Raw genomic sequence first — 576,716 nt, 5'->3', positions numbered from 1 at the left:
TGATGAAATGAACCATTAGTATTTAAACTTAAAAGTGGAAAATTTTTGTAAGAAAATTTAATATCCGAATCTTCTTCCTCTTGTAACTGCTTACATAATATTTAGATAAAACATAATCATGCAAAACTATATTATAATTGTATTTAATGTATTTACATGCTTATTTATTTACATTAAGTAGACCGGAAAGTAATGTCGTTTCGGCGAATTAAATATTCGTTAGTCTTAAAAACCAATTCATTTTTTTTTATCCATTTCGATTCATTTTTGATCTGGCATTGAAAGGTCGTTACTAACGAGGGTGAATACATTATTGATTAAAAATAAAATCTTGATAACAAATATCAAATGCGCCAAAACAGCATTACTTTCCGGTCCCCCTAATATATTTGCTTGCTTACTTAATATTTGAATAGAACGCAATAATGCAAAACAATCTTATCATTGTATTTAATGCATTTCATATCATAAATATTTCTAATTTTATACTATTGTAGTTTAATTTCTGCATTCTTTTTTGACAGAAATCTACAAAATAATAAATTCGAAAGCATTCCATCTGCATCATTCAAGCCCTTAGTAAACTTAGAAAATTTGTAAGTTACAGTTACTTCCGCATTACTATCTGTTAATACTTAATTTAAATCTATTATAAAAATTACTATAGAATTCTTAATGTGATTATATTCCCCGGCGTAATGTTAATTATTTCTATTTTAGATACTTCAGTTACAATCACATTTCATATGTTTCCAATCAATCCTTTGCATTTCTTCCCCGTTTAATTAAATTAGAATTAGATGGAAACAACTTTATGGAAGTACCAGTTGCGGCATTCCTCCTTCTCAACAAGCTTATTACTTTGTAAGTAAGAAATAGTTTACCTAATTAGTTATAAAGTTAACTTTGTTTACATAAAAAAGTTAGAAGATAATATAAATGGTATAAAATTTCAAGATTATTCCATAAAGAAAAAAGTTTGCTTCCAAATCTCACCTCTCATATGCATAAAAAAATAGAAGTTACAAAACATAAAAGTAGTTAATTATGCATGACAGGTGTCTTTTATAATTACTTTTAAAATGATGTTACATATAGCAAAATTGGAACTCAATCCAGAGATAAAACTATTTATGCAAAATGAAAAAGAACAAAAACTGGTAAGAAAATAATTTCGTTTTTAGGTTTTTCTTTCGGGAAAAAAATTATCGAAGACAACTAAGATTTTTTTCATAATTAAAACATGTATAAAACTGTTTGGGATTCGAAAAAAGTAAATAGTGTTGGATAGTTTATAATTAAGAACAGGGAGAACTTATTTTAATCCTCCCAAAAACCAGTTATAAATGAGATGTATTTACTAACTTTTCTTTTTCTGTTTTAATATCAGTCTTAGTTCATTTTATCACACACTAAGAAAAAAAGTATGATCAAAATTACCAGAATATGATAAAATTTACCGTGTTTCTGGCATCTCTATTGGAATGCCAAAAAGCACGGTGCTTTTTAACGGTTTTATGTTATGCGTTTACGTTATGCAACGGTTTGATTGCCGTGCTGTTTTGTAGTAATTTCATTAAGATACTTAGAGCATGCATAAAAAAAAAACTTTTTTTCCGTTTTGTATTTTTACAAAATGTGTGATAATAAGAACAATAATTCAGAAAACCAAAATTTTCAGTAAATTGTTTGCATACGGACGGAAAAAATTACCAAATAAATTATTTAAATACGATAGATTTTGGAATTATTGATAGAATTATGATTTTTTTCACTTTAATCTTTCTTAAAAATGGTACCTAATGCTATGGAATTGAACTGTAATTTTGTCTGAATTCGCTACACGAATAAATGTTAACTTGTTTTTTAATAAATCCTTTTTTTTCCAGAACATTTAATGCTACAATTTAAGAGAAAGTTTTAACTAAATTAATATTTAACAAAAGCTTTTTATACTAAGTTTTTATGAATTTATTAAAAACAAGAGCAAAATAATCATACTGAAATAAAATGTTTATTTTTTATAGACAAAATCTCATTAGGGAATAATATTGATCGCAACTTTGTCATTGTCTCTGAGAGAACGATCTTTGTCTATTATTAGAAAATTTAAAATGTAAAAGAAAATGAAGATCAATTTGAAAGCTCTGAAGAGCCTTTCGCGTTAGAGATTAATTTCACAAATTTACATTGCAAAACCTACTTTTACATCCTACTTTTCTGGACATTAATACTTTCTTCAAGATAATGCAACATGCTTTTAATTTGCAACTTTGTCTTAAAATGGAATTCGCTTTTTTTTCTTCATAGTAATTATTATCGTTATTAATATTTTAAATGCCATTCATATAAAAACTGCAGTTTGCGTATTTCTTTTCAGAAACTTGGCATCCAATGACATCAGAAGTATCCCAAATTATGCCTTTCAAAATATGAACAAACTAACTAATTTGTAAGTACTTTCTTATTATTTGTAATTACTAATTATTAAATACAAACTTTATACTCCGTATTAAATAGTCTTGAGTATTTGAATTGGAAGAGTGATGAAAGCCACTTTCTAAATCTATGCACCATTTTTGTGAAGTAGAATGAAACTTTAACATAAAAACGAAAAAGTATTTTATACTTCATGGCTGTATTAGAGATTCAGATCTTCTTAATGGTCCTCTAATCGTTATTCAATGGGATGGAAAAGAAAATCACAATATGTTGCTTTTTGTTCCTTTCAGCTCTGTCTAGCGCAGCCACTATTCATACTAAAAATATATTGTATGCGCCCCTGAGGGTCATACGTTGGCAAGTTATTTAATACTTACTTATCCTCTTCATGCCGAACTGGCACATAAGGCCTCGAGTCCTTCTCTCCACACACCCCTGTCTTTAATCAGGCAACGAGCTTCTTCCCATCCAGTTAATCCTGCTCTACTAAGCTCTTCCTTAATGCATCTTTGCCATGTTGGACTCCGTCTCCCTCTTTTTCTCTTTCCGTCAGGAGCCCATGAGCTTGCAATATTTGCAAGTTCATGGCTGCCTGATGGAAAGAGAAAAATATTAATACTTACCCAGAGAAAGTTATTTTATTCTTACCCTGTAGTAATGATGAAATTCTTATTTTGATGAAAATTATAAAACTTAGATTTTAATAGTCGTCAAAATCTTGTATTTAACAGATATTTACAAAACAACTTTATAGAGTACGTGGGTCCAAATGCTTTTGACGGCCTTAACTCTTTGAAGTGTCTGTAAGTATGAATCAATTTATTAATACATTCTTGAATTCTAAACTCTTTTGCATATTTTTATTATTGATCGATTTATGCATAAAACTGCACACGTTTGCAGCAGCTGTTATTTAATGCATTCTATATCTTTTTTTTTTAGAGAAATCAATGGAAACGAACTATTAGAGCTACCTCTAGCCATCTCTAGTCTCTCTAATCTCAAAGAACTGTAAGATTTCTTTATGTTCGCAGTCAAATCTAAAATTTAGGATTTTTTTTAATATGATAAACTAATTGAATACACATTAAACTGTAATAACTTGGAAAAATTTTGTAATCGGTTAATTCATTCATAATTTTTAAATTTCGCGAAAATATTTCAAACTTAGTTTGACAGATTCTACTCAGAAAACATACGTAGATTTTAAAAGTGGTTATAGATTTTAAAAGTTTGAACAACTAAACAACTACTATTGCTTAAAGCAAATGAGTAGATTATTTGAAAAAGGGATATGCTCCACTTCAAAAATATTTCAGGCTTTTATAATAACCATTTATTTGCTTTACAGATAAATTAATAACGTCAATTAGTTTTTTTTTTTAACTATTCTAGCTGTAGTAGTATCATATCATCATCTTAAATCTTTTTTTTTTCCTTATTCATAATGTAATCAACAATCGAAATATCTAGTTAGGAATCATTAAAATGCAAATGAAATGAAATTAATAGATATATTTTAATTCTTGGGTTTATACAATCAAAATTATAGTCAATAACAATTTAAAGAAGAAAAAAACAGTTTAAGACTCATACTTTTCTGCACAAAAAAAATGTGATTACGGAATAAATTGTTAGCTGTAAAGGAAAAAATTACTTTTCTGCGCAAAACGATTACTCTGTCTAAAAATTTGGCAACTCATAAAACTGGATTACAGTCCTATATTTCATTAGTCTGGTAAATCTTAGGTTTTACCAGTAAAACCTAGATTTTACCAAAGTGACTTCATAAAAGTCAGAAGTTTGTTTTAGTATGGTTACATATCGGTTTTTTACTAAGCCTTTGGGGTAAAACAAAGGAGTTACTAATCCACTTAGGTAAATCCGAGGTATTACTTGTAAAAACAAGAATTTATTAGACTTCTGGCATTTGCAGTAACATATTAACTGTTTCAATTTGATTAAAAAATGTGACTTGAGTTCTTTTTGAGAAAAAAGTATTCAAATATTTTGCCGGAGTATTATTAAAAGTAGATACGCGAAATATGCTAAAATAATGGTCATAATTTCTACTTTGATAATTCAATATTGTTTTAAGAAATAGTCTCACCAAATTTTAAAGTAAGTAAAGCAATGAAGAAAATAGAAAAGATAAAGGTAAGTTATTTGAAAATCTAGCCTGTGGAGTTATAAATGTTTCCCAAAGAGAGCATGAGTTGTGGCAAGAATAATTTGAAGAAAGTTGAGTCCCTTGGAGTTTTAAAACCAGGTAAATAGCATCAACTCTATAGACAAATCACAAGGACGTTCGCTATATCTACAGATGATTACGAGAACTAGGTAACGCAAAAATGTTTTTAATTAATTCGTAATATCTGTACTATTTATGCTCAAGCATTCATATACTCATTTAATAATGTAGATAAGTGACTATATTGTAATAAGAATTAAATTGTATTTTGATTATACATCCATCTGTATTAAAAACCATAACATATATACATCCATTAATATTAAGTATTTTATCTTTAAATTTTTTTTAAATCTATTTGCACATCTATTTTGATGGAATATTTTAAAGTACTTAAATATTTTAAGATATTCCCAAGTACTTTACATCTAATATAAAAAATATTAGTTATGAGTTCTAATCTTGCTTTAGAATTTATGATCCTGTTTGTGTAGAAATTATGATTATCTTAATTTAAAATTGATGATCATCTTGCTTTAGAAATTATGATCATCTTGCTTTAGAAGCATATTCTAATTTAAAAATTGATAACTTTTTAAAACTGATGTTGAGAAAAATAATTTATTTTACTATATTAGCACCAATACTACCGAAACAAAGCATTGATATTATCGAAATTATGTATAGATAACATTGAATCAATATATGAATATTTTTAGCGCAAAATGTCGATATTACTAGATATTTTATAATATCGTTTCAAAATTCTGAGTCATGTTTTAAATAAATAGTACTAAGTTAATATTGACATTGATTTGTGTTTATGTAAGTACAATCTACCTGTTTTGGTACTTATATAGGGTTGCCAACTACTTCTCTTTTTGCAAAATATTTATAGAGTGGTTGAAATTAAAAAAGTAAGCTTTTAAAACGTTTGAAGAATTTACCAACAATTTAAAAGTCTCGCCATAAAATAGCTAAAACATAACAGCTTCTTATATGAACTTTTGAATCATTTACTTGTTGAGGTGTGGAAAATAACTTTAAAATATTCTAAATAATATTCTATAAAATATTTCCAAATCAAAATTATAAAACAATGAATCCCACATTAAAACATAAACTTATCTACCCCTAGAAGAAATTTTTCAAAAAGCGTAGAAAGTTGTCAGCTCTTATTACATAAGTAACTGCTGTAGGTAAAATTAATAAAACAAATGAAGCATATTCTTAAGAGGTTGAATTTAATTTTCTGTGATTCCGATAGGGCAGAATGTAAGTATTTTACTATAAGAAGAATTTACTTCGCAGCGATATTTAACTTGGTAACAGATAAGGAAAAATGCGAAAAAATTAAATTTATTTTAGCTGCATTATTCAATTAACCATTAGGATTAACCGTTAAGTAAGAGTCATCGCTCACCACAGTTAACTAGTCGTATTTAGTGGTCAAAACTAGCAGATAATGGTTAAATATGGCTCGATAAGAACACCTAATAGCTCTGTAATTTTTACCGAAGTGCTTGGTAATGATTTTGGTAGTTATAACAATAAATTATAATTTCATATGTGAAAAAATTTGGAAAATGTGGTAAAATCTGGTAATTCTATATTTTTACCTTAGAGCCTGGCATAAAAACCATTTATTCGGTTAAATTTATTTTTCAGTTTTGTATTTTTTACTAAATTTGTAGTGATAAGAACTATAATTTTGAAAGCCGGAATATCCGGTAAGTCCTTACCATAAAAATGGAAAAATTCCCTAATGAATGGTTTAAATACCGTAAAGTACGGTTATTTTACCAGAATTTTTTCTCCGTGCAATACTATTGAAAAGAAGTATCGATGTTGAGTATTACTAGTATCGTAAAGTCTTATTGATAGTATTGATAAACGTTTAATGTTACTAAGTAAAGAGAATTTATCATTAAATAAGATGGAAAACTATTAATAAGATGGTTTTAAGAAAAAAAGTATTTTGTCAAGATCTTCCTGGTGTTTCGATACAGGCAAAAGTGAATTCAACTTGCTTTTGCTCAAATTTTTTTTATCATACTTGGTGCATATTATGTTTCGTAATTTTTTTAAACAATTTTTTTCCATCTATTATCATTTCCTCTGCTTCCTTAAAATCTATAAGATTAGATCTGGTTTGAATTTTTCCTTGCAGAACTTTCTCGAACAATAAGATCAAATATTTGTCAAAGTCAAGTTTTCAAGCTAATCATCAACTAACATCATTAGAATTCTCTGGAAATCCTCTTGAATCATTCGAAAAAAGCACATTTTCGCAGTTACCACGTCTGAAAAAGTTGTAAGTAGAAACAAAAAACTTTCTTTTTTTTAAATTTGAATTCAAATTTTTCTTTTATGTTCTAAGCCTAGTTATAACGAGCAATATCTCACCGAATTGTAAATACAATGATTAAATAGTAAATAAATATGGTATCAACGTGAAAAACATTTGACTTAATGATCGGATTTTCACGTATAAAGATTCACTCTGAGTTGCTCAAAAGGCAAATTTTTAATATTCTAATTAGTTAATCCTAACTACGAATTAAGTTATGAAATCAGACTCAAATATGTACGTTCTCTGAATGATCATACTTTTTAATAACTGTCAATTTTTACTCTTTCCAAGAATAGTTTTCCCAAATAATAAAACAATATAATTTGAAAAAATGGTTATAGGTTTAAATATTTTTATAATTTGTTTTAATATTAATATTAATTCATTTTAATATTTTAAAAATTAAGCATATCTTCACAAGGTTATCATGCATTTATGTCTGGTGCTTAATTTAGATAGATGTAGAGGAGGTTAAAATAGTTTAAGTAGAAAAATAAAAGTTTTGTTATCACATTAAATATGAAAACAAAAACTTCAGAAAAATCTGTAAGAATTGACAGCTATGCTATTTAAGTTATTAAATAATTTTTAATGAATTCATATTTTTTGATCTTCAAAGCAGGATTACTATGATTTAAATCATATAATTTAAATTGTGATTAAAATTGCGATTTAAATCACTTGATTTTTTATAGAAAAAAAATCATTCATTTAAATCAACAGCAAATTTTTTTTTGAAAAAAAGCTAATTTAAGTAGAAAATATTTTACTGAATATATAATTATAATTTATAAATATATTATTTTGGTTGTGTATTTTTTAATTCTAATTTCCCTTGTAATAAAATTTTTGTTAAAAGAATTAAGGAAAAGGAGATGTATATAGAATATTATATTTATAGACTAATAAATTAAAAAAACTGAAAGTGGATAAGAGAGACATGAAACTTTAAACTTATTTTTCATTAGCTGTATTCATATTACTTTAGAGGTAATAAAAATGTTTCAATTATAACCATTTAGTTTTGTGTTTATTTAAATGCAAGCGATTTTGCTTTTAAAACTTGTTAAATATGAAGTTAATGTACAGTGTACAAAATAAAAAATAGACCACCCTGAATAATTTTTGATCGTATGATCGGATCCTCACGAAAATCCGATCATTAGATCAAAAGTTATTCAGGTTGGTTCGTTTGTTATCTTGCCCATTGTACTACATCAATAATAAAGAAAAAAAATTTCTACTCGTAGTAACTTAGAATATTTTTTTTCAATAATGATTCCTGATCTAAACTTACTTACTCTTTGTTGGATACATGATTGACAAATTGCTTTCCTGTCTTTTAAAATTTTAGGATGTTGAGCTTGAGTAAAAATAAACATTTAATTTATTCAGGTATTAGTTTTTAAGGATTAAATAGTAATTTAAACTATTTTAGTTTGAAATATTTCCTGTTTCAACTATAATACTGTTTTAATTTATTACTAGTATATTTTAACAAATATTTTGGATAGTAAATGTTAAAAAAAATCAAGAAGTCTTATTTAAATCTAAAAAGCAGATTCGATTCAAATCAAACCTGATTTTTTTTTCTAAAAAAATCATGATTTCTTGCCAACCCTGCTTCAAAATATATAGGGATCAAAAGTATTTTCACAATAGTATGTCTTAAATACTGGAAGCGAGATTTATTATTCTGCCCTAAAAGATTTTTGTTCAATTTTTAATCGATTTTTTAAATTTTTATCCAGGAAAAAAAGAAGAGAGTCAGGCTTCCTTTATGTTATTATTTTTTTTGTTGCGTTTTACTTCATATCTAGGAAATTAAAAAAAAATGCAATAAGAATACAATTACAATGCAATTAAATTTTGAACAAACGATTATTTTTAGTAATTGTTTATTGAAGTTTAATCAGTTAAAAGATGTTTTATGAATCAAAATGAATAAAAATAGTCCAAAGAAGTGATTAAAAAGCAAATGAAGAATTTACTTTTCAACTTAGTTTACAATCTGCTACTAAGTTGTCAACTGCACATGAAAAGATTTTGTGAATCTGCCAAAAAAGATTTTGACTGATAGAATTCCAGCTAGCCCCATCTGCTCCATAAATTAATTTTTTCAGGGGGTTACAACTAACTTGTACAAGGTGAATCAATAAACAATACAAGACACAAATCCTATTCTAAACAATGTTCGCCATTTTCACACTGTCTATCGTTTCAGAAATAAACAGTTCTTAAATCGATAGTAAAACATTTATTCTCCCTGTATTCTGATATGTTTTCCTGAAATAAATAGCATTGAAATTGATTACAGAAAGATTTTATTAATATGCATTCAATTTAACAATTGGTTATTGTAAAGTTAATACTTAAAAGTTTCTGTAAACTGATATACTTAGCTAGAACACTTCCTAAAATTTCAGAATGTTTGGATACTATCTGTTAATTCATAGAGAAGAGTAGAAATTCCATCCTCGTGAATTACTTTTGGCCCATTTCACTCGGAATAAATTATTTAGGGTTGAATTAAAACTGTGGTACTCACTATATTATTTTATAAATAAAGTATGAGTTTCTCATTTCTAACGACCAAAGTATTCTTAAGATTACATTTTATAGTTTAGGTTAATCATTATTATTATAACATTATAGTTAACTTAAACTTAGTATTACATTACCAGTAAAGATATAATTCTTTATTAAAATCTAATAAAAAGTGTTTTATGCTTTTTATTGTTTATTATATAAATATAAATCAAGTTTAAATGAAAGGAAACAGTTGGCGCCTTTTATTGAGATGTATTTCATAAGTATAAGCCAAATATAAATATAAAGTTCATTTTGCTTCTATTGATATAGGATATAAGAATAAATCAAATTTAAATACGAAGTACTTAACACATTGTATATCTAACAGTTTTATAAATTATAATCAAATTTAAATCTGAAATTTTTTATGCCTTTCATTGATGGTTGCATTATGGCTCCTCTAGAAAAGTTATAATCAAATTTAAGTCTGAAATTTATTATGTTTTTTATTAATGACCGTTTTATAAGTTTTTAATACCTTCTACTCATACTTATTTAATAAGTTATAATCAAATTTAAGTCTGAAATTTTTTATGCCTTTCATTGATATCCGTTTTATAAGTTTTTTATACCTCCTACTGATACTTATTTAATAAGTAATAATCAAATTTAAATAAAATTTTCGCCACTGGACATTTTTCATTGCAATTAGGTCATCAAGTGAAATACAATAAACTGACTTTGCTAATAAATTTGAAATATTTTGGATATTTAAGGAAAGCATTATATGTCAATATTTATAGGGGTTTAATTCAAATCTTATTTTTATTTTTTTATTGTTTCCCTCTAACAACTCCTCTAGAAAAAGTGCAAACTTCTGGTAAATGTTTTGAAGACATTTACAGATCATAAAGCTAAGAACCGATTTGCTTTAATTTTTTAAAGATATCTCAAATTTTATGTTGCTTTATTTCGTTTTTAATTAAAATTTTTTCAACTAACAAAAAATTCCTGAATCAATAAAAAAGTTTGCACATTGCGCTATGAAAATATACAAAACACAGAAAATTTCAAACTGCTGTATACCAAATAAAGCCAATAATATCTTACCGAAATTTGATCACAACCTTCTAAAATAATTGTGTTAATAGTTCACAATCGCCCTTCTTACCTCCATAAGTAGAGTTTGCATCATCGTACACTCATCTTAAATGTTTTGAACATACAAGTTTATAGTTCTTTCCGAATCATTCTCTCTAAGGATATTATTTTATTTTATCTTATATTATACTGCCATCAATGCAGCAAGTGAACCCAAACTAGATAACAAGGGAACTCCTAGATCAAGTAATGAGGCAAACTCACCTTCGTTAAAGAATTTTTGATGCAACTCACCAGCATTCGCGTTATACTGAGAGGAAAACCATAAAAAATTTTCATGATGAGTCAAGGAAATTCTGACCTATCCCTTGAAATACACTGGTGCAAAAAATTAAGAGAATTTACAGACTTGGTCCATTATCTCTAGAACTACGGGACAGATTTTAATGAAATTTGGTATATGTATACATTGATACAATACAAAACAAATAACCATTCAACAATTGTAATACACACGCATGATTGTGCGTAACACTCGTTGGAGTTGGAAGGTATGAAACAGCGGTTGCATAAGAAACAAACAAAATGTGTTGTTATGGTCTCCTCTTACAAATATACAGGGCTTGCAGCGTAATTTCATACTTGAAATAAGGCAGTTTATCATTTCCTGTGGCAAATGGCCTGAATTGTCCTGCGGCAATTTCATACCTTCCGACTCCAATGAGTGCTATGCACGATCATGCGTGTGCATTGCAATTTTTAAAAAGTTATTTGTTTTGTATTGTATCAATGTATGTTCATATCAAACCTCATTAAAATCAGCCCAGTAGTTCTTGAGATAATCGACCAAGTATGCAAATTCTCTTAATTTCGTACACCAGTGTATTTTATGTCAGAACTGTAGACAATGCAAACCGAGAACGGTAGCCGTTAAAGCCATCACTGGAATTTGAACATGAATTACTATATTGGGAAGAGAGCACTCTATCCCCTAAGCCATCCTGGTCTGTACGGATATAATTTTGCTTTATTTTATAGAACAGCCAACTCAATTCTGAGTTTACGTCTATCACTGCTCAACTTCGTAGCCGTGTAATTTTGAGCCCATGGTAGCTCAGGTAGCCCATGGTAGCCCAATCCAGAAGACCAGGGAACTCCTGGATCGAGGATCGGGACAAACTAACCTTCGTGGAGGACTTTTTGATGGAACTAACCCGTATTTGCGGTACCACGAAAACCTCCCACGATTAGGTCGACAGCAAGGGGACTCTAATCCATGATCCATCTACCATGGGGGATATTTTACGTCAGCAGTGTGGCTGGTGAGAGCCGGGTGTAGAATTCATATCAATCAGTCATCGCTGGCATTCGAACTAGGGTCATCTCCTTGGGAGTCGAGAGCTCCACCCCCTGAGCTACCATGGCTCAATACTGATATAATTTTATTTTTATCGCCGTCTTTGAACCGCGAACCCAATTTTGAGTTTACGACTACCAATATTCAACTCGGTAACCTTGTGATTTTGAACCTTTTCCAGAAGACAAGGGAGCTCCTGGATCAAGCATTGAGACAAACTAGCTTTCAAGGAGGACTTCTTTTAAAAAATGAAGTTGATGCTTCAGCTTATTTCTGTTCCTAGTAGAGGGCACCAAAAATCAGACAAGATAGGGCAAATAATATAATTACTAAACTTTAAGGCTCTAGATCTGAAAATGAACAAAAATGTAGTTGTCCCACTATTCAAATAAAGCTTTCATGTAATCCATTGATTTTATCTTTATTTTTATTTCGTCACTATGATGATTTTAGCTTTCAAAGTAACTTAAACATTTTCCGTTCGTGGTGAGTGTTTGCTCAAAAGAACGGAATGGTTTTATAGATATTCGTAAATATTTCTTTTACGAGTACTCAATCTTTATAAATGTGTTTATTTGTTACAGAATACATAAAAAGCTAGGCTTATTTTTCCCCTCTATAAATGGGTATAAACTATGAAATAGTATGCAAATATTGCGTGCCTGATATTCACAGACATCAGGCGATGTTTTTCATTTTCAAATATTCGATTATCCGATGTAGGACTAATAAAACCTCGAATCTATATTTTACAATATTAAGTTTAGTTTGTCCAGCTTCTTGTATGTAGCATAGATTTTTAAAATATCAAAATGCGCCTGAGAAAAAACGTTGAAAACATAAGTTTTCTAGGAAGTAAAAAAAAAAAAAAAATTAATGCGTAGAAATGAGTTTTGAAATAATCTGCTCTTCAAAAACGAAAAAAGAAATTCTATTTATAATTTACAGGTAAAACTTATGTGAGAAATAGTATAATTTTAATAACAGATTATATGTGATAAATTACATATGAAAGAAACTATTAAGAACAAATATTATAACAAGACGTTATACCTGTTCCAATTGAAGCACTTGTGGGAATACAGTAATGTGCTATACTTTTTCCAAACTAGACATTTTTACATTAAACTGTTCCTCAGCATTGATTGCAGATAGCTATTTCTTTACAAGTTTCCCAAATTTCCACTAGATAATATCACAATACACAGAAACATATAGTTGCTTTAATAGAAATGGTGGAGTTTTTTTGCCAAATATGCTCTTATGAAAAACTTGAAAAGGTGGCTTATCATTAAATTGCCCTAAGCCCCTGAACTAAATTCGGTAGGAAAATTTAATAACGGAAGAACGCGCTACGTAATATTTTAAAAACACTCAATTCTTTGTGTTGAGCAGCGGTGGGTCAGGGGATAGAGCGCTATGAGGTGACCCAGGTTTATATTCCAGCGGTGATTGATTGATACGAATTCCGATCCCGGAGCGCACCAACCGCAGTGCTGACATAAAATATCCTCAGAAGTATTTAGATGGAGCATGGGTTAGAAACCCCTTGACGTCGAGCTAACCGTGGGAGTCTTTCCCCTTATAGTATCGCTTAGTTCCAGCTAAAAGTCCTCCACGAAGGCCAGTTTGTCCCAATGCTTGATTAAGGAGTTTCCTTGTCTTCAAGGTTGGGTTCAAAATTACAAGGCTATTGAGTTGAACATTAGTAGTCGTAAACTCAGAATTGGGTTGGCTGTTCAACACCCGTTATAAAAGGAAATAAAATTCTTCATGTTTAAGAACAGTTTAAATCATTAGACAATTAGTCATGCTGCCAAGCTTTTGAATAATGCGGTTTTACTACACAATTAGAAAATTTAGAATAAATTGAAACATCATATCATTCACATTTGAGGAAGTTAAATGTTCTATTAGAGGTTATTTGCAGGTTATTTAGAAGTTATTTGCATAAATGGCTAAAAGTGTCGATTTTCTGAGAATGAGTAAAAAAAATTCGTTTCTTAAAATAAAATCTTTCTTATTTCGTTACAATTTTAGAGCTTATTTTCTCAAACTCACTTAAAAGCTATTTGATACTTTAATTAACTCATTATTTTAATTATCTCTATTGCCTCACAGAATTTTTCCCATCTCTGTATCCTTTTTTTCCCTTAATTTACCAGCGAATTTAAATACATCAATACACTCAGGAGCAGCATCGTATTTAAAAAACTATTTCCATAAATTTGATACCTAATATTTAAATTTTTTTTTTCTTTTTTTCGTTAGGACGTTATCAGAAGTGAAGTATCTTGAAGATTTTCCAGACATCATGGGAACAACTTCATTGCAACATTTAAGAATTGATAGGTCAAATTTAAATACTGTGCCTCCTGAATTTTGCACCATTGTACCCTCCTTAAGAAGCTTGTAAGTATTCAATTTTATTATTTTTGTAGATGTTGACAAAATCTTTTTTCAACAATAGGCTCATTCTTGCCTTTTATTTATTTGATTTTTATAAATTCCGCCCTTTTTTTTAAAAAAAAATTTTCGTCATTAAATATTTTTTCACTTAAATAAATCTATTTTAGCCGCTTTGCATGTAATTTTTAATGTATTATAATTAAATAGCGGTTTTTTTTAACCCTTGCTGCAAAATTTTTATTAAACATATTTTTCATACATTTTTTTTCATTGTTTTTTTTATTAATTTAGGTCAAAATGAGTGAAAAATATTATAGTTAGCATTTTAATAATTTCTGGCTATGAAATACCACATGACACACCGGTGCTTTTTTTTTTTTTTTTTTGCATGAAAGGTGAAATCTTCATAACACTGCTCACTTCCAAACGATAATTTCTCAAATTTGTCCTTATTTGCAGTAATTTAAATCGATGAAGAAAAGTTATTCATCATTGAAATTTCTTTAGCTTACAAAATCAATTATTGATAAATTCTTGAATATGAATGAAAAAAAATTTATAACTACTTTTTTAGATTTTATATCGTAGTACAAATATAATTCTGATAATCTAACAGATTTTTTTGTAATTATTAGACTGTTTTTTGGAATCAAAAAATTCTAAAATATACTTTTGCTTGTAATTAGAGCATCAGAAAAAATAGTTATAAAAGGTCACTGGTCTGCCATCTGCGTCAAAAGGTTTAAAAAAAAAGGTAGATTTAATTCATTAAAAATAACACCATAATTTTTTAAAATTTCCAGTATAAATTTTTTTAAGCCTTGAAAAACAATTTAATTCTCTGAATTTAATTTTTGAAAAAATTAAATTCTCCTCTTACTAAGGGTGAACTTTCCTATTCTCCAACTGAAATCCTATTTTTTAGAGATAAAAGATCAAATGCTTGCACAAAATTTTTAAGGTTAAATTTTTATACAATCGGTCGTTCGACTATCAATTTATGTAAGGTCCATTAATAAAAATATTCAATTCTTTGTTGGTTACTTCCCTTTGCCCCTAAAACCATACATTTTTCTTTTTTCTCTTTAGAATTTCCAGTATACATTTTCATATTTATATTATAAGTTAGTGTGGTGAAAGCTTTGAAGACATGCGCCGCAAAATATAGTTAGATTGTAAGATATGCTTTCCTAATTTAAAAATGAATTGATAAGCTGCCAAACAAGTTTTTCTAGGTTTCCAAACATTGATAGTCGAAATAATTAAGAGAAAAAAACTTTTTTTTTTCCTTTAGTGAATTGGAAAAATAAACCTACGTTTAATTTGTATAAAAGAAAAACTCCTTGAGCTAAATCGGTCAATATAAATGATTTTCCTTCCATTTTTATTAAAAGGATTTATGTAATTTCTTTTTTGAGACCTTTAACGAAATATTTCGAATATTACGAAATATACGACGAAATATTACGAATATGATGCAAATGACACTATTATAATTATTGCATTTTTTTACAATAATTTTTAGAAAAAGAACTTTAAATTTTTATTGATTTCAAAATTTTGCATGATTTATTTATTTTTTTTAATTTAATTTCTTCTTAATTGAAAAAATATAATAAAACTATACGGAAGCTTTGGAAGATCCATTTTAACAATTCGCTGCCTCCTTCTCCTCCTCTTCTTCGAACCCTAAAATAAAAACAAATAATTAAAAAAATTATTCTCTAGAAAAGTTGTTAGAAAATAAGGAATTAGATATTTTGTTGTGTAAATTCTATGTAAATTCTTACTATTAACTTTCCATAATTATTTAATAATAAATTAATTAATGATAACAATTTTTTTATTAATTTAAGTAATTTTGAAATTATTATTAATTTATTAATTAATAATAAGTTCTGATAAATTTCGAAGAAAAGTCTATAATAATATTAAAAATATGTATTTTTTTACATTTAAAAAGAAAAATTTAAAATAGGATTGAAATATAAATAAGCAAAAATGTATTTAAATGACAGGTGAAATAACAAAAAATAAATAAATAAACATAAGGAAATTAGTATCTCGAAAGGAAAATTTTTAGCATCTCGAAAGGAAAATTTTTAGCATTCAACAAATCAACTTTTTCCTCATTTCATAAATGTTAACTTTATCATTTGTTTTTCTTCTCTGCTGTACCAAAGTAAAAGACTTGTGGTGCCATCTATAAGAATAATTTAGTACTTCTCAATGCCACTTAATAATGAAAGCGAAACAATTTTTTATAAAATATACTATATTTATCTACTTAAATTAATTTTTTCCCATTCAAGTTTTCCACAAAAAAATATATATAAAGATAATTAATTGACCATTTTAAATAAAGTTGTACATGAAACTCAATTACTATAAGCTGCATTTTTTAGATTAGAAGCTATTTTTTTTTTTCTTTATAAACTAATAGTAGAGTTTTCAGTTGTTATTATTATAAGTAACTGTATTTTTTTGTAAAACAACAGCAATTAGGTAAAATGGAATCCTATGGAACAAAAAATCCTGTGATGAAATGGACCAACTTTTGTGCGGAATACTTGTTTCCTGATTTGATTTTAATTAACGAAAGAATAGTGATACTTATGATAAAAATGCCCTTTTTTTTTAATATTATTTGTACTAACGAATTTTATTTTTAGAAAAATACACTGTGGAATTATTTTCATATTTAATCAATAAAGTTATTTTTATTAAAAAATTGTGTGGCACAATTTTACGTAAATTATATATTTTACCTAATTTCACTCTGAATTTAACCCATTAATACCTAGTATCTATTTCTGAGACTGTTCTTAAATGGTTCTTAATATACGCACGTTGTTCCGCATCGACCACCCTTAATGTATATTTTTAAAATCTTTGTCAGTAATTTAGACAAACATATCTGCACAATAATGCTTGCAAGTTAATGCACAGTTGAGAGGGGGAATAACGCTATCGAAAGCTGTCATATCACAATTGAGGAAGGCGGGTGTACGAAACACCAAAATCTCTTTGGTTACTGGGATAACTAAAAAGAAATTAATAGACGATTATTAGAATCACCTGCAACAAACAGGTTTTGACGTATTTTAAACCAGTGTTCCTCAACAGTGATTCGTCAGATTTTGATTGTGTTTTTGGTTTATTCCTCACATAAATTTTAATCTGTAATCCCCAATGTGCATATATGTCTCATTTTTTGGAAAGGATTCTAAACATATTAAGGATCATCGGTGAAGATCATCCAGTTTTTATCTTCTTCTTGGCACTATAACCTAGAACAGGCCCAGGGTCATCCCAACGAGTTTTTTTTTCCTCTGTCGGAGTCCATCAAATTCATATTAAGATTGTTTTTCGAAGGCTCTGTAGTCGCATGAATTGATGCGAAATAATATATTACAGTAGGGAACCGATTATCCGGAACGATCGGGACCATCGCTATTCCGGATAACTGATTTTTCCGGTTTCCGTTTTTTTATTGTTAAGCCCAACTAAAAAAAATAAATATTTGGAAATAATCTTAAAAAGAAGAAAAAATGATGAAGTAATACACTAATAATTATTTCCAAAATGATGGTAAGGTAAAAATCTTTCAAAAAAGAAAGAAAAGTCCTAAAATCTTAAGAGGAAAAAAAAAAAAATTTAAAAATTGCGGGAAAATTTATCGAATTTCGTTCCGGTTTTTTGGTTTTCCGGTTTTTTGATTTCCGGATAACGGGTTCTGTACTGTATTTTCATAACTGATGTGGTCCCGCAGTGGTCTAATTGTTAAAACACGGTTCCCAGTAGAACACCGAAATCAAGTGTAACTGGATGCTTTCAGTAAGCGGGTGGGTAACCACTTTGATCAGCCTGCTTAGGGACCGAGGGAGCGCGGTATTGGTCCTCGTTAAACTGTTTTACCGTAAAGTGCTCGACTTCGCGCGGAGGAACCATCCCCTCTGCAGAGGATCAAAATTGTGATGGCATGTTTTGGAATCATCCATTTGGAATCATCCCAACCGTCGGTAATAACCCATTGTGCGACGTAAGTAAAATACCTACCATAACTGATGTGAATTTGCAACAGTTACGTATGACTTATAGGTAAAGTTTAGGTCATTCGGAAAATAGCGTAAAATGTCAATATGGAATACAGTCGCAATTTTGAGAAAAATTTTTAATTTTTTTTTTTTTTAATTTTTCCTTCAAGAAATTAAGAATTGACCAATTAACTAATTAATACCTAGCGTCCTTGTTTGATAACATTTTTTTCAAAAGAGAAAAATTGGTAGAAAATTATTTTATTTTGAATTAACAAACATGCCTGTCAAAAACAAAATTTTTTTATTTGGATCTGTAAACATGTGAGTGAATCATTAACGGAAAGTGTTGTAGTCTGATCTAGAGTAATTATTTGTCACCCAGCTCACAGTGGACCAGCATCCAAGGTGTTGTGGCCAAAATCAGTATTTCAATAAAATTTGTTTCAAAATCTGGTAAATTGAATTCATAGTTGAAATTTTGAAATACACTAAAAATACCCACAAAAAACAAAATGGCGGCTGAAATATGGCGAGTAAAATTTAAAAAAATAATATAGTACGTTTAAATAATTAAATATAGCGATGAAAATATAATAATTTTCGTAATTTTATATTAAAAATGAAAAGCAAATTATATTTCCGAAGTAATATTACAAAATAACGCGAATTAAATACAAAATAACGCGAAAACATGAAAAAAAAACATAATTTTTGTTCTTCGGTATATTTAGTTCACCTTTGCAATACGTGCAAAATGGGGCAGGTTTTTTCGAAAGAAGAAATATCAAAGACAACAAAAAAAAAAGTTTAGCTAATTACCTCATGGAAATTTTTGGAGCTAAGTTTTGAAAGTCATCCAAACAATGTAAAATGTCAAATGATAAGATATAAACTATAAGTTTGTCAAGAGTATTAACTAATCCAACAAATTGAAAAATTGTACTATAATTTCAGACTAATTACTCTGATAAAAATGTAACAGTAATGTGAAATTCCTATATATATTTCTGAAATAAAAATTTAAAAATTACATTAAAAAAAAAAATTTACATATTTTTCATTACATTGTACTCTCGTCGGTCCAAAAAGTAAATTATAATGTCTGGAATGATTATGAATACTCAATTTGGGCTACATTAAAACTGCCTAAACATATTTTAGTTGAAAATTTAATTTTTGATCATGCCAAAGATCATGATCTTCTGGCCCACAGTGCAGCGGAGGAATTTTCCATTCATTTCATGTAATTGGTTTTTGTAACAGATATCATTTGCTATCTGTTGGTGATCATTTCATATTTTTCAGACAAGTGCTACAGCAGTGGTTCCCAATTATTTTTTCCAACTGTAAAACCCTAAATGAACCACCTTCCTTCGGCGGAATCCCGACTATATAAATTAAATATATAAAGACAATTAAGGATGTACTAAAAACTAAAAGACTGCTTTATTTTGAAAATATTTAATAAGATGTTACAGAGACCGGGATAGCCTGGTTGGTAGGACACTGGGCCCATGTCCAAGAGTTCGTGGGTTCGATTCCCGCCAGCCAGACTCCCAGGGAAGTAAATGGTAAATGGTGAACGTTAAATCTGTCGAGTCGTAAAGTCCTCCATGTTCCCATAAAAAAAAAACAATACCTCTGGCTGATCCAGGAGTTTCCTTGTCTTCTGGTTTGGTTCAAAATTGCAAGGTTACGGAGTTGAACATTAGTAATCGTAAACTAAAACCCAAAATTGGGTCGGCTGTTCAACGACGGATAAAATAAAATAAAAGGTTACATCATTATAGGTTAATATTCGTGAAAGGTGTTAAAAAAGACGCAAACGCGAATCGGTTCCACCAAAAAGACCTCCATGAAGGCAAATTTCTCCCAATACTTGATCCAGGAGTTCCCTAGTCTTCCGGATTGGGTTCAAAATTACAAAGCTACGGAGTTGAACATTAGTAGTCGTAAACCCTAAAATATTGTACCGGTTGGTCAACGACGGTTATAAAATAAAATAAGAGGAATGGGGGCCGTGGTGGCTCAGGGGATAGAGAGTACGCTTCCCAATGAGGTGCCCGGAATCGAATCCCAGAAATGGCTGGTCGATATAAATTCCGCATCCGGCTGGCACCGAACTCAGTGCTGACGTTAAAATATCCTTAGTGGTAGACGGATCATGGGTCCCCTTGCCGTTAGGCTAACCGTGGAAGGTTTTCGTAGTTTTCCTCTCAATGTAACGCAAATGAGCGTTAGTTTCATCAAAAAGTCCTCCGCAATGGCAAATTACGCCGAGTTCTTGATACAGGAGTTCCCTTGTCTTCTGGATTGGGTTCAAAATTACAAAGCTACGGAGTCTAACATTAGTAGTCGTAAACCAGAAATTCCAATCAATTAAGGAATAAAATTTCATCATCAATAATTTTAAATAAGCTTTTATGACCGACAGTTGAATTTACTATCTTGAAGCTGAATCTAGTCAAGTTATTAAGTTGTTTTTGGTGTCTATGCATAACCTAAAAATGAATAATATAATCCGAATTATGATTTTCGTTGAAATGAAGATTAAAAAGAACTGCTATAAACGCTATTATTAATTGTTTGTTGATAAATATTTCATCATAATGAATTTATTTATTTTATTTTCATTTGATAAAAGCGATTAAGAATATTAATGCAATTTTTATACATGCCTGTTTTTTTCATAATTTATTCAATTCATTATCAGAAAAATAATGCAATTTTTAAAAGAAATTTTGTCCTTTCTTTTTCACTGGCATTTTACTTCTTAAATAATTAACAACCGAAATATTAAGTAAATAATAGATAATTGATTGGATCTAAATGCTTAAAAACTATTAAAAAAATATTCTAACTCTCGGAACCCCTTTAACTCTTCCACGGAAACCTAGGGTTCCGCGGAACACCACTTGGGAACAGCTGTACTAGAGAACTCTTTTAGTTGCTGAGTAACTTCTTTTAATCAATTTAATTGGATAGTAAAACCTTAGAGTAATTGCATTTGATTACAGAACTAAATAAGTACCAAAATATTATTACCTTTTATAATAAATATCAATTTTAAAAAAGATAGTGATTTATTTTTTTAGGCCTAACGCAATTAAAAAAGTGTATGCTTGTTGAACCTTGAACCAGTTTCTGTATTGCACCTTCGATCGATTCATGTGCAACGTGTTCAGTTAGCACAAATATATTTCACAGAATTCATTTACAAAAAAGTATATTAATAAGAAAACGTTTAATGTATTTCCCACAAAATTTGAATAATTTATTACATTCTGCTTAAAAAATAAAAGTTAAAATCGGTCAAAGTTTTATTGTAATTTATATATTTTCTTCATTAACATAACATAATTAATAATAATAACATTATTAACAAATGAATAACAACAAATTAACATAATTGTACACTTTACCATTAATACAATTGTATGTACACCTTATATAAAAAAATTAAAAGTAAAATTGGTACAAAGTTTCAATATTAATTATATATTTACTTCATTAACATAATTATTTAATAATAACATGGCATCATAATTAACAACAAATTAATGCCTTAACATAATTGATAACTAATTAATAATTACATAATAAATTTATTATTAATAATCTTATTATTAATTTTATAAGTTAAATAATATAAGTGAAATGTATTCGAAATTTAAAAACACATAGAAACAAAAATTGCATCTTTCTCACGCTTTATTATATTTTTTGTAAATAAATTTTCTTGAGAATTCTTCGTAGTACATAGAAATATGAGCAGTAAAACTCAGATTTTAAAATGAAATGCGATAAAAATATTTTAACTAACAAATTTAACCGCGTATTTTAACTAAAATTCAACATCAAAAATGTAATCTTGCAAAAGATTACGAAATTTAAAATGAAACTTCTTAAAAGTATTCTCACTGCTCAACTTTGCTTACGTAGTTGGTCCCATGACGACGAACTTACTTGTTGAAGAAATTTTATATCTTAAAAGAAATCATAAATTTTAATAACTACATAGCTCTGTTCACTAATAATTTCTATTTTAAACGAAACTTCTGATGTTTTAAAACATTATTTTATTTTAAGCAAATACTTTTATTAAGTAAGACTTTTCCCTCCTTTTGAAAAGTTCCAAACATTTTTATTAAAATTAAAACACTGAACTTACGGGAAAAAAATTTTAAAGACTAGATAATGTTAAATAGCTTCATATTTTAGTAAATTAATTAATAGTCGTTGAATTAAAACAAGAAATCACTATATACATAATTATGTTTTTCATAATTTTTTTAGACTTTTTTCTTCGTAATTTTTTCTATTTTTAATGAGAAAATTTGGCATTGTTTCACGATAAGCTTATACAGTGCACAAAAATTGAACACCCTGTATAACTTTTGATCTTATGATCGGATTTTTACTCACTAAAACTCAATCTTAATGGTTTGAGAACATAACTTTAAGTATGCTTATTAATTAGATCAGACGATATATGAATATACGAAATCAGACACAAAAACGAAATTATTGAGCACACTTATTGTGTATTTCGCTTATCTCTAGAATTTAAGTTAATCGAAAAGCTTTTGCGCACAATTATAAAATTTATTTCTCCAAATGTAATTCCAAATAAATAATAAATTTAATTTTTGGTAATTATTTTGGTATGGTTTATAATAGTCAAAAAAATGTGAATTGTAAAGTGCACAAATTTTTACTCTTTAATTGGACAGACTATTCGACTGATTCCGTTCAAATTTTGTAATTCGTTACATACTTTGAAATAAATAAAAATCTTTGCAGCTTGCAATTCAAAATTTTTCGACAAGTATTAAATAGATTAATAAATTATCATTAAAATTCCTTTTGTACATGGAAATATATTTGGATAAACTAATTTTATAATTGGGAACAAAACTTTTTCGATGCGTAAAAAGGAAAAAAAAGTTTACGAGACATCGCGTAACACACAAAAAGACAACATTAAAATAATAATGATAAAGACCAAACTAATTTATCAGAATGTGGCTACTCCCCCCACCCTCCGCATTTTTAGGTACGTAAATTTGTTTTAAAAAAATTATGATTATTCTGAAAAAATAACGTTTTTGTATTCGATTTCGAAATTTAAAATTTTATCAGCACTAATTAATTAGCATATTTAAAGTAAGGGTCTCAAACCATTAAAATTAAGTCTTAGTACTGTAAAAACCTGATCATTAGAACAAAAATTATTCTGGGTGTGTATTGTACTACAATAGATATGTGCAATTAATTTTAAAAGGATTTCTCAACATCAAAAAGATTTTTCAATATGAAAACAAACTGCCTATTTAATAGATGCAAACAGTTCGGAATAAACTAAGTAGCTGAATGCAACTTACAAAGGAAATACAGGAAATTTTTTTTTAAAAAGTCATGGCTTGGCAGACCAATTATAAATTTGCTCATTATCTAATGCAAGCTTTAGATGCCATCTTGAATTTACTGAGGCGATAGAGTCAGAGAGGGAAAGAAATTAAATATGGGGAGAGAGGTATTGTTTCCCATGCATTTTTGTGATTAATTGAATTATATCAAAACCAAACCTATAGGACTAATAACATACAAGCTATAAAAGTTTTATGTATAAAAAGTTCAAATTTTTGACATTTACCTATTTACACACCTAACGTAGATAAACAAGTGACATATTGTTTCCCATGTATTTTTTAAGTTAAAACAAAAAATCCAAGTTGATAGAACTAATAGTTTCGAAGTTATAAGGGTATAATTTATAAATTCATCTAGGTCAAAAATTATACTCTTTACACAAAAAAATCTAAATAACGTCAAGACTGTAAGTCCTATCAAATTAGTTTTGATCTTATTTGATTTAGTGTAACTAAATATGAATGAAACAATTCCTCGCTTGTCTAGCTAGCGCTGTCAGGAACATAAAGCATTTAAATCAATAGTTTATCCACTTGTTTTTAGCCCTATTTAATTCGTCGCAAGAAAGTACAAAGGATACAATATTTCACGCGTCTTAACAGGAATGTCAATTGCTTAAATAAGTGTTAAGTCGAAAATTGTGCTTTTATATATATTATACACACTAAAAACTTATAACTACATATATTTTATGTTTTTAGTTTCAAAACCACCTCAATTTAAATTTTTATTCTATTATTTATCAGTTGTATTTAAAATTCTTCTTGGTCTTCCTTTGCTATTTTGATCCAAAATAGCTTTTGACTTTCTTTTTTTGTAATTTATTTAAATTTTCTACTAGCCTTCCTTTTTGAATGTTTAAATACACCTTACAATTGAAACAAATACTGCGAAATTTTTATTAAAAATATACATTTTTTTGGTTGATTATCTTGTTTCATTATGATCCCACCGAATATATATTTTTAGAATCCTTGTTAAAAATAAAGTAAAAAATTTTACACTACACAGATACTGTAAATGAATGTTAAGCGAGGGGGGGAAACAAAAATACTTTTGAAATCTAACGCATCATGAACGAGGAAGGCGTAACTAAAAAAATCTAAATCCATTTTATTACAGCAGGAAACAGAAAAGAACTGAAAGATGATTATTAGAAGCATCTCTAATTCAAGCAGGCGATCAAACAAGTTTAGTGTTTATCATTCTGTCCCCCCTTTTTTTTACTAAATATTAATGCTCTACTCCTAATGTTTTTACTTTTTCTACAAATATTAAGTACATACTTACTAAATAGTCTGCATATTTTGAGTAACCTTTGTTCACACAAAAAAATATGTACTATTGCTATTTAATTTCAAAATTAGCAAAAACAGATTCAATACAAAGCATTATTTTTATTGATATAGAAATATATATAAGAAGAGGGAAACTATCTTAAATCACCATAAACTTCAATTCTGATCAAAAATATTTATCAAATTCCAACACCTTGTTCATAGATATACTTCTCCTCTATAATTCTCATGAATTGATAGAGCTGGTTTAAATGCCGTTCAGCCGGAGTTGTAAAAAAAAGCATTCTAAACAGAAATATAACTGCTACTTATTTTTTAAAGTTTTAATCACCCTATCTGTAAAGAATAACTCCTTTTCCCCGATCTCAATAATAATTGATCTATTTTATTTAATCAAAAAAATATTAATGAGTGAATAATCTATTTCATTAACCATTTTGTGATTCTTTTACTTAATTTTTTTTCAGAAATTTGAAGTCAAATAAACTGGCAGAAATACCTGTGCTTCATGAGTGCAAAGAGCTACGACTAATGTAAGTAATTCACAATTGCAAAATGTCTTGTGTATTTGTTTATCTTAATTTAACAATTGGAAAATTCATGTTGATTGATCTTAAATGAGTTTATTTATTTTGAAAAATTAATCATGATTTAACTTTTCGTGCTTCCTTTTAATTTTTTGAAAAAGGATTGTGCATTAGGATTAATAACATCATTAACAAAAAATGTAATAAAATTATAATGTTGACCAAAAGTCTTAAATATATATCATGCAACAATTTGGTAAGAAAATATTACTTCATTGTAAAACCAAATACTTAACAGTGAAATATATAACTTTAAGAGAATAAATTTTTTTGTTAACTTCATTAAAAAAAATTTTATAATTTCTTCCTAGCTACTGAAGTGAATCAATAACTGCCTCTGCAAGTTGAACAGCTGACAAAAATTTATCAAACTTCCATTTTTTAAAAAGAAAATAAGAGAAATTTAAATTTTGAGGCATTTAATGGTTTATAAAAATATATCTCCAAATAAAATGTGAACATTTAAAGAAATTCTTCAACTAGTTCCTAATTTACTTTATAAATGAAAAAAAAAAATGAAAGTGATTCAGTTTCTTGCTTTTTTATAACACCTGTAGGGTAGTAGTAAGAGTACTTACTACAAAGAAAAATTTTGTTAAAATTCGAATTAATGTCATCAACTAATATAAATGATTCTTTAATCTAAATTCAAAAAGTATTTTAATGTACCCTTACTAGAAATAAATGGCCCATTGAAGGGTTAAATCTGTTTTTGTTTCATTCAACAAATCATCTAATAGTCTTTTTAATAAAAATTCATTCGGGTTCAAACACAAAATGTACCTAAAATCAATTATTCAAGATTTTGTCCAAAAAGAAATTATAAAGAAGTATCAGTCAACAACAGAATCCTATGTCGAAATGTAGAGTACTCATATGAACTTTCTGTTTGACAAGCTTGCCTAGTAAGTTCTTAAGAACCCCACAATTTTTTTTTACATTATACTGCAAAATTCTCATGGAAGTTGCTGTTAAGCAATTGTTTTTCTTAAAATATAGTAATCTGTATCCAAATGATTTTGATGTCACAATAGAAACACAAAGTTAGATAGTTTTCTAATTAAGCAATATCTTATCTCAATGCAACATGATTTTCAAATCATGAATTAGGGAGACAATTTTTTCCTTGTAACAAAATTGTAAATATCTACATGAATTTTGAATAAGAAATAATATTTAAATTTTAATTATGAATTCTAGATAATTGGTTCCAATAAAATCGAACTGGCTGATAACCTTTTGACATTCTATTAGGTTTTATTTTGCTACTATTCATGAACATTTAATTTAGCTTTATAGAAAAACTTAGATTAACATGCTTTTCTAATCTCTTTTAAACGAGAGCACTTTTAATAGCGTATTACTACTTAAATAGTTCAAGGTTACCTGGGTTCAAAATAGCTTCATTTCGTTTTCTTTTTTTAACACACTGGCGGTTTAGTAAAACGGCAAAATTGTGAGGATGTTTCTCCTCTATACACTATTGCCCTATATAATAACATGGAAAAACCGGTTTTGCTATGAGAAGACTGCAGTTTAAAATACAACTTTTTATGTGCAGAACCGTCAGTGGGTTAAAAACATTTAAAAATATGTTTTCTACTTATAAAAAAAATTATTAAAAAAAAATTATTCAAGAATTATAAGAACTTTCATAGACCTAAAATATTTTAAACTGAAAATCCCTTAAATAAAAACTTTCAAAAATAAACATTTACCCTATTTTAAAATATTTATTTTAATTATAATAGAAAGATTATTGCTCATCCAAAAAATAACCGATATATTTTCAGAGATCTAAGCTACAACAATATCATAGCTGTAGAAGAAAACACATTTACAAACCAGAAGAACCTAATCGATCTTTTTCTGAGTCATAATTTGATTTCAGAAATATTAATGAATAGTTTTGAAGGCCTTACAAACCTACAAGTTCTGTAAGTTTTAATCATTTTTTTAAGCTTATTGAAACTTTTTTCAAATTTTTTTTTTATCTTAACTACTTTATTTTCCAATATATATTTTTAGAGATTTAGAAAGCAATGAAATAGAGAAAATTCATCCTGAAGCTTTCACTTACTTTAAGGATCTCAGAGATTTGTAAGCAGAAAATTTTCCACATTTGTTCCTTTATTTTTTTTTTCTGTACCATTTGTTCCAAATTTACTTTCATGTTTTTTTAATTTTAAAATTCCCTACTTCAAATAGTTTTTCTAAATATTATTTTTGTATGTGGGTTACAAATTATCATTAGCATATCAAAGTTAAAATTTAAAAAGTAATAAAAAAATGGCATTTAAAATTCCATCAAGAAGCTAATGTATGCAATTATATATATATAATTATTACATAAATAGTTAATATAACTATTTTAACAAGTATTAACTTAAAATTACTAATAAGTGAATAATGTAAAAATTCACAGCAAAATTTATTTAATACCATTAAAACTAAATTACTAACAGTGCCTATGCGTAAAGATTCATAAATATTGTTCTCAGGTGAATAAAATATATCATAAAATATTTATCATTTTTCAGATAAAAAAATAATTTATGCTGAAAATTGTTTAACTTTTGCAGAAACCTTGGTGCCAATAAATTTCCTAAGCTTCCTACAAAAGGACTACAAAATTTGAGACAACTGAAAACCTTTAACAATCGAGAACTTAAAGAATTTCCACCAGTTCAAACCTTTCCTCGCATAAACACTTTAGCTCTATCATATGCTTATCACTGCTGTGCGTTCATAGCATCATCAAGTCACACAAGCACTTCGCCAAGACCTACAACCACTTTACAAGAAACTATAGTTTGGCTTTCAAAAGATGATGTTGATATGGCATCATGGAATTCCAACATCAGTGATATATGGCCTGGATCAGGTGATTAAATATAAATATGGTGACATTTAAAATAAGGTTTTGAAACTTTATGTTTAAAATATAAGTAGCATAAAATAAATTGCAATAAAATTTATAACTTACTATAATCACAACTTTAATTGCTTTTTATTTACAAATAATTCACATTTTGCAATGTACAAAACATAATTATTTAATATTTATTTAATTCACAACAAAACACTGCATAATTTTTTTTTTTAAATAAATATATTTTTTCGAAGAATATTTATAAAATTTATCATCTCCTAGCAGGAAATTAGTTTTAAATATAAAAATATCGAAAGTGATTGATATCAAATGATCAAAATAAAACATTAATTTTTTTAATCTGAAAATGAAATGAAAAGTAATGTCTATATATCTGGTAAATTTTCCAACTAATTAATTTCCAATTCTTGCATAAAAACGTAATTTAAAAAAAAGTATTCAATTCTTCAAACTTTGGGATTGAGAAAAATTGTAAGTGGTACTTTTTAGTGTCATTCATCATTTATGTAAACGAAAAATTACTATTAATAATGTTGCATTGTTAGCAAAAAGGGACAACCTGAATAACTTAGATCTAATAATATTTTGCAAGCATGACATTTTAATATTTTTAAGGGCACATTTTAAACATATTATAAAAATAATGCATCTTTCAGAATAGACTTAATATAATGCCCCATGTCCGCAAATGGGCTTGATGACTAATAATTAATGCAACATTGAGATGTAATTTTTTTTATCCTTTCTATTAAAATCTTTAACAGCTTTAGAAAGTTCATAACAAAGACCTACATATTTTAATGCTTTTGACACAAAAAGTATTGGGAAAAATGTTTTCTTTTTAACAAAATTAAATTTTATAGATTCATTAATTTAGAAATAAAAGTTAATTTTTCATTTTGAAGGTAATTTTTCAACCAAATTTGAAGAATTTGCAAATCAGCTTTGGAAAACATTTGGAAGAGACTACACCATACCTGACAATTTAGCACAATATGCAGAAGAATATTTTGAAGATTACAAATCTGCTTTAAACAATGAAGAAAATCTTCTAGCTAAATTCGCTCTGCAATGTTTACCTGAACCAGGTATATTTTCATAACAAACTACATTTTATTGTTTAAAAAGAGAATTGCACTTTCTTATAATAACCAATATATTACATTCAATACATTGTTTTAGGTCCTTTTATGCCATGTGAAGATCTATTTGGACTGTGGAGTCTCAGATGTGGAATTTGGGTAGTGTTTTTGCTAGCTCTGCTCGGTAATGGAATCGTTGTGATTGTTCTTATAGTCGGGCGAAGCAAGATGGACGTTCCACGCTTTTTGGTGTGCAACTTGGCCATGGCAGATTTCTTTATGGGCGTTTATTTGGGGATGTTGGCTGTTGTCGATGCTTCAACCCTAGGAGAGTTCAAGGTTTTTAAGTGTTGACTTTTTTATTTAAAAAAATCCCAATTGTGTTTATGATTTTGCTTTTAAAGACAAATAATAAAAGTTCTTTCTATTAGTTAAACAATTAAGCATCTCAGCTTAAGTAAATATCAGCAACTTTTTTTAACTCACCTTATTCAAAAACTTTAATGGATAAACAAGTGTCCTGTAACTGACCATAAAATGTTTTGAAACTAAAAAATGGGAATATTCTAAATATAACTAGTAAGCTCTTTTAATACATATATTTCACATGGTATATTTAAATCTAATATAAATAAGAAAATATTTAAGAGATATTTTTAAAAGAATAAGGTTTTTTCACCTGTTATTTTAATTTTTCCAGGTTTTACCAAGTTTCCCATCAAATGCTAGCAGTTTATAATTAATAATTTACAAAATAATTTTAACAAAACAAAATAAATTAGCTTTGACATATTATAGTTTTTTTCATATTTCTTCAATAATTAACATTTTGCAAAATGTATCAATTAAAGCAATGCAAAACCTTTATTATATCATTACAGTTTCAGCAACTTCAGATGCATTAGGATTTAATGCTAAAGGTTTTAAAAAGTTTCTGACATTCATCTAATAAATTGTTATTATGTGATAGTTTAAATTACGGTTATAAGTTCTCTATTGACTCGACAGTCTTTTGTGGACCACAGCCTTCTTTAGAATTGTTTCTCCTTCTGTTCATTCCTTCACCAATTCCTTTTAATTGCTGATTTTCAGTGTTTTTAAATTCACATTAAAGCAGTCTACCAACCTCAATCTGGACCTACCTCTAATATGGATACAAATGGTTTAAAATTAAAGACTCAAAATGTTAAAGAGGAGGGGTCTATTCAACAGAAATGTCCAGCATTTTTAATGTGATCTGTCTTTCTATTCAGCTCAATACGTATTTATTGTACTTGTGCTTCTATAAAGCACTGCATTAGAATCCTTCCTAAAAAATTTCTCTCCAAGATAGCTTGTCCATTTTCTTGTGATTTTGTCATTGCCCAGATTTCTGAACCATACACGAGAAAAATCTAATGTTCGTTTTATATAACATGATGGTTACCTTTTTTACTAATTTAGAGTGTAGAAAATTCTTAATCCATTAAGACAACGATTAACATGGACAATGTGTCATTGTATCTGGGCGTCAAATTTTTCAAGGTAGTTAAAGTGATCACAAGTTCATATTTGTGATATTCAATAAGTAAGTAATCAAAGTTTACTATTGTCCTAACGTTACTTGGTGTCTCCCCAATTAACTGTCCGGATTCAGAGACCCTATAAGTAGTTTCACTGAAGCTGTTATAGATCACTGGGTCCCTTATTATAAATAAATTATGCAAATTAATGATAATTTTATAAAAAGTTATCTGACGTTTATTTTTCTATCATTTAGTATTCCACAAATACTTTGATAACCAATTTTAGTGTGTTTGATAAAGTAGTTTCATCGAAAACAAAATTATAAAAATAGAGGTCATATGGATTGGAGCTATAAAGGTTTCAAATTCTTAAAAGTTAGAGTACAGTGCTAAAAAAAGAATCACCGTATATAGCTTTTGATCTAATGATCAGATCTTTACATTCTAAGACTCAATCTTAATGGTTTGAGGAGGTGACCTCAAGTACGCTAATTAGTGCTGATGATATTTTAAATAATGAAATCAGATACAAAAATATACTTTCTCCAACTAAACATTTTTATGGTAGATTTCTGACTTCCAAAGTATAGGTGGTAACCACAATCAAGGAAACATGGTCCCAATAGTTTGGTCAGGAGAGCTGTTCAAAGTATAAACTCATATTATAATTTTAATTTTTGCGTATTTCACCATATTTTGAAAACTTTTTAAGCAAATTGTAAAATTTGCACACAATTATAGAATTTATTTACCTAAAAATAATTCTATGCAAAAAAAAATTTTTGAAAATATTTATTATACTTTGTCGAAACAATTTTCAATTTTAGGGTACATAATTTTTTACGTCGTTTTAAAGAATGTTTTTTTAAATGGAAAAACACAAAATTAGAGTAAACTCAGTCTAACAGATCCTGAGAAATTTCATTTTATATATAAGACTTTTTAAAAATATGACAAAATGTGAAGATCTGATCATTAGATTAAAAATTATTCACCATGATCCATATATATATATATATATATATATATATATATTACTCCATGACGCCGACAACTCAGTCAAGCCACCATCTTATTTCTACTTAGAATCATCATCCTACTACCCACCTTAAGGAACTACCTCATTGACCTTATCACAAGATGAAGGGGTAAAGGGCCGTTCCGGCCTCAGGCACCCCGAACAACCTAACAGAACAGAATATATATATATATAGAGAGAGAGAGAGAGCAATATTTCTTTAAAGCAGAAATCCTTGAAAAATTTTTAATTAAAACTGTTATCACAATTCTAAAGATTTAATATTTCCTTTTCAAATGCTTCACAAATCTCACACAAAGCTTGTTTACACATTAATGTTAATGAAAATATTTCTCATGTGTTCATATAATATCAAAAAAAATTCAATTAATCCATCAAAATTCACCATAAAAACACGTTTTTGGATTTTTTTCAATGATTTTCATCTTTTTACATCAATATATTATTCACTGTTGGCTGGTGTTTGTCCTGCTTCCTTTAAAGTTTAACCACCTAATTTTTAAAAGTTGCAGTTGAAAGGAAAAGAATCTTTTAATGTAAAATTCTAATTTCAGCAGCTTCAAGTAATTTTAAAGGAATTGGTTTATGGCTTTTCAATTTCCTTTTTGACACTGATAAGAGCATCTTTTTAAGGCAGGAGGAAAAAATAATTTTAAGAATCTAGAAAAAATAAAATTTCTTACAAGATTAAGTGATTGAGGAAAATTTCAAACATAAGTATACAAACACCATCTCTTGATGAGGTCTGAAAATTTTCATCCTCTCGTATCATAATTTGTACAAAATTTAAAAGGAAAAACCTTTCTAACTGTGCTTTTAGTTTTGATATTTAGCATTTTCAAATGATTGTGCAAGAAGAAAAATGTGGTTACCATCACAATAATTTTTGGAGATTAATGCTAGTATAAGCTTTTAAAAATGTAACTATTTCATTTTCACGGTGAAACTTAAGATGTTATATTATAAAAAAATGTTAGGTCAAAAGTTGTATTTTAATTTATCTCAATCATTAAAAAATTTAAGTTGCTTAAAGACAAAATCCTTAAAAAGTATCGTGAATATAATTTGGTTTCTTAAACTTAAGGTTGCAATGATCTCACAGTTTAACACTTTAAAAAGTGGTAACTGGAAAGATGTTGAAAGATATAAAAACTGAGGAAGGCATCTTTTTATTTATTGCACTTTATAATATTCCTTTCTTTTTCTTCTAAAATTGAAAAAACTTTTCAAAATTAAAAGACAGCATTAATGATTAAAACGTGCTCCTCTATTTGTTTATTTTTAATAAAATTACAAATAATATATATTATGAATATTTCATTCGAATAAAACTATACCTCAAAAAAAAAGGTTAATCATTCTTGCTGGCAAAATAGAGAAATGAGTTAAATAAAAAAAATTATGACTTATTAAATTAACTGAAAATTTTTGTATTTTTCTTAGCAGGTTGTCTGCAACTGAATTTATTAATGTTATTGGTATGCAGAATAATTTTTGTTTTATATTTGTTTATTTACTATTTTTCCATCATATTATTTTTAGGTATCTGCAATAAAATGGCAAACCTCCATTGGTTGTCAAGTTGCTGGATTCCTTGGAGTTTTAAGTACCGAGCTGTCAGTGTTTACACTCTCTGTTATTACACTTGAAAGGAATTATGCTATCACCCATGCCATGCACTTGAACAAAAGATTATCTCTCCGTCATGCAGGCTACATAATGTTTATTGGTTGGTCATTTGCTGGTGCCATGGCAGCATTGCCATTATTTGGTGTCAGTGACTATAGAAAGTTTGCCATTTGCCTTCCCTTTGAAACTGAAGATGTTTGGTCATTGACTTATGTTGTGTTCCTTATTTTGATTAATGGAGTAGCCTTTTTAATCCTCATGGGTTGTTATTTAAAAATGTACTGTGCCATTAGGGGCTCTCAAGCCTGGAACTCAAATGACTCTCGAATTGCGAGAAGAATGGCTCTACTGGTATTCACTGACTTCATATGTTGGGCTCCAATTGCTTTTTTTAGCTTGACTGCTGTATGTGGAATACAACTTATATCATTGGAGGTAATAATTTGAATGTATAACTATTTCTTTTTTCTGGAGTATCGATCATAACTTGGCAAAAAAACAAGAACACCATTACATTTAGGAATTTTTATGTAAATGATAGAAGCACCTTTACTTTTTTTTTTCAATTTTCTTCAACATTACTTTTTAAATATTATAATATTTTTGTTACATTTTACCTCACCAAGAGAAGTACTTGGCATTAATATGAACTTTCAATAATTTGCGACATTAAGAGACCCATATCAGCAGCTTCATAATTTATATCTTTCTCAGAATACAACATGAAAACTATTCTTTTTTATTTGATCCAAACTATAAATCAATTAACTTTATTAATTTTAGCTAATAGAATGTTCAAAATAAAAAATCAAACTTTTGTATAGCTTTTGATTTAAAAATTAGATTTTCATGTTCTAAAATATAATCTTAATGGCCCAAAGGTTTAAACCTTGCAGAAATTAAATTATAAAATTACACAAGAACAGTAAGATTGTTAAGAAAAATGTATTTTCTTTAAACGAACATACTTTTTTTGACACATTTAAAACATAAGGAACAGTAGCTAGGATAAGGAAAATATGATCGCAATAGTTCTTTTAGAAGAGCATTTTAGAGTTTGAGGGCATTTTTATTACTTTTTTAATTTTTTTCTAAATCACAATACTTGGGGAAAAAAATCTTTATCTCTTTTTTTTGCACAATTGTAAAACTTGTAATTTTAAATAAAAGTTTAGAGTAATTTGTGACCTTAAATGAGTGAAAATGTCTATTCAACAACAAAAGCTCAAAATTGAAAGCTACAAAGTGATCATAGAATAAATATCTCATTTAGAATTGTTCAAATAATAAATTACTTTTATTGAACACTCAAGCTTTACTTTTTATAAAAAAAAATTTAAATACATAAAAAACAATTTGAGTTAATAACAATTTCCAAGAAATTACTTTTAAGTAGTGAAATATTTAAAAACTATTTTTCCATATTTTTGTATTGAAAATAAGTACAAAATTTTTAAACATACATTTTTCTATAAAATTAATAGTAATGATGACAGTTGTGCTACTTACTAAGTTACTGATTATGTTTTTCTTTCTTAAGTCATCCTTTTCAGTGATTCTAATTCTTTGGTTGTACAAAAAGATTTTTGTCCAGCAATAAATAATATCAATTTCCAGTTTTGTTGTATTGCTACAAAGTGAGATAAATTCAGTAAATGCTAAAAATTTGAATTAAAAATACACTTACATACAAGATGAAATGAATAATTAAAAGACAATATATTTCAAGCATTAGTCCATAAAATTTGCTAATGATAGATCATTTGTTGCTCTGTTGAGAACTATAGCAATGAAATAAATAAACTCGGTGTTAAAAAAAGTACAACTATGCGATAAATTAAAATAAAAGTTTAAAAAATTAGTGAAAAAACAAATTGACAAACAAAATCTATAAAATTTAATTTACTTTTTTAACACCTAAATATATTTTCATATTCTTGAATAAATTGTGGATAACTTAAAGAGTAGACTTATTTTAATAGATTGTTACCACAAATCATTTTCTAGATTTTAAAAAATATCAGGTATACTCAATGATATTAAAAAAAAATTGAGAAAACCTATTTTCTAAGAGTACATTATGCAAAAAAGAGAAAAATCAGGTTCATTCCACATCTTCTGAAGTTGAACAGCATTTTGTAACCTTTATCGCATGCCTACCAAGATATCCTGAATACTGGTAGACATGGGATAGTATAAAAATAATAAAATTAATTGAGTCATATAAGAAAATGAATCAGTATTAGGTTAAAAACAATTAAAATTTAAACTGCAAAAGTGTGTAACTTCCTTACAATTAGATATGTGAAAATATAAATAAATCATGGTTCATCTTTATCAACCTTGCATGTTTTCAAAAATGCTTTTCATTATTTTAGGAAGCAAAGGTCTTCGCAATATTTGTACTACCACTAAACAGCTGCGCCAATCCTTTCCTTTATGCAATTTTTACAAAACAGTTTAAGAAAGACTGTGTTCACATATGCAAGCGAATAGAAGAATCAAGAGTTACCAGAGGAATAGGCAGAGGAAGACATAGTTCTAATTTCTCAAATAGACATACACCCATCACAACTAACTCTGCTGAAGCTGCAGTGAATGCTGGAAGTAATAGTGATCCAAATAAAGGTGGAAACTATTCAACTGAAACTTGTCAGTGCAGCAAAACTTCATGGAGCAGCAGCAAAGATACATCCCATAGAGGTTGGAAAGAATGGGCCCGAAAGTATTTTTTGTGTAAGCAGAAAGATGTAGACAGAAATGAGAGAGATGGTTTTACATATGCTATAGCTCAAATTCAAAAGAACTTAGAAAAACGAAGCAAGCATATAACTAGCATCACAAGTGAAAATTTTTCCTCTCGTTCAGATAGTTGGAGACAAAGTACTAATACAGGTAAAATAATCTTGTACTTAAAGTGTTTTAACAAGAAGTTTGCATTTCATTCATTTAAAAAACAATAGTTTTCAGAGAAATTTTGTGGTATACTTATTTCAATTCTAAGTACAAAATATGCACTTAATTATGGAATACAATATTTGTTAAGCAGTTGTTTCAGTTCTTCTTACTAGTGCCTCTGGACCAACAATTTATGCAAAAGAATGATATATTGGTTTAGTTTTTTTGATTTTCAGTTTTGAATTTTGTCTCAAGTAACATATTTCATCATAAATGTAAATGTCACACATTCTCTATAATTATTGTCATTTAAATTTACTATTATTTTCAAAATCTCAGAGACATGTAAATGGGCCATGAAAATGTGTATGAGCTGGTAATATATTTTAATTACTGATCTTCTGATGGGTGACTAAGTTTCCTTAATTTCTCCATCTGTCACTGTCATTTTATGTTCAAAATTTTACATGTATTTAGATAAATTTAGACTTTTTACCTTCAGACATTTTGTTGGAGATTATCTTAAAGATAAAACTTACATCATTGTCCAAGCAATAATCGAAGTGCTTGAAGACAATACCAGAGGGTATATCTACCAAATAGCCAAATTGTGCTAAAACATGATAGGAAATTTCTTGAAAGGAACTTACTAGTAAGAAGAGCTAAAACAGCTGTTTAGCAAATATTGTTCTTCTTACAAGAAAATTCCTTTCAAAAAATTTTCTATCATATTTTAGCACAATTTGGTTATTTACTAGATGTTAGCTCTGGTATTATCTTCAAGCACTTCAATTATTGCTGGGGCAATGATGTAGGCTTGATCTTTAAGATAACCTCTAAGAAAATGTCTAAAGGTAAAATGTCTAAACTTCTATAAATACATTCAGAATTTTGAACATGAAATGTTGGAAATAGAAATTAAAGAAACTTATTCACTCATTCAAAGAACCTGTAACTAAAATATATAACCAATTCATACACATTTTTATTGACCCATTTACATGTCTCTGTTAGATTTTGAAAAAAGTTTTAAAAAGTGAATTTAAATGAAAAACATTATGGAGGATGTTTCACAATTATGAGGAAATATTGTGACAAAAACTCTTAACTTAATATTAAACAACCAAAATAGCATATTCTTTTACATCAATTGTTGGTCCAGAGAACCACTGATAATTATTTTATTAAGTTGGTCCGAATCATATTTTTAAGCATTTCATTTCCTCTTTTCATAACATTTCAGAAATAAATTTATGCCATTCAAATATACCAATTGAACAATCTTTTAAATTAGAAATTAGTTAATAAAGAATGAGTTTAAAAAAATTGCAGTCTAGGAACTATTTAATTCATTCCTCTAATGTATTCATAAAATACAAAGATTGTTTTATATTATTAGCATTATTTATATTTCAAGAAATGCTATAATTTTACTTTTAAGAATTATACCCAACACATATTTATCTCATTTTAGGTACTATACCAATGCGCTTATTTGATCAAGATAGTAAACAAGGATCTTGGTCTCTTCAAAGAAAGGCTTCAGAAGATTCAAATATTTCATACAGTCGTCAGGATTCATCCACCTCAACATTTCACATGTCCCGTTCAAGCTTTAGCAGTGACAGTTCTACCCAGCCACGTGCCTCTAGACCATTGTTAAACAGTGCAATAATGAGCAATAGGGAATCACTGCGAAAGAGTCGAGAAAACAAGCCTAAACTCTGCAGACAAGGAGCAGTAAGTGAGGAGAAGTCACAGACTCATAACAGACAAGAATTAGTTAGATGTTTGACAGAGAAAAACATCGATACTTTGTGTCCAAAATGTGCAAGAGAACAACAAAAAGATAAAGCACTGAATGAAAGGCTAGCCTGCTTTTATAATAAGTTAGCAGACAGTAGTTATGCTGAAAATGAGACAAGCTCTTCCAAAGATGATGAGTTGATATTATCGAATGAATGTTCACCCTCTGAAGAAAAAACATTGTTTGATTTTTCTTTACAAGAAGTTAAAACATTTGCAGCAACTCAAAGACCACATATTGAAGTTAATCCAATGGAAGAGAAGAAGACTGACAATTTTGTTGAAATTGAACAACCAGAAAATTTTCAATATGTCCCAAAATCCAAACTTCAAGTTGATACCAAAGAAGGAGATACAGAAAAATGTAAAAGTTTGATTGATATTAGTATTAAATTAAATGTGGAGGGAGCAAAAAAATCTTCCTCTGACAATTCACTTAAAAAACTATCTTTAAGTGGTTTACCAGTTGCATTCAAGTCTTTACCTAGTCATGAAATAGATTATGCAGATGTAAGCAGCTCGTCAAAAACAAGAACAAGTACTTTACGTTCATCTATCAGTGAAATTATTGTTCAAGAACCTGAAGAAGAAAACTATCAGACTCTGATATCACAAATTAATACCTTTACAAACAAAAATATAAGTGAAAGTAAAAACAGCCAGCATTGGAATTTTCTTGAACCTGCAAAAAAAGATGAAAAGGACATAAAAATATCTACTTCTTCCCCAAATATCACAACAAAATGTCATGAAACAGCCCCTCTTCTTAATGGATGATGTGCATGTGCTCCATATCGTATGAGTACTGTCTAGCTAGTCCTTTAATACATTTTTAAGTTCCTGGAGACAATTTATTTATCAATGTATTATTTTGAAACAAATTTGTAAACACTCTGTATCAAAAACTGAATTACAGTTACCTTTAAAACATTCACAACGTAGAGTTTTTGAAAAACTAGATCAAATAAAAGTGTACACACAGTTGATTCTAAGTTTGTAAATATTCTTTAAACCTTAATCTTAAGATTTAAAATTATCCTGCCCCAAAAAGTTTTATATTAATGAACAAAAGAAACTTTTAGAAATAAACTCTTGCAAAACCTGAATAGTGAGTTTATTTTTGGAGAATATAAATACCTTAAAATTGACGTAATTAAAAAGAGGCCAAGCATGAAATTTCTTCAATTTTCTATTGTTAGAAAAATTTAGGTAATTCAAAATTGCATGCCTATTATTTTTCAAAATATGGCAACAATTTTGATTAACAAGATTTTTCAGTGTAATTAAAAATTTTGTTACCATGCAGTACAGTTCCATATCCACAGTAACTTTTTTCAGATGTGAAATTTAATTAAGTATGAATTAGACTAGACCTTTCACCAAAGCATGAAAATGAAAGAGTTTCCAAGTGGTACTCTACAAAACATGACCATTTAAAAAATAATATTAAGATCGCCATTATAGAAAATTCTATCCGAGTTAAAACTTACTTCAAAATGTTAAACAAAATGGGAAAGTTAAGAATAATGTTACTTCATAGATAAACTTTAAAAAAAACATTAGAATTTATTCCCAGGCAAAAAATACAAACTTCAATACATTTACTAATCAAAATTGATAACAGAGAGTTTACAAATTTAGAAAAATTCATGTCAATTAAATCCTTTAAAGTGTGTGCCAAATTCAGATGTTACATTAATGAAGTGTATGATATTATGCTTATATTTTTTAACTACAATATAACGGTCATCATAATTTTTACATAATAACAAAATAATTCAATAAGACTTATTGTCTGCTTTAGTCTTTTGCAACTACTTTCACTGTTCAAAACAAATTTTATCTGTTTCTCTCACATATATTTCCCTTAAATACATATGTATTGAAATTTAGAGATAAATAACATCATTTTTTTTAAAAAAATATCAGTTTCAGACATTGCAGTAGAAGAATAGTAAAACTACACACATATGCAACAGTATGTTATTCATTAAATTGGGTGACTTATAGATTTTTCTTATTATAATTGTTTATTTATTCTTATTATTATTATGATATTTCAAAATCAGCTTCATATATTTTAATTTCTATACAATTAACTTTCAGGCCCATAAAGCTGTAGTACAGTCGGCAATAAAATTATACCAATTATAAAATCTTCATAGAACATTCAGTTTATCAAAAACTGCAAATTTTAGATACATTTTCAAGCTCGTTAATTAGACATTTCGACTTCTGTTGAATTTTAAAAAGGAAGCAAGTTACCATAAAAAAATTTACCATTAAATAATGCAACTGAAAAACTGTTTAAATTTAAAAAATAAATAAATATTGCCAAAAAATAGAAGTTAGACTTCTCTGTTGATTTTTAATTGAAATTGGAAGTATTTTGTAATTTTAATGAAACACAAGACATTGACAAAAAGTTAAAACAAGTTAACATAGTTAAACTTCACATGAAACTTACCTCTTGAAATCAACAAATGTTGAAACCAACTCTAATGTTCATTAAAACCACCAAAACCATCTTTGAGTTGGAAAACTTCAAAAACCTGGAAAACATGATAAACTTATAATTAAATCTGTTTTTAATGATATTTATCAAAATATTTTTCATTTACAATAATAGTCATTGTGAGATAAAAAGTTTTTTAAAATACTTTTTTTCATAACAACTGAATTCTACTTTATACAAAAAAAAAATACATTTCTCTTACATTTGCTTCTTAATATAGCTAAATCAAATTACCTCTTATTGTTACATAATCTTGGATTGTTTCTCAAAGTAGCAAAAAACAAAATGAAATTTCAAGGAAGCAATCAATTGCAATCAGAAATTTTTTCAGCATTTAAAAGTCTACAGAATTAAATTGTAGAAAGATTTAAAATTTTTCTTAAGTTAAAAAAAATTTTAATTTTTCCTTGATAATTTTCCAAGCTGCATAATTTTTTTACACATCGTATTTATTAGTAAATAAAATAATCCCTTTCACACCACATTTCTAGCATACTATTGAGTCCATACAAGTAAGTTTTTACTAAGCGAACACGTTTTAAAACTGATATTAAAGAAAAAACATTTTTAAACCCCTAAGATTAAACAGGGTTAATGGAACAAATATTTATTTTGAATATTTAAAACACTTAGTATTTCAACTCTAAAAGATGCTGAATAAAAAGAAATTTTTCACAAATATTAAATCTTATGATGCAAAGTTTACGGCAAATGTAGTTAAGCACATTAAAATAAATAATCACTGATTGCAAATATAGAAAACATATTTATAAAAGTACAGTAATGAAACTGAGTAACTACTTAGGTTAATTTTCCATAAATTTTAGTGTGATGTTGGAAAAACTGTCTGGTTCTTTTCTATACTTTTAGGGCATAACTCAATAACCTCCTTAAAAAAGAGCAATTTTACTACTATTGATCATTAGGTTTAAAACTGTTTGATTGATTACGAAAAACACACAGTACAAAATTAATTTTAAAATAAACACTGTAACTAAATACTGTGTCAATAACTTATTTTAGTTATTTTTAAATACTAACATTGATCTTAATACGAGGGCTGTTTTTTATGCAAGAGGCATTTGAAAATAAAACCAAATGAAAGAAAGTTTTTAAGAAGCAAATTTTTTTTTATTCTACATACGTTTCTTTTTTCAAAATAATTACAAAGTTTGCTAAAACACTTATATCTTACACTTGCCAGCTGCCGCGAAAATGATGTTTGAAACACTGGAAAAGGTGAAAATCACTTAGCGCAAGGTCTGGGCTGTGTTGAGGGGTGGTCCAAAACTTCCCAGCCAAAAGAGTTCAATAAAGCTCAGGACTGAGCTGTGGAGAGAGTCATTGTCATGGAGTAGCAAAATTTTCTGTCAGCATGCCAGTAGGAAGCTTCATAAACTTTACAAATCTGCCGGTAAATGCATTTTTGCAGACTAAAAACACAACACTGACTGTACCTTATACGCAAAGGGGCAATTTGTTAAACTTGAACATTTTAATGACACAGAACTAACTATATGGGTTACTTATTACTGAGCACAGTTGCTTCCAAGGAATGCCAGGACATGACGCATGTGTTACCTATTAGTGTACACAACAAAATGGTCCTTACTTTAGAAAACAGCCCTTGTAGATTTGATCTTATTTTAGTTATTTTTAAATACTAACATTGATCTAAATAGACATGAGTCTATTAATTCATAACATAATATGTATATAAGAATATAAACTGTTTTCTAACTATAGCAAGTTAATAACTATAAATTATATAAAATTCTATGACCAAGTTTAATAATTCAGAAACTGTGTAGTAATTATTATTTATAAACATACTTTTTTTTTAATTCACACTTGTAAATAGAAGAAAAAAATTGTGAATGGTGCAAGTTTATTAGTTTGTTTTAAAACGCTCTACTTGTCAAGTAAAATGTCTAGTTTGTGTTTAATATTTATTCTGAAACATCTATTATGTTTTGCATTTATTTTTACCTTCCATGTCTGTGAAAAAATATTTATTGCAACATTTCAACAGTACATTTGAAAAATTTGTTTGAATATAATATTTGCAAATAAGATATCTGTGATATATGTTAAATGTGTTTGTTTTGTTACTTGAGTCATTTTGAACAGATGCATGTATTAGGTCAAAAAGTGAAGAAAAAAAAACATTAAATTTAATCACTTTTTTATTGTGTAAATTTATTTAATTTAGTTTAAGCAAAGCACTTTTTATTTAAGAAACAATTAACTTAAATAAAACCAACATGATAGAAAATAACCACGGTAGGATTTACATAGTCAAAGAAGTAGCAATATAACAATGATCAATTATAACAAGTATTTTTCAACTGTTTCATTAGGTGCTACTAAGAATTCACTAATTATATATACTAATTATGTATAAGAATTCACTAATAATAATTTTGAATTTCACTAATAATAATTTCACTAATAATTTGAATAATTAATTTTGATAAAAAAGAGTTTTAAGGACTAAATTCCTAGTTTAGGCAGCAAAGGCCTCAGGCACAAAATTTGGCCTTTATCTGATGTATATCTCGGGCGGACTTGGGCTCTAAGTAATTCCATGTATCTCAGGCTTGGGTGGGCTCTGATTAAAATTATTTGGGCACAGGCAGAATCAGAACTCCAAAAGTAAGCCCAAAGTCATAGCTAAAGATGACACAATAACCGCTTTTCAAATTTCAAACTTCTACAAAATCTTGATAAATTATATGACTTTTTTGTTAGCAGTTGTATACATAATATCTCTAAAAATGGCTAATGACGATACTAATGAGAATCTATAAGGATTTGAGAATTTTTCAAGAGTTTGAAACATTTCATTAAATCAATATTGTTATTCAGCATATTTGAATCAATTAAGAAAAAATAATTTAAAACTTCATTATTATAGAAAGCACATTTGCAAATTAAGATATTTAACATATCAAGTAGAAGGATAATACTCATTTGCTGCTATTTTTAACTATGAACAACATTATACATCTCCAGTGATCTCCGACGAAAAATTAAAATTTTCTAAGATGACGATTTTTGTCTTAATTAATCACCACATTTTGTTGCTATTTTTAAAATTTTTTGGCTTACCATTTTAATAGAATAAGACCCATATTCACTAGCACAGGCTATTTTCAGGAAATCAATGGGCAAAAGTTAATTCAGAGGTTAAACTAAAAATATTATTCTTCAGCCAAAATTTTGCAAAACTTACAGATTTCATAATCGAGTCCCTCCAGGTAACCCTTAGTTTTTGGGAGTTATCAGTAGTTTGCTACAAGCAACAAAAATGGATGACTATTACTGAGTTTTAGCTTGATATTAAAACTGTTGAAAAAAAGGAAAGATATGTCTCTAGTGTAAGAAATAATGATATAGTACCACTATGTTTCTGTGATATTCGTATTTAAAAAAAAAAAAAAAAAGATGTTCCATATTTAAAAAGAGTGAAGTTCAGCCAATAAATGTTTTTATTTTGCCTCATAAACTTCACCTGATTTTTATTTTACTTTTGTCAAGCAAGCAGTTAATTGTTTTAGGGTTTATATAATTAGTTTTACTATATTAAACACACGTTACTTAAAATAAATAGGACTGCATGTTTATAGGGAATGCATAATTGCATTTAAATACATACACTACATGTATTTTCAGCAGATGGTAGCATAATACAGCTCCCGTTATTTCAATCAATGATACAATACATTGATTTCTATACTAATTTGAAATGCGTTCTACAAAAATAAGTAAAAAAAAAAGTTCCTTTTTCATTTTCATTTTAGCAAGAGGAATTTTTAAAAAAGTGGTTTAAGATATACATAATATATTATAAAGAAAATATGAGATTGAAAACTGAATATAAACATGAGGATAATAGTATAGGCATACTGTTGATAAAAATAAAATAAGACTAAAAACATAAAAAAATAATAATGAAGCAAAAGTATGTTTCAAAACTCAATTTAGGAAAACGGGTATGTTTATTTGAGATAAATTTAAATAAAGTAAAGCAATGTGAATACAACACAAATAAAGACACAAAACCTAATATAAATTTCAGTTCTATAGACAAAAATCTTCCTCGGTGTCAAAACACAAAATGCATACATTGCTTTTCTGCTTATTTGTGTATAGACCCTGAGGAAGGTTCTTGTTAATAGAACAGAAAGTATAAAAATCTATGTTCATTTTCGTACCTTCATTTGGGCTGTATTCATACATAGCACTAGACTTAACCTATCCTCATTTGAATCAATTTAAATATTTTAAATAGCTTTTTTTTTAAAAAAAAAAACTTGGGCAGCTAATGATTACATTAATATATATATATATATATAACCCTAGTTAGCATACTCTATTAAAATTTTACTAAGCTTACAAAACATGGGCTAAGCAAATTTACACGAGTGTGCGTGTGTTGTTTATTTTATGACAGTTGTTTATTTCACTATTTTTGACACGGAAAGTGACAGAATTAATGAATATTGATAATAAATTTGTCACTAACTGACTAACTAACCTAAAACTGACTAAGCTATATCTAATATTGAAGTTACACTTGAATATAGCAGCAAAGCTGAAATTGCTAGATTGAACTTAAAAATTGCTAGATTGAACTTAAAATATTTTTAGACAAATGAAATAAAGATAGTTACTAAAAAGATTTAATAATATGGTATTCAAATTACTTCAGAATTGCAATAACTATTAATAAATATCAAAACCTTATAAAGAGTTTGCATGCATAAATAAGCTGTATATACATATAAAAACTTTTTTTTAAAAAGCATAATTTTATTCAGAACAAGTATTAAAAAAACATAATGGGATTTCTCTATGAAGCAGGAAATTATCCAATAGACAAACTAATTTATATGAAGTTTAGCTGTACTAAGTATTCCATAGCGATAGCCCTTAACATTTATTCTTAGAAACCTTGTAAAAAATTGAAGAAAAAGTAAAGGGAAGAGCTTTGTACCTTGGATCAACTTTTAATTTATTTTTTTTTATGGAAAAAGTAATAATTCAAATAATTGAAAGTAATAATCATGGGAAACGCATAATGTGTTTGTCTATAAATATAGTTTTTTTCTTTCTTTGAACCACTTTTGTCATACATTTTAGAACTTTTTGTATCTTAGACCATTGGAAGTTAATGCTTGGATAACAGTTATTTCCAATTATTTTCTTCTAAATTTGATTAAATTTGGACATTTTAAAATTGGACATTGTTTTATTCGGTGTGAGAGGCAAAGTTCACAGAAAGGACCTGTTGCAAATAATTGAGGCCTATCCAGGGTACAATGCTAGGTACAGCAAATAGTCCTGACCTACAGCAGTCTTAGTAGTAAGCCAAAGAAAAAATATGAACATCTTTAAGAGAAAAACAGGACATTTTTTGGAATAGTATACATATACCAAACCTACTTTTAAGAAAGGCAAACTAAAAGCATAATTTGCTTAGAATAATATAACATGACTGTGACATTGGGTCACTGAATTACATTTTGCATTTTTCACCCTTTCCCTCGTTAAGGCCGCCATATAAATTTCTGCTGATTCAAAATTCTTAGTCTGCCAGGCGCCGTGCACCTGTTTGTCTGCTTCTTTGACTGACATGTGCGATTTCAGCATTGTTTCAGTGTTAATTGTAACTCACTTCTTCTAAGTTTTCCAAAAAATAAATATTGGCTGATTAAATTTAGTGGGGCAAAAATAAGTTTAATAAAAATGTTAAATTTAGGGAAGAAATAAGCTCCTATATAAATACCAAGACATCCCCAGAAAGAACATATTTCACACATTTACCAGCATGCTGTAGCATTTATTCTCTAAATTCAAACTTTCCCCACCATTTTCTTTCACTCCGATGGGAGTAAAAATGGCACTTTCACCCCAGTAGTTTTCCTCTTATGCTAGGCAGTTCCTGATTTTTTTCTTCACATAGAAGGGTGCAATCTTCTCCAGACTTTGCTGTTTCTTGGAATTGAATGTCCCCAAATCCTGCTTGGTCTCCGATAATAGAGGTTAAATTCTTCTTCAACAACTGACAACAATGCTCCTTTGCTTTACTTGATCCATCTTGTCCATGGAAATAACGACCATTTTTTTTTCTATTTTCTTCTTCTTCTCTATTCTTTCAGTGACATCAGAATTTCCATTAAGGTAGTATAATTTTTTTAACGTCATTTTTGTGATGTTTTTTTAAAGAAACTGCTTGAACATTCCTTGTTAGAGGTTTCTGCTTGAATAACATTCGCAATTGTACTTTCCATTATACTGATTTTTTTTCGGCCTATAAATTCATTATTTTTCATTTGACAAAAAGGTCACTTAATAAAAATAATTTCACTTAGTAAACCTTTTATATTAAAAGTTTTTACTTATCCTAAAAATAATAATTTAATTATTAACTTATATAATAAACTTATAACCCTTATTCATTATTCATTTTATGATTTTAAGAAGGCATACATCATGGTGCCATTGCAGGATCAAGTTGAACATTAACAGCACCAACCACCCTCAAATTCTATTTTGTGCCTTTTGAGGAAAACCTAATCATTTAATGATAGACTATAGGAAATACAAAAGTTCACCACATCAAATACTAACCAAGGTCCCATTAATCCTAGTATACAAAGCATAACACTTCCTCAGTTTACTCTCTAATTCCCTGTCCCCACATAGATTCAATGCTCTGTAGCAATGTGCTTTCACTTATTCTAGTTCAAACTGAAACTTTTCATTCGGAAACTGATGTAAATAATGCTAGTAATCCTTCAGAATTAAGAGGTCAGAATCAGAAATTTAAGGGTAATGGATGACCGTGTTTCCTCATCCACTTTTTACATTAATTATTTCATGTCATCTAAAATGCATAATTCAAATTTGTCAATCAAAAACTTCTTAATTGGTGATATTGATGAAACGATTGAAAAAGTAAATATTGTTTCTATCGATATTAAACTTCCCAACAATTTAATCTAAATTTAATAATATTGGTGTAAATTTTCTAATTGACTCTGGCTCTTCAATTTCTTTACTTTGAACACTGTTAAGAAAATTAACCATAACCTTAAAGTTAGGTATTTATCTAGAAAGGTACAAAATAGAACAGTTAATTCCCAGTTACAATTTTTAACATGCGTTGAAATTTCATTTAAAATAGAAAATCATTTTTTCAGACATCATTCCAAAGAATTATAGAATATGATTTTCTAGAAAAACATAATGTTCTCATTGATTGTAAAACGCAGTGTGATCATTTCAATAATTTTACTAATAAATTAAATAATTTCAGTGTAGATAACTATAATGTTTTTTCTGTTAAAGATAAGAATGAGCAAATATCTGTTGTTTTAGCTAATGAACTTTTTTCTTAACCACAGGCACTGAATTTATCGTTCTTCGCTATGGAAGGTGCCGTAAGTGTTGCTCATTTTGCGATACCTGGTGAGCACCTTGAGACCAAAGTCACAGAGGCAAGCAACATTACCCACGCCACACTGCCACAGATACCCGTTTTATAGGGTGGGCCACATTCACACATCACACAATAGAGAACACACAAAGAGAAACATCCATGCCCTGAGCGGGATTCGGCTTTGTGGTCAGACACACTGACCAAGTATCGAACCAGGTGATACTCATATAGCCAAGTTAAATATTTTAAATGTTTGTCAACAGAAAGGTACAGATGCATATTTTTAACCTGAGTGTAATTCTGAAGTTGATATACAGCCTTCAATTAGTGTAGTAAATAATAATTCATTTAATACCCTAGTAATTTGGAACAAACTGTTCATTTAAATAAGAATCCAAAAATTGGCTTTGTAATTTTTAATTTTAACATTCAGAATAATAATGATGCAAATTTACAACAAGATCATGATATAAAAAAGTGCAATTTAATTACTGCTTCTGAAGAGATTTTAAATTTAAGGAAAAATGAATTAAAACAAACTGATTTTGATTTAGAGCATTTAACCACAGAACAAAAACAAATACTTCAAGAAATTTTATTTAAGAAATTTGCTGCTTTTTTAAGAACCACAAAAACGCTTGAATGTACTGGTCCTGAAACTCCTTCTTTAACTTTAAAAAATAATAATGCTATTAAAACTTTATCTTTTGAAGTACCCTATGCTTTGAGAGATGATATAAAGCAATTAGATTAGGTTAGTGGAAGCAGGTATAATTCATAGACATACTAGCCACGCCACTGTGCAGCTTCACTAGACCTAGATAAAAAGACTAGTAGAGTTGTGAAAAATTCTAACAATTGCAAACCTAAACATAGACTTGATTTAGACTTAAGACTTTTAAATTCTGTTGTGGAAAGCTTCACCTATCCTTTACGTAAAATTAGTACTATTATAACTGAGGTTTCATCATATGTTTATTTCTTAAAACTTGACATTAGAGAAGCTTATAGACAAATTTTACTCCCACAATATCTACAAGATATTTTAACGTTTACTATTCCATTGGGATCTTTCGCAAATAGACAACAGGTCTTTGGCCTCAAAATGGCAGCGGGCACTTTTCAGGCATTAGTTGATTTAATTATCGAAGAATTAAGTGCGTAAGTGATTCTCTGCTTACCAAGATGATTTCTTAATCGGTGCTAAATTTATTTGAAGAAATGGCTAACAGAATTTCTGTCTTACTTAAAATCTTGGTTCAATTTAACATAATGTTAGTCCCAAATAAATGCCTTTTCCTTAAAAATTCCGCCGCATATTTAGGTTTTATAATTTCTCATAAGTTGTATAACTCCAACTTGCTCTAATAATACTAAATCACAAAATTTGCTACTCCCTGTAATCCTAAGCATGTAAAGAAGTTTATAGGTGTATCTGGATTTTGTCATCTTATACCAAATTTTGCTCAATTCATTGCTGTTCTGACTAAGTTTCCACAAACCAATGTAAATTTAAATGGACTACTGAACAACAAGAAGTTTTTGATGCATTGCAGCATACTTTCTTTTCAAATCCATTTTATTTTATAATCGTCATTGAATAGCCGACCCAATTTTATGGGTTTACGACTACTAATGTTCAACTCCGCAGCCTTGTAATTTCGAACCCAATCCAGAAGACAAGGGAACTCCTGGATCGAGTATTGGAAAAATTTTGCCTTTGTGGGATTTTTTCGATGGAGCTAACCCGCATTTACGTTACACGGAAAGGAAGACCACCAGAACCTCTCGTGGTTAGCCTAATGGCAAGGGAACTCTAACCCATGATCCGTCTACCACTAAGGATATTTCACGTCAGCACTGTGGTCAGTGAAGCCGGGTGCGGAATTCGTATCGCCTGGGATTCGAACCAGGTTTGCCTCATTGGAAGGCGAACGCTCTATCCCCTGAGCCATCGCGGCTCTTTCAAAACCATTTGTAAAATTACCTGATTTTACCAACAAATAAAAATTTCCTCAATACAGATGCCAGTAAATTAGGAATTTCAGCTGTATTGCTGTAAGAGCATGAGGGATCTCTTTGCCCTGTTTCATTTCTTAGCAAAGCATAATACAAATCTGAGAAAAATTATCCAGCTATTAAATTAGAACTTTTTGCAATATTTCAAGATGTTACTGCATTTAAATCATATTTATATAATAGACAGTTTTCCATTTTAAGTTATAGCAAACTATTAAAACATTATCATAAAACAATTTCACTTGCTGATATAGTAACATCCTCACTCATATAACACTCCTAGCTTAAAGTGAATATTCTCTTGATTTTGTGTTTTTACCTAGTCATGAAAATGCTCTAGATGATTAGTTCAGTCGATCACCTGACCCAAATTTAAATCAACCAGCATTAAATTCTGATGACTCAGAACTAATTTTACAGTAAACTGATCAAGTAGAAAAACATGTAATCAATAAATTAACTAATATTGACTCTGACTTAGAAATTTTTCTTCATACAATTTAAATCTGAACAAGCTAAGGATCGTAATATTCAAGAAATTATTTCTCCTTAGTAAATTAGAGGAAAACTGAAAATTTCTTTTTATCTGATAATCTGTTGATGCATGCAACTGAGCTCTATTCTCATAAACACCAAATTGTGGCACCAAAATCATGAAAAGCTAAAATTTCAAAAATATGTCATATTTCACATACTAGTATACAGAAAACTTATGAACAAATTACAAATAGATATTTCTGAAAAGGTGGTCATAGTGACACTTAAAATTATGTTCTTTTGTGTAACTTGTGTATACGGCAAAAGCAATTTTCGAGCAAACCGTCTCTTTTAAAACCCATGTGGATACCTCAAACACCTGGTCAATTTGTCTCAATGGACATTGTTGGTCCAATTAAAGGTGGTGGTTATGTCTAAACTATTATTGATCACATTTCTTGCCATTTAAATTTAAATCAATTAGCTAATTTAACTTCTGAGACTGTTGCTAAACATTTGATTTAATTATATTTCTCATTATGGTCGCATGTTGTATCTGATCTTGGCACTCACTTTCAGGCTGAGGTTTTAGAGTTAATCAAAAAGAAATTGGGTATTAAATTAGCCCACAGCAGTGCGGCCCAACCACAAAGTAACGGTATGTGAGAGCACTGAGACAAAGCAGTTATAACATTACATGATAAAGATGTCTCGCTTTTTAATAGTCTATTAATTCATCAAAATATTAATAATGGTACTGTGCATTCTTCTACAAAATTCACACCTAATATGCTTCATTATGGCCATAATCTCTCATTCATTTTTGACTGTTTTGAAACTGAGGTTGAGCTAGTGCATCTTGATAAATCTCATTATTTAATTGATACATTGAATGAACCTAATCTTGCGTATGAACATGCATACAATAATTCTGAAAAAGCACAGGTTAAGCAAAACTCTAGACAAAAGTTAAAGCCGAATTAAGTTCTTTAGATATTGGTGATATTGTTCACTTTAAACATAACAATGTTTTAAGCCAAAATTTGGTGTACCCTTCACCATCCTTTCTAAATTTAATGTTGACTATGTGATTCAACTTTCAGACAGTCCCACAGCACATAAGTGAACTGCCCATATTGACTGTTTATGTCTCTGTCCCTACAGAAAACAAAATTTGCTTTCTCATCCCCTTTGGATACCTTTCCCAATGTAGCCAATAATGTTCCAAAATCTAGTGATACTTTTCCAAAAACATGTCCATAAAACTTAAGATCAGGATAACTGCCTTTCTGAATTAATTCATTTTGTATGTATGTTTTAAGTGATATGTGTAATGTTATGAGTAATATGTATAATGTTGAGTTTGATGAGGGTCGTCAAATATTCCATGGGTCAATGTTGCATCATATCATTCCTAATGTAACTATGCATGAACTTATAATTTTTTTATTGTTATTGTTGTTAATTTACGTCGCACTAGAGCTGCACAATGGGCTATTGGCGACGGTCTGGGAAACATCCCGGAGGATGATCCGAAGACATGCCATCACAATTTTGATCCTCTGCGGAGGGAATGGCACCCCCGCTTCGGTAGCCCGAGGATCTGTGCGCGAAGTCAAGCACTTTACGGTAGAACAGTTTAACGAGGACCAATACCGCAAACCCTCGGTCCCTACGCAGACTGATCCAAGTGGTCACCCACCCGCACACTGACCGTAGCCAGTGATGCTTGACTTCAGTGATCTGCTTAACGATCAGTCCACTGCGGGACTATAATTTATTTTTTTTTAAACAATCTATTGTAATTACTGAGGATCATTAATATTTCATATTCTTACTAGAATAATTCAATTTATTTTATTGCAAATGGTTTGTAGATGTGGGGCAATTCCCTCTACGATTGCTCTCTATCAGATGAGGACAAGGTTGTTGGTGTTGTGGTTATCAAAATAATAAAACTTTTCTCAGCTCATTTTTGGTTTTTCAGATTTTCTGTCCAGATTCTTCCATATTTGATTTCTGTAAGTTTAGTGCTCTGGTTTATGAGGTTAATGTTTTTTTTATTTTTTTATTATTAAGCCTAACTTCTGTATAGCATATTTTTTATTATGTAGTGAATTTTTCTTTACATATTTTTTTTATTTCTGTCTACATACATTTTTGTATAATGCATAGTAATCACAGCTCTTCTGCAGTATGTAGTAAATGATTACATATTGTTTCGGGAGGAATTTTATACAATGATGAGATATAAATGTTTTCTGCAAGGTATTTTGTTCTTGCCTGCGATTTTTGCGCAAGGTTAAATGTATGATTAATTTAATTTTTTTTTTTTTAAATAAAAAAAATTTCTTACTTTTAAGTTGTTTTTTTTTTACCAAGGCTTTTCTTTCTCTTTTTGTCTTAAGTTATTTACAGCTGTAATTTTAATTGATTTTATTCTTAATTGACTTTTTTTTAATTAAATTAGTCTTGCTTTTAACATTCATAATTTTTTTGCATTTGGTTAGTACAGAAATGAACATGAATCAAGTTTTTTCGGTTAGCTCATAATTTCGTCAGTCTTTGGTTTATTCATGTGTTAAGTTTCTCTTAATGCATTGTTTTGGTTACGCATAAAAAGTTTATAATATCCTTTTCAGAAACAAAAAAAACTAGATATTTTGCTAATACCTATATTACATAAAATCAGAATTGATATAATAATAAATGATTTTCGTTTAAACATTTTTTTTAATATACATTTGCTTATCAATAGTGGTAACAATAAATATTTCAGTTTATGTAATTATCCTGTTAGGAACTCCGTGTTTCTCATTTTTCTGTACTACATAACTCCTCCTCAGAAAAATTTGATTTTGGCTTTAGATGTTTGTAACATTATGTATTTTGTGATGGAGAGAGTGAACTGAAACTTCGGGTTGTCAATTTTTTTCTTCCTTTTTCCATAATTTGAATCTACAATTTACAAAAAATTACTTAAAAAAATGCAACAAATTTTAAAAGAGTAACTATTTGAAGTATTTCTACAAAATTGCGCTAGACAATTCCGTCCAAGATTTCTCCAGTAACCTTCCAATCTCATGGCACTTTATTCTTTCAGTAACACCTCATTTTGGCAGACTCTGGGAATTCAAAATTAAATCAACCAAGAGACACCTGCTGAAAGTATCCAACTCAGCTGTACTGAATTTTGAAGAATTGGCTATGCTCTTGTGCCAAATTAAGACTTGTCTTAATTTCAGATTATTATGCCCATTAACCTCTGAAATAAGTGATCCAGAGGCTCTTTCACCAGACATTTCCTTGTCAGTGTTTCACTTCTTTCATTTCCTGAGAGAGACTCAACACCATCCGTATGTCTCAAATCTAGATGGTCTTTAATTCAAAAACAATTCATTCAATTTTGTGTCAAAGTAAAGATTATCTCCAAACTCTACAAGCAAAGTTTAAGTGGGCTGTTTCTGGCTCACAGTTTCATGTTGGAGACTTAGTTTTTTTTTTCAAAAATGCCAACATTCCACCTCTTTTAAAGCGAACTTTTACCAGAGTTGAGCAGGTATTTCCTGGAAACAATGGTATTAGTAGGGCTGTCAAGTTAAAATTACAGCTCGTGGAGAAGTTACCAGGCCTATCTATAAAATGTGTTCGTTAAAGAAAGAATGACATTTCCATTTCGGCGGGTGGCAGGATGTTTGAAATAATTTGATTTTTTTCCCAACAAATGTGTAACCGAATCTTTTCAATAAAAATTTTTGTTGTTGTTCTTTTCGTTAATTTGTAGATGATTTTATATGAAGGCTGATGAAAATTCAATTACCCATTTATTCAAATGAAAATAGAATTATTATGTTTTTTATCAAATCATGCACAAATAATCTATGAGAAACTCTTAATGTAAGTATGAAACATAATCAAGGCCAATTATTCAAATGTGAGGACAAGAGTGAAGCTCACTATTTATTTTGGTACTAAGTGAATATAGGTAGAATGCACTAACTACTTTCCCAATTAGTCACCAACATGAACAGTAGCATATATATATATACGCATAAATGTAGATACAAACATATGGCGAACATAGGTATTTCAGCGATCTAGTTTTAAAGGGTGGACCAACTTGAAATACAGAGAATAGTTCTCGAAATTTCACACATAAAAATCAAGTTTTTTCTTTCTGTTAGATATATGCTAAAAGATTAAATTTTTTTTTTTTTTTAAATCTTTTAACGTGTTTTTAGCTTAACTAAATTTAAATTATGAAGATTCAAGGAAATTATTTCATTTTGTTTAAAATATTTAAAAGAGGACTTTTAAATATATCTAATTATTGAGGGGGGCATATAACCACTGGCACCCATAATGGTAAACTTTGCTTTATGGTCCCTATAACTGATAAGTTTCTTTATATTTGTATTTAAAAGTCTAGTATTTAAAAAACTGTTTAGTAAAAACTGAAACCAAACTTAAATGTATTTACAAGGTAAAAATAGATATAATAATCACAAATTAGTGAATATTATACTGATAATTTCATTTTAAGAAATGTTTGATATGCAAGAAAGAATATCAAAAAGATCAAACTTATTTATTTATTTAATATGATAACCAGAAGAATGTGAGAATAACATAACTATGTTCATAAATGGATAATTCTTTACAACTAAGCTAAAATGATAATTCTTTATAAATAGGCTAATTTATGGTTCCTAAATTTAATAAGTATCTTTACATTTGTGTTTTAAAATCTAGTTTTTAAAAAACTGTTTTGCAAAAACTGAAGTCAAATTTAACTACATTTATAGGGTAAATAATAATTATAATATAAATATAATTACAAATTTGAGATTATATAGATAGTTTTGTTCTAAGACATGTCTGATATGCAAGAAAGAATATGCAAGAAAGAATATCAAAAGAGATTAAACTTATTTATTTATTTAATGTGATTAACAGAAGAATATGAGAATAACACCACTATGTTCATAAATGGATAATTCTTTACAAATGGACTAAAATGACATAAATGGATATTATAAATTTTCAATAGAAGAAACAAGTTATTTGTTCAACATACAGTTTGAAGATGGCTCTATTACATCAGATCATAAATTAAAAACATAATTTAAAATACCTATTTTTGTTTCGTACTGAAATACACATATGTTTTATTGTTTAACTTATATAATTTAAAGTTCACACATAAAGTGTAATTACTCAGCATTAAGTTCTTTTTCTTTTTCTTATAATAGGTTGCTTTAATTTCAAAAAATATAAATCATTGTTTATATAATATATGGATTTTCAAAGATATGAAAAGTATATTATCGAAAAATTTTCAACAGTATATTCCCTGAAAAATTTTGAAGGAAAAAAAAGCATACAATAAACTTAGTTGAAAAACAATTTGATTTTTTCGAGAGGATTTCTGCATCAGTACCTGTGCTAAAATGGTCGTCACCTCTTGGTGACAAGCTGGACAGTGGCAGGCTGGAAATTTAAAAAAAAAAAAAAAAAAATCACAGAAGCATGCCATGGAATGAGCCGTTGCAATTGGTACTTGAGCGATTTCAGCCAGCATGAACAGGTATCAATATGGAAATATTCTTACTGTTTTCAGAAAGATGGAGTAGGCAATGTGCAGAACAGAAAAAAATGTAACACAATAAAATAAACAAAGAACAAAAAAATATAAAAATATGAATCAAACATTAATACTTTGTATAAAAAGTTTGAAACCAAAACAGTTACAACTAAATTTTAGAAATTTGCGAGATTTTTTTTTGTTTTATCCTGTAAAAATGTGGCTTATTTGCAGAAAATACATATACATTACAATAAGTCACGATATTGTTCAGGAACATAGTATCATCACAAAACAAATTCAAAGAGACTAAGAAGGATCAATACAATTGTTCGTGGTTGAATACTATTAGAATAGTTCAAATTGAAATAAATAAAATTTAATATAGTGAAAGGGAATTGTTTTTCACATTAAGGTTTTTTCAAAAATTATTTCCATATTATTTATTTCAGTTCTTGTTCAGTTCAGTTATTCTATATTATTTATTACAGAATTTTAAAATCTTTATAACCTATTATATAATGATTTATTTTCAAATAGGATTTATGTCATCCTTATTTCCTTAATGCACATTTATATCTAAATGAAGTATACGTAGCTATCATTAATTTTAGCTTACTGCATAATTGCTTGATTTCCTATCTTAAAAAATTAAATACATAGCTAATATATACATACTATATTATTTGTGTTGACAACTTCACTTTTGATTAAATATTACTTTAAGATCTTTCTCAAATTGTTAAAATTCCATTACAATTTGAGTGTGCGTTATTTTATAACGATTTTAGACATTAATTTTGTTTTCAACATTCAGCATAAAAGAATCTTTTTTAAAAATACAAAAGCAAACCTTAAAAATGTACTAAAACTAATTTCATTCCCTAAAGTTATAAGTAAATCCTAAGCTAAATATTGTAAAACTATCAAAATGTGAAAGAATAACATTTATAAAATGTTATCAATAGAAGAATAGCTTTCTGTTGAAAAGAAATAAAAATATGCAAATTTTTACATAAATAACAGTATCAAAAAATAAAAGTAGGTATTGAATTTAGAACAAAACTTATTTTAATATCAGATTCTTTTAAAGGAATTTTTTTAACATGAGTTGGATGAACACTTTTTTAAGGGGCAGTCTTACCACTTTGAAATAAACTTGCTCTCTCTGTAAAAGTTATTAAAAACCTTCATTAGTTGCATTGGTAATATTATAGAGGAATGCACGTATTTGCATAACCAATGAACTTCTTGACATACTTCAAAAAAAAAAAAAAGTAGTAAGAAACATTTCAAAATATTAAGTTCAAAAGTCATTTATAATTCCACTTTTATTTTTGTTTTCTTTTAAGAATTTTCAACTACCTTTGAAGAGATATTTTTTATTAGGAGTTATTTTAGAAATTTCAGAAGCTAATAGTTTAGATTTTTGGTTAGGGTTAGGTTAAGGTATGACATGGCCTGGAGGCAAATGTGTAATTTGGGGCCCTACCTATAGCAATTTATCCAAAACTCACCTAGATTAAGAAATCTTGAAACTTCTTATAAAATTCAGTTCCAAATACACTTACGTTACAAAAAAATGTTTTTTGGAATATTTTATCATTTACAACAAAGGTCGCCAAAGTGGTCTATACAGACCTCCAGGGGTCTATTTAACAAAAGCGGGGGTTGATCCGAGACAGGTGGGTGAATGGGGGTCGATCTGAGACAAGAGGGCGAATGGGGGTCGGAAAAAAAAACAGTTCTCAATACGCAAATCACACATACCTAATTAAGTATGTAAAATTTGTGATTTTTTTTTATAATTGACTCAATATCTGTTTCTTTATAAAACACAAATTAATAAATGTATATTTATTGGGGTGAAACAAGTATTTACGTACCACCGCACAGTGGCACAAACTCAGCGCAGTTCATAAGTCATATGCCAAGGGTCTGTCCAGACATTTTGTGAAAGGTCCGTTTTTGTAAAATTGTGAAAAAATTACTCGTAATTTGTGAAAATAAAATAAACGTTAAGTCACATTCTTTCAACCAGGGTCCGCTTTTGCGAATTTGTGCAAATAGGGTCCGTTATTGCAAATAAACTTTTTCAAGGAGTTTTTAAATTGTAAAGACATACAAGATTATGCTTAACACTGTAAAATTATAATAAATAAAAAAAATTAAATTTTCAAAAATAAACAGCAATTGCTGCAACTAAATTAGCGATGCAACATACAAATATTTCGTATTTAGCTTTTACTGCTTAACGCAGAATATTTATTTCGGACGAATAAAGGAAGAAGCGTCTGCCGAAGACAAAACTTAGTTTGCTTACATCTGTCTTTCCTCCCCCCCCCTGGGAAGGTTTTATTCGATTAGCAAAACAATAATGAAGATAAACAAATTTGTGAAGAGTCCGATTAAAAGATAAATTATTTTGTGAAGGGTCCGTTTTTAAGTTAAAATATTTTGTGAAGGGTCCGTTGTTATGAAAAGATATTTTGTGAAGGGTCCGTTTTTATGAAAAAATATTTTGTGAAGGGTCCGTTAACGGACCAAAATTTCTTCTAAACACATACCTGCTAACTTTTAATCCCTTCCATTATAATTTTTCCCAGTGGTATTAAAATGGAATTAAAACTTCAATTTTATGCAAACAAATAAGTTGTATTTGAGAAAACTTAAGTTAACAACCATGATAGTAACGCATATTAATATATGTGCTTAATTTTTGTAAGAATAGTGGTGATCAAAATCATCTAAAAATTAAGTTTATAAAAGGAAAAATAGTATATACTTACTACCACTTTAATTATGAAAATGAAATCTTCCGGAAAATCCGGAAGAGTTGGCAGGTATGTAAACAGACCCCAGTATGCATATGTGCACTTGTCCAAATGTCACGTGTGACGAGCATTGACGTTATGAATGCAAATATCATACGTAGTTTCAGCTATCTTTGCAAACTGTGTTGAATATTTGCAGTGTCATTATTAAAACTTTTATAGTTTTGGATAATTAGTTATTGTTTCGATAAAACCATTCGTTTAGTTTAGTTCCAATTATGAATGCACAAAAAAGAAGGTAAGCATTAATACGGATTAGTACAGTCCGCGACAAAACTATAGCACACTTTGTATTTTATTACAAAAATTACAAAATTGACCAATTTTGACGAAAATTAAAATTGACCAATTTTGAACCCAATATAGCGAACCTTGCAAAAAACAACAGGCACACCCATCTCATTGATCAAGAAGCAGTAAATCTTTAGTTACTTTACTTATTATATCTACTTATTCATAGTTACTTATTGTTCAATAACAAGGTATTTAAATTACAATATTAAAATATTTTTCATAAAACTATTGTTACACAATGTACTATTACTTTAATAAATGTTTAAAATCATAAAATAAATGTACAAACATAGTATCTAATAGAGTTTTATTTCAATTAACAGAAAATTACTTTTGTGGGGGTCGATGGAGATTTCGAAAAATTATATAGGGGTCGATGATCAAAAAAGTTTGGCGATCCCTGATTTACAAAAATAATTACAATGACCATTAATATCTTATTAAATGTCCACAACAGCAAAAGAACTACAAATATACAAATTTTTAAAACTGAAAGAAACAAATTAGAATTCTCTGTATTTATTTAATTTGTTATATCCAATAGAGACACCACAAAATTGTAAGGATTTTGTAGATGAACAGAAAATTAGAATAACCAAGAACTGGTAAAAAGTAGGAAAAAAGTTGGGAGAAAAGGACAAGAAAAAAGTAGGAAGTTAGCAAAGTGAGAGGCAGAGATATAATTTGTTTATCTATTTCCCAAAATTTTAGAACTAATATAAATAAAATTTTCATTGATTCTAAAGGAAAATTGTACGACATTATGCTAGAAAATATCTAACAACTTAACCTCCATAAACTTTAGAAGTTCTTAAAAAAGATAGGGGCCTGGGGCTACAGCACCAGTAGCCTCTTAGTTAGGCCCTGTTTTTGGTTACTTATAGGATAGATTTTACGTAGTTAATAAAAGTAGTTTTTTTGTGCGACATACTTAATACATTCAATTACAAGGCTTTGCTTTAAATATTTTCAAAGTATTGGAAAATGTCGCTGCAATAATTAAAAAAATTACTCTGGGGAAACAATGACTTTCAAAAGGAAACTTTAAATCCTTTTAAACATTACATAAATTTATTGAAACCCGTGCAAACTATGATGGAGATTTACATCTAGAAACACTATCAGTTTCAATTCAAGAACATCTTTCGGAGCTAACAAATAGTTTTAAGATCTACTTTTCGGCTTGTCTTTCAAATAATATGTGGATTAAAGATCCCTTTTCTGTTGAAATTGAAAAGGAAGAAATGTTTAATCTTAGTGAACAAGAAGTTGATAACTTAATTGGAATTTCATGTGACACCTATCTGAAAAAAGTGTTTGAAACTGCACCACTAATTAATTTTTGCATGTGTTGCCTTAAGGAATGTGTTGCCAAGTGTATAATGAACCTAATTTGAGAATAAATTTTACATCATTACCTCCTAATTTGAAATTGTTTAATGATGACAAATAACATCACCCTTTGCACTAAGAACAAAATACGTTAAAACAAAGTTTACTTCATTTACTAAAGTTTCAAATTAATATAATTATTAATTTTTTAATTACTTATATTTTTCTCATATAATTATTTTGTAATTTCTGTGTATGAAATGAACAAAAAAATATTTTACTATAAATAAAAATTTGTTTTGTAAATAAATGGGTTCTTTTTCATAAAGTGAGTCCTGAAAAATTTTAAAATCTCATTCTGGCCATGGTCAAAAAAATTTGGGAAATGCGGGCATATAGCAAACATGAGAGAATAATGACCTACTTATATTTTCTTTATGGTAGGAAAAAATTTTGCAACTTATGGCTACACTTTTTAACTATAAGCATTATATGAACGACAAATTTACTATTCATCTTTCTCAAAACAAAATTTTACAAACTGGATTTTACATACTATGTAGTAATAGTAATATCACAGCCCTCAAGTTTTAAAGTTGAATCATCCTTTGTAAGTCTTTGCAGCAGTCTTTCTTTTTTTAGGTTTTTAGGCTTTAAGATGCTATTGGTAGGTCAAAAAAATTTAAAATATGCAATTACCTATCATTAGATGATGAGGTATAAGAAAAAATATTGTTTAATAAAGCCCTACCTGAAATCAAACACAACTTATTTTGTAAAATTTGCAGTAATGAAGTTGCTAGCAGTCTTTATTCAAGATTAATTTCATTTGTAAAAGTCCTCTCTTAAATGACATCCAATTATTAGTTTATGCACTTGCAGCAGAAGGTTGAATAGTTTAAACTTAGTGAGTAGGCCAAAAGTATTAGTTTGAGCAATTTGTACACAAGTTTCAGAGCTACTGAAGAGGACATACATTGGAGATGCTACAGAGGAAAAGAAATTACTTTTAAGTAACAGAATCAGTAATTACTGTAAATATGAGAAATGTATTAGCATTATTTTAAATAAGTAATGACTCACAAATTTCTATGAATAAAGCATGCTTAGTGAAAAACTAAAATTTGAGAACTATAAAAATGCTATATGATTTCAAGATCAGTTTGATTCCTTATCAAGACATTCAAGGTCCATAATTGTTTTAAGATAGCATAATTCAAAAAATCTCTCAGTTTTTAAGTAAACTAAAAAGAAATTTTGTATTGAAGTTATTTTGATGCATTAATATTGGGAAGGAAAATCTATGAAAAGCAGCTGAAAATGAATTGATATTCACTTGTGAGTTAATGAGATTCAAAAGAAAAAAAATATGTTCTGAATGCCTATGATGAAACTCAAGTCTATCATTTCTAATACTTTTATTATTTTATGATATAGAATGTTTTAAGAAAGCTTTTCATTCGAAATGTTTAAAATAAATATTCTGAGTAGGATTAAAAGATAAATACACCAAGTTAGAAAAAAATACTATGTATTTTCACCTAAGCAATAGAGATTAAAAATACAAATGTCACTATTAATGGCATATCAAGATAATAAAAACAATAATAAGTAAACTAATACTTTCATTTACAGGAAAATTAAATTTGCAAATTATAATTATCAAACAGAAAGAAAGAGAACTCTAGACAAGAGAGAGATTTAATTTAAAACATCTACTTAAGCTACACCATTTCATAAAAGTAAAATAAAATATTTTCAAGACTTAAAATTTAAAAAAAAATTACCAGTCCAGTCTAGTTAGGTGTAGCTGGCAATTATTTATGGGATAGAACTATAGAGCGATGTAATGTTTCCTGTAGTTGTTCCAGCTGATTACAAATAAGTTATAGCAGAGTATTGAACACTTTTTCCATCCTTGTTAATACTGCTTGACGAGGATTGCAGATTATACTGGCTTAATACATCTCACTGAAAAATTAAATATTTCTAATTATACTCTAAGTTTCCTTAAAACTTTGACAAGTCCAATTAATTTTTATAATAAATGCCTAGTTGCCAACATTTAAGTATTTAAGAGTGAAAATTCGGGAGATTTTCATGTTAAAGAATTACTCAAAAAAAAAAATTTATACTATGAAGTTTGTTTTTTAAAAAAAGTTTTAATTTCAAACATTAGTAACATAAAAAATGTTTTAAACAAGTTTAGTAGGTAGTCCGATTTCAGAATGAATTGATTTTCTCTTTAAGCATCATTTTTTTAAACAAAAATCCTAAAAATTTAACTAAAACAACTTGTGTTTGTTTAATGATTAGCATTTACATAAATTACAAATGATTAAAAAAACATTTAGTAACCTTGCATACCAATAAGCACTTTTATGGAATGTTTAAATAGCCTCTACGTTCACATTTTGAAAACATAACAATCTAAAGTCTCAGTATTTATATTCAGATTTTACAAAATAGATCAAACAATGTTTTGATGATACTAATTCTTTGAAATATCAACTATAAAAAAGGTTTTAAATTTCAATAAATGTTCTGTATAGTTCTAGTGTATCAGTAGATCCCAGCAAGAATCTTCTATATGTTGTAGACTTATTCAAAAATTCATCTCTTCACTACTACTAACATTATGCAAGTTTCTAGTATTTTATATAATACAGCCAAACAACATTTAGGCTTGCTACAATGAGTTCAGATAGTATTAAGCTTATGAGAAAATATATAGTTCATTGTACCGTTGCCTGATTTAAAAATTTGCAATTTCTTGGCAATAATTATACTTCTGTGCGAGTTAAGAAAAGAATATGCGAATTTTTTGTGTAGTGAAAAGCCATATTCACAAAAATTTGGGTTATGCTTTCGTAATATCAACAAAAAAAATTTATCATAAAACAGTGCTAAATGTGATATAATGCACATTTGAGTCTTTAAACGAAATGGTGATAATCTGAACGAAAATGCGAAATGCTTTTTCAAAATGCTGAAGAATCGGAAACTATTGATTTTGGCATTGAGATGTATCACAGAAACATCACGATATTTTGCTGCAACACGACATATTCTTACATTAAGGTGGTTACATAATTTTCAATTAATTCTTCCACCCTTTGATTGATTGAGAGGGTTCCCACATAATTTCAGAAAAAAAAATTCCGAACTTTTCGAGGTATTTCAGGAAAATTTCAATTTAAGTACAGACCATATTTTATCAATACCATGTAATTTTTCATTGGAAAACTTAGTTTTTTTTTAATTCATTACTTTAAATATTAGATGTTGTATGCAAAAAATATCATGGAAACATGGAATTTTCATGGAATTATGGAATTTTAACAACAAATAATTGTAATAGAAGCTGGAATTATTTACCTTGAAACTAAATAACCGATTACTGTTTCTGACTACTTTAAGACCGGTTACTTTCCAGATTTAATTCTGGATGTAAGAATTTTCCAAAGTTTTGTAAAAAAATGCAACTTTTCTTGACTATTCTCGGCTTTTTTGAGTTAAAATAAAATTCCCTTACAATTACAGATTTTTCCTGTTCTTGCTTACCCATGGGAGTCCTGTTTTAATCATACGATATGCCATACCAAGTTTAAAGCAATAAATTAATTAGTGATAAGTTTTTAAAAATTAAATCCTAATACCTGTGAAAGAAGCCATATCTCTAGCATCACAGAGAAATAAATTGAAACATTGTGCAAATAAAAATAAATACAAAAATGTGTAACTAAATATAAATATCTCATAAAAGTCTACAACAACATTTACTAGATACAAAGTGAAGGGTATGAGTCTCTCTCTCTCTCTCTCTATATATATATATATAGTGGAGTCTTGATAGTCCGAGTTTCCTATGAATCCGAGCTAGTGAAAAAAATCAGTCTTGCTGCCAAACAATGACCAACACACACAGAACATGTGGAATGATTATTACGATTGGTATTACAATGATTACTACGACTGAATGTTGAAAAAGAAATTTGTGGATTAAACACTGAAACATGTGAAGAGTGTGTTAAAGCAAAAGCAAAAACATTAGACAATTATTTTAAAATACAATTAACCTGATACAGTAAGATAATGAACATTGTAACTTGATGTAATGCAGTAAATGCACCCTGATGGTGATAATATATTTAAGGCTGTCAAGTAAGTTTCATTGTTCAAAACTGGGAAGTTTCCATATCAAGATCTTTTGTGCCATTTACAATTGCAAAGGTGCTAAATGGATTTTAAACTTTCAAAATTTAAAAAAAAAAAAAGGAAAAACATGAAGAAGTTTGCCCAGAGATGGCTTATAACCCTTTGAGTTTGTCCATCTCTCTGACTTTTTTTTTAAATTAAAAGTTTCTCCCTCGGTATAATGTCCACTTGAAGCATTTTAAAACATGCAACATCCATTAATTCAAATTTTAGTCAATTACTGTCTGATCGCATATCATATAAAAGGAACCTTCATAAAATGTTTATGAAACAGTTACATGACATTTTTATAAAATTGTGTTTTGAAATTTTCTTTCTTTTTTTAGAAAATGGCCTGATGAGACACCTAGACCATGATACTACAAACTAGGTATGAATATTTAATAATTTATTTTTTTTTAATGGCAAGGCCCAAAATGAAAAAATAAGTTTGTGTTGAAAACTAATATACTAAGGTAATATACAGAACAGAAAATAATTATATTTTTTCCCACCTAAAATGAAACATGTCAAGAGCATCACTTGCAAAAGGGATTATAACTGGTGATAGAAGTTTTTAGCCAATTATTATGCAATAGTTTAAATTTTCTGTATTTGTAAATCAGTGCCATAATATATTTTATTCATGATATTAAATCTTTTAAATAGGAAGTTTTATAGAAACTTACGATGTATTTCCAATAAACTTCTTTTGATGACATTCTGTGCAACTATAGGCATTAACCTATGCTGATGACTTAATCCAGGCTGCTGCTGCTGACTCAGTTTGGTCTGTATGTACATTAAACAAACGTCCGGCTGTAAGTTCCATAAGCTTCAAAAGTAGTTTTTTTTCTGTTACATTCTTCTAAAAATAAATATATAAAATTAAATAAATAAAAAAAAAAATAAGAAATTTTAATATCCCATTGTTTTAACCATAATATATATTTAATTACTATGATTTTACAGTAAATTTGACTGTAACAATCATGCTTGCAGTATTAACTGAAAATACCATAAAATTCATTAAAAACTTACAGGGCTATTCCACTGTAAGATCAACCAAACGGCCAAAATTTTAAGCTCTATATTTTCAAGCAGACAAGGTATTTTCAACTGAGGATTTAGAAATAATGACTTAAAACTTATTAATATCAGTTTTCAATAAGTCATAGACTGTTAAATGAAGGGCTAAATCATTTGAAATTTTAACTACAGTAAGTAAATCTCTAACAAGTACATTTCTTTAAAAAAAAAATTTCCACTAATGATACAGAATGGAATAAATAATTATTGAACTAAACTGTAACAAAACAGGTTATCACGCACAAATGTGTAGAAACATTTCACATTTTGATTTACAAAAAAATTTGAAAGATGCACTTTCGATATTTTACGTCCGACAACAAAATACACGATAAATTGTACTGCGCCAATAGGAGTTAGGAAACATAATTAAATTTTTTTTTCTGCTTAAAGCAAGATTCTAAGTAAAGTCTCATTTGTAGAGTATTTTAATTTTGAAAGAAATAATTATATTATTGTAAATTAATAATTATTTTTATAACTGACACCACTGCTTTTTTCTCATTAGATTTGTTTTCCTCTATTTCCATCTCTTATTTCGCTTTTTCCTTATGAAATGAAGTGGAATATGAACAGAAACCATCAAAATATTCCTTAAAGTTAATTTAGAATAATGTATTTCCCCTTAGTAACCTAACACAATCTGCTTAACTATGCGGCACTTTAAAGTTATTTTTATTAGAGCTTGAAACTGATCAATTAGGTTTTTTTCTATATTTTTTATTTTATTGATTTATATATATTTTTTTCAGATAAGCAACTCCTTTATAATTTTTTGAGCAACAATTTAACTTCTGTCAGAACATTTTAAATCAACCATTTTGCCTAGAAGAGCTTAAAAAGTGCACGTATTTGAAGCAAAACTTTTTTTTCAGTATGTTCTTTAATTATTAATTTTTTGTATTTGCTCTTTTGAGAAAAGCAACTCTGGTTCATATTCAGAAACCGATCTTGGATATAAACACATTTAGGTTTGCACAAATGCTTGCTAAAGGATTGCCATATCCATTCAGATGTAAAGTACGAAACCTTGCTAATACAAACAAAGGCGTAGTTAGGGCTTACAGCACTAGAGACAAATTCAGTTTTTGAGCCCTCAAAATATATATAATATATAGTATATATATAGAAGACATAATGTCAAACTCAAGGGAACTATTTGGGATAGTTATAAGTTTAGATTCTGTTAAACTAATTTCATTAATTAGATTTTGCATTGAATACGATTATACAACTTCAAATCAACATAACTCATCAATGTAAAAACATTTCATTTGATTTGGTTTGGTTTAAAATGGAACAATACACATTACTAATGTATGTAGTTTTATTACACTCTTTAAAGTAGTTATTGGGCCTGAAATTAGCAAATGAAATTGGGGGGATGAGTTATTTAAAAGAGAAAATTTCTTCAGGAATTCATTTTCAATTTAATTCATTTTTAAAAAAGCATTAGACAATTTCACACAGGCCATAGAAAACATAATTTGGACAATATATTGGAAAAGACATTTTCAGAAAAATTAAGAATTTTGGAGAAATTAGGATATTTCCAACCAGTATAAAAACCATTTTAATCAGCATATATCAATTCCATCTGTTTCCAGATGTAATTATAAAACGATTTACTTACCTATTTCAAGCTATCCTCTTTTTAGATCATTTTCTTAGGAAACTTTCTTGATTTCAAACATCTTTACAGTTGATACTTTTTTCAAAACAGAACACAATTTCATTAAAATTCCTATGGCCAGGCAAAAGTAGCTTATCTACTTCAAAATTCAGAAATACTGGTTTCATTTCTGTTTCAAGAGATAGCATAATAAAGCTGAATGATTTAATATCTAAGATGGTGTTTATTTGATCATCAGCTGAAGTTTTCATGCCTTTTTCAACCAAGATCAGTGGATTTCTGCAACAAGGATCCTTTACTGAATTTGGTCCCAGAGCTTTCTTAAAAGTCTTCATAATTTTCATTCTAGTTAAACAACTATGACATCTAATTAAGGTTAAAAAATTTGATTTAAGAAATTCATTGATATTTTGAACCAAATTTTTTTCACCACAACCATTTTTTGGAAATATTTTCAATATTTTCTATAGCAAACTGCACATTTTTACTTGGACATAGAGCTTGTCTTTTAGATTATTATGTTTTTGTTTCAGTAAAAAAGACCAGGATTTTATTTTCCCTATTTTCATTCACCAGCACTAGAGCTAATAGGACATTCCATGTCAATATGGCCTTATCTAAAAAAATTAATAAATAAAAATGTGAATAATAAACTACAAACTAACATTTTTATTTTTTTGTCCATAAGCGTGCTTTTTAACTATTTTTTATGTATATTTTTTCAATCAAATCATTCTTTCTAATAATATTCTTTTTAAAAATATATTAAGAAGTAAGATAACAAGGTAAGAAACAAAATGGCAGCAATTGATATAGCATTACTTCTTAACTAAAATCATGAATCTGGATGACATTATTTTGAACTAGAGTGGACTCAAATCCTAATACAATAAGAAACAATGGCATTTTCTTTAACAATTCCTTAAAAACAAATTCTTTTCAAAACTTTTTTAGTAACATTTAAATATTACAATAAGAAATATTATAAGAATATAAACTTACTTTCAATCTTAGTTTAGTGAATTTTAAACTTACTTCAATCTATTTTTCAATCTTAGAAAGAAAAAAAATTCGTTTGAGTATTCCATTAATAATAATAAAAAAAATTTACTAAATTTTCAAACAATTATTTCAATTTTGTACAATGTGTTCTGCAATTCTGTTCTTTTATAAAGCAAGTCTGTGTATATTTATTGTTCAAAGTAAAAATAAAATCATACAAAGTATAGCATTTTTATAAGAAATTTAGACTGAATGTCATGATTTTTAAATTAAAAATGCAATATGTATTCTTTGAATTTCATTCAATTTAAAATTATAATCAAAATGAAAAATTCGTAAGAAATAGTGATTTGCAAAATAATTTTTTATCATATTCTCATTTTCTCAAACCAGTGGAACAAGGATTAATTTATATAAAATAGAAATATTTTTTATGACAATTTAAATAATAAAAGAATTAATATGCAAAATTGAGATTCCAGAATAAAACTTTAAAGAATTTAACTGAATTCATGTAAAATTCACAATCTAATTAAATACAAACAAAAAAGAGATAATAGTGAAAGTTTATTGATAGTGATTTTAAGACTTAGCTCTTTAAAAGCATCTTCTATTATACTCCCACACAAAAAAAAGGTTAAAAAAAACCGCAGGCTTATAAAAGAATAGTAATTTAATTACAATAACTATATAGCAAACATGTGGTTTCAGTCACACATGAATGATTTTCTCCTTAGACCTCTCCGGACTGGTCAAAATTAGATAACTCATTAGACAAAAAAAAAAATTTATAAAATCCCTGTAAATATTTTTTAAAAATTTTTTACCAGATTTTTTTGAAGCTTTTATTTTTTTCATTTAAAAAATACAAAGATGTAGCATTAAAATAGTTTTAGAAAATTACTCGTTTCACACTTCATTTACTTTTAAAAAGAATCCACTAATTTTTTTTTTAAAAAAATTTATTGAAAGCAAAAATTTAATTTAAAAAGACCTATTCAAAAATAGCAAATACTAAGATTTCGAGCTTATAGTTATTGAGAAAACAATTATAAAATTTTCCTTTAGATAAACATTGAAAGCAGCTTCAGGGATTATTGAGGAGCTACTAGTTAGATTTTGAATCTTATAAAATCCTTCCGATAAGTAAAATTTCAGTGTAATGTTTCAAAAACGCTAATAAAATATTCTTTCACTATTTTTTAAAAAAAGCTCTTATAATAAAATCATATTATACAAGCATAAGTAAAATAATAGGATTTTCCTTTCCCATTGTGCAATTTTATAATAAATTATTCATAAAGGTTCTAGCTCTCTTTTATTTAAAAAGTCTAACATTTGTCAGTTTTATAACAAAACGTGCATTGCTAATTAATAGCATTTCTTGGTTGTCTTAATACCCAAAGAAACTATTTTTGCTCACTTATACTAATTCGGAAAGGTGTGAAAACTAAGCAAATATTAATATCACTGGCAGAAAAAATTGAAGTATCAAATATTTAACTTTTTTGTTGGTTTATTTATAGACTAAAGAAGCAGTTCAAATAACCAACTTTACAAAAGATATTTTTCAATTTCAAAGTATTTCAAAAAATTCTAAATATATACTTCATAAATTGGTTGGTTTATTAGAGAAACAACACAGTGATTCAAAAGATAAGTCTCTTTCGTTCAGTTCTATATCTTATTTTTATTTTTAGAAATATGGCATAATTTTAGAATAATATTGTTTTGACAGAAAACGTGAAGAAATAGAAAACCCTTGTAAACTGTAATAATTTACAAATATATGTGCCTTATCTCAAAAATAAAAAAATTCAATTTTATTTATACTGGAAATACTTTGAAAGCAGAAATTCAGGAACTTTTCGTAAAAATCCACAAATACTTTAGGACAGGACTAAGATGTAAGAAAAGAATTTCAAATATTGTAGTTACAAAACCACAAATTAGAAGTCTTCATGGAAAAATATCATAAACGTACCCAAAATATAAACTTTAAGATTTATAAATAAAATAAATAACAAATTAAAGAATCCTAGCAATATTTATAGAATTCAATGTAAAGTAAATTCACACTTAAGAATTCGAGAAAACGTAGTATTTGCCATAGAAATGTAGAGTAATAAACAGTAATTTCAAAAAGCAATAAATAAAGAATGAGAACAACATAAATAAAATACAAACCTTTACACTCTAAAGTAGATTTAAAATAAGTTTTAGACGTAAATATAAATAAGACCAAAAGTTTGCTCACACAATTTTCCGTTTCTAGGTCCAAATAGCGTACTGCTAGTAAATGACAACAGGGTTGCTTCATATTTTTTTTACAAGTATAATTTGGCGAGTAAGAAACATTGCCAAGCAGAAATTTAACGTGTGATTTTAGTTTCTGTTTCGTCTGTCTGTTCCACGAAAATTTACAGGAACATCAATTCTAATTATAATCCTTCGTATCTAGATTTTGCTTTATAATAATTTATTTTTTAAATTGCATTTGATTCATACTGGATTTTTTTAACGTTAATTCTGTAAAACATTTGAAAATATGTTTTCAACATATTTTATTATTACTTTTTGCTTTAAAAAAGAAAAGAAAACAGTTTGGAATTACGAATAAAAAACAAGTACTTTTGAAACTTACAAAATGTTTTGATTAAATGTAGTTAAACTGAATCCTTAACTTTACTTTTCTTCGATTTCAACTATTCTAATTCTTCGAACTATTATTTCTTGATGTAGTTCGAAGAATTAGAATAAGTGAAACTGTAAAGGATTAAGTTCAACTATATTATATATATATATATATATATATATATATATATATATATATATATATATATATATATATATATATATATATATATATATATATATATATATATATATATATATATATATATATATATATATATATATAGGGGAAATAACTTCATTAATTCAAATATCGCAATTTATTTCGCTATCTTGGATAAACAAAAATTATTTGAAGAAAAATTTACATGAAATTCTTAATAATTTGAGGAGGCGAAATGTTTTACAACATGAGCATAATGAAATCATGTAAATATTTTCATTTGAATACTTTACTCAGAAATTTTTATATCGTACTATTTATTTTTATAATCTTTGGTTTTTATTTATTTAAATACTTGAAATATTTTTACAAGAAATATTGATATTGAAAACATAATGTAGAAAATGATACAAGGTCTTTTTAAACTGAAGCATAACAAGCTGTTACATTTTTTTAAAAATAAATGAAAGAATCCGTTATATGAGATAATACCATTGTAATATAAGTTTCAATAAAAATATTTACATAACAATAATTTTCCAAATATTATGAAAATATTTTAACAAAATATATTAAATATTTTGTAATGAAAATATTATAAAATATTTTCCCTTAAAGATAAGTTATTTTTATAATTAACAATAATAACAAAGTTAATGTAATACTCAGTTAAATTAATAGAGCAAAGCAAGTTTTCTTTTAAAATTATCCTTACTTTTTCTTATATAAATTTATTAGAAAGAAGGTTTTCTTACAGGTTATAAAAAAGTTAATATTTTAAAAAATAAAGGGGCATTAAAGTTTTTTAATTTTACATTTTTCCGTAAACCTTATACCTAAATGAATATCACGGTATAATTTGACATCGTTAATGCATAAATAAAAGTCAGCTGTTCGAAAATTACAAAATAGCTTTTTGCTTTTTTTTATTATAAAAAGGTAAAATAATAATAATAATCTCTACCCTCAAGACATTTCAGTTTCTTCGTTACACAGTGTGCTTCGTCAAGGCCACTCTTAATCGATATTTTTGGAACACTTTCCAAAAATGAAATCAAACAGATTCCCATATGAATATTTAAGCGAACAAAAAAACCCATTGAAATTGAACGAGTCATTATTGAGAAAGAAGGGACTGCGAATGTCAAAATCTGTTTAATTGACCGTAGAAACTGAGAGAAGAAAATTGATTATTAGAAACATCTTCAAATTTTATCAGACAATCAAACTATTTTTAATCTTTTTTTCTCGTAATCCTCACTAGTGATTCGACAGATTTCGTTAGCTATTTTGTTTCTTCCTCTTTTTAATACTAATTTGAAACCTCTAATGTGTACACTTTTTTCTGAAGATATACATTGAAAAGGGGTACACTTTTTCCCCAATGATTCTAAGAATGATTCCCATTTTTCCCCAAGGATTCTCCCAAAGGTTCTCATATTAAAGTAGGCCATTACGGAACACCTGCATAATGTGTATGAAGTCCCATTTTTAAAGAGTCTTAACGAGTTCGGTCGTGATCGGTCCTGTCTGTTACTTTTCATATGAAATTTTAATAGTTTAATTGATTGTAGACTTGATTCAATTATCCGGAAGCGGTCACAGTTGGAAAAAAAATTATTCCATGCATATTAATGTTCAACTGGATCATGAATTTTTCTTATACAAGTTTTATTATGTTTTAATTGATTTTCCAGTAATATAGATATTTTTAATCGGTCCTTCGTATCCCTCATAAAAAATACTCGTGTTTTTAAAATTCCAGTTCTGAAGAACTATTTTAGCGATTTCGCTCAAATTTTGCACTTAGCCAAGTAAAATTACATTCCTTAATGTAAAAAAATTTTATACCTTACAATTCAAGAATTTTTCCACTGTTACCAAATAAAATAATAAAGAAATAATAAATATTTACTAAAAGTTGTTTTTTGCGCGGAATTATCTTTGAATAAACGAATTTTGTAATTGTGAACAAAAATTTTCAATTCGCTTAAAAAGTTCTCGAAATATGGTGAAATATGCAAAAAATAAAATTGATATTAAGGGGTCCAAACTTTGAACCGCTCTCCTGGTCTAACTATTGAGACCATATTTTCCAGATTGCGGCTATCCCTTACATTTTCATGGTCAGAAATCCGCATTTGTCGGGAAAAAATATATATATATAAATTATATAATATAAAAGATTTATGATATAAAAGATTTCTTCAGAAAAAGCACATTTTTGTGTGTCTGATTTCGTAACTTAAAATATCGTTTGCACTAATTAATTAGCATATTTGAGATCACCCTCTCAAACTTTTAAGATCGAGCTTTTGCTCTTGAAGGTTCGTACAATTGGATCAAAAGTTATTCTAGGTAGTCCGTTTATTTTTTTGAGCACTGTGCATAAAAATATTCATACAAAGCAAACTTGAATGTTAAAATTTTCAGCTAGCTTTAAAGAAATGCTACCTTAGATAGGTTTAGACAAATCAAATGTTAAAATTTTCAGCCAGCTTTAAGGAAATGCTACCATAGATTGGTTTAGGCAAATCAGAATAATTTGATACATTTGATTGTGCTTGAGTTCGCGCAGATAATTTTCATCTACTTGATAATTTGTAATTGAAATCTGTCTTGAATTTCTGATAGAGAAATATTAACTTTTCTATGTTTTCATATCCACCAATTTACTATGGATTTCTCACTAAACTTGAGTACATAATCAACGAAGCATAAAACTTTTTCGGTGCTTTTAATGATGGGGTAATGCTCCATGAATTTTTATTGCAGTTGATGTTCCACATCAGCGGTTGATACTGAATTTCTATTTGAATCTGATTCTTAAGATTTATAAGAATAGTGATCCGGATTTAGTTTTTCTGTTTTCACTTTTTGCTTAATTAAACATATTATGATTTAACTATTTAGACTTACAAGTAACGGCTATTCATCATTGAAGTTTTTTTAATTTACAAAATCAATTACTGATGCATGTTTGATTATGAGTTAAAAAAAGTTCCTTACAGACTATTTTTTATTTTATTTATTTATTTTTTTATTTTATTTATTTATTATTATTATTATTTTTCTTTTTTTTTATTTTATATTTCAGAACAAATATAATTCCTAATATCTAACAAATTTTTCAGTAGCGATTAGGCTGTTTTTTTTTTTTTTTTTTTTTATAATTAAAAAATACGAATATATATTTTTGCTTGTAATTAGAGCATCAGAAAAGAAGTATAGAAAAAGGACATCGGTAGGTGTCCCATCTGCGTCAAATGGTTGCCGTTTCAATTTTTAAGAGAGTTTTGGTTCACTCTCAGATACAAAAAAAAAAAATCACTTTCAGATACAAAAAAATATTATTTATTTTTATAAATTTTTTGAACATTAATTATTTTACTCAATAATAACTTTTTTGGAATAACATCTAATTATGATAAACCCTAACATAACAATTTAACATATTAATAAAGCCGTTTATAAATAAGGTATTTAACATAAGCCTGTGCCGAAATCACCTCGTAAGGTAAGCATAACATAAGCAGAGGGATACACCGGAAGTTTTCAAAATTTCTTACGGCTTTAGAAAGTTTGTTATTGTTTACATTCAGTCAACCATCTAAAGAAAGTGCGTTTTTATGTCTGATTTCTTTACTTAAAATATCATTTCCATTGTTTAATGATCATATTTGAGGTCAATCCTTTAAACCATTAAGATTGACTCCATATGCGTCAAGATCCAAACACTAGATCAAAAGTTATTCAGGGTGTTCCATATTTTTTTTTTTAAGTGAAAGCCAAAGTCTACAGATTAAATTGGGAATGAAAATATCAAAATACGTTTAGTTAACGTTGGAAACAGAGAGAAGTTGGAGGGAGATTATAAGAAACACCTTAAATTTTTCTAACAAACAGGTTTTGATATTTTCAGTCCCACCTTCCACACTTTTTATTCGTTAAATTTCGACAAAGTTTTGATTTTTCCTAACTTAAATTTTAATTTGTGGTTACTAATGTGAATTCTGTAAACATCATTTTTGACCAAAGATGTCAAAAATATGCACTAAAGGTGGTCTTGAGGGACAACCTGTATGATGCAAAAATAACATCAGATACAGCTCTGTTGCCACCAAAACTGAATAAAGCTAATAAGTGGCTCAGGGGATAGAGCGTTCGTCTCCAGATGAAGAGAACCGGGATCGAAACCTAGCGATAGCTGGTCGATACGAATTTCACACCCGGCTCACAACGACTACAGTTGCTGACGTAAAATATCCTCAGTGGTAAACTGATCATGTGTTTGAGTCCCATAGCCGCCAAGCTAACGGTTGGATGTTTTCGTGGTTTCCCTTTCTATGTAACGCAAATGCAGATTAATTCCATAAAAAAGTCCTCCACGAAGGCAACATTTCTCCCAATACTTGATCCTAGAGTTCCCTTGTCTTCTGGATTGGTTTGAAAATTACACGGCTACGGCGTTGAACTGAAGATTGGGTCCGCTGTTCAACGATGGTTATAAAATAAAATGAGCATTGAAAGTATTCGATAGCTTAACTAGACTTCTCAAAGCTGAAAATTCTAAGTCAAATGTTTTATGATTCAATAGTATTTTCTGATGCATTTAGGTCAAAAAATATTAATAGAACACCTTAAAAAGAAATTTTTAATAAAAAAAGCAAAATCGATAACGTAAGTAGTGCCAGCATAGCTAATTTCAAAAAGTGCTCTCCGGTGTTTGTAAAAAAAAAAAAAAAAATAAAAATAAAATAAAAAATGCTACGCCGCTGTCATTATTTAGGGTTATAATATGAAAACTTCATATTTATTTATTTATTATTATTTTTTTTTGCCATGTTTGCTTATTTTTGTAAACAGCGATTCATTATTTCATGACCAATTTTACGCGTTCAGCTTTCATCAACGCATTTTTACAAGTCATCTAAAATAACGATATGTTGTATAATACAGAGTGCTCCGTAATGACCATCCTTAAAACATATCTCTTGACTATTTAAATTACTTTTGTTTCTTCTCATTCATGTCTGGAAAGTCTTGAAAACGGGTGCCTATTTTTGAGCTCTTGAAACATATCTACTGTTACTTCCCATCTCTATATTTTTGAAGTGAATGAAGGTTTCTAATCAAGTAATATCTTACTACTGCAATTTCTTTTTATTTTTCGTTTAATAATTTTGAATATGTGTCTAACATTTATATTCATTAGTAGGCAGAAAGTAATATTTAAGAGATGAAAAGACAAAAATGCTATCATAATATCACTGAGGAGGGAGGAACTGAATACTTCAAAACCTGTTTTATTACAGGGGGAAAGAAAGATGAGTTAAAAGTTAATTATTAGAAATACCTGAAAATTTTATAGGGTAATCAAACTGAGTTTCATGTTTTCCATCTCGTCTACCTTGTTAGCAATTTTCGATTGCATTTTCGTTTTTCTTCGGCTCAATATTAATTTGCCTCCTTTATTGTGTATACTTTTTTGATTTTATTTTTTGAAGTTATATTATTCAGTTATTATTTATACATTCATTATATATTCATTATTATTTATATATTCATTATTATTTATATATTCATTATTATTTATATATTCATTATTATTTATATATTCATTATTATTTATATATTCATTGTTATTTATATATTCATTATTTAGTTTATGATTAAAAAATGACTAAGCTTAGATAAAAATCGTTATAAATTCCATTTGAGTTAAATTTTTAAATCAATGTACGAGCTAAATTTAAGAGTGCAATCCAAATATGAAATTTTATATTCTTTCAAAAATAAAAATGAAAATTGCTAAAGAGGATTTTTATTTTCTCTTCTTTTTTTTTAATATTTATTTTGAACTAAGCTGCAGTTGCACTTAAGTTACTTTTTGTTCGACTTCAAACAAGGACGATTTTACAAAAAGCTAGGAAGGTATTAAGTTTATTATTTCACGATTAAAAAAGTATTAAATTTTATATTTTTTAAAACTCATTGTATGACAGAGACAAATCCTTACAAAGCGGTTAAAAACAAACAAAGAATAAATCAATACTACATTTTCTATTCTGAAATATATTTCCAATATGTGAAGTAACGAAGTAAAAAAATAAAAACCTCCTTTAGTTCTCCAACAAAGTATAGTTAACTCAAAAGATTTAAAAAAAAGGAAAAAAGTTCGAGCAAGGAAAAAAAAGAAACAGTTTTCCCCCATCTATTAAATTTTTCCTCTTTTGAAGAGAGGAAATTTTGCTATTTATTCTTAAAAACATTATCGCAATTCGTTCAACTTTTAAATTGCAGCAATTTCTGCTTTGATTTCGATAGTTCGATAGTTGGAAAAATATAGTAACTTATAAGTACTTATGAATACAAAACTTTTTTTATATTTACTGATATTAGGAGTATTTATTCTACGAAAAGTAATAATTATATTCGTCATTTTTAAAGATTTTTCAAATAGTCATTTCATGAATTTTTGAATTGGCTTAGTATAGGGGAGTTAAAACACTCCTTGTATCTAGAGTAATTAAATTGGAAGAATGGTGACATCCGGCGATAACTTTTTAATCTGAAACAAATTTCAAATGAATTCCTCATTGCGTATAATTATAAAAAATTCGCAAAGTGTCCTCCATTATGTTAACCATATATATGCTCTGTTTAGACTAAACAAATGCCTCTTAAAAATCTTTAGTATATATTTCTTAATGTCTATGGGCATTTTTAAAAAAATTGACGCTTATTTTGTAATCTGAAGCAAGTTTCAAATGAATTTCTCATTAGAAAAAAGTAAAAAAAATTCGCCAAGTGTCCTACTTTATTTTTATATGTACGCTTTTAACGTATTATTGTTTGGACAAAAAATTGCTTCTTGAAAATTTTGAGTTCATATTTTTTGACTTATACTGGTATTTCTGAAGAAATTGATGCTCATTTTTTAATCTTGATCTAGTTTTAAATGAGTTCCTCATCGCAAAAAATTATGCAAAATTCGTAAATACAATTTATAATTTTCGTCGATTATACATATGCTCTTAACACATCATTGTTTGAAGTAAACAAATCCTTCTTAAAGATTTTGATTACTTATTTCTTGACACATATGGATATTTTTGGAAAAAATGACGCTCAGTTTGTTATCTGGAACAAGTTTTAAATAATTTCCTCAATGAAAAAAATTTGGAAAAAATTCTTAATATATCCTTTATTATGTTAATTATACATATGTGCTCGTAACGTAAATAAACAACACTTTCTTAAAAAATTTGAGTACTTATTTCTTGACTCATATTGAAATTTTTGAAAAAAATGACATTAACTTTGTAATTTGAAATAAGTTTCACATAAATTACTCATTGCAAAAAATTATAAAATATTTTTAAATCGCCCTTCATTATGCTCTTAACGTAATATATATGATCTATATATGCTCTTAACGTAAGCATGGTTTCGACTAAACAAATGCTTCTTAAAAATTTTGAGTATTTATTTCTTCTAATCTATGGGTATTTTGGAAAAATTTGACACTTACTTTGTAATCTCTGAAAAAAGTTTCAAATGAATTCCGCATTTTCAAAAATCATAAAAAATTCCTTAAGTGTCCTTCAATATGTTAACTACAATTATGCTCTTAACGTGTTATTGTTTAGAGTAAGCAAGTTCATCTTAAAAATTTGGACTACTTATTTCTTGACACATCTGGGTATTTTTGAAAGAATTGACGCTCATTTCATAATCTGAAAAAAGTTTCAAATGATTTTCTTTTTTCAAAAATTTTTAAAAAATTCGCAAAATAAACTTCATTATGTTAATTATATTTATGCTCTTTACATAGTATGGTTTGGACAAAACAAATGCTTTTTGAAAACACTGAGTATTTATTTCTTAACAACTATAGGTATTTTTGAAAACTTACTTTGAGACTTACTTTTTATCTGAAACAAGTTTTAAATGAATTTGTCATGGCAAAAAATTATAAATAATTCTCAAAGTATCTTTCATTGTGTTATCGATAAATATACTCATACCATGAGGAAACAAATCCTTCTTAAAAATTTTGAGTCTTTATTTCTTGAAACATATTAGTATTTTTGAAAAAAGTGCTGCACACTTTGAAGTCTGAAACAAGTTTTAAATGAATTTCTCATTGGAAAAAGTAACAAAAAATTCGCAAAGTGTCCTCCTTTATTTTTATATGTATGCTCTTAACGTAGCATTGTTTGGACTAGAAATTGCTTCTTAAAAATTTTGCGAAGTACATATTTTGACATATACGGGTACTTTTGAAGGAATTGGAGCTCATTTTTTAATCTTAATCAAGTTTTAAATGAGTTCCTCATTGCAAAAAATTATAAAAAAATTCCCAGATTGTCCTCCTTTCCTTCGATTTTACAATGCTCTTAACATATCATTGTTTGGAGTAAACAAATCCTTTTTAAAACTTTTGATTACTTATTTCTTGCACATATTGAAATGGGTTGTAGCGCTCATCCTGTAGCCGAGAAGTCATCGATCCGAAATGGGGTGAACCCTTAGCACTATAGTAAGAAAGGTCATCAACTCTAGAAGTGGGGCGTAGCTCTCATTTTCCCCCTACTAACAGAGCATACCGAATCTTAAAAAAAAATGAGGGTTCTACTGAAAACCAGGCTTTGTATACGCGCGGTGAAAAAAATTCTGGTAAAACTACAGTGCTCTATGGCAATGACATTTCTGGTAAAAAAAAATAATAATAAATAAAAAAAATAACATATTTTTGGTTAATAAAATCAAAAAATGCAATATTTAAATCATTCATTTGACAATTTCGCTTTTCATATGATAACGATTTACCTTAAATTCCGGTTTTTGTAATTGTAGTCTTTTTTTCTCACATTGAATAAAAAATACAAAATTGAAAAGTAAATTTAACCGAATAAAAGGTTTTTAAGTTATGCTATAAAGGAATTATTATAAACTTATCAAATTTTATAACATTTACCCAATTTTATCACGTTTAATAAAACCATATTTTATTGTTAATTTTACTAAAATGATTTCCAAAAGAGCTTCAGTATAAATTATCGAAATTTTGGTGCTTCTATTAAGCCAGAAAACGGAAAATTTTACCATGTTCCGGTAGTTTTGACCATACTTTTTGCTCTCACTGCAACTTGCAGAAGTTATATATCATCTGAAGTTTATCTTTTCAAGTGTGAAAAACATCAATAGGCTGATTTGTTGTAAGAGAATAGTGTATTGGGAAAATAATGCTCAGCAAAATTATTCGAGATCAATTCTGAGAAAGAAAAATATGGTCAAAGCTACCATCCAATGATGAAATTTGTCATGTTTCTTATTCTCTAGGAACACTGAAAAGCTCGGTAATCTTTACCGAAGCGCTTTTGGTAATGACTTTCGGTAAAAGTTGTAAGCCATGCTGTTTTTTTTTTTTTTTTTTAGTAAATGCGGTAATTTTATCCTGATACCTTAGAGCATGACATATTAAACATTTATTCGGTTAAAATTACTTTTCAGTTTAGTATTTTTACTAAATGTGTTTTAATAAAAACTGTTATTCTGAAAACCAAAATTTCCGGTAAATAGTTACCATTCGAACGGAAAAAGTGCCAAAAAAAATAATAATGGTTTAAAAACCGTATATTTTAGTTTAATTACCATTACCAGTGAATTATATGCTTTTTTTAATTTTTTTAATTTTTTTTATTTAAAAACCATAAATGTCATAACCATGCAAGTACTGTAATTTCACCAGAATTTTTTCTCTCCGTGTAGCTTTTATGTCTATAGTAAACTATGCCAAATTTGCGAGATGGGCACAAAAGATTCGTGCAGTCAGTGGTATCGATATTTCTAAAGTCAATGATGACTTTTTTCTCCGAAATTCCTATAAATCCCCCTCATTCCATATGATAGCAAAAATACTTATATAATTTTTTTAATGAAAATTGCAATTTTATTTAGTTATTCCTGTGCGCAACGAAAATATTCCAAGCATATCCTTAGTGATATTTTGAAAAATATCATTTTCAAATAACAAAACTATGTTGGTGAAAAACAAATCTTGAGTGGCATGGCATTTGGATTGTTTGAGGAAGTGCAAGTATAGAATCTTGAATCAACATTGGATTGAGATGAAAACAAAAATATTTAACGAAGCTCATTGTTTTTTTTTTTCAGCAATCTCCATAGAAATTCGATAAATATTTTTAGACTGGATTATGTGTTCCCAACCAACTAAGGCCCTGGTTATAAAGCGATTTGAGAAATTTTTTTAGAGAGATTTTTAAAGTATCCTTCTCCTCCTCCCCCCTCAAAGAAAATAATAAAAAATATCCGTTTTCTATGAGATTAAACCGGTTATAAATGTGAAAGTTATAAATGTGCGCCTTCTATTTTGTGCCTGTGAGGTAGATTTTATAAATTTCGAGATATAATAAATTTCTTCCAAAATAGATTTTCATAATATCCTCTTAAAGAATATTCTCTCTAACTATAAAAGCAATATTTACTTTAAATATTAAAACAATATTCACTCTAAATATTAAAAAAAAAAACATTTTCCAAATCAAAAAAATTATTTAAAATGTTAAATATCGTGTCACCCTCTAAACTGTCTACATTGTAAAAAATTCCCATTCAAATTACGGTATAAAGTACCGGCACTTTTGCTGCATCATCCACATAATCCATTTTACTGTAAAATCCATTTTTGCCATAAAATATTATACCGTATTTTTCACAATAATATTTATTTAATTAGAGTGATTCAGTAATTTTATGGTAGACGTAGGAGTGCTGTAAAAATTACTCTTATTACTAAAAAATTAGATTTTTTGTTTCTTAATATATTCCGGTAAAAAGGGATTTTACGTTAAAAAGTACAGTAAAATCCATTTTTATAAAAATCCATTGTTTTAAACTATGAAAAAAAATCAAGATATTAATGCAAAAATAAAAAAATTAAATAAGATTAAAAAAGATTAAAAAGGTGAAAACATCCAACTCGAAAAATATGCTTAGCAGCAAAGAAACCAAGAGGAGTTAAACAAATGAGACATTGAAGAAAAATTAGTAAAAAATAGAAAAAAACAAGACAATCATAAAATGCAAAACTTTTTCTCTCGAGAAAAACTAAGACAAAAGTCAAAAAATTCGCTTTCTCTGTACTCAAAAGTTTTGCCCAGGTCCAGAAAAATACAAGAATAAATAAAAAAATATGTTATACAATTGTATAACATATTTTTCTATTTATTGTATTCTCGATAGAAAAAGTTTTGCATTTTATGACAATTCAAGGCTGGTACCCCCTGATGACGTCAGCTTTGATTGTCATGTTTTTTCCAATATTTTACTAATTTTTAATCAATGTCCCATTCCTTTAAAGTGTGTAGTATGTAATTTTTGACCATGAAATAAAGTGGAGAGTTTGTTAATGCATGGTGAAATAAAAGAACTGTAAAAGCCTATCCTAATCTGCTTTTTACCGTAATTTCATTCGGAATTTTTTACAGTGCTTCGCGACATGCCACCTTGTTATCTCCCGTGTGCATTAAACCTTAATGATCAGGACATTCTTTCAGGAAAATGCAGAATAAAAAACATATTATTCAAAAACATCATTTTCAAGCAATACCTTAAAACCGTTAACAGTTCCTTAACCTTATGCACACTTAACAAGCCGACAGAATTTAAATTACACTATAAGGAAATTGTTTTATAGGCGTGTAGGGTGTAACTTTTGACCATGAAATAAGGGGATGAGTTTGTGCAAGGGGATGAGCATGGTAAAATAAAAGAAATTGATAAAAATAGATATTGTTTGATTTGATTCCTTAAAGTGTGAATAGGCATTTTGTAGTAATTATTCTGCTTTATTTTGTTAAATAATTTTATTTTCCAACAAGCTTAACAACAAGTTTAATTATCAGTAAATGCTGTGGTCAGTGAGTCATAACTATTTATACATCCAGTTAATCATCCTCTTAAAATATATCGGAGAACGAAAACTATGGTTTTTAGTTGTATATTTTTTTGAAAGAAATTCTATCTAACAATATCACTAAGTGTGAAATTTTAAATGTCTGCTCACTTTCTAATAACTTTTGATTTATATCATTGAATATATTTTTTAAACAACCTTAATTGATATTTCTTATATCTTTCATCAAAAGCGCATTTCTCGCACAATTCTCAGAGGTGTAAATGAAGGGATACGCAGGAAAACGGCGTTTCCAAAATAAATTAAATAAATAAAAATATTAATAAAATTTATAATAATAATAAAATAATGATAATACAATATTATTAAACAAATAAATAAATAAAAATAAGAAAGAAATCCTATTTTTCGATAATTCATATTTTTTTAGGAATTGTTATTTTTTGTCGATTGTTAAATTTGCTTACTTCTGTAATTTTTTCTTTTTTTGTATTTTTTTAATAATTTTATTATTTTTATTACTGCAAATTTTTTTGTTCTTATAAAGATTATTAAAAAATAGTGAGCAGTAACATTCCTCGCTTTTTTATTTAATTTTTTATTTAAAAATAAATTGTGTTAGGAATCTGAAACATATGGGAAAAACCTTACTTGAAAATTCTTATGTGAAATTTAAAGAATTTCAAACCAAATCCAGCTAGGAACGAAAAAAAAAAAAAAAAAAAAGACGAATTGCATTTTATTTTGAACAAGAAAAAAGAAAGAAAATGAATACGAAAAGTTAGGATACTTAGTGTTCCTCAGTGAAAAAATTTGCCACTACAATAGTGACTATTCTATTATTTCTAAACTTTTGAAACTTCCGTAGATATTGGTTGCGTTGTAGTGCCAAAAAGTTTTAACCTCCGGAATGTTAGGGGATAAATGAATTTCCGACACCAAAGAGCAGGAATATTATATTATTCTCTTATGCAATAACTACATTGAAAATTTACAAAATTTTATAAATCATAAATTTAGGTCAATGTGGTCTATTTTTCGCAATCTTTCAGAAAGTTAGGTATGTAAAATGAAAGATATTACTGATAAACTTTTCAGATTATTATTTATCATAGATGTATTTTTTAGTAAATGAGTAAAACATTTGTTAAAAGTTTTAAATGATATTTAAAAAATAAAGCGTTTTAAGCAGTTTTATCTGTTAGGGGCTACTTTGGTGAAGAAATGTTTTTTACTGAAATTAAAGTGTGCTTTATATATGATTTTTACTGAAATTAAAGTGTGCTTTGTACATGTTTTTTACTGAAATTTAAGTGTGCTTTATACATTAGGCTAATGAACTCCTTCAAATGGAGTTACTTAAATAAAAAGTGATTAAGATAAAACTTAAACTAGCTATAATTTTGTAATAAATGAATTTGTACAAAATAAACTTTTGAAAAGTTCAATTTTACCGACATAACTATTCTTAAGCGAGGGACACATGCATACATAAAAAACAGTATTACTCTTAATATTGTAATTCTTTCTAAGCTCGAGGACAAAGCTTAAAGCCATACGGGAAGCTATAAATTTATATATATATTTATATTAAATGATTTATAAGTCATTTAATATAAATATATATATATATATATATAATTATATATAAATTTATAAGTTTTACTAACTGAGCATAGACTGCATAGAACATGAAACCCATATAATACGATAAAAATACAAAGAAAATAAAGAAATAAAAGGAAAAACATTTTTTTTATGTAATCTGGGAGCATAAAAAAAATTTCACTATTGTATTGATATATTTTGTTTTGGCTATATAAATACAATATTAGAAAAGATTTTTCTTTTTTCGACCTCTCGTTAGGGTAGAGTTACATCGATCTATGATATCGAATATTTCGAATTGAATTTTTTTTATCTATAATTGAACATTAAGTAGCTAGACCGATCATCCTTAACTATACAACCTTTAATCGCGCTTTTGCATGGATGTTTTGAATCAGTTGTCAATGTATTGGTATTAACATATTTTCATTTAGAAAAAGATTAAAAAATTTTATCAATAGAAAATGAAATTTGTTCATTTATATATATATATATATATATATATATATATATATAAAAAGGGAAAATCGCAGCTATTGAAAATAGAATTATTTCATTTATGAAATAAATGAATGAAATAAATAAATGGAATAAATAGATAAATTAATTAATTAATTAATTAATAAAATAAATGAAATAAATAAACAAATAAATAAATAAATAAATAAACAAATCAATAAATTAGTTAATCCATTAATAAATGAATAAATGAAATAAATAAAATAAATGATTAAGTAAAAAAGGAGCTAAGAAAATGGGCCATAGAGGTAATGATATGGAAATTTTTTTAAAAAATGTTTTGACAAAAAGAATTTTTTTTTTTCAATTTAAAAATATTTTTAGTGAACGAAAATTGTATTAATTATTATTTGAAAAAAGAAATTACTGTAAATAAGTGTTGAGGAAACGCACAAAAAATTTCCTAGATAAATTTTTATGTTTAATCCCATTTCATTATTATTTGGTTGACGAAGCTGATTAAGAAACTAAACGCTTCATTTCTTCTAATACAATAAATATGAAGATTTACAAACTGTAAAAATCTAATCACAATATTCCGAGGGAAACAAAAAAGTACTTCTAACAAATATCAACATTTAAAACGCATTATTTATTTGCATGGAATTTATTTTGGCGCGATCATTAGTACTTAGCACGCATAAGTTTGAAAAAGGGCGTTATCTGTCTATCAGCAACAAATAGAAATAATTTGCTTTAGTCCAATACAATCCAAGCGGATAGTACAAACGAGTGTTCAATTATTTATCTACTAATCGGAATTCAGCAACATAGGAAATAATAAAGATAGCAATGCGTGATCCAATCAACAGACGAAGACCAATATCTGTACAATTATGTTTTTGACAAAATATAATCAACTTCAACTTGTTTTAGGGCATATAATAATTATTATATTTTTCTATTTTCACGCTATTTCTTTTTCCTCCTCCCCCCCACACCCATAGATACCGCGATCGTATGTAGAACTTCATTTCAGAAGATACTCAAATTATAACTAGTAATAAAACTAGCATTAGATTTTAAAATGGAGAAAAATATAAATTGTCATACTTTTAATCAGAACGTTAAAAATATTAATTTAAAAAAAAATATTTTCAATTATTATTATTATTATTATCATTTTTAGGGAAAGAGTGAAACCCTAAAACTCATTCTTAGTTATGGCTTTGGGAAATACTTATATTTATTATTTAAAAAAATTGTTATGATTTTATAGAAAAAATAGCAACAATCTAATTATTAGAAAGGAAAAAATATTTTAACATTAGTGTGTATTTTAAAATATAAACAGTTCAAAATAATGCTTTACATAGAAACCAATTATTGTTCAAATTTGCTATTGTTGAAATTGGCAAAATTTACAAAAATTTCTTAGTATTTGACTAAACCGTTTCTTGGAGGAAACGGTTTTCTTTAAGTAAACATTTCGCTAAGTTGAAGAAAAAAATGACTATTTTCACTTCTTTGAAGTTGCGAATTTCATCTAAAGCACTGAACTTGATGGAATTAAATACAATTAATTAGGGTATAAAATAAGAGCAGTATGAGTCCATGAGTGCTTCGTAATCACCAAAAATCGAAATTGAGGAACCTGTTTGCTAACCGACCGCCCACTGAATTCACTGAAACAATTTAAGTATAATCAAGAACAGAAAACTGAGATGAGTAAAACATTAAGAGAGCAAATAAAGCCGTATTATTTCATGAAATTTTAGAAATTAGTTCATGTGAAAAGGGAGTCTGAATCACACAGTAATTATTTTAATTCTAAACTTCGGGAAGGAAAATTATAAATATGCATTTAATTCTTTTAATTAAATTTTTCCAGAAATAGACTGATAATGGTTACTTACTCTATTCGGACAAAGCTATCATCCAATGACAATTTTAGATATGAGGAGTGCGATATTATACATAGGTTCTTTGTTAAATTTTTTTTCTGATGAAATATACCAATACAATTCTGCAATCAGCATTTTTCGAAAGATAATTTAGCGTCTTACTTTTGTATGTCCTTAGATTTTTGATAAATATCTTTGTTTTAAGTAATTTACGTTAAGAATTTTTTTTAGCATTATTAAAAGTTGCTTTTATTAGTTTAAATTGTAATATAATTAAATTTTAAAAATTCCAAAAGCAAACAAATGTGTTGTTCTAAATTTCTTTCTTAAAACCTTAAATCGGATAATTTCCTTGTCGAAATCTGTTTAGAGAAAAAAAAAAACGGTCCAATAAGTCCTAAAAATTTATCAGACTCTATTTAAGTGACTCCTTTACTACAACTCTTTTATTTTCATTCTTTTCTGAAAGTTTCAGTACTGTCGAATAAACTATTATCAAAATCTTATCAAGTACAAAAGAAAAGGAAAAAGAAAGGGGAAAAAAAACAAGAAAACGCATATTAAAAATTTTATCTAAAATCCAAGATGGTGCCGGAAGTGAAATCTATGTAACTTTAAAGGAAAAAAAAAAGAAAGAAAAAAAACTAGAAAACTTATATTAAAAATTTAACCTAAAATCCAAGATGATGCAGGAAATGAAATCTATGTAACTCCTAATTCTTTAAAATAAAAATAAAAAATAAAAAAAGCAAGAAAACTCATTAATTATTATTATTTTTTTTTCGAATGGCAGGCACTGAACTTTATTCGTAGAAAACTCATTATAAATTTAACTTAAAATTCAAGATGGTGCAGGAAATGAAATCTATGTAACTCATACTTTCCTTAAAAGGGGGGAAAAAAAGAAGAAAAAACAAGAAAACTCATATTAAAAATTTAACCTAAAATCTAAGATTGTGTGGGAAGTGAAATCTATGTAAATCCTAATTTCCTTCTATAATTTGACCTGCATTCCTCTTCTAGAAGTGCATAGACTAAAGAGAATTTTTATGATAATAGATTTCAAATAAAAAAATTATTTTACCAAACCAAACTTCTAAATAAATATTTTAATACATTCTTAAAAATGGGCATCTTTTAAAACTAAAATTTGTAACTAATATATCTGATATTAAATAATGATTTGTAAGCATATTCATCGTTGTTACTTACCTAAACCCAATCCCATGCTACTACCACCAAAACTTTTGGTTTGGCAAAATACAGATTAATGACTTTAGTTCCAGATATCTCCAAAAGTCTTCAAATGAATAGCCTTACTTTCCTTTTTGATTTAGTTCTAGTTACTGGGATATAAAAAGTGAAAAGCATATTTAAGAAACATTCTATACTTCTTTGCCTGTTGAAAATCAATAACTCACAATTAATAAATTGTATAATAATTAAGTAAGATTTATACTGTTTTTCTTTTGAAAAAAGGAATTTTTTTTGGGGGGGGGGGGGAGAGACTAGAATTTGTTTAAAAGGAAATACAATCTTCCCTCGTTCCTTCGAAATCGTGTATTTTTTGATAGTATGAAAAACATTTGCATTTGCTATTTTGACAATATAAAGAAAAGAAAAACTTTTTTCTCTCGCCTACCTTTCGTTTTCACAAAATACTTTCCGGGAGAAGATTTTCACGTAAAGCAGTGACGTCTGAATGGACATAAAATAAATAAATACAGAAAAATAAATGCATAAATAAATAAATAAAAAAGTTCAAAAAGCCGAATATTCCGACTTAGATGTTTGATGATACTCTGCAAGACCCAAAACTTACCACTGAGTAGGATTATCACAAAAAATAGAGAAAAAGTAAAGAAAAGAAACGTTTTTTTTTTTTTTTTTTTTTTTTTGCTAAAGAATTAAGGCATACGGAATTTAAAGATGAGATGCCAAATTTAATGCAATGGATGGTTTTGAAAAGGATTAACCATTTGTCAAAAAATTTTAGTCAGGAACAGTCATAAAAATTGCAGTTGTATTCCAGTCCAAAATAAAACAAACTGCTTTATCATTTATATTTTTCAAAATTTCAAATGGTTAACTAAAACCTGCTTATTTTAAGGGACAAAAACTAATACAATTTTAGTGGTTCGTACTAGTGTCAAAAATATAGAAGATAGTTTTTATCCCACCGTCTTATAGAGGGTTATTGTAACTTTTCTAAAAAGACTGCAGCTCTTGATGGAGAAGTTTGTTGTAGTCTTATGCCACTAGTCAATACTGACAAGCCTATTTTGAGGCAGAGGGGGAGCGTTTCTTCTTGTTTTCCAATGTGCCCTCTATGGCCAAGAATTCAATTTCTGCCACGTACATACGTCACATCCCGTTTTACAGGGAGGACACGTTCACACACCATCCAACCATCCACATATCGTAATTTTGATCTGGCCCAGAGCACTATCAATATCCGATCCAGTACCTCCAGAGATATTGATTTGACCAAATTTGCCACTCTGATAGATGTAGAGTGCACCAGTCACTATTCTGTTCGTGGAGAGTCTTCGGCCGGAGGGGATCGAAATCACGACCTCTTGGACATAGGCCTAACGCCCTACAAACCAGGATATCTCGGCCCCAGAGAAGTTTGTTCTGATTATGTAAAGCCATTTAGAGCTGTGGTGGCTCAGGGGATAGAGCGTTCGCCTTCCAATTAGGTGAACCGGGTTCGAATCCCAGCTGTGGCTGGTTAATACGAATTCCGTACCTGACTCGTACCGACCACAGTACTGACGTAAAAATATCCTCTGTGGTAGACGAATCATGGCTTAGAGTCCCTTTGACGTCAGGCTAACCAATGGAGGGTCTCGTAAATTTTTCTCTCCATGTAATGCAAATGCAAGTTGGGTCTATCAGAAAGTCCTCCACGAAGGCATATTTCTCCCAATACTTGATCCAGGGTTTCCCTTGTCTTCTGGATTGGGCTCAAAATTACAAGGCTACGGAGTTGAACATTAGCAGACGTAAACCCAAAATTGGACCAGCTATAAAACAAAACGACGGTTATAAAACAAAATATAAAGACATTTGAATTCATTCTTAAGAATTACGCATCTAAAGATGTTTTTAATGAGTACAAGACAGAACTGTTTGTTCGATAAGATATAAGGCGTTAAAGGTGAATTTTGTGCAGTTTTCTGAAATGCAAAAAAAAAAAAAATTAACTTAGTTAATGAGTACGAACATAAACAGTTGTGATAAATTGAAATCACTAGTGTTAAGAAAATCTTACGAATAGTTTAATTTTTTTTTTCTGTTGTGGAATTAAATACACGTTATGTACTTTTTAAAATATTATTGCATTTATTTATTCGATTACAATGTTAAAAATACAACTACACTGAGAAAAAAAGTATGGTAAAAACTACCAGAATATGGCAAAATGTACTGTGTTTCTGGCTCTAATGGAACACCAAAAAGCTCTGTAATTTTTACCGAAGCTCTTTGTTAATGATTTTGGTAAGACTAACAATAAAATATGGTTTTATAATGCAGGATAAAGTTTGGTAAATGTGTTAAGATTTGAAAATTTTATCATGATACCTCAGAGCATGGCATAAAAACCATTTATTCGGTTAAATTTGCTTTTCAGTTTTATAATTTTTACTAAATATAATGTAATAAGAATTGTTATTTTGAAAACCAGAATTTCCAATAAACCGCTACCATATGAACGGGAAAATGATCAAATGAATGGTTAAAATACCGTATATTTTGGTTTTATTAACAAGTATTAAGTTGTTGTTTTTATTAGAAATGTCATTACTATGCAGTATGATGTAATTTCTTTCTCCGAGTACTTTTGATAATCCTAAGTTTTCAGTTTTAAGAGTTTGTGATATTGAGGTTTGACTTATGAGCCAATATGTCGATTATATATCAAATAAAGAGTAAATCAAGATCAAGTCTTTCGTCACTATTTAGACTTACCAAATACGTATTCAAGAAGTTTTTAATCCGTTTATGTTTAAATAAACTTAAATCTAAATGGATAAATTAAAATACATTTAATAATGATAAAACAGCATATTCAAAAAAATAAGATATACTTTGTGTTACGTAAACTAAAGTGAGATCAACGTGAATAAAACACAAATCAAGTACTGCTGTTTCGGTTATTTTCAAATAAATCTTACTCAGTGTCTAAACACCCAATTCTGGTGTTTAGACGCTGAGAGAGGTTCTTGTTTAGGAAACGTTAACTATAGTATGTCCATATCCGTTCTTGAGCCGGCCAGGTGGCCGAGCAGTCTGTGTGCCTGACTGTTAAGCCAGTGGCTGCGGGTTCGAATCCCGCTCAGGAAATGGATGTTTCTCTCTGTTTGTTGTTCTCTATCGTGTGATGTGTGAATGTGGCCCACCCTATAAAACGGGTATCTGTGGCAGTGTGGCGTGGGTCATATTGCTCGCCTCCGTGACTTAGGTTCACAGGTGCCCACTGGGTAACGTTAAATGAGTAACACTTCCGGCACCTTCCCAGGCGAAGAACGTAAAAAAGTTCAGTGCCTGCCGTTAAGAAAAAAAAATTCGTTCTTGATTAATGCATTATTCCCGTTATAAAACAACAAATTACCGAGGGTGTGCGGTATGGGTCCTCGTTAAACTGTTCTACCTTAAAGTGCTCGACTTCGCGTGCAGGTCGTCGGGCTACCGAAGCGGGGGCGCCATCCCCTCCGCAGAGGATCAAAATTGTGATGGCATGTCTTCGGATCATCCTCCGGGATGTTTCCCAGACCGTCGCCAATAGCCCATTGTGCAGCTCTAGTGCGACGTAAATTAACAACAACAAAAACAACAAATTATTTTACTAACGTAATTTTTTTTAATTTTAAAGCTTCTCTCCATTCTTATTTACATTTAGTCTCAATTTGCTTCCCTTTCAATTTTGAACACCAATCTGTCAAGGTAATCCATTGATTAAAATATTTTCACTTCTCCTTATTAAACGGAAAAAACCTTCACTACCATTGAAATCAAACTTGAAAAAACAAACAATGAAGCTATACACGCTTGTTTTCTTTTATAAAATTATGTGATTTGAATCAATGATTGAAAAAAAAAATTTTTTTTTTAATCTTTAAATTAGTATCAAGCATTAAAATTATATTGGAGCCTCAAGCCACGTAAAACCAGAAATTAATTGTTTAAACAAAGACACATTTTTTGTTTTATCGCAGAAAAATATGTCCCTAAGTTATTATGTTTTCATGTTTTTCAAAGCCCCGTTCAATATTTCAACTACCCGCTTCAAGCTATCTTGAAAGGAATTACATAAAAAAATTTGAAAAGTAAAATACAATAAAATAAAAATTGATACTTGAAAAAAAAAAGATTAATAAAATGGAAAGGTACACAAAAGAGAAAGCTTTTTCTTTTTCTTTCAAAAACGGAATTTATAATAAGCTCATATTGTATAAAGAAGCTTATTAGAAAACGGCAGCGAATTCGGATTGCATTATGTACAAATAATATTATATCTATAATCATATTTTTTGGAGAAAAATTAAATACCAACATTCATATTTCTAAATAATAGAAAGATTAATAATACTACATCTGTTCATTTTTTGTTCAGTTAAAAATACAAGTCTAGAGGCCAACATTTTGCAGGCAATTTTATTTCGGTCTAAAGAAGATATCATAAACATTTATTTGAAAAGATTAAATATTTTTTAAAGAAAGAATTTAATCTCCTTTTATTATGTTTTAAGCTGTTCTTTAGTAACAGGAAATTAACAATAATGGTATATTTTGAGAAAAATAAAAATAAGTTAAAATGCTGAATTGAATTCAGTTGAATTGAATCAACCTCTTTTTGATGATTCTGTATTAGGTTAAGTTTTGTGGATTATGTATTGAAGACTATGTATTAGTTAGAATTTAATGCGGAAAAATATACAAGATAAAGGTTTATGGAACTGTTACTGTTGAAATGAATAATAATTTTGATATATTTCATTATCTTTTGTAACTTCTAAAAACAAAATTATTATGACTATAAATCATCTGCATAAAATGGGATTAGTTAAATCAAAATAAATTATGAACAATTAATTTAGAGGCTCCTCAAAGATTTAGGATCCTGGGCACGAACACTGAACACCCTGAAAGAAAAGAAAAAAACTTTTGAAATTCTTTAACAAATAACATTCTGCTAACTATATGTTACAAGATTATTTTTATCGATTTATTCAAAATGTCGGCACAGTTCGTGTTGACCTATTGCACTTTTTTTTATTTTTATTCTTGCTCACATGCTCGGTATGACACTGTCTTGGGGTCATATACTTTCATAAGTTTTCATATACTTTCTTTCTTCCTTTAATATAAGATACATTTGCAAAAATGTAAAGTCGAGCTTTACCGACTCTATAAGCAATCCCAAATTACACAAATAATCCACAGTAATAGGCTGAGATGGCTGGGCTATCTATGGAGAAGCCCTGAAAATAGCGCCATGAGAATCGTCACTTTTAAGAACCCCGATGGGTAGCGTCAAGAGGTAGACCCCCTACTAGATGACTCAACGACATCGAAAATACTCTGAAAACCATAAAGATTAGAAATTGGAAGGAAGTTGCCAGGGATAGGAGGTGATGGCGTTTGCCAGTTCTTGAGACAGCCAAGGCCTGCAAGGGGCTGTTATGCTAGCAAAGAAGAAGAAGAAAAATGTTAAATTATTGTAGCTAAACAATTGAAAAGCATTAAATGTCCGGATCCGAAAATTGATTTTGAACAAAGTAGGGGAAGATTCTATCTAAAATCATTTAAATGTGATTCCGAGAGTAGCTATTCAATTATATGTTATACAACTATGTGTTACACAACTATAAGTTCCTGTTAACTGACGAGATATGTTAAATACATTTACACTTCTGCAACACTAACAAATTATGATAATTGGATTATCACCAACAAAAAGTAATTAAGTAATTTTTTTTTCTTTTCCGTGTTTTTATGCGCAATCATTCACACACGCACACACACATATATATACATATATATATATATATATATATATATATATATATATATATATATATATATATATATATATATATATATATATATATATATATATACAACATGTTACTCTTGTTTAATATCATTAGATCAAGATTAAGGATCATAGATTTAAATGAAATTAAAATACTTTGTTTGTAAGACCTATCTGTACATTTATGTGTTTAGTAGAAACATACATTTTTGTAAAGATAAATTGCGCTGAAACTTTCATCTCCTATCACTTCAAGAGCTGAAAAAAAGCAGATATACAGATATTCAAAACTGACTTGAAATAATTTAATATAAAAAGAAATATCTTAACCATTTTTTTGTGTGTGTGTGTTTTACTGTACTCTGGCCTAGGGGGCACAATAGAGCTCTGTTAGACCTTTAATTTTTGTTATTTTCCGATTATAAAGATATGTTTATAAACAAATAAAAATTAATTCGGGAGGAGAAAATACAAGACTAAATGTGTGGATTAATCGTAATTTTATAAATTCTTAAATTGTGACTAGGAAAAAAAATCAGTTAATTTAATTGTACCTGTCTTCGAAGATCTCACTCAACGAATTTCAAACCTTTTTTTGAATGAGAAATATGAGTTTGAACTCTTTTCTTGTAGATAGCCTCTTCTCATTGATTATTAGAAAATAAACTAAAGTTAATACGAAAAATAGAAACTTTCATCATCTTTAGGTCATATAGTATTATTACAGTAATATTTCCGACTTTTCCTATATGCTTCCTTATAAATTTTTCTACATCACTTGTTTTTAATTTTGACTTCGGAATTAATGATGCACATAATTAAGAAAGTAAGAGGAAGTTCGTCCAAACTTGTAAAGTACTTTGATTTCAAAAGAAAGCCTGTGACGTATTTTCAAGGAGCATATTTAGAAAAGTAAATCAGCCATTTCATCAACATTCGGCAACCAATGAACTATGTTTTGTAGTTTTGAGCTTTAAAAAGCACTATTATAAATATAAATTTATTGTTTGTAAATAATATTTAACTAATTGTATTTAAACTTCAAAAAATGTATTTAAACTTGGATTTTCATAAGGCAAATAAGATTTAGTTTAAAAGAAAGTGGGTAAAATTTAGGAAGATTAGTTAAATTTTAAAATTGGAACGTTAAATTTCGTAAACAAATTATCGCAACAGCATTTAATTGATATTATTTTATTTATTTATCTATTTTGTTTTTGTGATTGCATTTCGTAAACAAAATCATGATTTTTGTTATTTAATTTGTCTGTTTACGTCGCATCAGAGTTACTCTAAATTACAAATATAATTAATAACAAATATTTTTGTACATAATGGTCTTTTTAAAAATTGTATTTTCTTCAGAACTATAGTATCTGCAATTCACTCTTTTAATATATATTTCTTAAAATTTTTTTTTTCAAAGATGAAGTTAAGAAAGTATACACATTAAGGGATGCAAAATGGCATTTCAGCGAAGAAGTATGAATGAATAATTTTGTTATAACTTAAAACATTATCTTCATTTTAAAATAAAATGCAGACTTTAAACACGTTTGCTGTATATAATGCAAATAATAATAATATTTTACCTATACCGTATTAGTGAAATTGCATGCACAATAAAATATTTCATTAGTTATGTATTTTAATATAAATTAAAGAAAAATGGCAAAGGATATTTAATCTTTGCATTCTGTTTAGAAATGACTATAAGTACAACATTTTTAAAAAGAATTAAGTAGAACAATTATCAATATCTATATGTGGAGCATGTTCAATAGTAGTTTAATTATTTTTTTTTTGATAACAAATATTAAAGTTTGAGTAAAGGAAAATGTTTGAACCTAAATTGATGCAATATGGAATACTTAAGTTAAATAAGCGAGCACAGCGAAGGGAAAAGAAATGTATAAGCAGTTCTAGGACTAGTTTTAGTAGGTCCAGGTCATAAGGAATTCTAATTCAAGATGAAGGACGATTGAAAATTCTTTTGCTTTTCCCATATCGCTTTGAAATCCACCAGCTCATTCTCGTGGCTTGACTCTTTCTCTATCAGTCGGATTTCATTTATTTATTTATTCATTTGTTATTATTGTGAAAAAACTCATCCACGTGGGAGTTTTATTTTGTTTTATTTTATAATAAATTACTACGCAACCTATTAAATTGAACATTTTTGTAAATTGAGTCCCAAAGAGTTTGCTGCGAATTTCTGATGTAGCTCAAACTCAAACGATTTTGGCAGATGTGTTTTTCAGCAATTTTATATATCATACATTAGATTTCAAATATTTGCGAGTTATTTAAAAAAAATTAAGTAAGCCTCCTTGTTAGCTAAACTTACAAGAAATTTAAAACTATTAAAATATAATTTTTGAAAAATCTTTTTAGATTATAAGGCATACTTTTAACGTTATTTGACAGAAAAACTTCTGCAAAAGTAATATTTTTATAAATTACTTTGCGATATAAGCATCAATAAAATTTATTCATAAAACTATAATGGAAAAATATTTTTGTGGGAAAATGTATTTTTAAATTTTAATAAACATTAAAATTTAAAAATATTTTCCAATAAGGAGCTTTCATTTATAAAAAAAAAAGCAAAATTTATGAATACAAATAAAGTAGTTTGTCTTACATTAAAATCGCTAAAAATAATTTTAGACAAACTATGGTCTGTCAAAAATAATCCGGGGTCATTAGTTTGAAACGCTCGTAAATTGCCAGAAAAAGCGATAAGTAGCCAAGGATTAAAGATGATACTAGAGAAAGTTCAATCTGCGCATGTTCTAAATCTTGGTTTCCGGTCCTCCCACATTGTTATGGCTGCCAAGAGTTGGAGATGAGTGTATGATTTTAAGATAGATGGCTATTTCTTGCTAATATGGCTAAAGATTGTGCCAAAATGGGGTGAGTTTTTACAATTTTAATAACCCTCCTATCTTGTTTTTAATTTGCAAACCCACCAGTGTTCTGGGAGGATCGTTGGGGCTATTTACATGTGCAAACTTATATATGACATCTCTCTTAGCTCCTTGGAGAGAAAATGTTTTTCGTTTTTGTGACATCTCCGGTAATTTTACGGGTTCACGAAATATTTGTATTTGTGCACGTGCATTAAATGTTTATAAAAACCACCTTGCCGGTTTGTTTTGATCTCTAGATATAATATAGCATACGGAATCTTAGAAACATCGGGCGATCTTTAATAAAGGTATTTAAGTAATCATGGTTAAGATATTGGAAAGATGTTACCATATACCGATAGATTTACTCTTAAACTATCCGTGACCCAGTCAAATAAAATTATTTTTTCATTTGAAAATTCCCACACGCTTACGAAGTTGTTTCTTTCTCCTTTTGAATTTCTTGTGCATTTTTTTTTCTGTGGGAAAACTAAGGTGGGAAAATCGTTGATTGTTTTAGTTACCTAATTTGAATGTGATTGATCATAGTGATGGATTTATTTAACCAAGCAATTTACGAAGCTTTGACTTAACAAATCTTTTTTTTTTAATCGAATATTTAAAGTTATTTTGTTATTGTAAATTTTTAAAAAGAAATTTTTTTTTCCTTTTTTTTATTGCAGTGGATGAAAGTAGTACAATTAAAAAAAAAAAAAACTAACTATGAAACTGTTCGTTATTTTTTATTTGTTTACATTTTTAGTTTTAAAGTAACTTAATATTCAAGTTCCTGTTTTATCTTATGACCTAAGAAGGCTCCCAAGGGCTCCCAAATTTCTAGTGGGCCCCTTAAATTTTGCAAATAATGTTTCAAAATTTTTCCTTAAGTTTTTTTCTACTAGAATTATTATTTAAATTAATGTAAGTATAAATTCTCTTTATAAATCTTAGTTCTCATATGTTATAAATTATTCAAAAGCATTTTGTACATAAACAAGATGCACATTTAGTTCCAAATTACGATCAGTGGGGCTCACGACAGTTCTGACGAAGGATTTTTGAATCGGGAGCTAAATGTTTAAAGATTATTTCGTGAAATTTATAAAAATAATTGTATAATCATCATTATTTTTGTTTTGAATTTCTTATATAAATTTTTACGATTTCAAGTTCAAGTAAAGCGGTAATCAAATAAATCGTTCAATACTCGTTATTTAATTTAAATAATATTTCTGAAAAATATGACAAGTTTAGCTCATATATATCTATTATAAATGGGCATACATAGCCATAATACGTTTATAAACATCTATCATACTGTATTTCATTCACTATCTCTAACTCAAACCATAGGAAAGCATTTTAAAATATAAGCAAGTGTATAGTGTTTTTGATATATTTGACGTTTAATTTAAATCCTTAAATTTGCGTTTCTTAATATTTTAATCGAATTATTACATATAATTACTATCAACATAGTGATGTTTTCAGATATAAATTATTTATTATGTTTCTTTGTTTTTTATATTAATGTATACATTAATATAATATATTAATGTATTCAACTCTGATTACTGCAAAAACGAATAATACGAAATTCCCTTATCTACAAATTATTAATACTTTTACTTGAAAAATGCATTTCCTAACATAAAAAATGAAATGAATAATTCCTGAATCTACGTTTCTTCATTTTTTTAACGAATTACTTATAACAGCCATATAACAGTGTTTCCAGAAATATTTTCTCTATTAATAAGCTTATTTATTTTTCATATTAATGTATACATTATTGATAACTGTAAAAATAAATAAACGCACTCATAGTTTCATGTATTTTATGTACTGAATATATTATTTGATTTATTAACCGCTTTAAATTCAGTAAATAAGTAAAATGCACACTTAAAATCTTTAGAAAGTGTCTAAAGATTTTCTAAAATGTTTCATTTGCTTTCAGTTATTAATAATAAATGTAACTCCTTTAAATTATTATTCTCTTTTTAAAGTAATAAATAGAAAAGGAAGAAAGAAGAAAAGAGTGTACTGTATAATGCCAAAATCAAATAATTGTAAAAATATTTTTCTTATTATTTTTTTTTAAATTATGGAATATATTAGAATGATAGTTAAAATATTATCAGGTAATGGCCGTTTTCTATATCTAATGACCGTTTCCTATATCAGTCTTACTTATTTGAAATATAATTATATTTAAAACGATGTTTTCATTTTGACATAGTGTCGTTTGGATTATTTACCTAAAATATCGTCTGACATTAGATAAATGTCAAATGACGCAGATTAGAATTGTTAGTTGTTAAATTAACGGGAACTGCTTAAATCATAATTTACAGAATTATTTTCAGCTATAAATACGAAAACAAAATGTTTAATTTTATTTAAATTGCTGTTTGAAATGAATTATCAAATTATTGGCGACTCAAATTGAAAAACGTAAGACTCTTTTTAAATTGTTCTTTTCTTCCATTCATGTTAGAATCCGAGTTTTATTACTTAGTATATATTACAATTTTAACTTATAGTTTAATTTTTAGTAGTTTTTTTAAAGTGATATAAGTGTATATTTGTATTTATCTTTTTATGTAATTTCTTTTTTTGTAAACTAATTTTGCACTGCTAATATCAATAGCTAATACATAATCCATATTTGTCTCAAATATCGCATAAATTTATTAAGAAAATAAGTATAAATTTAATAAAAAAAATTCATTATTCATGCGTTCAAACTACATTTATTTAAGTTTTTTCTTGGTTGAATAATTTCCGCTTCGAAATAAAATATATTTCGTTATCCTGCTATTTTATAGTTATTAAGCTAATCCATTTTAATGCAGAACAATAATAGCTTAAAAGGAATTAGTTGGAATATATATGTTAAAATAAATAATTTCAGTGAGAAAAATTATTTAATTAAAAAGAATTTATTACAATAACTCTTATTCAACTTGAAGTACACAAGTAAGAAAACGGCGATGTTATCAATAAATCTATTTGTTTACTATGGAATAAGTACAGTAGATGGCGCCATAATAAGGCTACTGTCATGAGGCCATTTACCTCCCCAACCTCCCCTATCCCTCAAACTACTCATATAACTTGTATAATTCTCATGCAAATAAAATAACTTTGTAAGTGAAGTTCTGCGTTTTTTATTTTCTTTTCATAGACAGGGGCGGGCAAGACGGGCGATTGCCTCGAGCTCCTAGTTAGGGGGACGCCGACCGAGATTTCGATTTAATGTTCTCAAAATTTTTAATTTCCTCTTTTTTTGCTAAAATTGTTTGCTTGAAAAATATATTATAGGTTTTTATTTGTTTAATTATATGTTCTTAAAATATAACTTTCTATGAGGATTAAGTTCAATGAGTAAAAGTTTTACTAAAGATGGAAAGAACAGCGTGCAACAGTAAAGCTATTTGTTTGACATTGAATATAAAGAGTTCCGCATTTTCTTAGGGATAAGGTTCGCCGTAAGTTTCATGCAAAATTCTTATGAAGTGAATGCCAAATAAATACCATTTAGTGAATGACCGCTTCATTGATTTTTTTTAATTTAATGTGTTAAGTTTTAATAATTTTTTTAATTTACTTTTTAATCAAAGACAAGAAAATAAATAATTTACCTTTTTGTAATACATTTTTAAAAATAAATGTATTTTAAAATGTATGTTGTATATTCTAAACTATTAAAATTATTATTGTTTTTTGTACAAATATAAAATAAAAATAGGAATTAATTTTTAATAAGAAAACTGAGTGTGTTCAATTAAGTGTTAGATATGGGTCTTGGATATGTTCAACATGTGAACCTATGTGTCCAATGTACTCTTAATATAATATGAAATTGTTGATGTAAATCTTAATATTTAATGTTGAAAATACTCCTATTTTGTGTCTAATTTAAGTTTCTCATCTAAATCACGGTGGATTTTTTGTGAAATTTGGGTCAATTCGAAATACTGGTTTTAAGATTTGAACTTAATTTGAAGGTTAATTTCCAAGACAATTAGTAAAGATTCGATAATTATCAAGATCTTAGTAAATTTTATGTTAACAACAAGAAACATGTATTCATTTTTGCGATATTTCATATATTTTGTTCTTAAAATCGGCGTTCTCCTTAATCGTATTTAGAAGGGCGACACGCTCAGCCTTCCCTTTGATCCCTGTAAATGAGCCCTCTTTGCCCTTTTTGTAAAAATAAGCCGATATCCCATAAAAACAGTGCCTTTTTATTCATATTCCATTAAAAAAACTAATTCACTGTTTAAATAATAATTACCCACTGCTAAAATTATCTGTGTTTCAGGTTTAATTCTGATGGCAATTTCAAATCTTTACTTCGTTAGGATTATTCTCAAGTTTCTCTTTTTTCGGAAGGGAGGAGGGGAGGAATAGTAATGAATTTTTTAAATGATTTTAAAATTATTTTTTTAAAATTTATTCCTTTCTTTAAAAAATGCACCTTGAATTTGTTCATTTTCTTATAATTTTAGTTTAAACTATAGAAAAAAGCTTTCAAGTTGTTTAGTAATTAATATTTTTTTAGTTAGTTTTTTTACTGCACAGAAATTGTTTTTTAGCATGCCTTTAATTACTATACATTACTGTGCCTTTAATTACTTATTAACTACACATGTTTCTCCTATTTTGATAATGAGAGATAATTACTTTTTGAAATGTACACATAAAATAGTGTAAGAGGGTGATTTAAAAATTGTTGAGGATCAAATTCAGTTATTACATAATATTACACATTTTGATACATTTTTACGGTGTTAAATGAAATGTTACTCAAAACGGTGTTACCCAAAATTCCTTTTTTTGTGAGGAAACACTCTGCCCTTTTTTATTCATAGGAAGAACTCTACATAAATATATATTTAAAATAGTAACTAAAAGATTTTCTGGGAGGTAAAGTAAGACTTCTTTTTTTTCTTCAAATAATTGCTAGTAACGAGCTAGAAAACTTCCTTATTCGTTTGATTTATCGAAGCGTTTGTTATTGTAGTTTCCGTTGCTCGTATCTGCATTTATTTATGTATACATAGTTTTATATACCTATATTAATATGGGTAGAGAATATCTAATCTTTCCCAAAAAGCGTTTAATAGCAATAACACTTGGGAGCAAACTTTATGTTGCATTTATACTAACACTTCATCTTGCCTAATTTGAGTGAGGATTTCTGAAATCATCAGAATTAAAATTGCATAGGAACCCATGCCTGGAAACGTTGTAACACTCCGCTAGGAGCGCTTCCCTATCATAACCTGTTTAGAAGCACAGGATCAGTCCATATTAGAGAAGTTCCCCTGTATGACGTCACTTCCGGACGTGGGTTGCTTTGCAATTTTAATCCTGATGATGTGCCTTAACTCCCCTAGAAGTTTGTTGCAACATTTATGCCACAATATAAACAAAATAATCTTATTTTGACAAAACAAATAATAATATTTAAGCAATAGTATTTTGACAAAAACAGCCTAAAAAGAAAACTCTAGCTTGGAGAGGAAAACCGATTACAGGTTTGAAATCAGTGACGTGACAATATCTAAGATCTGTTAAAAAATCTTATATGACAGAAATTATTTTTTTCTCCAGCTTCCGTTCTTTTGTTTATACGAAGTCATTATTAATTTTTAGAGGTCTAGATGAGCATTTTAGGTTGATATAGAAAAAAAGAAGATAGAGAAAAAAAAAACAAAAAGCTATTTTCTACAGCGTTATGACTACACCGGCGAAACAATTCAAGTTATTAAAAAAAAAAATTGATTTTTTTTCTCCAAAATTGAGTTATAAGGGCGCTGCTTTCAGGGAAAACGTCTTCCCCCGGCACTGTTCATAGACGTAATTAAGGCTTGAGACTTTCAGTGTCTTTGTAGCTTAGTTCTGATTTGTAATATATCCATTGATTTATTTCTATCTTTTTATATCCAGTATGAATATCCTTTCTTAATTTGAAAAAAAAAGAACTAACTATAACACAATTCTTTTACGGGTGGGTCACACTGGACAAAAATGCTCAAGGCATTTTTTTTTTTTTAAACTTAGACCCCAAGACCCCATTTATTATCTGTAGTTTTAAAATTATACCAAAGTTAATTAATTTTTTAAAATGTTTCTTAACTAATGCATTAAATTTAAGTCTCCAAACTTTCGACTGAATTTAAGATTGCGGTTACCCTACCTAGATCTCTAAATTAGCTAACTTAGTGCTGTGAGTATCCTTATCTGAAAGTGATTACTAAAAGTGCAAAAGTGGCCTCCATTTTTCATACCTCTAGTAGCCAATGGCTACTATTCGTAATTGTTAGTCTAGAGCTCTTTCTTTACCCCCTACTATTTAAAGTATCACAAATCCGAATCAAGCTGGAAAAAGAAGTTTATCTATTTTGAAAAATCACGTCGTTATGTCTGATTTCGTATCTTGATTTATGGGTTGCAGTAACTAATCGACAAACTTAAAATTTGTCCTTTAACTAGAATAAATAAAATTGAATTGAAGTGCTTGAAAATCTGATTGTTAGACAAAAAGTTATTCATTCTGATATTCCCTGAAAAGTTATCTAAGGTCAAGGTGATATCTTTTCTTTGGCTCCTGTGACATTTCCAACGTTGGTGTTTATTAACCAACGTTTTATTCCTAATTTATTAACCAGTGTTTATTAACCAACGTTTTATTCCTAATTTATTAACCAGTGTTTATTAACCAACGTGTTATAACTAAAACAATGAGTGGTTTAAATGAATTTAATTTAGAGTTTATAGAAAAAGAGCAGGAATCGACCTTTTGCAGCAAATGCCAACAATATTACCTATTCTAAATAAAATGAACTAGTAATGTTGTAAACTAAGAAAAGAAAAAAACTGAAGTACTTCCAGTTTATGTATTCTCAAGAAAAGGCTTAGCCTTTGAGATAAAAACACTAAAATAAAAATAGAGGGTAAAATAGCAGTTTCATTTCAGTGCTAAAATTTGGCAAGCAGTGCAATTTTTTCAGTGCTAAAATTTGGTGCCTAACAATATATGAATTTAATTCTTAAATTTTGTTTGATTTTAATTATAAAACATTATAATATAATAAATATTTTTCTGAATTATGCATAAATGTAGTAAAAGAATTTTTTCAAGAACAATTTTATCTAATATTTTTTTTCTTTTTTTTAATAAAAAAATTCAATACAAATTTTTTGATTTCAAAAAATTTCCTTTTAAATATCCAAATTTTTTTTCTAAGGAAAATACTTCTGATATTTATTTTAACTTCGTGAAAAGAAAAAGTTTCACTCAGAAAAATGACATAAACAAAACAAGAATCGGTCCAAATATATGTCGGTTCAGTAAATATTTTAAAATCATTTGAAAACAACTGAAGATATTTTTGGTATTCGTCTGTTATTATTAGTTCTGATGTCTTTAAATAGGAAAGGAGGAGTTCTCTTTTATTTTCTTCACTCTCCGGTCTATTTCTTATAAATTTCTTTTAAGTTTTCTCCATAGTTTTTGTTTTATTTTATCTATTACCTCAATATATATATATATATATACATATAAATTTACTTGAAACATAAATAAATAATTTCGGAATAATTTCGAAAACTGTTAGGTGTTCTAGACCTGTTATTTCATAGTTACATTTTATTCAAATAAAAAATAATTCAAATTAAGAAAAAAATTATTATTATAATTATAAATTGGTTCAAATAAAAAAAAAATTATGGCACGCACTTTACTTATATCTCAGGATTATAAAAATTTTTAACTCATTTTCAACGTACTTTTTGAGTACAACGTTGCTTTTTGGTACGTGAAAAACTTCCAAGTGATATCTATAAAAATTTGAAGTTTTCTAATTTCTTTAAGTATATTAAATTAGGAATAAAATATCCGAACATTTACTCTAACAACAAGTTTAAATTTAAACATTTTATTTTGTTTTATTTTATAACCGGCTTTGAATAGCGGATCCAATTTTGAGTTTACGACTATCAATGATCAATTCCGTAGCCTTGTAATTTTGTACCCAACCCAGAAGACAAGGTGATTCCTGTATCAAGTGTTGGGACAAACTAGCCTTCTTGGAGGACTTTTTGATAGAACTAACCCGAATTTGCTTAACATGGAGAGGAAAACCACTGAAACCTTCCAAGGTTAGCCCGACGGCAGGAGAACTCTAACTCATGATAACTGAGGATATTTTGCGTCAATACTGTGGTCAGGATGAGCCGGGAGCAGAATTCGTATAAACCAGCCACCAAACTACCTACCCAATGTGTAACTTTTATTTAATCTTTTCGTAGCTAAGTACTCACTTAAATATGTACGCAATGCATTAAATTAATAATACATCAGCTTTTTCACAATCCTTGTTTTGCAATTCATACAACTTTGTATTCATATTTAAAGATTCAAATTACAATCGTAAAAAGGCTACTATAGCTTTAAGTGCTCAGTTTTTTAATGTGAGCTTAAGAAAGCAATTTAGCGTTTTCAACCTGCTGAACTTTCATAATAAGTATCAAAAGTTAAGATTGAAAGTTAAGCAATAGTTGCATCTGCAGTCAAATGAGTTAGGTAATTTCTTCAGTTGACTTGCTGAAATATCAAATTTTACGATCATTTTTCTTATTTAACTATGATTATAAGCATTTAAATTAAGTTGTCTGATTTTATCCAGGCTAAAAATAAATGTTCATTTTTTTTAAGCCACTTAAAAAAAAATCTTTCTATATGAAGAAGAAAACAATTTATATGAAGAACGTTATTTTTTCAAAAATTGAGCAGAAAAAGAGTTCATGTTAACTAGCTGGATCTAGATATCATCAAGCTGCTGGAACCGGGATTCCTAAATGTTTTAAGTGCTGGTTACATACACTGTCTTGTGTTTGTTATCTTGCAATGTAAAAATATAAAATATTTTGCAATTAATATACACGAATTTGTTGGGAGGAAAATTGTTAAATGTATATATATGCAGTAATTCTTTAAATTATTGTTTCATTTTTCAATTGCTGTTTTAATACTTTACTCATTATAATAAAATATATATTAAAGAAATTTATTAAGTACTCATGTTTTTAAGCATAGTAAAAGTGCATAAAACAATAAATCTAATCATTCAAACAACTCTTACTCGACTTTTACGTAACAAAAAAAAAAAAAAAAAAAAAAAAAAAAATTATATGGTTATGTGGTAACATGACAAATCTTCTTCCAAAGAGAAATGCGTCACTTCAATTCCTGTTTGTTTTACATCATTAAAAAATGTCTTTCAAATCATTATAAAACAAAACGAGATGTCTTCCTTTGATTTTGGGCCAACTGGCGACTATAGATAATGATTGTTATCATCTATTCATTAATGTCTATTTAAAGCAAGTCAACACATACCGCGACTTCAACATTGAAAGGTAATTTCTTTGGTCTTTCTTTCAATTCCTTGATTGGCTTTTGAAAATTTTTTGACATAAATAATCTTAAAAAAATTTAATTATTATTATAAAAAATTTTATTTTAGAAATTTTGTTTGCGATTTCCGGATACAAATTTCAAGCAAACATTGGTTTTGCGGGTTTTCGAAGTTTGTTTTATTTTTTTTGAAAATTGTGCAGGAAAATTTTTAGCGATACCATTCATTTAGAGGGAGCTATACATTGTGAGAAATGGATACTCAAATCTCCCGAAAATTTCTTCGGTTCTTATGAAACCTTTTCCCAAGAAATGCTCCGAGGGAACATTTCGTCAAATTGAGGAAATAAACTACCTTAACTTGTTAGAAGATACGAATTTCGTCAAAAGCTTTAGGCTAAAGGTTACATATCGATTAACATTATTGATTAGGTAATACTACACAGAATAAAAGGAATGAGAATGAATAAGTGAAATATCTATATCTGTTTGCCAAGCGAATGCACTCGTGCACCATCTTGTTATATAATGTACATTTTAAAATCAGATAAAAATGTTAGCAAACTCCTAAAATGTACTAAGATGGCATACGAGTGAATATAAAACAGTTTAATTAAAAATCATATTTCGAGACGAAATATTCTTAAATATTCATGAAATAAGATTGTCAGATCATTAAAAGTGTCAGTTTAATATCTGAGAGTATAGGTTCAGCAATAGTAATCTATCATTTTTTAAAAGTTAATTTAAAGTTTATCTGTAAAATAAGCTAAGCAAAAAGTTAGCCACGTTTTTCTATATACGTTCGATTTAATTTCTGTTAGAATTAGCGTGATTTCGTAACACTACAACAAATTAAGTGGCTTATTGTTTGTATGGTGAACAACTATTCAATATTTCTATATTTAATATTTCTAGGTTCAATATTTCTTGTGAACTGAAACTTTTCAGAAAACAGGCTACTAGCTACTATTTTTTTAAAGCAACTATTTTAAGTATAATATGTTGCTAAAGTAGCGAATTATTTCAAATTAATTTTTTGAATTCGTGTAAAAACATCGAAATTTACGAACATCGAATATTACAATGTAGAAATAGACGAAAAAACGATAAATTAATACCAAAAAAAAAATCTGGAAAACTATGTGGATTTACGACTGAATCAACGCGAGCTTATCTCGTAAAAAAATTATTACTCAGATTCGAAATCGCGTGTCCTATAACATCTAATTGAAAATATTAGAATTTGAAAAATATGATGGAAATGGTCGGAAAAACAATCCAAAAATAACATGGTTTAATGATGGAATTTTCGAAATTCGAGAGCTTCAAAGAATATATCAAATTGGAATTTTGTATGTTAATGTCATCGTACTAAAACATCGGAATAAGAAAAAAAACCATGTTGAAATGACCAAAAAATTTATTATAAAACGACGTAGATTTGCGATGGATTCGCGTCTGAAAGTGATTACTCAAACACAAAATTTTAGAAAAATCATTTTTAGCAGCTAAATTAACGATCAAAAAACCACGTGGATTTAAGATCGAATCTTCGCAAATCAAACGTGTTAAAAAATATCACTCACATTTAAAATTTGTGTGACGTAATATCATTGAATTAAAATTATCAGAATGTGAAAACCATGTGAGGTAAATGAAAACGATTCAAAACCTTGTAATTTTACAATAAAAATCGATGCAAATTAATTTTTTTTTTTTTTTTTTTTTTTTTTTTTTATCTTTTAAATTTGAGATACTGTATTTTTTTACCTCCAAATGTAAACGGAACAGCACGCCCAAAAGCCCCGTCTAAATGGAACCCTGCTCTACAATATTTTAACTTTTTTTATATTTTTTTATTTTTTTTTATAAGATTTTTTTCTCTTATGCGTAGCTTTTATTAAAGAATACTATTTAGGCTATTATTATTTGTTTCTAAGGATGCTATTTAAACTAATATTTTTGTTCTTAGTCTAGTAAAGCACCGATTTATGAATACTAACTGCAGCGGAAACTTTTATTATGTCGGAAAGTTTTGTTTCCCAAATACCCCAAATCTACCTTAAAATATCATAAAAATTATGGTATGGTTGTTAAAATCTGTATTTAAAAATTAATTATTACGTTTTAACAAAGTCTTTGAGCGAAATCGGCTGAAATATTTTCTATATATTTTCATATCTTTTAACTTGTGAAAAATCAGTATAGAACAAGAAGCTTGTTTTCTTGAATAAAAGATACTTGACTCAACTGTTTTTGAAATGTTACTTAATAGAATTTTTCGTTATCATAGATCAATTACACTCTTTTTTTTCTCCCGTCATCCTCTGTTACAATTTTGCCTTCTTACTTTTCTAATTATTAAATTAGGAAAAGTTGCCAAATCCAGAAAAATTGAATTAAGCATTACGATCATATGATCATTTGGATAAGCATTACGGCCCTACTAAAAATGTCTTTTTTTTTCTGGAACAATAAAAGCTACATTTGAGTTAATTTGATGCTGCCAGATAATTGCTCTTATTTCAATTAGATTATTTAAATTATGTTAACTTTTTTTTTCTACTTGGTCAAACTTTGAAGACTTATAAAGACATTTTTATAGTGTTGAAAAAGCGCTAGTATTTTTTTTCTTTTCATTTGTTCTTGAGATATAGTTCCTATACTTTTTTTGGCCCATTTTTTAGTTTATTTTTAAACAAATGAATAAGTTAAAAGTAGTCTTGAGAATTTGAGAGTTAAAGCAAAGAAGTAAAAACAATTAAAATCTGCACTAAAATTAAACAAAAAGAGATGGTTTCTCTAAAATTTGTAAAGAATAGGCTTTGAGATGATTTCCTGCAAAATTGTCTACAGTTTATTTGTGTCCAAGTAAATAATTTCTAAAAAAAAAAGCATGGTAAAAGACGAATAAAGTTTAAAACGATCGTATTTTTTAGTCCTTGTGGGCTAGCAGTCAGTTTGTTTTTATACCACATTTAGCTTCTTGGCTATACGTTTGACATGCCTGATATAAGTTATTGCATAAAAATAAAAATAAGGAATATAAGATGATTTTTCATTTGGCACGCTTCGTTACACCAACCAGCGATTTGTCTAAATCAGCTAAAGGCCGATAAAGGAAGATGAGAAGCCTTCCCACGATGTGTCGAAGTGTACCTTTATCCTCTAGTTTTTAGTCCTTGACATAAGAACTAATATAATAAAAAGTGTGTAAATCCACTTTTCCGGAACGTTAGCTTTTTTTATCGGTAATTTCTCTTTTCTTTTACGAAATTCCTTGTATTTACTCTGGTATTGCAGTAAAGCACTTTCTGGGCATGCAGCCAACATTACGTGCTTTTTCATTACACAACTAAGAGATGTCTTGGAAGATATTTTTTTTGACAATGGTGGTTATTGATTAATAATCTGAGTAAATTTCATGAAATTTGTTTGTTTAGATGTTCCTTTCACGTATTTTCTTCTTCCTTTTTTAATGAAGTATGTGCGTGTTTTAGGAAATGTTGCGCTAAAATTCTAGGGAATTGCATCAATTTGACGTTCACCTTTTGATGGATTAGTTTGAAAAGTACAACTTAATCCTCATGAATGAAGATAATTATTTTCTTTCCCTTTAAGGCTATTTTTTGAAAGCTCTGACGTTGCATTAAATAATATTTTGTAAATATTATGCTATTTTCATAATTGCTATGAATTTGCAACAATTTTTCATGATTATCAGGTCAAGTTCAGCCTATATTCTGCCAGCAACCTCTACGGTTATTCTGCAAATGTAGCAAAATGTCAACATGAAATAAAGCCACAGTTTTGAAAAATAAAAAGCGTTTGTGATCTAATTTTATAATATTTACAAAATTACTCTAACTCTGGGCTCATAAAAACTTGCAAAAATTGACAATTATTTATAAATTTTTATTAAATTCATCTAAGTGGAAAAATCTCGAAAATTGGCGATTTTTAAAAAAGTTTTTAATATCTTTTAAAATATTTAAGTTATTAGTCCGTTCTAAAGCCTTAATAATTTGTTGTTGTAAGACGATTTATATAGTTAAAAATTTTAGGTTTATCTCAAGTGTTAAGCACTTAAACGGTAGCCTTTTTAATTTCCTTAGCGAAAGAGCTATGAGAAACACTACTACTTCTTTGTAAAACAACGGGCTCTCAAAATTCAGGAAATTTTTTTCGTTTTTGACAAAGCAGTTTTCTGAAAATGCCCCTAAAGATCATTTTGTCAAATTGAGGAAATTATTATCTTCGCCCGTTGAAGTATAAAAATTTCATGAACAGCTTAAGGCTTAATGCATATCGATTTACACAAGTGATCAGGAAATACGATATAAAATAGTAAGAGAAAAGTTATAAAGTCTGATGTAAAACGTTGGAGAACTTTCAAAATATGATGAGACGACTTACGAGTAAGGAAGCAGTTACGTCAAATATTTAAGAGTTCGCTTGAAAAAAATGAATGTCAAAATAATGAAATACAACTCAAGGATTGCTAATCATCAGGAAAAAAATGAGAGAGAGACAGAGAGAAATATTTATTTCTGAGAGTATTGTTTTACCATATTAAAATATGTGTGTTGTCATTGGCATTTATTATAAAATGATATTGTAGTCTAATATTAATTTGGAGCCATTTTGTGTTAGACTATTTAAAAAAAATATTAAAAAATAAAATAAAAATTAAATTGAAAAAAAATCAAAGTTCTTAATTATAGCATTTAATTAGTGAAATAGTTAATATATCTCTATTAATATTTTGTCAATATTTTCGCAAAATTTTCCGAAAGTGTTTTTTGCCCAAGTGTTGTTTTACCCATCAGTGATTTAGTTAAAAAAAATACTTGAAATGTATCGTATTAACCAAGATTGTTCGTCTTCACATGTTTTAATTTATGATAGTTTTAATTTATATCAAGACGTAGGCTTTTATCAAGTAATTTAATTTTACTTACCCTTCAACATTACTTTGATCTAGTTTAGTATAATTATATATTGATTTTGAACTAAAAACAAACTATAATTGTATCTTAACTGGCGTAAGATGAGTTTCCTTAACCCTAAAAAGTATTTCATTTTAAATTTAATCGGATAGATAATATTGGATAGATATAATATTGGATAGAGATAATATTGGTATAGAGATAATGTTGGATTTTACATAATTTTTAGAGTCATTTCTTTTTTAAACTCAGTGACAGTCAAAAAATTTAGAAGATTTATAATTTAATGAAACAAATGCTTTACTTATTATAAATTTTAACTTTTTAAGTAGTTTATACATAATTTTAAAAACAGATGATTCGGAAATTAAAAAAAGTCGCTTCCCCCCCAAGAAAATTATTTCACGCTTTATGTTGGTATATCCTTCACTTATTAATATAATTCCGATTGTTCACCTTGTGCAAAACAAAACCAAGTTGATTTTTATAATTTTATTTATTTATTTTTTCGCAAAATTACTTATTTTGTTTTTGAAAATTTATGTTTGTGTGATGAATTTTTTTAATTTTGTGCATCACTGATGTTTAGATGTTTATGACTAGTAAGACTAGAAAAAATTTCTAATTCATTGAAACTACTTTTTTGTTGTTGGTAAAATTAGTGAATAAATCCTGATTGCTTCTTACGAAAATTCTCTCTATCTCATATGCTAAATTCATGCAAATTTCAGCCTCATATTTGGAAAAGTCTGGTTAAAAGTACACTGTTTAAATATGTATAAAAAAAATCTTTGTTTTTAAAATGTTATAGTCACTTAAAACTCAACTCCTTTTTTACGTTGTTATCATAACTTTTTCGAAATTGAATGGGTGTTTTTTTTCCTTTGTCAAAACCTGGATGTTTTTGAATCAAAGCCTATATGCAGACATAGACAAACCAAGGACTTACTTAGATATTCTTTGGACAAACGGCATAATGCTGATTTTAAATTGCATGGCATATAGTTTGAGTTACTTACAAATTAGTTATATTGCATTTATAAGCGGTTTAAAAAATCATTTCAATTAGTTCCTTTCACAAATATATCTTAAAGGAACCGAAGCATAAAAGATATTCTTATCATTTTTATCTTAAATGTCTAAAAGAACGAGGTGCCGAATTACGGAATGCTATCTTTAAATTTTATGCAATTACTGATGACTTGACCGATAGCTTGATAGTAACGTGTTCATCCTCAATCAATCTGTCATTAGGCTCTTTGCTTGTTTGTGTTTCTTATCCCTATCGTGTCTGTTTGTGTCTATGAAAGAAAACATGAAAATTAGTTTTTCCTGAATGAAAGAAGACTTTGTTTTGGTTTTGTTTTAATAAATGTACGATTATACTCACCCTTTTTAACAGCTCTGTAAGAATTTTGATGAATTGCGCTAGAATTTAGGTCATTTTATTTTACTATGATAACGAAGAAAAAAAAATGATACCTTTATTTTCTTGGCTGAAGCATTAATGTTATATTTTTGAAAAATTTTATTGTTAACTTTTTAGGGGTCGTGTTAGGTGAAATTTGGATCAGTTAACAGATTACTCACAAATTTAACTGATCCTTCATAATTTATTTATTTTTTTTTTTTTTGAGAAAAACAAACTTTGCGTAAAATATTTTAATCGAGAAAACGAACTCTTCATAAAACTTTTATTTTGAAAAACGGAAGCAGAGATGTCTTTAATTTAAAATTCTAAACCTAATAACTCCTTGAAATGCATGTTTTTCGTGTGTTTTCCTTCTCAAAGCTGAACCTTATATCATATATTCACAAAATTAAGAGTTGATTATCATAATATATTATTTTACGTCACAAATATTTTAAATTTATCATACATCTAAATTTTTTTTTAAACTGGTTTCTTACAAGAAGTTTGGACAGAGACCACTGGTGTTTGTCATTTCTTAGGAAATCAGGGCTCTATTCCCACAAATTCATAAAATGAGTAGATTTTTTACAATTTCTTCAAAACCGGACGTTTTACGAAAACTCTGGAATAATCTACGTTTCATTTTTTTGATAAGGAACTAAAGAGCACGAATTCTGTGCTAGAATTACATCTTTAATGTTGAAACTAACTTCATATACTATAAGGCAATAGTATTGTATGAAAGTTTTTGCTGAAAGTTGATTGATGTACTATTGTATAAAAATAAAACTTGAAAACAAAATGTTTAAATATAAAAAAGTAAAAAAATAAAATATTGAGTTGAAAATCTAATAACAAAAAAAAAGATGTATATTCAATTCAGCCTTGCATTTTAACTTCAATATTAAGTTATATTTTAGAAGGCCCAAAGATCCTATGTCGACAAAGAAATAAATAAAATAAATAAGTAAATAACATGTTTTGTCCTATCAATACTTAAAAACGCAGCTAACATTTCCACGGCAAAGTGACTTTTTCTAAAGCATTCTAATACGTTCAACTTTCTATATATTGTACCAAAATTTTAAACTTTTATTTATGTATCTTGAACGTTAGTGTTACCTAGTCTTATGATTTTTGTTTTTATTCTAGAACTTCATATAGCGAATAATAATATTTTTCACTTATAAATGCATGGTTAGAGAGACTTAGTTAAAACAAAATATGTCTTGTCTTGTAGCAAGATTTTACGTAAATTATTATTAATTATTACCTTAAATCTAATAATTTCTCATGCATATTAGATATCAATGACACTGTAGAATATGGCAATAGAGTGAGTGTGTATTTTTTTAAAAATAAATGTTAATGTTTTGTTATGAAAAAAATCCAGCGAATTTTATTCATTTAGATTAAGAGAACTGTGTATAAAAGACGCAAATAGATGGTATTTAATTGAACCTTTTGCTTTGCTAGTTGAGATTTTCAAACATGATGATGGCAAAATTTCATACATGATGATTTGTAGAAGTTTATACTTAATTTTGATGTATGCGAGTATATATGCTTAAATATTGTTCATATCTTTCTGAAAATGATTGCAGAACATCTCTCTTATTATAATTATTAAAATTAAATATTGAAAAGACTCTTCTAATGATATCTTAGAAAACCCTTTTTTTCATGTTGAAGAGTCATATGGTCTCCAGTTCTAATTTCATTGCCTTGAAAAAATTGAAAGTTATTAAAAAAAATAACTTGAAATTGTTATTGTTAAACCTGAACGCAGTTTTGAATGATATATTATAACATGAATACATTATAACTTGGTAATTGATGTTACTTATGGTTTTTTAATTGTTATCTTTTATGGGGACATTTTTTTTTGTTGACTTAAGGTTCTTATCAGGGTTCGTTGATTTAAATCAGCTTGATTTAAATCACGATTTAAATCTTGATTAAAATCAAATGATTTTTTTAAAAAAATCATTGATTTAAATCAACTGATTTTTATATATATATTATATTGATTTTAAAAGTTAAAAAACGGTGCTTTAAATTATTGATACTTTTATTATTTTCTTTTCTTAGTTTTAAAATTTATTTTAAATACATTGCTGCATTAATTAATTTTAGTTAATGAAATTACTTTCTTTCTTGGTGTGTGTTAAACACATTTGAAATTACATGTTTAAAAATCTTTTGATTCTTAACATTGAAAGTACAGATTAAAGTAAATATTTAATGCTGTCTTAATATAGACTTGCATAGCTGTAGAAAGTGATTTTTTTTCAAAAAAAAAAAAGAAAAACATGATTCTACCTTTTAATTAAAAAAGCATAGAATTCAAATCTACATTATAGTTTATTGATGGAAATTTCTATATTTCTAAAGCTTGAGGTTATATTAAAAAGAAATTACCTTAATATGCCAAAAATAGAAAGAAAGAAAAAAGCTGAGTTCAGATATTTTTTTCCTGATATAGTGTCATTCTTCCCTTTCAAAGTCTATTTGAAGCAGTAGGGTTATTAACTGGTATTTTTTTTCTCATAATATGTTTACGGTATCTTTGAAATTATCAGATTTTCTTTTGTGGAAAAAAATTCCAATGAGTACATAGGTTTTTTTAGAAATGTTTTTTAGCTTTACTTATGTATTTTGATCAGTAATAAGTATTATGTATTTTGATATTAAAAATGAATATTTTAACAGAAAAATATGTAGATTGAATATTTATTTTTTGATGAATGACAACATTTATAAACACAATCTGTTGCATTTATTTTGCCATTTTATAAATCATGAGAAAAAAAAGAGATCACAATTTTAAATTAAAATTATGGTGTGCTAATTGAAACTTTGTGTTACTAGTTAAAGTAGTATATTCTTTAAATTATCTATTTTATCTTGTCTTTTAATTTCAATCATGCCTTTGTATCAAAATGGTCGCTATGCATTATAATGAAAAATTATTTTAGTAAGTTAGAGCTTCTAAAATATTGTTATAGTATAGTTTTAATCTTAATTAAATTTTGATCAAACATTTATAAAGTTTTTTTAATCATAATTTAAAGCTCTTATAGTGTATTTGAATAAAAATCAAAAAAATCCGATTTAAATCAAAATAATCAGATTTTTTTTATTTTTTTTAAAAGAATCAAAAAAATCACGAATCCTGGTTCTTATATTTGTAATATTTTTAAAGTCAAAAACTTTCCAATTTTTTCCAACCTCTAAAAATCAAAACGTTTGAAGGATCTGAGTTTCCTTTAACAAACCTTCATGAAAATCATTGATATACAAGGTTTCCTTCTGTAAAACTTTTTTGTTGTCTAGAATTTAGCAGGAAAGTTGGGAACATCGGAATATAAATAAGATAAATCTATTTATTTTTGTATATACGTTTTAAAACCTAGTATGCTTTCGTGATTAAGAGAAAAATTGGTACAAGTATGAACATTTGTTTTGTTAAATTTCATTGTTATAAAGCGTTAAATGTAAATCCAAGGCACATGAAAAAGACTATATGACTAGATGTAAGTCAAATTCTTCATGCAATATATAGCTTTTATTTCATATCTAGTGCATTATTGTTAACAATAATTCAATATTGTTTCGTGAAATATTATTCACAAGTCAGTTAAATCATTTTATGAGAATAATTATTATTGTGCTATACAGGTTTACACTAGTTCTTAATTTCCCATTTAAGTAATACATAATAAGTAAAAAAAAAATCTAATTAGGAAATTATTGTAAGTAATAAGTATGATCAAAGATAAAAATTACTTTAAATTTTAAGTTATTGCATTTTTGTCTATACTAAACACACACACTGAAAAGATTTAATTACCTTGATTCTTGCTTAAATTTGGCCCAGTACAACCAAATCCGGCACTTGTGGCATTAAACTCGGCATTCAACCCAATTTTAAACTGTGCATTTTTGTTTAGTTATAATCATAATATATTATGCTTTTATATGTGAACATGTTAATCACAAGAGAAGGGGCGTTATTATTTGTTTATTTTTATGGTTACGGTTTCACCGTCAGCAAAACCCCAGACATTTGTAAAACATTGAGTCCAAATGTAGACTGTGTATTTTTTGAAAGTGTTTTCTTTAATGAGGTTTATGACAATAATAATTGAATTGAATTTTCGAATATTCTCGATGATTCTCTAACTTTTCGTTTCATATCCTACTGAAAATATTCTCAGTTCCATTTTTTTTCTAATCTCTGGATCGGAAATAAAATTATAATTGAAACTCTGCTGAACTATAGTTAAAAAAAAGAAAAAAAAAATTTTAATCTCCGTACAGTCTATTATGTAATATATGTTTTGTATGTGTAACTTAATTTAATTAATTTAATAATTGACATTCTTATTTGTATTTCTGTTCTTTAAACTCTAAAAAAAAGTTCTTTTACATTTTTCAGAATTTTGTTATTAAATGTTGTGGTTTTCTCCTTTCTTTTTGCAATTAAAATTCCTTTCCATCTTTTCCCTTCGAAGCTCTTCTTAAAATTAGTTTTATTATTCAAACGAACGTTTCAAGTTTTTAATTGAAACTGAAATATTTGGGTTTGCTGTAAGAACGGAAAATCCATTAACTCTAATGTTAACTGCATTTATGTATTTTTTGTTTAAGTCTTCGCTCCACTCTGTAAAGTCCTGTTCACCTTTTTAATCTAAACTACAGGAAACCAGTGACGAATAAAATGATTAAAAATTTGTTAATTAGTAGTTTAACTTTATGGTATTAGATTAGTTGAATAATAGTTTAATTTAAATAGCGAGAGACAAATTTCATGATCTTTTCCTTATAATTGTATGAAGTATCTTAAATGATAATAATTTTCGAAAAATCAATAAAAATGAGAAATTTTAACAGCGTTATTGTTTAGCATTGACTACCCAGCACAAAATATCTCATTTATAACTTAGAAACATTTCTCTTAATTAATGTTTTTTTCTCTTAGAAACACAATACAAGAAAATTAATCCAAGTAGGGTAAACTAACCAGTGAAGGAACACTTAAGCTTCGCTTGCCTTTTAAAAAATCATATTAATTTCAAAATTCGTAATTTTAGTTAAATGACAGTGTCAACATATTTGTTACTAATTGCAAATTATGTAAAAAAATTGTAACAACTTACATAATATTGTATTAAAGTTTTGGAGGTTCAAATAACAAGTAGTAAGAAGACCAAGTGAAGGAACAGCTCTTACCAGTGAAGGAACACTTAATTTGGGTTATTTTTTAATGCTCTTTATAAATTTATAAGCCATACAAATATTTAAAAACAAGCCTATTCTTGAAATTATAACATATAAATACTTGGAAAATGTTAACTTTTTTTTGTAATCATGAATTAAAAATTAAAGTGTCAACATATTAACACATACTGTTCATTCACTGGGAAATCTATGCCTAGTAAAGGAACATGCCTGTTCCCTCACTGGTTAGAAGTTGTTTTTCGTATTTTTAGCATACTTTTGATGCGGAACATCACTAAAGGTACAAGAAAATTAAAGTTTATCTTTTATTTTCATTAACTTAGAAAAAAAAAATAGTAAAGGAACACTTGTTCCTTCACTGGTTTTTCATCGTTTGGTGATCCAGTGAATAAACACCCCCTTATCTCAGTACTTTATTATGCTATGATGCTTAAAAATAAAACGGAACTTCAATAACTATATTTTGAATTCTCTTTTTCACAGTGAGAAAAATAAAACTATTATAGGGTAAACCAACCAGTGAAGGAACATTTCATATATATTGATTAAAAATAAGAATTTGAAAGTTTTTCGTTAGATTGATTGGTAACAATAGCTTACTGCCAAACAATAGGAAGTCATCTAGCAATATTTTGGATTACCTGGTCAAATAGATTTCTCTGAAAAAAATTTTGAATTTGTTATTATCTTTGCAACACCTTGTTCGTTGAAAAAATTATAAGGTGAGTGTTTGTACTTATGTGTTTGAAGTGGAATTAATTGCATGTAGTAGTCTTATTTTTCTCACTGTGAAAAAGAGAATTCAAAATATAGTTATTGAAGTTACGTTTTATTTTTTTTAAAGCACCATAGCATAATCAAGTACTGAGATAAGGGGGTGTTTATTCACTGGATCACCAAACGATGAAAAACCAGTGAAGGAACAAGTGTTCCTTTACTGGGTTTTTCTCCCAGTTAATGAAAATAAAAGAAATTTTTTAATTTTCTTGTACTTTTAGTCATATTATACATCAAAATTCTGTTTAAAAGACAAAAAACAACTTCCAACCAGTGAAGGAACAGGCATGTTCCTTCACTGGATCACCAAACGATGAAAACCAGTGAAGGAACAAGTGTTTCTTTACTGGGTCCATTTCTCAATTAATGAAAATAAAAGAAATTTCGTAATTTTCTTGTACTTTTAGTCATATTATGCATCAAAATTCTGTTTAAAAGACAAAAACCAGCTTCTAACCAGTGAAGAAACAGGCACATTCCTACACTGCGAATACTTCCAGTGCATGAACAGTAATGTGTGATATATGATTTTACATGACTCTAGGATAAGTAATTCTGCTATATAGAAGAAAACCGAAATTTTATTAAAAATTGTATGAATAATTCCTGAAATAATTTCAGTTCAAAATGTTAATTTAATAGCTTAATTTATAAAAAAATTATAATTTATATTTATTAACGGGGTGTGTAGTTACATCAAATGTTAGGCAACTTAATAAACTATGTTTACAAATCGAAAACTAATTAAATATAATCATAAAAATTTTAATTGAACATTTTTTCGCTGGCTTTTGCACCAAGCTATCATTATAGGATAGCAACGTGATTATATAATTTATAGAAACTACTTTACAATGTTAGAATTTAGAAGTAAGTTCCTCAACAAAAAACAAAGTTAAACAGAAACGATACTCAATTTCTTCAGAGGCTTGAGAGGGAAATCCCTCAAGATATGTTGCTAATTTTTAACACAGCATTGACGGAAGAGTCTAATATCGAAAATGTCCAAGAGCCTGTACTTTTTTCAATATGGAAGAAGTACGTATTAAAAGAAGACCACTTGGTTAAGTCAAACTTAGGAACTGAAGCTAGTATTGATAATGAATGCATATTAGATATCGAATTTGAAACGAGTCCTCATGCTGATTCTCTTAGTTGAAAAAAGAAATGATTCTGTAAGTAAAATCAGTACTTCTAAAGATCCTCTAGATATAAGTCAACAAGAGATGGATTTGCCTTAAACTTCAAGACACCTTTCCCCCGTCTATTTTCGAGAAAGGCATTCTAGAAATGTTGCTGAAAAATCAGAAGAAGTTTGGAAGAGCCATTTACATTGGCCAAATATTGATGATAAAAAGAAAGGTCAAATAAGAAGAAAAGCGAATAAATTACCTTTTGCACTAACTTCAGAGAAATGGCAAAAATTTCAAGAGGCTGAAAGATCTAAAAAACATTAAAACAAGAGAACATGGAAAAGAAAAAGAAAGAAAAAATACTTAAAAAAGAAAAAAAGCTTCAAGAAATAAGAGGAAAAAGAGTAAACAAAAAGGTGATAAAATAATAATTATAATAAACAGCATCGGATGACACAATGATTTAGATTTGACTGTCAAATTATAAGAAAGAATGATTTATTTTTTATTTTTTTTTGTATTTAACATCAGTTTAATTTCTAGTTCATGATTACAGAAAAAAGTTAGCATTTTACAAATACTTGTATCTTATAATTTCACAAATAGTCTTGTTTTTAGTCGGACCTCTATTTAACAAAATCACTTAATACCAATAATAAGCTCGTTATATGGAAAATTCGTTAAATAGAAAATCACCTCTTAAAATACTTAAACAACACAAAACAGGTTTTAAATTCTTAAACACTAGACATAATTAAAATAGCAATTGATACACTTTTATCTTGTAAACTAGTATCTACTATTTATCATATAAATCTTAACCATAAAAGAAATCTGCATGGAAAGCAAGAATAGAGCAAAACATTATCCAGTGTTACACGATCATGCTATATACATTTTCAACTAAAAAAAGTCTAAATTTATGTATAAAAATATAGTTGCATTTATTATAAAAGTAATTTTAAACATACATTACCACTTGCGTTAAGTTAAATTGCTACGGATGAAATCCGTTAATTTGAAGTGAGTTTTTCGTTTGAAGTGCAAACAAAAAGGGAAAGGGAATTGACTGCTTTCTCTAAGATAATTTTTAGACAAAACAGTAATACATTTCATAAAGCAGTGGCTTCGAAAATTAATTCAAGGTCATTTCCCCCATAAATTGCTTTAACAAGTTTAAAATGTTAAGAAATATTTTGGAAAATAGGGAAAGTGGATCTCAATGAAAAGTTCGTTAAATAGAAAATTCGCTTCGCTATATGGAAGTTATTTTACAAAAAAATTCCAAAATGCTCATGGTTCCTCGAAAAAATTCGTAAAATAGGGAAATTCGTAGAATGGAAGTTCGTTAAATAGATGTCCGACTGTATTTGTATGGCTAAAAAATTCATAAAGAGCATTAAAAAATAACCAAAATTAAGTGTTCCTTCACTGGGTCTTCTTACTACTTGTTATTTGAACCTCCAAAACTTTAAAACAATATTATGTAAGTTCTCGAAATTTTTTTTGCACAGTTTGCAATTAGTAACAAATATGTTGACACTGTCATTTAACTGAAATTACGAATTTTGAAATTAATATGATTTTTTAAAAGGCAAGCGAAGCTTAAGTGTTCCTTCACTGGTTAGTTTACCCTATGCAATTAATTCCACTTCAAACATATAAATACAAACACTCACCTTATAATTTTTTCAGAGAAACAAGGTGTTGCAGAGATAATAACAAATTTAAAAATTTTTCCAGAGAAGTCTATTTGACCAGGTAATCCAAAACATTGCTAGATGACTTCCTATTGTTTGGCAGTAAGCTATTGTTACCAATCAATCTAAAGAAAAACTTTCAAATTCTTATTTTTAATCAATGTATATGAAATGTTCCTTCACTGGTTGGTTTACCCCATTATTGGATAACAAGTAAAACTATTTCGTTGTATATGAAATTATCATGTTTTCGTGAAATTTTTTAAATTTAAATTCAAGATATTTATGCGTGTTAATGAAATGCTTCAATTCTTTTCTGAAGGATAGCGAATATTTTTAATGTTCAGAGAAAATGAAAAAAAAATCTGCCTGAAACTTTTTGATTAGCTTCTGTGCATTAGAGATTACAATTACAATGTAATACGATTACAAATCCAGTTAATTTTGGTGAAGGAAAGAATTTTTTTTCGGTGTATTTATAATCTGTTTTGCCAATCGTCTTAGAGCTTTTAATCCAGGACACAGCTCAAAATGCAGACACCGCTCGAAATGTGAGTTTGAAAAAATGGACTTGGTATTTGATACTGTTGTTCAAAATCTCATATGAAAATTATTCTTTTTTAAAAGAATAAACTAATGAATCCAAATAAATTCGTGATGTGATTGTCCATTTGCGTAAATCACTTAGTAAAAATTTTTTTTAAATTACTCTTTTTTGAAGAGCTACTAAAAGTCAACAAATGTTTTTACCAGGCTGTCACGGGTCCTATAAATTTATAATAAAGGTATTAAATCGACGTTGTACGAATTTAGATTTTTTAAAATCTATTTATCGTTTAGTGTACTGAATTCAAGGACATGCTTCTAAAGTTAAATCTCTAATATACCCGACCCTGAATTTCGGAACTTTACCTCGTAATGATTATGCTTAGTGTTTTAAAAAAATAAATACTAAATTTGTCGCTTAGTTGTTTAATTTGGGTTTAACATTGTAATGGTGCTTTTTTCTTTTTTGCTGTGTTTATTATCTTAAACACATATTTTGAAATGTGTCCATTTTTTGAAACATGTATTTTGAAGTGTGTCCAGAACCGACAAAATGCTACTCCTACCAAGATTTAAATATTCATAGAGAGTAATAAATTTTTTTGAATGTATTTAGCAAGTGACACGAATTTAGTTTAGTTTGTGCCGTCGATAGTGTCATTAAGGGAGGGAAAAAAATTCAGGTAAGATTATCGTACTGTATAGAAATAACATTTCTGCTTAAAATTTTTTTTTAATAAAACCATAATACATAGTATTTAAACCATTCATTTGCTCATATTTCTGTTCACATGGTAAAAAAATCCTGTTTTGAAAATTATAATTCTTATTATCCTACATTTAGAGAAAAATACAAAACTAAAAAGTAAATGTAGCCTCTTAAATGGTTTTTATGCCATGCTCTAAGGTATTATAATAAAATTATCAATTTTTAACACTTATTATAAAACCATATTTTATTATTAATTTTACCAAAATCATTTCCAATGCGCTCCGGTTAAAATTTCCGAGCTTTTTGGTGTTCTCATTGAACCAGAAGCACAGTAAATTTTACCATATTCTGGTAGTTTTGACAGTTCTTTTTCTCAGTGTCAGTAAAAAACAATCCTGAATGAGAAAAATTGTAAGCACAAAACTTATCGATAAAAAAAATAAATCCATATTGTGATCATATCCGTTTTAAAAGTAAACTATTTTGTAAACTCTACTGCTATCTAGATTCAAATATTCATTGAGTGTTAAAACTTTAAAAATACATTTAGCAAGGGGTACAATATTGTCTCAGTTTTACTGCCAATATTGTGAGAAACATCACGACTAAGTGATCTAATCCGTTTTAAAAGAAAAAAATATTGTGCTAAAGTTACTGCTGCCAACATTCAAATATTCATTTTTGGTGTAATAAATTTTTTAATGTATTTAACAAAATTTCTTTTCGAATGAACTTAACTGTTTGTTTGTTATATTGGGCTTGTTCGTTCGTTATATATTGTGTTCACTAAAATTAAATAAACTTTAAAAGTTACCTCATTTCAGGAAAAGGGGAAAAAAACCTGGTACTGTTACGTATTTTCATTTCTCACGTAATCGTATTTTTAAAATTTGATTTAGCACAGATTTTGTATTTTGCCATGTAAAATTACATTCTTTAAAATTATGTAAAAAATTGTATGCTTTAGAATTCAAACATTTTCAACTATTATTAAATAAAATAATAAAAAAATCATAAATATTTACTGAACTTTATTTTTTTTATGAAATCTTCTTTAATTCGCTATTGGGACCATATTTTCCAGATTGCGAGAAATCTAAATCAATCTAGATAAGGTATGTTAATTTAGAAAAAGTACGTTTTTGTGTCTGATTTCGTAGCTTAAAATATTGTCTGTACTAATTATTTAGAATATTTTAGGTCACCCTCTCAAATCATTAAGATTGAGTCCTTTAACTTGTGAAGATCCATTTATTGAAACAAATTTACTTAGAGTGGCGCACTGTACATTCTAAAAATATGCCCTATTATTAACTTCTATGATTTCATGTCTTACAATGGGTTCAGTCTTTCGATATCTGTGATTCTTAATTTTTATTTAAAAATGAAAAGTGGAAATTCTACAAATTATGCAGCAGGTACTTAGTTCTAAATACTGCAATTCTATCTGCTACACTGTTAAAATTTTCATTCTAAAATTATGGTAAAATAACTGGCAGCTGTCTGTCCATCCGATTAACTGTAAAGTTTACGGTAAGGAATATTTTTTTACTTTATGGTTTTGAAACCATTTACAAAAAGTATGGTTATAAAACCATGAATACAAAACTATACGATTTGTTACCCATTTATAACTAGCATTTTCAAAATCATAAAAAAATTAATTATTTAACTAGACATAGGAGCTCGGCTTTTCGTAAGGCAATGGGCATTGGAGAGTGCCGGACACTGGAAATTCTTCATGCGTTGAAAGGAGTGGAGAAGACATTCTGTTGTCAACACTAGGACTCGAACTCCAGCTCTGCCGGTCATGAGTTTGACAGATAAGCCCGCTCGGCTATGATATGTACGCAGTTGCAAAGAGCTAAGTAGCTTCAGTAGATGGTTCTTGTTGGTGCGATAAAATTTTGATTGCTTAACCGTATGAGGTGAAAGCAGTTAACAAACAGTTTTTCTCAAACTTAACAGTTTGATTACCATTTTATATATGGTTATTTGACTGTTTTGATTAAATATGGTGAAATAACCATTCAATAAATTGTTATTTAGCCATTTTTCTGGCAGTGTACAAAATTGGTACTGGCGCTTTGAAAATATACACTTTAGTAGACCCCTTGTATAAACAAACATTTTAATGAATGGTACGTTGTTGGAAAAGTCTATTCAGATCTAATTTTAATTTTTATAGTTTAAAATTATGTACTTGATTTAAAATTGTTTCTCTAAAATTAAAATTAAAATTGTTGCTGTTATGGGAACTTAAATATATGTTCCTAAGTCTTTTAACATTAACATTAAATTCTTATCTCTCTATTTTCCTTTTTATAGTTCAAAATAAAATTGTATCGCAATGCAGAACATGAGAAATGTGTTTTTGAAACAGGTGGCGCAAATTCTAAGGAATGTAAATGCTGATTCTTTTTCTTTTTTCAGACATATTTTTCACGCATCTCAGCCATCCACCCGTGTTTGCCAAGACAATTAAAACTCGATGAATTATTTATTATTTTTTCCTTTTTGTTTATAAATTTTCTCCTTAAACGCAAAAGAATTCATTTAAATCTCCGTTTGATTTGTTCGTGCTGTATTTTAAAACAACCATTATCAGGCTTTTGTGTTAAGCTTTTTCAATTCTTGAAAATGAGCTTTTGTCTTATGGAATTTTCAAGAAGCTTAGTGCCGCACTAACATTGTTTCTAGTTTTTATAAGATGAATGAAATTAGTTTTAACATTTTATCTAATGAAATTCCCTTTTATAGAGAAAACTAATTTTAACTTTTATTTGTAGTATTTGTTTTTAATATTTTGTTTGTCGAATGAAATTTTCTATTTTCATATCTGCCAACTAGACTGCATTTTAACAATTTTACTGAGTTTAATCGAAAATGTTTCTGATTTTTGTATTTTTTTAGAAATTTTTCTAATATATAAAAGTTATGTTAGAGATGTTATAACAATCATAGTGATATTATTAACAACCATTATCTGGCTTTCGTGTCAAACATTTTCAATTCTTGAAAACAAATCTATGAGTCTTGTGGAGTTTTCTAGAAGCCTAAAGGCACACTGAGAAAAAAGTATGTTAAAAACCACGAGAATATAGTAAAATTTACCGTATTTCTGGCTCTATTGGAACACCAAGCTCAGTAATTTTTACAGAAGGGCTTTGGTAATGGTTCTGGTAAAATTAACAAAAATATATTTTTATAATTACATGAAAAAAATTGGGAAATGTGGTAAAACTTTGTAATTTTATCATGACATAAAATCAAGACATTTTAGAATGACGTAAAAACCATTTATTCAGTTAAATTTATTTTTTAGCTTCATATTATTTTACTAAATGAAGAACTATAATTTTGAAAACCGGAATTTCCGGTAAACCATTATCATATGAACGGAAAAAAATACCAAACGAGTGGTTTAAATACCGTATATTTTGGTTTTATTTACCAAAATTATTATTATTTTTTGCTAGAAATGTTATTACCATACAGTATGGTAAATTTACAGAATTTTTTTTCTCCAAAATGTATAATAAAATGTTTTAAGTTTTAATAAGATAAATGCAATTTTTTGATCTTCCAATTAAAGTTTTCTTTATAGAAAAAACTAATTTCAATTTATAATTAGTATGTGGAAAAAAAGTTTTCCTTATCCATAACTGACTACATTTTCATAATTTCACTTAGTTAAAAAATTTATTATTTTTTATAAACTTGCGAAAATTGGGTAAGTTCGATAAAAAGATCTCTATTAAATGTATTTTTTATTCATTTTGTTTGATGTTTGAGAATTTAAATAATAAATGTTAGTGTACCAAATAAAAAAGTGGGCCTCAAAAGATTTTAAAAATATGCTATTTTCTTATAATTTGAGTTTTTTTTAATTCGTCAACTTTAATTTTTTATTAAGAGCTATCTATTTTTAAATTTATAAAAAATATATATTTTTCATAATCAAGAATGTAATTACTACTACAATGAATTTAATGTTTTTTTCTTTACCATTTAAAATTAGGAATTAAGAATATAATGAAACATAATAAAAATTTGTTGATCCAAGTCCAGTTAACCAGTTATTTTAATAGCATTTCTTTTCTTCATATTGCGGGACATTTTGCATGTTATTTGTACTATATCGTAATTTTTTTTTTGTCCTGCCATAAAGCTAAGGCGAAAATTTCATTGTTGATGATAGTCCCCAAAAATGCTACCGGCCCGTTAATTACTCATTGACAATCAACCTTTAGATCATTTTCAAAATCTTGTTGATAATTATTTTATGGTAGTCGCAGATCAAAGGACCATTGCTAATTTCGAGTCCTGATTATTCTTATAATTAATAAGTAACATAATTTGTAATCATTACATTATTAATGAAAACTAATTGTTGCATGAAGTTTAATTGCAACAGATTTAATTTTAATGTCAGTTCAATTGCTTGGCTGTTGAGAATCTTTAGTACGCACAATAAATATCTAAGAGGATCCTTGTTTAAAGCCTATAGTTTTATCTGCAGATTTGATGTAAAAGGAGTGAACTTTACACAATAATTAAGATAAAGAAAATATGACCAGTCACTAAAACTCATTAAAAAATCTTCGATTAAGGAGGAAGACAAAGCTTATTGCGGGAAATGATTAATTCCGTTACTGAGCTTTTGCGCCTATTTTTTTTTCCAATTTCTCGCTGGCGAAATTTTTCTTCCTTTTTTTGTGCAATAAAAATAAACCTTATTTTATGTTATTTTTTTAATCACAAATTAGTATAAGCAATGGAATTATTTTTTTTTGTTATTGACTTTGAGCACTATGTAGTCTCTGAGTAAAAAAGAAAATGCTTTAAAGACTTTATATTACCTCAGTACAAAAAAAAAGTCAATCAAAATAGTTAAATATTTGCACGCTTGCAGTATTTAGGTTAGACAGACTTTTGAAAATGTGTTTACAATTCCCATTAAAGGTAGCCAAAAAATTGGCTACTGTTCAAAACGAACAGCTGCTATAACAGTAAAAAAAGTTCTTTTTTTTCTTTTCTGATTTGTTACAAAAATCAAACAGTGACAGGTATTTAGTTATTCTAACATGCTTTCTTGACGATGCAGGTATACGAAGCATCAAGTTCACTAGAACAAGAGGTTTCAAATGAAAAAGAATGACTTTGGACATTCGCCAAGGGTGGATCTATGAAAAGGAACTTGCTATTTTATCTTAAATCTTTTTCTTTAAGTGATGCTACTTTCTTTTTCTAATGTTTAATGACATCCCAAACATTAATTCTGATTAGTAATGATAAGAAGCAAAATTTCATTTTTTTAAATAATTTTTTGTAAATTTGTCGTTGATTTTGTTTAGTGTAGTTACTTGTATCTTGACGTATGAATTTATAATCAGTGAAGTTAAATAGCGTGTTTTATTTGTTATAAGTTTGTTTATTAGTAAAAAAAATTATGTATCTTTTTCTTAAAGCTCACGAATGCGTATGGTTCGCAAAAATAAAAATTAGCAGCTGACGATTCCAGCATGTATTGATTAAATAAATTGATATATTCTTCCGCTCATTAATTTGAATATATTCGTTTTTTTTTCTTTAATTTTTAGTCAATAGTATGCAATATATGGCGTTTGAATGTTATTGGCGTAGCTGTTGATTGTAAAATTAAATCAAACATAGGTCGTATAAAAAATGGTAAAAATATTTTTAGCACGTTGTCCAAAATTTTAGATTAAAGTTTTAATCAGTGCATCATAATATGTTTGTTAGTGCACTGGGTGCGCAGCGCTTTTAAAAAGTGCTTAAAGGTGCTTATTTTCGATTTTCGTTTTTTAAAAGCCCTTAAAGGTGCTTTTTTCATTGGGTGTTTTTAAAAAGTGCTTCATTTTGCCTTTTTCAACAGTTGATTTTCGCTTCGAATTATGCAATAAGACACAGTTCAGATTGTTCTATTCAACGTTTTCATAATTAATTCAACCCCAATCTATTTCGGCGTATAGTCTGCCCGTAGCGTATGAAAACGCCATTCGTTTTACATATTCAAAATTTCATGACTTTTGACAATTGTCAAAAACAATGCCAAAAGGTTTTTTTTTTGACATGACGGTTAAAACAAGACAAAACCGTCGATTGTCAAAAACTTTCCAACCCTGCCTAATTATGATATTTTTTAAAGTGCTTAACAATATTTTTTGAGTGCTTAAAAGGTGCTTATTTTTTGTTGAATAATTTGGCTACGCACCCTGGTTCACGGTGTTTGGGGAGAAAGGAGGGGTGCAATCAGAAATATGTAGAAAGTAATTTTAAAAATCGCAAATAAAAAACCCAGAAAAAAAACGATAATTTGTAATATTATTTTTAAATTGAAGGGTACAAATCTTTCTGAAATTTCCCTGCTTGTTACAAATTGGGTGCTATGAATATGCTAGTGAGTTTTTTACGTCACTCGCCCCCTCATTAAAAGTTAAGCGGTAAAAAGGATCATTTTTCCTTCGTTCAAATCAAATCCATAGCGATTTAATTATCGAAAAGTGATCAGCATGGGGTAGGGGTTCTGTAGAAAACATTGAGGATGGGGAGATATAGGAGTCATATTCCGATTTAGGAGGTCGGTTTACTTAAAAATTAACTGAAATGATGTCAGATATATATTTTTTATGTATGCAGAGAAGAGTAACCATTTCATTATTTAAACAATATTTCTGGTTTATAAATATTACTATCCCTAATTATTTCGCTTACAAAAGAATTTTTATTATGTTAATCGAAATGCCTGAAATATTTTTAAATGTATTTAAAAAATTTAAGCTCACCCGCACAGTTTAAGGAAGCATAACCGTTTGGAATTTTTAATAAGTAATTTTATTTTAATCCTTTAAAATAATGGGTCTTGTTTAAAGTAATAATTTTTTTAGTTAAAATGTTCGAGAATTTCTTGAGTTTTAATTTTTATGTCTTACACATTAATTGAGTAATTAATAAGGAGTTTTCCTCTTTATAAAGGATTTTTAGTTATTCTATTTTCATTGTGTTTTCAAATTGTATTTGTTTTAATGTTTTTCGTTTTTAAATTATTTATTTATTTTGAAATGTGAATGGTAAAAAACAATATATGTATAGTATAGAGATAGATGAAAGTTGGGGCCAGGGTCTCTTAAATATCTACTACTATTCCATTTAATCTCATTTCCCTTTTAAAAATGTTTCGAATATTTCAATTTTGTAAATGTTTAACTTTAAAAAAATTGAATAATGGGTAAATGTTTCATTTTGTACTTTCAATAGGTTTTTCTCGTGTTCATAGCTTTCATCAAATTCATAATTCAAATTATTTATTTATTTTGAAATGTGAATGGTAAAACAATATATGTATAGTATAAAGATAGATAGATGAACGGTGGGGCCAGGGTCTCTTAAATCTCTACCATTATTCCATTTAATCTCATTTCCCTTTTAAAAATGTTTCGAATATTTCAATTTTGTAAATGTTTAATTTAAAAAAAAAATTGAATAGTGGGTAAATGTTTCATTTTGTACTTTCAATAGGTTTTTCTCGTGTTCATAGCTTTCATCAAATTCATAGTTCCAATTATTTATTTATTTTGAAATGTGAATGGTAAAACAATATATGTATAGTATAAAGATAGATGAACGTTGGGGCCAGGGTCTCTTAAATCTCTACCATTATTCCATTTAATCTCATCCCTTTTAAAAATGTTTCGAATATTTCAATTTTGTAAATGTTTAATTAAAAAAAAAATTGAATAATGGGTAAATGTTTCATTTTGTACTTTCAATAGGTTTTTCTCGTGTTCATAGTTTTCATCATAAAATTTAAAATTGGCCGTAAGCGATGCTTTATTTTGAAGCAACGTTTTATTTTGAGTGATATTTTATTCTTTTATTTATTTATTCTTAAAACGGCAAGCATCCTCAAAATCCTTCAATTTTACATAATTGACACTGATGTTACTATCATGAAATTGTGGCCCCTTAAACTCCCCTACCCTCCCCCACCACAAAGGGTTGTTCATACACACCATTTAGAATTTATGTAGTTTATATTCTATTTCAAAGACAGATCGGGGAAAGTTTAAATAAACAGAAAAATCGTTTTTAAATTAAGATAAAAAGAGAAATAAAATAATACTAATAGCTGACGTGACGTATTTTCAAACGGACGTCTTAAGTTTTTATTTTTTAATTATTTTTTATTTATTTGAAATTTTAAGCTATTACTTTCGAAGTCTTATTTTGTGAAGAATTTTACTTTAAGTGAAGATGTAGAAAAGTATTATTTAAATTGACCTCATTTGAAATTCTACTTTAAATTCGAAAGCTGTTTTATAGATTGGAAAAGCTCTTAACAAAGCAAATAAATAAACAGATGCTTTGTGTTTCTCGGAATATTTAAATACTGAAGCTACGTGATTTAGTTAGTGGGATTGTATACTTTTTTGACCACTTGAGACATCTTATTTTGTATTCCATTATTTTTTTTTTCTGCAGCAAAATGTTTTTTTATTAATATTTTTTCAATGGTTCTTACGAACCTTGGATATATACACAACCCTACAATAAGGGAAGAGACACTTTCAGTTTTTGAAATTTTTTTAAATTTCTCAAGAAATTCGGAGAGGATTATTTTGTAACTTTAGAGGTCATGTGATTTTTCCTACTTAGGTTTAAAACTTTCAGAGGTTACTGGAACCGACAATAAATTACAAACGAAAACAAGTATTTTTGATCAGGTCTATGCAAGAAAATCAAGCAATAAGTTTGATTTTCTAGCATAAACCGTCTTGTTTTATTTCCTTGAATGTAATTTAGTTCAGCGACAAATTAATAAAATATAAGATTTCTGAAACTAAAATATTGTATTATATTCCATGTTATTCATTTTTAATTAAAAAAATGTGCTTATATAAAGTTACTGCGTTGTAAGTGTTCTACAATATCTTCAAACTAAAGGATATTTTGTAGCTTAAAACTTAAATCTTCAACTACTACTAATTATTTTTAATACGTAATTAAAATGAAATTCTAATCCAGAATCATTCAATTTTATAAAGATTTCGAAAGCTCACGGTAATTTCGTAATAAGCTTACGCAGCAATATTCATTATTCAAATTCCGGCTCTCCTTCATCTTTGAGTTAATTTGACTCTCCTCTTCAAACTTCTTCAATTAAATTTGATGCGTAAAAGTCTTGCTAAGATAACACTTTGTTAATTAAATTTTCTTGTCATTGTACAAGGACTTTCCTTTGTTAAAGCTTGTTAAATTAAAACTTAACACTGACCTGAATCTTTTTTTTTCTTCCTTCAGTTAGGTCCTTTTTATTTTCTTTTTAATCCGAAAAACAATGCTTTTTACTGCGTGTTATATTTGTATTGTTCGTTTCTATATCTTAAATTTATACTTTTGCTTTCTTTTTTTTATATACTAATAAAAAATAAATGTTTACTTTGTTTCGAAATTATTTATTGTTTTTGAGTGGAAGTGAAATTTCATAAAATCTTATCTTAATAAAATTTAGTGAATTGTTTTCTCATCTTGTTTCCTCTTACTAAAATCAAATCTTTGAAGGGAAAAAATTGTTTGTTGATAAAATATTTCTTTAGGAGTATGCGGATATAGATATGTGTAGTACTCGCCGAATTATTATAATTTGATTTTTCTTTCTCACTTATTTCAAGTTTGCAGCGACATTATTTGGGAAATAATATTTAAAATAAGTATTTTCTTCGTATATTAAGTTTTAGTTCATTGTTTTCATTGTGAGCTCGAATTTCATCATTTTCTTTGGGTTTTTTTTCTTTTATTTTTAAAGAGAATTTAAAGTATTTGGCAATAATTTTTGTTTTATTTAAGAAATTAATTGTAGTTTTAAAATATTACACTCTTTCTTTACGCTTTTTGATCATTTTACTGTTTCTTAAGAGAATTTAAATCTTATAGAAATAATTTTTCATTTATTTAAACATTTAAAAAAAATTATAATTGCAAATTATAAAAATTTCAAATTACAAAAATTTCAATTTCAAATTGCAAAATTTATAATTTTATTGCACCATCAACTACCAGATGATCAGGTACTGTCTTCAAAGATCATGTAAAATCATTAAAAAAAAATTTTTTTTTTTGCTAATAAGCATGTAAGGAAAAATATATATGAAAAACTGTTTGTTAACTGTGAAAAGAGAACACTGATGATGCTTTCAGAACACTGATGATGCTTTAAATATGGAAATGCGAAACATTTATGTCTTATGAGATAAATTTTATCATACTGTTTTAACAACTTTTGAAATAAAATTTGTCAAGTTTTAATCAAAATAATTTTATGAACTTTCTCGAAAAATGATTCCGAAGTTTTGAATGGATCATTTTTCACGAAAGACATCTCTACATTAAGATGAAGAAAAAAAATGCAAAAAAGAAAATTTATTAAAAAGAATTATATATATACTTTCCTTATTTATGTACTGTACAAAGGTAGTTCCTATCTTTAACAATTACTAACTTTTATGTATGCAAATGTTACTAATTATTAAAACATTCTGATGAGGAACCTCATATTTTTTAGTGTTATTATTTAAAAAAATTATTTATTTGTTTTTTTGTTATTGTTTGTGTTTGGCTACCTCTCTTTAATGCATTTTTAAAAAAGCTCCGAGCCAAGAGATGAAGACAGGATTATATATTTACTCGAATATCTGAAACTGTTTTAATCCATAGAATAGCTTATAATTTCGACTCGAAAGCTGATTTTTTTCCTGTCATCTTTCGAATCGTTCAAATTATATATTCTTATCGATTTAAATTTTTTTTTTTAACTGCTAGCAAATAATATGAGAGCATGAATCCAGGGCATCAATCAGCATTTTCCTCGGACCACCACAGCTCTTTTTTTTTTTTTTTTTTTTTTTTTTTGGTACGTCGCTTTTGATGATTTATGCTTGGCTGTCGTATAAAATAACTGCAAGAGTTGAATTTTTTTTTTTGTAAAGTTTGCATCTTATAACTTGAATATTGCCAATAAAATATATTTCTCGAATCTCGCATTTCAGTTTATCAGCAAACTGTTGAAATATTGTTTACGATGTTGCGTACTTCTGTAAATGTATGTATTTTTTCATGCTAAACTATTTTATGGTGGAGGTTTTGTTTAACACTTTTTTTAATCTATTTATCTGAAGTGCAATTACTGAATTAATTCTGTGATTCGAGTAATCCTCTTGAAAGTTAATCGGATGATTTGAATTGAATCAAGATTCGATTTACTTGATTCTATGTTATTCATATTAAAGAACTGCTTTTTATCCAAACATATTTAAATGACATTAAATTCTTAATGTTTTCTTTAAGAAATGCTTTGAATTGAAATTAATGATGCTATGTAATTAAAACAATAAAATTAAATAATATAAAATTTCCTTAAATTATTAATTATTTAATATTAATTTATTGATTACTTTAAATGAATAGAATGAACACAAATCAAATTTGAGTAGTTATTTAATTATCTGAAAATAATTAATTTTTTAATATTACTTTATTAATTATTTAAAAAACATTAAAACAATATTAGTGTTTATACTACTCGGAAAATACATAAAATTTGATAATGTCATTTTTATTTTTGATATTGAACACTAATAATTATTACTGTTTACATACTACCTGGAGAATATATAATGTCATTGTCATACATAATGTCATTTTATTATTGTTATTTATCTAATGTTTAAAATTAATATATTTGAATCACTGCATCAATTAATTCGAATCAGCCATTCAAGACACATAAATGTACTGGTAAATGTAAATGTATGTTATGTAAAATTGAAAAAAAATGTTATAAAATTTAAAATTTATCTGCACAATTCTAATCAGAACCGAACAGAAACCAAATTTGAGTAATTATTTAAGAAATTCATTTATTATTTAATATTTATTAATTATTTAAAAAAAAAAGATTAGAGTGTTTATATACTACCCGGAAAATACGTAGAATTTGTTAATGTCATTTTTATTATTGTTATTGATCTTGATCTAGTGATTAAAATTAACTTATCTGAATCAATGCATCAATTAATTTAATTTTAACTTTCATGGTTATTATATATGTTAGGAATTTTGTGTTTACCTCTTGGTGCTTTATAACTTAGCAACAGGAGTTATGAACTACAGTGACACCTCCAGGAAAGACCACCTCTGTGTAGTGACCTCCTCTATTTGTAGCCACTTTTGGGTGGCACGGAATTTTTTCCATTGACTTAGTGTTGAGGAAAATCTTTTGGAGAGACCATCAAAACCTCCCCCAGCTACCGGGCAATTAATTCTCTGCACGAAATGCGTAGAAGGTCAAATAAGGAAACACGAAAAAATATCAAAACTAAGAATATTAACAATACAAATAAGTAGATTGATATGTATTCGAAATAATTTGAAAAAGATCTTTTTGACGATTTCTGAAAGAGAATGACAACTTCATGAATGACAGACTGCTATCAATGATTTATTTTTAGATTTGAAAGTTAATTAATTAGAAAAAAAGTTATTTTAGAAAAAAGTAAGCATCTCAAGCAAGCAAACCTCTTTTCATTTTTTAAAACTAACTAATTCTTATGATGTAAAATGAAATGCAAATTTGAACAAAAACCGTAATTGTTTATTTATTTAAAATAGTTCTATTATTCATAAATGGTAAATTTGTTTTTGCACATAATTTAAGGTCTTTTTTACCGACGATAAATTTTGTTTATCGATCCGGTTTTCGTGACGCCAACAGAAGTGACATTTCCGCACCAAGAAAATGAAACCGGGAAAAATTAAAATTGCTTGCGAAAAATCATGTACCTTCGATAACATTTTGAAGTCAATGAGGGTAACCCTTAAGAATGACCAACCTCCATTAACGACCATTTTACCTTAGAACAGAGAGAGTGGTCGCTTCCTTGAAATTTCACTGTACATAAATTTCATATTCACCTGTCCATTTAATACAAATGAACTCAATGCTTACTCTGCATAATGACTTTCGCATGTTCTGCAGTTTAAACTGCAGTCTAAAATTGATTAAACATTTAACATATTGAATAAGTTGGAAATTTGGTTTAATGCTCTTTGATGCTTCAAAATTTGCCCCATCGTGCAACTTCCCATTTTAACGCTGTAGCAAATTAAAACTAATCTAATTTATTATTCGTAACTCTGTTTTAAAATAGTAAACTATTTTATTTTCATATGGATTCATTGCATGAATGATTATTGCGTATTTCTATAAATTTGTATTATAAATATTAAATGAATTTAAGTTGAGCTTATTGAATTATTTGTAAAAGATGCACATTATTTCGCTATGTTTTAGCTGCTCAATTTCTCACTTATAAGTGGTTGAAATGGTTTCAGACGTTGGTAATATTTATATCAGGAATAACCATTACGTGTCCTTAGCTTTGATTAGTTTCGATCGCAAATGAAATGCATATCACTACTTATGCAATACGTATCACACTTATAAGTTAAGGTGGCATTTTAGGATAAAAATTAAAATTTCGTATCTTTTAATAATTCAAATAGCTAACAATAGTGTAATAATAGTGGTAGTGGTTCATTCAAACATATGCTACACTTATAAAGATGTATGACATTACAATTTTAAGAAATGTAATTTCATGTTTGTTTTTTTAAACGATTTATTATATATATTTACTTTTGAGTGCCTCTAAAACGTTAATGTCAGGTGAACTAATCAAGAAATTGTGAAATCTTAGAGTATACTTTAAATTTTTAAATGCGGATAGTTTTTAAAGAGCTGTTTTTATACAGGCTGTTCCATAATAGCTTCATTTAATGCATAATTTTAGAAATTTTTTTTTAAAAAAAGATACTTATTTGGTGTCTTAAATTAGTATAAGTATAGTAAGTGTGGAAAAAAAGTTATACTATTTGATGAAACTTGAATATTAATTTATTTGACCAATATTTGACTTTAAATTGCTCTCTTCCGACAATCAAAATGGTTTTGAGGTTTTTAGTGCAATCGTTCTAAGTAGTAGTTTGCTAGATGTCGTTTTTTTTGTTTTTTCCTCATTGAAATGTGTATATTTTTTGAAAAGGATTTTAAAACTCTATGTGAAGAGTGGTTATTACGAATTATTTTTTGTATAAACACCTCAAAATAGTCATAGTTTTAAATCTTTTGTCTTAAAAAGGACCGACCACACTGCAAAGATATCGAATCAAATTACTGTAAAATGTACTGGCACTCAGGGTACCGGTAATTTTTACCTTTATATCCATTTTTAACTTAAAATTTTACGGTACAAAAAAATCTAATATTATATAGTAATATTAACTGTAAAATCATAATAGTAATATTAACAGTAAATTTAAATATTACTCTAAAAATTAGGTTATAAAATGTTACACTAAAAATGGATTTTACGGATTCTACACCCAGTTTGCCTGTTCTTTTTACAGTAATTTGATCCCGAATTTTTTACAGTGCATTTACAAAATAACTAACAAGATAGTCTTTTGCCCCTTACTACTAGATTGCGCGTATTCTGTTAAAGTGCAATGCCTAACTGTGGAATACAATAATATTGCTTTGGGTCTTATTTACTGTGTGTGATAAAACACCAATTCCGAGGCTATTTATTTTAAAAACTGTTCTTTAAGAAATACTTTTTTTTGTCACAATTTTACGCGTCTGACTTCAATCTTACACCGTATCAGTTTTATAAAATTTTTAAATTTTTTGACCATTTAATTGATTTGAGACTCCAATGAGTGAATTATATTTATACTTTTTTCTTTTTATAGGGAGCTACCCATATTTACTACAAAAGCCCATGTCTTCCACATTGATCCAAAGACTAAAAGGTCGTGGGTTCCAGCCAGTTCGCAAGCAGTCAACGTTGGATTTTTCTTCGATTCTACACGAAATTTTTACAGAATAATCAGCGTTGAAGGATCAAAGGTATTAAAAAAGAGTTTATAACATCTGATTTTAAGCTAGTCTAAATTTATTTATATGCATTATGCCAGTGATTTCTAAATTGTGGTACCCTTACAACATTTAAAAATGTCTCACGGCGACCGTCATATACTAATAGTGTGTGCTATAATATTTGTTATTTATATGCATGTAATAAAGGTATGTATGTTATCGTTAAGATTCTAAAACAGAAACTACTTAAGTAATTGGTGAGTATAATTGTAAGCAATGAGAAGGCATTATAAGCAATATATAGGATATTATGAATATATACGATGAGGGAAAGTGTATGTAAAGCACAAATGTATACCATGCGCACTCCGAATATTGTAAATTTGTTTGGTGCGAGTATGGAAAATTTGTTTAAAAAGAAAAAATTAAGTCTATCAAAATGAAAAAAATTAAGGCAATTTTTCGAAAGCTCCATCGTTGCTCCATCGTTCTATGAATGATGTTTTTTTGCGAATAATATGCTATTTTCATAACTGCTGTGAGTTAGCATCAGTTACTCATGACTGTTAGTTTAAACTTAGCCTATATATAGCCAGCGCTCTCTAGTCTTATTTTGAAAATGGCGCAAAAAGACATTCTGGAGAAAAGCCATAATTACTTGATAAATGAAAAGCGTTTATTGTCTAACTTTTTAATATTTAAAAACTTACTGCAATACTGCATTATGTAGGCCAAAGGTTGCCAAAGTGGTCTATATAGACCCCCAGGAGTCTATTTAACAAAAGCGGGGATCGATCTGAGCTAGGGGGTCGAATGGGAGTCGATCCGAATCGGAAGGGCCGATTGGGGATCAAAGAAAAAGCAGTTCTTAATATGCAAATCACACATACCTAATTATGTAAAAGTGAGTATGTAAAAGTGAATTTTTTTTTAAATTGACTTAATATCAGTTTCTTTATAGAACATAAATTAATAAACGTATATTTATTCGGGTGAAACAAGTATTTCCGTACCAGCACGTATTAGCACGAACTCTGCATTTCTGCTTTCACATGTGTACAAATACAGTATCTAATGGAGTTTTATTTTAATTAACAGAAAATTACTTTTATGGGGTCGATGAAGATTTCAAAAAATAATATAGGGGTCGATGATCAAAACAGTTTGGCGACCCATGATGTAGGCTCATAAAAATGTGCAAAATTTGAGTTAAGATAGTGATTTTGATAAATTTCATCTAGGTGGGAAAACGTCGCCCAATTGGTGATTTTTAAAAAAGTTTATTAACTTTTAAATTATTTAAGTTATTTTTCCGTTCTACAACCTAGATAATTCTACATGGCAAGATGGTATATTTAGTTTATAATTATAGCTTTACCTCAAGTGCAAGGCACTTAAATGGTGTTTTATTTATTTTCATTGGTTAAAGATCTTCGAAAAATCGTGTTAAGCATTCCAATTCCAACTTTTCCATCATACTAAAAAGTGGAAAAATGCTATTTGTAGGTTCATTATGTTTTTCTTTTGTTGTAAATTTTGTAAAAGTTTTTTTTTAAATTTTTTATTTGTAACACGTTAGTTTATGTATATAAAAAAGATGGTTTGAAACATTTGATTTTAAATAACTATTATATAATCAGTTCTTAATGTGACTTTTAACATTCATTTTCGACCTTCAAATTCAATTATTTTTCAAAATGTATCAAGTCTGTGCGTGCCACTCTGCCACGAATGCTGCATGTTGGCTTAAGACATAACTTTTTAAAACGCTTCATTTAGTTTTCGCATTTATTTTTAGGTATTAATTTTCGAACGTTAGCTTCTCTTTAGAACAGCAACAGCTGAAATACCAGCTTCACACAGTATTGAGTAGTAAAGGGAATACGAACCCTCATAGCTTTTTCATATAGCATATGACAGAATAACCTATCTTGCATATTTTCTTAACTCCTTTAACCTTGTAAATTTTTCTTTTTAAATAGTACCAGATTGTTGTTAAAGGATTATTATTAGACAAAGAATCGTAGATAATTCGTGGTACCCCTAACCTTATTCCTCGTCACTCCAGAGTGCTATGGTACTCGCTTTGACAACCCCTATATTATGTGAAGTCGAAATTTAAAATTTAAAAAAAACTTTTTCTATAGCTTTGAGTACTGGAGATTAAATGATAATAAGTTTTGTACTTTTCAAATATTTTAGAATTCTCATGATAAAACTTTCTCAACTCAGCTTGGATCAATATTTCGGCCATAATTTCTTGTAGTATTATTAAACCAACTTTCTGGGTCAAGGTGAAAAAAAATGAGAAAAAGACAAATTCCTTTCTTTTGGAAAGGCTTTAAAATGATTACTTATAAATGAAATTAAATTTTTAAGAAAAATTTTAATGTAAAATTTCGGAACGTAGTGCAAGAAGCAAGTTTATCCAAATTTTTCAAATACTTTTTAATTATACAGGGTGTCCCAAAAGGTCGTTTACAAACTTAACATGCTGGTCTGTCATATCATGATGAACAAGATTTACATACGAACTTGTGTCCGAAAATTAAAACTGAGACCGCTAGAGGGCAATAAGTGCATGTTTGGATGAGGAGAAAAAAAATGATATCGATAGCGGTGTTAATGTGATTTTTATTATAAAACATCATTACATCATAGCAAATGCTCAAAACTCCTTCCATTCGCCACAATGCACGTTTCACAGCGTCGGCGCATAGATTCAAGAGCCCGTTCAAATTGGCCAGGAGTGTCACGGACACGTGCTGCCGCTTCCGCGATCCTGGCGATAAGATCCATATCCGATGTTACAGGTGTCTCGTACACTATGGACTTCATGTGTCCCCACAGGTAGAAATCCAGGGGAGTCAGGTCGGGGGATCACGGCGGCCATGGGACAGGTCCGCCTCTACCGATCCAGCGATTAGGATAAATCCTATCGAGGTATTCTCGAACAGCGTAGCTAAAGTGGGCAGGCGCTCCATCATGCTGAAACCAGAAGTTTCGGCGTGTAGCAGCTGGAACGTCACCCATCAGATCCGGCAAAACTCTTTCTAAAAAAATGCGATAGGTATATCCGTCGAGGCGTTCAGGTAGAAGGTAAGGGCCAATCAACATGTCATCGATAATACCAGACCAAACGTTTAAGCTGAAACATTGTTGATACGCATGGGCACGTGTACATCTTGGGTTTTCATGCGCCCATACGTGCATGTTGTGCAGGTTCACGACACCATCCCGTGTAAAGCAGGATTCATCAGAAAACAAAATCCATGATGGAAAATCTGGCTGTGCAACCCGCTGTTGCAAATACCAGCTTGAGAATGCAATGCGTTTGGGATAATCGTCAGCGCACAATGCCTGTACTTTTTGGAAGTAAGGGTGTTGCATGTCATCGTGCAGTATGCGCATTATGGTGGAACGAGTTACACCCAAGACACGTTCGCCTTCTCGGAGACTTCGTTGCGGGTTGATGGCATACTCCTGTAACACGGTTTCCTCTACGACAGGTGTGCGTGTAGCACGTTCTCGACCGATGTGACTACGTGCTACGAAAGCACCCGATTCACATAATATGCGGTGCAATCGTCCAAACAAAACATGACTTGGCTGACGTCTGTTTGGTAAGCGCTCAAGGTACGTCCGTGCCGCGGCTCGTCCATTTCCATCAGCGGCGCCGTATACGTAGTGCATGTCGGCCATTTCTGCTTTACTAAACTCATTCATCCTTCTCCTTCAACGTTCACGCCTGAAATGATTGTTTTTCCCACTCTCCCGTTTTCGTGCAATTATCGCCCTCTAGCGGTCGCAGTTTTAATTTTCGGACGCAAGTTCCTATGTAAATCTTGTTCATCATGATATGACAGACCAGCATGTTAAGTTTGTAAACGACCTTTTGGGACACCCTGTATGTAACTGTGCAGAATAGAGCTGTTTCGATTAGTGCAAGAACCGGTCTCAAATTATACAAGAGTCCGTGTTTGGTAATTAGTATGATAAAAAAAAATTACATAAACTGAGAACCTGGACTTACCTTGCTGTTGCACCAACAAAAAATTACATAAACTGTGAATCAAGACTTACTTTGCTTTTGCACCATTACGTAAAGTGTGAATTGGGACTTCCCTTGCTATGGCACCAGCCGATCGCTTCGTATTTGAAGTCAAACATGGAAACATCTCTCTTCTTCTATCTTTATTTTTTGGGCAGTGAGGATTATATTTAATATTGCTTTTTTTTCACTTGATTTTATTACTTTAAAATATATGACTTTTTTTTTCGGAAAAAGAAGGTAATAAATATTTTTAAATGTAAGAGAAAAGTCAACTAAGAACTTTTAAAATTGTTTTCTTTTATGCGTAATAAAAAAAGGGTTTTAAGTTGCGCTTTAGTTCTTAGCTTTATCGGTATTTGTTCGTCGGTTTGTCAGATGAAATTACGTGATTTGAGATAACCAAATTTGCCCATAATTCAATTTCGATAGAACAAAAAATGTCGGTTACTATCTTTTTTTTTTTTTAAAGACTTTACTAAACCGTTATATATTTACACTATTATATTATTTCGTTATAAAATATAATGCTAGACAACTTAGTAGGGTCAATCAGGACTATTTGAAATAATACGGCCATTGTAAAACGCGTCGTGAAAACGACCCAAATTTTTAAAGAAATTAAATGAAGCCAGTCCTTATTTCTTAGGAAATATATGTACCATTAATTACCTGTAACAAACATACTCAAATTATAATAATAGAAAAATTCTTAAATTAAAAATTAATTATCCTTACTTCTTGAAAGAAAAACTTTTTGTTAGACTTAAATAATTATATAGATAACTAATTCTAATGTTTAGTTTAAAATAATTCAGTAAAAATTAATTTTAAGTCAATTAACTTCGAAATTTGTTTAATTTAGTTTAGTTTACAAATTATCAAAATCAGGTAGTTAATATGAAACATCTTTTGGGGGCTGACGTGAGACGGCAAATATGAAACACGGTTTAAATTTCTTAGGCTAATTAAATATCCAGCCATTTTCAAATGCATTTTCCAATGCTCCTGGTTAATTGGAAAGGTTGTCTGTATTTTCTCTTCTGCCTGAAAACTTTTAAGCTTATTAGGAAACGTGCGAAGAATTACTCAAATGGACTGAATTTGGCTTTTATTAGCCTTTGTGGGTCCTTACAATAAGCCTAAAAAGTGTCTGGCTGATTAGAAAATACTGAAGACGTTTCCAATTGGCTTTGTGCATTGCAAAATGACGGCGGCTGATTGCAAAAAACCTCATTATTCAATTAGCCTTTGTTACATATATTTATAAATTAAGCGTTTTTCTTAGGCTCGTCGAATTTGTTCAACATTAATGTTGAAATTTCTTGTTTAAGTATTATCTTCATTTTATGGATGTATTTATATTTGTGAAGTATACTCGCTATGTAATTTTTATATTTATTTATTTATTTGTTTTTTATTTATTCAATTTTCTCTAAAAGTATATACTTGATTTCTATTTTATAAGAGCATCGCCAGGGAAAAAAAGATTACTGTATTTATGTTAGAGTATACTTACATTAAAGTGCAATTTTTTATCTCGATGTGTTTCATTTTTGATGTTTAGTTCTAAAACATTTTTCTTCACTTCACCGATAGTGCCACGCCCTGTAATCCTTAAATAAATGTAATCTTTCTTTAACCCTATCAAGAGATTAAAGATTACGCAATGCAGCAAAGGAAACTGAATGGAATTTTTCTTTTAATCGGATTAAATATTGCAGATAATTAGCATTCTACCCGTTTTCTAAAGCTTTTTTTTGTTAGTTTTTGTTTCTTACTTCTAGAGAAAAAAAATCAGTTTTTTTTTGCTAAGGCAGTAGCTATGACTATTTTTATTCATTGTAGAATTAGAAAAAAGGAATCGCCAAAATGATTAGAATAAGTTAATTTATGCGATTCGGAGCGTAGAATATAAATATTTTCAAATATTTATAAATATTTTTCCTGCAACCAGTCTTTATTGCTTTTTCATAAAAAATATAATAATGAGTACTTAAGTTTACTCCAATGGGAATTATATTTATTGGTTTAAAAAATTAGAAGAATCTTTCACTCCACTTCTTTATACAAACTATAAAAATTTATCGTAAGTATAAATTTTTTTTATTATTTTTTTTTGCTTAGGCGCTATGACTATTTTTATTCATTGTAGAATTAGAAGAAAGGAATCGCCAAAATGATTAGAATAAGTTAATTTATGCGATTCGGAGCGTAGAATATAAATATTTTTAAATATTTATAAATATTTTTCTTGCAACCAGTCTTTATTGCTCTTTCATAAAAAAATATAATGAGTTCTTAAGTTTGCTCCAATTGGAATTATATTTATTGGTTTAAAAAATTAAAGGAATCTTTCACTTCACTTCTTTATACAAACTATAAAAATTTATTGTAAGTATAAATTTTTTTCATAATTTTTTACTCATCTCATAATTCTAAAACCGCAGGAAACCAATCACAGAGCTCTTTTTCCCTCTATAATATATTTATTAATTACAAATAAAATATAAGTTATGTTTTCATTTAGTTGAACAGATAGGGGACTTATGCTAAAAAAAAAAATTATTCGAACAATTATGAAAAGAGACCACCACATATTCTTATTTAATCATGATCGACATAGAATTTTGAAAATTTGGGAGGAGAGGAAGACAGGATGGAAGAATGTCAAAACCAATTTGGTTGCCACGTTGGTCTTATAATCAATCGTCTTTCAACTCCTCTTTCTTTCCTCCTGAAATAAACAGGTTTGGATGTTTTCAATCTTGCTTTCTTGAATTGCTATGGCTCAGGGGATAGTGCATTCGCCTCGGAATGAGGTGGCCCAGGTTCGAATCCCAGCGTTGACTGGGGGATACGAATTCTGCTCCCGGCTTACAATGATGTAATTCATTACAATGATGTAACAATGCTGTAACATTACAATGACCACAGTGATGATTCAAAATATCCTTAGTGGTAGATGATAATAGGGTAGAATCCCCTTGTTGATGGGTTAACCATAGGAGATTAACCATAGGAGGATACCAGTGGTGACTGGTTAATGCGAATTCCACTGCTGGCTCGCATCAGACGAAAGTGCTGCAGTAAAAATATCTTTAGTGGTAGACGGATCATGGAGTAGAATCTTCTTGCAATGCGGGTTAGTTCCATCAAAAAGTCCTCCACGATGGCTAGTTTGTCTTGCTTGACCTAGGAATTCCGTTGTCTTCTAGGTTGGGTTCAAAATTACAAGGCTATGGAGTTGAACATTGATAGTCGTAAACTCAGAATGGGGTCGGCTGTTCAACACCGATTCTAAAAATAAAGTAAATGTATTAATAAATCTCGCCTTTCTCGCACTTTTTATACCATCGGATAGTTTATTTATTAATAGTTTATTTAACTTATGCTCCAATAGTTTTTTGTAATAATTTTTTATTCACCCTATAAATGATCTAATTTCAGTCCAGAAATAAATTTTAGACTCTGTATAATAAATTTTCTGTAGTTTTTACGTATTTATATCTAAATATTTTCTTTTCTTTCTAGGCTGTCATTAATAGTACTATTACCCCAAATATGACTTTCACAAAAACCTCACAGAAATTTGGTCAGTGGTCAGATATTAGAGCTAATACTGTTTATGGTTTGGGGTTTGCATCTGAACCGGAGCTTAACAAAGTAAGTTGAAGTATTTCATGATTTTAATTGTGTCTTGTAAAGCTATAGTTTGTCTAAAGTAAGAACTCTCCTAGCCATTTGTCTGGACCCGTGGCGGTAACTATGGTAACGAAGTGTAACTATTTCAAGTAGGAGTGTGGGGTCACTCTTTAGGACAGGTTTTGGGTCGGGTTGGCGAGAGAAAGGAAACCTTTTTCTTCGCTATTCTTGTTTCCATAGCAGCAGATGGCCTCAGACTTTGTGTGACGGGGGGAGTTCTTACCGTAGACAAAGTATAATGGTTTTAATATCAGTAACAATTCTGCTTAAAACCTTGTAAATATTTTATTGTTTTTGTGAACCGAATGAAATCAATTGGTCATCCCATCTTATTTTCAAAGATATACAGACCTCACACCGTGACTTCTTGTAGAAAATAAAACATTTTAGGTGTTTCTGTGGTAGTTGGACACACTTGGGTGTTTTTAAGCTTTCAATTATTGCTGTATTGAGGCTTGAGAATTGAAATTGTTCTCACCAGAGTGTCTTAGGCTTACTATATAGTATTAAAATCTGGAGATCTGGTTGATCAATCTTTATATGTGCGAAAATCTTCACTTTTCAGAAAATCACAGATAAGATGAATTCTTGAGTGTCCGTGTGTTTTTGTCCATTAGAATGGAATTAGAAACAACTGCTGTACACAGGTGGTGCACATTTGAAGAAAAAAAAGCTTCACCCTGCTATCAATATAGATCGTTCACGTTTGGCGCATGCCAGTTATTATTCTGAAGAATCAGTCCTGCTATTTAATTGTCATACCTCCCATCTTTGTGCTGTCGTTCTCTAAATTGTGCTATCTGTTCTTCTACTTCACAAGGGCTTATAAGTCGTACTCATGTAATTGAGCACACAAGCCTGTGTATGTATGTGTATCAATGCATTAAATAGTTTTGTATAGTATTATTCTATTTTTTGATTGAAGATTTTTAGAATCTACTAAGGGTTTCTCAGTAACGTTACAGGTGATTTTCTTGTATATTTACTAAAAGCTCCTTAGTTAACATACTAACAGCTTCTTGGTATGGCTAATAAGGAAGTCTATGTGTTCTTTGCTGAGTTTTATCCTGTAATACTGCTTGAAAAGAAACTGCGTGGATTACTAGAAAAACTCGTTGAATACCAGTTTCCTATAGATTTTTTGGTAATAATGTTTTTTTCTACTATATAATGATTTTTCAAACGAAACAATAGAATGAATCAATATTTTTAAAAATGTCTCTCATCGCACATTCTTGTGAACAGTAAAATTAACACTTCCAAAATGATGCAAAGCAATATTGCGGCTGTGCAGCTTTTCTTCGAGATGAAGTCTTTCTTTTTGAAGAATATACAGCTTAAATCGCAACACCTGTGATCTTTAAGTTGTGAGGGAAATTTTTTTTTTCCAAATTAAAGGCTAAAGATGCACGTGGAATTTTTTTAGAGGACATCAATTTTTGTTTTAACTGCAGGTTTTTTAAAAACAATATTCACCCCCCCCCCCAAAAAAAACACCTTCGGATAATTGTGTATGGCCAAAAAAAAACATGCAATTAAATTAAATGATCTTGAAGTACTTCTATAATGAATGTATTCTAATGTAATTTTAAAAATACAGTTTGAATTTGAGGCTAATTCCTTTAGATTTGTTTGAGCTATTAGTTCGGCCTAGTTGAAACACTTTTTAAGTTTTTTTTTTTTTTGGACGAGCGTAATGACCGCGTAAAATTCGAGTGCTTACTTATATAGTTTTCATAGTCATAAATCTTAGGGTATATTTTATATCATATCTATGGTATATCACTTTATTATTTATCATTTTATTTTTATTTAAGTATTAAGATTAAGTAAAAATAATAAAAAATAAGTAAATAAATGCAATAAATAATTTAGTAAATAAATTTTTATTTTCTTAAATTTCAGAGGCAAGCACTAACTCTAAACATATAATTTCTGTGTTGAAGTTATTTTCATTCTCGCAACTTTTGACTATAATACGTTTTTTTTCTGTTGAATAAAACAAAAATTAAGAATTTTTCCCAAAGTTTTAACAAATCATTGTAATTATAACGTCATTGATTTAATTTAACATCTAAAGTATACTTTTATGTTTTCACTTTCGATTTGATTTAGGGATTCTGCAATGTTTCATCGCTTGATCAAACCCTTATTTTTAACAGATTATTTCCCTTTTTTTTGTATCTCGATCTATCAAATATTTGTTTATCTTACTTTCAGCTGATTGAGCGTAAAATTGGTAGCTGAATAAACGATACAATCTATCATTCATCAATCATTCAATGATTGGATAAATTAATTTAATTTGTGATTGATGACAGAAAAATGATCAAAAATAATGAAGTAACTAAGATGCTGTAAAAATATTTCGGTGAAATAGAGAGAAAAGATGTTAACAGTATTAATTAAAAATAAACAGTTTTAGAAGATTGACAAAGAGGATTGTTTTGAAATACAAAGGAAGAAAAAAATAGTCATTCTTCTCTCGCTATCTTAAATTTAAGTTTTCCTTTTTTATTTTATTTTATGATGTTTAAAAAAAAATTTATGATAGAAAAAAATTTATCATTCTACACTAAAAAAAAAAAAAAAAAAAAAAAAAAAGCTTCTGCTATATTAAATGTAGAGAAATATGTTTCATAACTTATATAATATCTAAGGATTTTACTCTCTTTTGGAGTAATAATTTTGAATAAAGTAAATTTGAACTAAACTCAGTTGGGCAGCAGCCCATTTATTGGATTCGCAAATGCAACTGATAATAGAAAAAAAAAAGCAAATGGAAGATTCTTAATTATCTCTCACCTGAAAGAAGAAATTGAAATTTTTTATTTTAGTTTATTTTCTAAAATGTTTTGATTTTAAAGTTCAAAAAGTTTTATTTTCAGTATTATGTGCAGAACTGTTTTTTTTTTCTTTAAAATTTCTGTCGTTATTAAGAAAATTGACTAGTATCTGATCTATTTACCGAATAGAATGTTTAAAAGAATTTATTTACTATCTTAATTTGTGTTAGTATATTATTTGTGTACAAACAATTTTTTTTAAACATTTTGCGTATTTTTCTTTTCTTAATTCTTATCATGCAATTAGTTTTACAATGTAATTAAATAGAAAAAATACCCATGAAAAAAATATGTTAAATTGCAAAGAATTTTTAAAATGTCAGCAATGTAATGTAATTAACTAATTTTTAAATCTTTTCTATTCTAAAACAAAGTCTAAAATTTTTATGAATAAAGTAAAATTTCTTGATATTTATTTTTTAAATCAGGAATATAATAATAATAGTTACAATATCTAATTTTATGAAATATTTATATTTTGAACTTTTATGTTGGAAAACTACATGTGCTTATTATTCTATCTTTGGTATTCGCATATAGATGGCAGCACTATTGATTCTATTTGCTTTGCTTTACATTTTATTAAAAATGAGTATATTCATTTTAAGGTATCGTTTTTGAGTTTTAGATGTAATCATGATAGGGATGTAAATGTAACAAAATGCATTAATAAATATAACGAAGATTAAGATTGAAAAAAAAAATGTTTTTGTTAAATCAAGCAACTTGGTTTTTTCCATTTAAATTGAATTTTTTGATTAATTTAAAATAAAAGTTAAAATTATATTTTAGGCAGCAGTTAAAAGTAACTAAACCATTAAAAAATATTTCACATGAACCTTTTTTCAAGTATTAATATATTCAATAAACAAAAATTTAACTTTTGTTTCATAGTTATGTTAACATGATAAAAGAGGATAATAGCTGAACATTTAAAATATACATATTATTTTAGGACTTCATTATGCTTAACACTTAACCTCTGAATGTTATTTTAGTAATGCATGTAAAAGAGTATTTCTCCTTTGCTTGTCGGTAGGCAGAAATGCAATAATTCAGCATTATTTTGATTAATGTTATTATTTAGTAGTATCCAATTTGTAGCATTAGTGCCATTTTATTATTATAAAATGTGAAATTCTCGTTTTTTTTATTTATTGAATTGATACAAATTTTACTATGAAATATTTAAGGCAATATATTTTTCGATTAAAAAAATATTTATGAATAATAAAATTGTTGAAAGGAATAAAAATGCAAATGGGTTACGTTAATGCATGAAAAAATAGTTAATAACCATTAGTAATAGTAATAACTATTTAAAAATAAATTAAGAATAAAAAAATTTTTCTTTTCTATTAGCATATAGGAACCTAATTGTAAAATATAACAGTATGCTTGTTTACATATGCAACTTTAAATAAAATAATAAATACAAATAGTATTTTAAATAAATTTTGAGTATTTTTATTAGTTAAAATCATTTTTATACAAAAAATGTACTTGAAAAATGTAAAATTAAATTTTTTCACCTTTATTCAATTTGTATTGATGTTACATAAATATTTTAGGAGAAAATGTGACATTATTTTTATGCCAGTTGTATTCTTAACTAAGAGTATTTATATAAATAATATATTAACCCCTTAACGATCGGTTAATTTTCAAGAAAACGGTCATAAAAGTGCCTATTTTTTTGGCTTTTGTATTTGTATTACGTATTTGATTAGTGCTGCAACTAGTTTGAAATAAACTATCTACAATTACCTTAAAAATATCCAGGTACTGCCATCAGGTGTGTAAGATGAGAAATAAAATGTTTTCCGGACAAAAGAAATAAATTAGTTTTTTTCTTATTGGCACGTTACTACTTAACACTGCAGCCCGTCAATATCACGGGAGCGAAAAATAGCGGGCGAAATCTCACCCGTCATTTTCACGGGAGCTAGAAGGAAGGGGTTAAAATAACGATCTTGCTTTTTTTTTCACTACAAATTTTGACCCAAAGCAGATCTGAATTTCGATTTCTCATGTTCTGTCTTGTACTTACATGTTTTCGTTCTATTTTATGCTGAGAGTTTTTTTTTTATTTATTTAAATTTATTTTAAATTTACCAACTTTAATTCTTTAATACTTTCAAAATATAAGCAATTTATCAGGAAACAATGCTGTGATACATATCTTTGAAACAACATTAAGTGATATTTTTAAAACCCAAAAACCGCTTTCTTTAATAACATATTATGAGATTGATAAAGCATTCCTACATTGTGCCACCACTCAAGAATAAAAATAAATAAATAAAATAAATGAATAAAATAAGTAATTAATAGAGAAAAAAAAGTATTGTTATTAACACTTTTCTAATATTTTCGGAGGAAAAAACCTAGCAACCATTGTTTGACATTGGTTAATGGTCATTGGTTAATAATTGGACATTGGTTGGAAATTAAATAATGATTTAAACTTTTTAATAACCATGATTTTAATTTCTTTTAAAATTATTTATAAAAAATTACAATTAATCAGGCTCTAATTATTTTTTTAAAATTTATAATAATATATATTAATAATTATGTTTGCATTCATTTTTTTTCAATTTAAAACTTATTTTTTTTCCTGTTATCTATCACTATTTTTAATGTCGAAATATTTATTACAAAATTTATTTTTTTAATTATTATATAAGAAAATACAGTACCTTCTGGTTGGTATAATCACAGGTAAAGGAAACTGTTATTGCATTTACTGTATTTGTTATTGCAACCCTTTACTACTATTTCATTTCCCAGAACGGAATCATTTTTATGTGATAACTTGAAAGTTTCTTCGGTAATCAAAGCTATGGCCACCGGATATCAGAACTAAAATTACTCACAGCCTACTATTAACGAAACTATTTATATATTGCAATATTGATTATAAAAATAAAGTTTAAATAATAAAAATAGAAAAGGTAACCTGAAATGTAGGATTCTGAGCTATAAGAGGATTAAATGTTTAAATAGATACATTTGTATTGTTGTTTAATATTAAAACATACTTTTAGAAAGCGCATCTTAATCAGAAGGGGTTTTCTTACGGAAATTGCGGTACAAATGTTTAATATATTATTATACATATTTTTATACAATTTTTTTTAAAAATAAAATCGGGAAACTACAGCAAAAATAAATAATTAAAAATGTTTAATTAAATATTTCATTGATTCTTTTATTTAAAATTAATCGAAATTAGAATTGCTAACAATTATTTAAATTAATTACTCGTAAGGTTCTTTTAATGTATTCCATTTGAAAATATTTTGTTCAAAAAATATTATAAAAGTTAATTACGCAATTTAAAAAAAAACATTTAACGTTTGTTCTTTTAAAAAATACGTCAATCAAATATTTTAATTAGTATTTTAATTAATGTAAAAAAAAGCATTTTATGTGATTATATCAAAACCACAATTAATCTCGAATGTCAGTGTAAAACGCAGTCTTTTAAAAATAATAAAGAAAAAAAAAGCCATAATTAGTTATTAATTTGATGAGTCTACTTTTGAAAAAAATATGAAAACATTTTTTTTTCTTTCTGTTAAGCGCTTGGATTTTATGTTGTCTCTAGATTAAGAATGTTGTGATGGAATTATTGTTCTCTACAATTAGAGTTGTTGTTCCTCTTAGGGATTGTGGTAAAAGAACCTTTAAGCAGGCTTTTCATATATAAAAATAGACCTTGTTAAAAGAAAAAAAAAACTTTAAAAACCGTAGAAATTGGTTTATAATTATTTTCTAGGAATAATGTCATTACTGTTAATAAAAAATTGTATACCGTCATGTGGGGCTACTTTGTGCAGGATTTCGCAGTTTTTGAAATTTGACATGTAAAAAAAACTATGTTAATTCAAACTTTAGTAAAATTTATCGATATTATATTCATAACTGGACTCCGACGAGTGAATTTGATCAATATTGGCATTGTTTGTATGTAATATTCACAAATAATAAGTCAAAACATACCTTGCACAAAATAGCCCCCAAGTGGGGCTACTTTGTGCAGCGATAGGAATTCAGTTTAATAATCATGTTTTTAGTAAAATATTGATATATAATTGTTAAAAAAATTAATTGTTGACATTTTTAATAACAAAAACATCAAGATATGTAAAGATATTAGTTTGAAAATAATTTTCAGCGTTAAGAAACCATTTTTTATAAAGAATTTTTTCTTAAAAAGAATGTTTATTTCGAAACATTTGAGTTTAAACAAAAGGAAACCATATACATTTTTGAACATTGAAATAGATGAAATTTCAAAAATAATAATTAGTACATATTCATTAACATTTATAATATTGATAAATTTGAACATAACATACTTGAATGAAAATGACAGAATTTGCTCCTCAGTTTCTGTCAAAATCATCTGATGTCCTATAAAATATATTTTTATGTGTTAAATCGTTTGATTAATTCATTGAAAAATCTTTGTAGAAGAAAAATAATAGTTTACCAGCACGTTTCACGTGTTTCTTGTGAATTTTATTAGAGATAGTATTTCCTTGAATTTTGTACATCCGAGAAGCTTCTGCAATCGACATACCACCAGCAACTGCTTGCAAACATTGTTGCAGCTTTTCTAAAGTGTAATCACGGTAGTTTCTCGTTCCAGGTATTTTTTTTATAACGTCTGACCATTTTTCTGTCGAAAAAAAAAACGAATGAAACTTTGCACAAAGTATCCCCACAGTGCATTTTTTTTTCATTTTCCGTTTATTTGTTATTAATTTTCAAAATTTTTTAGCACTTACAGGATATAATTGTTTATCAATATATAAATAAAAAATTTTGCACTTACGATAGTTGTTTTATCAACGTCTTTGCATTGCACTGCTAAAGTTTCCATGCACACTTTTCGACGTCCGACGTTCTCGGAAAATTGTTGACATTAGATAAACAAAACACACTCTGAGATTGTGTTAAAATTCGAAAAAATGTTTGTAGTAATAGAGGAGACTTTATCTTCGAATTCCACACATTTTTAACGTGAAAAAAACATAATACTGAATAGCAGCACTTGAAAAGTGCCAAATTCGAATTTGCACAAAGTAGTCCCCGCTGCACAAAGTAGCATGACGGTACTGTTTAAAAAATTAAAGTCAGTTGAAAGCTATATTTAAAAAGAAAAAATCAATACAATGCTTAAAAAAAAGAGAAAAGAAACATGAAAATAAGAAGTTTTTAAATATAAGTAAAAGTGACTGTACGTTTTGGTTCGAATTTTAACTTTTTCCAAAATAAATACAAAAAAGGAAATTAAACATTTGTTATAGTACAAGATTCGAGTGTAAAGTCCCCACAAAAAAATCATTATTTGTTGCCAATAAATAATGCTTGTTTAATGTTCTTGTGAACTTTTTCGCATCACTAATTGACTGAGACCATATAATTTTAATTCTTAAACGTAAATATCAATATTTTATTTCTTGCCATTTCGTAAGAAACCTTAAAAAGGGTCGCTTTTTTTTAATTTTTTACAATTATTTTATTTTATCCTTTTTCGTAGTAGGATTCGTTAAGTCTTTAAAAATACTACGCCTTATTTTTCCTAATATTGTTCATATTATTGTTCCTAATATTGTTTTCATAATATTCCTACTGACTGTAAACCTTGATTTGAGGTGAGATTTATTTGTATTGCGTATAACTAGAGAGAAAGTTTTCATATCTACATAATTAATGATACTAATTTAAGGTAATAGTAAGAATTATATAGATCAAGGCGCGAAGTTTCGAAGGAAAAAAAAAATAAAAAAAACCGGAAATTACTTTAATATATAAGTAGATGTGACTATGCGTTTTTGTATCGAATTGCAATATTTTCAAATATATATAAAAGAAATCCAAAACTGAACCTATTAAGTTCCCACAAAAAAAAAAATCTTTATTTGTTGCCAATTAGTAATACCAGTTTAATGTTATTCTGAATTTTCCTCATCGTTAGTTAACTGAGACCATATCATCTTTATTCTTAAAAGTTACTATAAGTATTTAATTTCCTGCTTTTTCATGCAAAACCATAGAAAAGTTTTTTTTTTTTAAACTTTTTTAAAATCATTTTATTTTATTCTTTTTTGTCTTAGGATTCGTTAGTTTTTAAAAAAATTGCACTTTATTTTTCTTAATATTTTCTCGATTTTCTCTTGGCACTGACTGTAAATCTTGATTTGAAGTGAGATATATTAGTATTGCGTATAACTAGAGAGAAAGTTTGTATAAAACTGTTTATCTGCTTAATTATTGAAACTAATTATTTAAGGCATCAGCAAAAAATTACATAAATCAAAGCACGAAGTTTCCACTCTCCATTGGCGAACAAATATTTAGGGTTTTACAGTAAATTTTGTCTTGTAAAATATTGCGTTTTAAATCAAACAGAGAGAGAGGGAGAAAGAGAGAACTAGAATTTATTAAATGAAACTAAATTTGAGAGTTTACGTCTACGCGCTATAGATTAGAAAGTCACAATGGCTCGAAGGTAAAATACAGAAACTTTTAGCAGACTGAGACACTTTACTTAGACTTTCTATAACTGGATCCACCAAAGAGATTTTGACCCTTGGGCTTCAATTAACAAATGGCATTTTAGTGCAGAGAGATCCATTTAACAATAACCTTATTTTAAGTTTATATTATTCTTATTTTGCAATTAATGATTCAGTTTTGTAGCTTTCTACATTCCTTTGCAGTTATGGTCACCAAAAAATTCTTTATACTACATGCGTTAACATTTTTAAAATGTTTCATATTTTCTGTGAAAATAGTAGTGAGTAAGAATTGTCTGGTACATTCAGCACTGAAATTTCTTGCCCTGACGTAGATGAACCACACTAGTGAATATTGTTGATAATCATGGTTGAACCGCTGTGGTTCAGGGAATAGAGCATTCGCCTTCCAATGAGGTGAACCGGGTTCGAAACCCAGCGATGGCTGGTCGATATGAATTTCCGCACCCGGCTCGTACCGACCACTGTGCGAACCTAAAATATCCTCAGTGGTAGACGAATCATGGGTTAGAGTCCCCTTGCCGTCAAGCTAACCGTGGGAGATTTACATGGTTTTCCTCTCCGTGTAACGTAAATGCTGGTTAGTTTCATTAAAAGTCCTCCACGAAGACAGATTGCTCCCAATACTTTATCCAGGAGTTCCTTTGTCTTCTGGAGGAGATGATCATTGGTAGTCGCAAACTCAAAAATTAGGTCGGCTGTTCAACGACGGTTATAAATAAAGTATTAATGGATCTTGATCATGACACTTTCTCGTGAGGGAAAGAACCCAAGACCTTCGCGTTATTAGCACGGCGCTCTTACCAACTGAGCTAATGAGCTTATAAATATAAAATTATGTTTATATTGGAATTTCTTTTTGACGCAGTAGACTGGTCAAAATTACTGACTTAGCGTAAAAGAAATTTCAAAAAATAGTTTGTTTTTCATCCTAACTTTGAAACTGTTGATTCGGCGGTACCCTATTTAAAAGAAAGGCTTCATTAAAAAAAAAATTGTATATTAAGATTTTTGTTTTCTGTCGTTTTAGAGAAATAAATAAATTTTTAAGTTCGCTATTTGTATAATAAAGGAGCTTTATTCAGAAATTTGATTTTTTTTTCCTATGGCATCATTGAAAAAATTACCAAAATAGGCTTATTTATTCTGTTCTTTCTAACCCCTTAGAAGAAAAAAAAAATGTAAATCATCTGTTCTTTTGTGAACTAAGAAAAACGATAAATAAGTCTGTAAAAAGACCCAAATTGAATAGTTAGTTTAGTATTATTGGAAGAGGCATATAAAATTAAGAATAAATAAATAAAGGTTCACTAACATGAAAAAAAAAATATTAATTTAAAAAACTACGGAGCATGTGTTAAGCATTCTACTTTTCTTTTTCGTAAACAAATTAGATGGAAATGAGAAAAAGAAGTGATGCCTCTCTCTCATAATTGAGAAGAAGACGCTTTTTGAATACATTTCCAATGAAATATCTTTTCTAAAAGGCGGATTGATTACATTTCACTTCGTATGCCGCTCACGACTTTCTCTTGAATATGTTCGCTTAAATTATGCAAAGTATTTCCGGTTTCAGGCCTAAATTATCGAATTTTCTGAGGCGGTTTTGAATGGTTTAAAATTGGTCCCTGGAGAAAACCTTTCTTTCTTGGAATTCAATTTTATTCCGATAGCTCTGCCCTTTCCAGTTTAGAGAGATTTAGAAATACTATATATCAATAATAAAAATAAAAAGAAAGAATATTAAACTAGTTTTTTTCAACCATCTACGAAGTATCCTAAAAATGTTTTAGGTCAATTTGAACAAAACAAAACAAAAAAAAAAGAAATTATTCATTAACTAAGTAACATATGCATCAAATTAGTATTTTTAGAACTAAATCTTAGCCGGTATTCTGAGTCAAATTTGTTACAATTAACTATTCACATTGTTAATGTGTAGGACCTGGGTTCTATCCTCGGTGATGGCTTGAAACCTACCCAATTCCATATCGATGGGTACCTGTTCATTTGGGAAATAAAGGCGACCGGTGTATATATAATGTACTGCATTGCCACCATTTTCAGGTTGGTCTCGAAATTGTAGAAAAATTATGGAGCTTTAACCTCCATGACCTCCTTGACTAACAACTGGCTGTAGAAGTAGTATTTTACTTTACTTTTTTCATCTTACATATCACTTACCATTAGAAAAATTATTGACACTTCCACTGGCGATTTTGCCCCTACTCTAGACGAAATTCTATCTTACAGTTTGTGTCGATAAAACAGATCAAGTGGTAGCCTGATACACCCAAGGTTTGCAGGGAAAATCTTGCAAAGAAAATCCGTAAAATGCTTCGATTTTAGGGAATAAGGGAAATCTTAGTAATTGTAATTGGTTTATTAAATAGGTCGCGCGATTCCCACAAAGAGCAAAGGGGAAAATGTCTTACTTTTAATTTATGCATGCTTGAGCCAAAAATAGATTTAAGGACAGGATCTGAATTTAAAAGTGTGAGAAAGTGTTTCGATTAGAGTAATAAATTAAGGAAAGGATTTACAGAAAAGGAATAACATAAAAATATTAATTGAAGCTTTTTATGTTACATACATATTATCATCCAACTGTTGATGCAGAAAATATGATATTCTTACCCGACAATAACACATTGCTTATTGCAAAAAACTTATCGGGAAATTATAAAATTAAAGTGTTTGCTAAAATAGGAAAATTTAATGATAGATACAGCATTACCATCTGTACTCAGCTGACAGTATTCATGTTAAAGGAATCAAAAGATTCCATTAAAAATCGATACATAAGTGTAATAGTATAATATAAATTGAAGTGAAGTTGGGTAATTTAGAACATGTAGTCTATGAGAGCACTTTATTATTCTCAAATACATAACTACACTTTTTTTTAATAACTAAAATCATAACGCTTTACTTTTTTTTAGATCCGACTTAATTAATATGAAATTATATGTTTTATTTATTAAATGAATTTAGCTTTTACTACAAACGGAAATATTACTTGGATTAAAAATAAAAAAAATTTCCGAAAATTTATCACGATATATAAGATTATAACCTGATACAGGTTAATGTAGGTTGGAATGTAATGAGGTAATTGAAAACACGAGGTTTGCGAAAGTAATATCTAATATGTATGGTAGAAAAATTCAGGGGTTGATTAAAATAATGAAAGTATTTCTATACTATCTCCAGTGTAAACAATTTTTCTTGTAGCTGCAAATGTTTTGAAAGATTTTTGATGGCAAAACTGTTGGCACAAATTGCAAGATCAGGCTTGAAGTTTTTAGAAATGAAAACACGAGGTTTGCGAAAGTAATATCAATATGTATGGTAGAAAAATTCAGGGGTTGATTAAAATAATGAAAACATTTCTATACTATCTCCAGTGTAAACAATTTTTCTTGTAGCTGCAAATGTTTTGAAAGATTTTTGATGGCAAAACTGTTGGCACAAATTCCAAGATCGGGCTTGAAGTTTTTAGAAATGGTGTTCTTTTTATCAATACAAAATTTGCATCGATTAAAATGAGCACAGGAAATTAAAAGCTAATTTTTTTTTCAGTGTCAATATAGTTATAAAAACTTTTTTACATAAGTATCGAAATTGTGTAGAATAATCTCAAAGTTCTGGTATTAAAGCTAGAAAGAAGTTTTAACTTCTAAAACTCATTTTAGTCCATCTAAACTTTGCTTGGGTCAAAAAGACATGATTTGTAAAAGCTTCAAGCGTGATCTTTCAAATTGTGCCAACAATTTTGCCATGTAAAATCTTCCAAAATATTTGTTGCTGAACGAAAAATTGTTTTCAAATAGCTAGTAAAGAAGTGTTTCCATTTATATGATCAACCTCTGTACATCATTGCGCCTTGCAATGTTAGAAGAATATTGGGAGAGTTTAACAGGAAATTTTTTACTTAACTTAATAAATGATTATAGCATTTGAAATATGAAAGGAAATTTTGAAATATGAAAAAAAATCATTATTAAAATAGCTGTTGAAATATGAAAAAAGTTTTGCTTCATAAAAGAGAATAATTTGATTAAGATGACTTTTTTCATGGTAGATATCATTTATTCTCTTCAAAAAATTGCCTCAATGATGACTTTTTCATATTGTAACTTGCTTTCAATTATATCATTACTATTGTGTGTACAGCATTTATTACTTTATTCGTCTGTAACTTAAAAGAAGTCAGTTTGACAAATAATTTCTCTTCTGTACCAAATTAGATTAAAATTGGAATTGATAAGGTGAGCGATGAGTTGATATAAAACGACCCAGTTTTTTAAAAGCTAATTGTTAGACCAAACACTTTAATTTGGTTCACTTTTTTATTGACTCAAAATATTTAACATACTGTAGCATTCTCGATATTTTTTTATTTATAAATTTTTTGATACTGTGAGTAATTTTTCTATACTTTTGGTTTTGAGATGTTGACAGTTGTTGCAGTGAAACTTTACATCTATATACATTTATTTTATTTGTTCAAGACAAAGACTAATCAATGCGTATCATACCTTTTTACCTTTGTCAAAATTGTCGATTTATTTCCCTGGAAGAAAAAAAAAATGGTGCGGAAATTAATTAAAGCTAAAAATATGGTTTTAAGGTATAGAAGGTGGTGATTCCATCAAAAAGTGGGGAAATTGCGGAAGTTAGAAAATGAAAAGACAGCACATTTTTTTGCTGTCTCTCTTTTAGTCTTGCTATTCTTTGTTCCATTTTATTTCATTCGAGTAGAAATCGTTCAACTGAAAGAAATTGTCTGGCGGAAAGAAGAAAGAAAGAAGAAAAAGGAGAGAGTTAATTTGACTGTGACAACACGAATTTTCCTTGTGTGGGATAATTGAAATAATGGAAAGAACTTCTAATATCGCTTTATGTTTGTGCGGCAGCTCCAAGAATTTCAAGATGAGATAGAAGAAGAAGAAAAAAAAAGCAATAAGAATATCACAAAAGGAGTGAAAAAAGATAAAAGAAAAGAAAATATCCTTCTCTTCTGGGATAAAAATTGCAAAGTTCCAATGTAAGACCTTAAAAAAGAAATTAAGCTCATAAATTGAATGACCAAGGGAAATTTTCCTTTTCTATTAATATTTAAATACATTGACTTGCAATCATCAACGTTCCCAAAATTCATTTCGTGATTCAATAATTAACCTTCATTTTATGTTTCTATACTCATTGTTTAATGACCTCGTGACAGCGTCATACCATTAACAAATTCTTTCAATTTCTTCGAATATAATAAATTTTAGTGCTTAGATAGTAGTGTGTTAAATAAAAATTATACGAAAGCCCTTTCTTTTCAGTGAAATATAGCATTCATTCAACCTTAAATTAATATAATGAAAAATAATATTTATTTCAGGAATTTGAATTGTATTTAATTTTTCCTTGAATTTTACATCAATGTATTTTCCCTATTTTGTTGAAATGTTTAATGACATGTTTCTGAGGATCTTTTTTTTGTTTCTTTTTTCCAATTCGTTCTGTTTTCTCCAATGAAACAATTTTTTATATTTTCGATACTATCTTCCTCAATATTGATTTATTCGATTTCAATCGAAACCAAGGTTTTATTATTCAGTTTAAATGTATATTAAAAGTGGTCTTAGCGGAAAATTTAGTTTCTCAAAAATCCAATCATTTGAAAAAAAGTTATTCAGCCTGCTATTTTTTGTGCACTGTACATTAATTATACGCACGAAGTTAAAATTAAATTAACTTAATTAAAAATGTTATTCTTATTGCGAGTATAAAAAATGTTTTGACAAAACGCTATTTACAAAGTGATAAGAGCGCACATGCACACTAATAATACAAAAATTTATTTATTTTTAAAATTATCGCAACCAAACCTTCAAATAAACTTGAAAAAATTACTACTAATAACATTTTACAAATTCTTAAAGACTCAATCTGGTCTTAACTACTTAGCTGTAAACATGTCTCAAAATATGTTTCTATGGGTCTTTCCTCACCTGCTAATATCTTGTCCCATTTCTTGGGCAAGGACTTTTTAGGGAGCCAAAATCTTTTGTAGTTTATCAAAAACCTTTGCCTCAGAGACTGACCAAGCAAAATAACTCTATTGAATTCAAATCTTCAGGCAAATATGCCATGTACCATTATTGATTGTCTTTAGCTGTGTGCGATAACCCTGTTTGAAGGGAAGGTTCTTTTTTGATATCACAGAATTTTAGAGACTAAGGAAACATGACATACTTTAATGAGATAGCTATAAGCTGCAATAAAAATATTTTAGAATTTTTTTGAAGCTTTGTTCAAGTTATTATTTGTCAACTTGTATGTTTTATTGAAGATTATTTTACCTATGCTCGTGTTAATGCAAAAAGCATTGTATTATATATTTAAAGTTTCAATCTATACTTTTAAGACTGTTTTCACAAATGTGCATATTGTTGAAAGATTACAAAATAAAAAGTAAAAAATTAAAGTAAAAAATAAATTTAAATGTCTTACAATGGTATCCCTCTTTAATGATTTAAAATATTGATTTGTTCTGTAAATATTTACGAAATTTTAAAGCCGTTGCAATTTCAATAAAAACTATACCCCCCCCCCAAAAAAAAAAAAAAAAAAAATTATTTTTTTTGATGCATCTTTATTTCTTCATTTTCAGCAGCAACTAGAAACAGCAAATTGAAATTTATTAAATCGTGATTAATTTTGGAATCGGAAAATTTTTTTGTTTGACCCGTTTTATCTCTGTCAAAAATGAAAATCTCAGTTTTTGATTTTTAAGTGACCATTGAGCTGTATTTCGTAATTTTCAACATTCATTTCGCCACGAAATTACGCAATTTTTAACAAAACGAACTTCTAAATATTTGGTGAAATTATTTTTTATCTTGTGTCTTATCTAGGTTCACTTAGAGATTTTGATTTTAAAACCGTTTACACAATATAACAGGCCATTTTTTTTTGACACTTCAGTTACCATTGAGCTGTATTTCCTAATTTTCGACGTTCATTTTGTCACGAAATTACGTAATTTTTAACAAAACTCGAATTTCCAAATATTCGATGAAATTATTTTCTACCTCGTGTGCCATCTCACTGCATTACGGATTTTAAACCGTTAATTTATTAGCCGTTAATTTTAAAACCGTTTATACCATCAGGAGGATACAGGGGCTAGTGTACTCACTTAGCAAGCAGGTTTCCCGGCTATCACTGACTCACAATTCTTCAATTTTATGTTGTATATCCTAACTAATTGTGTTTGTTGATACGTAACATTAATCCTAATGCTTTTGACTTTGTCATATCTTTTAACAAGTGAAGGTAGTAATTTGCTCAATTTGATGAAATGTTCGCTTGGAGCATTTTTCTAAAAATCGTTTCGTCAAGAAGGAAGTAAATTACGGAGGTTTTGGGTAAGCATTTTTTAATAGTAATTTCGTACAATATCTATTTAAGACACTAAATATTTTATTTCTTGATCGGCGTTGAATAAGCGACCCAATTCTGAGTTTACGACTATCATTGTTCAACTTTGAGGCCTTTTAATTTTGAACCCGACCCGGAAGACAATGGAATTCCTGGATCAAGCATTGGGTTAAACTACCCTTCGTGGAGGACTTTTTGATGGAACTAATACGCATTGCAAGAAGATTCTACCCCATGATCCGTCTACCACTAAAGATATTTTTTACTGCAGCACTTTCGTCGGATACGAGCCAGCAGTGGAATTCGCATTAACCAGCCACCTCTGGTATTCGATCCTGGTTCACTTTATTGGGAGGCGAATGCTCTATCCCCTAGCCACCATGGCTGTAGATACTAGATATCGGATGTTCTACTGAGAGGCATTGTATTAAATTTTCCCGTTTCTTTACAATTTACTTTAAAAATGCTTACAAGGCCTCATTGGTTCGGGCATCATAGTTTCATTAACATATTACAAGTGTGTAACTCATTATCTAGGATTCAGGGGACTTTTCTTTAAACCTTGCAAACATATTTTGTGCAGTAGAACAATAAATAATATTTTTATTTAATATTATTCATACATTTCCACCTCTAGAATAAATACGAAACATAGAACTAAGAAAAAGAAAAGAAAAATAAATAAATAAAGCACTTTCACGTGATAACTAAAGGAACTACTGGTAAGAAGAAAAAAATCTGAAGTCCCATAAGAAATGAAACTTTTTCTACGTGATAAAAATTTATATATACTAACCCTGTAAAAATCCATAGGAATTCAGCACGCCAAACTTGAATTCAATATAACTACTTGACTTCAAGGAAATTTGTGGTTATTTTTTCAAATAATGAAGACACTCTTACAACTATTCTTCGTTGAAATATTTCTTAACTAAATTCATTTAATTGTTTGAAAACCTGAAATGTGTTTAAAAAATATTATATTAATTAAGAGCTTTTTTTTCTGAATCTTCTCCGTCTAAACTTCAGTATTGTCAGCTCGTTTGCCACATTTGTTTCGAATAGTAACACATATTTGTTTGTTTTATTGTTTTTTGTGAAACAATCAATAGGCTTTTATTTTTAGAAAAAGAACATGCATAATATTGTAATTAATTAGTTAGAATTTTATTTTGAGATTTCAAGGAAGTGTTATGCAAGCTTGCGGAATTAAAAGTACTTTTTTTTCGCAATTCCCTTTTTTACATGTATGGTGTTAAAAAAAAATTTATGTTCATTAAAAAAAAAATACTAATATCTGAGGATGTACGAAAACATTTTTTTCCGTTTGTAATTTATATTCGGTTCCCCACACTTCTAAAAGCTTTAAACTTTATTTATATGCATGATCTAAACGCATCTGAAGTTATAAAATAATTCGTTAAATATTTCTGGAGAAATATGTAAAAATGTATTAGTAAAGAAGTGTTTCCATTATTTTGTTCACCCCCAGTACGTATCTTATCGTACTATTATTAATAATTTTAGTGTTACTAAATATCAAGAATTGTGACACCTACTATACACCAAGTTGTGTAAAAACCATTCTTAGTGTTTCACTATACCTGAAACTATCTTTGGTTCCCTGGTGTAGTGGAATTAATAGTGGAATACCCCTTTGGTCCAAAGTACCCTTTTTATGTTAAGATACACTAATATTTTTTACAGTGTAGTTACAGTTTACAGTTTTTATAGTGTTTACACTAATATTTTTTACAGTTTACAGATGGCGCACCCTGGATTTGTTCGACCGCATTTATTTTTTATTAATTTATTTTTTCGCTATCGCACTAATAATATATTTAACATGGCTGCCAATTCTACTGGATTTTGCCAGTTTCCCTCTGATCTACTGGTTTAATAAAAATTCTCCTGGTTTTTGTACAATTTATAAAATTCCCTAAAATTAAGTAAGTTTCCTAAAAAAAAAAAAAAAAAAAAAAAAAAAAAAAAAAAAAAAAACATTGAAATAGAATTTTCACACAATTTATTGCTGGTTTGAATATTTAAATAAATGCTACTTATACACAATGAAGCTAGCTCCAATTATAGTGATCAGATTCAAGCTCTTTTTTTTTGTTTAATTTTTTTTTATTTATTCAGAACTCCCTTTTGAAATTAAAAAATCTTTTGACTATCAATAATAAATTATTTGTCTGTTACTATTCAAAATTAGTTCAAATTCAAGTTAGTTTAATGTTAATCGTAAATAGAAAATATTACAGGTCATTGATTATTAGTGTAATAAAATTTTTGTTTTTTCATGACAGTAAAAATCCCTAAAATTTCTTAAATGTAAAATATTTAGTATATTATATAACAATTATATTTCGTAAAGTCTTCTGGATTTTTTTTTTATCTTGTTGGCTGCTATGTATTTAACATTTTTTAATAGTTGTTGATTATAATGTTTTAATTTTTAAGAGTTGTGATTTCTGGTAAATACGTGACATTAATAAAAACAATTTTATGCCTCTTGCTAAGAGCCTTTTTTTTCTTCTCCATATGCATGCTCTGAATGGGATTTCTTTTTACCAAAGTATAAAAGAATTTCCTTTAAAAAACTTTTTTTAGCTACTTCTGATAAATTGATGGCGAAAAAGTATTCTTCTTAAAGATTCTTTTTTTCTGTTGTGAACTTTTATTGAATTGAATGCATTGCTTTACTTATGAAATAAATTTTTTTTATTGTTGAGATAATGGTTTCTTTTTTACGTTTTTATTGATAAGAAATTTAATGTTTGATTAAAAACCCTTTTTCTAATGAGTATTTTGTTCATTATAATTTTTCTTTGTCACCCCAAATATGCTTATTTTATTTTTACGTAAGAAAATTAACATTAATATCTGTTCTCATTTTTTACAAAAATACACCCTAATTAATCTTCATTCAAATATCCGTTTTTCAGTTATTGCTACTGTAAAGTTTTTGCCCTCGGCCATTCAATTCTTTTTTTTATAAATATCTTTCCACGTATTTCATTATTTGAATTGAAGTTATTTCACCAACCTGATGGTCCCGCATTTTCTTTGAAATTATAATTTGAAAGTAAAGTAGTTTCTATACAGAATTAAACTGCTTACATTTTGTAATGTTAGATTCTCAGTGTGAAGTTCAGTTTCTTACTGGTGGTTTTTTAATTAAATTTTTCCACGCTTGGAGGTAATGGTATATTAAAGTAATATTTCTACCATTTATTTAATGTGCTTTGAGGAAAACCATTTCTTTGGTTCCTCTTAATTCGTTTGATCTAAGTCAGGGCTGTCCAACTGCAATGAGCCCACGGGCCAGAATTCTGGTCACTGATCACCTGGCGGGCCGCAGTTCGAAAAAGTTGAACAATAACCTCTTACCTCTTATACAATAACAATTAATAGTTGAATTATTAATTATAAAGCAATGGAACAGTAGGATTATAAAACAATTTGCTTACATTTTAATGGGAAAACTGAGGCCGATCAGTCTGAATAAGAAGTTGGCGGGCCACATGCGGCCCGCGGGCCGCCAGTTGGACAGCCCTGATCTAAGTTAAAGGTTTTTATTTTAATGTTTGCTGAGGTATTTTCAAACAAATGGTCACATTTTTAGGTGGAAATTCTTTCGTCAGAATGTATTGGAAGATGCTACCACCTTAAGATGCACTGTATTGAAGTTGTTGTAAATTTGAACGATATTATGGTTCAACTTTCTTTTTAACAAAGTAGATTATATATCATATTTCTTATCATCAACTAATTTTTCTGTTTAAAATAATTCTGAACAAAGTTAGTAATAATTTTCAGTGCTACTGATCAAAGAACCTAATACTTTCGTTTTGTCATAAATAGTTCTTAAAAATAATCGAAATATCGTGAAAATTTGCTGAAACTTAAATAAATTGTTGTGTATTTAAGTTTAAGACTGAGTAAATTTGCCCAATAATGTGTCACAACTTGGTACTGCATTAAAGTTGTTGCAAATTTGAACAATTTATAATCCAACACGATCCAAAGATTGATAACATCGTATTTTATTTCATTTTATTTTATAACTGGCGTTTAGCAGCCGACCCAATTTTAGGTTTACGATTATTAATGTTCAACTCCGTAGCCTTGCAATTTTGAACCCAATCCAGGAGATGAGGGAACTCCTAGATCAAGCATTGGTACAAAGTAGCTTTTGTGGAGGACTCTTTGATGGAACTTACCCGCATTTGCGTTACATAGAGAGGAAAACCTCCCACAGTTAGCTCGACGGCAAAGGGACTCTTAACTCATGATCTGTCTACCACTGAGGATATTGCATGTTATCACTGTGGTCAATGTGAACCGGGAGCAGAATTCGAATCGATCAGCCTACGCTGGGATCGAACCTGGGTCACCATTGGGAGGCGAGCACTTTATCCTCAGAACCACCACGGCTCTTTTAGCAGAGTATTGGACATTTTCGTGCTTAGTTTTTTTTCGTGTTATTTAATTTTTTTGGTTATTATTTTATTTGTTTCGACATTTCAAGCCTCCGCCATCCATACTAATCGATATCGAAGGATCCCAAACATTTTTCCTCTTCTGTAAAGAAAGTGCAGTACTATCTCCAAAATTCATACATACATCTTCGGCAAAGCATTGCAAACATCTCCATCTTTTTCAAATTTTCTCGTTGATTTAACCTTCTACCGGTAATCCATCACGTGTCAAGATCATATGACGCCCTGTACTTTTCATTCCATCCTTTTTACCAGAGATATTCACCTTGGTACAAGGAAACTTCTGCAGATATACCTTATAATTTTCAAATCAAAGGAGAATTCTCAGATTGCAGTTGGCAGTTGGTTTATAAGTAATTTTGAACTTGAGAACGAGTTTTTCAGTATTTTGTGTTTAGCTTTTTCAAATTTGTTTGCTTTGGTTGTTGAAGTTACTGTTCGAAAACATTATAGCGAAATATTTTATCCTTCTTATTTATAGCTATGGAAAATAAATGTTCATGTATACACATTTATTGACGAGTATTTACTTAGAAAATTATCCTACCGTTTTTGAGAAATTTTATTCACTTCATAGAATATTCTACTTATGAAAAAAAGAATTTTTTTTGTATAACTGTGACTTAAATTGTTAAATGACTCTTTTATAAAAAAAAATATTAATCGTTTCATGATTAAATTATGTCTCTTTATTTATTTTTGAAAATAAAACCTTTGATAAAGATATATTGGTGATATAAATAAAATCCCTCAAAGCAATTAATTGGTTTAAAAGATAATGAAGTACATTTAATTATATGCATTTTCACTCGCTTCTTTTAGTATATAAGGTGGTCTATAATCTCCTTTATATATATTTTTAAAATCTTTGTTAGAAATTAAGTAAAAATTGTGCCGACATTAGAAACCGCAAATTAATATTTAAGAAAGGAAGGAACAAAAACCGTCTAAAATCTGTCGAATGTAAAGTTAAATAACCAAATATTATTAAGTCGACCTGTTGCTTATGTCAATCCCCTATATATATATATATATATATATATATATATATATATATATATATATATATATATATATATATATATATATATATATATATATATATATATATATATATATATATATATATATATATATATATATATATATATATATATATATATATATATATATATATATAAAGTCTGCAAAATGTTCTCAAGTTAGAATATTTCACATTGTATTGAATAGATTCACATTCTATAATTCTATACATACATTCTCTGTATAGAATACATTTGCCCTCAATTTACGAAGCAATTAACAAATATCGTAGAAAAAAAACTTATATGTAATGAAAATATAACAGAAAATGCAAAATTGATTGTAATAATATTGTATATATATTATTTGTATATTATATATTAAAAATTATTTTTTTAAATGTTTTTTCATATCTGTCTCTGTTTATCGATCGATATTTCACGATCAATGGATATCCGACTTTATTACTGTGGTATATACCATCTGATTTTCGTAAAATCTTGAGGTTTTGACGAGTCAACTTAAAAACCGGGATGTACTTTTCAACTCTTGTTTGTTTCCACCTACAAATCAAACAGGATTTGCTATTTTCCGTCCCTCCTCCTTCAATAATAATTTGTCTCATTTTGATATAACTTTTATTCCCCCCCCCACCAAATAAATATTATTTGCGGTTACTAATGTGTGTATATTTTACTTCATTTTTTGACAAGGATTCTAAATTTGTAAATAAAGACCGGTTATTACGGAACATCTTGTTTAGAAAGAAGTTTTGAATCTCAAAATAACCTTGAAAAATTTGTAGTGATATAAATTAAATTTATCTCTTTGACTGCGCTTGTGAAGATTTGATTTATGTAGATTGTTATGAAGATTTGATTTATGCAACTTATTTTATGCATTGTTCAATTTTATTTCTGATACACATAGCAGTTGTACAGATTTTAACAGTTCGCGATCGTTGTTTCGCAATTTTAAGTTGAAACTGAAAAAACAAAAGTTTTTCTGAATCATTAGTAGGAAGAAAAAACAACTCCTTTTTTTCAGGACTCGCTAGTGAAATTGAACCTAATTTGCATTATATGAGAAGAAAAGTTTGTAAACCCTCACTGTTAGCTAAGCGCCAACAAGATCGAGATTTAAAAGGAAATTTTGGCGTGAACTGTTAAATAAGCGAATTGTAAAATTAAATTTAAATAATAAGTTTTTAATAGTGCTAAAAAAACAAAACAATTAGTGGCTCTACAGCTTTATTTCGATAAACCATTTATTTTTGAGAATGTTCGGCTAAAAACAGCAACACCTCCTTAATACCCTTCATAAAGTAATCAAACAGTGTCATAAAATAAATTCACATTACTTGCATAGAATGGAAGTGTTATTTCCTTAGTTAATAAGAAATATATGTGATAAAGCTTAATTTTTCGAATTAAAGTCTTAAAGAGACTTAATTCTATGAAATTAATTTATTATTAATTATTTTATATAAGGACCAAAACAAACATTACCAAAAACGAATTTATTTAAATTAAACGTTTTTTTTTTAATTTCAGATTAAATACTTTATAAAGTAAGAAAACATTTTCTTTCTATCTATAAATATCAGATATATTAGGGGATTTCAACACTCTCAAAATAAAACTCTCATTTTTGACGTGTCTGCAAGCCTCGAGATGTATTCGTTTGTTCACAAAATCAAGTGATTTTTTTACGAAATGCAAACTCTTAAATATTTGACGCTTTTTCACTCGGGTTCATTTTACATTTCATTAGAAATGCTGTTTGAGTACACCTGAAACATATAAACGTATATGTTAAAGCATGTTATTTTATTTATAGGCGTTATTATTTATGATTTTAAAAAAAAATCTTACAAAAAAGACAAACTCATTTAAAGTATGTTTTTTTTTTTTTTTTTTTTTTTAAACTTTAGATTTAATGTGTTTTAAAAGAAAAGAAAATCTTTCTTTCGATAAATATCAGATTTAGTTTGGGATTACTTCGGAATATTTTATTATTATTCCCGCATATTTGTTGCATACAATCCCAATATAAATATATATCTATAGCTTTATTTTGTGTTTTCGAAAATTATCTTCCATTGGTGAAACTATTCCTAAGGAAGATGCTTAGCAGTACTACAACAGTCTAATGAAAGCAAATCAACTCCCCTATCGAAGAGAAATGTACTGAATGAAATTGTATTTTCTTACGGCTTATTTGATTTATCATTGGTTTCCGCCCCAGTTAGTTTATATATTGTAAGTATGTTTTGTACGGATACGAATTGATTGCAAGCACATTAACTTTTATGTTTATTCTTTCTGCATTATTCAATAAACCCGATATTTTTAAACAAATGGAAGCATTCCATTCGTTAAAAAGATGAAATATGTTTAAATCTCGTAATTTATTATTTCTTTTTTTTCCGCTATGAAATTCAATTTTAATAAATATATTCCTTGGAGATATTTTTCTTTGTTGAAGTGAGAGGCTTTTTTTTTTTATTTCAAAAAAGAAATCAATAGAGCGAGACATATCTTTTGTTAAACTAATTGTCTGTCTTTCGAAACAAACTGAAAACAAATCTTTTCAAGTTTTCTACAATCTGGTACTGTCGATAAAACAAGAAAATGGTATTGGTTGAGCGATATCAATTTTTACTCAGTGAAATTGTAGTCAGAATAAAGCTTTGGTATTCGGATGCTCCACCATTTGTAAATCAGGGAAAGCAAAGCCCTGCCAGACTTTGGACACATAAACAATGAATGTGTTTTTTACTTTATTCTTCCTCTTTTATTCATGAACCAGCTCCACAAACTGAATTGTTTTTTTATTTATTTATTTTTTCGTCACTGATTTTCGCTAACGCTTTTTCATTCAAACTTGTTTCCACTTTTCGAGTTTATTTTCGTAAAAAAAAATGAGATAAAGATAAAATGCGAAGAAAACTAGATTGATTTATGCTTCTAACACAAGAGAGTAAATATATTCAAAGCATTTTCTCTAAATTATCCTCTTTGGAATAATCTAAATGTGGTAATTGTTCGTATTCTTTGGCTTCTTCGTGCGCGTTATGTCGTGAGAAATGGATAAATATATCTTTCTATTACTAAACACTTTATTTTTCTTTTGTTATTGTAAGTTAGGTGTTTTTTACTGGTTATTAATGCACTATTTTCCTAATTGTCCCCTGCAATAATTGTTTTATTAATCGAAACCATTTAGAAATTTTAAATACGCATGGAAGAGTTTATAATTAGTTTGTGATCAGAAAATATATAATTTTGGCTTGGAGGCTCTGCACTGATAAAAGAATGTGGTCAAAACTACCAGATTATGGTAAAATTTACCATGTTTCTGGTTCTAGGGAACACCAAAAAGCTCTGCAATTTTTACCGTAGCGTTTTGGTAATGATTTTGATAAAATTTATAATAAAACGGTTTTATAATTTGTGATTTATCATAATTTTATCATGATACTTTGGAGTATGACATAAAAATCATTTGTTTGATTAAATTTTGTATTTTTCACTAATTATGTGATAATAAGAACTATTATTTTGAAAGCCAGAATTTCCGTTAAACCGTTACCAAATGAAGAGAAAAATGACTAAATGTGTGGTTTACTAAATTTTAGTTTTATTAACCAGAATTATGGATTTTTTGTAACCAAAAATGTCATTACCATACAGTACGGTAATTTTACCAGATTTCTTTTCTCTATGTAACATCTGACAGTGTTTTTTTAAATTTTTTTAAAGCACGTTTGATAATTGAGTGGAAAAAACTAACGCGGAAGAAAGAGGTTTCTTCCAACCTTAATGCAGGAATTGCAAGAAACTAATTTAAAATAAATTATCAAAATAAAACATTTTTTTAAGTAGTTTATAATTGCAACGAAGTAGTAGTTTATAATTGCAACGAATGGTAGTATTGATTTCCAAACTTTTTAATATATATCCTTTTTAAATAAGAGAAAATTAAGAAACAACAAATGGATCGCAAAATAAATTTCATGTATTTCCTTAGAAAATTTGCAATTTTTGCAATGTTAATGGAAGGAGTGTAGTAGAACCTAATTTTATAATTACACGAAAGAGAATTACATAAAATAACATAATAAAATTGAATTAATACTAAATTAATAACACTAATCATAAAACTACTACAAACCACATATTTAATTAATTCACGTTTTTATATAGCACATTTTTTGTAATCAAATACTATTAAATGAGAATATTCAAACTGACTCTTAAATAATGGTATATACCTTTTAGAATTCTGTGTAAAACTAAAATAAGTTATATATAAAAAAAGTTTTTTCTGGTTCTACATTAACTTTCATTTGTTTAAATTTTAGCAATTTTTGTAATACTTATTTCTAAGCAATTGTATTGGTTTATTTATTTTCTTTCGATTCGTCCTATTTCTTCCATTTTGTATAGTTTTTTCGGTTTTTTTTCTCCAGTTTCTTTGAGCTCTGAAAAAAATAAAAATGCTATTAAAATCTGACAAATCGCCACTAACAGTACGAAACATCAAACTCTATTTTGTTGCCGGAAGAAGCAGAGAGGAATAGAAAGACGATTATTCTAAATATCTTCACTTTAACCCGGCTACCGAAAAAGTTTTGATGTTTCTCATCCTGTCTTCCTCACTACACAGTAAAAAATGGATACTTAAATTTCACGAAATTTCCCTCCTTTTTTACGAAACTGTACCCTAATATATGCTCGAGATAACATTTTGTCAAAGTGACGACACAACTATCATCACTTCTTCAAAGAAACGAATTTCATCAAAAGTTTAATAACATATCATCTTTCTAGTTTCGATCGTCTTATTATCATTTTAGTTCCGTCATTCTAATTAATCTCCCACAATGCATTGCAATGTTGTTCCGAGCTGAGGGAACATTTGTTGAGAGTTCGTATTTCGTCCCAAATCACATGATTTCGTGACGAAATGATTCTCAAAATTAACGAGATAATGCTCAGGAATTGCTGAATCGTCAAACGAAGGAGTTTTATTTCTGTGAGTGTAATAATTTGACAGATTTCTACAGCGTTTTTGTTTTCCTTGCTGAAATATTAATTTGCAACCCTCAATTTATGTAACTTTAACTTTATTATTGATAAAGACTCTAAAAAAATATTATAAGAAAAGTGATTGCAAAACACCATGACTACATACTTTACTATAATCACGTTAATAGGATGCGTAGATATTTTTATTCAGAGTTTCAATATCATTTTTATTTATTGGCTTTCTACAGAAATTGAATCATGTGTAGTAGTTTTCATCTCGTAAAAGCAGCCAAATCTCGGCGGTTGTAAATCATTTTTTTATTTATTTTTTTATTTTTTTAAAAAGAGAGAGAAAAAAGAAGAAATTGTCTATTAGGGATATTCCACTTTGCTTTCGAATTAGTCCTATTAATGGTAGCTTATTATCTTGGCGAGATTGGAAAATGTACTTTTCGTCTTCATGTGAGAAAGTTGAATTGATTTTTTTTTAAAGCTCACACAAGAAACTAGGTCGCTAACAGTTACATCATTAATTTGTTTTCTCTTCCTAAGCGCTAATGAAGGGTTGCCCATTATGTCAAAATGATGAGCATGAGTTTTTAAAAATTATGCAATTCCTATAATATGTTTCCTGCTTATGATCAATACTTTTTTGTCGTTGAATATGCCATCTGTTTAGTTAATATCAGTCTGAGGCATGTTAATTAACTTTGCTTTTGGTTTTGTCTTTTAAAGTATGTATGATTATCTATTAGTGTAATATAATATGAAATGGAAAATTTCTGGTCTCATCATTTTTGGTTTTGTAACAATTTCAAAATTCTATTTATATCTAATGAATGATTATACTATCTGAGTAGAGCTTATATATATATATATATATATATATATATATATATATATATATATATATATATATATATATATATATATATATATATATATATATATATATATATATATATATATATATATATATGTGTGTTAATTTATAATTCAGACATTTTTTTTATTTTATAATACTTTTAATTAACTTGTTTGTGAATTAGGTTCGTTTTCGTTTTAACGTTGTATGCAATGCACTAGTACTGTTTCGTTATTCTTAAAAAAAAAAAAAGAAACATGCATGTAAAATTTTGAACTGATTTATTTCGATATTATATGCATGTAATTTTTTTAAAGTTGTTATTTGCTATGTTAGCTATACTTTTCAAAAGGGTTATATTGATTAGTTGATTGAAAAAAAATTACTTCAAATCTTTAAAATGCACTGTAAGAAATTCCGGATCAAATTACAGTAGAAAGTACTGGCACCCTTAATGCAACATTCATAAAGTTCATAAATAATAAATTTTTACAGTAATATTTATTTATGTACAGTAAATCAGTGATTTTATATTAAAAGTACTGTAAAAATTACGGTATATCAGATATTTTGTTTCGTAAAATTTACTGGAACTCTTAAGTGCTGGTACTTTTAACCGGAATTTGATCCGGAATTTTTTACAGTGTGAATATTGAGAAATATAGGCCACTCAAAAAATTTTGAAAATCATAAAAGCTTACTTGGAGTTTATTTTAAGCTTGGAAATTTATATTTCCTCTCACATTACGCGAAACTAAATGTATTTTAAAATGAATGATTTAAAATGAATTATTTAAACGTAATTTGAATGAAGAATTTTAGATTACTGAGTAATTACAGAAAGAAATTTTCAAAATAATAAGAGCTAACTATGAATTTTTCTTTTAACTTGGAAGTTAATGTTCTTTCTCATGTTACGCGTAAGTAAACGTTATTTAAAATGTAGTCTGACTTTAGTTTAACAAGTTATAGCGCACTAAAATTTTTTTGTTTTAAAAAATCAGTTTTTCTAACCCTTAAACACTGTTTTATCAAAATTTTAAATTTTTTCATGTATATCAAGATTAATTTAAAATGTCTTCAAGTTTAAAATTTCAATGGGACAGATAAATGAGAAATATTCATATTCTGCTTTGCATAAGATTTATTTCCTCACGTATGGAATATATTTTTTCATGTTGAAAATTCTTTTAACTCGTTGTATATTTTTGTTAAATATGTAGCGCAAATTTATAATTTGGTTCTAATAACGGCCTAAAATATAATTGAATTTTAAAATCGTTTTCATAGGTTTTTCCTCTTAATTTACTGAACAAATTGAATTAAAGCAGAAAATATGATTTTATAATTATATTTAGTAATTTTTTTCAAACATATTGTGGAACCAGTTTGTATAAAATCAATGTAGTATTTTGAAATATTTTTTTTTGTTGTAATCCATTTTCATTGATTTATATTTATAAGGGTTGCGAACACTTCATATAATTTGCAGCCCATAAAGTCAGCACATTTTAAGCTCTTATCCTTTCAAGAATTCTAAAAATATATATTAAGGACGATGATTACGAAACACCGTATATTATTTTTATACACCTATCCTTCACTTCTATATATATTCTTGGTTCATTTTTTATCAATTGTAAGTATGTTATTCATTAGAAAAAGAATTTCGGACATTAACACATAGTGAATTATTTTTCCCTCTAACCTTTTGTTAGCTAATAGTGAATTGAAAGTATGTTTGAATTTTTTTAAGAGTGAAATTTTAGTTTATGTTTTATCTATTTCGTTTTCTAAATAGCTTTCATCTTTATACATTATTCCTTTGAAAATGGGGTTTCAAGGAAGTATGAAAAAATTGCTTTCAAAGTCTAAGCTGTTTCTTCTGTTGCTTTGAAATAGTGTTGTATTTTGAAGCATATTCTCATATATTCCTCGTTATGGCGAATAGTTGTGGAAGAAACAATCTGATTCTTGGAAAAAAAGAAATCAACCTAAAAGAAAGAGACTGTCTTCAATATTTCCTTTCTAAAAAGTAAGAATGTGAAGAAACATTTTTCAAGTTCTGTAAAATTGAATTTCTAGCCTGTAAAGAAATGTTCGAAAATCTTTTTGAAAGGCGGAAGTTGATCCAAAAAATAATATATTCTATATCTGCGAAACGTTTTTCATTCAATTTCAATTACATTTAGACTTGTAATGCTGTCTTTTTTATGGCCTAGGTTTGGTTGAATTATTCGGTTTAATTTGTTTCCTTCTTCAAATAAATTTGGTTTTCGGTATCTTTCATGTTATATTAACTTTGTAATTTAACATTAATGCTTTCTATTTGATTGGCCCAGTTTGATGTATGCTTTTAACAAAATTGAATCTATCTGTTGAAGGTAAATTTATATATTTTATGTGTTAGAAAGATTTATTTTTTATAATATTGTGATTTTTATTATCTTTTTTTTAATTGAAATAGATGAAATTATTTTTTTTTCTTCATCTTTTATAAACCTGATCTGGCATTAACAATATAATTAACAATAAATAAATAAATAAAAACGATAGGAATCAGAAATTTTAATAGTTCTATAATTAAACTACTATCATTGCATCGGATTCTTTATTAGGTCCTACATTATTTAGTAGTTATTGACCGAAAACTATACCTTTTAACTGTTTATTTTATTTTATGAGTTTAAAAAATAGAAATCTTGACTGTGAGTTATCTCACGTTCAAACAATGTACTTGTGCAAGAAAATGAGAATTTTCTAATAATTTTTCAATGTAAACAAAATATAGATATCAGTGAAAAGTTCATAGTGTTTAGTTGTTACCGAACACTGATAATATTTAAAGCTGTGCTGAATCAGCGTTATTTAACCATATTAGCAATGATTGTTCTCTTGGATTAAATTGAATTCGTAGGTATGTTATGTTAGGTACGTTATGTATGTATGGTATGTTACGCACCTACTGCTTCAACGAGCTAGCCTGATTTGCTACGATGGGCTGATGGCTCGACTATAATATAATATTTACTATTGTTAGACTTAAGCAAGTTATTAAAAGAAACAATGAATAATTGAACAATTTGAAAAAATTGAACAATGAACAATTTTTCAAACTTTTTCAGGAAAGTTTTCAGGAAGTTGTTTAACTTATCAAGACATTGACTTCGTGTTTTATATTTTCGTAAATGGTAAATAAAACTTTAATAGATTACTTAAACTTTCAGGTGCTCTGACTATTGAGATAATATTTTAAAAGTTTTAATTTATTATCATTTGCGAAGTTTCAACAATGGAATTCCTTGTTAAAAATTCTTGAGTCTGTAGTCATGGAATACAAAAATATATAGCAAGGGGTATTGTGCTCCAAACATTTATGTCGAACTAAAGTTCTCAAGCTACAATGGCTTCTAATAGACTAACAGTGACAAATGTTTTCCCATTTATTTATTTAATCTCAGGACAATTTGAGTACGGTTGAATAGTGCTCATGGTGTGTCTAAATTTCGGGGTCATCGGTTTTTCTCGATTCTATATGGTTATTGAGGAGGAAACGAAACCAAAACTCTAACACCCTAGAGACTGAGTTGACAGTCATGGCTCCATTTAACTTCAACGTCGTTTTTTTTTCTTTTTTTGCAGCCAACTGCACTAATTCCATTTTCACTGTTTACTATGTCCTACTAAATACTGTGCCTGGCTACTATAAAAGTCAAGTTACCCGGGTAACGCAGTAATTCGTGCCTCAACGGAACGACCCGTTTTCCGGTCACAAAGTTGAAAATCTCTTGTTTTCTTTCCCTTTAATCCAATTATTTCTATCTTTTAGTCATGTCTTGTGTGTGTTCGTAAAATTATGGGGGAGCTGCTTTGACCTAAAAATTTGTCTCTTGCCAGAGAGGGATGGCTGGAGTTTAAAATCTTTGTTACGTGTTTAACAGAGCGAAATTTGGAGAATGGTTGCTTTTCAATTTAATGTTTGTGCCAGCGTTTAAATAACTTTAGAATACAATTAGCACTTGGTATTGTTTTAATGTGTTCTATTTCTTAATGAGTTTATGCTTAAACTTTATACGTAGCTCTATGGGAATTGTTTCAAACATATTCTTAGAAATATTTCGCTTTTAAAAAATGTGAAATAATTTTTAACGGAAAGATATTGTGAATTATATTCTAATTTATTCGAATATTAAAAGTGAAATGAAAACAAATGCGGTCTTCTAAAGTTTTCATTATTTTAACTAATTAGAATTCGTTGTTAAGTTTTGAATTCATAATTATTTTGGGAACAAGGGGAAAATGGAATATTTTGTTTCCTATGTAATTGCTTTTTAAAGTTGAGCTATAACAGTTTAATCACAAAGGAAATAACTGAAAGTTGTAAACAAACAAGTTAAGAATAATATAATACGTGATAAATATCTTCGCAATATCTGAAAATTGGCTTGAACACGTATGCATATTTAATAAATTGATATTTCTGAGATTGTGTAATGCTATTATATTGTATATAGATAAACCGGGAAAATTTCAGATAGTTCTTTCGAACGACCCTTTCAAGTTTGTTCTTTGTTTTGAAGCAGACAGTGTATGTTTTTCATTTTCCCACAGTAACGTGCAAATGTTTTGGGAGGAAAAAAATATTAACAGAAATCTCGTGGACAATTGAACATGCTTTTCAAGCTATGTTTATTTTTAAAATGTTAATTCGTTTATTTAAGTAATCATCGGAAGGAACCTGAGCACTAGACTCCCCTTCTCATCTTTGCTACTCATAAACAGTACGCAAAATAAAATACCTTAATAACTAATCACATTTGTTTAGCACACTTTGATACAAACTTAATGTTTCGAAGGGCTAACCTTAAATGTGCTAATTAATTTGCTCATTATGTAGCATAAAGCAAAGATTCAACAAAATTTTTAACCCATTCAAGATTGTGATCACATATACGTGATCGCGCGATTCTCTCTTTACGGCCCACGGTATCACATATGAAACGAGCCTTTCTGACTCTAACGGCCCAAGTTCACACGGACTTGATCTCAAAACGTATTACATCACGTATAAGTAAGTGTGTGTAATATATAGTCTTACGTCTCGGTCTATAGTCGTACGTATAGTCTATAGTCGTACGTATGATCTCGGACCCCGGGAAAGCACTTCTTTTTCATTCTGTCGGCCTTGAAGGATTAACCTATGCACTCTGCATGTATGCTTATTACATAAAACTGTCACTATCACGAAAAATATTTGCAGAAAATCTTAAAGCCTGTTAAAAGTTAATATTAGTATACCCTTTAATTAACGTGGTAATATACGCTACTGCAAATCACTAGCTTAATTAATAAATACACAAACGGTACCGATTTGTCATTTGTCCACTGTAAGAAAGAAAAAATTCGATATAAAAGTTTTTTTTTTAAATAATATTTAATAGAATTAGATAATAGATTTTAATAGAATAAATTCTAAAACAATATTGTGCAGCGAAAATCTAAAACTGTTGTGTTTAAAACCTTTTAGTTATATGCAATGATAAATTCTTTGATGTAAACTAAATTCCATAACTTTATTTTAACATCATTCTTCTACTTTATTTTTATTTATATATTTTAATTTAGAAATTTTTCAATAAATAATATATTTCTAGACTGAAACAAAATAGTGGCTTTCCAAGATAATTTATTAAATCTCCCATGAAATTTTTAAATAAATTAGTTGTAGCTTATGTTTATGACTTTGTCATCGAATAAACTATTGACATTTTCTGTTATAAAGGCATTTTTCTAATTTTACACAATTCATTATTTTCTTGCTCAAATCATGTATGAAGCTACTCAGTTATTCTAAGCTTTTGAAGTTTCAAAAAGTGCATGAAACCGTGGAAGCAAAATTAGTTTCGAAGAATTACAGGAACGCTTAATGAAATATTTTGACAAAAGGAAATATTTCCAAACATATTATCCTCCTTTTTAAAAAAAATGTAATTGTTGGTATGTTTTATTCTTGAACATATCCTTTTATCTAGTAAGTTGATGAATATAAAAGCATATTTCAAGAAACCAACGTTAAAAAGCATTTTTTACGACAAATAATGACACTTAATTAAATTTAAATTTGTAAATTAGTGCTTAGGTTTCTTAACTTTCAACTAAATTTTAATTTATTATATTCAGTTAGCCGTTATAGAATGCAAATATTTTACAAGGATTTTACTTTTAACATTTAGGTTTTTTTTTTCTACTAATATACTTTTTTGAGTTCCTGGATTAAAACAAATTGTGCTTATACTATATTTGTTACAAAAATTTAAATTTGTTACATTTAAAAGTTAAACATTATTTCAAATCGTGTGATCAAGTTTCAGAAATACAATAAGGTTCAACGAAGCATTATATTATTGACGCAAATTTGAACGTTATTATGGTTCAATATGCTCCAAAATTTCTTAAAATGATTGGGTCGGTAAAAAAGTTTTTTTAATTGTTCTTTTCCTGCAGCTCAAATTTTTTTTGTAGTATATTATTTTGGATTGGCGTTAAATTGAAATTCTTCATATAAAAATTAAAATAAAATTACTATGGTTATATTATACTTCATGGGTGGATTACAAGTTCAGTCAAATTCGTAATATCAATAATCATTTTCCAAAGAAAAAATAAATAAATAAATAAACTTAAAAGTTTATAAATAAATAATTATTTTAATAATAGTAATAGTTAATTTTAATAATAAATATTTACATTTATTACTATACGTTTAATTTAAGTACCAAGCATAAATTAAACAGAAAAAATTACTACAGAACCAATTTGGTAGTTTCCGTGAATTCCAACTTTAATAAATTTGTAATATCAATAACCTTTTTCAAAAGGAGCCTAAAGGTTTTATAGAACCTTCATTTTGATAATAAATGTTTATAATTATTACTATGTATACGTTAATTTAAGCTCCTAAGCATAGATTAAACAGATAAAACTACTACAATTTTTTCCTTTTAATTCTAGTAGATTACAACTTCAATAAAATTTGTAATATCAGTAACCTTTTTCAAAAAAAACAACTTAGAAGCTTAATAAAACCTTTATTTTATTAATAAATATTTATATTTGTAACTAAACGTTAATTAAAGTTTCTAAGCATACATCAAACAAATAAAACTACTACAGAACCATTCTTCATATTTCCAGTGAATTTTAACTTTAAAACATTTAATAATAAATTTAAAGAAAAAAAAATTAGTAAATTTTTTAAAGAAATTTAGAAAATTAATATCTTGTATGGTAAAGACATTTCTGGTAAAGAAAAGTAACAGTTCTGATTAACAAAACTAATATGTGTGATATTTAAACTATTCATTGGTAATTTTTACGCTCATAGGGTAACGATTTGCCTGAAATTCTGGTTTTCAAAATTATAATTCATAATACCACTCATTTAGTTAAGAACACAAAACTGTAAAGTAAATTTATCCGAATAAATGGTTTTCATGCCATGCTCTGATATATTCTGATGAAATTACAAAATTTTACCACATTTACCAAATTTTATTGTATACTATGAAACCATATTTTATTGTTAATTTTTCCTAACTCATTAACAAAGCACTTAAAATTACCAAACTTATTGGTCTTCCCATTGAGCAAGAAACGTAACAAATTTTTACCGTATTCTGACCGTTTTCACCATACTTTTTTTTTCCGTGCAAATTTGTAGCTTTGTAAAACCTTTATTTTAATAATAAATATTTGTAATTATTATTAAATGTATAATTTCAGTTAAGCATAAAAATACCAAGGAACAATTTGATTAAGACTCTAATCAAAATAAACTCTAGAAAACCGTTAACTATTTTGTTAGTGTATCATCCTTATCTCTTGAAAGATTTTGTAAAACGTATCACTTTATTTCTTCAGCTGACAAAACTTCATTTAGAGATCTCATCTCTGTTTATCATAATAATAAAAACATTTTCACCCAAACTTTTTCTTAAACGAAAGTATTTCTCGGAATTTTTCCTGTTTATGTAGGATAAAAGGTATAGATATACAGCTTCATAAAAATGATTTTGAAAAAGAAATTTAACGTAAAACTTCTTTGTTGAAATGGATTTTTTTAAGTAAAAAGAGAAAAAACGTCAGGTGGTGGCGTTACTTCGACATCTACATCTTGCCTATGCTGCAACAAAAATAACATACTGTCGGTTTTATTGGCTTTGTGATATTTATCTTAGGGCTAGGAATCTTGTTGTGAAGAGGGTAGGCTGTCATTGATTTTGTCATTTTTTGAGGTTGTCCCCCTGTTCTTGTCCTGATCAGAAACTGTCGATTCCAGGCTGTTTTCTTCATTTATCGTCGCTTTTCTTATTTTTATCGCCACTTCCTCACTTTTATTTTACTTTAGTTTGTGGGCTGAAAAAAATTTCATGAATGTCACTTTTTACAATTTAAATAAAACATCTTTTACCCATTCACTATATAAGAAAAATTATATTTGTTGATTTTTTTTTTTAAATTTCTGACGATTTAAAATGTAATCTTAATCAGTTATAATTTTTTTAAATTTTTTATTTTGCGTTTGTAAACATTAACCGAATCGAAGCTCTTTTTACATAAAATTTTATATTATTCTTGTTTCCTTGATGATGTAAAGGTATTTTTTTTTATATTTTGTTATGAATAATTTTTTTCGACCATAGAAGTAATCGGAAAGAATTAGGTGATATTATTTATTATGTATTTAAATACTTATTACTTTCTTACATTATTGAAATATTTTTGTTTTTCATGTTTCTAAAAAATAAATTTTCTTAATTTTGTTGTGAAATAGGAAATCAGTAAACAAAGTAAAAATAAATACTCACTGTAAAAAAGGGTTTCTCAAAACTGAGCGAAAATGTGTCAAAATAGCTCCGAAATAGTTTCATGGTCTCAAAAGTCATGTGGTGGGAGATTTCTATGAGTAAGATGTTTATGGGCTTTCGGCAGGATTCGAACCAAGGACCACTGGGTTCGTATTAGGACGATCTAACCCCCATTGTTGTAAACCCCAGTCCAGGTAGAGTTAGGAAGCTTTATTTACTGGCCGCAGCAATGACACATCATGACATATTAATTTCCAATTTCAATGCTACAAAGGATTGCAATTTGAAAAATATGATCTCAATAGCTTTTTTAAGAGATCGGTAATTTTAATTGCGATTTTTGCTTATTTCGCTATTGCTTAAAAAGCCTATAAGCGAATAGAATTTATGTCATTATGTGTTACTGCGGCGGCCACTATATAAAGCTTCCTATTTCTCCCTGGACTGTGGTGTACAACTATGGGGGTTAGAACTTCCTACTACGGACCCGCAGATATTGCTTCAATCCATCTCGCAGCTAACGAACATCTCTTTCAAGCATTTCTCCCCCTATAACCGTTTTGAGATTATGCATTTTGCTCTAAAATGAAGATATGCTGTTTAAATTTTGGATACAAGGTGCTTTTAAATTCGGCTATTATTTGCTACGGAGCTATTTTACCGAAGCGCTTTGGTAATGATTTTGATTAAATTAACAATATAATTTTTTTATTACCATGCTATTTCGTAGTAAATGTGGTAAAATTTGGTAATTTTATCATATCTTAAAGCACGGCATAAAAAGCATTTATTCGATATAATTTACTTTTCAGGTTTGTATTTCGACTAAATGTGTGGCAGAAAGAATTATAATTTTGATAACCAGAATTTCCGGTAAACCGTTACCATATGAATGGAAAAATTACCATATAAATAGTTTAAATACCATAATTTTTGTTTTAAAACCAGAATTTTGCTTTCTTTTTCAACAATCATTACCATACAAATACAATTATTTTACCAAATTGTTTTTTCACCATGTAGTAGATTAATTTGAGTGACGCATTGAATACAAAACAAATAGGAAATTGAAACTTAAAAAGATATAGTTTTTATAGTCTTTAAGACTCTCCCCCCCCCCCTTTTTTTTAAATCCAATTTTTAGAGTGAAAAAATCCATCGAAAGAAGAAATGTTGTTATTGTTTGTCTGAAATTTTAACAAGAAAAATGTTTCTCTCTTATGTTTGATAGCTTCGTTGTTGTAACGCTTTATGTGAAATATTGCAGCGTCGAAAGATATATAAATCAGTTTTTTTTCTTTCAGAAAGATAAATATATTTGTGTAAAATGCAAATTTATGAAAACAATTCTTTTCATTTCAACATTATTTTAAAAGGTTACACCATCTGAAATAAAGCAAAGTAACCATTGTTACATTTTAGTTATACTTCAATTAATGATTAAAATAAAACATTTTTGGAACTAAAATCCGAAAAAAGTTAACTTTTTACTCTTTCATATTCATTTTACCTTAGGACAGAATTGGGCTAACATGAAGTCGATTATATTTTTGATTACAATAATCAACTATTCATAGTCATAATTATAACATATCATAATTTTGATTACAGCTCTAATCGTAATTACAATTATCAATTACTTGTAATCTTGGCTACCATAATTTTGAAACTGTAATCGTGATTCCAAGTAATCACAACACGAAACAATTACGGGTAATTATTACAAGTAATCAAAATATATGATTACATCGAATCATAATTACGTCTAATGGAATCATAACTGCATGTGATGGAATCATAATTACATGTAATGGAATCATGATTACACGTAATCGTGATTACAAGTAATTATGATTACTTATAATCAAAGTATGTGATCACAAGTAATTATGATTGTAGACTATATGTAAATATAGTATGTAAGTATGTATGTCCATGCATATTTTTATGTACATACGTGTGTAAATACAATTTGCAAGCATATGCAAATTGTATTTACACATGTATGTGCGTATGTATGTAGACGTATATAATAATACTTAGTATGCATTTATACTCTACCTTGGGATATGTATTTTTATATTTGTGGCTAATTTAAAAAATTTTCATTATTGATAAACTGCAAAAGAAAATTATGATTTTTTATTTTCCGTTTTGGGATATATTTGCTTATTTTTAAGATTTGTATTATTCACTAAAAACTTAAATTTAGAACCGGATTTTGCAAACAAGGATTTCCTAAATAAAATATTGGGATAAAATTCGACTTTGTAAAAGACTTAATTGAAACTTACTCGAAAACCACGATTCGCTCGATGGTAATTGAATTTCAACCAATTTGTCTACTACTGTGGATGTTTTGCATTTGCATTTTGGTTGCTGGTGTTGAACGAGTGCGTTATTTACTTAGCCAAAATGGTAGTAAAATTTTCAGTCTTTCAATAAAATCAAAGAACCGAGTTGTAACCTTATTTTATGTTTGAAATGAATGTTTATAGCTGTAAAATATAATGATTTTATAAAGTCTTGTTTGCGCTTATTTAATTCTTGCTAACAGTTTTGACCCATGAAAGAAATCTTAAAATATAACAGAGAAAGCTTTAGATAACAGACAAATAATACTTTTCAACTCAATAATCTCTGCCTTGTTAAGCGCAAATTTTTTCAAATTCTCATTTTTATGTAATGTGTCGTACCTCCAAGTTTAATAATTTCATCTGACGAAAAATTTAATTCCACTTTTATAATTACTTGAATCTGTTCAATTTTTTTATTCATTTTGAAGTATGCTAAAGAATTATGTGTTTTTTTTTTAATTCCATAAATTGTTACCTATTATGATGTTTTAAAATTTAATGTACTCTACTTTGTGAATCTATGAAACAATATTCCTTTGTAAGTTTACCTATTTTGTTGGAGAAAAATGTATGAAATCTTCTTTATCAAATTTTAAAGGCCCTTTATGACTATATGATTCAAAATGTAACAAAGTATCAGTTCTATCTATGAAACCTGGAATTCATGTTCTGCATTTAAAGCACTTATAATCCGTTCCTGTGCTATGAGCTCAGTATCTCGAAAATCATTAATGCCAGAATTGCTAAAGTGGATTACTTGTGCATGAGGCGGAACTCTATTGTATGAATACTGAAAGTTTTAGAATCAATTGGCAACTATTGATTGCTTCTCTCTCTGTTAGAATGCTCATTCAATGCACTATCAATTCAACTACATGGCTTGTATCGAAATCGTATCAACTATAAGCCAAGCTGTTGCTGTGTTATTATTTGCTTTTTTCTATTTAAGGAAATAATTCATGTTAGCTTTGATAATAATAGTTTATGCGATATTTGTTTTTTGTGAATATACAAAAGCATATTGGATATTACTGCGAAATTTAAAAGTTTTCGGTCGGTAATAACTTCTATAGTGTATTTTATAACATTTAATAGTACAAGAACAATTCCAAAAATGAAGTTTATTTTTTTAAAAATAATTTTGAAGTTTTGTCTGTTTTTAGTAGATCGCCAAAGTGGTAAATGTATTTTTCTAGACATTGATATATTTTTTGTACGTCAATGTCATACCAACTACACGGCATTTCCTTGAGAAGTCATTGAACCTCATCTTTCACCTTCTTGTCTGAGCTCAATCGTTTAAAATCGTATTTGGTGGGCTTATATACCTGCTGAAAACACAATCAACGCTAACAAATTTTCAGAAACACCAATAAAATGATAAATTCAGGAGTTTTCTCAAAATCAAGAGGTTATCCACACATTGCCCGTGAAAAAGGTTCAATACAACTGCCACCTACACATTCTATAGTCTTTACTTAACATCCAGTGACGACCACCTGTTCCCTAAATTGAAAAGAAAAACAAACATGTGGCCGTACAGTAATTTAACTCATTGGTAAGGTGAAAAATGTAGTTAACACTACAAAGACTGAAATTTAGTATATACCTATATTGCCCAAAAACAGTCAAAATGACTGGATTGTAAAAGAATAACTAATGTGCAAAGAAATATTTTTAAAATTATTTTTTATATTATTTACAGTTATATAACAAGTTATTACTAAATATTAGCATTTAGAAAAATTATGTGTTGTACAAAAAGTTACAAAATTCTGTGAAATTGTGTTATTTTATACATCATTCTTTTTCTAATTGAAATTAAAAAGCAGTCAAAATGACTTCCTTAGGCAATCTAGTGTTAAAAATGACGAATAATTGGTTTGATGTATGTAATCAAAAACTGTCGCAACATCTAAAAGTTGAGTCGACCTATTTAAAGGATTTTGTTGGAAAATTCACTACAGTTCTACATTAGAAATAATTCAAATAAAGAAAATAAATGGATTTTTGTATTATAGTTATTATTATAATTATTTATAAACGGATAGGATCTAAAAAAATAGGAGACTTTACTCTTAAAATTGTCCTCGTAATATGCATAATGTTATTGAAAAGCTGCGATTTGGGCATTATTTGTTAGATGCAGGAGCATTACTGTAATTTTAGCATAGAAAAAATATTCAGACTGTGATACAAAAATTTCAGCTACAGTATGAATTTTTTTTATTTTTGATTATATTTGATTTATTCTATATCCGCAAAGTCAAAAAGAAATCTTTTCACGTGTATAGCGTTTAATACACAACAGTGTAAGGATCGTTATTTTATCCACATACTTTGAACCTTCTTCTCACTGACCGTAAAACCTTTATACTAGAATGAAAACAGGACATCCCAAGATTAAATCACTACAAAGAAGAATGCCTTGTTCAGTTGCTTTGGTAGTTTTCGTCATATTATATTAATGTTAGTGACTTATCTTGTGATAAATTCCTTACACAGTTTCTTATTTACTTTTGCTATTATTGCTCTTCTTTTTATCAATGTTTTCTACTTGCCTAAGGATTAATACCAGAATGGTATTCTTCTTGAATAAACGATGTATCTATATGACATATCCTAGTTTTTCAGCTGTATTTGTATATGTCTGTTAGTTTACGAAACGGCTTGATAAGTTAGTGAACTTTTGAAGTGAATCTAGGACAAAAAAGAAGGTATCGGAAGCTTATTTCCAATTTTATATCGAACCTTCTACAAGAATAAGAAAATTATAGGATTAAAAGTTTAAAAAAAAAAAACTATTTTTTCGAATCCCCGAAAAAAAAATTCGTTTTTTAAGCTTTTCCCTACCTATGCAAACGAGTTATTTAAATCGCACATAGCAATTTGTATTCACGTGATTTAAAATCACACATCGTGACTTGTATTCACGCGATTAAAAATTACACTTCGCCATTCATGATCAAGTGATTAAAAATGTCACATCGGGATTTGTATTCACGCGATTTAAAAACCACACCTCGAGATTTGTATTGACACAATTTAAAAAAAGAAAAAAAATCGCATATCGATATTTTCTTATTAAAACGTTTGCAGTATTCTATGGATATATGCATTTATGTATTTATTCTATAGACTTATGTATTTCAAATTTCGGGTATTTTTTTCAATTATTTAAAATGTGTTTTACACATACATTTTTGGATTTTTATTTTTAGCTTATTTGCTTTTTCATAAAACTCCTGCCTGCTTCTGATATGCAAATGGTTGTAAATAAATATTTATGAGGAAACCTTAAAGAATTTTTTTAAAATCTATCAGACCTAAATATCTTAAAATTTTTGAAATTACTAATGTTTGCTTTTTTGAAATGAGTGATCTTATTCGTCTTCGAATTCATAGTCAAATAGTTTTTAACGTTTTTTGAGATTTCAAATTTTTTTTTATTTATTTTTTTTCGTTTGCAATTATTACTCTTTTTCAGGTTGCACCCATAAATATTTTACTTGTGGCAATAATTTTTTATAGAAATATATTTCCGATGGTTACATGAATTGAAAATGTAAAACAGTAATAAGCATGCACGCAACGTACACTTAATTATGAAGCATAGTCTGATCACACCAGCACATATTCCTCTTCAAAAAATAAATGTATGTTCATCGCATAGCTTGTTTTTATGTATTAATAATTTTTCAATATTGCATATGTTTAAATTTCAAAGTAAAATCAGTTATAAATCTACTATATTACGAAGGGGTAGGGTAGAAGACCTGCCTAAATCTCTAGTAGGGATGTAACGAATAGTGAGTGATCTGACAGAATACCGAATATTCAGCGGCCGAATAGTAACATTTTCTTTTAATAAAAAATCATTAATAAATATTTTTTTATATAGAAATAAGTTTAGTTATTGATGAAAAATAATCAAAACTTAGCTTTCCAATTACTTCCAATTACCGTATTTTCAAGAAAAATTGAAGAATAAAGTCTAATAGAAACCCTCTAAATTGCCGCGTCTTAATAAAAACGTCTATTAAAATATAAGTTTTTTTGAAAAAGAAAAAGCTAGATAGAAACCAAAAAATTCTAATTTTTAAACGAAAAATTTAATAATGAAATCGTAATTAAACTTTTTCACATTGCCGTAATTTTGGAAAAAAAGTTACCATAAAATAATAGCGTTCATTAGAAACGCCCTTTAAAAAATGCTGTTATAATAAAAACGCTGATAAAAAATATTAATTTTAAAAAAATAAAGAGAGAAAGAGAAAAAAATTTGTTCTTAGTTCTGAAATACAACGTTAACATTGATAATCTCAGTTTTCTATTCTACTAGTTATCTGTTTCACCGTACACAAGAGAAAAAGTGAAAATAAAAGAATTAAATCTATTGGAAGCACTCCGTTAATATGCTTCACTTTAGATAAAATAGAAAAACAAGCAATAGAAAAATAAGCAAAAAACGATGAAATTGACTTGTCTGAAAATAATTAAAAATAGAAAAAAAATCAGCATAAAAAAACTCGTGATTCAGTATAAAATAAATTTATTTCAATTCTTCTAATTTCCCTTTTCCACGTGTCTTTCAGAACATAAATTAACAAGTTTTAGAACTTAACGAATATGTGTAAAAACTGTTTCTAATAATTTATAGTGAAAAATGTGATTTCAGATATTCTTTATTAAATCTATTAAAATTTCCCCCCCAAAAAAACTTAGTCGAAAAATAATTTTCCATATAATACTTAGTGGAATATTCGGCAAAATGGCCGAATACAGAATAGTGGCCGAATATTCGTTACATCCCTAACCAATAATTTTTTATGTTTATGAATTGTTATTTTTATTTTTGCATAAAAATGTCGAAGCACAGTGGAAACATCTGTTGTTTCGATAGTTTTAAATCCTTTTCTCCAGTCGATAAAGATAGTAGCTTGCATGCCAGATTTCTATAACAAAAGCATCTCTTTTTCAACTTTAAAAACTGCACTTCAGTTGCGTGAGTTAAAATACTCTTTTTTAGCTTCCTGTCATTACTACTAGCTTTGGAAGCACCCTTTAATTGATTTGAAAACCGTGACTATTAGAAGGGAATTTCAAATAGGTTTCTGGGTTATTTCCGTAAACTTATGGGTATGAAAATGAAATTCTTGATTTGTTTGCTTGCAATACTTAATGGTATTTCAAGAATCTAAAACTCATTTCCAATAGTTTGAAAGCGACGTGTTTTACTTTTTCTCATTGAAAATTGACTGCTTTAAGTACAATACACGTGCATAAGTTAAAGAATATTAAAGAGATGCGTGTTCGATGCTGGATATGCAAATTTCCTTGCTGAATGAAAGAAATAAATGGAGATATATGCTTTTGATCTACCTGAAGGTCTTTCTCAACAATTTATTTTATAGATTGCAATTTGGCATAGAAAAATGTTTTTAGCAAAATGCCTAAGTTTCTATAAACTAGTTCTGTGAGTCGGAGCCAAAGACAATTTTGCAGTAGTCGGAAATATTTGCTCAACTTTGATTTTAGTTGGTTAAAATTTTGTAGGGGAGAGTGGGTTGATTTTGTGGATATTAATTCTATTTTCTACCGGGCAAACTCTGAATTACACTCTACTAGTCAAGAAGATGGACATACCATATTGGCGTTTTGTTGTTAAATCCCAATGACTGCGTAGATAAGTTTGTTTTACTATGTCAACTCTCTAATGTTCTCCTTTTTTAAAGCTATCCTTATTTATAAGTCATTAAATTTATTATAATTATTTTTAGTCCAGCTTATTGTACATATACTTAATAATTCATATACCAGTAAACAATAAGGATTTCATCCAATAGTGGAACTGTTCTGTTCCGTTTTAATAACCTCTGCTCTCGGGGAAAGACCGGGTACCCCCTTGATGTGTCCATGAAAGCTACAGAGGTCCATGAAAGCTACAGAGCAGCGGGGGAAAATAACAACTACCTGCAAGGCTGAACGAAGGGATAAAATTCATTGCGGGCCTCTTTTTTAAAGCACAAAAAAGCCTTATTTTCATATTTAACAAAATTTTTGAAAACCCTGCCCTCTGTACTAAATGGTTGTTTTCATATAGATGGAGAGAAATTTTCTGCAATTTTCTTTTAAGAAATTTAATTAATAAACACTACATTTTTTTTAATGGAATTTTGGTCAGGTAGTCAGCTGTCAAAATAAATTCACTAATCCGTAAATTAATTCACTAACACTATACTTTTATAAATTATTTAGTTACTTATTTTAGTAATAAAATATCTCTTGATTCATAAATTCCAAAACAAAGTTTGTTTAGTTGGGTTGCAAAGTTAATTAAAAAGGTAATACAAATGAATTTAGTGTATCTTTTGTCATAATGGTCTAGTTCATGAATATTCAGTAAAGAATCCATCTAGTAATAAGATGTTTATATACAGAGTATCCGTAGTACTCTATGGACAATCTGTACTAATCTCAACAGGTTTAACGTACCTTGAGAAATACATATTGAATCAAACATCCAAAAATCTAGTGTAAAATATTTTGGTACTTTTCGGATAGCCGGGCGCAAAAAAAATTCAACTATTTTATTTAATTTTATGGGTTTAAAAAAATAAAGTACAAAAGTAAAAATGATGCTAAGGGTCGACCCTCTGTTCGCACTCTGTCCACTGCAGTCAGTAAGGCGGGGCCCTTAGAGAGATACTGTGAAAGTAATTATTGTCCTTATAAACCCTATAATTTTTTCTCAATTAATTATCATTAATTAGTAACTACTCAGTAGTTATATCCCTGTTACCTCCTTACCTTCTCTTCTCTAGATAGATCCACATAAACATGTGGTGAGTAAGGTAACAGTGCGTTACTCCTTTCCCCCAATAATAAATATGACGTCATACTAGTTGTTTAACTATGTTAACTCCCTCCCCTCAACTTTATTTTAAGCATGCAGGGAAGGAGGAAGGGTTGTTAAAGCTACCTTTTCATACATATGTATTATTTAGTATAATTTAAATCCGTTTTTTTAAAATAATTTGATTAATTTTGTAATTAACTAATTTCTATAATAATTTTCTCAATTAAACTAGATATTGAAAAAAAGAACATTTAAATTTCCAGACAGCCAGATTAGTTATAATATATAAATGCTACTACGCAATAGTACATTCGATAACAATACTTGTTTAAACAGATGGGAAGAGGGAGACGTGTCTCGAGATGAAAACAACCTTGGAAGGTAGTATAAATAAAAGGTTGAATCAGAGAGAAAAATCGCACACACTGAAATGTATCACTCAAAGAAAAACAACTTTCGTTTTTATTAAACAAAGTGCCGTTCTCCTGTAAGTATGCCGCTACCAGGTACCAGCAAAGATAACTCTTCTTCTTCCTCGTGTTCCGTTATACAAAATTTGAAATTTGATTACAGAATAATAGTTTTCGTAATTTTAAGCGCTATACGTTTAGACGATACGCCGTTTATGAATACTCTTTTAAAAAAACGCCCTGTAATTATAACAGAACACGTCTCAGACAACACATGCGAATACAATAAACTCCACTATCACGGGATAGTGGAATTAAACATAAACCAAAGATATGAAAATGACCTCAGATTTTTGAAAATTCAAGAAATGCCTTTATTTTTTAAGTCGGAAAAATGTATAGCTCCGGCTAATTTTTTAGCTTACATGCAAATACCGCCACGACAAATGGTTTTAAACCACTTGCTTGAAAACTCACAACTAGATTCCATCCTTTCTGAAGTAACACTGGAACTCATAGAACACGTAGCCTCGAGAAGAAACGAAAGCGAGACAATTAAACAGACAGCCGGAGAGGGCATTAACAAAATTATGTAAGTGATCTCTCAAACACGGGTACTATCGGAAACGGAACTCATAAATTATTTTCACGAGAAAGAATTTTATGACATTTTTTATAAAAGAAATTTTGCAGTAAATTTTAAAAGCGCACTCCAATTGGCAATGCAATCCTGCCTCGATAAACCAATACTGGAATTATGTATAGAATACTCAAATTCAGGCAACCAATGCTTAACACCGCGGGAAAGCACCGAACTTGTAGAAAAATGGCTCGTCTTTCAAAACATTTCTACACAACAACAATTTGTTTTAAACACAATTAAAGTTTTTGACCGGGTAGAAAAAAAAAAAAAAAAAAAAAAAAAAAAAAACTTTCATACTTATGTGGTGAACCTAACTCGGGAAAAACTTATCTTCCGAGGTCTTTAACGAAAGCTTCCTTCTTCAACCAGGAAATCACGTAAGGAGCCAGTTCTTACTATTTCATGTGGCAGGATTGTATAAATAAAAGATTAATCTTAATTAACGAATCGTACTTTGGTCTAGCTGTAATAGAAAAGTTATCCTCGAAGGAACTGGCACTTCAGTTTCCAAAAAAATGACTGGTGACTAATACCTCAGGACAACAAAAGTAATAATAACAAGCAATAAGCACGCATGGAATCTATGCCCTCAATTTAAATAGCCAATAGAAGCACGTCTGCTGGTTTTTTACGACGACTTAAAAGCTTGTCCTTTTCTGAAACAGTACAATAAAGACTGGCATCCACAATGGCTACTCATACAGGCCAACAAGTACCTCACTGAGGAAGAAAAAGAAATAAACCCCATGCCTGACGCAACACCTGCAATGCTAGAATACACAGCAGATAAAACAACACAAACCACAGCTGCAATTACAAAGGAACAAGCAACACTTGCGGAAAAGGACACAGCAGATAAAAGCACTACTACATGCCTGAGCACTATAGAAGCCAGTCTCATCTGACAGAAATTTCAACAGAAGAAATCCTGAGCGAGGAGGAACATTCTTCATGTGTGAGTGACATGTCTGAGAGACTTCGAAAACGTAAAAAAAGAAGACTCCAACTACTAGAAGATTCAGAGGACGATTCTCTGAAAACCAACACACAACCATGTATCTCTGATGAAAACTCCATGTAATCTCTGTGAAAATATGAAAAAATAAAACTGAAATTATAAAGTTACAAAATGCCTCTTTATTAGTCTGTATATATAAATAAATAAAATAATAAAAAAAGTAAAATATATAAATAAAATAAAATATATAAATACATAATTATGAAATTACCATGAAAATGCATAAAAAATTAAAACTATTGGACACAAAAGTATAGAGACACAAAGAGAGAGTTACATTGTGTTACCTCCTTCTCTACAGTAAGCTACTTCTACTCGGTTACCTCTTATCCTGTGGTAAGGAAGGTAACAATGCAACACTCTCAAACTATACACACACACAAAAAAAAAAAAAAAAAAAAATTTTGACGACTTTTCGCTTGCGCCTCGCTAACCAAAAAAGTACCATTATTTTTAAAAGGTGCATTCAATTATATCAAATACGATTCGAATCTCCCCCCTTCATGGAAGGTTGGAGGCAACTTCAAAATCTTAAATTGACTCGCTTGAAAACGATCTCTAGGTGATGTCTAATGACACTAAACTCGACCTCCGTCCCCAAACTATGCTCCACCCCTTAGGAGTCACTCTAGTAGGGCTGAGGAAAGAAGTCGAGTTTTTTTTTATTTTATTTTTTTCTGGAAAGTCCAAATCTGCTATAAAAAATAGGGTTTCCTATTTAAAATTCTGTTGTTGCTACCGCCCCATACCCAAGAGATAAGTTTGAAAGGTCGAGTTTGCGAATCATTGTATGCATTTTTTGAAAATTGTAATTCATTCTTTATTTTTTTAATTTTTGATGTACATTTCTCAAGATATTTTACCGTTTCGCATATCTCGAAGTATTTTGCCGTTTCCATACATTTTGAACCCCCTGCATAAACGTGTAAAATATTGATGTCTAGATCCTTTCTTAAAACAGTTGTGCATGATTTCATTTTATTCTACAAATATATTTGTTAAAAATGTTATTTTTTGATTTTAATTTCCTTCTCTTTCTTTTTAGGTAAGTTGGTTTTTCGGAATGTCTATTGGTGTCTTTTATTAATGTGGTTATTTTCTCAAATTTCGGATTGGTTTAAGATATTATAATTAGTGATATTTTCAACTAAAAAATATCAGGTATGTAATATATTTAAAAAAATTATTATTTTTCATAATAATATAACTTTTTATGTCACTGAATGTAATGCATATCATAACTACACGCTTTGTGTGCTATTCAATTTATTAGGATATAGAATATTACCGGCTCTACAATTCTGCTGTGAACTATAGCATGCCAAGCTGCATTTTTTATGCATAAATCTATTTATGAATAAATTGGAACTGACTTAATGTACATATGACTTAAGTGTACATGCTGAATTGTATGTACAAGGTTCATCTAGCATGTAAGTTTCCCACGGCCCATGATGAAAAACAAAACTTTATCTAGAAAGGTTAATTGAAAGAGATACAACAATATTTCAGCTAGTTCTCAATAAAAGAACCATCAAAATTGTAAAGCTTTTTGTACATGAGATAAGTTTTTACAGTCTATAAGGCTAAGAATTAAGTTTAATTGTATAAGTTTTTATGTCTATAAGGATAAGGATTAAGTTTAATCTTAACTGATTAATTACCTTAGTTTTAGGTTTTAAGTTAATTCTGCCGTCTGAGAAGAGAGCTAACGTGTCACAGCTGTCTTTAAGTCTGTAGGAAAGTGATGTCTGAAGAAGAATGGACAACTAGTCAAGTTTACCATTTTGTTTCGTAACTAAATTAACTATTAACCGAGCTTGAAACCAAAATGTAAATATTTCCTTCATAAAAGCCTCTTCATTGCTCTATATATAAACAAAAGACAGTTAAAAAAAGTGCGCGGAGAGGTTTTTCCTTCTAATACACAAAGCGAAGCTCGTTGCGTAATAGAGCAGGATGAATCTTTTCCCTTGCTTTGGCGACCACCTAACTTATGAGACTTAGGCAAACAGACATTCAAACGAAACAGTAATGTGGATCTTTCGCGTTGTCAATTTCATCAAGAGCAATGACTCGTAGAAGTCGCTGGTAGAAAGAGTCGAACCATAGGATGGATGGTTAAATTGTAAATACAGCAAAACTTTTACAGCAGAATTTGTTTTGGAATTTAACAAATTCAGGCGAGCGTTGGGAACTTCTCACTTGCTCTTGCACCCTCTCTACCTGTTTTTGCACCTGAAGGGGTATCTCTCCAGGCATCACGAAGGGGTACAGACAGCTCTGACACGTTGGTTCTATTCCAAAGCAGCAGACTCCTAACAACAATTTATCCCATGATAGGACGATTCCGGTGATTCTCATGTTGGGAAGAAGGTTAAATATTGATTGTATCTTTAGCAATAAATCTTTCAAGGTAATGCACAACGCGAACGGGGCAGTTTCTTAACTGTTTTGGTTTGATGTTTATGTTTGCCACACACACATACTTTTTTAGTAAGTAAGGCGATCTCCGAAGCAAGTGAAGAGGTTTTACCAGTTCTATTATGCAAGGAGCTTTGCTTCGTGTATTTATGAGGAAGGGAAAACCTCTTCGTACACACTACAGAAACTTTTTGTTTACATTCAGAGCAAAGAAATGGCTTTTATGAGTAAATATATACGTTTTTGCTTTAAATCCGCTTAACAGTTAACTTAGCTACTTCGCAAAATGAAAATTTAATTAGTAGTCCTTTATGTTTTGTTTCTTTATACATACCATGGAAAACTGTCTTCCTAAACCGAAATCTTGTTTAGTTTTTGATGCGTCAAAATTCAATTTTTCCTTAACTGTTCTAAATTCCTCTGCACGCGTTATATTTTAGATTAATGAAAGAATATTTGTTACTTGATTTTAGAAATTCGTTGAAACTAAAGCTCTTTTTGTTTTTCGAAAATGAAGATTTATTTCCCAAAATTGTATAAAAATATATCTTTTTTTTTTATCAATTTTGGCTTCTATTCTCTTTGTAAAAGTATGACTATCAATCATTTTTGACGTATAAAAAATAGTTCTTTCTATTTTATCTTCCGGTTATATTATTTTAGGAATAGCTGCGAGAAAGAGTCTTATAATTTTTATTTCAAATTTACTTTTTTATTTAATTAGTAGGAAGTAATCGTAGTGTGAAATTAAGTAGCGAAATTACTATTAATTTTATTTTTGATGCCCAAATTCCATCATAAAATAAGCAGAACTTAGTTACTTTTTCTGATGAGTGTTTGTTATATCCCATTTGTTAATGGCGCATATTTTTATATAGTTAGTTTTTATATTCTATCATAATTGCCAACTTATCAGATCTTCCAGTAGACTGTGAAATTTTTTCAGTTTTTTTTCAATCTCCGGATTTAATCAAGAATTAATTAATCTTTTTTAATTTTTTTATTGAGAGGCTTTTATCTTGAAATTGGTAAAAAAAAAACCATTCTGTGTTATAATGTAATTTTTTAAGCTTTAATTGTTATTCAAGTTAATTTAACTGCTACCTGAAGAGAAATTTAACAACTTTATTCAAATTATAAATTTAGGAACAGAAAAAGAAGTTATATTGATGCCAATCGCAAGCGAGATGTATTTCAGTATATTAAAGAAAACGTGAAATATAAATATGTAGTTATTAGTGCATTAATAATTATCTTATTAATTTCTTATACATATTTTTAGACCGCTCTCAATACATAATTTTAGAATCCGTGCCAAAAATGAAGTCTAAATAGTATGCTTATTAGGGTTCGCAAATTATTATTTAAACCAGGAAAAAACAAAATCTAAATCTAACGATTCACTACTGAAGAAGATAAGATTAAAACGTCAAAATCGGTTTGATTGCTTGAGGAAACAGACAGGAGTTGAAGGATGATTATTAAAAACTTCTCCAAATTTCATCCGGCAATCAGTTTTATATTTTCATCTTCTTTTCCTCTGTAGTGATTTGGAAGATTTCGATATCGATTTTGTTTCTTACTCTTTTAAATATGAAATTGCAATCTCTAATGTGCATGTTGTTTGACTTCATTACCGATAAGGATTCTAAAAACACGTATTAAAGGTTGTGATTACGAAACACCTGTCAAGTAATTGTAGGTGCTTGGATGAAATATTACGATTAATTACTTTTATTTACCAAAACATCAAAAATTTGACAATGCATTATAATTAAATAAAAAAACTAACTTAGGTAATCCTTTTTAAATATTATTAAGAATTCTTAAAACTTCACTGTATATTATCATTGAAATGTTTTGCACCGCTATGCTTTCTCTTTCATCAAAATCATGCAAGTTAGTATTCTGAAAATGGTTGATCTAATTAGTACAAAATAGCTTAAGAATTTCATAATCATGGGGTCGTATTTAATTAGATGAGCAGTGAAAAGGGAAAGATAATTACGAAATCCCGCCTTTTCACCGAGGAGAATTCTTCAGCTTCAAAGTTCAGAAGTATTAATCAAATATATGATATCAATAGAAGTTCGATTCTAGGAAATATTTTTATTAATTCATGTACATTTTATTTATATAGAACATTTAGATGTTATTTTAATCATGGATAGATTATGATTAATAGAACTTTTCTTTCGTTTATATTCCTTTTGAAATATTATCCATTCTAAAATTTGCGGAATTTAAGGTTTCACTAATAATTACGTTAGCGTAATTAACTTAGGGATTTCATTCAAGATTATTCAAAGTTTTGGAAGTCTTAGAAGAGAGAGGAAAATGCGTATTTTAGGAAATCACTAGTGATTTCTGTCTTCATTGTGATGAATATTAATTTTGAATGAATATCATTACTTTTCCTCGTTTTTTCTGTACAATGCTGTAAAGGGCATTTTATTTTAACTTTTTATTATGATTTTTTTTATTAATTGAAACGATTTATGAAATTATTTTATTTCTTTGTAATAATAAATAATTGATGAATCATGAATGCTTAAACTAGTGATTAATAAATTGCTTTGTACTTTACGGCAATATTTTAGTGTTTCTTTTTTTGTAAACAATTCAATGTAAAAAATGGATACTCAAATTGCACGAAATTTTCTTTGTTTTTAACTAACCCGTTTTCTGGCTATATGCTCTGAGGGAACATTTCGTCCAAATGACGAAATAACTATCGTCCCTTCTTTAAGGAAACAAATCTCGTCAAAAGAAAAGAAATATGTGGTTATTCTAATTTCGACCGTCTTGTTTTCACTCTAGTTAACAATCTCCCACAATGCACTGCGACGAGGTTCCAAGTTGCGGAAACATTTTCGTCATATATTTTGGGGTTTGCATTTCGTCACAAATCACGTGATTTCGTAACAAAATGACACTCAAAATTAACGAAATACAGCTCAAGGATTGCTGAATCGGCAAATTTGAGAGTTATATTTCTGAGAATGTGGGTTGTAATTAACAGATTGTATGCAAAGTGTATCATAATTTGCTCATATCACTGTCACTCTATATAGAAAATTAATGATGTCAGAATATTCCGCAAATTGAAACTTTTGACTTGTATTAATTTAATTTTTAAAAAATTCCTCTGGCATTGAATTAACGTAAGGATTTGCGCAATAACAAGCCATATTTTGTACTCCCCATGAATTATAAGATCTTTACACTATTTCAGATACATTAATATTCCATTGTTTATTTTTTATTTTTAGAATACTTAGCACTTTTCTAAACATTGTTAAAAATAATTCATTGTGAAAAGAGAGAGAGGAAAAAGATCACCAGCTAAGAATTAGTTTTCTGCACAAAATTTGCATTTAACGTGAGAGAGGCTGAACTTATTCGACTTATTTAAGAACTGCAATTCTTAAAATAAATAAATAAATAAAATGAAATAAATAAGTATTAAGCAATTGAAAAAATGAAAATAGCGTGTATTGACTGGAATGGTTCAAAAATACACATAAATTCTAAATTCAAACTACTAGATAAATAATACAAAAAATTGTTGAAAATTTTTTAAGAAAGCAATGCTTTTGTTGTTTATATATGTATTTCGATACACTGATATGTTTTATGAAGCAAAAATCTATGATGCAAAAATTTGCAAATTATTTAAAGATCGAAAACTAAAACTTTAAAAAAAAATCGCTTAAATCTAAAAGTCTCTTGGAATATACTAGTCAACACCTAAATAAATTTCATAGTATTTCATGAACTTGACAGTTATAAGTAGCAATATGACGAAATAGTAAAAAATTGTTCTATCTCATACGAGAGATGAGACGGGCTCGATTACTGACAAAAAGTTTTAGGCTTGGATTTATGATAAGATTTTCATATTCCTTTTTACTACTTTTAAACAAACGTGTGGTCGCAAAATTTGCCTTTTATCCAACATATACACTAGTGTAAGAAATTAAGAAAATTTGCGGACTTGGTCGATTATCTCTAGAACTACTTGGACCGATTGTAATTAAATTTGATATGCGTAACACTCATTGGAGTCGGAAGGTATGAAACAGCGTTTGCAGAATAAACAATAAGAAAAAATGGGTAGATAGGGGGTATGGTACCCGCTTACAGATATACAGGCCTTGCAGCGAGATTTCATACTTGAGATAAGGCAGTTTTCCTGTGGCAATTGTTCATACTCGTTCAGCAACGCTGTTTTCATTCTCTGGATGGTTTTCGGAGGGGGGTAGCGAGTTGTAATTGCCCTCCCCAGAGCTTCCCAGACGCGCTCTATAGGGTTGAGTTCTAGAGATCTGGCTGGCCAATCCATTCGGCGAATAACCTCACTCTCTAGAAATTCGTTGACCAGAAGAGTTCTATGTGGACTCGCGTTATCGTCCATTAAAATGAACTCAAGGCCAACTGCACCCCTGAAAAAGCGAACACAGGGCTCTAAGACCTCATCCCTATACCTCACACCAATCACAGAGCCTCTTTAAAAGAGAGGTGTGCAACTATCCAGTATTATATCTGCCCAGACCATTAAACCAGCTCCGCCATAATGATCGATTTCGTGGACATTGGAGAGTAGGTAGCGGATCCCTGATTCTCTCCATATGAACGTAAGGCGAGAATCGGTGTTTAGGCTGAACCGGGACTCGTCAGTGAAGAGAACGGTCACCCACTGTCATGAAGTCGTTTGGAAACAGTCACCCTTAATACACGGGTTCTTGTAGCTGCGTACAAGTCACGAGAAAACTGAGAAGCTATAGTCCCTTTATTACGCCTTGCTATAATGGACAAATGGCGGTTTTCTCTGGTCGTCGTGGCTCTTGGACGACCTTGTCCAGGCTTTCTCTCGATGGATCCGGTATCCTGGAATTGTTTCCATAAGTTACACCCGACGCTGGGCGTTAAATTGAACTCTCTACAAATCTAGACCTGAGGTTGGCCTGCTTCTAGCCTCCCCACAAGTTGCCGCCTCATTCCATCATCTAAACGTTGGTGGTAACTCTTTTTTACTGTTACAATTTGAATTTAACATATAGCTGCAAAATAACACCAAGAAATTCTCCGAGGTGTGCTAGCGAACGAAATGCGTCTTAACTTTCGCGTACTTATAAAGTCTGATTTTCTACTGCCTCCGCCTACACTCACGTGTACGCTTACGTATTTGATGTACAAGATTTGCATTCAGTTCAGTTCTTTTCATGAAATTAGATAAAATATGCAAATTCTCAAATTCTTTTTCACCAGTGCATTTCGTTCTTGGGTGGACTCATGTTTAAATTCTTTGGGTTCGAACCTCCAAAAGTAAGCCCAAACTCATCCCTATTCCATATACTGTAATGCTAAGATGTCATAATTTAAAAAAAAAAGTAGCAAAAATGTTTTAACCGTCTTCTTTTGTTTAAACACATTCATTTAAAGACAATTAAACCGTAAATATTTTTACTTCTAAGTAAATGTTTTAAACTATCAATATTAAAATAAACGTTTTTATAACTTGAATTTTAGTTGCGGTATTAATTTTTTTCATTCGTCTCCTTTTCTTTGAAATGTAAGCAATTTTCCAAGAATTTTTATTTTTCTCTTTAAGTCTAAATTTTCTTTATTACTTGTCTTCTTTTGAAATTTTTCATGAAATAAAAAAAAATATATTGCTGAAAACACAAAAATATGATTATTTAATCATGTTTTCTTTGTCTCCTGCATTAAATGTAGTTTTTTATGTATTAATTTTTTAATAGTCTTTTAAGTATGCAAATAATATTCCAATATTGAGTTAAAGGAAGTTGTGTGCACTTTTTACGTTTATTTTTAAAATTGAACTTTATCTTTTTATGTCTTATGATCTCATTAGGAAAATTTAGTTTTTGACTAAAATAATAATGTTTTGAAATGAAAGTAAATTAGATGTTAAATAAAAAAATATAGTAGTAAAAAATCTGCTGTAAAATAAATGTAAAAGAGATTTAAATATAGTTAATTGTCTTTAGTTTAAGGATTCAATTATGTTTATTCATTTTTATTTTTTACCACTCACTTGTTATTTATTTAAAAATAGTTACAGGTAATTATAAAAAATTTTATTATTTGAAAAGTAAATTTTCGGCTTCACAAGTATAAATACTTAATGATTTATTATCTTAATTAAACTTTACTCATTTTTTAAACCAACGTTTTTTAAATTAAATAAATTAACAATTTATATATTAGATACATAATTTGGTACAAAAAGTTCTTATTTTAAAATTATTACTTTTTTTAGTTACGAATACAAATGTGCAGATAAATATATTCTTGAAATCTTTTGATATTTGAAATGTCACTTATATAAAATTTAACACGAATTTTTTTTAATTTACTTAACAACACGTGTATTAAAATTATACTAATCGATATAATATGTTCGGTAACAATAAATAATATATTTAAATGAAACAAGTGTCATTCATATCTTTTTTCTGTCACTTAATTAGTTTAAATGTTAAAAGGTTTTAAGTACCTGGGCTACTGTTTTGTATTCTTGAATATATATATATATATATATATATATATATATATATATATATATATATATATATATATATATATATATATATATATATATATATATATATATATATATATATGTATATATATATATATATATATATATATATATATATATATATATATATATATATATATATTCTTAAATTTCTTGCTGTTTTAGAGTTAAGGCGAAGCAACAAAATACTTATGAAGCGCTTAAGACATTACAGAAAAGCAAATATCATTACTTTTAACGGGCAGAAAAAAATGCAGGATTTTTCTTTTTTTTTTTTTTTTTTTCCTTCTTTTTTTAAAGTGAGAATTGTTTCCTGCCGTAAATTGTGAATTGCACGAAATTTATTGTTACTTTTTGCCGTTTGGTTGAAAGTGCACAATGTGCATGTGCAATCATGGGGATAAAAGAAATACACAGTTATTTATCTGCATAATATATCTATTATTTTATTTATTTTTTTATTGATAGTGCTTTTTGCAGGAAGTTACTTTTTCATGATCTTTTTTAAACAAAATTTGCTTTTTAAGCAACTATCGCATTCCTAAAGAGACTTTATTTGTTTCAAATTTTCCGAGGAAAAAATACATATTTGATCAATTGCAGTGGCTAAAATAGTCTTTTGTGATAAATAAAGTCTCCCTTTTATTTTATTTTTTCAATTTTAAATGCTGGAAAGAAGTATGAACTTTTCCCATCTATTTTAGTAAAAACATCGTCTTTCGAAACAAAAATGTTCGGCTTTCAAATACTTAAAACCCACTTGTTCAGCGAATTTGAGTGCTTTCATAGAAGATGGAATTTTCTTTCCTTTCAAGACTTTCATCTCTGGAACACACCACCCCATTTTATTTTTATTCCTTCTTTATACATCATTTTCGAAATTTCTTACGTTCTTTATTGAATGGTGGAAAGCCAGTGCATAAGAAACAGCTGGCTTTATCAGTTTGTTTTATTTAGAAACTTAGTTTTTTTCATTCATAGTATAAATTTTAATTCTTCTTGACGTATTATTTTCATTGATCTAAAATCGTTAATATCATGAAATGGTGAAAAAAAGTTTAATACGTTAGAAATCGTTACTAATTAAATTTTATATTTTTATATCATTTTTCATCTTAAGTGGCTAAGCGAAAAAAAGTTAAGTTCATCCTTTTTTTGTTGAAAAGAATGTAGAAAGTTTTAGTACTTTTTATGTGATGCTTGAAACTTTCTTTCTTTTAATTTTTTTTCAAAGGATTTATTAAATATCTTTGATATTATACCAAAATGGAAGTAATTATAATTATCTTTTATTTTTGCTTGTAATTTAGAAAGTCCGGCTAAAAGAAAGCTAAAAACTCTATAATCATTGAAACGTCTATTTTTGATTTAGTAAGGAAACTCACCTTAAATTTAAGTACTTAGGGCTAAATAATACTAATTCACACTTCCCAAAGGTGGCTTTTTATTTATATGAAACTGTTCTTAGTATTGTTTCCAGTTGAGAAAAGCATCGACTTCCGGATTTTAAACTACATTGTAAAAAATTCCGGATCAAATTAGAGTATAAAGTACCAGCACTTTGGATGCATCATCCATAAAATCCTTTTTTGCCGTTAAATATTATTCCGTAATTTTTACCGCAATATTTATTTAATTAGAATGATTCAGTGATTTTACGATAATTATTTCTGTAAAAGTTATGGTATATCAGATTTTTTTGTTCTGTAACGAGTTCCGGTAAAAATGAACTTTTCGGTAAAAAAGTACCGGTACCCTGAGTGCCGGTACTTTTTGCCGTTACTTGGTCCAGAGTTGTTTACAATGTAGATAACAGCTATTTACATAGAAACATCTTATTGACTTTACAGTCATGGTCTTTTTTAGTAAAAATTTTCTTCAAAAAATCTCTCGTGATAAATTTGAAAATTGAAAATCTTGTTGAATTTTCTCTAAGTCTTTTAACTGCATTAACTTAAAATAATTTGAAAATTTATGAAAAACAAATATTAATGTTGCAAATTTTATTTATGTTACTAAAGCAAGAATTCTCCTTTTTTTTAAAAAAAACTTAATGCACATCTGAATTTATTAATTAGTGTACCATTAATTTGCCACATACGAAATGGCTAAAATAAATCAAACTTAAAAGCACTCTTAGATTAGTAATATAAAATTTTATTGATTATTTTAGTAGCATTTATACACTTTTTTAAATTATAAGAATTCTCCTTTTTTTTTTTTTTTCTAAAACTTCATGCACATTTGAATGTGTAATTAGTATGCCACTTACGAAATGGCTAAAATAAACCTAACTTAACACTCTTACCTTATGAAATCAAATTTTTTAAAATTATTTTTGTAACATTTTTACATGCTTCTTTTAAAATGATAAGAAAAATTATTAGAATTCTTTTTTTTTTCTAAAACTTCAAACACATTTGAATGTATAATTACTGTGGCATACGAAATGGCTAGAATAAACCTAACTAAAAAACACTCTTTGTAAAATAAAATTTTATTAAATATTTTAGTAGCATTTTTAAATGATAAGAAGTAATATAATTGCAAAGAAAGAAAAAGCTCTTTCTTGGTAAAACTTAAAATTTTCAGTTATTCCTCTAAGGTAAAAACCTCACTCTTTCGTCGAAGAGATATAAAAGTCCAAACAAAGTTTAAATTTTTCTTTTTTAAAAACGTATAAATGCCTCAAGTCGAAAAGTATTGCTAAAATGTGGTGAGTTGTTTTCCTGTATAGCCATTTTTACCGCTTGGGTAATGTCTTGTCTTGGAAATTAACTAGCTTAACTGTCTTTGATAATGATGAGTGATTGTATACTTTTAGTGAAGAAATTTTGTTAACTTGCTTTAATTCTGTGTCTTTACTAGAAGCATCTAAAGATTTAATTTTTATTTATGAACAGCATGACTCTTACTTAAGTGCTTGGTAAATTCTTTCTCGTCATTTTCTTAGTGCTTCAATATTTATTTCTTAGTGTATTGTCTTTAATGGGTGCAACAATGAAAATGTCGAGCGATTAATTTAGTTAAAGAAAAGTAATGAATTGGGAAATATTGTAATGAAAAGAAAACTTTTGATATGTAAAGTAACGTGACGATGACTTCTAATAAAATTGTTTGTTAAAATATGCTAGTCGTAAGAAATGTGTATTTAAGTAGATATGTTCTAAAAAAAATACGTATTTCATAAAATCGGCTTACTTTGTGCACTGTAAATAAAGCCGGATCAAATTACAGTATAAAGTAACAGCAATTTGGGTGCATCATCCGTAAAATCAATTTTTACCGTAATTTTTTTAGTATATCAGATTTTTTGTTCCGTAAAAGGTTCCGCTAAAAATAAATTGTATCGTAAAAAGTACCAGCACCCTGAGTGCATAGCTTTTTGCCGGAATTTTTTACAGTGTAGATAACAGCATTTTACGAAGAAATAACTTATTGACTTTACAGAAATTTTGGTGTTTTTCACCAAAAACTTTTGTTTAGAAACTCTCTACTTTTGAAATCGCAGTTTCATATTGAATTTGCTCTTTGCCTATTATTGCATTAATTTAAAAACAATTAAAAAATTGAGTAAAAAACAAGTATGCAGTAAAATGTGCAACATTAATATTGCGCATTTTATTTCTATGTTAACAAGCAAACATTCTCCTATTTTTCTAAAACTTCATGCACATCTGAATGTATAATTAGTATGCCATATACGAAATAGCTAAAATAAACCCTATTTAAAAACACTCTTAGCTTAGTAAAATAAAGTTTCATGCTTCTTTTTGTAGTATTTTTACATGTTTTTCCAAATCATAAGAAATAATTTAATCCTAAAGAAAGAAAAAGCTTTTACTTGGTAAAACTTTAAATTTTCAGTTATTCCTCTAAGGTAAAAACATCACTCTTACGTCGAAGAGATATTAAAGTCCAAACAAAGTCCAAAATTTTCTTTTTTAAAAACGTATAAATGCCTCAGGTCAAAAAGTATTGCTAAAATGTGGTGAGTTGTTTTCCTGTATAGTCATTTTTACCGCTTGGGTAATGTCTTTTGGCTTGGAAACTGACTAGCTTAACTCTCTTTCCTAATGATGAGTGATTGTACGTACACTTTTAGTGAAGAAATTTTGTTAACTTGTTTTAATTCTGTGTCTTTACTGAAAGCATCTGAAGATTTAATTTTTATTTATGGACAACACGACTCTTATTTAAAGTGTCTGGTGAATTCTTTCACGTCATTTTCTTAGTGCTTCAATATTTATTTCTTAGTGTATTTGTCTTTAATGGGTCTAACAATGAAAATGTGGAGCATTTAATTTAGGTAAAGAAAAGAAATGCATTGGGAAATATTGCAATGAAAAGAAAACTTATAATATGTAAAATAACGTGATGAGGACTTCTAATCAAATTGTTTGATCAAATAAGCTAGTCGTAAAAAATGCGTATTTAAGTGGATATGTTCTGGAAACTATATAGTACATTTCGTAAAAGCGACACACATTGTGCTCTGTAAAAAATCACAGATAAGATTAAGGTTTAGAATACTGGCAATTTGGAGGCATCATCCGTAGAATAAATTTTTACCGTAAAATATTATACCGTAACTATTACATTATTATTTAATGCGTATTTAAAAAAATACGTATTTAAAAAAATACGTATTTAAAAAAATACGTATTTAAAAAAAATACGTATTTGAATGGATATATTCTGAAAAAGATATATATTTCGTAAATGCGATTCATATTGTGCACCGTAAAAAATTCCGGAACAAATTACAGTATACGAGTATCGGCACTTCGGGTGCGTCATCCGTAAAATCAATTTTTACCGTAAAATATTATACCTTAATTTTTGCAGTAATATTTATTTAATTAGAGTGATTCCGTGGTTTTTCGGTAATTATCGAATCGAATTTAAAATGTCTGACTATTTTGAAATTCAATTTCTCAAGAACTTTTTAACCGATTTTGCTCTAATTTTATATTTTGCCATTTAAAATTATATTCTTTAAAAAGATGCAAAAAATTTGATATTTTACAGTTCAATTTTTTTCGACCATTATTAAGTAAAATAATAAAAATATAAATGATTACTAGAAGCTATTTTTTTTTGTATTTATTATATTTGGATAAGCGAATTTTATCCAACAGAGACGTACAGACGATAATTATGTGCAAAAATTTTTCAATTCACTTAAAAAGTTCTTGAAATATTGCTAAATACGCAGAAAGTAAAATTAACATTTCGGGGTTCAAATTTTAGAGCGTTCTCCTAAACAAACTATTGGGACCATATTTCCCAATTTGCTGCTACCCCTAATATTTTGGGGAAATCCGTATCAAGGGTTTATTCAAAGAAAGTTCGTTTTTGTGTCTGCTTTCATAACTTAAAATATCGTCTGCACTTAATATTTGAGGTCTCCCTCTCGAGCCATTGAGATTGAGTCCTAGAACGTGAAGATCTGATCATTAGATTAAAGGTATTAAGGGTGGTCCTTTTTTTTTTTTTTTTTTGGGCGCACTGTTCAACCAAAGTTTCAAAGCTTTTTATGTGTAATATTGATCCGAACATGCATCCAAATAAGTGTATGAAGGTTAGTTATCCATTACGTTTTTCCATCACACTGAGCAAAAAAGTACTCACGAATAATTCAAGGCACATTTCTTGGCACAGTAGAAGAATAACCACCTACTAGTACCTCATCAGACTCAAATCCAACAGGTTGTCCGTTTGGTACATTTTAGTTACAAGGGTATGAGCTAAACCTTTTTGGCATTTCTAAAAATATCCATGCGCTGCGCAAAGAATGTTACAAAATATCAGTAATATCATAAAGAGTTTAAAGCTGTTTTTATAGGTTTAAAACTTATTACATTAAGTTAAGAAAAAAAATGATTTAATTGTATCCAACCCAATAGTATACTTCAAAAAAAAAAGGAAAAAAAAAAAAAAAACGTTTCGTTATTAAAGAGTTGATATGGTATTTTAGTAATCTTCTCATTGTTCTGAACGTAATTCTCAATAATCACCATTTTTTAAGGGACCAATAAATTTTGTTTTTAAGAATAATCATTGTATGGTTTTTTGGAAGATGTCCAATTACGCTAAGGAACTTTTTTTTTTTTTTTTTTTTTTTGCACGAGATTTTTTAGCGGATCTTAGATATTTTTTCATCTCTGATTTCAAATTTGTAATTGGTTGCTTTTCTCAACTACAATTTTTTTAATGTTGTTTTTAGTTTATTTTTTGTCGACGTGTGCAAGTTTAAAAACGTTATATTTAACAGGAGCACGCATAAACTTTTTCTTGCGTTAACTTCTAGGGGGCCGTTCAAAAAGTACGTACACAAAAATGGAGAAATTTTAAACCCCTCCCCCCTTCGTACATTACCGTACATAAGGTCTTACTCCCCCCCCCCTTAGAGTACGTACATTTTATTAGTCTACCCCCCTTTTTCATAAAAATTAAAATAATTATGTTTTAAATAAAATTAAATATTTAATTAAGGAGTGTGTAGGATAAAGTCATATTTAAATTTGGTGTATGTTTATAAAGTACGTACTTCGTATAATACCTCCCCCCCTCCCCATCGTACAAAACCGTACAAAATAGCCCTTCGGGATGTACGTACTTTTTGAACGGCCCCTAGGGTAGTTAGGGCACATCATCAGGATTAAAATTGCATAGGAACTCATGTCCCGAAATGTCGTCTATTGCCGCTCGGGACGCTTCCATATTATAAACTTTTTCTTCATATACTTCTGAACAGGTCATAAAAGGAAAACACCCCTAGCCGCATACGGCGTCATTTCAGGGTATGGGGTGCTTGGGTTTCTTTGCGTTGTTAATCCCGATGATGTGCCCTAACTCCCCTAGAAGTTTATTGCAACTTATGCTCGTCCCTTATTATATATATATAACGTTTTTAAACGTGAGCATTTTGACAAAAATATAATTTTACAGAAAATCTATAGCTTTAGGAGCAAAACTAATTTCATATTTCAAATCCTCTTATTCGAATTAGGCAAGATCAAGTATTTGTATTAATGCAACACAGCATTTGTTCCTCAGTGTTATTTTCGAATACGATGTTCACAAAATTTTAGTTAGGTAGTAAAAATATCGACCAAAGTAAATTACTTAAATTGGAAAAGCATCGTGTTATATTTTATAATATCACCAATGTTCTCCTGCGATGAATTGCGATTTTAAAATTTCAATATCATTAACCATTATTTACATGTGCATCGAAAAGATTGCAGAATGGAATAATCGATATTATCGTTTAAAGTAATATTGTTCAAAAAAAATTGTTCTTCATATATGTTTTAACGATTGTATTCATCAATACTTCCAATTTTAAAATTGTTTATTTTTGAGACCGAATATCACATTATTAATGTTATTCATATCTTAGTTTTGCTGTTAGTGGAATAGTTTTTTATTGTTATTTTTTCTTTGCATTCAAATCAGCTTTCGTTAAAAGGAGACAAGAACATTATATATTTCAAAATTATCTAATTTTGAGTGTGGATTTTAAATTAAATTTGTTTCACAAACTTGGTTTGATTATTCCCACTCATTAATTATCCCGTAATTGTGCCATTTCCTGACAGAAAGTAATAAACTAAAGTTTTGAAACATTTTTTTTTCTTTCTAATTTTTCCCCGTCGGATATCCCAGGGATGTCCGGAGTGAAAAAGCGGGAGTTCGACAGGAGGTAAATGGAAAATGCCGTCATCTTGGCGCTGTTGGCGCTACCCCTCCATAGCCCATACCACTCTCCAGAGCCGAATGTTGTTTAGTCGAAAGCAACTTGCAGACCCTATCGGTGTTTCTCAACGTTCTCACCTGTAGATTGTCCGTAGCATATCTTTGTATGGGAAAACCTTCAGCTTTTGTACGTCCTGCTATACCAGGACATGTGATCCTAGTGTATGGCATTATTTTACCTCTCTTCGGCCGGAAAGGTGAGTTCCTTCTCTTTTTCCTCTCTCTATCCTATTACCGGATAGTTCACGTGCATGACACACATTATCTCGCCAACAGAGGTGAAGTCCGGCAGTCTAGTTCATGTGCCGGACTCTAGTAAGTGTTCATCATTTGGGAAGTCTATTAGTCTAGTTTCTCGTGCATGCAATTATTTTCGTGATGTGAGATTTCGTTTTTTGAGACTTGTTTGCGTTGAGTGCCTGCTATATTTTATTTATTTATTTATTTTATGTTGGATGGCATTATTTTATTTGTTTTCTGCAAGAAAAGTAAGTGAATATTTTTTTTATATTAACTGTTTTTAGTTATTAGGATTTTAGTTATTAGGATTTTATATTTTAATCATTTCGATAGCAAGTATTTGCCATTTTTATATTTTATCTATTTCTAATAATAGACATTTTATGCCATTTTTTTTCCCGTTTTTGTTTGAATTATAAGTTTCCTCTAACAATATAAAATAAAACAAAGTTTTTCTTTTCTGAAAGGGCTTTTAATGAATGATTTCTAATTTTTGATAAATTATTTTATTCTTAATTTTATCAAATTCATTGACTACCATTAAACGTTAATTTTATGACTCTTTAAAATAACCTTTCATCCCTCTTTTTTTCATCGAATTATTATCAAATATTGAGAATCATTATTTTTACAGACATTTTATTACCGTTTTAAAGTTTCATTTTGTCAAAGGTTTTGTGATTTTATAAATTCACTTCCCGTTTCTTCTTACTTTTAAAGTATTCAAGTTTTTAAAGTGTTTTTAATTTTATATTATAATTATAATTTTATATTTATATCAGATATAGCGAATGAAAGTTGGCCGATATCAGAAATTTAATATCTTTTTATTATATATTCTGATTACCATTTTAAGTTTCTAAAAAAAATTTCTGCTAATATTATATACAATAATTTTTATGTGAAACATATCATTAAATCTTTGTCTCACGTTTTTGTCCTGTTATGAGAATAAATAAAAAGCTTTTTGAAATTTTATTTTGGTGAATAATTTACATACAATCTAAATTATTAATTTTATGAATTATTAAAGAATATTTGTTTGTAGAAATGTGACTAATTGTTTTGAAGTTCTTTTATGTCATCCGTAGGTTTATTAGTCTAATTTAAATTGAATCTATTTGGTTATTGATTCTCCCAAAAAATGATAAAAGAAAATGATGACTTTTCCTTTACTAAATTTATGACCCCATTATTAGCACCCATGGGGAAAATGAAACTTTTTTCTTTCTTTTCTAAAAAAGCAGTAATATCTTGTAAAGTTACTTCAGGTGAATAATTGTCATTTTATGTTAGGTATTCTATGTTTAATGGTTAAAAAATACTCAACTTTTAAGAAAATATTGCTTAATGTTTGTTAAGCGGTAATTGTAAAAGATGGAATAAAGATAATTTTTTATTTAACTTGTTTTGTCATTAGATTTTTGTAGAAATTTAAGACCAACATTAGGAAACTGGTTCCGAAACGTGGAATAATTGTGCATTTGTCTTAATTCAATATAATGAAATGATATGACTTTAAATTTTGCAGGGTTTTCCATAATGTGTCTCTTCAAAATATGTATATGTATTAAGACATAGTGTACATTGGGGGTCGCAAATCAATAGTTAGCTAAGAAAAAAAAAGGGGGAACGAAATCTAACGACCCATTACTGAGGAAGGTGGAACAGAAAACCTCAAATGCCATTTGAGAGGAAAGTGCGACGAGTTAAAAGCAGTTTATTCGAATCACCTCCAAGCTTCACCGGGAAATTAAATTGGTTTTATTGTTTGTCATCTCACCCTCCTCACTAGTAATTCGACAGATTTCAATTGCTTTTTTTCGTTTTTCTTCCTTTAAATATTAATTTTCGACCCCTAATGTAATTACTTATTTTACTCCGTTTATGATATAGATCTTAAAATATTATTAACGGTCAAGACGAACACCCTCTATAAGCGAAAAATTTCAGTAATAATTGAGAAGTAGCTTCAAAATTTTTAAAAAATGATTAGTTGTAAAATAAAAATAAAATTCACTTTTTAATAGCTTCAAATTTCAAAATGGAATGCATTTGGAGACACACAGCGCAAAATATAGCAGACAATTTTTATGATATCGATGATGAAAATAAAATTTATGCGCAATATTAATTTTTGTTTTCTTCTTATTCTGTTTTGTGGTTCTTAATCCTTGATGTTTAATAATTAACTCTATCAGTAAGTAAGATTGACATGCGTGCTTTCAACTATTTGTTTTCATTTTATTTATTAAAATTATTATTAATTTAATCTTATTTCCAATTTCGACGAAAACTCTTTTTCCTAAGAATACTAGAAGAATGTTGTTGTTTCTAATGGCACTTGCAAATATCAGCGAGACTGTTATAGGAAACCAAGAGACTTTAAGGCAGAGGGTGCGCTTCTTATTTTTCAGTGGTGCCATCTATGGCTAGATTACGATTTTAGCCACACACACGTCACAGCCCGTTTATAGGGCGGACTCATTCATACATCCTTTCATTAATCTACAAATCGTAATGCTGGAATAAAAACGACATTATAAAACTCATAAGAAATTTAGGTTTGATTTTTTTTTCAATTCTCATCAACTCATGTGAACTCTGAAAATGTTTAAAGCAAGACATGCGTGACTCCGTATTTATATAGCTTAGTATCCCGAAGTATATTTTAGCTGCTACGGGATGCTATGCTCATTCATCAGTAACAAGTAAGTCAAAGAGAAAAATCAAAAGGTAATGATCATTTTTACAAACACTTAAACGCTTAAAAATCAAGAGGATGCATTTTTAGATACTTGGTCTGGTGAGTTCTAATTTATTATGTGTGAACAATTAAATTTTGTTTTTCATACTTTATTTTTAGTTAATTTATTGCCCAACTAGCCTTTGGCAGAAGAAAAATATTCTGGAATATCAATCCATAGATTGATATTCCAATCCATGGATTGAATCCATGGAATATTAATTGCCTGACACGGAACGTCAGTCAAATTCTTTCTAGAAAGAAGTATAATTCAATCAGTTTCTTTACAACTTTCAAAGGATTAAAGTTATCAGCAATGAATATTGGTACCTACACTGCAAAATATTCAAGATCAAATTACAGTAAAAAGTTACTTTTTACCGTAAAATCCATTTCTACCGGAACATGTTACGGAACAAATATCCAGATGTACCGTAAATTTTACAGTAATAATTACCGTAAAATCACTGAATCACTCAAATTAAATAATTATTACTGAAAAAATTATAGTATAATATTTTACGGTAAAATAGATTTTACAGATGATGCACCCAAAGTACCGATACTATATACCGTAATTTTTTTCTGAATTTTCTATAGTGTGACAAATAGGCTGTTGAAGCTAATTAGAGTTAATTTTTCTGGCATTGCGACAATATTGGTAGATCAGTATTTCCAATGTATTTTGATTGGAATACACCTAAAGAAACTAAACAAAATTATAGAGTTTAAACTATTAATTGTTCTTTGGGACATTTCTGGAAAATATATCTTAGAATTGTAATAATGAAAAATATTTTGATAAGATCGTGAATAAAAATCTAAAACTGATTCGTTGGGTAAGAACGAAATGTTTAAAGTAGCTGTAATGAATTAATGCTATTATTTGAATATTGCTAATGTTAATTTTAGTGATAAGAAAGTAGTGGTAATCTTTGAGAGTGGTTTTAAAAGGAAAAAAAAATTGGATTTAATAAAGAGAAAAAGAATATAATTTGTTTTGTTAAAAAGACGTATTTTTTAAAAATAAATTGGATTTTTTTGGTTTTTATTATTCATTTGATTTCATTTTTATTATTCATTTTTGTATTATTTTTAAAAAGTTTTCATCTTGTTTGTTATTAGTCAGTATGTATAAAAATGTTCTACGAGCTAATTACGATTTAAATCATTTTATTAATTTTAAAATATTTTTTTGTTCTCGCTACTCAAAATATCATCGAAAGCCTAACAAATCATCTTCACAATTTTTTACTATATATATATATATATATATATATATATATATATATATATATATATATATATATATATATATATATATATATATATATATATTAAATTGAACTCCAGTATCTGAATTGATTAAAAAATTTGTTTTTTTTTATTTTATAGAAACGATATTTCTTGTACAAACTTAATTTTCTGTATGGTTTTTATAACAAGTAGTCCGAAATTAAGTAAAATGGATTTATGAAACGTAAATAGTTTTATTCCTTAAAAATATTAATTAGTAATTTGACACTATGATAATGAGCATTTTTTCTTAATATACCCTTTTATAAATAAAACTCTTATTTCTGGTGATCCAGCAACGCTTGAGAGAGTCATTATTTTGTCGCAGAATCACATGACTTGTGACGAAATGAATATTTGAGGACGAAATGTGAATCTTCAAATATTTGACGAAACTGCTTCCTCATTCGTGTGTTGTCTCAGTGCTTTCTGAGAGTGCTCCAAGGTTTTTTATTTGAGTTTAAAACCGTTCAATTTGTATGACGGGATGATGCAGGGTTTTGCGCTGCTTCTCAAGCAGATTTTCTTCATTATATTGTATTTCCTAATTATTGTGTTGTCGATGAGGAAAGTTACTTGTTTTTCGTGTGAAAACGTTTATTGTTCTGAGAAAAAGAATGGTCGAAACTACCAAAATATAGTAAAATTTACTTTGCTTTACACCAAAAAGTAAAGTAAAATTTACTCCAAAAAGTTCGGTAATTTTTACGGAATCGCTTAGATAATGATTTTTTAAAAATTAACGTGAAATATGGTTTAGTGATATATGATAAAATTTGTTAAATGTGTTAAAATCTAGTAATTTTACCAATGCTTCAGAGCACAGCATAAAAACCATTAATTCGGTTAAATTTACTTTTCTTTTTTTTTTTTTTTTTTTTACTGAATGTGTTTTAATAAGAACTATAATTTTTAAAAACCAGAATTTCCGGTAAGCTTTTACCATAAGAACTAAAAAAATTACCAAATGAATGGTTTAAATACCGTATATTTTGATTATACTAACCAGAATTATGTTTTTTTTTTTTTTTTACCAAAATTTTTTTTAGCATACATTAAGGTAATTTTACCAGAGCTATGTTTTCTCCGTGTTGCAAAAACATTTACTTACTATTGATGAAAGCTATCAATATTTTGATGTGAATTGAAATTATTACTAGTAACTAAAATAATTTCGTTTTTCAAAAGTATGCTAATGTATATCTGTCTGGAGTTGTCTTTACAAATAAGCTGTGTTTCTAAATTAGAAGTAATTGGTTCCAAATTACTTTTCCCCCTTACTAAGAAGTTTCGAGAAAGATTATTAATTTCATTAAACTTAAAATTAGAATATTTTTAAAGTATTAATTCCAGCTAAAAGATATTTACAAGCTCTAATAAGTAGTCTTTTGGTTGTTCTCTTTTAAATGTTGCTTTTTAATAAATACTACGCAGTGCTTTGCTATGAAAGGCTTAAATTTAGAGAAAGATTTAGAAAATATATCCATTCTAGAGTGATCCTAATTTATAAAAGTAATTGAAATTTGATCTCCGATCGGTTTTTCCATTAAAATTACAATCTTTGCGTTAACAATTATTAATTTTAAGATGGATATTTAAGTTTAATATTTAATGCCGCTGATGTAGATTAGAGAGTAATTAGTGTGATGATTCTATTCTAATATATTTTTGAAAATTTACTATAAATGTTCTTCACATTTACTTTAAAAGTACAAGAAATTTTGAAATTATTACTTTTGTTTTGGGGAAAATAATTATAATTGTAATAAGTTTTTATATACCAAATTCAAATTTGAGACTGAAAAATAAATCAATGATAAAAAGAAATGATCAATAAGATAAGAAATGCACTGTCAAACTTTAAATGAAATTTAACCGAATAAATGTCTTTTATGCCATGCTCTAAAGTATCATTATAAAAATACCAAATTTTACCACGTTTATCAAATTTTATAATATTTTATAAAACTATACATATTTTATTGCTAATTTCACTAAAATCATTATCAAAACGCTTCAGCAAAAATTACCGAGCTTTTTGATATTGCCATTGAGCCAGAAACACGGTAAATTTTACCATATTTTGGTATTTCTACTTTTTTTTCTCACGGTGGCAATATGAAATGTATTCCTTCAGAAAGAAAAGTTATTTTTGTCTTATATAGCCTTAATTTAATTGGTTGTAAAGTCTACGTTATATATATATATATATATATATATATATATATATATATATATATATATATATATATATATATATATATATATATATATATATATATTGCGTGAGAGTAGCGTTAGTTATATGTTTATATATTTTCTTTTCTTTCTTTAGTTTTTACATAAATAAATAATTTATTTAAGAGAAAATTTCTAGAACTTATGTTTGCGTTCATTCAGCTGGTATCTAGATTAAATCACTGTGTAGTGCCTATGCTGAATACAAAATTAGAAAAACGACAAAAATAGCACTTCAAGTTGAGAGAACCCGCGTTTGCAGGAATTGCTCCTATTAATTAAATAGTGCACAATTATGAGAATATAAAAATAAACAAGACTTTGAATGAATCTGCATACATTAAATAGTTTGTCGAAATGGTTAAAAAACATAAATGAATATTATTTTGTGAATAGCTTAGGGTAACACTGGAATAAATTTCATATCGCAAAAGTATCAGAATAAAGCACGAAATACCATAACATAGTGTATTTCGGCATCGTCTTTGCGACACATTAGTGAATCATAAAAGCCTTAAAGGTATATTGAAAAACTCAATATTCCACTCTGAAATAAACTATATATTTATTCAAACTATATAAAAGCTTTTAAAATATTATTTTATAACCATTTCGGCAAAATGCTTTAAAATAGTCTCTTAAATGCTGCATGAATGGTGAAATATGCGACGCACTGAACATTTCGATTTTTCCTTAAAATAATAAACTTATATTTAATGGGTATTTTTCACGAAACATTTGATAGAAATATTTGAAGTTTTTAAAATTCGATATAATTAGCATGTTTCAAAGTAATGATTTAATTATGCTTTAAATGTAGACAGTTATAAAACATATTAATTAAATACTCGAATAGAATAATCGAGTGTAGCAAAAAAGGAAAAAAAAAAATCCGATTTTTTTTTTTTTTTTTTTTTTTTTTTTTTTTTTTGTGGGCGTGAAATATAGTAAGAAAGTTTTAAAGAATCTTAATATTATGAAAAAACGATTTTCAATTGCAACTTAATCGTTTTGAAAACCACTTAGCTTATCACTATAAATTTATGATTAAAATATTAGTCTTTAATCATACATTTACTTTTCATCTAATTTGAACAATTACATAAATTACATTATATCTTTGCTTGTTATTTTAAAGCTATGATATTGATAAATATAATAATCTTTTTTCATCTTAACATTTATCGACAACTAATTGTTAATTAATTAGGTTCTTAACAGTGCTAATTTTATCATTTCAACTAACACTAACGTACCTTATATAGGCGAGGAAGTAGATCTTCTCTAAAGATTTCGTTTGACTTGCGGAGTAACTTAATTGATCTTCACAAACCAGTTGTAATATCATTCTATATCCATGAACTTGACTGCCTTGAAATTTGAAATCTGCCATTTTCTGTCCAACGTAGGTTAAAGTAGGTTAAATAAGAGTTTAGTGGTTAAAATACAAAGTTTGTATTAAACATGATTGATAATGTTCTTTGACATAACTATGTAATAAACTTTCAGAAGTAATTAGCGCTAACGCTCTAAATAGTGATGTAGATTGATTTAAATTTATTAAACTAATCTATAATCGGCGAAAACCGTCTATTTTAATCGTTTATTATTTTTCCTTTTATTTTAACATTTATCGAAAACTAAAAGTTACATAACTTAGGATCTTTTAAATTTAAACAACTCCATGCTTTAAACTGACAGAATAAGCTAATTTAAACTTTTCCATAAAAGGGGAATCAGAACTTTCCCAAAGATTTTGCCTTAATTTACGGCGGGAATTGATCTTAGCAAATCAGTTGTAATTCCATCCCTACCATGAACTAAGGCCATCAGGAAATTCGTAATCAGTCATTTTCTGCCGAGCTTTCGTGTAGTGATTTGAATATTTATAAAGTACGAGCTACATTTCAAATATTTTGTTTAATGCATGATTGGTAATATTCTTTGATCGAACTATATAATGAACTTCCAGAAGATATTAGCACTGCTCTTAACAGTCAATGTTGTCTGTTCAAATTGACAAGAGAATCAATAATGGGTGAGAACCATCTATTTTAATCGTCGATCCTTTTATCTTACTAATCATGGCTATTAGGAATTTACTTGTTCCTTTCGATTCGATCATTGTTTCAATGGTTAGTTTTTTTCATGCTCTGTTTTCAAAGATCATTCGTTTTGTATTTTGAACCTTTCCTTGAAGACTTTCGTACACACGGTTTCTGGTCAAGTATTTGTGTTTCTTAAAACGGTTGTCTCCTTCTATTTAGTCATTAATCAATTTTGTTTCTGCATTGTTATGTAAAACACATCCTCACTTCTTTAGAAAAAGGGGTTCTCATTATTTGCGCCCCAAAATGATAATCTCGCCCTTTCAATTCCAGGACCTTCTTTTGTATGGGAGAGAAAAGTCTTTCTTATCTCTTGATTGATTTTTTCTCACTTTTCTATTATTATATTCCTCTCCAAAGTTTCCGGTCCTAGTCGTCCATAAAAAGTTGCTCCTTAAATTGCCGATCTTTCTTTAAAATTGGAACGTAAGATCACATTTTTCTGTTTTTTTGTTAAAAGCGCAATTACTTTAAAAATTAAAATTCTGTATGTAAGTAAAATATTTTAAAAAAAATACGCTTAATATCTACTTTGTAATGTTTTAGTTTCTAATTAAACTGCTATTTTCATTCCTGTATTTTTCTCTCTTTGTTATTGTTTTTATTTTCTGTTATTTATTTATTAGGCAAATATTTCCCTCATTATCGTTTAATCCAGTGTTAATAAATTTATCATTGAATGATCAATACAGTTTTTCATATAATAATATGATTTTAGGTAAACACTTTTAAAAGTTCATTTTTTTAGTTTCTATGAATCTACAAAAGATTTTGTAAAAATTTCAGATGTTTGTTACAAACTTGCAATAGCAATTATGAAATTCGTCTAAAGCAATGGCAGAGGAAACTATTTTTGTCTTTCTTTCCAAAACAATTTACTCATCCCTTCATATATTGATTTCATATAGTCTGAATCTACCTGCCCCTTTTACACGATAATTATAATAATTATTAAGTTTTATGGTTTTTATTTTGTTTTAAATAAATAGTCTCCACAGAGGTCTCAGAATGTTCTGAAACTTTCCAAAATCGACGCACACGTTTGATAAATCTGTCTAGAAAACGAAACAAATCATTACTCGAACGTATCTCCTTGTACGTTAGAAATGTTTTTAAATTTCACTTTTAATGCTGAGTTTAATGATTGAAAAACATTTTAAAATTCTGTTTTATATATTCATCAAATTTTTCACCGTAACTTTTGCTTTTCCTCCATATTATTATTGTTTGTATTAATGTTTTTCTTAATTTTTTATTTCAGTAAATAAAATCGAAATGTTTTTTTTTCTCATTGAGGTAATTCAAGAAGTAATAATAATTAATAAAATATGTATGATGAGTATTCTAACGATAATAATAAAATACATATATTTTGAAATATTCACTAATTTTAGAATAAAATCTATTTAATATTAAATAATTTTAGACCCAAGTGCCCGCCATTAACCATAAAAGAATATTAAATAATTATAAAAGTTAAATATTTACTTATTACAAAATAAAATATAGTGATGATGAAATAATAATTATTGTCAATAAATATATAAAATTATGAAATATAATATGCATATATCTGTTAGTGCGCAATAATCTAATAATTTTCTCTCTTTATTTTTTTTTCTTGTATGAACACCAAGTTTCATTTTTCGTGTAAAACTAATTTATTTTTATTAAAGAAATTAAAATTAATTAAGTTAAAGTTTACCTAAAGAATAACTAAAATTGAGTCTCACCATCAGGCACAAACTTTAAAATTGCATCTTTTTTTTTTCTTTTTACAATTCTGATTTTCTGGTTAAAGCTACTCCAAACTAGCTGAAAAAATTACTTGTGCTATCTTTTCTTTTATCTTTAATCTGAAATCTTTTCATAGTGTTGGGTCATTTAACATGTGAGTCTTGTATAGTTGAAGGAAACCGTTTAATTAGGAGATATCTTCCTCAGGCAAGTGGTCAACTGTAATAAGATTAGAAAGGTCTGTCGCTGGCAGGAAGCCTAAGTGGAAATTAGTCCAGCAATTAATTCATCACTTATCTGCTAGAGAGAGAATATTTTGAACATTACCTACTAGTGGAACATTTATTCTAGCGTGAAATCTCTTTTAACTGTAAACGTCTGCATTTTATTATGGGCCTTACAATAACTTTAACCTTATTCGCTTTTGTGAAATTCTCATATTCTTTGCCAAGTATTATTCCCTTGCTCGTTCGTTCAATTTTTCTCTGATATGAAGCTAAAAAAATAATTTTAATCATATAATATAATTAATATTCAGGATTTTCTGAAGTCACAGACCTTAGTTCATAATTTTAGTATCATTGTCAAATATGTAGTCAAAAAAGAAACGATACGTAGTCGAACTTTCTCCAATCAGCAGTGAGGAAGGAGTGATGATGGACAAGTTTATATGCTTTCAGTCTTGTCTTCTTAAGTAGTAAATTCATTAAATTTCTATCTCGTTTTCGTTTTTTCCTCGCTTTTATAATAATTTTCGATCCTTTATGGCGTTTAAATGTTTCTTCACAAATATGGTAAAAATGTATGTTAAATAAGGTGTTCATGGAACACTTTCAATACATAAATTTAGATTTGCTTTAAAAGGGTAAGAAGTTTGTGTTTTAAAGGGGACAAAAACGAACATACATTGATTTCTCCAAAAACTTTTCACACAACTGTTTGAAAACGCACTATGTTTGTTGATTTTATACTTAACAAAAAAAAAGGGTCAATCTAGTTTCAAATAATGCTGGCAGGCCATTTTATATATATATATATATATATATATATATATATATATATATATATATATTTACTTTTCTATAAGAATTTTTATCTTTTATTGCTCGAAGTGCAAAACATGTTTTCGATATGTTCTCGCTTTCAAAGTGTGAAAAATAAAACAATGTCAACTTAACTATTTCTCTTTTATGTTGGTATTTCTCTTTAAAAGTTATTGTGACATTCCGCTCTTACATTTGTGGCACTTGTACACTTTCAGCGAATTATTGCACATTTTGATATGATACCTCCTTACTGGTTGCATGTGATTTGCATAGAGAATTTATTTTCTAGACAACGTTATTCTTTGTTTTCAAAAGAATGGTTATTTTGTTTCTTACTTTCCTAGTCATCTTTTGACAGCCAGACATTGTATCAATGCAGGATAAGTGTTGTTTTTACTTATTCGGAGGAATACATTTTTTACCTGAAACTAAAGAAGAAAATTTTTATTTCTTATCATTCTGCCCACTTAAGTACAAAGCAATAAAATTATGCTGTCTGAAGTTTTGAGTAGGTATTTTAATGCTGTATATCTAAATGTTTTTAAATATTATAAACTTGTGTAAATCGATTTAGATGATGCTAACAAATTTCGTAACGTAAATTATTATAATAATCAAGATATTTATCTAAATTGTAAAAGAGACAAATATATAAAACTAAACTGAGAAAGAAATATCGTCAAAACTATCAGAATATATTAAAATTTACCGTGTTTCTGGCTCCCTGGGAACACCAAAAGGCTCGGTAATTTTTTCCAAAGCGCTTTGGTAATAATTTTGGTAAAATTGACTATAACTTATAGTTTTATAATATGTGATAAAATTTGGTAATTTCATCACAATACTTACTATACAGCATGGCACGAAAACCATTTATTTGGTTAAATTTATTGTCAGTTCTGTATTTTTTGTTAAATGTGTAGTAATAAGTACTAAGATTTTGAAAACCAGATTTACATTACCAGCGTTTTTTTTTTTTTTTTTTTTTTTTTTTTTTTTTTTTTTTTTTTTACATACAGTACGGTAATTTTATTGGATTTTTTTTTCTTTTCTTTTTTTTACATCGGTAATTTTATCGGAATTTTTTCTCCTTCTTTTAGCCTACTTTTCAGAAACTGTAAATTGCGTTGGCTTAATTTTGTCACAAAAAATCCATTAAAATTCTAAAATAGCACCATCTACATCTCTAACATTCTAATTAAGTCACGATCTAGTGATATGCATGTTTCAAAAGATACTGCTGAGTAACATAAATAACCAGCATTGTTATTTTATTTTTATTTTTTTTGAAAACTGAATAAAGATGATTGAAAGCAAAAATTTCCTAATCCGTGTACACCCCTTTGACGATTGAGTTCAGTTGGGATTACAGTAAGTGTAAGTGAAAATAACAAGCAACGAATTGTCAACGAAAGCATTTAAGTCATTTTAAAATGAATTATACAATCATTTACGCATTTTATTTTGTCAGATTCAAGTTTCTTATTGAAAAGATATATGATAGATTCATTCCATTGCAATTTTTATTTGATGTAGATTAAGAAGAGATATATTAAAAATTAAAATAGTATGCGTCTGTTGTACCTAGTCAATTTCTCAAAATAACCAATATCATGTTAAGTCTATATTCATTGTTGTTGTTTTTTTATTGCTTAGAACTTTAAAATTATTCCTTATAATTCCCTTTTTATAAAACTAGCTGTGTTCTTTGTTGCTATTATTTTTCATTCTTTCCCATGGACTGCCATTGTCATTATTCACGATAAGAGGTTGCTAAGATACTGTTTTTATTGTTTCCATTTTTTATTTTGTGTTTTTATTATTTTTCATTGCAACCCAAGAGTGACGATCACGATCAAATACAACTCTGGATGTCACTTAAAAAATTTTTCTTCCTCCGTTCTTTTGTTAAGCAAAGTTACAACTCGACAGTACAAAATTTCCGATTGCATTTCCGTAATATATGTACTTTAGAGTTGGTTTGTGCAATAACCCAGCATGACTTATTTATTTCCAGTCCAAAGAAGTGAGGATGTTGTTCTCTAAAAAAAAGGGACCAAAGAAAAGAAAGAAATGTGGCGTCTCGTTGACGATGACGGATCCCAATAGTAAAAGAAAAAGACAGAAGCAGCACACTTTTTTCGAACAATTTATTTGCTTGAAAGATAAGGGACCGTTCATTGGAAATTCTTTAAAGCGGATTGAAAGCGCCACTACTTGGTAAAGCTCTTGAAGATAGATACTTTGTTCAATTTATTTTCAATCCCATTCGATGTCTGTCTCTTTTTCATCATATAGATGATCAGGATTGCTTCTCAAATTTCATCTTTCCGAATGTGGTAATTCTTTGGTACAGGAAAAGGGGGATGCTTTTGTATTTATTTGCTTCTAAAATTTTTCGATGAGTGCATTAGTATAATTGATTAGAATCAAGCTCGCCACAAATGCTAGCTTTCTTTTCTAATGATTCAATTTAGCGTGAAAAAAATCGTTCTTTATCGATACTGAAGAAAATGGAGAGGAATAAAAAAAAAAGGTAATTAAATATTTTTCTCTTTACTGCGATTTTATAAACATGCTGTTGAATCTTCAAAAGCTTTTAAACTATCAAAAAAAAAAAATTAAAAATAATTTCTTCTTATCTCACTTGATAGAAAAGCTATCTTATTTGGAATTAGCACTATGTCTCTTCCGAAATGATTTTAACAGTACAAGGTGTGAAAAAATTTTATCTGAAATTAGTATATATCAGTTGTAATAATGCAACTATACAGCTACTATATATATATATATATATATATATATATATATATATATATATATATATATATATATATATATATATATATATATATATATATATATAAAATAAATATTTAATGGGAAAACGTAAAGTTTCTCATCAGGACGCATTCCTTTACGATGGCGAATAGCGACATTTCAAAATAAGGAATAATTGCCCTAAGATAAAAATCATACTTTATAATGTGTCTATGTTACGAAAATATTAAAAAAAATACAAATTAAAATGAATTTAAGATAAAAGAAGAAAAGCAGAAAACAAACTTACCGCTAGAGAGCAAAAAAAAAAAAAAAAATTGCCTTAAATTCAGATATATTAATCTAACAATTAACAAAACTCGCTAAGAAAAAAAATATATAAAAACGTGCTTTTAGCTTATATCATACACAAAAATTGGTAAAAAAATAAATTTGGTTAAAAATATATGAAGCAAATTATATTTCAGTGCTGTCACCTACGAAATAAACACTTAATAATAATAATAATTGGAAAATTTACGCAACAAAACCCATAATAGGAAAAGAAAGTTATAAAAACAATAAAAGATATATATATATAAAATTAATTATAATATGTTGGGCAATTATCGTAAAAAAGGCTTTATAACTAGTTAGGCTTAATAACTTCATTGCCTTTTTTTAATCACCCAAGAAGAATTAATGATTAATTAAAAACCAATCTATAAAAATAAAATATTAGAAGGTGACGTAGTGGTGATAAATAAAAGTATTTTTAACTTTAAGCTGATTTGGAAGCAAAATTTTTTAATCTTTAGTCTGAAAATGTACCATTTGTCACCTGCATAGGAAGAACAAAAATTCACACAATTTGTTTATTCAGTGGTTAACTTATTAATATTTATATTAATGTATAATAGTAACAAGTAAACTAAGTAATAACGCTCTTCTGGTGAGTTATAGAAATATGAAAAGAATAATGAAAAACTTAGCATACATTTTTTGTAATCTTAACATTTGAAAACAATAATCTGAACATTATGTACTTAACATGTAGTAAATAGTATATACTTATAAGTAATCCGCCCCAATCTAGTTTGGCTTAATAACTTCATTGCCATTTTATTATTAGCCTCAAAAAAGTTTATTAATGATTAATTATAAACTTATCTATAAAAATAAAATATTAAAGGGTGACAGTAGTGATGATTAATAAAAATATTATTTTTACTTTAAGCTAATGTGGAAGCAAGAAATGTTAACCTTTAGTCTGAAAATGTACCATATGTCACCTGCATAGGAAGAACAATGATTCATACAATTTATTTATTCAGTGGTTAATTTATTGATAGCTACATTGCATGAAAACCTTAACATGCATTTAACATTTGAAAACACACATTTATTTTTTGAAAATATGTACTTAAAATGCTTTGTACTTACATTGGAAATTTACTTTAAGTATCTGAGTATGTATCTTTAGAGACGGGGACAGAATTGTCATTTTACATATTCAAATGGAGTTGTTAATCATAATGTTTATGATAGAATAAATCCAACTCTTTTAAAATAAGTAATTGGTAGGCTTTCAAAGATAAAAAAGAAAAATCTTCATAAGAAAAATAAAGTGAATAAAGACAAGGGATTTAAATGTCACACTTTTTGGAGAATAGCCCATAAATTCCAGTACCGAGCCTCATGAATTTTATATTTTCGAGCCTGACAACTCTCTGATAGGAAGAAAGAAAATATTTTGTATTTGCTTTGACATGTTTTAGACAATTGCATTAATATAATAGATTTGTATCAAACACGCCACTAAGAATGTATGAATGCTAACTCTTTTCATCGTCTGTATACTAAAAAGCATTAGAGATTTTTGCTTCAGAGGAAGAGCAATCTTCTTGAATGACTGTGCAGAAATATTTATCTGAAAAATTGAAGGGGGAAAAAATAAAGCGTGATTAAAAAAAAGAACTTCCTTTTGCCGTTTGCAATCTACGACAATCACGTGTTCTTAAATTTGTAAGTTTTCAAGGAGAGACTATAGAATTAATAATAAAGCGATCTCATTTGCAAATTTTTGTTAAAAAATGCTGTATTTATCTTACTCTTATTTATCTTATTCTTATTTATCTTAATTTTTAAAAAATGAACTCGCAGCCTGGCATGCATTTAAAAATTCTGATCAGACATGCATCTTTACCCTTATATGCCCGGCAGGGCAGGTAAATATTTAATCGAAAATACAATAAAATACTGATTAAAAGCCCCATATGCAAAGCCCCAAAAGCCCCATATGTACCAAAATGCCAAGATGTCAGATAGAACGAATAATCGCTAACACTGGTATTCAAAAAAGAAAATCTTAAAAATTTATAATGATTAATCGTGTGAAACAACCAATCAGCAATCCAGAACAGCTCCATCACTGCTTATTCGTGATTAATATTTTTCTGTTAATAATACTTCTTTGTTGATAATACTTCTTTGCTAATAATACTTCTGATTTATACTTTAAAATGTTGATGTTAATATAATAGTCAATGAAGTTTTTTTTAATAACAGATTTATGACAGGTACGTTTAAATGTTTTCCTTAATAATGATTCAAAAAGTTTTTTGATTAATTAAAAACTAAAGTTTCATATGTACTTTGTAGACTAACAAGCTCAGCAGAGCATGTAAAAATTTTGAGAATTTTTAAACTCTGGATAGGTGCATATAGATTGCTAACTTTATGCACGGGGAGAAAAATTATGGTAAAATTACCGTACTGTATGGTAATGACATTCCTGGTAAAAAAAAAAAAAAAGCGTAATTCTGGTATTAAAAACCAAATTATACGGTATTTAAACCATTCATTTGGTAATTTTTCCTCTCATATAGTAACGGCTTACCAGATATCCTGGTAAACCGTTCAAAATTATAGTTCTTATTATCACTCATTTAGTGAATGTGGTAAAGTAACAATGCTTCCAATCCATGACCAATGCACATGTTTTTATGAATTTTTAAGTTTTCAGTGAGAAGTTACAGAATTATTCATCAAAAACTTTCCCATTTATTGAAATTAAAAATAAAAAAAATGCATACATCTCAAATTAAATTTTAAAAATAAATTATTAACCCTATGTTTAGATTACTACTTTTTTTCTAGCCAATATATTTTAAATATCTTTTTCAACATTTTATTACCAGTAACGCACATTACGAATTTAATACTTTCGAGCGCGATAACTTGAATGATGTAGAGAGATGTTTTGTATTTGCTTTAAAACAATGTAAAACAAGTGCATATAGTTTTGTATCAAACGCAACATTAAAACTAAAAGATGCTTTCTTCATCATGTGGTGAAGTGTCTCAAAGCATTCGAGATTTTTGCTTCAACGGACGAGGAATCTTTCTTAATGACTCTTGAAAAATGGTCTGGAATTCAAGAAAGAAGAAATATGAAATGTGATAAAGAATTTTTTTTTTCATCGCTGGCAATCTATGACCAGTGCACATGTTCTTGAATTTCTAAGTTTTCAAAAAGTGACTGCAGATTTGAAAATCGAAAGCTTTCCCATTTATCGAGAAAATTTTTAATTTTTTTTATTTTTTTATTTCAACCCCTACAGAAACTCAATCCGAATTGGAAAGGCTATTATAAGCGGTTTAACTTCTCAAGGGGATGGCCAAAGCAGCATAAGAACTGGGCAAAGTAGGTTACTGGTGAAAAAGAAGTAATACGGTAATGTGTTCTGGCCACATCTATTGCCCATTACGTCTGAAACTAAAAGTAAAGCGTCGATCTCTTTTACTTGTGTTAAACTTGTGCTAGTTCAGATATTGATTTCTTTTCTATTTTTAAATCATTCACTTTTTGCTGTTTGAAAAATGTTTTTTTTTTTTTAAAAATAATAAATGACTTCATTTTCTATTAAAGTATTTTTAAGTAAAGTTAAGTATAAAGTTATCGGCCCTAAGTTTTTTATAGAATTTCTGAATTATAGAATATCTAAACATATTATAGAAATTATAGAATATCTAAATATATTAATAAATAATAGTTTAGATAATAATTATTTTATTTTTATTCTGTTTTGCTAGCAAAGTTTTTTAACAAAACTACTTTTCTGCTATTGAATTTTGATAAAAAAAAAAAAAAGGATATAGGTATCTTCTATTTGTGTTAATTTTTGCATACTTAATTGTTAATTAGTTGTTAATATCCATTTCATGAAATACTTTCTTACAGTTAGCAAATTATATTCGCTTAAGTCACTTTGAGAGGATAACTTTTAAGATTGTTTTTTTATTATTATTATTATTATACCAAACGTTTCTAATGACTAAAACTTGCAATATGCCTGCACTGTAAAAAATTGTTACCTTAAAATCACAAAATCACTCTAACTAAATAAAGATTACTGTAAAAAATATGGTATAATATTTTACGGTAAAATGGATTTTATGAATGATGGACCCGAAGTTTCGGTACTTCATACTGTAGTTTGATCCGGAATTTTTTACAGTGTATTTTCCCATCCTCGACCTTTTCCCCATTTTGTGATGTAGAGAAGTTGCTTGCTAACATGAAATTTTCTTTTATTTCGAGCATGCCTAGCATGCATCGAAAAATTCCTTGCTCGACTGCTTTCTTGACGTTAAATAATTAAGGTATTGTGAATCTGGAAGCTATGTTTCAGAACAATCTAAACCTTATTGTTTGCTAAATCATATGAAACCGAAGCCTAAAATCCAATATCGGGAAATCAGAAGAACTCCTAAAGGGTTCAGTTACTATAATACTGCAATACATAGGTATGCATCAGTTTCTCAATTATTATAAAGGTAATAAGTCAATTTCAATAGGGATAGTGGATTAGTCTTTTTACTTGGACTTAGTTCGGAGATGGCAATAAAAAAAATTTATATTTGAATTAAATTGTTATTATATAAGTTATAAGCAATCTAGGTAATAAATTCAACAAATAATATTGCCAGCCTCGATTTTCTACACAGCTTGCACAGAACCGAATGTAAATGTGAATGCGCTTTTATTAAAGGAAAATTGTAATTCGATGCAATGAGAATTGAAAGCTGAAAAGCATGGCTTCACTTCAGCATTTTTTACAGGAATTGATAAGAACGCTTGTGACATTCGGATCTGCCGTGTTATCGAATCTTAACAGCTTAGACTACTTATTTTTATCGCAATCTAAATTCTCTGACCCTAAACGAATTTTTAGCTTCACGGAAATGGACAGTCGAAAGTGTGCTGAAATATTTATATTGCTTTAAATTAGTCGAAACTAAATATTCAAGAAAAAAAAAAAAAACTCAATTAATATTAATTCTTTATAAAAAGAGATTGTGCAATGTTGATGATACAAGAGATGGTACAGATGATGAAATTTGAAGCGTAACATCAAAACTTGATATTTTAAATGTATGTTCGGGATTATTTTACATAATAACTCAATGGAATTTAATATTTTCTACGAACTGAATTTTAGCATTTCTATTTGTTCAAATGCAATATACTTCAGTCAAAATATTTATCCCTCTTTCAACACTTATGTTATCATTACTCTAGCGATACATTTATCCCCAACTTAAAGCTTTTAGTTTGGACAGCTGAAACATTTCTTACCTACTCAAGGGAAATACATCGAATCTCTGTAACATGCTGAACCATAGGCGCAATAAATGCTCACAAGCTGTAAACAGTTTGAAATTTCAACCACATTCAAATGGAAATTCGTTGTAAACCCTTAAGTGCGTCACCTACACTTTCCTATCATAAATTCCTCTGCTGAAGAAAACATAAAAAAGGGAAGAAAAATAAAAGAGTTGTATGCACGGAGAATTTTATGCATGTGGAAAACAGTGCCTAGTATGTAGCATATACTGAAAACGTGCGTAAATGAGGACTTGTTCTGTTAGGGACCGAAACAGTAGTCTATGTTACTATAGCAACGAGATAAGGGCTCTACATGTAGGATAACAACTCTCGAATCACGTGATCCCATCCATATTTCAGCACCTCACATTCTCTGATAGCCATACATGTCGTCTTCGACATAATGCCCTGGAGTGCCATTTTGACACAAGACTTCTCTCGCAAGGCAAATTCATTGCCAATGTCTTGGTATAGGTTGGGCGAAGAAAAAAAACCTTTCATCTTTGGTTTTGTCGGTTTTTATTTAAGTGCTCTTTATGCCTCAGAAAGAAGTTATCGTAATGTAATACTCAATGAACAAAATCTTTCGTTTCGAAAGGAAGAGTTTCATAATAAATAGAAAACTTTTAGGGAATAGTATTTGTTTGTTTTCCGCTGCTCTCGTGGAGAAAAAGTCCATGGTTACTTTGTTCTTGATGCTTGCTTGATGCGTTTAAGTTTGCATTAGCTTAAATTGCTTTCCTTAATGTCCCATGGACTTATTTCAAAATAATGCATTAAACTAAATTCAAATTAATTTGTGTTTATTAGTACTTTTCTTATAAATAATTCCATTTTATAAAATTGTGTAAAATAGAAGTAAAATTGGTAGAAAAAACACTTTTTTTTTTAAAGAAAAAGCAATTTTAAGTTTTGGAAAGAATTAGTAAAAGCTTGTTGTGTTGATTAACGTCACGTCACGACGTGTATACTTATATGACGAGAAATATCCATCATACGTGGAATATCAGTTGAGTGACCCTTATCAAACTGTTCATCAGTGGTGATGAACCTTCTACTACTCGGATAAGTTTATAGAGTCATGGTGCCTTGCCTCATAATATCAGTTTGAATCTCTCTGGTCGTAGTATTTGTAAAGGGATGCGTTAATCCATTATTATGAAATTATTTGTTTTTGCAGTAAGCCATAGATTTAATAAATCATTATGTAAAATGCCATTTCGTTATACAAATAGTAAGCTATAAACACAGTATTTTTGCCCTTATTTTAGTAGTTATTTTTTTTTCATTTTATGAAAGTTCATAGTTTATTGAAAGTTCATAGAAAGTTTATTAAGAGTTGCACTATATTTTTTATAACAGTGAACGTACACATTTGCGCCATAAATTTTAAAAACTGAGACTGAGATCCCATAAACTGAGACTGGAATCTTTTAAATCAACCCAAACCTCACAGAATTAACGTAAAATGAAATCGATTGCTACCCATTGAGTTTTTGACATTTGCTATTGCATACGTCCCCCGTAGCAAAATCCCTCCTCATCATGGTAACAAGGGCTGCAGATTATCACGAGGTCGGCAGATTATTTTTCATAGGAAGTTTAAAATTAAAAAAAAAAAAGAAAAAAAATCCTAACGAAACGGTTTTTGCTGAGATTTTATTATTTTGAATCATAATTATTTAAAAAAATTTAAAATGTAATAATTTTTTCCATATATGAAACTGTGATTGAAATCTTTTAAATCTACCCTAACCTCATTGACGTAAAATGCAATCGTTTGTTGCGCCATTAATTTTTTTACATTTGATTTTGCATACATACCCCGTAGCAGAAATTCTTCACATCACGGCAACGAGCGCAGCAAATTAGCACAGCTTCTGCAAATTATTTTTCATCTGAGGTTTTAAAAGAAAATAAAATGAAAATGCTCGTGAACGGTTTTCGCAGAAGTTTTCAGAAAGATTTAAATTTTTCTGGACGAAATTTCTGCACGGATAACGCAGCAATTCGTTTGCCAAAAAATCTAGTGATATCGCAAAAATTTGTCTCCATAAAAACTTTGCAGAAATTATTGCATAATTTTTTCAGAAAAATCGAAATTATAAGAGGCTACTCAGCAATATACTTTCAGGGAATGATATGTATATTTTAGCTACATTGTGGGTAGTCGGCCTATTTAAAGAATTATTTCCACCACAGACTAGAGCAGTCTGTTTCTATTGAAACGAGAAAGCTAATAATGGTCTGAAAATAATTTTTCTGGAATGGTAGCATTTATTGAATTAAAAGTTTGCTTTTAAATCTGCATAATTTTTTTCTCTAATTATTTACGTGCTTTAAATATCGATTTATTCCATCTTCCTATTTAAGAATAATTTTATATATTTCAAATTAAATTTAAACAACAAACATTTTTCGTATTTAATTTGCAAATTCAAATTTTGCTATACATATGTTTGGGTAAGCCTTATTTTTCAGTAATAATATCTATCCGATGCGTTTGGGTTACAGACAAGTTTTGATATGTGTGCTGCTGTTGGACTCAGTTTACCAGTCAGTCCGCTACCGGGCATACATTTATAATAAATCGTTATATATTAAACCATTTCTTTACATTTAAAGTATGCTGTAATCAAAATATTTTGAGCTTTACTTAAATATTTATTGTATTTTCTTCTTTTTTTTTTTAAAGTTTACTTACATATTTACGTCAGTTTTCTTTAAGATGTTAAAATTTATTTTTATCACTTTCGTGTGATAATGGAAAAAATATCTTTAGTTGTTAAAATGTGCGTTTGAACCATTCCCACTGAGGTTTGTTGAGGAACGTTCGTCTTTAGTGTGTGGTTTTTAAAGAAAAGGTTTCGGTTAATTTTTTAATCAAGCAAACCTCACGGAATTAACGTAAAACGCTATCGATTGATGCTAATTAAGTTTTTGAATTTTTGATATTCGGTTTTGGATACATAGATAATGAATCGATATATGTTAAGCTATTTTTTTTTACACAGTACGCTGTAAGCAAAGAATTTTGAACCTTATTTAAATATTTACTCTATTTTTTTTATAGAAGTTAACATGTATATTTACGCCAGTTTCCTTTAAGATGTTAAAATGTAACAATCCTTCCCATAAATGAAACTAAGTTTAAGGTTTTTAAATCAACCAAACCTCACAGAATTGCCGTAAAATGCAATCGATTGATGCAGTTTTTCTTTCTTTTCTTCTTTTCAACAAATAAAATTGTGCCCTTTACACTTTGTACAATGTTTGCTCTACTGTATAATTTTCAGAAATCAAGTTAGGGTGTCCTATTTTTATCCTTTTCGTGTGGTAATGGAAAAAGTATCTCTAGTTGTTAAAATGTGCGTTTCAACCATTACCACTGAGGTTTGTTGAGAAATGTTTTTCTTTTTATTGTGCTTTTCAAAGGAAAGGTCTCGTTTAATTGCGCTTAGTTGCTAGAGAGTAAGAGTGTAACACTTACTCAATTACGATAGCTGGCGATTGTCCATATTCAATTTCGAGTAAATGACCTAATCTAATTATCTTAAGGCATTGCTTTATCTGTACTTAATATTTTTCGTAAAATGTTATTTGATTTAAAAAGAGTACTTCAATTTTTTTTTCAAATTTTATGAGTATTTTAAATAAAAATATTTTATATTTACAGCTGGTACAAGATTTTATGAAATCAAGCTATGTTTGACAGTAATGCAACAGTTCTTAAAAATAAAATTATCTTTTAGTTAAATAAATAAATATTCATTTTAATTGTTATTCGCAAATATTAGGTAGGTAGGTTGGTACTTAATTTACGTCACACTAGAGCTGCACAATGGGCTATTGGCGACGGTTTGGGAAGCATCCCTGAGAATGATCCGAAGACATGCCATCGCAATTCTGATCCTCTGCAGAGAGGATAGCTTCCCTGCTTTGGTAGCCCGACAACCTGCGCGCGAAGTCGAGCATTATACGGTAGAACAGTTTAACAAGGACCGATACCGCGCACCCTTGGTTCCTACGCAGGCTGATCAAAGTTGTCACCCACTCGCTTACTTGACTTCGCTGTTCTACTAGGAACCATATCCTTACGATCAGTCCACTGGGGGAACGCAAATATTAACTGAGGCTAGTATTTTAATTTCATTTGTAATTTTAAAAAAAAGGTCAAATTTGCATTCAATTTTTAAAATTTGCCATTTTAAATGTAATTATCCTTTTGTGTAATTTTATTATATATTGATTTTTGCATCGCATTCTCTCTTTATATTTAAATCAAGGTATTTTCATGAAAGTTTTAAATTAAGTGACCAAAGTACTAAAAATACCACTGCACAGTATATTTTTTAAACATCAGTTTAAAAAAAGATTGTACATAATTAGAGAGTGTCATAACATGATAGGCATAATATATTTTGTATTAATTAATAATTTAATTTTTATTTTATCTAATCCTCTTCTCCATAAACATAATCATTAACATATTTTTTTCATCAGATTGATCAGAAATCAATATCTATAAATAAATAGTCTTTAACAGCTAATATATTTATATAAGTATTCCATACCGTTAATGGTTTACAGTAATGTTTTTTCATTAATGAACTTTCCTGAACAACTTTTTCCGTAGTAATGAGGATTTCCATAAATGAGCACCTCTCACTGACCTTGCATCAAAGCGGATTAAATTTGTGAAATTTTTAAATGGCTTTTAATGAAAGTGTTTTTTAAACACGTGCGATCTATATATATTCCCTTCAATTTTTATCCAGTTTGTTTGAAAATGATTTAAAATGTATATTAATATAGCTTTCTGTTAACATTGGATTTTATCCAAAGCATTCTTAGTTTTTGATAAATTAAATGATTCACTCCGATTTTGAAGTTATTTGTCGTTCATAATACCGCATTATTAAAAAATATTTTTAATGATATCTTACACGAAATCCAAACTACATCGATAGTAAATAGGCTTTGAAATGTTTAGATAAATTAGATTGAAATGTAAGAATTCGATGTCCCCGCCATTTCCAAATATGCCCCGAGGAATCTGTTTTACGTCATCGAACGTAATATCACTAATTTTCTTTTAACTATTTAAACATACTTTAAAACTCGTAATCTAATATAATATTAACTATATTTCTAAATATTTATTTATTATTCCATCAATAAGTTTGCTTAGAAAGGCAAACTTTATAGATATAACAATCGCAATTTCCCCCTTAAATATAATTTTATTTCTGGATTTGCAAACATTAAATTGCTTATTATTATTACTATCGTTGTACCAGTTGTAGCGCGTTAAAGGAATTGAACTCTTTAGAGATAAGTAGAAAAAATTTATTCCCCAAAAGCCATGAACTTAATTGATTCTCTAAAAATTACACTATTTGTGGCTTTAACTTAAACTTAGACTAATGTGCTGTTTTGGTTTTTAATCTGAAACAATTCCCTAGTGATGCTCTACTATTTCTCCAATTTCAAGCGAGAATAAAATGTTAATAGTCTTTAACGTTCTATATTTATGTTTACGACAATAATAGTAATAAATGTCCATACTTCACGTTTGAACAGATGAAAGTATTTATTTATTTATTACGATTTTTTTTTCGTAATTTTTCACAAAAACAGGGTATTTTTTAAAGATTAACTTCATTATGTAATGTTAATATCCTTATCAAAAATGATAACAAAAAATATATTCATGAAGTATTGCTAATTAATATTTAAGAGAGGAAATACAACAGCGCAATCGAAATATACGAAACACGAGTGAGGAAGGCGGTTGCCGGTTGAAATTTGGAGGTGTTTCTAATAATAGCTTTTTGTCTTGTAACATTTAAGTGTGTTTGAGTAAATTAGAATTAAGGTTCATACAATGATAGTAATAAATAAGGAATATGCCCTGCCATGCTTGTAATCTATAATCCCTAACACTCCTTTAAATTGTTCGCGTCACAGTGTTCTTACTTTTAACGTTACATAAAATACTTTACCCTCAAGTATTTTATGTTTACTTCCCATCATTTATAATAATTAATTATAATTATCTAATTAATTATTGTTAAATTAATTGTAAATATATAAGCGACATTTAACCCAGTAACTAAAAGTATCATGCCACTTATATGACGGCATTGGTCCGTTAAGGGCCTATCAAAGGAAATGCTTTCGAAGACAACTTCACTTCGACTGCCTGTTGACAAAAGCTATACTCAAAACACTTCCTAAGCACCTAACACCCACTCACATTATTGAATAATTGTTGCAATGGCGACGTTAACAATTGTTGAATAACTTTTTATAAAATTGTTCCAAGATTTTAATTCAGCTATAATTAAGTATCAATTGGCAAAACCAAATCTTTTCTTATCGAAATGTTTTTCAAACAACTTTTCTCCACCCAAAAAAGCTATTTCACATTATGTTTTTAAAAAAGCTTTTTTCTCTTCTGATAGAAATTGGTAAAAATTAATTACAATCATTTCGTTTTTCTTCTCTGATAAAGCCTATAGTTGCCATAGAATATTTATTCTAGGACGCATAACAAAAAATAAATAAAAATAATTCAAAATTTCCTCTATTGAAACCAGCATATTTTTTTTTTCTTTTTCCTTTGATTGAATGGCATCGCAAAATGACTTTCGCTTATTTTTCTTTCATAATTCTTGAGGAAAAAAGAAAGCCATCATTTTATGTTTATTTTTTGTATAAATTTTTTTCAGAATTTTCTAAACATATCGTTCCATTAATTATTTCGTTTTCTCTTTCTGGGATTTAGAAAAAAAATATTTCAGAAAAAAGTCTAAAATAATACGGATTTTTATTTATTCTTTTGTCTTGGATTCACAAATATACTATTTCAACAGTGATTTTCTAAAGCAGATGAAAATTAAATTCTGCTTTATAAAAACCTTTAGTTTTGAATATTCTTTTAGAATGTTGGTGGATTTCTTTTATATTAATGTGTTTATTTGTATCTCCCTCTTTCTTTCTCTCTCTCTCTCTCTCTCTCTCTCTCTCTCTCTCTCTCTCTCTCTCTCTCTCTCTCTCTCTCTCTCTCTCTCTCTCTCTCTCTTATTCAAACGGTAAAAAATTCATCACGAAATAAAAGTGTCATATTCACTGTCAGTTTTCTTTAGACTAAAATCTAAATTTTCTAGGAAAAAAAATCTAGGAATAAGTTTAAAAGAAATAACAATTTTGAAAAGCTTACTGCATTTTTTAATAAAAAACTAAATATTCATTTTTTTTTAATTACGTGGATTAATTTCTTCGACAGTTTAAAATGTCAATAAAATATGTGAAGATTTAAAAAAAAATTTTTTTCCTGAATGATTTAAAAAATATTTCTATATATTAAATATAAATTCAAAATAAACTCTGAAAATACAAAAAATAAAGTAGAATAAGTTTTCACTAATTAAAAACATCGTAAAGAGTCGGAAGTTTCGAAAGTAATCCTATTTTCTCTGAGAAAGTAAAAACAAACCCATATATACTTGATATTTCTTCTCATACTTCGGATAGAGTCAATATTTCTGTCAGTTTTTGGACAGCTTCTAAATTTATCTTTGAATTGCTTAATCTTAAAAAGGCTTTTATATTATTTTTTGAAACAAAAGATTCAATCAAATAACATTATTCTTTGAATTGTTGTCGTTGTCTTGAAATGAAGTAAAGAACAAGATTGAACTGTAGAGAGTGTCATGTAAAAAAAACTAGTGTTTTGACATAAGAGACATTTGACCATAATAAGTGTCCTTCTTTTGATGTGCTTTCATTTTTATTTTTATTTTGAAAGACAAATAATTTTTATTTTATCTTTTATTGTAATCAAATTCAAATAACAATATACTGAGCAGAGAGTTTTGCTCGACCCTCTGTCTATCTGCAATAAGTTAACTATTTCAGATTATTCTGTCTTTTGTCACTGTCTTGATATTAAGTAAACAACTAGTTTCAACTAAAGAGAATGCCATGTAGAAAAACTAGTGTTTTGACATAATGGACATTTGACCACATCAAATTTCCATCTTTTGAAGTATTAGGGCTTTCAATTGTTTGTTTTTTTTCTTTCATTTTGAAAGACAAAAAGAATTTATTTTATTTTTTATTGTGACTAAATTTGCCAAAGGATTTTGTGCGCGCCTCTGTATATCTGCAATAAGTTAACTATTTCAAATAATTCTGTCTTACTCATGAATAGTATTTAGTAGTTCTGCATAATTACTTGCGAGTGCTGTTACCCTTAGTGAGATTAAACCAATTCTATATAGAGTAATCAGCTGGAAGCATAGTTAACAATACATTCTAAACTTGTAGTTCACGCATGGAAAATCTGATAGCTAAATTCGATTATTAAACACAATTTGAATTATTTTCATGACTTAGAGTTTTAGTCAACATTACTGGTTAACCAACAACCACAATTCACTCAATATGGATGAGCCCGTAAGGTTTTTTTTTTATTTTAAACGAATATGGCAGTTATGGTAGGTATCACTATATGCTTTGATCACGATCAGACGACCTGGTCGACGCCTGAGCTGCTGCCTTTTTTCTTTAATTCCAATTCAGTTGACACCCAACTTGCAGCCACAGATGTGAGCGACGTTTCAACTGACTGTAACATTAGAGCACATCATTCGCAATACCTTTTCATCAAAAAAATAAATAAATAAAAATTTGTTGTTGACACAGATTTTGATTCTTCCTACATTATTAATTCGAGGTTGGTAGCTAATGGTGTAACGTGCTCCTGCCGCTTTACTATTTTTGTAGACGACGGATTTTTGAGATCTCCGTATTGAAATTATAACTGCTTTGCAAAATGTAAATTAAAGTCATTAGACTATAATAACTTCAATTTACATTTCATACGCGGCTAGAGGCGTATCTCTATTATAACCTGTTTAGAAGCACACAAAGAAACAATCAATAATAGTGAAATGCCCTTAGCGGCTTATGATGACATTCCCAGGCTTGGGTTCCTATGTAGCTTTAATCCTAATGATTTGTTTTAACTCTCCCAGCAGATTGTCGCAACATTTGTGCGACTCCCTGTGATATATAATGTTTTTAAACTTGTATATTTCGACAAAAAAATTTCTAAAAAAGTCATTTAAAAAAATCTGTATCTTGGAGAGAGAAAACTGATTGCAGATTTGAAATCAGCAATGCAAAAGTGTCTAAGATCGTATGCAATAGAAAAATAAATAAAAATGTTCCTCTGTGTAATTGTTAACTTTTGCATAGTTTTATGCGTCCAAACAATTCAGCATTGACGTGCTTTTAATTGTGCTTTTAATTTTGTGGTTTTTGCTCCATTTTTATAATTAGTATATAAATATCCCTGGCTAAAGATGAACCAAACCAAACCTGACAGTCATAAATAATTCTTAGAAAATCAAAACAGTCATAGAAAAATAGTATATTATTCACTAAAAGGCATTATGTCATGTGATTACTGAGCTTTAGAAGAATTTCCTTTTTATATTATTGCAGAAAATAAAATTTTCATGACTTAAATTAGAAGACAACACTTTCTTCAGGGCTTTAATTCTTTAAAAATACATTATGTCATTAAATATTGCAATTGTTTTGCTTCTTTGCTACATACAAGTAATTCATTGATGTTGCTATTAAATACTTTAAAAATTTGATTTTACATTTTTAAAGCGATGAACTTTAACTTTTATTCTTTAACGTTAATCTTAACGTTAAAATGTCATTAAATTTTAAAAATTAGTTTTTTCAGCTTCACAAACACGGTGAACAATTTAAATACAAAATTTTTCCTTTAGGACTCATTAGAATTATCAGAAAACCATCATAAAGCAATAAATGAAAATTTTCTTTCTAAGTGCCGCGATTTTGTCAGCAAACCTTGAGTCTTTGAAATGATAATCATGGATGTGGAAGAAAATAAATCAATTCGCTTTGAAAACTATTGATTTTTAAGGGTTTTAAATTTAATACGTGACATTTCGAATAAATTAAAGTAAAAATATGTTCTATGTTTGATGCGTGTCATAGATAAAGTTTTTTATTCTTCGTATCGTAATTGATTATTAGTTTTGGAATTAAACGTGAATTAATTTATTAAAGCCCTTTTCTTCCTTTAGAAATATCAGAAACATGCGGCCTGCTTTGAATTGCTAGGTTCTTGAAGTTTAAACGCATTTATCTTTGTCCTAACCCAACTGTCTTCTTTGAAATTCCGCGAAGTGGGCTCTTCATCAATTTTAGTCGGTGACTGCGATTTTTTTTTCCTACTTTCTCTTTATTTTTATCCTTTAGTAAAAATTGCAGAAAATGTCTTTGTAGTAAAGTTTTTTTCCCATATAGAAGAAAACGTGATTCAAAAGAAATTTTGCCTGGCTTTTCCGAGCACATTAGGTTAGGATTTTTAAAGCATTTTTTGACTTATGAAATATTTTGGATTTTGAACTACTTTTGAAAAGTGCTTGATTATTTTACCAGTTGCGTTAAAAGCATTTTGATTATTTACCTTTTCTATTAAAAGCATTTATTTTAAGTTATGTGATCTACTACACTCTTAGTGAAACGTATTCAACGTTAAGCCATATTATCTGTCCCTTGAACTCTAATTTCGGCTTTGAACCATGAATTGTTAAATTGAACCGTGTTTCTGTTCAAGTTAAACAATAATATCGTCACGATAATGTGGTTCAACTTAGCTATATATTAAAAGTTTTATATAATATAACCGGCGTCGAACAGTCGACTGGTACTTGGGTTTACGTTTGCCATTGTTCATCTCTGTGTCCTTGTAATTATGAACCCAACCCAGAAAACAAGTGAACTCCTGGACCAAGAATTAAGACTAACTGGCCTTCGTAAACTAGCCTAAATTGAATACTTTGACATTTCGAATCAATTAAAGCACAAATATGTTCTACGTTTCTTTAGAGTCATGGATAAAGTTTTTTTTTTCTTATCGTAATTGATTAATAGCTTTGGAATTAAACTTTGAATTAATTTATATAAGCCCTTTTATTTCTTTAGAAATATCAGAAACATGCGGTCTGCTTTGAATTGCTAGGTTCTTGAAGTTTAAGCGCATTTATCTTTGTCCTAACCTAACTGTCTGGAGCGAAGTGGGCTCTTTATCAATTTTAGTCGGCGACTGCGATTTTTTTTATCTACTTTCTCTTTAATTATATTCTTTAGTAAAAATTGCAGAAAATGTCTTTGTTGTAAAGTTTTTTTCCGTATCGAAGATTCAAAAGAAAGTTTGCTTGGCATTTACGGGCACATTAGGTTTGGGTTTTTAAAGCACTTTTTGATTGGTGAAATATTTCTGATTTTTAAACACTTTTGAAAGTGTTTGACTATTTACCTTTTCAATTAAAAGCCTTTATTTGAAATTATGCAATCTACTACACTTTTAGTAAAATATGTTGAGAGTTGAATCATAATATCTGTACCTTGAACTGTAATTTCAGATTTGAACCATACAATGTGGTTCAACTTAGCATACTATTAAATGTTTTAAATTTTTTAAATGGCGTCGAACAGATGACCCGTTTTTGGGTTTATGGTTATCATTATTCACCTCCGTAGCCTTGTAATTATGAATATAACCCAGAAAACAAGGATCACGCATTGAGACAAGCTAGCTCTCGAAAACTTTTTGATGGAACTAACCTGCATTTACGTTGCAGGAAAACCACAAGGACCTCCCACGGTTTGCCCGTGAATAAAGGGATTCAAAACCCATGATCTGTCTACGACTGCGAATATTTTACGTCTACACTGTGGTCGGCGCGAGACGGGGCAGTATTCTTATCGACTAGCCAACGCTGGTATTAGCTTATATCTTTCTCTTTCAAAGAACGTTCTTCACTCATTATTTAACTCAATTTCTCTAAATATTTATCTAATTTAAATGTATGATGGGTATTCTGTTATCATCGTTCTTAATGTATATTTTTAGTCCTTTTAAAAAACATACGCACTAATGGTCAAAATTAATATTTATATGAGAACGAAACAGAAACGTTATCGATATCTGTTGTATCACTAGTTAATTAGTGATCATCGATTGAAAAGCTTTAAAAGCAGTTTGATTTCTTTTTACTTTATTTCTAATAATTGCTTTTTAACTATTCCTCTGATATCCAAACAGGTTTTGATATTTTGAGTCCTTTTTTCTTCCGTAATGATTCGTTAGATTTTAATAGCATTTTTCATTTTCTTTGCTTAAGTACTTATTTGAGATCAATGTGAAAACTTTTTTTTAATTTAATTTTTAACAATTTTTAAAATATAAATAAAGGACAGTCATTACGGAATAGCTTGTATAGTTTAGGCATATCGATGAGTTAAGGACGATAAGTTGTTTCCCCTTAAACTCGAATGAAATTCGAGAAAACTTTGCAATACATTATTTATACACTACGTACTAGTTTCAGATAATGAAAAAAAAAATCTCGATAATTTTAAAAAACCTAGTGTAGTATTTCCCTTAATGACTCTATTTGACCAACAATTAGTATGAAAAAATATTCTAAACTCTATCGTGTGACAAATCCAATCGTTGCATAGCGTCACCATCTCTTGGCTATGGCGTCACGCCACTCTATCGTTAAGTCAATTATTCTAATTTAAAAAGTTTTCTTGATTTCCTTAGGGAAAACTACCTTATTTTTTTGTATTCTTTCTTTCTCTCATATTCTGCGAACAGAATTTGATCAGAATGACAGCTGAATTAAAGCATTGCGGCTTAACGAACGCATTTATTTCGAGATTCTTGAGAAAACTACTATTGAAGTTTTCTTTTATTCTTTAGTTCTATTTTACATAATAGAGAATACGCGCTATTGTGCGGTTTGTCTTACTTACAGTGACGCTCTTGTGATTACTTGGAAAGTTGGAAGCATTCGTCTCCATTTACTTTTGCAATTTTCACCACTTTGAGAAAAAGAAAAAAGAACTGGCGAATCTGAGACAGAAAATAATTGTGAAATATTTGGCTTTGGTGTTGATTTAACGGAGAGTTGGCAGTCTAGCTTTCCTAATTAATTATTTTATTTATATATTCGAGGGAAAATTAATTTTCTCTTATAAATGCAATTATTTTTGCTCCATGTGAAAAATCTTAAATTTCAAAAACTTCGCTAAATTTTGGGCAAAGAAAGTGATTAATTATAGAAAATTTACTTAGTTTTTAAGATATTATGCATTTAATTCTAATGCATTAAATTAAAATTTATTTGTTTATTTAAAGACTTTAGGGAAAACGCAGTATGTCCATAAAAGCTGATTCGGAGGCGATTTTGCGCACGGAAAGGAACTGTTTTTCCGCAGTGCGGCCCATATAATAACTCTCAGGAAGAACCTTTCTTTCGCTTTATTAATTTGTCAAAATTTAGTAATTCTCAAAACAGATGCAACAGATAATGATCCAATGGTTATTTTTATGAAAAATAAGCATAAACCTTTCCTCTTGGTCTTCATTTATTTTTCATTCGTTTCAAAAAATATTTATTCTTTTAATAGTTCTGTTATGTAAAGGAGTCAAAATAAAATCTTGGACACTTTTTTACGTCCAAAAAATATTATCATGTCTCAATGCTCTATATTATGTTGCATTTCATACAGAAACAGAAAATAAGTAATATTTATAAGCCACATACATGTTACTGACTTCCAAACTAGTCTTCAAATAATTGTGTTATAGCCTAAACTGTATAGTAATTTCCAGTAATTGTTTAGCGATTCAGCGTTGCACCCCCCCCCCCTTTTTATTATTTTAGAAAATAAGCTATAAGTACTCATTCTTCCCAAGAAGATACTAAGGTTTTTGAGCAAAGACTATTTTCTTTCCCAGACTATGACTATACTGGTTTCGCTCCTAACGCTTTCGGTTTAGTTTATGGGTGAAATGATCTTCTCTCGTAGAGCTTTTGAACTAGATTATGTAGCCGGACATAGGTTATAAAAAATACGATTAATGTTTAATGCGAAAATTATTTTAAAACATCTCCAAGTTTCATCAGACAAATAAACAAGTTTTTATTTTGAAGTTCTGCCTTCCTCAATAGTAATTTGTGTTATATTTTTAAAGCATTTTTTTGTACCTCGCTTAAATATTAATTTGTGACCTCTGATACGTATTCTTTTTTAACTCTATTTTTATAAGGATTCAAAAAATATATATTAAGGATATTGATTACTGAATACTCTTTATGTAGATGTATCAGAAATGTTAAGACGAATCTGATATTTTTAAAATAACTGGCATATATTCTAGTTTGATTTGTTCAGTGTCTTTGAACTATTTAATCACAAATAATATTTGTGTATCTTACTTTTATACGAATAAAAAAATGTGTATTATGTTGGTTTTTTTTTTTTATTCCTTTAGTTTCCAAAAAAAGTATATTATTTTATTGTATCTAGACATCAAATTTAGATTTTTATATTTAAAAATATATTTCTGTTTAAAAAAAATACTCTTACTTTAGATATATAAATAACTTTTTTATATGTATCATATTTTTCTCTGTCTTAAATGGTTATTTATGGTAGGTTTTTTTTTATTTCCCTTTAAGTTTATAATGTAATAGCTATTATTTTACCAGTATTGTCGGCGGTTTTGATTTGCTAGCTTATATTTATCTACGATTTTGATTACTACCTACGCATCATATTTTGATCCTTATATTTTTAAATATATTTTTGTTAAAAAAAATACTCCTACAATAGATATATAAATCTTTTTTTATATATATCGTATTTTTCTCTGTTTTAAATGGTTATTTATAGTAGTTTTGTCCCCTTAAACTTTTATATCTTATCAGTAGTGTCTACGATTTCCTAGTTAACATTTATCTTTGATTTTGATTACTCTCAACACACGTCAAATTTGAATCTGTATCTTTCTAAATATATTTTTGTCAATAACAAAATACTTTCGTAATAGATATATAAATCATTATTTTTATATTTCTCTGTCTTAAATGGTTATTTATGGTAGTATTATCCCCTTAAGCTTTTAATGCAATTAATATTATTTTATTAGTAGTGTCTGCGATTTTGATTTGCTAGCTAATATTTGTTGAGAAATCTTTTGCTTAGAATCTATTTCCTTTACTGCGCACATATATATATATATATATCATGGACAAAGGAAAGCAGAGCAATGCACACTTCCGGTTGACTAAATATTTACTTTACTGTCGTATGCCCTCCAGGACAATGTGAATATTTCAAAACATTTACTTTTCTTTCCCGAATGACGAAGATGATGAGAGAGAATGTTTTTATTCGAAGAAGAAAATTTCTTTTCATACAAATTCATGAGCACTCATACATTTTTATAAGTTTCTTAGAGATTTTTTTAAGTTACTTTCCGCGAGAAATATGGTAAATACAAAATCACTTTGCGTATGAAATGAGTAAAAAGTATTTTGTTTACTTTACTAGTTTTATTTCTTGATTTGAAAACTTTAACGTCTGCCCTGTTTTGAAGCTTGTGTTCTTATGTTTTATAGTATAAGCAAATAACAAATTCATGATCACCATGAATACGTATGTTTACTTTGTTTATGAAAGCAAAAATTGCACCCACTCCCTATTTTTTACATTTTGAAGTAAAAATGGTTAAAATGATAAATATTTTTATTTTAAAATTATATACATTGCTGGATTCTTTCGAATAAGAATTGTTTAATATAGAATGTTTTTAACCTTACCTATTGAAATTTGTCATATAACATAAATTAGATTTTTTCTTGTATCTTATTATGTTGATTTTCAATACAGTTTTGTATTTTTATTTTTGTTATTTCTTCAACTAATTTGAATAAATATTATTTAGTTTATATGTTAAAGTTGGATAAGATTTTAAAATTCTGTTTTCCTATTATTAATTTTATATTTGAATACATTCAAATGTTTCCAATTAAAACTTTTCGTTGAAATTATTAGAATTTCTTATGATCAATATTTTCTTACTTCAGCTACAGCGTTGTAGTTTTCAAATATTTTAGCTTGGACCAATTTAAATATACAGTAAGACGCCAATTATCCGAACCCTTATTATCCGAACATCCAATTATCCAAGCTACGTCCGAATTCGCCTTTTTTTTCTTTTTTTTTTTTAAGTTTAGAATACTTTTTAACTTATCGACAATTTTTCTAAGTTTAGAAGAATGAAAAATATCCACTACATCTGAAGACCATATTTAATTTACAGCCTTTTTCAGCAGTTTAACCTACATACCCCTTTAGCCCTCTTCAACTGAAAATTATCTTTAAAGAATGCGAGCTTCATTTCGACAATCTACAATGGTTGGAACGAGGAAGGTGTTTTTGAATAGATAAGTGCTGCAGTTCTACAATTGGGGGATGGGTAGTTGTCACTTATGGGTAATGATTAGTAATAACATTGTTTGGAATCTTAAATCTTGGAATAAAATTCTTAATAGAAAAACAAACGAAACTGAAGTTTCTTTTGGGTGAGAAGGTGCCAGGTTATACAGCAGAAGAAATAGAAGACTGGTGTCGAGACAATGAAAACGACTCAGGATTTAAAATTTTAATTGATGATGGAATTGTTGCGGAAATTTTGAATGAAAATCGGAAGTCCACAGACTAAGAGGAAGAAGTAGGTGATCAAGTTCAAGATAGTGGACTTTCTCATATAGAAGCATGCAATTCATTAGATATTGCAATGAATTGGTTAGAATGTCAAAATGATGTTGATCCAATTCAGTTGATTTATTTAAAAAGAATAAAGGATATGGCTGCACAAAAAGAGCATTTTCTTTGAAACAAAAGTTTTTGCTGGATACTTTTGCAATGGAAAATAAAGAAAAATGTGGCAAAAGACGGTAATTGACAAAAAAATTATAAAAAAGCAGGAATATGATAAAAGTAATTCAAATTGAGGAAAAAGTAATACAAACAAATATTTAAAAATTAAAAAAAAAAGGTTTTAAACACGCCAGAGCTATTTTAGATAGTACTGCCAGTCCTAAGCCTAGAAAAAGTGTGAAGGGAAGCTAGTGCATAAATAATAATCATTTAAACTAGATTTTAAACAACTTTCCAACTATCCGTACTTTTCATTATCCGAACCGCATTCGGTCCCGAGCAGTTCGGATAATCGGCGCTCTACTGTATATTACTTGATTTAATAGTCATCACTCTGGTGGGTGAATGCTGGTACTTAGCAGACCCCTTCACACAGGTCCAGGATCCAGTCCTTTCATTAGGTCTATAAAATGAGTACCAGGCATGTTTGGGGACTAAACGCTGGGGTTTCTGCGTTCGGCTGTCCACTCAATCGAAACTTCTGTTCCTGTACCTCAGGGCAGAAGGTCAAGAATGCTGGGATGAGCACAGTAGGCATTGGCCCTCCATGGGCTGTCGCACAACTGAGTTTAGTTTTAGTAGTTTTCAATAGCGAGTTAAGTAACAATGCATACATTTTGAGGCTTGGTGGCTCAAGGGATAAAATCTTGCCTCACAACCGAACAGTAGACCCAGGATTGGATTCCAGGAATGTCTATGCGAGTATTTCGCTCAACTAACACCGACCATGGTGATGACTTAAAATATCCTGAGTATTAGAGGGATCAAAGATTAGAAACCTCTTGCCGTTGAGCTAACCGTGGGTGTTTTTCGCGGTTTTCCTCTCCATATAACTCATACTGGTTAGTTCCATCTGAAAAATTTTTCACGAAAGCTAATTTATTCCAATACTTGATCTAAGGGTCCCCTTGTCTTCCCGGTTAAGCCCTTTGCCCGAAAATGAGTCGACTCTACAACGCCGCTTTTAAAATGAATAGAATTAGAGTTTTTTTCTAATAAGTCATTTTCAATTTGATCAAAGCTTTTTGAATGTTGAGCTTGACATCGTAGTCAGAAATTCTTTTGAATATTTTTTTTTATGTCTTTTCAGTTTTTTTTCAGCAAACGTCTTCTAATTTGAATTACTTTACACAAATTTCAGCTTGTTGTAACATAATACCTGCGATGACGTGATTTTTGTCAGTTACGGTTCACATAATAATAAAAACTACACTTTTAGAAATAAAAATCTGAATTTCAATTGTCCTTCAGGTGTATTTCACTATTTTTAATAATCGTTTCATCTCCAAATCGCGTGATTTTATCAATTACGACCGGGTCTTTAAAATTGTTTATCTGATGTTTTAAAACATTGCTCCATATAAAGGGATGGAACAATTGTTAGTGCACTTGCTCATCAAATAAAATTGTCTGGTTCGATTTCTGGTGATGACTGAGTACACATTCATTCACATACTCCTTTCATTTTATATTGCATTTCCTGATCAATTGTGTTAATTGATATATTGCGTTAATTCCAATGCTTTTGACGAAATAAGTTCGCTCAGAGCAAGATGGTCGCTTTAAAAACGAAGAGATATTCTTGAAATTTGAATACCTATTTTCCCATTACACTTACATCATTTGAACCGTGTCTTCTTAAATTTAAATTTTTCGGTACTTTCCCATTATGGCTTCAGTATTTTGATCAGAACAAATATTTTCTTTCCCACTTTCGTGTAAATTTTACGAAAAGCGTGTCAATTTAATAAAGCTTCTTGCAACCTCTAAGGATTCGCAGAGTAAATTCGAAATAAATGTAAGCATACTCTTTTTCGACGTCTCATTTTCTCGTTCGCTCTTTTTCTTTTTACTCACCCCACCTATCAGAGGAATCTTTTCATCTCTCTGAATTCTCTGAGAATGAGCTATTTCGCCCTACACCTAATGATGTCATTATAGTGAGGTTCGTAATAAAAGAAAAAGATCTCATATCAAATATTCCAAGCGCGCACTCTTTCCTTCGATTTCGACCCCCTCTTTCTGTTATATCTTTGCAATTTATAGAACTTTTCCTTTTCATTGCATGACTATTAATACAAATAAATGGGTATTCCCGTTCTCAGTTAGATCTGATTCCAGTTTTTAAATTTTTGAGAAACCAGGCCATCGCTTTATAAATTATTTCATATCATAAAGAAATATTCAGTTTTTCAATTTTTAGTACTGAGGATTTCATTACTTTATTTTTCGGTAAAAGTACCTTCAAATAAGGAATTAAATTATTTGTTGTTTCAATTATTATTATATTTTCAAATATCATGGAATCTATTGTAATATGAAAACTTGACCCTAAAAATTCGCTTAATTATTTTCCTAATTTACGAAACCATTTCCTAGGAAATGTATGGAGTAAGCATTTCGTAAAAGTGAGGAAATTAATATCGTTTCTCACTTGTTTGAGGATACATATTTCGTCAACGTCATAAGGCTCATTAGGATTTCTTGAAACTTCTTGATGTAGTAACCCCATATACAGTGAGCGAAAAAAGTATAGGGACACGCAAAAAATTACCAATTCTAGAAGTCTTACTTACGGAATTGTTGGCTAATTTTTGAAGTAATAATAGGAGTGAAATTAAATTATTTGTTGTGTAAACTAATTAAAATTTCCAAATATGAACCTGTTTAAAAGAACATTGTTTTTTCTTCCCTAATTATTGAAAAATTTGCATATTTGAAAATAGAAAATGACAATCAGGATTAAAAGATTGGTTCGTGAAAGAAATTTCGCACTCGTCGACCTTCCTCATGACATTTGAACGACGCCCAAAGGAACTCATCTATCTGATTCTATAAAAGGGAAAGTTGTTGCTTTTCGAGAATGTGAATTAAGTGGTCGGGAAATTTCAAAAAGAATCAAGAGATCTTAAACAGTGATTCATAATTTTCTAAAGAACCCTAGAATGCATAGCACGAAAAAACGAACTGGGGGACCAGAAATTTGCACTCGTCTTCTTAATAGAATGATTGTCAGGAGTGCTTGCCATTAAAAATAAACTGCAAATGAAGTTAGACAAAATTTGAATTTACCTTTTTCATCAAGAACTGATCAGAATTTTTTAAATAAAAATCCTCATGTTTTTTTTTTTTTTTTTTTTTTTTTTGTGGAAAAATTTAGTGCCACGTCCACTTCTTACCAAATCAACATAAAAGAAGAGGAGATAACTTAGCCAAAAAATACATTTATCTTGGTCAAAAATGGACTGATGTCATTTTTCTGACGAAAAAAACTTCAACCTTGACGGACCTGATAGTGTTCCTTATTTTTGATATGATCTGTGAAAGACCAAAGGAGTGTTTTCCAAACCTCAATATGGTAGTAGCTCAGTGATGGTTTGAGGCGCTTTTGCGGAAAATGGAATCACTCCAGTAGTTTTTATCAACAGTAAAATAAATTTCGACAAATATGTTGGTATGTTAGGAGAAACTTTGTTACCTGAAGCGTCATTGATTACTTCAGAGAACTATATTTTCATCAGGATAATGCTTCGATGCACGTTTCTGAAAGCGCAAAACTCTGGTTTGAAGCTAATTGTGTAAAGTTAATTGATTGGCCGACGATGCTTGCTAGTCCCCTTGCTGTCAGGATAACATTGGGGTTTTTTCGTGGTTTTCCTCGCTATGTAATACACATGCGGGTTAGTATATTGTGTAAAATTATTAGGTAATTGTAAAATTATAATAAACAAAAGAAATATCAAAATTGCTCAAATTTTTAACTCAGTATTTTAAGTCCTTTGACCCCAGTTGAGGTGGAGACAGGCGACCCTCATTTTAAGAAGCTGAAATACTCAATTGATTTCAAAATACAACATAAAAAGAAAGGAGTATAAGTACTCAGTTATTACTTAGATTGCTTTACGTGCGATCGCACAAACCCCTGTACCACCCTGTCACTTTGTAAATATCGTTTTAAAATCAGATAAAAAAAGTATGGGAGAACTCCCTAAATGCTGTAAGAGCAAACGCGAGTGCACTAGCCCCTGTACAAAACAGTTTCGTCAAATATTTGCGAGTTAACTTAATCGTCAAATGTTCTCAAAAGTAATAAAATGTAGCTAAACGTTTTTCTGAATTATCAAAAATGCTAATTTTATATCTGAGTGTGAAAGAGTCTGGATTATTGAGCTAAAATACTAACAGGCCTATTCCCCACTCAGTTCTTCATTAGTATTCTTCCGTTATCAGTGTAAATTTGAATTTTATCACTATAATTTGTTAAAAAGAAAAATAGTGAGAAATACAACAAATTAATGGTGTGCTATGTCATTCTGACTCTAATTATCACTGATAATTTTTTTTTCTTTGCATGTCCTGGCTTCGGACGAATTTGTTAGAATCTAAAATTTCTTATATAAAACATTTTTAAATGTCTATTGTAATGTTTTGTGTATTTTCTTTACCTGTATTTAAAATTTCTCACTCTTATGTACGGGGATGGAAAGTTTCTTTCATTGTGGAAAAAACCGTCCCGGAAGGAATAGGTTTTTTCCAACCCAAGAGAAAGAAATAAAAAAAGCACTTTTTAAAAAAAAAAAAAAATCAAACAACTAACAGTTTTCTCAAGCTATTTAACACATCATTTTTAAACAAGTGAAAACTAGGAAACAACAACGGAGAAATAATAATGAATTCCATAAGAAATTTCAAATAAGTGTAACTTTTCAATATTTTATATGTTAAATGAGTATAGTGACGCATAATTTTATAATTTTATAAACTGCTATTAAAATAACATAAACAAATTTCATTAATACTACCAAATTAATAAGTCACTTACTAAACACACTTTTAAAAAACACATAATTGAATTCACTGTTACAGCATACGAATTTTTTAATCAAATATAATTAAGTATGAATACTCAACCCGACTCTTAAGTAATATGATATATAGATTTTTAAAATTCTGCATAAAAATATTTTTAATAAAAAAGTAGATAAGAACTATTAACTCTCTAGTACTATATTAAATGTAAGCAATTCTTATAATACGTCCAATTATTTATATTAGTCTTTTTTAGTTTCTTCTTTTTCGTCCAGTTTCTTCCATTTTGTCCTGCTTTTCCAATTTCTTCCAGCGTCCTGGAATAAATAATTTTCTTCCGGATGAAATGGCAGCCCTGGTTATGTATGATTCATTTCAAAAAATTCTTTCAAGTTAATGAAAGGTCACTATTTCAGTGTAACCTGATTCTTACTTTTTAATTTTCAAAGAACGGATAGCAATTCAAATGGATTGATAGTGGTAAATTCAATTTATAATTTCAATTATCATTTCAATTGATAACCATTTCAAATTACCATTTCAATTTGTAATTATTTTAACTCAGGACTTTTGACTTTGCCATCAAATAATAAAAAAGAGTAGGTTGCAATCGGTCAATGTAATCATTTTGCTGCAACTGGAACTGGTTACCGCATCATTAATTTTGTCTTATTTCTTAATTAGGTATTAATTCTTTCAAATGATATAAAGACACTTTTTTTTTAATCCGAAACATTTTTATATTCTAGGAAAAGATTATAAGCCTATGTTCTGTCCAGAGATTTAAAAGATCAGTGATATATTGCTCCAGAATGACGTCACCCACCCACCAATCTTAGTAAATTGTTTTCGTATGTTACGCTAATCTGGCTCAATTTGTCACTGAAATATTTTGTAAGCCAATAAGCTTGTTTATTTCACTGATTTGAGTCACATACAGCTGTTGATACTGTTGATTTATTTATTTTAAATCGACAGATGTACTGTCTTAATTTCTTTAGATAAGTTTAATAAAGAGGGTTTTAAGGTTATTTTAAGAATATTGAAAGAAAAAGAATCAGCTCAAAAAAGCTAATCCTTTTATTTTCCTAGCCTTCAACGACGCATTACTTACTCCATTATTGCACTATTCGAACCGTTTTTCGACCTTATCAAAAAATGTTCGGTTGTACTTATCTTACTTTGTTCTGAACTAGATTTGAAATTTGTCTTGATTATTAAGAATACTTTGATGCTTTAAATATTTGCTTTATTATTATCCTCTTAAAATATCTGACGTGAAAATATGATTTTTAAATCTATTTTGATCTTAAAGATCAAAATAAAAAAATATTTTTTTAATTTGCGCAATACTTAAAGATTTAAAATTTCAATATGTTACCTTCCTATATTTAACATAAAAAAGTATATTTAACAGATTATTTAATTACAAAGGATTCTAAATCAGTAAGTCATTCAGTTTTTATGTCGTTATTTAAATTAAAATTGACTTTAAACTATCATTATCTCCTTAAGAGCTCTTTTCTCTCGCTATTTTAGATTTTATGTTAAATTTTTGTTTGTATCAAACTTTTGATGATAGAATTATCATTCCACAGCATAATATCTCTTAAAAGGGGGGCGGAAAATACAAGCTTCGTTTTGTCGGAAGAAATAGAGCTTGAAAACTCTTAGACCGTCTTAATTTTACTTTTAAACTTTTATAAGGCTCTTAAAAACTAAAGCCCTAAAATTTTACATTTAGTAATTTTAGATGAATATTTTAATGTTGTACTTTCGTTATCTTCTTGTTTGAATTTCTAAAAATTTCCTTTTTTTGTTTGTTTGTATAAACAAACGAAGCTGGCGGAGGCTGAAAATTTATTTCAAAGGTGTTTTTCAAAAATATAAAGACAGGTAAGGGTAATACTGCTAAGCTACCTTCAAAGATATTTTACAACACTCTAAAGACAAAGTTATATTACTTAGCTACCTTTATAAAAATGCTGATTGCATAATAGTTTTGGTATAATTTTCTCAGAAAATTCATTGAAATTACGACGAGTTATATTTCTCTGTTTCTGATTGGATGGCAACCTTGTGTTTTGCATGTTTGGAAAGGTCGTCAATAGAAATTATAAATTTATTTGTGAAAAATAAATATTAATATTGAAAATCCTATTTAACTTTCCCCCTCCGCCTACATTCCTTTGACGATTAATTCGGTCTTCAGAGAAGAGGCATCTTAACTCTTTAAAAGTTCCTTACTTTGATAAAACACTGAAATTCATGTTATTTGTTTTATTTTAAAAACAATTTTTTGTATGATCTTTCTGTTAATCTTTAAAAATGTCTTAACAAGTTATTGAATTATTGCGAAAACCAAAAGATCCCCATATTATACTTATCAAATGGCACGAATATGTCCAAAATTTGAAAGCCTGAGTAATTAAATAAGATGATTATAAATCGCCAACAAAAAAAATTGAAAAAAAAACTGATGTACTCAAAATAAATTTACAAATAAATAATTAAATAAGATAAACTACACGCAAAATGCCATTTGCAATTTCTTTTTTCATTTCTTAACTTGACAGATAAAAGCCCAAGAAATAACTGAATAAAATTGGATTTCTTCTGGTGCTAGAATAGCATGCGTTATTATAACACTTAACCTCCTTGAAATCTCTCAGCTAGTGTGTTTGACAGTCATGGAATCTCATTTGCAAGGCAAATTATTCGCAATTTTACTTTTATCTTTCTGAAGAATTTTTCATTTTGGCGAGGAAAAAACAGACTTGGGAAGCTTAATTAATACACTTTTTTTAAAGAAAGGGGAAATATTTTTAAGCTTACGCGAGATTTTTAAAGGCAAGCAATTAATAATGGTTATTTAAAATGTAAAACACTATAATCTTATTTTAAAGTAACCAACATAGTAAATATGTAAAAATTAAATTAAACTTGCATCTAAAAGCAATTATTTATTTTTAATCGTACAAAACCTAACAACATGTGCAAGATGAAACGTACCTTCTATATCATAGACTAATTTATTGTTCTAGATAAACTTAAATATTTATAATGGTCGTATTTAAAATAGACATCTTGTGCTAATTAAACATTAAAAAAATATTCTAATATTTGATTATTATGCATGAAAATAAATGAATAAAAGGCGCCAGACTGTTAAGTTACTTAACATCATACATAACATACATGTTACATAACATCAAAAAATATTCATAGTACGGAAATAGGAGAAGGTTGTTCCCATTGGGGCGACTCATTTGTTGGCCACCTCCATTATTTTGTAGTTATAGGCAGCAGATGCTCCCTGTTGACTGATTAGTATAATTTAGGAAGTTTGAAAATCGTTATTCTGACCATGACTTAATTTACGTTCAAACGTTAAATGAAATTTCGAATTTTGTACTTTTCTTCAAACTTTTCAATGTAAACAAACTATGAATATCAGTGAGACGTTAATAATGTTTTAAATGCTACTGATAATATTTAAATCACCGTTGTTTGACCACATAAACAATTATTGTTTACTTTGTTATACTTTTACGAACGCATTACATAAAGATTGCCTTCAATGAGCCAGCCTCAATTGCTATCAATAAGATGGCCACCTAACCATAGAATCATTATCCAGACTAACATTTTGTCTGTTGTACAAAAAATGACTTCGGGAATGATTTTATCAGTTTTATTTAAAAGCCAGCATTTTCTTCTAAAGTGCCATAAAGTAATACAGGTTTCATTAGAGTATTATATAAATTAATTTTAGTTTTAATGAAAATAAGCTTTGATTTCAGTTCATTTCTCAATCCAAATTAACACCTATTAGCCATCGTTATCCTGCTATTAATTTCTCTTTTGATTCTGGTCATTACATACTAATTAATGTTTAAAAATTATGAAATGCATTAGTAAAGATTAAAAGTAAAAAAATAATAATACCTTGAATATTTTTTAACTTTTTTCTTTACTATTGCTGCTTTGGAGAATGAATCAGATAAATTCTTGCTGATGCTCGCTCGGCTATAGGGACATTGTTATAGCATCCATTGATGGACACTCGTAAGAATCGTACCAATGAGATTCAAAAAGTTGGTTTGTACCTTGTTTCTTTAAACGTTAAAAGGTACTAACGTTAAAAGGTACTTGCCAGGAATTGCTACAAATTTCTGATGTTTTTTTTTAATTGCGCTACTCATTACATTGCATTTTTAAAAAAGTAGTGCATTATACTACAAACTACGAAAAGAAAGTTGTGACCACAGTAACGGTCTACTTCCGACCCCTAACCTCTTAACCAAAGAATATACATAGGGGATATACTATAATAGAATAGGCTATATATATTCTATTATACTATATTCTTCCATACCATATTCTTTGCCCAAACTGCGTGATTTCGTTACAAAACGAATGTCTAAAGTAATCAAATACAGCTCCAGGATTTTTGAATCACTGTAAATGAGAGATTTATTTTTAAAAGTGTATTTGCTCCAGTAGTTACTTTAATTCAAGTTCGTTTTATTGGTCAATTATTATGGATCAAAACACGAATATTAATTTTATATCTTAGAATATTGTATTGCCGTTTATTAACTTTCTAGTAAATTTGAAAGTGAAATGAAGTATTTTAATGTCTCAAAAAGTGTTTCGTTTTCTACCATAATGTTTTCTTTTCGTAATTATGACACAGAGTTGTAAGATTATAAAAAATTGGCATTTTAAAATATCTATATTATTTTTGTCTAAACTAGCATTTTTCTAATTTTCGTATTATTTTTTATTGGAGATTTATTAACAACTATTACCGATATTAAAGTAAGACTATGAATAAATGAGACTTTATATTTGTTTGCTATTATTGCCAACGTTTCTCGACTTAATTACGTTTGCTATGATTTACTGTTATTTTCCAAGTTGTTTTAATGATGCACAAATATCTTATAGAAAAACTGTCACACTGAAATCTTATTTTCTAATAATATGCTAATTAATAAGCATGGTTTACTATTAAGAAGATTTTATTTTTCCTTTAAACGCGCTCACAAAATGTTCCTAAGAAATTAATTTGTTAGTATAATACTGAAACGAATGCGTTAGAAGAAAGTATAAATTAAATGCAAAAATTATTTTTCATTTCATTTTATAATTTTTACTATATTAAGGGGCGCTTATATTTTGGGTAATCATGCCCTACGAATGACGTCAACACTCTGAGAATTCATTCGTTTTTAGATACTTTTTCTTTTTAAAAAGATGCGTTGTAGTTTGTTTAAACATGCTATTTAATGATTTTTTTTTCCTTTGAAGTTTGCTCTGAGCCAGTTACTTTAAACTTATGGTGTTTAATTTTCAATATTTTTATACAAAATAAATAAAACAACGCTGTTCAAAATGTGACTGCGACTAAAATCTAATTAATTTTTTTTATCAAATAACAACTTAACTATTACTAGTTTATAATTGAATTTTCTCGCCGTTAGAAAAATAAATTAATAGTTATTAAAAAATTTATTTCCTTCTTGCCTTCCTTCATTAAAATTGAGTGTTGAAATAGTTAAAATATTGTTAAATTCATTAACAAATATTAGTCTGTTTTAATATTAATAATTATAAACTGCAAAGATATTCAAAATTCACGAAATTTTATTCGTTTTGACGAAACTATTTACCATTGGGACATGCTCGAGGCAGACATTTCATTGAATTGAAAAATTACTATCTTTACTTGTTTGCAGATACGAATTTAGTCAATAGCTTTAGGCTTAATGCTAGAAATTGATTAACATGAATGATAAAATGTTAGGAAAACTCAACATAAAATAAAAAGGGAATGAGCAAATAAGTTCGAACATGGAGAACTTGTTTGCCAAGCGAGAGCACTAGCTTCTTTACTACCCAGTCTTACGGAGTAAATGGTTTTTAAATCAGATATAAGATATTCCAGAATGCACTGAATTGATGCATAAGTGATGAAGCTGTTTCGTCAAATATTTCGTTTCATCAAAAAACACGAAATTTCGTCACTCAATAATTGTCAAAAGCAAGAGATATACCACATATGTATATAACTGGGCAACGTTTTTTTTTCTGTTGCATGAGATTTTTTAACAGATCTTGGATATTTTCCCGTCATTAACTTCAAATCTACAATCGATTCCTCTCTCCAAGCAACAATTTGTTTATTAAAGCATATTTCTAGTCTACTTTCAGTCGAAGTATTCAAGGTTAAAAGATATATATAACAGGGGGCACATTAATGTTGTGACTAACTATGAGGGCACATCATCAGAATTAAAATTGCGTAGGCGCATTGCGTCATACGCCGCTAGGGTCACTTCATTAGTGGTTAAACGCCCCTAACCGCGTACGACAACATTTCCAGGACTGGTTTGCTATGCGATTTTAATCTTGATTATATGCCCTAACTCCCCTAGAAGTTTGTCGCAGCATTTATGCTACCCCCTGTTTTATTCAACGTTTTTAAACTTATATATTTTGACAAAATATGTCATTTTAAAAAAATCTTTAGCTCCAGGAACAATATTTTCAGATTTGTAATCTCCGCACCCGAATTAGGCAAGATCAAGTTTTATAAAAATTCAACAAAAATTTGTTTTCCAGTGTAATCATTTACTCATATATTTACTGAAAATACTCATTAACAGAAAGTAACCAAAAGTATTATATCTTAGCTGTATAATAGTACTTAGAAATAATATTTATCTTTCATCTAAAAAAACTCCAACAGTATAACTTTCACTTATACTTTCTATGGTAGCCTAAAAGAATAGTAACAGTTCTGATCAAAATCGAATTCTTACACAATATCCCTGAAGCAGTCTTGTGGAATTGGCTTTTCCGATGATTTGGAGATTGCTATTTCTTTTTTTTTATGTAACTAGAATTTTTTTAGCTGATATAACTTAAGGGTATATATGCATATCTGTCCAAGGTTCCTTTTAATGCATATTTTACCCCAAGCATCTTTATCACAGAGAATGTTAAAAAAAAAAATCTCTCATAATATGGAAAACTTTCAACCATGAAATATTTTTTCTTTACTTGATGACTTGTGAAAGTTATTCTCACTTATATATGCATAAAAAAATCTCTATCTTTACTTGATCTTTATCTTTACTTAAAAATCTTTATCTTTACCGTAGATTTTTGTCCTACCTACAAGTTAATTCGAGAATTTAACTCTTCTCAGTTTGAAAAACACATTTTGACGAATAGTGAATAATACTATAAGCATTTTTAAACTATGTTGAGTTCAATAAAAAAATTTTGCATATGTTTATAAACACACTATATCTTTATATATTTTGCGGTGTGCATAATACATATTACGTTTATATTTCTCCCTATGTAAAAAATGGGATTGCTATTTCGTGTTCAACGTAACTAATTATTTTAAGCTGAACCTAAGGGTATCTATCCTCATATGTTCAAGTTTTTTTTTTTAAATCACATGGATCGCAAATTTTTCACCTTGAAATATGTTCAGAATTTACAAAATAATAACGAAAACTAGATTTTTTGCATCGAATTCCATGAATCTAAAAAAAGTTTTTATAGTAATTTTATTGTTCCACGCGTGGTAAGGAAAATTGAGTGTTATTCAAATCGAATAGCTGAAAGTGCCTGATTAAAAAAAATTAAATCTTGAAATTTCAAATTTACGTGTTGTGCTGTTCTTTGCATTCATGTACTGACAACATAATTGCTGTCAACATAATTGCATCAATAAAATAATATTTTTGCTCTTATAGAATTGATTTTATTTAAAATTATATAAATTTTTAGATAACTTTTTATATAATATTTTTTTTAGTTCTTACTTTCTCTGTTTTTCTTATTTATTCATTTGGTCTCAGCATTTTAATCACTATGATGAATTTATTTACTAACATTATTTTATCTTTTCTTTTCATTTAATTTTAATAAATACTAATCTTCAATCATTATGGGGTAATGAATCTTATTAGTTTTATGGTGTTTATAGTATCAATTAATCTTTGATGTGTACCATAACATGAGTTTTCTGATTGTAAAGTTAAATTTTTTTCTTCTCAAGGTCAACTATATTAAGTTTTAGGACCACAAAATGACCACCTAAGTGGTCCTACTAAATTTTCATTGCTGGTGTGAAACCTACTTACAAACCACGCGTACAAGTTAATACTGAGATTTCACTGTTTCTAATTTAAAAGAATTCATATTTTGTCGAATAGTAAATATTACTATAGTCTTTTTAAAATACGCTGAGTTCAATAAATCATTTTTCGCATCTCAAAAAAAAAAATTAAAGAAACACGTTCTAAATATTTGTTACGTGTGCAATAATATACTGCTTGTTTCAAACATGTATGTATCTTTCTACGTAAAAAAGAACATAGCTTTTTTTTAACGTTACATTTTAGCTGAAATAATCTAAGGTTATAAATGCAAATGTGTTCATTTTAATACTTATATAATATATAGTTCAAGATTACTTCTAATACTATAGGCATTATACATATAATAATAATACATTATCCACTATTATCATTATCACTTACTATGTTAAATATTTTTGTTGAGTATGGAACATTTTGCTCCGAATTTTATCGTTTTTTGAAGATTTTAATCTTAACTACACTGTTTAATCTGAAAATCTCACTTTTTGTCAAATAGTAAATGTTACTAAATCTTTTTTTTAATTTTTTTTATCTAAGTATGCATTTTGTAACAACTAAGTATGTATTTTGTTCAAGTATAAAACATACTGCGTGTTTCAAACATGTATGTATCCTACTGCGTAAAAAAGAACATAGCTATTTCTTTTTTTACGTTGCATTTAAACTGAAATAACCTAAGGTTATAAGTGCATATGTGTTCATTTTAATACTTATTTAACACTAAACATACCAACACTTTCAATACAATACAATACAACATACAAAAACCGGTCTTTTGACCGGTTATGGCATGTTCAGTGATAAAATCTATGTTCACCTTTTTTTTAAATACATATCATTATCCTCAATTATCATTATCACTAACTATGTTAAATGTTTTTGTTTAGTATGGAAAATTTTGCACTAAATTTTATCTTTTTCTTTTTTCTAATAATTTCATCTTATCTACAAGTTAATTTGAAATTTTCACACTGTTTAATTTTAAAATCACACTTATTGTCGAATAGTATAAATGTTGCTGAATCTTTTTGAAATACGTTGAGTTCAATAAAAAAATTTTCGCCTCTCTTTAAAAAAAAAAAAAAAAGAAAAGAAAAACACGAACTTAGTAAGTATCTTGCTACGTGAAGCAAATACATTATTTCTTACAGGGGATAGAAAATATCTTGACGAAATTTAAGAAAGAAATCATTTTTGAAATAATTTTTTATTCGTAACCGTTAAGCTTCGTGATCGAAAAAGAAGTATTCCATTTAGAAGACGTGATGTTTTACTTGAAATTTTACGCATCCACTTCGTATAACTTTCAGCATTTTTTGAAAATATTTCCATTTCAAAAGAGTTTTTACGCCCTTCAGTTTATTTAACTCTGTTTAAATATAGACTAAAAAAAAATATTGTTTTTTATTTCGCCGTTAAAAAATTAATAAATTTCAGAAGGAAGAATTAAGTAATTATAAATAATTGAAAATTTGAATGTTATTTTTCCGTTTTAGATTTCTACATGAAGTATTCCGTGTATTTTTTCATGTGCTTTTATTCTGCTAATGCTTTTGAGAAAATTCGTGTTCGTAAAAAAGGAGAGACAGTAATTTCTTCAAATTTGGCTTAAGTTCCGCTCAGAGTGTTTCTCAGGAAACAGTTTCTTCAGAAACGAAGAAATTTTCGCAGATTTTGATAAACTCATTTTTTGCAGTGAGTGGAATCAAAGGCGCGATATTTCATCCAATCAGTTCATAAATCCTTTATTGATTAAAAGTTTCAAAAAGCCCAATCAATCAGGATTTTTCTTTAATACAACACAACAAGACGCGAACTTTAACTCTTCAAATCGCCCTACGTCATACTACCATACCCCTCCTTGATTTTTTGAACAACCGAAATGGTTTAAACGTGTTGTTGCCATGAATTTAAAATCGATGTTTTCCTATTATCTATATTTCTTTGTGTGCTTTTATTCTGCATATGTTTCTGCTAATACTTTTGATAAAATTCGTATTCATATACAATCTCTGGCCAAATTATTAGGCGCACTATATGATTCCATGTAAAATCTTAATTATTAGGTGATACTATACAGCTTTATTGTTTTCACGTGACTGAAACCGGTTTGCACTTGTTTACGTTCGTATATCAGTTGGTTAAATTAGACGATATATAATATAAATTCGACGATTAAATAAATTACACGATATATTATATAAATATAGAATATAAGGTATTATATAAAGTATTATAATAGTATATTATAATAATTAAACCAATTTATTAGAAGCACTGTAGTGTTTTAATAACTACATGTTTTGCACGAGTTTATGTGCAATACTTTTATATTTAAGCATACATGTAATGGGTTTTTATTCAGGAGATTTTTTATACACTTCCTGTTTGTATTTATTTTTATCATATTGCATTACAATGTTAACCAATTGATACACAAACGTAAACAAGTGCAAACCGGTTTCAATCGCGTAAAAACAATAAAGCTGTATAGTATCAACTGATAATTAAGATTTTACATAGAATCTTATAGTGCGTCCAATAATTTGGCCAGGAACTGTACATGTGAAGACTATTATATCTAAATTTTAACTTAAGTTTCGGTGGAAGCTTTTCACTGGAAACAGTTTCGTCAAAAGCATAAAACTATTTTCGCGAATTTTGAATACTCATTTTTTTACAGTGGGTAAAATCAAAGGCTAGATATTTCATCCAATTAATGCGTAAATCCTTTATTGATTCAAAATTTGAAGAAGCTTAATGAATCAGGATTTTTCATTAATACAACACAGCCCAAGACACGAAACTTTATTCGTCAGATCGCCCTATGTCATACTATCATATCTCATCTTGGTTTTTCGAATAACTAAAATCAGTAGTTTAATAATGTTGTTGCCGTGAAGTTAAAATTGATTTAGCTCATAAAAGGATATGCAGTTCATACGAGTATTACTTAATGACTTCCTGCGCTGCTTTCAACAATAGAAGATTGTATGGAGTGGAGTAGAGACTGGAAAGAACATTAAATTGGAATAGAACATTATTATGGTTAATTTTTATGAATAAATTTCTTTTTGAGATTAGTTCTATTTATTAATAGCAACACCTCGTGTTTGAGCTTATGATTTTTATGCTCATGTATGTTTATGTTTATGCTTAGTAGTGCAATAAAGACATGAGAAAAATCAAATTTGTTTATTTGTCACTGTTAACCATATCATTTGGAAAAAGATTTTATGAACGGTATCGTATGGGAGTGTTCTGAATTTATGAATAACTTTTAACTTTAGTTTCCTATTTTATAAAAGTTTAAATGTATAATATATATATATCTATTAAAAACAACTTTAATTATTAAGCAAGTCAAAAGTAATGAAGTTGTTATTGAAGCTAATTGAAAATCAGGAAATAAATATTTAGTACGTGCAAAGACTTTTCTTTTTTAAATAGCACATATGTACCATGTTTGGTACATTGTCTCTTCTTTAATGACACGTCAGTCCTGGGTGATGGTCTTTTTAAAAAGACTTTTCCACGCCTATCTTCTTCCCACTTAAGTTTTTAGTTCTTGGTAAGACCAAAAGTCTTACTCTAGACCAGTGGTGGCAAACTTATGACCCACGGATCAGACACTGACCCAAGAGAGCTTTTTAAACGATCCCCAATTTTTTTTATAAATTTATTTTTTATCATGAAAAGGGAAATGACAACTGAAAATATTAAAAAGAAAATTATAACATAGGTATAGAATGTAGAATATAGTATCACTACACTTGTGAAATAATTACTCAATACTACGTAAGCATCAAGATATAGTATTTAATCTCTACTTTTAAACATTAATTTAGATTTCTTAATGACAGCTTAGTTTCAATTTTAACCTCTAGGCGCGATGTGCATAGAGTATTACTTTTTTATGTTTGAACTCTTGCGATGACTCATAAAGGTGAACATATTAACTTTATAAATCTGTATAATATGATTGAATTTTAAACCTCAGGGGGTAATGTTTAAACTCGTGCGTTTATGGAGGTGAACATATTAACTCTATAAATCTCTGTAATATCGTTGAAATTACAATATGGATGAGTTTTAAACTACTTATGAAATTTATAAAAATTCCATCATAAATAAAAAAATTTTCTTACTATGTAAAATAAAATCAAAAACATTTTATCTAATTTATTTTGGTGTCATTTCTAATTTTATATTGATTGGGTGTTTGATTAATAACTATTCCCCCTCTTTCTCTATCTTTCATGTTTACGGTGTATCGAAATGCTTTCTTAACACAAAGAAAAGTAACCGTAAAGCAAAACGATATTTTTTTACTAATTCTGTATGGTCAGCCGACATATAGATATTATTTTAACGGAAAGTAAATTAATTGAAAAACAAAATTTTCCTTTAATGAAAAGTATTTGCATTGTAGATTGGATGTTAAATTTACTTTTACATTTATTTTAAATTTTCCTCAAAAAGTCCTGATCAAAGAAACTAAAGAGGACTGAATCTTGTTTCAAAATTAATGAGTAAAAATTATTTCCCGTGTAGAGAAAATTACTCATTCTATCTCAGCAAGCTTTTAACATAAATAAAACTAGTTTTGTCAAGACAAAATCCTTTTAAGGAATTTTTCACTAATGAAAGAATCTATTTGCCTTTTATTTGAGAGAAAAAGCTTCTTTCTTAATTATACGAACCCCCCTTGGGAATTTAATTAAAAGTGTTTTTCTCACGTTATTTTGAGCTTTTAATTTGTCTTTGTACGAGTAATAATATTAAAGAACAATAAATAAAGAAGCTCGTAAGATGTACTCAAATAATCAACCCAAGTGCGCATTATTCTAATTGAAGTTTTAATACTTACAACTTTTTCATTACTCCTTTTTATAATGAGATTACATAATCCATTCAAAAGTTGTATCGATTCTTTTAACAATTTGCGACAGTCAACATATGAAATGTTTTGTTCTTCATATGTTTTTCAATCATTGTTTTTCATTTAATTATGTTCTACGTCGGAAGTTATTCCTTCAGGCATTTTATCTAAATACTGCTGTCTGGAATTTTCTGGTTGAGTATTTTACTCGTTATTTTTTTATAAATTGATGCTGAATTTTTGACATTTGTAAAAGTATTAAAAAATAAATAAAACTTTTTTTTCTGATATTTTTTTTAACCTGTGCAAAAAATTATCCTAGTAATGTGTTTTACTTTTTCCGAAACAGGTTAAAATAAATTAATTACTAAGACCAATTCTTCTTTTATGATTTTTTTTTTAATTGTTAACTCGTTTTTAATAACAAATTCGAATATTGTAAAAAATCTGTTGCATTTGTTTGCTTTTATTTTATTTTTTCCCTTCAAATTTTTCTATTCATGTTAATGAGTTTTTTTTACGTTGAAGTAAGTATGTGTAGTTAAGTATCAAAAAATTCAAGTATTTTCAAGAAATAATATTACCAAATTTGTATTATTTTACGTATATATATATATATACATATATATATATATATATATATATATATATATATATATATATATATATATATATATATATATATATATATATATATATATATATATATATATTAATTTTAAAACATTTCGTTAAAAAGAAATTTTTGTTTTTTTATAAAACCAGCCTTTTAGTTCCGAGTATTGAGCATTGTAAAGATCAAGTACCCATTTCTCTTTTTACCTTTGAATAATAGACTAAAATGAAATAAAAATTTAACAAAAAATTATAAAGAATTGTTTATACCGGCACTTTTAATTATAGTTATTGTCAGAACTTCACTGACCGTTATAGGCCAATTTCACTGAATGAAATATTTCCGTGTTTTACTAAGTGTACATATATGTGTATATATATATATATATATATATATATATATATATATATATATATATATATATATATATATATATATATATATATATATATATATATATATATATATATATATATTTCCGGACGAATTATAGAAAAAAACTTTTTAATTTTTTTCTGTGCATGCGCAGTGTAAGAGAACAAACTTAAAATACAAATCTTGCGTAGTTTTTAACGATTTGTTTTAAAATTTTAAGTCAATAATTTTGTTATAAATTTTAAATTGCTCCAAAACTTCTGTTTAGTTTCATTTAATTTTTATAAAGTTATAGTAAAAAAACGTAATGCGAGAAAATTAATTTTTTATGAAAATGTCCATATTTCGATTAATATTTTAAGTTTGCGAAATTTTATGCAGTTGTTAAAAATAATAACTAAAGTAATTGATACAAGTTACAAGCGTATTGCATGATTATTTGCATAGGGTGTTCAAAAATACTTGTTTTCTTTCGTAATTTATTATCGATCTCCCATACCTTTGAAACTTTAAATCTTATTGCGAGGTAGGATATTGGAGGTTGGTTTATTAAAAAGTCCTCAACGAAGGCTAGTTTGTCCCAATTCTTGATCCAATATTTCTTTTGGATTCAAAATTACAAGGTTACGGAATTAAACATTGATAGCCGTAAACTTCAGCGACTGCCCAATGCCGATTTTAAAATAAGACGAAATAGTTTTTGTCAGATTTCAATTTTGTTTTTGTTTTTCCCTTGCTCAAATAGTAATGTTGTCTTTATTTTTAACAAGGTATGTATGTATATTTAGTGAAAGAGAATAACACGTCATATATCAGTCTGGAGGAAGAATTTTATGTGCAGACATCCAGCAGAATGTAGTTCCCACACGACACGTATTGCGATCGATTTTTACATCGATCAAAAAGTATCGGCTTTGCACCTATATAGTTCGAAACCTTTTGTGGTTCATATTTTATTCCAAGCCTTTCTATTTCCTCAATGCATTATATTTTTTAACATAAATGAAATTTATATTATAATTTCGTTGCTGTGCATTTAAAGGAATTTTTATGTTCTCTACCTTTATCATACATTTATTTCTACCTACCCTAATACATGTAGTAAAATGCAAATATTTAAGGAAAAGTTTCAATGATTTAAATCAAATGATTAACGATTTCATTAATTTAATTTTTTTCAAAAATGAAATAAATCATAAAAGTGAAAAAAAGAACAAATCGATTAAAATGATTTGTCATGCTTTTTGAAGTTAGAAGTAGTGATAACAAACAATATAGCTTTTCCAAAGAAATAAAATAACTTTGAAACTATCTTTTGTAGTATTTTCTTACATACTACTACTAATAAACAAACGGATACTGCGATCTTTTATCATTTAAGTTTTAAAGGAATTGTTAGGATGATTTGCCTTTTGTTTATCCTGCATTATTGCTAGCTCAAAATGCCGAATTCTGTTGACAAAACCCGTATCCACAAACATGTGAAATTCGAAATCTGCTCAAATTTGCCAAATTATTTGGTCGACACGTTTCCAAGCAAACAATTTCGTCAAAAGTGAAGAAAAATTTGGGATTTTGAGTGTCTAATTTTTACAGTGTAGTTATTATTGTTTTGAGGATTTAAAAACAAATAGATTTTTTATTGAATATTCTGACTATCTGACTAATAAAATAAGTGACTTAAATTAATTTTCAAAGCGGGAATTTCATTCTTTTTATATCTTTATGTCACTTAAGCGTGTTACAGCATGCTTTTAGTATTACCTTGAGGAATTATAAACTTATTTTTATTGTTAATATGTTTTTTCTAGGACGCGTATATAATATATAAATTTTCTGTTTCTTTATTGGAAAATAATTTGATCTATTTAAGCCATATCCTGTAGTCACACAGAATTCCCTTAAATATGTACTTTTAGTAGACCAAAATTTAAGAAATATTGTTGATTCGTGAAGAATTACCTAAAAATCATTTTTGTTAGACTATAATGACTAGCGCCTTAGATTTCTCAATTTCTACCAAATTAGCGAATTATTTTTTTTTTTTAAAAAAAACTCATTTTTTGTATTGTTTCTAAAAAATTTATTTTATTTTGTAGTCAAGAGTACCAACTAACTAGAAAAAAAATTGTTTGCAGCTGAATAGTTTCCTTTTAATCATAAATAAACACTATTTATTGTTTAAAGTTTTTAAAATAAACGGAGAAAAATCTTTGAAAATTCACTATTTAATATATCTTCTAATATAAAATCCAAAATACCAATTCGAAGATTAAACCTTTAATTAACTTCATTTAAAGCTTTGAATATGATTACGCTTATTTCTTGTCCTTTTTATATTTGAAAATATTCAAATGCCTTTATAATATCGAATCTACGATTACGTACTTGAACGATAAGTATTCCTTTCAAAATTTTACCATTTAAAAATCTATCAGAGCCAAGGCATTTCGTTCAATATCATAATTTTCTCTCGGTTCGATCTTAATAGACTTATTAATTAATTTGAATGATAAAACGGAAATTTATTTAATTAGTTATTGAACCCTTTCTTCGTTGAATACTTTTGAATCCTTAGTCGTGTTCAGAGCAAATGAATAATTGCTTTGAAGTAAATATAGGCTATACATATATATTTTAATTTAAAGGTACAGTCATTCATTCATTTAAAGGTACAATATTGGCTTAATTCAATAATTACTTTGGTTAGCAACTTTTTTTTTTCAGTTTTATTGAAGACTTCTTTTCTCTTGATTTTATTCTTCTTTACAACCAATAAAAATTACAAAATTATTTTTTTTAATTATGAATAAAATTACAATTAAATAAATTTTAATATAAAACTTATCATTCTGTTAGATTTGGAGTTATCTGATGTCATAAAAACGTGTGTTTAATTGGAAATGTTACAAAAAAGCATTTATAAAAAGTTGGTGACAGGATTTTATTTTTATGGAAGATAAATTGTTTTCAATATTTAGGAACAAATAGTAGTCTCTGAAATATAGTTAAATAGTGGTACAAATATGCTAGAAAGTTTAAAATAATCTTCAAATGTTTTTATACAAATTGAGATACCAAAAATAACCGTATACCGTAAGATCGATTTTTACTGGAACATGTTACGAAACAAAAAAATCTGATATGCCTTAATTTTTATATTAATAATTACCATAAAATCACTGAATTACCAATTAAGTAAGTGTTACTATAATAATTACGGAACGATATTTTACGGTAAAAATAGATTTTATGGGTGATGCGCCCAAAGTACCGGTACTTTATACCGTAATTTGATACGGAATTTTTTACAGTGTAGGCTCAAATGTGTTGAAAGCATATAAAGTATTATGTGTTGGAAACTAGGCCTATGAGTTCCTTTTTAATGTTATTCTTTGTTAGGTATGTTTATTAGTTCACATCCAATCTATCACAATTGTCGACCAAGGGGTTCCTGGAGGTTAAGACTCGAACAGGATGGTGGCAATGTAGTCAGAATTGCGCTTTGTCCTCCTTAGCATTGATTTAAAGCTGACTTGACTTCAGACTATGGAGGATAGGACTCACCCTCGCCGGTCACTAATTTGCAATCCAGCGGCCTTTAACGACTGGCTCTCTCTTTGGGGATATTAATCTTGGCCGTTGTTTTGGTCTCAATAATAAGGCCAGCTTTTATTTCTTTTAAAATTTAAGAAAACGCCAAACAGGAGAGCGGGTCGTTAAAGGCTGCCAGATAAGAAAATCGTACCTCGGTAATTCACAATAGCACCTTAGAATCTTATTCACTATATCATCGTAGTTTATTCTATATATTAAGAAACTTAAGTCTCTAAGTTAAGTAAAAAAACTTTCGAAAAATCTCAAAAATGAAGATATTTTAATATCTTCTTGGTATTATTAATATTGTTTTTAAAACACTCATAGTTTACCAGTAAAGAGTTTTACCCTTAAATTCATAATATTATATTCATTAGGAACTTGAAATTCTTATTAAGTCTAAAAAAATAGTGAATTGTATAATTTTAAAATAATATTTATCACTTTTGAAATAATATTTTTGATCGAAAAATATTTTTATAAAACTTTATCGATAAAATCAATAATTTCGATTTTGCAGTGAAAATATAATTTTTAGCAATTAAAAAGTTCTCTTTTTTTTCTTTTTAGTTTATTGAGAAGTTCCAGGAGGTGAAGGAAGCCACACGGCAAGCAGCCCAGCAGAAAGCCCAGCAGCAGACGAACGGTAGTGCTTCCACACCTGTTACGTCTGCTAGCGCGTCCCCCTGCAGCAGCCGCAGCGTCCCAACTCCTCCTGTCCCGTCCCAGACGCCAACATCAGAAAGTGGAGGGACAGGTGATGATTCTATCACCGCTAATCAGATAGATCATGTTGGGAGCAGTTTACCTTCCAATGTCAATGACATTGCCAATACACTTAAGTCATCACTTGTTGCACATCAAAGAAGCCAAAGCTTGTCAGGCCTTCAAGCCAGCAAGGTACTTCTTTTAGATTTTATTTGAATTTGTTATGAATTGTAAAGCAATAGACTTCCAAATTTGAATAGGATTTTTATGAACTAAATTTCATTCATATTACTGTAGTTAGAATGAAAAATTTTAGACGCAGGTTAATTTTAGACCTTTTTCGTAAATTTAATTTTGAGTGACTATAATCTACTTTATATGAGTGATATATATCCCGTCATAAGCTGTAAACAGGTTTTAACTCAGGATGTTTTTAAAAAAATTTTGAAAAATTAGTAGTAATTTCGTCAAATATTTGAGAGTTCGTGTTTCATCAAAAATCAGAAGATTTCGAAATGATCTGATGATAAAAAATGGCAAAATATAGCTCAAGTAATGCAAAATCTGTAGTTATATTTCTGAAAGTGCATTACTTTAGTTTTCTAATTGAATTAAATTTTGTTTTCATTTAAAAGTTATAGTTTTAATATATTATAAGCAAAGAGACTAATTATTGTGAAATAATTAAAAAGATTTTAGAAGGAAGAAACGGGAAAATAAGGAAGACATTTAGAAGAAAAAAAAGAAATACCATTTTAAAAACACACAACGTTCTAAGTTTAAAAACATGCATACATGGAGAAAAGAAATTCTGGTAAAATTACTGTACTGTATAGTAATGACATTTCTAAAAAAATCTGAGAAAAAAACTAAAATATACGCTATTTAAACCATTCCTTTTGGTATTCTTTTCCGCTCATTTGATTACGGTTTACCGGAAATTATAGTTCTAAAAATTGTAGTTTTAATTATCACACATTTATTGAAAAATACAAAACCGAAAGGTAGCTTTATTCGAATAAATGGTTTTTTATTCACTGCTCTAATATATCATTATAAAACTACCAGATTTTGCGATATTTACCAAATTTTATCACAGATTAAAAACTATATTTTCTTGCTAATTTTACCTAAATACTTACCAAAGAGCTTCAATAAAAGTTACCGAGCTTTTCCGTAGAGCTGGAAACACTGTACCTATTTTGATAGTTTTGACCATTCTTTTTTTCTCAGTATAGTATGGTTGTGAAGAGTATTAATTTATTCGGCCCAATTTTAGGGAGATTTTCAATGAAAAAAGTATGTTTTACAAGAAAATGAAGTGCATTCAAAAGTTTCGCAAGATAAAAGTTATCATTATCATTTATTTAATGCTTTTAAATAAGATCCTACTTAAAGAAATACATTTATTTCTTATTGCATTCCAAGCTCAATATTAGCTATTATTTTTCTGCCACCAAGAAATTGCTATTATTTTTCTTAAGTGTCTCCATAGTCATCTGTATTCAACCACAGTCTTAAATTTTCCTAGAAAGAAAAACTTTTGAGGTACTCAATTAAATAACAAATTAAAAACTCATCTTAAAGAACCACAAGTCTGATATTACTAAAATCAAATCAACAAACTCAAGACTACCACTTAGTGTTTTAAAAAGTTTATTTTATTACACGGCGCCAGTAATAAGTGGTGTTCTTTACTTTCTTAATGATAATTAACAAAATTAGTTGGTGGAACAGGAAAAAATGTGAAACTTAATTTACCATGAAGATAAATTGTGAAAGATACAGAAATCTTTTTTAGTTCATGGTTCGTGAAATTAAAAAATAATTACCAAAATAACTAATATTCTCGATTCTCCTAAAATAATTTGGAACTGTTGGAGCTAAAATTAGTTTGAAGCATGCTCTTATTAAGTATTTAAAAGCTCTAGGCAGAGAAAAACCTCCTAATCTTTTTTGAGAAAAATGAATAAATAAGTAATGAAATGAAATTTAAAACAATTCCTATCTACATTACTATTGTTATTTCTTTTTAATTCCTTCTTACTTTTTTAAAGATTTTTCAGTTACAGTCAGATTTAGATTAATATATATATATATATATATATATATATACAGGGTCGGACTACTGGACAATATAATGGAAGCACTTCTATAACATACTTTGATACATAAAGAACCATTTTATAAGTTTAAAATTGTTTAGGTTATACGATTTCTCATACTTATCAAAAGAGCTTTGAGGGACCGACAATAAATTACTAACGGACAATAGTGTTTTTGAACACCCTATGCCCAAAAATGTAGCAATAAATTTGTAACTTGTATCAATTATTTTGTTTAATTGATTATTTTGGTTTACGATAATTGCAAAAAATTTCGTAAACTTAACTTAAATATTTATGGAAATATGGACATTTTTATAAAAAAAAAAAACATTTTTTTTTTTTGCTATAACTTTAAAATATTCAATAAAATTGAACAAAATTTTTGGAGCTATTTAAAATTAATAGCAAACTTATTGCTTTAAAATTGAGGGGAAATTGCTTAAAACTGCGCATTTTTAAGATATTCAAGTCGGACTTTTTATTATACGCCAAGTACGATTCTCTACATAAGAAAGTTATAGCATAAAAACATCCATATCTCCATAAATATTTCAACCAGATTTACGAAATTTTGTGCAATTATTGAATATAATAACAAAAGTAATTGTGACAAGTTACAAACTTGATGCTATATTTATGTATATTAGAATGTTCAAAAACGCTATTTACCGTTTGTAATTTATGGTCGGTCCCTCAAAACTCTAAAAGAATAAACGTGAAGGTCCTCCTCAGAACGCATTACTTTACGACATAGGCATTTCGAAACAAAGAATAAGAAGAAAAGATAAACTTACCGATACAAAGGAAAATTTTACAAAAATACGTTAAAAATAGATTGACTAATTTAACAGTTAACAATTTCCAAGTTTGCATTATGACAATTATTAAAAGCTATACCGCAATAATTAAATGTCTAAAAATATGTTGCTTGCTATAATTTTGTGCAAGGAAGTACCAAATCTGGGTTACTATTGTTGAATGAATTTATTTTGAATCATTAAACTGAATTGAATTCTATTATTCGCATTTTTGTTTTTTATTTGTCTGTCGTTTTCTGAATTTGTGACGTTTCTTTATTTTTTTCAAAAATCTGCTTTTTCTCGATTTCCTATTAAACTGGGATATATCGTCGCTTTGAAACTAAACCGTGGTAACTCAAAAAAGCAAGTTTTTCAGGAGAGCGATTTCAAACTTACCGCGCTAATGCTAATCGCGGCAATGCGATGACGATTTATCTGCTCTCTAAATTAACTTTATGGAACTATAAAGATAACAGGTTGTTTTTCTAAAAGGATGACTTTTTTTACACAAAATGACCCAAAAATCTCATTTTTCGACTTTTTTGAGTTACAGCGGCTTAGTTTCAAAGCTATGATATGTCAATATCCTTGATCTGGTACAATGAGTCAAACCTCCCTTGGAAGCCAGTTTGTAAAAATACTAAAAAAGAAACACATTAACAGTGAACAATAAATATATTGTCTTTTAGTATATTGATCTTAGTACACAAAATTGAATTGACACAGGGGAGAGAAACTTACAAAATAAATAAATACTTTTCTGGATGAAGCTGACATTTCATTTTCTCTTGAATTTACCTACAAATTCGAAATGTGTGGAAACAACATGTGATTTTGCTTGATAACATTCTTCAATCTAGTGCTCATCACTAAATAAATATTTAAATTTAATAAAAAAATATTGAGTGTCAAATCTCCCATTAATGGTCATGGGAAAAAATTTTAAAGCAAAATAAAAAAATTTGATCAATTTTTGATAGATCAGTTTGAAAAAACGTTTTCAAAAAATTTAAAATATATTTAAAGTAAGTCTTCAATAGTTTTCTTCTCAATTTGCCCATTAGTGTGATCAACAGTACTTTATTTTGACCTCCTAGTCGAGTTAGACTTGCACGTCCTAAACCTCTAAGCGTTTAACTGATCTTTGTAAATGTTTAATTAGAAAACTTTATAAAAAATACTTCGACAAAGAATGTTTTTGTTTACATTTTAATCAGCAGATTATGTATGGAAGGTTCTGCTAATTCATTAAGCCCTGTCGCCATTGCGCCTAAAAATTATACTGACTTATTAATAAGTAGCTGTTGCTAGCTCCTAAAAATTGACCATTCATTTATTTTAGTATTTTTTGAAACTAAAAAAAAATACTAAAATGAACTGAACTAAAATGGTTTGGGGAATTTAAATTTTTTTTTTTTCATGTTGCTTTTATCAATTCTTAATGTTATGCATGATGTCTGTAAATTTAAATAAATCAGTCATGAAAAGCTTGTAAATAATGGTTTATTTTAATCCCATTTCGAATTTTAATGATTAATTAATGTTTTATTGCTCGCAGTTCTCTACAAATGGAAAATTAGTTATTCTTCAATTGCATTGACATATTTTTAGGCTTAATCGATATCAATCATAGTAACTGCTGTGTATCTTCACTTAAATATTCGCTGTTCTCTGTCTATAGCATGATTTATTATCGCGAAATTGGAAAATTCATTATCTGTGCTTGGCTCATTGTTTTCCTCTATCAATCACTAAAATTGCTAATTAATCATTATTTAATCATTCTATTACCTTATCCTTTATTCATATTGACTGCTTTTTAAGGCTCTTTTATGATAACAATATTTTTTTAACTTTAAGTTTTATTTTATGAAAATAATTTTCTTTGAAGTTAAAAAAAGAGATGGAAAGAAAATGTAAAAGGTTATTTTAGGAAGAATTTTGTTCCTTTAACAGACCATTCTCAAATATCGCAAAAGCCGACCTTGCACGTATATTATCAAGAAATCGGGCACTTTACAAAATATTTCCTTTAAAATTGATACTTCACGATTTATCATTTTAAAAATTTGCACTTCTCAAAATTCTTCCTTTGAAAAATGGAGTCGAAGATGTCATTAATTCATAATTTTAAAACAGTCTATTTTGGTTCCTTCACAAAAACGTCAAATGTCATTAATTCATAATTTTAAAACAGCCACTGTTGCACGTTGATGTACAGAAACAGACTATTTTGGTTCCTTCACAAAAACGTCAGATGTCATTAATTCATAATTTTAAAACAGCCACTGTTGCACGTTGATGTACAAAAACAGACTATTTTGGTTCCTTCACCAAAAATGGTTTGATGAAAAAAAGAACCAGATTCTGCACTAATTTTAGATTTTGAAATTTATTGGTAGCTTTTTCAAAAATTTACAAACACAGAGCCTGTCGTAAGAAGGGTGGACAAATCTCTGGGTTTTGGGATTTTCTACAAAATCACAAAAATGTAACCTTTATTTGCAACAATTATTAAAATTCTCAGTCGAATTTTCACAAATTTGGAAATGACCCTTGATTATATATATTTAGTATTCGTAATACCAAAACGTTCGTTACATGTACTGTAGTTTATTTTCTTCCACTGAAATTTTAGTATATTAAAAAGGCTTTTCTATTCCGTGCACATAAAAAATTTCATTTCACATCACGTAAAGATTAGACTTTGTTGAAAAGAAATAGCTTGGCCTTTTCTCTTTTGCGATTTCGGTCTTTAAGCTAAATAATAAAAAATAAAATAAAAACTTCAGCAAAGTGGAGAGAAAAATGTTGTCCAGGTAAACTTTTATAATAAATTAATGTAAAGAGTGCCTCAAAATTCTAGCAAGATTTTAATTTCGCACCATTTGTGCTATAAAATATTTCCAAAAAATGAAAACTGCTAATTCAGGGTTATTAAAAATGGAACATAACGCAAAAGAACAAAGTGTCTTCATTGTTGAGAAATATTTTGAATATTGTTGTATTATTTCCCGTTTTAATGATCAGCATTTGTCGCCCAGGTGATATAATGAAATACTGTGGGATATTTTTCGTTCCGGGTATTTTTGAAGTCTGATGTCTACACTTACAAGACCTCGATGCCTTGTTAACATAAATCGCTCGCTTCTTAGCACTTTGAAGGATTAATATGAATTAAAATGAAATCAATAAAAAATTCAGCCACATGTATACAAACAGATTTTTAAACATTTCATCAAAAGAGTGCTTATTTTGCAAAGTTCCTCTATACATATTGTCTCATACATAACTGAACTCTACACTGTATACTTTATGAGTGAAATTATTACTGAATGAAAACCTGTGTTTCTATCAATATTTTAAATAGAATTTATAAAAAAAAGAAAAGTTTCTTACGTGAAACAAGAATCAAAACAAACACAAGTAAAAAAATTGAGTCAACCTAGTTTAAAGTGAAATTTGAATTTTTTAAAACGTAATTAATACTTATAAAGATCAAAAAGATAAGCATGCAAATTCAAATTCGACAACATGTAAATTTAAAAAAAAAATTGTATAAAGTGTAAGCTAAAATGCATAATAACTAGCACTCAAAGCTTTTTTTAAAAAAAAATGGCTTCTTTTGAATTAATGCTCTCACAAAAATAAATAAATGAATAAAATAAAAAAGAAAGAAACTTAGTACTCATAGACTAAATTAATTGCCGAACTTTCATCCATTAACTTTAAACTTTTACATCATGTATAATATTATAAAAATAGTTTAGATGCATGTAGAATTTTTTAAAACAGAATTTATAATGTTTTGTCAATTAAATTATACACTCTAATTTTGTATGAATCTTTATTAACTATACCTCCATTTTTGATTATAATTTTATAAAATTCGATTTAAAATCTTCAGAAAGGAGTTTTCTAAATCGATCATGCGCGCATTTAGTTTTCACACTATTTCTTTCACTAACTATTTTAAGTATATGTAGATCATCTTCATGATGTAAAAAATAAATGTATCTTTTTTTTATTTACTGTGTGTTCAATAAATTTACTTCAAAACAATCCTTTAAAAAAATCAACATGAAAACGTAAGATGTTTCGGAAGTGATTCGAACACTGTACAAAATGAGCACTCAGAATTCACGTTTCCTAGGTAATGCTCGGATTGAAAATTTCGTCAGATTGACGAAATTATTATCTTCACTTGTTTGAAGATACGAATCTAGTCAAGAGCTTTAGTTTAACTACTAGAAATGTAACTGAATGACGTAGACAAAAGTTAAATCCGAAAAACCACCTTGCTAAGCAAATGAAGAAACTCTTGATTCTGTCACTATGTGAGACGGCTTTAAATTCAGATTTAAAAAAAATTGTAGTACAACCAGAGTGCAGTGAGATGATGGTTCGCTTTTCGTCAAAAATCTTGTTATTCATGACAAATTAACTGTAAAAAATATGGAAATTCAGATCAAGCATTACTGATTTGCCAAAAAGCAGAGCTTTATATCTAGGGTAAACTTTCAATCAACTCTAATTAAATAAAAATAATTAAAAAAAGGACAAATTGGAGATATTAATACTCTATCTGTTGTGAGACTTTCCTTAATTTTCCGAAAATGCATTCATATAAGTAGGTTTTTTTTCTGAAACTCTTAATACCAATTAATTCTTTTTAACTTGAAATCAATTATTACTACTTTACATTTTTTTTTAACTAAAACTATAAATAGTAATTTTCTTTACTAGAAATTTATAAATATCTATACAAAAAATATACATGTTTTCACGTTAAAGATAATATTTTATTTCGAATGACATGGTGAAACCCAAGGTAGAATTTCTGTTCCTCCAATTATTCGACTGTAAAGGTAGGGACAAAAATAATATAATCTGTTTAATATATTCTCAAATTATTAAATAAAGCTTTCACCCAGCTTTAAAAATGAAAATTGCTTAAAACTAATTCCTTCTTTTCTCTCTAGAGAAATGAAATTTATCCTCTAATATAAATGTGTTTTCAGAAAATGTTATGTATTTGACAACAAAAGGGAGTTGTTATTGTAGCAAGCCTAGACCTTACCTATTAAAATTCCTTAATATATCCAAAGATCTTGAAGCAATTTAGTGATAAGCAACTCTCCTTAAAAAACTGTTTTTAAAATTGTATTAAACTGTTCCAAAGTATTGTTTTGAGATAGGTACTGAAAAATTTCCGATAGAGAACAACACAATACGTAGAAACGTTTCGTGTTATACTTATAAATAGTGTTATTTTTCACCAAAATGCTTTACAGAACAACTTAAAAGCGTGACTTTTTAATTTTTTTGCCTTTTTTTAGAGAAGCAAGTAAAAAAAATAATAATGAAAAAGTCATGTTAGAACGACTTGTTGCCAAAAAATCTCAAAGAGAAATATTTCTGAAAATATCTTGAAAGGTGAACTAAAATATGTATGAATTAAAATTTACAGGATCGAAATCGTATTAAACTAGATATATTGATGATAAAATTAGTCATGAGTATTTCAATGCAACCATTTTACAAATACAATGACTTATTGCAATGTATGTTACATCTAAGCTATGCCAATCCCTTTGTACTAATACAAAGATGATTCAATCTGATATCTTTATACGTCACTGATTTCCCTCTGATGTTATAATACTGGTATATGAATATAGAGGTAATAGTTTAATATTTAATGTCTGTTAAGTGAGTCTATATACTAGTTTTATACATTCCTTTAATGGAAAACTTCTATGTTTCACTGTAAAAAAATGGATTTTCAAAACTCATTTTCGTTTTTGACAAAACCTTTTCCTGGGAAATACTCCGAATGAACATTTCGTCATATTAAGGATAGTAATATATTGACTGTTAAAGGATACGAATTGCATTAAAAGCATTAAGCTAAATACAACATATCGAATAAGGAGTATAAGTTGATAAGTAATCAGCCATCGCCAGGAATCGATATCGGGTAGCAATTTTCCAATCAAGCGGCTTTTAACGACCCGTTCCCCTGTTTAACATTCTTTTAAATAAATAAGTAGAAAAACTTGATTTTTGACATTTTTAGTTCATGAAAAGTTTTTAAAAGAAATAAAACCGGGACCTAAGAGGAAAATCTCAAAAAGGAAGCGCGAGTTGTTAAAAACCGCTGTATTGTAAATTAGCAACAGCTTAACTTGTTATGCAAGCACTTGTAGTACTATCCATCGTACAGAAAAAAACAGTTAAAGAAGTAAGGTAGAGAAAAAATTGACAGAGAATTCCTACAATGTACTAAAGTGACACATTAATGTTAAAGTAGTCTCGAGAGTTCTCATTTCGTCAAATATTTCATAGTGAAGTAATTGTCCAAAATAACGAACTATAGCACAAGAATTAATGAGAGTTTTATCTTTAGAGTTTTATTATTTTTCTAGAAATAATGAGAGTCTTTTTAAATTGAAAATAAAAAGTTGTTTTTCTGATTAAAATTTTTGATTGCTTGATAAATAAAAGTATACATACTTATTTTTACATTACTCAACATGTTTTTAATTATTTTATGAAATAAAAAACTATGAATAAAAAATTTTGCGAAGCTATACACGTGAGGCGTTTTCTTAGAAAGCATTTTATGAATGTAGGACTTAATAAACTTTTCAATATCCATCCATTTCAAATAAAAATTTAACTACACTTATGTTATTAATTCAGTTTTCGTAATATGCATATTATTGATTTAAATTTGTTTAAAAAAATGAGGAAAGAGGAAAGTGTTAAAGAGTAATGGTTTAATTATGATTTAATTTATTAAAGGCTATAAAATCAACAACAAAAATCTACCTACAATCGATAGTATATTAATAATAGTATAACTAGTTGTTAAATTTTCTATAAAATTAATTTAGTTCTAGTAACGTGCTGCAAGTATAAAAACCGCTATTTTGAAAAGGAAAATAAAACTTTTTTAACCATATGCAGTATACCTTTCTAATTTATTCTCATAATCTTAAAATTGTGCATTCTGTCAAATTATCTAAGAATGAGTTAATTAATTATTTGAAAATTAAATAGTGGTGTTACCTTTAACGAGCCATCTTCCCTCGCTATCTGGGATTTTAGGTTAAAAAAAATTTCTTGATGCTCTTTGTTCTTAAAAAACTTTTTATGATAGATTACCATTATACTGCGGAATATTTTTTTTAAAAATGAGAAATAAAGGCTTTACTTTATTCGATTTGGAAAAATAGCGCTTGATAGTAACTTTCAGAATTCTGATTTTGTTTTTTATTAATGACATATAATTATGCATTTAGTAATTTAGGATAGGTAATTAAATATGAATCCTGGAAATACGTAATTTTCTATAGCTAGAAATAGCTTTATAAAAAATGATAATTTGCTTCCATTTCAACAATAGGTATTAACAGTATTAACAACAATAATTAATCTTTTCTATTAACCGTTTTATAGTATTAATTAAAATAGTTTGCGTTTAAAAATTATGATAAAAAATTATCTTTACAGAAAAAAACTACTCCTTTTTTTTAATTTACTGAGAATGATTTATTAATCTAGTTTAAACGTTATTCGCAAAGCGTATAGGAACTTTTAAAAACTGATTTTTTTCTTTCTAATCGATGGCTTCTATGGGACCTTCCTTTCTTGCGTAATTAGTTAATTATATTAGATTTTCCAATTAGTTCCATTAAATAAATGTACTTGTAATCTTTAATTAGCGTAAAAGTTAAAAGCACAATCTTTATTTCTTTCAAAGTTACATAGCACACAATAATCGAAGCGTCTCATGTACAAAGCAAATTTTCATAACCACTGGAAATAGTTGCCCAGAAGATGGGTAAGTTTACTCTGTGAAGAGCACTTCAAACTTCGTTGAGTGTTTAACAAACAATTTTGAGCCGATGATAAACATGGAGTTATGAACACTTTTAGGTGATTTAAATTATGTGTTAAAAATAATGTTTAAATTCATGGCCCTTAAAATAATTAAGATAATAGTTATTAATCTGAAAATTGCTAAAAAAAATGTATGATTAACTTGAATAAACATCAATTTATGAAGAACATCAATTTATGTTGAATTGGGGTTTATTATTAAAAAGTGAAGCATTTCCTCCAGCTGGGGTGTCTCTGAGGTTAAGGCTCAACAATTTCTTGATCAAGCGATGGCAAGCTAGTCTCTTTTTGATGGAACTAACCCGCATTTTCGTTACTTGAAGAGAAAAACCACGTACGGTTATTCCGAAGGCAAGGGGATTCTAACCCATAATCCATCTACTACTGAGGATATTTTATACTAGCACTGTGGTAGGTTCGAGTCGGAAACAGAATTTGTATCAGCCACCACTAGGATTCGAACCTTGGTCACCTCATTGGGAGGCGAACTCCCAATCGCACTCTTTATAAGCGTTAATTCTGTAAATTACAAAAAACTTTTATTAAAAATACATGAAATTTGAAAACCGAACTTTGATTTTTTTTTCCTTCCAAGCAAAAAATATTCCAACTCAAAATTGCGTTAATTTTTTCTACAAAAGTTTCCAAAAATGTTTTTAACTATTTGAATTATACCAAGTTAATTAACATAAACTTCAATTTTTTAAGATGTAATCTTTAATATTTCTATTTTTTTCATTTCTTTTATCTCGAATTATAAATGCATAAATATTTCTTCTAAAAATATTTTATGCGATATGAACCTAGTTAATAACTTCGTATCTTTAAAACGAAAAACTGATAAATATGTCACTCACTAAGGCTAATAATTCAGAAACGGCGAAATTTGAGGACAGTGTAATCGCCGACAAAAATTCAGTAGCAATTATTTTCTCTCGTATTTGCTGTGATAACACACTGATTAAGGGGAAAATCCATTTATATCTATTCCGTTTTAGAAAATAAAAACGGACAATTTACATTGGAAATATGCCAACGAAGGCCCCAAAGGTGAAAACTAGATACATTTACCATCTCAATCGGATTTTCGAAATGTAATTTGATAATATTTCTAGTCCCACCATTCTATAAAAAGAAGTCTAAAGTTTTGTTTGGGTGTAATCGTTTTATTTTATTCCTACTTTATAGATAGAAGTACTATTTCGGATTAAAATTAATAAATGATTTAAGCAATAGGGTTTGATTTTATGATGAAATCCGGAGTTTTTTCTGGAAATTGCTTTTTACTTCTGTTTTCTCTGACAATCAAACAAATCTTATCCTATTTTCACCCTGCCTTCCTCGGTAAAAATTCAGTATGTTTTCGTGTGTTTTGTTTTTTTATGTTTTCAGTAGTGACTCCGTAGTTAGATTTCGTCAATTCTTTTGTTTCTTTCTCTTTTAAAATTAAATAGTGACTTCTGATAAATATACTTTTTTGCACTTTATTTTCTTACAAAGATTCTAAAAATACTTATTAAGGGTGGTCATTACTGAATACCTTGAATATAAAACCAAATAATTTAAATCTTTTAACCATTTCCTTGCTGTTAAAAAGGCATTTAATCATATTTCTCGCAGTTTTAAACTTCAATCTAATTCTCGGATATAGATTCCATCTTTTTAGTCTACAATAATGAAAGAAAGAAAAGATTTACCAAATTAATAAATTTAGTGGGTATTAATATTGATAATTCAAGCTAATTTTAATAACTAACTTAGTAAGTAGTTAGGTTATACAGATTTCAATAATTAAATGACTTGCAAAAAACTAAGATATTTGAATGCATTAAAATTTTCTGTTGGTAAAAAGGCATTTAATCATCATTCTTTTAGTTTCAATCTTCAATATAATTCTAAAATCTATCCCTAGAAAGTTGGCTGCAGTAATGAAACCTTGAATATATTTTGTAATTTTATAACTATAATCCGAAAGTCGTTGCCGATCGTTGAAGATCGAAAGAATGGCGATCGTTGAAGAGCCGATTCACTTTTTTGGGTTTACGGCTTCTAATATTCAACTCTGTAGCCTTATAATTTTGAACCTAATCACAAGGGCACTCCTGGATCAAATATTAGGAGAAATTTGCTTTCGGAGGACTTTCTGGTCGAACTAACCTGCATTTGCTTTACATGGAGAGGGAAACCACGTAAACCTCCCACGGTTAGCCTCATTCATGATCCGTTTACCACGGAGGATATTTTATTTCAGCACTGTGGTCGGTGTGAACCGATCTCGGAATTCATACCGATCAGCCATCGCTGGGATTTACACCCGGTGCACCTCATTGGGAGACGAACGCTCTATCCCCTGAGCCACCACGACTCAAACTTGAGAAAGAAGGAAAGAATATTTATCAAATTACTAAAATCATTTAGAATTAATATTGATATTTTAAACTAATTTCAATAATAACCTCTCAAAATAATTAGTATTATAATGTAAATTTTAATAATTAACTGACTTAAGTAACACAAAGACATTTTAATTAATCGAATATTACCTTACAATTAAAAAAGGCGTTTAATCTAGATTCTAACTCTTGTAAATAATTTGAAAAGCTTTTACTTGTACAAAAACCGCGGTGGCTGAGAGGATCAAGCGTTCGCCTCCCAATCATGTGACCCATCTTCGAATCCCAGCAAGGGCTGGTTTATACAAATTCTGCTCACTTCTCGCACCAATCACAATGTTGACGTAAAATATCCTCTGTGGTAGACGGATCATGGGTTTGAATCCCCTTGCCATCAAGCTAATAGTGAAAGGTTTTCATCATTTTCCTCCTCTTCATGTAACGCAAATGCGGGTTAATTCCATCAAAAAAGTCCTCCGTGCTTGATTGAGAAGTCTCAATGCTTGTTTTAAGAGTTCCCTTGTTTTCTGGATTGGGTTCAAAATTGCAAGGATACGGAGTTAAACATTGATAGTTGTTATCTTAGAATTGGATCGGTTGTTCAACACCAGTAATAAAATAAAGTGCTTTTATAACAAATTGATATTTCTGAGAAGTATATCGCAGTACTGAAAAGCAGGGTTTGTTGATTTAAATCAGCTAGATTTAAATCACGATTTAAATCATGATTTAAATCAAATGATGTTTTTAAAAAAATCATTGATTAATCAACTGATTTTTTTATATATATATCGATTTTAAAAGTTAAAAAACAGTGTTTCAATTATTGGTACTTTTATTATTTTCTTATCTTAGTTTTTAAACTTATTTTAAATAAATTGCTATAATTAATTTTAGTTAACGAAATTACTTTCTTTCTTGATGTGTGTTAAATTCCAACACATTTGAAATTACATTTTTAAAAATCTATTGATTCTTGAGATTGAAAGTACAGATTAAAGTAAACACTTAATACTGTCTGTCTTAATATAGACTTGCATAGCTGTAGAAAGTAATTATTAAACATGAATTTTTTCCAAAAAAAAATGCAAATAATGTTAATTAAAATTCTACCTTTTGATTGAAAAAGCATGGAATTAAAATCTACATTATATTTTATTGATGTAGGATTAAAAATGAATATTTTAATGTAAAAATATATAGATTAAATATTTATTTATTTCTTGATGAATGACTACATTTATTCACACAATCTGTTACATTTATTTTGTCATTTTAAAAATCAAGAGGGAAAAAATGAAATCACAATTTTAAATTAAAATTATGGTTTGCTAATTGAAACTTTGCTTTAATAGTTAAAGTACAGGGGTCTATCCAAGCCAAATTTACCTTCACAAATTCAACTTTAGGAAAAACTGTAGAATAATTTCACAAAATATTTTTTCTTAAAATTTTATTTTTATGTCTCGTAAGAAACGATAAATCCATATTTTTACAATATTTTTCTGTTGAATTTTTAATATAATTTTTTGTTCTCGCAAAATATATCTAAATTTTCACAAAAAAGGTGCCTCTCAGAAAAACCTAAGCAGACCCCTGATGTACTTTTTAAATTCTCTATTTCATCTAGTCTTTAAATTTCAATCATGCTTTTGTTCCAAAATGATTGCCATGCATTCAAAGCTATGTATTATAACGAAAAATTATTTTAGTAAGTTAGAGCTCCTAAAATATTGTTATAATATAGTTTTAATGTTAATTTAATTTTGACTAAACAGTTATAAAGTATTTTTAATCATAAATTAAATTTCTTACAGTGTATTTGAATAAAGATCAAAAAAATCTGATTTAAATCAAACAAAATCCGATTTAAATCAGAAAAATCCGATTTTTTTTATTTTTTTAAAAAAAATCAGCAAAAATCACGAACCCTGAAGAAAAGTTTGTTTTAGAAAAGTTTTACTAAGTTTAAAGCAATATTCAACTTAAATAGTCACCCTATTAAAATTCTAAATTACTTTCACCTAGTCATTTGACTATGCGTTTTTTTTTTTTTTTTTTTTAATATATTACTTTTTTTTATATCTGTTCCAGAAATAATAAATAGAATGTTTTTTAATTTACAGAAATTAATACATAATTATAATAACTGTTTAAAAAAAATTCTCCCCTCCTCATTATGTTTTAATTTTCTCCTGCACAAGCAAATATATATTTTTAAATCGATACCTTTTCAAAATGGCGAAATTTGTAATTGAATCCTGAATCAGGTATTCCCGCCTGAAGATAAATTACAGCTTTTATGAGATGTATTTTATGCAAAATAGCTTCAAACTAACACAATACTTTATAAAAAAAGATATTGGCTTCATTCCTTATTCAAAAATTTTAATTTATTTTGTCATTGTTATTAATGATACGTAATTACCTATTGCTATTTGTATCTATTAAGAGAGAATGTTGGCTTTGTTTTTGGATACTGAAAACCCTTTACTGTATGTTTATTTTATAGAAAAAGCAATTTGTAGTTTCATTGTTTGTCTTTGAGAAAGATTAAAATGGCTCTTTTGTAAGAATCGCAGATTCTGTTTAGTGAAATGCCATCAAGTACTATTTTAAAGCTGAGATAGATAAAAAGGCTATATCACCAATTCCTTCGTGTAATTCCAATTCCCTATTATAAACTTAGCAAAAAGTAGAATGGTGGAAACGATTTAACAAAAAATAATAGAAGCCTATTATATACACGGTAAAAATAGATTATCCATGTTTACGAAATTTTCTTTGTTTTAGACATGTGCTTTTTTTTTCCAAATGCTCTGAGCGAATATATCGTCAACGTGAGGATATTACTATATTCACTTTTTCAGGATAGACATTTCTTTCAAAGCATTAAGCTTAACGCTACACATCGATTACACAATTTCTTAAGAAAAACAACACTTAAACATTAAGTATAGAAGTATGATTAAATGAGTTCTCAGCCTTTGCCAGGATCTGCTTCCCAGAAAACTGCACTAACTCCTGTATTATCCCGCCATACATAGTAATCTATTTCAATATCAAATAAAAATATATTTTTGAACTCCTAGAATTCATTTAGATGAGGAAGCAGCTCCTTCAAATAAACGGATGTTTCGCATTTCGCCACGTGATTTAGTTACAAAATTGTTTTTACATTTTTTTTTTTTTTTTAGTAAATACGACATTAAATAAAAGAAGTATGATTAAATGAGTATTCAGCCATTGCCATGAATTGAAACCGCGAAATCTGCTAACCTAAAAAATGCATTAAACCCTATACTACCCCGCCATATAGAGTAAGATATTTTAAAAGCACTTGAAAAATTTTGGTGAACTCCTAGAATGCATTGAAATGACACATGAATGAGTAAGCAATTTCGTCAAATATATGATGCTTTGCGTTTCGTCAAGACTCACATGATTTCGTTAATAAATAAATGCCATAAGAGCGAAGTAGCTGTTCGGAAAATGCAGTGTTCTTTTTTTTATATATTTTGTAATTTGGCATTAATTCCTTTTATCAGTAATTATGAAAAATGTATAAAAATTAAAAAATCTTTTAGAAATTAAAATTCTTTTTTTACATGCAGTAACAGCATTAGATGAGTGCGCGATAAAATAATTTTAAGAAAAACGTCCCACCCTGAATAACTTTTGATCTAATGATCGGATCGTCACGTTCTAGAACTCAAGATCCTCAACATATTAGGGCGGGGGTAGAAGTTTGCTTATAATAGTTTGGTCATAAGAGCGGTCCAAAAGTTTGGACGCCTTAATGTTAATTTTACTTTTTATGTGTTTCGCTATATCATGAAAACTTAAGCGAATTGGAAAGTTTTTGCTCACAAATATAAAATTCGTTTATCCAAAGATAATTTCCGCACAAAAAATAATTTTTACTAAATATTTGTTATTTTATTTATTAATGGTCGAATAAAATTTAAATAATAAGGTATACAATTATTTACATGATTTTAAAGAATGTAATTTTACATGGCAAAAATACAAAATTTCAGATAAATCGGTCGAATAGTTCCTGAGAAATTGAAATTTGAAAATACGACTTTTTGTGTGATGCTTGACTAACAGAATCATGGAACAACGTATTTATTCTAATGCGTAGGTGGCTATAAAAAGTAATAAAGTATTTGTTATTTTATTGGATTACCATTGCATTTTTCATTAAAGTTTAATTTTAAATAAATTTTTACAAGAATTAAATTTCTCATTTTTCGGGAGTAGTTTTAGTTTTGAAAGCACAAAAGATAACTTCCGTTTCGAATGCTATTTTTAAAATATGATTTTTTAAAGAAAGTACTAGGAAAAGAAATTCCTCAAAAGATATTTTCAACAATCACCAGTTTCCGCTTGCCATTTCCGACATGATTGAAAAGCACTTATTGCTCATAAACACTTTAGTGAAAATAAATTCTGCCATCACTTAGAATCTCATACGAAAGAAAAATATCATCAATGTAACGAAAAGAGGACAATCAAGTAAAAAGCAGCGGCTAAAAGAAGAAAAAAAAATTCAACATAAGAAGCGGGAAAAGAAATTGGTAGAGAAAAGCTGGCTAACGAGATTATAGACTCAAGAAAGCAAAACAAAAGTCATAAAAGTAAGTAAATGTAATATCATACAGACAAAAGACGTATCATTCACAACACGAGATTGAAGCAGCAGGAAAAAAAGCAATTATAGCATCCATTTTTGTATCATCGATGAATGTATCATTTTTATAGCAGTTTACATTCGAATATATAATAATAGAGATATCTCGCCTTGCTATTGTTAAGATTGTGTTGTTATATTAAACGAAATAGTCGTTCCTCCATCAAATATATATTTTTGGCAATCTTATGTAGTACAGTATCATCCATTATCGCTCTACTATGCTAATGCGTGTAACATCAATATCAAACGAACTATTTACACTCCAATAGTTAAAATTGAATGTGTTTGCATGTGTATTATGGTAAAACGTGAAACACTCGTTTTGTGCATTGCTCGGAGATGAAACTTTTGTGTAGCCATAACTTTTATTCGCGAAATACATTATTTATGAATTGTAACATACAGAAGTGTTTGAAAAGCGGTTGACTAGAATGTCAAATATTATATATTATGGTTATTTTTTTTATATATATATATATAAGACATTTTGCTCATTGTGGGAATCGCTCGACCTATTTAATAAACCAATTACAGTTACTAAGATTTCCCTTTTTCCCTAAATCGAAACATTTTACGGATTTTCTTTGCAAGATTTTTCCTAACATTTAGCTGCAACACGATGAAATTGTGAGACATTCTCTCTGTTCTTTCATCTATAATGATTAAATGAAACTAAATTGGTTTTTCTTAACTCATGTGCGTGTTGGCCTGCTCCCTCGACCGACAACATTACACACACACACACACACACACATATATATATATATATATATATATATATATATATATATATATATATATATATATATATATATATATATATATATATATATATATATATATATATATATATATATATATATAACGCTTTATCATGCACACCGAGCTACACACTGAGACTTGGCTAACAAGTAGCTTCTCAAAGTTTTCGGAATTTTAGTCTTTTTTAAGAAACCATTTTCATGGAAAATGCTCTGATAGAATAATTTGCCAGATTTAAGGAATTAATATCTTCATTTGTACATTGTTTCCAGAAAGCAAAATAAAAGTCATACAAATAAGTAAACATAATAAACTAGAGAGATGCACTGAGATGATTCACACTAGATTTTAGCTGTAGGAAAGATAGCAATTATAGCCCCAATTTTGCAACATCGATGAATGTATCATTTATATACATACATGTTTACAATCGAGTCTATGAAAATAAATATGTTTCGCCCTGAAATTGCTACGATAATGTTGTTATTAAATGAAGTATTGGTTTCCCTATCAAATATATATTTTAGACTGAGCTTATGTAATACATTTTCATCCATTACCCGTTCGACTATGATAATACGTGAAACGTCTATATCAAACAAACTATTTACTCACTAATAGTTAAAATTGCATGCAATGCTTTGTGCATTATAGTGTGTTTAATGATAAAACGTGTCGCGCTTTTTTTTTTATTTGTTTGTTATATACAGAGATAAAGCTTTTGTGATTTCTGAATATATAGAACGCTTTACTATTCATTAATGTTAGATTCGATAAACAATAAATACTCAAAACTCACGACATTTTCTTCTCTTTTGACGAAACCGTTTCTAGGAAATGCTCTGAGCGAACATTTTGTCAAATTGAGGAAGTTGCTTCCTTTATTTGTTTGAGAGGAAGATACGAAATTCATCAAAAGCATTAGGCTTAATTCTAGTTATTAATTAACTTAACTGATCGAAATAAATAAAATTAAGCTGAATGATTGAGTTCTCAGTCTAGAATTCTCTGTTCACTCTCTAGAATTCAAATATGACGAGCGAGTGCACGAAACTGCATCTTCATTCTACATACAGCACATGTTTCTAAAATAAGATTTTAAAAAAATGCTGAACTCTCAGATTACAATGAGATGAGGTTTTACTGCATAACTGTGCCCATTTTGCGTAAAAACCAAAATAAGATGACTATTAATTGAGATATTTATATGCCACGAAAATTAAGATCTATATATGCCACGAAATTAGTTCTCAAAAACCACCCAAGAAATGAAATTATCGAGCATATACAATAATTTTCATTTACACTGCATATTTTTTAAATTAATAATTTTTGTATTAAAAAGGTTGATTAGAGTTATTATTAATGATAATTTATTAATGACTATTACATTCATAAATTGGCCAATTTAGTTGCACCCGCACTCTCAAATTGTATCCTACTATTTAATTTTGTTTTATTTGTTTACAGAGGCTACTTTTAAGTAGTTAATTTCTTAATTTATATACAGGGTGTTCATTAATGACCACCCTTAGTAAATAGTTCTTGAATCCTAGCCTGTTAGAGGTCGTATATTGATATTTAAACGAGGAAGTAAAAAAAAAAAAATTTGACGAATAACTCGTGAGGAAATTAAAATAAAACACATCAAATCCAGTTTGATGACCTAATGAAGTTTGGTTGTTGTAGTTCATTTACGTCGCACTGGAGCTGCACAATGGGCTATTGGCGACGGTCTGGGAAGCATCCCTGAGTATGATCCGAAGACATGCCATCACAATTTTGATCCTCTACAGAGGGGATGGCACCCCCGCTTCGGTAGCCCAACCTGCACGCGAAGTCGAGCACTTTACGCTGGAACAGTTTAGCGAGGACCAACACCGCACACCCTCGGTCCCTACTTAGACTGATCCAAGTGATCACCCACCCGCACACTGACCGTAGCCAGTGATGCTTGACTTCGGTGATCTGCTGGGAACCGTGTCTTACCGATCAGTCCACTGCAGGACTAATGAAGCTTGGAGGTGATTCTTATAATCACCTTTCATCTCCTCTTATTTTTATTTGTTTCTTCCGGCAAACAAACGGGTTTAAATATTTTCAATGTTGCGGGGCTCAGTAGTGTTTTTTTCTCATTTAAATATTAATATGTGATTCTTGATGTGAATACATTTTTTATTTCATCTAGTCATGGATTCTGAAATTGTACTTTACGCTCATTACAAAACATCATGTTGAATGAAAATAATGAAATTAAATTATTTTTTACGAAAGAGACCATTTACTTTTAAAGAAACTAGCTTTTCCATTCAAAGGTGTTTCTAAAGTTATAGAATACGTAACTACACTTTGCATTCATTAACCAGTTTGTCTTATTCAAATATTAATGTGACAATTTTTTTAAACATCTTTTTGTCGTTTAAAATCAATAGAGCTTACCGAAGGTTCTTGTGCTGTTAGCTTATTATTAGCATATCATTATACCTTATCATAATTATCATATTAATTAAAAGTATTCAAAATTTCAGCTTTGAAATATTCCATTTAAATGGAAATTTCTTTTTGTTTTCGTGAAGCTTAGTGATGTAAATTATCATCAATCTTTTATAATTCTATTTATAATTTAAGTACGATTGGGAAAAAAAACTTTTTCCCTCATTTTTCTTTATCAACAATATTCTCACCGGTTTTCAAAAGCAAATGAATATCGATTTTAAGCATTAGTATCTTAAATGACATTTTTCTTTGAGAGCCTTAAAAAAATTTTTCATCATTTACATAAAACTTCTCTATTAGTTGAACATAGTTTAAATTATTCTTTTTTGAGAGTGTAAACTATTGCTATTTTCGAGTACTCTGAAAATAACATTAATTTATAAAGTCGAAAACATAAGACGAAAAATAGGTATCACGATTGTTCACGTCTTCTTTTTTTATTTCATAAAACAATTGTTATTCAAAACCAAGTAAATGTGGAATAATGTTCACAAAATGATCAAAAATTACTTGAGATAAGCCAAAATTAATCCATTTTCATAAAGTAAGCAAATTTCTCTCTGTTCAAATTTTCTTCTTTTATTTTATTTTATCCAATCCAAATGTTAGATAATGTTCATCAAATGAGCCAAATTACACGAGCTAAGCAAAAATTCTTATATTTTCATAAAATAAGCAAATTTCTCTCTGTTGTACAATTTGTGTCTATTATGGATTTTACCGTGTTATGTAAGTCTCGTCTTTTTTGTGCTATAACAGCACCGAGTTACGTCACACTTTCAGAAAGGGAAAAAAAAATCACTTAAAACTGTGCATACGTTGCTCACTATAATCTCATGATTTATGCCCATATTTTCGTACTAATTCTCGAAAACTTTTCAGCTTTTCTCTCATATTTCGTACCTCTTTCAGCCGCTATGTGGCACTGAAGTCAATTTTATAAGTTAATGCTAATTCTTTTATTATAAGTCCATGCTATTGATAGACACGTGTTTCATAACTCTAGACTTACTCGTTTTAAATATATCTGAGTGTTTTTTGGCTGAAATTTACAAATTATTATTATTGAAAAATTAGAATAGTTTTATACTGCTTTAGTATTTGTGTAGTTTTTGTAAAATTTAAATACATTAAATATATGTTTCATAAGTCTAAATTTAAAACTTTGCCTCTTTTCAAATTATAACTCCATAAGTAATTCAGCTGATTGAAAATTTGAAACAGTTTTAAAGTAGAACGAAAGAGAATATTATTTGAAACTAAGTAGATCAGGATCGAAAAGAAATAAGGTTTAGAAGGAAAAAAGGTAACAAGCTTCGTTTATTAAAGTAGTGGTAAGTAACAGTAAAAATACAAAATCAAATAATAAGCCCTTATACAGACATAAAGAAAAAAAAACTTCACAAAAATTCGTTAAAAGGCTATGCTACGTGAGATTATTATATGGATTCTATTACCGAAAAAACCTTTTTGAAAAGAGCATTTCTGAAATTGTTCTAAAACTCCATCTCGGAGCTTATTATAAGTAAGTACATTAAAGTTAAAAAGTTTTAAACTCTACAAAGATGCACAAATTCCAGATTTTTTTTTCTCCCTTACTTTCTTTTTTTAAGTAATTATTTTTTTCTTTCCATAAAACTATTTCTCCAATATTAATACTGATTCTGCTGTAAGTATGAATATTTCACTTAATTTTAAAATAAGATTTGCTTAAAATTATAAAAATAAATTTTATAAGTTCAATAATAAATATCATTTACTAATGAACAACAACAACACAACACATTTACTAATGATAGAATGATACGATGGATCAGAAACGATTTCATGATTTTCAAATTTAGTCTAAACAATTAAAACGTTTAAAAGTGCTCACTATGTATTTGCATGATAAATGTATGTTCAAAATAGAACATATATATATGTACCGGGTGTTCCGTAATTAAACATTTAATATACAATACAATAATTTTTAGAATTCTTGTCAAAAATGAAGTCAAAACACCCAAATCACTTGCGAGAAAGATGAGACTGAAAACCTGTTTGATTGCTGGAAGAAGAAGAGAGGATTTGAAAAGCAATTGTTAGAAACGCCTTCAAGTTTCATTAAGCAATCAAACTAGTTTCATAATTTTTCCTCTCGCCTTCTTTACAAGTTATTCCATGCATATTTCTATAACGATTTTGTTTCTTCCTCGCTTAAATATTTATTTGTGATCCCTAATGTGTGTACAAGAAAATGTTGATAAACATTTTATTTGTGTTTCTTGTAGTTTTACCCAAATATTTTAAACCATACAGGGTGTTTCGTAATGACCGCCATCAATATATATTTTTAGGATCCTTGTCAAAATAATAAAATAAATAAGCAAATTAATCCTATTTTAACTTTATTTCACATTATTACGATTAACGGATACTTGGTTAAATTTACCACCTTATTGAAGTTTTAAAAAAATGCAAAGTCTTATGGTTCATTTTTGTACAAATTCTTGTGGAAGTGTAGTACGACGTTAATAGGAACCATATTTCCGTGGAGAATGAACCATAAATTCTTATAATCAAGTATAAATCAATTGGTAGTAGGATTCAAATTTATACCTAACAAAAATTGCAGCAGTACTTAACTTTTTTCTATTTCCCTTAACTAAATTCATAATCCTTACAAGAGTCAGTTTATAAATGGGGAAAAAGTACTTTTTAAAAATTTCGGCTTCTAAATAAACTATACTTATTCTTGATTTAAGGATCTATAGAAAACTCTGCTGTCAAAATAGTTTTTTATCTTTTTAGTTTTCTATAGAAAAAAATAGCTACGATACTTCACTTAAGAGAAGAGTTTTTCAAAGACTTTAAATTGCCTTCTTTTGTTCCGTTAAAGAAAAACATCTTTTATTAGAAAAAAATTAATATATATATTTTTTTCTAGACCCTTCACTTTCATTTTATTTTCAAACAATAAGTGAAAGATTAACCGCTGTAGGTACTTCGGTATTATATTTTCCTATCTTTAAATAAAGGGGGGGAGCCAGAGATGTCAAGCATTTTTAAATTAAATTTAATCTTGATATAATTTTTATATCGTGTCCATGAATAACTACTTACTTAAAGATTTAAACGTAAAAATAATAATTTTTATTTATAAGGTAGGACAAGCCTCCATTAGCCTAAAATAATTTTTTACTCTTACATTATTTTTAATAGCTAATTTCGTTAATTTATTTTAGTTTAAAATTGACAAAATGCACAGTTTTTTTTTTTATTCTTTCTTCGTTTGAGAACCAAACAATTCTTAAAAAATAAGTAAACGTGGATTTTTTGGAAAATTTTCGATACTAAGAAGTGTATATAATCTGCATTTTAATGAGTTTAAAAAAATGGATTTTTTTATTAAATTTATATTTTCGTTTATTAATATTTTCTTTTGTGGAACTTTCGCTTTAATCTTTTCATTTAGTTTTAATAAGGACACAAAAAAAATTTACCTAGGATAATTCTTGTTGTTACATTATTTTTACAAGCTAATTCTGTTATTTATTTTAGTTTAAAATTGATGCGATGTTCAGTTATTCTTTTTCAAATTTTGAGAGCCTAACACTACTTGAAAAATAAGTAAACTTGAATTTATCGAAAAATCTCCGATACTAAAAAGTCGACATGGTTTACATTTTAACAAGTTCAAAAAAATAGTTATTTGTTTTCTGTTATGAATCTTTTGTTTTTATTTATATTTCTTTGTAAGACAGAACATAATTAACCTAAAAAAGTTTTGCTGTTACATTATTTTTTTATTCACTAATTTTGTTGTTTATTTTTGTTTAAAACTGATGAGACACTCAGTTATTCTTTTCAGTTCTAATTTCTAGAATCCAACACTACTTGAAAATAAGTAAGCTTGGATTTATCGGAAAATCTCCGATGCTAGAAAGTCTGCATGGTTTCCATTATATTCAGGGTACAGTTTTTTTTCCCTTTTCTTTCTTTTTTTTTTCTTTTTTTATGGAAAAGATTTAAAATGGAAAGAAAAGTTCTTCTCAAAAATAAACCATTCCATATATTGATTGAAAAACTATTGCTTTGAAAAATAGTTTGAACAAACTAAACTTTCTTTACTCCTGTTTGTTTATTTGTCTATGAGTTAGTCCCCTCAGTTAATAGAATTCCATTGCAAACTTTTTATAAATATTCTTTAATGTATTTTTACTACATTATTGTTATAATTAAATTGTTATTAGTTGCATATTTGTATATTTTTTTTCGTGTATAGTTTTTATTTTAATAAAAACAAAATTGTTAGCATTGCATGCTTTGCGTAAATGTTCTAATTTAATTTAATGTAACTCTTGGAGACTTCTTTTTTAAATGCAATTTTTATTTTGTGTCCTTCTCAAAACTAAACCATTCCATATATTTATTGAAAGACTATAAGATAAAAGACTATTGAAAGACTATAAAAAAAAAGTTTGAACAAACTAAACTTCTTTTTTTTTTTTCACTCCTGTTCGTTTATATGTTTATACCAGTTAATAGAATACCATTTTAAACTTTTTATAAATATTCTTTAATGTGTTCTTATTACATTATTATTATAATTAAATTGTTAGTTACATATTAGTATAATTTTTTTAGCATATAGTTTTTATTTCAAAAAAAGCAAGGTGTTGCATTCTTTACATTCTAATTTTAGTTTAACATCACTCTATGAGACATGTTTTGCATGCAATTTTTATTTTGTGCTTTAAATATTTTAAATAATTTGCATTAGATTCTTCCGTCTGAATTTCGTAAAATTTTTAATATCAATGAAGTGATAATAAAAATTAAATGACTACTTCTAAGTTTAATGTCTATTAATTATCAAGTTGATTTGATGACTTTCAATGTACTAAATATTTTCTTAAAATTGCATCGTGTAAATAAACGAATGATTACTTGAATATCTGAAAATTGAAATATTTATGTACTTACTTACTTATGAATTTAAATATTTATGTACTTACTTATGAATTGTATGTACTTACTTACTATTACTATACTAAGCAAAACTTTATCACATTTCTCTTGCTTTTTGTTGTGATGATTTTGTTGTTTTGTTATGAAAACTTCACTTCTGCTGGAAATATTATTTATTTAACCGAAAGTTTTGGAACTTTTTTTTAAAGATACCGGAATTAAAAATAGTATTAAATTAATTTTAATTGTGCTTTATGGTTTAATTTCGGCAGAAACGAAAATAGATTAGCACGTTAATTTATTCCTTCAAACTCATAGTTAACTCAACTTAAATTATGAAATAGAGTAATAATGATTTATTAAAACTTGATTAGTGTATGAATCTTTTAATTCATTAAGTTGATGAGAATATGAAAGGTCCGAAAACCGTGGAAAATATTTATATACATATTTTTTTATAACCGTCTTTGAACAGCAGACCCAATTTTTATATTGCAACAACCAATGTTCAACTCCGTAGCCTTGTAATATAAAATTCAATCTAGAAGACAAGGGAACTCCTGGGTCAGATATTGGAAGAAATGTGGTGGTCTTTTTGATGGAACTAACCCGCATTTACGTTACATGGAGAGAAAAACCTCCCGCGGTTAGCCTAACAACAAGAGAAATCTAACCCATTATCCGTCTACCACTGAGGATATTTTTTCATTAGCGGTACGAACAGGGTGCGGAATCGTATCGACCAGCCATCGCTCGGATTCGAACCCGGGCCACAGCATTGAAAGGTGAGTGCTGTATCTTCTGTGCAACCACGGTTCTGGAAGATATATTTTATTTTATATTTTATACCCGTCGTTGAACAGCCGGCCCAAGTTTAGGTTTACGGCTACCGATGTTCAACTCCATAGCCTTGTAATTTTGAACCCATTCTAGAGGACAAGGGAACTCGTGGATCAAGTATTTAGAGAAATTTGTCTTCTTGGTAGACTTTTTGATGGAACTAAACCGTATTTGCTTTACATGAAGAGGAAAACCTCGCACGGTTAGCCTGACGCAGGTGACTCTAACCCATGATCCATCTAGCACTGAGGATATTTTACGTTAGAACTGTGGTCGATGCGAGGAGGGTGTGGAATTCGTATGGACCAGCATCGCTGGGATTCGAAGCCGAATCCCCTCATTGGAAGGCGAACGCTCTATCCCCTAAGCCACTACGGCTCTGAAAATGTATTCATTCAAAACATGCAATCAGTGATACCAAACTTGACCCCATCTTTACTCCATGTGGATTTTACAAAACACCTCCCTAATGACACCAAGGACCCACCCCCTGGAGGTAGTCTCAACCTCGATAGGGGAGAAAGCATGTTTAATTGAATTTTGAAAATGCCGACATGTACAGAATGTTCCGTAATGAACACCCTTACTATTTCTTACACACCCTTAATTTAGGATTCTAAAAAATACTTCAGAATACTTCTTAAAAATTAATTCAGAAACAGTTTACACTCTAGGGATCGTAAATAAAATTTCAAGCTAGGAAGAAACAAAAACGTTGTTGAAAGCTGTCGAATCACTAACCACGTAGGCAGGATGAAAAGCAACAAAATTAGTTTAGTTGACTGATGAAACTTGGAAGCAATTCTAATAATTTCCTGTCGATCCCTTTCTCTTTTCTTTTATAATCAAACATGCTTTAATGTTTTAACACTGCCTTCCTCATTAGTGATTTGTTAAATTATGATAACGTTTCATATTTTTCCCTACCTTAAATATTCATTTGTGACCCCTAATGTCTAAACTTTTTTAGCTTCATTTTTGACAAAGATCCAAAAAGTTTATTATAGATGGTTATTAGGAAACATCATGTAATTTTAAGGGTATAGTCATCAGTTTTAATTCAAATTTTCTTTTTAAAAAAAATATTTTTCATAATTTTGTAAAAAGTTGAAAAACATATTTTTCTTTAAGAAAAGTTTATTCTATAAACCTTTCTTTCTTTTATTTAATTAAAAAAGCATTTTCTTTTCATTTTTCATGCAGAATATTCACCTCGTGTTCTTTTTACTTGATGAAACCAACTATGTATTTGACTTTCTTTAAAATGCGTTCTAAACCTTAATTAACACTTTTGCGAATTTAATGATGAGTTTCATGGCAGCCCTTTTATCAATCTTTGGGTTTCTGGAATGATGGTATATTTTTCTTTTCTTTATGAAAATATTTTCTTAGTTAAAATAAATGGCTGTATTAGTTAAAAGAAACTTTACACAACTAAGTTTTCAGTTTACTAGAATTATTTAGTTATTTAATTTATTTTTTGAACAAGGACAAAAAAGAAATTATTATAATATAATTACTGATCTCTCAATCAAATTTAGTTTTGCTACTGTAATATACTCTTTCAGGATTTAAAATAAAATGAGAATATGTGTTTAGAAAGTCAATTTTTGAGCATAACTTCCAGTGCATTACATTTGAGAAACAATCAACTAAAATACTTCTTTTTGTAATGATTACGCTCTCAGAAATCAATTTGACACTTTTGGCGATTCAACAATCCTCGAGCTGTATTTCGTAATTTTAAGAACCATTTCATCACGAAACCACGTGATTTGTGACGATACTCTCAAATATATGACCAAAATGTTTCCTTAACTAAGAATCTTATCACAATGCATTGTGGAAGATTGTAGATTGTGGATGCATAGTGGATTGTTAACTAGAATGAAGAAACTAGAAAGAAGGCAAGACGATTGAAACTAGAATGATGAAGTATTTCTTTACTTATGACGAAATGTTCGCTCAGAGCATATACCAGGGTACGGTTTCGTCAAAAATAAAGTTTTGTGAAAATAGAGTTTCCAATTTTTACAGTGTGTTGTTACAAATATCTTTTAATACCTTCTTCTCAGTTTCATCTTTATCATTTTTTAAAGCAGGTTAAAAGAAACTTTTGAAAAAACTATATAGTTCAGAGTATAAATCAGTATGATAGTTCAAGGGATATCAACTATAATTTTTTTTTAATTAGTAAAAAATTAAAAGTAAAATCAATCTTGCGTTTTTCTAAAAGCATTCTTGCACATTTTTTTATTAAAATGTCTGCTTAAAGCTTTGAACTTCCAAAATAAAAATCCTTTTTTTATAGCCGATAAATTATTTGATTAACTCTTGGTGCAAAATTAGTTTACATCTGTCAAAAAAAATATTGTGAAAAGAATATTTACAAATTTTATAAATTGAACAAAAAGCAATCAAATAATTTTTTCTTTCAAATATCACTTAATTTTTATAATTTAATATAAATTCAGAGTTAATCAAAAGCCCTATTAAAGAATTTTATTATATATGGATGCTTATTCATTAAAAATGGATTTTATTATTTTATGAACTTTTATAATACATTTCAATTTTTACGGCTTTAAATATTTCTTTTATAAATTTTCCGAATTCTCTTTATGGTTGACTATCAAATATGTATTCAATTTAAAATAGGTGACATTCAATATTTCTATTTAAAAAGAATAATTTTTATCATTGAATTCGGTTATGGTATTTGCGTTTTATTTCCTGCCTTAAAGCAACATAAAATTATTAATATATATTTTATGTGTAGTTTATTCGAAAAGGAAATTGGTTATAGTTTGTAGATTATAAAATTGGGCGTTTGTTCTACATTATTAGAGTACTTAAAACAGTTTTTATATACGTGTCATAAATTTATATACCCCATTTTATTTTCGTAATTCTTTTAAGCAAGCTGAAGGTTCATTCTTCTAACCATTTTAACACAGTTTTTGTAACAAAATAAGTTAGTTCGTGAAAGTAATATAAAGGACAAAACAAGTAAAATATACTTTCGATTTTTAAAACCCCTCGCAAAGTCAACTAAGAACCTATTACAATTCAGTAATTAATTTGTTTTGAATATTTAGAGCAATTTATTTAAGTTTCCGATAAATTTACTAAAGAAAGTTTTTATTTTCTTAGTGAATATTATGTAAAGTTATGAAATTGCACTTTCGTACTAAGAAAGCTTTTTTAAATAATATTTAATCATTTTTACAAGCATGCTCTCAGGCATCGACGATTCAGACATCTTTCATGTTTATTTCGTTATTATTGACAATCATTTCGTCTCAAGATCGCGTGATTTTTGACAAATCTTGAACTCTGAAATATTTGACGAATTTTTTTTAATTTTAAAACCATTTGCACCGTATGACGGAAAGGTACAGCTGGCTTGTCATGACGAGATGTACCTTTTCGTCATACGGTTACCACTCAGATGCCTGGGAGTGCATCTGAGTGGTAATTGGGAACTCATTCGCTCGTCATCTTTTCATTTAATGTTGTGTATCATAATCAATTTAGTTAATGGATGTATATATATCGTTAAGCTTAATGCTTACTTCATTTTTGACGAAACCGTTTCTTGGTATATGCTGCGATATTTCGTCCAAGTGATGAAATAACTATCGTAAATTCGAAGCGAATATCGCCAAAATCAAAGAAATATTTCGTCATTCTACTTTCGATCGTCTTGTATTCATTCTAGTTAACAATCTCCCACAATGCACTGCGATGAGGATCCGAGTTGAGGAGATGTTTTCGTCATATATTTGAAAGTTCGTATTTTGTCACATATCATGTAATTTCGTGACGGAATGGTTCTCAAAAATCACGAAATACAACTCAGGAATTGCGGAATCTTCAAAAGTTAAGAGTTTTATTTCTGAGACTGCAGAATTCATATCCTTAGATACATATTTTCTGAAGAAGCAAGTCCCGGGAAACGATTTCGTCAAAAACGAAGAAACATTAGTGAATTTCGAGTATTCATTTTTACTGTGTAGATACTTTTAATTTTAACAGTTTCCTGCTATTGTTCTTTTGTTAGTAAACTGATATAATAAAAGTATTATTTTTCAATAACCATTCAAATTTATTCCCTTTAACTGTTTCTCCATAACGTATGTTCTAGTCTTTGTGTAAACATACACCTGAACTACATTCTTTGAAATCATTTACGACGAATAAGGTTCTCTGTGATCTTAAAAGAATTCTTTTTACCTAGAAATCCTCTTTTATCAAATGAATATCCGGTAGTTGCTAGGAGGCGTACCTACTCTTAAGTTCTGAAGGTTGTCACCCGAGAAATTATTGACAGCTCGTAAGGTTTCGAATGCTTTCTATGGTATCTCTTTCTTTTCTCTCTTTCGTTTTTGTTACAAATGACAGCCTTTCTTATTTATTTTCTAAGCAAGTTTTAATGAAAAGGAATGTTGGGAAGATAATTGTTTAGTAGTTAAGTATTTTTTTGTTTTTCGAGTTTCTGCATTCACACTAATAAGGCTCAAATTTAGCGAATATTTTAAATGCATAGTTAACAATTAGGGGAGAGTCAGGTAGCCCGCTCACTTAAGGAGTATTGCTTATATTTCTGTATAATAATGAGTAATAATCAATATTTTTGTATGTTTCTATTGTTTTATCATCTAATTAAATAATGCAAAAAGAATAAACCAAAAAAGAATAGTTTAACTGAAAAAAATAGAAATTTATAAAAACATATTTTTCAGCTCTTTTCTAAATGTGTCGGGTAGCCCCGCCCAGTTACAAAAATTATGTTTTTTCTGGTGTAAATGAAAGTGACCAATGTATTGACAATAGGTAAACCTCGTTTATCATTTTTATCACAAAATTATTTTATTTATTACATATTTATATACTTTTAGTGAATTCTATCATTTAATAACAACAATATTTGTTGTTAAAAATGCATATAACATTCAAATTTGAAGCAATAAAATAATAATCTTTGCAACCGTACATTTATCGACGAAATAAAATTGGTCGTTGATACCCGACATTCATGTGAGCGGGGCTACCCGAAATCCAATTTTTTTGTAAATTAGTAATTACTCGAACAATTTTTCACATATAGACTTCTTTCTTTGTGCAAATTAAACGTAAGACTACATACTTTAATGCTGTATGTATAGAAAAAATTCTTTTTTTAGTATTAAAATGAAGTTTTATCGAAACATTCAACCAATTTTTCTTAGTTTCATGACTACTGTATTCAACATATTTTCAAAACTATTGTTTACCATGTTAACAGCTGCATAAATACATGAAACTTTGAAAAGAATCTTTTTTTAATCTAACAATTATGTCCGATGGCCCATTGACTTGAAAAAATATTCTATACATATGAAATTGACAGTGGGCGGGGCTACCCGACTCTCCCCTACTGTTTTTTTTAAGCATATAAAAGTTTTGTTTTGTGTTTATTATTTTGGTAATAACATTCTTATCTTTTAATTGTTAATAATTCAATAATAGTAAGAAAACTTTGCTTTACACTTAAAATGAAGAAATCCTTATATTACAGTATTTAAAGTTGAAAATAATTTCGCCTTTTTTAAGAACAGAGCAAACTACTATAAAGTAACAAACCTTAATGGATTGATGTTGTAGATAAAACGTTATACGCCATCAAGAATAACTACTCTTGATACTCATAAAGATTCGAAATTAAATAAGAAAAATAATTAGTTTTGTTCATTTTCGGTATTATAATACATTGTTATGTTAATTAAATCGTATACTTTTGTCACTTTCTTGTATTATTTAGCTGTGCTAAAAAACCGGCTGTAATATTTTTATTTTTAATCTTGCCGACGGTTATGCATCGACATTTATTGCCTTGAAAAAAGAGGGAATATTATTTCGATTTAATGCATAAATAAATTAGATTATCTATCCATCTATTTTCTAATATCTAAAATAATCTAAAGATGAGACATACTCATTATGTGAAAGAAGTCTTAAGACTCGGGCAGGCCCCATGGCCCAGATTTATGATAAACTTTTATACTTTTTTCTTTCTTTCTTACCAACTAAACAAGTACACAAAAATCCGTTTGGTTTACTTATGTATAAAAATTATTAAGCTTAAAATTACGATTAATAATTTATTATTAATGAAATTAATTTATAAAAATTTTGTTCTTTGTCCGTCATTAAATCTCGGATGTCTCGGGCGGACTCTAGTATTTAAAAAAAAAGAAAAATATAAACTATCGATCTTCGGTTTAATTCCGGCTCGGGCGGACTCTTCAAAAGGCGAGCCCGACCTATGTCTAACATATACGCTGGCCTGCCATTTGTGAAAGACAGCAGAAGGATTTCATAAGTTCTTTAACTGTCGTTTTCTTTTTTTTTATATTAAACTTTTTTATCCTATAATGTACTCGTCTCTCTATTTTATAATTTTACTTTTATATGTATTCTTTAAAAAAATGGTAGCACAACTGACAATTCACCATTGTTTTGACCAAATTGTTAAAGCAAAAACACTTGCATGGATACAATATGCTTTTTAATGGTCTTTCCAACCTAAAATGGAACTATTCGGGCTTTAATAATGCCTTTAAGTGAACTTATACTTTATTCCTTGAGAGTTTTTAAAGATTCTTCTCTTGGTCTCAACCTTGTTCAAATAATGTTTTTATACCAATTACATTGTTGCGCTTCACGAAGCTTGAAGAATCGTTGGTATATATTTTTTTCCGGTTTTGGATGAATAATTCCCACTATAATTTTCCCCGAGCGTTATCCGATACGTGCATTTAAGTGTTCTGATATTTCTGATTTCTTTTATTAGATTACCAAAGTTAAAGTGTCCCCTATAATTTATTTTATATAGTTTTAAATGTTTTCTGAAGTAATATCGAACTATAATATTTACAAATTTGAAACGATTAAACGTAAATAATTCCAGATAAAAATAATTCTAGTAAATTAATTCTATATATAACTAAGTTACTGTTCTAGAAGCATATTCAAAAATTTATGAACCTTTCTTTTAAAATTTCTGTTGTATATTTTTTGATTTCTGGCAAAATGGTCAAGCAAGACTACACTGTAAAAAATTCTGAAACAAATTACAGTTTAAAGTACCGGCATTTTGGGCGTCTCATTCGTGAAATCCATTTTTACCGTGAAATATTATACCGTAATTTTTTTACAATAATATTTGTTTGATTAGAGTAATTCAGTGATTTTCTATTATTGTTATTGTAAACATTGCGGTACATCATGTATTTTGCTCCTTAGCATGCTCCGGTAAAAATTGATTATACGGTAAAAAGTACCGACACCCCAAATGCCGGTACTTTTCGTCTTAATTTTCGGATCATTTTAAACCATAATAGCGTTCAAATATGCTGCAACCTTATTATAATGCTAAGTTAAACCATATCATCGTACTTCTTTCATTTGGTTACACCATAATATGGTTCACTTTGAATGGAAATATGGTTTAAGATTAAAACGATTTTTTCAATGGTCACTTGGTTAATATCAACTCATTTATGCTTTGACTTCTTTTAAATAGGCAAATAATTTTTTTTTTTCAAAAAAGGCAAAAATTGCAACACAAGTGTTTCATTATTTAGATTTATTTCACATTAACAAGATAGTTTTATCAACCATAATATATTAATAACATAAATATTTATATTGTATTTAAAACACAGTGCTTTTGTGAAGCTTATGTGGTTGCGATTAACAGAAAGAAATATCCACTTGGTATTAACATAAGTTTTGCCATTTCATATGTAATATTCTCTTATTTCTAATATTCTCTAATATTTTAATATCCTCTTGTATAGTTAGTAATGAATTAAAATTATGGTTTAAATTAAGGAAAAGTTATATTTGTCTTTAACATAGTCCTACAAAATTTCTGTATGGAGTATAACAAAGTGAGATAGGTAAATCAGGAAAACCATAATTGAAGTAACTAGTCTTTTCGAACAGTGGGTAAAAATGTATTTTTAGCAAAATATTGTTCCATACGGTAAAAAATTCCCTGATTCGAATTAATGACTCTTAATGATCTTAATGCTCATTTGAAAATTATCTATTAAATTTTTAAAAGATTATAAAAATTAAAAATTTAATAAATACTTGAAATCGTGGAATACTTCTCCTTTGTGATATTAAATTTCAGACGATGGAATTTCTTTTTCTTTTTTTTCTTTTTTTTTTTTTCTTTTTTTTTTGCTGTGACAATTGTCCCGTCTAGACTCAGCTTGAAAATTTGTTCTAAGATCTGTTGTCTAGACTAGAGCTTACTTTACTAATTCGTTAGTTAATGGGTATTTTATGTGATAATTTTTTTGAATATTAATTAATTTTTGTGTTTATATGCTCCTCTGAAATAGTATTTGCTAAATATTTCTGTCTAGAGTGTTGTGATTTGAATTAAATACCGTATAAAAACGAAATTCTTTTTATGGCAGAGCTTTTTCTTTTTTCAAAAAAACAGAAAATTTCTATTGGAATTCTTCTTATATATGGTTGTCCTGAAGAAGCTTAACTCTCCCAATTTGACTTAAACAAATTATAATCAGTAGGTATTAAAAAGGCATTAAATAGATTTATAAAACTGCTATAAAAATTTATAAAACGACTTGAAATGTCTGTAAATGTTTTATTAATGGAAAAAATCTAATGTTATTTTCGCCAGTTAAGATGTCCCTAGGATTGATCCGCTCACTCAGTGTGGTGCACAAGACTTGAGCAAAACGAATGATCCAATTGATTCGAATCACTGATCTGAATAATGATTCGTGGTAAGCGAAGGCTACCCACTAGAGTAGAATAGAATCGGGTACTGATTCAGTCATTCGAATCACTGACCTGAATCATGATTTGAATGAGTTGCAAGTAAGTGATTCGAATCACCAAATCTGTACCCGACTCTACTAGCTTACCAGTTCTTGGGCCGGGGTTTAATCAGGGCTGTCTCTATAATTTCATCGGACCTGCTCATAGAGCTTCCCAAATAAGAATGAATCATGTCACGAATCCTTCTATTTGCAAAATGCTACGTTTCCTTCGATTGTTGTTTTTCTTAGTTTACTTTATTTTTGTTTTTAATATTTTAGAATAATTATAATATGATTAATAACTGGTCTAGTTAATATAGTTATGAAATTTTACGGTAATCACTTTAGTGTTGTTCTACAGGAGATGTTATGAATGATTTGAAATCTATATGGTATATAAATTTTCGGAATATAACTTGTGAAACAAATTTGGGTGAAACAAATTTGGCCAAAACCAAGCTGGTGACTATATGAAATAACTTTTTAAAAAATATTCCTCTGTAACAATTTTTGAAATAAACAAATTTATTTTATGTAAAAATGACGAAATAAACCATTCAGAAATAACCTATTTTGAAAAGTGAATAGCTACTAGAATCTCTCGAAATTCATCGTTTAATTAGTCTCTTAACTTCTTAGAAAACCTTTATTAAAAAAACTAAAATTGCAAAGAGACTATGAGAAATTGAGAATCGTGTAAAAACGAGAAAAACTATGTTAACTAATTTGATAGATTTATTTTATTACACACGTGAACTATAACGCGTGAAAAAATTTTGTAAAGAAACTGGTTTTTTTTTAAAGCTTAATTTTATAAATGAACCGAAAAGTTTCAGCAATTTAGCTGTCAGAATTAATTTTTTACAGATTATTTTCATATAAAATAGGCTATTACGCTTGCTTTTCGTGACCCCAAAATTTAACTACTTAAAGTATTTTCTCATTATTACATGTTTTCATAAATACATAGTTTTGCTTATTTCAGCATCATGCTATACTATATGTTGCATAAAAACTGAAAATCTTAACTTTCTAAAAAATTTAATTCTTTCAAATTATACATATTAAAAGTATTTAATTTATACTCTTTTTTTTACCATCATTTCATTTAAAAAAAAATTAAACTCAATTGCTAAAAAAATTATAATAAATTAATGTATTGTATGATTGCATTTTTTAAAGCTAATGAAATGGCATATTTAATTAATCAAAATATAATTCAAGCTTAACATTGAAAGAAAAGTGTTTCATATTTTAAATAGCAACACTGAATGGCTTTCAGAATTTTCCGAAATCATTTAATATGCCTGGAAAAAAACTTTTAACATAAAAAGAAATTCTTCAATTTGGATCTTGCTTCTTTCGTTAAGAAGCTTATTTTCCTCAATGATTTCTATTGATAAGCTTACTTTCCGAAAATTTACACATTTCAATTAAAATATTCGAAGCGTAGTTTTACGCTTCAACGAAATAAATTTTATAAGTTTCAATTATTGCAATTTTTTTTTTTCATTTTAAAACTACTCAGTTTTTTTCTATTATTATTAATTACATTTTTTCACAAAATTGAATTTGTTAATTAAAATTGCCTTTTTGAATCATTTAAACATTATCTTTACATTTTCAATTCGAAAAGATTTGACCGATTAATATGATTTGTAATAGAAACTGCTGTATCTGAGTATGAATATTATAATGTTATTTTAGAGCTGTAAAACAATGAGTATCATCAATTACTATAATTTTAAACTGTAATACGATTCGATATATTAACTGTCATAAGATTCGATTTAATTGTAATAAGATTCGTAATAAAAGTTATTTAAACATTATCTCTTTTTTTAAATCATTTAAGCATTATCTCTTTCTTAAATCATTTAAACATTATCTCTGCATTATCAATCCAAATAGATATGTGCGATTAATATGATTTCTAATAGGAACTGTTGTATCTGAGTAAGGATTTGTTTTGCTGTATTTGAGTAAGGATATGTATAATGTTATTCTAGAGTTATAAGGAAATTAGTATCATCAATTGCTATCATTTTTAACTATAATAAGATTCGGTATAGCATTGTTCTAATTGTCGTCTAGTCTAAAATTAGTCAAAATTAAGGAACTTATCGTACTAAAATCAAAAAATATAATAAATATAAGTTTAGAAAAAATCATATGCAATTTTAGTTTCAGTTTCAGATGATCAATACGAAAATAATAACGTTATTCTAGATACGAAAATGAGTATCATTAATTACTATAATTTTTAATTGTAATAAGATTCGGTAAAGCATTGTTTTAATTGTCATCTTGTCCAAATTAAATATATTTTACAGAAACTCACCATGTTCTGATACCAAAAAATATAATAAAAATAAGTTTAAAAGAAATCATATACAGTTCTAGTTTGAGTTTCAGATGTTCAGTTTAACCCTAGTTACTTATGATTATTATATCTTTGACTAAATTTTCCATTCATTTACGATTATGAAATATAGAGTGATTTAAGTGGCAGTAATTTCGGAAGAATTTGCTGTTTTTATCTGTGTTAAAGTTTGATGTTTAATTCGAAAATTTTCCCGCAAATTTGGTTAACGTGAAGTCTTATTGAGAGGAAAGCAGAAAATTTTACTGCTTTTAAAACTTATTAAAATCTTTTTCTGCCAAGTAATTAATTTTAAAGTCAAATATTTTATAAAGAATTTAAAATTAGGTCAGTTTAAGTAAGCGATAGTTACAGAATTTAACAACCTGGAGGTTTAGCAAATGGACAAATTTGTGAGAATGTTTCTCTCCATTACACTATTTCCAAATCTAATAAAATGTTAAGTAGAGAAAACGCAGGTTAAAAAACGACTTTTTGAGCGCATAACCGTCCGTAGGTTTGGTAGTTTAAATTTAATCAAGCTTAAAGTTCATTTAAATCAAGCGTAATAATCTTGACTTTTTTCTATGTTGAAATTTTTACATTCGATTATGCCAAAATTCTTTCCACCCCTGTCACATTAGCTCATCTTGTTTCCCTGGAATCTTGTTACATTCATATGAATTCTGATTCTCTTGCTAAGAAATGAGTTTCTGACAACTTCTCCATTACCAATGGAAATGTAACCCGCGCTGATTTGTCTCTCTCGACCACTATGGTTTTTTTTACTTTTTTTTTTTTTTTTTTTTTTTTTTTTTTTTTTTTTAACCTTTTGTTTATTTTTCATTTATAATTGGCCACTGTACGTTTCCTGTTACCGCTGTTTTTCTAGTTTTTTTTCTCATTTATTTTCTGTTTTTTCGTTAGTAACTTTACGTCTTCTGTTTCAAATTTCTTTTGTTTTCCTCATTCACATCTGGCGAGTCTTGAAAATGGATGCCGATTTTTACGAGTTCAAAACCTGTCGACTTTTTTTCCACCTTCATATTTTTTGAAGCAAATGAAGTTTGCATATTATCAAAGTATAACCCTTGTTCAGTTGATATAATTTTACTTATTAAGTTTTAAAAAAGGAGAGTGTCAATTGGATGGGGTCGTCGGGGTACCGAAGCGGAGGTGCCATCCCCTCTGCAGAGGATCAAAATTGTGATGGCATGTCTTCGGATCATCCTCAGGGATATTTCCCAGACCGTCGCCAATAGCCCATTGTGCAGCTCTAGTGCGATGTAAATGAACAACAATTGGATGGGCATTGGAAAAACAGTTTTTAAGAAAATTCATACAATTCTAGTTTCCGTTTCGGTTGTTTAATATTCCCCTAGTTACGTATATTTAATATACTTTTGGTTAAAACTTCCGATAATTTACAGATATTTTAAATGAAAAGACATTATTAAAATGTTCACTTATTCTCCCAAAGTTTCCCAAATGAAATACTTTTTGGAACATATCAAAAAGAAGGAGAGAGACCGATGAAATGGAGTGGCAGAGTTTCCGAATCTTAAGCACGTTTTCTCCTTTAGAAATTATATTAATTAGGCTCTTAAAATAACTGACAGCCTGGCTATTTCCTACAGTTTTGAACATTCTCAAAGTTATTTTTTTTGTCGTCAATTATTCATGTAATTGTTATTAGCTTACTTTTCTTGCATTAAAGAGATACTAGTAAAATAGTGTTGTTTAATTTCATTGAAAACTTTTTACGGCCGAAAGATTCAAACGTTCATTATTCTTTAAACCTAAATTAGCTATTTTATTGTAATTAGAATATTTATTTAAGCCTGGAGGAGTGAAATTTTAAATATAAGAGGATTTATTTATTTATTATTATTTGAACGCTTTAATGAAAACCCATTTTTTTTCCCTTTGATTTTTGATCAGTAAATAGCCCCTTGACAGGCAGGGCTCCCTCACGGAGTAATTCTAGTAATCTAGTAAAATTACTGTACTATAATGTAATCATATTTCTGGTTTGAAGAAAAAACTATAATTCTGGTAATAAAACCCAAAACATACGGTTTTTAAACCTTCCATTTGGTAATTTTTCTGTTCTTATGTTGAACGAAAATTCTGGTTTTCAAAATTATAATTCGCATCACGTCAAATTTAGTAAAAAATGCGAAACTGAAAAGTAAATTTAATCGAATAAATGTTTTTTTATGCCATGCTCTATAGAATCGTGATAAAAATGACCTCATTTTACCACATTTACTAAATTTTATCATATGTCATAAAACCATATTTTATTGTTAATTTTAGCAAAATCATTACCAAAGCGCTTCGATAAAAATTACCGAGTTTTCTATTTTATTTTATAACCGTTGTTGAGCAGATGACCCGATTCTGAATTTACGTTTATCAATGTTCAACTCCATGGCCTTGTTATTTTGAACCCAACCCAGTTGACAAGAGAACACCTGGATCAAGTATTGGGACAAACTGGCCTCTGTAGAGGAAGTTTTGATGGAGCTAATCCGCATTCGCGTTACATACAAAAGAAAACTCCCATGGTTAGCCCGTTTGCAAGGGGATTCTGACCCATTATCCATCTACCATTGCGGATATTTTACGTCAACACTGTGGTCAGTGCGAGCCGGGAACAGAATTCGTACCAACGAGCTGGGAGCAGAATTCGTATCAACGAGCCGCCGCTGGGATTCGAACTTGACCACTTCATTGTAAGGCAAATGCTCTAACCCCACCGAGCTTTTTTTATAGTCGTCGATGAACAGCCGATCCAATTTTGGGTTTACTAATACTCAACTCCGTATCCTTTTAATTTTAAACCCAATTCAGAAGACAAGGGAACTTCTAGATCAAATATTGGGAGAAATTTGCTTTCGTGGAGGAACTAACCCGCATTTGCGTTACATGGAGAGGAAAACCACGAAAACCTCCCACTGTGTGCCTGTTGGCAAGAGGACTCTAACCCATGATCCATCTACCACTGAGGATATTTTGCGTCAGCTCTGTGGTCAGTTTGACTCGGGTGCGGGATTCGTTTCGACCAGCCATCGCTGGGATTCGAACCTCATTGGAAGGGGAACGCTCTATCCCCTTAGCCACCACAGCTCCCACCGTGCTTTTTTTTATAACCGTCGTTGAACAGCCGACCCAATTTTATGGGTTTACGACAGCTAATATTCAACTCCGTAGCCTTGTAATTATGAACCCAATCTGGAAGACAAGGGAACTCCTGGATCGACTGGATTGGGAGAAATTTTGCCTTCGTGGAGCACTTTTTTGATGGAGCTAACCTGCATTTGCGTTACATGGAGAGGAAGACCACGAGAACCTCCCACGGTTAGCCTGACGACAAGGGGACTCTAACCCATGATCCGTCTACCACTGAGGATATTTCACGTCTGTACTGTGGTCGGTGCAAGCCGGATGCGGAATTCGGATCGACTGGGATTCGAACCCGATTCGCCTCATTGGAAGGCGAACGCTCTTTCCCCTGAGCCATCGCGACTCCCACCTTGCTTTTTGGTGTTCTTATAGAGACAGAAACACGGTAAATTTTACCATATTCTGGTGGATTCAACCATACTTTTTTTTTTCAGTGTAGGCTGCAGCACATGAAGACCATGGCTCCTCAGCGTATTCTAAGTACAAAATGTATAGTGAGAGTAAGAAAAAAAAGTTGATGCAATCCTAATTTTTTTTCTGATGTTCAATATACCCATGGTTACAAATATTTCATGTATCTTTGACTAAATTTACAGATCATTTACCCATATTTTAAGTGAAAAGTCATTATTATAATGTATACTGAATCTCCAATCTTTTCCTCACTCCATTTAATGTTATACTTTTTGGAAAATATCAGAGAGAGAGACTGATAAAATGGAGAGACGAAGTTTTCGAATCAAAAGCACGTTTTCCTTTGAGAAATTATATTAATTAGGCTCTTAAAATAACTGACAGGCTCTACAGTTTCAACATTCTCTAAAGTAATTTTAAGTCTTCAATTCTGCATGTAATTGTTATTTTTTTATATTAGAGATTTTCTACATAATGTGAAATTTTGTTTTTAATTGCGAAACTTTTTTACTGCCGAAAGATAGGATCGTTCATTATTATTTGAACAGAAATTTGCTCTTTATTGCAATAGCAATATTTATTTAACCCTGGAGGTGTGAAATTAAACCGGTGTTTCTCTGTTTTAGTTATGATAGACTACGTATTTGAAAAGGCGAACATATGCTTCATTCTGTTTAAGTTTTTATTATTAATTTTTAATTAAAATGTAAGAATTTATTCATAATTATATTTGAAGTTTTGTAGAACGTTAATATCCTTATTGCAAAAATTTTTCTGTAAATTGATATTCAAGATTCCTTCTTTGCAATAATTTGCATAGTTTAATTAGAATATTCGAATTATTTATTTATCGATCTATTTCTTCCAAAATATTTCTAGTAATTTTTCAAATTTTGAATAAAATGTGTTTCTTTTCTATTAAATGCCGATTTCTAAATAAATAATAAAAAATTTCAATAATGCACCGTTAAAATACATGTTGATTATTGAAATGTAAATAAATTGGATTGAATGGCCTAATTATTTATTAAATTTAGATAGAATATAAATGTAGTAGAAAAGCAGAATGACAATTCCGTAGATTTAAATAAAGGTTTATTTTATTACATCTGAACAAGAAAAAACTTCAGAGATCTTATTAAAAGTTTTAAAATTATTGGTTTGATTCATAGGAACATTGAACATTCATAGGAACATAATAATATTTTTCTTTTGCGTAATTAATTATTAAAAGATATAATTCTTACAGTTTAGTATGTATTGTTATGTTATTAGTATTATTAAATCTAACAACAAAGGTGCCCCAAGTAGAATTACTCGCCAATCAAAATGACTTTTTATAAGAGAGAGTTGGAAGTATTTAAGTTTTGTCGAAAAGAGTTGGAAAGAATTGACGAGTTTTCACCAAAAGAGCAATAAAAATTCATTAAATAGAATTTTTTTTTTTTTAGGAAAATTAAAAACGCGTAACATTATTTATTTCGACGCAACAATAAGCGATCTCTCAGGGGATAGGTGCTAACCTCCCAATGAGGTGACTCGGGTTCGATCACAGCTGTGGCTGCTCTATACAAATTCCGTCCTGATAGTTCCGACGCAAAATATCTTCAGTGGCAGATGGATCGTGGGTAGAGTCCCCTTGTCGTCAGGCTAACCGTGGGAGTTTTTCGTCTCCACTTCTCAAATGCGGGTTAGTTCCATCAAAAAGTCCTCCAGGAAGGCAAAATTTCTCCCAATACTTGATCCGGGAGTTTCCTTGTCTTCTGTATTGGGTTCAAAATTACAAGGCGACTGAGTTGAACATTGGTAGTAGTTAACTCAGAATTGGGTCGACTGTTCAAGCCGGTTATAAAATAAAATAAAATAGACGTTCTTAGTTTTCTAAAAATCAAAATAGAAAATTTTCAAGGTAATAATTCTTGTTTGTGAAACTTAGTTCTTAGTTTACTTAATATAAAAATTATTTTTTCAAAAAATAATAAACATGTAAGAAACCTGTTTTTTTTTTTTTTTTTTTTTTTTTCTTTTTTTCTTTTTAAGTTTGAAAGCGAAAATAGCTCTGTCAGACAATTAAATACCTCCGTCAGACAATTTTTGTAGTAAAAACCTTTTTTTTTTTTTTTCGAAAATAATTTAATTTGGAATTTATGCAAAATTTGGAAGCATTTTTCTTTTATTGCCAAATGAATAAATAATTTACTTAAATTAAAGATTTTTCACAGCTAATTCTGCTGTTTGATTGCAGACATTAAATATTGGCGTCATAGTATTTTGTGTAAATATTGTCATTTTCAACAACCCATAAATTAACTTTATTTTCTATCTTAAAAATATGTCTATATACAAAATTTCAGCTCGACTGCCGTCTTATACTTCGGGTACTTTATTTGTCAGTAGAATTTAATTTTATGAATTTAAAGAAATTAAAAATGCAAAAAAAGTATTAACTTAGATGAGGGGGGGGGAGTGTACTAAGAAGCCTTCATTGTCACTTTGACTTTTGCAAAAAAAGTCCTGAATGGACAAAAATTCCCCCCTAAAAATCAAAGTTCATTAGCATTGGCGCCATTGGTAGTGGTAATCATTCAGCTGTATACTTTTGCAAACGAAAGTCCTAAAAGGACAAAAATTCCCCCTGAAAATCAAAATTCTTAAGCATTTTAGTGCCATTGATAGTGGTAATCATTCAGCTGTATACTTATGCAAAAAAAAGTCCTAAAAACACAAAAATTCCCCCCTGTAAATCAAAATTCTTAAGCATTTTAGTGCCATTGATAGTGGTAATCATTCAGCTGTATACTTTTGCAAAAAAAGTCCTAAAAAAACAAAAATTCTCCCTGAAAATCAAAAGTCTTAAGCATTTTAGTGCCATTGATAGTGGTAATCATTCAGCTGTAAACTTTCGCAAAAAAAAAGTCTTAAAAAGACAAAAATTCCCCCCTGAAAATCAAAATTCTTAAGCATTTTAGTGATAATCATTCAGCAGTATGATCATTTCGCATTATTAATCTAAGTTACTCGCTAGAATTTAAGAAGCTATGCGTCTACCTCTCTTGTAATTATATATTTATAAGAAGAATTTTTTGTTGTGTTATTATTAATATTCAGAAAGAACAAAATTAATTTTAAAAATTTTTCTTTATCTCCATTACTATCAAGCACCAAAATATATTTTTAATTTTCATTTCAACCTGTTGATTATTTCGGGAGTTCTAATAAACTATTGTTGTGCAACATATACTAATTCAATTTGTATATTTATTAAAATGAAAAGCCTTTTATTGACATTGTTATTATCAATATAATTAAACGTAAACAAACATCATAGCTTAATTAACGTCGTCAGCGAATGAAACTTGTCAAGTCTTATAATTAAATATTTTTTTCTATGCATATGACTGATTCAAACTCGCATCGCCTATTTGGTTAATAAACTGAAACACAAATCATACATGAAATGGTTGACATTTGTATTTTAATTTCCGCTGTTTGTATAACTAATTAGTTTTACCAATTTTGAGGATGCAGCTCGGAAAATACTATCAATGGCGGTGAATATAATACAGAAGTAACATTTTTTACGAAATTGAGGTAACTGTAGTTTTGCCATATTTGTAGGTTGGGAAATCGATTGCAGATATCATTACAACTAAAGACTTAATTTTGTGGTCGCAATTTTCGATTATGCGGAAAGAGCACGAATTCATACCGTTAATTAATTATCAATATTATTGTTCATTATATAAAGCTGTTAATTAAAATAAATGAATTAATTGCATTTTACTTGAATTTTTATAATTTTTAATGAGACTCCTAGACTATTGATTACATAATTAAAGAAAACTGTTAATAATTAGAATAAGAGAATAAAGTAAGTTTTGAGGTAAAATTATGTTGTTGAATCGTGAATAGTTTCAAAAGTAAATTTATTTTGCCATATTACTATTTCTAGAGTTTTGATTTTCCGCTGTAGAAGTGTTAATTAAAGTGACAAAATTCAGAAAATCGTGATTTAAACTAACTCGTTAATTTTTGTAATTAAAAAATCGCACGTTCACTTCTGTATCGAAATTCTCCAAATTGAAATTTAAAGGACATCACCAAGATACATCCAGTGTTACAGCAGGATTTGAACCCGCTTCCTACACGTTATCGTTTGGCTCGACCAGGAGGCATCTTTCATTTATATGCATACATATTATATACATTTATATTCATTTATATACATTATATACATATTTCATTTATATGAGTTATACCTTCATCTTTCACATTTTTTGCAAGCTAGTATGGTCATAATAAGCACAGCAGATAAGCCTTTCTAAAATTGTAAAACAAGTATAGTTTGTGTATAAAAGAACTCTCGTCTAAGGCCGTCTGCTGCTATAAGAACAAGAAATAGCGCATTTCAAAGAGGGGAGCTTCTTTCTCCCCACATTCCCTTTCTCTCGATGACCCAAGCCAAAACCTACCTTAAATAATGACCCAACACCCCTAGGTGAAGTAGTTTAAACTCGTAACCATAATTACCGTTACTACTCCAGACGAATGGCTAGGGGAGTTCTTTACATAGACAAACTATAGCACAAGTTTGTGAAGGACTAAGCAAAGTTATATTCATAATTGGGACGAGATATGAACCCTCTACTGGGCATTTTGGCCGAACGGCGAGACCGAATGTCCTGCGAGTCCTTTTTACACCTCCTACTTCGTAGAATTTAAGTCCAAAGAATTAGTCAAATATCGTTTAATATCAGTTAAGCAGTGGATTCGAGCAGTGAAATTCATGGGAAATACGCTACATTAATCGCCTAGAATTTTCTGTGTACAGCATTGTTAAAATTTAAACTTTAATTTGAAAATTTCCTCACGATTTTAGAATTGTGTGCAAATTAAGGGCTTGGGGTAATAAAGCGATATATGTTATATTTTTCCCTAAGGTGATAGCCATACATTAAATTAATGCTTAGTGTTATTTCCTAATAGATACTTTACATATTTCCGAATTTCTACTAACAGCACAATGCACAGAGTCATTTTATTACATAAAAACCATGGTATTTTGTAATAAAGTTTTTCGTAATGGCTGCTCAAAATATATATATTTTAGTTATCTTGTCTAAAATAATACAGACGTGTGGCGTTTCTAATTAATATTTAAACGAGGACAAGACAAAATCGAAATTAAAAACATCAAAACCACTTTCATTGTGTGATGTAATTAATAATAAAATTGATTGAATATATATATGTGTTATAATGATATAATAGATGCATATTCTATCAATTATGCATATCATATGTATAATTTATGGTATCTATTAATGTATAATGATATAATGGATTGAATATCCCCTTTCAACCCGTTTCTGTTTCCTTCAATAATAAATTTCCACCCTTGCCTTCATTAGTTATTCTTTAGATTTCAATGTTATCTATATTGTTTTTTTGTTTTGTTTTTTCCTTTGTTAAATATTATTGTTCATCTCATAATGTGTTTATAAATTTGGCTTCATTTTTAAAAAAAAAATAATTCTATAAATACATATAAAGGGCTGTTATCATGGACACCGTGTATTATCGAAGGGAAAAGAGACAAGTCTACTTTGTAATTTTTTTTTATTTCAAAATAAATATTCAACAAATTTTACAAATATATTTGATAGAAATTTCTTATACCTCCACTCCCTAACCAAATTTAAAATATAACATCGTTATTTAACTAAGCTTTAATTTAATATCCTGCATATCATACTTTTCTTTGTTTTAAGCTATGCTATAGAAAGAGTGTATCTTTTAATTTATTTGAATTCGTTGGAGCAATTTAGTACCGATGTGATAGTGGGGGAGGGATGATAGTGCTCGCTTTTCTCTATCTGTTCAACGTAGTGGAAATATCTGACACAATCAAGTGTTTCTCTGACGTCATGTCCTGTTCTCTGTGAAAACGTTTCCGTTAGGATGACCGCAGCTGAGTAATGTTTCCTCAAGTAAACATTCAAACGCGTTTTCTAAATTCATCGTCATGGAGAAATTTATTATCACAGAGCGAGTGAGTATTCGCTTCCTTCATTAATAACGTCTTCTTTGTCATCTTTACCTTTGTCATCAATTGTTAATTTCACAATCTTTAACCGCTTTTCTTAAAGATAGTTAGTAATAATTATTTACGATCAATTTTTTACTTAGTTTGTGACGCAGTGGCGTGCAGAGGTGTGATTATGTCTGGGGCAAACTTCACCATTGGATGCAAATGAAAAGAAGGAAGACGTAATTTTTGAGGGGATGAACGAGAGAACCATATAAAATTAATTGGAGAAGCTTTGGAATAATGCATACAGTGTTCTCCCTAAGTGTTTTTTAGAAGGTAGGCCCACTGTGCCTGCCCTTTTATCCTTGTTCTTTTTGTTAAAATCTTGTCCCCCACTTTAAAAAAAAAAAATTTTAAAATTCTCTTATTTTATTTTAAGAAAAGAGGTTGCAGTAGCAGAAAGCAGGAACTTCAGATTACCATAACTACAGCAAATTATTTTTAGGCTATGTATATTATATTATTTCTCGTATTAATTTGAGTATTTTGAATTCCGTTTTAAAAGGCACTAATCTAGTTAAATATAGTTGATATAATTTGCAAGATTAGTGCCCTTAAAAACTGAAGGTGCTCTTGTTTTTGAAAAAGAACCCTGAGCTTTTTTATATTTTATTTTTGGGGAGATCTCTGTATATACTCAGAAAATTTTAATCCGTATTTTAAATTCATTTTTATGAAAATGTATGTGGAAATAAATAATTTATTTTTGTAAACATTTATTGCTTCCAGCAAACTTGTATTTTCCAAGTGTAAAATATTTCAATTTTAATGACCTATCATTATTAAATTTGTTTGAAAACCATATTTTATTCCTCATAAACTATTTTTCTTAAGCCTCGATAAAAAATTTAATTTTTCTATTATGCCCCTGCTAGTAATCTAGTGCCAGCTTTAAAGTTTTTGTGTACTTAGTCGTCGATTGGATGTCCCTTTAGATAAGATGACTGGGGCCCTTGCCCCCTTCGCTCCTTTCTGCACGCCACTGTTATGACGATATCTTTCAAATCAAGGCCAATGGGAAAAAAGTAGCAATACTTCATTTAAATAATTTATTTTGTATTAAATTTAATGTTGTCTATCACTCAATAATTTCTATCTGACATACAAGATGTCCTGTATCTTTTTTATCGGGCCGTTAGATTTATCTTTCTTATTTTTATGTATAAGGTTTATCTCTCTGTTCATTACGTTATAGCGTTTTATATTTATATTCAATTTCTGAAACTATTTTAGCCTTTAAATTTATACACACCCCTTTTTTCTGACTTTGAGTCTGATATTAATTTTAATTTTGCATTCTTAAAAAATAATGAGTAAGTTAAAAATTTGTATCTTTCTTATCTGACATAAGATGTCGTTTATCCTTGTTGTCGTGCTGCAGGATTTATCTTTGCTGTTACAATATAAGGTTTATCTTTCTATTCATTACCTTTAATGTGTCTTATATTATTATTCTCATCGTATAACTATTTTTGCTTGTTTTTATTTACCGTACCGCTTTTTTCCGATACTCATTGTGATATTAATTTTAACTTTGTATACTTAAAAATAATAATAAAGTTAGTTTTAAATTATGTATTTTTCGTATCTGACGTATAAGATGAAGAGGAACTTTGTTATCGACTAGTAAGATTTATCGTTGTTATTGTTATAGATAGTGTATCTCTTTTTATTAATTACATTCCATGGGTCGTATATTTTTATTCTCATTGTATAACCATTTTTGCTTTTAAATTTTTGCTCGTCATTTTTTTCTTACACTCAGTCTGATATTAATTTAAATTTTACACGCATAAAGAATATTAATAAAAGTTAAAAATTTGTATCTCTCTTGTCTGACATTATAATAAGGTGTCCTTTATCTTTCTTATGGCACAGTAAGATTTATCTTTATTTTTGTTTCATACCCAGCAACAGAAACATTTGTAGTTATCTGCAACAAAACCAAATGTATCTGCAGAGGATACTGTAAAATATTTGTTTTCTACTGCTGTACTTAGTAGTTTCACAAGTTTTAAAAAGCAAGAATATCCAATGCTACATGAAATAATAAAGTAACTTCAGTACTAAAAGAAAGCACTTAAGTTTTTTTAGTTTTTTAGTTGAGTTTGTTAAATTTGATTAGTTTGAAATTTATTAATGGAATAAAGATAAATACTATCGACCAAGGAAAAGACCCAAACTCAGACGGTCCGATTTTGTAAGGACTTTCTAGTAATGAACTGTAAAAACTAGAGAACCTTTGCTGGGAATAGGTCAAGATGGAAGAAAATCCTCTAGAAAGCCAGGTTTCACCCCCGAGCTGTTCTTGCCAAAGATGATGACGATAAGAGAAAAATTCTGAAGCTGTTCATTTAAAATGAAAAATATTTTTCATATCAATTTTCTTTAACTTATTGAACAAAATCAAAATTAAAAATGAAATTTTTTAAAAAAAATCTGAACTGAACACTATTTATCAAGAAAGTAAAATGAAGTTTGGAAGAAAGTAAGGTTTAAATCAATTTAAATCTTCAGAAATTACAGAATTCCACATAAAATAATAATAATAAATTTGCATTTCTTAAAACCAAAAAAAAAAAAACTTGAAAAAGTTAGGAGAGAAAGAAGTCTTTCATTTTGAGAAAGCTATCATCATCTTAAGTTCTGGGAAACCACTGTAAGAAAATACGGATTCTGTAGCAAAAAGAGAAAAAACTCAATCTGAAATTAATTTTAATTTCACATGCTAATTCACATGCATTAATTTCACATGCTTCATCAGTTTTAAACTGGAATTAATCATTCGACTTAGGCTATGAATTAACAACCTGCTTATTTTTATATTTCCTTTATTTAAATCAATCAAACGCTGCTTAAGAGAAATATTCTTACATTTTTATTAAAATTTAGATTAGTGATAAAGTGTAATTTTGCAATCTTAGAGGATGTTAAAAAATTACGGAAACATCCCGTCTTCGCAAAGCTGGTTAAATCTAGTCAAAGTCTATCAGTCCAATGTTTAGTTACCTGAGGCTAAATTTGCATCATGTTAAATTTACATTAGGTTAATTTTAAAACCGTATTCTCTGTATGACGAGATGGTTAACTCGCTTGTTGAGAAAGGCTTCTCGGGTTCATGCTGATAACTGAGAAGCCATTCATACTGCTTTAATTTTGTATTCCATTTCCTGATTGTCGAATTGTAATCGAGTAACTCTTTCGTGGACTGTTAATCAATTTATAACATTAAGCCTAATGCTTTTAACAAAATTCGTAGCTTTAAGCAAATGAAGATGGTAATTCCCTCGGTTTTCGGTGACTGTTTTAAGTTACATTGTAAGTTAGTTTCTTCGTTCATAGCATTTCCCAGTAAACGGTTTCCTCAAAATGAAAGAAATTTCGTGAATTTTCATAACAAAATGTAATATTAATTATAGAAAGAAAGCTAGTAGCATTAAGACTAATGCTTTTAACAAAGTGAAGATGTTAATTCCATCGGTTTTCAGTGAAACTAATTTCTTCGTTCAAAGCATTTCCCAATAAGCAGTTTCTTCAAAATAAAGGAAATTACGTAAATTTTAATATTAAAATATAATATTCACACCAGACAGAAAGCAAATCTAATTTTTAATAAGCATTATAGAGCTTTAGGTTTTAAAACTCCATAAATGCTGGAATAAAATCCCGAACTGTAAAAATTAACAATATGAGACATTTTTTCATTTTTAGATAACGTACTATATCCAATACAATTTTTATGCATGAGTAATGACACTTTAAGTATCTTTTTCATATCTTTATGTTTACCTTAGTTTAAAAGGTACAAATGCAGGTTCACCCAATGCAGATTCAGGGTTCTGCCCATTTGCACAAAAGCACTAATACTTTTAACTAAAATTTTCAATAATGTTTTAAGTTTCTTGCACTTCTGCCAATGCTGTATGTATACCTTAGGCATTTGGTTTAGAAATATAATTTTAAACTTTAATATTAAATCTGAAAAAATCATGTAAAAACAAAAATAAAATGTTTTTTTTTTTTTTTTAAACCAATTTATTGACCCAAGCTGATTTGCAAATAATTTTTTATTCTTTTCCCTCCATTTAATTCAATATCCGATGAGCATAAACTAAAAAAATGTAGAAACATTTTTGATCGATAATAACATTGTTTATCCAAGCTTTTATATTTTACAGCCCATATTTATTATTGTTTGTTTACACCATAAAAAATTCCGGAAGCACCATAAAAAATTCCGGATCAAATTATGGTATGCCATAAAATATCATTTTTGCCATAAAATATTATACAGTAACTTTTACAATATTTATTTAATTGGAGTGATTTTACAATAATTATTACTGAAAAAATTACTGTACATCAGATTTTTTGTTCTGTTACGCGTTCCGCTAAAATTGGTTTTACGGCACCCTGCTTGCCTGTACTTTTTACTGTAACTTATTCCGGAATTTTTTTCAGTGTGAGAGCTCTACTAAATGATTAATTCACACTGAATTAATTTTAAATTATTTTTTAACTACTTCGAATGCATTTAAATGAGAAAGATAATAATTAAATAAATCTTAAATAAGTTCTACAACAAAGATGAAGTTTTTTTGCCCCCCCCCCCCCACATGCACTATATTTTTACAGTTATCTCTCAGTTTCTTTTATTAAATTATACGCATTTCACGTTTCTACTAGTTTATATGTCATAGATTTTATTAAAAAGAGGAGCAAAATCAAACTTCTTTTATTTGTGTTTCAAATTAGGGTATTATTTTAATACTAGGGAAAGAAATATTGCTAAATCGATTTATGTCTATTATGTTAGAAAATTTTTATTTAAATTTTCAAATTTTATGCTGACATAATAAAACAGCAGTCTAATTAATCAAAGCAGCCAGTTTTATTTTACTTTTTTTGTAAACTTAATTTATGCATTTCAAAGAAATCTCTTGATTAAGAAAGTTTCACGCTAGCATAATAAGTATAAATGAATATTTCGAGATTAGATGAAATAAAAAATTAATTTATTTCTAATTTCGTGACGCAGTACAATTACCCTTTTTTTTTTTTTTTTTACTTAGAATGTTTCTTTCGATGGCTAAAAAAAATGACAAATTCTTAATTGTTTACTTGCGAAATTGATTAAGTTATTTTTGTTTTTTTTTTTATAAGAATTTTTGAAAAAGTATTAATTTTAACTATTTATAGGAAGTTATGATGATTGAAACTCAGTAAATTAAGGAAACTATTCTCCTTCAAAATTAAAATTCTGTTTAATATTTGTTATTTCTTAGTATTCTGTATCAAAAAATATTGAAAAAGAACTCTGTAGTGTTAAAGACTTTTTTTTTCTGATGGCTCCAAAACTTTATGCCTTCTTTTACTAATTTTATAGAATGCCGCGTATATACGTCACATTGTACTCTCCACCCGTTTTCCAAAAATATACATGAAACTAACTGTGTAATTAATCCTAAAATTGATTTTTTTTTTCACCCTCTCTCTCGAAATAATTTCTCAAAAAGAAAATGAAAAAAAAATTGGCCACTCAAAATTCGTGAAATTTTCCTCATGAATGTTTCACCAAAAAAACAAATTTTTGGCAAATCTGGGAAATGCTCTAAGCGAACATTTCGTCAAATTGAGAAAATTTTTGCTACCTTGATTTGTTTGAAGATAGAAGTTTCGAAAAAAGCATTATACTCAATGTTATACATCGATTATCAAAATTTATTAGGAAATGCCACAGAAAATTATAGGAAAATAAGTGTTTACTCATTTCTAGGAGTCCTAACTGGAAACTAATTTACAGTCCAGCAGCCTTTAAGGACTCGTCCTCTTTTTTGAAGATTTTTCTCCTGGCTATACTTGGTCGCAATTATAATGTAGGACTTTATTTCTTTTAAAAAATAAAAGCTTGCAATATAATTTTACCTGAACCAAAAAAAAAACCAAGAATAGAATTTTGATTGTTATTATTATGATTATTATTTAAGAAAATGCCAACCATTAGAAAGGGTCGTTAAAGGCCACTGGATTGGAAAATCGCTACCCGGGAAACTTTTGACACGCGAGAGCACTAGCCCTTGTGTCAAGCCTTCTGATAATGCAAACGGTTTTAAGATCAAATTTGAAATAAAAAAACAATCAAGATTTCGCGTTTTGTCAAAAACCACGTGATTCAGTGACAAAGGATCACCAAAAATGTTTAAAAGAAACCAGCTCAAGGATTGCTTAATTGTCAAAAAATAAGTTTAATTTCTTAGAGGGAAGTTATCTCATTCATTACCTCATGTTTCTAGGAATTATCCGCTTTCTCATTGGTAGATAAGTTTATAAAATAATAATTTTCTTCACATTTTTACTTTTTATTTTTATCGTTCATATAATTAAAAAAAAATTTCCTGACCTAATGAATTTGAAAACTATAAATATAAAATACAACAAAAACTATAAATATAAAAAGCAACTGAAGTTTGTTTTATTTGCTCTGTATATTTTAAATTTAAAGAAATAATACTGATTAAAATAATTAATGAAGAAAATGGTTCAATGACATACGTGATATGTACCAAATTTTAAAATTTGTCCATGTGAGTTCTTAGAATATTTTTTAAAAACTTAAGGGGTTAAAAAAATTCTATACTGCATTCTAGAATCACAAATAATCGTCACAAAATAATTATTTCCTACTCGCAAAAAACTTTCCGCTTGAACTATATCAGAAAATCGTCAAATAAATACACAAAATTTTTAAAATAACCTAATGATTACAATAATTTCTTATTTTTTTATTAAATAGTGAAAAATATTATTTAATTTATTTATATGATATTAATATTTATATTATATGGCTCCATATATTAAAAAATAATTGCTCTTCCATATTTATTTTGAATTGTTAATAACTATGCTTTTACAGTTAATTTTTAAATCTTTTTACAAATTCATATGAGTTGCTTGAAAAGAAATAATTTCCCCTGGTATCATACAATTTTATCAAAATTAATAACAGTCTAGAAGATATATTCCAGTTCAATTCATATGAAAGAACGTTTGAGTAAAGAATGAGTAAAAACGAATACGCAAATTTCAGATAAAATTACTTTTATTTAGTCAAACCTTTTTAGTTAAGAGTCTTATTAAATTTGTAATTAAAATATTTGAAATAAAAAATCTTTCTAATTATGAAGGAAGTTTTCAAATCAAAATTTTAATCAAAAGAATTTTTATTTTGTCAAATAAAAACTAAAAAGGTTTTCCTATGTCGATTAAATTATTTAATTCTAAAAAATAACTTTAAACTCATCATTTATTAAGTGAGTAAAAAGTTACCTCATTTACAACTCGTTTAAAACAAAAATTAGATTAGAAATTGTTTTTAAAAAATTATTGTCATTTAAATAGCAATTCTATACCATATTAAACATCATACGAATATAAATGCGTACATAATCGTCCAAATGATTTGCGAAAATAGAAAAGAAGCCTGAGAAATAAAGGCAAATTGTGAAAATTCTCGTTTTCAAGAAAATGAGCATAAACTTATCGTTTACCCTGAAAATATTGTAAATTCGCTGTACAAGAGTAAAGTAAATACTTAACTCTTGTTAGTTTTAATATTATACACAGTAATATGTTTGCGTAATAGTGTAATATGTTTTTGATATTACATACTTTTTTACTAGAAAAGAGAATAACTAGATATACTTCTTTATAAATCTATCAAAAGAAGAAGAAAAAATATAGAATTTTTCTGCGATTTTCAAAACATTTACGCACCATGTACCCTTTATACCAAAAGTTATTTTATTATTAATATTTGTTAGTTTTATTAGCTCCTAAACTGAACAATTCTATAAAGGTAAGTGCAAACGTTATAGTATTATAAATATGCGTGTGTGAATTTCAATTCTGAATAATAAGAATTGATTTGATGAATGATAAGGTAGAATAACTAGTTCCAGCTGTGTAACCATAATTAGTATATAAAAAAAAAACTTTTTTTATTTATCTTAGTTCGAAGGTTTTGCATTTATTAAAATTGTTATACTTCAAATAAGTTCTTAAATTGTCTTAAAATGTATTGTATAACTCATGTATTGTATGATTTGTATAACTCAAATTAAAAAAGGGAATTATTTCCCTAAAATTCTACTAGAAAATATAATGAAATAATTTCTTGTGCAATATAATGTTTTAATTTTGGCTCTTAAAGAGTCGCTTGAAATAGAAAAGAGTTTTTGCAACCACTTAGCAATATATTAAATACTTTGAGTTAAAAAAAATTTTTCAGTTTTTATATTAAAAAAGCGTTGTAATATATTTTAATCCTAAATGAGCTTGCGTGACGCTATTAAATTTTTTCATTCCTTGTGAAAAGAGGAAAAAAAAACATATTTTAAGAACGCAGGAAACTCTGATATTATGTCTTTTTACAGAACTTTATGCAAGAACTTTATCTCATCTGAATACTTTTGAAAATTCATCAGCTTAAGTGAATTTAAATCGTATGAGATTTTATTTGTAAAAACCAAGTTATACCCTGTACCATTTTGCATGCGTTGTAATAAAAGGGATTTGTACTTAGTGCGCTTCAAATTGTTACCAAATTAATGTATATTTTGAAATAAATGTAATAGTTAATTAATAATTATTCTTAAATGACGAAATTATTATTGTGATTTCAAATTTTCATTTTTTTTTCCTACGATTTTATGTTTTACTTTTTAAAATGTTTTTTTCCACGCCTTAACATCTGATTGTCTAAATTAATTTTTTGTTTAAATTTATATTTTCTTATTAAACTTAATAGCATGGGTTGAAAATATAACCTGTAATTATATTCAAATATTTTTGATAAAATTGCGTTGTTTTAGTATCTACGGAATCGGTAGTTGTCTTAGAGGCAGATACGAGTTGTAATGTTACTAACCAGGATTTCTGTATTACCCATTGGTGATGTGAATGCGTTAATGTGTGCCGCCTAATGTAAATGTGCACACATTCACATCGCATTAATGTGACGTGAATGTGTGCTACCTAATGTAAATGTGTGCTAGGGACACAAGTTCCCAATCACCAACCTCTACACTCAGACAGTACTCACTAAATGAAAAATAAGAAAAAGAATCATTCATTCTATTGTCATTTACCGTTGAATCATTTATACAATTTATAACCATACTATAAAAGTTAGTCTAAACATAAAAAATATTGTTTATCACTATGACAAATTATACTTTACTATTATACAATTACAAAACTTTTTCGATAGTATTAAACTAACTTTAAATGAAAACCGTTGTTTTTATGAATTATTTAGAAATGAAACTCGTACCTGTTATTTACGCGGTGGTTTAAGAATAAAAATAAATATTTAAAAAAGCGTCCGAAATTTCAGAAATAAATTTTAAAATTTAATTATTTAACTAAGAAAGCAAAGTCGTTACTCGTGCTTATAATATTTTCAAATAGTTTGGAAAATATTGTGTTAAAACCTATTATCGATTATGTCACATCACTGTAAATCTCATATTTACTATAATGCGTATTTTGTGAATTACAGAACTGTACAAAACATTTTTCTCTCGGAAAATTTCTCTGCTTTACATTAAAAAGTTATCAATGTGCAACACACTGGATAAATCACGTAAAACAATCCCAAGATATAGCACCTAGAATACGTGCTGAAATAGTTTTATACGACATAACCTATATTTTGTATCGATCTTTACTCTTTTGTCGCTACATTACATTTTAGCCCGTTAATAATGTATTATTTCATAAAAACTAATAACTATACATTTCGATTATGAAATATAGAGATCGTAAGTTTAAGAAAACTGGAGGGATATTTCATTTATTTGCAATAGATATGTACCACTCAGAAACGTTTTTTTTAAACGTTTTATCATCATATGAAATAACGCTTTTAGCGAATATATTCCTGTTATTTTTTATAATTGTTGTACAGTAGTTCAATTGTGCCTGTTAGGTCAAATTTTGTCCTTCCTTATCCGGCACCGACACCTTATATGGTATTTTTTTTTTTAATTAGAAAGTGCTTGAGATCGAATTTTTTAATATTTGTAAATTAACTTCAGAGCTACATTGTTTTGGCGCGCGCGCACAAAATATACCTTAACCTATGCCCTTTTTTTCGATTAGTTTTAATAGTTATTTCCCAAGCGAATTTTGTTTCCTGCTAACAGAGGAGTTTCACATTAATCGAAATCATTATAATGGATAGGTTTGCCAAGATTTACAAATGAGTGCATAGAAAAATATAAAATAAGAACTAACCTTAATTCTAAACTTAAAGAAAGCCGCTTCGGCGTTCTTAAAAAAATAATAAATAAAAATTTAAAAGAAAAATGGGGTCATATTTGCTTTTCCATACTTGAAACAACGTAATATCTATTTTAAGATCAAAGCTTTGCATTAAGTTTAACCGCCTGAAATCCAGAGTATTGAACAATATTTGGTGCAATTTTATCACCTAAAATATAATATTTTAAGATTTTTTTCTTTCAATTTGCCTTTACAAAGCGATTATCTACGTAAAAATATAATTGGATTTATATTCGTTGGTTGAAATTAATAACGATGAATAAAATGGTTTTTATGCCATGCTTTAAGGTATCACATTTACTACCATACAACATGATAATTAGACAATATTTTATTATTAGTTTTAATAAAAGTCCTTTTCAAAGCCTTTCGTTAAAAATTACCATACTTTTTTGATGTTCCTATAGAACCAGAAACTTGGTAAATTTTACCATATTCTGGTAATTTTGACCATACTTTTTTCTCGGTATACAATATGCAAAAAATACTTAAATTTAAAAACAAATTTATGTAATAATTGAAAAATAACTAAAAAGTTTAATTACTTCAATTTAAAAAGATATATTTTATTGCATCTATGAATTAACTCTCTTCTAAGCTGAATATTTTTAAGTAAAAGTCGCATTTTCTGTCATTATTAAAAGCTTGGATCTCAAGAGATTGAAGCACTCAAACTGTAGGGTGTTTTTTTTTTTTTTTTTCTTTTAGAAAAAGCTTTGAAGAATTGATTTAAAATGGAAGAGCAAATATTTTATTGTTCTTGCAAATCAAATATTAATTTTCTAAATTCTATCAAGCAATATTTAAACATTTAATACAAATTTTATTAAAATATATAATTTAAAAGCATTTATTCAAACAAATTTTAACCTGTGCTTAAATTGAGCGTACGTACTTATTAAGTTTTAAGTGAACTTTATTTTCATAAATAAAATTTAGAATTGGTGTTGCAACCGAGCAGAGCACAAAAAATGGCCAAACTATTGAGACCATATTTTCCAGATAGCGGCTAATCGCTATATTTTAGGGGTTAGTCAGTCGGGAGAAAAAGTAAGTTTATTCGGAGAAAATACGTTTTTGTGCCTGATTTCGTAACTTAAAATATCATTTGCACTAATTAATTAGCATATCTGATATAACCCCTTCGTACTATTGAATCTTAGTACGTTGAGATCCGATCATTAGATCAAAAATCATCCGTTTTTGTTTTTTTTTTTTAAACTGTACATTTTTTTTCAGTCTTCGTCACAGTTGTGATTTACTCTATAAATTCAAAGTTATAAGGGAATAATAATTCTCTAATAATAATCGATTTCTCATTACCAGTTGTGGGTTGTCAAAACCTTTATTCAATGTCTCGTATTGATGAGAAATTGTCAAATGATTATTAAAATTATTTTACATACTTATTATCTGCTGCCTTGCCCTAATTTCTCTTTAATGAATAAATGTGGCACTGTTGACTTTTTGCTAAAAACACTTCATTGTTGTAGAGTGTCAATACATTTCCATATTTTTAGCATTACACACAGTAAGAAATTAATTATATCAAATATAATTACACTATAGAAACAGCTGTGGATTTAATAATTTATAATTACATTAAAAGTTAATCATCCAAATACAAATATTCTATTCATTTCCAAGTCTAACGTTAATTTTCTGAATGTTATCAAGCAATAATTTAACGTTATTTTATAAAAATATCCTCCTTCGAAAGCATCTATTTACATGCATTTCGGGCGTATTTTAATCAATACTTAAATTGAGCGTACATACTTATTTTTGAATGGACTACCTTTTCATAAAATAAATTCAGAAATGACATAACATCTGTAGAGCATCTTTCAGTTTTCGCCACAGTTGTGATTGACTCTATAAATCCAAAGCTATAAGGGAATAATAGATATTCTCTAATGATCATCGAGTCGCTCATTACCATTTGTGGGATGTCAAAACCTTTACTACTTGTCTCATATGAGAAATTGTCCAATGATTATTAACCTTATTTTGCATACTAATTATGTATATTATAATGTTAGCCTTCCAATTCTATTTAGTGAATGAATTTGACGATTTTGATTGTATGCCAAAAACCTTTTATATCTGCCGAGTATCAATGCATTTTCTTATTTTTAGTATCACACTCGGAATTAGTATGACATTGATTACATAAAATGTAATTACGCTATACTCTATACAATAGAGAAACAGCAGTAAGCATTATTTTATAACACTATAAAAATTTATGATTCTTTAGGATTACACAAAATGTTGATTATATAAAATGTTAATTATTCAAATACAAATGTTTAAAATAATGACAGTGATTGTAAATTATTTTTAAGAGATTAAGACACGGTTCCCAGCAGATCACCGAAGTCAAGCATCACTGGCTACGGTCAGTGTGCGGGTGGGTGACCACTTGGATCAGTCTGCGTAGGGACCGAGGGTGTGCGGTATTGGTCCTCGTTAAACTGTGCTACCGTAAAGTGCTCGACTTCGCGCGCAGGTCGTCGGGCTACTGAAGCGGGGGTGCCATCCCTTCCGCAGAGGATCAAAATTGTGATGGCATGTCTTCGGATCGTCCTCCGGGATGTTTCCCAGACCGTCGCCAATAGCCCATTGTGCAGCTCTAGTGCGACGTAAATTAACAACAACAACAACAACAAATTAATTTTGTTGTGAATGAATAACACTGGGTAACAAATGTTTTGTTGCGTTTATACAAATACTTGATTTTGCCTAATTCGTATGTAGGGTTTTCAAGTCTGAAATTAGTTTTGCTCCTAAAGTTACAGATTTTCTTTAAAATGACATTTTTAGTCTATTGTTTGTCGAAATGTACAAATTTAAAAACGTTGCATATAACAGGGTGTGGCGTAAATGTTGCGACTAACTTCTAACTTCATCATCAGGATTAAAATTGCATTAGAACCCATGCCAAGAAATCTCGTCGCACGCATATGGGACTGTTTCCCTATTATGACCTGTTCAGCAGCTTACGAAGAAACAGTACATAAAAGGGGGGGGAAGCTCCTAGCGGCGTATGACGGCATTTACGGACACGGATTCCTATGTAATTTTAATCCTAGTGATGTGCCCTAACTTCCCGAGAAGTTTGTTACAACATTTATACGACATCTGTTATATATCACGTTTTTAAATTTGTACATTTCCGCAAAAATTAGACTATAAATTAACTTAAGAGAAACTACAGCTTGGAGGGAGACACCGATTGCAGATTTGAAATCAGCGATATGAAAGTAAGGTCTGTTAAAAAATCTCATTCTGCAGAAAGTGAAAAAAAAAAAATTTCTATAGTGTAATTAGTTCATGTTTTGATTTTTTGTTTATATTTTAAAAATTATTTGCTATAAAAACTTAAAAACTCTGAGATTTATGCGAATTTTAAGTTTTTCATTTGCTTTAAATTTTAATTTGAAAACATTCATTAACCTTTATTTGATTAATTTTTCGGAAAACACAGAACATTTTCCAAAAATCTTTTATTCTGTTAAATGATGATTGAGCAATAAAAATAAGAGTTGAAAGGTGATTATTAGAAACACCATCAAATTGTATCAGACAATCAAACTAGTTTGGGTGTTTCCCGCCCGTGATCTCTCAGTAATGATTCGTCAGATTTCGATTACGTGCTTGTTTTTTTTTTTTTTCCTTGCTTAAATATTAATTTGCGAATCCTAATGTGAAATTTTTTTTTTTTTAATTTCCTTTTTGACAAGGATTCTGAAGATATGATTAAGGGCGATCATTACTCAACACCATGTATAATATATATGAACAAAGTTGCATTTTTTCATTACATAAACTTTATAAAAGAATATCCCTGGTTAATTTTACAGTATTATACAAACACATTCTCTCTTTTATGGGCAGAATATTGAAACCTGTTAATAAATAATAAATATTTTTTTCCCGCAAAAAAAAAAATCATTGAGAGCTGATAAAATTTAAAATTACATATTTTGAGATAACTGTTGCATAGATATTTTGTTTGAAGTTCAACCTAAACTTCGGGAATTATGTTCAGTTGTACACTTATAAAAATGTATTTTACAACCATCGTTGTATAGCCAACCCAATTTTAAGTTTACGACTACCAATGTTCAACTCCGTAGCCTCGTAATTTTAAACCCAATCCAGAAAGCACTGGAACTCCTGGATGAAGTATTGGGTAAAATGTACCTTCGTGGAGGACTTCTTGATGGAACTAACGCGCATTTGCTTTACATGGAGAGGAAAACCACGAAAACTTCCCATGGTTAACCTGACGGCAAGGGAACTTTAACCCATTGTCACACTGAGGATATTTTACTTTCAGCATTGTGGTCAGTGCTAGCTGGTTTCGGAATTCGAATCAGCCAGCCATTGCTAGGACTCGAACCCGGGTGACCTCATTGGAAGGCGAGCACTCTATCCCTTGAACCACCACGGCAAGTGAAAAATGTATTGTCAAAACTACCAGAAAATGGTAACATTTACCGTGTTTCTGGCCTTAAAGGAACACCAAAGGGTTTGTTCATTTTTACTGAAAAGCTTTGATAATCATTTTGGTAAAATTATCCAAAGAATTAGGTAAAAAAATATAATTTTTTGTTCTGTGATAAAATTTGGTAAATGTGGTAAAATTTGGCAATTCTATCATGATACTTTAGAGCATAGCATAAGAACCATTTATTCAGTTAAATTTACTTTTCAGTTTTGTATTTTTTACTAAATGCGTGGTAATAAGAACTATAATTTTAAAAACCAGATTTTCCAGAAAACCGTTACCAGATAAACGAAAAAATTACCAAATGAATGGTTTAAATACCGTATATTTTGATTTTATTAACCAGAATTATGTTGTTGTTTTTTTAACCAGAAATGTTATTACCATGCAGTACGGTAATTTTACCAGAATTTATATTTTTTTAGCTTGATGTATATGTTGGATTTATATCTTATGCTGTTAATGAAAAGAGAAGAAAAAAATAGGTCATTAGTTAGTAAAAATATCTTACTGAAATAAATTGAAAATTACGTTTGTAACTGAATAAATTAGCGTTAGCCTTATACCTTTATAAATATTTATTACGAGCTCATTTCCTATATTCAATTTTTAGGATAAATTTTTGATAATTTAAAACCCTTCTTAAATAGTTGACATCTCTCGAATATGTTGGATAATTGAGGTTCTATTGTATACAGTTACAGTTCAAAATAATATAGTACAGTTACAGTACAAAATAATTTTACTAATCACAAATTATTAAATTTTTTAATCATACAAAATGAAACATACTTATTCTAAATATTTCAATTCTTTTTATGCACGCTTAGGTACTTAAACAAAAATCAGGAAGTGCAGCATTTCTGTACAGCCTTTGTTTCAAAACGGACTTGTTATTCATTGCTTTGATCGAAACAGAATACACCCCTTTGATTTATTATGTATGCATAGATAAAATTTTATTCCTCCTTCTGGCTACTTGTATGCTTGATTTAGATTTTTCCTAGAAGAAATTTCTCTAGATCTGCTTAGATTATTTCCTTTTTGACTTCGCTGAAACGAATTTTTAGCATACTGTTTCTAACTATTTTATAGTCTGATCCTGATATATTATGTATGCTATATAGAATGTAGAAGATATCTGGAGGTATACTTTGTTAGAGCTTTCAATAATAGTTTTTTTTTTTTTGTCTTGATGTTGTTAACTTTCTTGTTTCCAGTTGAAAAATTCTGCGATTTTATTATTTGTTAGAAAATTTACGATACAAACAAGATATTGATTTTCTATGATGTATTGTTTTCTTAAAATGAAATAATCTAAACGAAAGTTATTTCGTCTAGTATTATTTTAAAATTTTAGCGAAATGTTAGGATTTGAGCAATTTATTATTTTAATTTTATATCAAACCTACATCAGACGCATCTTGATTTTTCAGGTATGTTTTTCAGGTGTTTTATTAGATGTCAAAATCAAAAATGGTATCAGGAAACGTAGTATTTATATGATTTTATCTCCTTAAAATTAGCCTATTTGTAGTGAGAGGAATAGATACATCAAATATTCTAATCAGGGTGTCAATAATTGAAACCAAATGATTAAAATCTGTGGTTTGAGTTATTAAAGAAAAAATATAAAACAAGAAAATTAGCGGTTAGGAAAATTTTAAGAAATTTTGAGTGAGAGGAAATTCCTCGGGTGTCGCAAATACCCCATTTTTTTTGGGGGGGGGGGAGGGCAAAGTTTAAATACACGATTAAAATAATTCTCTAAGTTTCAGGCATAAATAAAAAAAATTAAAGGAATTTTCTTCCATCTGCTGAAGATTCGAAAAATGATTAATTTATTTAATATTTTTATTTGCTTTTAATTGGTTAAGTTTAAATCGATGATAATTCATGAAATGTTTACTTGATTGTTTGAAATATTTAGGGGGTCTTTTAAAGATTTCTTATTATTGAGGCGGACATATACTCATCTCCCCAGCTCCGCCCCTTCCCCAAGTAACAACGACGACCATGAAAAAATACATAATCTTTTAAAAGTAATTTTTTTTTTTTTTTTAAATTTTAAATAAACTTATAACATTATAATGCAAACAGAAACAAACTGTGGACAGTTTTTGTATGCCTTTCCATCTGTATAAGTGTTTACATTGACTGTCAAAATGAAAATGTATTTTGACATTCATTGTCTATTATTAAATTTAATAAAGCTATGAATTTATTAAGATTTTCTTTTATTCAAACTTAATTTTCTTTTTATTGTTTTTATGTATTACTTTCTGATTCTAATACATATCAACTTGCATAACAGAAAACTGAAATTTTAGAAGAAAAAAAAAACTGGATTTGGAAATTAGAGAAATTTATGCCTTAGACTAGTTTTACACATAGTGTTCCGTGTGAAGACCACTCTTCATCTATATTTTTAGAATCCTTATGAAAAATAAAGACAAAAAAGTAACTCATCACAAATTAATATATAAAAAGAAAAATCAAATACACTGTCAAAATCGGACAAATCACTATTGAGGAAGGCAAATGTATGAAGCAAGAAAACCTGTTTGATTGGATGAAGAAACTGAGAGGAGACAAAAGACAAAGCTTTGACATTGTTATTAGAAACACCTTTAAGTTCAACCTGCCATTAAATCAGTTTTGATGTTCTATACACCCACTTTCCTAAATTGAGATTTGCCAGATTTCGATAGCATTTATATTTTCCCCGCTTAAATTAATTTGTTACCCTAAATGCAAGCACCCTGTATAAATAAAAGTATATGAACAAAACAAGAAACCTGTTTAATTTTAAAGCAAACATTCAAGTCTTTTTTTTTTCAAAGTGAATATCTTAAGCAATTTAATTTTTATCATGCAATTTTTAATCCTTTTTGGACACTTTGGTACAGGAATAAGTTATTTGTTGATGTTCAATTACTAGTTTATTTACTTATATTTCAAAATTAAATAGCATCCCAACTAATTATATTTGCCTCTTATCATTGACTTCGCACAGTGAACAACTCATTCAAATACAGTTGATTAACATATGCAAATGCTCTTTGGACTGGCACAGAAAGGAACTAGTTATTAAGTTGAAACTGTAACAATTGCTGGTTGCAATATATATTTGCTCACAGCATTGTAAGTCCGTTCTTTTGTCTTTAATTTATCCAGCTTCTTTAACCTGAATTAACTAAACATAATTATTTTGTACTCATAAAGTATTGAAAAGTCTCAGGAAAATGGAGAACAGCAGTGTCAATTTTAAATGCATTTATTTATTTATTGGCATTTTATTTTATTTTATAATCGGCGTTGAACAGCCGACCCAATTTTGGGTTTATGACTACCAATGTTCAGCACCGTAGCCTTGTAATTTTGAACCCAATCCAGAAGACAAGTAAACTCCTGGATCAAGTATTGGGTGGAATTTGCCTTTGTGAAGGACTTTTTGTTTGAACTAACCTGCATTTGCGTTACACGGAGATGAAAACCTCGCACAGTTAGCCTGGCAGCAAGGGGACTCTAACCCTTGATCCGTCTACCACTGAGGATATTTTATGTCAGCACTGTGGTCAGTGTGAAATGCAGAATTCGTATCGACCAGCTATCGCTGAGATTTGAACCCAGTTCATCTCATTGGAAAGTGAACACTCTATCACCTGAGCCACCGCAGCTCTTATTGGAACTGCCGACCCATTTTTTGGGTTTTAGACTACTAATGTTCAACTCCGTAACCTTGTAATGTTGAACCAATCCAGAAGACAAGGAAACTCGTGGATCAGTACCCCCAGCGGTATTGATTTGGTACGGGAACATGGAGGACTTTGCTACTTGACAGATTTAACGTGCGTCAGTCACCATTTACTACACGGGGAGTCTTCAGCCGGTGGGGATCGAGCCACAAATTCTTGGACATGGGCCCAGTGCCCTACCGACCAGGCTATCCCGACCTCTTATTGGCATTTTGTAACTTTCGTTTTGTTGTAATTGAGATTATTCTTTTTATACAGTGGGCAAAGTCATAGTTTTTTCTTGCATTATATAAAGAGACAGCCATTTAAATTAAAATGTTCGTTTTTAAATGTTATTTTTATTCAATTTTGATTTTTAAAGAATGTTTACTAATGCATTAAATATTGGTAGACAAGGAAAAATGGAATCCAGTTGTAAGAATTAAAAGAAATAGACAATTTCTGGAGGGTTAAAGAAAAAGAAAACATATTTTCTTATCTTAATTCATTTGTCATGTTACTAGGTATTGGAGTTTGAGCATACACCTGGAACATTTTCCATTGTTATTTATATTCAGTTTAAAATATGTAATCTGTTTATTAAATAAACTGGAGCAACAATTAGAATATTATCTGTGAATTATATTTTTAAATGTTTACTTTATTGAATCCTTTAAGGAAATACCTCTTATATCATTATGTCAGAAATATCATTATATAAAGAGTTTCGCATAAGAATGTTGCTTGTGGAAATGTAACAACAGTAGGAAAATGTTAATGGAATACATTTTCCCATTATGAAACCTTTGTATTTAATATAATCTAGCTAGCAGAAAAAAATTTAGTTCTATGCATTCAACTCTTACCATAATGTGTGCAAAATTTTAAGTATAAAACCTCACAATTTTACAATTAAAATCTTCTTTTACGAATTTCTTCTAAATACGTTTGAAATCATTCTTTTACCTCTTTATATATTTAAAATTATCGGAATTAATGACTCCAATAAAAATTTATGTTTAGAGAGAACAAAAATATTCATACAAAATATGGTTTGTCAAACATTACAAATTTTAAGAATAAATATTAATTTCCACTTACTAATAAATATAGTTAGAACTTAAATACAAAATGACTTTTTTACCTGTAGTAAATTTATTTACCATTGTTTAATTCTGTATTGTTCTTAAATTCTGTACATTTTTAATTCCTGTCAATCAGTATTGAAATAACTCTTTTTATTTTATTATATTTTCATATACTATATGTTAATATAAAAAAGATTTTTATTGTTTTGACATTTGCACAAGTTGTAAACTGTTGAAAAGCTCATGTTAGGACATTTTGAAAATGGTTCTTATATCTTGTATTTTTACTAATTTTTAGGCAACTGACAGCCCTAAGCATCAAACAAAGGACAAAACATCAGTTGCTAGTTTACCACAGTCAACAGTTGAAGCTCAACTTAGATATGAAAATGATCGCCTCAAATTAGCCCTTGCTCAAAGGTAAGTTTTAAGCAAATTAATACTTTTTTTCGTAATTTTTATGAAGGAAAAATAATTACCCAGGAAAATTTTTACCAATTTTTCATAATCGCATATTTTTAAATTGGAAATGTTTTAAAATTTCAAAATATTTTCAGATATTACTATTTTGATGCATTTTTTAAATAATTTTTATATCACTATTTTAATGTAATTTTAAACAATTTTATGTCACTATTTTAAGATTTTTAAGCAAACACTACAATTTTGTTTTAAAAAAGGGAGTTTTGATTTAAATTTCTGCTTTTTTAATGTAACCAATTTACAGTCATGGAAATTAATAAAATTTTGTAATGAGCCAGTGTCTCATTAAAAATATACGAACAGTGAGTCTATTCTCAGCTTGCTATCTGGGACTCAGAACTGCATTTAAAGAATTTTCTCAGTTAGATTACTAAAAAAATTTTCTTCAATAACTCAATTACAGATTTAGCAATTTAAAAGGTAAAACGAAGTAATCTCTAAATGAGTTAAATATTAATTAGAATTGCTTCAAAAGCTTTGTAAAATAAAGAAAAAGGAAAAGGAATTAATATTGAAAACGGGAAATATATTTGAAGAGTATATTAAAATAACATGAAGAATTTTTGTGCGAAACACGCAAGTAAAATATTTTGACGAAAAGCCTTTCTTACTGTTTTTTTTTTCTTTTTGCATGCATCCTTATAAACTTAGTATAATAGCTCTGATACTCTCCTGGAAATTTCCTCACTTATAAAGAAAGCTACCAGTAGATCTCTCAATAAAATTTATCTGTAAATACCACTAAAAAAAAAAATTAAGTAGCAATGGAGATACCTTAAAAACGCAATTAATATAAAGAACTAATAGGATGAAATGCAATGTATTCTTATAAACTTTTACTGAATATTTATTGCTGATTTTAGTACTGATGAAGAATGTTTCTAAAAATGATACAAAGTATAGTTTTGAAGCTGTTATGCTTACTATGAATGGTTCTCCATAAATGAAATAACAATAATTTAAGAACATTATTTAAGTTTAAAAACAACGGGTTTTCTTTCTCGATAAATAACAAGTGTAATTTTGATGATCACTGTTATTTAAAGTTAATGTTTTTTATTGTGTTAAAAATTTTAATAAAAAAACATCAAATGACTTTTACAAATTGTCCTAAATTAAGATTGCTGTTTTTAAAAATTTATAGCAAAAAAAAACTGTTAAGGGTGAAAATTGAATCCTTGCAGCAAATTCATGCTACAGGGCATAAATCATTCTTTTCAGAGTTCCTGTTTTTAGTTCAGAAATTTTCAATTGAATTACACATTTACTTTTTCAGAAAAAGTAAATGTGTAAATTGAAGAAAAACTACTTAAAATCATTTTGCTATATTTTCAAAAGGCCAGACATCATTCATAATCACATCTCATAATAAAGAATAGAAATTTTATTCATCAAAATGAAAGGGAAAAAATAGTAGAAGGGACCTGCAGCACCATCTGTCATTAAAATTTTGAATTAAAACCTGGAACCCTTAGCAAAATAGATTATGCCTTGTTACATGAATTTATTTTTTACAAAAAATGCTTTATTTTTAATTTTAACTGTTTTCCTTTTATAAATTTTTGAAAATCGTCAGTCTAAGAGGACACCCTGCATATAGGTTTTGGTTTAATAAAATATCTTAATAATCTATCATAATTACCTCATTATAGTTCTGCCAATGCTAAGAAGTGGGAAGTGGAGCTACAAACATTAAAAAGTAATAATGCTCGCTTAACAGGAGCACTTCAAGAAAGCACTGCTAATGTAGAAGAGTGGAAAAGGCAACTACAAGCATTAAAAGAAGAAAACAGCAAAATGAAATCCCGAGTAAATTTTTTTATATTTTTTTACATCTAATTTACATCCTTGTTTTGAAATTAATTCATGATTTTAGTACCTATTTAACTGTATTACAAAGCTAATATCAGTAATGTTCCACAATCACAGCCATTAAACATGTATTTTTTGAGGGCTATTAAAAAGTGAAGTAATTTAAGCTGCACATTAGTGGTCTAAAATAAAAATACATCAATACCTGATAAAACAGTATCAAGCTCAATCACTGAAAATGTAGAATAAAAAGCATCTAAAAGTGTCAATAGAAATTACTATAAATGCTTTTCAGTTGCATCCAACAAATAAACTGATTTTGATTATTTTAATTTAACTTTTGCAAAGATTCATCTCAATTAGGTATTCATCAGATTTCAATAGTATTCAATCCCTCTACTTAAATAGTAATTTAGCACTCTTTATTCTATTAATTTTACTTTCGTAAGTATTTTTTAAATATCTCTTAAGAGCAGTGATTATGAAACACCCTGTATTTGGCAAAGAATTATAAAACAAAGATCTATTATTAATTCTTATTTTTGTTTATGCCTCATACATATGTATCATAAATATTTTTTTTAAAAAATCAACAACAAAAATTGTTTTAACACTTCTACCTCTAATTTTCAAAATAAAATATAATTCTTAATCTTGTTTGCCTAAACAAAATCAAATTCAAGAAATTGTTATTTTGAAAAATTTGTAAAAGCATGAGATAGGAAATATGCAGTGTTCTATATTCAAATTGTCTAAAAGAGGAAAAAAACATAATTACTTTGAACATTTACTGAGAAAGAAATGTTTTAAACAGTTATATATATTTTTTAAAAATTTATGTGTGCTTGGATAAATTTTTGTTTTATCACTTTTGAACTCTCAGTTAAAATATGCTTTGTTTTATATTTGAAAGTTTGAATAAACTTTAACAATGAATGAATGAATGATTTATAATTATATACTTTTTTATTTTATTAAATTGTTAAAAAAGGGAAACAATTAATTGCAGTTATTTCTTGTTTTTTTTTTTTTTTTGTTTTTTTTGTTTTTTTCCTGTGTCAGAGCAGTGTTTTGTAATACTGAAATCATAACAATGATACAAAAATAACAAATGTAATTATTATTTTCTTTTGCTCATTAATTCAAAGTTAAGTTTAAGATTTGAATTTCATTATCACAAAGTCCTTAAAAATTATTAAATAATTTATAAGCATTTATTTATTCATTGCAAGCAACTTGAATCGTTTTCTACACAAAACTCAATTGATGAAATATGTGGATGATGTTATACATGTTACTAGTTAAAATTATTTTCAAATTCTACTTAATACATACATTAAATTTTAAATATCGCTTACATTGAATTTAGTATTATGCTGATTGAAAATTATATATTAGGTTTCATATTCTTTTTTATTTTTATAAGTGGTTAACATTCATTTCCACATCTATTTGTAATCTGTAGTATCTATTTGTAGTACTAGTATCTTCTCATGAGGTAAAATAAATCAGTTTAATTTCACATCACATGATTTCAAGCCATCTGAGTCAATACTTATTCACTACTGTGAAAGACTGATTGAAAAAGTTTATGTGATATACTGACTGCATCATGGTGTTTATAGTCTGCGTTTTAGTGAACGTGTTACTAGTAAAAAACTAAAGCTTAATAGTTTTAATTTTTTACCAAAAATAAGGACTTAAAATGCGAAATAGGCTGCATATATATATAAATACTAGATAGATAGATAGATAAATAGATAGATATGTTTTAGTACTAAGGATTTAAAAGTTATAAAGGATTAATTACTTTTTTATCATTTATTCAAGCACAATAAAGCATTAAATATTACATTATTCTTATAAATAATGCAGCATTAAGTTAAATAATGAGCATTAGTAATACTTTAAATGAATTTTGGATATTGTTTGTTAAGATGTTCTTTTATAAAAGCATTGTATTTTGAAAACATTAGAAACATTAATTAAAGCATAGTGTAAAAAATTAACACTGATAAAAAATTTCTAAAAATAAAATAAAATATCAAATTCAGAATAGCACTTAATTTCCATAAATCTTTTTTACTGTAGTTAAGCATTTTGTAATTTGTTGTAACAAAATTTTTTAAAGAAATAAACTTTAAATTTGAATTTGTTTTATAATTCCATGATTTAACTTATGAAAACAATCAGAATATGGTGGCATAATGACATGGAGACATAACTTAAATTTAAATTTGCTTTAGTAATTTATTTTATATATAACTACGTATTTTTCAGAGTGTTGTGATACGTAATCATCTGAAAATTACCTATTCATGTTTATTTAAAATAGCATGGATTCAAATTATTATTCAAACTGAAAAATGAAAAGATTTTTATAAGAAAATTTGCTAATTCAAAAGGTATTTATATCTATTACAGAAAATTATTTAAAAGATTTTTTACTTAAAAAAAAGGATGATCCTTTAAAAATATCGTTCGGCTTATATCAGCCAACCTTAATTGACATTCAAAAAAAATCAATTGAATTTCCTAAGTCATGTTTTTTTTATTTCTTTATTTGTTTTTTTTTATTAAAGAATTTGCTGAGCCAATATTTCTACAAATAAAATGTTTCTACAAAAATATTTTCGAGAGCTTTAGGAATGTTTCGAAAGATATTTGATATTTTATTAAATATTTTCATAAATGCATTATTCATTTCTGTTGAGTAACTTTATCCAAGCTGTAAGATTTCGTTTCATAATTTTTTTACAGAAAAATCACAGCTCTGCAAGATAAGGATCAGTGTTTAACTGAAGATATTAAAGAACTAGAGTTATGATATTTTAATATTTTTCTTAGTTCATCATAAAGATATAAAAAATAGACATTACCTCTATGAAAAAGTTAATTATTTTATATACTGATATGTTTTTTATTTTTTAAATTTTTGGATTTAACTCAATGAAGCGAGAGAATTACATACTGATTAATCAACAGCTTATAACAGTGTGGATCAAATGTTTAGGATTATAGAACATTTTGCTTTTCGTTTTTACTAAATGTCATAGTCTTACATGATTCTTAACAATTTCAATATGCAGTCATGACACCTCTATTACACACTATTTCACTGAATATTAGAAAAAGCGTTTTTTTCTGTAGGAAAGCCATAAATTACAGTTTAGAAAAAACCATAACTGAAACCATAACTTTAAAACATTCATATTGGTTCATTTTATAATTCTTTCCATGCAAAGTATGCATTATTATTTTCCTAGTATTTAGAAACCTGCACTCTTAATGATGAAAACTTTCAAGCACAAAATTACTCCTAATCTATTAATTAGCAAACGAATACAAACGTGTTAACAAATACAATTTTAGAATAGTTTAACATATAGTTAACAAATTGTTACAATACACATATTATACATTGTTAAACAAAAATTACTAAAAATACTTAGTTGTCCTAAACATAAATTTTAGTTAAGTTGTTGAAAAAAGTGAACACCTATCTGAAACAAATGATCCAAATAAACTCAAGTAAAAATAATTTAAAGTAATAGTTTTATCACTTCATAATAACTTTAAGCTTTTTAAGAAGTGATGAGAATTTTCTTTTAAACCTCTTCCTATTTATCCAAGACCTTTTTGTGGATTTTAGTTTATGTATTAATTTCAAATCTGAAGTGATTACTATAGTTCTTTTTGCTGTTCATTTCCTATAATAATATAAAAAACAATTATATTGTTATACTAATAGCCCTATTTATTTGAGGTAAAATTTCAAATGAATTAAAAAAAAAGTTAATAGCTATATTTTGGATAGCCACTGAAAAGTTTATGCAGGCAGACTATTCACTGACTTATTGCATCAATTTAATAGCTTTAATGTTGTATTATATTTTCAATATATTTTGTAAATGCTTAATTTAATGCTTAAATATTTGCAACTAAATTAAAAATTGTATTTCCTTACTTTGTTTTTAAATAGGTGTTAGAATTAGAAGCAAGTCATGGAAATCCTGAAGCAATAGCCGAATTACGAAAGGAGATTGGTACTTTACGGAACAAAAAAGAAACATTAGAAGAACAAGTGAACAATAAGGATAATGTAAGCGTTGAGAACAACTTAATTTTACCAATTTAAGATTAAAAAAGAATTATATGAAAAAAATACATTTAATATATTCGTTTTGTACTTCATTCATTCAATGATAAAGAATACTGATAAATTTCTCTTAACAGTGGTAAAGATTTCGTTTTGTAATTTGTAATGATGTAACTAAAATTCTGGACAGAAAATAAGCAACTATTTGTGTATTAGAATTAAAGAAAATTGAGAAGAGAAGGGGATACTGCTTACATATTGAGATTGATAAATATTTGTAAACAAAGAATTTGGCTATTAGCAGCTAATAAAAATGGTGTTTTTTTTTTAAATTTGGGCAATATGTTGGGTAATTTCTGGTTACAAAATGGCCGTCTTTATCCCCTTAAGGTTGTTTAACTTTTCTTACAATCGTTCTTCAAACAATTACATATTGTGATTTGATTATTTCCTATTGTAACAAAACACTATCATGTAATTGTGTATAGAGGAGAAAATAATGCTTCTGAAAGAGCTTTTTAGCTTTAATTGGAAACGCAGATTACTATTAAATGTTGAAATAAATATTTTTTTTCCTTATTTTCTCCAGAGTGCATAGCGTTTTTAAAAAGTGCTGAAAGATGCTTATTTTTGATTTACGTTTTTCTTTATTCGGTGTTTGTAAAAAGTGCTTAATTTTCTGTCTTTTAAAAAGAGATTTTTTCTTTGCCTTGTCGATTGTCCTTCTAATTTACAAAAAATTCATGATTTCACAATTTTCTATGCAATATTTATCAGAAACTGCTTATTTTATCATGATTAAGTAAAGTTTTTGAAAATAATTTTGAATTTTATTGATTTTATGTTTATAAATTAAGAACTTTAAACGATGGAAAAAAATAATTGTTATTACTGCACAGATTTTAATTTTGATTTTTTCTTTTTTTTTTAAAGTGATTAAAAATATTTTTTGAGTGCTTAAAAAGTACTTAAAAGGTGCTTATTTTTTGTTGAAAAATTTGGCTACGCATCCTGTTCTCTTTTATTATTCATTAATACTGATACTGAAATGATAGAATATTAGGTGTTATATAGCTAGAAACGTTTTTACAAATGTAAAATATATTTTTTTATTATTTTTTATAATAATCAGTTAATATGTGATCCAATAAAAAGTCTGCTTTTTTGAATTTCTAAATAAATTATTTTCTCAGAACTACCATTTTGGTAAGACAAATCTTAAATTAATAAAACATACTTTTGTCTTCCAAAATTCACGATTTGCTTCCTTTGCTAATAACCATCTAATTTTGTTCCTTTTAACTGATTATAGCAACCAATGGTTGTTCTATTTTAAAATTGCAACTCTTTGTTTTATCTACCTTATACGTTTGAATTGTTTATTAACTTTGTTGATTTATTTGTTTAAAAAATTTTTGGTTTAAAAAGAAAAAGTATTTGATGCAATTATCCTATCAATTGCTTTTAAGATGCATTATTCTTTGAATAAATAAAAGAATTAAAAAGTAACCTTCTCTGTTAAGTTTGTTGCTTAAAATAATTATTTTTCTTTTTTTTTGTGTGTGTGTGTGTGTGAATGTACTCATATAATTTCAATGTATCATTTGAATTCATAATTTTCATCCACTTGTTGGTGATAATCCTAAGGTACATCTTTTGTAAAATAATGTAATCCTTATCACTAAAACAGAAACAGGTTGCTAAAGAGGCCTGCTAAATTTTATTATAAAATCACTGACCAATTCTTATTAACTATGTTAACAAAATTTTACTTACTACTAAATTCAATTTATAGGAGCTTGAACAGATGCGTAAAAGAATTGAAGATAACCATCAAGGTCAATCTGCTAGCCAAAAAGTAGAAGATAAACTTAAAGTAAGTTCTAATTACTCTTATCTTTTTTTCTATACCATACGCATATAAATTTTTTATTACCTATATAACACTTTCTAAATTGCTACTTATTTTTAATAAAAATTAATTTGGCTCTCTAACAAGTTCAGACAGGTTTAAAGGGACTCAGAACAAAATTGTTATTACCCTCACTGCACCTAACAGGTTCGATTTTATTTGTGTTACACACTGTTGTTAACATTATTGATTTAAAAAAATTCAAATAAAACCATCACGTATTATTGTTGTGCAATAGAGATAATTGCATAAAGTCTATTTTTACCTTGTAAAATGAGCAATTTTATTAATAACAAAAATCAATGAAATCATTTTTTTATAATATGAACCATAATATTAAGTTTTTTATAATTCTTTTAAGTATTTTTTCTTCTGACTCAACACAGATAGAGTTAAATATTTTTTTTTTTTTTTTTTTTTTTTTTTTTTTTTTTTACAAATTAGAGTAAAACCGATTTTATTTTAAATATAGCAATCATGCACTTAGTAATCAATTTTTTCATGAGATTTATTTTTTATTTTAAAAACTTTATAATAACTAATTAAGAAATGCTTAAAATTATTAAATAAATGAATTATGTTAATCAAAATCTATCTAGTCCTAAATCAAAATTTATCTATCAAAATGTATCAAATCTAGTCACTTTATGTGTGAACAAAAGTGTTTTCTGAGTATTTTATTTTTCATAAAAGAAATGCATCATAACAACCTTTTTAAAGTATTATAAAGGTTTCCCAAATGAAAAAAAGAGCATACATTATAGCATCAGAAATACAGTAACGATATGTACGGACTTATAATTAAGGCAATGCACCAGTGATTGAGTATAACTGATTAACCCATTTGCCAGCATTTAAAAGAAGACCTATTACCTTTTCCTCCCTCTCTTGATCCAAATAACTGATTTCTGGAATGTCCTCGTAAAGAGTGACCTTAGCTAAAATCATTCACTTGTAAATCTGAATTCTGATTTTTTTCTTCTCTATATTAAAACTATTTTCCAGATTTCGGCAGCAAAAAAAAGCTTTCATTTCAGTTTAGTTCGTTCACCAGGAGTTGGCACTTGGCTCCGCCTTCATCACGTGGTATCCGATGATACTATTACACTATTTTTGGGAGAAGAATGTAGACAATCCTAAGAAAGGTTGCTGTTTGGCAAACATAATTCTTTATTTTGCAGCATCTTTAGGTGCATTTTTTAACATAGAATATTTCATACATTCTATGGAGTGAAGAACTTATTATTTCTTAAATGCTGATGTATTTTAATTTGTTATTCAAAGTATTTCCAGTAATATTTAGGATCTTCAGCAACATCATTATGCATGATAATTCTTTTTATTTAACATCTGCTATTTCAAAACTTCTCTCCAGATAAATTGCAAATTTACTATTCCAATAAATTTTGTTGTAAAGCAGTTTTAGGGGGAAAATAGTTTAAAATAGAGAATTGTACAATTTAATTCTGTAATTTCACGCTTGTAAATAATGAATTTAATTACTTTTTTTTTTCTTTTTTTTTTACAAAAGATTTTTGAATAATTTTTCATTCAAAAAATAGCGTTATACAAATAGAGTTTTACAAAAATACACATTCATGAAACTTTATTAAAACAACTATTTATTTTTAGCTATACCCATCGTAAAATTCATTCACTTTTCTACCTTATTAAATAACTATATTTTCAACAAAAAAAAAACGTACTGTACTTAAATCAGAATTAAAACTCATACATAATTATTAAATTTTAAGAAAATAGTAAAACACAAAAACTTTGTCTTCGTTTTCGCAAAACATTATTTATTATATTTTTCTCTTTTAGTTGAATAATTTGCTCTTTTTGGGATATTATGCTCTGAAAGCAGCAATTTTTAAATTTAAAATATATTGAACTAGCTAGAATAACGAAAAGTGTAATAGCAGATGATAAAGCTAAGTAAGTGACTGAAGAAAAAAAATCCCTGTTTGCGTTTGGCGTGCATAAAAGGTTATCTCAAATTCAAGCGCAGAGATTTTTTTTCTCACATTCCCCCCATGCTGAAATTAACTTTGTGTCCAAGGAGGTGGGGCCAAGTGCCAACTCCTGGTGAACAAATTATACCCACTACAGAGAACAAAACAAATATTAATATTTTTCATGTTATCCACAATTTAAAAACTGAAATTATTAATTGTGAATTTTTCAGACATATTTATATTAACTGTTGCAGAAATTCAACACCAGCAAGTAAAGAGTTAATGTGAAACATTCATTTTTTCAAATTGACTTTTGTCCCATTTTATAATCTTTCAATTCATCAAAAATTATTAAAATTGGTTAATTTAAAGAAAAATAATAACAAGTTACTCATATTGTTAGGCATTAAATAGTAAAGAATGTTTTTTTTTCCACACAAGATTCATTTTGCTAGTTTACAAGCATTTTGTTTAATCATATTCTCAGAAATATAAAAACAGCTTATATTTCAAGTTAACTCATTTTCCTAGTTACAGCTATCAAGAAAAATTTATCAAAAAAGTAATACATCAAACAAAGCCTGCAATACATCACTTACATTTTTTTAGAAGCATGCTTTTTTTCTAATAACTTGAAGAACATATTGATGGGGGAAAAATTATGAATAAATAATTTAAAAATTTTATTTGAAATTATTGCATCATATACAGTCAAAGGAATACCATCGGTTCTAGCCAAATCTATGCAATTAAGCGGGTTATTCCATTAAAAGGGGAGTGCAATACTCAATCTAAAATTCTGAATTTTTGCGAAATTTTACTTTTTTATGATATTTAATGCATAGTATAGCGTTTTGATTAAGTAAACTCAGTTTTATGATCAATAAATAATTATAATTAAAACTTTCTGCCTTAGTATCATGAAGAAATGTCATTTAAAGTTACATAAAAATAAATCAATGTTAGTGAAAAGTATCATGTAGGAACTAAAATATTATTTGGTCCCATCCGAAAATTTCTGTAATTGAAGACTGTTTTTTATACCCGTTAATAAAATTAGATATTGCCTTTTAGTTTCTACTAAAATTTTCATGACTTGTGCGTATTCCTTTCAAACACATTCAGAATTTTTTTTTTTCCTACTACTTTTTTTTTAATCTTCGAAACTTGAGAAAATCCAAATTAATGCACTATTTTAGTTAGTGATTTTTTCAAAATTTATTTCTTCTGAGATTCATTGTTTTGCTTTCTTCCGATTGATTTAAATCATTCCTTTTCGCACTCAACTTGTAACCAACTCAAAATTATTCACTGGATTAAGCAATTATTCTACTATTTTAAGAGAAAGACACTATTTGCACTTGTGTATTAGGTTTTTGAAACTTTTTCTTATTAAAGCTAGTAGTGCATCAGGAGGGGCCCACAAGTCTTGACCTAAAAACAAATCACTCTGTACCTTTTTTTACATTCTAAATGATGTGTGAGTGAAGTAAGTCAAAGAGGGGTAGAACCCCCTTCGTTTATTTCAATGTATAACTGGCAGCAGGATTTGATTAATTTTTCAACTTTACCCCAAATACCTCCTAATGAATAAGAAATCCCTATTGAAGTGACCACCTTGTATCTTTATCTTAACTGAAAAAGGGAAATTCTATTTTAGCTGGTGAAACATTTCTCAAAAATAAAAAAAAATTTTTCATTTCAGTACCACTTCTTTATGCAATTAAGCAGGATCAAAAAGCAACAAATAACCGTTTAAACGGGGAAGTTTAACATTAGTTTCATATAAAATGATTTGGTTCCATGAAATTTTATTCGTATAAGCAGGTTATTCGATTATCCGATTAAGTGGGGACGACTGTATTATACTTTGTACTTAAAAGCGTTAAACTCTGATTTATTAAATTAAAAACTTTTTAAGCTTTCATATACCAAATGCAGCATTGTTTTTATTCATCCCAACTTTTTCAAGAAAAGAAACAAAAATAAGTAAATAAAAATTAACATGAAATTAATAAAATTAACATGAAGTGATTGGTTTATTTTGTAGCAGCATTCAAAGGTTGTAACAATGTGTAGATGCAATTGTGGTTCTCATACTTACATCCATTTTTTTTTAAGTCTATAAATTTTTATTTTAGGTTTTGTTAGCAGACAATGAAGGCTTAAGAAGCAGTGTTAGTCGGCTGCAGGAACAGCTAGACACAACTAAGTCAAGCAACAAGGCCAAAAAAGGTGCATTAGAACAACTAAATCAACGACTGGCTCAAAAGATCCAAGAACTTAAAGACATTCAACATGAGATATCTTCATTACTAAATTCCTGATACTTAAACATATTGTATTGCATTAATCTTCAATGTCCCTGGTCCCAAACCATAGCTCCCTACCAAATAAAAGTACCTGTTTGGGTCCTTACTACAGAAGCTTATCAAATAGCTAATTTCTTTGTGTATGATGACTCCTCTACTTCAGAATATTTTGGTTCAGTTAATTTTTGGGGGCAGATTCTTCTATCAAACGACAGAAACCAGAGATGTGCATTTGGTCATCCTTTTGGTATTTGAGCGAATCAGGCATCACAGTGATAGCTGGGCTGAGCAAGTTCCTAAAAAAGAATTACTTATCAGCTGCATTCATTAACTTGATCAACTGTGTAAATTATGTATTTAAAAATGTGTTCAGAGCCATGTTTAAGCTTAATGAGGTTCTAAGTTAATAAAGGTAATGGGACCTATGTCCAATGTTTCTAAAAAAAATAACAACTGGTGATTTTTGAAACCCACTGACCTCAGGATCCTAGGCTTCTACCCGTTTAGCCTAATATAATATCCTGCACTGAATATATATTACTTACTTTTTTCAGCCATAACTATTAGCAGCTGTTTATTTTATTTAACTTTTTTTATTTTTATATCTATAAAATTTATTATGTTATGAAATTGTGTTTTAAGAACATTTTATAGTTTTAATTCAACTTATTATTTTAAAAGTTTTGTAAATTACATTTCTTTTTCATAAGGGAAAAGTAAATGTAGTTTCAAAAGATGCTATTTAACTTGTGAGAAAATATTAATCTAAGAAAATGTTCATAATGGGATTTGAAATTTTAACATTTATAACTTAACTTAGGATTTTAAATTATACTTATTTTATTGCTTGTAGTATTTCTTTTTTTTTAATTTTCTTAATAATTCCTGTTATTTTATTTATTTATTTATATTTAGAGTAACATATTTTAAAAAAACTGCATACATCCACTTTTTCAAACTCTCTTTATAAACAGCTCAAAGCTTGCTGAAAAGTAAAAACTAGTAGGTGATTAAATTTTGGTAGTTCATGCACAAATTGGGGAACAAAATTTTTAATAAATTTTTATCTGTTTGTTTAGGTACTCTCTTGATTGAGAGGAAGAAAAATTTGTGGCAGCTATTCCATTCTAGGAATAAATTGATATTGTACATTTAAAATACAGAGTAGATAAAAACAAATTAATATTATGTAATTAATTGTCAGAATGCTGTGAAATACATATTTTCGAAGCATGTTGGAAATAATATATATAATTATAATAAATACTGTAGCTCACCACTATGTCCTTAGATTTATAACTTATGAGAAAATATTAACACTTTCCTTATAATTTTAACTGGCTATAGGTCTGGCTTTACAGGTAAATGTGGAACTCCATTGTCTTTTAATGACTCAGTCACTTTGCATCAAACTTATTTTTGAATGAGTTTTGTTTTAAATTTAAATTGTGGTTTATTTAAAGTTGTAAAGTACAAAGTGCTTAACTTAGGGCAAAAATGTTTGTCCCTTTGTATCTTTAGCACAATTGTTCATTTTCAGATTTATTATGTTACCATTAAGCCATAGCCAATAAAAAGCTAACCTCATTCTCTGAGGTTGTTAAATTTTATAGCAACTTTTACCACTTCTCATAATTTAAATTGACTTAAACAAAAGATTTTCAGGAAATATATATCTATCACTTCAAGCATTTTTGTCATTAATGCATATGACCGATTATTAAAACCATTATTCCATTTGATTTACTAATGAAATTACCAAGTGGGATTGTTCACTCTATTTTAGAATAGCGATGTCATCAGTGCCATTAGTAATAAAACAAATCTGGGAATGTGTTTTGTATTGAATTTTTTACTGTCCTTTAGTTTCTTCATCAATTTCGAAGAAGGTGCTCTCTTATTCGCTGTGTATTTAAGTCCTGCTGCAGAACTATTGCACTGCCATTATGAATGACATTATTCTCATGTTCGCCATATTTAATGCTAATAGATAGGTTACTCTTAAAAACCAAGTTCAATGTATGTTTGTGATGATTAAATACTTTGATCTGAAACTAGGTTTATCAGTTTTGAAAGTGTTACCTAGATTAAAAAGAAACAATTGTAAACTCTAGTTAAATGCTATTGTAAGCGACAGTGAATCTCCTTTTTCATCTATTGTAATTCATATGTTATATTTTCTGTTATATTTGAAGAACAAATTTTCAGTATCATTTTTTGAGTAGTATCTGAGATTGTAAATATAAATATTTGACAGAGTTGACAGTATTACAAAAATGATCTGAGCCCTTTTGGCAAAAACGAAAGAAGGTAATGCATCTAATAAAAAGTTGCACTATCTGGAATGTGTGAATTCATTATGCAATATGAAATGATCTGAAATACAGATGCTACTTGGGCATCTTGTAAATTTATATCAGATATATAGGCCCTTTGGGCATGCAATATGTGTAATGACAGTGTGTTTCAGAGATAATTTTCCCTGTACATTGATGATAGGACAAAATAATATAATAATTTACTCTTCAATAGTGTTGTGTTTTCTTTAATTAAAATAAATATGGACACAATATATTGGTCACAATTATCTTTATTTATTACAATGTATATTATTTCATTCATGAAATTAGGCAAATAATTTGTTATTCTTTGCATTATGGTGCCTTTATGTGAATAAGAATCATAATTTCTACGAGAGTCAAATAAAACTATAAATTACGGTTTGAAAAGTCCCTATTCTTTTTTTAGCTAGGGATTACAATGACGGATGTTTAGCTGGTATTTTATGCATGCATATTACATTTTTAATTTATTTGCAAGAATATATTCTGTGATTCCTCTAGACTTAGGAAATTATAAGTGTTTGGAATCCAGGACTTTCATTTTTCTAAAAGTGGGTCCGTATTAAATAGGAATTCAATATCTCTTTATTCTTCTATTAATATTAACTTTCATAATTCTCTCATCTATTGATGGACAAAGCAAATAATTTCAAAACAAGAAGAGTTATATTTGATTTGAACAATCAAAACTTTTAATTAAGACTGATGAAACCCCACACTAAGAAAAAGCAATGATGTTATTTGATACTCAGAATTCTAATTTTTTCATTCAGCTATTAAGGAAGTTAAAAAGATTTTTTTATGCATATGCATATATTTAATGTTTGGTAAAAATTTTGCCCACATAAATCTGCTGACACTCTATTTTTTTTTCTACCCTGGTTAATTATACATCTTAAAAACACATGTCTTATTTTTTGCATCTCTTTTTGATTTTCATCATATTTGACACATTATAGTGCATAAGCATGATCACTTATATTTTAAATTTCATTGCCAAGATACACCCACAAGCTCTAGGGGAAATTATATTTAAAATCATGAGATAATAAATCTTTTTTTAAATTTCCGAACAGTATGATGGTATTTTAAGATTCAAGAATTAATAACTGTTCACTTTGTGCACTGTTCCTACCACTAGGATTATCATCATAGCTACCAACATTCTAGTTTTCTGGAAGGATTTAATTTTTATTTATAGCAAAATTTGTGCTTTGATGTGTCATTCTTGATTTAATAAATTTGACTTAAAATGATTTTTATTACCATTATATGAAAATGACTAAATTATTCTTGCAATAGCCCAATGTCTAGACAGGAGTGTCAGAAAAGTTAATGCACCACCATTTTGCAATCATGTAGAGATAATGTGCTCGATTTTGATCACTAGCCAGCTTTATTTCTCAGACAAGCTGGTACCCATCAATCTGAAAATGCATAGGTTTCAAGAAATCACCAGTGGCATTTCAATGCCTCAGCCATTTTGGCTCCATAATTAAAATGGATGGTTCGAATTTTGACGGATTCGAATTTCTGACCCCAAAACATAGGGGGGTAGCCACAGTCTGGGAATTATGGTCCTAAAGTATGGTCAGAAAAGAGCTCCTAATTTTGGACCCCTTAACGTTAATTTTACTTTTTGCGTATTTCGCTAGATCTCATGAACTCTCTAAGCGAATTGAAAAATTTTTACACACAATTATTAAGTTCGTTTATCCAAAAAGAATTCCATGTAAAAGAAATAACTTATTAACTTATAGTAAATATTCATTATACTTTATTATATTATTTAAGAATGGTCGGAATAATTTTGAATGGTAAGGTATACAATTTTTTTTCATCATTTTAAAGTTTGTAATTTTACATGCCAAAATACAAAATTTGAGCAAAATCGGTTTAATTGTTCCTGAAAAATAAAATTTTCAGTATCTGACCTATTTTGTAATCCAATTAAGACTAATTTCGTTCAAATTTTGTATTTTGCCATGCAAAATTACATACTTTAAAATAATGCAAAAAATTTTATACTATACAATTCAAAATTTCTTCGACCATTCTTAAATAGCAATAATAAATATTTACTAAAAGTTTTTTTTTGCATAGTTGCGTGACTGAATTTTATAATTGTGCGTAAAAAATTTCAATTCGCTTTAAAAGTTCTCTAATGCAAAAAGTAAAATTATTAACATGAAGGAGTCCTAACTTTCTAGCGCTCTCTTGACCAAACTATTGGGGCCATGTTTTTCAGATTGTGGCTACCACCTATATTTTGGAGGTCAGAAATCCGAGTCCATCAACAAAAAAAAAATTTATGTTTATTCAGATAAGGTGCGTTTTTCTGTTTGATTTCGTAACTTAAAAATCTTCTGCTCATATTAATTAGCATACTTAAGGTCGCCCATAGAGCCATTAATATTGAGTCCTAGAACGAGAAAATCCGATTGTTAGCTCAAAAGTTATTCAGGGTGGTCCTTTTTTTCCGCTAAGGAGCGAGCAACATTTTGCTTATTATAAATACTAGAAATTGCTTAGATCAGTCAGTTTAATAGGATTGATTATTAACTTAAAAAATTTTTCTGAAAAAATGAAGGCCACTTTCCACTTATTTGTATAACTGCTTAGTAAATTTTGGAAGTGGAGTCTCATTAAAAAATTGACAATTTGACTTTATTGTGAGACTTCATTTAACTTTATTTTGACTCCACTTATAAAGTTATATGACACTCTTCTCCGGGTGTCATATAAGATGTAAGATTTCTTCATACGAAATATCTATACATGGATGGGTGATCTAATGTAAACAATAACAAGCGTCCTTAAACCGGAAGAAATTTAGAAAATTTCCGGTGTATTCCTCCGCTTATGTTATGACTACGAGGCGATGTGTGAACAAGCCTAATATTCTATGCAGTTTTGTTATTGTAATTTGGGTTCAAATCTAAACATAATTGTGCCATTCATACGAGCTTTCAGAAATGTATTGATTCTCAGAGGTCGTAAGGCCAAAAAAAATTTTTGGAAAGTTAATATCTCATTGTGAATAATTCTTAAAGTTTGCCATGTTTTGTATTTTATCCCTTATTTGGCTACATTTGAATAAAATGTCGCCAAAAATATCTTTTTAAGTTAGCCTAATTAGAAAATATTCTAATGATTATAATATTAATATGATAATGCTGAAGTTTAAAGGCTGAAGGAAAGAACTCGGTACATGTGAAATACTGCAAAAGATATGATGCAATAATATGATGGCGTGTTTTTTCAATCTGCGGCGTAAAAATATATCGGAAGCAGTAACCCGGAAGTCTTGAAAGAGCAATTTTACCACTAGCGCCACCACCCTTAGCTTTACACGATCACCCATCCATATATTTCTCTTACACGGCGACAAAAAAAAGCCTCATTACAACTCCCCGAATGGCAACGCTAGAAAATCGACCAATGATTACCGCTAAAAATGTCACATGCCAAATCTAGCTGAGGTGGCTCTACATATAGCGCTTTTAAAAGCGGAAACTGAAATAACCAGAGAGAGCATTATCAGCTGCGGCAATCTCATACTATTAAGCTAGGCAGAAGTGAGTAGTCTTTGTCGATAGATCTCCATTTTAGTATTTTGTCGAAAGCGCTTTTTTTCGCGAATTTATATATTACGAATTTATTTGACGATTTTCGATTTATATCACGAATTTATTTGTTTTATTATTGTTATTAGTTATTCATTGAAAAATGAGTCTCAGTCGTGCTGTTACGCTTTAAGATTTTATACTATAGCACATTTCTAATAGGTTTAATGAATTACATGTCATTTATTTGAATTCAAATTTATTTAAATGACTTAGTATTTACTAAAAAGATGTAATTTTTTTTTAAAAAAAAAGTTGTTATATGGAATGATTGTTTTGAATACTTAGAATTTTGTGCATTTGCAATGTACCTAAGTTAGTAGCGAGCGAAGCAAGCCTGGTTTGCGAAGCAAACCATATAAGATTGCGTAGCAATTTTCGGGGGTTGGCAAGCGTTAGCGAGCAGGGGGTGCAGCCAGTGGCGTATCTAGGGTATGGCAAGTATGGCGAATGCCATGGGCGCATTATTTCAAAAAGGCGCAAAATCAATCAACATCAACGATTATTTTTTTAATTAAAAATTTTACTAATTTTTTTTTCAAGTTATGGCAGAATTAAAAAAAGCATCCAACATTTAACCTTTCCTCGAGGGCTCGAAAAGAAGACATCGAGGTCTTTCGAGGAACTCTTTTTATAACTGGGGGAGTGAAATATGAAAGGGAACCGCTAATAATAAAAACAAAGTAGGTGACGAGCGTTAAACAATTTTAACCTCCCACTGTTTTTCATTTTTTTAATAACTTCGTTTGAAAACTCATAGACCACCTCAGTTAGAGATAATAGGAGGGCCAAGGTTTCCAGCGCTTTTACATAACTCGAAAAGCGCGGGAAATCTAAGTTGTTATATTGGATTCAACATTAAAAAAAAATGGGGGAAATAAGAAGAAGAAAAAACATTCCACATACCCCCTCTTTTTAAACAACTTGACGTCTGTGTAATAACAATTCATACACGTTTCTGCATTCATTCACTAGACACTTTTTCTTTCATTATACTTTCAAGTTGAGCAACAGAGGATTCGAAATAAATAAAAAAAACATATATTCATGAATACATTCAAGATAAATACTAAAATAAATCAGTAATTAAAAGTAGCTTTTTCTTTTCTACTATTATATTTACGATGATTTCGGCAAAAACCAAATTTTAATTATAATATCGTAATTTAAAGAATAATGCAGAGTTTTTAATAATTATAATTATAACTCTCTTTACTAACTTTTTGATACTTTCCAATAAAAATATTTTTAATTTCAGAGAATTTCCTAAATATTTAAGATTTAATGTCGATCAAAATCCTTTGACAAAAAGACTTTTAGCCCCATATTTAATTTTATAACCGTCGTTGAACAGCCGACCTAATTCCGTAGCCTTGTAATTTTGAACCCAATCCAGAAGACAAGGGAACTCCTATATCGAGAAATGGGAGAAATTTGCCTTCGTGGAGCTAACCCGCATTTGCGTTACATGGAGAGGAAGACCACGAGAATCTCCCACGGTTAGCCTGACGGGAAGGGAACTTTAACCCATGATCCGTCTACAACTGAGGATATTTCCTTGATATTTCACGTCAGCACTGTGGTCGGTGCAAGCCGGGTGCGGAATTCGTATCAACTGGGATTCGAACTCGGTTCGCCTCATTGCAAGGCGAACGCTCTATCCCCTGAGCCATCGCGGCTCCCATATTTAAATTAAAAGGAATTTAAACTTATTTTTTTTCTAAAATGTAGCTTCTTATTGCATCACGATACGTCAAAGCTGTAATAGAAAGAATTTAAGTTATCGCTGATAAAATGAAAAGACAAAATGTAAGCTCATTATTTATTATAGAAAATTACAGGGAATTTTATTTATTATATTTTTTTAGTGCATTATTAATTTCATTTTTTCTACTAAAAACGAAAAATAAAGCACAAACTTAACGTGAAATTTTTTGAGGAAAACGAAAAAAAAAAATTTTTTTTTTCCAGGTATAAACGATGATAAAATAAACAGTTTAATAATGTTCATTCAGATGGGTTATTCACGAGTAAGAGTTATAAATATTGAAGTTCCCAATATTATAAACAAGCAAGACATTATTTATAAGACTTTATTGAAACTGTAACTCAGAGTCAAACTATAATATTGCACAAGGGAAAAAAAAAACAACACTAAAATAGCCACAAAAAATCATGGTTACATATAAAAGTAAAATAATTAACTTAATAACATAATTTAGATTACAAAAGTATGGAATATGTACTAGCATTAAGAATGTATATTGTAGAATTGTATTGAATGTGTATTGCAGTACTATGTATGATGTTATAGCTCTTGAGTAGCAAATATATAGATATAAGTCAATGCCTTTTTCCTCGGCAATACATAGCGTATTTGTTTAAAATCGTGTCCTTTTTTATAATAAGATGATAAAAACAGAAAACAATTCCTAAAAATAATATTTATTGATTTCGTTTATCTAAAATAGTTTACTTAAACAGTCAATTAAATTTAAAATAATTTATTTGGAAAAAATGCTTTTCTACTTAGATTATTTGATATTATTTATGTGTAATTGAAAATGCTATACGTTAAATATAAATTATAATAATATAAGCTGAATCTTTAAATTTAAAATATTTATCTATATGAAAAAATTAGTAGTACAACAGACTAAAAAAAATGAAAGGCGAACGAAAGAAACTTTGGAACCCCTTCAGGCAGAAAAACCAGATGGCAAGATGGTGATGACCAGAGGACAGAGAGATGTGAAAACCATGGGGTGTCCCAGTCTTGCTTAGACTAATTATTCTGTAGTGAAATGCTTGTAAATCTTAAATTTTATCAGGGGTTAAAATCTCTTTGAAAAACGTTTTCGGAATTTGCTGAATAGATTTCAAGTAGAGCCCCTTCTATAAATTAACGTAAATTCTTCCTCAACAGGAGATTTTTACCACCCATGGTGGGAATCACCGCCACTAAAGTGTGAAATACTAAAAATAGGAGGTTCCTCTGATGACTCGCTCTACAAATAATTTAAACCAATGGAACGATTTAATAATGAATACTTTCCACTATTTTGAAAAATAAAGGGCAGGCGTTATAAGTAGTTAGGTGCTCATACAAAAAATTCTGCTCGTTTTAGTTAATGTTTCAAGATTAAAGCCAAGAAAATCAAATATTTAAAGTCTTTAGATTTTTATAATCTATTTTGATGCAGCTTCTGGACTTTTATAGTTGGTTCATAGATTTAAGAAAACAACGTGTACTACAAGGATTTTCTTTGATTGTAAGTAATCATTTCCTAAATATTTAAATTAATGCATTATACTTAAATTATTAATACCGTTATATGCGTTCGTTATATTTTCTAGAAATGATGTCGATATGCAGGGATGTAAGATTTCTCCGAAATATTTTATTAAGTGGTAGAGAGTTAAAAACTAAACCTTGCAAAATTTTAGATGATATTGGTAAAATTTGAAATTCTTACCACAAGGTAACTGGAGTAAAATTGTATTTCATGGAAAATTTCGAATTATACATACGTAGTGGCGGAAAATATAATTTTAAATCAGATTTACATAAACCAAGAATAAAACATCAAAACATAAATTTTGCTACCACTAGAAAGAAGTTCCCCATTAAGTTGCAAGTTAGCATCTCTGTATGTGTAGATCGAGTGGGACATTTGCTCTCCCTCCTTTTAATGCTATAAATTAGAATTTATAATATTTTTTAGTTTTTATTGTTACTGTTTTATGACAGTACATTTAATATGCACATAGATTTTTTGTATTAATAATTATATATTGTATAATTAAATACTCGTTAATGCATTATAATTATAAATAATATGTAATAAAAAAAGCAACGAATGTTAAAATTTCTAATGTTAGAGGGAATATATTTTCTTAATTTTCCTGAAAAATAATTGCGATAAGTAAATAATTTTGCGTTTATTACGTAACATTCATTACGTTCAGCAAATAGTTTCCAACAACCGATAAATGTTTCTCTTTCTATTCATAAATAGATAGATTTTGAGTTTAACCACTTGTTTTTTTTCCTTCTTTTCTTTGAAGGGTTATATTAAGGAACAAAGCTTTAAGTGTAAGTTTCAATAATCCTTTTACTTACAAATTGATTTTTTTTAATTCATAAAGACATGTTTGTTTTGTACTTTTAAATTACATTTATTTAATATTTATCAACCTTTCTTCGAGTTATGGAACACGCTTCCATAGCATCTCGGGTGCAAAAGTTTGTCATCTTTCTTTCCCCTATATCTTTTATTTTATTTCAGATTACAATTTTCTTCCCTTTTCAAAAAAAAAAAGAGAAGAAAAATTAGATTAAATAATTACTTTTTTTTTAATTTTATAAGTCTTTTACAATACATATCACTTACATTATGTTTATATCACTACATATTATATTACTTGAAAAAAAAATCAATAAAGTAACAATCACAATAATTATTTTTCATTAAATAATTATCCTTATTTTAAGAATATAAAAAAAAACAATAAGCATTTTAAATATTGAAAAATTAGACCTTGTTAAATAATGAAGTATACGCATTCTTATAATGTATTTTCATAAAGATACAAAAAAAAGCCCTCTTTTCCTCAAATATTCCAATCACTTATATTTCTCTTCTTCCTAAAAAGCAAATTTTAAAGCTAATTAATTTTGATTATTTTTTTAAAAAAAGTTTTTTTCCCTGTTCTACAGGTTGGTCTAAATTCATGTTGTTTGAATATGGAGTTAGGATTCCTGAGAAATAGAATTAAAAAAAAGTCGGATATTTAAAATTTGATTTCTATTTTGACTATTGACTATAAATTTGACTATTTGACTATAAATTTGACTATTTGATCAATTTCGCTAAAATGTAGTATTTTTTAAAACAATGTAAAAAATGTACATCTAACAATTGAATTTTTTTACGACTATTATAAATAAAATAATAAATATTTACGAAAAGATATTTTTTAACAAAGGACCTTTATAGTTATGGGAAAATTTTTTTAAAATTCGATTGAAAAGCTCTCGAGTTACTTCTCATATTGTGACTACCCCCAATACTTACGGGTACAGAAATCCAAATCAGTCAAAAAAATGGCATGTTTATTCAGAGAAAGTACGTTTTAGTGTCTGATTTCGTAACTTGAAATATTGTCCCTGCACTTATTAATTAGCATATTTTAAGTCACCTCCTTGAACCATTGACATGAGAAGAACGTGAAGATCTGATTATTATACCAAAAGTTATCAGGGTAGTCCGTTTATTTATTTATTTTTTTGCGCACCGAACGTCTACAAACTTGTGATTCAAATCTGTTTAATTTTTTTCTGCTTTCTCTCTAATTTGTTCCATTCTGATGCGAAGAAAATTTTTCATAATTTGATTTTTTTTTTGGGTCTATTTCTTAACTTTTTGCCTTTTTTTTTTCACTGTTAAAAAATCAATTATTTCTAGATATTCTTAAACTAAGACGTCAACTTCCTCTAATTTATTTCTCATTAAAGAATGTATTATTGTCGCTATTTTGTCTAGAGTTCTGTATTAATTACTATACGTATATTTTTTCTTATTATCGGTTATTATATAATGTTTGTAAAATTTAATTATATTAAGACCATCGGTTTTTTGTAAATAAAAAGCTAACGAAGTTATAAAATTTGATTGTAGCTATTTTATTTGTAATTGTCATAACAAATCGTAATTATTTACACTGTGATCTTTAATGAATTTGTTATATCTGGATGATTTTATTGTTTTGGTATTAGCAAAGCATGATTATTTCTAAAAACAATTAATTTTATTCAGTTTAAATTTTGAAAATAATGGGTAATCGTCTGGTTATGTTATAGTTCTTCTTTAATTCAGAGACATTTGTTGTGCGTGCGTATTTTTGTTACCTAATTGTATTTGTTGCTTAATTAAACAAATTGTTAGAATTGTTATTGACAGTTGAAGAAACGCAAGAGAATCTTCTTTAAATATGATAAAGCAGACTTTTTTTTTATTTCTAACTAATGCTGATTTCGAACACACTTGAATGCATTATAATTAAAAAGAGATAATTTTATTGTTGTAGTTAATTTTTATTTATTTATTAATCTATTAAAAAAAATTGCGTTGCAATCTTTTTGGAAAATTTTATAAACGTTGTTGAACAGCCGATCCAATTGTTTGAGTTTGCGACTGCTGATGTCCAACTTCGTAGCCTTGTAATTTTGAACCCGATTCAGAAGACAAGAGAACGCCTGTATCGAGCATTTTGGAGAAATTTGCTTTCGCGGACCACTTTTTTGATTGAACTAATCCGCATTTGCGTTACATGGAGAGGAGGATCACGAAAGCCTCCCGCGGTTAGTCTGGCGGCAAGGGTAACCAATGATCCGTCAAAGAGGATATTTTACGTCAGCACCGTGGTAGGTGCAAGCCGGATACGGAAATCGTGTCGAGCAGTCATCGCTGGGAATCGAACCCGGCTCACCTCGTTGGAAGGTGAATGCTCTATCCCCTGAGCCACCGCGGCTCTTTTTTGCAATATTGCCAAAAGGCTTAAATACTTCAAACAACGCTTTTATTTCGCATCGCATAAAAAAAGAGATTATAAATATTTTAGGAAGGGCGCCAGTGGGAGATTTGCCATAGGCGCTTCCTTCCATAGATACGCCTCTGGGTGCAGCCCACTAGTTATAAAAATTCTATCATCATTTTATGTCAACAGAACAGGTAGTGTCAACAAACCAGTCGTTTACTTTTCAAAGAAATTGAGAAAAATGATTTGATATATGAAATAACTTGATTTTTTTAAAACTAAAAAATAGTTGTACTGTTAAAAATTTTCTACTGATTCAGTAGTAACATTTTACTACTTTTTATTATTATATATCGCATTACTACCTGCTCCTCAGTAACAGCATAAAAGTTTAACTAATTTTTTAAATATTCAAAAAGAAAGTATATTAGGCATTGAACTTTAATAATGATATTAAAAGGGCATGGAAATAAAAAGTTTTGAGAACCACTAAGCTGGATTATGCCAAGTCTTATGTGTGTGAAAAACTGTCTGATAGAAATGTTTCATTAAGGATGTTTTTCAAAGCTCTTTTACCAAAATAAATCTTAAACTTGGAACAAAACTTCAACTTTAAACTCTATAAACTATCTTGTTTAAAAGAATTGCCTGAACTTTAAAACGAACTAATAGCTTAATTTTTTTTTAAAAGAAACATTAAATTTTACCAATAAAAATTTATTTGGTGAATTTTTTATACTTTAATAAAAGTTATTAAAATCAATGAAAAACTCTCCATGCATTTTTGCATGCATAAACAATGTAGTATATTGGAGTGAGTTACTTTTCAAATGTTTAAAAAAGTAGAAAACAAATGCTTTTTTTTTTACAAAACTGTATCTTTTTCTTCATATTTGCATTCCATGCCAATTCCTTAATTAGAATAGAACGCGTTGACAAACTTAAATAGTCATAGAAAAAAAAACAATTACGAAATCATAACAGTTATAAGAATTATTAGGATATTTTTGACTAAGAAAAGTAAAAAAAGCTATTTTGTTGAAAAGAAGCAGTTTGTATACATACAGAAGAAAAAGAATATAATGTATGTTTAGATTAAGCATTCTTTTCGTCTTCAGACAAGACCATTAAAACATCCATATCCTATAATACATATAAATGAATGCTGATAATTTGCATATGTAAGAAGACAGACTGACCAGCAAAAAGCAAATTATTCATCTTTACTAGCATCATATAAATTTTTCACATCGTCAAACAAGTCACCTGAATAAATAATAATAAAAATTGATTTTATTTTTCTACCATTGTTTAAATCTTCATATAATTTTTCCGTTTTCTTTGATTATTCCGTGGGAATTTTTTCTTCTTCTTATTTTACCCATTGTAACTTACTAGGAATAGATGAAATTTTGTTATCTACTCTCTATTACTTTTTTCAACCATTTACTATATTTATTGAAGGATATACACTTTGCCAAACATAAAGCTTTAAAAAAAATCTAAATTTAAGATACATCCTAATCAAAAACACTACTGGGTCATATAAGTTTCGGAGCTTTTTCACCAAGGTGATAAAAAAGCCACATTTAGAGTCCTAAAACGAAGCAAAGCATTAATTTTAAACTATTATTTTTACTATCTTGCTGTAAAAATTATTTTTAGTGTGTTCTTGAACAAAATAAGATTTTTTTTAAAAATTCATATCTGTATATATATTCAGTAATTAGTATTTAGCGAGTAAAAGTATAGCATATGAAATTAGTTATTCCTTAATTGATGTTTTTTTCCATATTTTAAGCTACTTTGGGTAAATATTTAATTTTTTGTGTCAGACTTAGTTTGCAATGCAACTCTGCCTGATCAACTTACTTTTATAAATTAGTTTATCGTTTTATACGGGACAGAGCAAGTCACATGCCCCAGTAAAGTTGTTAGGCTCAAACTTGACATAACATTTTAATAATTTATAAAAATATGTTAAAAAGCATTTTAGGCCTGTCACTTTGAAATTTTTTTTTTTTTTTGTTAATATTCACTGTCAAGGAAGTCATAAAAAGTTGAAGGTTGAAAGAAAATTTTTTAATAAGTACCAGTTTTTAAGAATCTTTTCTTATAATATTCAAGTTTTTTTTTATTATTTTATTAAGTTTGAACCTGAGTGTATATTGAATCTTCCAGCTAAATTCATCTTTTAAATATAGTTAAGTAGATGGCTACATTTCGAAAGTAGTTCGTAATCAGTTAATTTTTTTAAAAAAACTTGTAGTTAATTATATTTGTTATAAAGTATTTATTTTAGTTGTGATTAATTATATATAAACGAAAAACCTTTTCTTAACTACAGAAACCTATCTTTCCGATCACTGAGCGTGTAGTATTTTTTTTAAATTTAATTACAGATTTTCAGATAAAACTATGAAGCAATCATCATTTCTATAAAAAGTATTACACGCTTATCTGTTGTTTAACTTTTATAAAATGTCTCTGATTTATCGTTACTTAATTAAAATTATGTTTCAACTTCATTCAAATCCCTTTTCCTCAGTTTAAGGAAACTAGATGTTTTAAAATTAAAAACAAACACACGTTATACAGTACTAAATTACCTATCCAAAATTACTAACAGCATTACTGTATTTCTCAAAATTTTCAATGTCTCAATTTCAAAAATTCTTAGAATTCTAAAAGTTACCCAGCGCAATAAAGCGAATCCCTTACTTTGGACATTTTTTAAAGGTATTCTGTTGACAAATGATACTCAATCAGTAAGAGTTAGTTAAAAACTAAAAATCGTGGAGAAAATTGAAATAAAAAATTAACCTAAAAATCAGGAGAATAAGGGCGTTTCATTTGGTTATTCCTGTATTATTCTAATCCATTTTTTTCAGATGGGAGTATATTATATATCTATAGAGAGAAAAAGAGATCATCATAGATAGATGGATAGATAGATCGTCAACGTACTTTCTTTTTCTTCCGAACAGAGGTTTCTACCTCTGTTATCTATAAAGATAACATGGAGATGATAAGATATAATTTTAGAAAAAATTGTTCTGTATAACAGTAAGATTTAAATTTCCACTGTCAGGAATAATGTAACAGTGTCTGTGAAAGATCCGAAAAATTATAATAAGTTGAAGAGGTCAATATCCTTTATCCAGTAATTATAAAATTATAAATTTTCTGCGCAAAAATACTATTTTTTTAATTTCTAAAAAAATTGGAATCGAAATCAGCAAGTTGCAACTTACGAAATCTCTAATTTTCAAGATAGTGTTTTAAACTTTTTTGACGCAGGATTTTTATGAAATATATTTTTCATATTTTTTCATTATTCTGTACTAATTTATCTCAAAATTAGTGAAAAAAATTTCTTTATTATTTTGATAATTTATGGTTATGTAATACAGCGTGAAACACCGTTGTCTTTTTCTGCTTTAAAGGTAAAATATTCCTAACACGGTTCACCTGCAAACGATCATTTTTCATAACTTATTATTAGCAATTATTTAGATCTAAGAGAAACAGTTATTTATCTTTGAAATTTCTGTAATTTACAAAATCGATTATTCGACATGGAATATAAATGGAAAAAAAATTCGAACTACTTTTTTTTTCTTTTTTTTTTTGCATTTTATAATTTAGTACAACCATAATTCTTACAGATTTTTTAGTAACTATTAGACTGTTTTTTTTTTATATAATAAATATCAAAATATATTTTTTTTTTTTGTAATTAGAGCGTCAAAGAAAAAAATATATATATATATAATGGACTCCGGTGTCTCATTTGTATCAAAGGGTTAAACAGGCATTTCTAGGCCTTAATAATTTCCTTCTGTATGTTACCTTCTTAAAAATTTATAACTTGCACGAATTTAAGACTCTTTTTCATAAAAAAAATTAACTAAGGCGAAATCTAATTAAAATGTTGTGCATTGTATTTAAACTAACATGATTAAAAAGAACAGAAGATTTAGTGAAACACATAAAATGACTATTATTTATTTAATGCTATAATTCCGTCAAAAATTCTTAAGAATGCATTTCTGAATTTTAGAGGTCGTTGAAAGATTAGTCATTAAGTTTAAGGTATGTTTATACACAATATAAATAATATAAAATGGGATATATATGGATTATATATAATATAAAATGGGAATTCGAACAGCGGAATCAATAAACTATATAATTTTAATCACTCTTTTCATTTCTGCTGTATTTTAGATTATAATAAATTATTAATGGTATTTTACGATTAAAATTTAGTATATATTGAAGTTTCAGATTGAAACAAATTACAGAATCTACTGTTAGATCAAAACATAACTTTGCAAAGATGAAGGCTTGCTTTGTACTTTTCACATTGGCTATCTTTGTTATAGCATGCCAAGGTAAGTTTGTTTTCTCCTGTAAGTTCCAACAAAATTTAAATTTTATGTAGATGAAGGGTAGACTAAATGGGTTACTTAAGGTTATCCAGGCCAATAACTCGTTGTCAAACAAAAAGAAATTTAAAAAGTAATATTTGGTTAATTTTTACAAACTTCACTGACACTTAGTATCGTAGTTTTAATGTATGTTCGAGTAGGGTTATCTCCTTTTGATATACATGTTACCGTTAAAGTGTAGAACTGAACATGAAATAACTAGACAAGTCAGTTAAAGTTTATAACAGATGAAAAATTCCATGCTTTACCTAGTTATTCTATGAAATAACTAATGATAGACCGTTAAAGTGACAAACAAAAAATTTAAAAGTTATTTTATAACTTGATTGATCTTGAATAGCTAAAATATCTCCAAAAAATACATTTTATCTCTATTACGGATGATTAATTGATAAAAAATAAGAAAAAGCTGATTATATAATTTACTGTTGATCATAGTAATAATTACGTCCAAAAGCAACGGAATGAAGCATGCACACACACACACACACGATACTGCAAAGCAGCTATAAGATGTTCAAAACTGACTAAAAGCAGCTAGAATCGGTTCAAAGAACTTTAGAGTGCCATATTTCCTACTTTCACTGTGAAGTAATCGTTATTCTATAGAATACTTGGTTAAATCAAAGAATTCAATAATTTTATGTAGTTTAATTGATTTGTCTAGTTATTTAATGAAATCCCTAGTTATTCTAAGAAACAATGGATTTCACACTTTAACGGTAACACTCCCCAAAACTACTCCACTGGTATTCTGCAGCATCCGTATTTGAAACACGCTGTTCACTCTCAGAAATAAAACTCTCAATTGTGACAATTCAGCAATCCTTGAGCTGTATTTCGTTAATCTTGAAGACAATTTCGTTTCGAAATCACGCGATTTGTGACAAAATACGAGCTCTCAAATATATGACGAAAATGCTTCCTCAACTCGGAACCTCATCGCAGTGCATTGTGGGAGATTGTTAACTAGAATGAAGACAAGAATGTATCCTCTCTTCAAAAAGGGCTGTGACGTATGTGTGTGGCAGAAGTCGAATTCTTGGCCATAGATGGCACCAATGGAAAATAAGAAGAGCACCACTCTCCCTTAAAATAGGCTTGTCAGTATTGACAAGTCGCATAAGACAACAACAACCCTATTGTTTATAGGGTTGCGTGTCAGTACACGCATATATCATACTAATGTGTTCCTATTGTTTAGATTAGATCACAGTGTACATGTATATACTAATAAGTCCCTATTTTTTTTATCACAATGTACATGCACATACTAATAAGTCCCCATTGTTTATATCACAGTGAACCCGCATATACTAATATGCCCCTATTATTTATATCACAGTGAATGTTAATAATATTTCTCAATGCTAAAAATAATATTTCTCAATGTTAATAATAATTTCTAAAACTCAACAAATGGCGCTCTGCTCAGTAATGTAAAATCATTAATTGTAATCAGTTTCCTCTATGGCACTGCATCGTGAACATCTTCCATGTTTTTGTTATTATTAACATTGAGAAATATTGTTAACAGTGAACATGCATATTTTGTTTATCTCACAAGGAAGATACCTGAAGTGTTTCTCGCAAATCCAATTTAATATTTTAATGCAGCAAGATTTTTTTTTTAGTAAATAACATATAGAAAAAAATTTTGTCCAATAAGGTCTGTCTAAGTTTGGGTGCAAAAATTTTTAAGAATCTCAGATATTCTGTCGAATATGCGATGGCGAATACAGTTGAAATTTCTTCATTAGTATTAAATTTATTAGCGTGAAATACGGTTTTCTATATTTCCCATATACAGACTTAAATGCAAAATAGTAAATATTTTAGAAATTTAACATATTAAGCCTTTTTTAGTATTAAAGTTAATAAAAGTATGACATAATTTGTAGCAGAGGTCGATTACTTTGCTTTAAAATACAATAAAAGAAAAATTACCAACAATTTATCAATAGATTTCTAATTTAGGAAACTGTCTTAAAAAATCCTTGTAAAATGCATAGTTATATACTATACTAGTTTTTGAATTTATTACGCAACTAATGGAATTTTAAGTTCTTTAATTTCAACTAACGGAATTTTAATTGCCACAAAAGATTTAAAGCACTTTTCAGATTAAAAAGTTAAAATGTAGATTTCTTTTTATCAAATTCGAGCTTCGTCATTTTTTTCAATTTAACATATACAGTCGAACTCGTTTATAACGAGCACAAAGGGACCGTAACATGTACTCGTTAAATCCAAGTGCTCGTAATAAACGGGTTCTTAAGGCAGACGTGCAACCAGAAGAGAAGGGGGGGGGGCTTGGGAGGTCAAATTATTGAGTCAATTTAATTAATACTTACTTACTTTAATTACATTAATTAATTTAATTAAATACTTATCTTAATTTAGTGACAACTAACCCCACCCCAAGCCAGCAAAAAATTTTCTTACCAAAACATTTATTTTTTTCATTAATCTACATATTTAAAATAGTTTGTCAGCTTACTTTCATTTGTTTGTCAGCATACTTTCATTACTATCATTTTGAAAAAAAGATGAGAAAAAAGATTGCAAGACAGAAAAATATTGCTCGCTAAAACCGGGTCTTGCTCGTTAAAAGCGACTTCTGTTCCATAAACTTAACATTGATCCAACCAAATATTCTCGTTTCCCTCGGTAAATCCGAGTTCTCGTTAAATCCGAGCTCGTTATAAACGAGTTCGACTGTATTTCTCCATTTTAAACAATTTATTTATGTATTTTTAATTTTTGTCCGATACAATGCCATACCTGCAACCAAAATGCAAAAACCTGCACGTTACGTTGAAGTAATAGTGTTCTGGAGAATCCAAATTTGCAATAGAAAATAAAGTAACCTGTTAACATTTTCGAAGTTACCCCTACTTCAGCAGCAGGAAAAGGAGGATAAGAGGTTGAGTTTGGTATTATTAAATATATCTTTGAAAATATTTGACGTAATTTTAATTTTATGCTTGTTTCTCGAGAAAATTTACATACTTTTCGGACAAACTGTATCTGTTATTTAATTTTCCTGTGAATATTATTTTTATATATGCTGAAGCAAATTGTCTTTTGTATTGACAGATTGTATGAAATTCATTCATAAGAACTTCTAAAATGCAAGAGGAGTTTAATTAGAAACGTGTTGTTTAAAAAATGAAATCAATGACTAATCTGTATTTAATAATTGCAGCTGATCACTTGGATGACTTAAAAAAATCTTGCGACGCTAGCAAAGGCGAAGAATTTAATACTTGCTACTCAGCATGTCCTGATACCTGTGCTAACCACAAGACTGTTCGCCCATGTACCATGCAATGTATCATAGGCTGTGGATGTCCTCATGGAACAGTTCGCAGAGAATCAGATGGCCACTGTGTTAAACCAGAAGAGTGCTAAATAAAAAAAAATTTTCTTTTCAATGAAAATAACAGTGCATTGTGTCTTAACTCTTTCATTTACTCTTAAAATATGAACACTGATTATTCTTTCTCACAAAAACGAGCGATGACCACAGTGCGAAATAAAAAAATCACCCTGAAAAACTTTTGTTCTAATAATCGGATATATACGACTTAATGCCGATCATTATGGTTTAAATGTGCTAATTATTAATTAAGTTACAAAATTCGACAAAAAAAGTCCTTTCTCTGAATAAATAAACTTTTTCTTGACGGTTTTATGACGATGTTGGATTGCCACAATAAAAAAAACGAATCAACTTGAATAACTTTTAATCTAATAATCGGATTTCCACGTTTACCATTAGAACATAAGTCATTTCAGGTGATATCTTGCAAGTGAAACAGAATTGTGAAAAGTTTCTCGCGTGGTATAGCGTCTTATTTAAAAAAAAAAAGAAAAAACACCTTAAAAACGTCTTTTCAATTTAAAATTAAATATGCTATTTGATTTGTACTGAAAATAGTTTAGGTTATGTTAACTTGACATGAAAAATCTGTTCTTTTTCCTCATACCTAATTTTCGACAAATTTTAAAACCTTAAATAATTTCACTTGAACAAAAGTTATTTAAGGTGATATATTTTTTTCAAGAACTAAAATGCAATCTTAGTGGAAGCTATACCGAAAAAAAAAAAAAAAAAAACACTTCATTGAAAATTCTGCTTTACCTACTGTAGAAATTAAAATTTAAAGTATAGAAAAAAGTGAGTTTAAGTAAATCCCGAAGTTTCAAACATGTTATTTCTAAGAAAGGAAAAAAAAAACATTTGAAAAACGTTATTTTGAAGAAAAAAAATTTACATTTGAAACTTCATGGTTTACCTCAACTCTTTTTTTTATACTTTAAATTACTAGTGCAGGAGAAACAGAATTATGGAAAGTTTCTCCTGCAGTATAACGTTCTCTTGATTTACAAACGACCTGTAAATTTAAAATTTAATATGGTATTTAATTTGTACTAACAATAATTTAAATTACGTAAAACGATATAAAAAATCATTTTTTCCCTCTTACTTTCTAACAGATTTTAAATCCTCAGATAATGTGGGGTCGCTGAAATCAAGAAAACAGGGTCCCAATTTACTTATAGGAGTTGACGAACATATAACTTCACTTACTCCATAATTTGCCATCTCTCTCAAACCATTTAAATGAACCAAAAAAAGGAACGAAAAAAAACTTGTTTAGCCAAAAATAAAAATGTGCAAAATGTATTCTTTTGTAATATTTATTATTTAATTTAATATTAGATTAAAAAAACTACAGAATCGTAAGACATAAAATTTTTTATTTAGTTTTAAAATACATTATTTTACATGACAAAACTCGAACAAAATAAGTTAATTCCTCCTGACAAATAAAAAATATTACTTCTTTTAAAAATAAAATTTGTTAAGAAAACATTTGGCTAATTTCGCTTACATTTTGTCATTTAATATTAAATTATTTAAAATGTACACATTTGTTGAAAAACCTTACTATTCAAAAGTTTTTTTCAATGATTGTATTTAAAAAATAAATTATCTTTATAAGTTATATTTTCCATGAAATTATCTATGGATAAACGGAATTCATAATTATGTGGGGAAAATTTTTTGACTCGCATAATTAATTTAAAAAATAGAGATAAAAGAGCAAAAACTTGAAATTAAAAATAATGGGTGCTAACTTCAGACCATTCATAACAATTAACTTAACAATTGAGACCACATTTTCCAGATTAGGGCTTATTTTGATGGTTAAAGACCCTTCATTTTGATGATTAGAAACCAAATTCATCAAAAAAAGTTCCATTTTTTAAGCCTGATTTTCTTGTTTTTCATCATTCGCTCTTTTAAAGAAGATATAAAAGTTCTGTGAGCAGTATCATAGCTTGTAGGAGAGCTGCAAGAAATTTTGACATGCCATACCAAAACCACATACTTTCACAAGTATTCCCATCCTCAATAACTCTTTTGGATTCCAAATAACAGCATAAATTCAAAATAACCATTTCACAAGCCCATGCTCCTTTCTACACATTATTTTCAAGCAATCCTCCTTTGAAAAATTTGCTACTTTAACACCGTATGTAACTAATATTCTCATTTCCCAATATTATGCCATTGAATCTTCCTTTAAAAAATTTTTGAGCATTTAGTTAACTCTGTAAATTTATAGTTACAAAATATGGGTGGAAAGAAATATTATTTGTAAAAGTAGCTGGTCTCAATGTTTAATGGAAAAATGTATTTATTACAAAGTAGTTGCTGAAAATTTATATGGCATATGGACAAAACCACACTAACAAGTAGCAACTATCCTAAACCACAACCTTAAGATTTTTTCAAATATTTTTAAGTCATTCTTTATTTATATTTGGAAGTAAAGATCCAATAAACTGTTTTGAACTTGGGAAAATATTATTATTATTAGAAATAAGACAAATGTTCCTCTGATATAATAATGTATTGTGGGTTTGTTCATATGCTACATGGCCTTGGTCTAAGTTTTAAAAGAATTTAGTCAGCGACTTGGCAATATATTTGCTAGAGAGAAATTCAACCACCAAGAAAATTTTAGATTAAATTGAGATCAATAAAATTTGTACTGCAGGCATTTAACCGCTCAGTATTAATAAAAACAAATGCACAACTCCAATTTAACATCGGCACTTTAATTTATCAGCAATACTGTAGTTGAATATATACGCACATACAAAGTTATGTATGAGTGTATATATATAAATGGAATTTGAAACAAAAATAGACAACCACATTTGTACAGAAAACATTTCCAATATAAAAATATTGTTATAAAATATGTACACAATGAACTAAAATGTAATGCTAATGAGAAATGTCTTTCTGAACAAAAAGTTTAAAAGATGTAAACCAAGCCTATCTGGAATCCATTTTAATATCATCAATTCATGGAGGCAAGAACAATACACATTCAACCGGTCACAACTTTACAACATTGATTGCACATATATACCTATATGTACGCTAAACACATACATATATAAATATATATAATTTCACAGGAAATAGTTATAGGTTTAAATAAATACTTAATTAGTTCAACAACTTTAAAACAAATTTTTTTTCAATACCTTTAAAAAGTATTAAACTCTGCAGCAAAAAAGCAGTCAGGCATACATGTTCATAGCATACACTTTCTTTTAAAATTTTGAATTCTATCAAACATTCTTATACTTAACATAATTAAATATTTTAAATCAACAACTGGTCAACAGGTTTTATTTAAATTAAATATACCAGATCTCAATTTAAATTTAAGGCATAATATTTTAATTTGCTTTGACAGTGTTTATAAACACACATAGAAAATCATTCAGTTCAATATTAAATAAACTTTATATAGCTGTCAAATAATTTTGCCTGTTCACTGAAACTGAAGTGAATAAGTGTCCAATAACCAAATCGCATACATGCTCTGAAATGAGTAAAACATCAAGATAAATCCTTTTCATTTTCACTGTTTATAAAATGTCTTTCTCTAAACAATAATATCCTATGAGCAGTTCACACTCCTTATGAAAACAATAGTTTTTGCAAGTCTACAAATACATCTTGGAAAGATTTTTATCTACAGTGTAAAAACAGTTTTATAGATTTTTTCCACCGGCTTGAGTTTGCTATGCCTAGCACTCTTAAAATGTTTCTAAAATCTGAAACCAGCAGACTTCTATCGAACATTTTAAAGCTTGCAGGAAGGAACCCTAATTTGAAGCTCTGCTTTGAGTCCATAACTTTAGTAGACAAAATCACAGAACATATTCTCAGTGTGCAAAAGTTTCAGATAGTTTTCTGAATGAGCTAGAATTCCACAAATTTAAAATAATTCTCCTTCAGGTTTTTGACTCCTCTGGATCATGGGACTGCAGTAAAGCTAAAGCATCTTTCACAGCATGATAAATGATGTTTTTAATCTGAAATTATAATATAAAATTCTTTGAGTGCAAAATTTGCATAAGATTTTATACAGCAAAAGATAAAATGATTCTAAATAAATTTATGTGACAAGTTTCAAACAAAAAAGACAATTTAAAAGAAAAGCAACATTGATACTACTTAATCCTCAATAGATATTAATTAGAATTTCTTCTTTCTTTTTTTCTTCCCTCAATTATACTTTGATAATGATTCTCATTCTGAATCACAATATTTTTTAAATAATTTACATTTACTCTTGTATTGTTTTAATTAATCACAGTTCACTTTCTGGACAGGTTTTAAAAATGAAAATATTGATTTAAACCTCTATTCAAGATTTTATATTACAATATGGAAAGAATTGAATAAATTAGAATAGTTAGTAAGGAGTAAACCAGGTTTTGGCAAATTTTAAAAATAATAATAATAATAATAATTTGCCTTCCAAACTAATTTTATTTTACATAAAATAATATTTATTTTTGAAGCTAAATGATTATTTACGATACAAATTATAATTTAGGCAATTTTGATCATTGAGTTTCTAAGAAAAAAGGAAGGAAGCTGAAGAACCAGGTTTTGTCAGATCTTCAACTAAATGAATATGCACGGTTGAGTATTAAATAAAATACAAAATGACCATTTATATTTCTAATAGCTATTGATGCTTGTTGTAAAAGAAATTCTTTCCAGCTACATTTTGTCCGCATGAGATCATGTCAAATTCTATTTTGCTAATATGAGATAATCACATCTGATATTTCATCTAGACACCCCACGTCCTTCCTTCTGCTTCAAATAAGTAAGAGTTGTCTTAACCAGGGCTGAGGAGTCAGTTGTTAAAATGTTCAACTCCGACTTTCCCGAGAGCTCGACTGCAACTTACACTCAATTAAAATTTCTACCGAATTCGTACATTTCAGTTTCAAATTATATATAATATCTTTTTATGTACAATTAGAGTATGTACGACTTTATCTAAAATTACATTTTGTACAGTACAGAACCCGTTATCCGGAAATCAGAAAACCGGAAAACCAAAAAACCGGAACGAAATTCGATAAATTTTCCCGACATTTTTAAAAATAAAAAAAATTTTCTCCTCATAAGATTTTAGGATTTTTCTTTCTTTTTTGAAAGATGTTTACCCCAGCATCATTTTGGAAATAATCATTAGTGTATTACTTCGTTTTTTCAAGATTTCCAAATATTTTTTTTTTAAGTTGGGTTTAACAATAAAAAAAACTACTTTTTGTAGTGATTCAGAAAACCGGAAAAATCAGTTATCCGGAATAGCGATGGTCCTGATCGTTCCGAATAATCGGTTTCCTACTGTATTAACAATTGTAGAAATAAATTTTTAAAAATTGTGGACATAGTGCAAAACTATTATAAGAAAAAAAACTAGACATCAAAATCTCACATAGGACATAGTGTAAAACTATTATAAGAAAAAAAAACTAGACATCGAAATCTCACTCACACTAATTTGCACATACAGAAACGTATAACAAAAAAACATTTAGATAATATTCATGAGCCACGAAACTGATACTTATGATACATTAAATTCAGTTGCACAATTTTTTTAATTAACTTAGTAGCTTAGCTAAATAAATTTGATTAAATTATCAGATAACTTATTAATAATTCATTTATTAATGCCAAGTTTTCAATAGTTTCAACAATTTGTGTTCTTCTTCAATACTTAAGTTACACATAGGCTAAAAAATATTAGAATGTGATAAATAATAATTTAAATTGTCAAAAGAACTTTTTTGGAGTAGAGCAAATTTTTCAGACTTTAATTCTTAACAGCCCTGGTCTTATCACAATAAAATATATGTGGGTAAAAATCTTTTAACCAATTTGAAGATTAGCTGAGGAATTTGTTACTCTAGTCTACAAGCAATCAGGAGTTCACTGTTTGTCTTAAATGACAACCATATAAGAGAGTTTTGGAGGCTAAAGCTCAATTTAAAAACAATAAATATCTAAAACTTCATATTCAATACTTACTTGCAGTCTATCTTCACAATTAATCAAATTGTCAGATAAATTTCTGATTTCTTGGGTTAGAAAAAAACTATGGCTCACACTTTCTGGAGAAACAAAATCTTCTGCTACTTTAACACAACTCTGGAGATTCAAAACCTGTTAATTTTGAAAAATTTTAATTATTTAGATTGCAAAAAAATCAACAATATAACACACAAGAATTTATTTAACATCAATACAAGTAATAAATAATATGGATGAGTATTTAAAATGTATGAATTCTATTAAAATTATCTTTTTATTGGGAGCATTAAAAGAATAAAAAAAAACATTTTACTATATCTTTCAGAGGAAAAAAAAAACATTTTACTGAATGTTTCCTGGTTATTTAACAAATTAGCAATGTTTCTTTCTCCTCCCTCTACCTAAATAGCAGTGGACGCTATATACAGAGTAAGTACTACTTAAGGAAACGAAAAAAAAAAGAGGGTAGTAAATTGTATTTGGTTATGAAGTGTTTGTAAAACTTCTGATGTGTTAATTTGCTATTACATTTTTGTTCTTATCAATACATAGTTATTTGTCCCCAGTATCCTTTTTCCAGCAACTTCAATTTGTTTTGTTATTTTTTATTGTTTTCTATTCCCACTTTGTTTTTTGAAGAATTACTGAACTAAAACTTAAGAAAACTATATATCCTTTTGCTCAGAAAATACATTTACATAACTTATAAAAATGATAAAATAAAATGCATAGCACAATTAGTTGAAACACTCTTTTTGCAGGATATTGTTCACATTTATGGTTTCACACACAGATTTAAAAAAATATACATAAAGTGTATGGTTTTAGTAAAAATATTATTCAAAAAAAATGACTTGAATCTTCTTAAGTAAAAAAAAAAAAAAAAAAAAAAAAAAAAAAAAAAAAAAAAAGCTTTTTTCGGCAATAAATTTTCTATTGCTTAAATCTCAAAATTTATTAATGATTTATTTTATGAATACATGCTGTTTATTTTATATTCTGAAAATTTTACTGCTCCTTATTTAACCAAGTGCTACCAAAATGATAAGATTTTTTTTTTTTTAAATCTAGTTTCAGAAGCTGTTTTAAAAATCGAAGAAAACTATGTAAAATACCTGATGAGGAGATCCAGCAGGTATAAATATAGCATCCCCTAAGCACTGGGCTATCGTGTAGGGTTCAACACCATATTCTTTGTAAAGTCTGTTTCGTAATGTCTCATCTAAATACCATTCTTGATTATGAATTGGATCATGATGAGGATTTAATTTAACTCCCTGCTCTTCAGACACCTACATTAAAGGAAAATTTAATTATATTAAGTTAAAGAAGTAACTCATACATTTAAAACATTTAAAGAAGCCAAGATATTACCTTATTTAAGAAATCTCTTATTTTATCAGCATCTCTTGCATTGTACACATGCCATAAAGCTCCAGGATTTGAGTTCCTTTCCTTTGCTCTTTTTTTCATTAAAGAGTCACACCCACTTTCATCTAGAGCTTTCCAAATTTCTGAGAGAGAAAAGAAATATTAAAATACGAGTAAGTTCTCATGAAAATATTTTTTCCACAGACAACTTAAATTGATGAATGACAAGCATGGAAAACCTTTTGTATTTAAGAGAAACGAAAGAGGAATTCTACTCTGAATGTTTTTATGCAAAGTACTTATCACTGGTGCAAACAGATACAGTTCTACACCTGAGATTGTGTAGTAAGGTATTTGGTTTTAATCAGTAATTTGGTTTTAAGCAGAAAATAAGAAAATTGTAAGGATACTAGCTAAATATCTATTTCATTCCTTCAAGCAATATCAATATATATAATCAAATATATAATTAACTATGTGTAGATTTTTATATTTGATTTCTTCTTATTAGTTCTTGATTTCTTCTTATTTTAGTTATTTGATTTCTCTGTAAAATAACTATAACTTTTTTGCTGCCTAGGAAACAAAATTTCCTTGCAGTTTTCTTAGTAGTACTCATAAAAATAAAGATTAACTATTCATGTATTTTTAAAGGCAGATATTTTTTAGTGACCAAATTATTAAAAATTTTGAAGGTATTACTCATATACATGCTAACACTATTATAAATATATAACAGCTTATGCACAAGGACTAAATAGCATATGAGCATTTTGCAAAATCAAACATTTCCAGAAACATTTGTTCATACAATTACAATACAGATTAGTGAACAAAAGACTGCCTCAAATATAAACATTTGCAAGCCTTATTTCAAATATTATACAACTAAATAATTTTAAGATAACTCTTCTTCATATTAAACTATCCATTACAAAAATACTTACCAGATGAAACTTCTTCTTTTTCATCACAAGAAACATAAGCAAGAATATTTATAGCATCACTAACATCTAAATGAAGATTAGTGGAACCTTTTCCAAGAGAGGAACTAATACCTGTGACAGAAAAAAATAGTGCATGTAACATTAATATAAATTATAATTGTGTAATTAAATTTCTCGAACAAAGTTTTATAAAAGTACATTCTAACAAAGTTACACAAACATTTAAATCAGGTTTTCTGTAAATAACAAAGAGGAAAATCTGATTTTTAGTACTTATAAGGTGTTTAATTGATATTAAATGTTTAATTGGTGAAGGGAAAAAAAACTTTAAAGAGTTCTCATTGTTTTTCAATTTTTGAAATATACATAAACAAGAAAATAATTACAGTTCTAAGAATATATGACTAACAATTCATCTTTTAAGTTCATTTGTTTGTTAGTTCACACTCAAGACGGATCATTTGTCCCAGACAGGACAATTTATTTTCATAAAATAGCTCTTATTTCATAAATCCAATCCAACTGAATAATGCATTTATACAGAAAAATAACTAAGTATTTTTAAAACAGAACATTAGTGGAAAAAAATTATTTTTTGTATAAACATCTCAATGGCAGTATAAAATATTTAAACAACAATAAATAGCCATAAGAATGAATAAATTGAACTGCAACAATTTACTTTAATCAATATCCACTTTTCAAAGTAGAGCGAGAAAAATACATGCGATCATTGGCGAGGGGAGTGGTGGGTATATGTCCCGCACAATAATTAGATATCTGATAAACTCCTCTCAATATTTCAGACAAAAAATTTTCTTTCATGAATTGTCAAAAATTTAAGCTCATGAAAGGTAAAATCAAGAAAGAAATCTTCTTGCAAATGTTTAGCAAATTGAATTATTTTATGTTATGTGTGAAATTTATAGTGTAATAAATGTGGTCATCCAAACATGGGTCAGTGCCCCTAATGCATATTGTTAATTGGCTTGATTAGGCCGGCCGCACACTGAGGAGGCAGGCGGGAAGCGAGAGGAATGCGGAAGGTGGGGTAAATTTGTTTCCCATAGTTTTCTATGTTAGCAAGCGCACATTGATGGAGTGAAGAGTTTTTTCCCTCCAGGAGACTAAAAACTCCTACAAACCTCTCAAATAGGTTCGAGCCTATTTTCGCCTCCCGTAAAATCCCGCCTCCTCTTCGCGCAATCCTGAATTGAATTAACAATATTAGTTATAAATCTAATGTTATGGATTTAAATGTAATAAACAATATTTCTTATGAATATATTAATTTAGTTATTTTTTACTGAGAATTTGAAATTCAGATAGGATCTGTACTATTTTTGCATCTACTTTCCATTTTCTAAAAAGAAAAAAAAAATTTTTTTTTTGAGGTCATGTGCAAAAAAATTTCAACTACAGTGGGTGATCGGTTAACGAACATAATCCGTTCCAGGACTATGTTCGCTATCCGAATTGTTCGTTAACCGATCATCGATTCACCATAGACTTCTATGTGAAATCGATTAATTCGTTCTGGAGACGCTAAAAATTAAGAACTTCTTAGTAAGTTCTTTAAAAAATAATACATACATATAGTCTTGCATATTAATCAGTCCTTTTCATTTTTTGCTTATGGGGAACTTGCTTATTGAAGAACATGTCCAATATGGATTGCTTTTCTCTCTTTTTCAGGATTGATTTTAGTCATAATAATAATTATTGAATGACCTTTAAATTCATTGTTAATTCAAGTTTCATTTAGTAATTATCAATACTAAGCATGCTTTAAACATTTCTCCTTTCAGTGATCTTATTTTGTGTGCAAAATGATAACAAATGTTTAATAGACATTTTTTTTCAGGCCGAGAAGTGTTCGTTAGAATTCGTTTTGTTCATCATCCGAATATGTGTTCGTTGTCCGAACACAAAAAATCTTTCCTGAAAGTGTTCATTATATGAATATGTGTTCGTTATTCGAACACAAAAATCTTTCGTGAAAGTGTTCGTTAACCGATCTGTTCGTTAACTGATCACCTACTGTATAGTGTTAATTGAATAATAAATTAATTATAGTTTTATATAAGTCTTGAACAAAGTCCATTAATGGAAGAGAGTGATAATATTTTTCTCTATATTAAATAATTTTATTAGGAATGTATAATTTTCGGTAATTTTCGCTTGGATAATATTCTAGAGAACGAAAAATAGATATTATTTAGCAAACAAAAATGAATATTATTTAGCAAATAAAAATAAATATTATTTAGCAAATAAAAATAAACTTGTAGCTTATTGAACAAAAATTAAAAAAATGCTCATTGAACAATTTTAAGTACACGAAATTGTTCTTAATTAATATTACAGGCATTATGCTATCAAAAATTATTCTTCAAAGCTGATTAATCACATTATTAAAAAGACGCTCTTTTTCAGTTCTAATTTTTTTTTCAATTTTAAAAGTTATTTTTTAATGAATTTTGATAAGTTTTTTAGAAATATTTTTAAATGATAGTATTTGGTTAATAATATATATGAAGACTCTTCCCTTAGTATTGTTAATTATGATGCGCTATTTTCATAGTAAATTAAATTACATGGAATACTAACTTTAAAGAACAATTCTGTGAACCAAAAATTGTTCTTAAAAAACTGTTAAGAAATGAGAACTGTTAAGAAATTAGCAATCAGTTTCAAGAATAAATAAACCGTACTTTTTAAATTTTTTTTATTAAGGAACAAAAAGAAAAGCTGTTTATTTTCTCATTTTTAAAAGTTATTTTCTTCCTAAAATTGTTCAGAATTTTTTTTAAACATTTTAATTTAATTAATGAAAATAGCTTTTGGTCATCTGAGAATGAAAAAAACCTTTTTCTCCAATTAATTTAGACTTTGTTAATATATTTTCTATATCGCTAGGCATGCATTCATATATATATATATATATATATATATATATATATATATATATATATATATATATATATATATATTGCTAGTAAAAAAACATCTGCTTTGACTCCAGTTAACACAAACATCTGCGGAATCTACGCCTTCATTGAGGAGGCGAACACTTCCTCAATGTGCAGTCATTTTTCAGCTTACCCCCTGAAAACCCGTTTGGTGGAGAGGCGAGAGTCAAACTGGGGGGTTTTCACCTCCCTCTCGCTTCCTCAGTGTGCGGCCGGCCTTAGGATTTCAAAAAAGGGGAGATTACAGTATCCTTCAATGAAAATGGAGAAAGATAAATCTTTATTTTTGCTCACTTTCTCTTTGCAATTTCCTTAATCTCTTTAAAAAATACAGTTTAGGCAAAAAATAATCTCATGCTGCAAGGTCTCTGCTACCAGAATAATAACCTAAATAAATGATAAATCTCAATTGTGCATTCATGCTTTTTAATGCTATTATTCTCCAGCAGAAAGAGAACCATATTTCATTTGGATAGCAGAAATAAAGACTTTGCAAATTCTTTTTTACTCAGAAACTAATTAAAGATCAGAAATTTTCTCTCCATATTTTAATTTCTTCAAGGAACTTAAACACTCAAATGTGACCCTTATTGATTGGTAGAACACTTGAATTGATGAAAATGAAATATAGTGTTTAAAGATACAAGAGCTAAAACAGCTGTACTGCATCAAATATAAACACCATGCACTTTTTATAAGCTGGTAGTTTTGTAAAGCAAGTCTGACAATAAAATGGAAAAATCACAGTAACTTTGGGGTCTTGGGAAAGGTCGACAACCTACAAAAGATGAACCAGCGTCTTGCAGAGCAGATCAATAACCTTTTGAACTGGTTCAAAAGTATAAAATGTTAATATATATATATATATATCAAAATTACAGTAAACTTTGAAACGTAACTCTTTAGTTCGATTCTAGTACAAATTTAATTTTTGGCTACAGGTTAATATTGGTCGATAATTTAAAATTGTTGACAATGACAATTTAGACAGTTTTTAAAATACTGCTATTATTTTTCAAAAACTTAACAGACATCAGTAATTTTAAGATAACTAAGCTTTGGGATCAGAACAGCAATGGATGCAATACCTGAATAAATTTAAATACTGTTTGAAAAAAAAATGTCTGAATTCATATTTTTTGTTATAAAACTAACTAAATTATGTTAAACAAATAAAAAAATTAGACTAGGATTGAAGATAGAATGAAATGAATTATTTTGATTTCATCCTTACCATAAGCATTGTACATTCTAGGACCAAGATCGGGTTGAACAAAGCATTCTGGAAGACGACTTGCCATGTTAAGTACTCCTTCTCGATGTGTATACTGCTTAAGTGGAAGAACTTTCATCAAATCATCATGTCTAGTTGGCAGGATGTCTGAAAATTCATCAGCAGGAGGCCAATCAACTAGTTTTAAAACCATTGATTCCCCGTCGTCATCCTTCATTCGTTCTATAAAATTAAAAAAAAAAATAGTTTTACATAATTGAGGTTTTCCATTACATTTGTTCTAGTGAGCCCAGTCTATTAAAAAAAAAAAAAAAAAACTCTTTTTGGCATGTCTTTTTTCTTTGTTTAAAAAAAATTATATCAAATCGCATTCTTTAGAAAAAACATAATAAATGAAAAAAATCAAATATATATCATATTTTTAATGATATTTTCATTTTTTATTCCTTGTTCAATTGTATTTTCATTTGTTTATATACAATGTAAAATCAATTTAATATAAGTATTTAGCACTTTCAAAATTTATGCAAATGCCACCAATTACAAAGACTCCATGGATAATAAGAACAGTTAAGAGTGAGTGTAGCAAACTCAGGGGTTAGCAAGCAACAGTGAGAGGGTGATAAAGTACCCTAGCAATAAAAAAATTTTAAAAATTTATTTAATTTCATTAATTACACAGGGGAACAAATTTTTGTTGCATTTTTACTAGTACTTGATATAACCTTATTTATAAAAATATTTAAAGAATTAAGCATATTAAGTAATAATTTGTAAGATAAATAAATTTATATTACAAATGTAAATTAGTGAATGGCCCCAAATAAATTTTTATTAAAAGTCATTACTTGGTTCAGTATTTCTTTAATGAAATGATTAAAAAACGTTAAAAAATTCTTGAAATGTAAATACAATGAGTATAGAAGCTAAACATTTTTGTCAAAAGTATATTTTTATATGATCCTTACACTTATAATAATTATCAAATCTGAGATAATTGAGATTATTTCAATTGTTTTTAAATCGAATCATTAAGAGATGAATTAAAGTATTTTGGAATGACTAATCTGAATAACATAAGATTTTTTTTCCTGCATTTAAAATACTGAAAGCCCCTTGCTTCATACTTTTTTTAAAATCTTGCCTCTAAATATGATAAAGTTTAGTAAGAAAAAGTACGTTCTCAAGATACAAAAAGAAAGAAAAACAAAATAAATATCAGATCTAAATGCTAAAAATCAGGACAGAATAATTTTATCAGGAATATCATCACAACTACGAAACCTGACAACATTTTTCAAACTCGATAATTCAATAAATTTTCATTCGATTCGGCTAAATTTCACAGAATTTTTATGTTAAACGTCATTTATGGCGCTCGTGATATGTTTTAAATCATGTTTATAACTAACTGTACATACCTTATGTCTTTCAATGACTCACACATAAGCAAAATCCATTGCTGACTCATTTTTAAAGCACTCATTCACTGATTGATTGGTTTTCTTTCATTCCTTTATTCTTACTTTATTCACTTACTATGCTAGAACTCTATCCCCTAAGCCAGTTGTCCCCCGAGCCCCGGTCCGTGGATCAGATGGTACCGGCCCTCATTAGGAACATTAAATTGTTTTCATTTATGTCATGTGGTTTTTCTCGGGTTTTTGCAACAAAAGGTTAACTAGGAGCTGAGATAAAACTTAATCTGAGATAAACTTATAACTAAGATCCATCACCTAAAACAGTACCCATACAGCGCATGTAGATGTATTTTATTTTAAAGACGTGTTTGAATACAATTTGATTCAAATTATGAACTCAAAAACATTTAAAATATAAACAATCAACGTCCCCTCCCCTTTACAATGGGCCGTGGTAAAATAACCAAATGTTGACCGGTTAGAGGCGACAAAAAGGTCGAGGAGAACTGGGAGGAAATGAATAATTTTGAGAACATTAAATTTAGATTTTCTTCGGTGCTTTTCTTTTACATTTTCAACTACTTATTAAAATTTCAAAAAGGTTATTGATAAAGTAGTTGAGCTTATCAGCAAAAGTTCACTTGATTTAACTCTTTAACTAGTATATATGCTGCAATGTTATACAAACCAAAACTTTTATATACTAAAACAAATATTTTTATGTTAATGTGACCTATTTATATGTTGTGCTCTGTTTAATATGTTTTAACAGTAAAATAAAAGTTTTCTTAAGTAATTGAAATTCTTAATTTAATTTCTAATACAGCATTTTTAGGTAATAAATATTCAAGTAACATTACAATTGGCTATTAGATTTTATAAAGTATTTTGGGAAATTTAAGTCTTTGGAATATAGTTCAAGATCAACAAAAGTGATAAACATTCTTTTTATTTTATGATATCATTGAGCTTATATTTTAAATTATCTTTTCTATTTTTGTTTACTTTCAAGTACTATGGTTATTTAAATTTAAGGGATTTGATGCTGTAAATTCTATGGGTACAACATTTACTGTATGGTAGAGAACAAAAAATGACTATACACTTTTAAAAAGTTTTCAAACTTCAAAGAAAAAAAAAGTACCATTCGGCAACTAAGTTGCTAATAATTAATTTATGTTATTGTTATATAATTTATGTTACGTTAATCTTCAGATCATTTAAATGGAATATCATGTTCTAAGGTTGCTAAAGTAGCTTGTGACATTTTTGCTTTATATGGAGAGGGTGCCAAATCCTTATATTATGGCAGGTATATCATTTATAAAACTGACTAAGTCAATTCTTGAAATTTTTGCATGAATATGTTAGTACAAATTTACATAAAACAGATTGCTCGGTTTCTGAAGCTTCAACTAAGCACACCACCAGCCTGCTTGATATTGTAGAGAAAAAAAATGCAATTAATATTTAAGTTGAGAAAATAATGATGCTATTGAAGTCTAACAATGCACTACTGAGAAAGCCAAGATTGAAAATATCAAACTGTGTTTGATTGCCAGTGTTAATGAAAGCATACCCTCCAACTTATGAGGATTTTGAAAATAATTCTTTCTAGTGGTAGCGAACTAAAGTAGAAATTTTTAAAGCAAATGGATCTCTCATAAAACTTTTATCAGAACTTAAGAATTTAGCCATATGGCCTGCACTTTTATAAGTAATAGTGAACAAGTTACGCTAAAATTAATTTTTTTTAAATATTAAGACATTAATTTTGCTACCGTCTGAAAAGAAGATTTCTGAAACTACGGAAATTCCGTAGCAGTTGGAGGGTATGTGAAAGAGATAAAAACACCTCTAAATTTAAACAGGCAAGCAAACTGGCTTCAGTTTTTTTTTATCTCATCTTCCTCACTTGTGATTAAACAGATATCGAACCTATCATTTCTTTCTCAAGCTTAAATGTTAATTTACAACTCCTTAAGTGTTTACTTTTTTAACTTTGTTTTTGCTGAAAAGGAACCAAAAATGTATGATAAGGGTGATCAATATGAAACACTCTTTTATTTTTATTATATCTGAAAAAAATTGTAATTATCAATGGTCTTGCTGCAGAATATTACATAATTTTATGGCTGTTTTAATATAAAGTTCAGGCTACTTTAAAGCATTGACACTACAGAGACATAAAAAGAAAGAAAAAAAGGTTTTGCCATGCATTTTTTGTTAAGTAAAATTTTTTTAAACGTTGTCAATCAGTGTATGTGTAATTGTTATTTCAAAATTTCATTTCCTTACGAAAAAAAGTTTTTTTTTTTTTTTTTTGCATAGTTGGAAAATTTTATATTTTGTAGCTCCAACTTCAAGGAAAACTCATTAAATTATTGGGTAAGTGGCTTTCTATAATTGAGAAATTTAATCATTCATGTCATCTTTCCATATTAGCACCATAATTTTTTGTAATTACTAAGGGTTATAGTCCTAATTACGGAATGCGTTTAAACATGAAGAAAAAGCCTTTTTAATTGCCTCATTTTTAGATTAATTATACTTTAATATGCTTATTATTTTTAGTCACTTTTTAGCAATTTAGAAACAAACTTATTTTTGTACAAAGGAGAAAATTCACTTCCCCCTCCCCTCTTTTTTTAAACTCCTGTAAAAAGAAACTCACATTTTCGTAGATAAGAAAACACATTTAAAAACAAGGAATTAGAAAAAATCAATCTTTTTCTAAAAAAATTAAATTACACTTTTTTTAAACAACCCACGGCTAAGTCACAATATATGTCAAAGAACTCACTTGATTTTCAAAAAGTAGACACTTTAACCTTTTGATGGTTATGAACTAGTTCGGCTCGCAATCGAATCGTGCTTTATAATGCGCGCAAACGAGTTCTGCTCGGGAGCAAGATTTCGACCTAAATGGTTAGAAACGAGCACTACTCGTGTAGTGAAATTTTTCCCAAATGCGCGCTGATGAGCTGAGCTCGTTCACCATTATTATTCTGCATTGATTATGTTACAAACGAATCCTACTCGCCAAATATAGTTAGTTTTACTGTCTACAGATGGCAGTAGGGGTTCCATGAATTTCTTTTCATAATGTTCCTAGTCCTTTTATGCGTATTTTGGAGCGTTTTTTAGGGTGTTTGTGAAGTTAAATGGCTCAAAAGCGAAATTTAGATAATTATGATGATGATTATGATTGTTAAAGATTTTTAGGTAATTACTGTAATTTTTTTATAGCTTGTACAAAAAGATTTTTATTTAATTACTGTATTTAAATGCTTTATAAAGTTTTACATTAGTTGTATTTATTTAGTCCTTTCAATTTAATATTTGTCTTATATTTATAATTAACTATTATAATTTATACAATTGATTATAATCATTTATAATTTACTATTTAATAACTATTTTAAAGTATGTAAAAACTGTTATTTATGTACTACAAATACTTAAGTGAACGAAAACTGCTCATTTCCCTAACAGTCAAAGGGTTAAAGAAACGTTGCTTTTGGACCTTATTTTTCCCCAAAAGAGTTTCCATAGTCATTCAACACGAGTCACAAACAGCCCCTCTTTAGTTGCTAATGGCATTTTCAACTTCACAAAATAATCTTACAGAAGAATTTAAAACAATTCGATAAACAGACACAGTAGTGAAAACATTAAAAATCTTATTTTTCATTTACAAGAATTAAATGAAAAATACAATTACAGAGACAATTTTATGAATACATACTTTTTTAATTTAAATATTCATAAATATCAAATTAAATAAATCAAAATATTTAATAGTGGAAATTTTTATTTATTAATAACTAAGACTTTAACACTAGATGTTGGTCTTTTTTTTAATTTAATCCTGTTTTATATGATATATATATATATATATATATATATATATATATATATATATATATATATATATATATATATATATATATATATATATATATTTATATTATAAATTAATGTATGAAAATGGTAAGTACCAAAACAAAACCAAGAAAGAAATGAAAGCAATTGATTTTGACTTACTATTAATGTTGTCAAATCCTTCCCAAAACTTTCTCAAGAGTTGGTTCGGCATAAGTGTACCACAGAGACAATTAAGAAAATCCGTTTTGCTATCACCAAACTCTTTCAAAAAACTTTCTGGACTCCATAAGGAGGAATCTAATCTGGTTCCAACATCAGCAATGATAACAGGCTAAAAGAAAAGAAACAAAAATTGGTTAAAAAGTAACTCTAAATGTTCTAATCTTAATGACAAACAATGCAACTGTACAAATAACATCTCCAGAACAGTATAAGGTATGTTTTTTTTATGCATTTTTAATTAACAAAACTTTTTAACAACATACCACATATAGTTGAAAGATGCATTAATGCTCAATAACATTTTCAAACACTATTTCTAGGAAAATTGATATTTAATATTTGATATAGAAAGAAGAAAAGAAAGCAGGAGGAACTGAATTCTATTTTTTTAAACTGAATAATAACATTTAGATTATACACATTATTTGGTTTTGGTTCCAAGGTTTGAATAAAGCAAAGACTTATAAACATCAAAATAATATTTCCAGTTACTTCCTATTAGCTAATTTAAATAGCTAGAATTTTCAACAAAAATTTACAAAAAAAAGAAAAACTTGCTTGCAGTTGCTAAAAAAACTTTAGTTATATAGTTTTAAATTAAGAAACATATTTCCTTTTTTGTATTAAATATACTAAAACTATGAAAGAAATTTAAATGAAATTTTAAAAAAGAATGTTGATTAAAAACATTACCTGTCCTCTTTTCCACTGCTCTTGAAACATTTGCATATTCCCAGTGTGGTAAGGATCCTTTAACAATAGAATTTTGCCACTTCCTAGCCACAAATGAGGTATTTCAGGATAAAGTAGTGAACTTTCAGCTAGAATACAGGTTCGAACTGGAGGTAATTCACGTCCAGATTTAGACATTTGATATCGACGAGTAAAATGCAATAACTGTTTTTCTTTACTTTTTTTATCAGACTTTCGAACCTTTTGCTCTATGACACATGATATGACTTCATCTAAGGTGCTAGTTAATGTTTTTTGAGAGCCAGAAGAGCTGCCACTACTTTTTCCGCCCATTTTAGCAGTTGGTCGGATCAGTAATTCTCTCAGGGTGGAAAAGTTTTCGTTTTTATCATCATCGCTTTCAATTGATGCTTCAGCATTGCTTTCTTGCCCTTCAGAAGATTTTTCTTCATCATCCCCATCTTTTTGATCATCTGAATTTTTTGTTGATGAGTTAAGAGCTACATCTGCAAGCCAACTTAAAGGAGACCCACCGCTTTCTGAGCTGTATCCCCCAACAGCATCTTCTTGTTTCACAACACCATTCACCGAGTTCTTATTACCACGCTTGCTAGATCTTTGTGACTCGGATGATGCACCACTATCCCAAGACGAATCCTTGTCAGATGAAAAGCACTTTGTTACAGCACTCATGAGCTAAGTAAAAAAGAATTAACTATAGTAATTAGGAAGAAAATGTTCTACATATTTAATAACATTCATTCCATTCAGTCAAAAGTTAGGAGTTTGAATTCTGATGTTAAAAAATGGGCTATACATTTTACACTGATATAGAATCGATGCAATATATTACTTAAATTATATATATTCTGGAAAGATGCAGTAGGAATAAAGATATAAGATATATAGTCGAACAATTTTATCAAAAGGGGATTGAAAATATTAGGAAATTGAGAACAACTTCATTGGGTAATATGCAATATATATATGTATATACATATATTAAAAATGCCTAATATAGCAAAGATTTTTGTTTAAAAAATTAACCCAATGTCATGTAACAAAATTTTAAAAATGTTAATTTTTAATATTAATGTGGCTACCATTCATATCATGTTATGTTTTGATAGAAGAGTATAACAATGATCTTAAGGATATCTTTAGGGAGAAACTGCTAAGACAAGGTCTGGTTTATTATTAAAAGCTGGTAAAATTATACTTATATTTCTGAAAAACACTCAAATTTTTTTGTGCAATTTAGAGGGAAATTGATTACATTATTTGATATTCATAAAAGATGTTAGACTGACAAGCCCGAAGAAGCCTTTAAAAGTTATTTTTGTCCTTTTCATTTCATCGGCATAGGTGTTAAAACTACCAATGCAAAGTTTCCGGGCGAAAGTAAATCCAACTCCTTTTTTTTTTTACTATTATTTTTCAGGTCATAATTATTAAGTTAATATTATAGCGCAAGCAAAACGGAAAAGCCCCATTATTTTTCGGCAAGTTTAAAAATTCGAGCTTGAACTATGAAAATATCAAGACATATGATTCAATATATGAATGAAGATATGCATTCAAATGTTAAAAATTCAATATCAACTCAAATAGTCTCTAAAGATGAGATTTTTATGTTTCAATTATAAAAATAATGCAGTTTTTTAGAAAGTTAATCATAAGAGGTAATGTCTTGATTTTTTTTAAAAATTTAAAATTTTTCATCTTAAAAGGTGTAGTGCATAAAGATCTGAATTGAATACATAAAATGCTTAGTCTATGTAGGGGGGTTTTCTATTTGCACCTATGGTTACTTTGTATTGGGTTGAATTTTATTCTTTTTTTTCTGATCTTATCTTAGTATTTCAATATCTACTTTAATATAATATTCTTGGTAGTTTCAGAGTTTGAAGAGTCTAAGCACAGTTGGGAAGCATAGAGCAGAGATACATGTCAAATTATTACTCCCCTTTGATCTGGAAGTGTAGGGCAAGCACATGCCAGATTAATTTTTTGTATCATTGTTAAGGATAAAGCCCAGACAGTCACCAATAATTTAAACAACCAACATCAGCAGATACAGTTGATAATTAAAAGGTATTAATTAATAGTGCAGTTTCTAGATATGAAATAAATATAGTAAAAACTTAATATTGTGTGAAAAACATTCAAAACATATTCCTTATTGTATGCAGCTTACCTTGTTTATACCATTGGAGGAACTTTTACCATCTTGCTCAGATATGTTAACACCACAACTACAGTATGTCGGAATGTTCCACTTACGACGTATGTCATGAAGTGATTTACTAACATCCCATAATGCTGTACCAGCAATTATTTGAGTTAGCATTAATTTGTCTTGCTCATGAGGTTGTCTATTTGAACATAACAGCCATTGATAATCATCACGATCTTTAGAGGTTGATTCTTCTGTAATGAATATGTGTGCGTAAATTAAATATTATTCACACACAAATAATATATTTTGATAATACTTAGAGAATTATTTTTAATATAAGAAATAGAACTTTATTATAAGAATGTAGAAAATGAAATCAATTTATAAAAATGGAAGTACCTTTAGGGAGACCAGTTTTTCTTGACTTATAGCAATCAATGCAAACAACAAATCCACATTTATGACACACCCAATGAATGTTAAATAAAGTGGTTTCACAAACATCACACATTTCTCGAACACCTTGAACAACCCTTTTCCAAGTGATAGTATCATCTGCAAAAGAAAAAGAATGCATAAACAAACATTATAGACATCAAGCTAAATAAATTTAATTGTTTCTAATTATCGTACAATGAATTATTGTACAAAGGTTTGTCAATGATATCAATATTACATAAACAATTAAGCTTGCTTCATTAAAAGAGACACTTAAATTTTAAGTAATTAAATTACAATATATTTTCGGAATAAGTACAATCTTTATAACTCTGATCTCTAAAAACATGGAAAAAATTTAAGACAAGGCCTTTTAGAGTATAACTATGATAATATGACAGCACAATTTACCCTTAAAACTCTTTTTCAACAAAATTTGTTAGTCACACTAACCCCCCCTTTTTTTTCTTTTTTTTAAAAAAAGTTGATTTGTATAAAAGGCTTTTACATTTTTATGTTACATATCCACTGAGAAAAAATTCCTTAATGTCAGGAGATTGCAAGATAAAAGGATTCAAGATATAAAATATATAATTTATAAGTAGGTATAGGCAATAAATAACAAGTTAGAGGTCATTAAATCTAAATCATGATATAATAAAAATGGAGAAGGGCCTGAAACGTTGTTGCTAAAAATAATTTGCACACTTTTCATTGACAAGGCTGCAGTAATTGTAATCTAAGTAATAAAAAGCTTATGACAGCTAAGGAGCATGTTTGAAATCCTCACCTTGAATTTGTAAATAAATGAATTGTCAGTCTTTAAGGTGCATTTCAATCAAAAAAGTATCTCAAAATGAATGAAACTAAAAATAAAAGCTAACACTGCCATTGTGTGCTGATTTGTTAGTATTTCTTTTTTTTTATGACTATTCTTGTTAACTTTGGGAATATTAATGTAATATTTAGGATTAGTTAATTTAAATTTTTTAAAAACTGGTTATCGATACAAACTTTATATTTCATACAATATCACCCCCTTGTGATCACAATTTAAAAAAATAGTGCATATTTTTTCTTTATGCATCAACTTCTTATTTATCAAAAGAAAAACCAGTTTTTACAACAAAAAAAATTTAAGTGTTAAGTTTAACATTAAGTTTAGTAAAACGAAGCTAACAACCAAAAAAAGAAAATTGAATTTAATATCCCTGAATGAAGAAATGAAAAAATTAATTACCATTAGATAAATGTAATTTTTTTGCTTCCCTTTCCATTTCAACTAAATCGCAAAATTGATCACCAAGATAAGTAAGCAAAAATTTAGAGGTTTCTATTTCAATATCCATAGGCGGAGAGTCAGATGGAGGCAACCACAGTTTTAAATCTTCTTCTGCTGCATCTGAAGGTTCAGAAAATCCTGCACTCAGAATTGTTCCATTTTTACCATAACGAAGCCTAAAAGAAATATAACTAGGAATTCAATAAACAGTCACTATAACATATATCACTTGATTTTATTTTACAACAATAACAATTAGTTTTAAACAAGAATTAACAATTTAAGCACATGAATTAAAAGTGCAAAAAACAATACAGCAGGTTATAAGTGTTCCTTTTTAATTTTAATATGATTCAACACAAGGAATTCTGTAATTTGTACACATGGTACAGAGCTTATTTAAAAAAATCACGCAAGTGAAATGAGCTAGATTGTTTATGTTTTAGTTTAATATTCATTTGAAATAATGCATTATTATATTTATCAATGTGCAGGATGTTTAAAAAGATGGGCAGAAGTGAGGAGGCCGTTAAAGGCTTTGTAATAAATAAAAAATTACTCAATAAATTTTTGATTTTTAACTTTATTAAATATTTCTGCAGTTATAGTTAGAAAATGCAAGGCTAAAAAATTAGTTTTGATAAAACTGTTCATATCTCCATGAATACTTAATCTTCATTTACAAAAATTTGTACAGTTATAGCATATGATAATCAAAGTAATTGATACAAGTTGCAAGTTTATTGCTATATTTTTTAGAATAAGGTATTCAAAAACAAACTTTTTTATTTGTAATTTATAGCCAGTCCCTCACAAACCTTTGAAAGTTTTAAATTTTATTGATATGTATAGGAAATCACTACCTAAAACACTTTTCAAGTTATACAATAATCCTCTAAGTATTTCTTGAGAAATATGGTGGGAAAAAAATTAGTCAGTATAGAAGTGTTTCCATAAATTTGTACAACCCCTGTGTCAACATGCATGATTAGAGAAAAAAAATTTATTACTGGTAGCAAAATGTATGTTTTAGCAAATAAATTTTAATTTTAAAAATAAAATCTTTAACTGTTTACCTATCATGCGACAAACCAAAAATTCAAATGTATGTGTATAAGAGATAATACAGTACAGAACCCGTTATCCGGAAATCAGAAAACCGGAAAACCAAAAAACCGGAACGAAATTCGGTAAATTTTCCCGCCATTTCTTTAAAAAAATAATGTTTTTTCCTCATAAGATTTTAGGATTTTTCTTTCTTTTTTGAAAGATGTTTACCTTACCATCATTTTGGAAATAATCATTAGTGTATTACTTCATCGGTTTTTCTTCTTTTTAAGATTATTTCCAAATATTATTTTTTTAGTTGGATTTAACAATAAAAAAAAACGGCTTTTTGTAGCGATCCAGAAAACCGGAAAAATCAGTTATCCGGAATAGCGATGGTCCCGATCGTTCCGGATAATCGGTTCCCTACTGTAGTATCAAATGTATGTGCATAAGAGATAATAGTAAGACAAATATGCTTTAAAGTAGTAGCAAAGTAGTTTTATAGTTAGAAAATTTTTAGTACCTTTATATTAAACACATTGTAAAATTTCTCCCAACTACCAAAAAAGTTAGCAACCATGTGTATGCGTTTCCTTAATTTAAATTGTTTAATTTTTTATTTATTTTTCCTACCATCACAGCATATTAAAAATGTTTTTAAATGATAAAAATTTACAAGTTTGAAATAACCAAATCTTACTTTCGATATGCATAAAAACGGCAGAAAATATTAGGCATCTTTTTACTCCGTTGGTGTGGAGTTAATCGGCATTCTCTGCATTTAGGTAATCTTGGGGCAACTTCGCAGCAAGAACCATCTTGTAAAAAGGCTTCTCCCGTCTTTTTCAGTTGAGCTACAGATGGTTTTTCAGGAGGTTTCATGGTCGAAGCATTTTTTGACACTTTAAAAACAAAAGTTTATAAACATAATTTGTTAATTTAAAATAACAATTTAAATACTTTTTTTCGAAGTTTAAATAAATTGCTCAACTTGACTAATAAATTTAACAGCTACATTTAAGAAATAAATTCAAGAAAAACTTTCACAAATAAATAGCATTTGCATGTTAGTAGCTAATAGATTATGCAAAAATAAAAGTGTTAGAAAACAAATACTACTAACAAACAAATTTGTCAATGGCCTTAGATTGCTCCTTATAAACACAGATAGAAATGGTTACAAAACTATTATACGCCTAGTCCAGACCTATACAATTGAAATTTGAGACTTAATCAAAGAAAGAAGAGGCTAGATTGCCCTGAAAAAAAATGTCTAATGAGCCATTTTTGGTAAAATCAAAGAGGACAATTTCTACAAAAGAAACGATACAGAAATTTACGATGTTTAAAAAGTAATAGATGTAATAGCATTTATCAAGTTAATCAGAATGATATGCAGGGTATGTTTCGTTTAGATACTAATAGCAAAAAATATAAGATTTTCAAATAGGCAGTAGAGCTAAGAGACGTTCAAAACTTCCATGGCTGGACTCCATAAACACAAATTTCAAAACTATTAGGGTATTGAACTGGCAAGAGAAAGAGAACTTCATGGAGAAATGTTTTAGAGAAGGCTAAGGCACACCCCATTGTGCCAATGATGATGATGAAAAGAAAGAGTAGACAATAAAAAGTTATTGACTTATAAAAACAAATTGTATTGACATGCATGCATTAAAAAATTAATAAATCCTTTGAATGAAAATACACAACAACTAGTTTCCCTGATATTATTCATAGGGAAAATAGTGCATAGATATGGGGAACATTTTTTTTCCCTAGGGACTTTTGGAGGATTAGAGTAGATTTAAATGTAAAGCTTAATAATAAAAAAAGCTCTTTGTAACTATGAGGATTGTAACAAAATCAAATGGTACAAGAAACTATATCTGTAGCAAAAGGAAAAACAAATAATGAACTAATAGTTAAAATAAAAAGGTCAATGGTACAAGTCAAGATCAGGGAATCTGTATTCACCTAGAGATAAACATTCGGAGAAAAAAATGTTTCCTAATTTTATACAAGTTTAAAATGTTTCAAGTGGTAATTCAACAATCATCCCACATCTTGGAAATAAGAATCATACGTATAATTACAAATGTATACACCATATTTCTACTTTTAATAATAAACCTACTTTTTTTAAAAATCAAGCAGATGCTAAATTTGAAAAATTTGAATAAATAAAAAAAACCTAGAAAATATTTCGACATAAAAACAATATAACATATGTAACTAAAGATGAACCAAAGACTACTTACTTGATTTTCGTACTTTACTTTTACGCCCTCTTTTCCTGGAATTAATGCTGGACTCCTTTTCCAAGCCTGACTTTTTCTTTCCATCTTTTTCTTTCTTTGGAGAGGTTTGGTCATCAACTGGTGGATCTGAAGAATTCTCAGACTTTATTCTCTTACCATTACTATTTACTCCAAATGACCCAGAAAGAAATTTGCTTTTTGACTTAGATTTTCTTTTTCCGCTTTTTGTATCACACTCAGTATCAGACTCTGAACTTGAGATTTCTTCATCGGCATTCAATTCTAGAGCCTGGTTTGTGGTCTCAGAGTTACCATCATCACAGATTTTGTCAACATCATCATTCCCTGATTGGGTAGAGCTATAAGTTTGTTTACCTGATTCAGACGTACTAGCATCATCCGTTTCATTTTGTACATTTTCTGATTTTATTTTAAATGAATAATCAGTTTTACCAGCATTTGGAACAAACTCACCGGGACATTTCCGATCTGTATTTTCTGAATGCCGTTGAAGCCAAGCTTTTTTAAGCTTTGGATGAAAACTACTACTTGAATTGGAATTATTTGATGAAACAACACTTGAAATATTAGGATTGGACACTTGTTCTTCTGAATTATTTGAGGCAGTATCTGATGGCACATTTGTTCTGTCTGATGAAGTTAAAAGAGAATCTTTCTCATCAGTTAAGTTGTTAACTGTATCCTTATTAGGAAGTTTATATTTGTTAAAAGAGGTATAGTAATTTTGGGCGCTCACAGTACTGTCTAAATCTGACTGGGATACAGGGGAAGAGCTGCTCAGATCTGGCATAGATGGAGGGGTAGCTACCGGTTCTGGCTTAAATATTATGTTGGATGAGGTGAGAGGAGAAGGTGGGCCTGACTTTGAAGAGTAAGATTCAGAATTATGTTCTCCTAATATAGGAGGATTTAAACTTAAATCTGGAGGAGTAATTACTTGACTTTCATTATTTTCTCTACAAGAAGTCTGTATTTGTGGCTGCAGTTGGGGAGGTAAAAGACTATCATCAATTTGTTTTGGCTTTTTTCTAGAAATCACATCATTTAATAACTTCCTTTTGACCAATGGAACACCAGAACTTTCAGAAGTTTCTGGTTGAGAATTAGAATGAAATGGTGAAGATGGCATAGTGTTTGCAGATGACAAATGAATAGAAGATTGGCTGGCTAAACTTGTCATTCGAGTAGATGACTGATGAGGAGAATTAGGAGCACCGAGATTAGTTTGCTGTCCAAATGTATGAGCTGGAGAAGGAGATCTATGGCTAGACCCTTGAACTGAAATATGAGCTCGATTAGATAAATGTGGATCTTGTGGAATAATTCCTTTATTAGCGTTCCCAATTCCAGAAGAATTTAAAGAACCAACAGGTGAGTAACTGCGACTGACTCGAACAGATGGTAAAGTGTAAGGTACAGAACTGGGTCGACAAACAGGAGAGCCACTAGAGATTCCTGAATTCGGGCTAGCTCGAGCATATTGTTGGGAAATAGGAGGACTGGCTGGGTGCACAGAAGTTTTAGAAGACTGGGAATAGGCAAAAGAAGCGGGAGTGCTGGCACCGGCATTATTTACAGAATGTGTGGCTGCAATATACATTGGATTAGGAACCAAACCTTGCTGAATAAGACTATATGAATAAGTTGCATTTGTAGCAGGTGATGTACTTTTAGAAGCTCCATAAGGTGGAGAAAAACCAGCAGGTAACGTACCAGCAGCAGAAGCAACTGGTTTCAAGTCTCTACACTCATACTTGTGGCTCGGCATTTTTTCGTGAATGCTTTTACCATCACTTTTTACCAAATTTTGAGGCTGATCTTGCAATGGAGGATACTGAGCTGTTCCCATTCTCCCTAAGAGGGCTGGCGATGTATTTTGATGTGCAGGAGGTGCTGGACTATTACTATTACTGGAATATTCATATGGTTTAAAAGCACCACCAGAACCTACAAGAGGTTGATACATTAAATTGTTTCTATCATGACTGGGTATCATTACTTTCTGTTGATGCTTGGATGAAGAATGACTCGAGTTGGGGGATGAAGGTCTCTCAGCAAAATCTTCTTTCTCAATTTTCACCGGTAAGTTTGCTTTATGCTGTCCACTAGGTATCCTTACATTCTGCATACTAAAAAGAAAATAAATCAAGATTAAAACTTATTTATACTTCAATAAAGAAAAACACAAGGGAAAAAAATAGAACCATAATAACCTGGCTGTTATTTTTTCTTCTCTGGCTTTCAATTGTGCTGGTGTAATGTAAGTTTGTCTCACTGGTTGATAGCCATACAAACTGAAATTAACTTCATTCTTTAGTTGGGATGGTGAAGCATTAACAGGACTTGGAGCCAAATTTTGTTTTACTGTTGGTCTTTGGCCTTGCATTAATTGTGGTTCAGATTTTGGAGGGTTTCTTCCTGATCTAGCCTAAAAATTTCCAAATTAATGAATATACACCGGTTTGTTTGTTTTTTTACATTGTTGGTGAGCCATTGCAAATTAGTAATTTTACATAAGGAGAAATATTGAAATAAAGAAAGTTTAAAAATTAATGCAAAGAACAAAAAAAAATTTTTCCAGAGTTGGGTAGCCACTACTGATAATAAACAGGTCAACAAAAAAACATGTATTAAAATATATTTGAGTTACTTATATGTATAGTGAAGGACAATCTTTCACTTACTATCAGAGTCAATTACAGTTTTCAATACTATTTACAAGTTATATCATTTACAGCACAATCTAACATTAAAATGTACGTCCAATTATGCTTCTACACCTGCAAATCATAGTTGAGGCATACATTTTCTAATTTGATATTTTAATTTTTAAGCAATCCTTATACAGTCAGACCTTGATATAAGATCATCTGCATATAAAGTCACCCCGCATATAAGGTCACTTTTCCTAAGTCCCGGCTCACTGAATAGGACTTCTTTGTTACAGATTATCGGATATATGGTCAAGCTTTAAAAATTGTTATCGCTTATAAGGTCATTTTTATCTGAGGCGAGGGGAGCTCTTTTCTAACAAAAGCCTATTAACTTCCTTACAAGGCAATTACCCCTCTCGAGTTCTAGGAAAATGTTGCAGCTAACAAAGAAGCTACAATTTCTGAAATTGTTTCACAAGTTGTGGACAGTGAGGACAATAACAGTGATCCTGAGACTGTAGCTGTAACCCAAGTGGAAGCCTTCAATGCAATAAATGTCATACAAAATTTTTTTTTAAACCATGCTGAGAAACATTTTAAGAAGTTACAAAATCTAGAAAACATTGTTGGAAAAATGAAACCAAAAACGAAACGGACCTGCATAAATGATTATTTTAAATAAGGTAATATGTAATGTATGTATGTACACTTTGAGGAAATTAGTAAACAGCTTTATTTCAAATTAAAAAAAATTTTTAAATCTAACTTTCTTTAATTCTTTACTAATTCTGTTAAAATTTATTGACTTAAATATTTAATTTATGACCGATCGTTTTCGTTTGTATTACCATTTTCGAAAAATCATAATGTGTACTATTTACGTGCTTAGTTACGAACTGCTAATGAATCGGTTTAAAGGTCACCCCGCTTATAAGGTCACTTTTGCGATGCCCCTTAGGGTGACCTTATATTGAGGTCTGACTGTATTTACATGTGCATTGCAAATTTAGATGCGATCTAATTGAAAAATTTATCCTTATTGCTTTTTTTAAACCATAATATAGCAAATTAAAAAAGGAGAACAGTGGATTGTCCACAAAGTAGATAAATTGCTCATAAATAATTAAGTGTTTAGTGTACTTAAATAAAAAATATAAAAAAGGAACAGAAAATGGTGGTACATCAGATTAATTAAAAAGAAGGAAGCTAAATTTGGTGATTATTCTTTAAGTAAATTGCAACATTGACTATAAATTTCTCTCATAGGGTTGAAAATAAAATAAATTCATAATCAAAATGCATGTTAAAAACCACTAAGGCATGTATTAAAATTTTCTTTTATTTATATAATATTTGCAATGAGGGGATTCAAATGATTTAAGAACTGATATGCCTTAAGAGTTATTGTTAGGATTTTTTAGATAAAAAAAAAGAAGTCATAAATAAATATTGATTTACTTTAACATAATTTTTTTTTTTTAATATTTCAAAGACTGATACATTTGAAAATAAAATTTTAAAGATAACACATTTAAATGCATTTATAAATTATTCTAATTTAAGTAGCAGTGTGTACAACCAGCTGAATCCAGTCACTAGGGAAATCAAAATACCACGGGATTTAAGAGAATAAGGATGTAAGAGAAGCAAATGTCTGAAAATCAAAATATATTAAAAAATTTAACTCCTAAGGAAAAAAAATACATTGCCAATATGTTTCAAAAACTTTTCAATCTTACAAAAATTAATCCACCCTTTTGTATTTATTCTCTTTTACATTGGGATAAGTACAATATATCAGTAAAATTAATTTATTAAAATTATAATTACAAAAAAAACTACTTACTTCCATGGCTGAGAAATTTTGATGATGAGCAGCAGCATTAGCAGATTGCTCATTTCTTTGTTGTTGTTGCATAAGGGCTAACCACCTTTCGTGTTCTCGACGATGACTATTTTCCACAAATTGCGCTCTAATTAAAAATAAGAAACTTTATCAATTTAGAAAAAAAAATGACAACATAAGAAAATTAAAAGATATTGAATGTAAAAAATATTTTTAAAAGAATCTTGATTTCCAACAACAGATGAAATTTATTTTAATAACAAAACTTTTATGATAGTCAATCGTACTTTATTATTAATGTGCTAATACAATATAGTCTTTGTAAGCAATACATGTTTCTTTTTAATTTATAATTAACTTCTGAGAATTTTTTTGAAAATAAGATTATTGATTCTTTGTGAGTTGGCTCTTAAAGTTTTTAGATCAAAAAGTTTTTTGAAAAAAAAATTTGAAAGGACATCGTTAATTGTCACAAAGGCTCAGTCAAAAATGGTGAATAATAATCAAATACTTAACTCATTTTAATTCATACAATAAACTTTATTTGAAGTAAAATAGAAAAATTCAAGGAAAAATACCTTTCTTTTTCCTGTTCTTTTTGCCGATCACTATCAGTGGTACGCACAGGCTGGTTGCCTTGCATAGTTATCATGCTGTCTTGTTGCTTGCCAACACCATGTTTCCCAGTTGAAGGATTCCAACCCATATTTTTGTTCTAGAAGAAAAGAGTAGAATTAGGAAATGTGAAATTAAATTTTAAAAAAATTATCTATTATAAACTATACATTACTCATTTACTATATACAAAAAAAATTATAAATTACTTAGCAAAATTAAACCACAAGTCTGAGGGTCTCTTTGAAAATATACAAGTAATCTAAAATTAAATAAACTGTTACTTATATAAGAGCTATTATTCTCATCAAACATGAACCCACAGACATGCAAATCATTAGCAAGAAGATGCTTTGACAAATCATCATTAACAAGTACAGACTATAAGCAAAATCCACAAGAAATCAGGTATTAAAAAATCTACATAGAGCACATTAAAAAATAAGTTTATTAAAAAAAGAGAGAGAGTGAAATACAAAAGCTGAAAAGAAAAAAAAATATTTTGCATGATAGTTAATAATAAAGTGTTTGTACAGCAAAAGTAGTGTGGTTCTTCCTCATTGAAACTTACTCTTTGGAACTTTACTCTTCTAGTTGAATGTGTAAAGTCATAAGTTTGATAAAAGATGTGGAGTTCATCTGATATAATTGAATTAAGTTGATATAATTTTACTGAAGCAACTGTTCAAATTGTATAAACATTTGATTAATAAAACCATGCTTACTTAATATAAGCTTCTTAAGAAAGTTAGTAAGCTAGTTAAATCATATTTAAATCTGTAATTTAAATTTAAAAAAAAAAAATCATTTTTGTATTATGTAAAATAAAATAATTTAAAAAAAATATTAATGCTTTTATGATTTATCATTTTATTCTATATAATCTAATTAGCAATAACTTATTTTGAAACAAAACATAAAAAGAAAGTACTTTTTGTAAAACTAAGCGTAATGATTCTTCAAAATGCTGCTTTACAGCTTCTCTTTGTGCTCTTTCTCTTTCTTCACGTTCAAGGCGGTCTTGGTCCCAATCTCTGTGTCTTTCTTTATCTTCTTTCTGGCGTTCCATTCGCTCATGCTCCCTAAAATTTAAGACATTATAAATTTAAATATATATATATATACACACACAGGTACAATGTTCTCTCATTAATCAATGTGAGTTTGGGCTAAAGAGGCTCATTTTGTAGTCACCGCCACGTCCTAATAATAATAACAACAAAGTTTTATACAAACAACTCATCAAACTATAAAACTTTTTAATAGTAATTAATTTAACTTTAAGAGCAAAGTTTAATACAATGTGCTTTACTAAGCTGATAATGACAACCAAGTTTATTTGTACTTCAAAATAGTTTCTAGAATTTCGATTTTTAATGCTAAAGCCTTTGAAATCACAGTTGTTATTATTGCCTTTAAAGCTTACATTGATAAATCTTACAAGAAATCTTTGCAGCTGTATCATAAGGGGGGCTAAGAAAAATTTTGAAGTGACGAAAAGATTAAAGAATGAGGCACATCTTTCTTCTTCAGAAACAACTTTCTCTCCCTATTCAAAAATATGGATGTGCTTTAATGGAGAAAAAGTCAAAAGTACGGATTTAAGGAGATCTGATTTGATATTAAAAAGATTTTTTTTAAAATATTTTGACAACGAAAAACGAAAGGATATGGTTGTGCTGCTCTAATCAGTCAAATCCTAGAGTAACAGATGTTATTTTCAATTGTGACACAAAATTAGAAAATGATCTTGCAGAGGGAGCTATAATGTACATTTCAGAAAAAATGGTTATGAATTTTTTCAATCAGTGTAAAACTGTGTAAGTACAGAACTTATTTTAAAATTTGAATTAAATTTTTTTACTATTATTGATTTGATGAACTTAACAACAAAATAAATTATTGACATAAAAATATAAGCTCCTTTAAAAGAAGAATGTCGATATGACTGATAATTGCTTGAATGCAAAGTTTTTTCATTAAAGAAAAATAGAAATTTAGTTTTTTAGTATTTATACGATTGATGTATATATTTTTCTTTTCAAAGGTAGCTAAAAAAAACTAATTTTCTCTTCAAGGTTAAATTTCAAAAAGTTTAATTAAAATGAATAAGGCTTAAATGCAAACTATGGTTAGTAGGGATCATACATGTTGGCCTTTGGGAGTATGTAATAACAAGAAATAATTAAATACATTAATTAAAAATTACTGATCATATACTACAATATGTCATATTCTCTTCATAACTAAGTTAACTGATCATATTTTAGTATGAACAATTTTGAACAATGAAGAGCAAAAAACAAACCTTTCTCTTTCTTGATTCAATGATCTTTCTCGCTCCTGATTAATTGACCTTTCCCGCTCTTGATTAATTGATCTTTCTCTTTCTTGATTAATTGATCTTTCCCTTTCTTGATTAATTGATCTTTCTCTTTCTTGATTAATTGATCTTTCTTGATTTAATGTTCTCTCTCTTTCAAGAGACATTTCACCATAGTGAGCTGCCATCATCCAAGGATTGGGATTCATCTTTTGTTGCCACATGATGTCAACTCCAATATGTGATGGTCCACTAGAATTATTAAACTGAGCAGGTATCAAAGCATGATGAGGCAACAAATGTCTGTGTGCTGAAGAATGAATGGGTGCAGAATGATGGTGACCAGTAGATGTTGCAGGGTTAGGTGGTACATGCGAAGAAAGACCATATGACTCAAAATGTGACGGAGGTATAGCACGATTTGGCTGAGAAATCACTCTAGGATAAACAGCTGCAGCGGATGCTACAGCTGCGGAATGAGATGCTGCTACACTTGGGTTCATTGACTCATGAGCTAATAATTCTGGATGGCGTGCACCACTACTTAAAGCATGATATTGCTCACGATCATGACTTTGCTCAGATTCAACTAATTCTTTAGCTGATACATTTTCCCTAAAATTTCTTTCATGGTTTGCTCTATTATAGCTCTCATTATAGTAACCACGTTGAGATTGGTTATTTACATGGCTCTGTGTCTTCTCCCCTTTGCTTGACTCGTTTGAACCTAGATGTGACATTCCTGGGAATCTAAGTTCTTAAAGCAATGTGGGGATATGGTGAAAAAGGACAGCATTATGCTTTAGGAATCGGTAAATACATTGTTACTGCACATGAATTCTGAAATGAAGCTATGAAAAATAAAGCAAATTTCACCATAGCTTATAGGATAAAGGAGAATTGAAAAGGAACAGTTCATTCAAGTGGAGAGAAACTTGAAAATTAACAACACTTGTTTTAATAAATTAATGATCACATATTTATCACAAGGAAAATTTGTCAGAGCTGTGAGAAACTTTGTTAAAACTTGCTTATGATAAAATGAGAGTAGCCTAATTCCATAATTAAGGCAATGAACATAAGTGCACCATTTCAAGTGGACCCCATTCACACATTTTTAAACATATAACAATACTTCCAAGACAACATCTGTATGACCTAATGAACATCTTTTTGTAACAACAGGTTGGTGATACCAAACTATTTTTTATCTTGTCAAGCCATTTACATAATGGTCCTGCAATAATAAAAGAAAAAATTTATAAGATTTCAAAAACAAAAATACATCAAATATTAAGTTGTGAATATATTTTAAGTAAAAAATATATTTCTTAAAATAAAAATTTACTTAGTGCTCTTTAAATATAAAAACTACCAATATTTTATTCATATTAAGGCCAATTATAATACGCCAAAAACTTGTATGTGATACGTAAGTAAAACATGGAACATGTACACGCAACATGTAACAATATTCACCTAAGAGCATACTATTTATATTTTGGCCAATTGCACTACATTAAGAACATGTTTCATAAATGTGTTTATTTCAGTAGTAACTTTTTGCACATTCATGGTACTGGCGTGGTTCTTATATTTAAAACATTTTATTCGTTTATTTCTCTTTTTACACAGCATTAATATAATTTGATGATTTTCGAAATAGAGAAAAAATATTTTTAGACCAAAAATATAAGGAATTTGTCGATGAAGATAAAGGTGAAAAATAGGTTTATACCATTGAAAGCTGATTTCTGAGAAAAACGAATTTCAAGGTTTGAGACTTTTCAGGAGCAAACATTTAAGATTCAAGTGATGCACAAAATAAAATTATACTAGATGTCACAAGCCTTTATATCGCCCAAAAATTTCAAAATGAAATAAAAAAATTTTTGATGCTGAGAAAAGATTCTGGGGGAGAATAGGTTTTCCAAGTTATTGATTTGTCAAAATCCTCAAAATGCAACAGGTGACGTTCCAATAGTCATTTTTGGGAAAAATGAACACAAACAGTTTCTCTTTCTCATTCTTTCAATCATTTTTACAATATTACCAATTAAACACATACATCATCAGATAGACTTGAAAAATTCTAGTGGAGAGATTTAAATTTTATATTTTAACCAGGGAAGAAACATAAATTTATATGCAGGTACTTTTCTCCACAATAAATGAAAACCAAAAAACATTGTTAAGAGTGTGCTAATTTTTTTATCAAGAAAAAATAAATTTTTTTTAAGGTATAAAAATTTCAATTTCGGAAATATAGCAAGGTCGGTGGAATTTTATATTTTAAATACTGATTTACCACCTTACGCCATACTGAGTTTAAAAGTTTGTAAATTATTTCAATTGGTAATTGATTTTGTTTAACAAGTTATAATGTAAAATCTGAGAAGACTGATCATCTTTTCTGTTTGTAAAAGCAATTTGTCCTTGCACATTTTTCCTGAAATCCTGGTTAAAGATTGCAATAATACCAATAATGAAAATAAAGTTATAAATAAAAATAAAGAATGTAAAAACAGAAGAAAGAATGTTAAATCAAATAACAATAAACAAATAATGAAAATATTCATGAAAATGTTGAAGAAAAGAAAATTTTGTACATAAAAAAATAAGATTGTAAACAAAGTAATTAAAAAAAATAAAACGAAAAATAGACTTATAGATTTAAATAGCAAAACTGAAAATAATCTTGAATTTTCAAATGTATATTTATATATTGGTGTGCGTATATATCATTCGATTTGAAATAAGCCAAAATAAAAAAATTCTTGATGCTATGCTGCAGAGTTTTTTTTTTTGTAAAAAAAATATATATATTTTGATCAAAGAACTAAATAATTTTTAAAGTGAAGAACTATGATAAGGGGAAAAGGGGACCATTTTACTCAATTTAACAAATTAGCATAACTAGAGAAAGTTTGCTCATGTGTTCTTACCAATAATAACTTTTTTATGTATAAACAAATTCTCTTAATCTTGGTGTTATTAGAAAAGACAAAGTGAGAATTATGTGATAAAACTATTAAAAGGCAGGAAATATATATGCCTTTAATAATATCTATTGAAACATTTTTGGGGACATATTTTTTAAACTTTAAAAGAAAAAGTGGTTTTTATCCAAAATATTTTAAGATATTTTTTTAATGTGCTACGTATCATGCATTTCAACAAATATTACAGGGGAAAATAAAAAAGGATTTCTTTTTTTAGGTTAAAAAAGTAATAATTAATAAAAAGAAAAACTATAAAAACTTTGAGTTTGTTGACTTTTATTCTTATTTCTTAGGCAATAAATTATAACTAATTCTCGCTGCGAAATTCACGAAAATCTACTCATCATTTTGTGAATATAAAGGAAAACTGAATTTTAATGAAGGGGGAAACAGCTTTCTCAGAAATTTAGTTTAAAAATTAGGAATTAAAGACATCATTTTGAGCAATTTTTCAGCAGAAAAGATTTGTGTAGGGTCCTGTAAATGGCTCCAAAAATCTCCCAAAATGACCCCTAATTAGAGATACTTCACCTAGCTTCACCTATTACTTCACCTAGCGAAGAGAAATATATTGCTTAAAAAATTCAATTATTTTTTATTTTTTATGAATATTGCTTTAAAGTTTAAAAATTATTTTTACTTTATATAATGTTAAATATTTATGTTATCAGGCTTTGCTGTATTTGAAAAGTGCGCCATTGTGAAAAACTATAAAATATTTTTTTTAAATAAAATCTGTTGCATATGTTTTGTGAAATTTTTATTTAAAGGTTGTGTATATAAATAAATGAAACCAAATTACAAATGAATCATAAGTTTAGTTTGCAATAAATTCACTAGATGGCAGCACATAGGCATCAAATGAAAACAGAACGAAATGCTTTTATCTATTTTTGGCGATTTATCGCTCTCCGGCCACCTGCAGAAATTTTAAATCAGTTGCGAAATTTTTCTCTCTTGCGAAATTTTTTTTCCTCCACATATCGCTCATTTGGTGAAACAATGACGTAACTGCAAAATCAACCTAAATAGAGTAATTATCAGTTACGTCATTGTTTCACCAAATGAGCGATATGAAGTTGGAGTCGATTTTGCAGGAGTTGGAATTGGAAAAAATTGCTCGACTCCGGTTAGTTAAACGTGTCGACTAAAAGTGGACAAAAAAAAAATGATTTAGATCTTATGGAAATTATCTAGAAAAATATTTATAATTATGCATTCTTAACAAAATTATTAACAAAATTATTAACAAAAATATTAACAATTATAAACAAAAATATTAATCGAATGAATATTATGACAATTATTTAAATCATTACTTATCACTAACGCTAGAATGTCAATATTTTTAGTTATTTTTCCATTAATGGAAAATAATTAATGATCTTTTTGGAAATTTTTTTCCTGATGAATTACTGTAAAGTCTACACTAAATCTTAAGCGTTGAAATTTTTCAATATGTAAGAATTTGCTTTTGAACAATAGGGGTTTCATTTTTTTTTTAAAATTAAGAATATTGAAAGACGTATAATATACAATACAGTGGCAATTTTACTTCCTTTTCGACAAGCATTTAAAAAACGTACATTACGGAAGGTTTGGTTGTTAGCGTCGCACTAGAGCATCACTAATGGGCTATTATGAAGGGAGGTAATTACGAAACACTCTATAAGAGAACAAAATTCTGGATAAAGGATACCATTCCTGTCCCCTTCATTTAAGACACTATTTAATCCATTTTTGAAAGAAATATTTAAAAAGACACATTAGTTTAAAATATTTAAGATTTAAAAAGTAAAAAAAATTATTTTAAATCCTTCTGAAGTTGAGTAAATTATTCAAATATTTGTAATAACTAAGTGAAAAGATATTTTAAATATTTTTTTAAAAAAATTTTTTATTGAAAATGGTAGCAAAAAAAAAGGTTAATTAATTTTTTTTTTCTCGCATTTCCTCGCTGCTATTAATTGAAATGAGAAATGCGCCAAGCAAAAGAAAAACTGATTTCATAAGAAGGCGTTTCGCCAAATTGTTGCTTATGTTTGTTACGACAGGCAGGAAACAAAAAGAAAAAATAAATGTGTTCATTTATCTTAGCCTTTAATTTCCGGTAGACAGTTCAGACAGATTTCGAAGGACACAATCAAATTAAGACATTGCTGGTGTACAAGGAAACAGTAAGACTAAATCTAAGAAATACGCAGTAAAAAAAATTCATAGTTTATTTGCGCTCCGAACGCTTATTAAACATTAATTCCGCTTATTAAAGATCAAACAAGATAAAAATCACAGTTCCCCCCTCCAATAAACATACCAATATTTTTGAAATAGTATTTTTTCACACTTGCCTGAAATTCTTTTTTTAACAAAGATTCTGTCTTGTTTTACACGCAGTCGTTGTAAGATTTACGGGGTCATCGACTTATGGAAATGACTAGGCTGGACAACCGCAAAAGAACATATTCAAATGCTTAAAATAAATTTTCATAAAATTTAGATAACGTCAATTATTTTTAAATAATTATGATTTTCTGAGTTTTGTTTCGTGTATTGCTTACACACTAAGTTCATATTATTATTTCAATTTGGAGAGGGCAGGTAAATAAAGCAACAACAAAAAAAAATTTAGGCCAAATTCCAGTTTATTCATCACATAAAAATTTGATGGGCATATTTGACTTTGAAAACAGTTCTATATTAAAATCATTCTATTCTATATTTTAGCGTCTCTTTGCAAGGATAGGTTTAACAATTATCATAAGCTCGCAAAAATTATTTTTACTAATGACTTAGATTGTTGTATTCATTCCGATTGAATCACTGTTTCCCCATATTTTATGATTGATATCAAGTTAAAAATATTTGCAGAACACAATTATTTGCGGAACACTCGAATATAAAACATGATTAAAGTTGCGTAAACAGAAAAAATTATTAATTTAAGAATTTTTTTAATGAAATTTGATCTCTTGCTGCACGCTTGCGTGCTGCTGCCACCTGACCGCTTTAAATGTTATTTTGTAGCACGTACCACGCGTAAGATCCAACTTGCTTTATTTTCAATTTAGACTCAAAACCATTATTTAATTTCCTTTTATTGCCGTTTCAAAAAGGAAGCAAATGATTATTTTTTTAATTAATTATTTACTTGCTGTCAACAAATATTTCAAGTAAATAAATTACTAATCGCTAAAAAATAAATTTAAAAAAATTATACTTTAGAGATATGTTTTATAACGTTTCTATACACTACTTCAGTTTTGACGATCTAGGAATTGTACGACCCTGTTTTAGTAGCTAAATTTTTAATATGAAAATAATAACTATAAACATGCTAGATGTTTAGTATATTTTAAATACAATTGCTAGATGATTAGTATATTTTAAATACAAATTTGTATTTAAAACTTAACAATATCTGAATATATACTTAATTTACTAATTATAAATTTATCACACTAAAGATAATTATGATAGTGCACTCTATGTTACGATAAAATTAAATAAGCTTATGCAAGCAATAATAAATTAATTAACTTGCAATCATGATTAAATGTTAGAGTAAATTGAATACACAGGAAAGTTTTAGAAAAGATTTAAAAAATAAAAATAAAAATTTCTAAGTAATAATAATAATAATGAATAAAAAAAAAAGTAACTTGAGTAGAGACATTCAAATAGCCATAAATAAATAAACCATGCACCATGAGAGGCATTTCTTTATATACGTTAACTTATAATATTTACTAGCACACATTACACAATTTTAAAATGGTCCTAAAAAGAAAAATATTATTTTCCTCCATTGTAAACAAGACGGTGTAGTTTTATTTAATTATCAAGAAACTGAGAACGCCATCAACTAGCGTCAAACTGCAGTAACAAAATTAAAAAACAAAAAAAAGGAAAATTAAAAAACGGATGTTTCTTATTTTTCCCCCTTATCCAGAGAAAAAAAGGAAGGAAAAAAAGAAAATGAAATTGTGAATAACTAATCCCAGTTAAAGGCATCAACGAAGTCTGCATAATAAGTACGAATCATAAATAAAACTTGCTGAAAATCGATATTAAAAGACCGTGACCTCTAACGTAGATGCTGTTAGGAAGCGATCATTGCAGTTCTATGAATTTAAAAAGAGAACGGCGTAGTTTTTCCCTCCAATTCGACTTTAGATCGGCGTTTAGAATTCGTTTGATTGCCCTTTTTTTTCTTTTTAAATTACGTATCAACTGACATTTAATACGATGTTGGTACAATTACATTTTATAATGGCGAAACGTGCATTTCATTAAAATTGATGTAAAATTTTTTGGTATAAAAATATCTGATATGGGGAAATTAATAAATTGAGAAAAGAGTTTAATAATAAGCCGGAATCGGCTAAACAACGGGGGAAAGAAACATTGTGTACTCCAGAAGCAGATTATAAGGTGTAATAAACTAATTCTGGTGTTAGAAAAGGTAAATCAAATGTATAGTTAAACTAGCGTATTTTATGTATAAATATTTATAATTATAATTTGTAAGTATAATTTATAATAAAATTTTGAAGTAACACAGAAATCACATATTTCACGACATTTTAAAGATTTAGAAATTTTAGTTTTTCATGGTTTATTAATGCATAAAAACTGTATATTAAATTAACCAAACCCCATTTCTAAAAAAAAAATCGAACTTGAAAATAAAGTATAGAGTTTAACGAAATTAAAAAACTTGTAAACTAATTAGGAGTTCGATCAAAGTAATAACGCAATTTATGTTAAAATAGAAAAGTTAATAGCATAAATAAAATAGCTAAAAATTGACAAGGTGTAGCCTTTCCCTAACTATTTAACAAACGATAACATTTACAGTTTTTTTTTTCTTCAATTATTTATACAAATATAAGTTATAAATATTATATAATATAACAATATAATATATTTTTAATATATAGATATATATAATATTATATACTGAGATCCCTAAAATTAAAAGGGGATAGAGCACTTTTTCAAAAAAAAAAGAGTTACTTCAGTTTTCAAGGGCACTACTCTTGTTAATATACTAATTGTATTTGGCTAACATTAGTGCCCTTCAAAACGGAATTAAAAATACCCAAATATATATGAGAAAAAAAAAAAAAATTCTTAATAAAATGGGAACAACTTTTTTGCAAAAAGGGCAAGGAGGGGGCATTTACCTCATTAAAAGGGGAGGCAGGTTCGGCCGCCCTTCTAAATCCCTTTTGGGAAGAATACTGTTATATAACATAATATTTTAGTCTTTCTTAGATCTAGTTTTAAGCCCTTAAAGATCACCAACTAAAGCCACGAGTCATATCGTGCGAGTTCATCAAACCTAAGAGACAGCTTGGTGATATTCAACACGTGTTTAACATTCTATCTATAAGGCGTTGGAACAAAATACATATAAGGCAAGCTCAAAGAAAAATTTTATTCTCTTACATTACGGTTTAATAAATTCTTATCAGTTTAATAGCATGATTTGAGCTTGCAAGACTATCTAATGAACAACAAAATAGAAACTTAGTATACTTTAAATTAGTGGGAAGAGTTGCAACCTTCAAATGTTATAGTAATTGTTTTTCTTTTCATTTATTTTTATCCGTCTTGACTGTGGCTACGAGACAATGTAAGAAATAAAGAGTAAAAAAAAAAAGGAGAAAAGAAAACTTTCCTAAGGCAAATATATAAAGCTTTCGATTTTTTTTTTAAATCTTATTCGATCGCTTTTTATTTTCGTCGTTTAGTGTTTTACAATGATTTTTACTTTTAAATGTTTTGATGTAACTTAAGATTTCGGTTGCGAAGAAAATTATGAATTAATCAAAGATATTAAAAGGTGTCTCAAAATTATATTTTCAGCTTTTTGACGTGCAATAACTATTATGAATTAGTAAGTTTTTTTGCTTGCATATATATCGACAAAATGGCTTTATTTGTAAACAAAATAGCAAGAAAAAATTGAAAAAATTTTTTTTATCTTTTTTGCAAAAACAGTTTTTTTCTCTTTTCCATGTTACTTTTTTTAATATTTTATTTATTAACTTATTTTTTTGTAAGCACTGAGATTCGCTAAAGACAAAAATCACCTTATACTTGTATGCTAAACGTTTTATCAGCCTCCTAACTGTAAAGTTCGATATAACTCAGCCCAATAAAATTGTTAAGGGGTTAAAATGTGTTTTATTTATTTATAAATTTTTTTGCACTGTTTAAAAAATTTGACTTACATATCTCATTTAATTCAGGTGTTATAAGAATAGAAATTAGAAAGATAATTTTAAACCAAGCCATAATTTGATTAATACAGGTTGTTACAACTAATTAAGTTTATTAAAAAAAAAGGGACTTTCTACATATATTAAGTTGACTAAAATGTGTAAACACCTCAAAACAGACATGGATAATTTTTAAATGTAGATCAAAAATTTGAGTGGTAGTTCAAAACACTTATATTTCATGGGAAGATAATATTTTTTCAGTTACAACTGGGAAGAAATAATTTCCTTTATACGTACACAAAATTTTCTTTAGTTTTTGCCTCTGGTTCAATTCGTATTAGAAACAGAAAAAATTACAAAGAAAAACTTTTTTTACAAGTGACTAACTTTCTGTTGCTTTTATAATTGTTCCTTTTCAGAAATCAGTACGAATAAAAAAACGAAGACCTTCTCCGATTACCTCCGACTTATATTATGAAACAGAAAAATTTATATTTTTCCATTGTTAAACAAAATTTTAAGCGAATAGCAGATAAACCGAATGATGGAACAAGCATATAAAGACTGAAAAAACATTACTATAGGGCAAATAAACTTAATGATGGAACAAGCATAAAAAGACAGAAAAAACATTACTATAGGGCAAATAAACATAATGATGGAACAAGCATAAAAAGACTGGAAAAACATTATAGGACAAATGGAAGCACCATTGTTCACTGTCAAGGGGAAAAGATGAAAGTCTATACAGGTTATACAGGAAAGTCTATACTATGATTTCCTTTTATTTTCCGATTATTGGGAATTATAATTTGTTTCACTACAAGATAATATTTTTTTAAAAAAAATAATAACAACGACGTCAGATTATTTTTCTTCTTCTCAGAAAGAAAATAGTAAAAGTTTAACAGATAACGATTCTACGACGTGAATCATGTTTCACTTCTGAGAATTCCTTTAGTTCCGGGATTTCTTAAGCAATCGATAAACTAAATGTACGTTCAACCTTTTTACTCTTCCGGGTGCATAAAGATACTAAACCGGAACAAAGCGTAAAACTTATAACTGTTGATTAAGATTGTTATCACTTCGAGAAAAACAAGCTAAATTTTAAAAATAATTAAAAAAATTAATATTTAATTTTAAGGATGAATAACTTCCGCAGGTGCAAAAATAAAATTGTGAAAATGAAATGTTCAGAAATTTCTCTGACGAATAAAATTATGTTCGCTTGGATTAAAATTAAATTTGCACTTTTCCCTGACTGTTTTAATACCCCGATGTCTGCGACTGCCAGTTGGTCCCCTAACAAGACCTCACCCCATCGCGGTCTCTACAGAGTTAAAATTACAGAGTTAATTTTTTTATCTTTTTTGCAAAAACAGTTTTTTTCTCTTTTCCATGTTACTTTTTTTAATATTTTATTTATTAACTTATTTTTTTGTAAGCACTGAGATTCGCTAAAGACAAAAATCACCTTATACTTGTATGCTAAACGTTTTATCAGCCTCCTAACTGTAAAGTTCGATATAACTCAGCCCAATAAAATTGTTAAGGGGTTAAAATGTGTTTTATTTATTTATAAATTTTTTTGCACTGTTTAAAAAATTTGACTTACATATCTCATTTAATTCAGGTGTTATAAGAATAGAAATTAGAAAGATAATTTTAAACCAAGCCATAATTTGATTAATACAGGTTGTTACAACTAATTAAGTTTATTAAAAAAAAAGGGACTTTCTACATATATTAAGTTGACTAAAATGTGTAAACACCTCAAAACAGACATGGATAATTTTTAAATGTAGATCAAAAATTTGAGTGGTAGTTCAAAACACTTATATTTCATGGGAAGATAATATTTTTTCAGTTACAACTGGGAAGAAATAATTTCCTTTATACGTACACAAAATTTTCTTTAGTTTTTGCCTCTGGTTCAATTCGTATTAGAAACAGAAAAAATTACAAAGAAAAACTTTTTTTACAAGTGACTAACTTTCTGTTGCTTTTATAATTGTTCCTTTTCAGAAATCAGTACGAATAAAAAAACGAAGACCTTCTCCGATTACCTCCGACTTATATTATGAAACAGAAAAATTTATATTTTTCCATTGTTAAACAAAATTTTAAGCGAATAGCAGATAAACCGAATGATGGAACAAGCATATAAAGACTGAAAAAACATTACTATAGGGCAAATAAACTTAATGATGGAACAAGCATAAAAAGACAGAAAAAACATTACTATAGGGCAAATAAACATAATGATGGAACAAGCATAAAAAGACTGGAAAAACATTATAGGACAAATGGAAGCACCATTGTTCACTGTCAAGGGGAAAAGATGAAAGTCTATACAGGTTATACAGGAAAGTCTATACTATGATTTCCTTTTATTTTCCGATTATTGGGAATTATAATTTGTTTCACTACAAGATAATATTTTTTTAAAAAAAATAATAACAACGACGTCAGATTATTTTTCTTCTTCTCAGAAAGAAAATAGTAAAAGTTTAACAGATAACGATTCTACGACGTGAATCATGTTTCACTTCTGAGAATTCCTTTAGTTCCGGGATTTCTTAAGCAATCGATAAACTAAATGTACGTTCAACCTTTTTACTCTTCCGGGTGCATAAAGATACTAAACCGGAACAAAGCGTAAAACTTATAACTGTTGATTAAGATTGTTATCACTTCGAGAAAAACAAGCTAAATTTTAAAAATAATTAAAAAAATTAATATTTAATTTTAAGGATGAATAACTTCCGCAGGTGCAAAAATAAAATTGTGAAAATGAAATGTTCAGAAATTTCTCTGACGAATAAAATTATGTTCGCTTGGATTAAAATTAAATTTGCACTTTTCCCTGACTGTTTTAATACCCCGATGTCTGCGACTGCCAGTTGGTCCCCTAACAAGACCTCACCCCTTCGCGGTCTCACATTGTCTACAGAGTTAAAATTACGCCAAGTGATAATAAAATAATTATGCCAAGCGATAATAATTATATCAAGCGATAATAAAATTATATCATGCAAAGAGCTTAATTTTAATCGCTGACTGACGATAAAAAAAATTAATACGTCCAGTCAGTAGGGAGTTAAAGTTTTAAAAGAGATTTTAAAATCTTTATCTGAAATTAGAGTTTTAGAAATATTGAGATCATGCAACTTATAAATTACACTGATGCTAATTAGTAGCGTTGTTTTTCCATAGTTTTCCGTAGTAATCGCTATTTATTTCCATTGTTAAGGTTAACTAATATGTATTTTATGCATAAATTACTAGAAAAAAAGTAACATAAGTGCGTGGTAGTTTGAAATGGAAAAAATATATATATACCACCAGGTAATAAGGGACTATGCAATTACACTTTTCAGTAGTTTTCAAAAGCTTTCCGTTATTTCCCAGACAGAACCTACGTAGAAAATTACCGATAACCAGTAGTAGTTAGCTCATCACTATTATCTCTAAATTATTACCTTTATTACAAGTAAAATATAGAAAAGCAAGTTTCAGTACGCTGTGGGAAAAGAATGTCATCAAAACATTTCAGAAAAAAAGCATCATCATCAACTTGCTTTAAAAGACCAGTCATATTTCTGCTTAAAACAATGAAAAATACATACTCTGATTATTACTTAGATAAAAAAGGGTGCGTAAATATTTTGATTTTAAATATATCTCACAAGAAAAAACTAAATAAAATAAAAATCTATTGTGTTCATTTGTATTGGGTCGTTTTCTATTTTCTTGTTGAACACTATGGAAAAGAAAGTGTTTTTACTCTTAAACAATATTTAGATCTGCGAAATTGTTATAATGAATACTTAATAAAAATATTTTTTCAATGAAATAAGGAAAATGACGATGTTTTTTTTGTCATAACTCATTCTATAGAGATAATTTATAAATTGCGCAAAATAAATTAGTTTAATGTTTTTCACAGAAAAATGATTGCTAGTCTTAGTATGTTATTTTTATTAAAATAGAAATGTCAACCCTTTAAGCTCAGTATAATTGTAAAATTAAAGGGTTAAAGAATATTTTCAAAAAAAAAATATTAACTGAGTTATGTAGAAATTTTAATATCGCGACATTGGTCGGAAATTATCAATATGTAACTGTGTATCGCAATGTTTCCTCCATTTATTTCATATACGTTATTTTTAACATCAGATAATGTTTCCTTTAAACAATTGAAAATGAAAGTATTTTTTAAAGATATTAAATCTTTCAATCTTAAATCTAATTAATCATAATTTTAAAAAATAATTGAGTAATTAATAAAATTAATACATATATTAGCGATACTATTCTTGTCGATAGTTATCATATTGAAAATAAGGGTGATATTTAATAATTATCTGATGCACTATAATTATCCTAAGACATGGTATTAACGATATATCGGGAGAATATATTCTAAAATATCGTATCTATAATATTTTTTCATTAAGCTGAAGTCATTTTAATTAAGCTTACAAATTTCTTCGCAAAATAAAGTAGTTAATATTTATCTAATGCTCTATAATTATCCTAAGACATGGTATTAACGATATATCGGGAGAATATATTCTAAAATATCGTATCTATAATATTTTTTCATTAAATTAAAGTCATTTTAATTAAGCTTACAAATTTCTTTGCAAAATAACTTTCTCCGGCAAAAAAAGAGACAAAGACGACCATTTTATAAATTTAATTTAAAATTTAACAAATTTAACTTGACACTAAATTTAACATAACACATATTCCTTGCATTGGATATCCACATCAAGATATAAGAATAATACATTTCAGCTTATCTCAAGTCAGTTAAATATTTTGTCACATTCTCTTCTGCTTTAAACATATTGCCAACATATTTATTGATCGATTTTGACTTAATGTGTAAAAAATCTATACATAATTTAGTTAACTTCTAAAAATAGGATCTTGTTTTTGTGATTGTGAACTAGTGGTATGTCTAATCTTTTTTGTGAAAGATTTCGTTTTAGTGATATATCCACGCATTATTTTCTGGATTTAAAATTAGCGTAGAATAGGATTCAATCTGCCAGGGTCTTGTTTTAGAGCATATGTAAAAATAAAATCCAGTTTTTTATGAAGAAAAAAAACACAAAAACATATCTTGCGTAAAAAATAACATCAATAAATGACGTTATCGACTCCTAATATTGTAAAGAGATCATGTTTAAAATGAAAAATTTTACTAAGAGTTGTATTTTTAGGAAAAAATATTCGTATAGGGTTCACCAAGTTATAGCCCAAATAGATCCCTGATATTGATTAAGCATTTTCTTTAACGTTTATTTGGAATATTTTATATTATGTAAGTACTAATTTTATGCATCTCATTCACTAATGCCTTATGCCGAGGTCTTTAATTCTAGAAAAGGAAAAACACATCTAAATTTTAAGATGAACATTGGATGACTAATTGTGAAACCGAAACAGAATATTTCTTCCCGCAGAATAAAATAATAGCTCCAGACTGAAGCTATTAGAGGGCTTTCTGACCTAAAACGAATGATACTAAATCATACAAAATTCAAAAACTAGATTTCTGTTACTGGTATTAACAAGCCAATTTTGTTTAATTCCAATCAACTCCGAGTTTATTTTAACAACAGGAAAAAAACTTCAGTTTCATGAAGTTATTCAAAAGGCTTTAAAAACCCATTATTAAAACCACGTTTTTAAAAGGACGTTTTTGAAGGTAAAAATTTAAAAAATTCATACACTTTTAATTAACTCCCAATTTTGCAGGAATCTGTTTTTACAGTTAATATAATAATCCGAAAATAATTATCTAAGCACCAATTCAAACAGAAAACCTTTTAACTGCTTCATTTGTTCAGCTAAACAAATATCGGCTAATTAATATCAAACACTGAAACGGAAATACAAATCATATAAAATATCACATGCTTTATAACACAAAATATTTCTAGAAATATCTATTTCAGTCTCACTTTCACATAATATTAGATATTTTGATTTAATACGATTCTCAATGATATGGAAAAAAATAATTATCAGGAGTCAATGATTATAGTTATATAAATCATGATTTTGTTTTAATTTAAATCAGATTTTATTTATATTTAAATCTCATTTTTTGTAAAGATACTTTAAAAACTTTTATTCTTAAATGGTTACACTTCAAAAACATATTAAAAAATTAATTAAATATAATTGAAACTTAAAATATAATTAAAAACCAATCATAATATATTTAGAATTAGAACAGAATGTAAAAAATTGTTTCATAGTAATATATAATGCATGCAAATTTAATAAAAATGGAATAGAAATATATCTTTAATTTTAAATTTCTGAAAAAACAGACTAAAATGACCAAATAAAATTTTTTTTGAATCTTAAACTTTTTAATAAACAAAATAATTTGTGTTACTTTATTTAAGTAGAAATTAGGCGTTTAGTTTAACGGCAGTTCCACAAATATTTTTATAAAGAAAAATTTATCGTACCTATTTCTTTAAAAATTAATAACAAAAATCACACTTTTTCGAAAAGCAATTCAAATTTATCGATACGCAGCTTTCTTTTTAAATGCCATATTAGGATAATTTCTCTTTATTGTTTAAACATTAAGAATCACAAATATATTAGCAATATATATAAAATTGGATTTGCAAAATTATATTTTGAAATTAAGAATTTATTTTAAAATAATTATGACAATCGAGTTTTTTTCCATGAAAAAAAAATACAATATTTATTGAATAACTACTTTTTACTGTTATATATGATTTAAAAAAAAATTGCATTGAACTTTCACTTTCTCCCCAATTCTCATTCTGAAAACTCCGAAAGCATTATGAATATATAAATTGCTGTTTCAAACGTGGTGAAATTAATTACAAAAAATAATGTAATTTCGCCAATTGAAATTTAATAATAAATACATTTAGAACAAATTTTAAACTATAAAATCAATAAAAAAAATTTTAAAATCTCAAATTAAAATGGTATATAAATTTTCAAATGAATGTTGTTGTTTTTTTAAATAAAAATATTTTATTTCAATGAATTTTTTTAGTAAAATCATTTGATTTAAAAGAATAAGAGAAAATAATTTCCAAAATATAATGAAACGTGATGCAGTATGCGCGCGTAGCTGCAATTGACCCTTAACACAGTTCCCTTGTTAGAGAAAACAATAAATAATAAATAGCGTTCTTTTTTTTATATTTATTTTTATAGAAAGGCTTGGCGCAAGGCCAACTTTACCGGTTGTTGCCTTGTAAAAGAGAAATCCTTTGAGAGAATTCGGTAGAAATAAATGTCACTATCGTGCTTCTTCTATATGTAGATAGAAATTCTTACAACTCAGATTAGAATATCTATTTAAAGTTAACTAAATCAAGTCTTTTCACAATTGTACAATTTAAAATATATGATTATAATGAAAATATCAATGTAGCAATGAAATTTCTTAGTATATTTTAGAATGAAACAGCTTTACTAAAGTTCATATTTATTATATAAGAACTTTCACAATATATCGCTATATATTCACTATATATTCTTCACAATATATCGTTATATTAAAAATTTGATAATACCCAACATCGCTAAACACACTTTAACTATAACTACCGCCAGTATATATATTTATATTTTTAATCATATTAATTTTAAAAATAACCTCCAACAGATATAATCAGTTAAAATGTAAAACAAGCATGGAACAAAACACGAAAAATTGCACTATATTATAAGTCAAACATTGTTTAGCACTATTAAACACTTTCATTTTAATCACAACTACCACTTACAATTATATTAATACTTTCTGTCATATTAATTTTAAAAACAGCCTTCCCTAGTTACTATTAGAGAGAATGTAAAGCAAGCACAGAAGTAATACGTACGAAATTTTTCACCAAATAAATCAGACTTTGTCCAGCACTATTAAACACTTTCATTATAATAATCGCTTATACATGTTTACATATTCTATCACATTTATTTTAAAAACAACCTCCAACATTTGCTATCAGAGAAAATATAAGACAAGCATAGAATAAATGCTTACCAAAAATATCGATAGAAAGAGACAGATGTTCACAAGACAGAAGTGTTTACTGGTCAAAAGCAGATGAGATTTTGGCCTTTACTCTTCGAAATTCAGAATCAGTTTGAAAAAAATAAAAGTACAAAAAGTTGTCGTGGGAGTCCGGTCAATGCACGCTTCTTGGTTTTAATCTTAATTTCAGGTTCTCATTTTTAAATAAAGGTATACAGAAGTAAAAAAGCAATTCCTTATAAACAAAAGAATTATATTTGACGCGCAACCCAAAATTAAACAAACGTTTCTGATAATGCATGTTTCTAATAACACAGAATCAGAGATTAATTGCGACGCAAAAACACCGACAATTCCACATTTTCCTGTTTTAAACCAACAAAAATGAAGGTAATGGGATTTTAAAACCTAGCTTACCAACTTTAATTCACCGCCCGTTTTATAAATTCATCAAAAATACGAAATAAGATTAAAAAACACGACACTTTCAATTTGAAAAACTAGTATTCGCATTCATAGTCAGACGACTTTTAATTTATTATATGTTTATTTTTATAGGCGACGCTGTTCATAGAGAATCGAGTTTAAACCAGTCATTTTTCGGTGACGCGATAAGGTCAATGATTTTAAAGCTATAATTTCTATAATTTGGGTAAAGCAAACATAACCTAAAACGAATTTAATTTTAAGAAGACGATAGCGGCTTTCTTTGAATTGGGAATAAATGCTTTTCTTAATATTTTTTTTTTATTATTACAAAAGGTTTCCTTGGATTTATGCACAATAATCAGCAAAAACCACTACTTTTGCGCGTAATAGTACGTAATAGTAAATATTAAAAAACTAAATTATAAGGATCACAACTGTCGGCAAGGTATTAACAGAATCGCTGGAGAAATTATAGCCATTAATAGTAAACAGACCTAGAATTTCGTTTAATAGAAATTCGATAAATTAACAATTATAATATCCGGGTGTCCATCTTTCAGACTAACTGAAGGTTATAGAGATTTTCAAGAACCTTCAAGCTGAGTGTGAGCGAGGTCACAAGATATTAAAATTTTGCTCACGAGCTTTCGTAATCAGAGCACAATTTTTTTAATGATAACACCAAAAACACAATTTCAATTATTACAAGTTTTTTTTTTAAAAAAAGTGCATCGTTATAATTTTTATAAGCAAATTGTTTTTTGACTCAAATATATTATCGTATCCCTTTGACACAGAATTTTTATTGAACTTATTTTTCACTTTTTTTTGCTTTAATTTGTATTAATTTAGGTCAAAATATGGAGAAAAAAAATGATATTTAATTTATGGGTATAAAATACAGCATGAAACATTGGCGTCTTCTTCTGCGTTAAAAAGTAAAATCTTACACTGCTCACTTCCTAACAATTTTTAAAATTTGCACTTATTTGGAGTTATTTAGATCTAAGAAAAACAGCTATTCCTCAAATTTCTTTAATTTACAAAATCAATTAGAGATAAATTTCGATAATCTAACAAATTTTTCAGTAACTAATAGAATGTTATTTTAATAATTAAAAAATACCAAAATATATTTTTGCCTAAAATTAGAGCGTCAGAAAAAAAACAAATAAATAAAATAAAAAAAAATTTAAAATATATATATATATACATAATATATATTATACATAAAAGGGACACCGGTGTCCCATTTGCGTCAAAGGGTTACGTTGTATTTACAGATTCATTCCTGATTAATCTTTAACAAAAATGCTCGCTGTCGATATTGTAAAAATTAAAAATTCAACAAAAAAAATTAAATCAAACTTCGTTTTTATTAATGAAGTCTAAACTTAATTATTTGAATTAAACAAATAAATATGCATGAAAAAAAAATTTAATCTAATCCTAATTCAGGTTGGATATAGAAAATTATATTTATTAAATAACTAAAATTATATTTATTAAATAACTAAAATTATATTTATTAAATAACTAAAATTATATTTATTAAATAACTAAAATTATATTTATAAAATGATCTTTAATTATTTTTTGCATAGATATAAACTTAAAGGAGAAAAAATGCTGCAATACACCCCAAGCCTTTCTTGTGTTTTATCAGATTTCGAAGGAATTTTTTATTCTTCCACACCAGAACATTAATTGAAGCTTCCCGATGCGTATATTTCCCCCCTTCATTTTTGATAAAGATTCTAAAAATATATATATCACGAGAGGCAATTACGAAATATCCTGTATATTTTTGAATAATAATTCGAAAAAATTCGCTATATCTTCCAGTTTTCGAACTATTTATAATCAATTAAAACTAGTAACATTGAAATATAGCAGGAATAAATAATAGCATAAATACAAACAAAATATACAAATATTTAGGAATAAATTATATATGCAGCAATTTGAATCCAATGAATCAAAACATTTAAATTCAAGAAAAATAGTTACTTCTAAAGAATTCAAGCATAAAGATTCGTCAGATAAACAAGACATTTCGTAATTACATTACTCAGCTGATACAACTATCATAAAAAATAACGAGGCAAAAGTGATTTAAAAATAGATAAATGACTTTAAACAGACAACTCTTCGGCAGGTTTTTGTCAAATACGCAACAAGGCAGAGCAAAACAAGAATTATTTTCTTTAAGGGGACAAAGGATTTTAAAGGTGAAAATTTCAGTAATTTTTTTATTTTAATTTAGGTTCCCAAACTTTTTGGCTCACCGAACTTTTCTATCCAATATTTTTTCAAGGATTAAAAAGTTTTTTAACATTTGTTAAGCAATTGAAAAAACTTTCTGACGCTTGCTTTCTCCAAGGTGGCAGACTTTTAATCACTGTTAGAGTCACAGTATGATAAAAAGTGTACTAAGTGTAAAAGTGCTGTGAATATAGGACGTTCCCAAGGGATAGAGCGACCTGGGTTCGAATCCCAGCTGTGCCTGCTTGATACGAATTCTGTTCCTGACTGTCAGGGTCTTGCATTGATAAATATGTGTTTTTGTGGGGGGGGGGGAGATATTATTTTAAGGAAGTAGTTACAGTTTTAAAATTATTAATTCATGTCTCCGTTTTTTAAAAAGAATCTTGTGAAGGGTCCACTTTTAAAATGAAAATATCGTATTCGTTCAAGATAAAAATGTTTTGTGAAAGGTTCGTTTTAACGATAGAAAAATTTGTGAAGTGTCCGTTTTGGCAGTAAAATATTTTGTGAACGATAAAGAGTTTTGGGATATAAACGATAAAAAATTTTGGGATGGACTCTGAACGGACAAAAATTTTCCCAAAATTGTAACCTGGTTCATGAACAATTATCGTCTTGAAATAAAATGTTAATATGTGTGCGAATGAGATAATGATGATTAGTTTTTTCCTATGATTTTACAAGTATCTTTTATTAGCGTAGTCTGTTCAATTTTCAAGTTATAATGCCAAAATGTATTTCTAAAAAAAAAATATAATAAAAATAAAAAAATAATCGCACAAAAATTTTTTTTTATTTAATTTAAAATTTGCTAAGTAATGATAATAACATTTTCCCAAATTATAATAAAATTTCGGATCAAACTACGGTAAGAAGTACCGTTTTGGTGCCTGTACTTTTGATCGTAAAATCCATTTTTACTAAAAAGTTTACGGAACAAAGTATTTGATATATCCAAATTTTTACAGTAGTATTTACTATAAAATCACTGTATCACTGTAATTAAATAAATATTACTGTAAAAATTACGGTGAAATAGATTTTAGTAATGACGCACCCAAGTGCCAGTACTATTCACGGTAAATTAATCCAAAAATTTTTACAACGTAGAGTTCAGTGAAAATTTTAATTGAGTGTAAAATAATGTCAATAATACAACTAACTCAAATGACATTAATCTTTTTTCATCGGAGAATACTAAACTATAGTTCCTTAATTACTAAAACTATAGAGTTTTAGTAATTAAGGAAAATGAAATAAAATTTAAAAAAAGTGTTGAAAGTTAATAATAATTTGGTAAATTGTAATTATTCTGTCAGGTTATCACAGAAAAAGACTGAATAATATTAGTTCCGAGGGCTCGTAATTTTCGAATTAGTTATAAGCAAACATTTTTATTGTAATGCAAACAAAAAAATATCATTAGACATTAAATAAATAGAACTATTTTAGTTACAATCTTTCTCCCCCATATTAATAAGTTTAACAAACAAATAATAGAGCTAAATGAAACGGGAATAAATCAAACACACATAAAAATACAAAAAGTAGTGCAATGCAATTCAAAAGTTATCTACATTGTCCACATAAGAAGTCAGACTGGGAAAAATTTACTTAAAAATAAGAAAAAACGCGATTAATGGGGATGGGGAAAACGAAGAAAAAGAAAACGAAACTATTCCATTCTTACGGAAACAAAATAAAAAATGAATAGTGGGAAAATGTTAACTTACGTAGCTTATCCGTTAAGTGATTCGAGATTGATATCAATTCATTGAACTTCTACTACTGAAAGTAGCGTAGCACGACCACTAAATCCAAACTTAAGAAATTTAAAAATTGCGAGAAATATTTAATTTGATGCTCAAGAAAATAAAACGCTAGTGCTGCTTATTTCTTCTGTTTTTATGGGTGTTTTTAAAAGATTTTTTTTCTGGTCAAGAAAATTAAAAAAAAAAAAAAAAAAATTGCCAGTTGCTGAGAATTTTCCTTCTAGAATAAAATCAATTATTAATTCTCCATTTGATATATTTTTAGAAGCCTAAAACACGCACTGCAGAAATAAATTGCTTACATTGCAAAAAGTTTTTTTTTTTCTTCATTTTTTTTTTACATTTTACGTTACTTTATACCCAGCATAAAGCTTGTTTATAACCAGCATAAAGATGGAGAGAGAACTCTAAAACAAAACAGTCTTAATTAAGTGAAGTGTTTAACCTACCAAAATATCAATGATTGTTTTGTTCTTAATCCTCAATAATACTTTTTAAAACTTATAAAAGCTGAACCAAATAAGGAATTGTAAACGGTGTTAAAGAAACCATTCATATCCTTAAAATATTAGAAAAATACATTTATGCTTCGAATATCAATTATATACCGAGCACCCTTGGTCCCTACGCAGGGTGATCAAAGTGGTCACCCGCCAGCTTACTGACCGCAGCCAGTTATGCTCGACTTCGCTGTTCTACTGGGAACAATGTCTTTACGATCAGTCCACTGCGGGACATCAATTATTAGGAAAACTTTTTCCATAAAACATTTGACAGATCTTAAACCTTAAAGAAAATACAAACTAGAATTTTAAAATATTTGTCAAGTCATCAAAAATTATTTAAAAGAAAACTTCGATGTAAATGAACGTTGAAGTAGATTAAATTTTTTTAAAGGTTTCATTTTATATAAAAATATCGAATGGTATAATTTTCACACATCTGTATATTTCTATGAAAAAAAAAAAAACAATCGAAATATTTCATGTTTGCAAGAGTTAAACTTTCGCTCGATTGGCTATTTCTTTCATACATCAAACTCAAATTCTTTTAAACATAGGTTTGTTTGAAATATATAACGGGGTTTTTACACGGAAAAAAATAAAAAAAATAGTTACTTAGAAAATTATTCGGTGACCGAATACCGAATAGGTAATTAGTATTCAGCAAGCAGAATATCCGGTTGGTTGAATAGTTAGTTGACCGAATATTCGTTTCTCGAAAATAACAGCCACTCTATAGAATTTCTTAACGCAAAATGACTTACAAAATTATATGGCCTATCCCTAACACACTAATAACTCTATTTGGTTTAATTAAGAAAAAAAAATCTAACCAAATTTTTAGAATACAGTTCTTACATTTCAGAAATAAAAATACTTCTTATATTTTTATTTATTAATTATTTTACAAAACGACAAGTGATGTTCTATTATCTTTAATACTTTCAAAATCGACGAGAAAACTGAAAACAGTATATCCTCTAATATTCCATAAAAGAAAGTTTTCTGGTAGATGTCAATCATACATAGATAAGGTAAGCAACAGAGAGAAAAAAAAATGGAGCAAAAGAATTTATACCAGGGCGCAAAAAGACATTTCTTAAAAAACTGTGTTCAATCAGGAATTTTACTGATGTCGCAAGGTTAAATATTTTTCTTCATCACAAACAAAGACGTTTGAAGAATTTTGATGACATCAGTAAGTGTTCGTAACTGATAAAAAAAATGTGCATAAACCATGGCTTTAAGCTTTAATTTCTACATCGCTTCTAATAAATGTAGGGCACAATTAATTTTCGAAAACGTCAGAATTTTTTGATGTGATGCAATAAGTAGACTCAGACTGCGTACTCTTCCCGACGATGAAAAAAAAAAAAAAAAAAATTGTGATAGAAGTGGGTCACAGCCAGATCTTTCTCTGATAATTTTCATATAATCAGCAAATTCCTTAAAAACGTTAAACAGTTTCAGAAAAAAAGCAACACAAATCATTCATCAAAAAAAGCGATAAGGGGAAAAATAATTAATTAAAAACCTATCAGATATTTATTATTGATATCTGGATAGACGTGGAGTCATCAATATATTTGTCTACATTTCTTTTAAACAATCCTAAAATATATTATCTTACCAATTTTAAATCACTAAAGTAACATAACACCTATAAGATAACTTATCCAGAGTAGTTGCAAAATTTGCGTTACTTAACCAATTTAACCTCTGACAACTAAATTAAATCAGAGTTATTAATCATTCGACTAATGAACGTACTTATTTTTGCACTTCCTTATTTATGTTAAACAGATAAGTGTAACTTCGAATGTTTAACTATCAAGAAATAAAAATCAATCACAAATTTGCATAATACGTTTGCTTGTTGGGATCTTCGGTTGCTTCTTTTCATTAAAATCTAAAAATATTGAATATTTTAAGGGTCACTCTAGAAAACAAATGAAAAACAAAGTTTAACATTTCAAGTCAGTGGTAGCAGCGGTTAGCAAGGTACACATTTTTTTTAAAAAATAACAGGACAATACCGCCTCTTTTCTGTCGAAAACAACTGCTATTTAAAAAAGAAAAAAAAATAGGGAAAAAAAGCTTTATCACATATTTGGGAGTGAAGATCAAAGCCTAGAAACATAACGGGCATCTAACAATGATAACTGGACATGAAGGCCACGATTACCGAGCCGGGCAGTGGATTACAATCTACTAATTTAGAATAATAATCGCAACTTCCAGGAAAAAAGTTACAAATCTTTCATCAAATTCCAAAAGAGAGAAACTAATTTTTAAAACTGTCATATATCTAATTTTGACATCTGTCTGGACGTAGAGTACTCGATATATTTTACTAGTACTTTTTAATATCCCAAAAATATATCTTTCCAATTTCAAAGCAACGATAACATACTTAGTCTCCAACGCTTGTTAAAAGATTTGCATCACTTCCTCAATAATGCTAATTCAAAAACCGATCACAAATTTATTTACTACGTCTGCTTATTGGAGTGATCAACATATTTGGTTGCTTCTTTTCATTAAAATTTCACTCGAGAAATACGCAAACAAAACAATTAGGCACCAATTTTTTGAAATCAAAGGACATTGCCACCCTTACTTTCTTGACAGCCAAAAAAACCGCAACAGCTATTTTGAAGAAGAAAAAAAAAAAGGTTGGGCTGATGTTCAGAAAGGAAGGGCAGAGACTAGAAATATCGCGAGCAACAAGCAATGATAACTGGACAGGAAGACTGCAATTCCCACGCAGCGCGTAGCAACACCAAACACGGCATTGCTTTCACCGAATGGCAGAACGCGATTACCCCTGCAGGCCGGAAAACCGCCGGTTCTCTCAACAACAGAAAAAGTATTAAAGTAAAAAATAAAAAAACAAATTCAGGTTTCAGATCAGTGGAGAGAGTTACCAAAAACCGGTCTTCTATAGTCTGAGGTCGTGATTGGAAAAGCATGCTTCGAGCCTTAGAGGCGACGAAGGGATGTCTGCGCAGGTTCCGCACCGATTTTATTTAAGTGAGTCAGCTGGTAGGAGGATCACGATCTTACTTTTTTCTTCTCTTTTTATTTTGATTTTTTTTCCCCTCCTTGCGTTTCTTTCATTTTTTTAAAGCAAGAACAGTAGGTGTCCTGAAAATATGAGCTTCACCCTATTACCTACCCCACCGTAAAAAAAAGATTAGTTTTGAAGAGAGAATAAAAAAATAGTTCTACGTATAACCTTGAGGAAAGGAGATTTACAAATGAATTCAATACCGAAAAGAATTAAATATAATTAAAGACTGGCTTGGCGACAGTTAAAAAATTTCCTGACAACTGGGCCGAACTACTTGAAAATTTTAGCCTCTACAGAAGCGGGTTTAAAGCCTAATATTCAATATTTCTTTAAGTATAGAGAGGAACTATTTTTTGACCTTGAGGGACGGATATTCAGCAGCAATAATACTGAAAACAAAATTAAAACTGGCTAGACGACAGTTTGAAAATTTCTTTATTACCAAAAAATTTTAGTCTCTGTAAAGGCATGTTTTTAGCGTAAATAATATCCTTAACCCCACCGTTAAAAAAATTTGTTTTGAAGAGAGAACAAATTCCTAGGCTTAACCTTGAGGAAAAGAGATTTACATTGAATTCAATACCGAAAAGAATTAAAAAATATAATTAAAGGACTGGCTTGACGAAGCATTTCTTTCCAGCTAGGCCGAACTTCTAGAAAATTTTAGTCTCTACAGAGAGGGGCGTGTTTTAAGCCTAAACAATAATACCACAAAAGCATTTTCTAACCAACATCAATCATAACTGAGTTGTATAAATCTCAAATAACAGAGGAATAGAAGATGGCAACCAAAATATAAAATAGTTTGAGTTTGACCTTGAAATGACAATGAACCAACCATTGTTCTCCCTGACTCCTATTTTGTCATATTTCATCACTCTTAAAGTAATTTCAGAAAGTAGTGATGTCTCTAAACTGTGAAGAAAAAAAAATATTTGCATGACAGATCGTAAAAAGAAATTCTTGACACTATGACATTAAATAGTTAAAAAAAAAAAATCTTGACATCCAATTGTTAAAGGAAAAATGGCAACTAGAATCCGTCAGTGTCACAAATAGCATTATTTTCCATCTCTACACAAATTGCACGATAAAAATGAAAGAAAGAAAACATGGTTACTCAACGATATGGTAGGGGAAAAAAAAAGGCAGCCGTACGGTGACTGTCAAAAGTTAGTACGAGGTCAATCCGTTAACGCAAATATCTTACCAAAATCAGTTAAAAAATAAATTAATCAACGATAGATGAATCTAACTCTGAATTGCAATTTAGTGTCAGTTGGATTAAGATTAAACATTTTTGTTTTATCATGAAATCATTTTAAGATGATTTTGGACCCGATTACGGATCCCTCACATTTAACGCGTAAACGGACTTAGCAAAATTTTTCTTGTGTAAAACGCAGTAAATAACGCTTAAATTCATAATTTTAAAGCTATAACTCCTTGGAAAATACGGTTTGGTTTTTAGTTCCAATTTCGTAATATATATATTGCTCGTTACCAAGCTCTATTTCACAAATTCTAAAATTCTTGCTTTTTTAAAAAAAATAAAATAATAAATACTAAATTAAATTCTAACAATTAAAAGAAATTGTTCTCGGAATGTTTTTCAATATTTGAGAGAGCTACAACGTCATTAATTATTCACTTTTATATAAAAAAAAAAAACATGTTAAAATCTGAAATTGGTATTAAAACGTCCAATTATTATTAGCAATTATAGACCAATTTAACAAAACGATATAAATAGTACACAAGCGCTAGGAACAGAACATAACAATAAACTCAAGAAATTATTTTTAAGTAAAAGATTGTTACAGAAATCTAATTACGAATTGCTACTAAGAGGTAAGATGCAATATTATCATAACCAGAAATTCAGTAAAAAACGCCAATGGCGAAATGAATCGAAAAATTCTAGTTTTTCTCCATGAGCGGAAAAGTTAACTTCCTGTGGGGTTATTTGAAGGTTATTTCAAGGGTAAGAATCATTCCCGTCATCTTGCTTATAGTTATAAATATAAGTGTTTATAGCATGTTTTCTTTTTTTATAACGATGCACAATTTCATTGTGAAACAATGACAAACAACAATTATTTTTCAGTTCTTCAGTTCAGTTTTAAAAAAAAAATATTCTAACTTTAATGAAGTAAAAACATTTTTGAATAACGTTAAGTTTTTGTTTCTTCTTTTTTTATGAATTTAGTTTAAATTTTTGTTGCATATCATCAGACAAACCTTAATAACCCAGTAGCAGCAACTCTCTAACAGCAGCGGGTGCTACAGATTATTACAGCAGATAATTTTTTCATCAAGATTCTGTCCGTTGGTAACCGCTCCAATCAGCCTTAAACTGCCACAGGCTAATATATTCCAGTTACTTAGATTAATACCACCAAAAGTATATTTTGAATAAGCTTAATAAGTTTTGTAAGTCAAAACAAGTTACTTATATTGGTTAAATTTAGGAGTCAAGTATTTTCTCGTTACAAAAGTAAAAATATTTTAAAAAAAAATCTTTATCTCAGGGTTAAAGATGGCGATTACGGAACACTAAATATAAATATATAACATGTATTTTATGAATCAATATCCGTGGCGTGCAGAGAGGAGGGCCAAGGGGTCAACGGTCACGGGCATTGAACAAAAAATGGACATTTACTCGACAACTAAGAATACTAAAACTTCATGTTACTGTTATTTTGATCATGAAAAAAAACTTTTAAATAGATGAATATTTGGCTGAAGGAAAATATTTCATGAAGAATAAAATCTGTTATAACAAATTTCATTTTCATTCATCAACTAAGAATATTTCGTTGAAAATAATTTTTTATTGTTAATTTTCGCTTACATGAAGTATGGGTTTAGATTTTTATAAATAATTTTTTTTTTTTTAATTCTGTTTTAGAAAAAATTCATTTCGTGAGTATTATCGAATTGAGAGGTTTTTCCCCAGGATTCTACACATCTGTACGTCACTGATCAGTATTATATTTAATGACAACACATGTGTTTATGAATTTGACATAACTAAGCTAGTACGCATTTTAGTATTTTTCCACACAGTAAGTAAAAAATAAAATAAAAAAATTCCACAAATAGTTTTGAAACAAAACTTACCACCACAAAATTCGGATTGACTATTGGAATATTACTGTTGACTAGTCATCATAAAATAGATTTTAAATCCAATGCTTTTGTTTCATGTCACAATAAAATGACTCCTGGATATATTTTTTCTAATGGACGTATAGAATTTCTTTGAATGGAACCTAAAAAAATAGAAACATTATTAATTCATTGTTGCCTTAAATAAAACGAACAAATTTTCCTTTTTTTTCCCATATGTATATAAATAAGAACTAGATCATTACAGTTCAAAAAATAAAACAAATATAAAATTTTAAAAAATAATATATAAAATAAAATTAAAAAAAAAAAACATTTCGTCTGCTTCTCTATTAGCGTTTCAAACAAATATGCTTGTAAAACAGTTCAATTCAATGATCAGTAATAACCAGACGCTGACATAAGCCATTTTGTGTGAAACAATAAACACTCTTTCCTTTTCCACCTCGTAATTTTTCAAAATACTTTATTTATTATCGACATCATAAACTAGGGTAGACCTGAAAATATAAATTTATTAGTGAGTAGCCAGTGCCCGGAAGACTCCAATAACTAAGTAGCCACTTTTTCCTCAAACCTAATAAATCGGTGACCTATTCATTTAACAGCCAATTTCTACTTTTTTTTTTGTTGTTACTTAGATTATATTTTTTTTAAAAAAATCATCTTAGAAATAATCTACGGCTATAAAAAGTTAATTTAACAATAAAAACATGTGACAAAAATTAGTTAAACATTTTACAATCAGAAAATTCAAAACGCAATAAAAATTAAAAAAAGAAGAAAAAAGATTGGAAAAAGTGACCGGTTTTTTATTATTATTATTTATTTAATTTATGGTTATTTTCACGTATATACTCTATAACTATAGAGCACAATAAAAAAAAAATCTATTAGAATTCAAATTAACAAAAATAAAGGAAACTATTAAGTTTTCAGCCATAATCATATGTTAATTTTTTTTTTTTTTTTTTTTTAAATTAAACTTAATAGCATTTCTACGTATTGCATATTCTGTCAAACGTATTAAAAAAGAAGAAAAAAAACTTAGCTAACTTATCTTGTAATTTAAAATGAAAATTAGTTAGAAAACTTGTCTAGCTCTATTTAAATAAATAAAGCTCAATATTAAAAAAAAAAAAAAAATATTAAATGTTAATTCCAGAAAATGACACCGTTCATTGAATTTCCTGCGGATTAGAGATCTATTGCCAACATCGAAGATATATTAACATAACCGATTATATTCCTTCTGATTTAATACTTAGAAAGAAGAAAATGTTAAATCACGACTTGAAGCGTTATTGACCCTCTACTTCCTTTATAAATAATACAAACTACTTTTACAAGGTTTAAGAGGTTTGGTCAAAGCATTTTTAACGAGGTTTCACTAACCATTAATTATACAATGGGTTACATAAAAAGGACAATGAGACCGATGTCCTTATTTCCTCACTGAGAATTTTTACTACTTCATAATTTTATGGCCCTCTTTCTTAATATTATTATTATTAGATGCATTTTAAATTAGTTATAACTATTTGAAGATATTAAAATTAAATGCTACGTAGCACAGTAATGGATAAAAATCTTGATTTTTTTGAGTTATACGATGAAAAAGGAATGAATAACTAAGTTTTATTTCCATATCCCAATTATTTCAGACAATCGAGATCTTACTGTATTTTTAAATTAGATTCCGTTTATAAATACTATATGCACTAACATCGAAATATAAAGCTCCAATTTCTTAAAAATTTAAAGATAAACTGAAAAAAAAATATGGTTGGTTCAGTTAAGTATAAAAAAAATGTCAAAAAATGTGTAAAAATTAAGTATCATAACCATATACAAGGAATCTCAATATATTTTATTTGGCAAAAGCTTTTGCTTCATATCTTTGCAAATTTTATCTTGCATCTGTCTTATTAAATTTCAAACAACAAATAATTTGTACACTTAATAAATGAACCAAAAAAATATATTTGTGTTTCTTTTTTTTTTTATTAAAAAAATTTGCAATTCTATGAAAACTTTAACAGCAACCTGTTAGAGCCAGAAGATTTCTTCTAATAATCTTTTGCTACATAATCAAGGAAAATTCCTCGTGAAGAAACTATACTAAAACTTAATCATAAAATAGAAAAAAAAATTTCATTAAATTGTAAACGCTGTCGCAAAATTAGCAACTTGACAACAAAATAATTGTCATCACATAATATATAGAAAGTAGATATAGAGGTTTTAACAGTTACCGCCTTATAGAAATGCTAAAACAACCTCCGTTTCATAGCATAGAATAAAACGAATATATTTTATGGACAGAGATTAAATTAAATCATTTTCGCAACGTTCCTTACAGTAAAAACAATGAAAAAGAGTAATTTTAAAAGAAATTCTTATTTTCATCAAGTTAAGTATCTGAAAGTGTTCTTTCTATCAAAAAAAAAGAGCACATTATCGGGCACGAAAGTTGCAGGGCTCTCATTTTTTTCTTCTTTTTAATGAAAAAAAAACTAGTTTCCGCAATTGAAGCACTTGCATAATGGCAACGGCTGGCATTTCTAAGCTACTAACTGTCTCAGTGACCTTTATTTCTCCTAACTTGTGCACGTTGCAAAATCTTGCGCAAGTATCTTGCTTAGGATGAGAAAGATACTATGGGAACACCTGCTTAGAGGGGAATTTTCAATCTAAAAAGCCTCCCAGATCGTTGCGTTTTTATTAAAGATTAGAAGAGTACATTGACAAATCATGAGGAAGAAAAAAGTCAGTTTTTAAGCAATCATTTCCATCTGCAATTTGTTCCGTTAAAAAAGTAAATGTGTAAAAATTAATTAAGGGGTAGCCTGCAGGAAATAAAATGGTCGTTAATGCTAAAAATAAAAGCATAAGTATTGCAAAAACACAAATGAGAAATGTGTAGCGGAAAAAATTAACCTTTATAAATTTTTTAAAAATAAAACTGAACTGGATTTATTTAGCAAAAAGTGCAAAATCATTTGATAAGAGTTCGAAATCATTGGTGGCCCATTGGTCCGAGACCAGTAAATCCCCCCTTGGACTACTATGAAATAATCACTAGTCCGTGGGACCACCAGCGCGTCTGCATTTAATGGATCGTAGAGCTACGGTTAATTCATTCAGTTGGAATGGCATGATTATAGGTTAGGGTGTAATGGAATAATTCAACGTTGCATTTCTGTGACATACCTCAGTTAATTTTTTTTCCAATTTTGAGGTTTATGTTTATCATAGAATTATTTAATTTTAAGATACAAAATGTGATTTTAAGGAATGGAAGAATTTTCTTCAAAAAACTGAATGATTTACTGAAAAGAAATCCCGTATGAATATATGATAACTGAACTCTTATATTTTAAATTAGTGGCTGACAAATCACGAATAACAAGAGCTTGATGCAGAAAAAAAAAATTTTTACGCATTATTATTTAATATTCATGTTGATCTTTCTAAATTTTATTTGAATAATAGCTGCAATTTTTTTTTATAAGACCAATTTAATATTTTATTTAATTGTTAAATCATAGTTATAATTAATCAAGTTTTATTCAAAATAAACTAATAAATATGATGATATTATGAAACATGAAAGTGATTTTAAGTAATGTACAAATACATTTAACATTAAATTTCGAGTTGACCAGTACAAAATGATGTTTATTGGCTTAAAAGAGAAGTAACTTTTATAATTTTTAAAGCTGATTTGATGATTGTTAACTTTTATAAAGTGATTTACCTCAATTATTATTAAATGCTATATAAAAATAAAGACACATTAAAAAAATCAATATCTATTTTCAGTTTACCATAGCAATCCCTTTTAGTAAACTTATGAACTCACTATAAGTCAAATTTTGATAAATTTATAATAAAATTATGAGTGCAGAAGGTAAACTAAATAATTTAACTTACTATATTTATATAAGTACAACAACTTTTAGTGCTATACCAGTAAACTCAAATGTAAAAAATAGAAAACAAAAGAAGGCAACTTTCTAAAAAACATAACATTTTTATTTTGTTTATATGAAGCATGAGCTTTTAAGTTATATAGGGAAACATTTTAGGTAATCGAGAAGGTCACCTTTTAGCTTCGGAAAGTATGATACTTATTTCATCCAATTGTAACAGATCTGTATCAATTATCTGTAACAGAATATAAATCGATAGTTAAAATTCAAAATTATGTTCTTCATAGCAATGACCTTTCGATAAACTTATTAAAACAATAAAAAGAAAACTGGTACATTCAAACGCTAAACGTAAACTAAATAACTTGCTACATCCCCAAATACAAAGTTCTTAAAATTATTTTTGCAAATAGATTCACCTGTAAAATTAAAAGTATACTTTATCATGAATTCATTAATTTACATAACTCTCGTATTTTGTCTATACAGAGACAGAGCTTTAAAAAATATACATAAAACTGCAGCGTTTAAGAAAATCGCGAAGGTCACCTTTTAACACAGCTACGTCAATACTATATTTATTTCATCCTATTTGGCTATAACAGAACATTAAAGGATAATGCTTAGGTTTTTATCCAACTGTAAACATTCCAGTTTTCTCAAAACACTAGATAAAAAATATTCCATGTATTTTGAAGGGAAAGTAAATAAGTTTTGGTCTCCAGTCTCCATTTGAGTAGAGCGTGTTTTGACTGGAGGAGCACAAATAATGGCATCAATTTAAAAAAAAAAAAGAAAAGAAAAGAAAAGAAAAAAGAAAAGCAATTTACTTTAACAACGAGGTCGCTATGCGAGAAAACTAAAGCGAATTGGAAAAGGATTCATACTAAGGGGAGGGGGAGAAACGGCTTAGAGAATGCGCATAGCAGGAGCGCAAGAGGAAAAAAAAATACGAACAGCTGGGCTAGAGAGCAACATACAACAAAACGTAAGAAGTGAGACAGATTGCTTCCCCCCTGACCTCCCCACTACCCCTAAGCTACTCAGCATTTCTAATTTAAGAATTTTATCCTCTCCTACTCTAAGCTTCTTAGACTAGCAGGCGCCGAAGCCCCGCCTATGAGCATAGCGCAACGAGTTCGAAAAAAAATAAATAAAAAAAATCGGGGTCTGGCTTGTTTTGCAATAAATCCACCGTCTGCTCAATTATTGGGTACAATCTCATGGTAGTCTGTGGGCCGAACTCATTTATCATTCAAGTTCGTTCCGATAATTTGGGGGCAATTTTTTCTTTTGACAAACGATTCAGAATGTTTTAGTATTTTTAATTTCATTAAGTTCTCCAAAAATTATATGGTCATATGTAAATAACAATAGATTTTATGACGCACTCTTTTTCTGTACGCTTTCGTACTCTCATCCAGTGAAATCGTCGAATTATTTTCTCCTCCGCCAAGCTGACCAATCACACATAGTCTCTCACAGTCGCTTACATCAATGTTTGCAAGCAAATCGTTTATTGCATTGATGCTAATTTTCTCGATTTCATTTTAATCCTTAGGAAATTTTTTTAATTTAATTAAAGGTCTCTTAAGAACCAACTATATATTGATAACACTTCATTTTCCCGCTTTTTTGGTAACATTGACCGAACAGTCAAACATTATCAACACAGTCTGTAATTACATTACAGTCAAAAATTATTTTCATGCATTTTTGCTTTCAATTCATTTCGCAGATTACAATTAAGTTTAATGATGTAAAAAATGAAAGTTTATATATCTTTTACTACAAGTTTAAAAGAAATATTTGAGCACAAAAATATTTGAATACAATTATTATTTTTTTTTAACCGTATTTTTCATATAAGGGTGCTGGATTTAAAGAAACTCGGGTTAACATTAGAATCTTTAATTTCGTATAAATACAACAACAAGAAACTAATGTTTATTAGCTGAAAAATAAATAGATAATCGATAAAGTGACTTAAACATAATTAAAATATCGCACTACAGAATGTTATACACTCATTAAAATATGTATTCTAAATCCACTGCCTTCATGAATCTAAATATATACATCATACCAGGGCTCGAAAAAACTCAGAAATTTTACCCGTCTTCGATTACGGCTTGTTCAACAATATACTCGTTCTCCTTTGAAACTAACCCGTCGCTTCTAAATAAATAAAAATATAATCTCCTCTCATTTATTACAAACATTTATATAAATTGCACAATGAATTAGTAGTTACTAGGATTACAAATACTAGGATTACATTATACAGTAATAAAAGAAATATTAGGTTACTACTAGTTACCTAGTATTTCTTATGAAATAATTTAAATGACAAAGGTCAAGTTATCTGGAATGTTAATTTATCCGAGGGTACTGCGTTTTTTAAATGAATCAAATATGACGTTTGCAAGTTCCACAATCAAGCCAATGATTTACAGAGGTTTCTGCACAGAAATCTGAAAGGGGTTTTCCATTTAGGTAGATGTTCATAATTGCGTTTATAACGCTACTTGTTTAAAACTAGTACGTAATGTGTTTTTTTCTAAGTTCATTGTGAAAAGCCCCTTTCAAGCGCTGCAGTACTCCCAGACTGGGAGTACTGCAGTACCCTCAGTACTCCCAGACAGAGAAAACATCAATTCCACCATAAGCAGTATGTTGCTGTATTTCTAGATTAGAGGGTCATTTTAGAAGTGAAGCGCTAGACTCTTGTAAGATAACAAAAATTGAAAATGTTTCACGAACATTAACGGGAAAATGGCCGTCCGCGCGGACGTAGGATTCGAGAAATTCGTTGTCCGCGGGGAATTTTTGACCGTCGAGGACGGGCTGTTTTTCGAGCCCTGCATCATACTATAGAATACTTATACTATGGATGTTACATCGTTTAAGTGTTTAATTCAGTTATTTCACAGATTAACTAGGTATCATGAAATAACTAGACAAGTAAGTTAAAGTATATAATAGATGAAACATTTCCTACTTTACTAAGTTATTCTATGAAATTACTAGTGACAGACAGTTTAAGTGAAAAATAAACAATTTCAAAGAAATTTCATTAATTAATTGATCTAGTTAAAATCTCTCGGAAAAATACTTTTGATCCTTATTGCGGATGATCAATTGATAAATAATAAGGAAAAAGCACTTGATATAATTTATTACTGCTCATATTGCTAACATTAGTTAAACCGAAAGGGAGAAATAATAATATACTGCAGAAATAGTTATTTGTAAATATAAAAAAAAATAAAAAATAACAAGCTGGGACGAAAAACTGTTGTTTCATAAAAACATTGAGTACACATTTTCAAACAAAAATGTAAGAAAATATTAATTTAAATAATAATAGCTACAAGAGGTTCAAAACTAACTAAAAGCAGCTAGAACCGGTACAAAAAACTTTCGAGCGCCGTATTTCATACTTTAAAGATCAAATAATCGTTATTCTATAGAATACCTAGTTAAATCGTAGAATTCAATAATTCTATATACTTTAACTGACTTGTCCAGTTATTTCATGAAATACCTAGTTATTCTATGCAATAACGGATTTCACTTTAACTATAACATATATATTTCATAAAGTATTTAAAATATAGTTTCAATTACCAAATCTAAAGTATTAGAATAATGTTTAAAGTACCATGCGTCAAGTATCGTGTTTATAGTACATATTAGAATTAATCTTCGAAGCACCAAGTTTAGATGTAGTATTTAAACTTAACTGCACGTGCATGTTACCTTTAAAGAATCTTCGCAGCCTTCGCTTGTTTGTTTCATACATAAATTATTTACCGAATAATTTAAAAGAATGCTCATATCAATATCAATTAATTTTTTAAAATTAAAAAGTATATATTTTGCCATTTTATGTTAAATCACAAAATGCGAAGTTGTTTTTCGTATAATGGAAGAAAAACTTTAGAAATGTAATAAATTTACTAAGCAATTGGTGAGATGAATCAAAATATGTCATCATTTATTGTCAACAACTCTTCAGATTTATAGCTTGGTTGGTCAAATGTCGCTCAAGGCCAACTGCTTCCACTTATTTCAAATTCTAGAGAAAAAATAATCAGGACAGTAGTCTGATTCTCCATGAAGCAATAACGAATTTGTGTTTCCTTCACAATGAAAAAGTTGCTAAGTGAGATAAGACCTTGACACACCTAAGTTCAGAATATCGAAGAGGAGCAGCACATTACTTCATTTTGTTCATTAATATTTAATTTTGTTGTCATTATCTCAAACTTAGATGTTTACTAGCATTACAAGCGACCTTGTTCTAATTGTCAACAATTGTATAATTTCATTTGCATATCTTTAATTCTTACAATTTTGAGCCTTTCCTACTGTCTTTTTCACTTGACACTTGAGACGCGTTCAAATATTACGTAAGACGTAAGCATGTTGGCACTTTTGGATTCCTCAGCTATGTAAGAAAGTCGCAACACCCCCCTGTTTTATGCTTTAACTTCGACATTTATTGTAATAATCTAATTTTAACAATTTTAGGATTATACTCAAATAAACGATATATTTTAGAAACAAAATTTACGTTTAAATTTATTTTGTAACATTTTGAATTACCTTGATAAAATATTTTTTAATTGTTTTCCTCAAATTTAAATTTTATTTTAAAATTAAAGTTTAGCCAAGATTATTTAATTATTTATTTTTGTACTTAATTTAAAACGTAGGGGATTTAGAGCCTTACGTAAGCATCACTCATACCCCTATTCTCCTCTTGTTAACAAAAATATAAGCTAATCATAAGCTCTTTCCCCTTGAAGGTGCTTACGAAATATTTGAACGACATCAGATAATATTATATATTCCTCTAACAGACTACTGACATACCAGTTTTGCGAAATCAAAATGTTACAGTAACACTTCAAAGAATGTAAACGTTTTAAACCAAGCGAATTTAAGGCCGAGGGTGCGTTTCTTGTTTTTCAGTGGCACCATACATGGTCAAGAATACAACTTCAGCCACACACACGTCACAGCCCGTTTATAGGACAAAGCCATTCATATATTCATCTACAGATCGTAATTTTGTCCTGAACCAGAAAATGATCAATCTCCAATTCAGTACCCCTAGAAGTATTGATTTGTGATGGGAACATGGAAGACTGCGGGACAAGACAGAATTAATGAGCACCAGTCACCATTTGCAACACCTGCAGTCGTCGACCGACTGGGATCGAATTCACTACCTTTTGGTCATGGGCCCTGCGCCATAACCTACTAACTTATCATCGACCACTAAAATTTTAACCTTAAATAATTAAAAAATAATTAAAACTTTTTAAAAATCGCCTATGTGGCGACATTTTGCTTCCTAGAGCAAAATCATTAAAATTAATGAATAACTCGCGATTTCCGCATATCTTGATTAGTCTACACACTGCAACTGCAACGTTTATGTAACTTAGCGATGTTTCTTTTAAATTTTAAAAATCGAATATAAAGCAATAACCTTTGTGTATGCGACAAAAGGTCAATGATTCTGAAGTTAATTTCGTTTAAGCTATTATTAAAGTTAGTTTCGGCAAAGGAAATAAAAAGCAAAAACAGTTTTTAATTTACGCACACCAAAGCGGCTTTCTTTGAATTTGGAATTAATGTTATTTTTTTTTATTACAAAACGCTTTTTTTTAGATGTTTATGATAAGTATAAACTATTATCTTTGCCGACATTAGTAAATTTTGAAAAATTATGAGGATAGCGGGAGAAAATTACAAATTGCTAAGGAAATTTTTCAAATTAAGAATTTTCTTCGAAGTGCTTTTAGCAAGAAAAACAAGAATACCACAATTTAAGTGCATTGAACTCTACATATAGATTTAATTTAAAATTTTATATTCACATTTTGAGCCATTTTTATAATTAGCACACAGGCACTGACTGAAGATTAACAAAATCTCAATTCTTTAAAAAGTCATGTCATGTCATGTCCTTCGAAAAACAAAAGTCTTGAAATTAAAATCATGAAGTTTTATTATATATTAATTTCTTCTAACAATTTTGATAAATGTGGTAAGATACTAGAAATAAAAAATTCTATCAATAAATATTAAAAAAATATCAGGGGTGACCCAAAGTGAAACACCCTAAATTTTCGGCGCTAACAATCTATATCAATTCAGAAACTATTAGTGTTTAATATAATTTTTTGAACTAAGATTTATATTTAAATTACTCAAAACAATGATAAATATCGCACCATTTTAGTCAACTAATTTAAGAAAAAACTTCCTACAATAATCGTGATATTAGATTTTCAAATCGTGTGAATACGAATCGGTGTGTGCGACTTTTTAATCACATATAAATGCGATAATCGACGTTTGATACTACAAACGCTTGTATACGAATAACATTGGAATTTAAAAACGCGTAATTAATTTTAAAAATGCATAACTACAAATTGCGATATTAGATTTTTAAATCACGTGAATACGAATAGCAAAGTACGATTTTTAAATCGCGTGAATAAGATTTACAATGTGTTGTAACTTTCGTGTAACAATCGAAGTTTGATATTAAAATCAAGTTAATATTAATCGCGATATTCGCGGATTCCGGCGTAGTTTAAAATATTAAAAACTGCAAAAATCCGAGAAATCAAAAAAAAAAAAGTTAAATTGGTGGAAGAATCACGCGTACGAAAACGTCTCATTAACGCGATTTAGCGAAAGTCTCAAAATTTAAATTTTAGATAGCGGAACTTAGTGAAAATTTTCTTGAAGTTTCCAGACGAACAATTTCCGCAGTTTAAAATCTTTACACTTTGGTATCCCATAATATTTCGAGACAGTAATGCCCAAATTGGATTTTAAGTCATAGTTATATGCAATCTACAATATAAATTTATAGTTCAAGTGTAAATACTTTTATACGAACAATAAAATTATCTGTATATAATTCAAATAAGTACGAAGATTTTTAGAAAATATTTCACTACATAGATTTTATAATCAAAACCATCTTTTAAATTTATTTTTATCAAAAGCATACAAAATGTGGGATAATGTGATATTTACGTAGTGGTTGCTAGGACACCGGTTGCTAGGACGCCAGTTGCTAGGACTACGAAGATATTCCTAGAACCAGTTGCTAGGTTGCGGTATCCTAGCGGTGGGTGCTAGGACAACGATGTTCCTTTTATATATTTTTTGCCGACGCTCTAATTGCAAGCGAAATATATATTTTGGTTGGTAGTTTTTTAATTACAAAGAGCATTCTAATATTAAATCAAAAAAATCTGTTGTCTATTCTAATTATATTTGTACTGAAATTTAAAATTTAAAAGAAAGTTTGATTTTTATTTCATCCATATTCAAAACTTTATCAGTAATTGATTTCGTAAATTAAAGAAATTTTAATAGTGAATAATCGTTTCGATTAGATCTAAATAACTGCACATAAATACAAATTTAAAATATTGTTTGAAAACGAGCCGTGTTTGGTAGATTTCACCTTTAACGCAGAAAAAGACGGAATTATTAAATTACTATATATAATATTTTTCACTTATTTTAACCTAAAATTAATACTAAATAATGGAAAAAAGTACGAAAAAAAGAAGTTTAACAACAATTCTGCGTCATAGGGCTAGTTGAAGAAAGGATTTTACGGCAGGGGTCTGTCCAGACATTTTGTGAAAGGTCCGTTTTTGTAAATTTGTGGAAAAATTACACGTAATTTGTGAATATAAAATAAAGGTTAAGTCACATTCTTTCAACCAAGGTCCGGCTTTTGTGAATTTGTGCAAATGGGATCCTGTTATTGCAAAAAACTTTTTCAAGGAGTTTTTAAATTGTAAAGACATACAAGATTATATTTTAAAAAAATATTATATTTTTAAAAAAATTAAATTTCAAAAAATAAACAGCAATTGCTACTAAATTAGAGATGCAACATACAAATATTTGGTATTTAGCCTAAACTGCTGAATGCAGAATATTCATTTCGTACGAATAATGGAAGAAGCGTCTGCCGAAGACAAAACTTTGTTCGTTTACATTTGTCTTCTTTACCCCCTTCCTGGGAAGAGTTTATTCTATTGACAAAAAAATAATGAAGATAAACAAATTTGTGAAGGGTCCGATTTAAAGTTAAAATATTTTGTGAAGGGTCCGTTAACGAACCCAAATTTCTTCTAAACAGACCCCTGTTTTACGGGAACACTCAAAATTTCTTAAATTAACCTATACATTATGACTCTAAGGCACATATCCAGATTATGGGTATAACATATTTTATCCGCTAATCGACTTAAATAAGCAAAAGCAAATAAACAATGAAAAACAAATAATCTATATAAAACTGGTGGAAACACGTACAGTGAAAAGAAAACTAATTTTATTCGAAAAATATTATAAAACAGTTGTTATATTATAAAATAGCGTTTATATTAGGATTAAAAAAAAAATGAAACAGAATAAAATAGCAAGAAAATACTTTAGTTTAAATTGCAATATTACATAAATCAAAGAATAAAAAAGCTATTTACATTTGTTAGATAGATATTCGTAAGAGCTGACATAGTTGAAAGACTCACGCAAACTTTTTATCGACAATGTAAATAATCTATATCAAATGCAGCGATACTGTGAATAATAGTTATCTCGTGATCGCTTAAATTATGACAAACATAACATGAAATAAATTATGTGTCAATAAAATTTAAACCTATGCTTATATCACCTAGAGATGAAGATAACGTTTTAAAATAATTTTTTAAGAAAGTCAAAAATGCATAAAACCAGACCAAGAAAAACAATAAATAAATAAAACCAGGAAAGTCGAATTTTACTAAGCAAATTACGATTTCTTTTTTTATTTATTATTATTATTATTTGGTTTGTAAATATGTACTCAACCAATTTTGGGATGCCGGATTCTCCAAAAAATGGATTTACTGTATAACGTAACATATTTTAGATGTGTAAAGAAATGAAATTTGTTTAGAGACATAAAGGCGACCGGCGCGAAATGCTGATATCATTACCACCAATATGCTAATTGTCTTTAAGAAATTGTAGAGCATTAGTCCTTATGGCGAAAAACTAGCTGTTCCGGGGGTACTTCATTAATTTTTTTAAGGAAATAATTAAAAATATCTATTAACTGACCGTCGAATTTTTTTTTTAATAGCAGAAAAAATAACACTTTTAAAGAAAATATATATCAGCGTGCAAATATAAGTGCAAAATATAATTTTTTAATGTTTTATACAAAGCTAAATATCAATTTTAACTAATGCTTGTTATGATTTAGCAAATAAAGACGTTAATTAATTTATCGACGTTTTAGTTTTCAATGAAAATTATGAAATTAAAAAAAGAAAAACTATTATTAAACTATTATAACTATATTTACTTTAGATTCTACACAAAATTAAATAAACATTGAATTCAGCATTTCAATCCAGATGGCTATTGAGAAAAAGAAACACTATTCAATTATCGTCATCAATATAAATGAAAAGCTAGTTTTAAGTGGCCAGAGCACTAATTAGAGAAAGTAATAAAAAAAAATAAGAAAAATCCAGATGGAAAAGCAGCTGTTTACATTTTGATCTTGAACAGACAACGCTCAATCAAACTTCTAAAAAGCAATATAAAGAGAACTTTGATAATGCCAATAACTTGTTATAACTTGTGCTAGGAGGTCAGAGAAGATTCATATTTTACAATATTATTTCCTACTTAACTAATTTACATTATTTTTACATTCGACAACAAAAATTGAAAAAAAAAGAACATTTCAATGATTTTCTTAAATTGTTTTCAGAATTTTAAAAATATCAGAGTAATTTTGAAAATAAATCTATTTGACGAGCAAAAAGTTCCGACACTTACAATAGCATCTCTGTCTATAATTATCGCGATAATGTCTTATTAGAGTTTGATTATCGTTGTTCATAATTAAATAAGTTTTGATTTAGGAGATAATTTTTTCTTCAATGATTTTTAGTACGACGGGAAATTTTGCAATGTTAACTGCTTTATTTTGCAATTGAAGAGACTTTGTTTTTTTTTATAAAAAAATAAAAGTTTGATTGAGTAGAATTATAAACTATTTTTTAGAGATAGATAATATTTTATTTTAGAACTTAAAAACAATTTCTCTGCTAAGGCAATTGTCGGTGGAAATTTCTCTTTTCATGTGAACAATAAATAACTGAAAATTAAATCTTAATAATTTACTTCCTTACTTTAATAATCGCACACATATCGGCCACAATATTTCTTAAAAATCTGCAAATTAATATCAAAAATTTTTCGACCCAACACCAATTATTAGATTTATTTTTCAAATGCAATTAAACATTTTAATTTGCAACCTCAGATATTCGGAAACATTTTCCCACATTACCCACGTCCATCTCTATTTAGTCTACAAGAGAAGGAAAAAAATCGGAAACGTTGCCAAGAGAATCAGAAAAAAAGAAAAAAAGGGGGGGCAGGTAAACAATACGAGAAACATTTAAATTTAAGCACTACTCGTTTATACAATACTGTAAAAAATATTTCATCAAAATCAAGAAATTTCTTAAAGAAAATATCACCGTAATAGCGAAGCAACTCCCAGTTTTTCTGAATCCCTAATAAATGGACATTCTTTTAGCTCAATCCCGCATTTATTAATATAGTTTACTAGCAATTGTGAACATAGAATCAAAGAAAGACAACTTTTCAAGAAAAGGAGCACTTGATAAATAACTATAATGATAATTATTAGGTTAAGAAAAACTAAGTTGCCTTATATTAACTTGACACCTACCTACTTTTTATTGGTATATTGTTAAGTAGCTAAATTTTAGAATGCGAATATGTAAATTTGATTAAGCATGCAGAAACATGCTTAGTACGTCGATGCAAGAACATAATTTCGAAACCAAAAAAACCCTAGAATATATTCCAAATAAAAACCGAAGAAACAAATCGTAATACATAAATTTTCTAATAATAATAATAATAATAAATAATAATAATAAAAAGATATTTTTTTTTTCATTTTTAGTGATTATTTATAATAGAAATTAGACAATTGACATAGAAGTGGATCATTAAGTACATGAAGCTATACAAAATTTAAACTTTCTAAACATAGAAAAAAAATTTTTTATTTCTTCAATGATTTTTTTTATAATAGAGAGTAGACAAACAAAATAAAAATGAGTCATTTAATTATAAGCAATAAACTTTTTACAAGATGCGGATTTTCCAAATATTGCTTTTATTGATGAAATGAGAAAATAGTGAAATTAGATTTTTAGTGAAATTCTTTCTTTAAGTGAATTTATATTAGAAATCAGACAAACGAAATAAAAGTAGGTCAACAACCCCCCTCGCTCCCCTCTGTGATCCCGTCCAGCCAATCACTGATGATTAAAGAATAATATCAAGTTCACCTTCTTTTAACAATGAAGTTTTTTACTCTCTTTCTTTCAATAAAAATCTCAAACCGAATTACTTTTTTTTTTTAGTTGTGTTAAGCAACGCAATGTAAGATGATAAAAAGTTTCTGGGAACTAAGAGATAAAAGAATTGTAGGAAATAACATTTTTTTTAAATAATAATAAGGCATTGATTGATCTAAGAGAAACGTTATCTTATTAAAAATAAAACGAATTGGATGGATTTAGAATCTTTTTATTTATTTTTATTAGAATGGTAGAATCTTTATCATTTATTTTATTTTATTTATTTATTTTTGTTTTTACACGATTTAGTTCTGATTTAGTTACGATCAGGGTTGGCAAGTTTCTCATGCGTGACGATTTTTACCACGGTTTTTATCGTCATGTCAAAAACTTTTCAGAAACCAAATTCTTTGATGAGACTTTGTATTTTATTTTTTATTTCAATTATTTAATAAAAAAAGTGTATCTTGAAACAAGATTTAAAAAAAAAAGTAGTAAAATATATTTAACAAAAAATGACTTCATATTATTGATAAAATATTATAATGAATTTTTACAGCTCTGTAATGAAAAGCTACACATTTTGGATCAATATTTCAAAATTATACGCAGATATCCATGTGCATAAAAAATATAGATGCTGAATGGATATTAACAAAATAAAAAATCTGTGTGGCACATATTTTTTTTAAATATATTTTTAATATTTTATAAGTGTATTCGCAAACTAAAACACTTTAGAGTTTCCTCAGTGTCTAAACACCAAATGAACCTCATTTAGTGTGCAGACACTGAGGAAGGTTCTTGTTTATAAAACTGAAACTATACTATACTATGTCCATTTATGTACTTTCATTTGTACTTTATTCACTTAGTTTGTTTTATTAACTTCTACCAGTCCAAATTTAAATTTTAAAAAAAATCACCTACTTAAAAATTAAATGCCGAAAATTCGTAATTTTTTTTTCTTTATTGCTAATAACAGAACACATTAGTACGATGAAATAAATTTGCGATTGTAGTTATGCTACAACCAACTGATCGAAATTCTTATTTAAGAAAATTTCAGAACCTTACCAACTGGAAATGTGGACAAAACTATTAATGTAATATTATCCAAAAAGTTTCTAAAAAATATAAACATTGTTACAGTTTAAAATGCACCAATATATTTAACAGTACAAAAGTAGCACATCAATACTTCCAAACTAACAAATACTGGAAGAAAACGTAAAAGAAAGAAACACAAAAGACGCCCTTCACGATAGCCAAAACAGTTTCTTTTTCTTTGCTCGTAAAGTATTTCAAGAATAGCAACAGCCACTCATCCTACGCATGACCACACTGAAAACTTCAGGAATGACGACAAACAAACAACATGACTGCTAATATTATCCACGCTAAGAAAAACTATCAAAATAAGCTTTCAAAGACTTCATGGATATGTTTATCACATTCAAATTAGAGCATGATTCAAAGAGAAGATAGAACCAATTTGTTAATAAATTTAACTGCAGCTGAGAGTAGCAATCAAATTCATCTTTATCTTATTGAATACTTATATATCTGTATTATTCGTTAATTTTGTGATTTTAGAAATCAGATGTTTCATTTTGAAAAAAATTCATATTTAATTTCATAACAGGGAAATAAATTCAATGTTTTTTTTTTAGTTTGAATCGCAAGAAAAATCTATTTTTTGCTAACTAGTTTTAAATTAACAACTATAACAAAGACGCACAACCTCTTCATATTCTGTATATTGTATTATATTCTGCTGATTGTATTATGCAAATATTTTTGCTAAGAAAAATATTCTTTTCTTCGAAGACAAATTACAGAATATAATATTTATTTACAAATTCTATGCTGTACTAATTTGGATACGTAATATTTCTGTATATATTCTACTATATTCTGCTAAGAAAATTACTAATTTCTTCTTAAAAGTCAAGGTCAGTACATTATATTAAATTTATTTCCAAATTATGTACATAATATTTTGGAAGTGTATGTTAAAGAATTTTTTTTTTTAACTCTTATATTTTAAAATAATTTCCTGAACTACATATGTTTTGAACATGTTCCAATTAAAGAAAAATTGCTTTAAAAATAAAATTAAAAATTCTTTGGTACTTCTGCGTCTTGGAATTTTATTGCTGTTATTTTCAACAGTTTGAAGAACAATTTTATTTTTTAGCTGTCGATTAGCAGCAGACCCAATTATGGGTTTACGTCTACCAATGCTCAACTCTGTAGCCTTGTAATTTTGAACTTAATCCAGAAGACAAGGGAACTCTTGTGTCAAGTATTGGGAGAAATATGCCTTCGTGGAGGACTTTTTGAGAGAACTAACCCGCATTTGCACATCGAGAGGAAAACCACGGAACCCTCCCACGGTCAGCATGACGACAAGGGGACTCTTAACCCATGATTCGTCTACCACTGTGGTCACCGGAATTCGTATCGACCAACCAACGCTGGGATTCGAATCAGGTTCACCTAATTGGGAGGTGAGTGCTCTAACCTCTGAGGCGTCGGCTCTTGAAGAGCAATTGGAAGTTTTCGATTGCAAACATCTAGTTTTTAACAATTCGATTGCAGTAGGTTGCGCATCACAAAACTAACACTATTCTTAAACCAATTTTCAATTAATTACTAATATAAACTTCTGATCAATCGTAACTAACACTATTTATATTTTCATTTAATGAAATACGAGATTATTAAAATATTTGAAAATAAACTAATACAAATTGAATGCATATAGATAAAATGTATTAGTACTTATTGGATCATAAAACTATAAATAGTAATTAATAAGGATAATTTAAATGCTAGTTTACAGATACCAAGCATACCTTCCAACTATTAAGAAATTTCCGCAGCTTTAGAAAGTATTATTCCTAGAATATTCCAGAAAATTTTTTTCCATTAATATTTTAATTTATAAAATTTTTTTAATCCCTTTCAAGCGAAATAAATTCAAAATACGAGAATCAGATAGACTAACATTAATGATCTTCAGTTTAAATACAAGTTTCTAAAAATTCCATGTTTTTGAAATTACTGTCTTGTTAACCATTATGAAAAACATTTCGCAAGAACCGGAGAATGACAACAACTAATAGATTTCATAAATAATTAAACATTACTATTCTCGATTTCAATAAACTGAATTTCTTTCAGGAATATTGATTATTGCAAACTAACTGATACAACAAAATAATTTTCAAGGTGATCTAGGAACACTGACTCGAGGGAGAAAAAACAGTACAAATATCAAATTAAGAATTTGGCACACGAAATTTGAATTAGTACACAAAAGAGTGAAAGAATTTCTCGGGAAGTTCCATTCATATGCAAAGCGTACAAGAGCTAATTAATTTTCTTTCTTTTTAAGTTTAGACTTCGGGGAATCTTTTTGGCATCGGTTCAATGCGTGGAGCCATGTTGAGCGAAGTAAAAATAATCCTCTTCCGCGAACCTAACAACTCGTTTCGTAAATTGTGCTGCAAGGGTTCAAAAAGTAAATAACTAAAATTTTAAAACTTCAAGTAGATACAATTCTTTTTTTTCTTCTTTTTTTTGAGAACTTAATGATGTCAGCTTTCAGAGGAAAAAGCTTAGCCATTTTTAAAACTAATAGTGCAAAAACACAGCATATTTTTAACTTAATAATAAGTAATTATAAGAAAAGACTTATATTTCAATATGTTATATTATATTTTACATCTTTTTGTAGTGTTCTTAGTGCATTAACGGCTCTAAACGCATATAATTGGTTCTAAATAATTGTTAGGTTGTATTTATAATAACGGCATCAGAATGTGAAGATTAAACTAATGCAATGTGTGATGATAAAAGTATATTTTGCTCTGTATTTTATGTAAATTTAAAAAAAAAAAAAAACGTTCCTGTTTTTAATTATTACAGAGAAACATTTTCACACAGAAATTTTTAAACTGTTGAAGTAAGAGTACACTTTTCTCTTTGGAAGATATTTTTGCTTTAGTACGAAAAATAGTTTCAAGGATATTTTTTCTATGCTCTTTTAAAAAAGCGTTTATTTTGTGAAACTAAACAATTATATTAAAGTACTCGAAATTATTTTTATTTAATTTCCTTTGATTTTTAAGTATATCTATTCCCCAAAAACTCATTTAAATAAAGAATTTTACAATTGATTATAATTAGTAAATTAAGTTATTTAAGACATACACAATAATAACGAAAATAAAATATGTTCACTTTTCCTCTTTAAATTCAATGCACCCCATTGTTTCTATCAGTTTTTCCAGGAAATACAAAAAGTAACTTTGAACTAATGTAATAAAATTTTCGCTTTGGGACAACTAGCTTAAACTATTTTCTAAAACCAATATTTGAAAGTAAAATGAATACATTCAGTTTTACCACAACTACGTGAGCATTTAAGTGAAATACACTTTGCATGCTCTTGATGAAAAAATTACAAAAAATAATAATAAATAAATTTAAAAAAAAAAGAGATTTAAATTAATGACAGGTAGAGTATGTTTATTATAAACAAACAAAAGAAAATACATAGAAAAAATATACGAAACATCTTGTTTTCAGGAAATTTAAATCCCAATTAATACGGAAGAAAATAACACACACACGAAAAATACTCCGCAATGCAGTCTTAGATTTTAGTCCCAATTACAAGAAATGAACTACCGAGTGCATCTTATGTAACAATTGTATGCATATAAGCATGCGTATTATGTACCACTTATAATTAGTCCTGAAATAATAACGACCTTAAAAATGTATATTTATTTATTGTATTAATTTCGCGATTGAAAAAGTGAACAGAAACATTTCAATTATAAACTAAATAAAAACAGAAAAATTGTATGAAACATTTTACTTTTATAGAATTTCAAATAAGTGCGTATTATGAGACAATTTTAATTAGGCATACACTGTAATAACAAAAATTAATGTATATTTACATTACATAATAACTTCAATTTTGAAAGTGAAATTTAGTAACAGAAACTTCAATTATAATTTCAATTAAAAGTTTAGAAAAATGTACAAAACATCTTACTTGTTCTTAAGAAAATTCGAATGTAAATTCAGACGATGACTGAAAAAATGACATACAAGAAAAATATCTCGTTACGTTTTCCTAGATTTCTTTCGTAATTTCAACACATTAGCTAGTGCTATCAAGTGCGTATTACGTTCAATTAAAAGTTTAGAAATGCACAAAACATCTTACTTGTTCTTAGGAAAATTCGAATGTAAATTCAGACGATGACTGAAAAAATAACATACAAGAAAAATACCTCGTAATGTTTTCCTAGATTTCTTTCGCAATTTCATGACATTAGCTAGTGCTAAGACTAACAAGTGCGTATTACTTTCAATTAAAAGTTTAGAAAAATGTACAAAAAATCTATCTTACTTGTTCTTAGGACAATTCGAATGTAAATTCAGACGATGACTGAAAAAATAACATACAGGAAAAATACCTCGTAACGTTTTCCTAGATTTCTTCCGCAATTTCAAGACATTAACTATGGAGTACGCGTTACGTAACAATTTATGTTCCAGATGGTCTTTATTCTGTTCGCGCCATTGCACATTTCTAATATCTCAAAATATCTCTTTTTCTTCCTAACTATTCATTTGTTTTCAACAAATGGGTTTATAGGCATGAACTATTAGTACGACTAGACATTATTCTGTCGTTTAAAATCACACGGTTTTTTTTCTCGGTTTTTTATTAATAAAACCACATCAGACAGTCAACTTTGAGATAGATATACATCGGTTGATAGCCCAACACGAAAACAATCAGCGCGCGGTTTAACTAGTCTCCTTCTCTTAAGAGACGTCACAGAAACTATCACCATGGTAACGGAGCATCACACTCTGTTTACTTATATCTTCCCGAGATCGATACTACACCCACGATATTCGGGCGCCCGCCACTTCATAAGAAAGAGTATTTCTTCCCAACAAAAAGAAAAGTTGCTTTTCAAGTCATTTATAAATTAGACTCTTCTTCGGTTTTGTCTACCAAAGCGATAAAAAGGATGAAATTGTGAAAAGAAAAAAGTGAAGGATTTTAAGCTGATTTAAAGTAAAGAAAACATAGTAAGAAAGATATTTACCCTTTTGTTTATTCAATGAAAAAAAGGGGGAAGTAAATTTTAAAGTTCTAATTCTTTTTCTATACGCTGATGTAATTTAGAGTTAGCTAGGTGTTTAAGTTTAATAATAATAAAATGTTTAAGTATACGAACTATTAAAATTTTAATTAACTAATTTTTATACAGCAATGAATTGTAATGCGGGGAAAATATGAAACAATTTTTACCTACATTTTAAATTTTACCTGATTAAAAACTTCATTTGTTTCAAAAATACATAAAAAGGAAATCTTAAATGTTATTAGTTAAAAATGCAGAAGGAAAAAAAAGCTTTCCTTAAAATTCGCAATTGAAAACTAAACTTGAGTTTATTTAATTATTGTATTAAAAATTATTTAATATAGAAAGAGTAATTTGAAGTTTTTCGGAAATTTTTTATGTTTCCAAAAAGATTAGAGCACTTAAGAAGCTTTAAGAAATTTTTACACAAATACTTTTCAAACCAGTGATTAAAAAAAAATAATAATAATGCTTTTAAAATAAAATGCTTCTTTTATTATTTCTTAAACTGAACAATTAACTGAGAGACTTATTATTTGACACATTATAAATGATACTGTTATTGAAGAAGTACAAATAAAAAATATTAAGTTTCTTTCCATGAATTTCAAATCAATTCTTGCGTAGTTGATATATAAAAAAAAAGATTTGAATACATTCAAATAATTAATTATTTTAAATTCGAGCAGAACAACTCGAATCGAATCACTCGTTAAATTCATCCAATTTTTAAAGAGGTACTTTTTTTCCTGTGATTCATATGCATACATATATAACACATACATATATATAGTGATGATATAACATATAATCCCAATAACATCAGAAAGAAAAGATTGAAATATGAAAGTATGTACCGGATTTTACCTATTGTTTTTCTCTACTTTTTATTGAGTTTTGGCATTGTTTTACATTAAAATAAGCCCTTCAGTTAAACCATAAGTAAACAAATGATAATAATTGCGAAATAATTTTATTAACAATAAAATAGATGGAGGTAGTAAAATAACTATCACAACTTCGACGAAGGGCAAAGAAGTCAAAGGTTTGTGTACAAAATGACATTGCACTGATGTTCCCCCCACCCCTCCTTCCTCACCGCTCAGCACCGGAAATTTCTGCATCTCAACTCACCTCAAAGAAGTAAAAAAATAGAAAAAGCTTTTTTTTTCATTTGAGGGGTGAAAATATCATTGATGGCGAGTAACAGATACACACAAGGTGATTTCAAGGTCAAAAAACTTTGTGTATGAATTATATGGTTTTTAACATTTGTTTTAGGAAGAAAAATATAGTTGAATAAATATGAAACAAAGCAGATTTAGAGAAAGAGCTTCCATTTTATACATCAATAAAATAAATAGCTTAATAATGTGTCTCAGTTTTCTCAGAACAGGCGAGATAAGACATATTTAGAGAAACACATAAAATTTCAACTATTTATGATAGTATAATTTCTCGATTTCTAAATACAAACAGATAATTTAAAGAATTTTACTGAAATAAAATTTTGGTGGAAACATCGCTATTATTAAAAAAGGAAAACAAAGAGAGTTCATTTTACTATATTTATAACGATTACAAATACTCCAATTCTGAAAACTTTAACAAAAATTTTTTAGACGTTATTCAAAACATTTAAGAAAAAACTTACAGGACTTGAAGACTTTTATTTTTAACCCTTAATCGCTATCCACAAAATTGTATAAGGTACGGGTCATTTTGACAGTGGATAACGATTAACGTTTAATTAGATTTTGCTTAAACTTAATGATTCGAGTTTTAAAGCTAAAAAAAAATTAATCAAAATATCGAAAAATTACGTCAAAAATTGTTAAAAATAAAACGATTTAAAATTGAATTTTTTCACTTTAAAACGATAAGTATAAATCAAGGTTGAGCTAAGACAACGAATGTAAAAAGCGTACGAATAAAACAAACAGTGCTCTACTTACATACTAGGTTGAAGATGTGGTAATTTGTAGATTATATATGAATTTTAACAATCCGATTTAGTGTGATCTGATTGCTAATTCACTTATTTTAGTTATAATTTAAATAAAAAAGACAAGTTTTAATTATAGCCTGTTATTAAGAGCCATCTTGGATTTTAGGCTAAATTCTTGATGTCTATTCTCTCAATGCAACTTTTATTGATAAGCACAGTAGGATATATTTAAAAAAAAAAGATGAAAAATATAGGTTTAATTGAATTAGATTGTGAAAAATTATGCTTGATTACTAGTAAAATTGCTATGGATTTTTTTCAAAAATCAAAGCAATAAAATTATGCATTGAGTAGCAACATTTGCATGCGTTTTTTTTTTAAATATTTTTTTTTTAAAAAATACCTATATTTTTTTTAAACTGATGAAAACCAATTTGAATCAAACTGAAGATTTCTTTTAGGCAAAAACAAAGATATATTTTGAAAATCTAAAAATCTATAACACTACATTTCCTTTAAAATCCTTAAATACCTCTTTAAAAATGCTTATTGCAGAATTTAACTAAAACTTTGTCAAAAAAAAAAAAAAAACCATTGAAATTTTAAAATGTGGCACCACATATTTTTCCTATTCTGCTAGGGCAACGGCCTTTTATTTTCAATATTTCTAAAAATGCTGATGAGTAAAGTAAATAATATTTAGCAATTTATTTGAGAAAAATAAATATTAATAATTAAAAACCTTTATCCACTGATATCAACACCCTTTTGACGTTTGAGTTCGGTCAGGAGTTAAGGGGTCATTCTTCTCCTGGAAGAACTCAACCGTAAAAGGGGTGAAGGTGGGGAAAGAAAATTCTAAATATGTTTTTGATTATTTTATTTTTTTTGGCAGTATCTTTCGATACATATAAAATACGAGACTGCCTCCCAAAAACAATTTCAGATATAAAGCGTGGTGTATTTTGGATTTTCTATCAATTTTTTTCTGACAAAATTATGCCATTATAATTTTGCAAACAGTTTTTGATATAGAGTTAAACAGTATACAGTAGCTGGTTTTTATATTTTTTTATAATTGTCTTTGTATTTATGCAATAAAAATTAAAAGAATTTTTTAGCGTCACCCAAATCAGTTTTCGTTAGTTTAAACTGTAATAAAACTAGATTTTAAAAAATCTAAAAACTGAGAGATGAGAAGTTGTAAATTACTTAATCAGAACTACAAATCACATCATTTTATCACTTTAATGTTTTGTGCTGTCTAATAATACTTATCATCAAAAATCTATTAAGTATAGAAACATATCCAAAAAAAAGCAAATCAAAAATTTAATCTAAAATCCAACATTGCAGGATAGCCTTTTGATGTTATAGAAGCATTTTATGAGAATATGCATTAAAAAAATGAGAATCGTTAGATTTTTTGATGCAAGTCGTCAGTTAATAATAGAGCAGACATTTTTATCATTTCACTTTTTTTAACTATATGGTGTAATGTGACATGAATTATTGACAACATGATATATATATATATAAATAATAGGTCACTTAATATAGTACATTAGCATATGCTTAGTTCTCTTAAAAAAATATTTTAATTTTTTTAAATTGACAAAAAATGATTTAAATCAAACTAAATAGTTCTCTTACGCAAAAACAAAGATATTTTTCACAAATCTAAAAGCATATGTAGCACTAAATTTCCTTTGTAATACTTAACTATTCCTATAAAAATGCTAATTGCAGAATTTTAACTAAAATTTTGTCAGGAAAAATTCGGCGGGATGTATTTCTCCCATTCTGCTAGGACGACGGCTTTTTATTTCCCATATTTCTAAAGTAAAAAATATTTAGCAATTTATTTGGGAAATTAAATATTAATAACTAAAAACATTTATCCCCTGAAGTCAACACCCATTTGACGGTTGAGTTCGGTCAGGAGTTAAGCCTCTTGACGTTGAACAATGCGTTTCATGAGAATATGTTAAGTTTTATGTATAAAAACAATGACAATCGTTTGATTTTTTGATGCAAGTCGTCAATCAATATAGAGCAGACATTTTTATCAATTTTTTACACTTTTTCAAACTATATGGTGTAATGTGACATGAATTATTGACAACATGATATATATAAATAATAGGCTTTGACGGAGCGTGTATTTATACATGTATTTAACACTATTTCCTTCCTTTTAAAAAGGAACTGCCGTATCACAACCAATCAATGGTCTGCTACGGTTTTTCTTGTAGGTTGGCCAACCATGCGATAACATGCAGATTCAAATTTCAAATCGGCATCCCTTTAGCCGGAAACTATGAAAACGTGCGTAGAAAAAAACAACTCAAGAAATGCTTGGTTGATAATTTATACAGAGTACACAAAGTAGAACTTAACGTATCATTAGAAATTTTTAACCCGTTTCACTAAACAGAGGAGCGTGAAATTCGATAGGCATAATTGTAGTCACCATTTATGTAAATATTCTCACAGAACTCTTTTAGCGTTGTATTAAGCAGTAAAAGCAGATGAGATTATAGCTATCAATCATTTTGCTTTTTTTGAACGAAAATCAAAAAATAAGGTCAAAGCCTGAAACGCGGAACTTTTATTCCAAGTTTTGGGGAAAATATTGCTGTGGAATTCAGACATTTATTTATGATTCATTTTTCTTTTCTTTTAACACGTCACACAATCTGTACATGAATGCTATTTTTGCTTTTAATGAAATATTTATCATCGCAGTCATGCGAAATCGGAAGGACAATTTTTTTGGTTATTTATTTATATTTGGTTACATTCTTTAAGGTATAAACAGTTAATTCTACGACACGAACGTGAATTTGTAGCTTTCTTTTAAAAAAGCTTATTCAATTTCAATTTTTTTAAACTTTTAAATTGTTAAGTTTTAATACAATTCTCATTAATTTTAAATGCATACTTTATCATAAATTTTTAACATATTCGTTATTAAGATTTAATTTTGTGTTTAAAAAACGCAATTTTGTCTTATAGATTACAACAACTAATGTCATTATCTTCAGTAATTCTTGTATTTGGCGCAATGTAGCCACTTTCATTTATTATGCCATTATATTCCATCTTAATGAAGATTTGAATTTCACAAGAGCAGAACTGAACTGCACTGTGCGCACACCTTATTGATATTCAAACTCAAGCGGCGATATAAACTATGCCAGACGCAAAAATAAATTGGATAAAAAAACGAAATAAGTCCTTTAGAGTGCTAAAAGATCCTGGGAGTATTTTATATTTTATAACCGTCGTTGAACCACAAACCCAATGCTGGATTTACGACTACCAAAGTTCGACTCCAAGCTTTGTAATTTTGAAACCAGTCCAGAAGACAAGGGAACTCCTGGATCAAGTATTGGGAAAATTTGCCTTCACGGAGGACTTTTAGAGGGAACTAACCCGGATTTGAGTTACATGGAGAGGAAAACCACGAAAACCTTTCACGGCTAGATGGACGGCAATGGGACTCTAACCCCTGATCTGTCTAGCACTGAGCATATTTTACGTCAGCACTATAGTCGGTGCGAGCCGGGTGCGAAATTCGTATCAGCCAGCCACCACAGGGATTTGAACCCGATTCACCTCAATGGCATAGCATTACATGAGGTATTCTAGATTTAATGCGATGTAATGCTCTATTCTTAATTCCAGAAGAAGTACTCAGAATAATTTTATAATTAAACATATTTTTTGAGGAAACGAAATATATTAATGAATTAAACATGAGGCTGTATTCTGGTTGTATTACAAGGTATTTTATTTAAATGTTAATCACTATTTTATAAATTAAAGCTTTTAAAATACGAAAGACTTTACTTTTTAACAAAATAAGTATCTTAAAATAAACGTTTGAAAAGTGCTTTTATGTAGTTACTATTTTTCCTTCTTCTATGGAGTACTATTTTATTTGCGCTTACTGTGATTCATCAAATAAAATTTAAAATAAGTAACATTACTTACAAGAATTAATACAGCTGGATACAACTTATGACGCAACGTAATCCGGTTTGAAAATTGAGCAGCAGCGCGCAGGAAAGAAAAAAAAAACAATCTGCTGCGCAAACTTGTCAACACTTTTATATCCAGAAAAAGGCAGTTACGTTTTAAAAGTTACTACAACTACAAACAGCATGTGTATAACAAGTATACACCTGCGAGTTTCTTCATTTCCAAACGATAAATGTTTGCGAAGGTACTCACACAGCGTGTGTAAACAATTTCATAACATGGTGGGAGGAGGCATCAGCGAAACAAGATAATTAGAATAATGTATGAGCATCTTTGCTATCTCTAATGTAATATCTTTTGAAGCCAAATGGAAGATGTGATGTAATACCTTTTATAGTAATATCTGCCAAAGGGCAAAAACCAGTAAAATAATAGAATCTAAAAGCATTTTATCGAAATTCGATCGCAAGCAAAGATAAAACTTCCGAAAAATATTACCGCGATAAAGAGAAAGCGATGGCAAAAAGCAGATGAGCTAACTATTTCTTTAAATATCAGTTAAGAGCACTTCCTATGAGGACAGACTTGTTTGAAGAAAAACCGATTCAGCTGTATACTATCCGTACTAGATTCACTTTCTAAGAACTTTTATCTTTGGGTCAAACTGCAAGTGTTTCCGATAAGATGGCGTAGTGAATACTTTTATATTTATTTATTTATTTTTTTATCATTTATTATATTTTTAAAGAGAGATTGCATATCAGCAAGATTGCCAATTCACGTTGTACGCCTCAGCCTAAGCGAAAGAACGCAATTGGTATATTTCGAAAAATCAGGAATAGTATTGCAATGATATAAAAATGGGAAAAGATGACCTTCTGAGATAAAAGCTAGAGAAATTACGGGCAATTTTTCGCAGACTGCCAACGTCAAATAGGAAATGTTTATACAGCTACAATTGTTTTTAGTTAAGTTCTCATAAATTTGTTTTCGCTGAAATCTCAACAGCTCATTTTATATAAGAAAGCTCTACTTCATACGTTACGTAATACGTTTAATAATTTAAAGTTTAGGAAATTTTTAAGGCAACTGGGAATAAAAACACCAGAAAAAGCAGTCAAAAAACTTAGAGGAGCGGAATAGTGACTGAAAAAAGTCACTTTTAAATGTAGCAGTTTAATTTATAAACGTTTAATTTATAAACGTTCAATTTAAAAACGTTAATTTCTAAGAGAAGCATTTAAATAATAAACAAGAACATTTTCCGGTTTTTACTTTAATATTCAATTTTTTTACAGATCCTAGATTTTCGGAGATTTTTAATTATTACTGATTTTCTGGCCATAGGGGTAAATTATGATATAACTATTTTAAAGCAAAAGCAAAAAGCCGCCAAAAAATTCAGACCTTCGCCAACTTTTTTTATTTTATTTATTTTTAAAAGCATCAAATTTTAATTATATAAAATAATTAAAAACGAAAAATTTTTTAAAAAAAAAAAGGTGAAATTTCCTTGTATCCGGTTAACAGAAAAATACTTAAAAAAAAAAATTAATTTTATTATTTATTCACTATTATTTATTTTTTTGCTTCTAGATGTAAACGTCATAACATCAAATGATTATTACGACGGTAAAATACATGAATAAAATAAAATATAAAGTTATCGTTAAAGGAAACAAAAACGAAGATCTGCGTAATCAAAGTAGATAAACAACAAATAAACAAAATAAATACTTTCGTATTTTAACATATTAGTGTTAATATTACGACATTTATACTGCGAACACAAATCGTGTCAATTTAAAGAGAGCTTTTTTTCCCCACCTACCCCATTTAATATATATATTCCTCATCTTTCCCTCTCGTCTCCTCAGGATATAAGAAAATTTCTTTGATCTTTCCCCTCTCAAAAAGAGAAGAAAAAAAATAGGATAGATCTTTGATGTTACAGAGCTCGAAACGCCAAGGTGACTCCAAGGTCAAATAACAGAGTTGTTGGTATTTTATATTGTAATAAAATAAATCTTCACGAAATTGGTGTCAGTAATTTTTATTTTGAAACTGCTCAAAGAGAGAGTGTCACGTGTTCAATTTTATTTATTAATTTTTTTTTCACTTTATTTAACTTATCGGCTTTATTACAATTTTTAAAGTGAAATGAAAATATAGTCTTCACGAAATTGGTATCGCTACTTAAAAATAATCATTTTCATTTTGAAAAATATTTAAATTGTTAGGATATTAGTATTTCATTTTATAATCTGAAATGATAAAGCTTCTTTGTTTCAATTTGGAGTGAAAAAATTTATTTTTTAATTGCAATTTCAAAAACACGAGAACTGCATTTAAAATAAGTTTAAAACAATTTTCTTTTTCTTAGCTGTAGTTGTTAGGTTTTGTTCAACCCAAAAAACAATCTAATTTAATTTCCAGTATTCAGCTTTGCTTCATTAAATTTTATTATACTTTATTTTATTAAATTCCAAAAAACTACAAAGTCAAAGTAATCATGTAAGTAATAAATATGCTTGAATAAAGTTTGAGAACATACAGCATACCTGCCAGCTTTAGTTCTGCCCAAGAAATGTTTTCCAAAAGGTAGGCAAATGACAATTAAAAAATCGATTAAAAGCAAAATATGAAGACGCAAAAATATGAAACGAAAGAATTGGCAGCTATGAGAAAAATTGTTTCAGTGACCGAGCCGCAAGTTATAAGATATAATAAAACATGATGAAACTACTTATTCCATAGAGCATGAAGAAACAAATGCAGCATATAAGCTATTTTATGAATATTATACCAAATTAAGAAAACTTTGCACTTTGAAACACAAATGACATGAATGAGGCTGTTTCAAACAGCTTGAATAAAAACATTGTTATATGGGCTGATGAGCAGTTTAAAGTAATGGCCAAAATATGCAGTCATTCAAGGACCACTTTAGCACAGGACCTGTCTTTTCTTTAGGGTTCGTATGCACCACTAAAACTTAAAAAGTGGTATCCGTTTCGTTCTATAAAAGTTTCTTTGAACCACATTCCACTTTCGAATTAAAAATCAAACCTTCCGATTTCGGATCCAAATATATTTAATTAGAATTATTAAAATATTCTGGTAGAATAAAACATAATAAATGTTAATTTTTCCTCATGCTTTTACTAGCACTTTTTCATATTTTCAAGATGCGTACGAGCAATCGGGTCTTTCATGATTCAGTCGAATTTGCAAGCTGGTATAAGATGTTTGTTTTTCTTGTATGCATTCTTTTGAACTATGTATCCTGTATCCCTTTTATTATTAGAGCCTGGATTTTTATGTCCTTGAAAATCCTTAAAAATATTAACTCATATATTTACTCATAAATTAGCAAGAATTTCAATCCAAAAAAAACTTTTTTCTCAAATTGACACATACATAATTGCATTAAAATACGTATACTGCCATAGAATAGAAAATTCAACGTAAGCAAGAAAAATCCAAACTGGAGATTTGTATTTGTTTGGCCTCTTTGCTTGATAAACTACAAGTAGCAAAACACTTTTTTTTTCTTTTTTTTCTTCTCTAAAACGACTTTTGCATTAGCAATGGAAAGAAAGAAAAAATAAATTCCCAAGCCAATTTCCTCCAAATCTATCGAAAAGGACTGCGTTGTTTTTTCGATTTTACGACAGTATATTAAGCAAAATAAAGGTCCAATTTCTATCAAAGTTTGAAATAAATGTTAAATGGTAAACTAGAAACATAAGAGGAGCGTGCAACAGACAGTAAAAGCTACGTTTTTTTTTAATTTAAAAATATCTAAAAAAAAATGAATAAATACAAAAAAAAATTACTAAAATCTAAAAAAAAATTGCATGCTATCAAAACCTAATCATTACCATCGACCTCTTCATAATAATTTCAAGATATTTAATTAATTTTCTAACCTAATCGCATAGCAGATGTTGAGTGAATAATCGAAAAATCTCTAAACCACTTTTCTCGAGACCTATTGTGATGCACTTACGTTGGTTTTTCTTTTTTTTTTCTTCAATTCTACGCTACGGAAGTACATTAAGCAAAATAAAGGTCCAATTTCTATCAAAGTTTGAAATAAATGTTAAATGATAAACTAAGAAACAAAAGAGAAACACAAGCTAGCAAGAGAGATTGAAAGTTACGTTATAAAAAACAAAATTAATTTAAAAATATCTTTAAAAAATGACTTCATACCAAAGAAAAAGAAAAATGTTAAGATTTATTTATTCTAAAAATGAAAAAAAAAAAAAAAATACGTTATCAAAATCCAAACCTTAAATATTACCGTCGACTTTTGCCGAATAATTTCAGGATATTTAATTAATTTTTCAACCTAATATCATAGTAGATGTTAGATAAAAAATGCATGTTATCAAAATACAGACCTTAATCATTACCATAGCCTTCTTCATAATAATTTCAGGATATTTAATTAATTTTCTAACCTAATCGCATAGTAGATGTTGGGTAAATAATCCTTTATTGCGTTTTCTCAATTGCACTCGGTCATTGGCGTGTGTCCGAAAAATCTCTAATCCAGGCAGAGACCTTTGAGATATGAACTCAAAAGCCTGTTTCGCAAGTAAAGAAAGAAAGCATAACCGAAACGCTCAAAATGCCCTTGACTCACGAAGAGTCACAGGTAAAAGGATAAGTGGATGGGGTGCCCGGGGAATGCCAAGCAACGACTAATGGGGCACACCAGAATTTTTTTTTAAAGGAAAAAAAAACATACACTGGAATGAAACGAATTGATCCAGCGGAAACATCGCACCTCCGCAACTATTATAAAAGAAGTAAAAAATATAAAAAAAAGAGGGAAAAAACCGAGGGCCAGGTGGTATGAGGGACCGATTCTTCCGGTGACCTTGATATGCCCTCTGAGTTGGTGACTTTTACGTCCTTCGTTTTCTTTTCCCATGATCTCGTACCATTGATGGGAACTGGAGATTTAAAACAGAAAAATCAAATATTCAAGAATATGAGTTATTTACTAAAACTGAAGAGGGCAGAGACTAAATGAGGACTTCGGTGGTAAAAAGTAGAAAGCAATAATCTACTATCGAATAAAAATTTTACTTTCCTAATTAAATAATCGAATGCTACATAAGCTTACACTCTGAGTAACATTTCGTTGTTTCGCAATATGTCTGTCAATTGTAATTTTTTCCAATTTTATTTGTTTTTGTAAGAAGAAAGAAATTTTATGGTAATACAAATCTATTTATCGCTAAAGTAAAAAAAAAAAAAAAAAGTCTACCTTTTCAAATATTAATAAGGATAACGAAGCCACCAAAATCTAATTTTATTGACCTTAACTAAAAAGGCTGACAAGCTGGCAACAGAATTTGAAAATATTATCCAACGAATTTTTATGGTCACATATAAACAAGTATATCCCGTAAAAATTCGTTAACCAGCTTTTCAAATTTCAGATTATATTATAATGATAGAAGTTTCGGCGATTTTAAATATTATAACATATTATTTACGAAATTTCTCTTAAATCAGATAATTACCGTCGTAAAAAAAATGCATAAATATATATATATATATATATATATATATATATATATATATATAAAGATATAAAAACGTCCCAGTCAGAATATATCATAATATAAATAAAAATATATTCCTAAATACAATTGAAATTTAATAGACAATTTATTACTACTTGGGAAAACCTTCCCGGAAAAAGTAAAAGTTGGCAGGTATGTGAGAGATCTAAAAAAATTGTATACTCAAAAGTATTCCATTAAGTTTGTGCGCCAATCATTTTAAACAAAAAGAAGAAAATACATCCTACTACGTAAGAGCCACATTTTGGAATTTAAAAGTATAAATAATTTTGCATTGTCTTGGAAATAATTAAAAATAAATTTATAATGCAAACCAGACATATTAGGTCAAATGAAAAAACAAGAGCATTCTATTAAATCAACGAAACAATGGAAAGATATCCTTTTTACCGAACAATTTTGCTTCTGTTTATCTTAAACGCTAAGCTAAAAACAAGCTTTTTGAAATACGTATTACAATAATGTGACCTTTGAAGTAGTAAGAAATAAATAAATCCACGAAAATATGTGCATATTATCATTTTATCTGTCGAAGCAAATAGTCTCTTATTCTCAATATTACATTAATAAGAGTGTTTCCAACAATTGGTATAAAATGGAAGTTTGAAATATCAAAAGCTGCAAAAGAAACGTTGAAGGTCATTTGAAGGTCAACCAAATAATAGCTGTTTCAAAGAAATTGAAACGATATCCAAGGAGATATGTATTTAGTCGCTAAAACCGTAATTTCGAGAGTAGATTTTTATGTATAGATAATTATCAACTAATTACTTAAAATTAACGGAGAAAAAAATTAAAAAGAAACTCATTTTTTCATTTATCAACGGATTAAATATAAGTGAAAAGAATACTAGGTGTGAAAAAAAATAGCCTATCTCTAAAAATATTGCCTAAATGACCGTTTAATTCCAAGGTGCAGGAAAATTTTTGAGTAAAAGGATGATGAACTCGGAAAGGGCTCTTCTTGAATCGGATTTAGTCCCACTCAACTGCGAAGCGATGTTGATAATTTTCTTTCCCAACTAGCGAATGACGGCATCAGAAATGACCTTGTCGCTCCACCCTACCTCCTCACCTCTGCCCGCCATACCAGACAATCGAGGCATTGATTCTTTCGCTCACACACCTGCCTTTGCTTCACTTTTCCAAGTAGAAAAAAAAAAGTCCGCACTAAAGTACACACAATCCAGAAGAAAATGAAGTGAGTAACCCATGGATAGATTTAGTACCGGTACCTTTTTCAGTGAAGTTTATTGCACTGAATTTTCTGCCATGGTTTTTAATATCTAGATATAAGATATTTAAAGAATGAAAAGGCTAATTAGATAGGATTTTCGTTTCTAGAAATGCAAAATCGCAATGATTATCCAGAAGAAGATAATTTATTAAAAAGAAAAAAAAAATAGACAGTTAAACTTACCTTATTCAAACCCCAAAAATTTGATAAAAATCAGGGGATCGTCAACGGCAATTAAGTCGGACATTCATTGATTGTAAAACATATGGTTTTTAATTTCGTATCATGTTTAACTATATATGGGTGATTCTTTTTAAACAGGACAATTTCAAAAAATTTCTTCAAATTCAAAGTCTTCAAAATAATCTAAAACTTTTTTTGTATACTCATTTAGTTACATTTATTAATATCTTACAGACACCTGTGTAGTTTATTGACATTTGCTCGAGAGAAAAAATAAAATAGAAATTCACCAAATCTTGAATGCCAGGAAAATGACATATTAGCTTAGAAGTTAAAAAAACAGTCATTTTAGGTTAATAGTAAGTAACTCAACTTAAGCCTTTATGTTAGATGAACAATAAATTGCTTAAATCAATTCTTTTTATCCACTGTAGAAAGAATCAAATTTTTTTTTTGTTGCTGATATGTACAGAATAAAATTGTGTATAATAATCAATCATTAAATAAATAAATAACTTTGATTTCATCCAACCATATTACAATCATACATAAACTTGGTATTAGGTTAATATTTGCTTTTCCTCCTTACAGTATTAGGAGTTTAAAAAAATTTCTGGTAACACTTCAATGTCCTGGAATTCATAAGCCAGGATAATGACAAATTCGCCATTTTATAGCATATAACTTTACTTTAATTTAATATTTTGGTCTAAGACGTTTACATTCTGCAGAAAGCAACAGGATTTCTTAAAATAACTCAGATAAATCTATGTAGTTTATGTTATTAATGATCTTAAGAAGCCAGGAAAATGACAACACAAAAACGTACTCATCTTGGAAAATTTTTTGAAATAGATTTTGAACCAGAAAATTGGTTCTTTATTCATGCAACAAGACATTTTCAAATAGGAGGGTATCTAATCAATCTATTAACATAAGATATTGATTGCTGGCTCTATCTATTTCGGTTATAAACCACGAAATAAAAGTAACCAGGAAAATAACAGATTTTCTTGGGACAAACGAATTATTGTCAGAAAAAATTATTTTAAACGAAGTTTTTGTAAATAATACCCTCTGCGTAAATTCTAGAAATGCTTACACCGGTTGAGATAAAAAAAAAATTAGTTTTGAAGATAGTTATTATTGGAAACATTGTTTGGGACATGCCAGGAAAATGACATTTTGAAGTTCAATTAAATTTTTTAACTATACAAAACAGTTAATGTAAGTGCAAAGTCAATTTAAAATGCTAACAGCAATGCAATTTATTAATTTTTTAAAAAAAAAGTTCTTTTAGTATTATAGTATTAGATCTTGGTGCAAGGGACAGTGAATTGTCATATTTCGTGAGAATCACCCATACACTATTTTTCATTATAGATCCAACTAAGTAAAAAAAAAGGCATTTTAATCATTTATGATTATGAAATACAGTATTAAATACTGGTGTGTTTTTATGCGTAAAAACTAAAATCCTTCAAACAATAATTTTTCAAATTTGCAGTTATTTAGATCTAAGAGAAACAGTTATTGATCATTGAAACTACTTTAATTTAAAAATAAATTATTGATAAATTTTTGAATATTAATGAAAAAAAAATTCAAACTACTTTTTTGGATTTTTAAACTCTTTTTAGATTTTAGGACAAATATAATTTCGATACTCTAGCATATTTTTTTTAGTAACTAACTATCAGATTGTTTTTTTTGTGTAAAAAAAATTGCGCTAAGTTTTGAAAGTTTGTGTGGAGAGATGTTGTCAAAAACTACAACATATATCATTTCTAAGCATTCTTATCTCAACCAGTGTTCCATAAAAATATTGTGGCATATTTTATGCAATTTAAAAATAAAAACTCAATTTTTCCACTACGTCAGGCATGTCTAACACGCAGCCCCCTGGCCAAATGTGGTCCGTTTAATATTAAATTCTGTGGCCCGCGATATCTTTCTAGTAAAAAGAAATTTTTTTTAATTCACTTTTTCTCTTGTTACATGATGCTTGCTTTATTTATTTTTAAACGAAGTAAAACTATGAGTAATATAAAATCAAAATTTAAATTTTAATTAAAATAAATTATATTTGCCATTGAATTAAGTTTAAACAGAATATTATAATTTTATTAATCGTATTCGATGATTGCGTATAAATATGAAAACTTTAAGAAACATAATTTTTCTGAGTAAATTAATCCATTTTCGATAATACAAACATGTGAAATAGTTTAGAAAAAAAAGAAAAGAAAAATATTAAATTCTCAGAGTTTTTTCCTTTTAATTTGACATATTACCTTCAATTTGATTTCCCTTAAAATAGTAAAATTAGAAAGACTTGAAGCAAATAATCGAGAAAATCTCGCAGAGAATCCAGTTTGACATGCGTTCAATAAGTGATGTTGTGTAAGAAAGAGATTGGAATTCAGGATATTTTTCCAATTTAATCGATATACACAACTCTCTATTTTCATAGTCAGAATAAAATTTTTAAAATTATTGCCCTATGAACTGAATTTATTGATTAAAATATCATTTTCAATAGGTTTAAAAAATACCGATAAATCATGCTTTATCAGCTCAAGCACTAAATAAATATTAAATTTAATTTTTGATTCAATCTCTTACCAAAACATTTCAGAACGTTCGCAACACAATGCATAAGTACAAACAAGTCAAACTTAACTTTGAAAATAAAATAGAACATTAATCTCACTTAAAAAAATTTCAACACTAACCATTAAGTTTATTCGATTTAAATCAGTTAATTAGAAAGGCATTTTTAAATTTCTGTAAAACATAATTTCTAATACTAGAGCTGGAAAACAATTTTCGACCTAATTTAACAACACAGCAAATGTAAAATAAATCGAAAAAAAAAAAATAAAATAAAAGAAACTCCAAGTTTAATATTTAATACATTTAATCTATGTCGCAGCATCAGTTCCGTAGATAAGGATTTTCACATTTTCGCCCAACAATAACATTTATTTAGCAATACTACAGAAAAACAGATTTCGACATAATTTAACGACAACTGAACTGTTGAAAGTGTTAAACAGCTAAAGGAGAGAAAATAATAACGATAAAAAGCTACAAATTTAATGTTAAATCGTTTTCAATAATTCCAACGCAACCTACATTTAAAATAAACATTATCAACATGCAGAAGAAAAAAAACGGCTGCATTTTTCAATTACTTTAAACATCGAAATGACAAAAAGAATATAAATTTAAATTCATTGAATGATGAAATATTATTATAAATAAACTTAATAATAGATAAGGTTAAAAATAATAGGTAATTAATGCAATAATAATGACAAGTAATTAATAGTTATACAAGTAATAAACTAATGTATTATTTAATATCTTTTGAATCTCCGTCAGTTGAAATTAATATATCCTTAAATTTATTATGTTCTCCTTAAGCTAAGGTGATTAAATTATACTTTTATCCTTTTTTTTATATTTAATAAAGTAAATTTAAGGATATGAATTATGTAATTATAAATAAATTCAGGAAAAGGCAAATGAAAATAAATCCGGTAAATAAAAATAATTTATAAAAAATAGTCTTTCCACTCCTATCCTTAAAAACTTCGATGACAAATTTTGAGTCAGATTTGCGTTGTTTGATGATGATGATAATAATAATAAGGCATCAATGCAATTGTTATGATGATAAAAATCAGTAATAAAATTGTCGCAAACTTGACACATTTTTTTAAATTAAAATTTGACCAATAGAAAACCGTGATTCAGTATAACAGGAATTACCACTGTACTGATAATTCTGATGTTTTTTTTTTTTTTTTTTTTAATCAAAGAGAAATGCAATATCATAAAAAATAATAATAATGAAACTTGTGGCAAATGTTAAAATACATAGAATATCTACTCCAAGGCGGATCTTTCATTTTCTTATTATCTATCACAATTGACGTTTTTTTTAAATGTTATTTAGGAATAACAGGTGTCTGATAACTATGGAAAGCGAAGTGTTAAATCTAGTTTTTTCCATTGAACTGATAATATTAGTTAAAACAACACATTCTTTCACACAAATAGTTATACCGTAAGTAGATAGTCAACTCTAGATAATTTATTTCACGTGATACGGACAATCACTCAGGCGAATTATCATTAGTGAAAGGGAGAAAAAGTAAAAAGAGAAAAAAAATAAACAAAATTTCTTTAAAGGCAGAAAAACGTGGTGTGTTAAAAAGTTTTTGGAAAAAATAGCACATGGAGTTTCAAGCATAGTAATAAAGTTTTTTTTCTTTCTTTCTTAAGAAAAAAAAAATTATATATATATATGTGTGTGTGTGTGCAGAATTTTTGTAAAAGGTCCTGTTTTTGTGAAATATAAAAAAATCTACTCATATTTTTCTAAATCTAAAATAACCGTAGAATAGGGTTCTTTCAACCAGGGTCTCGTTATTTTGAAAATAAGGTTCTTTTTTTTGTGTGAAAAAACAGAAAAACCATGCCTTTCTAAAAGTTATAATATTATAGTTTTCTTAATAAAAAAAAAATAATATGATTGTATTTTAAACGTCTATTTTCAAATGCAGAATTTCGTGAAGGGTCCATTTTTGATACAAAAAAAAAATTGTTAATGATCCATTTTTCAGGCAAATTATTTCATGAAAATTATTTCATTTTTACAGTTAAATAATTTGTGAAAGGGCCATTAACAAACCCCAATTTCTCATTATAGTAAATAAATAGTATTTTTTTTAACAGCACAAACAGCAAATTATTACGGATTGAAGAGAAAATACTAATGAAAAATGCAGATAATTTAGTCTTTCAATCAAAAATAGAAAAAACTGACAGAAGAATTGATGGTGACAGTTAGAAAAGTTCAAGGGGATTAAAAAAACATAAAAACTATCAACACTTTTAAATTCTCCAAGGGGAGATCCCTTATAGAACCAATAAATGATTTTAAGTTACATAGTTGTTCAAGGTCAATTAATACAATAAACTCTTTTTTTCTCTTCTAACTAAAACTCTGAACCTTGAAAAATTTTCAACATATATCTTTCAGGGAAATTTTCTATTATAGTCAGCGGAATTTTATGACTGAAATGTAATTAATTACAGTGATGAAAACTGACGATTTCCAATTTAATTTTTTCAAGAAATAATACATTCTTTACCACATAAGTCTTTCATTTTTTTTTTATTGATTCATTAACATTTTTAACTAGTTATAAAGTAAAGTATTAAATGTTTAACTTTAGTTAAAGCTTTATAAGTCCAGATTAAAAATTTAATGAAAACTTAGAAAATAATATTGTCATCAGATGATTGAACGGGTCAAAAAAGTTTCTCACATTTTTGATAATTTTTTCATAATTTAGTAAATAAAGATAAAGGGTTAAACTCCGCATTATGGTTCAACGTTAAATCATTTTCCTGAGATAGAAAGTATTTTTACAAACTTTGCACTTTTTAAAAAAATTTAAATAAGTAAATAAAATAAAATAAAAATTTCTAAGCATGAAACCACCATAAAAAGTACATAAATTCAAGACATTTATCTTAAACATTAACTAAATAACACAGGTGCATAAAATCTTTATTCGGGCGATTTTATTTATCAAGAAATAGAAAATGTCAATGAAAACAGTTCTAAAAATAAAAATTCTGACCTCTTAAAATTTTAAAATTTATACTTTATTCAAAGTATACTAAAAAAGATACTAAGCAATATTTGAATTGGAAAACAATAGAACATAAACATATACTAGAGCTTTTTAAAAAACACTTTTTATCTTTTAAATAGACAATGATTGATTTTCACTTTCCTCGTGGGAGAAACTTATAAAATTTTCACACCGAGCATAACATTATTTCCATTATCCATTGTGATACATTGAAATCGAGCAACTTTTAAATTTGTTGAGCGAAAAATTAAATAAATAAAATGGACAACAATGAAAAACGATTATCCTGCAGTTTAAAAAAAAAAATCCCTCTAAATTGGCAATGATTGATTTTCACTTTCTTCGTGGGAGTAACCTATAAAATTTTCACACCAAGCAAAAAATAATTTTCATTTCACTATCAAAGGCATTTACATAGAACAAATTTCAAATTATTGGTTGCGCGTAAAATTAAATAAAAGAATTAAAAAAAATCATTAAAAAAATTTTTATATTTGATTTGATTATAATACTGCATATATGGCTTGGAAGTTAAAGAATAATTTTCTGCTCGGCTGATTTTTCCCATATAAGATGAGAAAAATTTGTGAGTTGAATCAGTTCAAAGAACTAACTGTTAAAGTTCAAAGAATAAATTTAATAATTTACAAGTTTTTATAGTGTTATCAGTTCAAAGAACTAACTTCAGTGTATGTTTAACGAAAATAAATACCCCTCCAAAAAAGAAACGGATAAAAGTTGAACCATAATATCGGTACCTTGAATGATTTATGGTGCACTTTTGCTTCATTAAATTAAACCATGTATCCATACAAGTTAATTTATAGTTAATTTCATACAATTTATTCTTCCGAAAATTTGGTTAGTACATGGGTTTTAAATTAGAAAATTTTACGAACCGGTACGCGAAATATTTACATTTTTAAAAACTAGAACGTACGTACCTGCTAAAATATGATAGTGGGTTGGCCATGAAAATATGCAAGCCTGGTTGGCTTAGGGGATAGATAGCTTTCTCTCAATGAGGAAATCAAGGTTCGAATATCGGCGATGGCTGGCCGTTTCGTACACTTAATTCCTGCTTCCACCAACCACAGTTTTGACGTTATTTACAGTAATATAAATATTATGGGTTAGAATTCCCTTGCGGTCGGGTAGATATAGGTTTCCCCCTTCATGTAATGCAAATTTACGATTTTTTCTTCAAAAAGCCCTCACGAAAGAGAGTTCCTATGCCAGGAGTATCCTTGTCTTCTGGGATGGAGTCAAAATGACAAAGCTGTTGAGTTTCAAATTATTAGTCGTAAATCTTAAAAGGATTGGATGTTTACGACGGTCATAGAATAAAATATCACTTACTTCCATTAAGCTCTTTAATTAATTTAGCGCTTTTTATGTTTGCCTACGATGAAAATTTACCAATTGGTACGATTTTTTTTAAACATAAAAGTGAAATACCAGAAGTTCAGCATTTTTTTTACATTTATTTAATCGTATAGATTTTAAGAGTAGAGCTTGCGTGTTTAAGTCCTTAAAGGAGAGATAGATAGAGAGAAATGAATGACTTCAGACTTTCTTTTATTTAGCATTTTTCTTATTTTTTTAAAAATTATCTTATTACATAAATAGACAGATGAGAATGCTTCTGGACAAAGTTCTAAGATATATCACTGATTAATCTAGTTTCCTAATCAGCAGTGTAACAGAGTCGCAACAAAGTTCAAGAAGTTTTAAATTTCTTATCAGAAGACGGTAAGCAAATGAACCAACTAAATCATTCGAAGCATCAATTAATGGCCGTACAATTGAGGGGACAGAGAAATCATTAAGGCTGTTTTTTCAAAGGCTCAGTAGTCACATGAAATTATGCTTTTTACAAATAATATGCTATTTTCATAACTGCTGTGAGTTACTATGTTTAGCATATCTTTAGCCAGCACCTTCTTACGGTTATTCTAAAAATGGATAAACGACAGTGTGGAGAAAAGCCACAGTTTCGAGACAATTTCTCAATATTTAACACTAGAAAGACTGAAACTTAGAATATACCTATATTGTCCAAAAGCAGTCAAAATGACTGGATAGTAAAAGAATAAATAATGCGTTAAGAAATTTATTTAAAACTATTTTTTTATGTTTTTTATATTATTTACAGTTATATAACAAGTTATTAGTAAATATTTTTATAATAGTTATTATAAAGAAGTTATTAGTATATATATATTAGTAAAAGTATATGCTGTACAAAATTCTAAGAAATTGTGTCATCATATACATCATTGTTTTTCTAATTGAAATTAAAAGCAGTCAAAATGACTTCCTTAGACAATCTAGTGTTAAAAACTTACTCCAATGCTGGATTGTGGCTCATAAAAGTTAGCAAAAAAAAAATAAAAAATGAGAATAAAGCATTGATTTTGTTAATTTTCATCTCTGTGGAAAACTGTTGCCAAATTGGCGACTTTTAAAAGAGTTTAATAGCTATTAAAATATTTAAGTCATTCGTCCGTTTTAAAGCCCAAATCGGCAATGTGGCATTAATTATAACTTTGCTTGAAGTAACATTTCGTGAAAATCACTCATGAAAAATGCATTCACTTAATAATTAGTTAAAGCAAGACTAATTGAATAATATTATTCTTGGGCAATACACGGAATGTTTCAAAATAAAATTTAAAAAAAAAGACGCGAAATAGGTGAGAATTCCTGCAAAATTAAGAGTTCTTACAGTCAGTATTATTAAAATAATTTTAATTTTTTGATAGTATATTATCAAAAAATGTATTATCAAAAAATGTCATACAAATGTCAAACAACCATTCGTTAAAATTTCAAACATAACATAATATTGTAATCGAGTAGACCAATCTCGCGACGCTAATTAATTTAATTATGGCCATGACTGCCAATTTTGAGAAAGTTACGCAAGTTCAAAAAGACGTTAATAAAATTCGTAACTCTATCTGTAAAGAGATAGCTTTCGCCAGTTTCAAAAAACGCCAAATAAAAAAATGAGGCCATGGCCCAGATTTCATAATTACGCACATAATTCTAAATGGACGTAATCTTTCGCCGTCCCGCATGCTTTTGAGTTTATTATTTTTTATTATTCATTGTTTAAAAACGACAAGGTACAGCTGTTTTCTATGCATGTACCTACATTAGTCTACGCTTTACCCTAATCGGAGAAGATTTCAAAAAACATTTTTCAAAATCAAACTTTTAAACATCTAAATCAAACATCATCAAAATTTATGAGCTTAAATAGAATCATTTATATTAATAACCTTTTATCAATTTTGAGTTAGATTAAACTATTTTTGGTCATTGCCATCAAAATCAGCCTCGTTTTATGTAAAATACAATTTATATGAATGAAAATAAATGAGCATAATACAATTTATATGATATTTCATGTGCTAGCCTAGATGTTTAAATAATACTAAATAAAATTGATAACATGCTTTTAGTGTTGTTAATCAAGCTCTTTGTGAATACCACTCCATTTCAAAATCCTATACTGCGCTTTGATTAAAAAGAGATACAAAGCAGAATTACTTTTCTTAGACCAAGCACTATAGCCATTACCACTAAATGCCTATTTAGAAGGCAAGAAAAAATTAGGTGATATATTGCATCACAATGACGAAACACAGGGGGGAAAAAAATTTTCTGTTTGTGAAACGTCATACCGATGCAATTTATTGAATTTTTTTTCATTAGTTTGGTGAGGCTAAACAATGAAGTTGTTAACATCAGAAGTGATAAAAAAAAATTTCTTTTCTTCATGAAAAGATTACTCGAACTGGATGTTCATAAAAGTCGAAAAAGTAAATTAAATTGTATATATTTGATAAGTCATATATAAATCTAATGCTCAATACATTTTGTTTTCTATTTTAAAGTGAAAAATGAACAATGAGTTTCAACGAAAATACACAGAAAATAATTTGTTCAATTAGTTAGTGTTTGAGACCCCCGGTAGCGCAGTGGTAGCGTTTCGAGCCACAGGTTCTGGGTTCTATCATCTTGCCGGGCGAGGTTGACTCAGCCTAAATGATAAAATCAGGGGTCTGTCCAGACATTTTGTGAAAGGTCCGTTACAAATTGTGAAAAAATTACTAACTTTCTTTCAACCAGGGTCCTGTGTTATGAATTTGTGCAAATAGGGTCCGGTTATTGCAAAAAAACTTTTTCAATGAGTTTTTAAATTGTTAATAGATACAAAGATTATGCTCAGCACTGAAAATTTTAATAAAAAAATTAAATTTTCAAAAATAAACAGCAATTGCTGCTTCTAAATTAGAGATGCAACATACAAATATTTGGTATTTAGCCTATATTGCTGAATGCAGAATATTAATTTCGGACGAATAATGAAAGAATCGTCTGCCGAAGACAAAACTAAATTCGTTTACATCCATCTTTCTTGTTTTGTGCCCTGGGAAAGGTTTATTCAATTAACAAAACAATAATGAAGATAAACAAATCTGTGAAGGGTCCGATTAAAAGAAAAATCATTATGTGAAGGATCCGTTTTTAAGTTATAATATTTTGTGAAGGGTCCGTTAACGGACCCAAATTTCTTATAATCAGACCCCTGAAAATAAATATCAAGAATGCTTGGGAACTAAACACTGGTGATCCTACGTTTGGCCCTCTGTGTTCCACCCTTGGCCACCTAACCGGAACATACATCTGCCCCTGTACCTAAGGTCAAGAAAACTGGGATGGACACATGCCTTGGCCCTCCATAGGCTGTCGCGCCCCTTAATTGAATGAATTATCACTTAAATAATTTTATTGATTTCTGATTCTTCATAGCAAGGAGTTGCATAAAAAATACCGCCATGGGAGTTATACCATAGGGGCATTATGAAAATAAACAAGGTAGAGGCCATTTTAGGTACGTCTATTGAAGATATGATAGTCCAGTGCTAAATATTTATGTATTGGGGACCATTTAAATATTGCGTAAACGTTTTTTGCAATTTCGGGCTCTCCTTATCACGTTAGCAAAAATAAGGAAGCGGCAAACCCCTTTAGTAAGTTGTAACACCTTCTTGCTCTCTGCTTCAACAGTAGTAATCTAATTTTAAGATTAAATATAATTAAATATGTAACTTTGCAATATGTAACTTTGTTGCTGATGTATGAGTTTACTTTCTGAAAATCAATTTGCAATTCAATTCATTTTATAGAATTTTGAGAAGAATGTTCCTTAGAAATCTGGTATTTTCTTTCTGTGGTATTGACCTCTGCAATCAAGCAAATCCCAAACTCTCCCCCACCGTTAGGTGCTAACCTACTGCTTGAACGGACCTTAGATAACTATGTTTGATTAAACAATAAAAAATATATATGCATTGTCGCGCAAAAAATGTGCGTTTCATAAAAATCAATGGTAATCGTTAATATCGCAGGGAGTTTTGTAGCGTACGAAAAATCGTCGTTAAATTACTCTATTAGTTAAATGACATTTTTCATGTTTTAAGCATAAATATTTCTGTTATCATAAAAATATTTCTTAGGAGTTAACTCCTTTATCAAAATTCTGTCATCGAAATAAAATTTTTTCATCCAGGAAAATTGATAATGAAATAACTAGATAGATTACTTCGAAGATATTATTTATTAGAATTAAAATAACATCAATACATATGAAAAAAGTAAAGAATTAGCATATAACTTTTCTAAAGGTTAAATGAGCATTGCTTGTTGATTCACTTTCAGTGGCAGGATACGGCTTCCATTGTTCGCAGTGAATTACGAAGTGCTTATACTGCAATATGTTTATTATATTAAAATAATGAAGAGAAGCACTTAGTGCTCTTATTGTCACTCAATATATTTAGAATAATACTGATAATCTAGAGGTTATTATCGGAGAAATTTGAATCTGTTACCAGACTGACCCTTCACAAATTACTTTATCATGTAAACGGACACTTCACAAATTTATTTATTGTAAAAACTAGCCGTTCACAAATTATTTTGTTGTAAAAATGGATTCTATACAGTATTTTTTTTAAATGGATCATTTACAAAAGTCTTCCAATGAAAAACGGAGACGATGACGTCATTAATTACTACTCTTTAAATGACATTGTTTCCGTGGGTTTTTTATTCACAAAATATTATCTTATATCCTCACACAATTACAAAATTATTGAGGTTTTTCAAATTTCACGAAAACACTTTTTTTATAAAAGGATGGAATAACTCTTTGTACATATTAAATTATATTTTGCTACAAGAAACAAAGAACATTTCCCTAAGGTTATTGTACCAGAAAGCGTGCGGGGGGAAAAAAGTGTTTTTTTAACTTGCTAAATAGCCTTTACTACTATGTTTTTGATAATATATTTTGCATTTTAAAAAATTACTTAAAACTCGATGAAACAGACATTAAAATTCTTAAAAGAATATAGCAGTTTTAATGTAGTCGTAAACGAAAGGAAATGCATCCCAGAAAATTCTTCCAATTCCATACTGCATGATCTACGATTAAAATTAATGCTTCGTAATGAAACCTAATTAATTATTGAATGAAACAATTTTAAAACTAAACATTAGGATGAGGAAATAGAATTTTAAAATAGAAAAAACTTTTATGTAGTCGTGACTGAAAAAAAATTCTCTACAATTAACAAATATAAATATATATCCTAACTGTTTAAACATATTTATGAATAGTGCTTGTCGAATTTACATGAGTAATATATAAATGGAATTTAAGAAAATTCATGTTGAGAGCGTTTATTCACCTAACTTAACAAATGGAATATACGATCAGATAAATTTATCATTTAACAAATTATAACATGCATAAATATGTAAAAGTATTTAATAAAATATTTTTTTAAAAGAAATATTCCTACAATGTAACTTACTTACAATGGCTTCGTTTAATCCTAGGTTAAAGTTCTCAAAAACATCTGTTCACTAAAACACTAAAAATAGAGGGAAATCCAGCTCCTTTACAATAAGGCACAGATTATAAATCTTCAATAATCATTCATAAAAATTTATTCCACAAAAAAAATAATAAAAAAATTCCTACGAAAATGCTTGTTTCACCTTGCACTACACACTTTAACTACTTTAGGGTAAGCTTTCACAATTGAGCAGTGATCAACATCTGACACAGCTTTCTCAATTTCAGGGTTACTATTTCACAAGCGATCACATTTTTCGCCAAATTGGCGAGACACGTCTTTTACGTCAAAGGTAAACAAACTGTAAGGACTTTCTCCGCAGTAGACAACAATAAAAAATAAAATGCTTCAAATGATATCTTGATATCTAAAGATGATCAAAGTAATAATAAAAAAAAAGACACTCGTTCAAGCATTTCCTTATATCTTCGATTTTTTCCTGTGACACTTCTTTAAAAAACTTTAAAAAACACTAATATTTGGAATTAATTTCTAATTACAAAAAAAAAAACTTTAACGAGCTAAAAATTAAACTGTTTTAAAAAGTAGTCAAAAACTCGGGATTCTAATTTTATATTTTTCTGAAGCGTTAAAAGAAATACTTATGGCCTCAAAAAAAAAGAAAAAAAGCGAGTTTCTGGTAATGCTACATTAGACAATACATGAAAAGCATAAATTAGCAATAAATCTCACGAAGCTGATAATGGTACCGTTTGGTAATGTACTATGTTAGTTTAATTAAAAAATAAATAAATACATAAAATAGATACTACCGTAATTTGGGATTACTTAGGCCATTTTTCAATCTATGACGTCTGCAAATTAGAAGCATTTATTTCAACGTTTGATAGTTGTAAGACTTAAGAATATAGTTACACATGTATCTATGCAATAATATGCACTCTACATTTACACGCATGAAAAATTTTCAAAAATGTGAATATTAAAGAAGAATGACATACAGAGAATGTTCCAGTCGACTTATACACCGGTTACAAAATCGGACATTCGTTGATCCTGAAATATTGATAAAATATTGATAGAGATAGTTATGAATGACCCTGCATAGGTTTACCCCTTGAAAAACTATTTTTAATATGTTTATATACAATTAATTTTGCACTTTCTCTCAACGTATTTTCTTTCTATATAAAGGTTTCTTTAAGAATACTGTTTAAGAATAATAAAAGTCAACCTAATTTATTAAAGAATGTTGCAAAAAATATCACACAATGAAGACTTTTAAAAACATACCGTTAACCGTTTGACGCGGATGGGACACAGGTGTCCCTTTAATATATTTTCCTTCCTGACTCTCTAAACTACAAGCAAAAATATATTTTGGTATTTAATTATAAAAAACAACCTAAACAACCTACAACCTTACTTAAAAATATGTTGGATTATTGGAATTATATTTGTGCTAAAATATAAAATTAAAAAAAAGTAGTTTGAATTTTGAAAAAAGTTTTTTCATCATACTTATTCAAAATTTTATCTATCATTGATATTGTAAATTAAAGTAATTTCAGTGATGAATAACTGTTTTTCTTAAATCAAAAGTGCAAATTTGAAAAATTATTGTTTGGAGGAATGGACATTTTGTTAGAAGGTATGTAACAATTTTATTTACTCAACCAGTTCTTTTTTTTTCCCTATTTGTTGGTGATTTTATCAACTATTAACAACATTTAATGTTAAAAATTGTTTTGTAAAATAAGAAGAGGTCGGTTTTTTTAAGGCTTAAAAAGGGCATTATATTGTACATCTAAAAACCACCTGGTGTTGTCTTGTACAAGAGAAGTCAAATGAAAAAAATATATATATACACTTCCAAACAAAATTTCTAATAACTTGCTTGATGTTGATGAAATTTTAATTTATAGCAATTAATAATACTAATAATAGAATTCACGATAATAATAGAATTATTATTATTATTAATTATAATAGAAATAGTATTAATAAAATTACTGATAACTATGGAAAAAATATTTCTTTTTTTAAAAGAAATTAAAAATAAGTTACACATTGCAAATTTTAAGAGATATTTTAAAAATTTTGTGTCTATATTTGATAGTTAGAAGATTTACAATAGTCTAGAATAAAGTTTTAATCGACTTTAAGGCTGTAATTTAGGTGTCCCAAAGTTACCCCATCCAAGATGGTAAGTTTGTGACACAGAAACAAAATTTTGTGTGTTAAAATTTTCTTACCATTTAGAATGAAGTTTTCCTTACGACATTAAAAAATACACTGGTGGACAAAATTAAGAGATGGAAGACATTTTCCCAAATATCTCAAAAAATACTAAATTTTAAATAAATGAAATTTGGTATGGATATAGCTTATTCCATGATAATAAAGTATGCAAAACAAAAATGAAAGTGCCATTCACTGGCAAGACCTATTGCTAATAAATCCAATGTAATCTGAACGTAAGGATAAAATATGACAATAAAAGTGAGGCTTGTACAGTGTGTGTTGCCTCTAGTATGGTGTATGATCATCCCTGGCAGACAGACAGCATGCACAACGAGTCTGTATGCTGTTAATAAGGGAGTTAAGGAGGACTTGTGGAAGACCCTCCCATTCTTCCACCAGAGAGCAATTTTTAACTCCAGAATGGTTCTGGGGGGAGGTTGGCGCATCGCAATAGCTCTCCCAAGAGCATCCCAAGCATGTTAAATAGGATTCAGGCCAGGGGATTCGGCTGGCCAATCCATTCGTTGAATATCCTCGCTTTCCAGATACTCATCAAATATGAGAGCTCTATGTGGTCGCGCATTGTCGTCCATAAAAATGAACTCAGAGCCAACAGCGCCCCTGAAAAGACGCACATAGGGCTCTGGGACCTCCTGCCTGTACCTCTGGGCATTCACGGAACCATTGTCAAACACATGGAGCTGTGTGCGGGTATCTTGCATGATCCCTGCCCAAACCATGAGTCCTCCACCAGCATAATGGTCCCTTTCGATAATGTTGCTGGGATGGTATGGGGTTCCAGGTTCCCTCCATATCAATAACCGTCCAAAATCAAGTTGTAGACTGAATCTGGACTCATCGGTGAAGAGAAAATTAGCCCATTGAAGCTGTGTCCAATTCTGATGTTGTCTGCACCATTCTGCGCGCGCTCTTTTGTGGGAGGGAGTGAGTGGGATGCAAATAACGGGCTTCCTGGCATACAGCCCTCTTTCATGGAGTCTCCTGGAAACTGTCTTACTCAAAATTGATGTTCCTGTAGCAGCCGCGAGGCCCCTAGACAATTGAGTGGCTGTGGCCGTCCTCTGGCGCTTAGCTGAAAGGAACAAATACCGGTCTTCATTGGCCGTTGTAGCCCTAGGGCGACCTTGTCCTAGTCGTCTGCATACTGTCTCACTGGTTTTAAATTGACTCCACAAATTGACAATGACGCTTGGTGTTATATCCAATTCCCTAGCAATCTGAGCTTGGGACTGGCCAGTCTCAAGTCTACCCACAATTCTCCACCTCATACCTTCGTCTAAGCGATGATGTTCACTCATTTCACCTAAAAACCAGTAAGAAACAACAAGATTATTAAAAAAATGCACTAAAATCTGCAACTGTGATGAAGAGTGGAATGAGATGAACAGCTCGATGCGGACTCTTATACCTTCTGCTGACTTAGCAACGCCCACAAAAATACGTAAATTTATCTCAGGGCCAATAGCTCTACAGTGACCATATGTGGCAATCATCTGTCCAGGTTTCGTGTGGTACTTTTAGAGAATTGCGCGAAAATGCTTTCCATCTCTTAATTTTGTCCACCAGTGTAGTTTTGATGACATATATTGCAAAATATTCAGAATTCCACATTTCAATTTAAACGAGATAAAAAAAATACCTCTAAATGTCCCTAAGTTACTACACTTTCAATCAATTAATTTTCAACTGAACAATTAAGTAATGGCCTCCCTGGCTGAGTGCTATCGCCCGCCAAATGCTCTGTAGCATGGAGGTAGTCGGTTCGAATCCCGCTTTAACCCTGGATGTACTGTCCTTCTCTGACTTGCACAATCTCTCTTTCTACTTGACAAAGGCTTATAAGCCGTACTTATGTAATTAGGCACACAAACCTGCAAATATGTGTACCAATAAATAAATTAAGTAAATCAACCAAAACTGAAATAGTCGGTGGCTTTTGTTACCCTATACAGGAAACAGCAACGAATTTAAAAATATGGGGAAAAAAGGAAAAGTAATCAATTAAATAAGTACCACTTGAAATTATATTTAAAAATGTTCAAGAAGTACAACCTAAAATTATGAGTTTGGAGATTAAAGTTAGGAAAAGTATAAGTTTATGATGAAAATATATTTTAAGTATAAAAAATGAAAATCTTTAAATTTTTTCAAGCAAAATTTCAGCAAGTAGTTATTTTTGTTTACTGTTTATCATCTTTCTTCTTAGATTAACAAATAAGTATTGCCTTTTAATAATTCAAACTGTAAGTATTTGCCTTCATTGAGAAAAGAGTATTTTGACATCATTTATTTATTTCATTTACTGTTATACGCAGACTTGTGGTGTACTCATTAGAAAGTACAGCTTATAAGCCTTAATCACGCTGAAGAACAGACAGCCAAAATTAGAGAACATCACATAGATACATCCATGGTTACGGTAGGATTCAAATACGCTACCACTACACTATAGAGCATTTGGCGGAACTGTGATACCGCTCTACTAGGCTACGGCGACTCTTTGCCGTAGACATTAATGTTCATTGTATTGTTACACATACATATGCAGGCTTGTGTGATCAATTACTTAAGTTCAGCTTATACGTCTTTATCGTATAGAAGAACAGATAGCACAATTCATTGAAAGATAGCACGAAGATATATCGAGGCTCACGGCGGAATTTGAACTCGCTATCTGCACGCTACAGAGCGTTTGATAAGCGATACCGCTCTTTTTAACTTAAATGCTAATAACTATCCATAACTATGTTTCTAACAATCAGTGAAGAGTTATTTCTCCAGTTAAATTCGATGTGTTATAAAATGTAGAAGACATGGTAGATTGTAACATATTGCAAAGACCTCTTTGCTTAAGCTTATAGCTCTGAATTTCTTCTAACTAAGCTTATGGTTGAGTTTAGATAAACAGCAGAAAGTTGCACAAAAAAATCAGAGATGGTTTGTGGTTTGAAAGAATCTGTAGAGAGATTGGAGCTTGGTGCGAGGTCTTTACGAGCAATCTGGAATGAATGAGAGACATTCCAGTAGGAAACGATCGTTCGTGTCCACACTTCCGCAGTTTCGGATTTGTGTCAGTTTATTTACACTTTGCACTTGTGTAAGATCGTATTGATCGGAAAGGATTTAGTTCTGAGCCTGGTGATTAACACATTGAGAATTTGGGAGCTAATAAGGGAAAAGTTGTCCTAGCTCCATCAGGTGAGGATAAGAAGGGAAGTGTTAGCAACTCTTTCATGCACTGAGTTCTTTGTTGAGCACTTCCTTAAGGAAGGATTGGTTAAAGTCTTGAGGAGATGATAGATGTGTAATAAAGTTTTGCTTTAGCTCTTCTTTTGCAAGTAGGTCTGCTTGTTTGCTTTCTTTTACTCTTGTATAAGATGGGACCCACATAAATCTTACTTGACTCAGCAAACTAATTAAGAAGGAGAAGAGAAATTCTCGGCGACTTCCGAGTACCTTTGATAAGAGGCAGAAACAACAGACGTTTGTTAGTAATATTGTTCGTTGCTAGTAACACAATGCTTGAGGGCTTAAAAAAATAGCCAGTTCTTTTGCGGTAAAGAGTGACATGTTTGGAGGAAGTTGACCTCAGATTGTGTATTCTTTGGGGGTTTAGATTCCCAGGCCAATTTTATCTAATTATTTGGATTCATCAGTTGCAAGAACGATGCAGTTTCAGATGGCGCAGCTCTTGAAACAAAGGTCGAGCCTGTAGTGGGAGTAAATTTTTGGTTTGAAAGGACAAGCTATCCAAGTAAATCGAAACATTTGAACTAGATGTGCGGTAACTTTATCTTGCGAGATGTTCTTGCTGTTAATCCATTATTGTATGAAGCGTAATAGCTGAGTCATTATACCTTTTGGAAAATGAGATGGAATGAGATGAAGGTGATGATAATCTAGAGAAGATGATTGGAGGTAGATGTGTCTAAATCGAAACTTTGCTGAAAGTCTTTTATGCTCAAAGCTAGTGAACTCACCCCCGCTTCTTTAATAAGGAGTGGAATGGGTGTTCATCGCGGCAAACTAGTGGCTACACGAAGAGGCATTGTATAAGGTTCGTAGACTTGTTTGGATGGATAATGAAGAGATATGGTTAATGAAGTCAAGGACACTTCTGATGTATGAGTTTACTTTCTAAAGCTAGTGATCTAATTGAACATCACAGTGTGTGATAGAAATGCAATGAAGTACAGGTTGGTTTTTTTTTTTTTTTTTAGCATTTTCTGTTTTAACATTCTGAAATGCTCATGGAACGTCATGTTGCTAGAAAAATGAAGGCTAGGAATTCGAAGGTTATGAACCCAAGGTATTGGTTTGTTGAAAATGGTGAAACTGAAGTTATCCTCCTGCCGTTTTCTAGAGAAATTAATGGCAGCACTTTTTTTCTGGAACAATTTTAGGTATCAATCATTACAATACTTTTGAATTTGGTGGAGAGAGAATTGTATCTTGTGTTTTTCTTCGCAAAGGGTTTCTGCAACTGTAATAGGTAAAAGGTAAATATCGTCATCAAAAATAATGCATACTACATCATCAGGGAGACCAAAACGAAGATCAAACATGTAAATCATGAAAAGGAAAGCGTAAAGAACCGACCCCTGCCGCCTCTGATCATTGGAAAGTTGGCTGATAGCGATACCCGCTATAGCACTGCTATTTTTCTGTGTTTGATAAAATCATTGATGAAGATGGTAGCTCTGCCTGTAATGCCGGATTTCAGTAGTTTGAGAATTAAACCTTGGTGAGTACTGAGCCTACCTCTTTGAATGGGAGGTAATCGCGATGAAAAGGATGGAAAACTCCAGTCTTTAGTAAAACAATCAGTTTTAGAAGTATAACGTTTTGATTACAGCGGGTGTTAGAGATATAGGTCTATAAGAGGACACAAGATCAGTATCCAGGTTTGCCTATTTTGTGTACTGGAATGACGTTAGCCAGCTCCCGGGACTCTGGGATTTATCAAGAAGTCCAGAGATAGTTCAACTCGTCAAGAAGTTTCTGCGGTGCTACTTTCGAAAATGAGCACTGTACTCCGGAGGAATCTTATCTGGTCCTGGATATTTAAAGTCTGAGGATCAAAGGACAGCATGAAGTTTCTGTAATGTGAGAAGTTGATTGAATTCCAGGGGAAGACAATTTCCGAATCCAGTGGGTGGTTTAGAGTAAAAATCTGCGAATGCGTTTGATTAAGTCAAAGAATTGCGATGTTCAGACCGTAATAATGTTTGAGGGTGCATTAAGAGACTCAGGCGGTTAATATTGAGAACAGTATTTTATTGAGTGACTTAGAATGACTAACGGTAGTACAGATTTCATTCCAGCATTGCCTACAGGCTGCATGGATTGCTATTCGCAGCTTAGCTTCAGTCCTTCTATACATCTTCTACGAATCTGGATTTTGGGTATGGAGTGCAATTCGCTAGTAAATGTGTTTCTTCCCTTAAGGAAAGGAGTATTGACTGTTCCAGAAAGGCTTAAATCATGAGTTATTAGCAGGTTTATATAAGCTGTATTTCGTTAGTTTTTGCTAGCACATTAATTGTAGGTTTAGCCTAGAGAAAACATTTTCTGAGAGGACAGTTACTTCTTAGTCCGGGATTAGGTGATTTCAATGAAATCGCATTTGTTTACTAGAGGAAGGATTATTGTTGAAGATTGCCAGGGAGATAATCATAGGAGCATGGTCACTTTGAAATGTACCAGACGATACAACCAAGTTCGTTCCTGGAAAGAGGTCAATAGAGGAAATGATAAGATCTAAAAGTGAGGGTTGGCATCCGGAAATAAAGCAAGTTGGGATCTTTCCATTAAGTAGGCAGTATTGTGCCTCAAGAAACCTTTCTGTATCTTTTTAGATTGATGTTGTTGTTGTTGTTAATTTACGTCGCACTAGAGCTGCACAATGGGCTATTGGCGACGGTCTGGGAAGCATCCCGGAGGATGATCCGAAGACATGCCATCACAATTTTGATCCTCTGCGGAGGGGATGGCACCCCCGCTTCGGTAGCCCGACGACCTGCGAGCGAAGTCGAGCACTTTACGGTAGCACAGTTTAACGAGGACCAATACCGCACACCCTCAGTCCCTACGCAGGCTGATCCAAGTGGTCACCCACCCGCACACTGACCGTACTTTTTAGATTGACTGGATAACTAAAGCAGCTTGGTGTATATTAAAATCTCCTAGTAAGAGGAATGGGTTAATTAGCGATCGGCTAAGAAATCGCGACTAATCAGCTAAAAATTGGCTCTTGGGAACATATAGTTTCACAAATGAGAAGGTGTAGGGAGTTGTGGTAATCTGAACAGCTAAAATTTCGTTGTTTGATGGTGGAAGAATAGGTATGAGTATGACTTTCATACGTCACGGTCAACTGCAATAACTAGTCCACTAATTGGTCTGGGAAACATCCCGGATGATGATCCGAAAACATGCCTTCACGATTTTTATTCTCTGCAGAAGGGATGACTCCTTCGCTTAGGTAGCCTAACTACCTGCGGTGACGGTAGAGCAATTTAATGAGAATCGATACCTCGCACCCTTGGTCCCTACACAGGCTGATTAAAGTGGTCACTTACTCGCTTACTGATCGCAACCAGTGATGCTTGACTTCGGTGTTCTACTGGGAACTGTGTCTTTACGATCACTTCACTCGGGACGTAAGAACATTAAAAGTGTCTGCTGAAGCCATTTCTTGAAGAGCTATCCCATGAAATTGTAGGAAAAAGGTTTTAGCTTCAGCCGGTGGAGTTTGTTTTTTATGCTGTGACAGTTCCAAGTAGTAATATTTATTGACATGCTATAAATTGTTAATAGGATGAGTAGCTGGTGATAAAATTTATAAAAATGCACTGGCCACTTAAAAATGAAAATAAAGCCTTGTAGCTCTAGAGGAAGAAAATCTGTCAGCAGCAATAAATATTTAGACATGTGTCTTACTCTCAAATGTCAAATGGAGAAAATAAAACTTGACTTGGAGCATTATGTTCCTGGTTTGGATGGAGATTCTCCTGGCTGGAGACTCCGTCAGGCTTGATTTCCGATTGACTTTCACCCATCTTTTAATGACTATACCAGAGAGACTTTTTTTCCTTCCATTTCCGGTGTTTTCTTTAGGGTGTACGATAGTTATGGTTACTTGTTAAATTAGAGTAATTTGACGACCGGCTTTTAAGTTCGGTTACTTCCGTTAACGCTGCAAAAGATTTTTGGTTGGAGAAAGTCTCGATCATTGCTTTCTGTAATGTCTGAGTATTCTATTGTACCTGCTTTCGTATAGCCTGGGTTATCATTTTGGTTAGGGAGGTTGCTAATTCTTGAAAGGCAGATTGAAATTCTTTTTTGGCCACAAATTTGGCTGATGAATCTGAGCCTGTGATTTGTGCTTAGTTTTTCTTAGTTTTGAGTGATAAAGCTGCCTTACCTCAGCTATTGTTATGTGGTTTTCAGCTTTTAGTTTTCAGATTTTTAACTCTTTTTAATATAATAAACATTGGGCAACTGTACTGGGGTGAACTGCATTACATCGAACACAGCGTACTATTACAATGCATTTTAAAGGGCCGTGTTTGGAGCGGCCGTGTTTGGTTGGCTGCCCACATCGAGTGCATACTTTGTCACGTACGCGTGGAGAATGTCACATACGTGGAAGGTCAGAGTGAGTGCATTTGAAGCAAACACGGGGTCTGTGGATGAATTAATGTAATGCCGTAGTTTTTGTACCATGTTCTTATTCATATAGTTATATTGTGCTTGGGTGGTAGTAGTAGTAGTAACATATTTACGTCGCACTAGAGCTGCACAATGCGCTATTGGAAACGATCTGGGAAACATCTCTGAGGATGATCCGAAGACATACCATCACAATTTTGATTCTCTGCATGTAGGGGATGGCACACAGCGAACGAAATCGAGAATTTACGGTGGAACAGTTTAACGAGGACCACTACCGCGCACCGTTGGTCTTTTCGCAAGCTGATCAAAGTGGTCACCCCTCCCGCACACTGACCGCAGCCAGTGATACTTGACTTCGGTGATCTTTCGGGAACCGTGTCTTAATGATCGGTTCACAGCTAGACATATTATGCCCGATAATAGGAAAAAAGTAGTAAAAAGCTTATCTTTCATTTCAAGGCGACGAGTTCCATGTGGTTTAGCTGAAATAAATTCTTTCAAAATTGATTAATCCATAAATGAGTAAAGGTGTATCACGAAAGAAGCATCCTTTGAAGTAATGTAGACATTAAATGATCCATTATTTGATAAAACAATTTTTCATATTGTAAAGAAGAATGGGACTTCTCCCTTTGTCGAAAAATACAAAGAGAGAGTGGAGGCTAAAAAGAGATAAAAAATAAAATATAATATCTGTATTGAATTGATATTTAGACCTTAAAAAAGAAAGTCATAAGAGAAGATGATAAGAGAGTTCAAATTCTCCCACATCTCACTTCCTGGTAGAGAAAAGAAAACATCAGAGATCATTTTATCGCCGACCGGACTCCGTAGTGGTCAGGGAACTGACCTCACATCTGAAAGGTCCTGGATTTGAATTTCGGACTAGGCGTGGATGTTCTTTCATTCGCTGTACTATTTGTCCTTACTGAGGGCGCAACGTTGGCCCACCTAATATGGTGCTCCTGAAAGAGTGGCCAACAAATTCGCCCTACTTCTACCTGAATGAAGAGTGTCAATCGGGTGGGCATTAGAGGGGTAAAAAAGATAGATACTTTTATCCAACATCCCGCTTGATCTCTGAATTTTGGATAAGATTGCAACTTCAGTTTCATTCGATGTTTTCGAAAGTCTGACTTGTGTATAGGATTGGTGAGTATATCTGCAGTTATGACTTTTGTTGGACAATATTCCAGCTTTTTAGTCCTATTCCGTTTGATATCGGTGTGCTTAGCGCGACTTGTGTATTTAGGTGACTCAATCATCTTTTTCGTCGATTGGTTATCGTCAGAGTAAGAGGTAATACTTGAGGTAAATCCAATATTCAGCTTCAGTTGATGATAGTGCTACGCTTGTCTACTTCTTAGGGTACGATTTTATTGGTGTTTTGCCAAGTAGAAAATTTAAGTATTTTACTGTTCTTTTAACTTGTTCCCAATCCATCTTTCTAGAATTTTCGTTCCGACGACTCAAAAGGTTTACTGCTCCACATATGTCTGGTCGACTAATAGTGGCAATGTAAAGTAATGATCCTATTACTTGGTCTGTATTTAGAGTTGTTAGGTAAAAGATTTTCTTCTTTATCTTGTATTTTCTTTTAAATGTCCATCGACTTCCTATTATTCTTTTATCTTTTAGAGGTTCGACAAGTGCCCAGGTTTTATTTTGTCTTAGGGATTTAATCTCTTCTTTAGTAGCTTTTAACCAGTTCTGTTTTTCTTTTATATTTTCTAGATTTAGTACATCTTGTCAATTTAAGGGTTCGTTTGTTATCCTTTCTTGTATTATGTACGATAATCTGTCTGGAGGTACTCCCTTGTTAGCTCTGTCGCATCTGCGAAACTGATTGATGTCAGTACAACTTGATGTGTTAACCTCTTCTGATTGATTTCCAATTATTTCAATTGTGTTTATTTCATCTTCAGGGTGTGTTCCCTTAATGGATTCTTAATCACTAGTTTCAGTTTTAAGAAATGGTTGCTCATCTTTCCTTTTAGAGTTTGAGAATTCATTCTCTAAGAATTTAACTGTGCGTGCAATGGTAACATATTTTCCTTCACGGTGCATTCTATAACCTTTGGATTTATAATCATATCCAACGAACCCTCCTACTTTTGCTTTGTTATCAAGTCTTCTACGTTTTTTTTTTGTCAATGTAGGACTCAGCTTTACAGCCAAATACTTTTTTGTGAGATAAATTTGATGTTTTGTTTGTCCATAATTGAATAAGGTGTAAATTTGGTTGCTTTAGTTTCTACAGAGCCAGCCTAGGGCAAGGGCATACGGGGACGTTGCCCTGGGCCCCCACATCAAAGGGGGGGGGATTAAATTGAGAGAAAATTTATTTTATGTTTCCTTCTTATTGAATTTTTTTAAACAAAATATCGTACAGAGTAAAATCCGTCAGTTTTAGGTTTGCTTCGTCATTACTTCAATGTATGAACACAAAAAATCTATAATTCGTAAATCCATGGCTTTCTAGGGCGGAATTCAGCAAAATTTTCGCAATCACGATGGACAAATTTGGTCAATCAAAAGCCTGTATTTTTACAGATCGCAAAATGTGACATGTTTACAAAAATCTGAGCTTCTGATTGGCTTAATTGAGCTATCGTAATTGCGCAAATTTAGCTGAATTCCGCCCTAATTTCAGCAAGGATATGAATTTTGCGCAGCTAGATGACAAAGTTAACAATCAGAAAACTGCATTTCGGAAATTGCATTCGCATGATGGACATGGAATTGTCAGAAAATCTATAAAATAGACAGAATGATGTTTCGTCTGATGATTGGAGGTGAGAGGGATTTTATATCTATTTTAGATTCTAGTGAGTTTTCTTGTTATATATCTGTAATGAGGTGAAAAAGTTAAATACCACCATAAAGGTCGGTTCTTCATTACCGAAGTAGAAGGGGGCCTCAAAAAATTTTTTTGCCCCGGTCCCCAATTAGGCTAAGTCGGGCCTGAGTTTCTAGTCTGTTTTGAAGATAGTTAGCTGTGTGCAATGCCTCTCCCCAGAAATGACGCGGAAGATTTTCTTGAATTATACTCCGTTTCAAGTTAAGAAAAGACCATCATTCACCATAAGGGATTTAAGTAATGATCCGCGACTGCATGAAGTTCCTTTTTATAATTATATAATTAGGCTTTTAAAACAATGTAAAAGCTTTTATAAGTTTAACTCGTCGGACAGAACCTAATTCGTGCTATTTTTGTACCAGCAAAAAGAAGATCGTGCTACGTCGTTTTAAGAGTTCGCAATGTTGATATTTGTTCGCGCTTGGAGCTTGGCATCCATTTAACGTGCACTTAGATGCAAACAGGCTCTTACCATGGGGATAATGGTTTTTTCTTAACTTGCAACATAGTATAGCAAAGCTCTAACCATTTCAATTAACGATCTATTCTTTCCTTCAGCAACGCCATTTTAAATCGGCGAATTAGGTACTGTTAGTTGATGGTAAATTCCCATTTCTCTTAAATAGTTTTCTGCTTCTTTGTTGAGATATTCCCAACCATTATCGGTTTGTAAGTTTTGGGGTATTTTGCCAAATTTATTTCACACCATAGTATTGTTTAATTTTAGTAAGTGCTTCGGATTTCTTCTGCAATAGGTAAACTAAGGAATATCTATTGTAATCAGCAATCAAAGTTAAAAAAACATGATTTTTCTAATATAGTCAGAGTTTTTATTGGGCAGCACTGTGTAAAAGTTCGAGACATTTAGTTGGTCTGCTTTGAGTTGATTTAGGATACGGATTGTCAGCGAGTTTACTTAGTAAGTAATTTTCACATAAATTCATTTTCCATCGACTGAAGTCAATTCCGCTAAATCATTAAACTTAAATTTTTCGATCGAATTGCCCAGTTGATATTTCCGGAGCATTGGGCATTAGATTAATCATGTTTAATTTTTCGAACCATTATAGTTCAGGTCCAATATTAGTCATCTGTCCCTGTAGCATATCCGAGATAATTATCTACATTAGCAAAATAAAGTTGAAAAACTTTACTTTGCTACTATATTACTTGTCGAAATGCAATAAGCAAGATAATAATCCAATGCAGAAAATAAACAAGACAAAATGCTTTTTATTCCACACAAAACTCAAAATTATTAATTAATAAAAAGGATTAATTCAGATTTCCAAATTTGACAACATGAATTTGTCAGAAATTATCCTCAATCACATATGTTGTTTATTTAAATTTCAACCTATTTTGAAAAAAGAGTATTTGTAATAATACTTTGTTAACGTGGCACTAGAGCTAAATAATGGGCTATTGGTGACGGTCTGGGAAGCATCCCTGAGGAGGATCCGAAGACATGCCATCACAATTTTGATCCTCTGCAGAGGGGATGACGATAGTCTGGGAAACATCCTTGCGTGTGAGCTGAAGACATACCATCACAATTTCGATCGCCTCTAGAGGGGATGGCTCTCCCACTTTAGTTGTTTGACGATATGCACGCGAAGTCGAACACTTTACGGAAAAACAGTTTAACGAGGACCAATACTGCACAATCCGGATGGGTGATTGGTCAAAGTAGTCACCCATTCGCTCACTGATCACAAATAGCGATAATTGACTTCGGTGATCTACTGGGAGTCGTGACTTACGATCAGTCCACTATGGGACTTTTTAAAAAGAAGAACATAGCATATTATACAATACTACAATATCAACCAAATAAGAGCAAATCGTGGTAACACTTCCTTTGGTCTTCGTATTAAATACTTAACGTACATGAAACCGGACTGACTTTACATGTCGTACTTTACAGACTAACATGATGTTGTTGTTGTAGTAGTTAAATTACGTCACAGGCTAGCACAATGGGCTATTGGTGACGGTCTGGGAAACATCCCTCAGGATGATCCGAAGACATGCCATCACAATTTTGATCCTCTGCAGAGGGGATGGCACCCCCGTTTCGGTAGCCCGACGACCTGCACGCGAAGTTGAGCACTTTACGGTAGAACCGTTCAACGAGGACCAATACCGCACATCCTCGGTCCCTATGCAGACTGATCCAAGTGGTCACCCACTGACTGCAGTCAGTGATGCTTGACTTCGGTGATCTGCTGGGAACCGTGTCTTAACGATCAGTCCACCGCAGGGCCAGACTTACATGAACAAAAATGACTTTTACAGATATGAAACCGGCGAGGACATGTAAGTGAGGACATAGTGATACAAATTACAGCTTTTAGAGTGTATAATCGAAGCTCCACTCGAGCCGTGGAAGGCGAATAAGCAAGCACACATACAGATTATAAAATCAGCAAAAACATGTACAATCCAGCCTTTAGCCCCGGGAATTAAACCCTCAACCCCAGCTGTGGAATTCGAAGACTTTACCCATCATATGAAACCTGCGAGACATGCATAATCTGATCAAACATCTAACAATCACGAGGAATCCAATCTCAGTTCTGATCGTGGAAGTTGAACATTAGAACACTCAACACACCACACCGGCAACGACATGTCAAACTAAGCAGACAATGTCTTTAAGGCAGGGAACGCCAACATTAACGATTCTCTACAATGGCCAACTTCACATTTTTTCTATAACCTTTTTTGCTATAAGCTGGTGGGCTAACGGACATTTTTGGTGAACTAACGATTTCTTATTAGGGGCTAACGTTAAGTGAAAAAATTCGAATTTGCGATTTCTTGTTTGTGTTTTGACAATAACTGTTTTGGTAGTGGGTGAATGATTTCCTAAAATGGGCTAACGTTTGGAGGTAAAACTCCAACTTGTGGTTGCCAGCTTCACATAGCTGCAAACAATAAACTGACCGTAAATACCCACTGATCAGACGGCGACGGTCTGGGAAACATTCTGCAGGATGATCCGAAGACATGCCATCACAATTTTGATCCTCTGCGGAGGGGATGACACCCCCTCTTCGGTAGCCCGACGACCTGCGCGCGAAGTCGAGCACTTTACGGTAGAACAGTTTAACGAGGACCAATACCGCACACCCTCGGTCCCTACGCAGACTGATCCAAGTGGTCACCCACCCGCACACTGACCGTAGCCAGTGATGCTTGACTTCGGTGATCTGCTGGGAACCGTGTCTTAACGATCAATCCACTGCGGGACTAAAATTGTTTTACACCATGTTCCATGGGTGTCACAGGGTCCAATTTTTGAGAGGGTTGAAATTAAAGCCACAGTTACTTTCTAAATTTTAAACATAAGGAAAAAATTCTTATGAAAAATTAAGAGAAAAAATTCTTATGTCTGCTAAATATTTGCAAAGATTGTGTGCGTGTGATTATTTTTATCACTTTCCTGATTTTAACTTTCAAGCATTCGCTGGTGATTCATAAAAATTTCTTTACATTGTTTGAGATATTGAGTGGGACTTTCAGAGATGTCTAATTATTGAAGGGAACATATACCCACTGTCCCCCATGCCATGTTCAATTCATGTTCCATTATCATGCAATAATTTTAAACAACAAAATTTAGAATAATTTTTTCAAAAACAAACTGTTTGAAATTTTTATACAGTAACTATTCAATGGATTTCATTCAGAAATTTGCAATTAATCACATAAAATGAAAAATTTTCAAAACCTTACAGTTCAATTTTTTTTCATAATGTTGCGTTTCCATGCCACATGTCCTGGGTTTTACCCTCAGACAGGGCAAGGTTGACTCAGCCTTTCCTTCCTTCAGTGGGTAGATTATATGAGTACCAAGCATGCTTTGGGATTAAACACTGGGAATGCCGCATTGGAATGACCACCCAGCGTGCATACCAGAGCCCAAGGTCATAAAAACTGAGATGGGCACAGTTAGGCCTTGGCCCTCCATCAGCTGTTGTGACACTGAGCTTAGTTTTAATATAATAATATTAAAGATAAATAGGCAATAGAATGTTTCTACATGGAATTGCAATTATATCCTGATTAATGTGTTGTTAAAAATGATAGATGTAAAAGTTGAAATAGAAAAAGGTTTAATCAGAAAAACTAAAATTCCATGACAAAACACAATTGTACAATTAAATTTAAAGTTATTGAGATCAATTAAGTTTTTATTTGCGGACTCTGCATATATTCAACTAAAGAATAGAATATGCATAAATTCTTAAAAATTATAAAAATGCAACACATATTTTTTGTTATGCATGTAGCTAACCATTAAATAAGTTGGTATTTTCACTCATTTTAGGACAACATATTTTAAAGTATGATTTTTTCATTATTTTTCTCTCACATAAATGTTATTTTTACCCAATATCATAAAACTGTTTTTGCTACATTTTATTATTATTTTTTACAAACCTGTTCTATTTTCGCACTACATAAAATTTCCATCACAACATTACATTACTTATCACAAAATTAATAATTGAAGTACGATACACAACAAATATTTTATTATAAGAAATAAGCAAATATATATAAAACCATGTTCAGTATGTAAAAAAAGGACCACCCTGAATAACTTTTGATCTAATCATTGGATCTTCACATTCCAAGGATCAATCTTCAGAGTTTGAGAGGGTGACCTAAAATATGCTCATTAATAGGTGCAGATGACATATTAAGTTACAAAATTAGACACATAAACAAATTTTCTCTTATAAACAACCTTTCTTTCGACAGATTCAAATTTCTGACCCCCAATAAATCAAAATATCTGCAATCTGGGAAATATGGTCATAATATTGTTAGGAGAGCGCCATAAAGTTTGAACCTCTTAATGATGTTAATTTTACTTTGCGCGTATTTCGTTATATCTTGAGACCTTTTTAAGCGAATTGAAAATTTCTGCACAATTATAAAATTCATTTATCCAAAGATAATTCTGTTATGTAGAACAAAACTTTTAGTAAATATTTATTATTTTACGACCAAAAATTTTTGAATTGTAAAGCATACAATTTTTTGCATCATTTTAAAAAATATATTTTACATGACAAAATACAAAATTTGAGCAAAATTGGTTGAATAGTTCCCAATAAATTGAATTTCAAAAATTTCAGATACTTAAAATGTGATTTTTCAGGAATTACTCAATCAATTTTGCTTAAATTTTATATTTTACCATGCTAAATTACTTACTTTAAAATGATGTAAAAAATTGTTTATCTTACAATTAAAAATTTTTTCGACTTTTATTTAATTAAATAATAAATATTTACTAAAAGCCCTTTCCTGACCAAACTATTGAGATCATATTCTCGAGATTGTGACTACCCCCTAAATTTTGGGGGCCAAAAATCCAAATATGTTCAAAAAGTAGGTATGTTTATTCAGAGAAAGTATGTTTTTGTTTCGGATTTCATAACTTAAAATATCGCTTGCACTTATTAATTAGGATATTAGAGGTTACCCCATCGAGTTAATAAGATTGATTCCTAAAAAGCAAAGATCCCATCATTAGACCGAAAGTTATCAGGGAGATATGTTTTTTTTGGTGCATTACGATAAACAAGCTTCCAATTTTTTTCTTTGCTTTTACATTATAATTACAAAATACACAAGAAATGAACTTTAAGTTATTAATGTTTAAAACCACATCAGGATTATACATAGTAGTAGATAAATATTATTTAACTTAGAAAACAGAAAAATTTAAGTTTGAATAATTATAACCGTGCCCACAACTAGGAAAAGTTTAAAAATTGTTAGAGAATGATTGTAGATACATTAACTAATTTCTATCTACCAAAATATGCTTGCAAATTAAAGGAAACCTATCTCAACATTATAACTGTCCAACTTATTCCTTAAAATTGAACTAAAATCTTTAAAATTTCCAACAGCTTAATGAACAATTTTTAAATTTTCCCTGGTTGTAGCCATCGTGATAATGTATTATAAAAATGATTTAAATTGTTAAAGGATACTTTCAATGAGGAACAGAAAACCGTAATTACAAATATGGAATTAATTTGTTAATATAACTATTATAGACGAAAATATGGATATTTATGATATATCAAAAAAGCTATTGTTAAAATGTAGTTTTAATAAGTAACATTAAATAACATGAAAAATAAATTACAATACAGAATAAAAAAGCAAGGTATATTTTTTAAATGTTTTTTTTTCCAATTTATATTGAACATAAATACACTTTTGATAGTCAAAACAGGTAGTGATCCCAACTAGTTTGTAATAGTAAAGTTTTACTGAATAGAAATGCTAACATGAAAACCTAAAATAGCATCATGAAAATTTAGATGATCTTCTAAAAAGAATTCAATTCTTCAAGAATTAAATTTACATTAGAATATCATTATTATGTAAGGTAAAAGGCAACATCACTGTTGTACTGATTAGAATGACAGATGATAAGAATCTCCGCTGAAGTTAGCACTGGAAAATAACTAATTTGGTAAGTCAAAAATATTAGTCTAAATAGTATCCTCTGATAATAAAATTAGCTTGTAAGGTGGAAAAAATCTAAAGAAATGTAGAAAACATAAATACATAAGAATACATAATGAATGGTAATAATAGATTATGTTCAACTTGCAAGATATTGCTATAAACTAACTTTAAAACTGCTCACTTCACAATGAAAAATTAATATATATATATATATATATATATAAACATGTACATACGAGCATTATAAATCGAAATTGGTAAACAATGGCCCAGCATCTTAAAACCATTTCTCATTCTAGATATCTAATGAAAAGGGCAGGGCACAAGAAACCACACAGGGCATTATATTCTAAAAACAGAAATGGGCATTGTATTTCATAAACGGGAGTGGTTATTGAAAAATCAAGGCTATTAATTTTGTAGTTAAAAAAATTCTAATTTTTAAGCAAAAAAAGTTCAACTTAAAAGAAAGTAAGAACTGTCATAAAGTTGTGCCATTTAAGTATTAAAAAAAATGTGAGAACAGCACTCAAACAAGTCAAAAAGTAATTTCTCAAATTCGAAAATTGGGTGTCGTAATAATATTGTATTTAAATATCGGAAATTGAAAAATCATTTATTAGAAAATTAAATGGATTTCAATAGAATTATCAAGAATGGTCAAAAGGTGATTCTCCGATCTCAAACTTTTGACTTTGAAAACTGCGAAGGGAGACTGTAAACTGAAATGGAAGGACAAACGATTAGAAAATAAAGCAGATTCATGATGGAATCATCTTGAATCCAGTGAGCAAAAAAGCAATAACTGAACATTGAACTGTGTGTTGTATAATGACAAGCAATTGGTTGAAAAAGAAAAGAAAATTCTTAGTTCCCATAACAAAATATAGGAAAAAAAGTCTGCTTTATTACCTATACGATATATACAAGCATGCATCAATTACTATTGCCAGAGTATAGCTAGACTTGGCACGATTTGTTTGATGACTAGTTTGAGAGCATTTTTTTTAAATAATTGTTTTTCTTTCCATAAAATTAGTCACTGGTTTTCTAAAAATCAATTTTAAGTCATTTTTTAAAATAAAAATAGTTGTCATAGTTTAACTTGAATTTAGTAAATGATAATTTTATTTTAGTCATCAGTGGAGCACTAGTTAGGTAATCTCTTAACCCTTTGAGGCACACGAACATAAATCTTCATATTTTTTTAAAATTGAGAAACTAAATATGTTGCATAGGTTCTAAGAATGGGAAAAATACATTTAAAAAAAATCTGATTCATTGTACCACAAAGGGGGTGGTGGTTTCGGTGGTTAACCATTGTCCACACAGAACATTTTCATGTGATAAAAAAATATTATCTTTTTTAACTTTTTTTACAATATATTTTCACTTTTCAGAAATCAAACAATGAACTTCAATACTAAAATAATTTATATAATTTTAAAGACCAAAAAAGGCAGAATAAATTTGTTTCAGATAAGAAGTTTGAGGTAATAGACTTTATTTTTAATAGAAATAGACATATTGCTCTCCATTTATAAGCCCCATGCAAGAAAAAAACCCTAATAAATTTTTACCCACTTCACCATATGACTAGGGGCACAGTGGCTTCACTCTGAAACCAAAAAAAAAATAAAGGTAAAAATTAAATACTTTTCTGTTGGGAAAAATTTGTGTGTCAAAAGGAGCTCATAAACAACAAATCTGAGTGATATACTTCAAAATTTTTTTGTATTTTATTGAGTAAAAAAAAAAAAACTTGTAGTAATGAAAAAGGGCCTTGAAAACTTTTTATTTTTTTCAAAGGAAGATATAATCTAAGTGTAGTGCTGCTATCTGGTGATGTTTAGAAAAGTTAAAATAATGCTTTAAAATTATTGATTTCGGAGATTGACCACTGTGCGCTTAGGAATAATTTTTTGAAAAGTGCGGTTTTGCTGTCGTACCACTGTACTTAAAAGACAAAACCTCATTTAATACTCTTCTTTGGCATTCAGTAAAAAGTGATAAAGGTTCTACATATTTAATGACATATCTTTGTGGTGCACGTATCACAGGTCCATACTGCAGCTTGTTATTCACATCTCTGCAACAGATAGTGTATGTGTCGTTCAAAGTTTTTGGAGTATCTAAAACAACAGCAGGATAAAAGCAAGTTGTATTCAGGTAAAGGGCAAGAACAACAGTACCAACAGGAAAAATAGCTTCAGGATTAGTTTTGGGATCTGCTCTATAAAGTGGAAGAGGTATAACCACTTTTCTTTCAACAAGATAGTGTGGGTAAGCAATATTATCCATGTCAACAACTGTATATAATGCATTTTTATTATTTTTATATCTTCTGGACTTTCCTGTTTTCACTAATACACGGGCCAAAATCCAAGAGCCTATGATTCCAAACTCTTCATTTGGTGGTGGGATATCAACTGCGTCCTCATTAGAATCATCATCAGGATTAACGCCACTATATTCATCGCTATTAGGATTCACTGATCCAGGTAATACATAAGCAGCAACATATTGACCAGGCTGAAAAAAAAAGTAAATAGCAAAATACTTTTTGAAATATAGGATTAAAAAAAACATTGAATACATCTAGACAACAACAAACATCTAAAGAACTTTTGATCTAATGATTTCGTTTTTACAAGCTAAAATGCTATATTTATAGTTTTAAGAACCTGCCTAAGGTATGCTAAATAGAAAACTACCAACTTAAATTATTACATACTGTTATTACATGGAAAAGTGTTCTTAATGTGATGAAATTAATTGAAATTTATTCAACTTATTTAAGAGCATACTAATGTGACTTTAGCTATAAGGGAAAAGTGAAGTTCCATTATAAGGAGTCTCAATGTTCTTTACAGAGCAATGGGGCTCCTTAAAACTTATGAATATTTTTTAGTTTATATAAAACTGTAATTTTTGCTATTATTGATAAAATTTCCATTATAACTTTTAGTATGATACTAATGTTGCATTTCTTTTTAAATATGTAGACTGATTACAGTGATTTAAATAAGAAGTTAAATCAAACTACTTCATTTATAAAAATTATCAGTGTTTATGAAATGAAATTATTTATGTAGCAATTGAAATGAAATTATTTTGCAATTTTTTTCATGTATTTAAAAAAAAGAGTAAATAAATTTAGGAAAAACATTGGAAAAATTATTAGAACAAGTTTAATATTTCACTGCTAGACATGCTAAGGGCTAAGTAGCTAAATATTCTATTATGCCAAATTTTCCCCCCTCTATTAATAGAATGTTTGATTCATAAGGGTATATAATAAAAGAATTAACACTAAAAAGTTGAATTAGAATTATGCATGAGAGTTTTCTTAACTGCGTCATATTAAATTAAGTTCTATCCCAAGTTAATACAAGGCAACTACTATACAAACACCTTAAATCGTTTCAATTTTTTCCCCATAAATCATAATTTAATATTTTTTAAATCCATTGCAACAAATATTTTAAGAAAATTTTTATAGGATAAAAATACAATTATGTTTGAGAGGATTTATGATCTTCGAACTAAGATGTTTCATATATTGTAACATATAAATCATATATTGTAACATATAGTGTAACATATAAATAAAATGGCCTAATACTATTTTTTAAAGTTGTCAGCACATTTCTATGGCCAGAAAATTGGGAAGGTTCCTTAATTAAGAAATAAATTATTTATTTTTTCATCATTTAAAAGCATTTACTTGTAATATTTCTTTGTTATCCTTTCTTAATATTATTCTCTACTATTGTTATGATTTGATATTTTACTTTTATTACAAATTAAAAGTGGTATTCTTTTATTATAAAGTAATCTTTAATATCACCTTATTACATATCGTTTCATAAAACATTGAAACATTTTAAGAAAAATATATTAAAAACAGTATGTAACTTAACTATTTTGAGATTACTAAAAAGCAAATATTGCACCATGGCAAGAAAAATGTCATAACTCTAAAATGCAACATTCGAGAAAAATCAACTTAAAGAATACAATAACCCTTATTCTGAATGAAATTCAAAACTAGCACAACTGCCCTCGGCTTGATAAATTGCGAGTTAGAGATGTGACACTTTTTGAGCTTGATGGGACACTTTATACATATTTTTTTATTGACATAACCTCAAAATTGCTGTTTTTAGAATTGTGTCATTTTTCTAGCAAGGGTGTGATAGGTTATATTTACTTTTACAATTAGCTTCATATAAAATTATTTCCAGTCAAAACTGTTATCAGGAGTCAACTTCACATAATATTACTGAATAATCTGGCAAAAAACATTCACTAATTTTAAAGTAAGCAAAAGTTGAATAGAAATTTGAAACAAAACGGTATGCAATCATAACCGAACAAAATGATTAATGATAAAACTTAAGTTTAAATTTTATTCTAATAGACTATAATAAAAAAGATTTGATCTTTTAATTGAGTTAGATTACATTTTTCATATACTAAAAATCTGTCTATCCTTAAGAAATAAAAATAATAGTGTAACAATCTGAAAATTAAAAAAAAAATTGTTATATTGCAACAAAACAAGCATAACCAAATATTTAACTCAGGGATCCAACGCAATTTCAGAAAAAAAAATTCCCTAACTTTTCCAGGTATATCAGGTAAATTTCAATGGAAATCGAAACCATATTTTATCTATACCATGCAATTTTTCATCAGAAACCTCTGATTTTTTTAAATTTGTAATGTCAAACATTTGATTTTGTGAGCAAAAATGTATAATAGAATAAGAATGGAAAACATACAAAAGTTTCACTAAAAAGTGGAATTTCATAAAATAATTGTAATAGATGATAGAATCATTTAACTCGAATCTCGATAACTGATTACTGTTATTGACAATTCTAAGATTGGCCATTTTCCAGGTATGATATAAGAATTGTCCATTTTTTTTGTAGTAAAAATTGCAACTTTTCCTGACTTTTCCCTGCTTTTTAGAGTTAAAATAAAATTTTCTGACAGTTCCAGGTCTTCCCTGTTCTATCCGACCTGCAGGAGACCAGTTAACCATTTATGTTAGAAGCAATTCATGCATTCTTATTAGATAATCAGAAATAAAAATTTAAAGTATTTCTGCAAAAACCTGTTTTTTTTTTAAATCAAAAACCTGATAAACTCCATGTTTTTTAATTAAAAAGAATCAAGGTAGGCTGAGATTTTTTGAAAAAATCCCAGTTTTTTTCAAACCCTGTTTATTACAGGGTTGTTTACTTTTTAGTACAATTGGGAATTTTAAAAAATGATACTGCTTTTTATAAATTTACAGTTATTAATAGAATTTTGCACATAGTTATTATCATTATACACAGTTTTTTAGAAATAGTTTCTGTTATGGATTAAAGTTTAAAATTTTTTTCTGTTACTTCTTTTCTTAGGGCTTAATTTCATTACTATAAGCATGTGCACTACCAGTAGAACTAAATTACCTTAGAACTACTCCCCTTCCTAAAAAAAGCAGATCTCTTCCATGTGCAGTATCCTCTTGTCCCCGCCCTATTCTTTTCTCTTAGAATGACACCCTTTCTTCATGGAGTACCATTCTCAGCAAGAAAGAATTTATAATAAAAGAACCAATATATTAATGAAAGGACATGATTTCTTCCCCTTGCCTTGCACACATCCTTTCTTGTCTCTCTATTCTTTTCTTTTAGAATGACACCCTTTCTTCATGAAGTACCATTCTCAGCAAGAAAGAATTTATAATAAAAGAACCAATATATTAATGAAAGAAGGACATGATTTCTTCCCTTTGCCTTGCACACATCCTTTCTTGTCTCTCTAAAATGCTCTACCCTTGATGCATAGTCCCATTATAGGCAATAAAAGAACGACTTTTTATCTTTAATATTTCCGTAAGACTGGAAAATTGTTTCCAGCGATTATAGGGATATAGAAAATTAAGGACTTTAAAAAACCTTGTACCAAAATTGAATATTTTTAAGGGTCCTTTTTTCTAAAACATAAATTAAGCAGTTTCTACGGACCATGGGAAACCTCTGATTGGAATGAATAGTCCCTTGAGAAACAATTAAGGTTCTACTGCACAAACTCCATAATTTTAATGATCTTGAAAATATAATTATATTTACAATCAGGGTAATAACTTAGTTTCTCACTTTAAGCAGACTGTCATCTTCGGCAGGAATAGCTCCAACCAGTCGAGGAGCAGTTTCATTTATGCTACCCATCCATACAGGAATCAAAGGTGAGAGCTCCAAAAATAATTTATAAAAGTCTGAATTTGAAACATCTAAAGTAATTGAAAAACAAAATTACAATAGGTCTAAAAGAATCTACTTAAAATATTTATAACATAATATTTGCCTAAGTTATCAGTTTTTTAATGATAAAAATATAAACATTATGTTGAACAAATTCACTTATTCAGAGAAAATAAGTTTTTGTGTCTTATTTCGTCACTAAAAATATCTTTTGTACTTATTAATTAGCATATTTGAGGTCACCCCTTAAACCATTGAGTCTTAGAATGTGAAGATCGAATCATTAGATATACAGTTATTTAGGGTGGTTCGTTTTTTTATTTTGCGCACTGTACAATCTTAACCTTGACAGGAACTGGTAATTATAGAATTTTGCCATGGCTTTTTTCTTAATTTTAAGAAAATAAAACTTCGAAATTCGGACCAGCCATGGTTTCACAACATGCCCTGACTACTTCACAGGATCTGCCATGTTCCAGTTTTTTATTCTAGCCAATATAATGGTGACTAACTACTCCGTTAAATGCTGAAAATTTCTCTTAAAATTAAAGAAGTTTATACAATTTTCCAAGCGTATTTTTTTTGGAGTTTTAATTTTAATATATATATTAAAAAAAAAAAAAAAAACTCAACCATGTGTCCTCTCAAAATTTTCTTTCATGTTATGCCTATGTATACAAAAGATTAAAATGCAAGGGAAACAAGGAAAGAAATAAAATAGGGAAAAAAATTTAAAGAAGGAAAAAATAATAAAAATATTATAAATGAAAAATTAGTCAAAATTTGAACAATAATGACGAAAAGATATATTCTTGTCATTAGCTTACACAATTATCTTTTGATACATGATGCTTTCTAATACTGTATTAATAAAGCCAACAAGGTTGAATTAAGGTATAATGGGATCTGGGGTTGATGTGTAACTTGGGGTCTAACCTGTGCCTATAAATCAAAATCAAATGATCAAAATGTGCCTATATTCAGAAATTTCAAAACTTTTTATGAAATTCAATTCCAGTTAAGCTTGCTTTATAGAAACTCAATTAGAAAAAGAAGATAATAGATTAAATTAAAGTTTCGGGTGAATAGTACACTTAACCAATACAACTAAATATAAAATTTTGTTCTGTTTTCTGAATTCTACACTTAAGATATATAATACACTTTTAATTATTTTAAAAGATTGTAAAACATTATGCTTGATAAAAGCTAAAAATGTTTTACAAAATTTAAAAAAAAAATTAATTTTACCCTCATAAACTTTAAAGAACTCTTGTGAGGCTATAAAAATAACTTGGGGTTTGGGGTTATAGCCCCACTAGCCTCCCTCCTAATCCAGTCTTGATAGCCAAAACAAAATATATCAATATAATAGCATGAAGAGGTATAGGGGGGGGGGAGAAACCAATTCGAAAATAATGTTTAATCAAGTAAAATTCACAAAAAATTCAAGAAAAATACAAAGTAAAACACAAATTGGAACATACAAGAACATTATAAAGCGAGAAGGCAGAACGGAAGTCATGTACTTACTAATGCTTTGCAAAAATGATTTATAAATACATTTTGCAACTAAATTGCCAGATTTAAATTTATGAAACTAAAGCGTAAATTTCATATTGCAATTTAAAGTTTAAGTAGGTAGTGGGATATATTTTCATGGCGCATTGAAACTGAAGTAAAAAACCACATTTGATTAGCCTGTTGTTGCTTGTCTTGGACCAATCCAAAATAGCTGCCAAATTGAATGCAATTCTTTACTTTAATACACAATTCCTTACTTTTTATATCTATCACACAATAATTGGAAAAATAGAGCTTTTTGCAAATTGCTGACATCACTTCACATTTTCCCTACAAGGATCACAGTTCTAAGCCTAAGAAGTAATGTTGACAGTTTTCAAAGAGCCATATTTTTCAATTAGCCTAAGACCTATGTATAGTAATGGTATTAAACAAACTTATTTCTTATGAATGCAACTTTTGGCACACAAAGTAAAAAATTTCACCTCATCAATTGCTTGATATGTTCACAATAAAATATATTGAAAAAAAAAAACATTTTTTAAATACATAAGACTTTTCTCTGATTACTTTCATTAAATAAGTTAACTTTCCTAAAGAAAATATTTTACTAATATTTAAATTTATAAATTCTAAATATAAATATTTGCTTGCTATACAGTTGATTTTGACTTAAATAGTTATTATTAATAAAACTATATTTAAAGGTTTTATAATACAGTAGTTTGAATTATGATTATTTTCTACATTCAACATTGAATCATTATTAATTTTTTAATTTTAAATGTTTCTGATTTTAAACTTTGAATTGCAATGCATAAATTAAAGTTAATTAACACAACATAAATTCAAAATATCAAAAAATTAAGAAATGTTAAAAACATATGAATTAAAAAAATAGTCCTTTACTAACAGTTTTTTCTAGCAACATCTGCAATCACATCACTGCAACTTTTTTCTTGAATGGTGTGTATTTCCTTCAACACAGAAGATACTTCTTTAATTTCTGCACGTGATAACTTTATAAGCTCATTAATAATATCCATCTCACGTTCATGTGTAGCAGTTATCCGATTAAACAACCACTTGGTAATCAGATTATCAATTCTACCATAGAGAGTTGAATTATAACCATTTTCCATCTGTCAAATTAATAATAAAAAATAAATAAAATGAAATAAATAGAGAATTAAGACTTGAAAAACTTCATATTTATTAAAACATGGTACATTTAAAGTGGGATTTAAAGTATTTGTTATTGTTAAATGAAAGATTAGATTTGGGAGGACTGTCAGTAAGTGAATAAGATAAAAAAAAAACATTCTTCAAATTTTTTCTCATACTTTGACTGCTAACTTTTTTACAATGATATATTTTTATTAAATCTTTTGCAATCAAATGATTAAAAAAACCTTTCTACAAAGAAATCATTTTTGTAAGTTTCAATAATAAAAGGGTTTTTGTATAATGAAATTTAATTATAAAACTTACAGTAAACACCTGGACACTTAAATGATTAAAGATAAACATAGTAAACATGTCATAAAATAATTATCATCTGATTTAAGACAACAACATTTTTAAACTATTATTAAATAATAATAATCTTTTCAAATCACATCAACATTATTAAATCATGTTAAAAAATGCAATGTAATATATTGATATGAAATAAAACTTTACACATGTTGAAGCCACTTGGATAGCACCCAAGATATTACGATATTTATTCTCGAAAAATGCTTCATACTGTAAAACAGCAAAAAAAAAATTACAGCAATTGTGAAGTCTCAGTAATGTTATTAGAAACAGATGCTTTTCATGTATTGGGTTCATACACTGCATAAGCTAGAGATTTGTTTTCATAGTTTCCATTCATTCTCCAATTTAAGTATAAGAACTAAAAATGCTTGCTAAAACTATCTAATTAATGATAATTTTCCAAATAAAAAACTGAAGATTGAGGTTATCCTGGAAGAAATTTCAGGCATTAATATTAGATGTGTACCCCTTTTTTTCTTGCAAATGAAATTAATAATCTCCTGAATCTTTGAAGTGAAACTAAGCCATTCAACTACTGCAGGTAAATACTAAAAGATAATTGGTTCTAAAAAGTTTTTAAGCTTAAGTTTAACTAGTTTTTATTAAAATTTTTTTAGATATGCCTTTAAGAAACATGGATATGATGAGAATCATCCAGATAAATTTCAAAAGGCAGTTCAAATTTTATTTTTATATTGAACAGATAATTGTTACAAATGTTTTAGCAAAGAACTAATAAAATGTACTCACTGGCATAAATTACTCTGTATATAACATGAAATATATATATATATAACGTCGTTGCCGAGTGGAAGGATTAAAACAGGTCTTAGGCCGGGAAGGAGGGTACAAAATTTATTTATTAATTATAAGACAGAGCAGTCATGAAAGTGTGTAAAAATGTACACGAAAAGTTGCGCTCCTTGGTTATATGTTAGGGAAAATCTTGCAAAGTAAAATACGTAATAATATGTCTTAATTTAGGGAAAGAGGGAAATCTTAGTAGTTGCTATTGGTTTATGAAATAGATAGAGCGTTTCCCACAGAGAGGAAAGGGAAAAATGTCCTGCTTTTAATTAAATGCATACTTGAGCCAAAAATAGATTTAAGAACAGGATGTGGCTTTTAAAGTGTGAGAAAGTATTTCGATTAGAATAACATAAAAAGATTAATTGAAGCTCTTTATGTTACATATATATATATATATATATATATATATATAATACAAAAATTAAATACTTTTGTATTAATAAAAGCATTAAAACTTCATTCGTTTTCATAAAATATCTTTGGTAAAGGATAAGGGTAGAAATTCTATTTTGGGACTTCAAGGCTAAAAACATGCCAATGAATAATAATTAGATTTATACTTCAAAAGAGAAGTTATTTTAAGATCTTTCACTTCCATATAAGGAAAGATTAAACGATTTGCTATGAGTAATAAATAATTTGATGAGGCGTAAGAATACACCGAAAAGGCAATAATGACTAGCCTCTTCACAACTTTTAATCATCCTATAAAACTCAGGAGCAATATCTTTGCGGGGCTTTCTGTTGTTTATCATGCTTAAATAAAATCCGTCAGCTTAGACGGGACATGGGTCTCCCCTCATCTCCAGCTTGTAGGGGGCTAAGATGTATGCTTTCACCATCGCTACTAAATAAAAAAGATTATGCACAATATGAACTCGTTAATCTTGCTGCTTTGACTGTAAATAACTAAAAAATAACGGTGTGGTTCCACCGTTTTATATTATTTTATTATTTATTAATTATAAGACAGAGCAGTCATGGAAGTGTGTAAAAGTGTACACAAAAAGTTGCGCTCCTTGGTTATATGTTAGGGAAATCTTGCAAAGTAAAATACGTAATATGTCTTAATTTAGGGAAAGAGGTAAATCATAGTAGTTGCTATTGGTTTATGAAATAGATAGAGCATTTCCCACAGAGAGGAAAGGGAAAAATGTCTTGCTTTTAATCAAATGCATACTTGAGCCAAAAATAGATTTAAGAACAGGATGTGGCTTTTAAAGTGTGAGAAAGTATTTCGATTAGAATAATTAATTAGGAAAATGTAAAAAGTTTAATTGAAGCTTTTTATGTTACATTCGCCCTCGCCAAAAAATTTTAATTGGAATCCAAAAATTTTAAAAATTATTTTCTATTTGCAAAACTTTCCCTGTGATAGAAGCACAGTCAAAATGAAATGAATAAATTCTGTAATTTTAAGATCTTTCACTTCCATATAAGGAAAGATTAAACGATTTGCTATGAGTAATAAATAATTTGATGAGGCGTAAGAATACACAGAAAAGGCAATAATGACTGGCCTCTTCACAACTTTTAATAATCCTATAAAACTCAGGAGCAATATTTTTGCATGGCTTTTTGTTGTTTATCATGCTTAAATAAAATCCGTCAGCTTAGACGGGACATGGGTCTCCCCCCATCTCCAGCTTGGAGGGGGCTAAGATGTATGCTTTCACCATCGCTACTAAATAAAAAAGATTATGCACAATATGGACTCGTTAATCATGCTGCTTTAACTGTAAATAACTAAAAAATAACGGTGTGGTTCCACCGTTATTACATATATATATCACAGTAAAAACCTGACTATCCAGAATTTGACAAACCAGAAAGTTCAAGTAAATGGAATTTTGAGAAATTTATATAAAAAAATATGAAACGGAAAATGAGGTTAAAAGAAATACTTAGGATAGTGTTTTGAATTGATTGATAATTTCTTTTACTTATATTTAACAGAAAAACAAAGTGAGAACAAGAAAAGGAAATAACAAGCAGATTTAGATTAAATGCAGTAGGTTTTTCCATTCCTTGCATTTTCTTCCACATTGCAATTTCACTTTCAGAATTATTTGTGTTTTTATTGGAGTTTATATCATGGTGCTGCATTGTTTAAGATTGTTTTAGATAATTTTTTTTTTAAATTTTATGTTCATTTCTTTTTCTTAAAATGCAAATAAAACTTAAAATCCTTTAAAGTTTTAAGAATTATGAATAATTTTTCAAAATTAACTATTGTTTTTATCCATGTTTTTGTAATGGCAAGGCATTTTTTAAAGATCATTTCAGATAGGTTTTTTTCCTTAATCATTACATTTTCCCAAAAATACAATAAGAGAAAAAAGCAATTAGTGTTAAAGTTTTGTTTTGAGAATTAACAACAGTTGTTTTCTTTATGAACTATGCTTTTCATTGGCTATATTGTTACAGCGCAACATTTTAAAGAGTATTTCTAAAAGATTTTATCTATTTTTTTGTCACTTATTCATGAAACTACATTTTCACTCATCTTTTTTTCTTTTTTCGTACTTAATTTTAGTTTTTTCAAATATTTTTAATAATCCTTATAGAAAACTATTGAAGTTTTTTTCTCTGTTTACCAAAATTTTTAAATTTTTTATTTAAGTCGACTGGTATAAATTTTGAATTAAGACGCAACATTTTCTCACCTAAAAATAAGGTAAGTTTACAAAATCCATATTTGCATATCCAGTTTTGCATATCCTGGAATTTGCTAAACTTTGGAAGATTTGAAATTCGATAGCAAAAAAAAAAAAGGATAATTTAAAAATAATAAGCAGAAAGTATTACAAAAGATTATCTAGATTAACAAATGGTTTTGAATAGGCAACTTCTCAGACAAAAGATACACATATGTGCTTTCCCATTGCAACGTCAGAATGGCAGCAATCGTTTAACAAAATGAAAATGATTGCTGTCATTCTCCCCGACATACTGCTTATTATATCAAGGTTTTATGTTATACTCGGTGCCATTCCCTTGTTAGTCATTTTGTTTGCTGATGGAAGAAGATACAATTAAGAATTCACTTAAATAATTTTAACACAACATATTTTAAACTTAAAAAAAATATATATATATATTTACCTTTTCGATAAAATCCCTGCAAAAGTCAAAAACTTTTCTTACAGACATTTCTGTATTACCATAAGGACAGAAATTCAAAAGTTTTTCATCAACTATTGGTTTCCAGAATTGCTATTGAATTACAGTAAAAATTTCAATTAGTATTTGAAAATTATTTTTTAAATCTTATTTAATATTTTTTTAAATGAATTTAAAAATTTTTAAAGATAAAATAGCAGTTTGGAGTAGAAAAATGTGTTTGATGTAAGTAAATTTGGTTATTGGAGTAAATAATTTTTACATTCAGAATAGCTTAGTGCTTGTAAAATTAAATTTTTGTGCATATAAATTTAACAAAGCTGGGGAAAAAATTCATTACTTAAGATAAAGAATGTAACAGAAATGCAACAAAGAATTTTCTCTAAATGAATATATAACTAAAAAATTAATGGGTTTCCCTAAGAAATAAAATCTGAATAAAGCTATGATCATATTTAAATGTGCTTTTTAAATAATTAGATAAAAGAAACATGCTAATATTTGAAAAAACTAAATATAAATCCTTATTCAGATGCAACTTTATTTACAATCACAAGGGCTAGGAAATTGATGAGCTAAAAAGGTCCTTAAAATATGAAAAAAAAATGCTTCTAAAAATCATAAAAAATTATCTTAAAATGCAAAATAATATCTTTTAAATTTTCAAGAAAATATTTTTCTTGATTTTTTTAAAAATTTAATAAAAAATAAAGTAATTGTTAGAATATAATGTAATTTATAAATAAAATGTAATAAATACTTTATAAAGATAAATAAAAAGTAATAATCTTTAGTTACAATATTCAAGGACATCAGAATTCTACTCATACTTTTTAATATTTTTAAAAACAAAAAAAGGGCTACAGTCAAAAAGCAAATTCCTACATCGTAAAACACTCCATTCAACACTAACACTTGGTATTGGAGCATATTTAAAAGATTAACCAACTGGAAATGTCTTTTTCTATCTAAAATTTTTCCTCTTTTTCTTTAATTAAAATGTTTAAAAATTGATTCAAAGTGTAAATCCTAAATTTTTTTCGATAAGGTACTGAAATTTAGTGATAATTTTCATTTCATTTCTTGCTTTTAAAAATCACAAATTGTCTGAAACAAAAATATCAAGCTTTGGCTTCATAAAAGTTAACTTTGCTTCACTTTTCTCATTAGAAAAAAAAATCTTAGGATTAATCAAATTGATTACAGAAATATGCTTTCGAAAATTTATTTATGCTTGAAAGTCATTTCCAATGCTCACAATATTTTAATTTGAAGACTTTCAAAAGAAAATTATTGAAATATATTAGAGTAAAAAAAAGAAGGAAATATGAATAATGCCTTATAAAAGAAAATGAAACCAAAAATACAAAAAAGAAACTTCTCACTATTCTAGCCCTGACCATCACAAACATAATTAATTATAAATAATATATTACATTATCAAAGCAGCGGTCATTAAGGATGAAAGGATGGGTACCCCCTTAACCTTCGGATGAAAAATTTCTGTCCTACATGCCTTTAGATTCTCATTATGTGGCCCATCTATTTAAAAATAATAATAATAAAATAAAATGATCAATTGTATACTTCGTTTCACCTGAAGTTGGCACTATAGGGAAAGGTAGGAAATGTAATACTACGCTTTGAAAAGTAGTTCTTCGTTATTTTGGAATTAAGTACAGTTTAAATGTGCATACAATTATAAATAAATGTTGTATAATAAGAAAAGTTTATCTTGAAACATGCATTAGAAGTTTTATCATGTTTAAATGTATTTAACTTATAAATACCTTCTCAGGCAAGCAAATGTACAAAGAAGAGGGAGGTGTTTTAGTTTAATGATGAATTAGTTTCCGAGGGCAAGGAACTGGCACGTCAGCTATATTTTTGCACTGGTCAAACAGCTCGCATCCCTAAATTTTTCCTTACTTTTTATTAGTAATTAACTGCTAATTTGTTCTTTGGTAGTTATTTATAGTTGGCTTGTATTTTTTATAGTTATTAATTTTTTGTGATTCCTTGCTGATTTTTTTGTTTATGCTAATTACTAAAGATTAGTTTTTTTTTGTTAGTTTGTTTTTGTAGCTATTAATTAAGCCTTATATTAGATTCTCAAAGATTTGAGATTTTCTATCGAGAAAAGGAAAATGCAATCGTTTCTGATAGAGAGTTTTTTTTTAGGTAAGTTCTTTTGTTTCATAGAAGAAAATATATTTCAGAAAAAAAGTGACTTTTTTATTTGAAAAAATGAACATTAGAAATTATAAAACATACGAATGATCTTTTTCATGATCAATGAATTCATGCCTATGTTGACTTTTCCTTCTGCCACTAAATACCAATGTGGGATAAATTAATATACATAAATCTATAAAAAAAAGGTTGCATACAAAAATAAGTATCGAAAGTAAAGTATTTGTGAGCATCTGTGTATTTTTTTTTTACTCAGATTTAATTAAATTATTTTTTTAAATATAATTTTGTTTAGATTAAAATTAGTTTAGCTTAGTTCAAAAATAATAATAAGAATAAATTTTTTAAAAATCATAATAAGAAAAGTCTGTTTTTTAAAAATCATAATAAGAAATCAGCTTACAATTAGTATTTCAAATCAATTATTAATATAAATGTTCCAAAAAAATAGTGTTTTTTTTCCTTGTATTTTGTTCAAAATATTAGTAGTTCTTGGGGAAAAAAATTGGAGCTTTGTTTTCTTTAAGGCCAATATTAGCCATTTTCTCTAATTTTTTGCAATCTTATGCTCCAACTAACTTAAAGCATAACTCAGTTTCCATGACAATGGCTGCCATCCGGTCTACCTGCCTTTCTGTCTAGTGCCAACTTGAGGTGAAACGGAGTATAGGCAATTTTCTTGCATATCCAAGCAGTTTTCCAACCTGTTTTTCAGCAGTTATATATTGTTTTTTGGTAATTTTAAGTAGGTTTTCTAAATTCCAAGATTTTTAACATACTATTACAAAAAGCAACTTCTGAATTTCATTATTAATTTTTTAACACTTTCAATTCAAAGCAAACCATCGTAAAACCACATAAGTTAACAAACACTTTTTTCGGTAGTTATTTATCTATTTGGCTATTTCCACATGGTTTTCTTCAAATTTTGATATTTTTAATACAGTATATTTAAGACATGCAAATTTTGTATTTGGGTATTCCATAGATTTAATCAAAAATCCACTTCTTTTTTCTTTCTTAGGCTATTTGTGCAAGGTTTTTCAAATTCGATAGCTTTTCAATTAATATGATATTATTACAACTCATCAATTTCAGTTTTGAGTAATAAATCACTATATGTTAACAATTCATTAAAAAATCAGTTTTTGACAAGCTTGATTCCATTGTAATTCCACTTTGTTACATAAAAACTATAAAACAAAATTTAGAAAAAAACTTTTTCTAAATTTTGATGTTTTAAGTACAACATTACTACAATACGCGAATTTTGAAGTTTAGGTATATTTAACACGTCTTATTGGGAGGATTCTACTGTAAGTCGATGTTGCTTATTTATTGTTTCTTTCAAATCTTTTCTAATTCAGATGTTTTTGATAAGATGCTATTATAGCAAGTTAATTTTGAATTTTAGAAGTCACAGTTTGATTTGATGAGAAAAAAAAAATGCCAAACTTGTTTAGCATCTAAGCAAATTAATCGGTGAAAAAAAAGTTTTGGAGCAATATAACTGATTTTTAAGCAGAAATTTGGTGCCAAATGAGGCCAAAGCTGTACTTTTTGCTCAATGAATATTATTAGAGTTTTGGAGCAAGTTGGCACAATGTTAGGGAAAAAGAAACTACATTTGGAAGCTAACTGGAGCAGAAATTATTTTTAGGAACAGTTTGGCAGCTGTTTCAACCCTATATATTTTTTATTAACAAATTGAAAGAGCAAGAATTTAACTTACATAATAAATTACATAATAAATTTAATTATAAATTGCATAATGAAAAAAATTAAAGAAAATATGAATTAGTGCAAAAGAGCTTTGAATAATTTTTAAGTTTTAAAAAAGGATAAAAAAAAAAAACTAAATTTAGAACATATAAGTGCAAGTAGGTATAATTAATTGTATCCTTTCCAAAAATTTGCATTATACCAATAATTTCAACTAGTTAAAAGATCCAGCTCTTGGAGTATACTTTAAAGTAACAAATTCTGAAACAGATATGTATGGAACTTTTTATAAAAATATACAGATTTAATCAAATCAAATTTAAAAGTGTCACTCACAAGCAAAGAGTATCCTGGAGATAAAATAAAAAATACCAAGTAAATAAAGAGCTTTTTGAAAACTTTACCCATCCTAGTACCAAAAAAAAAAAAAAAAACTAAATAAATAATTTAAAAAAAATAAAAATATTTTTATTTTATTCATTATCAATCATTAGACAAAGCTATTAAAGTGTTCAGGTTTTATTTTCCACACAGTAAAAATATTCAGAGTGCACTCCATACATTTGAAATGTTCATGTACATCTTAAAAATAACATAACTGATTGAACACAAGAAAATTAAATCACTGGTGAATCATATATAATATTCGTAGGGTTGGCCTGAGAGTAAAGGGACCGAGGTTATCTTAGACCTTGAGTTCGAGTTACGAACTTTGGGGCTTTTTTCTTTAAATAAGTTTTATGTAATTATTTTATATCATTTTAAAAAACTACTTTTTTATAAATATTTTTTTCCACAGATTTAAATATATTTTTGTACGGTTTACAAGTAAAACAAGGAATTTTCGGAGTTCACATCTCTGTGTCTTTTCCTCTTCAGTGATATTAATCATAAAAATTAAATTAAAAAAAAACAAAATAGTAGCTTTAAGGTGAAATATTTTCAGTATTCAGAAATAAAAGCAATGACTTCTGTTCTAACCTTTTCATTCATATAGACATCAGTTTAGGGGGGGGGGATTGAAGATACACAATTTAAGGGTAATGCACTAGAAAACTTAGAGTGAAAAATTATATGAAGTATATTATGTGGATGGGAATTATATAGTACTATGTCCAAGTATTATGCGGTATGCCCAAAGTCAAGCATTTTTATAGCACTAGAAGGTCTTGCATCAGTGATAATCAGCGATATATTGTATTTGAAGAATCACAAAATTTTTCTAAGAAAAACAAACATACAAATTAAAAATTAAACTTTTCTTAAAATGTAACAAATTGTTATTTTTCAGAAAATATTCAACTGATTTTTTTCAAAATTTGGTTTTTCACATATTGAATCATGTTTGTTTAATGGAATATAAATTCAGGGTACCTGCTACATTTTAGATTTTCAAATCCATGACTTTTCATGACTAATTCCAAGAATTTTTCATGACTTAATGAAGTTACTATTTTCTTCGATAAAATGATACGCATAACCAAAACTGTTATACTCTGTACCTTCATATTTATAGATTTTAAATTTAAAAAAAAAGAGTAAAAAAAGAGTTGAAGCAATAAAATAGCTGAAAAAAATACAAAAGCAAATCATTTTTTTTGTTCTTTCTTTCTGCAGAATTATATCCTAAAGATACTTTTCTCGTTCATCAGAAAGGAAAAAAAAACACTCCAGATTTTCTTTTTCTCATTTGGGAATAAAAAATTCATCAATGACTGGCTTGCTTCAGCTAGAATTTTAAATTGATAAAATAAAATAAATAAATGATAATAAAAATTCTGAAATCACAGAAGTTTAAAAGATAATTTGCTCTAGAAATGATGTTTCTTATTTAATTTTTTGAAAAAATACCATAATTTTTAAAGAACATGATAAAAAATTTTATATTTTAATAAAATATGACTGAGTGGGGATTTTGTTACAAATTCAGATATTTGGATGACCATGAAATTGGGGGGGGGGGATGAATTCCATTTTAAAAATGAGATTTTTCGTCTACCTAAATCCATGACTTTCCATGATTTAAAAAAAAAAAAAAAGTTAAAATCATGATATTTCATGACAAATTCAGGGCTGCCATTGGATGAAAACAAGAATAATAGTAGCTTTAGTTGCATCATATATGAAAAAAAGTCTCCAAGATATATAAAATAGGTGCCAACATCATATCCTCCTCTCACATAATTTAAATTATTTGTGCCATAAAAGTATAAAATTCAAATAATATGCAGTTAGATACTCATATTTTATAAAAAAATGTATATTTATTTGTGGATTTACCAACAATATATAGATAGAGGAATGCTAAAGGAACTGCTGTAGAAAACTTCCAAAATTTTTGAACATTTTAAAAATATCTATTTTTAGTTTTATTCTTTATGAGGCATAAGGCTTCAGATATCATATAAGAAACAATAGTTGTAATTAAAAAAAAAAATTGAAAAAAAAGCTAGAGACTAAAAATTTTAGGCATTATAAAAAATGAAGTAGAAATGACCTTTACTTTCATATATAAATTTTTCTAACCTTACTATAAAATAAAAATTTAGTATATAACAGGGTTGGCAAGATTTTGCCGCAGGTGGAAAAAACCATGGTAAATACTGGTAAAAACAGGTTTTTGCCAAGCAAATTGGCAAAAACCTATATTTTCCAAGATGAGAGGACAAAAACACATTTTTGGTACAAAATTATTCCTAAAATTGAAATATATACTATAAATATAAATAATTACAAAAAAATTAACAAAATTATTATTCCATAATTAAATCATAATGTAATAATATATCATTTTAGTAGTTTAAAACATTATTGATTGGAAAATTTGCGATTATTCTCTTTTTTCCAGTGAAATGAACTTATTTTAAATTAATATAACTATAATTTAAAGCATAAAATATCTATCAAGATGTGTAGTTAATTATTGTACAAATAATAATTTTTTATAATATAATAATCATAATATTATACAAATAATAATATTTATTTATTTGCAAAAAAACATTTATTTAAGGATTCTAAAATAAAAAGAGGTCAAAAACTTTTAATGTTTTAAAAATTATTGCCTTTATATTAATTATTCATACATATGTTAAAAATAATTTTTTCATGTAATGTATCAAAATTATTATTCCTTATGATTGATTTAAATTTATTTCAAGTATTTTGTAATAATATTTAATCAGCAATTTAGATAATTTGGTTTTTGCCGGTTTTTACCAGTTTTTGCCGGTTTTTACCAGGTGTTTGCCACTGTCCTGGCAAAAAACCTTTTTTGCCGGCAAAAACTCCAACCCTGGTACATAATAAACAAAATCTGCATTCTAAAAGTACTTAAATAATTTTCAACAATAATATGAAAGGAAAATTATTATATAGGTACAAATAAATTAAAATTAAGAATTTTATGATTGAAAATGAAGTGGGAAAAAAAACACACAATGTTGTATAAAATGTGAAATTTATTATTTTTTTAACATTTTCTTGGGGCTTTTATTATAAATATCAATTAAATTTCTTTTCCTTTTATGAACAAGTTTATCAATTCTAACCGATTCAATTTCATGTTCTCTCTCTGTTACTCATAATTTTTCAGCAGCTTCATGAGATAAACATGAATTGTCAAGCAGGCACAGAAGCTGACGTACTAATAAGAATTCATGTTATACCCTCACACCCCCATTCAAAATGAATGAATTGAAAAACAAGTGCAGTTGCAATACTTGACCTTGAGTCATTATTTTGTTTTGTTGGCTGTCACTATGCATTTTAAAAGAGGAATAGCAGAAATGAGAGGATTAAAAAAAAAAAAGGATATAACAGAGGGGGGGGGGAGGGAGGAAGAGTGCAGAAATAATGGAAAAAGTAAGGAAAATATGACGTCTGAGGTCCCTGCAAACTTCAACATTCCAAATCGAACCAAACATAAAAAAAACCGATCCATAATTGTAATTACTTGTGAACCCTTATTCTGTCACACTACGCATAAAAACAGGGAGTTTTATTTTTATCTGCTACAAAACAGGTGAATTTGAAACTCGAATTTCCTTTCTCGGCTCTAATTTGCAGCTGCTTAGTTTAGACACTTGAAGAAAAGAAATTTAGATAAAAGAAATTTTTAACAATTTAATTCATATATCAAGTTTTTATTTTGTTTACTTTTCCTAACTGATGCATTTCCAAATTTAAAGCTTATTAAAAAAATTACGATCAGAATTCGACAAAACGAATATCCCCATTGCCTTTTTTCTATTGTAAATAGCTGTAAAAAAAATTAACTACCCATTTTGTGTAATTAAAGACTATTTTTTTTTTATTTTGCTACTTCGTTCAAATTAAAAGAGGGGGGGGGGAAACGTAATCCTCAGAGATATTACATGAGCAGGAGGAGCATTCACGCAGTGTGAATTCCATTAGTCTGATTGGTTAAACATGTCTGTCTTGCTTTTGACATCAGTGAGGAAGAATAAAGTTTGGATAAAACGAAAACGTGCGGTGGAAAAAAAGTGGGGGAAAGAGGGAAACTCTAGAAGTTCTTAATTTTAGTTGCTAATTGGCTTAAAAAAGTCACTAATTTGACGCAACTCATTGCAAATTAGTTGTTTTTACTCATATTTCTACAATAATGGTCGCCCTAGTTGCTATTGCTTCAAAATAGTCGCTTTAGTAGCCTTTTTAGTCGCCAATGGCAGCCCTGCAAATTTTGCTCAATACTGAAATCCATGACTTTTCAGGTGCACAGATACTCTGTAAATTGTAGAACATCTCATATAATTCAAAAATTTTTAATCAGTTTAGAATATGAAACGAAAAGTTATTAAATTTAAATTTTTTTTAACTCTATTTTTTGAATAAATTAAAATGATGCAAAATTACTGGAGAAAATTAAACTTTCTTCATTAAAATACATTAGGATGGGTCATGGTTCATCTCACCAATCATCAAATTAGCAGTAATCGAAGAGTGAATAACTATGTTTATAAACTAAATTTATCACATGTAGTAATGAATAAGAAAATTTGGGGATTTCACTTACTCTAACATTTCCTCTCCTTGGTTTAGGAGGTGGTTTAGCTTTGCTCTTTGGAGCTGTTGTTTCTCCCCTTTTCCTAAGAGAAAAAAAAAATAGATTGTAATTATTATTTTATTGACTTTTTCAATCCTTTATTACAATAAAATATAAACTTATACAGAGGCATACATTAAAATTCATGAAAAGTCAATTCAATGTACCTCAAGTAACTATAGGAAACTTTAAAGAATTATAATATGAATTTCACACCATTATGTTTGCGGAGTTTTGATGGTAAAAATATACGATTGAATTTATAAAATTTTGAGGCTTGAAAATATATTAAATTCACAACCAAAGTTGAAGCCAAATACTCCTTGGTCAAAAAAGTAACTTGAATATTCGCTTATTTTTCTCAAATCTGGTTTCATTATAGCTCAACATAACCAAACAAATTTGATTCAATGTTGTTGAGCACTTTAAATTCTGCTGCTCTAATGCACCATAATTGATATACGTTGACTTTCAATTATAAAATGCAGAATTTCCAGTATTTAAAAGTCTTTCTAGGACACAACATCCGTCAATATTAAACCCGGTGTCTAGTAGCAAGCACTTCATGTAGGTTAAATTTTTTTAATTAGAAAATATAAACATTTTAAAACGTATACTTTCCAATCGTATTCCCGGGACCATAGAAAATCAGTGTTTATTTTCCGAGACCCTAAAAAATCAAGTATTGTGATCCCAAGTACTTATGAAAATATAATTCATTAATACGTCGTGTTAGTCCCGTAAGATTCAGTGTCGCCACTGTTGATATTTATTACACTCACTTACCTTTTATAAGCCATGTTTAAATCGCTTAATATGAATTGATTCGCAAGCTTTACAAGAAAATTCTATTTGATCAAATACTGTCAAAAAAGACGATAGAGAGGACCACAATATTTATTACATTTAATGCAGAATGTAAACCTACGCTAATGTTTACGTTTTTAGTGTATATTTCTGCCCACTTCAAGGTTCCATTTCTATTTCCAAATATCTAACCTTAGGTAATAAAAAGGTTAGGTAAAGCGTATAATATGGCTTAAAAACTCTTAACAGATATTGTTAAAAAAGATATCAGAACAGAACTCAACTTGTGAGGTCATGTGTCATCATAACAGGTCGTGATTGTCAAAATTTAAAAGATTACTGGTACAAGGTGCGGATTATAATTTTATTTGTAATGTATAAGTACTGTTGTTTATAGTCAAGCTTTTAGATCTGTGCAATAATTAAGTTTGAATACTTAATAAATCCAATGCTTTCAAGTTAGTGATTTATTCTTAACTAATGAAACAATAAATTTTTTTTCCAACTTTAATATGAATTCAAAAGCCAAATTTAAAATGATATCAAATTTAATTGGGGTTCTATTACCATTTGTTGTTTCGGTCTATTTTGTTAAATGATCTGATTTTTTATGTTATTTTATATTTTTTTCGTCTCTAACTATTGTGTAATTGTATTTACCTTCTACATACGAGGGTTTTCTTTTAATTAATCATCGTGTTTTATATTGAATTGTTTTCTTTTGAGGAATTATTCTATTTTGTAAACTACAATTTGAAATTACCTTCTTTTCAAAGATTTCGTTTCGTTGTATTTTCGATTTCGGATGCAACCATTAGATGGATTTTTTTGGAATATTATGCTTAAAAATCTTAATGTGCTCTAAAATACAACTCGTAGTAAAAAAGGATGCAGCATTTTTGTTTTCAATTTTGAATGCAAAGATGAGATGATATGCCTTTAAAGTAATACAGTAGAACGCCGATTATCCGAACCCTTATTATCTGAACGTCCAATTATCCGAACTGTCCGAAAGCTTTGAATACTATTTAACTTATCGACAATTTTTCTAAATTTAGAAGTATAAATAATATCCACTACATCTGAAGACCATATTTGATTTACAACTTTAACAAAACGACCCAGGATTTTAAATGATAAGGAAACTGTTGCTGAAATTTTGAATGAAAATCGCAACTCCACAGACAAAGAGGAAGAAGTAGGCTATCAAGTTCAAGATAGTGTACCTTTTCATATAGATGCATGCAATTTGTTAGTTATTGCAATGAATTGGCTAGAATGTCAAAATGATGTTGATCCAGTTCAGTTGATTTATATAAAAAGAATAAGGGATATGGCTGCTCAAAAAAGAGCATCTTCTTTGAAACAAAAGTCTTTGCTGGATTTCTTTTGCAATGGAAAATAAAGAAAAATGTGGTAAAATCAGTAATTGAGAGAAAAAAATAAAAGGCTGAAATATGATAAGAAAAATTCAAAATTAAAATAAATAAATAAAATATATTTAAAAATTGGAAAAAAAAAGACTTTTAAACATGTCAGAGCTATTTTAGATAGAACTGCATGGAAAAAGTGTGAAGGGAAGTTAGTGCATAAGTAATAATGATTTAAACTAGATTTTAAACAAGTTTCCAATTATCCGAACCACGTTCGGTCCTGAGCAGTTCGGATAATCGGCGCTCTACTGTACTTTAAAATCTTCCTTCTCTTGGTATACTCAACCTCATTTTACGACATTATACTTTTCAAGTGTAATTTAATTGTACTGAAGCTGTGTAATTATCAATAACAGTGACAGGTAAAAATTCTCTGTTACAATTACTGATATTTAATTGACATAATACAGTCGAACTCTGCTATAGTGAACCATCTGCAGACTGAGTAATGTGTCCACCATAAACAATGGTTCACTATATCCAATTTTTTCAAAAAATATTTTTTGCATGAGGCAGTTGAATGATCGAAAATTGGATTTGCAATTTTACATAAGTTATTTAAAATATTATTAACTAATTAACAATTTATAAAGCGAAAATTATTGAAAATAATACGTACATAGCAAAAAATTAATTGTGATTTAACTTTTTATGAAAAAAATTTGTGATTTTGATTGAACACAATTTGATTTTAAATAGAGTTCATCAATTTTCTTATCTGCAATGTGCAAAGGATGCAAGATTTTTTGATCTGCATTTTCTGTAGAAAAAAACATTACGGACATTTATGGCTAATTTTACTTCAGCTATAGATGGTGCCGAAAGTTCATTTTCTTCAACATTTTCTTCTAATAAGTCTTCTCTACCTTCGTTTGTTTTATTTCAGTGACAATGTCATCATCGGTAGGAGTACCAGAAGTGCATACTTCATCATCACAACATTCAAATTGCTCAATAATGTCCTTAGGAAAAATGTCCATCCCATGTTTTTTAGCCATAGAGATATAGGTAAATTTTCTTCATCATCTTCCTCTACATTGGAATCTTTTTCTTCTAAATCGTATGAAAGATCTGCATGTTGGAAACAGTTGTGGATTGTAGCTGATGTTACTTGCCTCCATGATTTTTCGAGCAAAACTATTGCTTCTAGAAGTGAGATGTTGCATTCTAAGTCCATATTGTTTTTTTCATAGTTATCTAAAATAGGCATAACAAAATTGTCTCCTATAGTGAGACTGCGAATAACATTCTGGTCCATGGGTTGCAACACAGTAGTCGTATTTGGTGGTATAAATGCGAGCGTAATACACTTTAGACTTTCTTAATAAGGGTGAGCTGTGCAATTGTCTACGAGAAGAACGATTTTACGACTTACTTTTAATAAATCTCTGTCCCACTGTCGAAGTTCTAGCACCTCGGTTTTTGAGATTTACCTATGACAGTTTTCGCTTTTCCGAGCTGTTCATGTTTCACAAACAAGAACTGTTATTCTCACTTTGGAGAGTTTTCCATTAGTGTATTTTTCTCCTTTAAATTTTAACATCTGATTGGGAATCAGTTTGTAAAATAGCCCAGCTATCATTTAAAATGTCTTTCTCTTCATAATTCCGTAAGAATAATACTCGGCCTCACTTCAGTTTTCCACATCCGTTGCATCAACACTCGCTTCTCCAATAATCTTTCCTGAAGAAATATTATTCTGTTCTTTGAATCTATGCTGCCATCCATTGGAGCACACAAAATCCTTTTCCTCTAATTTTTCAGCAAACTCATTCGCTTTGATTTGATGCATAGGTCCAGTCACAGAAAAATTTCTATGCTTCTGAGTAGTGAACCATTTTAACAAATCTTCTTCTACGTTTTCTCTTTCAGCTTGACATAGTTTTTTCGACGGAACCATATTTTTGTTGTATGCAGCAAGAATTGCACTTCGATTTTTCCAAATGTTTGAAATTGTAGATTTTGTCAAGGAAAATTCCTTTCTCTGTGCCGATTCATTGGTTCCATCTTCAATACATTTTACAATTTTAACTTTGTAATCGATCGAAAATGCTTTTCTCTTTAGAGAATTAGCCATTTTCACTGCTTTAGAAATAAAAGTCTTGTTTGAAATAGATACTGTAAGAATATGAAGAGAGCAGCTGTAGAACGAGTTAAATTGTTCCCATTCTTGATTGTCAAGGCGTAATTTGTAAAGAATATGGTTTGAACAGATAAGATAATTCCAAAAATTCAGCAGGTGACCAAGTTAACTAGCTGTGGAGCAAGCTTGGGGGAAAAGGGACAAAGAGAGGCTTGTCAGAGAGGGGGGAGTATAAGATAAATGTTTTGTTTAACATTTATTACAGTATAGTTAAAAGTGATAAGCATAAAGAAGTGAAATATGACACATTATATAGGAATGCATTCATTTTCGGTCCCAACACCTGCAATTTCAAAGATGGAGGACTGAAAAAGATATTTAGAGGAATGAAATTTGAGTCCACTTTAACACAATTTCCAAGTTCTCAGCTGTTCACTGTAAGCGTTAAAAATGACATTATTTAAATAGGAGTACAGATGGGGCCACTAAAAAAGTTCACTACATCCGAGTATTCACTTTATCCCAGGTTCACTATAGCAGGGCTCGACTGTAGTGATATTTTTATGGTTCCTTTCGTATCTTTTGACATTTTATTTTGTTTATTATTTTTTGATTATGTAGACACTCAACTCTAGAATATAACTGGAATAGTAATCACAAATCTTATTTAATTTTGCATAAAACTTTAAGAAATCCGAGCATTATTATTGAAGGAAATAAAGGAAAAAGGTTTTAAAAGAACTGTTTTTCAAAAGATTTTGCAAAATTGTATTTTTTGTTGATTATGATTGGTATATATTTTATATGGGTATGACTGATATCATTTATAAAAACTTCTTACTTAATCAAAATGTTTTCAAGCTATGGCAAAATACGCAATAAGGAAAATTCACATTAATGAGTGCAAACTATCTATATCTCCTATATCCAAACTATTGTGACTATATTTTCTCCTATATTACTTACTCCTATATACTATATTAGACTCCAGATATTCCTCATATCTTGAGGATTAAAAATCCAAATTTGTTGGAAAAATAGTTTGTTTGATCTCAGAAAATTTGTTTTTTGTCTGAATTTTTAACTTAAAATGTCATTAAACACAATGTGGGACAGATTCCATAGAAAAAGAAGTGTTTATACAAGTGTTTATACATACTTAAACTTCAGATTTTTTTTTTTTGAAAAATGTTTTACTGACTTTTTCTCTGGCACAGTATGAGGCCAGAGTATGTATTAGTTATATAAATTATTTATTTTATATTTCTGTTTTTTTTTCTTTAGATTTAGAAAAAAGTCTTACAGAAGATATGCAAAATTTTTTACTGTTCTGTGTAAATCTCCCTAAAATGGAGTTGATCATAATGAATCTTAAAAACGCTGCTGTTATAACAACTTGTGAAATGTAATTCATCTCCCATCTTAAAACCTGGTAAGAAAAATTTAAAATGTTTTTAAAGTAATATCAATAGAATGTGCTGCCGGTATGGTGTTTGGGTTGGATTTGAGTTCACACAGATAATCAATGGGATGTAATGATCGGGAGAGTGAGGGCAGCAAAAGTGTTGACCTTGCCTGGTAACAGGTTACATCTTCACTTATTTTTTTAAAATTTAAATTATGTAGCATTAAACTTTATTTTTAGCAAATATTTATTCAACTTAACCAACCAATCTCATTGTAATTCTTTCCTTTTCCCAAATCCCAAAGGATAACATTGTGCACTCGTCAGTAGAGAGACTCCGCTTCACCCAAAACGCTGGTATGGTGCCAGATTTTAAGTTTCGGATGTTTTTCATCTTACCCTTTTTAAAATCGGAGTGTTTTTTTTTTTTTGAGTCTGATAAAGAAATGATGAGTAAAAAGCGTGCTAGTTACGCAGCTGAGTTTAAATTGAAAGTGACAGAAAAAGCAAATAAAGATGGTAATCGTACTGCGGGTAGATTTTTTTATCAACAAATCCAATATTTTGATTTGGTAGAAGAATAAGGAAAAATTTCAAGCTTCCTACAAAAAAAAAGACAGTGCAAGAGAAGGGGGAAACCCTCATGGCCAAACCTAAAAAAAGACTTGGTTCGATGGATACTGCGGCAAGGAAAAAGGGGGACTTCCCGTATCAACATTAAAAATACGGCTGCATGCTCGAGTGTTGGCAAAATAAAAAAATATAGAAAAATATAATGGTGAGCCATCCTGGTGCTACCGTTTCATGCGGTGGTACAACCTACAAATGAGAGATTGCACTACCGTCTCGCAAAGTTTGCCTGAAAACTGGAGAAAAAAAGGCTTGCAGTTTCTGGAATTCACCAGAAAGCTTATCAAACTGAATAAATTCACAGCTAGTGAGATTATAAACATGGATGACACTCCAATGAGTTTTGATTATCCACTGAACCAAATTGTAGAAGCTGCAGGAGGAATTCGGCTGCTATAATAACTACGATGTATGATCAGACTTCTTTCACTGTGGTATTATCCTGTTCAGAAGCTCGTGAAAAGCTGCCTTCCTATATAATTTTTAAGGGGAAAATTTTACCTAAAGAAAAAGGTGGATGAACCACAAAGTCAATACTTCGTTTTTTCCATCCATTTAGCGAAAAAGGAAGGGAGCCTTTTTTAAACCAAATGAGTTCTTGGTCATGAATTCTATGCAGGCGCACATAAGTGAAGTAACTGAAAATCAATGCAAAAATTTCTCTGTGTTTTCATCCATCATACCAGGTGGCTTGACTAAGAAACTTTAGCCCCTGGATGTGGGAATTAACAAATCATTCAAGTCTAAAGTTAGACATTATCGGGAGGAATGGATGGCTGACATGTTCAGTTCTAATAAAAAAAATTCAATGTGCCTCTTATAAGGAGGTTTGTGAATGAAAGGTTTGAAAGATGTATCCGCTAAGAGATAAATAACGGTTTAAAGAAAACCTGGATTATCCTCCACTGTTTAGGTGCTGAGGAACTGAGAAACAATGCTATAACATATTTTGATGACAGCAATACTGATCACGATCGAGACACTGATGCAAATATTTTTGATGCAAATATTTTAGAATTGTCTAGTTATGATTCAGAGATACATCTGATTTTGAAGGATTTTCAATGCTTTCAAATTACTTTTCTGTTTATTATAAATGCTATTTTTCATTTCTGCTGTAGGTATTTTTCTTACTTGCCTATTAACCTGATTATTTTTATTGTATTCATATATATAGCGTAGTTAATAATTGTATTTAATTTTATTAATTTTGTTTTATATTTGCAATTTTATTTATTATAATAAAAATTATGCATTGTTTCGATTTTGCACTGATGTCAAAGTTAATTCTGTGCCAGTTATAGGCCCATGTCTTTCCCACCCTTTTGAAAATAAAGGGTGTAGATTATAGACTGCAGCGTGTTTTCCGCATCGCTGTGGATTACACACCAAAAAATTCGGTGAAATTTTTAACTCTCAATATTTGTTTATTTTTTTGAAATTTGGTTTCATTGTTCGTGGGCTGTTAAGCAAATTATATCTACTTACTAACAGTAAACTTAACAAATGGATTTGGGTATGTATATTTGTCTTTTATTAAACAAATTTGGTGTAGAATTTTTAACATTTGATGATTTAGATAATTATAAATATATTTGCTTTAATGTACTCTTATTCATTGAATTATCTTTAGGAAAATTTATTTTATTACTTTTTTAATCTTAATATTATGTTCTAGGTATTATGTTAATCTTTATTATGATGTCTTTGTTAATCTTTGTTATGATGATCTTTTCTTTTCATTTTATTAAATTTTCCTTTTATTTTTCTATCAGACTTTGTGACACTGTTTTGTAATGTTACATTGAAAATGTAAAGATCTTTGTGTGTGATTTAGCTCAGCTGCTGCTTGTTTTGGATTCTACATTCGTCCATCATATTCATAGAATTCATTTTTATTACATTGATGTAAACTTAGCCTTGAATAATGGTTATTTTCTACCACATTAGAAAATTTACACATACTCTTATATATTTTTTTCATGTTAAATTTTTTTTCCAATTGAAATAGTATGATGCAATTTTCCCCAAAAGTTATAAATCTTGTTTGAAATAGACTTTTAAGCAATGCTACATTTGTTTTCATTATCATTTTGTTAAAATGTTCTTGCATGTGAAAATTTGTTTTAGTTATTTGTAGATGTATTGATAGAAAAGGTGACATGGTTGCTAGATTTAGAAAGAGCTTATTTTTTTTTGGCAGTCTTGATTTGGCCTCTTTGTTCTGTGCACTATCGTTAGTTAGTGTTAACATACTGTTCGAGCAACGACATTAAGTTCATTTTACAAATTATCATTTACCCTTAAGTTTCTAAGTTGATATATCTTTGGCAAGGTAATAAATTTTTTATAACGATTCTTTTTTTCAAATGGCGATTCTTACTTCTTAAAATGACAAGTCTTTAAATGACGATTCTTACAACGATTATTTTTTTTAAGCACAAATAATAAATCAGATAACAAATACACATATACTAGAAATACTACTCAAGAAAGTCTCAAAACGCGATCACATTGTAAGCTAAATGGCTTCAAAATACACTGGAAACGGTAACCTAGAAGTATAGGCAGTAAAGAGCTGGCAGTGCATGCTTGTGTAGAAAATATCATTCATGATCACTAAGTTAAACTATTTTAATTTTCACTTTTGCAGAAATTTTTATGCTGCAAATAATGCAATAAGGTATGTTTTGATGTATTATGTAGTTTTTCTAAACACTGCTTTTCAAAGAAAAAAAAAGTTTTTTGTTCAAAGGAAGGTATATTAATTAATTTTCTTAAATTTAAAAAAAAAAAAACAAAAAAACTTCCTATTCTTTTTATCATATAAATCTTTCTGATGTGTTTAGAAATGCAGGTTTGCAAAATACTGGAAGTTAAAAGTTCATTACTTGAAAACAAAACTATGCCACACAGTTAGTATACAAGCTACAACATTAGTTCTAAAGCTATGTTTGGTTAAAAAACTAAAGTTTTAGCAAGATAGTGATGTTGGTTTAATCATAACATTTAAGTAAGCAGCCTTTATAAACTAATACTTATCTTAAATGCATATTTGTTCTTATTTCTGATGTGATAAGTATAAGCTTCTGCATTTCTTCTGTGATTGGCTATGTATTATTACTTCCTTTTTATATTAATGAGAGAAATTTAAACACTAACAACTTCTACTTTAGGTAAACTCATAATGAACAGACTGAGCCAGAGTCTTGTTTCAAATACCACCCCGTCATCTCTTCTACAATGGTTAACAGAAGAATTAGAAAAACGGGACATAGATACGGTATATGCACGGTATATTGTAAGTCTTCTTCAACAGGATTGTGCAGATGTAGAACCAAGTGAATGTTGCCATAACAGGTTTTACCAATTAAAAGGATTTCAAAAAGTGAGTACAAAAATAAAATTTTTTTTTGTTCTAAATAAAGTAAAAATTTGACTCTTGGCAAATTCGTAGTAGGCAAAAATTTTGCTCACATGTTCAGTCTTCTAAATTATTTTATAGTAAAACTGCTGCATCATAAAAACGAATTCTAGTGGGAATTGGGACTTGAAAGAAATCTATCTTTCTTTGCTAATCCAGTGTTAATCTGAGGATCTTTCACATTAGCACTGTAGTCAGCGGGGCAGGAGCAGAATTCATATCGCCCACCCATTGTTGGGAATGCAAACTTGTGTTGTTATTGGGAGCTGTTTCAGGCTCTTTCCACTGAGCCAGCTATATATATATTACATCATTTTCTATTTTTGTAAAAGAGTTTAAAATAAATGATGACTTTCAAATGCTTTTTCAACGCCTTCTAGAAATTGTATCCACCAACCTTTCAGTCTATTTCCGGTCCATCCTTGTTGAAAATAAATTGAAAAGTTAAAATTGCAAAATGGGGAAAAAATGCAAGGGAGAAGCAGAATTAAAGTAATTTTTAGTTCCAAAGTATGACTTGATTGTCATTTGTTTTTATTATCTAATACTTAAATTTCAGGTTTTCCATATTACTGTACTAAAAAAAAAGTTGTGTTCTAAAAAAATTCTAAAACAGCAACAACAGACGTTTCTTAAAATTGTTGCATAGATTAAAATAGTAAAGATAAACGGAAAATAAATTGTGATAGTTATATTAAAGTTACAGAATGAAATTACTAAGTGGAAAAAAAGCTGGAGAAACTATTTTTTAAATTTTTTATTATCTCTTTCAATTCTTTAATGTCAAAAACCCAAATTTTATATGTCATTGCATTTTTCAGAAACGGTACCTACACCTTAATAAAAACGTTGAAAAAAGAGAAGAAAAGAAAACAGAATATGAACTCTCATTGGAAAAATACTAAAAGGGAAAAATATTAGTCCCACAGTGGACTGATCATTTAGACACTGTTCCCAGCAGATCACCGAAGTCAAGCATCACTGGCCAGTGTGCGGGTGGGTGACCACTTGGATTAGTCTGCGTAGGGACCGAGGGTGTGCGGTATTGGTCCTCGTTGAACTGTTCTACTGTAAAGTGCTTGACTTCGTGCACAGGTCGTTGGGCTACCGAAGTGGGGGTATCAAAATTGTGCAGAGGCTCTGCAGAGGATCAAAATTGTGATGGCATGTCTTCGGATCATTCTCAGGGATGTCTCCTAGACCGTCGCCAATAGCCCATTGTGCAGCTCTAATGCAACGTAAATGAACTACAACACTAAAAAAATATTAAATATACTAACTAAAATATCTTCTAATCATTATAAAATATCACTTCCATAATAAAGAAAGAACAAAAGCATATCAGAATTGCTCTAATTGCAAATAATTAAAAATTGAAGGGAAAAATATTCTAGTTTTCTTCCTATAAAAAAAAAATTAATAGCAAATAAAAAACTGAATGATTGCTATACACTATAAAAACAAATAATAAAAATAAATATTAAAAAGAAAAGACTATAGCCAAGTGAAAGAAAAGAATAGCTCAACATTTAAACCAGTCTACTTTGTATCATTTATGTTATTGCTTTATTTTTCTGCCAGGTATCGGTGGCATCATTTTATATTTCTATCAGAAATTTTGGTACCATAATTTTAAAAAAATTTAATTTGGCCGCAAAACACCATAAAAGACTTTTCTTATTTTATCTTTTTATTTTATTTCATAAAAATTTAACATAATCGTCTGCAAGTTAATCCTATTTTAAATAATTTTTTATTGCTTTTAATTTCTTTAATGTGTTTTAAGACTGTTTTAAAAACATTTCTAAGTATTTATGGAACCACAGTGGTGACCACTTTGATCAAACTGCAAAGGAACCGAAGGTGTATAGTATCGGTCCTCGTTAAACTGTACTACAATTAAGTGCCTGATTTCGCATGCAAATTTTCCGACTATCAAAGCAGAGTAGCTATTCCTTCTGCAGAGGTTCAAAATTGTGATGGCATGTCTTCTGATCATCCATAGGGACATTTTCCTGACTGTCATCACCAATAATCTATTGTGCAGATTTAGTGTGAATTACTTTACTACCCTATACATTTATTTATTCAAAATTCTTAAACTGAATTGAAAAACTCTGTGAAGAAAGAATAATATTTGGTGTAAACTAAAACGACATAAAGGCCTGTGAGCTAGTTATTTTGCTTCTATTTCCTCTCCTCCTCATATAGAAGTTATGAAAATTTCTCATTCTCTTAGAATGTGACAATTAGGCAGCTGTTCCTTCGGTCAAGTTAGAACTTGACCTATCTTGGTTTAATGATGAGGGTGGAAGCTGTTGCAATGTTAATTGCTTGTTGAATGAATTGCAGGGGAGTGTTGACTCAGGCAATTTCTTGGTTTTTATGTATTCTGGTAAATCAGCCGTTACTAAGAGAAAAAAAAAATTGGAAGTTCCTACTGAATTTTGTACAGTTGTACAAGTTTTTTAAATTAATTTTTTATAAAATTCTGAAAATTTTGGTAATTTGAGCTTTTTTATTAGTTGGCTATAATTGTATATTTAATTATTTCGAAATATTATTTTTGGAATTATTTTTTTAAAATTGGAATAATTTGTCTTATGTCTTATTAATGGCGTTAATTTCTTGTGAAATTAATGTATTTTTTTTTTAGCTAAAAGTTTCTTTGTTACACTTGATTTTATAGGCTATTCATCATGCATTTGATTTCATAACTGGCTCAGTCAACTTTTTTTTCTCTTCAAAATTGACATTTTCCATTTTTTTTCGTAAATATTCTATTCATCCTTAGTTTTCTTGAATAATTTTGTGAATAAGAAGAACTTTTTGCCATTAAACATTTTCTTTATAGTAAATTCATATTTGTTAACTTTTTTGAAAAAATTTTGAACTAAACTAAATATAATTGCTTAAAAATTTACTATTTTTTATAAGTTAATTATCTATTCATATATTGGGCACAGGACCCCAAACATGATGGGTACAAAAGAAGCATCAATATGTATACTTAAGGCTCGATGTGAAAGTTATCCAAATAAAAATGGATGCTATAATGTGGGAGAATTACCTATATTGTGGGTGAACAAAAGTAGAGCAAACATTAGCTCATAATTCAATACATTTCTTCATATAAAAATAATGTTAAAATATAAAAAAACAAAAACAAATTTTAAAGAGATTAAAATTGATAAACTGCTAGCATTTCTCACATTATCTTTTTTAAATATGCAATAATACATACTCATCTTTAGTGAAGATAATACATGAGATAAACAGAATTTTCAGCAGTTTTTAAAGTTTATATGTATTAACTAAGGAAAATGACTTTCTCTTCTACTTAAGATTTAAGTATGAAAACATTTTGCCTATGTTTCTTAAATAAACTAAATTTCAGATCTTGTGTTTCTCATTTCTAAGATATGTTTGAGAAACATAATTGTTTTCAAAAAAATGTTTATTTTTTTAAATTCATTTTGGAATAAATATGTATACATGAGATTATATTAGGAAAAGAATAAGTGTTTGTAAAACATTTAAGAAATATAAGTGTTTTTTTTTATTGTCTATAAAATATGTGATAAGAACATGCATTACTTAGGTAAATGATAATTATCACATGTGCTTCAGATAATGTTAAAGTCATGTTGTACTTAGTAAAATCTCTCCCTTTTATAGTATAATATTAACTTACAACCTCATTTCTCTCTTGCTTATTTATTTTTAACACATTCAATGCTTATAAAAGGCTATTTTTTTTTATTTTTTCAACATTTTTTACTCATTGAATGTAATTTTATTTTTTTATAGTGCTGTATACTGAAAAATTCTTTTCCGTTTTCAAAATTAAAACACCAAAAATTCAAGAAATCAGCCAAGCAAATGATGTTTATGCATTCTTGTCTACATTGCAATAAAAAATGCTTAGATGTTGAGAGGCTGAAAAGAAATGCTGCTGTTGAATGCTTACAATCAACGTATCATGATGTAAGATAATATGCTTATGTAACTATAAGTTGATTTATTTATTGAACAGTCTGCATTTATCAGTTGCTTTTATTTATTGAAATGGATTATTCACATTTTTTGAGCGTTTGTCCATATGTCAATTTGAACATAATTAAGATTGCTGTTGATCTATTAAGATAATTAAGATCCTAAAATATAGAGTGAAAGTTAAGGTTTTGTTTCTTACTTGAACACCAAAGCATTTTCTTTTTTCTGAATGTTTATTATTTAGTTTTTATGTTCTCAACTATTCAATATATAAAACTAGTATTTGATCTATATCTAGCAGTTATAAATTTAGTTTTTTATCGGAAAAGATTGATAAAAGCTATATTGTTAACGAATAAATTGTAATTTGCCTTTTTTTCAATATGATTATCATGTATCTAAACATTACTTAACACTTTTTTTGACCAATTTTTCAAGGAAATTATTTGATGTCATTGTATGTCATGTCATTGTTATTTTGTAATTGAACGTGAAAGTAAAGTAAAGCCTTAAAAATATTGATGTTCCTCAATGTTGTTGACTGATGACGAATAAATTCAAAATTGCAAGTGCCATGCCAAGTTAACTAGTCACCAGTCAACAATGTAGTCATATGCATTTTAATTAGATGAAACAAGCAATTTATTTAAATATAATAAATATCATTGTTCTATTGCAGGGGTGAGCAACCTTTTTAATCAACGGGCCAATTAAAATTTTATAATTTTTTGGGTGGCCGCACATAAAGTAACACTTATTAATAATTTACAAAACTTTATTTATAATAAACATTAGAATAAAAAAATATTTAAAAGTAAAGATTTTATATGCAAATTTTAATGCAAAATAAAAGCAAGCAAGAAAAGAGCAAGAAAACTAATTTACTTGAAATTTTTAATGAGAAATTTGACACTGGTTTTTCAATACAAGCTGATCAATATCAGCCGGAATTGATAAGGTAACGTACGCAGCTTTCTAATCGTGCATCACTCAGTCTTGATCGGTGGTCATTTTTGTTTAATTTCATGGTTGAAAATAATTGTTCGCAAACATATGTACTTCCGAACAGAGACATCATTTACCTTGCAAATTTAGTCAAAAGCGGAAATTTCTCAGGGCTCACATACGATTTATAAAAATTTTCGATGTTTACTGAGTAAGTTTATGCATTTTTTAAATCGGTATTATTCTGCATGTCAATCACTTCCATTTGAAAGTCTTCGGGAACTGTATCCACATCGATATTAAATGGCGAGGAAAACATTTTCATGGAAACCGCTGTCTTCTCAGCTGTGAACATTTGGAATCGTAATTGTAATTCGTTGATTAAAATGTCTATATATTGTGAGTATTTTTGAGAAGTAGTAACGTTTTCTGTTTCTAAATTTGGAAAGTGAGACACACTATTCTGCAAAAGATGCTGTTTCCACAATTTTAATTTGCGCTCAAAGCCCTGAATTTTATCATACAAATTGTGAATAAACTGTCCTTTGCCTTCAAGTTCCTACTAAACTTGCTTTGAAGTATTAAACTTTAGTCAGTTCTACCATTTTATTATAACTAATTTTGTAACAATACGATGGGAGAAAGTCGATAAAATAAATTCTAATTTTGGAAATGCTTGGAGGGCCGCAAGCGGCCCTTGGACCGCGTGTTACTCATCCCTGTTCTATTGTATGAGAAGTACTAATCAAACAGATCTAAAACAAAGTTTTTTTATTATTATTTTTTTTAATTTATCAAATTGGTTTTAGAAAAAAAGCTGATGTAATTTGATGGCTTGATTTTGCAACTTTTTTGTGTGATTTAGAGCATTAGATTTTAGCTTCCAAGCTATTCTAACTGTTTTTTAAAATTGTATGAACTTTTAAAATCAATAAATGAAATCAACAAAATTTTAGGAAAATTTTGAAACTAGAAATGTTTAATTACTTGTTGACCATTATTAAATTTATTGATTATAAGTTTAAGGTAATTGCCATGCTAGGTCTCAAACATTGCATTTAATTTCCTTCATCCTCATTTTGTAATGACCTTATTTTTTCAATGAGATTAAATACAATGATAGTGCTATTAATTAAAAAAAATAATAAACATATCTACAGTTTGTTATTGTTCTGTCTCAATAAATATATTTTAGCCCAGAGAAACTTAATTATTATAAAAAAATTAGATGTAATAAGATATTTATTTTAATTTAATAAAGTTCATTGTTCTACATGAGTAAGTACCTATTTTTTATATAATAACTAATTAAATAGATATGAAACGCAATTTCATTTATTTTAAAACTTGATTTAGAAAAAAAACTCTGATGTAATTGGATGCCTTGAATTTGCAACTTTTTATTTTGAAATTTAATGCAATAGATTTTTTCTTTCGAGCTATTCTAACTGTTTTTTAAAATTGTATGAACTTTTGAAATCAAGAAATGAAAACAACAAAATTTAAAAAATTTTTGAACAAGAAATTCTAATTTCTTGTTTGATCAATATTAAATGTATTATTAATTATAAGTTTAAGATAATTGCCAAACGAGGTCTCAAACATTGCATTTAATTTCTCTTATTCTCATTTTGTAATGACCTTAATTTTTCTATGAGTTTAAATACAATGTTAGTTCTAATAAAAACAAATTAAAATGTTTACCCTTTGATATTGTTCTGTCTCAATATATTTTAATCAAGAGATATTAGCATATACTTCTTCAAAAAGAGAGAGACAGAGACCAATTTTTGAACAATTATTGTAAGAAAGCATTTTTAAGTTCTATGTGAAAATCTTATTTATGTAGAATATCATACTATAAAATGGAATGGCATCAAGGTTGATTTAGTAAAATAAGTTAGCTCTAAAGATCACTATACTATAATTTTTCACATATCTAACTTTATTTTAGTTTTATTGGTAATTTAAAAATTTCTTTTAAAGGTTGATGATGTTGAAGAACTTGTTGATCAGGTGTATATTGAGCTGAAAAATATAAAGAATCAAAAAGGTATTTAAATTTTATATTTTTTGCTAAAAAAATTGAAATATAAGTTTGTTCAGTACTCAAATGTGCTCCAATCCTTTCAAAAATTTGTTAAATGTATAAAAATAGGCTTTATTGATCATTAAGTAAGCTTTAAAGTTTTAAAAAAGTAAAGTAATAAAAAAATACTTGGCACCATTTTACTGTTAAACAGCTTGTTTTTTGTTACACTCTGTTGTTACTTATTGAAAAAAAATTAGGAATTTCATGAGATTTTATAATTTACTGACATTTATTAGTTCCTTTAATAGTCAATAAAGGTGAATGTAAATTAAAAGTACTGCATCACTTACTAATGAGAATAGGGTATAGATACTCAGTGCCCAGGTATGGCAATTCATTAGCTGAGACCAGGGTCCAGGTAACCTTTCAACCATTATTAATATTCAGCTTCATAGTTTATTTTATATATTTTTTTTAACTGTTGTCTTTTCAACAACAATGTGCTTATTAAACAAGTATAAATGTTTTAACTATCCTAAACTCAGTAAGAGGATGTAAAAGAGAATACTTTTATAATAAAATATAGCTATTGTAGTGAAATAAATAAAAAAGAACTACATATGATTTAAATGATTTAGAACCTCTTTCTTTTACTGATTTAATTTGGAAAGGGGCATAATCTACTCCTCATTGCAAAATGTAGGTTCAGGAGAAATATGAGAAGAGGACAAATCAATCCTCATTTTATTAGTAATAGAAGCTCTAAATTTAAAATATTTTACACAATTTCTGAATAACTGTCAGGGATGAAATTTTTCTGCTTTTTAGCGGATTTCCGCTTTTTTCACTTTTATCTCTTGAATTTCAGTTTTTTTTAATCAAAAATTCAGATTTTTCTAAAAATTTCACTTTTTTTTATAAGTATTCTGCTTTTTCAGAAAATTTATCGATTTTCAGGAAGAAACAGAAAATTCAAACTACATAGTTACCAATCCTTTCTCATTTTTACTTATTATAGCTATTTTCTCCCCTTTTATTCGCAGCAGATAAGATTTTCCGAATTTTTTACCCGCCCTCCAGATAGATCCGATTTTTGTAGTTCAAACGATGCTGCTTCTGACAAGCCTTTTAGAGGTCCTAAGCCTGGAATCTGCTAATATCTCGATTCTTATTCACACGATTTTAATATCAAACATAGCTTTTCATATTTGCGTGTTACGATTCTTATTCACGCGATTTGAATATTGTACGTTGCGATTCTTATTCGCAAGATTTAAAATTCCGATATTGTGATTCGTATTTATGCCTTTTTAAAAACCTATGTAGTGGTTCGTATTCACGCAAGTTTAAAATTAATGTCTTGATTTACTCATGCGGTTTATAATATCAAACATTGATTTTCGTATTTATATGTATTTTTAAAATAAGGCATTGGGATTCACATTCATGCATTCTAAAAATTATGCATCATAATTCTTATTTATGCAATCTAAAAATTGCGCATCATGATTCGTATTTACGCAATCTAAAAATTATGAATTGTGATTTGTATTTACGCGTTTTAAAAACTCTATATCCCAGTTTGTATTTCCTCATTTTCAAAATCGTATATCTAGTTTCATATTCATGTGATTTCAAAATCCATAATTGTTATTCATATTCATGCAATTTTAAGATCAATTATCGCGATTCTTGTAAGAAGTAAAATTTTTTAAAAAAATTAGTTACTATAAAGGTGACTGTTTTTCTAACGACGAATATTAGTGATTTTGATTGATTTGTTACAACATCAGAGAAACTGGAAGGGAGTATATTCAAAACTTACATTGTGCTTGCAAAGAAGAAAAAATTGGATTTGTCACAAGATGTTTGAAGATGGACTAACGACTAAATATTGCAAACAAAGGCAATCACTTAAGGGATTTAATTTAATATTTTTTTTTTTTTTGGAAAAAGAGTTAATTAAACTCATCATCAAAATTTTATTTATAACTGCTGTTATTTATGCTATAAAAGGCAAAATTCTTATCAAATAAAAAACAGTTATCTAAACAGTTGCTGATTGTCATGTAATTTTTCAAACTAAAATATCAATTTTTGTATGTTAAGGAGTTACTATATATTTCTACTTCACTGTTATTGATATGTTTCAAAGGGCTCTAGTTAGATTAGACTATAATATGAACATAATGATTCGGTCCATTTTTTTTCCCCAATATAATTTAAAAAGTAATATTACTGATATATTTGCTATAAATCACATAACAGTATTTATTAAAAGAAATGAAATATTAATGTATATTCTCAGTAGTTTTAATGTGCTAAACCAGATAGTTTTTCAAATAATAATTGTCTCTTATGTGCACTGAGAAAAAATATAATTTCCAGCTTTATTTTTTCAATTGGTAATTTTTATTTTCACTAAATGTTAATTAGCAATGTAATCATTTATATAATAATAGAGTAGTACACAATTGTATGTCAACACATTATTTATTACCTTAAACTGTCTGGAATTTATTATTAAAGGGTTGCGCTTGCATAAAATTTACTATTGTGGAAATTCAGCTTTTTTGCCCTTTGGCTAATCTCATTCCTGAACTGTGTTATTACAGCTATTCTATGTACAATTAAATGTACTTGAATTGAAGATTGCACAAGTTATGGACCAGCATCTAAGAGAATTATATGAAATTGTGGAATAATGTGATCAGTCAGAATGTGCAATCTTGGTTGTAGAATAGGATTTTTTGCTGTAAGCAAGATTTGAATGTTGCAAGAATATTCCAACTATTATAGTACTTGAATCACTAATCAATGAATTTGAAGATAAAATTTTGCTGTTACAAGATTATACTTGATTTTTTTAAATTCTTTGATCTCATTATTAAACTTAATACACTTCATTTATGTAATTAAAACATTCTTAGAATTAGTTAATAACACAAGCCTGCGAAATTGAACTTTTTGAAAAATACAAGAGAGGTTATTGTTGATTTATATGTTATTTGATGTGCTGATTTCGAAAATGACCTTCATTTTTCCCAATCACATCAGGATTTTTTTATAAAATCGATATTAATGTTTTTACTAAAATCATATTTGGAAAAGAATTCTCTCAAGCAATTTTGCATGTACTATTCGGTAACTGTTCTCTTCATTCATTTTGATCTATGTAAAATTTAATCTTGCGAAAGAAAATTGATTTTTGAGCTATCAGCTAATTTTTTATAGGTTAGAATGAATAAAAAATACTGTTACCAGACCGCAGAAGTCACCTCTGCAATAGAACAATAAGTTCCTTGTGTTCAACCTTTTTACATCAGTTTATAGAAGAAAATCACCAACATACCATTTTAATTTGTTTTTATTGAGATAACTTACGTAAAATTGACGATTAGCCAAGAATGACAAATATTGTGTCTGCGTATATGAAAGTTTGAAACAAAAAACAAAACAAACAAAGCAAGCAAAAAAACAAAAGAGAAAATTTTCTTTTTAAGTATATACTCGTTTTCCTCTGAAACTTATTTTTGATGATCTTCTTTTATGCTTAATCTCAGGTTTATTCCGAGCTATAATCCAAAAGTAGTCAACGAACTTGTTCTTGTCCCATCTTCCTTGATATTTACGCTCCATATCTTTGATATCTTGATGGAACCTTTCCCCTCGTTCTTCGCTGACTACTCCTAAATTTTCCACGTGAGTGAAGGAAATACATTTTTACACTCATGGAGCAACCCAACGTTTTAAATTTGTCCAGCATTTTCATTGCAATTTCCTTATAATCATGATCCTTGTAATAACCCAGAAATTTACTGACGACATCTTTGAAAGCAGCCCAAGTTTCCTTTTCCGTTTCTGTCATGTTAATCTCAAATTTTTTATCCTTCATGAGTTTGCAGATATCAACAAATATCCCTGGATCAACAAATATTCCTTCTCTCAACTTAGCTTGGGATAAACCGGGAAACTTTTTGCACAGGTATTAGAAACAATTACCATCTTTTGGAACAGCCTTGACAAACTGCTTCATTACACCTAATTTCATATGTAGCGGAGGTAACAGTACTTTTTTCGGATCAACTAAGCTGTTTAGAATAACGTTCTTGGTACCTGGGTCAGAATGTTGTCTTTTCGGCCATTCTTTTTTGACACAATGTTGAGTCTTGTCACGGCTGTCCCACTCACAAATGAAACACGGGTACTTTATAAATCTCTCTTGTTGACCAAGAAGCATGGAGATAATTTTCAAATCAGCGGAGTGTCCAACTGGTACTGATGCATACTGGCTCCTATGATAAAGAAGAACATCTTTGAGGCTTCTTTCAGATGAATCTATAAACAGCCTCCACTCATCTTTATCGTAGATGACATTAAATTTGCTCATCCAGGAACATCAGAACAATAGACCAAGTTCTCCTCTTCATCGAAGTACTTAATAAATTCCTTTTCAAGATTCCTGTACCAATAAAATGATGTTCCTTTGGCCAATAAGTTTTTTTCCTTCAGTCTGGAGCCTAACAATTCAGCTGCCTCTTTCAAAAGGTCAAGATCTCTAGTCAGATCATTAAGCTCAACCTGAGAGGAGGGCTGAGGTAAACCGGCTAGAGATGGTTTATATTCGATATCGGAGCCTTGAACTTCTGGATGTTCCGAGTCTGAAGACTGTAGAGATGATTGGTAATTCAGCTGGAGGCAAAGGCACATCAGGTCCATGAGGAGTGGGGCGTATGGCCGATGGAATGCTATCAGAATAAGATATTAGTCTTTGATTTTCCGGTTATACCCACGAACATGGCTGGAACAAAAATAACAATCATCAAAGTGGTTGGGGGCTCCCTCCACGTCATAGGAATTCCAAATCTTAAAGCAGTCTTCTTTCCTTGATGCAATAAGAGTAGATCATTGAGACACTGCACACAAATTTTATGAGGTGCCCAAGATTTGTCCTGATCTCCGAGTTTCATGTCAAAATATGCGAGATAAAGTTGTATTACATAGTCTATAATGCTCCTCATGCGATTTTTAACAGCATTATATTCGCCGCATGTATCACAAAAGTCATCTGGGAAATTTTCACAATGTTTTGAACTCAAAGCCATGTTTCACGAAACGCACAGAAAAAAGCTAACTTTAAAATGACTCCCTATCACGCTTGCTAGGGTTTCTGAGAGGTCAGCGGACCTAGATAAGGATTCTCACGGCGCTATTGGTAGAGAGACATTGTTACAAAGAGAGGGACAGTGACAGGAAGTAGTGATAGAAGGGTACTTTTGTAGATTTGACCAAAGTAGAATGCTGGTCAGTCAAGAAGGGAAGAAATTCAAAAACGAAAACTTTTTTATGGTAAATGTTCATTAAAATTCCAGTAAAATTGAATTTTTCAAAAAAACGTGACGTGATGGACATTTTTCATTATTATTTTCCATTTCAGCACCAAAAAATACATTAAGTTCAGCTGTCAGACCTCTTGTATTTTTTTCATCGCAGGCCTGTGTAATTAGTTATTAAGTTTTTAAAATTCCAGTTGCCTTGTTTGTGGAATTTCTGCAGTTATGAATAAATCTTAAACATAAAGCTGTTACTCATTTAAGTTTAGAAAGAGATGAGTATCTATGAAATATATCAGGAGAGTTTAAGGAATGTTTCTCTGTTGTTGTTGATTGTATGTACAGTAGGGAACCGATTATCCGGAACGATCGGGACCATCGCTTTTCCGGATAACTGATTTTTCCGGTTTTCTGAATCGCTACAAAAAGCTGTTTTTTAATTGTTAAACCCAACTAAAAAAAAATATTTGGAAATAATTTTAAAAAGAAGAAAAAACGATGAAGTAATACACTAATGATTATTTCCAAAATGATGGTAAGGTAAACATCTTTCAAAACAGAAGGAAAAATCCTAAAATCTTATGAGGAAAAAAACATTTTTTTAAAAAAATGGCGGGGAAATGTATCGAATTTCGTTCCGATTTTTTTGGTTTTCCAGTTTTCTGATTTCCGGATAACGGGTTCTGTACTGTATTACCTTTCCTCACTGATGCGGTTACACTCAGAACTACTTATAAATACCCTCCTCGTAATGAAATTGCAGTCAAACTTACCAAGGAAGGTTGCTGTCAACTGACTTCTAATATCACCAAACTAACGTTTATGAAACTTTATTCTATCAAAAAATCTGCTGTTAAAAAAGACTAACTACTGCCCCCCTCACCAACAACTGGTACATGGTGACTGAACCAGGATTCTCTCTTTCCTTTTCGGGAGACAGGTCTATCCAAACTTGCCTATTGCACCTCGCTAGCGGTTGCCTGAATTATCTAAAATTTTCTGGTAGAGTGAGAACCTTTTCCCAATGTCCTTAATGCCAGCTTCATCAAGCCACTCCCAAACATATCTTTGACTGTCATCGACATGCTTAAAGTCAATAGTTTATTCCAGCTGGTCTGACTAAGAATTAAAAATTTTTGATGTCCTTAGCAAATAAAAGATCATTCGTAAGTTGATTCATTCATCTGCAGTGTCTGTTTGAACATTATCATCTCACTGCAACTGAGGCTTCCATAATATTTGCGTAATTAGTTTGAACTGAAATGTAATAGGAGATAACCATCCAAGTGGATCAAATGTAATTTGTTATGGATGAGTAAAGGGATTCTCAAGGGATGGTTGATCAATTTTAAAGAAGAATACATCTGTGTCTGGATGCCACAGAATACTTAAAGTTTCTATTATGTTATCATCATTTTCCCTGCTCAAAAAAGTGTTTGACAAATGCAATTCAGGGTCTATTTATTCATAAATTTCTAAGAGCTTTAAGCCCATTTCAAGTGGAATATAGTTTTTGACAACATTTGCGTCAACTGTGTTTGTAGTTCTTGGATAGACTTAGTGATTGAATTGGTTCCAGACAATCATCAATATAGAAGTCTTCTAAAGCTGCTTTAGAAGCTATTGGATACTTGTCTACTTCTTCTGTTAATTTCTGTATACATCTTGGAGCAAGATAATGGCACTGATGCAGTGCCCTACCCAATTCTTGTTAATCCCAAATCTCAAACTGCTTCATAAGGTGACATGCTCCAAATTATTCTTTTAAAGTTTGAGTCCAGTATAGTGATTAGTAGATTCATTTTTCTGATGTCTGCTGCTGCAGTTTCTTTGTGCATTCTGAATTTTCAAAGTAATGATCTAATTCTAGTTGAGGAGGACCTTTCACCTGTTTATTGGCTACTAGATGATTTTGCTGAAGCATCAAAAACACCAAGAATTTATAAATGCATTTCTTGAGAATGTGGTGATAAGGTAAATAAAAACTAGATTTAGCTGGAACATTAATCTCGTTTTCTGGAATCAGTTCCATTTGATCTAGTTTTAAATTACTATTTGTGAATTTTTGCTACTGTTGGGAAAGAGAGTGTTTTTTTGTAAATCAATGTTCAATTTGTTGCACCGCAATGTCTATAGATAAGCCTAGTTCATCACGTCATGATCTAACTTGTTACGTAATAAAAAAATAATTATTGTATTTAAGAATTTTTAATGTTTCAATGCACTGTTTCGTTATGTCAATTAGTTTTTGTAAGCCTGTTACTGATTTATGCTTAAAATTAGGCTGCAAAACTAATTTATTTTAAGCAGTATTTATTATTTCTGATTCATTTTCAAATCTGTCTTAAAGAATTAGCCATGCTGTATGTCATAGTTATCATTTGAAATTTTCATTGATTTTAACAAACTTGATGCTAAGCTTTTTACTGAAAGCTTGTGATATTGTGATTTTTGACTTGAGCTTAAATTATCATTGTTTCCTACACATGCTAAAAATGAAAACCAATCTATACAATTTGATGTTAAAATTTGTAACTCTTAAATGAGGTAATTTTATGCTTCAACTATTGTTAAAAGTTAAAATATTTAAAGCTATATTATTATTTCTGGTTGTAGTATTGTTAGTAATTGCACTATTATTTTTTATTTAATTTCATTATATAATCTTTTAAAGTGATTTTTAATCTGTCTAGTTTTTAAAATAAATTGTGCATTTCTTCATATTTTTAATGGTATTTGTTAGTACAGGTACTAAGAATATAGCTTTTCAATTTGTCAGTTTCAATACTTAAAGCATTTACATAATTTTCATACTCTTCAATTATTGAAATAGAGTTTGCTTTTTTTTAAAGCTTATATGAGATAATAATTGAATTAACTTACTTTTTTTTTAAAAAATCCTTTTTTGCTTCAGTAATGAATCCACCGTGACCTTCTCAATAATTGAGTGTGATGATTTCGTTTTTGATTTTCGATGCTTTTACTAGTTTTGTTGATGATTGCAACTTTTTGATTATTGTTGTTTTTCAACTATTTCACTATTGTTTAATCTTTTTCATTTCTAATGATGGTTTTGAGGACTCCCTGTAAATACAGACCATTCTAGAAAAACACGTTAACATTAGAAAAAATAGTTGTTCTTTAAATGAAATTTATTGAGCATGTAAGGTGGGAAATGAAACACAATTGTCAGTATAGGCATCATTTGATAGCATTAATTAGAGTTTATATAGATGTTAAGGTCAGAACAGATATTTTCTAAAGAAACCAAGGAAAATAAATATCTTGATTATAAATTAACCATCCAGAAAAAAAAATAGAAAATGTTTTTTTTTATTTCATTCAGAAATGCTCAAGTTATCAAGAAAAAGTTGAAGGAAATTCAAATAAATTATTGGAGCTGGAATTATTGTCAGATTGATACAAATGATAACAAAGCATAACCTAGGTTTTTAATTGTACAGAAATTTAAAGGCTTAGTTTTGAAAAGAATAGAATAAGGGTACATTGGCTGATAGGATGTGTATCAAATCTCTCATCAAGGAAAGTTCTTTTGTTCATCAGTAAAAGATGTTTGGAAAGGGAGTACCAGCTCAAGCTCTATGTCCCATTTCACTTGTCTGACTTCCTGATTAAAGCAATGAGGAAAAGCTTATTTTCTGTTTCTGCATAAATATGTAACACTGTATAGGGTAAAATTGTCAAAAATTCTTTAAGATCATAAATAGTAAAATTAATTAAACATAAACATATTTTGATGTCACATAGGTAGGTACCTTTCAATAATAAAACAAAAATATTTACTTATTTATTCTTATTTTTTTGTTCCATTGATTAAGGTGAGTGTATTTATGCAATATCAAAACACATATAGCATACTTGCCAACTTTTACAGATTATCCGTAAAATGTACGGATTTACGTCTAATTTTACGGGCCTACAGATTAACCTGAAATTTATACGGATCCCCCGTTTTTAACGTTGCACGATTAGCGCATCGGCAAAATTCCGCGATTATCAGCTGCTATGGAGCTAGAGTAAAACCATTTGTAAAGGGGGAAAACAGAAAAAATGACACGAGTTTTCCGATCTATTCCAAAGCAACACGGTAACCACACACCCCTTATAAGTGGCTTATCCTCGTAACTATAGTAACGCACGTGTAACCCAGTTGATTGGTTATTCTCCTTTTGTCCCTCCTAACTGCTTCCAGTCTCCTCTAGTGAATGCGCTGTTCCCGTCATTATTGCCACTCCCCGTTTCAACTACGTCACTGAACTAGCCGATCCAAACGTCGTTCTCCCTCCCTCTGTAACGAACGAAAACGGTACTGAACTGTCGACTACTACTTAGCTTGTAATCACGTGGTGTGTGTTAAAAATGAAACCGAAGAAAACTTATTTTCAATCGTATAAGAATTCTTATACTGCAGAGTTTCCATGCATAAAAAAATCAAACAAAGGAGAAAAGTATGCTTATTGTACTATTTGTTTTTCTGACTTTCTAATATCGCACGGAGGTAGAAATGATATACATTGCCACGTGACCGGACCGAATCATGCCAAGAACATTGAAAACGCTGAAAATAACCAAAGACTAAGCAAATTTTTTAAGCCACCTGATAATGTCCAAGATGAAGTAATGCGTGCTGAGTTATTGTTTACCTCTTTTTTAGTTGAGCATAATGTTCCGCTAAATGCCGCCAGCCATGTGGGTCCGCTTTTTCGAAAGATGTTTCCGAAAAGTGAAATTGCGAAACGTTACGGATGTGCTAAAACCAAAACTGCATCCCTTGTCCATGAAATGGCTATGGATCGAACTTCAGAAATTATGAAATATTTGCAAGAACAAGCATTTACTGCAGCATGTGATGGTTATATATAGCTGATTATAAGTTGTACCCAGTTGTGGTGTGTTATTTTAACGTGGATCTTCAACGCATTGAAAGTACTTTATTGGCAATCCCAAATTTGGAAGGAAACTCCACAGGTGAAAATATAAGCTCCCTTCTTTTAAATGTGTTTGCTAAATATGACATTCCTTTTAGAAATTGTATAGCATTCAGTGCAGATAATGCTTCTGTTATGCAGGGAAAGAAAAATGGTGTGATTTCATTTTTAGAAAAAGAAAATGAGTACATAATATCAATTGGATGCTGCTGCCATTTAATACATCTTGCCTCTGAAAAAGCTGCTGCAACTTTTCCCGTTAGGATAGATGAAGTTTTGGTAGATATTTTTTACCACTTAAAAAGGAGCGTTAATCGTAAGGACTCTCTTAAGAAATTTCAGGAAATGTATGGTAAAGAATCACAAAAAGTGCTTAAACATGTGTCAACTCGCTGGTTATCATTAGGGAGAAGTCTTACACGCTTGGTTAATCAGTGGGATCCACTTATGAGCTATTTTAGAGCTGAAGTTTCTACTTCCAGTGTGTCTGTATCATCTACTTTGTCATTTTTCAAAATACCAAAAGTAGTTGATACAGAAAGCGACACAGTAGATAAATTGAAGGATAAGCCTAAAGTTGAAACTAAGACTTGTGCTATAATAAAACAGCCTATGACACATAAACAGGACCCAACTAATGATAAAAAAAGGAAAAGTTCACAACAAGAAAGTGTGAATATGGTTAAAAGACATAAAGCTAAAAAAGATTCTTCAACTTTATCCAAAGAAGAGAAAATTTTTATGTTTTTGTCTTCAGATTTAAATAAGTGCTTTAGTTTATTTCTTTTAAATGTTATCCCTACATTTGAAAAGGTAAATGTGATTTTGCAGTCATTTTCCCCTCAAATTCATCGATTAAGAGCTCTTCTTTTGGATCTGTTAAAAGAACTTTTTTCCAAGTTTGTTAAACCTTCTGAGGTTAAAGGAAAAGAGTTAACATGCGTCAATTTTCATTCTTCTTTCAACCATAAAGATCAGCAGGATTTAGTTATAGGCAACGCAGCAATGGACTTAATTTCAAATTCTTCGGAAGAAGAAAAATCATTGTTTTATTCAGCTGTTATCAAATATTTCATAACTGCCTGTGAATATATTATTAAGAAATTCCCTTTAAATGATCAAGTACTCAAACATGCTGAAGTTGCTGACTTAAATAAAATTGAAAACTCCAGTTTTGAAAGCGTGAGATATTTTGTAAATTTGTTTCCCTTCCTTTTAAAAACAAAAAGTAATGAAACCAAGCTTACAGCAATGGATGAACTGCAGAAAAATTTTTGCCAACTTCAGTTGGAAGATTTGAGTGAAATAACTGTTTCAGATAGATCAGTTGATGTGCAGTGGTCAATGATAAGTCAAATGAAAGGTGCGGATGGCATGTTTAAGTATGAAAAATTGGGAAACATTGTATTGTCAATTCTTCTCATACCACATTCAAATTCAGAATGTGAGAGAATTTTTAGTTTGGTTAGAAAGAACCGTACTGAATCGCGAACAATTATGTCTAATAAAACTTTAGAAAGCCTGCTTATATTAAAAACCAAACTTTCTAAAATCTGTCACGAACAAGTGTTTGAAAAAGATTTTTTAATTAAAGCAAAGAAGGCTACTTCAGCTTCTTTAAATTCAGCATCCTCTTTTGCTGTTGATTTTGAGGAAAACCCTTAAAGAACTATTTTATTTTGCATATAAAATTTTTTTAAAAAGTAGCGTCATTGTAATAGAATTTGAAATAATTGTAATAGAATTTGAAATAATTGTAATAGAATTTGAGATGATAAATGGTTGGTTGATTAGATATTTCTGTACATTTTCTAACAAGTGCAATTAAAAAATTTAATGACAATATGGTTTTCACTTCATCAACATTCAATCATGTGATAGATTCTATAATTAATATATTTATTATTCATTTGTGGTGTATTGCTACTTATTAAATAATTCGAATGGTCTTAAATTTTTCGTAAAAAAAGTTTTACTGATGGCAGTTTTTTTAAGTTGGCAAGTATGATATAGGTGTTTTATAAATTTTACTATTTGTGATTTTAAACCTTGTTTTTGATCAATTCTAATTTTATCACAAAGGACTACTTTTGATATTTTATGACAGAAATGATTAATGCTTTACCAAAGATAGTTTAGAAATTTGAATATTTTATCAGCAATAAAAAGTGCAATTTTCTTAAAAAAAAGTGTTTTGAGTTATAATTAAGAAAAAGTAATTCTATTAACTATTTACTTTTTGAGGCAAAGGATTAAATACTCACTCACAATGTTTTTTTTTCTTCAGTAGGTGAGAAGGAGAAGGTTTACAGAAGCACTTGTGGCGATAGAATTGAAAATTCTTTTTTCAGGCCTGCATCATCATCATCATCTGACATTCAAAAGTATGTCTGTATACTTTTAATTATGTATTTTATGATTTCTATTGAAGCCAATAGAGCAGTAGTGTTTTTTATTCCCATTTAACCTAAATTAGTGGTCGCCCACGTACGTGTTTTGGGTTTTCTCATGAAAAGACTCAATTTCGCCCAAAGATATGTGAGATTTTTAAGGGTGTCAGGTTGGGTAAAGTGGGTATAAAATCAAGCTTTTTTTTTTATAGAAGGCTCTAAAACCAAACCATTTTTATTTTGTCCTTACTGTCCAGCTATAAGGTAGTGTCATTTGTAATACTAAAAAAGTATCAATCTGAGAAAAGTATCTGATCATTTTGAGATTTATTTTAAAAAATACTGAAACTGCAGAGAAAATTACTTGGAACGTTTCTCGTTTCTAAGATATTCAAATAAGATTTTTTTTTTAAATTGCCAAATACAATTCACTAAAAAATTACGAAAAAAATTTCAAGTTTTTTTCACGCATGCACAATACAAAAGAACTACTATAAATGCACATACCTTGCATAGTTTTCAGTGAACTTTTTTAAAATTTTAAAACAAAATTTGCGTATTTAATTTTAAATTGCTCTAAAAATTTTGTTTAATTTTACTGATTATTTTTTAAAATATAGCAAAAAACGTAATACGAAAAAAATTAGTTTTTTCATAAAGTTGTCCATATCTCTATAAATTTTCAAGCTAGGCTTGCGAAATTTTATGCACTAATTAAAAATAAAATCCAAAGTAATCTATACAAGTTATAAGCTAATTTCTTAATTTTCTGGTATAGGGGCTTTTTTTCATGTATTTTGTTCATTTATATGCAATTTGTTTGTTGCAAAAATTAGTTTTCTGAAATATGCTTTACTTCATATAATTTTGCATAAAAAATTAAAATTTTAAAACAATAAGTTGATAATTTCAAAAAACAATTTGGTTTGGTAATTGCTAAAAAAATTGATTGAAAATGATAAAATGTGATAAAAACCCCACTTGGTAGGTATAAAGATGAGTTTTTTCAAGTGGGCTCAATCTGAAAAAACCTGCTGGTTTTTTTTTGGGGGGGGGGGTGGTGGAGCCCACCTTGGCAAACTCTAATCTAAGTATAAGTAATTAATTGCTTTATTTCATCATTGAAATATATTTGAAAATGTTTCTTAGAAAGTAAGGTTATTTTTTTACATTGAATAAAATTTTTTTTAAAAAACTAATATTTTTCTAACTTTAGGTTGCTATTTATTAGCTTGAATGTACAATATTGTTTCAACTCTATCCATCAACTCAATCCATATAAAGATATAACTTCAGGAGATTATTATTTGTAGCCTAAACCTTTCAAATTGTCAAAATTGGAGTAGCAACAATTATTGAAAATTTTTATGAAGCATTATAATAAAATTTTTTGATTGTCTTAAAGGCACCATAATATTGATTTGGGATTTTTTTTAAACTGCTTTAAAAATATTTGCTATGGTTCTATTATTCTAAAAATCTGAGTAATTTTTTTATATTTTCTTATTGTTATGTTTACTCTTTTTCAGATACTTTGATGATTTCCCTTGTCTCAGTTCTTCTGAAGAAAATGTATCTGTTGAAAATTGTAACAATAGTATCTGGGATCGAAAACCTTTCAGAAAGACATATTGCTTTGAAAATAATACCGTTCATTCTCCAAATCGTTTACTCTCGGTGAAAAGTTGTAATCAGCCTGTAATACCATATAAATTCTTAAAAACCATTAAAAATGTTTACAAAACTGATAGTTCATTAATAATCAACCATGATAAAGCTCTCATTCAATGTTCAGGTATTGATATCGATAATTTTATTTCAAGTTTAGGAAACGCTCTAAATGCTCAAACTTTTAAGCTTTTAGTTAATCAGTTTATACGAATGAAACTGAAAAATTGTGATATTAAACCGAAACTCAAATTACCTTTGTGGACTTCCTTGTCAGTTTTTAACAACATTGCTTTCAATGGGCTAACCCTCTCTCTTAAAACTCTCGAGAAAGTTGAGTGTTATGTTATTAAAATTTTCCGAGAAATGCAGAGTAATATTTATTTGAATTATTTAATTAAAGGAATAGCTTTAACATTCATATTTCCGGCATCTGGCATTAGTTTCGTTTACCTTTTTATATTCTCTATTAAAAACTTTAATTATGCATATAAAACAAAATCTGAAGCTTTATTAAATTTTTCTGGTGTTAATGCTAATTCTGATAATGTAGAAAGTATATTAAAACTACTTTTTTCATCAAAAACTGAATGTAGTAAAAATATCAATAGCAAAAAATATATTGTATTGAAATATTTTCAAAGTATAGAAGAATGCTTACTTTTAAATGGTACATTAGTGGTAAATTATGCTGTCATCAATCAAAAACTTTCAACAAAGTTACTTTTTGAAGCTTATTTGAAAGCTATTATTTTATTTTCTGGATTGCAAGTTGAAAATTACAATGCACTAGTTTTCACTCAAGTATGTTTAAATTATGATCATGATGTAGTTGATAATACTAAAGTAATTAATGATTTTATAAGTTCACACGTACTTTATTCTAATGAATTAAAAAGCTCTATCTGTGACTTGAAGAAAACAGAAAAGTTATCACAAAGCAGTTTAGGACAATTTAAAAGTTTTTTGAGAGAGCCCCCTACTGTTAAAAATCATACTTATAGTTCAATTCCTTTATTTTCAAATGTTGGCGATTCTTCATTTAGAGATATACATAATTATATTGCAACTGAAAGCATTACCAGGCTAAGCAAATACAAATTGAGTAATTGCGATCTTTCTTCATTGAAGTCAGACTGGGAGCCATATACTGAGTATATGGCTCCTGTGAAGTCAGCATGGGAGCCTTGTACCGAGCTTTCAGAAAATTATCCAAAATTAAATGATAAGAAATGGCTTTTCTTTTGGGGAGATGATCAAAGTGCTATTGAAAATATTTGGTTAAATGATTTAACATCTAAAAAAGATCCAACCTTTGACAATGAAATAATAAATCTCCCTGAAACTTGGGATATTAATAATGACTTAAAAAATTTTGAGTTTAAAAGTTCAAATTTCTCAAATTTAGTTAGTGATCCAATTATTCAAAAACTTATTCAAAGTGAAGGTAATGTTGAACAATACAAAAGTAGATTTGATGAAATAGATCTCCAAAACCTGTATGATTCTCAGTTAAATATTTGGAAACCTGAACCATTTGATATTGAATTTAGTAATGATAGTTTCTCTGAATTTGCTGAAGAAAGGATTTTTGACTTAAAAAACTTAAATACAGAACTGTTGCAAACGAATAATGTGAATGAAACTGTTTGGAGCACCGAATCATCATATTATATGCCACCTGAATGCAAAGATGCAGTTATATCTGACAGTTTGACTTATGATGAAAATAAAGCAGATTGGGACTCCAACTTTTATTTTGAAGACTCCTATTCCTCAGTAAGTTAATTTAATAGTGCTAAATTAATAATTCTTTATTTTTTTGCATTTTATTACTTTTTTACATTACATTTCATTGTCATTGTGCTATTATTATCTTCAATCTTATACATAATAAAATTACTAGTGTAGAATTTTTTTTTATAGATAAAATTGTAATTATAAAATTATGTAGTAAAACACAATTGTCCCACAACTTGGGGTTGTGTGGACAGACTATGGGGTTAGTGTGGATAAATTTGATAACTTATTAGGTAGTTGAGTGATTATTGCAACTCAAAAAAGTCGATCTAAAATCAAAATAAAATTAATTTTAATGTAAGCCTTCTTGAAGAATGAATATTGACATATTTTAATTGAAATTCTAATTTGTAATAGAGCATTTCCCTCTGCTAAGAAAGACATTTTAAATGGAAATCAATACATTTGAAAACCATTATTCAGTTTGATTTATTTGAAAGCATAGAACTAATTTTAAGTTGAATCAATATTAATAACCATTGTTTTAACTTGATGATAAAATGGTCTAAATGAACAACACATGGAATGCATGGCTTAGTGAAATTTCTCTCAATGGGGCAATGTAAACAACTCGCAAAAGACGGTACCATCAGCTATTTTATAAATGTGTAGTGGTAGATACACTAAGTGGAGAGAGTAGAATTTGACCATGTCAACTGTCATCTATGAAAAGGTACCTCACCATAGAATGGAGTTCACATACCATTGAATTGGAATTATATTTTTGTAGTGATATATACACTACAAATGTTTTGTTTTAGTTTAATGAATGTCAGTGTAAATCTATATCATTCTATAAAATCATTCTAATTTAGAAAATTCTATTTCTAATATATAACTAAAAATTTTTTAATATTTTTTTCTGAAAAGAAAATTGATAAAATTGTTTTTTAACATGTTTGTATTTACTTATGGATCCAGAGTAAAGGTTCTCAATCAGATTGTTTTCTTCAGGGAAAATGTGTTTCTTAATGTACAGTGTAAAAAAAAAAAAAAGTTATCATGTGGAATAACTTTCATTCTTAGGATTATTGATTTCACATACTAAGTGTCAATCTTAATGGCTCCTGGGGGTGACCTCAAATATGCTGATTATATAGTGCTAACTATTAATTAAGTTACAAAATCAGACACAAAAACATACTTTCTCTGAATAAACATATATTTTTTTACATGCTTGGATTCCTAACCTTCAAAATATAGGAGGTAGCGCCACAATCTGGGAAATATGGCCCCCATAATTTGGTCACGGGAGTGATCCAAAGCTTGGACCCCATAGTGTTAAATTCACTTTTTGCATTTTTAGTCATATTATTATGAATTGCTATTAAAAAAAATGCACCTGCTCATAAAACTTATTTACCCTAAGTTAAATTCATACCAAAAATAATTTTTAATAATTATTTATTATTTTTTATTATTTAATTTAATTGAGAAAGAAAAAATTTTGAATTATGAGGTATGAACTTTTTTATACCATATTAATCTACATATTTTTTCTGTTGAAAAATCTAAAGTTTCAGCTGTTTTTATTTAGTAGAAACCGAGAAAAATGAATTCTTTTTTAAAAAATAATTTGGCTACATTGAAGAAATATTTAAATGGGGCGATTAATATTAGACTTCGAGGCTGAGCAGCTCCAAAGAGCAGGGCACATCGAGCAGAGGTCTATTGTACCCAAACCCTAAATCATGATTAGCATGAAAGCCCTAAAGCTGAAATAAAATGCAGCAAACACCTTACAGGAACATCCTGCAGTTCCCAGGTTTTAATGCAATGCTGCCCCAAATGCTCAAATCGGAGCAGAATAGACCTCACAAACACAAAGTATATGTTGTAATGTCTCTTCTTCAAGATGACAAACTCGACAAAGAGAATTAGATTCAATTCCCATTATGTATAGGTGTCTCCTGAGGATGCAGTGTCCAGTAAGAAGACCAATGATTTTCCTCAAACTGTTTCTATTAAGCTTTAAAAGCTCTTTTTGACGTACAATAGGACAGTCACGATTCAGCTCCTTGACTTGTCTCTGACCGTCAACGACGCGCCATTGCTCATGGGCAATTTTGCCATAGACCTTGAATATACATGCCCTAAAAGAGGTGGGAGAAATTCCCAATCCAGGTTCAGGGCCCCAGAAAATTGCACTAGAGCCCACCCATGCTCCTTCATCAGCTAGCTCATTTCCAAGAATATCCATATGCAGGTATACCCTGTTATGAGTAGATGGTCACAGAGGACTGAAAAGCATTCCCACTCTAGCAAAGAGGTGAATTTACATTTTGACAGTGATAGGAGAGCAGCTCGACTGTCGGAACAGATGCTGATAGTCATATTTTGATATCCCCTTTCTAAGCATATCTTACAGCACAAGATTAAGGCATAGACCTCAGCCTAAAAAAAAGTGGCATAGCTTCCCAAGGGAAAGTGAAGTTTGGTACCATCATTGGAGCAATAAATTCCTGCTCCTGATTTGAGACCAAGCCTTGAACCATCAGTGTACCATATTAGATATTTGCCTTTAAGCAACCGAGGAGAATTAAACCATTAATCTCTAATAAGAAATTGGATCTTAAAAGGCTTGTGAAAAGCGTATCATAGTGACATATAATCACATAAATAACTTTTCATAGAGACATAAATAATTTTTAGGCATAATATATCCATCACATGTGAAACAAGATAACCCCATGACAAGTGTTTGAAATACTCTTTCCACAAGCCAAGGTACGTAAGACGCTTCATGCCTGTCTGAGCTTCAACTTCAACACATAAGTTCAATAGAAGAAGCCCAAATAAGCTCTCAAGATCAGCTGTGGGAGTGGTCCTAAGGCAGCCTGGCAGGGCTACACAGACCATTCTTTGTAGTCTATTTAGATTAGAGCTGGTGGAGCTCAATCTAGTCCTTGACCGCCAGGCGATTGCGCCGTATGTGATAATAGGACTAATTGTCATTGAGTATATCCAGTAGACTATTTTGGAGGATAATCCCCAGGTTCTACCAATAGTATTTCTAGATTAAGTTTGGAGTCAAAATAAGCCCCTAGAAACTTTACTTTCTCCATGAGTTCCAATTTATAGTCTAGGTAGTATACATTACCTAGATCAAGATGCCTTTTTCTTGTGAAGGCTAAAAAACTTATCTTGTACGGGTTGACAGATAAGCCAGAGTCAGAGCACCATCTAGCTATTTCTAGAAGTTCATTATTCATGATATCAGAGACTGTCTTGCCATGCTTACCTCAGACAACAATAACACCGTCATCAGCATACCTGACACAGGGAATGCCAAGATCAGTTAACCGAACTAACAAAAAGTCCATAACCATACACCATAGGATAAGGGACAAAACCCTCTCTCTGAGGGCATCCTGAGGTTGCATGCACTCTCATGCTTGTACCCAGTAAAGAGGAACAAACATACCTGGAGGATAGCAAATTGGCTATCCACCTGACGATTACCGAATTTATGCCTCTGTTTTTAAGCCCATTGATGATAGTCTCAACAGGGACTTTATCAAACGCACCTTTAATGTCAATGAATATCGCTAGAACAACCTCCTTATCTGAGATAGTTTTCTCAAGCAAGGGTGATTAATATTTAAATGTGGTTAAGTTACGAGGAACTTGACTTAATGTAAAATGTAATGTAATTACCAATTGCTTATCTTTTTATTTATTTACTTTAATCATAAAATATGATCTTTCTCTTTTAGTCGTCTAAATATTTATTCGTATTTTGTAAAGAAATTTAACTAAAACATTTTATCGAATAAAAAACATTTTATTCAATGAATGTAGAGTTTTATAAAAGCATGTTTCTGATAGAATTTGATTATACATCAGATTGTGATTGTATTTAATGTGATTATATTTTATTTTTTAGTTTCTTTTTTCAATAATTGATACAATTTCAATAATATACATACGTATGCATAGATTTGGAATACTATATCTATCTTCTTTAATACATATTTTATAATTACTAATACGAATACGTAGTCAAAATTTTTAAACAACTTAAAATTTTTCAACATTTTATATATCCTCTTAATTTTAAATCACAAATCATAAAAATCTCTCCACAGATTATTTTAATTTTTAGATTTTTGTTATCTAAGAACACTGTAAATTCAAATATCTTCTAATTTTCTAGGTGTAAGAGCATTTTATTTAATTTTAGTTAAGGTGCACCGTGTTAGTCTACAGGTTATCTTGAAATATTCATTTGTGGCAGTGACTTTGCTTGACTGTTTTTTGGAACTATCGTCAAATATATATAACTTATTAATCCCCCCTCAATTGAAGATCCAATCTTTTCGAAATGTTGTCTACTTTGAGGGTGAGGAATCGAAATAAGTAAAAAAAAATCTGTGTTTATTCAGAGGAAGTGTTTTTGTATCTGATTTCGTAACTTAATTTATAGTTAGCTTTAAGTAATTAGCATATTTGAAGTCACTCCCAGAAACTATTAAGATTGATTCTTAGTACCTAAAAACCGGATCATTAGAACGAAAGTTATTGAAAGTGATAATTTTTTTTTACCACTGTGCAGTTGAGTTCTCATTCAACCAGCTAACCTATTTGTTGTCTGGTTCAGGATTCTATCTGAGGCATCATTGCATATTTCCTATTCTTCTCAACTAAATGATTTGCAATTTTTAAAAATTTAAAATCAGGTTATTTCAATTAACTTTTTTTAATGAGTTAATATTTATATAACTAAGGAAATTTTGAATATTTTTTTAAAAACTTTTATTGATTTCTTTGTCTTTTTTATCATACAGTCAACTTCTAAATTTGTATCATAAAATTTTGTTTTTCAGAGCACAGAATTTGAGCTTGCAGCCTCTGAAGAGACTAAGTTGGAAAATCAATTTAATGTTACTGAATGTGAAGATGACTCTTACCTATCAACTTCACTTTCATCAACAAATTACATGGACAAAAATATAAAGCAAAGTAAGTTTTTTTAGTAGACAAAACTATTTATTAACAGTCTATTTTTGTCATGTATTGTTTTGGTATCTTTATGTATTGTATGCTAATATATTAAAAATTGTATGCTAATATAATATATCATGTATGAAGTTTTTTTAAAGTTTTCTCTTTCATTTGAGATAAGTAAAAATCCAAAACATTTTTAAAATCCTTAAAGATATTCAACAAAATTCCGCAGTTTTTAATATGGCCAAAAAAAGTTTTTATTGTTTTTTTCCCCTTATTAAAAAATAACGATGTGATTGAAAAATATCATATGAAATTGTTTCGGGACTTAGAATTTATTTATTATTTTAGTACAAAATTATTTTACATATCATTTTACTCCAGTGATTCTCAACCGCTGTGCCGCAGCACTTTTGTGTGCCACCAAATTCTTAAAATGTGCCGCCAAATATTAGAAATGATACAATAAAAATAATAATGCTTTTTTTTTATTACGAGTAAAGTTTAAATTAAAGAAAAGTGTACATATATATATAATATTATATATACATACCTTATTTTTCGGCGAAAGAGCCGCGGCGCTATCGAAAAAAAGATGTTTTTTCCCTACATGCAGCGCTTCCGATGCAGCGGCGTTTCCGACGAAATATTTTTTAGTAGCCAAAAAATTTGTCAATTAAAGTTTTATTAATTTTCTGAGAGAAAGACTATTAAAAAAAATTAATAACGAAGTCGACGAAATATTCGCCCGTATATCTCGATCTGCTGCAGAACATCGCCAATTCTTAGCAAACTTTCGGCAGCAACCAGTAAGAAAATAACTAAACGAAATAATAATTAAAAAAAAAACATCGCATGAGGAGAAAATTTAAAAGGTATGCATCTTGTATCCACCCCCAGCTTAAGGAAAAATCGCAAGCTAGAAATCTATTTAGCGCCTTGGCAATTGTAATTTGAGCGAACTGAAAAGGACCCTAAATCCGACACTCACGGGACTGACGAAATGCCGCACTTTGGATTTTTTTTGGAAATTCCAATATGGCCCCCAAATATTACTATAATTCAATTCCACTGTTAATTTCAGAAAAACCAAGAAATTTAGTCAAGTTTCGATCGTAGATTGTGATGGGGTGAATTTAAAACTGGCACATCTTAAGAGAAATTTTACTAATCAAAATAATATTCTATATAATATAATCAAGAAGAAATAATCAGAATCCTATGAAGAAGAAATAATCGTTTCTTCTTTGGAGCGAGATCATAGTTCTAGTTTTTTCTTTTAGATAACATTTTGTTTTAACAAAAGTCGCTTACCTGGCAAGAAAAAGAAAAAAAGCTAACAGGGAAGTTCAAAAAATAATTTTTTTTTAACAATTAATGCTAAGAAACTAACAATGAATAACAACAAAAAACAAGCTAAAAACTAATAACGATAAAAAAAAACAAGCAAGCAACAATTAGCAAGAAAAAATAAAAAGCGGCAAAAAAAAAAATTAATGAATCGAATAAAAAACCGCAAAAGGGATAGAATTAATTTTGTTGTCCACGTGGTAGTTTCAATGTCAAGTGGGTTTGGCCAATTTATAGTCAAACAGAGGAGGGAAATTTGGGGACAAATCAGTAAAGTGCAAGCACAGCTGTCAAGATTGATTGATCAGTTTTTTTCAACTTCCATTTCTTTATTTTGTTCATTGGAAATGCAGGTGTTTTTACTTCTCACTTTATTTTAAACTGCTTTAGAAACAGATGTTTCCTTTGACAGATTTTTTTTTTCAAGCTTCTTTTTTATTTTTGAAAGATAAAATAAAATAAGTTACTTCAACAGAATAAAATTTCAAATAAAAAGAATATAGCTGATTTTTTTTTGTCTTATCAATATAAATTTCTTAAAAAAAAAAAAGATAAAGATTAGATCAGATTAAGTGCCGAATTTTGGAATGCTGGATTAGGAGTCCCATACCCTTTTCTTTTCCCCAACCCCTTTAAAATATAACTGATTGATTCCTCCTAAACAGCTCCAATAGAAATGACACGTGGAGGAGGTGGGGTACACCCCTCTTTTAAACATTTTCTTCTCTCTTTCTAAGTTGAGTCACATTGGGTTATTTCCATTGAAGGAGAGGGCATTCTACCCACTAAAATTCCACCCTCAAAGATTGTGAAAGTGAAACTTATTTCCCCTTTGCTCATTCCTTCAGAATTTTTTTGGGGCCTGCTTAGTTATTTCTTATTTTGTTATTATTAGCTGTTTCTTTATTATGTATTAGTTTTTCCTCAAATTGTTAACGGTAATAAATTTTAAAATCTTTCTTTTAATAAATTTTTATTTTATTTTTCTTATGACATTGTTCTACGGATTTCTGTAATCAGTTCAGTCTTACTAATTCAGCTGCTGAACATATAAATATTTTTTTGCTGTTCTTCTGTTTTTTGGTGCGGTGCCAACTGGTAAGAACAACTTTATTTTATATAGTTTTTGTTGTTTTCTTTTTTTTCCTTCTTTTTTTTGCTGAAAGAGAAAACTTTTTTTGTTGCTTTTTTTTTACTGAAAAAGAAATTTTTTATTATAATTTAGAAATTAAAACTTTACTTTATAAAACGCATAAAAAAATTAAATTTTTTATTATACAGATATTCTAAATGGTAATTTAAAGGTCTATTCTAAAAGGATGCTGATATGCGCAGTTTAGCGTCATTGTGGCACTTGCGCCAGAGCGGCGGTTACTATAACTTTTTTTAAAAAAATTTCATTTTTATTGGGGTGCGGCGCTTGCGACGAAGCGGCGCTTTCGCCGACAAATACGGTACATAGTATTATATATATATACTTTTTATAATTTTTCCAGACTTTAACAGAGTGAACATCTTTGCCGGCGATTGTATTGTCTCTGACAATCTTAAAATAAATTAAAATGAGAAGGAAGTGTTTAAATTGTCTTTGGCAATTTTAGAAGAATGTTGGCAATTTTAAAAAAAATGTTGAAATAAGTAGAAAGTTTAATGACGATTAAAATTATTAATTAACAAAAGAAAGAAAGCTAAATATTAACTTTCAAACTGAAATAAAAACTAATCATTAAAGTAAGCTATTCAATTAATAGTTTTAAAGGAAATTAACAAAGGATAACTAACAAGAAAAACTAACAGTTAATAACTATAGAAAATAAGCTAACAATTAATAACTATCAAAAAAATAAATAACTGTTACTAACTAATAATAAGTGAGTTGAAAGAAATAATCAATCTCTTAATAAATGTGATTTTGTAGTACATATTATTTTATTTCACATTCAAAATTATTGTCACCAGGGTTGGCAGGTTTTTGACAGTTTAAACCATGGTTTAAACCGTCACGTCAAAAACCTCACTGTCAAAAATGTTGAAAATGTCAAAAACCTATATTCATATGTGAAATTTAATTAATACATAAAATTTATATATTTTTTAAAGAATAGTGTTTCTAAATATGTTCTAGAAAAAATAAATTTAAAATTTTGAAGAAACACTTATATTTTGAATAGTAACCAAAATCTTGTACTTTTGAAAACTCACATCTTTTGTAATATTATGTATTCATTTTCATGTGTTATTGAAAATCTGCAGTGATATTATTAAGAAATTTATTTATAACCAAATTTAGTGTATAGTATAGATTATACTAAAAATTAGACATTTTTAAAGATAAACAATAGCAGTTTTGTACATTAGACATCTTCTTTTAAAGAAAAATCTTTTTAATATTCTCTTAAATCTTCTTAATAATCTTTTTAACATAAGACAATACAAATTTAAGTGCTTTCTGTTAAATACACAGAGTAGTTAGTGTCGATTTACAGTATATTCAGCCTATTCATTTACTATGCTGAAAATTTAGTTTATCCAAATACTTGTGAATTTCATTTTGCTGAATATGATCAGGGGTCTGTTTAGAAGAAATTTGGGTCCGTTAACGGACCCTTCACAAAATATTTTTTCATAAAAACGGACCCTTCACAAAATATTTTTAATTAAAAACGGACCCTTCACAAAATGATTTTTCTTTTAATCGGACCCTTCACAAATTTGTTTATCTTCATTATTATTTTGTTAATCGAATAAACCCTTTCCAGGGCAGAAAACAAGAAAGATGGATGTAAACGAATTAAGTTTTGTCTTCGGCAGACGTTTCTTCCATTATTCGTCCGAAATTAATATTCTGCGTTATAGGCTAAATACCAAATATTTGTATGTTGCATCTCTAATTTAGAAGCAGCAATTGTTGTTTATTATTTAAAATTTAATTTTTTTAATTATAATTTCACAGTGTTGAGCATGATCTTGTATGTCTATACAATTTAAAAACTCCTTGAAAAAATTTTTTTTTGCAATAACGAACCCTATTTGTGCAAATTCATAAAAGCGGACCCTGATTGAAAGAATGTGAGTAATTTTTTCACAATTTCGCGAAAAACGGACCTTTCACAAAATGTCTGGACAGACCCCTGATGATATAGCTTTGTTGAATATCTAAATATTCAGCTGTTGAATAATTACTTCTTGCTTTCAAGATATGCATTATTTATATTCTTAATACAAGTGGAGAAAAAAAAATTAAGAGATAAAAATTGTTTTAAAATGATAAGTGTAATAATTATAAATAAATATAATAAACAATATGAATTATATTTATCATTATTCATAAATATAACTACTTTTAAATTCAAATTAACATACTGGATAATAAAGATATTCGGTATAACATTAAAAAAAAATTTTTATACACTTGTATCTTATATCAAGTTTGTATTTATACAACATAACTTGTAAGTTCCTTATAAATATTAGTTATATGTTCCTTATATGTCAAAAATGCATAGTAATAAACTTTTAATTTTCTTAAGTATCAAAAAGAAAAAAAAAAATTTTAAATATAAATATTTAAACAATTTTTGTGCAAAAATTTTTCTGCACATGCATTTGAATATAAATTTCTGAGATTTTAAATCTGTTATTGTACCTTAATTTTAATTAAACAATATTTTAAAACCTGCTGATTACCTATAGTATAATTAAATTTCAATATAATGCATGGCAACTGTTGGTAGTTTTGAAGTTTATATATTTTCTTGGCAAACTTCAGTTTTTGACATTTTTGACGGGTTTTTGACGGTTTAAACCAGTATTATACCCTTGTCATGTCAAAAACCACTTTTTGACGTCAAAAACCCAACCCTGATTGTCACAAACTATTGCACACAGTGTATTATAGGTAAGTAAACAACTTTTAAACTAATTTTTTTTCATTGTGTGCCGTCAAATTTCGAAATCGTTAAAAGTGTGCCACCACAAAAAAAGGTTGAGAATCCCTGTTTCACACCTTGAAGCCAGCTAACTCTGAGGTTCTTAAATTTATTGCATTAATGAAATTATTCTTTTTGCATTCATTGATAACTGTTCTATGTAATAAAGTACAATGAGAACAAAAGCGTAAATGCTCTTGGAAATCAATAGAAAGTACAAATCTTGTCCTCAGCTTTCAACTGCACTCTGCTTTATTCTTTTAATGTTATTCTTTTCTATCTATTAAACTGCTTTCTTTCTTCTCTAGATCACTACTTTATGAAAAAGCCTTGTAGCTTTTATTTACAAGGAAATTGCTTTCGAAATGATTGTAAATACTCCCACGATGTGTCGACTATAACTTGTAGGTTTTGGAAAGAAGGTGACTGCTTTAAAGGTGTAACATGCCCATTTCTTCATGGGGAAACAAGGTAACATTTTTTTAGTTTTAGATTATTTCCAGAATGTTTTTTCTGCATAAATTGATTAAATTCCTTTTTTAATTTAGTCCCAAGGAGGAGAGTTGCAAGAAAAGATGTTTCAAAAAAACAAAAGTCTTCAAAACCAGAGAGATTTACTCATTGGAATCAGAGAAAGATTTTCCATCACTTTCAGCTAATAATTCTGAAGTAATTTTATTTGTTATTATATTTCAAATAGTAAGCAATATTTGCGACCCCAGCAATGTGTTCAGTTACTTCCGTGTGATTTTTATTATCTATTTTGCCTATAAGTTAATCAATCATTTGCACCAATATTTGATAGCTATATAGATATCAATCATTAATCTAATTTAGATAATGGACCTAGAAATTGTCCTTAATTTCCAGTATCCCTTCGTAATTGGATGTTTGGACATAATCTAGTTTGATTTTGTTATCTAGCATGTGTAATTTTTTAATGATTACTGAAAATTTATCCTGTATGTTAGATTTTTGTTTGGAAGAGGGAAGTTGGTTTGTAGTGTAGTTGGTTGGTTCGTAGTTTTGTTTAGTTTGTAGTTGTAAAAATATATTTTAATATGGATTTCACTTTTTTATACACTAGGCAAATACCATCATGAGAAAATTGTAATCCTAGGAATGTAACTGCCAGTTTTCCAATCTCACATTTTGAGAAGTTTATGACAATACCATATTCCCAAAAATGAGGAAACATTTGTTGCTGATACAATTTTTGCTAATTTTTAGTTATGGATGTGGTTAATGTGTCTTCCAAAGTGGAATAAATTAGTCCAGCTTATAGAATTTTGTTGATGAACCTCTGAAACGTTTCTGTTGCATTACATAGACTAAAAGATATTTGAAGAAATTTAAATAATCCAATTGATTTAGTTACCATTTTTTTCCTGTCAGGATTTATTACCTTGTTTAATCAGTGGTAGTCTCCACATGGTCCCAAATTTCCAGATTCCTTAGGAGCCATATGAAAAGGACCTGCTCAACAGCTTTTTGTTCTTCTCCATATTCCTTATTGTAGCCATCTCCATATTCCTATTGATGGCATGAGTAGCATTGTGGGTCATTTTTTTTTGTAAAGGCATAGTTTTTGTGATGTCAAATTCTTTTAAGATTCTAAAAAAAGTTGTAAACGCTCTCAGCAGATGAATATATTTTCAGGAAACCTTTATAAATTTAACCTACCAATAAATGGAAATGATGCTAAAAATCAGCTTCAAGTATTAGTTTTTTAAGTTTGGTGTTGTAAAATATTCAAGGAAATTGATGTTGTAAATCTAGTTAGTTGATCACTGTAGGTCTGAATCAGTGTTCCATTAAATGATTTTAAAATCAATAAATGTGGTCCCATTTAAAAACTTAGTGTTGGCTGTTGAATTAAATCTTTGTGAGTAGAATATTCTCATTCTTAGTTTAATAAAATAAAGAGAGTGAGGAAGGCATAGGATTTCCAAGTGATTATCTGTGGGATAGATCATTAATTAAAAAACTTCTTTTGTGTTTTTAATGAAAAAAAATTACAAATTGATACATCTTGATACCTAAAGTTTAAAAGGAGACTTAATTTGAGAAAATAAAGAAAAGAGAAGGAAAAAAGAAAAGAAAAAACACAATGTTTTTGCTTTACAAATTTGAAAATATTGTAAAAACAGATACAAGCTTAATTTTTTAATATTTTTCTCCTAAGAAGTCTTATTACCAAAAGTACTAAAAAGTGTTCTCCATAGCCAGACCACAATCCATGATGCGAATGCAATTGCAAGGCATCCCCTTGAAGGAAATGACTAAAAAAGATTTCAATATAATTATTTTTCAATTGACGAGATTTATGAAAGCATTGATTTCCTTAAATGCAATACCGAATGCGTAAAATCTTCAACCCGATATCTAAATATTTCCATCCAACAGACCACTGATTTTAATTGAGAAATTGCTTTGTAATTGAACATTATTTTCTTTAAAAATAAAGGGAATAAAATAAAATTTTATTTGAACTTTCACATCTCTTATTTCTGCTGAAAAGAGATTTTGATTAGCTATGAACTGCATTATCTTTTCTTTGTCTAGATTGGTGATAAATAAATAGTTTGAAGTTCTTAAAATATTTCTTCCATTTCACAAAATTTGTAAATAATAGTATACAAGAAACGATCATAAGATATAAGTAATATCAAAATCAAAAGAGCATTAAAATAGCTTTAGCAGACAAAGGGGGTATGTTTTCATTCAGCACATGGGACATAATAACCAATAAGGGATCGAATTTGATTGCCTCAATTATTATGATGCGACTTTTTAGGGTAATTTAAATATCTATGAGGTTTTTGAATTATTATAATTTTGATATCATATATTAATCAAATTTTTGGATTCAAGAGAATTTCTAATAAGTTAGGTATGAAAATATAAAATTTTAAGAGATGCTGTGAATGGTCCTTTGATCGAATCCTTTGATCTGTAAAAGATCATTCCTTTTCTTTGACAGGTAAGCAGACAATTTTTTTTATTGAGATTTTCTCTTTGCTGGTTATTTGTGAGAAACTTTCAATGTAATCTGTCAGCTAAATATGAATTAAAATGCTCTGTTTCTTGTGCTTGGAATCGCTGCTGTGAATAAACATAGGTCTTGAATAAATTTATAATTTATGTATGCATACATTCTAAGCAACTTAGTTTTTCATTTAAACCATGCATTACATTTTTAGTTTTGTGAACATTTTAATCAAAAATTATCTAAGTTTGTATGTTTGTTTTAAGTTTAGTATGTAAGTAATACTAGAACTTGCGATGTGTGATTTATTGTACACAGAGTGTTTTATTTGCAGTATAAAATTGATAGTTCTTGGTTTTGCGTTTTGAAATATCTAAAATTGTTTATAGCATGTTAGGTAGATTTGAAAGATAAATAGTGACGTAGAACCTTTAAATTTAGAGGTTGAATACAACATAATAGTAAATAAATTTAATTTCCTTAATGAAATCATATACTTATGTAGATTTGCTCTCATTAAAGAGTTTGAAATATTTCTTTTTAATACTGTAATTTGATGCTAAATTGAGTTGGAAATTAATGTTTAGACTTAGATAATTACCTAACAAAGTTTTCTTTCAATGTTTTTTTTAAAATTTTATCCATAATTTTGATTCCCAAAACGAATTAATGTGCTGTAAAATAGTGATTATTTTTACTTTCTGTAAAATTATGTTTTATTTCTTTTCAGATACAAAAAATTACCAAGTCGGATCCCATTAATATTATTCAAGATAAGTCTTCTAAGAAGAAAAAGAATAGAAATAAACATTTGCACACATCGGTATGAAAATGGAGTATCTACCTTAATTCTTTAAAATGTCTTGAATATCAACTATAGTTATTTTACCTTATTGTGTTTCTTATTATAATCTTGAATTTTAAATATTTTTGTCTTCTTATGTTTCTAATGTGAACTTTTTTTCTGCAACCTAATTAAATAATTCTGGTATTTTCCATAAGTCTGCTATAATTAAACTTTGTGAATTCATATATTTTATTATATATGTTTTATTATGTATGTTTTATTATATATAATTATATTAACTTACAATTAATTAATAACTTATTTCCCAATTATTCATTTTCCACACGTCATTATTTCCTCCCAGTTTTTATCAAATTTATTTATTATTTTAGCAGTAAGTGATCATATTAGTTTTCTTTTACAGTACTTGTAAATTGCTGAAACTAATAAATAATATTCATATATATTTTTTTTAAGAATGTGTTAAGTATAAAATATCTTGTGTGCAGCACTTTAAGCAAAAATATTTATTTATTTAAGTTATAATTAGCAAATTTTTGTAATTCATGTATATATTATAGTTCTTTATTGATATGTTTTTTTTTTGCATTTATTTTAAGATTTGGCATGTATAAAGAAATAATTCTCTAGTCACAGAAAAATTTAAGTTTCTGTCTTCCATCATTTATTTAAATGTATAAATGTGTAATACTTAAATGCCTGTTCAATGTTGTGCAAGGCATTGTTTGCTGCTGTGCAGCTATATATTCAGCTAAACATTATTACAAAATGAAGCTATGCTAAGTATCTGAATGGCTGTTAAAAATTTTTGAATTGTTTTCTCTTCCATTAACATTTTATTGATGTTTTGATAGCATTCATTGAAATAGTCCTTGCTGGAAAAAATAAGTGAACTGTTAAAAGACTGTTCTCTTTTCAAAGCTTTTATGATGTATTGAGTTGAAATATAAATTAAACTCTTATTTTTTTCTTCTTTTTCTCAATTATATTTCAAATCTTGCTGCATTTTTTCCCATTGCAAAAACTTGTTTTTGCTTCCAAGAAAGTTAGTTAAGAAAATAAAAGTTCTGAAAATTAACTTAAGTCAGAAAGCATAGTTGTTGAAACTAAAGCTATGAAATATTTAACATACTTATTAAAACTGTCAAAATTTTCATGTGTGAAATTATAAGATTTGCCCACATTGAGACTCTGTTATAATTGTTTTAGGACTTTATATAAGGTGCCTACTTGTGAATAAACCTAAGAATCAAGAATTGGGGTATTTAAGTCTAAGTAAAATTTACAGTATTTAAGGATTCTCTTTAATAATAAAAAATGCATTTTCATCATTATTTTCAAAAACTTAAAGATCTATAATTATGTTTAAAGATTTATGCTCGTTGCATTAAAAGCATTGCTATTCTATGATACAGTCCTTGGAATAATAATACGAAAATTGCCATATATTGATTCAATGCATCTTGAAAGATTATTATCACAAGTTTTAAAAACATATATTAATTTTTGTAGATTTTTCATTAAAGTTTGAAAATTTTTTATTATTGTACCCCCCCCCCCCAAAAAAGTTGAATTCATTGTTTTTCTGAAGAAATTCATTTTTGTAAGTAATTATTTACTTTAACATATCTAATTAACTAACTTTCTCACTCTACAAACATTTCTTCAAAATAAAAATAATAAACAACATAAACATTTACTTTGACATAGAAAAAATTATTTTGAAAAAAGTAATATGTTAAACTTTGTCCTTAACTAAACTTACTGAAACTAAACTAAACTTATCTAAACTTCCTTAACTAAACTTATCTAAACTTTTTATTCAAAGTTCAAAAAATATTTCTTAAGTTTTATACAGTTTAAGTTATGAAATTATGCTTATATTTTCTAAGTACTTGTGAGAGAGATTTCAGATTTTTTAAAGTAACATAGAGAAATGTAATAAATGTTTAGTATCTATTAAGTTGTATTTACCCTCATTACTTTCATTTAATGAATATTTTAAATAATAATAACTAGTTTTGCAAGTAACCAATTTTGCTATTTATAATCATATAAATTTTAAATTTCGTATTTCTCTCTTGATTGTTTTAAAAAAGAATGTATGAGTCATATTATTGAAAGTAGTATGTATGTTATATACATAAGAATCTCAGTTCTGATGCCTTTTTCAATTTTACGATGATAATGATAAAATTTTAAACTCAAAGTTGAAACAATATATTTACTATTTACAATCTCAAAGTCATGTATATTTGTGAATGATGGAATTTGCTTTAAACATTACTTACACAATTAGATTTCTCAGCCTGTTTCTACAAATTTTAAAAGAGAATTAGTAGTTATACCATTTGAAAGTTTATCGGTCTGTAATTCAGCACCTATGCGCCTGAATGAATCTCACTAGCTTATAATGCTTCTGCTTTCTTGCGTTACTAATTCTCTTTCAGTGGAAGTTTGGAAAGTTATAGGGCTATTTGGATAACTAAGGAGCTACATTTGACGTCTAACAAATATGTTTAAATTATGTTTAAAACATATATTTTTATTGCAAAAATATGTAACAGTTTAAATTTGAATAACATAACCAAAGACAAACTAAATGTTAACAAACTCTTATGGAGGCAAACACTTGAATGTATGCTTAAATGTATAAAAATTGTTCAACATTCACAGAGGGTGATTTAATTGAAAGCATATCTGTTTTAAATGATTTTTAGGGATAACATATACACTAAGTCTCATAATTTTTAAGGTATGCAGTTTGGATTATGAGAAAAATTTGGCATAGGTAATAAAATAATTTAATTTCATAAGTAGCCTAAAAATATTATGTTGATCCTAGGGGTCTATGAATAAGGTTTAAAATGGCATTCAAATCAATGTCTGTTTCCTAATCTGTAGTAGCTTATTGATACAGCATCTGCCTACCATTTTGTTCGCACATCAAAAAAAAAAAGAATAAATAAATAATTTGGTTTATCTTGTGTTACAGTTGTCAAAAGTCCAGATTTTTTTTTAAATGCTCACCTGGGTTGACATTTGTCAATTTATGTGTATTAGGGCAGATTTGTTGGCCAGTCTTTCAGGAGCACCATATTAGGTGGGCCAACGTTGCTCCTACAGTAAAGACAGATAGTACAGACAATGAAAGAACATCCATATCTTGCCCGGGATTCAAACCCATCAAAAGTTAAGACACATACATAGAAATCTCCATCAAATTTTCCTTCAACATCCATCTTTAGAGTTAAATAGTTTTAATACACTAATAATTTCTCCATGGTTGAAACTGTATATTCTCAAAATATGAGTTTATTTATCCCTGCGGAAAATTGCAAACAGAAATATAGGGGGTTCGAGACAAAACATTTTAATTAAATTTTTAAAATTAAGTTATTCATCTTTGGTTTAAACACCTGTCGTAAGAATTACAATCAAAGTGAACTCAACAGAAAATTATAAATCTGAATTTTCGGCTCTAATCTTACACCTCCATTGTCTGAGTTTATTATATTTATTTTAAGTTTTTCGAGTAAAAGGATTTTGCCTCTGACGTCATGTACTTCAATTTAAGCAAGCTTGTACATTTCACTGTCAAGAAGGAATGAAAGTCTAAATCAGTTCTTAAATGTGATTTGTTAAAATAGGATTACTTTTTAGATAGACAAAAACATAATCTTATAATAGCTGTAAATTGCTTAGTTATAATATGAATCTCAAGCGTTTTTAATCAAAAATATAAAACACTAAAACTTTTAATTTTAATAACTTCTAACAAGAAGATAACTTAAATATTATTATTAATTTCAACATTAATTATGTCCACTTTGATATGTTAGTTTGCTGCTGACCCTGGTTTTACTTATCCATTTCATATATTGTAGAAAAGTTTAAACTTTAAATTATATAACTGTTATATTAATTTTCTTGCACTTGATTTTTTTTCATTAAAAAGTTGAATATTTTAAATGATGCTGAAAAAAAAAAAGATTTGTTTAAATTTTTATTTAGAAGTAGAATGTGCTGTCCACCAGTAACTTATGTTTTTGTTAGAATTTAGTGTTTATGTTTATAATTGTAGTATGTATTAAACTGAATTGTTTGTGATATTTCTGATCAATTAACCCTGATTATTTGTAACGTTCTAAGTTTCATTCTAGTATTATGCTTTTACTTTTGTTGCAAATTTTTTGATGTCTAGTCAATCAATGTGGCATTATTATTTTGATCTTTCTTGTGCTCTTTAATTATAAATATTATCTTTTGAATTGTGTTTTTCTTAAAAGCGAATTAGTCTGTCAACAAAATGTTCATTTAACTAAAAAAAACATTCTCTATTTTTTCCATCCTACTAGGATGATTATAGTCTTATCTTTTTTTGTAGTTTATAGTTAAACCTCTTATTGTGGACTATATTTAGTTTATTTTCACATTCTTAATCCAATATTTTCAAATACTTTATGCCTACTGTTTATCCTCCTTATCAGCACATAGAATTCTGCCAATGCTGTATAAATTTTGATTTTTTTTTCAACCGGTGGATTTAAAATACAACACTACTCTTCTTAACATATTTTTACATCCTTTTTCATTGCTAGTAATGCAAAGATTCTAAATTTTACTCTGTGTTGAGATTTCATAAAAATTGTCAGATACAAATGTACAGAAAGATGGAGCTTTGAAACTATATCTAAGTTTAGGAAAGAAAGAGCCCACATTTTTGTAATGAAAAATTTGAAGGTTTACGTAACTTTAACAGAAATGTAATGCAATTTCAATTGATTTTCATGTTACAAGTTTCAAGCATTTCCTAGTGAAAACAGTATTTAATATTTTTATTTTAACTCAACTTAAAATAGAAATAATTAATTGTTTTGCATTATAAATAAGTATAAAGAAATATTATTTCAAATTTTGTCTTAAATGTTTTTCAATGTATCAGTTTTTTTTTCTTCATGACCACTGAAATAAGTAAACTTTTCCTCTCTTTAAATTTTTTTCGCTAATTTGTGATTGTTTGTAGAAGTATCTGAGTTTACTAGCTATTTCATTTCAGCATTGTCTGTTGATTGTTTTTGTATGCCTAAATGCTCTTAAATCTTATTTAATTCATTTGATTCATTACAATGATATTTAACTACAAATTAATGATAAGCTATGTAAAACATAGCATATCTTTTTGCAAATTTAGCTTAGTTTTTGTCTTATATTTTTTGAAATTGTTTTAAATTACCTGCTCTACAAAATGTTTTATCTGATTGTTTCGTTACATTAATTAACTACCTTTTCAGGTTTAATTTGAACATCGATTTTATGTTGCAATACTGTATCTGATTGCAATACTGTAACTTTTAACATTTGTTGCTGATGTTTTTAATGGTGAAGAACACAATGAAAATATTTTGTAATTTTAAATTTAAAGCTGAATATTTTAAATTTTTTGTGTAAAAGTTTAGATATTTATCATTGTTTTAAACATCATAATTATTTTTGTTTGTTATTTGTTTTACTCTTATAATATGTTACACTTCTCAGCCATTCTGTGATTATCTAATTTTATGGTTGCTCTTTGTGCTTTTAACTTATTCAGTTTTGCAATAAAGACTATTATTATAACCATGCAAATGTATGTTAGATGCATGGTTACACCATCTTTTACTGCAGTTCATTGAAAACTTAAATACTTTTACCATGTTTAATTAAATGAAACTTGTAAATTCAAAATAAAAAATATGCATCTATATTAATTATTCATGTTTGTTATCCATGTTATATTGATTCGAGTTTAAATAAATATTGCTTTTGCTGTCTTAATATTTTTTGTTAAATTCATATAATGTTATTTTACAGATATAAATTCTTGTAATTTCAATGAAAATCTAAAAGAAAAAAAAAAGCTTTTCTGGGAATTTTTTTTTTGCTATTAAAACATTTATAGATAATTTTGGAAGAGAAGAACAGTTTTATGAAAAGAAGGGGTAAAAAACCAATAAAAATTTTTTTAAGAAATTTAAAGTTGCGGAGTTAAAAAATATTTTTTTTAAAAATTTATAATTTTCATCGTTCGTGTGAATTTAAATAATAAACTAACTTATTTATCTCAATTTTTCACATTAGATAAAAATAGTACTAATATTAATAATAATATTCATTGCAGCAATTTTTTTAAAAATCTTAAAGCATAATTGTATGAATTTATGGAATTAAAATAAAATTATTGTTAAAGTTGTTTGTTGATTGCCCAGTTTGAGTAAGTATTTTATTTTTCAAATAATTAAAATTCTTTTATATAAAAAATTTATTAAGTATACCAACTTCTTAAAGCTATTTAATAATTATTTATCAAAATTTCCATGTTCTACAAATTTACTTTTCAAGAAATTAATTTCCATTTAGTTAACAGCAGTTTTCAACAAGTATTAAAAGTAAATCTTTAATTATCATCCAATGCCTAAACTAATTTAAAACTTATTCTTTTAGGATTTTAGTAGTTTTTCGTTTAAAATTTATATGCTGCTGTAAGAATTTTTTTTTCTTGTAAGAAAATTGAACTTTCCCAAATAAATATAACTTTTCAATATTTAATAACATTAATATTCACTTTCAATATTTTTCCATTCTTTAAAAGTAATCTGTTCTTTTAAAGGTATCTAATGACTAATATTTATTCATTATCTGTCTTCATTCAAATTTTGATTCGCGAACTGATTTTGTTTTCTTCAAATAAAAAAGCAGACAAATACTTTTGTCTCTTGTTTTAATTCATTTCTTTTGAGGGATTGTATTTTTTTTGATATGATCACTCCAATGTTAATTCAATAAAAAAGGGCACATACATCTTAATGTTATATATCAATTTAAACATATTTTTCTATTTGAGGTAGTTGATTAATCATGTATTGAGTAGTTTTACCTCAAAATAAAAATTTAAGGCTCAAAGAGAAAAAAAAATAAAAATAATTAAGCTGAACCCTAAAAGATTCTAGTTAGTTAAATCAAATAAAAAATCCCCGTTCATCAGTTGGCCCGTTTATAACCTTTTGTGAGGTTTCCACATATGTTATACACTGAGTTCCTTTCTCCTCTTGTATGAGCTTAAAAATTAATGGTTTTACTGTAAATCAGCAAGTTCACGAAAAACTTCACATGTTAAATGTCTCAGTTATTCTACCAGACTATAAGTTTTATGTTGGGAAAATGTTTGAGACATGGTCACCTGATAACTTTTATATCCATCACGTCACTTTTTCATATTTTTACTGTTTGCACTTATTACCATACAGTAAGAATATATTTGTGGAAGAATTTGGACGAAATGTTATTTGGCTGAGATTGAACCTGGGACA

General features: G+C 28.5%; 6 protein-coding genes and 2 long non-coding RNA genes across 26 annotated transcripts in view; 5 read left to right on the top strand and 3 right to left on the bottom strand.

The window, feature by feature from the left end:
• The window catches only part of LOC107452618 (uncharacterized), a 211,602-nt gene extending 168,303 nt beyond the window's left edge, over positions 1-43,299 (top strand). Inside the window, exons 4-19 of the mRNA XM_016069153.4 lie at positions 525-596; positions 721-864; positions 2,381-2,452; positions 3,174-3,245; positions 3,385-3,453; positions 6,804-6,947; positions 14,248-14,388; positions 25,624-25,689; positions 27,537-27,680; positions 27,772-27,843; positions 28,326-28,627; positions 29,542-29,724; positions 29,819-30,057; positions 33,805-34,326; positions 36,270-36,786; positions 38,264-43,299. Of these exons, the coding sequence (XP_015924639.3) occupies positions 525-596; positions 721-864; positions 2,381-2,452; positions 3,174-3,245; positions 3,385-3,453; positions 6,804-6,947; positions 14,248-14,388; positions 25,624-25,689; positions 27,537-27,680; positions 27,772-27,843; positions 28,326-28,627; positions 29,542-29,724; positions 29,819-30,057; positions 33,805-34,326; positions 36,270-36,786; positions 38,264-39,372 (3,868 nt within the window). The 3' untranslated portion in view covers positions 39,373-43,299. The remainder of the gene's footprint in view (positions 1-524; positions 597-720; positions 865-2,380; positions 2,453-3,173; positions 3,246-3,384; positions 3,454-6,803; positions 6,948-14,247; positions 14,389-25,623; positions 25,690-27,536; positions 27,681-27,771; positions 27,844-28,325; positions 28,628-29,541; positions 29,725-29,818; positions 30,058-33,804; positions 34,327-36,269; positions 36,787-38,263) is intronic.
• Positions 28,718-71,407, bottom strand: LOC107452619 (uncharacterized). Of its 6 annotated transcripts, XR_011638288.2 has the most exons (10): positions 71,276-71,407; positions 68,017-68,633; positions 65,984-66,162; positions 62,885-63,068; positions 61,849-62,083; positions 41,063-41,147; positions 35,401-35,521; positions 32,331-32,408; positions 30,205-30,266; positions 28,718-30,042 (listed from the first exon to the last, which is right to left on the bottom strand). It is a non-coding gene; the product is annotated as an uncharacterized LOC107452619 (long non-coding RNA). The 6 variants fall into 6 exon arrangements; XR_011638289.2 differs by lacking the exon at positions 30,205-30,266; XR_011638290.2 differs by lacking the exon at positions 32,331-32,408.
• On the top strand, positions 48,636-54,304 carry LOC122271784 (uncharacterized). Its single transcript, XR_006226579.3, has 3 exons — positions 48,636-48,773; positions 53,041-53,100; positions 54,157-54,304. It is a non-coding gene; the product is annotated as an uncharacterized LOC122271784 (long non-coding RNA).
• A 26,156-nt stretch (positions 71,408-97,563) lies between the features above and the next one.
• Positions 97,564-354,015, top strand: LOC107452620 (uncharacterized). Its single transcript, XM_016069155.3, has 9 exons — positions 97,564-97,688; positions 138,431-138,587; positions 146,143-146,274; positions 271,227-271,556; positions 339,209-339,330; positions 341,046-341,202; positions 345,188-345,307; positions 347,100-347,180; positions 351,316-354,015. The coding sequence occupies exons 1-9, from the start codon at positions 97,663-97,665 to the stop codon at positions 351,499-351,501; spliced, it is 1,311 nt and encodes a 436-aa protein (XP_015924641.1). The 5' UTR covers positions 97,564-97,662; the 3' UTR covers positions 351,502-354,015.
• Positions 354,016-367,044: 13,029 nt separating this feature from the next.
• Positions 367,045-371,894, top strand: LOC147801261 (chymotrypsin inhibitor-like). 3 transcript variants are annotated; one of them, XM_087154684.1, is made up of 3 exons: positions 367,045-367,139; positions 368,279-368,391; positions 371,657-371,894. In XM_087154684.1, exons 2-3 carry the CDS (start codon positions 368,337-368,339, stop codon positions 371,860-371,862), a joined length of 261 nt encoding a protein of 86 aa, XP_087010810.1. In that variant the 5' UTR covers positions 367,045-367,139; positions 368,279-368,336; the 3' UTR covers positions 371,863-371,894. The 3 variants fall into 3 exon arrangements, with proteins under 3 accessions (XP_087010810.1, XP_087010809.1, XP_087010811.1); XM_087154683.1 differs by having other exon boundaries at positions 367,045-367,157; XM_087154685.1 differs by having other exon boundaries at positions 367,085-367,157; positions 368,267-368,391.
• Positions 371,895-374,562: 2,668 nt separating this feature from the next.
• On the bottom strand, positions 374,563-481,176 carry LOC107452613 (uncharacterized). 6 transcript variants are annotated; one of them, XM_016069140.4, is made up of 20 exons: positions 480,893-481,176; positions 433,770-433,921; positions 405,290-406,541; positions 403,913-404,063; positions 402,945-403,081; positions 402,367-402,493; positions 400,080-400,294; positions 397,846-399,995; positions 396,285-396,486; positions 394,493-394,710; positions 393,214-393,369; positions 392,833-393,065; positions 390,636-391,331; positions 389,880-390,051; positions 384,412-384,633; positions 380,206-380,316; positions 379,262-379,401; positions 379,003-379,179; positions 377,885-378,019; positions 374,563-375,861 (listed from the first exon to the last, which is right to left on the bottom strand). In XM_016069140.4, the coding sequence occupies exons 3-20, from the start codon at positions 406,042-406,044 to the stop codon at positions 375,781-375,783; spliced, it is 6,078 nt and encodes a 2,025-aa protein (XP_015924626.3). In that variant the 5' UTR covers positions 406,045-406,541; positions 433,770-433,921; positions 480,893-481,176; the 3' UTR covers positions 374,563-375,780. The 6 variants fall into 6 exon arrangements, with proteins under 6 accessions (XP_015924626.3, XP_015924627.3, XP_071043743.2 ...); XM_016069141.4 differs by having other exon boundaries at positions 480,897-481,173; XM_071187642.2 differs by lacking the exon at positions 480,893-481,176 and adding an exon at positions 465,708-465,974.
• A 19,934-nt stretch (positions 481,177-501,110) lies between these two features.
• Positions 501,111-523,445, bottom strand: LOC107452616 (SAGA-associated factor 29kDa). 2 transcript variants are annotated; one of them, XM_087154918.1, is made up of 6 exons: positions 523,236-523,445; positions 522,420-522,492; positions 513,452-513,562; positions 508,908-509,136; positions 506,366-506,499; positions 501,111-502,739 (listed from the first exon to the last, which is right to left on the bottom strand). In XM_087154918.1, exons 1-6 carry the CDS (start codon positions 523,247-523,249, stop codon positions 502,116-502,118), a joined length of 1,185 nt encoding a protein of 394 aa, XP_087011044.1. In that variant the 5' UTR covers positions 523,250-523,445; the 3' UTR covers positions 501,111-502,115. The 2 variants fall into 2 exon arrangements, with proteins under 2 accessions (XP_087011044.1, XP_087011045.1); XM_087154919.1 differs by lacking the exon at positions 523,236-523,445 and adding an exon at positions 523,067-523,186 and having other exon boundaries at positions 501,226-502,739.
• On the top strand, positions 523,442-574,797 carry LOC107452614 (uncharacterized). 6 transcript variants are annotated; one of them, XM_087154914.1, is made up of 12 exons: positions 523,442-523,605; positions 528,057-528,204; positions 531,984-532,195; positions 536,042-536,218; positions 539,159-539,225; positions 551,774-551,870; positions 553,406-555,323; positions 560,171-560,306; positions 565,879-566,041; positions 566,119-566,239; positions 569,290-569,382; positions 574,662-574,797. In XM_087154914.1, exons 3-12 carry the CDS (start codon positions 531,995-531,997, stop codon positions 574,665-574,667), a joined length of 2,979 nt encoding a protein of 992 aa, XP_087011040.1. In that variant the 5' UTR covers positions 523,442-523,605; positions 528,057-528,204; positions 531,984-531,994; the 3' UTR covers positions 574,668-574,797. The 6 variants fall into 6 exon arrangements, with proteins under 6 accessions (XP_087011040.1, XP_087011041.1, XP_087011043.1 ...); XM_087154913.1 differs by lacking the exon at positions 574,662-574,797 and adding an exon at positions 525,576-525,697 and having other exon boundaries at positions 523,501-523,605; positions 569,290-569,525; XM_087154915.1 differs by lacking the exon at positions 574,662-574,797 and having other exon boundaries at positions 523,476-523,605; positions 551,777-551,870; positions 569,290-569,525.
• The last annotated feature ends 1,919 nt before the right edge of the window (positions 574,798-576,716 follow it).

Source organism: Parasteatoda tepidariorum, chromosome 11, assembly GCF_982258835.1.
Source record: "Parasteatoda tepidariorum strain Cologne lab strain chromosome 11, Ptep-v5.0, whole genome shotgun sequence".
In the NCBI taxonomy this organism is placed as follows: domain Eukaryota; kingdom Metazoa; phylum Arthropoda; class Arachnida; order Araneae; family Theridiidae; genus Parasteatoda; species Parasteatoda tepidariorum.
Note: the sequence above shows the minus strand (reverse complement) of the source record. Positions and strands in the feature narration are given on the sequence as shown.

Bases quoted from the DNA above. Each gene is read 5' to 3' on its own strand.
- LOC107452613 (XM_016069140.4), bottom strand. From the start codon at position 406,044: ATGTCACATCTAGGTTCAAACGAGTCAAGCAAAGGGGAGAAGACACAG. The intron at 393,066-393,213 runs GTACTTCCATTT...TATTCATTACAG, and splicing joins AAAAACTGGTCTCCCTAAAG to AAGAATCAACCTCTAAAGAT. The intron at 384,634-389,879 runs GTAAGTCAAAAT...TTAATTTTATAG, and splicing joins AGGATTTGACAACATTAATA to AACGAATGAAGGATGACGAC.
- LOC107452614 (XM_087154914.1), top strand. From the start codon at position 531,995: ATGAACAGACTGAGCCAGAGTCTTGTTTCAAATACCACCCCGTCATCT. The intron at 536,219-539,158 runs GTAAGATAATAT...TTTCTTTTAAAG, and splicing joins TACAATCAACGTATCATGAT to GTTGATGATGTTGAAGAACT. The intron at 566,240-569,289 runs GTAATTTTATTT...ATTTCTTTTCAG, and splicing joins TTTCAGCTAATAATTCTGAA to ATACAAAAAATTACCAAGTC.
- LOC147801261 (XM_087154684.1), top strand. From the start codon at position 368,337: ATGAAGGCTTGCTTTGTACTTTTCACATTGGCTATCTTTGTTATAGCA. The intron at 368,392-371,656 runs GTAAGTTTGTTT...TAATAATTGCAG, and splicing joins CTTTGTTATAGCATGCCAAG to CTGATCACTTGGATGACTTA.
- LOC107452620 (XM_016069155.3), top strand. From the start codon at position 97,663: ATGGCTAAAGATTGTGCCAAAATGGG. The intron at 271,557-339,208 runs GTACTTCTTTTA...ACTAATTTTTAG, and splicing joins CAGGCCTTCAAGCCAGCAAG to GCAACTGACAGCCCTAAGCA. The intron at 341,203-345,187 runs GTAAATTTTTTT...GTTTTTAAATAG, and splicing joins ACAGCAAAATGAAATCCCGA to GTGTTAGAATTAGAAGCAAG.
- LOC107452616 (XM_087154918.1), bottom strand. The intron at 513,563-522,419 runs GTAAGTGAAATC...GTAATTCAATAG, and splicing joins CAAGGAGAGGAAATGTTAGA to CAATTCTGGAAACCAATAGT. The intron at 506,500-508,907 runs GTTAGTAAAGGA...CAATTACTTTAG, and splicing joins AGATGTTGCTAGAAAAAACT to ATGTTTCAAATTCAGACTTT.